The sequence below is a fragment of the Pinus tabuliformis genome, chromosome J (assembly GCF_031772625.1).
Source record: "Pinus tabuliformis cultivar Carrire ecotype Pingquan chromosome J, CPIR1, whole genome shotgun sequence".
NCBI lineage: Eukaryota > Viridiplantae > Streptophyta > Pinopsida > Pinales > Pinaceae > Pinus > Pinus tabuliformis.
The window spans coordinates 1,432,360,601-1,432,937,316 of NC_142295.1; the positions used below are offsets into that span (position 1 = coordinate 1,432,360,601).

The 576,716-nt window shown below is 39.8% G+C and overlaps 2 protein-coding genes across 5 annotated transcripts; one reads left to right on the forward strand and one right to left on the reverse strand.

Moving 5' to 3' along the window:
• The first annotated feature begins 6,122 nt into the window (after positions 1–6,122).
• On the forward strand, positions 6,123–458,088 carry LOC149232745 (tRNA (guanine(37)-N(1))-methyltransferase 1-like). 4 transcript variants are annotated; one of them, XR_016248185.1, is made up of 10 exons: positions 6,123–7,196; positions 33,462–33,560; positions 141,875–141,994; positions 142,106–142,272; positions 222,941–223,011; positions 307,831–307,973; positions 370,379–370,490; positions 452,185–452,546; positions 457,144–457,256; positions 457,456–457,548. XR_016248185.1 is itself a non-coding variant. In XM_089379487.1 (9 exons), the coding sequence occupies exons 1-9, from the start codon at positions 6,366–6,368 to the stop codon at positions 457,588–457,590; spliced, it is 1,791 nt and encodes a 596-aa protein (XP_089235613.1). In that variant the 5' UTR covers positions 6,126–6,365; the 3' UTR covers positions 457,591–458,088. The 4 variants fall into 4 exon arrangements, 2 of the variants coding, with proteins under 2 accessions (XP_089235613.1, XP_089235614.1); XR_016248186.1 differs by having other exon boundaries at positions 457,463–457,548; XM_089379487.1 differs by lacking the exon at positions 452,185–452,546 and having other exon boundaries at positions 6,126–7,196; positions 457,456–458,088.
• On the reverse strand, positions 62,359–65,633 carry LOC149232746 (uncharacterized). Its single transcript, XM_089376559.1, has 2 exons — positions 62,786–65,633; positions 62,359–62,661 (listed from the first exon to the last, which is right to left on the reverse strand). The coding sequence occupies exons 1-2, from the start codon at positions 64,988–64,990 to the stop codon at positions 62,467–62,469; spliced, it is 2,400 nt and encodes a 799-aa protein (XP_089232685.1). The 5' UTR covers positions 64,991–65,633; the 3' UTR covers positions 62,359–62,466.
• Positions 458,089–576,716: the final 118,628 nt, after the last annotated feature.

The window sequence follows — 576,716 nt, forward strand, 5'->3', positions numbered from 1 at the left end:
GAGGGTAATAACTGAGCTCTTGGATCCCGTGATTGATGGCAGTGTTTCGACGGCCTCGGAGAGTTCACAGTCAAAGGAGAAGACGCCTGTCGGGTTTGTATGAGGATGTGTCCAAATAAAGATTCCCTCCAAAGGGTCCGCTGAATAATCAACTATGTCCTCCATAACTATCACTAAAAACCCGCGCCAGCTGCCTTCGGAGTGTTAGGGAGCTTGTCGTTGTATAAACCGGAATAGTAACGATCAGGGAGGGGTAGGGGAGGCTAAGACGGCTGAGAGGAGGTATTAACCACGACAGTTTGTCGACAGCACAAAAAGTAACAGTAGAGGCGTATGGGCTAGTAGGTGCGGTGAGGTACCATAACGATAACTGTAAACGTGCTTCAGGAACCTGGAAAAAAAAACCCTAAACTGTGATGGATCCTGTACTGAAACCCCCGACTCCATCCTCCTTTACCACTTCATAACTATATTTATATTTGTATTTATAGTTAATTATAATCAAGAATCCATAAACTATATTTATATTTATAATTAATTATAATTAATAATTAAACCAACCTAGATCCATCTTAACTCTAGATTTACAAAACATAGAGAGAGATCAAATTTATTGAGATGCAAACTTCTTTTAAAGTGAAAAAAAAGATTTGATTCCTCTTAAGGCTTGGTAAATAGAGAGTTAAGATGAATCTAGGTTGGTTTAGGGAAAATAAGAACTATTCCACTCATACCAGATAACCCCAATTGTCATCAAGTATATATATATATATATATATATATATATATATAGATATTACTATCCAATTTTAAGGTCACGGCCAAGCCACACACCACATTGGTGTATGAGACCCTCTTGTTTATGCGACAAGGAACCCACCTCTCCACATTGACTGCTAAATTTACAAAGGCATACATATTGTACCCCTTTATTTTTAGTCTCATGGACTTTAAAATATCACTAACGCATACATATTGTACCCTCTTAACATCCTCCTTTCGCTCTAAGGCAACCTTCTACACCGAGATATGTGGTGCAGGCCGGTTGAATAGGTGGTGCATGCTGATTGATCCAATCTGTCACGGTCTTAGTCTAAAGTCATACATGCAAGAGAGCTATGCAAGTCGATTGGAAGTATGATGAGGTTGAGGAAGACAGTTATGAACAAGGTAGGCAAATATGAGATCGGAAGAACCATTGATGAAGATACCTTTGCTGAGGTTAAATTTGCTCCGAATACAAATATTGGAGAGAGCGTGGCTATGAAGGTTCTCGACTAGGGGGCGATTCTCAAGCATAAAATGGTAGACCAGGACACAAAAGTTGGAGAGGAGGGTTTTGTGGAAACAAATCAGTTAGGTCAAGTCAAAATTGCTTCAACAGAGAAAACATGGAAGCGGATTTGGGTAAATGCAAAGCAATATCGGGGCATTTTAAGGCGTAGGCTTGCTCGCCTTAAATGGGAACAAATAGGAAGAAAACTATTCCAGAGAAAGAAAATAAATAAGAGCAACAAAAATAAAGAAGAATCAATCATTTACAGTCCCACATCTACACCTCTTACTTGGTCATCGGATCTCTACGTCCAAGAACTGATGAAGGCCAAGACAAGGTTGGAGATTTTGGAAGCCAGAGAACATGAAAGGGACCGCAAAATTTCGGAGATATAGTTGCAAATAGGTGTTTAATGGAAGGTAATAGAATTTTAAAAGAACAAGTAACAATGTTACAAGAGGCTCTAGTGACACGAAAAAAAGAATGAAAAATCATGAAGACAGAGTGGCAAACCATGAAAGAATCAATAGTAGCAAACAAGGATGTGATAATTGCTAAAGAAACTCAGGTAGATACACAAGTATCTCAGCAAACAGACCTTCCAAAAGAGAGGGCAAAAAAGAACAATAGGAAAGACGGTGCAATAGAAATCAAAGTTAGAGATGAAGACGCTAATGGTTACATAAGGACAAAGGAAGAAGAAGATGCAAGTGCTCGTAGAGCACAAGAAAGAGAACACAAAGAAAGAAAGGACAGGGAAACAAATTTTATTATCAGGGGAATAAGAGATTATGGGAAGAATGAAAGTACTCTCAATTTGACAAGAGACTTTTTGAAAGAGAAACTACATTGGAAAGGGAAAATTTGCCAAGAAAGGAGGGTGGGGAAGATATGTGAAGAGAGGCCTCGACCCATAAAATTCACCATGGAAAGCGTGCAAGACAGACACCAACTCTTGGGCAAGAAGAAACTTTTGAAAGGCTCACACTTCTTCTTAGATGAAGATTTAACCCACAAACAACAAGAGGAGAGAAGGGAAGAAGTGGAGAAAACTAGAGCAACAAGAAATGAAGGGAAAAGGGCATGGTTGTATAATGGTAAAGCAGTTATTGCAATGTTTGGGCCTCCGAGCAAAACAGGGCAGTAAGCTGGCAATAAAGAAAAAGCAAAGATTTCGATGATAGGGAGGAAAACAACAAGATCAACATGGATGAAAAGGGGTGAAGACTCAAATATGAGTCTTATGTGCCAAACTGCGTAGCAGTCAAATCCTACCCAGGTCTACCTAATTTTAATTTGTTGGAATTGTCGAGGTTACCTTTGGAGGAGGGGACCTGGGTTAGGGCCTATTGCGGAAGGTAGAGACATAATTTGTCTCATGGAAACTCATGAACATGATGGTTGCAAAACTCATGAACATGATGGTTGCAAAACTCATGTGTTTAACGATTATTTGAAGTTAGTAGTTTGGAAAAAGGTAGCAGAAAATGACAAAGGGTATGGGGGAGTACTAGTTTTAGTGAAAGAAAAAGAAGGTTGTCACCTTCAGTTAATTAAAGAGATGCAAATAAACAATATTTATGGTTCAAAATATTAGAGAATGAGAATCACATAAGTATTGCAACATGCTATTTTGCCCTTCAAGTCTCAAAAACTTACAAAAATATGGGGCTAGACAACAAGGATCCATATGCAGCTTTAAAGCAAGATATTGCCGTGTACTTTCAACAGGGAGAAGTTCTTTTAGTGGGAGATTTCAATGCTAGAACATCAAATCATCAAGCTAGTATTCTTTGTTGTAAAGAGGATCACAATCCTATTTGGCTCACTGAAGAGGAGAATCCCCAAAGGGTGAAGTGTTCAGAAAATGACAAAGTTAGCACTCATTTTGGAGATGAGTTGCTTACACTATGTGGGGCTATCAAATTAATTATTTGCAATGGTCTAGATAGATGGAAAAGGTTTGAGAACTTCACTTGTAACGCATACAATGGGGCAAGTGTCGTTGACTATGTGATGTGTTCACAAAGCTTGATAGAAAAGATAGATGAAGTTAAGATTGGAGAGCATATTTAGGACTTAAAATTAGACCATAACCCAATTTATATAAAGTTATCATGGCTAGAAGAAACACAGAATGGGAGAAAAACCCAATGCTCTCGGCAATCACTATCAAGGGGAAAAATTCTTCTAACATAAGAAAATTGTACTATCTTCAAGACAATGTTAGAGATATTAATTCAGAAGGATAAAACTGGTTTCAAAAGTTCCAACAATCATGAGTTAACAAATATAATCCAAAGTGCACTTAAGAAGTGCAAAAGAGCAAAAAATTAGGAAATTAGAATCAAATTGTTTTCGTGTAAATGCTTGGTTTGATGAGGAATGCAAAATGGCAAGGATAACCTTGAAAATGGTAGACAAGGAGAAGATGGATGTAAAGTTATATAAGTAGATACTAAAATGGAAAAAAGATGAGTTCATGCAAACATTTTTTAGGCGATAAGAGTTAATATATCTAAGAAAGAATAACCCAAAGGTTTTTTGGCTGGAATTTCAACCAGGAAGAAGCAAATCGAAAATAATATTACAGCCCAACAATGGTTTGAATATGCAAAGCAACTCTATGAGAAAGAATCATAGGCGGAGCCTCCCTCCAGGATTAACACAACTACAAAGCTCTTCACGTTACAGGAGGTGGAGATTGGAATTAAGAAGTTGAAAACAGGAAAGGCAAAGGACTTGGTTGAGCTTCAAGCAGAGTATCTAAAATGGGGAATGAACACTCTTGCACCGCACATCATGGAAATATTTAACAACATCATTCAACAAGGATTCCCAAGGGACTGGACAACTAGCCTAGCAATACCCCTTTTTAAAAGTGGAGACATTAATAATCCTTCCAATTATAGAACCATTATGATCAATCTTTTGTTTGCAAAGCTTTTCAGCAGCATGGTAGAAAATATAATTAGTAAGTGGGCAGAAGTAAAAGAAAAGAGGGCATGAGGACAAGCGAGTTTTAGGCCGAAGCATTCTACAGTGGATCATGGTATCACGTTGAGACACATTGTTGAAAAGGTTTGGGAGGACAACGAAGAAGCATTTTGCTGCTTTGTTGACTTCAAAAAGGCATTTGACACAATCCCTAGAGATAAGTTGTGGCGTAGAATGGAAGAACTTGAAATTCCTTTGCATTATAGAGCCGTTGTCCATAGACTTTATGAAGAAGTGAAAGTCAAAATTAAAACCTCGGCAGGTGTTTCAAAAAGCTTTAGAAGCAACATTGGAGTCAAGCAAGGTTTCCCTCTATCTCCTACTCTTTTTGGCTTATATATTGATAAATTGGAAGAGTGGATAAATCTGCAAAGTGGAGATGGTGTTCGGTTGGGGGAGTTTGTGATAACGCTTCTTTGATATGTGGATGATCTTGTATTGATTTCTAAGTTGGCCCATGGATTGCAAATGCACCTATATGCCCTTGAGCATGTTTGTAGAGAAGTGGGGATGCAAGTCAATAATAGCAAGACAAAAATAATGCTTTTCTCTAATAAAAGGAAGCAGAGCCAACATACGTTCTTCTTTGAAGGCAACATTCTTGAAGAAGTAAATGAGTACAAGTACCTTGGAATTGATTTGAACAACAAACTTAATTGGGAGGACTTCAAAAAGAAGAGAATTTTAGGAGGGTGGAAAGCATTATATGCTCTTCAAAACAGATGTAGAGAGGCAAAGTTAGGGGATTGGAAAACGACTAAAACACTTTTTGGACTCCTAGTTTGTTGAGTGATGCTATATGGGTGTGAATTGTGGGCTAGCAACACCCTCATCTCAAAATGGAAACAAATTGAGAAAATCAAAAAATGCTTGATCATGAGCAAGTTCAAAATAAAAAATTCGGTAATTTATGAGATAATGTTGAGTGAAACAGGAGCAACTCCCATCGAAGCAATTGTTATGGTGCGGCTCATAAGATATCTAAAAAGAATTGAGCAAATGGGAGTAGGTAGATGGCCTAATGTTATCTTCAATGAAGGCACGAGTGAGAGAAAGAAAGCATGGATGAAACAAAACTACAAATGGATGCAAAAATGGAATATCTACCTCAATGCCTCTCCCACAAACAGCAAGGAGCTAAAGGATTTTGTTATGGAGAAGTTTCGTAAACGAGTATGGGAAAAGAGTTGGGTAGAAAGAAGAAGTACTACATTGAGGAATTCAACCCTATGTGTGATCTAAAAGAAAAAGAGTTCATTGGAGATAGCACTCCGTGGAGGGCAAAGGTTCTTATTGCTTAATTAAGAACCAACTCGCATCAACTTTGGTGTGAAACAAGACGGTGGAAAAGACCTAAAAAAGCTTGGGAAGAATGGGTGTGTACATTTTGCACGTCTGGGGTAGTAGAATCGGAAAAACATTTCATTTTGGAATGTGATAGTTATGAGAATATGCTAGCATTGGTTTCTTGGCATCGTCTTTTCATTGAGAAGATTGTTAGAAAGTTGAGTGAGCTCATCATCAATTTGAACAAGAAAAAAATTGAATTGCAAAAGACAAAAACCATGGAACTAATAAACCCATAAACTATTTTTAATCGATGTTAAAATATCATTTCATTTCCTTGTATATTATTTTAGTGACCGGAAATTTATAAATATTTCAGATCATTAAAATACAATTTTGAATTAGTTTTAAATAATTAAAAATGGACGAGGCTTCACGAGAAAGTTCTTTGCCTTAAATTTTCTAATACAATTTTTTTTTTTATAATTTTAGTGACCGAAATTTATAAATATTTCGGATCTTAAAATACAAATTTGAATTAATTTTGAATAATTAAAAATGGACGAGGCTCTCACGAGTTCCACATAGCTTTCTTCACAGTAGCGTTTCTCACAACCATATCATCAGAGGTAGCGTTTCTCACACCCATATCATCAGAGGTGGCAGAGGCACATATCCTCAAGCGACAGGTCAAAACCTCGCACTTCGCCCCTGCGACGCGGACTTGGCAGAGATGGGGCAGCCATTACTAAGGCCTCTGCAACATATTTTAATTCAACAGAGACCAGGTTGGAACTATTGATCAATGCTGCACATGCTCCAACATTTTTGTTACCAACAAACCAGGATGGTTTCGGTGCTTTTACTCCCTTCTCAATTACTTCCACCCCTGCACAAATTCTCGGTTAACTTCCAACCATGCCGAGCCATAACCCAAACGAAATTCAATTTCAAGTTCAGCTGCACAGCATCATACAACTCTTTCTCCACTTTTGACTTTAATGCCATTATCGACTACGGGCCTTCCTTGAGCAAAGGCCAAAAACTAATAGAACTAGAGGAAGTTCCGGACAGCAATTACCTAGTCAAGCAGTCATTTACGAGGGTTTTCGACATAGCAGCGCTGAGAGTCCCGGCCGAGGAATGTTACGCACTTCAAGCAAGATTGAAAGGTCATTTACTCAACTGGCCTCGCATCAAGAACATCGCTAGGGTTTCGGGCGACGACATTGACGAACATATAAAAGAACTGTTCGACCAAAAGGAAGACGAAAATGACGTCTTTGCAAGAAATGAAAACGTGGACGATCCGCTTCGGGAGAGAGTAGAGCTCGCAAACAAGTTTAATAGCAGGGGGTTCATTCATTTCAAGAAGCTTGCTCAAATGTCACGCCCTAAGGTGAAGAAGAGAACCGGACATGGTTCACAGGAGAGGGGGAAAGGCGGGAGAAACAAGGATGAGTATGCGACCATTGAAGTAGTAGATGAAAATGGCGAAACCAACGAAGATGAAGATTTAACTGGTCTATTGGGCGACGACTTCAGGGTTAAATCATGGAAAGGCCCGACACGGTTGCTTCTTTTAGATGAACGCCACGCCAGAAAAGCCGCGTCGGAGCTTCCACAAGCTGTGCAGGTTCCTGCATCCTGCTTCTTCATTTCTCTGTGACTTGTGAGTCCTAATGGTGATGCAATGTTCATTAATTTACTTACGATAAGAAATATGTTGCGCTTGACTCCTCCCAGGACCCAGCTTGAACGGAGGGATCACAGGGAACTGTTAAATGTTCAGCTGTTGTTAAACGAACATGAGCATATAAAAAAATAAAACAGGGAATGCTGTCACAGAAAATAAAAGCTGAGAATTACCAGTGAACAACAGCAACAAAACTTACATTCACAGATTTGCTTTGCATATAAATAAAAATGAAAAAGGCACAGAAATGCAAGGTACCCACAGTATATCCAAATTTATCGTGGAGAAAAGACTCTTGGGTTATAAAAACTCCAGCGCCAAATAAATGCTCTGTTTTTTATTAACATGGAATAATTGTTACAGTGTTCTCTTTATTCATCCACAGTGCACCCCACCCTGCTACTGTGACCGCAAATAGATTGCTCAATCGATCCCCCGGTGCCTGATACTTAGTTCCATATCTGTTTGGTCAGTTGCCGGGATTCTTCTAACCGTTCCGGTCCCTCGGATGCTCACCTAGAATATTATGGTTGTTTATGACGTGGCAGGTGCCCCGCTAGCTTCCCAGACTTTTGTTGACGGCATATTCCTGCTTGTATCTTTTCTAATGTGGATCAGTCCTTCCCTCTCAGAAGACAATGGTCCTCGTTGCTCGTTCGATATTACATGAATCTACTTGAAGTGGACAACAAATAATATGGCGCTTGTAGAGGCTGGAATCAAGATCAAAGATATGCTATAGCTGCAAATTGATATCAAAACCTTCCAAGGTTGTGATAAAATAACTAAATGAAAAATTTGACCTAGAAGCTCTTTGAGAGTACCAAAATTTGAAACCCATGTGTGATAGATGCCAATATCCATGCCGATGGCTGGTATCTTAGGTTATAGATATAAATATTTATCACCATTCGAGTTATTATTGGAAGACAATAAAACTTCGATAGAATGAAGAGCAGGCTCGAGTTTGTTGAATGAGGAGAATATAGGGTGTGACAGATACCCTATTGATTTGTCTCTTTGGATGCAATTCTTGTATGATGTCAACAAGATAGGGTGTACGATGAGTTGTTGGAAATATAGAGTGCTATATATTGAAAGGCTTTGGAAAGATGTCAATGTTGACTGGAGGTAGCTGCCAAGGATAAGTGAGGTGACTGAGAAGTAGGCTTGTCATCAGAGTCATCAAGCATTGTGTAAGGGCAATGCACTAGTAGATGATATCTCTTGGGGATTAATTTGGATTGAGGGGGTCTTGTTGTATGGTCCTTGTGTGTGTGGCGGCAAGGGGTGGGGGAGTTGAGGTGAGCAAGAGTTGGGGAGCCCATCTCTCCTAACATTGGAGGCTAATGAAAGGAAATTCCTAATAGAAACTTGCGTACTTTGTTGAACTTGGTGAGTTTTATGTTGGTTAGAAGGGGCTTCACTCTGGGGTCACTTGGCATTGGTGTGCTTGTTAGTATGATGGTGTGTGAACAATTTTTTGTAATGACATGTCCTCATAGGTCAGAAGTCGGTTGGCTTCTTTGAGGGCACTGAGAGGAGATACGAGGTTTATTGGAAATAGAAGGTGATCCACTTGGGGGTCTATTGTTGAGGCATGGCCTATAAATGCCTAAGATATGTATTTGAAATCCTCTTTCATGAAGAGGGCAAGGCAAGACTAGTTGGGATAAGAGAAGAAGGTTGAAAGGGAGCCTGTGAATCTTGAAGTAAATAGTCATACATGTTACCACACAATCTAGCAAGTCCCTAAGGAAGGGAAACCTAAGGGACAACTGGTAGACTAAGTGACAACAATGGGATACTAACCCATTGTCACCTTAGTCAAGGTCCACTACTATTTACAGACTTTCACTGATGGGAGGAGTTTCAGTGGGAAGGAAATCACTTGAAATGGATATGTCAATAACTAGGTATGATTTCACAAAGCCCATTCAAGGAGAGACACAATAAATGCTCAATGCTTCATAGAAAAACCTTGGGTGAGAAGATCAAGACCCAGGGTTTGAGATATGCAATGGTAGTATGTTTTCCTAAGGTCAAGATTCTTAAGAGATGAGGTAGGACCTCTCAAAGGAGCTCTATATGATGATTTAACATTTCCAAAAGGTTCTTCGCTCTCTTTGAAAGACCTAAGAAAGGCTTGTGCTGGACCTAGGGTTTTATGAATAAGTGTGGGAAGAAATGCTTCCAAGGTACTCACTAGGTCAAGGCAAGGGGGGGAGGCGGGGAGAGTCTCTTATGATTTATTCCACTGAATACAATGCTCATACAACCCTAAAGAAAACCATCTATCCAAGGAAATACATGCTAGGATTCCGTTTCTAGGGCACACCTAGGACACAAGAGTTTGTGAGAAATCCACTAAAATTGGAGATCCTCTAGACCAAACCTCAAAGAACAATCCTATCCAAACGGAATCCAAAAATTCATCCTCTAATAGATTTCGCTTGATGCCCTAGCTAGCCGTCCTAGGAAAAGGGGCTGAAATTTTTTGGAGGAGAAAAGGAGGAAAGAAAAGTTGATCACTAAATTTCTTGGACCATTGCCTAGTCCTTTGCGCTATGGAGTCTTAGATGATTCTGAATTGGCCAAAATCATCCCTAAGGAGGTTAAAGATTGATGCCCTAGCTATCAACCTTCAACATTTACGTACTCAAGACTTATGAAGTTTCATGAAAGAAAGACAAAATCTCATCGACTAGGAGCATTCATCATTTCTCATGCAATGAGTAACATATGCAATTGCCAACCAAATAGCTTTTCAAAATGATATTCAATAAATTAGGGCATGAGAACATTAACTAGTTGCAACAATTCCATACATTAGGCATTATTCCAAGAAAAATATTCAACAACAAACACTTATAAGATGACAAAATGAGATATCTATCCACAAATCATAAAGTAGCTCCAAAGAAGATCGGAAATTTCAGCGCCAAATGTCAAAATGCATCAAAGAATCTCCAATAGTCTCCAAAGAAAATTGTGAGTTCTTTTACAAGAAGAATCCAAGTGATGGTGACGAGTTCTCACAAATGAGACTCATTTCTATTATATGACTCTCTCTAAATTGAATTAGGCTAATGAGCCCCCAAAATCATAAAGTAATGTGCTAGAAACAAGTCTTGGTCACAAGCCGACCAAGTAGCTATCACAAAATATGAATTAGCCATCCATAAGCAAGCCGAGTGGATGACGTCATGATGATGAAGGGTTGTTGGAGGGCCATATTGAGTCCTCTAAGTGACTTGATGAGAGAGAGGGCTCCAATAAAGATGAATTAGGGGATGGCCCCTAATTTTCCATGGAAGTCTTCATGTGGGGCCCCAAAGGGGGTTTGGGGAACACACGCTGGTCTCACGGGTTTGCAAATTAAAGAAGAGACTGTACAATGCTCCAAATGAGGGCTCTGAGGATGGTGCCTATCCTCCCATGTATCAAGGGTGAGACAAACCTCCTCTGGGCCTTGGATCAACTGCCTTGATCATGCTAAGTTGGTTGGGTCATGCTGGTCCAAGTGCATCGTCTCACGATAATGTGGGGCAATGAACAAACCATTGAATGTGCTGAGGGTGTCCATGGCATGAAATGATGCTCAAACACATGATGGAGTCCCATGGTTCTCAACGCATCCCCTATAAATGCTAGTATGATCCTTTGGTGGGCTTGGATCCCAGTTAAGTTGCCCAACCCATGATGAAACCACTTGCCAATCATATATAAGATCCAATGCGCTTCCTCATAATTCATTAGTGCATCTAAGTGAACCGAGCTTGTTAATCAAGGGCACAAATGAGACTTCATAATGGGCTTCCCTTCCAAATTTAGGGCTTTAAGCATGTAATAGTGTTACCTCCCTAGGTAGGAGTGGGTAATAAGCAACCCTATTAGGTGTTCCCAGCCCCTAAAGGGAAAGACAAGTCCAAGTTACATCCTTCAGTTGATAGGGGTCATATGAATAATGATGAGATGGATAGGGACACAGGGATCTCAAAGCCAAATGCCACGATACAAGGATAGTAATGATGAGGAATATCCACATATTTAGGTGTATAGATGTAGGAGGGAGCAATCGTGGATACATGAGTTACCTTGGCCTTTGTTTTTTCACACTTCTTCATTTTCCTTTTGCCTTTCTTGATTTTTCTTTATATTACTGCTCGGGGTTCCAGGAGATGAGAGCATGCTGTCTATGATATAAGCAATTATTACCCCCTTAAGGTGGGGCAGTTCATCGCCCACTAGGGGTTGGGACATGTATGGGTTCCTTAATGATGTGGAGGCACTCACGGGGCCCTAGGAACTAGGGTGATGGCCATAATGAAGGTGTAAAGCTCACGTTTGTCTTTTGCCCATGTGCTAATATAATGTCCCCACCATCTTTTGCTTTTTTATAATATTTTTTTCTTTTGTTCGTTGCTTGTGGCCATGATATGATTTTAACCCTTTTTTTTTAGCTGCATCAACCTTTGGGGCAACATTTCCAGGCCCGACTTAAACATGTGGAGAAGGGGAGGGGGTGTACCAGTGCCTTGTGGACCTAGTGGTTATGTGGATCCAAAGAGGGAAGATGATGAAATAGGGCTTGTAATGTAAGAAGGGGAGTAAAAAATGTGAAATGGGAAAACGGGACCACACTACCAAAATTGAGGTTTCCCAAGTAGTGCCCTTCTTGAAGGTATAAACCCAGGGGAGATCCCATGAGACTAGGATTGAAGATTAACCCTCCATTTAAGGTGAGAGAACAAAACTATAGTCAAAACCCTTCCTTCTTCCAAGTCACCTAATAATCCATGCCCAAAGTGCCCAAGGAAAAACAAGCATAAGCATCCGATTGCACAATGAAAAACATACCTTTAGGATTGGATGGCTCACCTTCAAACATACCCTCTCGACAGATGGGTGAGGGGACATATGACTGCCTTAGGGAGCAGAGATCAAATGGCGCAATATATCGGCGACACTGGTGGCTGTCAGTGACTATTGGTTGAAGACAAATCTAGGAGAAAAAACCTCCTATGGGGTCACCCACTTTTGGTGGGTAACATTTGGCTCCAACTGGGACATGAGCTCATTGGAGAGTTGTTAAAATTGGCAACTAGGGCCAAAATCCATGTGGGTCATCTTATTAATGGAAGCTAATATTTTTCTTGGATCCCTCTCATCAAGAGGTGTAGGATTGATCTAAATATCATCCGATTCTGATAAGTATTCATGGAGATATGAATTTATTTGTGTTATGGGACAATTTGTCAAGGTCGGCTAGCAACCAAATAAACCCCACTTGTGCTCAACATTTTAGTATAAATAGAGGTGGCCTTCAAGTCATTTCAACACACTTGGGATCTCTTCCTCTCTACTTGTCTTTGGGTTTCAGTAGGAGGAGAGATCCTAAGGGATAACATTGCCCTAATCTAGAGGGCAGAAGCCAGAACTGCTAGGAACAATTGGAATTGCCGGAACTGTTGGGAACAACCGGAATTGCCGGAATTGTCTGGAACAGTCGGAATTGCTGGGACTATTGAGAACTGCCGGAAAAGGCGAGAAAGCTGATGTAGAGGGGAAAAGCCGAAACTGTCGGGAACAACCGGAAGTGCTAGAACTGCCAGAACTGTTGGGAACAGCCGGAATTGCCGGAACTGCCGGAACAAGCGGGAAAGCTGATGCAGAGGGCAAAAGCCGAAATTGCCGGGAACAGCCGAAATTGTCGAAACTGCTGGGAATAGTCGGAACAGCCAAGAAAGCTGACGCAGAGGGCAGAAGCCGGAACTGCTGGGAATAGCTGGAATTGCCGGAACTGTCGAGAACAACCGGAATTGCCGGAATTGCCAAAAGTGTCGGAACTGCCGAGAACTATTGGAACAGGCGGGAAAACTGACGCAGAGGGTAGAAGGCAGAACTGCCAGAACAACCGAGAACAACCGAAACTGCCGGGAATAGCCGGAACTGTCGGAATTGCCGGAATAGCCAGAGCATCCGTCTCTGAAGGAGAGCAGCATACAAGGGACATCTAACTAACATTGGGACAATTGTATGGTACTTAACAACAAATACACCAAGCATGCAATGTTATAGCTAGCATGCAAGGGACAACTAGCATGCAACATCAAGCATGCAAAGGACAGCTAGCATGCAACAACAAGCATGCTAGGGACAATATGTTAAGCAAGGTGCAGCAAGCACATGGTGGCAAGCATGGTGCAGCAAGCACATTGGGACAACAAAGGTACATGATGTAGTACAGTGATGGGTACAGTCATGATTGGTAAAGCATGATGAGATGCAGCACAATAATGATGGGTGCAACATGGTGAAGTGCAACACATGGACGAGATGCAACACAATGATAGGTGAAGGAGTCAAGTTGGAGAATCAGTTGAAGCAACGTGTCTTCAAATGATCTCATGTAGAGATGATCAATTTTCTTATCTAGAAAGTCAAACTGTTGACTTCTGATGTAAATGTACTATCTCTCTCTCTCTGTGTTGAACTATTGAAGAACATAGAAGAAGAATTGATCAAGGCTTTCCTCACATTGGGGTTTGTCCCTGGTTAGCGCCACATCTTGTGTCCTCTTGTCTTGGCTTGTCTTCTGCGATTTATGTTTATGTTCTATCTGCAGTTTACTTTAATGTTGATGTGATTGCTAATCTGGAAAAGATATTGAGCTAACTGTGAAAATTGAAATAAATTGCTCTAAGCATAGAACATACCTAAAATTAACATGGTATCAGAGTTGAGGTGAAGACAATGCCCAAGCAAGAGTGAAAGAGCAATCACCGAAGATAGTTGGGAAAGGACAAAAGGATCAGTGGATTCCTCATCCCTCTTCAAATTCATTGAGGGTGAAGTCGAAACAGAGAATATTATCAGAATGACGCAACGGAAGTTTTTGATGGCCTACCTATGTTGGCATTATGGCACGGGTTTGGAGCTATGGCACAGGTGTTGTCCTTGATGGCAACTCTCTTTGGTAACAGATCTCAGTTCAGGCTTTCAGAATGAAGGAAAAGACATATATGCAGGTTCATCTAGGCGAAGTCGCGTATACACGCGGGTTAGACGTTTCAAAGGCGCGTGTGCGTATACACGCACTTTCATGCAAGGAAAAACGCATATATGTTGGAGAACTTACCTTTGGTCTGTGGTAGTTAGTCCTTGGTACTTGAACCTATGATTTTGGACCATGATACCTCGTCAGACGTGTTGATCCCAGGTATTGGGTCCTTGGTATTGGCTTATTATGGTTTTGGACCGTGGTATTGTGGAAGGCCTAAAACTATAAAAGGGGAAGGAGATCATGTGGCAAAGGATCATCTGATTTATTGAATATCTGATATTGTGCTAGATCTGGAATATTGGTGATTGGGTTATGGTGCAGATCTAGATCTGAATGAAGGAGGAACCTGAGCGCAAGAAGGATAAGGTCTATTGATGGATCAAAATCTCAAGGCTTGAACATTGATATTTCTGTATGATTTTGATCTGTTATATGTGGCGCACTCTTGATCTATAAATCTGATAATCTGGGTTAACTAATGACTGAATGTTTAAAAGAATGAATTATCCTTTATAGATCTGTACGCAGGTTCAGTGAAGTGCAGGTGCGTATACACGCTTTTTCTGTGAATGAAAGAAGCGTATACGCAGGTTGGTTGTGGTACAAAAGCGTATACACGCAGGTTGGTTGTGGTACAAAAGCGTATACACGCAGGTTGCTGAATAATGAAGTAGCGTACATATCTAGACTTATGTTCTAGCTGCTTCTGTTTTATTGCTGTAGTGTTTTGGGTTCAGAATTGGTGTTTGATTACAAGTACTGTGTTCTGGGTACAGCGGTCAGAGAAGTGTTTATTTGATTCAGTTTTTGATTGGTGAAAAGGAGTTTGGTTGATGCAAAAATTCTTGATGTTTGATTGATGCTATATGTGGATCCAGTCTGAAAATTAATGAAACGAGGTCCCTGAAAGCAAAGAGAAGGTTGCAGCCTTCTGCAGGTAGAAGCCTGCATACTAGTATCTCAAGCTAGTACAAGAACTAAGGGGGTTGGAGCTCCCTTCCAGGAAAGCTGGAGAACGAGAGAGAGTTGTAGCTCTCTGCAGGTTGCAGCCTGCGTACTGGTAAAGACTGCACCAGTACAAAACATTGTAAAGAGAAGTTTCTAATTAAAAAGAAGATAGAGACGAATTGCAGTAGGGGGTTTTCACCCACATTGGGTTTCCTCCTTATATCTTGTGTTCTTATGTGTGACTGTCTTCTGCTCTGTTTCACTGTTTCTAGTACTGTTTATTTACTTCTGATTCACAGATTAATAACTGACATCTGAAAGATAAATCTAATTATAAGTCTTCTCTATATACGCGGGTTTCTTTATCTGTAGTTGCGTATATACGCGATTTTTATTAACTGAAGTAGCGTATATTATCTGGAGTTGAAAAAGGAAATATTTGACTTGATAATACTGATTCACCCCCCCTCTCAGTATTATTTCCAACAATTGGTATCAGAGCAGGTCCTTTAGAAGAAGCTTGATCGCTTGAAGGAAGATCGTTCATCATGAGCAACTACGAGAGGGAAGCATCAATCAGGCCACCAATATTTGATGGGACAAACTTCATTTATTGGAAGGTAAGAGTTACTGCCTATCTTCAATCTCTTTGTACAAAAGTCTGGGATATCATAGATACAGGGTATACTTTTCCATCAGCAACTCCTACAAATCTGGCTGAGAAGAAGAAATATGAAACAAATGCAAAGGCGGTCAATACTCTATTAGGATGCCTATCTCAATTACAATTTGTCAAGGTAATGCAGTTTAAATCCGCAAAAGAGATATGGGACAAGATTGTTCTGAGCTATGAAGGAGATGATCAGGTAAAACGAGCAAAACTTCAAACCCTCAGGATTCAGTATGAAAATCTCAGGATGTATAATGATGAAAGTGTGGCTAACTATTTTCTTCGTGTAGATGAGATTGTTAATTGTATGAAAAATTTGGGTGAAGAAATAAAAGAGGCTGTTGTGGTTGAAAAAGTTCTAAGATCTTTGTCCCCTAGGTTTGAATCTAAAGTTTCTGCAATAGAAGAAAAAGAGAATCTACAAAGCCTTAAAATGTCACAGCTGCACGAAATTCTAACTGCTTATGAAATGAGGAAAGGAGGTCCATCAGACAGGAGAGAAGCTGCCTTCAAGGCTTCAGGCAAAGGCGAGTACTACGAGTCAGGACACGTGTCAGAAGAAGAAGAAGAATCAAATTTTGTCAGAAATCTTCAACGGGGTACTGGGCTGTTCCGAGGTAAGTTACCTTTCAAATGCTTTGCTTGTGGAAGAGTCGGTCACTATGCTGCCAAATGTCCTCACAAGGATAAGATTGACAAAGGGAAAGAACTTGTTAGATGGGACAAGAAATAGAATGCAAATAAGAAAAGCTATTACACTCATGAAGATAGTGATGGACTTTCAAATAGTGACGAAGATGAACGAGGTAATGAGTATAAACTTTTAATGGCTTTTGAAGATGATGACTACATGGATGCTATAGATGTAGAAGGTTTTTATGAAGAGATGTCTAATCTCAAAATTTGCTTAGAAGAGAAAAATGCGATTATTGATTCTCTGCAATGTTAACTGGCTGAAAGGGAAAAACATCTTGAAAAATTGGAATGTGAAATTGTTGGTCTTAGAAAGGAGATTGAGAAAACAAAAGCTATTAATCTTAAATTTGTTAAAGGATCTGAAACTCTAGATGAGATTATCAATGTGCAGCGTTCTCCACTAATCAAGACAGGTCTGGGATATAATGGAGAAACATCTCAAGCATCCACCTCCAAAAGTTATCTTGATGCAGCAAGGAGGAGCGAGCAAAGGCCTAATAGAAATCATCAGGTAAATCAGGGACAGTTTACCTCAAGAACGAACAAAGACTATCAAGAAAATCGGGGGCAAGCTACCTTAAGGACAAATAGAAGCTACAATCAGCCACAGGTAAAATCTTCCCAATTTGCCTCAAGAATGGATGTCAGTAGAAACTACAATCGGTTGGATGATAGATTTGATAATCGCAGGAGTTTTTTCAATGGCCAATGCTTCTCTTGCCATAACTTTGGTCACAAAGTAGCCCAATGTGTTGCCTATAAGACAATCATGACTAGAGAAGCTCAAAAACAAAGGAATATGACTGGGATCACGAAAAGGACTTATAACAACTTTTCAGCCCTTGAAAATGAAGTTGAATGTTCTATTTGTAATAACTTTGGTCATGAAGATTCTAAATGCAGGAGCAGGTTTTGGAAGACAACTCAGAAGGAACAAACCTCAAGTGCCAGAACATGGAGAATGAAGGAACCACAACCAAAAAGATGTGGGATAGCCTTTTATGCAGAAGGACAGGAAAATCTATGGTATATCGACAGCGGATGTTCGAAGCATATGACAGGTGATAAAGAAAAACTTGAATCATATACTGCATTAGAAAAGGGAAAGAAGGTTTCTTTTGGAAACGATACCCCTACAGCCATAAAAGGAAAAGGCACTGCTCAGTTGAAAGAAAAGGTCAAGGCTGGAAATGTTTTGTATGTTGATGGCTTGAAGCATAATCTACTGAGTGTTAGTCAGATGTGCGATCAAGGAACCGAGGTAATATTTCGATCAAATGGATGTAGTGTTCGTGATCTTGATACATGAAAAACAGTGATCAAAGGCAGAAGAACTCCAAATAATCTATACATATTTGAAGAAGGACAACAACAATGCTATTTGAGCAAGGATGATGAACACTGGTTATGGCACCGGAGGTTGGGGCATCTAAGCTTTTCACAAATAAGGAAAGCATGCAAATACCAGGCAGTTTGTGGTCTTCCAAATATCAAAATTCTAGACAACATATGCAAATCATGTCAGTTTGGTAAGCAAACCAGAACTAACTTTCCTGAGAAGGAAGGATCAGCTAGCAGGCCTCTTGAGCTAGTCCATACAGATGTATGTGGTCCATTTAGGACAAGGTCACCTCGAGGAGAAGAATACGTTATATTATTCATTGACGACTTCTCCAGGTTTGTTTGGTTAGGACTTATGAAGCACAATGACGAAGCATTCGAAAAATTCAAATCCTTCAAAGCCTTGGCTGAAAATGAATCAGATTACAAAATTAAGTGCCTCAGGTCCGATGGAGGTGGGGAGTTTACCTCAAATGAATTTTTCGATTTCTGTGAAGAACATGGAATAAGAAGGGAATTCTCTACAACTAGGACTCCTCAGCAAAATGGAGTGGTGGAAAGGATGAACAGAACAGTCCAACAAATGGCTCGTGCTATGCTTGATGAGTCTGGAACTCCCGCAACCTTCTGGGGTGAAGTTGCATTTGCTGCGGTTGTTATTCTCAACAAAACAAATGTCCGAGTGAACAACACTCAAACTCCTCATGAGCTCTGGTATGGTGAGACTCCTTCGGTAAAGCATTTCAAAATTTTTGGGAGCAAATGCTATATTAAGAATACTGATGAGCAGCTTGGCAAACTTGAACCCAGAGAAGATGAAGGCATTCTCCTTGGTTATTCTCCCCATAGCAAAGCATATAAGTGTTACGATAAAAGACTTGGAAGAATTGTTGACAACATTGATGTAGTGGTTGATGAAAAAGGATACATCCCTAGGCAAGTAAATCATGAAAATATTGAAGCGAATGAAGACTACTCTCCAAATCAGACAGATGATGAAGAAGAACCTCAAGAGGCACCAGAGGAACAAATAAGGATAGAAGAGAAGACTCCATCCAGGTACGTTCAAAAGAATCATCCAGAATCTCAGATTTTGGGGCAGAAAGAAACAGGCATACAAACAAGAAGAACAATTGCAGAAGCTTCAAGCTATTTGGCATTACTCTCCTCCACTGAACCACAAAATGTAAGAGAGGCATGCAAAGATGAATGTTGGGTCAAGGCTATGGATGAAGAACTTGAGCAGATCGAAAAGAACAACACTTGGGAGTTGGTTCCTAGACCAAAAGATAAGAATGTCATAGGGACAAAATGGATCTTCAAAAATAAGTTGAATGAAAATGGGGAAGTAATTAGAAACAAGGCCAGACTGGTTTGTAAGGGTTATGCTCAACAAGAAGGAATAGACTTTGAAGAAACTTTTGCTCCCGTTGCTAGACTTGAGGCTATCCGAATGTTCCTTGCTCTCTCAAGCTTTCAGAAGTTCAAAGTATTTCAAATGGACGTGAAGTCAGCCTTTCTGAATGGAGACTTAGAAGAAGTATACATCGAGCAACCAGATGGTTTCATCCTTGGGAATGATCCAAATCTTGTATGCAGACTTAAACAGGCTCTCTATGGGCTTAAACAAGCTCCAAGGGCTTGGTACTATCGTTTGGATAAATACCTTCATCAACAAGGTTTTTCAAAAGGATCAGCAGATAGCAATCTCTATATAAAAATTGAAAATAACAAATTGCTAATACTTGTTGTGTATGTAGATGATATTATCTTTGGAAGCAATGAAGAAGCTATGAGTCAAAGCTTTGCCTTGGTGATGCAGAAAGAATTCGAAATGTCCTTGCTTGGAGAACTGACATACTTTCTTGGATTGCAAATCCAACAAAATGAAGGCGGAATCTTCTTGTCTCAAACCAAGTACCTCAAGCAGATTCTGAAGAAGTATGGCATGGAAGATTCGAAACCAGTATGTACCCCCATGGTTACAGGATGCAGCCTCAGTGCAAATGATGAATCAGCAGCAGTGCATCAACCAACCTATAGATCTATGATTGGAAGTCTACTTTATTTGATAGGTACCCGACCAGACATCATGCATGCAGTGGGAATAGTTGGAAGATTTCAGGCAAATCCAAAGGAAACTCATCTTCAGGCAGTCAAGAGAATCTTCAAGTACCTTCAAGGAACTCAAAACTATGGCTTATGGTATCCTAGAGATACAGATCTCACACTTCATGCTTACACAGATGCAGATTGGGCCGGAAGTGTGGATGACAGGAAGAGCACAAGTGGTGGTGCATTCTTTATGGGTTCCAGATTAGTATCTTGGTTCAGCAAGAAACAGAGTTTGATTGCTTTATCTACAGCTGAAGCGGAATATGTGGCTGCTGCATCTTGTTGCACTCAACTTCTTTGGATGATGCAAACCTTGCAGGATTTTCAAATCACTTGTACTCCACCTGTCTCTATCTTATGTGATAATACGAGTGCAATAAGCATTTCAAAGAATCTTGTCATGCATTCAAAGACCAAGCACATACCTATCAAATATCACTTTCTTCGGGAACAAGTGCTTGAGCAAAAAGTCAAGTTGGAGTATGTTCCTTCTAAGGAACAAGTTGCTGATATACTCACCAAACCACTGCCCAGGGAAACTTTTGAATATCTCAGACAGAAGCTGGGAGTAGTTGATGCTTCATCCTGCTGTTGAAGCTTGTCTGTTTCAGAGAAAAGATGGTGTACGCGAGTTGGATGAGGGGCATCCGCGTACATACGCCGATTTATGCAGGTGCAGTCGCGTATATGGAGTTCTGAAGAAAATCAGCAAGGACAGACTCTGGTTGAAGAGAGTCTGATATGGGTCTGACAGAGACCATCTGGCACAGGTTCAGGGGGAGCAGATAATCTTCTAATAATGCATTGTTGGCATTACCTTAGAAGATCTTGGTTCAAGTACTCAAGCTGTTGTTGGTTTTAGGTGGAACAGAGGCAGCGGGTGAACAAAAGGAAATCTTGGTTGCTGATCTGAATAATGATGGACAGATGCTGCTGCCTGTGACTTTCATAAGTCTTGTTCTAGATAATTCGTCTCTATGTCATGTATCTCTTTTTGTGGTATCTCCTTTATGGTGTCAAGGTCATGTAACGACCTATTTTGGTTTCCCCACTATGCCTGGGATGAACATGTAATGAACTTGGTTGTCATATGTAAATTTCTGATGTATCCCCACTTGGTTGGGTGATGGATGTATGTATTGAGTCTTTTGGTGATAAGAAGGTCTTTCATAATGTATATGTCTTGGTTCTTCTTGAAGAACATCTTTTGCAGATCTTGCCTACAGTCAGGGGGAGCATGGTCAGCACAGCAGGGCAGAACTTTCAGCATGTACTCAGGGGGAGCACAACCCTTTGCCCTTGATGACAAAGGGGGAGATTGACTTTGAGGATGTTGGGTTGCCATCAAGTCCAAAGGGGGAGATTGTTGGCATTATGGCACAGGTGTTGTCCTTGATGGCAACTCTCTTTGGTAACAGATCTCAGTTCAGGCTTTCAGAATGAAGGAAAAGACATATACGCAGGTTCATCTAGGCGAAGTCGCGTATACACGCAGGTTAGACGTTTCAAAGGCGCGTGTGCGTATACACGCACTTTCATGCAAGGAAAAGCGCGTATATGTTGGAGAACTTACCTTTGGTCTGTGGTAGTTAGTCCTTGGTACTTGAACCTATGATTTTGGACCATGATACCTCGTCAGACGTGTTGATCCCAGGTATTGGGTCCTTGGTATTGGCTTATTATGGTTTTGGACCATGGTATTGTGGAAGGCCTAAAACTATAAAAGGGGAAGGAGATCATGTGGCAAAGGATCATCTGATTTATTGAATATCTGATATTGTGCTAGATCTGGAATACAGGTGATTGGGTTATGGTGCAGATCTAGATCTGAATGAAGGAGGAACCTGAGCGCAAGGAGGATAAGGTCTATTGATGGATCAAAATCTCAAGGCTTGAACATTGATATTTTTGTATGATTTTGGTCTGTTATATGTGGTGCACTCTTGATCTATAAATCTGATAATCTGGGTTAACTAATGACTGAATGTTTAAAAGAATGAATTATCCTTTATAGATCTGTACGCAGGTTCAGTGAAGTGCAGGTGCGTATACACGCTTTTTCTGTGAATGAAAGAAGCATATACGTAGGTTGGTTGTGGTACAGAAGCGTATACACGCAGGTTGTTGAATAGTGAAGTAGCGTACATATCTTGATTTATGTTCTAGCTGCTTCTGTTTTATTGCTGCAATGTTCTGGGTTCAGAATTGGTGTTTGATTACAGGGATTGTGTTCTGGGTACAACGGTCAGAGAAGTGTTTATTTGATTCAGTTTTTGATTGGTGAAAAGGAGTTTGGTTGATGCAGAAATTCTTGATGTTTGATTGATGCTATCTGTGGATCCAATCTGAAAATTAATGAAACGAGGTCCTTGAAAGCAAAGAGAAGGTTGCAGCCTTCTGCAGGTAGAAACCTGCGTACTAGTATCTCAAGCTAGTACAAGAACTAAGGGGGTTGGAGCTCCCTTCCAGGAAAGCTGGAGAACGAGAGAGAGTTGTAGCTCTCTGTAGGTTGCAGCCTGCGTACTGGTAAAGACTGCACCAGTACAAAACATTGTAAAGAGAAGTTTCTAATTAAAAAGAAGATAGAGACGAATTGCAGTAGGGGGTTTTCACCCACATTGGGTTTCCTCCTTATATCTTGTGTTCTTATGTGTGACTGTCTTCTGCTTTGTTTCACTGTTTCTGGTATTGTTTATTTACTTATGATTCACAGATTAATAACTGACATCTGAAAGATAAATCTAATTATAAGTCTGCTCTATATACGCGGATTTCTTTATCTGTAGTTGCGTATATACGCGGTTTTTATTAACTGAAGTAGCGTATATTATCTGGAGTTGAAAAAGGAAATATTTGACTTGATAATACTGATTCACCCCCCCCTCTCAGTATTATTTCCAACAACCTAAAGATCACTTCTTTGGGAAGTCCGGATCTAAGGGTGGAAGGAAAGGCAAATGCCTTGGTTGCAATAAGTTCGGCCATTATGCGAAGGATTGTCCGAATGGCAGAGACACATCTCTTGATGAAGATAACAATCATTCCAGGGACATCTTCAATGATCAAAGGAATGACAGGTAATGCAGGTCATCTAGGAAATGACCGACTCTTTAGAGAAAGCAAGGAACCCCAGGTATGAAGAATCAAATGTTGTTTCTGATAAGATAAAGAAGCGTTATCTTGTATTGGCCCTCTCCTTCATATTCTTTGGGAATTTGGCTTATTGATCTTAGTGCTTCAAGGTACCTCATTGGATAGAATGGTGCTCTCTCGAATTTGGTAGAGACAGAAGCAACTGTGGGATTATACTTGGAGTCGATGCCACCTATCCTGGAAAAGGTGTAGGGAATGCTACCCCTCAATTGAATGAGGGTAACTCGATTCATTTACAGAATTTGTTTTATGTACCTGATTGCAAGAACCTGGTGTCCATTTCAGCAATGGAAGTCAAAGGTTACGAGGTGGCACTCATCGATGGAAAGGTACGTGTTAAAAAAATAGAATTCTCAAAGATGCTTTTTCTCATGGGTTTAGGGTTGGCAATTTGTATCAAGTTGCAAGATGGTCCATTAGGGATCATGTCAATTGACATATCGCATCTATAACACTAGAGGTCTACCTTTGGGGCCATACCCGATGTGAGTCAGATGGTGATAGGGATGCCTGAATTCAAGAAGAGCATGAAGGTACATGTCTGAGATGTACCGAAGGAAAATTTTATAAGGGGACCATTCCCCTCATACAGCAGGTCCACAGGTTTGGAACAACTCGAGGGGTTTGAGATTCATGATCGGGAATCTCATGTATATAGGTGGAAGAAAGCCCTCTATGGCTTGAAGCAAAACACCTCGGGCGTAGTATGAGAGGATTGATAACTGTTAGATGAAGCTGAGATTCACTAAGAGTGAAGCCGATCCAAACCATTGTTTGAAGGTTGTGGATGATAGACCTCTCATACCAGCACCTTATGAGGACGACCTATTTCAAACAGGTGCAAACCCTCTCACTTGCAGAAGTAAGAGGGAGTTGGATTCCGGATGTGGAATGATAAACTGCAAGCCTGTGACTACCTCGAGGATCTTAACTTTCAGAAGTTATATGGTAGTGATGTCGGACCAGATTTGGGAAATGCCTCTGAGTTTCATAAACTCATTCGCGTTGATGTTCTTGGTGAACTTCTGTCCGGACATATGTTTTGCAGTTAGTATGGTGAGCTCATATTTGGTTGAGCCTCACTGGATTGGTGCCAAGAATGTTCTAAGATATCTTCGGGGCACAATCTCTCATGGATTGAGATACACTGCTGGAAATATGAAACTGCATGATTATTCGAATGCTGACTGGGCAGGCAGTGTGGAGGATCACTAGAGCACTTCTCAGTGTTGGTTCTCTTTGGATTCTGCTTCGATATCATGGATGAGCAGGAAGTAGAAGTCGGTTGCTATAAGCACCGCCGAGACTGAATACATAGCTATGAGTATGATCTCGTGTGAAGCTGCATGGTTGCAAAAGCTCTTAAGAGAGCTGTTTGTAACATGATGAATACCACTGTTATTCTCTGTGACAACCAGAGGGGGGATTCAATTATTGAGGAGTCTTGTATTCAATGATTGCTCCAGCAGATAGACATTAGATCTTGCCTTATCTATGATATGGCAAGTCGATGAGTGAGGAGGCTCCATTGCATTGAGACTGATGTACAGGTCGTAGACATTTTGTCAAAGCCCCGGGGAAAGGTCAAATCTGTGACTTTCCCGAACAACTTGGAGTCGTTGAGAGAGCTTCTTATAAGGGTCCTGCATGTTGCATTCATTTAGCTTTGGGAGCTCTGGGGGGCTTGGGGTACTTACTGGAGCAACATACGACCACAGGGCGACTCACCCTCCCCTGGTGGTGCGCTATGTACAGGATGACAGGTTGAACCTTCTCCTGTGATACCCCATGGCGATTGTGGAACAGGATGATTAGTTCTCCTGTGGGCCGGCATGATTAGTTCTCTCGTGGCAACTGTGGAACATGATGATTAGTTCTCCTGTGGGCGAGGATGATTAGTTCTCTCGTGGCAACTGTGGAATAAGATGATTAGTTCTCTCGTGGGTCGGGATGATTAGTTCTCCCGTGGCAACTGTGAAACTGGATGATTAGTTCTCCTGTGGGCCGGGATGATTAGCTCTCCCGTGGCAACTGTGGAACAGGATGATTGGTTCTCCTGTGGGCCGGGATGGTTAATTCTCCCGTGGCAACTGTGAAACAGGATGATTAGTTCTCTTGTAGGTCGAGATGATTAGTTCTCCCATGGCGACTGTGGGGCAGGATGATTCATTCTCTTGTGGACAGGATGATTAGTTCTCCTGTCGAGGCATCCAACCCATGTAGTCTGGGACTCATGGGAAGTACCTCTCATCTGATCAATGCACATGGAAATGGGGTTAGGGATCATAGTAATACTATTGATGGACGCATCGATGTATCTACCGTACTCCCTATGCTAGGATGACCTTTATTGATCTGGGATCAATGAAACTGATCTAGGATCAGTATGAGTGGTTTGAGACACTCTCTTGTGATATTGATCTGGGATCAATGAAACTGACTTTGGGTCAGTAGAGAATAGTATGAGACATTCTCGATCAATTCTTCTTCTTCATGGTTCAGCAAAGCATAGCATAGCATAGCAGAGTAAAGCAGAGCTCAGCAGAGAAGAGCAGTGCAAGGCACTGATGGCAGAGATAGTACAGTCGGACATATGGATCAACAGATGGAGTTCTCCCTAGTTGAGAGGGAGTATTAAAATTGGCAACTAGGGCCAAACTCCATTTGGGTCATCCTATTAATGGAAGCTGATACTTTTCTTGGATCCCTCTCACCGAGAGGTGTAGGATTGATTTAAAGATCATCCGATTTTGATAAGTATTCACGGAGATATGAATTTATTTGTGTTATGGGACAATTTGTCAAGGTCAGCCAACAACCAAATAAACCCCACTTGTGCTCAACATTTTAGTATAATTAGAGGTGGCCTTCAAGTCATTTCAACACACTTTGGATCTCTTCCTCTCTACTTGTCTTTGGGTTTTAGTAGGAGGAGAGATCCTAAGAGATAACACTGCCCTAATCTAGAGGGCAGAAGCCGGAACTATCGGGAACAACTAGAATTGCCGAAACTGCCTGGAACAGCCGGAATCGCCGGAATTGTTGGGAACATCCGGAACTGTCGGAATTGCCGAGAACTGTCGGAATTGCCGAGAACTGTCGGAACAGGTGGAAAAGCTGACGCAGAGGGCAGAAGCCGGAATTGCCGAGAACAACCGGAATTGTCGGAACTGTAGGGAACAACTGGAATTGCTGGAACTGCCGAAATAGGTGGGAAAGCTGACACAGAGGGCAGAAGCCGGAACTGCTAGGAATAGCCGGAACTGTTGGAATAGCCGAGAAAGCTGACGCAGAGGGCAGAAGCCGGAATTGCCGGAACTGTCAAGAAAAGTTGGAACTGCCGGGAATAGCCGGAATTGTCGGAATTGTTGCAACTGTCCAGAACTGTCGGGAACAGTCGGAATTGCCGGAACTGCCCGAGAACTGCCGGGAACAACCAGAACAGCCAGAGCATCTGTCTCTGAAGGAGAGCAACATGCAAGAGACAACTAACTAACATTGGGACAGTTGTATGGTACTTAGCAACAAATACACCAAGCATGCAATGTTGCAGCTAGCATGCAAGGGACAACTAGCATGCAACAACAAGCATGCTAGGGACAGTATGTTAAGCAAGGTGCAACAAGCACATGGTGGCAAGCATGGTGCAACAAGCACATTGGGACAACAACGGTACATGATGCAGTATAGTGATGGGTACAGTCATGATTGGTAAAGCATGATGAGATGCAGCATAGTAATGATGGGTGCAGCATGGTGAGGTGCAACACATGGACGAGATGCAACACAATGATAGGTTAAGGAGTCACCTTGAAGAATCAGTTGAAGCAGCATGTCTTCAATTGATCTCATGTAGAGATGATCTATTCTCTTATCTAGAAAGTCAAACTGTTGACTTCTGAGGTAAATGTACTATCTCTCTCTCTCTCTGTGCTGAACTATTGAAGAACATAGAAGAAGAATTGGTCAAGGGTTTCCCCACATTGGGGTTTGTCCTTGGCTAGCGCCACATCTTGTCTCCTCTTGTCTTGGCTTGTCTTCTGCGATTTATGTTTATGTTCTATCTGCAGTTTACTTTAATGCTGATGTGATTGCTAATTAGGAAAATATATTGAGATAACTGTGAAAATTGAAATAAATTGCTCTAAGCATTGAACATAACTAAAATTAACAAGAGTGCATGAAGCATGTACTCGAATGCGAGGTCATGAGAACACCAAAAATTGTCTAGGATCATAGACTTGTATCTTGTAGATGACAGACAATGTTGGAAGCATCTGTCATGGGCATACTTTTATCACCCATGTTTTCATCAAATAATAAAAACCATACAGATTTTTTTGTTTTGGTCTACGATGCAAATCTAATCTAAATGCACCTAGTTTACCATGAGAATGTGATATGATGATATAGTGGCGGTAGACTTCGTAAATAATATTTTCACGAACAAGGATTATGATGCCAATATCGTCATGGTCAAATAACAATTAGAATGGGGAATTTCATAAGTGGCGACAAATATTCAAGATTTAGATGAAATCATCACATGGTAAGAGAAATACAATTTTATCCCAAACAATGTACAATCCTTTCTACAAAGTGAAATATATTGGTTTTCCACCAACATTTATTAAACCAAATTTATGAAATGCATTTGAAGACACTAAAATCTCTTTCTTCTTCTGCTGATCAGAGGTTGGATGAACTTAGATATTTGAGACCCTCAATCACATTCAACTCCATGCTTATTGATATTCTAAATTCCTCCTTTGACAAAGGTATTTTATAGAGTTTCAATCGGTAGCCATAAATTAAAAGTGGAATTCCTTCTTCATCAATTGTTCTATTCTATCCCCTCTATTTTTCCTTAGATTTCTTATATTATAGAGGATTTTAGTGCTTGAGCTCAAAGGGTACTTAGAAGTCTGGATAAATATGGAGGAGGAATAAAAAGAAGGGAAAGAATAAGATATGATGGAATGTGGGCCTTCCCCCCGCTTTTAAATTTAAAGGGTCAAATGGTGGCCACTTATTAGGTAGATCCCCATCCATCCTGGAACGACCTCACCCCAGAGAAGCTCTGACTAGGTAACAGGTGTGACAATTAAGCCAATGCTTTCCCCCAGAAAGTTAAGGTCAATAAAGTGCACTTTATAGATCAATGACTATGATGGATTCAGGAGGGGTTGAGCCTCACCTAAAGACCCACCCAAGAACCCCACTATAGGAGGATAGATGGGTGCGCTACTTGTTAGGTTAGTGTGGTGACCATGTGAGCATTCTGAAACACTGCTAAACGAGCGTGAAAATTTGTAATGCAACAACCTCCTTCCTTACTTCCCAACAACCACAAAATCCTCAATATCATCATATCACGAACAATGGGGGGTGAGATAGAGAGATAAAGAAGGAGAGACAATGGGAGATAGAGATATAGATGGAGGGGGCAGAGATGTGCTTACACTGAAATCAATGCACACTATTAATCTAATTACTTTGAAATTAATGTACATCATACATCTAGTTGCATCAAATCAGAAATCAACATCTACACTGAAATCAATGCATCTAGTGCAAACAATCAAATAGGATTAGAAATCAACATCTACACTGAAATCAATGCATCTAGTGCAAGTAATCAAATAGGATTAGAAATCAATATCTACACTAAAACCAATGCATCCAATGCAAGCAATCAAATAGGAGTAGAAATCAACATCTACACTGAAATCAATGCATCTAGTGTAAGGTATTAAATAGGATTAGAAATTGACATCTACACTGAAATCAATGCATCTAGTGCAAGGATCAAATATGACTAGAATTCAATATCTACATTGAAACCAATGCATCTAGTGCAAACAATCAAATAGGAGTAGAAATCAACATCTACACTGAAATCAATGTATCTAGTGTAAGGTATTAATTAGGATTATAAATCAACATCTACATTGAAATGAATGCATCTAATGCAAACAATCAAATAGGATTAGAAATCAACAACTACACTGAAATCAATACATCTATTTTAGTGAAAAACCAAAATATTCACGACTTTCTTGATTTAACTTCTATGTCTTGGAACTATATGGTCTTTGACTCCAAGGATTATCCTTCTAGCTTTGGCATCTTCCTTTTTGTACGTTGAGAGCTGTGCTAGATCCATTGGTACGACTATCACACTAGTCACGTATTCCTTGAGACCATTCTCTTCCAACAACAAGATAATTTTGGCTTTCTAGACACCAAAATTTAAGGCTCCATCCAACCTATCCTTATCTCTCAAACCTGTTGAGGCCATTTCTTGAAACCTTCAGAAACTAGACAAAAACCAACTGAATCTGGAGAAGTTCGATATGGATTTTACAAATCTCTCTTCTTGTTCCATGTGCTGATCTACTCTGTAAATCCCTTGCACTTTAGATTTGCTCTGATACCATGTGAAATTTCCTTAATTGCAATTAGTGGAAATTATTCTTCTATCTTATGCAGATTATTTGTCTGAAAAAATTAATTACGACAAATAATGAATAAAATCACCATTTCAATTTTCACCAATTATAACAAGAAGTGAGAAAAATAATGCACGCACAAAATTTAGACATTGATATTTTTGGACAATAGTCCCTGATAAAACCCTAGTGTGGGGAAAATTAGTTCTGTAGATGAGGGTTTTATTATTAATAAAAATCTTTAGCAATTGAGAATTACATAGACTGCTTACCTCTCACTAGTAAATCTCTGGCAATATCTTTCCTTTACCTCTACTAGCTAAATCGATTTGGAAAATCCTTTGCAAATAAACTTGACCCTTCTCTGTGCAACTCCACCTCCCTTGAGAACACGTATTGACAAGACTAAAAATGTGCATAGCCTCTTCAGGAACTCGCACTGCCTTCGGGAATTTGTTCCGGCAATAATCTCTGCCTCCAACAACTTACTAGAGCAACTCGTACCTACTCCTACAACTGGAAATTGAACTGCTGCCCAACAACTTGCATTAACTAATGCGACATCTTTGCAGATTAATTCAGCCGCCATTCTCTTAGAATAATTGGAATCTTTGTGAGTAATTTCTCCGGAAATTCTCTCAATTTTCCTGCCGAAACCCCGCTATTGTGCCCTCCACGCTATCACTGTGCCCTTTCTTTCACTACAATTCGTTGTTGTCTCCGAAAGTCCCGTCGATTTGCTCTTATAATCTCTCATTGATGAATGAATGTCCACCATCTAACTCCAATCAATGTATAAGATCATATTGACTTTGTTTCATGACTTTTCTAGAAGTCACTAGAGAAAAATCGATTTTGTCTCAAGTAGTCTGATTTAATTAACCACTTTTCCTAAGTTACACTGAGGAAAATAATTAAAAATTGACTAATTGAGCTAATTAAAACATTTCCCTTAGAAAATTTTTCTAGGTCTTGGAGATAATTATCCTCTTGTGTTCCTTAGTTTTGTAGACACCAATAGAGACTAGAACACTTGTCCGAGCTACAAAAACTAACATGGAGATCTAAGAGTTGCTTTCATAAATAACACAAGCCCACCTGGCTTTACAAGGCTATAAGGCACATCCTTTGGGCTTATATGGCGTGGCCAAAAAGTTCTAGAGTACCCATGTTGAAAGAGGTGTAAGATTTCCTTACATGGTTTTTACATCGCTTTTGACATGTGACCTTGAGTTTACAATAATGATGATAAATGTTGCTAAATTATTTTATCTAGCCTTGCTGATATGCGGGCTAATAGTACCAACAATATTACTGGATTTATAGTGGAGAAAACCCTCTTGGAGTATAAAAGTCCATTGCCAAACAAATGGTCTGTTTTTTATTAATGAAGGATAACTCTTACAACATTCTTTGTGCATGTGCATGATACATTTTCCCCCACTACTGCACATAAATTGTTCAGTTGATCTGTTGGTGTTTGATGGGTAGTTACAGAGCAGTTCCATGTTTGTTTTGTCATTCCCTAATAGTGTTTAACTATTCCCCACCCCTTTAAAATAATACTATTGACCTTTATGGGGTAAGTTGAGATCTTAACTAACTAATTAGTTCTTAATAACTAATTATCTCTTTGAGGCCTTTTTTAGTACAAGTGGCCTTTTAGAAAATTAATAAAACATCATTACAAAAGCTACTAACTTACATATAAAATAGCTCATAACCACATATTTACTTGCATACATAAAAATGTTGTATTTGTGAAAATTCCTAACCCAGAATCCCTATTGTAGCAACTGATGATGTTTCTCCTACTTGTTAGATTTACATGAACAAGTTATTTGCAGTTTCCTACGACAAATAATGAAATACATACACGACAACTTTCACTTAATTAATTTATATGCAGAAACAAGACACTGAGCAAGAAAGAAAATACAACACAATAACACCGTTATTTTTGGACAAATGTCCTCGGAAAAAACCTAATGTAGGAAAACCGGTGCAACAGAACTAAGAGTTTATTATTATTAAGTAGTAGGAAATTCTGAATACATCTCTGAATACCTCAAGTGTTATTCAGTTACAAAGAGAGAAATACTGGCAAAAAGATTTGTGAGATTACCTCACACAATCACTGAGAAAAATCGCGGCTGATCCGATCACTGCATGAGGTGCCTCTGGCAGGCCTTGCGTTGCCTCTGCGCAGTCCTCATGCAGTCCCTACTTCTACCCCTCTAGACACTGCGTCACCTAGCCAACTGATCGATTTGCTGCCCGCAGTGATTGCTCGTCAGGCTCCCGGTCTCACACCCCGGCTCTCGGCTTCTGAAACTGACTCTGCTGCAAAATTTCAGACTCTCTCTCACCCTCTGCGTTGCCTCTGCGTGGTCATGCGTGATAGCTGCTGGATCACTCTCTGCTGACGATTCTTCGGCTGAGAAAATCTCTCTTTCTCTAGATGCTGTCTCTGTCCCTCAACTGCAAGAAATCTATTCAATTAGAATTTCCTCCTGAGAAATTATCACATCAGAAATTCGATCTCTTGATCTCTCGGCGTGTTTTCCAAATGACCCTCAAGCTTCCTGAAATAATCTTTTCGTTGACATTCAATGGCCTAGATCAAAAGCTAATCAATGGCTAAGATCATTTTAGCTTGATCCTCGTTTTTTTCTAGAAGTTACACCTGCAATTAGATTAATACCTATTAATATTTTTAATTTCCTAAGTTTATACTTAAGGGCCCATTAAAAAATATTAATTATTTTAATAAAATTGTTTTGGGGTGGAATTTCCCAAAACGCTTTCTGGGTTCTTTAGAATACATGTGCCCAAGACTCCCTACAAAATTTGAGGCCTATAGCACATCCGATGCTACCCCAAATCAACAGTGTTTAAGTACCCAACAAACCTCATATATTTCAATTGTGCTCTAATTAGTGTGACCAATGTGCATTTCTTGTTTTGACACAGAATATCAGCTGTTTATGTATTAATTTTGAATATATATAATCACCTTGAGCTTTTGAAGAAAATCCCTGAAGGGATATGCTCAACACAAAGCCAACAAAATAATAGTCTTTTGTCAATAAATAAGTGCTAAAATTATGTCAAAAAAACTTTCCAATTATTTATTTATGAAGCTAGGAGAAAATAAATTCCGTTCTTTTGCTTTGTCGCACATGTTTCTTTGGAGAATGGGCTCAAGTGTGGCAACATATTTCTTCATCTATATGGTAGATATTGGAGCTATTATTACAACAGATTGCATGATCATGTCATTGTCAAAGATAAGGCCATCATATCATCCTTTTGTATTTTGTACTGTTTAGTATAAAACGTGTGTGGCCAAAATCAATTCGAGGTTTATGATTTTGATCTCCTGGTAAAAGGTTAATCAAATGAAATACTGTCTTCCCACGACTTGTGATAAATTCATAGTCTGGTCACCAGAAGTTTATCCTGAAGTATTTCTTTTTCAGTTGGTGTAAAGATTTTTAATAATTAGATAGGAATGAAGGATGGAATTGTGGTTTAGAATAAAAGATGGAGTCCAGGTATATTAACTTTGAGTTTCTTTTTATTTTTATTTTTTAATAATAATTTGTAGTGAAAATTTTGTGGGATTACAAATTACTTGTTTTTATTCGGGGAAGACTAATTTGTAGTTGGTTTTATTTTTTAATATTGATTCTTTTGAAAACATTTCAGACTTGTCGTGTTTATTTACCAATGCAAAATTAATGGTGCAATATCACTTTCAGGTTTTACTGAGAGAGGATACTAATCAAAGCAGAAAAATAAAGTATGAGCTTGTCCAGTGCAAGTTAACTTTGTTTTATGACTATTGGCGAATGGATGAGGTAGTTATATGTTACCTTGTTTAAATTATTTATTCTTACATACCTGAAACAGATTCTTGTCTTTTTTCAGTGCATTGTTTTGTTAGAAGCAAATGGTTTTATCCTGGAAAATGGAGAGAATATGTGCTCAGTTTTTGGCAGAAATTTAGATCTATTGATAGAATTTCATCTTCTTCACCATAATTCGATGCAATTTAGGCAAGATCTATGAATACTTTTTATAATGCCTTTCATCCCTTCACATGCTGAGTTTGTTGTGAGAAAATAAATTTGGGATGGTATTAGGGGATTCAACACAGTTCTTCATTAAATTAATCAAAACCTACTTAGGCTCCCTTCCTAGGAAAATTGCCCAATGAGAAATTTACAGATTTGATCTAGCTGATCAAGCCTTAGATCTATCCTTGATCTGCTTGGTTGATCTAGATCTCCTATGCTGCACCCTTGCTCCTTTCTTGGACTTAGTCACACTTGAATGGAAGTCCTTCTCCACTCAATTATTGAGATCTTCTCTCAAGTCTTGATCTCACTGTGTGGTGTGTCTTTCTTCATTCCTTAGCCTTGCTTTTATAATTTCTTATTGAGTTAAATCCCTAACCTTAGTCTCTAAAGTTATTGACAGTTGAGATTAGATCTCACCTAACTTGAGATCAATGGTTGACATTAAAACATAATCACTAAAGTAAGTGCTTTAATTTTCTTGCAGGTTTTTTTAGCTCAATAACCAACATAATCAATTATGTTCTTTTCCTATGTTAGATTTAGGCTAAGTTGCAAAAACAACTTACTCAATATTTGAGCAAGTATTTTGAAGAGATTTTGGACAACTTCTGCATGCCTAGGCACTGTTAACCACGAAAAGTGGGCGACCCCACAAGAGGATTTTTCTCCTAGATTTGTCTTCAACTGACAGTCAGCAGTCCCTGACAGCCACCAGTGTAGCCTATATGTTGCACCATTTGATCTCTGCTCCTTGAGCTAGTCATATGTTCCCTTGCCCATTTGTTGAGAGTGTATGTTTGAAGGTGGGCGATCTAATCCTAAAGGTACGTTTTTCATTGTGCACTTGGGTGCTTATGCTTGTTTTTCCATTGGGCATAGATTATTGGGTGACTTGGAAGGAGGAGGGGTTTTGATTGTAGTTTTGTTCCCTCACCTTAAATGGGGGTTAATCCTCTGTCCTAGTCCTGTGGGATCTCCCCTATTGGCTTATAGCTTTATGAAGGGCACTACTTGGGAAGCTACGATTTTGGTAGCGTGGTGCCGTTTTCCCATTTCACATTTTTCACTCCCCTCCACACATTATGAGCCCTATCTCATCATCTTCCCTATCTGAGTCCACAAGGCACTGGTACTCCTTTTCCCCTTGTCCACATGTTTGGGTCGGGCCCGGAAATGTTGCCCTAGAGGTTGATGTAGCTAAAAAAGGGTTAAAAGCATATTATGGCCACAAGCAAGAAACAAAAGAAAAGAATATTATAAAATGAAAAAGATGGTCGGGACATTATATTAGCATGTGGGTAAAAGCTAAACATGAGCTCTACCCCTTCCTTATGACCATCATTGTGGTTCTGAGGGTCTCATTAGTGCCCCCACATCATTAAGGAACCCATGCATGTCCCAACCCCTGGTGAGCGATGAATTGTCCCACCTCAAGGGGGTAATAATTGCTTATATCATGCACAACATGCTCTCATCTCTTGGAGCTCCAAACAGTAATATAGAGAAAATTCAAGAAAAGACAAAAGGCAAATGAAGAAGGGTTGAAAAAGTTAAAACAAAAGTTGGGGTAACTCATGTATCCACGATTGCTCCCTTCTACATTTATACACCTAAATCTGTGGACATCCCTCATCATTACCATCATTGAGCCCATGGCATTTGGGCTAGAGATCCTTGTGTCCCTATCCATTCCATCATTATTCACATGACCCCCATCAATTGAAGGATGTATCCTGGACTTGTCTTTCTCCTTATGGGCCGGGGACACCTAATAGGGTTGTTTATTAGCCACTCCTACTTCTACTTAGTGAGGTAACACTATTACAATCTTAAGCCCCAAATTTGGAAGGGAAGCCCATTATGAAGTTTCATTTGTGCTCTTGATTAACAAGCTTGATTCACTTAGATGCACTAATGAATTATTGTACCTGATTGCGAGGAAGCGCATTGGATCTTATATGTAATTGGCAGGTGGTTTCATCATGGGTTGGGCAACTTAACTAGGGCTCAAGCCCACCAAAGGATCATATTGACACCTCTAGGGGATGTGTTTAGAGCCACAGACTCCATCATGTGTTAGAGCATCATTTCAGGTCATGGCCACCTTCAACACTTTCAGCAGTTTGTTCATTGCCCCACATTATTTGCGAGATGATGCACTTGGACCAGCATGCCCCTGCCTACTTAGCATGATCATGGTAGTTGATTCGAGGTCCAGAGGAGGTTTGTCTCACCCTTGAGACATGGGAGGGCAACCACCATCATCAATGACCTCATTTAGAGCATTGTACATCCTTTTCTTTCATTTGGAGACCCATGAGACCAGCATATGTGGCCCAAACCCACTTTGGGGCCCCACATGATGACTTGCATGGAAAATTAGGGGTTATACCCTAATTCATTTTTATTGGAGCCCTCTCTCTCATCTTGGCACTTAGAAGACTCAATGTCGTCCTCCAGCGACCCTACATCATCGTGATGTTATCAACTTGACTTGCTTATGGATGGCTAATTCATAATTTGTGATAGCTACTTGGTCGATTTGTGACCAAGACTTTTTTCTAGCACATTATTTTATAATTTTAGGGCTCTCATTAGGCTAATTCGATTTAAAGAGACTCATATAAATAGAAGAGGGTCTCATTTGTGAGAACTTATCATCATCACTTGGGATTTGCGGCCATCTTAGGCAATTTCACATTTTTGTCTTGTGATCTTTGGAGTATTTTGGATGCACTATGATATTTGGAGCTGATTTTTGATCTTCTGTTGGAGCTACTTCTTGAATATGGATGGATATATTGCATGGCTATTTTTTAAGTGCTCTTGTTGATGAAACCTTTATTTGCAAATTGTCTAATGTATTTTATTGCTGCAACTAGAGTAAATGCTATTGTGCCCTAATTTTGTCAAAGATGATTTTGGAAGTGATCTGGTTGACTCTTGCATATGTTATTCATGGTATAGCATGCAATGAATGTTCCTAATGACGAAATGTTATTTTTCTTCATGAAACTCCATATTCCAATAGTAGGTACATGTTGAAAGGTGGTAGCTAGGGGATCATCTTATGACCTCTTTGAGGACAAATCTGGCTTATCTAATGTATCTAGGACTTCATAAACCCAAGGAAGAAGGCATTGGCCTAAGTCGTTTGGTGAGCAACTTCTCTTTCCTCCTTTTCTCCTCCCAAATTTTTTGGCCCCTTTTCCTAGGACAGCTAGCTAGGCATCAAGCGAAATCTATTAGAGGGTTAATTTACAGATTTTGTTTGGATATGACTCTTCTTTGAGGTATTTTCTAGAGGATCTCCAATTTTTGTGGAATCCTCACGATTATTCATTCATAAATTCTTGTCCTAGGTGTGCCCTAGAAGGGGAACCTATCTTGTATTTCCTTGGATAGGTGGCTTTCTTAAGGGTTGTATGAGCTTAGTTCATTGGAATAAATCACATGAGACCCTTTCTCCTTCCTTGCCTTGACCTAGTGAGTACCTTGGAAGCATTTCTTCCCACGATCATTCACAAAACTCTAGGTCTAGCGCAAGTCTCTCTTAGGTCTCTCAAAAAGAACAAAAGCCCTTTTGGAAGTGTTAAATCCTCACATAAAGCTCCTTTGAGAGGTCCTACCTCATCTCCTAAGAATCTTGACCTTAGGAATACATATTACCATTGCGTATCACAAACCCTAGGTCTTGATCTTCTAACCGAGTGTCTTTTTTGGAGAGCGTGTTAGCTTCTTTGAAGAATTGAGCCTTTATTGTGTCTCTCCTTGAATGGGCTTTGTGAAATCACTTAATACCTAGTTATTGACATATCCATTTCAAGTGATTTCCTTCCTACTGAGACTCTTCCCATTGTTGAAAGTTCGTAAACAGTAGGGAACCTTAACTGAGGTGACAATGGGTCATTGTCCTATTGTTGTCATGTAGTCGAGTAGTTGTTCCTTAGGTTTACCTTCTTTAGGGCCCTGCTAGATTGTGTGGTAACAAACACTTAGGCTTTTGTATAAGTATCTGCTTGAGCTATAATTGTTAAAACTCCCTTAGCGAGGGAGGTACTTCTACCACCTGGAATTGGTTCCAATCCTGGAACTATATCCACTACAATTGCTACTCCCTTTGAATTGGAAGCCTTCCTTGCCACCTAGCTTGCAATCACCCTTGAAGACCTGCTCCCCTTGAACTTGTTCCTTGAAATCTCTTGCTCTTGAACATACTGTAAAGTCATCTCATACCATGAGACCTTCTTGATAGGCTTAGAAGGATCTGCTGACTAGCCCTCTCACCCGAACTTGAAAGCTAACACCCTCTAGTATGCTCAACCTTCAGAACTTCCCATTCCTTGTTCCATGTCACCATCCTACTTCTTCCTATTGCTCGAATAGGCTGGCCCTTTAGCCTATACAAGTTTCCCTCGCTAACTCCAATGGCATGGTCATCATTAGAGGTAGATCCCATGGATTTAATCAATGTCTGTCCATCTTGGAACGCTACAACAAATCCCTTCTTCTCTAACATAGAGACTAAGATCAAACTTTTCTTGTTTTTTGGCACCCATAGCATGTCCTTCTTATTCAACACGCCTCTTGACTCAAGTTGGAATGACATTGTCCCAACTTCATTGCATGTTCGGTATCAACACCAAATTCCACATGCATCTCTAACTCCCAATCTGTCAGGTTGTCAAACAACTCCCGGCTGGAATTAACTAGGAGGGGGGCTGAATTAGTTAATCCTTCAACAATACTTTTAACTTCAATTAATTAATCTTCAATCAATCATTAAATACCAGAGCACATTAATCTATATCAACATCAAAAGCATAATGAGACTTCATATCAATACACAAAGATTTTATGCGGAAACCCAAATGGGAGAAAACCACATAATGTTTTTTTCTTATGATATGATTTATTACATCACTTTTGTGCTACAACACAAGGAAGCTCCAAATTCCCCAAGATATAAGGAGGCTCGATTTACCGACGACAACTGGAAGAAGGCTTTGTCCCCCTAGTAGGCTACAACCCACAAAGATTTATCAACTGCAACTGAATGGAGATTCGATTTACCAACTGCAACTAGATGGAGGCTCCGATACCCCTAGGCAGGCTACAACCTGTGCCCAAGCACCACCCTACCACCGTGGCTTTATGATGACTGGTCAATCTTGCTCAAGCATTTAGGAGAGCATTCAAATCCAATTATCAGTGTAATGTTATGATGATCCACAAGTCCTCAATACTTTGGATGTAGTAATACAACACTGGATTTGATATTGCTGCCACCAACAACTGATCAATACTACAATCTCGCTTTCTTGCCTCTGCTTCTGTCAATGAAACAATCCTTCCATTCAAACTGCTGCCATTATACTGTTAAACCCTAGCTTACTCTGCAATGCATACTTCTTTGGTATACCACTTATTAAGCAATTGATTCTGACATTAACCATATACTCAGTCACCAAGACGATAGTTAGTTCAAACCCTGGCTTGCAACTCTCAATACAAACCTTGTCTCAACAACTCTGTTCAATACATATCAAATCTGGTTAGTACATTTAGCAACACATCAAATCACGAGATCTGCTCATTAAATGGATCAAACCATAATAGCAGCACATACTCTCCCTGTCATCCTCTCTCATCCATACAAGATACTACACTTGAATACGTTGTCCATCAACATATGAATCAATACACTGTCATATAAAAACATCAACAAGAAATTACTGGAACTCATCAAAACCTCAGTCAACATTGTTCTCTATACCAAGAACAATGCCTTCATACATACTCTGAGCCTGCGACACAAACCTCTGGCATAGCTCTAGAGTCTAAATCGCATTGTGTCACTGGTTACTTGTCGCACTGGATCATGGGCATATTGAACTCACACCAGCATTAATTGATTTACTCAGATTGCACACCAATGCACAGGTAGGTCAAGTCCATGCACACATTGCATCTAGAATTTGATTATCAACGTATAGGTATAATCTCAGCCTCCTCGTTCTGCCACTCACACGTGCTCAAATTTGACCAACGCACTGTTTATACTCTGCCATATACATTCTGTCATACACATGCACCACATGCAGATCACTATTGATCCAAACTCATTACAACCAGTCCGGTCCACAGTCCTCTATTTCACTACATATTGCTCTTGTTTTGTTATAGGAGTTTATACTCAGGCTTATTACAATTATTCTTTCAAATGGGCAGACCAAATCGCATTGTGTCTAATTATGAAATCGTTCCATGGCAATTAACACATTAAACTGATTGCCCAACATACTACATCCAATCTCATATGCACAACAACCAAATCGACTTATGATCCATCTCAGTGCGGGCAACCCAAACACACGATATACGGAATACAATTGATCTTCATCTAATGCATTGGTATATAATTGTTCAAATATTCCATGCCTATTTAACTATCATATGCTCTTAATTGCACACTACGTTTGGTTTCTCACTCTATGCACAGTTTTTGATCACATGCATAGGCTGTCATCACTCTGAAACATTAACGCACAAGATACAACGTTTGATTTGCTAGATCACTAGTGTATTTATTGGATTTTGATCGCTCTCCCTCTTACCTCTAATACAACAATGACTTTTCATATTTAACTTTAATTTCCCATCGCATCTCCCTTTTTCTGCAGACCACCAATGCACATTTGATTGCACCAGTGCAATTGGAACCTGTACCAAAACAAAAACGCCATTAATCGCACTAGATTGCTTCACATATAGCATCAGATGAAACCCAACTGCTACCTCAAGAAAAAAATTTGGATGGCCTCAAAAATGCAAAGCAACTCTCACAAACAAATTATAAGAAATTGATTATGTATGAGGGCTCACATATAACCTATTTATACTTGTGAAGGGGGGGTGGAATGTTAGTTTTTGTAGCATCAGATGTGTTCTAGTCACGAAACTTGGTGGATGGGCTAGAATACATGAGATCTCCATAACCCAGAAATCGTTTCTGGAAATTCCACCTAGAGATGACTTAATTAGATTATTAACCTATTTTTTAATGTTTCCTAAGTCCAAACTTATGAAAACTGGTTAATTAATCAGAATTAATTAAGTCAAGGTTAGAATTCTTTAGAAACTCACACGGATAGACAAGGAATTAATATGGGCCCTTGATTAAGTTCTAATCTTGGTCGTTGGTGATCCAAAAGAGGATTATAAGAAGTCGATAGGCACTTGGAGAATACACTTGTGCAATTTAATTTCCTTGGTAGATCATTTTCCAGAGACTAGCAGCAGTTGTTGGAGAGCCAGAGATTGAAGCAGAGATAGTGAGAGGTAGGGATAGTGATCTGGAGGAAGTGATCAACGCAGAAGCAGCGCAAGGCAATCGCTGAAGTAGAGCAATTTGATTTCGCCGGGGAGGAAGTTGATTCACTTTCTAGAGGTCGGGAAAGCCTTCCAGAGGACTGGAGAATCACTTCCAGCAGCAGAGACAAGCAAGACGACTTACTCAGAGGCTGAAACTGAGCCACACGTGTGAGAGGCAGCACTGGGACTGCACAGAGGGCCTACGTAGGGGTTTGGACGACCAATTTTTTTTGGAGAAGCCAGTGCCGGGATTGCTTGTGGGGTGAGAGAATTTTCTTTCTAATTATTTCTACTAGATTCTTGTTGTTTGGATTACCAGTTGAGCATTGATAGATTGTACTCAGAATTTCATTGTTGCATAATAATAAAACCCTCAACTGCTACACTGGTTTAACCAATTTGGGTTTTTCGGGGACAATTGTCCAAAAATAACTATGTAAATTTTATATATGTGTGCTAGATTTTCTTAGTTTCCAATGCTATTTTTTCCCGCAAAATTTTTATTTGTGAAGTTTGGAGTAGTAAATTATTCATTGTTTGTATGGGCAAACAATTTGTTAATTAATTTACAATTACAAGACTAATGTCTGGTCGCTGCAATAAAATTTCGTAGTGAAATTTTCTGAGCTAAGTAATAATTTCATAGCGCAGAAATTTTCACATGGTATTAGAGTGTAAGTGATCAACTGGGAAGCTTAGAAGTGAAAGAAGAGAATTTTGTTGTTCAGAGGGAGCAACAACCCAAAGTTCTCAGATTCTGTGCAGAGCCTAGGGCAAGCAGACAAATTGCTTGGGGAAGTTCTATTTTAAGTTGCAGGGTTGCAAAAAATTTGAGCTGCCCAGGATAGTGATTCCAATAGTTAGAGGGAGCAACAACTCAGATTTTCGCTGAGCAGATTTCTTGTTGAATGCAAAAGGGTTTTGTAGCAATTTGCAGTGGCTGAATCAACGTTGGGTGGAAGAGAAATTGCGCACACAGAGGGAGATTTCTATAAGAGGGTTTCTAGCCAAGAAATCCGATTTTCCCAGTTGCAGGTGGTAGTAGCAGCTAGTAGAACTGTGCATTCCAGGAGTGAGTGCGAGTAGCAGAGCAACAACCGAGCAGAGGAAGAGGGAGTTTCAAGGTCAGATTAGAGATGGCCACAACTAGGCTTAGAGATCAGGGTAGGTTGGAGGGTTCCTCCAACTATGTCATCTGGAAGGCCAGGATGTCCTTCCTGTTAGATGAATATGGGTTGAAGCTCTACAATGTTGTGGCAATTCCCTAGGATGCAGATCAACTGAATGAATACATGAAGGAAATGGTGAAGGTGAAGAGGTTGATCCTGGATGGAGTTCGAGATCATATAGTCTCACATATATCTAGGAAGAATACTGCCAAAGAGATGTGGGATGCTCTCTCCCACCTATATCAGGGGACTTCCGAGCAACGAAAGATGTTTCTGGAAGAAAAACTGAGATGCATTAGGTTGTAGAAAAGGGAAGGCATAGATCCCTTCCTAACCAAGATTCAGGAGGTCCAAGATCAACTTGCAGTTGTTGGGGCAACACCTCAACCATCAAAGCTAGTATGGTTGGCACTGAACAGTGTCTTAGAGGATTGGCAAGTCTTCGTCCAAAGTATATTGGGTAGAGACAAGCTATCGGAATGGGACAGGATGTGGTCCAACTTGCAGGAGGAGGAATTGAGGCAAGCTCTGTTAAAGAACTCCATTAGTGGCAACAGTAGTAGCGGATCAAAGGGTGTGAAGGAGGAGGAGAATGTGGCCCTAACATCTAAGGGTCCCAGTGAGAGGCAAGGGGAGCAAAATAAGAAGAAGAAGGACCTATCAAAGGTGAAGTGCTTCAGATGTGGTGAGTTCGGTCACTACAACACGTAGTGTCCTCTCACAAAGGACACTGAACCATCAGAGCTAGTACGATTGGCACTGAACAATGTCTCAGAGGATGTCATGTCCCCATTTTTATTCTTCTTCATAGTACAACCAGGGTGGATTTCTACGGCAGGAGATGGCCAGGTTAGTGGAGCTGGTTTATGTCATTAGGGGTCCCCATGGATTTTTGAGGAGTTTTATGGAATTTGATGGCATTCACTTGGCATATTCCATCATCTGCACTGTTTACCTTTCGTTCCGTCATTTTCAGAAATTAGCGTTATTATTTGGCATAACTTAATTAATTATGCTCGAGGTGGCATTCCAAGGAGATTAATTGATGGAACACCTCAGTGTAATAGCTCGTTGGAACGAGAACGAGAATATCTACAGGATGTGATGCTGAGAAGAGACTTCCAGTGGCCGGAGGAAGTATGGTGGGCGATTTGCCATTTTCCTTAGTTAAAAATGACTTTAATTAGTCATTTAATTAAGGAAAAATAATTAATTGGAGAAAAATGGCCAAAAGTGACTTAAATAAAATAAAATAAAATTAAAGGTCACTTAAGATAAAGTCAATGGAGGAGCTTCAAGAATAATAATAAAATAATAAAATAAGATGCTTCTAGAGGCTTGGAGATTTATCCATCAGATCTATAAAAGGGGAGGAGGAGATCATTTGGGGACATCTTGGATTTGTGTATTGTCTTTATGGAGAGGTTTCAGAATGTTGTTCTCTACTTTGGCAGTAGCCCCGGGACGGAAACCCTTGGGTGATTCAGTGAGAGTGGGCGAGTACCCATCTCTTCCCTTGGTGAATCCATTGGAGTGTATTGTTTTTCAGTTTGTTTTGGACGCAGATTTGCGGCATTGTTGTAGATCTGTTTGAGGCCAGATTATCTCAGCTGTATGGGTTGTATGTACATGTAAAACCCCAGTTATCTAATATAATAAAGCTCAAAGTTTTCTTATTCATTGTGTTGTGAGATTACAACGCTCTATCTGTTTATTTTTACATGGAAATCTTCTGTTTGTGAATGGAATTTTTTATGTGAAGTGCTTGTTCCAAGTTTTGTGTCACAGGCACAATAAAAAAATTCAACGGATTGGGCAAAGGTCATTTTTATTTTGTTGCCGTAAAAACCATTCACTCCACAGTCAAGGGGAGCCGTCTGTCATCGTCGAAGCAACATTTGTCTAGCCAAGCGAATCGCTGTTGCCAGGGGGCCAAACTTTCCATCTGCCAAGGATGAATTTACAAGGAGATTCTTGAAGACGCAAATAAATTGTAGAAGTGGGCCAATCGATTTATAAAGCCAGGGACGCAAATACTATTAAAGTTCCATTTAAAATTTTGACTGCCATCCAAAATTTTTCAGTGGACTCAAATATTATTGCAGCCATTCTTATCCGAGTGTATTGAAGAACCAATTTTGTGCTGTCTGTTTATTTTTGCGGAGGCCGCATTCTTGTATTGTGATCCAAAATGAACCAGTTAGAAGGGAAGAAACTAATTTGTGCTCTAAAACCTACCATACTTTCTCTCATACAACACAAGTTCTTGGAGGAACCTTGTGAAGGGGTTAGACCTCCAGTTGCATCTTGTCTTAGTAACATCATGAGACTGACCGCCCCCATAACTCCTTACAATGATGATGTTATGAGGAAAGTTTTCAAATTGCTGAAAGAAACTTTTCGAGACTTGGACAACAGTGCATGCTCTACCTTTGGGAAGAAGCGTGAGATTTTAGGAGGCATGGCCATGACTAAGACTTATGAGATCATGTTTGATCTGGAGTGTGACGGTTTGGTCCTATAAATGTTCCAATGCTTCTTCAGCATTAAGAAAAATCATTCAGACATAGTCGTAGCACACATGTAGTCCATCCTGTCATCATGTATGAGAGGTTGTGATGCCATTCGCTGGGATTTGCAGTCTCGATTGCTGTTCATTTGGAGGAGAGAACAGTTGGTCGCACCTGCTGCTTATGAACTGGCCAAGAGGTTGGTTGCGTAGAACAGTGGGTTGTTCAGGAGACAATTGACCAAGGAGGAGCAGCTCAGGTTTGGGGGATCATGCAGCAAGAATGAGATGAGGAGGAAGGGACTTTTCTTTGTCTGCAAGGGACCTTGGGGACTTGACCATTCATGCTTGAGTGGTGCCGAGGAGATGACAAAGGTAAAGCAGGAGGAGATTCCTTCTAACTTTCAGGGTGAAGATTCTTCTTCGGATGAGTCCATGGATTCATATGATGATACCTCTAAGGGGCACAAGTAGTCATGTGGAGTTGATGACAATAGCCCTGTTAATTTATGGTATGTTCTATGCTTAAGAGCAATTTACTTCAAATCTTGTTATTAGCCTAATGTCAATTTCCAGTATTGCAATCACATCAAGATGATAGTAAAATGCAGATAGAACATAAATGTAAACAACAAAAGACAAGCCAAGACAAGAGACACAAGATGTGGCACCAACCAAGGACAAACCCTAATGCGGGGAAACCCTTTGATCAATTCTTCTATATATTCTTCAATAATTCAGCACAGAGAGAGAGATAGTACAATATCACAAATCTATGATTTACAACAGCAGCAATGTAATTCTGATGAGCAATGTCAAAGCTGGTCAAACAGATCCCAAAAGTCCTCAAGAGAACCTGGGAGAACTTAGCCTCCAACAACAATAGATAGCAGCCCAAAATAGTCCTCAAAACATGGTAAAAACAATAGTCAACATATCATCTCCTGTAGTGAGCCCTAACCAGTCAACACTGTCCCAAAACTGTGGTCAAAGAGAGGTCAACAAAGGCTGATTTGAACTGCGGCTAGCAAGATGGAGGCTCCCCACACGAATCCGCAGTCAAGGGTGTCTTCACACTGGTCAACGCTGCCCTCTAGCACCTTGGTCAACCCAAATCAATGTTGCTGTGCCTTCCTAAGTCCTCCTGCACGTAGGTCAATGCTACTGCTGTACCTTCCTGCGTCTCCATCTTTCCACGTGAGAGAGAGAAGCTCCTCCTTCGCATACCCAAACAAGCTAGGAGAGAGAAGAGATGTGGAGATGAGATGAGTGTCATAATGCCTCAAGGTCTCCTCTATTTATATGCCACGTTGAGGTTTAGCTGGGGGTGTGAAACACTATTTTACTTGTTGGTCGACCTTGAAAAATTGTCAAGAAATACAAATAAATTCATATCTCCATGAATACATGTCGGAATCGGATGATTGTTAGATCAATCCTACACCTCTCGATGAGAGGAATCCAAGAAAAATATCAACTGCCATGAGTAAGATGATCCACATGGAGTTTGGCCCTAGTTGCCAATTTTAACACTCCCTCTCAACTAGGGAGAACTCCATCTACTAATCCATCTGTCTGTCGGTACTATCTCTACCATCAAATGCACTACCCTGCATTGCTCGGCTCTGCTCTGCTCTGCTGAACTATGAAGAAGAAGAAATGATCGAGAATGTATCATACCATCCTCTACTGACCCGAAGTCAGTCCCAGATAAAAGAGAGTGTCCAATAGCACTCTTACTGACCTGAAGTCAGTCCCAATGAAGAGAGTGTGTCATACCACTCTTACTGACCCGAAGTCAGTTCCAAAAGAGAGTGAGTTATATCACTCTTACTGACCCGAAGTCAATTCCAATTGATCCCAAATCAATGTCATCCTAGCATAGGGAGTATGATAGATACACGATGCGTCCATCGGTACTACTATGGTCCTTATCCTCATTTCCCTACTCATTGGCTAGATGAGAGGTACTTCCCATGAGTCCCAGATTGCATGGGTAGGATGTCTCGGTAGGAGAAGGATGAACCACTCATCTTGCCTACATGTTGCCACAGGGTATCACACGTGAAGGTTGAATCATTCACCCTGTACACAGCGCACCACTAGGGGAGGGTGAGTCACCCCATGGTCGCTCGTCGCTCCAAGAAGTACCCCAAGCCCCCCGTAGCTCCCAGAGCTCAATGTATGCATCATACAGGACCCTCATAAGAGGGTCTCTCCACGAATCCTAGTCGTTCTTGGAAACTCAAGAATTTGACCTTTCCCAAGGGCTTCGTCAGAATCTCGGCGACCTGCTCATCAGGCCCAATATGGTGGAGCCTTATTGCTCCTTGTTGTACCATATCCCGGATAAAGTGGTACCTGATATGATGTGCTTGGAGCGATCATGAAATACGAGATTCTTTGATAAACGAACCCCACTCTGGTTGTCACAGAGGATCATAGTAGTATCCAACGTATGTCCAAACAGCTCACTGAAGAGCTTCCTCAACCAGACAGCCTCACAGGAGGTCATACTCGCAGCGATGTACTCTGCCTCAGCGGTGCTCAAAGCCATCGACTTCTGATTCCTGCTCATCCAGGATATCGAGGCAAAACCCAAAGAGAAACAACACCCGAAAGTGCTCTTGCGGTCCACCACACTGCCTGCCCAATCAACATCGGAATATCCATGTTCGACAGTCTATCTCAACCCATGAGTGATTGTGCCCTGAAGATATCTTAGAAGATCCTTGGCACCAATACAATGTGAGTGATGAGGCTCAACCATATATTGGCTCAACGCGTTGACTACAAAACATATATCCGGACGGGAGTTCACCAAGAACATTAATGCTTCTACGAGTTGACGGTACTCAGAGGCATTACCCAATACAGGTCCGGCAACACTACCGCATAACTTCTTGAAGTTAAGCTCCATCGGGTTAGTCACAGCTTGCAGCCCACCATACCAAATCTCTCCAATATCTTCACCACATATTTTCCTTGAGATAGGAAAATTTCTCTTGGCCTTTGCCAGACTTTAGCCCTAGGAAATAGTGCATCAGTCCTAGGTCCTTCATCTCAAATTCGGAAGCCAACTCCCTCTTACATTTGTGAATGAGAGGGTCTGCACCTTCAGAAAGAGGTTGTCAACATACAACACTAGTATGAGAGGCTTATCATCTTCAACCTTAAAGTAAAGGTTTGGATCGGCTTCACTCCTAGTGAATCCCAGCTTCATCAAGTAGCTATTGATCCTTTCATACCAAGCTCGGGGTGCTTGCTTTAACCCATAGAGAGCTTTCTTCAACCTGCATACGTGAGATTCCCGACTATGAATCTCAAACCCTTCGGGTTGTTCCACATAGACTTCCTCTTTAATCGAACCATGCAAAAACACGGTCCTGACATCCATCTGATGTAGGTTCCAACCTTGCGAAGCGGCAAGGGCTATGATCGAGTGGATGGTGGTGTATCAGGCAACAGGTGCAAATATCTCATGTTAATCTACACCTTCCTTTTGAGAGAAGCCTCGAGCGACAAAGCGAGCCTTATACTTTTCAACACTCCCATCAGCTCCATGCTTGATTTTGTAAAGCCACTTCGAGGTGACAACTGTTTTGTCCTAGGGTCTGGGACCACATCCCAGACATCATTCTTCATGATGGACTCGTCCTCATTCATAGCATCCTTCCATACTTGATGCTTCACGGCTTCTTCGAACGATGAAGGCTCATTTTGAATGATGGTGCTCATAATAGTCAAGTATCCTTGATACCTGGTCGGCGTCTTACTTTCATGGAAAGTCCCTCTTGGTGCAATATGTCCCTCGGCATCATCAAGAGTCCCTCTAAGCCATGAGGGCCTCTTCCTAGAAGAGGAAGGCTCTTGCAGAGGGGGATCAATGGGATCCATAGGTTCTTCCACATCGGGCATCGTCTCATCTTCCTTCTCATCCGACTTCCTGGTGTCAACTTCTTTATCTTTCCTAAGGATAGGAAGATTGTCAACCTTGCTAAGAGCCATATCTTTGTCAAAGGTGACATCATGACTTATTTCGACTTCCCTTTGACCAGCCACATAGATTCTATAGCTCTTAGAAGTTTCGCTGTAGCTTACAAAGATACCTTTCTTACCAGACGCACCCAATTTGCTTCTTTTGTCTTTCAGCACATGAAAATATACAGTACTTCCAAAATTTCTAAAATGAAACACATCAGATCTCTTACCAGTGAACGTTTCTTCGGGAGTGTTGGAATCTAATGCTTGATGAGGGCATTGGTTTTGAACATATACGGTGGTGTTCACAGCTTCGGCCCATAGAAACTTTGGAAGCCTTTGATCATGGAGCATAGAACGAACAACTTCCAAAATCATAGGGTTCTTCATTTCAGCCACATCATTCTGCTCAGGAGTGTATGGTGTTGTGGTCTCCCTCTTAATGCTGGCTTCTTTGCAAAAATCATGGAACTCATTGGATTCATACTCGGTCCCATTATCAGTCCTTAAGATCTTGATCCTCTTCTCGGTTTGATTCTCAATCAAGGCTTTGAAGTGACGGAACCAGGAGAACTTTTCATCCTTATTTTTCAAGAAGTATATCCAAGTCTTGTGAGAATAATCATCTGTAAAAATGAGATAATATAGATATTCTCCCAAAGAGTTCACGGGCATCATACCAGATATGGCGGAGTGACCCAACTGCAAAATGTCGGAGGTCTTGCTATGGCTTGAGGGGAATGGTCCCCTTTTGAGCTTTCCTTCGGCACATCTCGGACATACACCTTCATGCTCTACTTTAAACTCGGGCATCCCTATCACCATCTGTCTCACATCGGGTAGAGCCTTATAATGAAGGTGGGCAAACCTCCGGTGCCATAGTTCATATTGTAGAGTTGTGTTGCAAGACATAAATCCCAACGAACTTCCTCCAACTTGATATAAAGAGTCAACCTGAAACCCAAGAGTGAAAGCATCTTTAAAATTCTTTTTCCACACACGTACCTTGCCATCGATGAAGGCCACCTTGTAGCCTTTGTCTTCCATTGCCGGAATGGACACTAGGTTTTTCTTGAGATTAGGTACATATAGGAATTTTTGCAAATGGATTGTGTTACCTTGATTTAATTGAAGAGTAACATTCCTTACACCCTTTACGGGATAGGTGGAATTGTCTCCTAGAATAATCTCCAAGTTTGTCTCCTTCTCCATCAGATTAGAGAGAGATTCCTTGTAACCAGTGAAGTGCCTTGAGGCACCACTATCAATAAGCCAATTGCCCAACGAAGAGGGCTGATATCAGATAATATTCATCTTGTTTATTGTTAACAACATTTGACTCATACTTGGAGTTCCTTGCTTTCTTGGAGGGTTGACCACTTCCTTGATTTCCCGCATTCCTCTTTACTTTTCCATTGACCCTGCCATTCCTTTGATTGTGGTTGGAGTTGCCCCTGGAGTGATTTTGATCATCGTCATGTGATGTGTCTTTTCTATTTGGATACTCCCTCGCATAGTGGCCAAATTTATTGCAAACGAAGCATCTTCCCTTCCTTCCACCCTTCGATCTGGTCTTTCCTTTGAAGTGACCTTTAGACCCTAAATTATTTCTCCTTTTGGCATGAGAGGAAAAAGAAGTGGGGTTGCCTTTGCTTGAAGGCATTTCTTGCTCCACCATCCTTGTCTCTTCTTGAATTCATCTCGCCATCAATTCTTCAAATCCTGGAATTTGATCATTGTTGAGAAGAGTGGTTCTAAACACATACCATTCAGATGGGAGCCCTCCAAGGGTAGTGATGGTTAGTTCTCGGTCAGAAATGACTTTTCCAATTGATAGGAGATCATTGTTGATCTCAATGATCCTTAAGAAGTAGGATTGAATATCTTCATCCTTACCCTTCTTAATATCCTTCAACTTATTTTTTAGGAACAAAACTTGATTTGCATCACTAACTTTAAACAAGCTTACCAATCTATCGTAGATCTCCTTGGAGGTGTTCAACTTGGAAATGTAACCCACCAAATGCTTGTCAATGGAGTCTCGGATGATTTTCTTTGCTTTGACTTCACCCTTAGTGTATTTGTTCCTTGTAGTAGTCGGTGCATTTGATGGAGGCTCGGTAATTCCACCCCACATAGTCCAACACTTCCTGTCCTTCCAATGTTAGATCAAGAGACATCTTCATCTGTGATAGTTAGACTTCCCACGGAGCTTGTCTTCGGCTGGGAAGTGTGTTGAGGAACACATGAAGCCTTTTGACTTTTTCCAACTGTCTTCGGTGATTGCTCTTGCTCTTATTTGGGCTTTGTCTTCACCTTAGCTCTGATACCATGTTAATTTATGGTATGTTCTATGCTTAAGAGCAATTTACTTCAAATATTCTTATTAGCCCAATGTCAATTTCCAGTATTGCAATCACATCAAGATGATAGTAAAATGCAGATAGAACATAAATGTAAACAACAGAAGACAAGCCAAGACAAGAGACACAAGATGTGGCACCAGCCAGAGACAAACCCCAATGCGGGGAAACCCTTTGATCAATTCCTCTATATATTCTTCAATAATTCAGCAGAAAGAGAGAGATAATACAATATCACAAATCTGTGATTTACAACAGCGACAATGTAATTCTGATCAACAATGTCAAAGCTGGTCAAACAACTCCCAAAAGTCCTCAAGACAACCTAGGAGAACTCGGCCTCCAACAACAATAGATAGCAGCCCAAAACAGTCCTCAAAACATGGTCAAAACAACAGTCAACATATCAGCTCCTGCAGTCAGCCCTAACCAGTCAATGCTGTCCCAAAACTGTGGTCAAACAGAGGTCAACAAAGACTGATCTGAACTGCAGCTAGCAAGATAGAGGTTCCCCACACAAATCTGCAGTCAAGGGTGTCTTCACTTTGGTCAACGCTACCCTCTAGCACCTTGGTCAACCCAAATCAATGTTGCTGTACCTTCCTGTGTCCTCCTGCACCTAGGTCAATGCTGTTGCTCCTAACTACATCCTCTTCCTTCCCACGTGAGAGAGAGAAGTTCCTCCTTCGCATACCCAAACAAGCTAGGAGAGAGAAGAGATGTGGAGATGAGATGAGTGTCATAATGCCTCTCCTCTCTTTTTATTCCACGTTGTTGGACACCTAATCCTAAAGGGTTAGCGTGGAAGTTGAATGGACAAAGCAGTCCAAGAGACCTTGGGATCTGAATCCCAAGAGTCACCTATTGTACTATAAATGTACATCTTTTGTTAATAAAAATAGTACTCACTGATTTATCTTTCCTATTGTTTTCCTATCCATGTGAGTTTAACATGGTATCAGAGCCGCTTGTTTTTCTGTGGCCTGTTATGTGCATGTCAGTCCTGGCCCTATGCCATATTCTTTTCCAGCGCTCCTTGTAACTGCTCTCTGCCATAAAAATATTTCTGTGCCCTCTGGCCTGAATACGCTGCCTCTGTCATGCGTTTTTTACCTGAGCGATTCTCTGAGCATATAGCGTTGCCACTGCTGTAGACTGCGCCCTATGTCCTGAGCCCTGCTCTGCTCTGACATCCTGAGCGATTCCCTGCAATACGTTTCAGATTATGAATTGATATTGAATGCCCTGCGCTCTCTGACTACCAGAGACTGCGCCCTCTCATAGCATGAGTCATTGATAATGAACGCGCATAACCGTTGATGCGTTTCACCTGGCCTGGACGTGAATTCAAAGACTTTGAGCGGGTGCGTTTTAGATTCTGCTACCGCATATAATGTTAAAAAAAATAAATTTGCAAGTGATCCTGAGTACTGCCAGCCTGCAGTCGTGAGGTGAGGTTTTGGCTTCCATCGCCGAGGTGAAATTTAAAGTGGCGCGTCCTTCGGATCGTGAAAGAGAACTTCATTGAGAAATAGACCAGCATTGAAGCATCTAAGCAGAGCATGTTTCGTTGACACAATGTTGGAGTACGACTCTTCGTTGAAATTTAAAACAGAAATCGATGAATAAATTGTGCTGGAAAAGAGCCTAGTTGCGGTCTTGAAATGTTACATGGTCTTGCAGTGCTAGAGTGTGTATGTGTGCGAAGTAGCCTGCTTTGAATGAGATGCAGTGGACTACATATTTATCAACTAGAGATATCTGAACAGGTTGTTAAATAGATCAGAGTCACATAATAGAGAGAAGCCTGTGGAAAATACTTCTGCATAACAGAATCATGTATCGGTGACGCGTGTGTTCTGTCCATCTAAATCACTGCATGTGTTGATCCTATTGTGTGGAGCGATGATACGCTTACAGCAAGTTGTGAGAGCTTGGAACACAACACAGAGCTCGTTATCTAAGTTTGAAGTTTCATCTCTCAGTGTTATCAATATTCAAGGCAAGTTCAAAATTGTATGCAGCCATTGAAGATTCGTTAATGATATGCTGCTGTTGTCATAAAAAGGGCGTTCGATACATATATACGTGTCCATGTGATTGTTGTCACTGTGCACTTCGATTTCCACTTGGGTATACCTTTACATATTCGGTTCCTCTTCTCGGCGGTTCCTCTTCTCGGCCCACTGGTAATCCATATGCTCCTCAGCCCCGGTCCAGTCATCATTCCACTGCAACCACCGGTTTGACTCAACATACCACCACAATGTTTGCAATTTCCTGCGGTTATGTCAAAATTTCCTTCAAAAGATTGGTTTGTTTAAGTTATGGCATGGAGAATGTGTATTATTTATGAGGAAACCTTTCTATCGGGCATCAATAGAAAAAAAATCACTCATATAATTTATCACACAACACCTCAACGGAGCAGAGTGGCAATGATAACAGAATTGTCAGCGTGGTAAGCTTTTGCATTCAGGTGTTTGGAGAACTTTTCAATTAAGTTCATAAATTTTGTGTTTGCAATAATGGGCATTCAAACTGGTGCATGCAATTGTCAGAGCGTTGATTTATGTGCGCGTTGATTAATCTCAACTCATGCTTTATATATGTGATGGAGTTGTTTCATGTCGGTTTGTATATAATGTTGGTCTAACTGTTCACAACCCAATAGCCACCATTAAATTGTGGAAATTGAAATCGATTAGAGGAAGGATTTTCTCTATAAGATCTCTTGTCGTCATCTTTTGTCTCTCTTGGAGAATAGTGGCCGAATACGCACAAGATTGGTCCCTCCGGTTGTAACCATTATGCCCTATGAATGTCTCTTCCCACCGTGGGTTCATACATACCACTCCATATCACAGTGAATATTAAACTGTGATACCAAACCACCTCATACATCTCTCCATACCGCTCTCTCATACCTCTCTGTCCAACTTGCTCCGCATGACCTAAAACCTTGGTTAATGGATGTGTTTTTATATATAACTTGAATGTGAGGCAACACGACTTGCAGCATGTGCATTGGGGCACTAACGTAAGTGACTGTCTTACAAAGAAGCAAAGTTTCCGCTCACATTGACTGCGTCAGAAGGGAGAATCTGGAAGCTATAGAATCGAGTGGCAGCAAGACAATGTGAAGAACGATTTGCAAGAGTAGTTTTCTCTCTTCTCCAATCATCCAAGAAATTATATAGCTGCGACCGAAGTATCATGTCGCTCAAATGATTCAGAGATAACAGAGGAGGCCGATAAGAGCATTGATAGTGTCAAGACCGTGAAGCTCGAAGCTGCACAGCTTGCAACAGGTTACGGGTTCGATCTCATGCCCATGCTGTTCGACGAAAGATCAACTACAATTTACTTGTGTGATTTGCCTGTAACTGAGACCCCGAATTTGGAAAATTCGAGTCTGGATTTCGTCAGCAATGCAGTGTTCAGAGGCGCCTCAGATGATCAGAGCCTTCTAGAATTCGCAGAAGATATGGCCCCTGGGATTATATCAGAGCCTTTAAAATCCCAAGAGGGTTTGAACGACGAACTCCACTGAATTCCCGGGATCTTTCTTTGTGTTTGCTAACTGGAAATTCAAGACAAATTTATGACTGATATAATCCTTGCGCATTTTTTCAATTGCATTGATAGTGTGCATTTTTTTGTGGAAGAAATTGTTGAGAATTTGTAGTGTTCTTCTGAGGCTAAAAGCACAGATCTGGAAGCTCAAAACTATGGCTGTGCTTCAATACCATTGTTTGACATTTTAAAGTAGATTCGAAGTATATGTCTGCGGCCCTCCTTTGGTAAATATTTCTGCTAAAAACTCTAGACAAACTTGCAGGTCTGAGGCATTGGTCTTTCATTTCAGAAATATATTGTGGGTGATTAAGGTCAGAGACATCATTTGCCTCCCATTTCAGAGACACATTGACACAGGCTGAAGCAATTTTGTGGCCCAAATCTAAGGAGAAATCTTCGACCCTGTGGTTGGCATTTAATATTGGACAGTCTGTTGCATTTTTGAACTGAGAGCGGATGGGTTAAACTTTGGCTGCCATGAGAAGAGTTTTGCTGTTGACAGAGAAAACCTATTGATTTTGTAAATTTGAAGGGAAGGAAGAAGCTTTTGTTCTGCTTGGGCTAATTTTTAGAGAGAGATTCTAGATATATTTTTTCTGTTTAGTAAAGATATCAAGAAATGACTCAAATTACTGAAATATTAGAATTCTTAAAAACTCTCATACATTCCTCAGATCATGATACAGTGAGAATAAGCAAAGTTTCTCTAGTTGATATTAGAACCTGTTTGTATAATGTACAAGAAGATATTGAGTTTTTGCAGCTTGAGACAAAGCTACAGCAGGAAGAATTACAGCAGTGGAGTCATCATTCTGAACCTGTTTCTGTTCAGAACAATGAAACAGACTCCCATGAACAGCAAGTCAATAATGGTACAGTTCATTCAAATAAAGCAGCAGTTGTACATGCAGATGCAGAAATTCAGTCTGCACTTCCCAAGCCCATCATCAGACCTTGGGAACAGCTTGTTCACAACAAGCACAGAACTGGTCTTGGATATGACAAGGACTTGTCCTTTCATATTCCAGACTATGCCAAGCCCATTCAGTTTCAGAGTGCTGGATTCATTTATGACAGTTCAACTGCTCCTCATGACAGTTCAGCTTCAGCTGTTCCAGACTCTGCCTCTCTTCCACAGCAGCAACAACAGCAACAACAACAGATCGTGAAATGCCAACACTGTGATCGAGTTGGCCATTTGAAAGATCACTGTTTTGATCTTCATCCATGTAAGCACTGTCATAAAACCAGTCATTCTTCACACAGATGCTTCAAAAACAAACGTCCTGCAAGAACAAAGATTCATCTTGGATGGATCGCTTCTTGGCAATGGGCATCAACAGCCAAGAAGATATTCCAAACACATGTCAGAACTTGTTCCAGAATATTGAACAGTCTTGCAGTTGAGTTTTCTCCATCTTCTCACCTTGTACCTGACAGGGGGGGAAATGATGGTCATCTACAAGCTTCAAAGTCACATCAAGCGAGCCTGAGCCACAACCTGCCACACCAGTTTCAGAGTTGCAGCCAGAGACAAAGATGCCTGAACATGCCTTCAGTTGGCAATCTGGGACACTTCCTCTAGCAGAAGACTCCAGCTTCTTGCCAGTTTTGGAAGAGTTCCAGGAATTACAGAGTTGTTGGTCATCCTTAAACCATCACAGATTGAGAACACTTCCTCTAGCAGAAGACACCAGCTTCTTGCCAGTATTGGAAGAGTTCCAGGAATTGCATTAAGCATTCCAGAGTTGTTGGTCATCCTTAAACCATCACAGATTGAGATCACTTCCTCTAGCAGAAAACTTCAGTTTCTTGCCAGTATTGGAAGAGTTCCGGGAACTGCACTAAGCGTTCCAGTGTTGGTGGTCATCCTTAAACCACCGCCCTTTTTTACCAACATTTCATAGAGCACATTCAGCCTAGTGCTGCCATGCATTTTTTGCACATTTTGTATTACAGCTCTCTTCTTGGACTCATACATAACCCTTCGGATTAAGGGGGGGAATGTTGGACACCTAATCCTAAAGGGTTAGCGTGGAAGTTGAATGGACAAAGCAGTCCAAGAGACCTTGGGATCTGAATCCCAAGAGTCACCTATTGTACTATAAATGTACATCTTTTGTTAATAAAAATAGTACTCACTGATTTATCTTTCCTATTGTTTTCCTATCCATGTGAGTTTAACACACGTTGAGGTTTAGCTGGGGGTGTGAAACACTATTTTACTTGCTGTCTGACCTTGACAAATTGTCAAGAAATACAAATAAATTCATATCTCCATGAATACATGTCGGAATTGGATGATCGATAGATCAATCCTACACCTCTCGATGAGAGGAATCGAAGAAAAATATCAGCTGCCATAAATAAGATGACCCACATGGAGTTTGGCCCTAGTTGCCAATTTTAACAAGCCTAGATGTGCGTCCATGTGTGGTAGAGGACTATGGCGAGCAACTGATTGTTCCCATGAGGGAAGGAGATCTAGGAGCAGATGAACCACTAATAATTTAGCATAGAGAGCACATAGAGGAGCATGAGTTAGATGATACACACAGTGTGCAATATGGGCCATTTTTGGGGAGACAACTAGTGGCTCATATGAGCTTATAATGGAGGATGAGCAGACACCCTTAGGGCTAGCCATTGGAGTGGAGCAGGCATAAGTGCAGGCAGCCTCCACGGAGGCCGTCTTTGTAGACACATGTCTTCAGGAGATGTTGGAGTATGATAAGACAATTTTGCAGGAGATTGGTGGACTGGAGGACCGTGGAGCTTCCTATTAGTCGAGGGAGGTGGTAATGCATCCATCTTTGGCTTTACCCATTGATGAGGTGCAAACAGATGTAGTGGAAACCAGACAAGCTGCAACATTTTCAGGCAGCAGCCCTGTCCAGGAGTACATAGACAGGGCTTGCAGCACAGTTTGTCCACTTTTTCCCATTAGAGGGAGAGAGGCAGGATTTCTTGGACATGTTTTGATTGTCCAGGTAGAGCATCAGGAGTTGAGCATGGACCAGTTTCAACATAGCAAACGTATCCCTTGCACAGGTGTCCATGCATTGGATTGGCGAGAGATCACGCGCTGGTATCCTTTTGATGGAGTATCATTTTTAGTTAGGAGCATTGTATTGTAGGTGCCCTCAGAGATGAGGGACATGCTTCAGTTGGTAGCGGGATGTGGGCTAGCCACTCATCAACATTTCAGCACGACACTAGCATGATGGGATTGACCTTTGTCTATGCCAAGGGTTGGATTGGAAAGAGGTGATGAGTTGGTACAAGGTGGATGGAGTAGCATTCACAACCGAAGTTATGGCACAACAGGAGCCGTGGAGCATTGATGCTCCTTCTTGGTGGCATTGAGATCTAGGAGGATTTGTTGATGACAAGTTCCGTTGGAGATTAGTTTGGGATCCGGGCATCGAGGAGTTCGTTCATGGTGGGTTGACACAAGAGTAGAGCATCACCCAGTGGTTCGTATGGGATCCTAGCATTGGCTCTCAGTTGCGTCGAGCCACCAGATTGGTCCACAGATTTGGATTGCTCGAGGGCAAGCAATCTTGGGGCGGGAGGACTATCATGTCCCCATTTTTATTCTTCTTCATAGTACAACCTGGGTGGATTTCTAGTGTAGGAGATGGCCAGGTCAATGGAGCAGGCTTATGTCATCAGGGGTCTTGATGGAGTTTTGAGGAGTTTTTATGATATTTGATGGCATTTGTTTGGCATATTCCATCATCCGTACAATCTGCCTTTTGTTTCATCGCATTCCAACAACTTTCAGAAATCAACGTTATTATTGGGTATAACTTAATTAATTATGCTCGAGGTGGCATTTTGGGGAGATTAATTGATGGAACACTTCAGTGTAATAATTCGTTGGAACCGGAACGAGAATATCTACAGGATGGGATGTTGAGCAAAGACTTCCAGAATTATGCTCGAGGTGGCATTCTGGGGAGATTAATTGATGGAACACCTCAGTGTAATAACTCGTTGGAACTGAAACGAGAATATCTACAGGATGGGATGTTGAGAAGAGACTTCCAGTGGTCGAAGAAAGTATGGTGGGTGATTTTCCATTTTCCTTAGTTAAAAATGACTTTAATTAGTCATTTAATTAAGGAAAAATAATTAATTGGAGAAAAAAGGCCAAAAGTGACTTAAGTCAAATAAAATAAAATTAAAGGTCACTTAAGATAAAGTCAATGGAGGAGCTTCTAGAATAATAATAAAATAACAAAATAAGACGCTTCTAGAGGCTTGAAGATCTATCCATCAGATCTATAAAAGGGGAGGACGAGATCATTCGGGGATGTCTTGGATTTGTGTATTGTCTTTGTGGAGAGGTTTGAGAACGTTGTTCTCTACTTCAGCAATAGCCCCAGGATGGAAACCCTCGGGTGATCCAGTGAGAGTGGGCGAGCACCCATCTCTTCCCTTGGTGAATCCATTCAGGGTTCACAACTTAGAGTGTATTGTTTTTCAGTTCGTTTTGGAGGCTGATTTGCGCATTGTTGTAGATCTGTTTGATGCCAGATTATCTCAACTGTATGGGTTGTGTGTGCATGTAAAATCCCAGTTATCTAATATAATAAAGCTGAGAGTTTTCTTATTCATTGCGTTGTGAGATTACAATGCTCTATTTGTTTATTTTTACATGGTAATCTTCTGTTTGTGAATGAATTTTTTTATGTGAAGTGCTTGTTCCAAATGTTCTTCATTTGGGACATTACAAAGGATTGACAAGTCTTCATCCAAAGTATATTGGGTAGAGCAGGGTTACGGGGGAGCGGCTCCCCCCTCTCGAATCCGCTCCTGAATCGCGCTCCGCCCCCACGAATCCGCTCTCGAATCGCGCGTTACCCCCACGAATCCGCTCCTGAATCGCCCTGGCAGGGAGCAAATTTCGAGAGCGAACCCGAGAGCAAAATTTTCGCTCCCTAGCCTTATTTGTAGTAACATTCCGAATGCAATTTGTTTTCAAAGAAACAAATAATTTTTGAGTGGTCCAACCTAATGATCAAGCCTATGGCCCTAGTATTGAAATTTGATATGTGATTCATCGTAATGTTAAATTCTTAAAGTAAAAGTGACATTCTCCTTAATCTTCATTGTCATCCTTTTACTTAAATTTTTAACTTTACCATGAAATGATTTAAGATGTTTGAGAGTGGTTCTGACCTCATTGGATTTCATATGGAGAAAGTAGAATTTTAGATCTCATTCAAAATCCAACAAACTTATCCGTTTTTCATGATTTCAGGATTGGGGGGATCGCAATGTTTCCATTGGATTTTGTCATGTATTAGGGTATGGAACTCATATTTAATCAAGAGCACCAATCCTTCTATGTACCTTGATGTTAGTGACATTGGTTGTCGAACTCCTCTATCATGACCCTACTAAAAGTGTACCCATCACTCAAACAAAATCTTGACTCGAAATGCTATGCTTTTTCTATCTTATGTTAATGCTTAGAGGGTGATATTAATGACAAAGATCTTGATTTATCAACAAGACTAAAAAAATAGACATTTCTCGTGGCGGCAAAAGGCCCAAGCATTAGCAATAGATAATAGATTTACTTGTCTTTTCTAGTTTCTAGTAGTTTTTATAACTGTTGACTCTTTCATATTTATTATGATATTTTTTGTAAACAATATATGACAATTTAGGTTTGAAGTTTGAAGTTGGCAATTATAACTATTTGGTAATGAATTATGAATGTGATGCTTCGTGAGAGTTGAAAGTTGTTTCATTTCATTTCATTTTATAACATTTCATTTCATGTTAGATATTCTTTGTTGTAATGGTTACATTTAGCTTACAAGTACAACTTTGTTGAGTAATGATGATAAATGTTATATATTGAATTTTGAATGCTTGAAACTTTAAGATTGATGAATCATGAGATTCAATATGTTGTCTATTACTAACTTGTGGACATGGTTGATGAAGATTATAACTTCTAGATGCTTGATGTTGGTTCAATCTATTTTTTTTATGCTTTTTATATCTAATTCATCATTCTACATGCTTTTGTTGATATATATGCATCAAAATATAAACAACTATATATTATATAAAAATTCGCTCCCTGATTTGCTCACGGACCAGGAGCTTTTGAAAATGTTGCTCCTGCTCCTTGTTTTCGCTCCCGCTCCCAAGTAACCTTGCGGTTGAGACAAGGTACTAGAATGGGACAGGATGTGGTCCGACTTGCAGCAGGGGGAATTGAGGCGAGCTCTGTTAAAGAGCTCCATCAGTGGCAGCAGTAGTAGCAGATCGAAGGGTGTGAAGGAGGAGGAGAATGTGGCCCTAACATCTAAGGGTCCTAGTCAGGGTCAAGGGGAGCAGAAGAGGAAGAAGAAGAAGAAGAAGAAGAAGAAGAAGGATCTATCAAAGGTCAAGTACTTCAGATGTGGTGAATTCGTTAACTACAACACGCAGTGTCCTCTCAGGATGAAGGACAAGCAAGAGAAGCAGGACTAATAGGTAGCGTCAACCGAGATAGACAAGTTGTCCTCCACATTGGAGGAAGACTCTGCGATGATGGCCGCCATATCTCTAGGAGTGGGGTGGGGCGACTTGGAGTTATAGTCTTGAACTACAGATGTTTGGGCAGGATCCTTGAGGAGTCCACCTCATGGATCATCACCTTGCTACAGGGGGCCCACATTATTCAGTAGGGGGATGGATCAGTGTAATTGATGTAGTCAGATCCAAGAGTGACAGTTGTAGACAAGTAGCAATTAGATGCTGAGGAGCACAGTGCAGAGTGGCACAAAGTAGATGTAGACAAGTAGCAATTAGATGCTGAGGAGCACAGTGCAGAGTGGCACAGAGTAGATGTAGACAAGTAGCAATTATATGCTGAGGAGCACAGTGCAAAGCGGCACAACGTAGAGTCAACAACAACACAGATACTTCAGTGAATAGTGCAGTAGCTAGTAGCAGTCAGGACTCAAGAGACATATGCATCATTATGAACACAATTGATTCAGTATTTAGATGCTTCTCAGTTGCAGTAGTTACAGTTGCAGCGACAACAGATGAGAGGGAGTTGCAATGCAGATGCAGAGTTGGTAGTAGTATGGTATTGTCAGCAACAACACTGATGCAACATCAGAGTTGCGCAATAGTTAGTTGGAAGCAATGTTGCACGAAGCGGGAGCGAAGCGGAAGCGCGAAGCGCGGAAGCGTCATTTTCCAAAAATCTAGGGAGCGAAGCGTCCGCGGAAGCGTCTGCTATATATATATATATTTTTATATATTTTTTTGCATTTATACTCAAAACAAACATCCCAAATACCAAATTAATTGTAGAAGACATGAAAACATGCATATTTTTGCATAAATCAAGATAGATATGGCATCCATGATTCCATTGTAGTTACTAGTATGTACAACAATCATCTATATTCTAGCTATTACAAACATACATCAAATTTTTAAGCATATTATAAAACATAAAACATTTAAGCATATTATAAAACATAAAACATAGAGCATATTATGATTTATCTAGCAAGTGAGCAACTGTCAACATTTGTCATGTCCAAAATTCAAATAATAATGTTTACAAAATATGTCACTTGGTCACCGCCAAGCCAAAAAGGTTCAAAATTCAAATTCACAAGTCTACAAGTCTAATGAGTAATCTATAGACTATGACAAAAAGAAGTAGATTGTGAATATATCTACTAATCTCTCCTCCTTCCACCACGAATAGAACGTGATGGCGTGCCTCCACGTGGTGGCAATGAAGAAGATGGTCCCTGTGTAAGTCGTGGCACTGGAACTGATGAAGAAGAACCCCCTGCTGTTGGTGTTGAACCATGGAACCTAGGACCAGATGGGGGTGGGGGTGGTGGCATATCAACACGGTCATCATCATCCTAGAATCGCTCAAAAAATTCATGCAAAAAAAAAAAAACACTAGTTAACAAAAAAATTAAAAACATGAATTAGAGAAATGCTTTATAAGGGAAAATTGGAAAATTCATACCACAATGGACATACCTGGATAAGAGCATCCTCTAATTGCTCTAGTTGCAACACTCCATCCTCCAAATTGGGCTCCTCTGGATGCTTGTCCCAAGTCAACAAGTCTTTATTAGACTTTGCATCTTCACAGTAATGGGACAACAATCGCAAGTTGTAATGAACATAAACCAAGCTCTCTGCCCGATCTAAACTCAACCTGTTCCTTTTAACACTGTGGATGAAAGAATAAGAGCTCCAACACCTCTCTGCAGAAGAAGTGTTTACCACCTGTGATAGCACCCGCAATGCCAAACTCTGTAGAAGTGGAGTAGGCCCTCCATGCATGTTCCACCACTCAAGAGCAGAAAAATGCTCTCGATCTTCAATTGAATGCATGCTCCCAAATGGACCAGTGTTGAGCGTATAGTTGCTCACCTGTCTCCGTACCAATGCAGCCTCCTCATTATCAGGGATTAATCTACTCAATGCAGCCATATATTTTTCGTGAACCTCTTTATCTTGGTGTGGTTTTTTCCTGCTTCCCCCCCCAGGTGCTGGTTTTGAAAGCCATGATGGATGATAGTACCTAGGTGTCAAAACATATGCTAATGCATGCAATGGAACATTTAGCATATCCCATCGCTTTTCCACCTCTTCACGAATATAATTGTACAAGGTGGTATCTCTAGGCTCAACAATGTCTTTAATCTGCCCCAACATGCTATCCATTTGCTCATACACCTCCCCAATTACTGGTCGATCTGAATCTGCAAACTTGATCATGTAATAAATTGGTTTGGTGAATTGCAAAACATATTTAACCTGTGACCAAAAGTAAGTGTCAAGAACAGTGTCCTTGACTACATTAGCAGTAGCACCATCTGTACACTGGTTAATTTCATCCCATGTTTCAGCACACACCAGATTAGTTAAAGCTTGTCTCACCTTCACTAGCCGCCTAAAGGTGAGGTAATAACTAGCAAATCTTGTCTTTGCAATTTTAAGCAATTGCAACTTGGAGTAAGTGCCATAGAAGTAGTTTACCCTTGTATGCCCTGTGATGAATTTAATGAGCTGCTTCCCTTTCCTGTAAACCTCAGCAATCCACCCACATTCTTTGTGTTTCACAATATCATGCATCAAAAGGTTCAATGTGTGAACCAGGCACCCAGACCAAAAGATGTGTGGATGAGTACGCTCAATAATTTTTCCTGCTGCCTTACAATTTGCTGCATTATCTGTGATCACTTGAACCACATTATTCGGACCAACATCTTTGATTGATTTCAATAGGAGATCTGCAATGTTTTGTGCAGTTGCATTGATGGAGGAGGAGTCATGACATGCAATAAATACTGCACCCTTAGAAGAAACACCAAGAACATTTATCAAATGTTGGTTTCTAATATTTGTCCACCCATCTGATACAATGGATACCCCATAATCCACCCACTCATGTGTAAAACGTGTCACAGCTCTTTGAACCTTAGCTTTTTCTCTTTCTAATAACACTGTTCTAGCTTTCTCATAGTTGGGGGCCTTGTATCCTTTTGGGGCTTCATTGATGGCCTTTACCATGTCATGCCAATAGGGAGAGCGAAGCACATTGAATGGTACACCGCAAGCACAAAGAAAACGGACTACCTTTCCATCCACATCATCCCTCCCAGTAACATTAAGGAAATCCCCTATTGTTTTTCTACCTCCAGAGGTTGCAGAAGTACCATAAGGAGATGGGCAACTACCAAATTTAGAGGTTGCACTTGATTCTGAATGAGTTTTTTGTTTCTTGTTTTTTTGTTGTGCAGCCATCTCTATTTTGATGTATTTTTGTCTTTGTTCACTTGAAATTTTTGGGCAAATGGCTACCCCCACAGAACCCTTTTTTTCATCACTCTCTAGCACCCCACAAAAATGCCTCCTCAGACGGGTATATGAACCCGTATATGGTTTTCCTCCATGACAATCATGAGGGCACATCCATTTGTAAGATCCACCACCCTTTCCCCCTTCAAGTTTGGTCACATAGTTCCACAAGGGATTTGATGTACCTTTCCCATCTTGTGCTTCAGTGTCCTCTTCAAGTTCATCCCCTTCCTCTTCAAACCCTTCCTCCTCATCATACATTGGGTCACTACTATTAGGACCAAGTTCATCCCCTTCCTCTTCCCCTCTATTCCTCACCCTTGCCATCATTAAAACCAAGAGTGGAATGATACATAGAAGCCAAAAGAACACCATCTTGGAATATGGATATAGGTGGTGGACAACCTGTAAATAAAGGAGCAAGTAGAAACAATGGGAAAGAGTAGGAGAGGGAGGAGAAAAATACAATTTTTTTTTCAAAAAAACAAGGGAGTTTGGGGTTTGAACTTACCTCTTTAGCTCTTGTAGATGAAGTCCTCCAAGCTCTTGCTCCAAGCTCCTCCTCCTTCTCCTAGCTCCTCCTTCTTCACTCCTCCAAGCTCTCCTCTCTTCTCCTCTCCTTTCCTCTCTTCTCTTCTCCTCTCCTCTCTTCTCTTCTCCAACTCTCATAAACTCAAAGTGAGAAAATGAGAAGAGAATGGGGGCTTTATTCTTTTCTAAAGTCACCCTAGACTCACCCTAAACTAACCTAACCCACCCCCTCATGCTAGTTAAGTCACATATTAAAACAAATTTAAAAAAAATAAATTAAAAAAAAGGAGGCCGCGGGGTTGCTTCCGGAATCGCCTGGGTGGCGTGCGGGTGGCGTGCGGTTCCGGGCCGGAAGCGTGGCGCCACCCCGTGCCCGAACCGCCCTCCGATCCGCGGTTCCGGGGTGGCCGCAACCCAAAAGGCAGGAATCGCATTTAAATTCCGGAACCGCGCCACCTCCTCCTCCGAATCGCGCTTCCAAATTGGATTCCGGGACGGTTCGCTCCGATCCGCGGTTCCGGGTTTGGATCCTCCGGGGGGGGGCGATTCCTGCAACCCTGGTTGGAAGTATGGCTAGACATCAACAACGTGACAGGAGATGGTACAGAGATAGGGTGTGCAACACTAAAACACAATCCTCGCTAAGAGGGGGTGTTAGTTTTTGTAGCATCGAATGTGTTTCAGTCACCAAACTTGGTGGAGGGGCTAGAATACATGAGATCTCCATAACCCAGAAATCATTTATGAAAATTCGACCTAGTGATGAGTTAATTAGATTATTAACTTATTTTTTAATGTTTCCTAAGTCTAAACTTAGGAAAACTAGTTAATTAGTCAGATTTAATTAAGTCAAGGTGAGAATTCTCTAGAAACGCACACGAATCGATAGGGAATTAATCTAGGCCCTTGATTAAGTTCTAATCTTGGTTGTTGGTGATCCAACAGAGGATTATAAGAAGAAGTTGATGGGCACTTGGAGAATACACTTGAGCAGTTCAATTTCCTTGGGAGATCGTTTTCCAGAGAGCAACAACAGTTGCCAGAGAGATAGAGATCGAAGCAAAGACATTGAGGGGCAGGGACAGTGACTTGGAGGAAGTTTTCCAGATCCAGAGAGGGATCAACAAGTGACAAAAGTGATCCACACAGAGGCAGCAAAAGGACTGTGCAGTAGTTGAAGTAGAGCAATTTGATTTAGCTTCCATAGGGCCAGAGAGTCACTTCCAACAGCAAAGACAAGCTAGACGACTTGCTTAAAGGTCGAAATTGAGCCATACGTGTGAGAGGCAGCGTTGGGATTGCGCAGAGTGCCTACACAGGGGTTTGGACGACCAATTTTCTTTGGAGAAGCTAGTGCCGAGATTGCTTGTGGGGTGAGAGAATTCTCTTTGATTATTTTTGTCAGATTCTTGCTGTTTGGATTGTCGGTTGAGCATCCATTTATCGTACTTAGAATTTCACTGCTGCATAATAATAAAACCCTCAAATGCTGTACCAATTTTCCCAAGTTAGGTTTTTTTGGGGACAATTGTCCAAAAATAACTGTGTAAATTTTATGTGTGTGCTAGATTTTCTCAGTTTCTAATGCTATTTTCTTCCGCAGAATTTTTATTTTTGAAGTTTGCAGTAGTGAATTATTCGTTGTTTGTATGGGCAAACAAATTGTTAATTAATTTACAATTGGAAGAACACTTTCCAGTCGCTGCAATAAAATTTTGTAGCAAAATTTTCTGAACTGTAGAATAATTTCGTAGCGCCAAAATTTTCACAGGAAATAGGCGGGCAAAGCTTCCCTAAAAATTTAAATTTAATTTGAAAAATAACTCCTAATTGAGGTCGATTTGAGCATCCATGTTAAGAACATTTCAAAATTATAAATCCACCTTCTAATGGTGGACTTGGTCAACATTTGTAACTGCCAGGACCCACATCATTTATCCAAGGTTCAACATTTTTTTATTAAATTTTAATGCCAAAATATTGGACCAAAAACAACATCGATCTTGGGGCACCATGACCATACTTCGGGGCATTAATTTTAGGATGTCATATCTCCTCAACTGTGAGGAACTACTTGACATACCACAAATGGATGGAAAGGACTTGACAAGAGCTATCTAACCACTGTATCATGATGCACCATAACTTGATCCACTGCATCCATAATCCATGATCAATGTCGAATATTGATGACAATCTTCGCATTCTTGACCTCAATGATAACTCACCTTTGACATCAATGACAACTTGACCAACACTCCCATGCTCCTATCATATGACGTGCGACTCCACTATCCAATAACCACCCACCAGATGGTATGGTGCACAAGGAAAGGTAGGAAATGAGTGTGAATTCTATCTTAAACTCCTGGAAAACACTTCTATCTTAGCTTTTGCTGATGTAGCTATAACTGACTGCATACCTTTTCCTCACTTCTTTGTCTCTAGACACTCTGATGCATAGTGTTATATCTTATGACATGCAAAACCCTTGACCTTTGTCAAGTCCTCCTTTAGTTGTGAGGCTGACTCCTCGCTCTCATTCAAACCTTTTCCTTTGCTCTTCTTTGTCTTTCTAACAAGAGCTAGGTCCTTGCCACTTTCATGCTTGCTAGCCTTGGTCGTTGATTGCTCCCTCATATCCTCCATTCAGTCATTCCATATCCTATCAAATGAGGGTTGGTTCCCTTGAGCACAAATTCCTTTAATGAACAAATTCCGCATCTCTAGAAAGTTGTTCACCGCCATGTTCACTAACTTTGTGTCATTCACTCTTTCCCCCCTTAGTGCAAGCTGATCATGATTCTGAGTGATCTTCATCAGGTAACTTGTCAGAGTCAGATCTAGTCATTTGTGTAGATCGAAGCTTGTGGCTCAACTCCATTTTCATGCTAACAATCTTGTTTTGGTATAGACCCACCAAAGCATCGAAGATCTCCTTCACTGACTTCTTCTCGGACAAGTGAGGGATCAAATTGTCCTTCACCACATCCAAGAGTACCCTTTATGCCTTTTTCTCCCTCTTTGATAGAGCATACTTCTCCTTGGCATCTGTTGGCTCCAGGGTCACCTTCTCAACAACTTCCCAAAGATATTTTTCCTTGAGAATGAAGATGACCCTAGCTTTCCAAGGAAAGAAATTTGAGGCTCCATCTAGCTTGTCTTCAAATTGAAGACCTATTATTGCTCAAATTGTACACATAATTTCGACAACACTTAGGGCAAGGGTGGTCACTCCGATCCCTGCCCTCTCCATTTAAGCTGTCTCCTAAATGCAGGCTAAGGGGGGTAGTCCCTACGCATGAGATGACGAGAAACTTGTTAGGAGCTAACAAGTCCAGGAGACACAACTGAATGACTTAGCAACTTGAGTTAGGATTTAGAGGCAAGTGAGATTATTGAGCATAATTTGGTTATATTTGTTGAGATTTTGAACGCGAGACCAGTGCCTTTAAATTAATTACTTACACAATATAGATTAATACTCCAAGTTACCAGATGAACAGTTGCTGCAGGATGCAAATTCTATCCTAAATGAAGTGCAGGACCTAGATCTAAGGTGTGATGCAAGATCTTATTTAGTTTTAATTAGATGCCCTATCTAGGTGAATCTTGTTAAAAAATCTGAAAGGCAATTTTTTTCTTCTTCGTATATAGATAGTTTTCTTGTGATTCTTTTATCTTTTAGTTCATCAAGCAATTACCAAAATAATAACACAAGGGCAACAGATGTAGGTGGACAACCAGGGAAAACACCCTATCTAGGGGAAAACCCAGTCAATAATTCTTCCTTCAATAGTTTCTCGAGATAATCCAAGACTCTAGACCCAGATAGAGATTCCCTCTAGACCAAGTCAACCCTCAATCCTTCTTGCAGATGACAACCATTCACAAGCAACTTCGACCTGTTAGCATCAACAATAGCTTCGACCCAACTTCAGTAGCAACAACAACTTCAACCAAACTTGGAGAATTTCGATCTCCCTTGATACACCTCGGAATCGAATAAGATTTGTCCCAAAATTTCGATCTTGAGGCCTTATATCTTCCTCCAGAAACTCACACTTCTTTCCAGCTCCTTTTCCAGCTCTTAAACAATTTCACACTTTTTCAGCTTCCATCTTCAGAGATCGAACCATGTGTGAGAGAATGAGATGCTCCAAATGAATTCGAACTCCTTGTATATATAGCCCTTCTCTGAGGTCGAATACTTGTCTTGAGGTCGACTTGATCTTCTTGAGGCCAACTTGGTGTGGAGGAGACTAAATTCATTTTGGCTCAAAAATAATTCTCTTTACATGTACCAAAAGCCCAAGAAGGGTCTCTTTAAATGTACAGTAACTCTAATGACTCAGAATAACCCAAGCATGAAACCCATGCTTTAATAAGTCATAGAAATACTAATATTTTTTTTTTCATTCTTTTGATAAATACTTTTCAAATACATTAATGAAAACCAAACCTAGTTACAAATTTCAATGCTCCCTCTTAACTAGGGAGGTATTCATAAGTACAAGTACAAGGAAGATCTCAGAACACATGAACCATGGAGAATTTAGGCACCGCAATGGCATGGACTAGATTCCTGACCAGGGCCATCTATCCAAGGTCCTCTAACAATTTAGGCACCGCAATGGCATGGACTAGATTACTGACCAGGGTAATCTATCTAGGTGGGACTAAGATGGACTAAAGCTTTCAGCCTCTCTAGGTACCATTGGACTTACTTACTAACCATCAACCCAGGGATCTAGGTGTGTATCTGAGGTCAAAGCTCCATGACCAACATCACCGTTCCTACTTCGGGACCTAGACATCAACAAAAAGTGCCGACCAGATGTCCTCCCAGGCAATGTCTCACACAAAGGCTCAATTTTTTCAATTATTTCAATCGGTAACAAATCCTCCTCGATCAAGTAGATCGGCAACAAATCTCTCAAACAAACTTATTGAAAATACTAAACATGTAAAAACATGCTATCAAACTTCCGAGAGATTTACCTGTGCAAACACAACCCTAATTAGTAACAAACTTTCGAATGTACATAAATAGAGACAAACCTTCGGGTCTTTCAAACAACTGATGTTGCTTCTCAACTTTTCATAGTAGGACTTAAAGCTTTTCCAATGAATCTTGACAGAAGATTCCTCAACAATGCTGTTGATTTGGGGTAGCATCGGATGTGCTCTAGCCACGAAAATTGGTGGAGAGGCTAAGGCATATGAGATCTCCAATACCCATAAAGGGTTTGAGTAGATTCTAAATAGTTTGGGAGATATTAAAATAATTAATATTTTTAATGGAGTCCCTAAGTCTAAACTTGGGGAAAATAAAATATTAATGTGTATTAATATAAAAATGTGTTAGAATGGTCCAAAAGTCATGGATCAACCCAGATCTAATCTTAGCCGTTGATTAGGGACTTAATCTCGGCCGTTGATTTGTCAACAAGAAAAGTATAAGAGGAGGCTTGAGGGTCACTTGGAGAACACACTGAGGGAGACCAGTCAGTTCAATTTCTGGAGCGAGGTTAGTTGAGAAATTGAATCAGTGGTCTGGTGAGCAGTCAGGAGGCAACAAGTATGGAGCAGAGAGGCAGGATCAGCCACTGGAGATCAGCGCTAAGGCAGGAGAGGCAGCAGAACACTGCACCGTCAACTGCTGGGTTTGCGTGAGTGACACAGAGAGGCCCAGGGCTGACGCAGTCAAGCAGGGGCTGACACAAAGGGTTTGAGAGCCACGCAGAGGTCAGCTGGGCTGACGCTGGGATTGGGAGAAGTGTTGGAGAATTATTTCTCTCTGTGGGTAAGCCAGTTTGGCACCCTGTTGTACAGAAACATTGCTGAATAATAAAATCCTCCCTTGTTGCACCAGTTTTCCCACATTGGGTTTTTTCGGGGATTGTTGTCCAAAATTTCTGTGTCAATGCTTATGTTTGTTTTTGTATTACGGTGTGATATCTGCAACAATGTTTATTTTAATGTTTTTTGAAGTAATTTCATAAATAACTTATTGTGGAATAGTAGGAAAAATAAATTAGTTGTTGCAGTGATAGAATTTTCACACATGCAACTTCCTTTCCTACTTCTTAAGCGACAACATATTCCACAAATCGATTCGACTTTTCTTATGTCAACAACCTTTTAAAATACATTCTCCAATTTCTTCTATCAAGGTGTCCATCATGACTATGATATGACCTCTCTTTCAACTAGGGAGATTCCTTTCATCAGTGCTCCCTCTCAATCTAGGCAGATTTCTTTCATCAAGCTCCCTCTTAGCCCAGGGAGATTTCTTTCATTCAAGCTCTCTCTTAATTTAGGGAGTTTTATTTCTTTTCTACAACATCAGAGAATCTTTCATGGCTTCCATCCTTCTCATCAAAGTTATCATGATCATCATTGTTCACATCATGTTAGGATATTTTGACACATAGGAAATAGTTAAGTATAACTTGGTCTAGTGTAGAGTTAGGTAAAGTGTGTTTCTACATTATGTACTTTTGTAACTTACAATCCGACAGTCACGATATGTTCTAGACATGAAGTGATCCGACGGATCATTCTCCCCTGGTATTACCGACACTTGATCCATGGCTTAACACTCGATTGGTCCATGATCTCTATTTAAAGAGCATGAAGGGTCATTTGTAAGGTGACCGTTCATGAGAGAAGCTTATGCAAATTTTCCCTCTTTTATTAATAAATTGCTTGAAATGGCCGTGTTGGCTCAAGCTGTGCAATGTTTCCCTCTTTGAGGGTTTTAACCACATCAAGAATACTGGTGTATTGATCTATGATTTGTTTGTGAGCAGTGTCCTTTGGTGTTCTATCTGAGGAACGTACCCTGTAAATTCCTACATGTTATCAGAGCTATTTGAGGGCAACATCTGTTGGTGATCCAAATCCAAAGCCGGTACAACTGCATCCGAATGTCATTTCGTAGATCTATTGTTTCTGCCTGCTTTCGGGCCGAGAGGACTGCTCTATTGTGTTAGGAGCATTTGTTCCAGTGAGGAACCCCTTTCGTTTAACGCGAAAAGGTTTCTGGTAGCCCTAGGTACGTCATTTTTAAGATATGGAGGTATACAGTTATTATTTGTAGTTTTAGCTATTCATCTCTTTGATTATTTCAGTTTATTTAGCTCTCTGTTTTTTATTACTGGATCTATACCTTTCATTTCTGCGTATTCTCTTTGCCCCGCGTATCTGTGTGATTTGGGCAAATTAGAAACGGAAAGGAAGGATTTTTCTCATGCGTATGCTCTTTTCCACCGCGCCCTAGTGTGATCTCGGAAAATCAGAAACATTGAGTAAAATGTATAGTTTTCGGTGAAAGCTAACCTCAAGCCATAAGGCTTGGTTTTTTTTGCATGTCCGTGTTGGGTTGTGTGGTTTTTTTTTGTACGCAAAAAGGGCTTTTTAAGTAAGTACGCACCCCAAAGCTTCAGTGACTAAGAAAAAAAAACCCCCCTTCCTCTTTTCCAAAAATTACTAACCTTTCAAACTAGCTCGCTTGGTCTAAAGTTACTTTATGAGAATAGAGGTCTTGGGTTCAAGTCTTTCTTTTTGTTGAGTTACTTTTTCAAAAAGCACATGTAACTTATGTTTTAAAGTTACTTTATGTAAAAGTGTTCTCACCCATTATAAAAAGTGAACCACTTATAATTCTAAAGTCTCTTTATCTTTTATTTAAGTAACAATTTAGTGGGTAGCTCATAAAGTACCATTGTAAAAGTGAGTCACATAATTTTTTTTTTTTTTTTATATATATTATAAGTGAGATAATTAGATAAAGTTCGGAAAGGGGGGGATTTTTTTTTAAAATATAACATTATCATTCATTTCCCCACATGCACGCACTTCGTCGGCTTCTTCAACAACTTTTCTTCGAAAAGCCATAACTTCTTCATACAGAAGCCATTTTTTTTGAATCGGCCTAATTTTTTGAGATCTTTCCATTGGAACGTTAGTTTCAGCATCTACTGTTTCAGTTTCTGTTAAAATGGAAATTCCATGCCAAGTTATTCTTGACAACACCAACTACTTCCAATGGGTGTCCTACATGGAGGATTTACTTAGAAGTAAAGGTCTTTATAGAATAGCCTCAGGCCAAGAGTCTAAACCTAAAGATGAAGATAAGCAAGCCAAATGGGAAAATAGGCAAGATCAAGCACGTGGGTTGATAGGGATGTCTATTTCTCCAGACCTTAGATTCCATATCGCAGAACTTGATACCCCTGATGAAGCAATGAAACAACTCAATAAAGTTTTTGGAATTAAAATGGAAATTAGAGCCCATCAACTCAAAAAAATGAGTTGCTTACGTTGGACCCCAATAATTTTTCTTCCATTGAAGATTTTTTGTCCAAGTTCAAGACCCTTAGACTTCTCTTGGAAGGTGTTAAGGTTAAGAAAGAAGATGGTAGCCTTATCTATTCCATTCTTACTAAGTTGGGACTAGCCTACTCTATGTTTGTTTCCATCTTCCATTCTACTAGAGAAGCCTTTATTTCTCAAGGACAAGACTACAAGTCTCCCTCCTTTGATGCCTTTTGTGATACTTTAGTAAGAGAACAAGAAAAACTCTTACATCTTGGTCTTCTTAATCTTGGAAACTATCTAAGAAAGCCTTAGCCGCCCAACAACAACCAAGTGAAACAACATCCTAAAAGAAATGGTCCTAAACCAACCAAGGGTCCTAAGCACTTTCAGTCCCAAAATTAAAAATCAATTCAACAAAATGATAAGGCAAATAGAAACAAAGGGAAGAAGACTGATAGACATTGCAACTTTTGTAATTGAGGTGGCCACTTAGAATCCAAATGCTTTAAGAAGATGGAAGCCTTGGAAGCAGCAATGAAGAAGCATAACATCCGTTTGGAGCACTCTTCAACTTCAACTTCATCTTCAGGAATAACAATTTCTGCATGTGGTTGTTAAGCATCTCGGTCTGGTTATGCACTAAATGTATCTTCTTCTTCTCATTCTCATGAGTGGCTCATTGATTCTGGAGCTTCTTATCACATGGCCAAAAACAAAGCCATGTGTTCTTCTTTAAATGATTGTAACACCAAAAATATATGTTGGTGATAATAGATCTCTTAGTGTTGTAGGGACTGGAACTATTCATCTAGAAAATGGTCAATTTAATGATGTATTATGTGTTCCAATCTTATCCTGCAACCTTCTATCTGTGTATTCGATAACTCATTCAGGTGAAGGTAAAATTGTTGAATTTTCACCTCATGATGTTGTAATTAAGGACCTAAGAGATCCTAGACAGATTTTAGCTACTGGCATTGCTGATGATTCAACAAGGTTGTATAAGTTTAACAACTTTGGGTCATCAACTCTTACCTCGGTATTTGTTGCTCATAATGATGAAGTGAGCAAACTTTGGCATGAGCGATTTGGTCACTCAAACTATCGCTCCCTTCAAAATCTATGTAAAGAAAATATGGTGACAGGTCTTCCTATGGTATCTTGCAGAGATGGTGTTTGTTCCGGATGTGTACTCGAAAAACATCATCGGGATAGTTTTGAAAAACATGCCTCTTGGCACGCGTCAGCCCCTTTATAGCTTGTGCATAGTGATTTATGTGGTCCACTTCCAGTTGTTTCATTCTCTGGCTACAAGTATTTCTTAAATTTCATTCATGATTTTTCTAGACGCACTTGGGTATACTTCTTAAAACTCAAGAGTGAAGTATTTAACATGTTCTTGGCCTTAAAGGCCTTTGTTGAGAAACAATTTGGACATCAAATTCTTAAGCTAAGATCTGATAATGGCAGAGAATATGTTAACAACAAATTCATCAACTTTTGCACTGAGCATGGAATTCAAATGCAACATACTATTCCATATGCTCCACAATAAAATGGTATAGCTGAAAGGAAGAATCGCACCTTAAAGGAAATGGCTAATTGTATGCTTCAATCTAAAGGACTTAGTCTTAATTTTTGGGCAGAAGCAATTAACTGTGCAAATTACATTAAATCGCACTCCTACTAAGGTTTTAAAAAATATCACTCCAGAAAAAGCATGGAGCTCAATTAAACCAGATGTAAGTCACTTTCGTGTTTTTGGAAGTGAAGCATGTGCCCATATTCCAGATGAGAAACATGAAGCCTTAGAACCTAAGAGTGAAAAATGTATTTTTGTTGGATATTCTGAAGATGTGAAAGGATATAAGCCTTTTTCACCTAAATCCAAAAATGTAATAACCAAAACACAGTAACTAGAATCTGAAATACAGAAAGCCTGAAGAATTTAAATTTGTACTTACCTTAACTGCTGCTGATTTTGCTACTGAACTGGTGATTCTGCTGGTGATGTCGTGGCTATTTGATCCAATCTTTGGGAGACCAATACCACCCAACCAGACTGAGCAAACCTAGCTGCTCAATCTAGAAAGCTTCTCAACAGAAGCTCTCTGTCCCTCCGTGCCTAGAACCTCAGACGACCGAAAGCTCTTCCAATGGGTAATTATCTTCTCCTGGTTTCCTCCTGGTGAATTTCTGCTTCTAGTTCTTTCTGCTCCTCTCCTGTTTTCCCCCCCCTTCTCTCGGTTTAGGCCTCCGGTTTTATCTACGGGCCTGGCGGTGGCCGCCCTCCTACCTGCAGCCACCGCCTTTCCTCCTCCCGACACGCCTCCATGCACTTACGGCTCTCAGATATTTCCTGCCGACATAGCGCTCTGCTATAAATGTTCCGTTGATTTTAAGCGCCCCCTTTTAAAAGGGTCCTTTATGGTTTTTGGTTTTTAGCATATAGTTTAGTTTTAAAGTTTTAATTTATATAAGTTTATAAAGTTTAATTTATAAAATTTAATTTATAAATGTTTATAAAGTTTAAATTTTATATTTTATAAAATATAATTTATATATGTTTATAAAATTTAATTATATTTATAAAACTTAACATATTTATTATTTAAAATTCATCATATTTGTTTTATCATAAAGTTTAAAATTTTACATAGCGGATCAGTTTAGCTGGGTCGTTACATACACCCCCCCTTCTGAAAACTTCGTCCCGAAGTTAGAGTTTTAGGTTCAAGGTTTTAATGGACATGACCTTTTCTATCTAGGTCCCCCAAGCTATTCAAAATCATCCTATCCTCCCTAATCTCTTCTACTCCCATCCTATCCGTCCTCTACCGGAGTATGCCATGGCATCAGTTTTACTGACCTGACCATTCATAAACTCTAAGGTGACAGCGTCGGCTATACCAACCTGATTCCCAGTAGGCATCCGGCAGTCATCATCACACGTCTAGGGGAGCGTGATCCGCACAGTCCTCCCATGACTCCAGGGTTCGAAGGATAAACGGTGGGCAACACCTCCACCCCTCCTAGTAGAATTTAGGGTTAATACCCTATCATAGAATCACGTGGAGCTTTAATTGTTCTGAGGTTCTGTCATCACGTGGTCATCCCGGTAACTGCTTATTACCTGCAATCATACACTTATCCATGCATCCGTAAAATGTGCATCAGCATATTCAAAATAACTCACATATTATTTCTTTATGAATTCATCTATGATACTACAGTACAACATATTTTGCCATATCCCATGCATGTCTTCTGACGTTCATCTAGAATGCATTCACTTCCTGATTGCTATCCCTTTGATCATATTGACATAAATAAATAAATCAGATTTATAATATCTTAATTTCTATCAGAAGAAAAATTATTCAACTTTCTTAACTTTACTTCGGCAACTATAAAAATGAACCACATATATTGTTTTGGTATCCATGTACCAGCAGGAATTAAACATATATTATGTCACAAATTTCCATGTTTATCCATAATCATTCAAAATGTTTCTGAGTCTCTGATTGTAGTGAAGTAAATATATACTAAACATAGTGTAAAGTTCTTCAAAATGGACATAAATTAGGGTATCTCTGACATATGTCCTCTGTATTCTCCCAAGTTGCTGATCCAGGACTATACTTGTCCCATTGGACCTTAACTTGGTCCACCAGGCGGTTCCTCAGCTGTCGAACTCTACGCTCCAGTATACGTAACGGTTCGACCATTATGACTCCCTCGTCCGATACCTGCAATTCTTTCCACTGGAGGTTATGAGATAGATCAGCTATATAATGTCTTAATACAGAAACATGAAATACATTATGAATTCTATGCAGGTGAGGTGGCAGGGCAAGACGATAGGCAACAGGTCCAACTCTTTCCACGACTTTAAACGGTCCTATAAATTGGGGTGACAACTTTGTCCCTTTTCCGAATCCAATAGTACTTTTATTTGGTTTGATACGGATGAAGACCTGATCCCCTACTTCATACCTCCTATCAGTTCGGTGAGTATCAGCATAACTCTTTTGTCTATCCTGTGCTTCCTTTAATCGCTGTCTAATTTGTCTGACCTGAGCTTCCATTTCATGGATTAATTCTGGTCCTATTATCACTCGATCTTCTAACCTGTCCCAACTTAACGGTGTTCTGCAAGGTCTGCCATATAAAGCTTCAAATGGAGGCATCCCAATCGAACTGTGGTAACTGTTGTTGTATGCGAATTCGACTAAGGGTAAATACTTTTCCCAGTGTGATTGCTGATCCATCACATACATTCGCAACATGTCTTCAAGTACTTGATTTACTCTTTCAGTTTGCCCATCAGTCTCAGGATGGTAAGCAGTGCTTAAATTTAGCTGAGTACCTAAGGCTGTTTGCATGCAAGTCCAGAACCTGGAAGTGAATCGCGAATCTCTAACGGATATAATCTTCTTAGGTACTCCATGAAATCTGATAATTTCATTTATGAATACTCGAGCTACGTCAGCAACATCGTAAGTATCTCTTACCGGAATGAAATGGGCGCTTTTTGTTAATTTATCCACCACTACCAAAATGGCATTGTGTCTTTGAGAAGTAAGAGGTAGTCCAGTGATAAAATCCATAGAAATGGTCTCCCATTTAGACATAGGAATGTCGTGGGGTTGTAAGAGGCCCGCTGGGTGACAATGATCTGCGTTTACTTGCTGACATTCCAAACATTTTGCAACAAATTGAGTGATATCACGTTTCATGCCTGCCCAAAAGAAGAGTTTCTTGGTATCCGCATACATTTTCCCTACTCCAGGATGAGCACAATATACTGCTTTGTGGGCTTCCCCAAGGATGGTATCTCGAAGATCTTTATCATCAGGAATGTACATCCTTCCATGGAATTGTAAGATCCCATCGTTTTCTAATTCATAACCCTCAAATTTAGATTCTATTGCCTTAATACCCTCAAGACTTGCTCTCACCTTTAAATACCATATGTCTTTTATAAGATGATCCAGTACTCGTTGTCTTAAGTCCACTTTAATGGGTATGAGAGAAAATATCTGAGGTCTCCTACTTAAGGCATCGCCTACTACATTTTCTTTTCCCTTAATGTATGATATTCCGAAGTCATATTCACTTAGGAATTCACTCCATCGCCTTTGCCTGGCATTTAAGTCTCTTTGGGTGAACAAATATTGTAGACTTTGATGGTCGCTTTTAAGTGTAAAATTTCGTCCCACTAGATAGTGTCTCCAAATCTTTAAAGCTAGCATTACAGCGGCCAATTCTAAATCGTGAGTAGCATAGAGTTCTTCATGAGGTTTTAGCTTTCTGGAAGCATAAGCTATCACTCCCTTATCCTGCATCAATACTGCACCCAACCCTTGCTTGGATGCATCAGTACATACCGTAAAGTCTTTGCCCATATCAGGGACTCTTAGGATTGGTGCACTAGTGAGTAGTCTTTTGAGTTCAGAGAATGCTTTATTACATTCCTCGGTCCACTCATACTTAACACCTTTACGCTGAAGGGTTGTGATTGGCTTTGCGATTTTGGAGAATCCCTCCACAAATCTCTGGTAATAACCGGCTAAACCCATAAAGCTTTGTATCTCATGTGCATTTTTCGGTATTGGCCATTCCATGATTGCTTTTACCTTCTCAGGATCTATTGAAATCCCTTCACCGGATATGATGTGACCCAAATAATGAATCTTTTCCTGAAAAAAAGAACACTTGGATAGTTTTCCATATAACTGACGTTCTCTAAGGCAGGACAATACTATCCGCAAATGATCTTCATGCTCTTCTTCATTCTTGGAATAGATGAGAATATCATCTAAAAAGACTTGCACAAATTTATCAAGATATTGACGGAAAACATTGTTCATAAGATTCATGAACACGGCTGGCGCATTTGTTAACCCAAATGGTACCACAGTAAATTCATAATGTCCAAAACGTGTCCGGAATGCAGTCTTAGAGATATCATTTTCAGAAATCCTTAGCTGATGATACCCTGATCGAAGATCAATTTTTGAAAAGACAACAGCTCCTTTCATTTGATCGAAAAGATCATCAATTCGCGGCATAGGGTATTGATTCTTTACCGTAGCTCGATTCAAGTCTTGATAATCTATGCATAATCTTAAGGATCCATCTTTCTTCTTCACAAAAATTACAGGAGCGCCCCAAGGTGAGGTACTGGGCCGAATATGCCCTATATCGAGTATTTCCTTCAATTGGATTTGCAATTCCTGAAGTTCTGGAGCTGTCATTCTATAAGGCGTTTTAGAGATCGGTTGGGTACCTGGCTTTAATTCAATAGTGAGATCCAATTCTCTTACCGGGGGTAATCCAGGTAGTTCCTTTGGAAATACATCCGGGAACTCGGCTAACACCGGATATTGTTCTAAGGATGGCCCTTTCTCTTGGCTTACTTCGTGAATTGCATAAGCCTGACAACCCTTTCTTAAACAACGCTTCACCTGCATTGCCGAAATGTAGTGTAAAGAAACTTCCCTCTTGATTCCTTGAATTTGGATTACTTCTCCCTCATCATTTATGCCTAGAATCCTTTTTCCATAACAGTCCACCCAAGCTTGGTGAGCTTCCAGCCAATCCATACCTATGATAAGGTCATACGTTCCTAAGGCTGTGACATAGACTTTCAGTTTAGTCGAACAGACCCCTAGGTCAATTTTGCATTGATCCACACTCAAGCCCACGGTTTGGAGTTCTCTTGAGGCCATTTCCACTTGGTGGAAATCATTTTGTCTACGAGCTGCCAACCCACATTTGTTTAATGCATATGACGAAATGAAACTATCTGTGGCACCAGTATCAAATAAGATTTTGAGTTTTATGCCATTGATAATACCTGAAGATTCCACTACAGTGGATTGATGGGCTGCTTGGTCGTGGTTGACTACTGCATGAATTCTATGATTACCTCGATTGGCTGATATCGGCTCCTTCCCAGTCCTATGCAATATATTCGATGAAGCTTCTGGGCAGTCACGCTGGAAATGCGGTCCCCCACATCCCCAACAATTGAGCTGCGTTGATCCTCTTGAATCAAGGTGTGAATTCCTAGAGAACGAGCCGCGTCCTCCCATGTTGATTCCTCTTGCACTCCTTCCTCTACCGGCAGTCCCTCGCGATGCCCATGGTCTGGTGTTGGACGATTCCGCGGCTATAGTGTTTACTGCCATGGGAACTCTTGTCCCCACATTTGGGGTAAACCTGTTACCGTAAGGTGGCCTCGAGCTACCTCCTCTGAAGAAGTTCCGGGGAGCCTTCCCTGGAAATCCTGATTGTAAAGGCCCTGCTGGCCCCATATCTTTTTTGATTCCAAGGTGCTCTTCTGCATAACGACCACATTCGACTGCCTCGGCTACTGATGAGGGTTTCCACATGCTTACCAAGGCTCTGATGCGAGGATTTAACCCAAATATGAAGCGTTCAGCTTGACGTTCATCAGAATCTAAGTAGTGAATGTATTTTACAAGTTCCATAAACCTTATCTCGTATTCTTCCACCGTTTTATTTCCCTGAATTAATGTATGGAAGGCTCTGGCTTGCTGTTGTTGAAAGTATGGAGGCAAATACTTTGCGCGGAACCTTTCCTCAAATAGTTCCCAAGGGACATTATCCGATGTAAGGTGCAGCTGCTTTTCCAGATTTCCCCACCAAATCAAGGCACTTTCCTTTAGTTGAAACACGACAATTTTTGTTTTTGCTGAAGGCGAATATTCTCTTAACCTAAAGCATCGGTTCATCCCTTCCAACCATGCTTCAGCGCGTTCACCTGCTCGACCTCCTGAGAATTCTGGGAGTCTAATTTTCTGAAGCTCCCTAGAAATGTCTTCTCTCGATCTCCTGGGCTCAAAATTATTTGGTTCCACTGAACTGGTGGCTACATGCTGAAATTCCCCTTTGGTTTTGGCCTTAGTTGATTCTTTTAATGTTTCCAATAAGGCCTCCAAAGAATTCATTATCACAGTCAACTCTGGCGCTGGGGCGATTGATGTTGATGATGGTCTTGGCGGTGACGCTGGTGATGGGGATGATGATGGCGACGGTGGCGGCATTAATGGTGGTGATGCTGCCTGATCACGTCGTCGTCGCTCATACGTCCTCACCATTGTGATGGTTCCTGAACACATAATAAAATTCTGTAAAAATTTTGAGGTGGATAACCGAATTTTTAACACACAATTTCCTTTTGCAACATCACATTCATAAACGGGTATAGTTTTGCTATTTTTACCCGCTAGGCGGATCTTACTGGTACTGAGGTCAAGGAGGATGGTCGCGCGACCTCCTTGTCCTAATGCAAGGTATTCTATCCTAATATGAAATAATGCAGAAGTGTATGGTTATTAATGCCTAAGGTAGACCATCCAAAATTAATTACTAAGTAACATTCACAAAATTAAATATTTAAATATTAAATACCTCGTTATAATGAACATCATCAACACACCCATGACACCTCAAACTATTACCTTTAAAGAAGGACACACATAGTTATAATGTTGAATATGTTACTTAGATGTATACTACAGGAATATCAATTATAACATATTTATTATAATTTCATAGAAGAAATTTAAAATATTTACGTAAAATATATGTATATATATAGATATAAGGGTCAAACTTTAATAGAACCAAATAACTTAGATGATACCGATTAAACAATTAAATATCATATTTATTTATCTAACATAGTATTTACATTATCTTATTCTTCTTATCAATTTTTTTTTTTTTTTTTTTTTTATTATAATTAATTAAACAATTCGTAAAAATTTTATTTTTAATTTATCTATACTATAATAATAGACTAGTAAGTGTTTCTCAGCCTAAATAATTAGTAAATACTCCGCTTTATTATTGTTAGTAACTCAGTTAAATATATCACGGGCAATTTTTATTATTATTATTATTATTATTTGGATGCCTGATTTAATGAAAGAAATATTAAAAATCAATTCAAGGTTTCCCGCGGATTGGTAAGGCTTATGGCTAATATTCATGAGGTCGTATTTTCAATAATTGATGTATTATAATTAAAATTTCTATGATTTAATTTATAATTGATTTATATACCATTTTTTTTTTTGGTGCGGATTGAACACGGCACCCACAGCTTCCAGCCAACGCTACGGCTTACATGCATACCCGCAGGTTCACACTGCTGACGCGTGCCGAAGCATAGTGCCACGCGTCCAATGAATTAACGTGTGTAACCTGAGCAGGGTTTGATGGCAACCCACAGGTCGCGTGTTCAATCCGCGGTGTATCCATACGTCGGGTGGCCCGGAGATATGAACGCACAGTCTTAACTGTTCGCCAAGTAGGGACGCGTGAGGCCGGTTTAACAAAGCAATGATAACCTCCCGCTTTGTGCAGTGGAAGGATAACACGGCCTTTAAGAATAGGCTTTCTATTTGCAGAATTTTGTTTTAATCTAATGTAGAATTTAAAATTGCTACGTAATTACTCATCTTCCGTAACTGTAAATATTTGATCTCCGCTACATAATTACTCATTTTCCGTAACTGCAATATTTGATCTTTTTAATTTATGATGCTATGCATATTATAAGTAACTGATTGTCATTACCGTTTTTTATGCAAGCACACCTGTAGTTTGGACGGGGTAATTTTTTTATCTTTTCCCTTAGTACATAAATCACTAGAGTTTTGATGTATGAAAACATTTGGTGATCTGATCTGAGTATTATGAATTAAGTTTGAAGTTACAGGAAGTACCTTTTATTAAAAATGTATCTCCTTTTAACAATACGTTGACTTATTCTACTTCTGTAGCGAGGCTCTATGAATATTTATTTGTCCATACATTTAATGTTTCTTTACTTATTTGGGCGTTGATACTACGGGGATAGAGATTGTCAATAGGGTGAAACTTGAGCAGCATCTCCTCGTCCGATCAAACAGCCCTGTATTTCTGCCTACTTCAAGGTACCATTTCGAGGGCACTCTTCAAGAGCCATAAAGCCATATTCTGCTAGAATTGCCTCTTCGATTGCCAATTTAAAGTCACTAGGTTTACTCTTATTTAGCTCCGCTTGACCCTGAAATATCGATGGTTGATGGGGAAACGTTTTCTCTTGAAGATTTTAATATTACCTATACAAATCAACGCCACAACCTGTTGGGAGATGGTTTAGATCTCTTACTGCAGCGATTGTATATATATTGTGGGTTTATTATATGTAAATACCAATTTCCACGAACCAGTAAGGAATAACTTATTTTCTATAATTCGAATACAGGCAGGGCAGGGCAGTGAAAAATTTATAGACAGTAATACCATTATTCAAGTCAAAATTCAGGAGAACGCAGGTGGCTGTAAGCCCTGTAAGGTCAAAGGGTTTGAACAACAGCCTCTGATACCATCTGTAATAACCAAAACACAGTAACTAGAATCTGAAATACAGAAAGCCTGAAGAATTTAAATTTGTACTTACTTTAACTGCTGCTGATTTTGCTACTGAACTGGTGATTTTGCTGGTGATGTCGTGGCTATTTGATCCAATCTTCGGGAGACCAATACCACCCAACCAGACTGAGCAAACCTAGCTGCTTAATCCAGAAAGCTTCTCAACAGAAGCTCTCTGTCCCTCCGTGCCCAGAACCTCAGACGACCGAAAGCTCTTCCAATGGGTAATTATCTTCTCCTGGTTTCCTCCTGGTGAATTTCTGCTTCTGGTTCTTTCTGCTCCTCTCCTGTTTTCCCCCCCTTCTCTCGGTTCAGGCCTCCAGCTTTATCTACGGGCCTGGCCGTGGCCGCCCTCCTACCTGCAGCCACCGCCTTTCCTCCTCCCGACACGCCTCCATGCACTTACGGCTCTCAGATATTTCCTGCCGACATAGCGCTCTGCTATAAATGTTCCGTTGATTTTAAGCGCCCCCTTTTAAAAGGGTCCTTTATGATTTTTGGTTTTTAGCATATAGTTTAGTTTTAAAGTTTTAATTTATATAAGTTTAATTTATAAAATTTAATTTATAAATGTTTATAAAGTTTAAATTTTATATTTTATAAAATATAATTTATATATGTTTATAAAATTTAATTATATTTATAAAACTTAACATATTTATTATTTAAAATTCATCATATTTGTTTTATCATAAAGTTTAAAATTTTACATAGCGGATCAGTTTAGCTGGGTCGTTACAAAAAATGTTATCATTAGAAGAGATGTAAAGTTTGCTGAAAATATATCGGCCTACAAGCCTAGTTCGGTGGACGTGCGACCTCTCTCTATCCCTTCTACTTCTGAAAATATTTCTTATTCAGATGATGACAGCGAGGATGATAATCCTCCCCCACCTTCTCAGGATCGTCCTTCAGCTCCTCAACTTCCAAAATGGGTCCGTGCTACTCGGGATGCAGCAGGTGCTCTTGCAGGTGATCCTACAGATCAACGGTGTACACATTCTCAATTCGGTAGAGCCTCTTCTTTACTAGCTCAAGCTTCAACAAATTATGATCTTGACACCTTTGCAGAAGCTTCAGGCCATCTAGATTGGGACACAACTATGAATGAAGAATATCGTTCATTATTGGCAAATGATACATGGGATCTTGTTCCTCTTCCAAAGGGATGAACCCTTGTTAGATGCAAATGGGTTTACAGAACCAAGTTTGGGCTAGATGGAAAAGTTGATAAACATAAAGCTCGTCTCGTTGCTAAGGGTTTTTCACAAGTTGAAGGCATTGACTACACTGAAACCTTCGCCCCTGTTGCCAAAATGAACTCTATCTGCGTTGTTCTTTCCCTTGCTGCCTCTTTCAAATGGGAAGTCCATCAGATGGATGTTAAATCTGCCTTCTTGCATGGGGACTTGCATGAAGAAATCTATTTGGAACAACCTCCTGGTTTATACAAATAGACTCTAGCCTTGTATGTCGGCTTAAGAAATCCCTTTATGGTCTCAAGTAAGCTCCTCGGGCTTGGTATGCCAAAATGGATAGCTTTCTTTTAGATACTGTCTTTTCTATGTGTCATTCTGACAATACTGTCTACACCAAGAAAGTGGGTAAGTCTCTTGTCATTCTTGTTCTTTATGTTGATGATCTTATCCTTACTGGTAGTGATCCCAACCTTATAAACCATGTGAAGTCCAACCTTAAAAAGAAGTTTGAAATGACAGACTTAGGACACTTGCATTATTTTCTTGGTCTTCAAGTCTTGCAATCCAAGGAAGGTATTTCCCTTTCCCAGTCCAAGTATGCTTGTGATCTTCTATGCCACTTTCACATGGAAGACTGTAAGCCAACCCCTTCTCCCTTTCAGTTTGTTACCAAACTTTCAGTGACTTGTACTTCCCTTGAAGTTGATGATACCTTATACCGTCAGCTTGTAGGAAAACGATTGTATTTGACCCATACCCGTCCTAACCTTTCCTTTGTTGTTGGCCTTATTGCTCTGTTTATGCAAAACCCACATGAAAGTCATTGGAAAGCAGCTAAAAGAATACTTCATTATGTTTGAGGTGCAGTTCAGTTTGGGATTCATTACAGTGCAAAAGCATCTCCTCTATTTTCACTGATTCCGATTGGACTGGTGACCCTGATGATCGGAATTATACTGCAGGTTATGTCTTCACTCTTGGTTCTGGACCTATTACATGGGCTTGCAAGAAACAAAGTGCCATTTCTCTTTCTTCAGTAGAAGCAAAGTATCGTGGCGCTATAGAAGCTAGTAAGGAAGTCCTGTGGCTTCGTCAGATCCTGTTAGAGTTTGGCTTTTAGCAGCAACATTTGACTACACGTTGGTGTGATAATCAAAGTGCCATTCAACTATGTAAAGATTCAGTCCAACAACAGCGTAGCAAACACATTGAACTACACATGCACTTCATCAGAAAGCTCATTCATGACCATGTTCTTGAAGTGCAATATTGTTCAACCAATGATCAAGTTGCAGACATCTTTACAAAGGCTCTCACAGAGGCGAAGTTTACTAAACTTTGATTTATGGTTGGAGTTTAGGACGCTGTCACCAAGGGGGGATAGGCTCTAATGCCTCCTTCATTCTCCTATTGTGTCATATTTGTACATCCTTCAATCCTATACCAAGTTGTTCTTAAGGGGGGACGTTAGGATATTCCGACACATAGAAAATAGTTAAGTATAACTTGGTCTAGCATAGAGTTAGGTGAAGTGTGTTTCTTTACTATGTACTTTTGTAAGTTACAATGCGATGGTCGATATGTTCTAGACATGAAGTGATCCGATGGATCATTCTCTCCTTAGTATTACTGACACTTGATCTGTGGCTTAACACCCGATTGGTCCATGATCTCTATTTAAAGAGCATGGAGGGTCATTTGTAAGGTGATCGTTCATGAGAGAAGCTTATGTAAACTTTATTTTTTTTACCTGAGGTGGCCGCATTAGCTCAGGACTGTTTCCCTCTTTGAGGGTTTTAACCACGTCAAGAATACTCGTGTATTGATCCATGATCTGTTTGTGAGTGGTGTCCTTTGGTGTTCTATCTGAGGCACTTACCCTGTAAATTCCTACACATCATGCTTATCACATCAACTTTATTGTACAAACGTTTTCATCATCTTTGAAGATTAGGTACCTTCACAACTTAGATAGCAAGTACAACCAAATCTATAGAAGCATGAAGTTAGCCATATCAAAATCACGGAAGCATTTTATATATCAAATACCCAAACTTAATTACAAACAAGAGACACATTCTCTTCAACATATTACTAGGGTTTTGTCATAAACACTAGAGTACTTCATCAAGACTTCAAGCATTTCATAACAACTTTTCATTACATGTAGGGCTGCAATGTTTCTTCCAAAGGTATGACATACTCTACTACATCATAAACAATTCAGACAAATCTAGATTTGCAATGTATCTAACGACTTTCAAAATTAATATGTTAGACTTCCTACTAGGATTTCATACAAATCTTAGATTTCATTCAAGGGTTTTTAACAATTGAAACTGATCATAGCTTAATCCAACAACATGACTAGCTTCCACTAGGGTTTGACGCAAGCCCAAGATTTTCTCAAACAATCAAACATCAATCATAACTAAAACTTCAGATTTCAACAATTTTACACAAATCTCAAATTATCACATGGTCATCACATATTAGAGATTTGAACTTCCCTAAGGTTTAATTGCAAAACCCTAGAATTCACAAAATTATCATCCTAGAGAATCAAACTTTGACTAGGGCTTAGTTCCAAACCCTAAGACTCATGACCATCAACAATTAGGTCAACTCATACATCTAGGATTCCATTATCATGCACACGCATATCATAACATGTGTTAGTCAAACCTAACTACACAAATATCAATAAGAGTCTGGCATTAACAAACATGATTAAACTAGGGTTTGATCAAACAAACACATACCCCAAGGATTTCATTTCTAGGACATCATAAGGGTCTTGCTTATACGCTCTACTAAACCCTAATGTTCTAGGGTTTCAATACAAAACACAACAAACCCTAAATTACCAATACTTCAAAGGTTTGGGATTTCAGACATTACCATTCAACCCTAACAAGTTAGGGTTTCCATAACCATACCAAAACCCCAAACATGACTACATCAAAACATCAACCATTTTCTTTCAATAACCCTCAATAGGTTAGGGTTTCACATAATCACTAACATACCCTTAAGTTAGTGTTTTTCACAATGAACCTTTCTAGGGTTCTACAAGAGTAATCAAAGATAAGAGGAGGGTAGGTTTATCTAATGATGAATCACCCAATCAAGAATCTTTAATGTTCAAGACAACTAGATAAAAAGATGTGAATAATAGTTTTTCAAGAATGAATATGGAGAGAGCGAGAACTTGTAATTCAAAACATACCTCTTGTTCCTTACCAAACCTTGTAATTCCAATGCTTTGTTTTGTGAGGCCTTCTTCTTTGGGTCTTCAACAAGTTTTCTTATCTTTGGAGGTTGATGAGGGCTCCCTCCAAGCTTGAGGGATACCTATAACCTTAAGAAGAACTAAAATGTTTTCCAAAATATGTTAAACCTAAAAACCAGAAATAAAAAAGTAAAATATCTCAAGTTTAAATCAAGGGACTTTAATAGTGTAATTCCCTTATATCCAATTCTTTGGGCTTAATCTTCTTTGGAGATCCTTCTTCAACTACATTTGCTTGATCCCTGCTTTTTTGTTCTTCGGATTGTCTGGGTAGTCACTTCTATAGTGACCCATTTTGTGGCATTGGTAGCATTCTATCTTGGACATATCAATCTTCTTTCTTGGCCCTCTTGACTTCTTGTAGTGTCCTTTCTTGTAGGAAGCGTTGTATGCATTCGACACATTTTCTTCTCCGTTGTTGGGTACTAAGGAAATTCTCATTTCTTCTTGGGTGCAAGCATTCCACAATTGTTCAAAGGTGGGAGATTCTTTCCAACTATTGAGACCTGAAGCAAAAGAACTCCAACTAGGTTGTCATCCCAATAATGCAACGATTACAGGCTTCTTCTTTGGTAGTATTTCATCTATGGCTTGAAGTTCATCTCTAATCCTTTATACCTTTACAAAGAAGGAATCCACAGTATCTTCCTTTGTCATCCTAGTAGTCCTTAACTCATTCTTCAAGCTTGCTACTTGATCAATATTTTTGATAGTGAATAATTTTGTCTATGGTTCATACATTTCTTGAGCATGGTCTATATTGGATATGTATGGGATAGGATTGGCCTTAATGCTTTCTACCATTAGAGTCATAACCAATATTTCCAATTCCATATACTTGTCCTTGTTTGCATCATTGGATTCTTCGGTAGGTTTCTTCACCTTCCCTCTGACCACATCTAAGGCCTTGTTCCTTTCAAGAATGAGGTCAATTCTCTTCTTCCAAGATCTGCAGTTTGATGCTCCTTCCAACTTGTTCTCACTCTTTAATGTGTTAGACATTGCCCCTGAAGATAGTGAGTTTCTTCTCTTCTAAGAGCTTTCTATATGATCCCTCGATCAATCCTTTAGATCCCTTCTAGTAGATACTCAAGACTGCCTTTTTTCCTCCTTCACCTTACCTCTGATACCATATTAGAAAATTAGAAAGGTAGAAAGATTTTCTTATATAGACAATTACTTGTGATTCTTTTATCTTTGAGTTCATCAAGCAATTACCAAAACAATAACACAAGGACAACAAATGTAGGCGGACAACCAGGGCAAAACCCCTATCTAGGGGAAAACCCAGTCAACAATTCTTCCTTTAATTGTTCCTGCAGATAATCCAAGACTGTAGATCCGGACATATATTCCCTCCACACCAAGTCAACCCTCATTCCTTCTTGCAGATGACAACCCTTCACAAGCAACTTCAACCTGGCAGCATCAACAGTAGCTTCGACCCAACAACAACAACAACTTCAACCAAACTTGGAGAACTTCGATCTCCCTTGACATACCTTGGAATTGAGTGAGATTTGTTCCAAAATTTTGATCTTGAGGCCTTCTATCTTCCTCTAGAAACTTGTACTTCTTTCTAGCTCCTTTTCCAGCCCTTAGACAATTCTACACTTTTTCAGCATCCAACTTCAGAGATCGAACTATGTGTGAGAGAATGAGATGCTCCAAATGAATTCAAACTCCTTGTATTTATAGCCCTTCTGTGAGGTCGAATTACTTGTCTTGAGGCCCACTTGATCTTTTTGAGGCCGACTTGGTGTGGAGGAGACTAGATTCATTTTGGCTCAAAAATAATTCTTTTTACATGATCCAAAAGCCCAAGAAGGGTGTCTTTAAATGTACAATGACTCTAATGACTCAGAATAAATCCTGGAAGTCCTCAATGGGGACTTTGACCTAAAACATGATGACCAAAGCTTGAAACCCATGCTTTAATAAGCCATAGAAATAATCATAAAATATTTTCTTCATTCTTTTGATAAATACTTTTCAAATATATTAATGAAGACCGAACCTAGTTACAAATTTCACCAAATCCTTCTTCTCAATTATTTTGGAAGTAGTCTCGAACACAAGTTGTGGAGAGAAACCCAAAGGAAGGAGGCTAAGGCCTCATTAACGATACCTCCCGTGGAGTTCTAACCACTTATGTGTCCCGTTCCTTCAAAGGATTGCCCGCAAGAGAGTTGCAAGGTCACCTATGTTAAATGCGAATGAGGGTCTAGAGTCCTCAAATTGTATGAAGAAGGTGTTCCTATCTTTCTTTCAACCAAGCTTATTATGCTTGGAGGTAAATTTTTAGGAATGCAACTAATCCTAGAATGAAAGTGCAGATATGAGTGATTGCTTCAATGAGATTACAAATAAATTAAATGCTTCAATTTAACAAAATTAAGCCACTTTCTCACAATGTTATAAGATTACAAGATGACAATAACAAATGAATGAAGCACTTTAAAGAATACTTTAACAATTATCCCAATGAAACAAGATTAGCAATCATCAATCATTCAAGATGCTTATTAGAATCAATTAGATCTCATTTAATTTCTCTTATGAAATTAGGAACAAGAGCAAATTTAGAGCACAATGATGAGGCAATATCTACTTATCCCTTAGATTATGAACCAATTGCAATAAGAAATGATTTGCAATTTCTCTCTTAAGCACAAATGTAACCAAAACCAATGAGCACAAGGAGGGATGAGATTGCTAACAATGATATGCAATACAAGAGAAGACCAACAAATGCATTCAACTACTAATGAGATGCCCATGCAAGAGAAACTCAATGCAATGATGTAAAATGCAAAGAGGCAATGGTACTATCTTGACAATGAAAATACAAGAATGCAAGAGACAAGTTAATGAACTAACTAGCTATCCTCAAGATGCAAGACTTATATAATTAATTCACCAATGATTCCTCACAATGCTATGATTCAGACTTAAACAAATTAGATCATATTGCTTTCACCATGAAATCAGTCCCAAAACTTGAATGATAAGCTTGCAAAAAACAAGCTACTTGAGACTTTAGTCAATGTGTGTTACGTCTTAGAGTTATTAGGCTTATATGGAGGTGTTTTTAGGCTTCTTTGGGGTGATTAGCACTTGATTATGCCACTGTTTAGACTAGTCTTCAGATATGGTTATTTATGACAGTCAACAAGAGAGAGAAAAGGAGAGAGGATCAGACCATTTAGGCCTAAAGGTTAGCTTCAACGTCAAATTTGTCTTGTTGGGGCACAAAAGAGGCTAATTTTGACTTTGAGTAAGCAACGTAAGATCTTCAACACTTGCAACCACAAATGGTTAGAATGAAAACAAACAAAGGAATGCTCTCAAAACCCCATGACTAGGGCAAATCTAGGCCTTCTAGGCCTGCGACTATGATAGTTGAGCAAATATGGCAAGTGCAAGCTCCAAACTTGATGTGTAGCCTTCACAAGTTGGAGATTGACCTTAGAAAATTCATGCAACTCAAATATATTAGCGTGAAAGCAAGATCAATGATGGATCAACCCACTTAGAGCCTGCGGCTAAGGCTTTTGAGCCCTCTATTGTTTGCGGCTAGGCCTAGAAGAGGCCTTGAGGCTAACGGCTAGGCTTCAAAGGCCTTGGATGGTGAAACAAATGAACTTTAAGCCCTTGAAACCCTTCTTCAATAGATAATGAGCCTGCAAAACCAAGATTATAGTCTACTAGATGAGAAATTTCATGGATTAATGGCAAAAATACAATGAGAAACGACTCCAAACCCTTGCCAAAAATCACTTTAGGCCTGCAAAACAAATTATAAGTCCTCAAAATCGATTGCAAGTATGAAATTTGACCCCTCTAGAGTTGCGATTATGTCTCTAAGGCCTAATTAGGCTTGCGGCTAGGGCTTATAGGCCAAAATAAGGTTGTGGCTAGCCTTGAGAAAGCCTCTAAGAGTTGCGGCTAGGCCTCAAAGGTCTCTAGAGTCTAAACCCTTACAACCACCTCCTGCAAGCAAAAATCTTTGAGATCAAGCTCTAAAATGACCTTACCCTTAAGGAGACCACCTGCAAAATCACTTTAGATATAAATACTTATGAAAACCCCCATTTTTTGCAGTGAATTAGCCCTCTACAACTAGTGGCTTCCTCAAGGAGGATAGATGTTGGAAAATTGGCACTTGGGTCTTGTAGATCAGGCATTAAAAGGCCTAGATTAGCCTCTTCTCGCTGAACGCTCTCCTTGCTTGGGAAAAATGACCCCTCAGGTGAAATTGGGCCCAAACCCTAGCCGTCTAGGCTAGGTGAGGTTTTCAAACTTCTCACTTCAAATTTGTATTTGAATCCTCGAGCTAATGGCACCTGCAAGTCAAATAAATAGAACCAAGCTACAAGATCTAGAAACTTCTAAAATAAAAACCCGAAAATATTATTTACAAAATGAGAAAAAAATCTACAAGGGTTAGAAATAATTTACAAAATATTTTTCAAATTATTTACACTATTCACTGTGAAACTCAAGCTCTAGTTAGCAGATAAACCTTTTAGTCCCAAGTAGCTTTTGAAATAAGTGATAGAAATAATTTGTATTTTGATGTACTAACCCAAACCCTGCACAATAAATCATTAGATAAGCTCGGAGTCCAAATAAGATGTGATCACCTCAAAGTCCATGAACTTGGGCCTGAAGATCTCTGCACACTTGAAAGATAGATTTATAAGTTTCAAAGGGGTTCGATTCACACAAATACACTAGAGATCTAGAGATACTTGCTAGATCAACCAGCTTCAATGTGTTTACTCTAGCCCAATACCTAAAGCAAAGTGCCAATAACTAATCCAACCACTGGCAATGAAACAATAATCTTCAATGATAAGCACACTTAGAGCATTAAAAATTATTTGGCGCATACCATGAATCATTACACGAGAGATACCTTGAATTGAAACCCTAAAGACTTTTTATTAAAAAATATTCCAGTAGAGCTTAGCTCAGTACAAAATATTTTCAATCTAGTTCCAGATGAAGTTACAATGAGGAGCTTGAAAGCTTCTTTATATAGAAAAATGAGAGGATTAACCCCTCCAAGTGGAAATAACGACTAGTTGCATTGATCCATGGCTTGATCCTTGTTGAAAAAATTCAATCCCTTGGTTAGCTAGCACAAATCTCCAAAAAATTTCAGTCTTCCTTGTTCGCTTTTTTGGAGGGTCAAAATTTGACTTCTAGACCACTAGAGGACCTTAAAAAAATAGAATTATCGTTACTTGTGCAAAATAATTCACTTCTTGGCCCAAAAAATCCGATTTGCTAGAAAATAACCTTCTCTGGCCTTAACGAATTTTTCGAACTTGGTCCTTCTGCCTTCGAAATGAGGCTCTTTATTTTGACTTGGATTTTTTCCTTTGAAAATAGCATTGAATAATTTTTGAATGATTTTTCCACTTGGAGGGTAATTAATTTTCCCTTCATTTTTTTTTTTGACAATTTCTGGCTAATTTTAATTTTATTTTTTGCCAGAAATTTAATTATTAGACTCAAGAGGGGACTAAATATTTTTTCCACCTTCTAAGTCTATATCCAAAAAATATTATGGTAATGGTGTTCTAATTATGAGGAACCATTCACCAAAAATATTCCTAGATAACACTTTCACATTAAGATATTAAAAATTCAACCCTTAGAAGGGGAAATACGCATAGACATAGACTTTTAAGACTCAACCAAATTTTGTGACAAGACACATGATCTAGTATGATAAAATACATAGACTATATAACACTAGGACTCACTTAAAACTTTGTCAATGAGATCTACCCTAGATTTGGGGTTATATCTGGGAGAAAAACTCTGCCAATTATCCATGTTTACAAACACAGATAATTTGGTGAGGTTAATGAAACCCTTTAAGAGGAATCATAGGCTTAACTGGGTGTTCCTGCATGGCTTAATAGTTATACAAGAATCATTTTTACAATACAAAAGCAAAATTTGGTATTACAATGGTGATAATGATTAAATTTTTTTTGACCACGCTTCTGTACTCTTCTCCTTGGAACTGTTGACATGTACATGGTCAACAAGACCCATTGTAGACTTCTCACCAGATCTTGTTGAAGATATGTGCTAAGTCCTATCATGCACACTTGATTGAAGAAAATATGCTTGGTCCTTTAGACACCCAGCTGGAATTGATCTACTTCTATAACTGCTAGCCAATTTGCCACCTTAATACATGGGTATTGTAGCCTAGCTCTACCGCACTCACTTGTGTGGTTATTACACCAACAATTATTACTGTAATTCTGCCTAGTTGTTGTCTCTTGCACTTAGTTCGTTGTTGCGGTTTACAACTAACTGGAACTGCCAAGGCCTCCCCCCATTGTACATAGTTGCGATTACCAACGACCCTTGGTGGTTGGCCACTTCTCGTGAACTTCCCCTACTATGTGACCACCCGCTCCGTGTTAATGCGCTTGCTCCTCTTCCTGGTGTGGCTGTTGTCTTACTGCTGGCAACTTGACTTACTCAGAGTCTGCATGCTACAATTGCCTCTCCTCGACCCATGTATAATACACTCGCTGTGTTTGGCCACGATTGATCGATAAATTTTCTTTTGTTTCTGAGCTCAACCTTATGCTCTATGCCTTGATGGATTTGTATGTCGTAGTTTGTGTTTGTGGCAGTGTTGTCCTTGGTCAGTTGGTAGCTTGATCGAGCCTTCAATAGTTACTTCTCTCTTGACAACAAACTTGTTGCCCCATGATACTCTTGTTGGCTATCTATAACTATCTATACTAGAAGTTGCAGTCTATTCTTTTCTTCCCTTCAACATTTCCCTCATGGATTGTCTATGGTGGTTAGGGCGACTATTACTGTCCTCAATGCGGCTGGGTCTGACAACCCTCCATGGTTGTTGGCCACCAAAAACCCCTTTTTTATTTTTTATTTTTGATAAACTTTTAACTTTATTCAACCCTACTCGCTACATATAGACTTAGATATTTTCTTTTGGCTATCATATGAGGTACGAAATTTGTTTGATCTTCGTATTCAACCCGTGCGTGGCCTGTAATTTTTATTTCAAACTCGTACGATTGCTTGTTGTACTTGGCCCTTGTTACCCACCAAAAGTGGGTGAACGCATAAGAGAATTTTTTCTTCTAGATTTGTCTTTAGTTGACAGCTAACAGCCCCTGACAGCTTCCAGTGTAGCTGATATTGTCCCAGTTGATCTCTGCTCCTTGAGCCAGCCATATGTCCCCTCGTCCATACGTCAAGATTATATGTTTGAAATGTTGGAAAATGTGAAATGCGGCAACTTTTTATTTTCCTTAACCTTAATATTTGCTTGTGAACTTTAGTTAATCTTCTTCTGTTCTTTAGTTAGATATTTTCATAAAACAAATATCAAGAATGAAACAATAAAAACAAAGGACACAAAAATTAGGCTCTCAGCTAGGGAAAAATCCCTCCAAGGGGAAAACCCAAAAAACTCTTCTCTTCTTATAGAATCTGCTTCAAAATGAGACATAAAGACCCAAACCCTAGACCAAGTCCTTGTACAAGTACTAAGTCGTCCCTCCTGTTGTCGCCCAAAGTGTACACCTAAGGCACAACGCTTAGAGTAGGGGCTGTCACCCTGATCCCTACTCACTCTGTTTAGACTCTCTCCTAGCCAAGTCAGCGGGGTAGTCCCTAAAGGTGATAATGAGGGGAAAACTTGTTGGAACAACAAGTTCTAAGAGATCTAAAACGAGACAATACGTTTCTAGGTAACTTGGTTAAGGATGATGAGCAAGTGAAGTTATTTTTGCTGAGCAATGATGTTATAGATATATTCAATTAGATTAATGAGATACTTAAGGATTAAGAATGATACACTAGTGCCTTTTTAACAAATGCTCAAATTAGAAATGCTTGCAAGTGAAATGTCAAGTCACAAGATAAGTAGTTGCTGCAAGAAAAATGTTAGTACGATGAGATTAAAAGATTACAACAACTGGATATATGAGCGATAAGAAATAAAATATGTACTTCAAATAAAATGATATTCAATGAGCCTTTTAAAACAAATGCAAGATTCAAGTTAAGCTCATGATTCCAATTATATAATCACTTGAAGATGACAGTTAGATTGGAAGTTAGCACAAATTTCCAAATGTCTTTAACAATGAGCACTTCTTAAGATATCTTTACTTATATTGGACAGTGAAAACAAGTAAAGTTTATTAATGAAAGTGTATAGAAATGATGACAAATAAGATTGCTAACAAGAGATGAAAAGAAATAACTACTTAGATTTAGTAATGCAATTAAAAATGAAACAAAATATATCCAGTAACACCTAGATCAAAGTAACAATGCAAGTTAGAAATTCATATAAAGATTTAGAACACAATGTAATGGAGCTAAATACAAAAAAGGGGAAGTTATCAAGCATAAGTGAGTTAGTAAATCAGTTAGTAAGTTCCCCTTTTTTAGATAAGAAGAAAAACGATACTAGGGATCAAAGTCCCACGCTCCCTCAAGCAAGAGATTAATTTTATTAAGGATGCTTTACAATGGAAGATGCCCTCTACACAGAGGAGAAAGGCTCTTCCTTACAGGAAGAATGAGCTTTAATGGCTTTACAACAAATATCCCTTCAAGCACAAGTACCCCTCTTGAGATGCTTAATTTTTTTTTCCAAAGGTGAAAAACTTCAAAAGTGTTTTGGTTCCTTAATAAGACGATGTCAATGAAAAAATTGTCGGCTTAAAAAGATTCAAGCTCCTTTAATGAAACCGTTCACACATGTGCCAAATATCTGCTTCAAAAGGGAGTTGAGGTAATAATCATGAGAGAGGGACCACCATAATTAATTTAAAAAAAAGTTGTTTGCCAAAATTTAATGAATAATCCCATTTCACACCAGATATGGGATCTCAAAATCTTTCTTGGCCTTCAAAGAGAAAAGAGATCAAATAGTTCAATTAGATGTCCCAAAATCTGCCCATAATGTTTTACTTTGGAAAAAGTTAATTTTTTTTTGTTCCAGATTCCTCCTTTTCTTACTGCGGAAAAAAAATCGTGCACAAGATATGGCCTTGAAAACCCCTGAGATGTCTTTTAAGCAAAAGATTAATCTTTGTAAAGCAACTCGGTGTTCAACAACAAAAATTAAATCCTTTGAAAATCAATTTTTATAGCACAGATCCATGAAGAAAACCTGGTAAAATTTTAATGGGACAACTTTGAAACAAATGAGTTTTGCTGAGATAATTAAATATCACAGAAAAAATAAGGTCCTGTGGGGAGGCTTGCGGCCTTCAAGGTAGAGTATTGATGCTAGGAATAACCTTTGAATAACGTGCAAAAAGGAGTCAGATCACCCATAAAAATAAAAAAAACCCTAGCGGTCCTATGAAATTTGGTCAAAAGAATTATGTGGAATTTCTTATGAAAAGCCACCTTGGATTTGATAAAGGAGGGTCTTCCAAAATTTAATTCGATCTGGCTTTAGAAGGGGAAACGACAACCAGTTTTTTTTGTTTTTGTTTTATTTCGATTTTACCTCAATAGGGAGAACATGCTCAACAATTTTGATTTTTTTTGCAACAACCTTCAAAAAATGATGTTTACTCTGCGAAATTGCAAGGGTTCAAGAATGAAACCAATGGGAAGCAATAAGCCCTAAAATGCAGTGTTCCAAGGGGACACACCCTGGCGCTCCCCCACACTCCGAGGATGGGGAAACTCCTAGGGAAATGTTTGCCCCACATCCCCTTTTTGGGGAAACTCTGGGGGGGATGTTTTTCTGGTGACGAAACACGACTCCATTTCAGGGCCGCAAGGGGGATGTAGGGGGGATGCATATGCATCCCCCAATTTTTTTGTCTAATAATTTTAATAAAACATTAGTACAAAATTTAAATATATGAAAAAATGACACTATATTAAAACTTAAAACTTGTTAAAACTTATTTTTTTTTTTAAATAAATAAATAAATTAAATTATATTAAAATTTAAAACTTAAAAAATAAAATAATAACAATAACAAAAGTAAAAAACTTAAAGTATATTAAAATTTAAGACTTAGTATTTATTAATATTATTTCTTACTTTCTGAGAAATTTACTAGTATTTCACTGCTCAGTGCTTTCTATGTTTACTTTTGGTTTAGTATTCTATGGCTATTTTAGACTTCAACATAATGTCAATGTCATTGTCATATGATGAATTTACTTCTTATCATTTTTGAAAATTTGATGCGCATTGCATAATTTCAATTGTCAAATGATGAATTTAATAATTAAATTTAGATGTACTCTTGCATCATGCCAAATGATGAATTTAGAAGGAACATTGCATAATGTCAAATGATGGATTCAATTTAGTAATATACTTTTATATTTATAATGCATAAATGTCAAATGATAATTCATAAATGATAATAGTCTAATAAGTAATGATGCTCATATTTAGTTTTTAGATGTACATTTCATAATTATTAAGATTTTCTATTTAGTTATTGACATATTTTTGGGATTTTTTTTGTTTTTTGTTTTTGTTTTTGTTTTTGTTTTTTGTTTTTTGTTTTGTTTTTTGTTTTGTTTTGTTTTGTTTTTTTTTTTAATTTTTAATAATTTATAACTTGTAATTTTATATTTAATTTATAATTTTATAATTTTTATGACTATGACGTCCCCTCGTTTCCCCTTAAATTCCCTAAATTTTGGGGTTGCTTATATACGTCCCCCTTGTGCATATCCCCACTCCCGCGTTTCCCTGTCTCAGAAACTCGGTGGAACATTGCTAAAATGGCCTACGACTTCAATAAGAGACTCCGATAGGTAAGCAACCCTCAATTTTTTTAGAGAAGTTATGGACCCAAGCCGTTAAGGAGAAAGAGGGTTTGGCCTCCAAAAAATAAAATTTTGTTTCTATTCACTTTTGAAACCAAATCCACCTGCAAATACAAACTTTTTCCTTAGCCTTTAGATCTGCAAGTAAATGTTAAAACAAAAACCCATAAGAATATATACAAGAGAAAAACACACATATACAAGGCTAATATAGATGGGAAAGGTTAAGAGAAAAATTATTCACAAAGATTTACCAAGTTAAAGAGGAATAAATGAAATATTTACAAATATTAAAATAAAATATTCATAAAAAATAATAAATAAATAAATAAATGATAAATATTATTTACAAGGTTTAGATAAAATAAGAACCCAAATATATAGATACAAATTAGAGAATCTCTTTTCAAATTTTGAATGTTGGATAAAAAAACTTGAAAATTAAAAGTTAAATCTAATTAAAAAAAATCTAAACTACAAAATTAAAACTAAATCAAATAAATATTTACAATTTTGAAATCTAAAATTTATTTACAAAATAAATCTAAAACAATATTTACAAGTATGCTAAAAACCCCAAAACATAAAATTTAAAACAAAATCCAAAACCCCAAAGGCTAGAAAATCAAAATTATTCTACAAAGACTGTACAATTAAATTACACATCTACCAGATCCGAGGAGTATGAGTTTGACTCCGCTCCCAGATCTGTAGATTTCAGGCTCTTGCTAGCCAGATCTAACTGTTTAGCACAAATTATTAAAGATAAATAAATTTTTAAATTTTTAGGTTCTAGCCCAGGACACCCCTGCAAGATATAATTCGTTAGATAATCTAAGAATTTTAATCCAAAAGGCTCTCCAGATCTTAAGTTTTGGGAATCGGCTGGTTCAACCGAAAACTTCCCCAAACGCCCAAATTTTTTGAATCAGATGGTTTCTACACACTCATAAAATAAGCCGTTAAACCAATAAAGGTATAAAATAACTATTAAATCTTTAAAGATTAGAGATACCTGCTAATTAATGAAAAATCTTAATGCTATCTTAAAACCCAACAACCTCAGCAAGATACTTGTGCAATAGATTGATCTACAAGAGCTATTAACCACAACTTATAAATAAGATCAACAAAACTTTAAATACAAGTTACCATAAAATACCAGAGAGGAACATTGCCATCAAGTAAAACCCCAAAGACATTTGTTGTATTATTCCAGAAAAGTTTACAAGAGCTTCAAGAGTTAGTACACGATTCAATGATTGGATAGAATAGACTAACACCGACCTCTAATTTATAGATAAATTCTCCAACAGCTAGTTCGCTTGATCTCCGTCAAAGTAATTTCGATCGTTGAAAAAAAAATAATTATCTTTCAATCTCCTTTAGTCGAAATTATTTTATTTTTTGAGGAATTTCGAATTTTTAATTTAATTCATTTTTAATTAACTCAAAAAATAATTATTTGAGTTAATTTCCCAAAACAGTTGACTTTGACTTAACTGCTAAGGCCCTCAAGGGTCCAAAATCTCTTGAAATTTTCAATATTTCCTTGGCCGGGGACCTCCAAAAATTAGTTTCTTTAAAACCCACGAATTTTACCTTTGGAAAAATTAATTTTACCTAGGACACAAAATTAATTAAATTTTTGGGCTAGGGTTTTAATTTAATTTTGCTAGAAAATTTAATTAATTGACTTATGAGGGAATTAATAAATTTTCCAACCCTCTAATATTTAGCCATGGTGTCTAATTATGAGGGACCATGCACTAAATATTTTTTACATGAAGATTTTACATTTTAATACATGGAGGAAAACCCGTTCGTTATAGACCCTCAACATTTACCTATTTTTGCGACACAAAAATACAATCTAGTAGACCAAATGACTTGTAATAAAATAATTTAGCTAATTAGCTAAAATTATTTCCACGTCACTTTTACAAAGACTCAATCTAAAACACTAGGACTCGATTAAGATCTTGACGACAAATCCATCATAGATTTGGGGTGAAGGTGGAGGGAAAAACTCTGTCGATCATGTGTCTAGAGACAGATGAATCAGTGAGACAAAAAACCTCCTCGAATCACCAAAACAATAGGTTTACCTGAGCTATTACAAACAGATGTGGTCATACTAGGATTATTTACATCATACATATGAAGAATGCGTTGACATCTTTTACAAAACTTGCTGACTGATGATGAAATCTGAAAGACGTGAACACTCGAACACGATAGATCCCTTTTGCAAAAAAAGGGGTGTATTGCTATGGGGTCGTTGACAAAAAGTGGTCAACACCTCCAACAAGTCCACCTCCAACAAGTCCTTCCTTGGTTGTTTACCAACCAACTTCAAACTGCGACTTCAACCTGCTAGCTTCAATACTGCAACTTGTTTTGCAACGTTGATCCTACAATTTCGGCCTTGCAGCTTTTACAAAAACCCTGATTCACCTTCCTCCTAAGACCTTCCTAAAGCAAGACAACTCCTCCCAAGGTCAACGAGGTCAAGGTAGGGTATCCTTTCTTCCAGCTACAAGATACTACACTTCGTCCTCCTGCAACTCTGTCCTGCAATTTCGTCCTCCTTCTGTAGCACCAAAAGCCCTTGAACTTCACACGTGTGAGAGAGATGGAGCCCAAAATAGAGATTTTTCGTCCTTCTTCCTTCTCTTAGACCTTCACTCTCCTTTTCAGCTTCTCCCAGCGACAGATCAAATTCTTTGTTGATAGATTGAACTTCTTGAGTGAGTGCTAAATTGTTAAGTTATGGTATGTTCTATGCTTATAACAGTTTACTTCTTTTCCTTATTATATTCCACATATTAGCAATTACATGTACATAAAGTAAAGTGTAGATAGAACATTAAACGATCGACAGAGAACAAGCCAAGACAAGAGACACAAGATGTGGCGGCTAGCCAGGGACAAACCCCACAATGTGTGGGGAAACCCTTTGATCAAATCTTCTTTTATCATCAATAATTTAGCAGAGAGAAATAGTACAATAAATCTGATTCATATCAATAGTAGCAAACCCTAGATCAGCAGCATCAGCATTAGCAGTTTCATCATCAAACTATGGCAGATGATATCTCACAAACCGACCGTCGGATCGGCTTGATTCCACCACCAAAAGTTGCGGCTTTCAGAGGAGGTTTAGATGAACCTACAACGCAGTTCAGATGAGGAGATCTTCTAGTCCACATAGGTCAAACTTTACTTCTGCAGTGGCAGTTTCAGTTTCGGCAACTTTCGGCTTCAAACTAGGACAATCGATGTCTTGCAAACCATCCATCGGATTGACTTGATTCCACCACCAAAAGTTGTGGCTTTCAGAGGAGGTTCAAATGACCTACAATGCAGTTCAGATGAGGTGATCTTCTAGTCCACGCAGGTCAAACTTTACTTCTGCAGTTGCGGCTTCAGTTTCAGCAGCTTCCGGCTTCACATGTGTGAGGGAGAGCCCATTTTCTGCGCAGTAGAGAAGACACTCTTTTCTGCGTAGTAGAGAGAGAGAGATGTGATGAGATGAGTGAGTCCAAATGAGGAAAAGTCCTCCTGTATTTATACACAACGTTGGTGTTTGAATAGATGTGATTGTTGGGCTTTTGAACCTACATGAGTTGTAGGTCGGCTTGATAATAATTCCATAATCAAAATAAATTCATATCGAATACTTATCAGAATCGGATGATCTTTATATCAATCCTACACCTCTCGACGAGAGAAATGTAATAAAAATATTATCAGCCATGAGTAAGATGACCCACATGAGGTTTTGCTCTAGTTGTCAATTTTAACACTCCCTCTCAACTAGGGAGAACTTCATCTGCAATCTGTCTATCGGTTGTTACTATTCATCCATCAAATGCACTGCCCTGTACAACCTGACCCTTGCCCTGCTTTGCTCTATTCTGCCTGTTCTGCTTTGTCTTGTTCTACCTTGTACTGATCTGTACAGCTATGCTCTGTTATGTGCTGCTCTGCTTTGTTCTGTTCTGCTCTGCTTTTGTCCAAATTATGAAGATGAAGAAATGATCGAGGATGTATCATACTGACTCAAAGTCAGTCTCAGAGTATGTACCACTGGTCCCAGACCAGTCTCAACCAACCCGAAGTCAGCGTCATAGTGAGTACAACTCCACTGGTCCAAACCAGTATCATCCTCCACTGACTCAAAGTTAGTCTCAGAGTGCGTACCATTGGTTCCAGACCAGTCTCAACCAACCCGAAGTCAGCTTCATAGTAAGTACCACTCCTACCATTGGTCCCAGACCAGTATCACAGTCTCAGAGAGTGTACCACTGGTCCCAGACCAGTCTCAATCGACCTGAAGTCAGCATCATAATATGTACCACTCTCACTGGTCCCAGACCAGTACTGCACTGACACGAAGTCAGTCTCAGAGTATGTACCACTAGTCCCAGATCAGTCTCAATCGACCCGAAGTCAGTGTCATAGTATGGTACAACTCCTACCACTGGTCCTAGACCAGTATCATTGTTCTCAGACCAATGGAGGTCATCCTAGCGGAGGGAGTACGGTAGATACAACGATGCGTCCATCGGTAGTACTATGGTCCCTAACTTCATTTCCCTGCTCATTGATCAGATGAGAGGTACTTCCCATGAGTCCCAGATTGCATGGGTAGGATGCCTCGACTGGATAACTAATCAATTTTGTCCTCACAAGAGAACACATCAATCCTGCTACAATCGCCATGGAGAACACATCAATCCAGGCCTCACAGCAGAACACATCAATCCTGCTACAATCGCCATGGAGAACACATCAATCCAGGCCTCACAGGAGAACACATCAATCCTGCTACAATCGCCATGGAGAACACATCAATCCAGGCCTCACAGGAGAACTAATCATCCTGCTACATAGGAGAGCGAATCATCCTGTTCCACAAGAGAGTGAATCATCTTGTCCCACAAGAGAGCGAATCATCTTGTTCCAGTGCGCATCACCAGGGGAGGGTGAGTCACCCTGTGGTCGTATGTTGCTCTAGTAAGAACCGCAAGCCCTCAGAGCTCCCAAAGCTCAATGTATGCAACATGCAAGACCCTTGTACAAGGGTTTCTTGACGACTCCAAGTCGTTTGGGAAAATCACAGATTAGATCTTTCCTCGGGGTTTTGATAAGGTGTATCGACCTATACATCATCTTAATGCAATGGAGCCTCCTTTTTCATCGACTTACCATATCCCAGATGATGTCTATTTGCTAGAGCAATCGACGAATATGGGATTCCTCAATAATTGAATCCCACCTCTGGTTGTTACAGAGAATCACAGTGGTATGTGTTCAAACAGCTCATTGAAGAACTTCCCCAACCAGGCAGTTTCATACGAGATCATACTCGTAGATATGTAATGGCAACCGACTTCTGCTTCCTGCTCATCCATTATATCGAAGCAGAATCCAAAGAGAAACAACACTAAAAAGTGCTCCAGTGATCCTTCACACTACCTGCACAATCAACATCAGTATATCCAAGTAGTCTCACATCTCCGGCAGTGTATCTTAACCCATTAATAATTGTGCCACGAAGATATCTCAGAAGATTCTTGGCATCAATCCAGTGAGGCTCAACCAAATATGAGCTCACAATGCTAACTGCAAAACATAGGTTCGGACGGAGGTTCACCAAGAACATCAATGCGAATGAGTTTATGAAACTCAGAGGCATTTCCCAAATCTGGTCCAACATCACTACCATATAACTTCTAAAAGTTAAGATCCTTGAGGTAGTCACAGGCTTGCAGTCCATCATACCGAATCTTTCCAATATATTTACCACATATTTTCCTTGAGATAGGAAAATTTCCCTTGGCTTCTGCCACACTTCAAGTCTTTGGTCCTTCATTTCAAATTCAGGAGCCAACTCCCTCTTGCATTTGTGAATGAGAGGGTATGCACTTGTTAGAAAGAGGTCATCCACATACAACACCAGTATGAGAGGCTTGTCATCTTCAACCTTAAAGTAAAGGTTAGGATTGGCTTCACTCCTAGTGAATCCCTGCTTCATCAAATAGCTATTGATCCTCTCATACCATGCTCGAGGTGCTTGCTTCAGCCCATAGAGAGCCTTCTTCAACCTGCATACATGAGATTTTCGATCATAAATCTCAAATCCTTTGGGTTGCTCCACGTAGACCTCTTCTTTGATCGAATCGTGAAAGAACGCGGTCTTGACATCCATCTGATGTAGGTTCCATCCTTGTGAAGCCGCAAGGGCTATGATTGAGCGGATGGTCGTATATCTGGCAACAGGTGCAAATATCTCATCATAGTCTATACCTTCCTTCTGGGAGAAACCACGAGCAACAAAACGAGCCTTATACTTTTCCGTACTTCCATCTGCTGCATGCTTTATCTTGTAAAGCCATTTGGAAGTAACAACTGTCTTGTCCTGGGGTCTGGGAACTACTTCCCAGACATCATTCTTCATAATAGACTCATATTCTTCGGTCATAGCATCCTTCCATACTTGATGCTTGACGGCATCTGAGAATGATGAAGGCTCATTTTGTATGATCGTGCTCATGATAGTCAGGTATCCCTGATCCCTGTTAGGTTTCTTACTTTCACGGAGGGTTCCTCGGGGTGTAGCATGTCCTTCAACATCATCAAGTATCCCCCTAAGCCATGAAGGCCTCTTCCTAGAAGAGGGAGGCTCAGGTGGATAAATAAGATCCATGGGTTCCTCCACATCAAGCATTGTTACATCATCTACCCATAGAGACAGTTTCCACAATCGTATGGTTCTTCCTTTCCGCCACACCATTCTGCTCAAGAGTATGTGGTGTAGTAGTCTCCCTCCTAATGCCAGCCTCAGATATGCCTGAGTGAACCAACTGTAATATATCGGAGGTCTTGCTTTGGCTTGAGGGGAATGGTCCCCTTTTGAGCTTTCCTTCGGCACATTCTGGAGATACACTTTCTTTCTCTACTCGGAATTTGGGCATCTCTGTCACCATTTGTCTTACACCGAGTAGAGCTTTATAATGAAGGGGGGCGAACCTCTGATGCCAAAGTTCGGACTGAAGAGATGTGTCATAAGATATGACACCTAGTGGACTTCCATCGACCTGATATAATGAATCAACACGAAACCCAAGAGTAAAAGCATCTTTAACATTATTTTTCCATATACGTACCTTGCCATCGTTGAAAGTTACCTTGTAGCCTTTGTCTTCCATTGCCAAGATGGACACCAGGTTCTTTTTGAGGTCAGGCGCATTTAATACATGCTGGAATTTCTAGCCTTCTTGAATGGTTGTCCTCTTCCTTGATTCCTAGCTCTTCTCTTACCTTTGTTATTGAATTTGTCACTCCTTTGATTGCCATCAGAGGGATTTTGATCATCGTCCCAGTGTGAGTCTTTTCTATCAGGGCACTCCCTTGCATAGTGACTTGCTTTATCGTAGATGTAACATCGTCCTTTTCTTCCATCCTTAGGTCCAACCTTTCCTTTTGATTTAGTCCCAGAATTATTTATTTTCTTAGCATGAGAAGAAAAAGCAGCAGGAGGACCTTTAGGCATGGGCATTTCTTGCTTTTCTACCCTTGTTTCTTCTTGAATGCATCTAGCCATTAATTCCTCGAAACCAGGAATTACATTATTGTTCAGAAGAGTAGTCTTGAACACGTACGATTTGGATGGTAATCCTCCAAGAGTAGTGAGTGCCATTTCCCTATCAGTAATAGTCTCCCCAATAGATAGGAGATCGTTCTTGATCTCGGTGATTCTTAAGAAGTATGCTTGCATACTCTCATCTTTACCCTTCTTAATTTCCTTCAGCGTATTTCTAAGAGACAAAACTTGATTTGCATCATTAAGTTTAAATAAACTCACCAGTCTATCGTAGATTTCCTTGGAGGTGTCCAGTTCAGAGATGTAGGCCACCAAGTGCTTGTCGATAGAGTCCCGGATGATCTTCTTTGTTTTGACTTCTTCGTTTTCCCATTTGTTCTAGGTAGCAGCGGATGCATTTGATGGAGGCTCAACAATATTGCCTCTCACATGATCCAACACTCCTTGATCCTCAAGGGTTAGATCGATAGACATCTTCCATTCGTGATAGTCAGCTTTCTCATGGAGCTTGTCTTCGGCAGGAAAGAGTGTTGAGGACCCCATCGTTCTTTTAGGATAGCCTTGCCAATCTTCTCTTCGGTGATTGCTCTTGCTCGGGTTTTGTCTTCACGTTAGCTCTGATCCCATGTTAAGTTATGGTATGTTCTATGCTTATAACAGTTGACTTCTTTTTCTTATTATATTCCACATATTAGCAATCACATGTACATAAAGTAAAGTGCAGATAGAACATTAAACGATCGACAGAAAACAAGCAAGACAAGAGACACAAGATGTGGTGGCTAGCCAGGGACAAACTCCACAATGTGTGGGGAAACCCTTTGATCAAATCTTCTTTTATCTTCAATAATTCAGCAGAGAGAAATAGTACAATAAATCTGATTCATATCAGCAGTAGCAAACCCTAGATCAACAGCATCAGCATTAGCGACTTCATCATCAAACTAGGGCAGACGGTATCTCACAAACCGATCGTTGGATCGGCTTGATTCCACCACCAAAAGTTGCGGCTTTCAGAGGAGGTTCAAATGAACCTACAACGCAGTTTAAATGAGGAGATCTTCTAGTCCACGCATGTCAAACTTTACTTTTGTAGTTGCAGTTTCAGTTTCGGCAGCGTCCGGCTTCAAACTAGGGTCGTCGATATCTTGCAAACCGTCCGTCGGATTGACTTGATTCCACCACCAAAAATTGCGGCTTTTAGAGGAGGTTCAGATGAACATACAACGCAGTTCAGATGAGGAGATCTTCTAGTCCATGCAGGTCAAACTTTACTTCTGCAGTTGCAGCTTCAGTTTCAACAGCTTCTGGCTTCACATGTGTGAGGGAGAGCCCCTTTTCTGCGCAGTAGAGAAGAGACTCTTTTCTGCGTAGTAGAGAGAGAGATGTGATGATATGGGTGAGTCCAAATGAGGAAAATTCCTCCTGTATTTATACACAACGTTTGTGTTTGAATAGATGCGATTGTTGGGCTTCTGAGCCTACATGAGTTGTAGGTCGGCTTGATAATAATTCCATAATCAAAATAAATTCATATCTCCATGAATACTTATTGGAATCGGATGATCTTTATATCAATCCTACACCTCTCGACGAGAGGAATCTAATAAAAATATTATCAGCCATGAATAAGATGACCCACATGAAGTTTTGCCCTAGTTGCCAATTTTAACATAAATGAGGTCAAACTACTTCTTTATATAGCCATTCCAGGGGGTCGAATTCCCTCCTTTAGGCCATCTTGTAAGTAGTAAGGCCGACTTGTACTTATGGAGTTTCTAGGACTTTCTAAACTCAAAAATAATTATTTTTACAATTACATTTTGCCCGGAAGTGCCTTACAAACATGATGTTGATTCCTTTGACTCATGATAATAAATCCTAAGACCTAACAAACCCTAGACGCATGAAGAACATGCTTTTACCTTGGAGACCATCAACAAAGAGCATGAAACCCATGCTTTATTAATAATAACTTTTTCTTTTCTTCTCTTGTTTGTTACATAGGATACATATTGAAATGAGTACAACAACAATTATGAAGACCAAAACTAGTTACATTTTCAACATGAAGGTGGGCCATCCAATTCTAAAGGTATGATTTTTCATTATGGAATTGGGTGCCTATGCCTGTTTTTCTTGGGCACACTTGGGTATGGATTATTGGGTGGCTTGGAAGGATGAAGGGTTTTGACTGTAGTTTTGTTCCCTTACCTTAATTGGGGGGTTAATCCTCAAACCTAGTTCCGTGGGATCTCCCCTACTGGATTACAACTTTAAGGTGAGCACTACTTGGGAAACCTCGATTTTGGTAGCGCAGTCCTGTTTTTCCATTCCACATTTTTCACTTCACTGTGCACATTACAAGCCCTATTTCATCATCTTCCCTCTCTAGGTCCACAAGGCTTTGGTACTCCCCTCCCCTTGTCCACATGTTTGGATCGGGCTTGGGACAATACTCTGGAGGTTGATGCATCTAAAAAGAAATAAAAACATAATATGGCCACATACAAAAAGAAACGTACCAGGAAATGGAAAAGATGGCAGGAACAATAAAATTTAGCACGTGGGCAAAAGCCAAACATGAGCTCTACCCCTTATCATTATGGCCATCACCCTGGTTCCTAGGCCCTCCTATGAGTTCCCCTTGCATCATTAAGGAACACATGTATGTCCCAACCCCTGGTGGGCGATGAACTGCCCCACCTTAACAGGGTAATCATTGCTATATCGTACACATCATGCTCTCATCCCCTGGCGCTGCGAACAATAATATAAAAGAAAAGTCAATTAAAGGCAAAAGGAAAATGAAGAAGGGTAGAAAAACGAAGGCTAGGGTAACTCATGTACTACGATTGCTCCCTCCTACATTGATACACCCAAATATGTGGACATTTCTCATCATTACCACCATTTAGCCCATGGCATTTGGCCTCGAGACCCTTGTGTCCCTTTCCACTTCATCTTTCTCCACATGACATCTACCATTTGAAGGATGTACCTTGGACATGTCCTTCCCTTTAGGGGTTGGGAACACCTAATAGGGTTGTTCATTAACTACTCCTACCTAGGGAGGTTGTTTTAAAATGTAACTAGGTTCGGTCTTTATAATGACATGTAATTATGATCTTTGTAAATTATGAAAAGAAGAGAATAGAATTATTTTTGTAATGCCTTGCTTCATGGGTTTCATGAGCAAGAGTTTTTATCTAGTTGGCTCCCATTGAGAGCCTTAGGATTTTGTTGACCTAGATTGTCATTGATGTCAATATGGCAATATTCTAGGAGAAGCAGAGCAAGAAGCCATGAGGAGAAACCAGAGGAAAGCCAAGACAGTCAAGCCATCGGAAGTCATAGGAGCTATCAGAGCAGAGCTATCAGAGCAGGGAAGAAGTTCATTAGAAGGAACAGGGAGGAACACACATCAAGAGCAGAAGCTAGTGGAAGAGCAGTTAACAGAGGAGCATCGCATGTAATATATGCCAAAGAAGAACTATCAGAATCCAAAGGGAACACCGATCAGAGGAGCAAGAGAAGCATAGAGGAAGAGTCATTTGAAACCACGAGAAGCAAAGAGCGGAGAGTCGTTACTCTGTGTAACCGCGTTCAATAGTTAACCGACGGGTTTGTAATAGTGGCAGTGGTTATCGGGCGGATGGTAGGCTGTAAGTGGTATTTAGAGGAGAGCGCCCGATTCCATTAACCGAGTGACACGTAGCACACGGGTGGAGAGAGAAAACCACTTTTTCGGGTGGTTATTTCTCTTGCAAGTGGCTCACCCTAAATGCATGTATGCCGTTGGATCTAGCATGGGTTGATCGACGGCGAAGGATCAATGAACGATTTTGGGTTGATCGGGTTAAATCGGTACTGTTAGATCTGGAGATAAGATCTATAGTGGAGGATTGATTCGAAAAAGGTAAACATCGGAAAATGTGCAAAGGCCGTAAAAAGGCGGAAAAGGTAAGTTACGCATGATTATTGCGTATTTATATTATATAAACATTATAATAGAAATAGCGCGGATATCGAAGGAATATCAAAGAAGAGCGGAACAGTATATATATATCGGAGAAATCACATTGGCAGGTTCTATTAAGTACCACAGTGAAACCCTCGACTGTGATATACAGTTGCGGACCTGATGGTCCTATTATATCGCGTTCACCATATCGGGAGTTATGTATCGCAACATTTAAAAGCCTTGCCACAGTAAAATGCCGATTGCAATATAATTGCGGACCCAACTACACCATTATAGCATGGCTTAATCAAATGTCGCATCCGCGGTAATTGCAATGTACAAAGGAATGTCAAACCGCCGATTGCGATGGAGCTATGGACTCGACAGAGTTATTAACAATAGTTTATTATCATATCGCATCCAGTAGGGGCAATTGGTAATTGACCATCGACGATGTTATAGACATGACTTATAAAAGACCTCTTGAAAGCTGCGATTGTGATTGAGATTGTAACGTGGCATGTGAGACCACCCATTATATATTTCTAACTATGTTAATCTATGATATTGTTACAGGAGGACAAAGGATGTTAAGGGGCATCGGCAATGTTATATTGTGAAGACAAAGAGTTGCGACTGCGGAAGCTGCGATTGCGATTAAAGGAGTGATGCGATTGCCGTAAAGAATGTTGGGTCCATTGTATGAATATTGAAAAAAAGGGGGGCCTCTCTGATATAGTTATTTCTTTAATATGCAATATTATTATAATACAGCCTCTCTTCCGCATTAACATGTCCTGTAAGAATTTGGTGAATCTGAAGAGGCAGAGGAAGCTGAAGAGTGAGCGTAGAGGAAGCTGAAAGATCAAGCGAGTGAAGAGGAAACGAGCGGAAGCCAAAGGTCAGGAGTATCAGGCATATAAAACAGAGAACAAGGGAAATTTTGAGGTGCTGGCGAACTGTAAGATAAAAAGGTAGCCGAAGTTCTGGCAGAAGTGGAAGGAACAAGAGGACATAAGTAAGTCATTGGTCCAGCAGGGTTGGGAGTAGAGAACTACAACCAAACAGATTCAGGCAGTTACAACAGAGGGTTGGAGCCCTTGAGGTCGGTGCCTTAGAACTGAAAGGATTGGTGTCCTGGGAGTTGGTGCTCCTAAATTAAAGGTTGGTGCCTTGACAAGACAGAGTTGGTGCATGGAGGTTGGAGCCTCACAAAGAGTCCAAGTTGGTGCTTGCCAACATATTGAAGCCATATATATATATATTGTACTTGATTTATTGCAAAGATTACATTAATAAAAGCATTTATTCTTGTTATCTACTTTTGTGTTCCAATTATAAATGTTTTGACTGGTAAGAATAATAATTAAAAAGAAATACTGATTCACCCCCCCTTAGTATTTCCAACAATTAGTATCAGAGCGGGCTTCTTCACATCAGCCTAACAGCTTGAAGAAGGATTCTTAGTCACGATGAGAAATCAAGAAGTGTCAAGAAGACCTCCTTTGTTTGATGGCACAAATTTTGGTTTCTGGAAAAAGAGAATGTCCTATTACTTAATGTCCCTTGGACCTGAAGTTTGGCATTTAGTTTTAAATGAGTACATAGCTCTTTCCACTCTTCCAACATATCAAGATGAGAGGAAAGTCTACGTTGAAAATGCAAAAGCCATAAACTCCATCACTAGTGGAATCACTGATTCTGAATTTACAAAAGTCATGAATTGTAACTCTACCAAAGAAGTATGGGATAAGCTAATTAGCTTATACGACGGGGACTCCAAAGTCAATAAGGCAAAGCTTCAAACTCATAGAAGGAAATTTGAAAGTTTGAAAATGGATGATGAAGAAGATATTGCATCATACTTTCTCCGAGTAGCTGAAGTGGTCAACTCTCTTAAAGGATTGGAAGAAAACATTGAAGAAAGCACCATTGTTTAAAAGGTCTTAAGATCTCTCCCAGACATATTTGACTCCAAAGTAAGTGCCATAGAAGAAATGAAGGATCTAGATACTCTCAAGATGGATGAACTCCATGGAATCCTCATTGCCTATGAGATGAGAAAAGGTTGCCCAAGTTCCAAAGATGCAACATTCAAGGCCTCAAAATCAAAAAAGGGGAGAGAAAGGAATGTCAGTAGTGATGATTCCAATGTTGAATCCGAATTGGCGCAATTTGTACGAAGGCTGAAGAAAGGATCTAAGCTAAAAGGTAAATACCCTCTTATTTGTTTCAAGTGTGGAAAAATAGGTCATTATGCTGCAAAATGTCCTCATAACCATGATAGTGATGATGATGAAAATTCTAAAAGGATGGTATACAAAAAGAAAGGGTTCAATAAGAAGAATTTCCTCTCTAAGCAAGATGAGTCTGATGAAGATGAATTTGTAGTCATCAAAAAGAATCAACTAACCAATTCCCTCACCGCAAAGGAGGTAATGAAGAATTAGATGAAGAAAATGACCATGCTGGAAGCCAAGAAGTATTATTCATGGCATTCACAAATGATGATGACTCAGGGCTAGATGGAAATGTAGATGAATCTTTAATAAGTGCCATTGAAGAAAATGAGAAATTAAGGAATAAAATCATTTCTCTCAAGGTAGAAAATGAGGAAACAAAAAGAAGGGAAGATCTCTTGAAAAATAAGCTAAAAGAAAAAGAAGAAGCTTGCGAAGAACGTGATGCCGAAATAGTATCTCTGAGGAAGGAATTGGAGCAAGTTAAAAAGGGTTGGAAAAGCTCTCAAATACTTGACACTATCCTAAATAATAAAAAAATTCAATATGACAAATCTGGAATAGGTTTTAAAGGAGAATCATCAAGTACTAAGAATAATGCGAAAAGCTATGCCGACGTACTTTCCAGCAACCCAAAAGAAGAAAGATTATTTCATCAAAGGCTCATCCCAGATCCAAAGAATGAAGAGAGAGTAACTCCAAGGAAGAATGCTGATTCAAGTCATGGATGTTACAACAGATACAAAACAGTATTTCATCAAAGGCCCATCTCAAATCGAAAGAATGAGGTGGGAGTAACTCCAAGGAAGAATTTTGATTCAAATCATGGCTATTACAACAGGTACAAAACTATCTTTTTTGGGCATTGTTTCCATTGTAAAATTTTTGGTCATCAAGCTAGACATTGTATGGCTCGTAAGAATGACACACCAAAACTAAAGGATCAAATAAAGAAACCATATGGCCCCAAAGGGCAAGGACAAATCAAGACCTACAATTCTTTTGATCCCTTGGCCAAAGCTGATCTGATTTGCTCATTATGAAATAATAATGGACATAATGAACAAAATTGTCCACTTAAAAGAGGAAAAGGAAGAAGTGAGAATCCCAACATGGATAAATGTGGCCTAGCTCTATGTGCTCAAAATAATGAAAATCATTGGTTTGTGGATAGTGGGTGCCACAGACACATGACAAGGGACAAAGGGAAGTTTGTCTCATTGAACAAAATGGAAGGAAATGTATCCTTTGGAAGTGGATCTGCCAAAATTGCTGGAAAAGGAACTGTTACTCTTATTAATGGAAAAGGAAAAGCTCAAAATGCTTTACAACCTCCTAAGTGTTAGCCAGATTTGTGATCAAGGACATAATGTTGTCTTTAGCACCAAAGACTATGAAATAAGGAACTCTTCCTCGGGGGAACTTGTGGCGAAAGGGGTTAGAACACCAGACAACATCTATATTCTGAACAAGATTCAGGAAGATAAATGCTACTTAAGTCATACAGATGAAAGTTGATTGTGGCACAAGCGACTTGGACATACAAGCTTCGATAACTTGATCAGTATCAGCAAGATTAAAGCAATACGAGACATTCCAAAGTTATTCAAACCAAATCAAGGAGTATGTGGCCCATGTCAACATGGAAAGCAAACTAGAACAAGTCATAAGACCAAGGAGTTCTCTACATCAAAGCCTTTGGAGATCATTCATGCTGATTTATGTGGACCAACTAGAACTCCAACACTCCAAGGAGAAAGGTACTTTGCTTTATTTGTTGATGACTATACTAGAATGATGTGGGTGTATTTTATAAATATAAATCCGAAGCATTTGAGTGTTTTAAGAATCTTAAAGCTCTTGTGGAAAATGAAAAGGACTCTAAGATTAAGTGTCTCAGAACAGATAGAGGGGGAGAATTCACATCAAAAGAATTTGATGAATTCTGTAAAATACATGGAATTAAAAGAGAATTCTCTGCTGCCAGAACACCAAAGCAAAATGTGGTAGTTGAAAGAAGAAACCGAACAGTTCAAGAAATGGCAAGAACAATGTTAATAGCAGCTAACTTGCAGACAAAATTCTGGAAAGAAGTAGTCGGGACAACTGTCTATACATTGAATCAAACTCAATTAAGACCAAATAATGAAAAGACTCCTTATGAATTATGGAAAGGAAGACCTGCGTCAGTAAAATACTTCAACATTTTTGGAAGTAAGTGCTTCATAAAAACCAATGATGACTCACCGGGAAAATTTGATTCACGGGTTGACGAAGGGATCTTTCTTGGATATTCTATAAGAAGCAAAGCCTATAAATGCTACAATAACTGACTACGGAAAATAGTGGAAAGCATTAATGTAAAAATTGATGAAGGCCTTCCAGAAAAGGAAATTGAAGAACATGAAGTTGATCCTCTCATTGAAGAAGAAGAACCGGAAAAAGAAGAAAAAGACCAAGGAAAAACCAAGGAAAAAGAACAATCTCAAACCCCTTCAAAGGTGAAATTTCTCCAAAAATATCACCCAAAAGAGTAGATTATTGGCAATATGGATGAAGGGATGCAAACCCGAAGAAGGATGACTAGTACACCAAAGAAGAATGATGTTGCTCTTTTATCCATGATAGAACCAGAAACATTTACTCAAGCAAGGATCCTCATTGGGTAAAAGCCATGGAAGAAGAAATGTCTCAAATTGAGAAGAATGAGACATGGGAGTTGGTACCTCATCCAAAAGACAAAAACATAATAGGGACCAAGTGGGTGTTTAAAAACAAAATGAATGAAGATGGATAAATCATCAGAAACAAGGCAAGGCTTGTTTGTAAAGGCTATTCACAAATTGAAGGAATTGACTTTGAAGAAACATTTGTACCAGTAGCTCTTGTGGAAGCTATCAGGATGTTCTTGGCTTTTGCTTGCTCAAAAGGATTCAAAATCTATCAAATGGATGTAAAATCAGCATTTCTGAATGGGAAACTCAAGGAAGAAGTCTACATGGAGCAACCAGAAGGGTTTAATCTAACAGAAGGAAAAGTCTTTGTTTGTAAGTTGAAAAAGGCATTATATGGGTTGAAACAAGCTCCTAGAGCTTGGTACGCAAGATTGGATCACCATCTACAACAACAAGGCTTCAAGAAGGGGGTGGCAGGAAGTAATCTCTACATAAAGACGGATGAGGATAAGTTACTAATCCCACTTGTTTATGTTGATGATCTAATTTTGCTAGTAATAATGATGAGATGAGCCATGAGTTTTCTCAAAATATGTCAAAAGAGTTCGAGATGTCAATGATAGGAGAGTTATCTCACTTCCTTGGACTACAAGTATCTCAAACCACGACAGGCATGTTTATATTTCAAGCCAAATATCTTAAAGACATGCTTAAAAGATATGGAGTGGAAGACTGTGCACCCATGAGCACACCTATGACCACAAGTTGCAAATTAAGCAAAAATGATGTCTCCCCTCCGGTAGATGCAACTCATTACAGGTCAATAATTGGAGCCCTTCTGTACTTAACTGCTACGAGACCTGACATTATGCAAGCAGTAAGAATGGTGGGAAGATTTCAATCAGCGCCCAAACAATCCCATTTTTTGGCTGTAAAAAGAATTCTCAGATACCTGAAAGGAACTCCTGATTTCGGTCTTTGGTACCCTAAGAGCTCAACTCTTACTTTGACTGCATATACTGATGTTGATTGGGCCGGAAGTGTCGATGATCGGAAAAGTACTAGTGGAAATGCATTCTTCTTGGGAGATTGTTTAGTATCTTGGCTCAGCGAAAAACAGACATCCATATCACTATCTACAACTGAAGCCGAGTATATAGCTGCCGCAGATTGTTGTACTCAAATACTATGGATGAAGGAAGCTGTAAAAGATGTCAACATAGGTACAGATCAACCAATTACCATCTATTGTGATAACACAAGTGCAATCAGCCTCAGCGAAAATCCAGTGATGCACTCAAAGACCAAACATATACCAATTGAGTATCATTTCCTTCGTTAACAAGTAGCTGAACAAAACATCATCTTAGAATATATCAATACTAAGAAGCAGATAGCTGAAATTTTCACAAAACCTCTTCCTCGAGAAGCATTTGAACATCTTCGTCAAAAGATGGGGGTTATCGCTTTAGCATCACTTAAGTTGATTCATAAAGATGTTGCAGGACAGGGGGAGCAGTTCGACAGGGGGAGTCCTTGTGCACTCCTTTTGCCATTGATGTCAAAGGGGGAGAGAAGAAGAATATTGCCATCAATAACAAAGGGGGAGAGAAGAAGAATATTGCCATCAATAACAAAGGGGGAGATTGTTGACCTAGATTGTCATTGATGTCAATATGGCAATATTCTAGGAGAAGCAAAGCAAGAGGCCATGAGGAGAAACTAGAGGAAAGCCAAGACAGTCAAGCCATCGGAAGTAATAGGAGCTATCAGAGCAGAGCTATCAAAGCAAGGAAGAAGTTCATTTGAAGGAACAAAGAGGAACACGCATCAGGAGTTGAAGCCAGCGGAAGAGCAGTTAACGAAGGAGCATCGCATTTAATATATGCTAAAGAAGAACTATCGGAATCCAAAGGGAAGACCGATCAGAGGAGCAAGAGAAGCATAGAGGAAGAGTCATTTGAAACCACGAGAAGCAAAGAGTAGAGAGTAGTTACTCTGTGTAACCGCATTCAACAGTTAACTGGCGGGTTTGTAATAGTGGCAATGGTTATTGGGCGGACGCTAGGCGGTAAGTGGTATTTAGAGGAGAGCGTCTGATTCCATTAACCAAGCGACACGTAGCACTCGAGTGAAGAGAGAAAACCACTTTTTCGGGTGGTTATTTCTCTTGCAAGTGGCTTACCCGAAATGCATGTAGGTCGTTGGATCTAGTGCGGGTTGATCGACGACGAAGGATCAACGAACAATTTTGGGTTGATCGGGTTAAGTCGGGACCGTTAGATCTGGAGATAAGATCTACGGTGGAGGATTGATCCGAAAAAGGAAAACATCGGAAAATGTGCAAAGGCTGTAAAAAGGCAGAAAAGGTAAGTTACGCATAATTATTGTGTATTTCTATTATATAAACATTATAATAGAAATAGCGCGGATATTGGAGGAATATCAGAGAAGAGCAGAGAAGTATATATATATCGGAGAAATCACATCGACAGGTTCTATTAAGTACCACAGTGAAATCCCCGACTGCGATATATAGTTGTGGACCCGATGGTCCTATTATCTCGCGCCCTAATGGTATATTGTGTCCGCCATATCGGGAGTTATGTATCGTAGCGTTTAAAAGCCTTGCCACATTAAAATGCCGATTGCGATATAATTGTGGACCCGACTACACCATTATAGCATGGCTTAATCAAATGTCGCATCCGCGGTAATCACAATGTACAAAGGAATGTCAAACCGTCGATTGCGATGGAGCTATGGACCCGACGGAGTTATTAACAACAGTTTATAATCATATCGCATCTAGTAGGGGCAATCGGTAATCGGCCATCGACGATGTTATAGACATGACTTATAAAAGACCTCCTGAAAGCTGCGATTGCGATTGAGATTGTGACGTGGCATGTGGGACCACCCATTATATATTTCTAACTATGTTAATCTATGATATTGTTACAGGAGGACAGAGGATGTTAAGGGGCATTGACAATGTTATATCGTGAAGACAAAGAGTTGCGACTGCGGAAGCTGTGATTGCGATTAAAGGAGTGATGCGATTGCCGTAAAGAATGTTGGGTCCATTGTATGAATATTGAAAAAAAGGGGGGCCTCTCTGATATAGTTATTTCTTTAATATGCAATATTATTATAATACGGCCTCTCTTTCGCATTAACGTGTCCTGTAAGAATTTGATGAATCTGAAGAGACAGAGGAAGCCAAAGAGTGAGCGCAGAGGAAGCCAAAAGATCAAGCGAGCGAAGAGGAAACGAGTGGAAGCCAAAGGTCAGGAGTATCAGGCATATAAAACAGAGAACAAGGGAAAGTTTGAGGTGTTGGCAAACTGTAAGAAAAAAAGGGAGCCGAAGTTCTGGCAGAAGTGGAAGGAACAGGAGGACAGAAGTAAGTCATAGGTCCAGCAGGGTTGGGAGTAGAGAATTACAACCAAACAGATCCAGACAGTTACAACAAAGGGTTGGAGCCCTTGAGGTTGGTGCCTTAGAACTGAAAGGATTGGTGTCCTGGGAGTTGGTGCTCTGGAGGTTGGAGCCTCACAAAGAGTCCAAGTTGGTGCTTGGCAACAGATTGAAGCCATATATATATATATATATATTGTACTTGATTTATTGCAAAGATTACATTAATAAAAGCATTTATTACAGTTATCTACTTCTGTGTTCCAATTATAAACGTTTTGACTGGTAAGAATAACAATTAAAAAGAAATACTGATTCACCCCCCCCTTCAGTGTTTCCAACAGATTTATCATTAGAATCCAAGAGTCAATGTCATGTATGAAGAAGCCCTTCTTGGGCATGTGTCAATTGTATATAAGTCTATATAGCCCTCCAACGACAAGCACATAGTCCCCTCTTCCTATGTCGACCTGAAGATGAATGAACTCATGTCAGCTCATCCTATGAAGACACACCTATTCGAAGTGATATGCCGACTTATTTATATGCACCAACAACTATAAATAGGTGTGAAGGGTCCTCGCGTTAGACAGTTCATAAGTTCGATATACCTTTGAGATTTTCGGTGGATAAGACAGAAACGCAGTTCGGATCTCCACAGAGAAGACAGTTCGGATATCCCTTTGTATTTCGGATGGGCAATAATGTATGAGAAGACAGTATGGGGTGACAACGTGTTGAAGGGAAATCAAATCCCTCTAGAGCTCAGATCACGGTGGCAGATCACAGTGGCAGTAAGACTAAAGCTCAGATCATAGTGGTAGCAAAACTAAAGCTCAGATCACAGTGGCAGCAAAACTAAAGCTCAGATCACAGTGGTAGTGGATATAATCTCAGTTAAGAAGTTCGGATCTATGAAGTGTTGAAGTTTCTAAGTTTACTTAGTTTAGAAACCCTTTATCCACCTTTTCTGATTTATTCGTACCTGCTTGTTATTTTTCTTTAACAAGTTATTTACAAAGTAAGTACTGAAAATAAACACCAGTGCATGCTCAACATATTACAGATCAGCGACTAAAAGAAACAAGAACAAACGCACCACATGACACCGTTATTTTTGGCCCAATCTCCCTTGAAAAACCCAATGTGGGAAAACCAGTGCAACTATCTGAGGGTTTTCTTATTAAGCAATATCAGAGTACAATCTGGGTGCCGAAACTGGCCTACCCAACAAAGAATTTCCTTAGCAGCTACACCTCACAGTTTGAGAGAAATCTCCTGGCTGAAACCTCGGAAAATCCTTCCGGCAACTCTTCAGCACAAAATTGCTCTACAACCCCAGCGTCTGCCCAATCTGGATTGCGTAAGCCCCTCTCTGTCTCACGCTGGCTCTGCGTTAGCCTTTCTTGGCTTGCGTCAGCCCCAGAAGGCCCTACGTTAGCTTTCTGGTCCTCTGTGTCAGACACGTTGGCCTCTCTGGTGCTCTGCACAGCACTTGGCTGCCTTTGCGTGGCCCTGCGTGAGCCCTTGCTGGCTCTGCGTCACTCTCCTTGGATGCTATGCTGCTCTCCCGGCACAATCTCTGCCTTGTCTGTTTCTCTGTACTCAATGCCTCTCAGCTGCTCTCCTGATCACTAATTCTATCTCTCTTAGCAAACCCCGCTCTTGAGAATAGAATGACTAATCATCTGGTGTGCTCTCCAAGTGACTCTCAAGCCTCCTCTTATACTTTTCCTGTTGACATCTCAATGGCTGAGATTAAGTCCCTAATCAACGACTAAGATTAGATCTGGCTTGATCCATGTCTTTTGGACCATTCTAACACATATGCATATTAATACACATTAATATTTTATTTTCCCTAAGTTTAGACTTAGGGACTCCATTAAAAATATTAATTATTTTAATATCTCCTGATCTGTTTAGAATCTACCCAAATCCTGTCTGGGTAGTGGAGATCTCATGTGCCCCAACCTATGCACCAAATTTCGTGGCTAGAGCACATCCAATGCTATCCCAAATCAACATGAAGTGGATATAATCACAGTATAGATGCCACCTTTCAGTACCTTTGTCTCTGTGTTTCATCAAGTGTAGTAAGGCACCATTGATGACATAATAGTTTGTTGTTGGTAATATTATCGTGATAAGGTATTATCTCTGTGATAAGGGCTCGTGAAGGAAACAATGTTGTCAAGACAGTAATGAAGATCTCGGTATCAAGGCAATGATGAAGATCTTGGTGGAAGATGAGTCAAGAAGATGATTGACAAATGAACGTGTGCCTTGGTCTTGGAGTCGCTGCTAGGTCAAGGGTCTTGGTCATGGTATTCGTCACTTGGAATCTCTATAAGAAGAATTTTGTGCGGGTTTTCCTCTCAAAGAGTGAGAGGTTTTGGCCCTGGCTCATAGCCTAAATTCTATGTCTCTTGTCTATTTATGTTCATGCATTGGTTACTGTTTGATGAAGAAGAACACTAATAATCTAAGAAAAGAAGATTCTAATCTAAAGAAGTAAATGAAATTCACAAGCAGTTACTAATGGAAGAGAAATCACCTAATGCTAATGCCCTAGATTTCTCAACAGAGGTAACACCATTACATGTTCAAAGCCCCAAATTTGGAAGGGAAACCCACTATGAAGTTTCATTTATGCCCTTGATTAACAAACTTATTCACTCAATTGCACTAATGAATTATTGTATCTGAAGGTGAGGAGACACTTTGGATCTTATACAGAATTAGCATGTGGTTTCATCATGGGTTGGGCAACTTAATTGGGGCCCAAGCCCACTAGAGGATCATATCGACACTTGTAGGGGATGTTTTGAGGGCCATGGGTTTCCATCATGTGATAGAGCATTATCTCATGCCATGGGAAGCCTCAACACTTTCAACTACTTGTTCATTGCCCCACATTATATGCGAGATGATGCACTTGGACTCGCAGTACCCCCAGTCGGCTTAACATTGTATACAGGGTTTGGCGACTAATCTGAGGGAGGTTTGTCTCATCTTAGAGACATGGGAGGGAAAGCACCGTCTTTCATGCCCTCATTTGGAGCAGTGTACAGGGTTATTTTACACCAGGAGACCCATGAGACCACTATTGTGCCCCAAAGCCACTTTAGAACATTACATGATGTTTTGCTTAGAGATCAAGGGGCCACCCCCTTGACCATCATTCATGGAGCTCTCTTCCTCGTCATGGCACCTTGAGGACTCGATTAGGCTTTCCAACTTCCCTCCTACACCATTGTTTCATCATTTCAACCTCACTTATGTATGGCTTCTTCATCACTTTATTAGCTACTTAGTGGGCTTATCACCAAGATTTGTTATTTGCACATTATTTTTTAATTGAGGGGGCTCATTAGGCTATATTGAATTAGGAGAGACTCATATAAATAGAGATGAGTCTCATTTGTGAGAACTCATCATCATCACTTGGATTCTTCTCTTGTAAAAGAACTCACAATTTTTCTTTGGAAGCTATTGGAGTATCTTGGATGCACTATGATATTTGGAGCTGAGTTTTTATCGTCTTTGAGCTACTTCTTGAATATGGATGGATATATTGCATGATTATCTTGTAAGTTCGTTTGTTGATGAAATCTTTCTCTTGAAAATGTCTAATGTATGTAATTGTTGCAATTAATGTAAATGCTATTGTGCCCTAATTTTGTTGAAGGAATTTTTTTGGAAGCTATTTGGTTGGATCTTGCGTATGTTACTCATGATATAACATGCAGTGAATGTTCCTCTTGATGAAATGTTATTTTTCTTCATGAAACTTCATATTCTAATAGTAGGTAATTTTTGAAGGTTGGTAGCTAGGGCATCAACTTTTGCCCTCCTCGAGGACAAATTTGGCAAATCTAACCCATCTAGTATTCCATAGCCCAAAGGACTAGGCAGTTGTCCAAGAGGTTTGGTGATCAACTTCTCTTTCCTCCTTTTCTCCTAAATTTCAGTCCACTAAAGGTAGGGCGGAAATCTAGGGCTTGTAGCGAAATTTTAGGGAGGTGATTTTTTGGGAATCCAAGGATCCAAACATCAAGCTCAGTGTCTAGGCTACCTATGCTTCAAGTTTGGTGGGCATCTGCCTGAGTTTCATCCATAAAATCTCTTGCTCTAGGTGCTACTCAAGAGGGAATACCTAAGACTTTCTCTCTCACGTTGGGGACTTTTTGGAGGGTTGTATGAGCTTAATCTTCATTGTAATAAATCATAAGAAGCCCTTTCTTCTCCCTTGCCTTGACCTAGTGAATACCTTGGAAGCATTTCTTCCCTCGATTATTCATCAAAACCCTAGGTCTGGTGCAAGTCTTTCTTAGGTATTTCAAACAGAGTGAAGAGCCTTTGGAAAGTGTTAAATCATCACATAAAGCTTCTTTGAGAGGTCCTACCTCATTTCTTAGAGTCTTGACCTTAGGAATACCTAGTACTATTGTCATACGTAAAACCCTACGTCTTGATCTCCTCCTAGGTCTTTCTTGGAGAGCGTTTAGCTTACTCGAAGCATTGAGACATTGATGTGTCTCTCCTTGAATGGGCCTTGGAAATCACATAAAACCTAGTCATTGATTTTATCATAGGTGATTTCCCTACTACCAGGATTCCTCCCATTAATGAAAGAGGGTAAAGAGTAGGGGACACTGACTGAGGTGATAGTGGGTCTTTGTCCCATTGTTGTCATTTGGTCTAGTAGTTGTCCCTTAGGTGCCCCTCCTAGGACCTCTGCTAGATTGTGTGGCAACAACCCTGACGACACCTGTATGAACTTAGCTTTTATGATTATGGGATTGTCTTTGTCAAAGTTTATTACTTTGATACCATGTTAAGTTCTGAACCTAACACATGGCAAGTATTTCCTATTAGATTTTATGGTTATTGAATAAAAACATAGTTGAATTCCTATGTTGCATGAGTTTCTGGAAAGTGGGAACGTTGGGAAATTAGGTACGGGTGTCCGAAACGGTTAGAGGTTTCCCCAAAATTTATAGGAACAACTAATCGAGAGTGGTAATATTAAAAAAAAAATAAAAAAATTAATTATATAATAATAAAAAATATTCAAATATTAAAATCAATTCAAATATATAAATAATAAATATATAATCTCTCTTATATATAAACATATTCTTTGGGTGTCTCTCTCCCTGAGTCTTTCCCTCTTATATATATAAAATGTCAAGTTCATTATCAATTCTTTGACATGTTTCTCTAGTTATTCTTATGAGAAAAAACAACTCTAATGTTTAAGCATTGACTGCCACATACAATATGCACACACAATCTTCTGCTATATATATACATAAACAACAAAAGAAATACTCATGAGCATGACATCCCGAATATCGACCTTATGTCGAGGTGCCACACACTTCCTTAACCCATCAAGAGGTTGCTCGAGTTTCTCAATTAAGCATATCGATGTTAAGGATGTCTTTTGCCTTTCTTCCTGCGAAGGTTTCAACATAGGCTCATGTTTTGTGGGCAGTTCAACATATTTCTCTACAGGCTTTGTATTCCCAACCCCAGGGAATGCCGAAACTCCAAAAAAAAATAGTGTTCAAAGCTCTTGGAACTTTCCCAGCTCCCATTGCAGCTCCCACTGAAAAGGTAATGTTCCCATATAGTTCCAAAGCTCTTGGGAGCGCGAGAACCATTGGAACGGGTTTCCCACCTCTCGAGTGTGAAAATATGAGAATCCCATCCGAATCAACTACTACAACAACTGATTAAACTTCTCTTATCTGTTAATTACTGAAACAAATTATTTACTACTTCCTACAACAAATATCGAAGCTAATACAACTGCAACTTTCACTTAATTAATTAATTTGCCCAAAACAAGAACAAAACAATAGAGAAAGATACACATAAGTGACAGTTTTTTTTGGACAAGTGTCCCCGGAAAAACCTAATGTGGGAAAACTGGTGCAGTAGCTTTGAGGGTTTTATATTATTAAGCAGTAGTTTCTGAATACTACTGTACATGCCCTTCCGGCAATCCAGTTACGGAGAAAATTAACTGGCAGAAAAACTTAGTGAGATTACCTCACTCTACCCAGCGAGTCCCGGCTATTCCGGCAACTAAACCAACTATCCTCGGCTATCTCTACACTGGCCCTGCGTCGCCTCAAAAGGCTCTGCGTCAGCGCAATTGGAAAACGTCTTGCCTTCTAGAGTAGTTTCCAGCGTTCCTGGCTCAGAAATATCAACTCCTCAGCAAAACTCAGACTTCTGCTTTGGATGACTGCGCTGTCTCTGTGTGAGCCCTTCTTGCTCAACGTCAAGGTCTGCGTGGGCCCTTCTGACCCAACGTCAACCCTTCTGGTGTCTCTCTGCTGCTTATCCTGGGTCCTGGAGAAGATACTCCAACCCAACTATCCCCGCTCCTCACTGCAATAGCCCACTATCGAAAATCTCTCGGTAGCTCCTCTACCCTGCTTCAGAAAATCGAACTTTTGAACTCTCTGTGTGTCTCTCCAAGTGACCCTCAAGCCTTCTTAAATAATCTCCTTGTTGATGTTCAACGACCCAGATTAGAAGCTAATCAATGGCTAAGATCATTTATGCTTGATCCTCGTCTTCTTCTAGAAGTTACACGGATAGTTAGATTAATACCCTTTAATTATTTTATTTTCCTAAGTTTAGACTTAGGGTCCCATTAAAAATAATTAATTATTTTAATAAAACAGTCTTCGGGTAGAATTTCCCAAAACGCTTTCTGTGTTCTTTGGAATACATGTGCCCAAGCCTCCCTGCAAAATTTGAGACTTAGAGCACATCTGATGCTACCAGAAATCAACACTCCCTCTTAGCGAGGAATGTGCTCTAGTAATGGCTTCAATCTGAAGGATCACACTGACTTCATAACGTCGTCCTCTGTGTTGCTAATGTCTGACATGCTGTCCACCAACTACTGTGTTGTTGCTGCCACTGTACTGCTGCTAACACTGCCACTGTCAACATTGCATCTGTACTACAACTCCCTCTGAAATTCTACATCCGTGTTGTTGTTGGCACCAATGTTTTTAAAATTGGAACCGGTGACCGGACCAGTCCACCTAATGAACCGGTTTACCAACCGGAACCGGTCTAACCGGGACTAGTTTGGTCTAAACGAACCGGTTTTAGAAAAATACATTAAATAATTAATTTTTAATGAAACAAAACTATTTTTAAGATTTAAAACCATGATTCCAAGCTAATAGAGACAAAATATGCAAAGTTTGCTCATTTATATACCATGTAAAGGTGAATATATCAGAATGACACTGAGTGCAATACATATCATCGACAAAATAGCAAAATACATAAGCAATGAGGCTCTAAATGGCCTATAAAGTCCAAAAACAATGCTGCAAGCTATGAGGCCATTGGCCTACTACAAGTCTACAATGTACACATGATCAATCATCAAGTTCATCACCACTACTAGCCACAAGATCATCATTAGGAGCTACATAGACATCATCTGGTTCAGAGTCTGAGGATGCCAAAGCATGATCTGCAACCTCAGTAGCAATGCCACCAATAACAATAGAAGTGGACCTAATGGAAGCACGAGTTTGTCGACCTGCACGACTAGTGCCTTCCATTGGTTCTTTGCCTTTCCTTGATGCTACTACTGATCCTGGTTCTGATGTCGCCACAAAATCTGCTTCGTCCCTCGCTAAAGCCATGTCGATATCGAAATCAACCTCAAACACAGGATCTTCAGTCTCCTCCACCCATTCTGATGTTGGATCAATATCGTCCAACACAATGGGATCTAGATCAGGTGTTTTGTTCATCATTTGGTTCCTCCTCAGTCGAAGGTTGTATTGCACGAAAACAAGATCATTTAACTGTTTTTGTTCCAAATGGTTTCTCTTCTTCGTGTGTATGCGCTCCAAAAACAGACCAATTGCGCTCACAACCTGAAGCTCTGGAAGTTTGACTGAGGACTCTAATTGCAAACCTTTGCAATTGAGGACACTGACCACCAAATGACTCCCACCAATGTGCTGCAAAGAAAAAGACATTAATCAGTAACTTAGTTTATAATTTGAATTGTAAAGAACGTAAACAATTTTAACTTGAAAAGTAAAACAAATTGGAAATTGGAATTGCGTCCTTGGTTGATCCACATATCTTGCCATCTTTGCCAAGTTTTTACCAAAGGTACCACCTGCCATAGTGAAAACAGTAAGTTGTCTATGTATTTCCAACTGGTCTGCATGGGTAGGGACCATGCGCTCCAAGCAATCAATCAATCTAGCTTTGACCTCCCCATCATGCAGATCTCCTAGCCGATCTTTATAATGATACTTTGGGTTCAAAAAATACCCAGCTGCATGTATAGGACGATGGAGTTGATTGTTCCATCTGTTATCAATGATCTCCCATATACGACCATATTTAGCTAACCTGTCCTTGTAAGCTGCCCGTATCTGCTCCTTTGCCTGATCCATAGCCTCATAAATGTAGCCCATGGCCAATTTTTCCCCATCGACCATCCTTAGCATCTTAACAAGGGGCTCGGTAATTTTTAGAAGCTCTACAGACCTTTTCCAAAAATAATTGTCAAACACTTTCTTTTTGGTGTCTTTTCCATCTTGTCTACGAGCCCACCGAGATTCAGACCATTCTTCAGAAGAAAACATTTTCTGCAAGTTTTTATGTTGACCATTGAGACATTGCAACGTGAGGAAGTGAGTTGCAAATCTCGTAATTGCAGGCCTAACAAGCTCTTTGCCCCTAGTGTTTTTCCTCATTAGGTTCAATACCCATGAGTGGTTGTAAATGTATTTTGTAATGCACTTGGCATGCTCTACAATGTTTTTTACCCACTCCACTTTGCCTATGTCCTCAAGCATGAGGTCTATGCAATGTGCAACACATGGAGTCCAAAATATGGTCTTATATTTGGACTCAAGCATCTTTCCAGCAAGAACATAGTTTGAGGCATTATCGGTGATGACCTGCACAACATTCTGCTCCCCAACTTCCTGAATAATGTCATCCAAAAGCTCAAATAGAAGGGCTGCATCCTTCACCTTATCAGATGCATCAACTGATCTCAAAAACATGGTTCCTTGAGGGCAAGAAACAAGGAAATTAATGATAGTGCGGTTCTTTCCATCGGTCCATCCATTTGACATGATGGAACAACCTGTTTTGAGCCATGAATCTTTAAACTCAACCAAATACTCATCAATGGAAGATATCTCTTTTTGCAAAAGAGCTCCCCTCAAGTCATGCATACTAGGGCCTTTGAAGCCTTTTCCTGCAGCTATAACAGAGTCCCACATAGCTTGGTAATAAGGTGAGCGAGGAGCATTAAATGGGATATCTGAATCATACCACCATCTAGCAATGTATTGATGAGAAGTTTCTTTGCATTGTTTTTTTCAATGTTGATCCAAAGTGGGTTGACGACTTGGCTGGGAAGAAGTGGGATTAGAAGAGGCAATGTTGGCAGAAAATGAGAAAAAACTTTGGATGTTTGTTTTCTTTGTTCCTTTTGATGGTTGTCCACTAGAAGGATGAACATAGTGAAAGGGGTCATTGGTGGAAGGGATAGAAGTTGAGTCTTGAATCTCATAATCGTCATACCCACTCTCTTTCATGGCTTCTAATAATTCCCTCTTCCTTGCAATGTCATCTTGGATGGCCTTTTCTCTAGCCTTATCCTCATAAAACTTTTCAAGCTTGGAAATGTATTCTGCCTTAACAGGACCTAACACTGCATTTGGTGCACCACATGGCGTTACTTGGCCTCTTATCCCAGCCAAGTGTTGTTTCAATCTAAGAATACCCCCACCTCCAATAGATTTATGGCATAATTTGCATATCATTTTTCCATCAATTACATCACAATGAGGCCATGCACTGTCCTTTCCTTTTGGAGGCATGTTTGCTTGAAATAATTACAATTTGCAAGAAATCTACCATTTAAAAAAAAATTGCAGCTAAGCAACATGGAAAACCAAAGCTAAATTTAGGAAAACAAATGCACATGTAGGCTACAAAATTTGATAGCATAGAACTAGAGATTTGATAGCATAAATGATAGAAGTTAGAAGTTTATAAATTTATAACACATAAAAAAATTTAATTCATGGACAGCAGTCAAATGAGGAATTTTCAAGTGAAAATCCTTACCTAGAAATGCAAACTAGCTTCCTTAGCCTCCTCTTAAAGATGCCAACTTCACTGACAGCTACAAACTATCTCCAAAATAGCGCCAACTCCAACTCCAAGATGACTACTCTAGCAAAAACTCAACACTCTCCAAGCTCCCAAACAAACTCACAAACACTCACAAACACTCCAAATCAGATGTGTGAAACAAATGAGAGGGATAGGGGCCTCTTAAAGGCTTGGAGAGGGTATTTTTGGAGGGAAAGCACCCTTAGTTTCCCTCCAAAACCCCTAAACGTCATTGGAAAAGCTGCTCTGTGGGTCCTCGGTGGGCATGGTAGGTAATCGACTAGTTTAGGATGGAACCACCCGGTTTGCTACAAACCGTCTGGTTCCATCCTAAACCGGCCGTTTAGGATCGGTTAGTGCCAATTTCTCGCCGAGCAGCCTCCTTAATCGTGTTTTTGCTCCGGTTTCAACCGGTGGCCCTGCTGACCGGCCAGTTAGACCGGTAATCGATTAGCTAGGCTGGTTTTAAAAACTATGGCTGGCACTACCACTGCCACCTGCCACTGCACTCCATACTGTTGCTGCTACATCAACAACAGAGAAACATCCCAAATTACTGAACTAACTTTGTTAAGTATGATGCCATGTGAATGTTGGAACCTGACTGCTGCTAGTCTCTGCGCTGACCCTTTGAATACTCTGCATTGCTGCTGACTTCTGCTGTGTGCCACCTGCACCGCTGCCAACTCTGCTTTGTGCTGTTCAGTCTCTGGTGCTCCTAGCCACTACAACTGTCTCTTCGACACTCCTCGACACTATCCGACACTAGTCCATTCTGTGACTTATGATCTGGGCTCTTGTAGCAAGGAATTGATCCAAGAGGTGGGCTCCTCAAGGTTCCTGCCCATTTGTAGCTCTTTCGAACTACAACTCTAAATCAACCCACCTTCTTCTTGGAGGTATCTCGGCTGTCATGGCGAACTCATCCTCCTCGGTCTTCGTGGGTGCAGCCTTTGGATTGTGCTTCTCATCTTTGCCCTTCTTCCTGAGAGAATACTGTGTAACATAGTGACCCGTCTCACGACACGTGAAGTACTTTATCTTCGTGACATCCTTCTTACGTCTCCGCTGCTCCTGCTGCCCCTTTGATGTGAGGACTTCATTATCCTGCTCCCCCTCCTTGGGCTTTGACCCACTACTGCTGCTTCCGTCAAGCTTGCACTTGACCAAGTCTCTTCTCAGCTCCTCTTGTTTGAGTGATGCCCACATCTCACCCCAATTTGGCAAAGTCGTCCTGCCTAGGATACTCTGGACAAAGACTTGCCACTCATCTGAGACAGAATTGAGGGCCAGTCTAACCAACTATGGGTCTTGAAATATAGACCCCAGAACATATAACTCATCACGGGTCTCCTGAAGCTTTGTGAGCAATGGATCCACATGCTCTCCCTTCTGCATCTGAGTAGATTTCAGCTTCTGCTCCAAGTACATCTTCCGCTGCTCGGAAGATCCCTGATACAACGTAGACAATGCCTCCCACATCTCCTTAAAAGTCCCTCTGCTAGCGATGTGACAGACCACATGATCCTTCACTCCGTTGAGGATCATTCTTTTCGCCTTCACCATCTCAGCCTGGTAATTCTTCAACGGATTTGCATCTGCAGGCACAACCACCACGCTGTCGACATATGTCTTGAGGGCATGCTCATCTAGAAGGAATGACATTCTAGCCTTCCAGATGACATAGTTGGATGCTCTGTCCAACCTATCCTGATCCCTTAATCCACTGGTTTCCATCTCTGCCACAAATGTCGAAAATATCCTCTCTGGTTCTTACTGTTGTTGCTCAGCCAATAAGAAAACAAACTTCTTGGTGGGAAGTCTTACTGAGGAAGAAATTCCCTCAACTGTGCTTCTTCCTTCTCTTTTGACGTCTTTCTGCCCAGCAAAATGACCTGCAGAAAAGACTGCGTCCCACCAGCTTCTCCTCACGCTGAGGCTTCAACGCTGCTCCTTCTGCCCCAACATACTTTCTAACTGGGCATCCTTCCTCTTGTTGACTCACTTAGAGAGAGACTGCCTCGAAATTCAGCCCTCCGGCTAGGACTGCGCAAACCCTCTGGGGTTTCGAACTCTTGCGTCCTGTGGCTTTTTTGATCTCCCTCTTCTGCTTAGCGTTGGGTTCTCTGGCACTGTTCTTCTTGCTTTACTTGCACTCCTTTGATACCATGTGAAAATTCGGGAATCCCACCCTAATCAACAACCACAAAAACTGATTAAACTTCTCCTATCTGTTAATCACTGAAACACATTATTTACTGCTTCCTACAACAAATATCGAAGCTAATACAACTGCAACCTTCAACTAATTAATTAATTTGCCCAAAACAAGAACATAACAATAGAGAAAGATACACACAAGTGACAATATTTTTTGGACAAATGTCCCTGGAAAAACCTAATGCGGGAAAACTGATGCAACAACTCTGAGGGTTTTATATTATTAAGCAGTAGTTTCTGAATACAACTTTGGATGCCCTTCCGACAATCTAGTTACGGAGTAAATAAATTGGCAGAACAACTTAGTGAGATTACCTCACTCTATCCAACAAGTCCCTGCTGTTCCAGTAGCTGAATCAACTGTCCCCGACTATCTCTGCGTTGGCCTTGCGTCAGCCTCAAAAGGTTCTGCATCAGCTCAATTGGGAAACATCTTGCCTTCTGGAGAAGTTTCCAGCCTTCTCGGCTCAGAAATGTTAGCTGCTCTGCAAAACTCGGACTTCTGCTCTGGATGATTGCACTGTCTCTGTGTGAGCCCTTCTAGCTCAGTGTCAAGCTCTGCGTGGGCCCTTCTGACCCAGCGTCAACCCTTCTGGTGTCTCTCTGCCTCTCTCTGCTGCTTATCCTGGGTACTAGAGAAGATACTCCAATCGAACTATCCCTGCTCCTCACTGCAATAGCCCACTATCGAAAATCTTCCGGTAGCTCCTCAGCTCTGCTTCAGAAAATCGAATTTCTGAACTCTCTTTGTGTCTCTCCAAGTGACCCTCAAGCCTCCTCAAATAATCTCCTTGTTGACGTTCAACGACCCAGATTAGAAGCTAATCAATGGATAAGATTATTTATGCTTGATCATTGTCTTCTTCTAGAAGTTACACCCACAGTTAGATTAATACCCTTTAATTATTTTATTTTCCTAAGTTTAAACTTAGGGTCCCATTAAAAATAATTAATTATTTTAATAAAACTGTTTTCGGGTGGAATTTCCCAAAACGCTTTCTGGGTTCTTTGGAATACGTGTGCCCAAGCCTCCCTGCAAAATTTGAGACTTAGAGCACATCCAATGCTACCAGAAATCAACATCGAGAGTGGTTCCGGTGTAATAGATTTGAATCCTTAACATAAAAGAAATTATTAAGCAGGGGCAAATACACAACCAATCTCAATCACACTTTTGACATACAAATTCTGCCCAATCATCAATTATTCATTGAATTAATCAAAACCTACTTGGGCTTCCCTTCATGGGAAAGTGACTCACTTAGAAATTTACGAATACAACATCCCCTGGTCATGATCTAGTTGATCAAGTCCTAGATTGGTTCTTGATCTGCGTGGCTGATCTGGAGCTCTTATGTTGCATCCTTGCTCCTTCCTCAGACTCGACACACTTGAATGGAAGTCCTCCACTCAATTACTGAGATCTTCTCTAAAGTCATGTGCTCACTGTGAGACGTGCTTTTCTGCTCTCCTAAGCCTTTCTTTTATAGCTTCTCATTGAGCTAAATCGCTAACCCTAATCTCCAAAGTGAGTGACAACCGAGATTAGATCCCACCTCTCTTGAGAATGATTAAGATTAAAACATAATCACTAAAGTAAATACTTTATTTTTCCAAAGTTTCTTTAACTCAATAGGCGACATAATTAATTATGTGCTTTTCTTAAGCTAGACATAGGTGAAGTTACAAAAACACCTTACTCAATACTTGAGCAAGTATCTAAGTTGCACAATACGGGGAAATGGGTATGAAACGCAACCCCCCTAAATTTTGGAAATGAGGAAACACGATATATATATATATATATATATATATATTAGGACATTTAAGAAATGTATGCACAATCATAAAGCATACATGATACATTATTATTTATTACATTATGATTAAATTGTCCAATGTCAATGAATAAACTGTAAGTCTCTAAATTTACATCACATTTACTCATGAAAATAGCAATATCCAAAATCAACCTTTACTATATATCCAGATTTCAAAATCAACCTTTATTATATATATGAGGCTGCAAGTACAATAAGGACTATGAGGTTGCAAATAATATAAAGACTAAAGACTAATCCTCCTCATCATAATCCTCATCAAAAATAGAAGCAGAAGCATGCTCAATAGTGGATGGTGGAGCTAAAGAAGATGATTGGCCAATTCCACTTTTAGGCTCCTAGTCCTCAATATTCAAGGCAGCAAGAGAGAGCTCCAAATTAGGACTTCCTGGATCCACATCCTATTGATTTGGGGTAGCATCGGATGTGCTCTAGCCACGAAATTTGGTGGAGAGGTTGGGGCACATGAGATCTCCAATACCCAGAAAGGGTTTAGGTAGATTCTAAACAGAGGAGATATTAAAATAATTAATATTTTAATGTGTATTGATATGAATCTATGTTAGAATGGTCCAAAAGATATGGATCAAGCCAGATCTAATCTTAGCCGTTGATTAGGGACTTAATCTCGGCCGTTGATATGTCAACGAGAAAAGTATAAGAGGAGGCTTGAGGGTCACTTGGAGTGTACACCAAAGTGATCATTCATTCTATTCTCTAGAGCAGGGTTTGCTAAGAGAGATAGAATCAGTGATCGAAGTTCCAGCAAAGGGGCATTGAGTATAGAGAGGCAAAGATAGTGCTGGGAGAGCAGCGCAGTAGTCGAGGAGAGTGCCGCAGTAGCAGCCAGAGCTCACGCAAGGCCACGCAGAGGTAGCCGAGAGTTGCATAGAGCCTTAGAGAGGCTAGCGTTGCTGATGCAGAGGACCAGAAGGCTGATGCAGGGCCTCCTAAGGCTGACGCAGACCCATCCGGGGTGACGCAGGGCCAACGCTGGGCATAGAGGGGCTGATGCAGTCTAGAAAAGGCTGACGCAGTCTAGAAAAGGCTGACGCTGGGGTTTTTGAGGCAGATTGGTGTTGAGGAGCTGCCGAAAGGATTATCCGGGGTTTCAGCCGGGAGATTTGTGTCAAACTGAGAGGTATTATTGCCAAGGAATTTCTCTGTTGGGTAGGCCAGTTTCGGCACCCAGATTGTACTTTGATATTTCTTAATAAGAAAACCCTTAGATAGTTGCACCGGTTTTCCCACATTGGGTTTTTCCGGGGACATTGGTCCAAAAATAATGGTGTCATATGGTGTGATTGTTTCTGTTTCCTTCAGTTGTTGATCTGTAAAATGCTGAGCATGCACTAATGTTTATTTTCAGTATTTAAATTGTAAATAACTTGTTAAGTAACGAAACAAGTAGGTAGGAATAAATCAGATAAAGTGCATGGAGGGTTTCTAACTAAGTAGACTTAGAAACTTCAACACATCCCACTCTTTAGAAAAACCACTGCTATATTATGGACCCCTACGAGATGCAAGGCGAAGGTTGGATTGCACATAAACAAGATCCTTTGCCTTATGTGGGCCCAACTTGTTGCGCTTCACGGAATGAATAAAATCATAGGTGCTCCAATTCCTTTCTGCTGATGAAGAGCTTGCTACTTGTGAAAGAACACAAATGGCAAGGTTTTGCAAATGTACAACATTTTCTCCATGACAAATCCACCACCTAATTGGATTCATGGTGCTTCTCTTCTCCAAAGCTGATATATCTAAATAATCATTTAATCCTACAGCAAAATTGACAAATTCTTCCTTCACCTCCCTGTGTAGATGAGTTGGACACATTCTCAGAAGGGCTATTTTCACCCATTTATCCACCTCTCTATCGTTATGGGGTGCCTGCCTCTTCCCATTGCTTTGAGCGATAAGCTCCTTATCATAAAATTTGGGGTTCAAGGCATGTGCTAAAGTGTGCAATAGAGTGTTGAAATTGTTCCACCTATCAACAATGATTTTCTTGACTAAATCAACAAAATGATCATCGACAAATAAACACTGTGGAGACTCTTGTGAAATGGTTTCCATAGTTTTCTCAACCATGGTATCCATGCCATCATATACCTCTCCTAAGAAAGGTTGGTCAGTGTCGGCATTCTGAAGAAGCTCAAATGCAGGGGTTGGGAACTTTAACAACAAATCTATCTTGCTCCACCACTCCTCATCAAGGCACAATCTACGCACCATATATCCCTGCATTGAATCTGCATGTATCCACTTAGCCCAGAGTTGATACACCACCATAGAAACTAATGGTTGCTTAACCTCAACAAGGTGGTGCAACATTAGGAAGTTTGAGGCATATCTTGTCTCAACAACTTTTGACAACTCCAATTTGGAGTACTCTTGAATTATTGCTTGAGATTGGTGGTGGTTGGTGATGAATTAATAATCTCTCTTACTTCCCTTGTGATGTCCTTTATCCACGGAACTTTATTGTCGATCTCCTCTAAGATCAAATTCAGATTATGGACAATGCAGGGTGTCCAAAAGATGTGGTCATACCTCCCCTCAATAATTAAACCCGTAACTCTGCAAACTGGTGCATTATCCGTGATAACTTGCACCACCCTGTTAGGTCCTATTTGTTCAATAGATTTTATAATAACATCAGTAATGAACTGTGCATATTTTACTTCTCCTGAGCAGTCTTCCGCCTTTAAAAACATTGCTCCTTTTGGTGAAGTGGCGATGATATTTATCAATTGCCCATACCTTGTATCTGTCCATCCATCTGAGACTATGCTAACCCTAGAGCTACTCCATGAAGAACGAATTGGTGATAAGATATCCTCCACAAGCTCCTTCTCATTTTTGAGAAGCTGAGTTCTAACTTTCTCATAGTTGGGCCCCTTGTACCCTGTGGGAGCTTTGTTAACTGCCCTTATCATATCTTGCCAATAAGGAGAGAGAACAACATTGAATGGGATACCACATGCATAGATGCACCTAGCCACTTTGGAATCAACTTTTCTCTCGCTTGCACATTTACCAATTTAACAATTCTGCTATCTTGAATTGAAGCAGATGCCCTTACGGTATTTTTGGATGGTGGTTGTTCTTCTTGTTGAGTGGCTCTCCTCTTCCTTTCTTCAACCACAATCCTTGGCTCAATGTTTGGTGGAGCTTGAGGAGTAGCTTGAGTAAGCTCTTCATGCCTTCTTTTAATTCCATCTACCTCATCTTGCTCTCTTTGATATGCCCTTCTCACCAATGGGTCTTGTTACCCACCATATTGTGGGTAATATCCCTAGGAGAATATTTTTCTCCAAGATGGTCCTCAGCCAGCAACCAACAACCCCTTGCAGCCATTATGCTAGCTCATTGTGCCATTTCTCCGCCACCTGAGCCAACCATATGGACCCTCGCCCATCTGCCATGATTGTATATTTGAAGGTGGGCCTCCTGAATTTAAAGTTATGCCTTGCCATTTTGAAATTGAGTGTTATAGTTTGCTTATCATGGACACTTTTGGGTATGGATTAATGGGGGGATTTGATAGAAAGAATGGGCTAGGTTTGTGCTTCTGTCCCCTAGACCCCTTTTACGAATTAACCTTGCATTCTAGTCTTGTGGGATCTCTTTTATTGTCCATTTGGTTTTAGGGATGGTATTTCACGGGAAACCCTGATTTTGGTTGCGTGGTCCCGCTCCCTTATCCGCTCATCTTAGTCTCTTTCCATTCATTATCACCCCATCCAACATTTCTCCCACCTAGGTCCACATTCCTCCATCGGGTCCACATAGGGTCAACTTGCCCCTTCTAAGTTCTTCTTGCTCACACCTTGGGTCATGGCCTGGGATGAAGCTCGGAGGTTGATGCAGTTGAAAAGAAAGTTAAAAGCATATATGGCCACATTCAACAGGAAAAGGACCACAAAATGCAAAAGATGGCCGAGACAAAAACATTTAGCACGTGGGCAAAAGCCAATACATGAGCTCTACCCCATCATCATGGCCATCACCCTGGTTCCTACAGGTTCTATGAGCCCTCTTCATCATATAGGAACCATGATTTTGTCCCAACCCCTGGTGGGCGATGAACCGACCCACCTTAAAAGGGGGATCACATTGCTATATCTTACACATCATGCTCTAACCCCTTCAGCCTTGAGCAGTCAACCAAAGAAAACAATAAGAAAAGGAAAAAGGCATAAAGAAGGGTGGACAAATCAAGGCCGGAGCACCTCATCTACCAAGATTGCTCCCTCCTATACATTATAAACCCAAGTGTGGGCTTCCCTCTTAATAGCTACCCTTGCACCCCAACATGTGACCTAGGGCTGCCCCTTCTCATCCCCTACTTCATTCACCTATCTGTCACATGCCACCTTTTGATAGATGTACTTTGACTATATTATCTCCTTTAGAAGTAGAAACCACCTAATAGGGTACTTGGTTAACCCCTTTTGGAGTTTAGGAGACATTGGCACATCCCGAAGCCCATTATGGAAGGGCAGGCCATTATGATGTCCCCACCTGTGGTCCATGATTAGGTAAGCTCATTTACTCAATTCCTTTAATGACTTGTTGTACTGGAAGGCTAGGGGATGCATTGAATCTTATGTAGGATTGCAGATGGTTTCCATTTGGGGTTTGGTCTCCCTATACGGGATCCTAATCCTCAGAGGGCTGCATTCACACATGTAGGGTGAGCCTTGAGAGCCATGGCCCCCCACAGTGGCAAATTGCACTTCATGGATCCCCACAACCATTCAAAGATTACTCGTGGTTCACTTATTGGATGAGGAGGATGCACCTGATCCATCATACCCAGCTGGCCCCAACTCTACACCATACACTTGGTAGATGATCCAAAACCTATACGATGATGTGACACCACCTACATTATCTTCCTGACCCTTGAGGGCAACCTACAGGCATCTTCGATTTGTTTGGAGACCCATGAGGACACTTGTGTGTCCCCACATGTCATTTGGAGTACCATGGGTTATTGCAAGGGGCCAACCCCTTGTCCATTGCTTTTGAGGGTCTTATTCTTCATTGTGGCACCCATGGACCTCATTAGGCTTTCTAGAGGGCCCTACGACATGAATAGATTATTATTTGACCTCTTGAGAGGCTTTCTTTTTCATTTTGAGCTAGTTTGGTGGGATTGTCACCTATTAGCACATTATTTTATTTTTGGGGCTTATGTAGGCGAAGTAGGCTAATTCAAACTGCTTAGATGTGTATAAATACAAGTGAGGTGAGATCATTTCTCATCATCACTTTGGATTGGATTTCTCTCTTCTTTAGATAATTTTGCACTTTTTTCTTTCGATCGTTATTGCTCTATCTTCTCTTGGAGCTTCTCTATTGTCATTTGTGAATGGTTGGATATACTCTACTACGTGTAAGTATGGATTTTTGATGTTATTCTTGTTACTTTTGTCACATATGATGGATGGGATTTTCGTTGTTTTAAGGCTAATTGTTGCATGCAAATTATTGCTTAATATTGTGGGATTGTCTTTATAACATTCTCTCCATGTATTGGCCCATGTAGTATGAGCGAAATCTCGTAGGGGTGAATCTGAACTTGATAAGCCATTCCTCTTGTACATTTGAAGTATAAAAGCTGCAAGATTGCTTTCACTTGACCTAGAGGGGTTTCTGAAGTATTTTTGAGGCCTCCTTGACTGGGAACCAAGAAATCTTACACATAATCACCATAGATTCCATTTTCCCAAGGATTAAGGCACTGATCTACCAAGGGTGGTAAAAAAAACACATATTCCTCCACCTTCTCCCAAGTCTAGCTCCATTGGGGTGCCTAGGGCATCAATTTCCTGACAAGTTAGCCACTGAAAAAGTTCGATCTCCTAGGGTCTCCTGCGCTGGCCTTTATTCTAGCCCTCCTCCAAATTTGAAGACATCCCGACGGTGGGGTTGGGAGAAAAGCCAAGCCCTAGCTCTGGGACCAAAATTTGCCCTGCCATCCCCAAGGCTAGCACTTCACAGGGTCAAAGCAACGTCTTTGAGTAATTATATTTTCTTTGATCCTCTCTCCACCTTGTCTATGGTAAGAATATCATTGGTGGCTACATTCCTTCCTCGTACCTTAGACCTGGTCCACTTGGCCCGATGTGGTCCCACTCCTTTGAAAGACCATTCTTCAAGAATCATCCGGGATACCAATTTTAAACAAGGATTTTAGGGATTGGGAAACTCGTTCACAAGTCTTATCCGATAAACCTAACCCTCAAATCCTCTCTTCCTTTCCCTAGATCACCTAGTACCTTGCTTACAAAGCAACCAATCTTCATCCTTCAAATTCTGGGAAAGGATTATTTGGGTCACTCATATCCATTGACTTATCTTTCATTAGTGATTCCACACATATTGGGTCTCCTCCCATCGGTGAAAGTCCATAAAAAGTAGGGAGCTTTAGCTGAGGTGACAGTGGGCTATTGCTCCATTGTTGCCCTTGACCTAGTAGTTGCCCCTCTAGGATCCCCCTTTTAGGACTCCTGCTAGTTTGCGCCGTAACAAATCTGTTGTTTTTGTGCAACTTGTAATCCCCTGTCCTTCTCCATGCAAAAGACGTGCCATCACTCTTGGGTAGGAGCCCTTGTATGGATTACTGCAAAGATTATATCGTCATTCCCATGAGCCACCACCTGCACATCTTTGAAGCTTCTGAACATGCCTCCAAAGAGGATAATATTCAGCACTTGGGTTGGACTTGGGGGTTGAGCTTGCACTTTCAGTGGAAGCCATTGCTGCAAAAAAAATAAAAAAAACAAATTTGCAAAGAAAAAATGGTTTTCCAATTTTTTGAAGCATAAACCCTCGAAAAATAGAAGAAATAGTGGGAAAAAAACTAAGAAAATGAATGCTTGTTACCCTTTTTTTTCTGTCGCTGAAGCTACCCCAAAATGCCACAAAAGATGAGAAAGATGGTTGTAGCTGAGCCAAAAACCAAGAATGCCGTAGCCGGAAACTCCCCACTCCAAATCTGCTTGTGAAATCTCTTTCTCTTGCCGCTGAAATCCCTTTTGCTCACTATTGAAAACATCCTAGCTGAAACCACTGCTCTCTTCCTCTTTTCTCCTTGCTAAAATCACCCGTTTCCAAGTGAAACAAATTGCTCAATTCGTGTGATGAGGGAATGAGGTGAGAGTCTTTTTATAACTTGCGAGAGCCATCTAGAAGCATCCAAAGAATATTTTATCCTCAAAATAAAATAATAAAAACGAGAAAACAAAAAAAAACTGAAAAAAAAACCACTTAAATGCTTAAATGTGGCCGTATGACCTTGAAATGCGTTTCAGGTTGTACTGGGCCACATTTCAGCCACGTGAAATGTGGTAGTATGGCCTGAAACGTGTTTCAAGGCTGTACCAAACGCGTTTCAGCATTTCCATTTTTGTTTTTCCCAGAAACGGGGTCTGGCCTAGTGTTTCCTGCAACATAGGCAAGTATCCTATAAGAGATTTTGGGCAACTTTTGCATGCCCAGTAACTTAGGCCTATGCATAAGTACATGCCCGAGCCACAATCATCAACAAAATCTTTGACTATGAAGCCACTAGTGGGGGGTATCAGTTCTGCCAAAGTTACCCAGTGTTTCCATCTAGCCCCAACTGCATGGAAGGACCTTGCATGCATGGGTGATTTTGCCAATGAAGAATGGAGCATACAATGGCCTGCTTGCATAGGTTAAGTGACCAATGAGAGGCAAGACATGTCACTTTGGGGATTTAAACCTGGGTGGGGCCAATCACACTACCCCTCCTAACCATTGAATTGACACCCTGTTGACACCTGTTACTGTTTTGATCTGACTAAGTCTGGTAAAACTGCTCCAACTTTCCTACAGATAACTGTCTAGTATTTGGCCCTGACTACCTTTGTGAAGGCTTATTCTCTTTCTCAAGTTCAGTCAATACCTTTCTTGATTACGTAGTTTCTGAAAATACTTTTCATAAAACTTTTAATCACTGGATGGGCTAGATTCAGTATATACTTTGAGGCCTCATACATGCTCTTGACTTCTTGAATGCTGCTTAATGATAGCAATTCATGAAATCCATTTTGGTGTGGAGGAAAAGGAACCGATGATATTTTATTGCTTGATATGAATACATGATCTAAATTAATGCCACTTAAACAAAAAAATGGATTCTTACACTTATGATGAAGGTGCCATAATTCAGACTCCAGACTCCACATTCAGGAGAAGGCTGAATTTATAATTTTGTACATATCAATTTTTACTATTACCAAACCTAATTCTGCCCAACAAACAAAATGAAGTGGCATTGTAAACCTAAACTTGCTTTTCTGATTTTTTATATTAGAAAATGCATAATGCATGTAACATTAATCATAATGGCATTAGGGGATGGTAGAATAACAATCTGACCACTAATGATATCATGCTGTAGGTCTTAGAGGAGTTGTTACCAAAAGGATTGGTTGTCCCGTCTTCTTATGAACTTGTAGGTCATATTGCGCACTTGAACTTGAGAACTGAGCATCTTCCATATCGTCGTCTGATTGCACAGGTTTGTGATTGAGAACTGCTTATATCATCTTATTATGTTGTTCCATAGTTATTTGGAGTGTTAATATTGACCATCAATAACACATGGCCCTGGTTATATTTCCTTTTGCAGGTAGTTTTTGACAAAAATAGGCCAAAGGTACAAACTGTTGTCAACAAGATTGATGCAATTCAGAATGATTATAGAACAATGCAACTCGAAGTTTTAGCAGGGAACCACTCTCTTGTGACAACTGTAGTTGAAAATGGAATTCGTTTTCAAGTTGATCTTGCTACTGTGTATGTATTCTGCTTTCATCCAAAAGCTTCCATCCATGCCATGTTTTTGTGTGAAAGTAAAAGACCTTGGTCAGTGTATTTTACTTTTTTATAATGCAAAGAATTTCATGCTATGTTTGTCTGTGAAAGTAAAAGGTCTTGGTCAGTGAAATTTACTTTTTGTAGAACACAAAGAAATCTTTAGATGATAAGCTGGATACAGGTTGACATTCTAACAGGGCCTTGGTTCATTGGCGACTGTTGCTGCACAAACTAGCAGGTCTTGTAGAGAGGCAAAAGCTAGAGGGCACAACAACACCCTGAGACAGAGGCCCTCTGTCACCACAGCGCATGTCCCCTTCTCTTCTCAGATCCCAGTATCCATCACTTGTGATAGATGTAGGATAGATTTAAAGTAAGGCAAGGTGGCTCATTCAATGGAAAGATTCAATGCTTTGGGAGAAGCTAGGATGACTTTCCATGAAAAACCCCTTGAAAGGAAAACTACATGAGACCTAGGGTTGAAATATTTGATGATACATGAGTTCATCCAAGGCCATGGTAGACGAGAGAAAAGGCTACGAATGATATACTTCAATAAGTACTAAAACACAAGCCTTCAAGAAATCCCCAAGTTGAAGGATTAGATTTTAGGGTTCCCACTTGATGTGATAGCTAGGCCCTAGGGCATCAGTTTTATGGAGACTCCACAGTTGGAATTCGTTTAAAACTTGTGGATGCCTAGAGGAGACACCAAGGAACACCAGTCTGAACAAAATTCAAAACACACCTCTCTATTGGAATTCGCACCATGTTGAAGATAATGTAACTAGGTTCAGTGGTCTTCATAAATGTAATTTTGATCTTTGTACTTGTAAAAGAAAAGAAATATTATTTTTTCTAAATTATAAAATGAGTTTCTTGCTCATTGCATAGGTCTAGTACGTGTTGAAGTGCTATTGGAAAGTCAAAAAGTCAAAGAAAATGTTGAAGAGCTCTTCTTGAGCCTATGTGTAATATATACAGTCTATAGAAAAGTCTAAAAGCCCTCCAAAGACAAGCACAATCACTCTTGATGAAGTTGGCCTCCAAACAAGATAAAACTCAGTCATGTCAGCTCATATAAGAGACACATCGGTTCACTTGGTAAAGTCGACTTAATATGGAGAACGAACAACTATAAATACCCAACTAGGGTCATCACCGAAAACACAGAAACTCGGATTTCTCTCTGAACTTCAGATGGGTACAGGAATTGCAGGAGGACAGTTTCGGATGACATTTTTGGAGGTCTGTTCACAAGCTCAGCAACTTCGGATGGGTACAATAGACACCTCTGCAATTTTCGTGGACAATTACAGTGAGAAAAATTGCAGTCTCATCCTCCTCGGTGGTGGCAATCTCAGCATACCTATAATCATGATCTCGGTACAAGGAAAGCAGTCACTGTCTCGGTGTAGCTGTAATAATAAAGGTCTCAGTAATGATCACTCTCTCGGCCTACCAATACAGTGAAGCAACCTCACTATCTCGGCATATTTGTGAAGAGAAGGATCCCGAAGTGACACTCTTTGTCTCGACATGTATTCTGGAAGCAGTCATGATCTCGCTCTCTAAATATCTCAGTATATAGATCTTAGTGTCATGGTGAAGGTCTCAATGAAGGAGTAGCATTGATCTCAGTAAAAGTGCAGCGATATTCTCAGTGAAGGTGCAACAAGGTGTAAAGATCTCAGTGGTGCAATAATGATGACTTTGATGTAGTAGCAGTGGTGATGACTTTAGTAGCAGTGATGATGATCTCAGCTATGACGAAGAAGAGGATTGGTGTCTTGGTCTTGGAGTGGCATCATAGGTCAAGGGTCATGGTCTTGGTATTCTTCAATTGGAATCTCCATAAGAAGAATTTTGTGCGGGTTTTCCTCTCAAAGAGTGAGGTTTTGGCCCTGGCAGAAAGCCAACATTTTGTGTTCTTGTCTCTTGTATTTTGATAGCTATTTGACGAACTAAAGAAGACACACTCTAATAATAAGGAAAGATTGTACTAATAAGAAAAACCTCACAAATAGTTATCATGCTAAGAAGAATCTCATTAACTGCACTTGCCCTAGATTCTTCAACACACTAAGCCCTAGGGAGGCCTCCTTATACTTGAAGGGATGAGGAAAAGACGCGAGAGAGAGGTGAAAAAAGGTAAGATTTTCTAATGAAATATGATCACCAAGAACTTAAGACCCAGTGCCTGCCTATTGGGAGAATTAGAGTCAAGGATAAACGAAGAATTGGCAACTCACTCTTCAAGGAGGCCTAAAGGAGTCGCTTTGTTATCTATGGATGTAGCTACATGACAACTTTAGACTTCTATACTTCGATGACACTTGTTATGGAGTTTCAAGGATTCAAATGCAAAAATCCTCTAGGAACATTCATGCATTCATCATCTTATGAGTAACGCATGGAAAATTTTCCAATAGTTTCAAGGCCTTAAAACAATCTTCCCTGAATTAGGGCACATTAATAACCATACAACAAAAATTCCATGCATTAGAAATTCCTTAGATCAGAAATATAACATTAAAAGGCACTTACAAGACAATGAAGAATATATCCATCCACAAAACTGCCAAAGAGAAGCTCCAAGAGTGATAGCGAAAATAATCAAACATCAAAATTCATCCTCAAATTGCAGGTCCGAAATTCTCTAATAAGAGATCGAAAATCCAAAGTGTAATGGATAGAATGAGGCTAGACCTCATCTATTTATACATGATCTAAGAGTTCAAAAATGAAAAGAAGCCCCTCCAATGCCTAAAATGTCTAGTAACCTACCCATGGTTACAAGCCAACCATGATAGCTCATAAAATAAATCGAATTAGCCTTCTTAAGGCCACGCTAGGCTGACGTGGAGGCCTAGAAGGGCAGCGTTGAGCCTCATGTGCTAAGGATGAGTGTGAGGGCCTAAAAAATAATGAATAAGAGTGTGATACCCTCTAAATATTGAAAAAGATCTCCAAACCCTAGTTTGGACTTTGTGGGCTCCAATGGGTCTTGTTGCTGCACAAACTAGCAGGCCTAGTTTGTAGGCTAAAACTAGAAAGCACAATAGTTTGGGACCAAGGCCCACTGTCACCTCAGCCTAAGTCCCCTTCTCTTCTCGGATATTCACCGACGAGAGGAGTCCCATTATGGAGGAAATCACTTAGGATGACGGATCAATGATGAGGTATGTAGTGATTTCCAAGGCCCATTCAAAGGATAGGCTCAATATAAGGATTTATTGCTTTAATTAAGCTTCATAGCTCTCCAAGAAAGACCTAAACATAGGAATCGAGATCTAGGGATTTATGATGTTACAGTAAGGTTAGGTATACCTAGAGTCAAGATCTCCAAAATGATATAGGATCTCTCAAATAAGCTCTTTGAAATAAACAATTGCCTTGGGAAATGTGTTGCTAAAATTGAGAGACTTAGGTTGGGTCCACATAAGACCTAGGGTTTATGGACAATCACAAGTGGAGGCCCTCCAAGGAGCTCACTAGGTTAAGGTAGATATAGAAAGGGGTTAGAATGATTTATTCCACCAAATACTATGTGCAAAACCCTCTAGGAGATCACTAACCAAGACGTTCAAGATGATTTTCAGAGATATGACTAGGGCTTGACTTTTCTCCCATTTCGACTATGAGAACGGACTCAAATTTGGAGGATCATTAGGGGAAACAATAGCACAATAGCCTATCCAAATGGTTTTCCAAAGTCACCCCTCTAGTGCAAATCACATCAAGCCCTACTTATCTATGTAGGGTTAGGGCTGAAATTTAGAAAGAGGAGAAAAAGAGAAAGAAAAGGAGGGTGATCACCAAGATTTCTCGGATCAGTGCCTTGCCCTTGGGCTATGGAGTCTATGTGACTCAAAATTTGGCCAAAATCGTCTTCAAGGAGGCTCGAAAATGATGGCCCTAGTAAGCACTCTCTAGCATTTAACCACCCAAGATTTATGGAATTTTATGGAAAGAAAACAAGTTCTACTCAACTAGGAACATTCATCTACTTGTTATCAGCGAGTAACATGCACAAATTTGCAATCTAACAATCCTTTACAATGATATTCAATAATTAGGGCACAAAAAGAAAGAGCTAGTTACAAAATTTCCACACATTAGACATGTTTCAGACAAAATTCTTCCATAAGATTACTTACAAGATAACAAGAGATATATCCAAATCCAAGATCAAGAAGAAGGCTCCAAGAGAATGAAAATTTCAGGTCCAAAGATATCGAAATGGATCAAGAGATCTCTAATAGACAACTAAGAAAAAGTGCGAAATTCTCTTCAAGAGAGTTGATCCAAGAATGTGATGATGATCTAATACAAATGAGGCTCTACTGTATTTATATGAGCCTATACATGGTTGAATTAGCCTAATTTAGCCTAATTAAGCCCCTAATAATATTTAATGTGAAAATTACATCTCCTTTGGTGACAAGCCCAGCAAATAGCTACTAAAGTGAATGATAAGCCATCCCAAGCGGGCCAAAATAGTGCATAATGGAGTAAGAAGGGTTGTTGGAAGGCCAAAATGAGTCCTTTATGTGCCATGATGAAGAGGAGGGCTCCATAAATAATGATCATGGGGGTGGCCCCGTAATTTCCAAGCAAAACATCATGTGGTGCTCCCAAGTGGTTGTGAGGCACAATCAATGGTTTCATGGGTCTCTAGTGGCTCAATAACAAGTCGATGCTCCATCAGTTAGGGATAGAAGATGATACATGCCCTCCCGTGTCTCTCTGGATGAGAGAAAACCTCATCTGGGCCATGGATCAATTGCCAAGTGTCAGGTACAAATGTGTGGTCAGCAGGGTAACATGGTTCAAGTGCATCATCATCTTTGTATGGTTGGGGCACGGACAAGCAATGTGTGGTTTTAAAGAAGACCTTGGCGTGGAAATCAGTGTTCTGCAATGGTGGAGGGCCATGGCTCTCAACGCTCACACTACAAGTGCCATTATGACCCTTTGGAGGGCTTGGGTCCTGTATAGGAAGGTCAAGTCCAAGATGGAGACTGTTGTCGCGCGGATTGGCACGACAACGCTCAGACCGGGGGCTGTCACTCTGATCCCCGATCCCTCCGTTTAAGCCTGTCTCCCACGGCTAAGGGGGGTAGACCCTGTGAGATGGTGAAGGCCAACTGCCAAACAGTTGGGCTGGGAGACACAATGCACTAGAATGATTTTATAAATTTGGTGGACCAGTGCCTTATGAGATTGTTATTTTTAAGACCACCACAAGAATCAGTAACCAGATATCGTATTTGTATCTCGACTTGAAAATCTAGATCTCAGCATGAAAGATATGACAATTCCCGAAGATGACTGGATCTAAAATTTTCCAAATTTTTTTTTTTTTTTTATTATCTAAAAAAGATCTAAAACTAAACTATAAATTAAACTAAACCCAAAATCCTTTTTTTTTTTAAATTTATACTAAAAAAAGCAAAATTCTAAATCTAAACCTAAAACCCTAAAAAGAACTCGTTAAAAATATTTTTTTAGTTTTTAAAAAAAAAATAAAAAAATCTAAACTATAAAAATTTAAAACAAAATCTAAAATCTAAAGAAATTTTTATTTTTTATTTTTTTTATATAAAAATTTTAAATCTAAATAAAAATTTAAACGACCAAAATCTTTTTTTTATATTTTTTTTTATTTTTTATATTTAAAAAAAAAAATCAAAAAAGGAAAATCTAAAACTAAAATCTAACAATTACAAAAATTTAAAATAAAATTAAACCAAAGCCTAAATCTAATGGCTAAGTTATGCAAATCTATAAACCTAAAACTATAATCAAAATCTAAAACTTAAAACCTACGACTAAACTAAAAGAAATAATTTAAAATGAAAACTTATGAACTAAACTAAGGATTACAAGTAAACAAAATCTAAAACTATACGCTACCCTGCTTAAGCGCTGTAACCACCCGAATATATTTCATGCCATTGATACCTGTGGCGAGTTCTGCAAGCAACGGCGGAGAGTCGATGGTGATACGTGACCGCAGCAAAGATGACAACAGACCTCTGAAAACGCTGGGGAGAATACACGCAAAGGGTTCCGAAAAACAATACCTTGCAATCAGCTTGTAAATCGAATGCGTTTCAGGTCAAATAGTCGGGCTTTGTGCACAGTCGACGGCGGAAGAAGGCAGCTGAGGATCCCGATTGCAGATTGGAGATTTCGGGCTAGTGATTGTCACGCCTATGGTACTGGAAGACGTGAGGGTTTTGCAAGAAATTCTCTGTGGATAGATTTCGACCTGAGATCTTCTGGAGCGGATTATTTTCACCGGATGATTACACGCCTCCTCTTTTTTGCTATCTGCCTTACGGATTTAATACCTTACACGCCTTGCTGCTAAATCTGCGGTTTTCGGATGCCAGACAGCGGCGATCTGCTGCTTGATGCCAAATGCTTCGCGTCGAATGGTTCTCAAGTAACGGTTTTCTTCCTTACGCATACACCAACCAGCCACACGTATATATCGTTTATTTATTTGTTTGATTTGCCAGTTCTAATGAAAGTGCAGCCACGCGTGGGTATTTTTCAGGTGTTCAGATGACAACTGGGTCAACATGCAGCTTTTCAACAAAATATATCACCTGGATAGCGTATATCCCTCAAACGCTTTATTCTCTACAGCTTGAGTTCAGTGAAAGGATGATGGGCAGCTCAGCAATTTTTTAAATGAATTTGTTGTGCATAATCTAAACGACTGCAGGGATGCTTGGAGGCTGTAAAACCCTTGAATCGAAAATATATTCCCTTCAATACGTGATTTCTGGGCTTTGATGCTTCCACGGCCAGCCAAACATATGGTCAATAAATTGACGCAGCACCCAGGGGACCAAGAAAACTCCAGATCTTGTCTCAAGCCTGTAACCTGCAAGGAGGAAACAAAACCTGGCAGATATACACAAATTTTTTTAAAGTAAAAAAAAAAAAAACCCTTAAAAATTGACCTAAAATCACAAAAAATGCAGTAAACTAAATCAAAACCCTAGGTCTAACAAAAGAATTACAGATATGGCCCCTTGACAGCCTGATCCAGCAGATGATAACAGAAATATTTAGAATATCATGTAATGCTTCAGAAATCTCTCATATGAACCAGAAAAGACACTCTTAATGATTAACCCAGGGCCAAAATCAGCTAGGCTCTGCAAAGAAAAGCCTGTGGGAGTCGGCTGGTTCAGCCGAGAACTTCCCCGAACGCCCACGAAATTTCCTTCAATGATGTTTTCTGCACAGCTCAAAACAACTGTCAATAAAGAGGGCAAAAATGCTGCTAGATCTCAGGAAGTAATGGAGATACCTGCCATTACTTCAGAAACCCTAACAGCACCCAAACCCCAGCAAGTGAACAAGATACCTGTGCTCACAATGCTCTACAAAAAGCTATTATTAACGGCTGAAAATAACATATGCAGAAAATGAAACAATCTCACAGCATTTCAAGAGAGTAACACCAGCAAGATTTGGACCCCAAAGTCTTCTTTTATTAACCAGAAATCAGATTACACGAGAGCTTTTTCAGTACTGACTCACAGATCGAATGAATCTGAAATGACCACCTAAGACTCTATATAAAGGAAATGATCCCAACGGCTAGTTCGAATGATCCATGTAGAAATGATCTCGACCGTTGATGAAGATCAAGACATCTCTTGATCTCCTCCGTCGATTTATTCAATTAATTTTTTATTATTATTTTTTAAATTTTTAAAATTTCTTATTATTATTTATTATTATTTTTTAAATTTTTAAATTTTTTAAATTTATTATTATTATTATTATTTTTTTATTTATTTCATTTTTTAAATTTTTAAATTTTTATTATTTTTTATTAAATTTTTATATTTTTTATTATTATTATTATTATTTTTTTAATTTTTTTTTTTTTTTTTTTTTTTTTTTTTTAATTTCTTAATTTTTATTTATTTTATTATTTTATTTCATTTTTTAAATGGATCATCGAACTAAACCTTTGGAAACATCACCCAGGACCTAGGACTTAGGACTCACGAGGGGATTTAAAACATTTTCAACCCTCAAGACACATTTCATGATGACTTTTTACAATTTACATCTCAAGGGGACAAACCCACTTAATACAGACCTTCATAAATCACCCAGTTCTGCGACACAACTATAATCTAGCAGATTAACACACTAGGATTCTCCTAAAGTTCTAATGACAAAATCCATCCCGGCTTTGGGGTCAGGTTTGAAGGAAAACTCTGCCGATCCATGGATCGGTGAGACGAAAAACCTTCCGGGACATAGATTATCATAGAAAGTTAGGTCCACCTAGGCAATTTTACATACATGACTCTGATCTGCTTAGATTATTTACAATTCATACATGCAGACTGGGTTTACAATTGAAATGATCAAGCTGCTGATGACTGTAGGCTGGCACGGACACGTCGTTCAGGTGCTATCTCTTTCTGCCAAGAAAAGAGGGTGTACTGCATGGGAAGTTGACCAGTAGTGGTCAACAGAGACCAACCTACAATCCTGTATAAGATCGAATGCGTCTCCTCACCTTCCAGTACAACAATCCATTAGTCTATTGAGTAAATAAGCTTGCTAATCAGGGGAAAAAGTGGACACTTCATAGTGGCATGCCCTTCCAAATGGGCTTTAGAATGTATGGGTGTTACCTTGCTCGACAAGAGAGGTTAATAAAGGGCCCTATTAGGTGGTTTCAACCTCTAAGGGAGTGATAGGTCCATGGTACATCCATCAGATGGCAGGTGTCATGTGCAATAATAATGGGACAAAGAGCAGGGAGAAATTGTGGTACATGAGTTACCCCGACCTTTGTTTTTCCACCCTTCTTCATATGCCTTTTTCTTGTTATTGATTTTTCTTTCTTTTACTGCTCAAAGATCCAAGGGATGAGAGCATGATGTGTATGATGTAGCAGTGATTACCCCCTTAAGGTTGGGCAGTTCATTGCCCACTAGGGGTTGGTACAATCATGGGTTTGTTAATGATGTAGAGAGCACTCATAAGGGCCCTAGGAACTAGGGTGATGGCCATAATGATAGGGGTAGAGCTCATGTTTGGCTTTTTGCCAAGCTCTAAATTTTTATGTCTCACCCATCTTTTGCATTTTGTGGTACATTTCCTGTTGTAAGTGGCCAAATTATGCTTTTAACTTTCTTTTTAGCTGCATAAACCTCTAGGGCATCGTTCCAGCCCTGACCCAAAGTGTGGAAAAGGGGAGGAGGAGGCTAACACCTTGCGGACCCAATGGACAAATGTGGACCCAGATGAGGAAAATGTGAAAAAGGGTTATAATAAGTGGAGGGGAGTGAGATATATGGTGTCGGGAAGTGGGACCACACAACCAAAATCAGGGTTTCCCATGTAGTGCCACTCCTAAAGCTAATAGCTCATAGAGGAGGTCCCATGAGACTAGGATACAAGACTAACCACCAAATTGAGGCGAGGGAACAAGAGTACAGTCCAAGCCCATTCTTTCTGCTGAATCCCCCCACTAACCCATGTTCAAATGTGCCCAAGAAAAGCAAGCATAAACAACTAATTACATAATGAAAAGTCATACCTTTGGTGTTAGAAGGCCCACCTTCAAACATGCGATAATGACATATGAGTGAGGGCACACAATATTTGGCTCAGGTGGTAGAGAATGGTGGCGCATCGAACTATCAGGTAGCCGGTGATGGCTGCTGGCTAAAGACAGATCTAGGAGAAAATTTCTCCTATAGGGGTCACCCATTGGTGGTGGGTAACAGGTCTCACGAATCTCCAAATGGCTCAAGATCAAGTCGATGTGCTATCAATGAGGGCTAGAAGTTGACACATGCCCTCCCATGTCTCCTTAGGAAAGACAAAACCTCCTCTGGGCCCTAGATCAAATGCGAAGTGTCGAGTGCAATGTGTAGCCGACTAGGAAACATGGTCAAAGTGCATCATCATTTCTATATAACCGGGGCATGAACAAGCAATAGAGTGGTGCTGAAGCAGCCCATGGTGTGGCAATCAATGGTCCACATGGCTAGAGGCCCATGGCTCTCAATACTCACCCTACAAGTGCCATTATGTCCCTCTTGGAGGGCTTGAATCTCGTATGGGGAGGCCAATTCCTCGATGAAACCCACTTGCAATCTTGTATAAGATCCAATGCGTCTCCTCACCTTTCAATACATAATTCATTAGTGCAATTGAGTAAATAAGCTTGCTAATCAGGGGAAAAAGTGGACACTTCATGGTGGCATGCCCTCCCAAATAGGTTTTGAACATGTATAGGTGTTACCTTGCTTGACAAGAGAGGCTAATAATGGACCCTATTAGGTGGTTTCAACCTTTAAGGGAATGCCAAGTCCATGGTACATCCATTAAATGGTCGGAGTTATGTGAAATAATGATGAAACAGAGTGGGGTCAAGAGGGGAGGCTCCAAGCCACATGCCATGATACAAGGGTAGCTATGATGAGGGAGGCCAACACCTTGGGTGTATGAACGTAGGAGGGAGCAATCGTGGTACATGGCTTACCCCGACCTTTGTTTTCCACCTCCCTTCACATGCCTTTTGCCTTTTATTGATTTTTCTTGCTTTTACTGCTTGGGGCTCAAGGCGATGAGAGCATGATGTGTAAGATGTGAAAATTTGGAGACCTAAGTCCCTACTGCAACGAACTGATATTACTTCTCCTACATGTTAATTCATGCAAGTTATTTATTGTGTTACACTGTAAATATCGAAGTAAATACGATTGCAACCTTCACTAATTAAATTATATGCGGAAACAAGAACTGAGCAAGAAGAAATAACCACACACACAATTGACACCGTTGTTTTTGGACAAATGTCCCCAGAAAAACCCAATGCGGGAAAATCGGTGTAGCAACTAAGGGTTTGTATTATTATGCAGTAGTTTCTGAATACAATCTTTGGATGCCTTACTGGCTATTTGATACAGAGAATCTGACTGGCAGAGAAATTAGTGAGAAATACCTCACACTATCACTGGAGATTCAATATTGATCTAGGCTTTGGATGGCAAGCCCCACACTGCCTCTGCGCTGCCTACGCTGTTCAGTGTTACAACTATTAGGCTTTGCGTCACCCATTTTACTGGTCGATTTGCCTTTGGAACTTCGACTCTCTGCCCTCCCGGTCTCACATGTCGACTTCTGGCTCTAGAACTCGACTCTGCAACAAATTTCGAATCTCCTATCAGGCTCTGCGCTGCCTCTTATGGATCTCTCTCTATCTCCTCTGCAATGTATCCCCGGAACATGAAACTCTCTAATCGGAAAACTATCCCTGCCCCTCATTGTAAGAAATCTCCTCGATGACCTCTCCAACAACTGTTGTGCTGCTCTCTTGAGAAAATCGATCTCTGATCTCTCACTCGATGTGTGTCCCAATTGCCCATCAAAGTCCTTCTTATAATCTTCTCGTTGAGTAATCAACGACCTTGATTAAGTTCTAATCAATGGCTCAGATCATATTGACTCGATCTTCGTCTTCTTCTAGAAGATTCACACCTAGTTTTATTAATTATTTTAATTTCCTAAGTTTAGACTTAGGCATCCATTAAAAAAATTAATTATTTTAATAAAACTGTCTCTGGGTGAAATTTCCCAAAACAATTTCTGGGTATTCTGGAATACATGTGTCCTAGCGTCCTTGCAAATTTTGAGGCTTAGAGCACATCCATTGTTACCAGAAATCAACATTCCCCCTTAGCGAGGAATGTGCTCTAGTAATGCAACTTGTTGAAGCATCACCCTGACTTTGTAACATCTCCCTCTGCGCTGTTGATGTCTGACAACACTGCCCAACAACTACTGTGCAAATGCTGCATCTGTGTTGTGGTTAACTCTGCATGTTGCTGCCAATTGCATCTGTACCGCAACTCTATTGTCGTTGCTACCAAAAAACACCAAAATACTGAACCAAAGGTGTTCAACGTGATGCATCTGTCGCTGGAGTTCTAGCTGCTGTTAGTCTCTGCGCTGACCCTCTAAAGTCTCTGCGTTGCTGCTGACTCTGCACTATGCTAGTTATATTGCTATCAACTTTGCTCTGCGTTGCTCAGTCTCTGGTGCTCCTAGCCATTGCAACTGTCACTTTGACATTCCTTTGCACCAATAGACTCTGGTCCATCCTGCTACTTCTAATATGGGCTCTTGTAGCAAGGTATTGATCCATGAGGTGGACTCCTTAATGGACCTTGCCCATTTGCAATTCTTTCAAACTATAATACTAGATCACCCCACCTCTCCCTTGGAAGTATCTGGGCAATCATGGCAAACTCATACTCCTCGATTCTTGCGGTTGCACCCTGTGGATCTTGTTTCTCGTCCTTTTCCTTCTTCTTGAGAGGACACTGCGTAGCGTAGAGACCAAATTCACCACACCAGAAAAATTTGATCTTAGAAATGTGTTTCTTCTTCCTCTGTTGCCCCTATTGCCCCTTTCATGCAAGAGTTGCATTCCCGTCCTCTTCCTTGGGCTTCGTACCACTTCTGCTGCTGCCATCAAGTTTGCACTTGACTATGTGTCGCCTCATCTCTTCCTATTGAAGAGCGGCCCACATCCCTATCTAATCCAACAATTTCTCTCTGCCCAGGATACTCTGGACAAATACTTTCCATTCTTCTAAGACTAAATTCAGGGTCAACCTCACCATTTCTGTAGGCTGAGGTGATGATCCTATAATTTCCAACTGATCTCGGACTTCCTGAAGCTTCGATAGGAATGGATCATTGCGTTCCCCCTTTGGCATCCTCGCGGATGTCATTTTATCCTCCAAGTACATCTTTCGCTGCTCGAAAGATCCTTGATACAACGTAGCCAAGGCATCCCACATCTCTTTGGCTATCCCTTTGCCAGCAATGTGTCATACAGTGTGATCCCTCACTCCGTCAAGGATCAACCGCTTGACATTCACCATCTCGGCCTTGTAGTCCTTGAGCGGATCTGCATCGGCAGGTTCAACTACCAGACTATCGACATAGGTTTTGAGATCATGTTCATCTAGAAGGCAAGAAATCCTAGCCTTCCAGATCACATAGGTGGATGCTCCGTCAAATCGATCTTGATCTCTCAGCCCATTAGTTGCCATCTCTACCAACAAAAAGTCGAATTGCTCCCTCTCTCCTCTGCGTAGCTGCTAGGTTGGCCTACACACTCCTTGTTGGAGTTAGTAGATCTGCTCCTCGCTATTGCTGGTCAGCAACTGAGAAATAGAATTCCTTGGCCTGGAATTCTCCGAGGAAGAAATTCCTTAAAAAGTGTCTTCTTCCTTCTTCTGTCGTTTTTCTGACCCAGCAAACATTGCAGAAAACTGTGTCCCACCTGAAGACTGCTCAACGATGAATCTGCTGTTGTGCTGCGCCCTCTGGCACTGGCAAATCACGAACTGGAAATCTTACCTCTCTGTCAACTCACTAAGAGAGAGATTTTCCTTGAGAATCTTGCCCTCCTGGGTTGGACTGCGCAATCCCTCCCGAGATTCGATTTGTTGCCTATGCAACAATTCGATCTCCCTCCTCTTCAACGTTGGGCTCTTCCGATCTGCTCTCTGTTGATTTTAGGCAGCATCGGATGTGCTCTAGCTCCGAAATTTTGTGGAGGAGCTAGAGCACATGAGATCTCCAAGCCCCAGAAATCATTTGGTGAAATTCCACTCAGATTGTGTTTTATTAAAATGATTAATATTTTTAATGGGGTTCCTAAGTCTAAACTTAGGAAAATAAAAATATTAATAGGTATTAACGAAAATATGAGTGAGAAGCTTCTAAGTGACGAAGATCAAGTCTAATTTAATCTTAGCAGTTGATTAGGGACTTAATCTCGGCCGTTGATTCATCAATAGGAAAAGTATAAGAGGAGGCTTCAGTATCAGTTGGAGATACACCAAGTTGATTAGTCAGTTCGATTTTCCTGGGGCGTAGTTTGCTGAGAAAATCGAACTAGTGATCTTAGTTGCAGTGAGAGGGGAAGAAGCAGAGATTTGGATCGGAGAGGAAGTTTCGAGCCAAAGAGTACGTAGTAGAGAGGCAGCGTGAGCATCAGAGAGGCAGCGCAGAGGCCTATGCAACCCAGGAGGGGCTAACACAGAGATGACGCAGGCAAGGAGGGTCTCTTGTAGTGGCAGTGCAAAGTATCTGTCAGTGGTTCAAGATTTCGTTGAGGATGCAAGGTTTTGAGCTGGGAGGGCTGAACGACAGACTTCACTCAGCAAATCGATCCAGCAGAAGGGTGACGCAGTCTTCTAAAGGCAAGACGCTGGCCAATACAATGATTGCGTATGGTCTTCGTAGTGTTTGCCGGGAGGAGCTAGATCACACATTGGATCCGCTGTGACTTGAGGAACGAGGTAAACCCTCGTATTTATTTCTTGCTGCTGTGATTTCTCTGAAAGGTTAGCCAATGTGAGAGGCAACCTGTTGTACTCAGATTCTGCTTGCTTAATAATACAAACCCTCTATTTGCTACACCGGTTTTCCCACATTGGGTTTTTCCTGGGACGTGTTGTCCAAAAATAACGGTGTCCCTTATGTGTTTGTCTCATTTATCATTTCAGTTTATGATCTGTATGTCAGTGTAGTCTGCAGTAGTGTTTTTCGTCACTGTTTATAAATTAAATAGCTTGTTGAATGAAATAACAAGTAGGAGATGCTAAACTAGTGATTGCAGTAGGATTTCTGTTTGTAAAGATTCAGAAATTTTCACATGCTCTTGCTTCACTTCTGCTCTGATACCATGTGAAAATTTGGAGACCCAAATCCCTATTGCAGTAATATTACTTCCTCTACTTGTTAATTCATGCAAGTTTTTCACTGTGTTACACTGTAATATATAAGTAAATACCACTGCAACCTTCACTAATTAAACTATATGCAGAAACAAGAACTGAGCAAGAAGAAATAAACACACACACAATTGACATTGTTGTTTTTGGACAAATGTCCCCAGAAAAACCAAATGCGGGAAAACCGGTGCAACAACTGAAGGTTTGTATTATTATGCATTAGTTTCTGAATACAGGCTTTGGATGCCTTACTAGCTATCCAATACAGAGAATTTGACTGAGAGAGAAATTAGTGAGAAATACCTCACACTATCACTGGAGATTCAATACTGATCCAGGCTCTGGATGGCAAGCCCACACTGCCTTTGCGTTAGCCTATGCAGTTCAGCATCACAGCTACTAGGCTCTGCGTCACCCTTTTTGCTGGTCGATTTGCCTGTGGAACTTCGACTCTTTGCCCTTTCGGTCTCATACCCCAACTTGTGGCTCTAGAACTCGACTCTCCAACAAATTTCGAATCTCCTCTCAGGCTATGCGTTGTGTCAGCATGGCTCTACGCTGCTCATCGTGGCTCTGTGCTGCCTCTTCTGGATCTCTCTCTGCCTCCTCTGCAATGTATCCCCGGATCAAGAAACTCTCCAATTGGAAAACTATCCCCACCCCTCATTGTAAGAAATCTCCTCGATGACCTCTCTGGCAACTGCTGTGCTGCTCTCTTGAGAAAATCGATCTCTGATCTCTCACTCGATGTGTCTTCCAAATGCCCATCGAAGTCCTTATAATCTATTCATTGAGTAATCAACGGCCTGGATTAAATTATAACCAATGGCTCAGATCATATTGACTTGATCTCCGTCTTCTTCTAGAAGATTCACACCTAGTTTTATAAATACCCTTTAATTATTTTAATTTCCTAAGTTTAGACTTAGGCATCCATTAAATATATATATATATATTTTTTAATAAAACGGTCTCTCAGTGAAATTTCCCAAAACGATTTCTAGGTATTCTGGAATACTTGTGTCCTAGCCTCCCTGCAAATTTTGATGGTTAGAGCACATCCGATGTTACTAGAAATCAACATAATAAATAGCAGTAATTACCCCCTTAAGGTGGGGCAGTTCATCGCCCACTAGAGGTTGGGACAATCATGGGTTCCTTAATGATGAGAAGGGCACTCATAAGGGCCCTAGGAACCAGGGTGATGGCCATAATGATGGGGGGTAGAGCTCATGTTTGGCTTTTTTTCACGCGCTAAATTTTATTGTCCCAACCATCTTTTGCATTTTGTGGTACATTTCCTATTATACGTGGCCAAACTATGCTTTTATCTTTCTTTTAGCTGCATCAACCTCCATGCATGCTGATTTATGGTAGCATTGGATATGCTCTAAGTCTCAAATTTTCTAGGGAGGCTTAGACACATATATTCTCTAATACGCAGAAATTGTTTTGGGAAATTCCACCCGGAGACAATTTTATTAAAATAATTAATTATTTTTAATGGGACACTAAGTCTAAACTTAGGAAATTAAGATAATTAAAGGGTATTAATCTAAATGTGGGTGAAACTTCTAGAAGAAGGTGGACATCAAGTCAATATGATCCTAACCATTGATTAGAATCTAATCTGGGCTGTTGATTGATCAACGAGAGGATTACAAGAGAAGGCTTGATGGGCACTTGGAGGACACACAGAGGGGAGTTTAGAAGTTTGATTTTCTGAAGCAGAGTAGCTCCTGGAGAGTTTTTTGGTAGTGATCTTGTGCAGTGAGGGGCAGGGATAGTATCCGAAGGGAAATCTTTCCCGGCTGGAGAATACTCTGCAGAGAAGGCAGAGAGATCCAACAGAGGCAATGCAAAGCCAGAGAGGCTGACGCAGGGCCACGCAAAGGCAGTGTAGAAGCCTTGAGGGAGTTCGAAATTTGCTGGAGGTTTCGATTTCTGTAGCTAGAAGCCGGGGTGCGAGACAGAGAGAGTAGAAGTCAGAATCTCAGAGGTAGATCGATCGACCGGGAAGAGTGATGTAGGTCCTAGACAGTGTGACGCTGGGCTGACGCAGACACTGCCCAGAGGCAACCAGGGGTTGTTTGTTCAAGGGCTGGATCGCTAGGTTTTCCAGGGATAGTGTGAGGAAATCTCACAAATCTCTCTGTCAGCGATATTCTCTGTAACTGGATTGCCGAGAAGACATCCAAGATTGTATTCAGAAATTACTACTGCATAATAATAAAACCCTAAGAGTTGCTGCACCGGTTTTCCCGCATTGGGTTTTTCCAGTGACATTTGCCCAAAAATAACTGTGTACATTCGTGTTGTATCTCTTTCTTGTTCAGTTTCTTGTTTCACCATATTATTTTAAAATAGTGAATGCTGTAGTTGTATTTACTTTGATATTTACCGTAGAACATAGTAAATAACTTGTATGGGTTAAGAAGTAGGAGAAGTAACATCATTGTGTTGCAGTAGGGGTTTTGGGTTAAGGAATTTTCACATGGTATCAGAGCTGTAGGTGAAGCAGGAAGAGCAGAGCCGTAAGATCCAACGCTGAATGAAGAAGGGAATTCGAAATTCCTGCAAAGGTAGCAATTCGAATCCCCATAGGATTTGCGTAGTTCAAGCTAGGAAGGCTAGATTTTCTGGTAAATTTCTCTTTGAGTGAGTCGACAAAGAGGTAAGATTTCCAGATCGAAATTAGTCAGCGGCAAAGGGAGCAACGCAGTAGAAGCTTCAGCGAAGAGGAGTTTTTTGGTGAGATGCCATTTTCTACAGGCAGTTGCTAGGTAGAAAGATGTCAGAGGGAAGAGAGGGACATGGTTGAGGGAATTCTTCCTCAGAGAACTTCCAGCCAAGGAGTCCGAATTCTCACTAGCTGAGCATCAATGGAGAGGTACAGATCTACAAGCTCCAGAAGGGAGTGTGTAAGCCAATCTAGTGCTATGCAGAGGAGACAGGAGGCTATTCAACTTTTCGATTGGTAGAGATGGCAGCTAGTGGACTGAGAGATCAGGATAGGTTGGATGGGGCATCCAACTATATGTGTTTTGGAAGGCAAGGATGTCATGCCTTCTGGATGAGCATTTTCTCAAAGTCTACGTCGACAGTGTGATAGCTGAGCCCATAGATCCATATCAGCTCAAGAAGTACAAGGGAGAAATGGCGAAGACAACAAGAATGATCCTTGACGGAGTGAAGGATCATATAGTTTGTCACATAGTTGGCAGAAATATTGCCAAAGAGATGTGGGATGCATTGTCGACGCTATATCAAGGATCTTTCGACCAACGGAAGATGTACTTGGAGCAGAAGATGAGATCTACGCAGATGCAGAAGGGGGAACACATTGAACCATTCCTCATGAAGTTTCAGGAGACCCGAGATGAATTGGTAGCTGTGGGGTCAACACCTCAAGGTTCCGAGATGGTAATACTGGCCCTAAATTTAGTATCTAAGGAGTGGGAAGTCTTTGTCCAGAGCATCTTGGGTAGGGCAACTTTGCCAAATTGGTATGAGATGTGTGCAACTCTTAAGCAAGAGGAGATGAGGAGGGACTTGGTCAAGTGTAAACTTGACGGAATCAACAATAGTGGGTTGAAGCCCAAGGATGAGGAAGATAATGTAGCCCTCGCATCCAAGGGGCAGTAGGAGCAACGGAAGAAGAAGAAAGATGTTTCGAAGATCAGATGTTTCAGGTATGGTGAACTCGGTCACTACACAACACAATGTCCTCTTAGAAAGAAGGACAAAGATGAGAAGAATGATGTGAAAGTTGCAATCACAAAGATCGAGGATGAGTTTGCCATGACAACTGAAATACCTCCAAGAGGGAGGTGGGCTGATTTAGAGCTGTAGTTCGAAAGAACTACAGATGGGAAGGATCCTTGAGGAGCCCACTTCTCGGATCAATTCCTTGCTACGGGAACCCAGATCAATGTCAGTTGGTGCAGAGGAGTGTTAGAGTGACAGTTGCAGTGGCTAGGAGCACCAAAGATTGAAGAATGCAGAGCATAGTTGGCAGTAGTGTAGTTGTCCCAAAGTAGAGGTCAGCAGCAGAGTAGAGGCTTCAGAGGGTCAACGTAGAGACTAGCAGTAGTTAGACTCCAACAACAAGATGCATCGTACTAAACACTTGTTCAGTAATTTGGGATGCTCTTCCGTTGCCGATGCAGTAGCAACAACAGTTGGAGAAGGTTGCAGTGCGGATGAAGTTGGTAGTGGCAGTGCCAACAACAACACGGATGCATAATTGAGAAGGAGTTGTAGTACAGATGCAGTGTTGACAGTGGTAGGGTCAGCAGTAGTACAGATGGAACATTTGCACAGTAGTTGGTGGACAGGATGTCAGACATCAACAATGCAGAAGGAGGTGTTACAGAACAGAGTGATGCTTCAATAGGTTGCATTGCTAGAGCACATTCCTCGCTAAGAGGGAGTGTTGATTTGTATGATCGGATGTGCTATAAGTCTCAAATCTTTTAGGGAGGCTTAGACACATGTATTCTCCAATACCTAGAAATCATTTTGGGAAATTCCACCCGGAGACAATTTTAATAAAATAATTAAAATAGGGCAGACAGAGGAGAAAAGGGGCAACAGAGAGTAGGAAGAGGCAGGTTGAGGGGAGAAAAGCGAAGGGAAAACCTGTGGCTAGGGATAAACAACCCTTTAGGCTTGATGACAAGGGAAGAGAGGCCCACGACAAGGACTTAGAGGCCTATCCAGGCCTGCGGCTAGCCAAGGAAGGAGAAAGATGCTGCGACTAGGGTTATAGGAGCAATGCTAGGCTTAGGAGGCCTAAAATAAATTCGGACCCTTGCAAAATTCACAAATTATGCTTTAGCGCTTGAAAATCGCCAAAAATTCACCACGAAATAGCCACAAAAGGCTAGCATCTTCTTCCTTTGCTTGAGCATTGAGCTTGGAGAGTAGTTGGAGGCCAGATCTTGTAGAGCTCTAAAATGCCCTAAATTTTATGAATTTAACAGAGTTTAACAAATTCATATTGAGAATTACTGTGAAGCCCTAAATCTAAAATTTTACTGTAAGGGTTCTAAATTCAGAAACTTAGAATTTACTTTGAACATTGCATACAATGAAATTTAAGAATAGAACTTATCAATTCACTGTAAATACCTGTTTTCTTCTGAGTTTGATGTCGATCCCAGATTCCGGGTTGTCCTCGCTCCAATTTCGCTCTGGTTACCAAATGACTGAAACCTCCCAGCCAAACTGGGTACAATCCTTGGTACCCAACTTCAAAATACTTCGTAATCAAAGTACTCTGACTGCTGTGCCTAAAAAGTTTCAAGAACAATTGCTCAAATCTCTAATTCTCAATTCCAATCTCTCAACTCAACAACTTAGTCTTCAGTTCCCAATTTCCTTCACTGTTCCCCCTCCATTTCTCCCAAAAAAAACTCTCCCTTCTGCACTCCCTTGCTTCTCCTTATATCTCCAAAACCTCATCGTCTTCCCTTCCTTCCACCGTCTCCACCTTTGCCGTCCATCTGTTTTCCTTGTACTTATCCTGTTACGTGGAACCTCCATGATCTTTAGAGGCGGTCACTTTTCATTATAAATAACATTGTTTGGTTAAATTGAATGGATTTGATTTTTTTCTTTTACTTTTAAGAAATAGGTTTTGTTGACTATTTTAGTCTTTATATTTTATTTAAGAACTTTATTCAATGTTTATGTCATATGCCTTTTTAATTATATTATTTAGTTCCTTTTCTTGATATAGTTTTATGTTATATTTTTTTGTAAAATAACATGTATAATTCTTTTAGTTAATATATAAAAAATGTTATTTATTTTAATTTCACTTTTACCTTGTAAAGTTCTTTGTATTTATTAATATATATATTTTTTAATAGTACCTTAATTGGTTTCATATTATAGGGATGGTATATTTAGTGCCCCACTCTACATATTCATTATGTTCTAGTGAGTTAGGTATTTACTTAGTACTTCAATAATTAATTCATTACTCTATACTTAGACATTTTCCAATATCAGCTAATATGTATACTAGTGCGATATATGCGATGCATGCATATGTAGCTATCATATGCATGCCTCATATAGATGCTAATATTGCTCTGCTACTCATGAATCGAGATGGGTCATTACAGATCTTGCCTTCCATGCCCTAGATCTGCCTCTAAAACCCCAACGAAATTTTTACAAGGCTAGAAATCCCTTGAAACCCTTTCAAAAATTTCAGATTTGGTTTGAGAAATCCCCTGCACAAATGAAAATAAAATTTTCCCAAAACCCCAATATATGCAAAAAATAAAATAAACCCCAAACATAGCTGCAAAACAAGGGTTAGAAATAATTTACAAAAATAATTATTTTCCAGAATTACATACAAATTATTCAGAAATATAAAATGCCTGTAAAATAGTTTTTTTTTTGAGAAAATGAATTTTGAATAATGGATCTATGTATTTTTCGAAAGATAGAATATTGGCCACAACCTTTAATGAAGTAAGAATACCATAAAAATTTTTCGGAGCCCAAACAAGGTCGGCCCTTGTCCACAGTCTGTGAACTTGGAGACTAAGAGCTAGTGTACTTGCAGATCTTTATAATCTTTCTCAAGAAAAATCGTTAGATCATATAATGAATCAAATCACCTAAGATAAACTCAAAATTTACCAATAGAATGCTCCTATCATTGACAAATGAAATAACTATTTATATAGCATTGAAGCACAATATCGGATTAACACATAATTAGCATGTACCATAGATCAATGAGACATGAACACCATGAATTGAACCGCAAAGTCTTTTATTATGATATCAAACGTTCTCAGCAAAGCAATGGCTTAGTACCAACCTTACAAATGTACATAGCCTCGAACCAAAATCACTGTATGCAAAGATGACTCATAGAAGCAAAATGACTTCTATTTATAGAGAAATCCCTCCAAGTGGAAAATAATGGCTAGCTGGCTTGATCATCGTCAAAATAATCTCGACCGTCAATAAATATTTGATCATCTTTTAATCTTTGCCGTCGAAAATATTTATTTTGAGGAAAATTTCGAATTTCTTGTAAAACCCATTTTTTATTAATGCAATTTTTTTTTTTTGTTATCGATTAATTTCCTCAAAATTTTGAGGATGACTTAACCACAAAGGTTCAAGGGCTTAATTTTTCTTAAAAAAGCCATTTTTGCCTTGGTGGGGGACCTCTGAAAATTGACTTCTTTTTGACCGACGAATTTTTTGGTCATTTTCTAATTGGAGAAAATTAATTTCTCTAAAATTATTTTTTGACTTTAAATTAATTAATTTTCTGGTTTAGGATTTTATTTTATTTTAGTTAGAAAAATTAATTAATTGATGCAAGAGGGGTTTAATTATTTTTTTCACCCTCAAATATTTTAGCCATGGTGTCTAAGTATGAGGGACCATGCACTAAAAATATTTTTTTACATCAGATATTAGAAAATCAACCCTCAAAGGGGGGATACACCTTTATATTTATACCCGTAAAATAATTACCCAATTTTGCGACACAATATGATCTAGTAGACCAAGTGATCTGCAAAAAAATAATTTAGTCAAATAGCTTAAATTATTCCCAAACCAATTTTACGAAGACTCGATACAACACTAGGACTCACCTAAGAATTTGTCAATAAATCCCACCCTAGCTTTCGGGTTTAACTTGGAGATAAAACTCCACCAATTATTCATGTTTAGAAACACACATAATGCAGTGAGGTTAAAAAACCTCCTAGGATGAAATTCGTCGCCAAAATCAAAGGCTTACCTAGGTGTTGTTACATAATTAAACGACCATACTAGCATTGTTTACATTATAACTTGCAGAAATTGGGTTTACAATTACATAACATGCAATTGGCTGATGATTCTGATTGTTGAAAAATTTTGTACATTGCTTCTTCAGACTTGTGACAAAATGTCTCTCATACGAATAATTGCAACATGTCTCTCATACGAATAATATATAAACTCCTAGGTCAAAGTATAATTTGTCAAAATTATCAATGAACACAAAATGAAGTCAATCATTGAAGAAAAGAGAATGGATTATTATCTAGAAACAAAGGAAGGAAGATTTTTCTATAACGGTTTTTCAATTGCAGATTGCAAATTGTTTACATTAAAAGGGAGTATCCAATAGAAATAAATTAATATCATTATCAGTGTAAGCGATATGGAAAATTACATCAATATTAATTTGGCAAATCAACTATCAATTCCAGAGCCAAATACAGGAGAAGAGAATATTTTTGGCAAGAAAGAGTATGAAATTAATGATTTACAAGTGACAATTGATCATTATGAATGTATATCTCATTTAATGTCGTAACTATGTTTAACAAAAATATTGACATAATTCTCGGTCTACGTTGGTTTAAAGAACTAAATATGTTCATGTTAAAAATGGAGAATAATTTTTTGATGTTTCCCTATAAGAAGAAGATGATAACGTTCTAGGATATGTTAATGAAGTCAAAATCAATAATACCTTCATCAAAATACTTGAAAGATATTTTGAAATAGATGTTTCAAGAGACTTAAAGAACTATATCAAAAAGCAGAAAGAACTTGAAGAAGTTATCTCCAATAAAAACGAAGAAATTTCTCGTTTAAAGGATCATAGTTAGAAACTACTTGCTCAAGGCAAGAAGTGTAAAGCCACAAAGCACAAATTATAAAAAGAAAATGAAGCTCTAGAGAAGAAACTCGTTGGAAGTTTATCAGAAACTGAAGAAAGAGGAACAAACACTGATTCATAAATATCCCAATCAAATTGAAGTGAAGACATACTCAGATGTTGCAGTTCAAATGACGAAAATTTCAAGTGAAGATCCAATGATTAACTGAGCACCATTCGTTTTGTGAATGAAAGAAATCAAATACCTCAAGTAAATCAAGAAATGGCCACGAATAGGATAAGGGGAAATTAGATCACGAGAACTCCTTATCGACATCCAAATCATAAAATTAGACATCTCAACCAGTCTACATATCCTTATTACTCGAACCAGAAACGAGTGACTTAAGTTCCCAAGAATATTGGTGTCACCATAATCCAGTCTTATTATAACTATTCATCCCAAGTTTCCAATATTCGCAATATTCCCTAGAAGATTAATTTGGGTTGATTAGATCATATCATCTTGAATCGTTGAAAATGTTAGTTCCAAGAATTGAGAAAGACAATAAGACATTACGAGATAGAAAAATATATCAAGAATTGCCATCAATAAGCTTTGAGGATGCTTGAACGAGCTGGTCACTTAGGGTATGGGAGCCATTGCAAAGTGGCTATCAAATATCCCAAGTCATACTCCAAATATGCAAGTGTTTTGGTTGCTCGAAAACAGTTCGAAGAATTGTTTGAATGAGATAGGTGGGGCAATGTTCTTGGTGTTTGGGATATCTTTGTCAAAATGTATCGACAAGATGAGGAGGGTAGTCCTGCATCTGTCCCTTACTTCCTATGCCCAAAGGTGCTCCGGTGGCACCCTGTCCCATAGAAAGAACTTGTAAAACAAGGAACTTTTGCATTAGATCTGCCCCATTTCATAATACTTGTAAAATCTCTTTCTTAAGGGACTATTTGTATCACGATGTTAGCAGCAGACTCGGTAGCAATGGTCGTTGCCAAACTTCAGGAATGTACAAGAATTACGACTGCTCTTTCGAGGCTTCTTTACAAAGGCAGGATACTCAAGGAGGAATTCCTTCTAAGTGACTATGGCATCAACAATGAGGCTTCAATCTTCTTCGTTGTAGGGCTAATAGCACAGGGGGCAGGGGAGGACGGGCTCCTTCTGCTAACAAGACCATGTCGTTTAAGGATGCCCTCAAGCCTGGTTCAAGGATAGAAGTTGATACCAATATAAAGACTACTGAATATCTATGTAAGGAAATCATATGCCGTTTCAACGAATTTTTTCCCTCGTCATCTGCCCTCAGGAACGGGTCTATCAAAACTGGACTTGGAATTTGGAGATGGTATTTTGTTCAAAAGGATTTTTTGTGGTTGTCTTCAAATGTCTCGAGGATAAGCAAAAAATCCTTTACCAATGTCTATGTTTTTGTGGATAATTTGGTCTTTCAGTGAAGCCATGGTTCCCAGGCTTCAATCCTCTTACTATGTCGGCAATGACTACTCCAGTATGGGTAAGGTTGCCCAACTTTCCCGTTCACTTTACCCATCCAAACCTCTTTGAAAAAGCAGGTAATTTAATTGGACAATTCGTCAAAGTAGATGGGGAAAGGCTATGAAAAGGAGTCTCATCTATGTCTGCCATTGTGTTGAAGTTGATCTCCATAAAGGTTTGTCAGATAAAATAGAGCTCAAGTGGATGGGAATTTTTTTTTATCAATCCCTGGACTATGAAATTACAACTTTCTGATGTAGGAATTACCAACAGGCTAGTCACCTTCAAAATGTATGTCCTTTTCCGAAAGGGGATGCCTCGTAGGCATCTAATAATTCCAGCTGTAGTTGGAGGGATCCTAAGGAAGGAAAAGGATCCAAAGATTCAAATGGACAAAGAAGAGACAATCTGCAACATCTAGGGGCAGTTTCAGGGAAGTCAAACCCCCCAGTTTTCATTGGGGCCCCAAGGGCATCACCTCAGTTCCCAGCAGTGGTGAACCATCCGAGGAATGAGCAAGAAAGAGTTTCAACCATAATTGTGGCTGCAACGAGTGGGCATAAAAGAACCCATGAATGAGATCTTTCTCATAGAGACAAGGAGATGACAAACAAGGTTGATTCCATAGAACTGGAAGTAGTTCACATAAATGAGGTCATTGATTCATATGCAACTAGGCTTGATTATACAACGGGTGGGACCAATGTTCAAAGGAGAAAAGGGAAAAAAGAAAAACCAGGGTCCTGTCTTGAGAGTTAATTCCAAGAATGCAGGACCTGTATTTGGGTATACAAGGTTTTCCACTATTGATAAATGATTTTCTTTGTTTTATGCTGGTGTGAGCACTTTGCTCTGGGGTTTCTTAAGGTATTGGGGTTGGGTAATGGGGTTTCTATGGGGATTTCTAAGTATAATTTGAGCTCTTAGGTGTGTGGAAAAGAAAAATGCATCCCAAGGTGATTTGTATGCAAAGCCATGTAATCATGTTTTATTGAAGGAATATAATTTCCATAGTTTACAAAAAAAATAAGCTTTGAGGAGAAAGCTTTTCTAAAGGGGAAGGCAATGTTATGCATATAAATAATTAACAATTAATAGTTAATAATGATTAGTATATTACAATTTTCCAAGTATTCTGAATATTCCGCTTTGTATACGAACCTTGTTCGTTATAGTCTAAAGTCAAAATATAATCCGTCAATTTTTATCTAGACATGAAAGTGAAGAAATCCACTGGTTTACTTTTTCTTTTTGATGGTTGGATTTTTCTATTATGTTATTTTTGATATTTATTTTTAGGGTTTTTATGAATAATAGAAATAAATAAAGACAATTGCAAGAATTTGTAAAAACGTTTTGGTGGGTTGTTGGATTAGGGCTCGAGTGCAAGCAACCCATAGCTTTTCAAAAGAAGGAGTAGTTTCTCTTCCACTAATGCTTGCTGCAAAAGGATCCCAAGATTCAGGCAAACCACTCATTGCCACAACTACCAATTCTTTGTCGGATACTTCTTCATCAATGGCTTTGTGTTGATCTATTATTTGTGATATTCTTACAAAGTATGATGCTACAATGTCATTCTTTGTCATCTTGATCTCACGAAGTTGACCCCTTAGACTTATAGATTGATTGATGTTGTTGATGGTGTACAATCCAATGAGGGCATCATACATCTCCTTGGAAGTTTTGTGATCAACAATATAGGGAATTAGATGATCGCCTAAGTCACCTGACACGGGGATTCGGGACACGCTGACCCCCCGGAACAGGGCACGTTATATATTATTTTATTAAAAATATATATATATATATATATATATATATATATATATATATATATTTAAAAATATATATATATATATATATTAAAAATTAAATATTATCATATTTCTTACACAAATTTTAATTTAGTAGACATATATATACATATATTTATATCAAATATAAATATATTATATGTTATATTTATATGATATAAAATATATAACATAAATCGACAATAAATTAAAAATGTGTAGTCCCCACTCTCAAATTTACCATATATATTGGACATTAACATATATTGAGCATATATAAGTAACCCAACGGTCCCCACACATCCATGTCAACGCTCATCCATGTCCCTACCTATCCACGTCAATACATCCACGATGATCCCACTCCTCAGTGGTCACCATGTCATTTGTGGTCCCAAATACCCACACGATCATTCGTCCATCAGACGTGCAACAACGAGTGCGGGTTTCACAGAAACGTCGAACATCTTGATCACGTTCAAGTGCTCACTGATCATGATTTGTTTTCAAGTCTGCCCTCAAGTCGGTTTTATCTAACTCGATGTGTCCCTTCATATTCAATCAAAATGACTATAAATATCAGTGTTCCACGGGGACGCGTCCCCCAGGGTTGGGTGCGCGCACCCCTCGCACCCCACGCACCCGGGACGGGGAGTCTCTTGGGGGTGCGTTTCCCCACGCACCCTTTTTGGGGAGTCTTGGGGAGACGCAAGGGGGTGCGTTTCCCCAGTGTGGGAGTCTCGACTCCCCACGACTCCCCAAAAAGGGTGCTTCTGGGCGTCCCCCTTTAGTGTGGGAGTCTAGACTCCCCAAAAAGGGTGCTTCTGGGCGTCCCCCTTCAGTGTGGGAGTCTAGACTCCCCAAAAAGGGTGCCCCTGGGCGTCCCCCTTTAAATTTGTCTAATAAGACTTAAAAATAAAAAAATTCAAAATTCAAAATTCAAAAATCAAAACCATTAATTTTTTTTTAACTAAAATTAAAACTAAATAACTAAAACTTAAAAGTCTAAAAAAAAAATTAAAATTAAAACTAAATAACTAAAACTTAAAAGCCTAAACCTAAAAGACATGAAAGGCAAAACTTAAAGTTAAAAGCTCACTTCATTTCAACCCAAAGTCATTTCCATTTCCATGCAATGCTGATTTGAATGAGTTATCGATCAATGTATTTGAATATTTTATTATTGATTTTTATTTTTGTTTTTCGAATCTCATGGTATGTATGAATAATAATTAATTCAATAATGAGACTTGTCACTTGAGTATGTCATATGAATGATGTATGTATTAAAATGAATGATGAGGATGGATCAATGACTCAAATTTCAATTGTCTATTTAATATTTTTATGCTTTCATTATTGAACAATGAACAATGAATATCAACTTGATATATATATATATATATATATATATATATATATATATATATATATACCTCGACGACTCCCCGCACCCCCGAAATTTCCCTAAAATTTGAGGGTACTCCCACACGTCCCCCCTGTGCGTCTCCCCGCACCGGAGTCTTGGTGGAACATTGATAAATATAAGCTCCGGATGATTCATTCCTCATCGAATTTTAACGCAAAAGATACATATGGTTCACAACTCATGAATTGAGGAAATAAGATCAAATGGTTTCATAAGTTGATGGCAATTAAGACTTCTGGAAGTAACAGTAACACGCCCCTTTTAAGTTTTAAGTTTTAACTTTTAACCTAGCAGCAGATCCGAAAACGAATCCGCAAACCAGGACTCGACAGGAAAATCGTGACACGCTTTCGAATTTAGAACACGCCCCTGGACACGACGTGCCACAAGAGGACACGACGAGTCCTGCCATCATGACACGTGTTAGGACAGAATCGTGTCCGATTCGCGATTCGTCCAGGGTTTTGGACGAATCGGGTTTCATAGATGATCGCTAACAGATTCCACAATGATGCTCCTAGTCAAGATGTCATCTTCCTAAAACTTTTCTTTTGCTGCTTGGTTAGCTAGTTCAATAACTTTTCCCAATACAATACCCAAGACCTTATGCCTTGCAAGCACTAGGTCAATTATAACCTTCCATGCCCTGAAATTTGTAGCTCCTTCATGTTGCTTTCTGGTATCATCGGATGTGCTCTAAGTCTCAAAATTTGCAGGGAGGCTTAGACACATGCATCCTCCAATACCCATAAATCGTTTTGGGAAATTTCACTCAGAGATATTTTTTTAAAAATAATATATTATGTTAATGGGACCTAAGTCAAAACTTAGGAAATTAAAATAATTAAAGGGTATTAATCTAAACCGTGGGTGAAACTTCTAGATGAAGGCAGAGATCAAGTCAATATGATCGTAGCCATTGATTATAATCTAATCTGGGCCGTTGATTGATCAACAAGAGGATTATAAGAGAAGGCTTAATGGGCACTTGGAAAACACAGAGAGAGAGTTTAGAAGATCGAATTTTTGAAGTAGAGTAGCTGTCGGTGAGAAATTCGAAGTGAGCTTTTGCAGTGAAGGATAGGGATAGTATCCGAAGGGAAATCCTTCCTGGTTGGAGAATACTCAACACAAAAGGCAGAGGGAGATCTATCAGTGGTAGCGCAGATCTAGAGGGGCTGACGTAGGGCCATGCAGAGGCATCACAAAACACGAGAGGAAGTCTGAAAATTTGTTGAAGGAATCTATTGTAGAAGCTGGGAACTAGGGTGTGAGACTGGGAGGCAGAAATCAAAGTTTATGGGCAACAAATCAATCAACTAGAGGAGTGACGCTATCCTGAGAGGGTTTGACACTGGGCTGATGTAGATACTGCGCAAAAGCAGCCAGGGGCAGTCATTCAAGGGCTGGATCAACCAAGATTTCCAGTGATAGTGTGAGGTAATCTCATAGATCTCTCTGTCAATGATATTCTTTGTAACTGGATTGCCGGGAAGGCATCCAAAAGGTGTATTCAGAAATTACTACTGCACAAGAATAAAATCCTCAGAGTTGCTGCACCGGTTTTCCTGCATTGGGTTTTTCTGGGGACATTTGTCCAAAAATAACTGCGTAGATGCGTGTTGTATCTCTTTGTTGTTCAATTTCTTGTTTCAGCATATTATTTTAAATAATGAATGCTGCAGTTGTATTTACTTCGATATTTACCATAGAACACAGTAAATAACTTGTATGGATTAACAAGTAGGAGAAATAACATCAGTTTGCTGCAGAAGGGATTCCGGGTTTAGGAATTTTCACACTTCAAGCTCGTTCTCTGTCTTCATGAAGGAATTCATGATAACATGACTAATCAAAACAAAAGATGTAGAATCCCAAAGCTCTCCAAAGTTATCTCAATGTTCTTTAAGGTGATCTCATTGCTCTTTTACTTTCACCAAAGCTCTAAAACCATGTTGATTTTCTAGTCCAATCAAGACTAGTACAATTTTTCAATCTGATAGCTACTTCCAATGATACAATTAGACTTCTTTAGAGCATTCAATCATTAAGTAGTTATACATGAAAAATTTCCACCATTCACTTTCTTCAATAGAGCAATAGAGATCACAATAAACAATGAAACAAGAGACACCAAAGTTTAGTCTAGCAGGCATGGCAAAATTCACAAGGGGAAAACCCAACAAATCTTTTCTTATGAGAGAGAACTTAGTTCATCAAATGTACGTCAGAATATTCCAAAAAAGATTCCAATTTCGGTTGAAACAACCTCGGATAGTGATGGTCAAACAGTCTGAAATTCTGCAATTTCGGTCATGTGATTTAGCCCGGAAATTCATCCTCCTAGCTGCACGTGTGGGAGAGAGAGAGGCTTCCCAAAGCGTTATGAACCAATCTGATGACGAGAGAGAAGAATGTGTGAGTGAATGATGTCCAAATGAGGTGTGATGTCTCTTCTATTTATACACTTTGTTGAGGGTGAAGAGAGACATCCATTGGGCTTCTTGAGCCTAGATAATGATGAATCTGACCTGAACAATTTGAACATGTGAGGGAATAAATTCAAAATCACACTTCTTCTTGTCCGAATGAGATGATTTTTATTTCAATCTTGGACCTCTCGAAAAGAGAAATCCAATGCCATCATCATCTCCATCAGATGAGTTGTTCCAAGGTGGAATTTGGCCCTAGTTGCCAACTTTAACACTCCCTCTCAACTAGGGAGAATTCCACTTGCCAATCCATTTGTCATCATGTTAAAATTGACAACCAGGGCAAAACTTCATGTGGGTCATCTTATTCATGGCTGATAATATTTATTTTGATTAGGGAATTATTATCAAGCCGACCTACAACTCATGTAGGCTCAGAAGCCCAACAGTTGCATATATTCACCCACCAACGTTGTGTATAAATATAAGAGGACTTTTCCTCATTTGGACTCACTCATCTCATCACATCTCTCTCTCTCTCTACTACGCAGAAATGAGTCTCTTATCTACTGCGCTGAAATGGGTCTCTCTCTCACACATGTGAAGCCAGAAGCTGTTGAATTTGAAGCTGCAATTGCAGAAGTAAAGATTGACTTGCGTGGCCTAGAAGATCTCCTCTTTGGAACTGCGCTGTAGGTTCATCTGAACCTCCTCTGAAAACCCCAACTTTTGGTGGTGGAATGAAGTCAATCCGATGAACGATTTGCAAGATATCGTCTGCCCTAGTTTGAAGCCGGAAACTGCTGAAATTGAAGCTGCAACTGCAGAAGTAAAGATTGACCTGCGTGGCATAGAAGATCTCCTCTTTGGAACTGCGCTGTAGGTTCATCTGAACCTCCTCTGAAAACCGCAACTTTTGGTGGTGGAATGAAGTCAATCCGACGAACGGATTGCAAGATATCGTCTGCCCTAGTTTGATAATGAAGCTGGTAATGCTGATGCTATTGATCTAGGGTTTGCTACTGCTGATATGAATTAGATTTATTGTACTATTTCTCTCTGCTGAATTATTGAAGATAAAAGAAGATTTGATCAAAGGGTTTCCCCACACATTGTGGGGTTTGTCCCTGGCTAGCCGCCACATCTTGTGTCTCTTGTCTTGGCTTGTTTTCTGTCGATCGTTTAATGTTCTATCTGCACTTTACTTTATGTACATGTGATTGCTAATCTTTGGAATATAATAAGGAAAAGAAGTAAACTGTTATAAGCATAGAACATACCATAACTTAACATGGTATCAGAGCTGAGGTGAAGACAAAGCCCGAGAAAGAGCAAGAGCAATCATCGAAGAGAATATTGGCAAGGCTATCCTAAAAGAACTTTGGGGTCCTCAACACTCTTTCCTGCCGAAGACAAGCTCCGTGAGAAAGCTGACTATCACGGATGGAAGATGTCTATCGATCTAACCCTTGAGAATCAAGGAGTGTTGGATCATGTGAGAGGCAATATTGTTGAGCCTCCATCAAATGCATCCGCTGCTGCCTGGAACAAATGAAAAAATGGAGAAGTTAAAACAATAGAAGATCATTCGGGACTCTATCGACAAGCACTTGGTGGCCTACATCTCTGAACTGGACACCTCCAAGGAAATCTACGATAGACTGGTGAGTTTATTTAAAGTTAATGATGCAAATCAAGTTTTGTTTCTTAGAAATAAGCTGAGGGAAATCAAGAATGGTAAAGATGAAAGTATGCAAGCATACTTCTTAAGAATCACCGAGATCAAGAACGATCTCCTATCTATTGGGGAAACTATTACTGACAGAGAAATGGCACTCACAACTCTTGGAGGATTGCCATTTGAAAGGTATGTGTTCAAGACTACTCTTTTGAACTATAATTTAATTCTTGGTTTCGAGGAATTAATGGCTAGATGCATTCAAGAAGAAACAAGGGAAGAAGTGCAAGAAATGCCCATGCCTAAAGGTCCTCCTGCTGCCTTTTCTTCTCATGCAAAGAAAATAAATAATTCCGGGACTAAATCAAAAGGAAACACTGGACCTAAGGCTAGAAGAAAATGACGATGTTCCATTTGCGATAAAGCAAGTCACTATGTATGAGATCATGAGCATCATGATGAATGAGATCATGGACATAAAGGGCAACATGAGATCATGGACATATAGGATAGCATGATGATGATGCACACTAGTTTGAGCAGCATTATGATGGATAAAATCATGGACATGGGTAGCATGATGATAATCGTGATTAGAGAAGCATGGTACAGTATGCAGTGATGCAACTCGAAATCCCTCTGATGGCAATCAAAGGAATGACAAATTCAACAACAAAGGTAAGAGGAGAGCTGGGAATCAAGGAAGAGGACAATCATTCAAGAAGGCTAGAAATTCTAGGATGTATTAAATGCACCTGACCTCAAAAAGAACCTAGTGTCCATCTTGGCAATGGAAGACAGAGGCTACAAGGTAACCTTCAACAATGGCAAGGTATGTATATGGAAAAATAATGTTAAAGATGCCTTTACTCTTGGGTTTAGTGTTGATTCATTATATCAGGTCGATGGAAGTCCGCTAGGTGTCATGTCTTGTGACACAACTCTTTAGTCCGAACTTTGGCATCGGAGGTTTTCCCACCTTCATTACAAAGCTCTACCCGATGTAAGACAGATGGTAACAGGGATGCCCGAATTCCAAGTAGAGAAAGAAGGTGTATGTCCGAGATGTGCCAAAGGAAAGCTCAAAAGGGGACCATTCCCCTCAAGCCAAAGCAAGACCTCCGATATATTACAATTGGTTTACTCAGGCATACCTGAGGTTGGCATTAAGAGGGAGACTACTACACCACATACTCTTGAGCAGAATGGTGTGGTGGAAAGGAAGAACCACACGATGATGGAAGCTGTTCGGGCCATGCTACATGATCAAAGACTTCCAAAGTTTCTATGGGCTGAAACTACAATCACCGCCGTATATCTACAAAATCGATGCCCTCATCAAGCATTGGGTTCCTAAACTCCTGAAGAAATGTTCACCACCGGTCAAAGGGAAGTCGTGATTAGTCATGATGTCACCTTTGACAAAGATATGGCTCTCAGCAAGGTGGACAATCCGCTGACTTTGAGTAGCTCTCTAGAAGCCGACACCAGGGAACCGAAAGAAAAGGATGATGAATCAATGCCTGATGTAGAAGAACCCATGGATCCGATTGATCCTCATCCACATGAACCTTCCTCTTCTAGGAAGAGGCCTTCATGGCTTAGGGGGATACTTGATGATGCTGAGGGACATGCTACACCCTGAGGAACCTTCCATCAAAGTAAGAAACTTAACAGGTATCAGGGATACTTGACCATCATGGGCACGATCATACAAAATGAATCTTCATCATTCTCAGATGTCATCAAGCATTAACTATGGAAGGATGCTATGACCATAGAATATGAGTCGATTATGGAGAATGAGACCCTGGACAAGATAATTGTTACTTCAAAATGGCTTTAGAAGATAAAGCATGCAGCAAATGGAAGTATGGAAAAGTATAAGGTTCATTTTGTTGCTCGTGGTTTATCCCAGAAGGGAGGTATAGACTATGATATTTGCACCTGTTGCCAGATATACGACCATCCGCTTGATCATAGCCCTTGTGGCTTCACAAGGATGGAACCTACATCAGATGGATGTTAGGACCGCGTTCTTGCATGGTTCTATCAAAGAAGAGGTCTATGTGGAGCAACCTGAAGGATTTGAGATTTATGATTGAAAATCTCATGTATGCAAGTTGAAGAAGGCTCTCTATGGGCTGAAGCAAGCACCCCGAGCATGGTATGAGAGGATCGATAACTACTTGATGAAGCTAGGATTCACTAGGAGTGAAGCTGATCCTAACCTTTACTTTAAGGTTGAAGATGACAAGCCTCTCATACTGGTGTTGTATGTGGATGACCTCTTTCTAACAGGTGCAAACCCTCTCATTCACAAATGTAAGAGGGAGATGGCTTCTGAATTTGGAATGAAGGACCAAGGACTTGAAGTGTGGCAGAAGCCAAGGGAAATTTTCCTATCTCAAGGAAAATATGTGGTAAATATATTGGAAAGATTCGGTATGATGGACTGCAAGCCTGTGACTACCTCGAGGATCTTATCTTTTAGAAGTTATATGGTAGTGATGTCGGACCAGACTTGGGAAATGCCTCCGAGTTTCAAAAACTCATTCGCATTGATGTTCTTGGTGAACCTCCGTCTGGACATATGTTTTGCAGTTAGCATTGTGAGCTCATATTTGGTTGAGCCTCATTGGATTGATGCCAGGAATCTTCTGAGATGTCTTTAGGACACAATCTCTCATGGATTAAGATACACTGCCGGAGATGTGAGACTACTTGGATATACTGATGTTGATTGGACAGGCAGTGTGGTGGACCGTAAGAGCACTCCCGGGTACTGTTTCACCTTGGGATCTGCTTCGATATCCTGGATGAGCAGGAAGCAGAAGTCGGTGGCTTTGAGCACCGCCGAAGCAGGATATATTGTTGCTAGCATAACCTCGTGTGAGGCAGTCTGGTTGCGAAAGCTCTTCAGTGAGTTGTTTGGATTTACATTGGATACCACTGTGATTCTCTGTAACAACCAGAGGTGGGATTCGATTATTGAGGAATCCCGTATTCGTCAATTGCTCCAGCAGATAGACATCATCTGGGATATGGTAAGTCGATGAGCAAGGAAGCTCCATCACATTAAGATGATGTATAGGTTGATACACCTTGTCAAAGCCCCGAGGAAAGATCTAATCTGTGATTTTCCCAAACGACTTGGAGTCGGCAAGAAACCCTTGTACAAGGGTCCTGCATGTTGCATACATTGAGCTCTGGGAGCTCTGAGGGCTTGCGGTTCCTACTGGAGCAACATATGACCACAGGGTGACTCACCCTCCCCTGGTGGTGCATACTGGAACAAGATGATTCGCTCTCTTGTGGGACAAGATGATTCGCTCTCTTGTGGAACAGGATGATTCGCTCTCTTGTGTAGCAGGATGATTAGTTCTCCTGTGAGGCCTGGATTGATGTGTTCTCCACGGCGATTGTAGCAGGATTGATGTGTTCTCCTGTGAGGACAGGATTGATTAGTTCTCCTGTCGAGGCATCCTACCCATGCAGTCTGGGACTCATGGGAAGTACCTCTCATTTGATCAATGAGCAGGGAAATGAAGTTAGGGACCATAGTAGTACCGATGGACGCATCGTTGTATCTACCGTACTCCCTACGCTAGGATGACCTCCATTGATCTGGGATCAATGATACTGGTCTGGGACCAGTGGTAGGAGTTGTACCATACTATGACGCTGACTTCGGGTCGGTTGAGACTGGTCTGGGACCAGTGGTACAATCTCTGAGACATAGCGCACCACTAGGGGAAGGTGAATCACTCACCCTATTGTCGCTCATAGCTTCAAGAAGTACCCTAAGCCCCTAGGAGCTCCCAGAGCTCAGTGTCCAACTCATGCGGGACCCTCATAGGAGGGTCTTCCCATGACTCCAAGTCTCTCACGGAAGGCTAAGAATTTGACCTTACGTAAGGGATTCATAAAAATATCTGCGACCTGCTCATCCGTCCTGATGTGATGGAGCCTTATTGCTCTTCGCTGTACCATATCTAGAATAAAGTGGTACCTGGTATCAATGCACTTGGAGCGGTCATGGATCACAGGACTCTTTGAAAGGTGAATCCCACTCTGGTTGTCACAGAAGATCATGCTGGTATCCAACACATGCTCAAATAGCTCACTAAAGAGCTTCCTCAACCAAACAGCTTCACAACAAGTCATACGAGCTGTAATGTATTCGACCTCGACGATGCTAAGTGCAACCGATTTCTACTTCCTGCTCATCCAAGATATTGAAGCAAACCCCAATGATAAGCAACATCCAGACGTGCTCTTATGATCCACCACACTGCTAGCCCAATCAACATTAGTATATCCATGTAGCCTCAAATTCCCGGCAGTGTATCTCAAACCATAGTTGATTGTGCCACAGAGCTATCTCAAGAGATTCTTGGCAACAATCCAATGTATGTGATGAGGCTCGACCATAATTGACTCGATGTATTCACAACGAAGCATATGTCCAGACGATAGTTTACCAATAACATCAAGCCCCCCACAAGTTGTCGATACTCAGAAGGATTTTCCAATGCGGGCCCAACAACACTTGCACATAGCTTCTTAAAGTTGAGTTCCATCAAAGTAGACACATGCTTGCATTCCACCATCCCACATCTCTCAAGTAGCTTCACAATGTATTTTCCTTGAGAAAGGAAAATCTCACCTGGCTTTTGCAAGACCTCCAAGCCTAGGAAGTAGTGCATCAAACCTAGGTTCTTCATCTCGAATTCAGAAGCCAATTCCCTTTTGCATTGATAAATGAGAGGGTCTGCACATGTCAGAAAAAGATCATCCACATAAAAGACCAACTTTACGCCTTGTTAAACCCAACTTTATAAGATAGTTATCAATTCTCTCATACCAAGCTCTCATACCAAGCCCTAGGGGCTTGCTTCAACCCATAGAGGGCTTTCTTCAATCTACATACATGTGTCTTTAGGTCTTGAATTTCGAATCCCTCAGGCTTCTCTACATAGACTTCCTCCTTAAATGAGTGATGCAAGAAAGCAGTTTTGACATCCATTTGATTTAGGTTCCATCCTTGAGAGGCAACAAGAGCAATGATGGATTGGATAGTGATGTATCGGGCAATCGGTGCAAATATCTCATCATAGTCCACTCCTTCCTTTTGAGAGAAGCCTGGAGCAATGAGCCTGGCCTTGAAATTTTCAACACTCCCATCAACTCCTTGTTTGTCTTTGTAAAGCCATTTTGAGGTGACCATTGACTTGTCCTTGGGTCTAGAAACCACATCCCAGACATCCTTCTTCATGATCGATTCATATTCCTCATTCATCGCATCTTTCCATACTTGGTGCTTAATGGCTTCTTCGAACGTACATGGCTCAGATTGAACTATGGTACTTATAGCAACTAAGTACCCTTGGTACCTGTTCGGCTTCTTGCTTTCACAAAATGTCCCCCTTGGTGCAACATGTCTTTCAACATCCTCGAGAGTATCTTTGAGCTACAAAGGTCTTTTCCTAAAGGTAGAGGGCTCACCAGGTGGTGGATCAATGGGATCCATCAAGCCTTCAAGATCGGGCATCAGATCATCTGTCAGAATTCATCCTTCTTTCTTGCATCATCATCATTGTCCTTCCTAGGGATAGGAAGATCTCTGACTTTTCCAAGGGCAAAATCTTCATCGAAGGTGACATCATGACTTATTTCCACTTCTCTTTGACCAGGCACATAGATTATATATGCCTTCAAAGTTTCACTATAGCCCACAAAAGTTCGTTTCTTCCGAGATGCATCTAGCTTGTTTCTTTTCTCTTTTGGCACATGAAAATATACAGGACAACCAAAGATTCTAAAATGAGAAACATCAGGTTTCTTACTGGTGAAAACTTCTTCGTGTGTCTTGAAGTCCAATGCTTGATGCAACATGTATTTTGAGCATATACAACGGTGTTGGCAGCTTCTCCCTATAAGAACTTCGGTGGGCCTTGGTCATGATGCATATCACGAGTAGCTTCTACGATTGTTCAATTCTTCCTTTTGGCAACTCTATTTTGGTCAGGAGTATATGCAGTTGTGGTCTCCCTCTTAATGCCAACTTCTCCACAATAGTCATTGAATTCATATGTCTCATATTCGGTTCCATTATTGGTCCTCAATACTTTGATCTTCTTCCTTGTTTGATTCTCGACCAAGGCTTTGAAAGAGCAAAAACATTTGAACACTTCGTCTTTCTTCTTCAAGAAATAGATCCATGTTTTGCGAGAGAAGTCATCCACAAAAATTGCATAGTACAAGTATCCTCCTAAAGATGTTACAGACAACATACCTGATAGATCAGAATGAACCAATTGAAGAATATCAGTAGTTTGACTTTCGCTTGAAGGGAATGGTCCCCTTGTATGTTTTCCAGTTGTACAACCCTGACAAACTCCCTCATGATCTATTTTGAATTCGAGCATACCTGTGACCATCTTCTTTACATTAGGTAAGGCTTTGTAATGAAGGTGAGCAAATCTTTGGTGCCATAATTCAGATTGAAGAGAAGTATCGCAAGTCATAGCTCCCAAAGGACTTCCTCCAACCTGATAGAGACCTTCAACCCTAAATCCAAGTGTAAATGCATCTTTTGGGTTCCTTTGCCAAACATGTACCTTCCCATCAACAAATGTCACCTTGAAACCTTTATCTTCCATCGCAGAAATAGACACCAGTTTCTTTTTCAAATCAGGTACATAAATACTTCTTGTAGATGCAGGCCTTGACCTTGATTCAAGGAAAGAGTGACAGTCCTAATCCCTAGGTGGCTTTGCCCCCAAGTAAGATCTCCAAATTTGCCTTCTTTTCAACCAAGTTTGAGAGGACCTCCTTGTACCCAGTGAAGTGCCTTGAGGCACCACTTTCAATCAACCCATTATCCAATGTATCTGGAGGAGAGGCAGTGGTGAGGGCAGAAATAAGATAATTTTTTTTTTTGCTTATCTACAACATTAGTTGCTTCATACCTAGAGTTTCTCGACCTTTTGGGAGGACGACCATTTCCATATCGAGCAATGGGAGCATTCCTCTTACCTTTGTTGTTGAACTTGTTGTTCCTTTGATTGCCATTGGCTTTGTAATTGTTGTGGTTTTTGTTGTCATCATCCTTTGGAGTATCCTTCTTGTGAGGACACTCTCTAGCAAAGTTGCCAAACTTGCTGCAATTAAAGCATCTTCCTTTTCTTCCTTCTTTGAATCCTGACTTAAATCCTTGACCTTTTCCTCTTGGACCAACATTATTCTTCCTTTTAGCATGAGCAGAGAATGTAGGAATTTACAGGGTAAGTTCCTTAAATAAAACACCCAAGGATACCGCTCATAAACAGATCACAGATTAGTACACCGGTATTTTTGACGTGGTTAAAACCCTCAAAGACGGAAACAGTCCACGGCCTGAGCCAACGCGGCTACTTCAAGGAATTTATTAATGTAAAAGAAAGAAAGTTTACATAATCTTCTCTCATGAACGGTCACCTAACAAATGACCCTCCATGTTTTTTAAATAGAGATCACAAACCAATCGTGTGTTAAGCCATGGATCAAGTGTTAGTAATACCGAGGAGAGAATGAACTGTCAGATCACTTCATGTCTAGAACATATCATGACCGTCAGATTGTAAGTTACAAAAAGTACATACTAAAGAAACACACATTACCTAACTATACACTAGACCAAGTTGTACTTAATTATTTCCTATGTGTCGAAATATCCTAACATCCCCCCTTAAAAACAACTTGGGATAGGATTGAAAGATGTACAAAGATGACACAATAGGAGAAGGAAGGAGGCATTAGAGCCTATCCCCCCTTAGTGACAACTTCCTGAACTCCAACCATAAATCGAAGTTTAGTAAACTTCGCCTCTGTGAGAGCCTTTGTAAAGATGTCTGCAATTGATCATCAATTGAACAATATTGCACTTCAAGAACATGGTCATGAATGAGCTTTCTGATGAAGTGCATGTGTAGTTCAATGTGTTTGCTGCGCTAATGTTGGACTGGATCTTTGCATAATTGAATGACACTTTGATTATCACACCAAAGTGTAGTTGGATGTTGCTGCTGAAAACCAAACTCTGACAGGATCTGTCGAAGCCACAGGGCTTCCTTACTAGCTTCAACAGTGCCATGATACTCTGCTTCTACTAAAGAAAGAGAAATGGCACTTTGTTTCTTGCAAGCCCACGTAATAGGTCCAAAACCAAGAGTGAAGACATAACCTGCATTAGACTTCCGATCATCAGGTTCACCGACCCAATCAGAATCAGTGAAACCAACCAATATAGGAGATGCTTCTGCACTGTAATGAATCCCAAACTGAACTGTAACTCGAACATAACAGAGCTTTCTTTTAGCTTCTTTTCAATGACTTTCATGTGGGTTTTGCATAAACCGAGCAACAAGGTCAAGAACAAAGGAAAGGTCAGGACGAGTATGGGTCAGATACAAAAGTTTTCCAACAAGTTGACGGTATAAGGTAGCATCAACTTCAGGGGAAGTACAAGTGACTGAAAGTTTGGTTCCACACTGAAAGGGAGAAGGAGCTGGTTTACAATGTTCCATGTGAAAGTGGTGTAGAAGATCACAGGCATACTTGGACTGGGAAAGGGAAATACCTTCGTTAGATTGCAAGACTTGAAGACTAAGAAAATAATGCAAGTGTCCTAAGTCTGTCATTTCAAACTGCTTTTTAAGGCTAGACTTCGCATGGTTTATAAGGTTGGGATCACTACCGGTAAGGATAATATCATCAACATAAAGAACAACAATGATGAGAGACTTACCCACTTTCTTGGTGTAGACAGTGTTGTCATAATGACACCTAGAAAAGCTCCATGCTTCTTCTGGGGTGGTATTGCTTAAAACCTTAGTAGGAGTGTGATTTACTATGTAATTTTCACAGTTAATTGCTTCTTTCCAAAAATTAAGATCAAGTCCTTTAGATTGAAGCATACAATTAGCCATTTCCTTTAAGGTGCGATTCTTCCTTTCAGCTACACCATTTTGCTGTGGAGTATATGGAATAGTATGTTGCAATTGAATTCCATGCTTAGTGCAAAAGTTGATGAATTTGTTGTTAACTTATTCTCCACCATTATTAGATCTTAGCTTAAGAATTTGATGTCCAGATTGTTTCTCAACAAAGGCATTAAAGGCCAAGAACATGTTAAAGACTTCACTCTTGAGTTTTAAGAAGTATACTCAAGTGCGTCTGGAGAAATCATCAATGAAAGTTAAGAAATACTTGTAGCCAGATAAGGAAACAACTGGAAGTGGACCACATAAATCAATATGCATAAACTGTAAAGGGGATGAGGCGTGCCAAGAGGCACATTTTTCAAAACTATCCCGTTGATGTTTGTTATGCTCTTGACCTGCGAGAAGATGCCAGAATACCAAATATACGAAGAAATACAACCCAGAACACAGAACAAAATGAGAAATAACAACAAGTATTTTATTATTCAGAGATGAAAGCAATGTTCACTTGCCTCTTCGAGGGGGCAACCTTCAATCGAGCTGAGCTCGATTACAAAATAAGACACGACGCTTCTTAATGGGGAGTTTCTATCTTTTATGTAGGATTCATACATGCAATACCATGGGTCAATACCATGGTTCTCTCAATACCATCTATCTAATACCATGGCCCGTTTGCAACTAACTGTGGTCCCTTTCTTTAAATGCTGGTCAACCACTTACAATTATTAATATGGGCTTTATTGACTCTTTAACTAACTATAACTATGACTCAACCCTATTACATAAATAAGGGGGTTAGGGTTGGACCCTAACATGCCCTCCCCCATAAAAACAACCTTGTCCTCAAGGCTGAAGCTACAGAAACTTTTAAAGAATAGTGGATGGTTCTCATGTCGCATCTTCTGGAGAGTTATCTTTCCACTTGATGATGTTATGAAACCAGCTCACAAAAAGATAAAAAAGATAGATCAACACCTTAGAATTCAGCCTCTTCGAGGGGGCAACCTCTAGCTTCCTGCAGCTTCTCGAGTGCACCCAGTTTTCCATGTTTCATGTTTAAAGAAGGTTATAGGCGACAAGCTCCCAGTTCAAACAATATTGCTAGAACTTGACGAGGAGGGAAAACTTATATTGGAACCGGAAGTAGTTACAGAAACAAGAACTCGACAACTATGAAATCGATCAATTTCAGAGTATCTCATCAAGTGGAAGAACTTATCCACTGAAGATTCCACTTGGGAGGATGAGAATTTTATACAGAAGCATCCAGAACTACTCAAGTGTTGAGGACAACACTTTTTTGAAGGAGAGGGGCATGTTAGGTCCCTATAATACTAGTGATTACCTCATTACTATTGTAGTTGTATCCCTTATTAATATTGTTGTGCCCCTATTGTCCTCATATTGTTATTACTGTGCCCCATAGAATGCCTCTATTGTTATTTTTGTGGCTTTATATTACTATTGTTAGGTCGGCTGGGTTATATTGTGACTCCTTAGACTCCTATATATAGAAAGGAGGTTTTGTCATTTGAATCATCGAAGAATTTTTCATTTATGTAATGTAAAGGAGGTTGCCCCCTCAAAGAGGCTAAATTCTAAGGTGTTGATCTATCTTTTTGTGAGCTGGTTTCATAACAGATAAGGACTTCCTTGATCGTGCGACCGCGCAAATGTCGTTCTCGCGTGTTGAGGACTTGTTCAGGTTGGAGCCAGAGTGAACCCTCTTCATCCAATTCAGGTAGATTGGTTTGAATTCTACAATTGTTCCCCACCACTTTCTTGAGGCATGATAGATGGAAGATGGGATGGATTTTTGCAGTTGGTGGCAAGGCTAGCTTGTAGGCTACTTCTCCAATGTGCTGAAGTATTTGATAAGGTCCGTAGAATTTTGGAGCTAATTTCTGACGACCCTTGTCTTTGAGTGATGTTTGCTTATATGGTTGTAGCCTCGAGAATACCTGATCTGCTTCTTGAAATGTGCGCTTTGAACAATGTTGGTTTGCCTGTTGCTTCATGCGATTCTGAGCTTGATGGAGATTATCTTTGAGACGAGCTAGCATGGTTGCACAGTTCTGTAGGAGTTGATCCACTGCTTGCACCTTAGAGCATCCAGGGATGTAAGAAGTAGGTGAAGGTGGGAGTTGACCATACACTGCTTCATATGGAGTCATCTTGGTGGTGGCATGATAGTTAGTATTATACCACCATTCAGCTAGAGGTAACCACTGTACCCATTGATGTTGCTTTTCGGAAGTGAAGCACCTTAGGTAGGTCTCCAAACATTTGTTGACTGCTTCAGTTTGACCATCAGTTTGGGGATGATAGGAAGTACTTAGTTGGAGTTGGGTGCCTTGTAGCTTGAAAAGTTCTTGCCAAAAGTTACTGGTGAAGGTCGGGTCACGATCAGACACAATGGAAGTGGGCATGCCATGCAGTTTGAAGATCTGGTCCATGAAAGCTTGAGCCACCAAAGTGGGGGTAAATGGGTGGGGTAGGGCGCAAAAATGAGCATATTTAGAAAGTCTGTCCACAACCACCATGATGACTGACTTGTTGCTTGACTTCGGAAGACCAGTAATGAAATCCATAGAAACATCTGTCCATATTGAGGCAGGGATGGGCAATGGTTGTAAGGTGCCTGGGAACTTGACTGTTTCTCCTTTGTGGCATTGAGACACATCACATTCAGCTACAAATGTAAGAATGTCAGTTTTCATGCCTGTCCAAAAGGAGGAGTGACGAGTGCGAGCATAAGTCTTCTGAAAGCCTGCATGGCCTGCAGTGGGAGATGAGTGCAACTCTGCCAAAATGCACATTTTTAGGGTGGATGTCGGTGATATCACTACTCTATCCTTGTAGCGAAGAATCTCATCCTTCCAAGAGTAGCCCATTGTGGAATTAGGATCTTCTCTCAAGTTATTAATGATTTGGGAGAGAGAGGGATGTGAAAACCATTCCTTGTGGGCTTCTTCAATCCAATCTGGAATGGGAAGAGAGATTGATAGCAGGGTGCTGTCATCCTCAAATTGGCGTGATAAAGCATCCGCTACTACATTTTCGCGTTCTTTCTTGTAAATTATCTCATAATCATATCCCAACATTTTAGCCAGCCATTTATTTTGCTGGGGCGATGATAGACGTTGCTCCAAAAAATATTTGAGGCTTTGATGGTCAGTGCGGATTTGGAAACACCACCCCAATAAGTATGGTCGCCAGGTATCCACTACATGTAAGATGGCCATCATCTCCTTCTCATAGGTAGATTGTCCCAGATGTTTCCCACTTAGTTGTTGGCTGGTGAAACCCAAGGGTTGACCTTCCTGCATTAAGACAGCGCCAATACCCGTGCCTGAAGCATCATATTCAATCACAAAAGATTTGGTGAAGTCGGGTAGTGCCAATACGGGAGTGGAACACATGGCTTGTTTGAGAGCCATAAACGTTTGTTGTGCTTCATGAGTCCATAAGAATGAATTTTTCTTGAGAAGGTTAGTGAGGGGTCTAGCAAAGCGACCATAATTGCGGACAAATTTACGATAGTAGCCTATGAGACCCAAGAATCCCCTCAAACTCTTCAAAGTCTTTGGTTAGGGCCAATCCTGCAATCCCTGGATCATTTTGGGATCCACCCTGACACCTTCACGATCCATAAAGTGGCCCAAATACTCGACTTCTTCCATGCCAAAAGAGCACTTGGACAATTTGACAAATAATTTATGCTTTCGAAGCAGTTGCAAGAGCTGGTCTACATGCTGAAGATGTTTTTCCCAGGTGAGGCTGTAGATGAGAATGTTATCAAGGAAAAAGAGGACAAATTTTCTGAGATATGGTTTGAGCAGGTGATTCATGAGGCTCTAAAAAGTGGATGGAGCATTACAGAGACCAAATGGCATGACCAAGAATTCATAATGGCCTTCATGATTTCGGAATGCAGTCTAGGGAATGTCTATTTCTTTCATGCGTATTTGGTGATAGCTCGAATGAAGATCTAGCTTAGTAAAGAATTGAGCACCATTTAGTTCATCCAGCAAATCATCAACAACTAGGATAGGGAATTTATCTTTGACTGTGAGCTTGTTGAGGGCCCTGAAGTCTGGACACATGCGCCATTCCCCATCTTTCTTGAGCACCATGACCACTGGTGATGAATAAGGACTGATGCTTGGACGAATGACACCGGATTTTAGGAGTTCCTTGATGATTTTTTCAATTTCATTCTTTTGGGCGAAAGGATATCTATATGGGCGCACATTCGGCGGTTGTGCCCCTAGGACCAAAGTGATGTTATGATCATGTTCCCCTCTAGAGGGTGGAAGCTCTTTAGGTTTGTCAAAGACCAGCTAGTTGCGGTTTAAGACCTGTTGCATCTTAGGATGAATATCAAGAGTAGTGGACTCGATGGCCTGGATGGCATTAAATTGGGCGATAACTCCATGATGGCCCTTTTTCAGCAACTTTTCCATTCGATGCAAGCTGATGATAGAAGGAGCACCTGCCTGGGGTCCACAGAGGGTATGCATGTGGTCATTCTGCTTAAAACTCATATATAGCTCCTGGAAATCCACTGTGATTGGGCCTAGTGTGCGAAGCCATTCAACACCAAGACAATGTCACAACCACCCATGTTGATGGCAAACATGTGGGTTTTTAGGTGGTAATCTCCCATCTAAAGTTTGATATTTTCGCAGTGGGCTTCACATTTCATTGTCCCCCCATCAATAATCTGGACCTGGAAATTAGAGACTACCTTGACAAAACAATGAATAGCTTCGATGACTCTTTGATGGATAAAGTTATGAGTGTTGCCACTATCAATCAATACTACTACAGGGCGATGTTTAATAAAACCCCTAATTTTGAGAGTTTGGGGTGCAGAAATGCCTGCCAAAGCATGTAGTGAGATAACTCGTTCTTCTGGCATAGCTAGGAGCTCATTGTTTTGCTGGGTGTCCTCATCTTTCTCCTTTGGTCCCTCAAGGGGTGGGGCTTCGTCAGATGAGTTGTGGTCAGTAACATTAGTTTGAAAGAATTTGGGTTCCTTGCATTTATGCCCCGGGGAGTATTTGTCATCACAGTAGTAACACAAGCCTTGTTTTCTTCGTTTAGCCATTTCTGCGGGGGACACCTTTTGAACCTTAAGTGTTTGGGTAGTGCCCTGAGCCTGGGTGGGGCATCCCTTGGCTATGAAATTTGGACGAGGCGACTGGGTAGCTAAAGCACGTTCCACTTTGATAGCCTTGGTGCAAGCGTCCATCCAGGTGGGTGGGTGGTGCATCCGGACATGGGCTTGGATGGCTTCTTTGAGACCACTTATAAAACATTCCAAGTAGAATGCATCTCCCAGACCTTTTGTGTGGATGGCTAATGTCTCAAAGGCTGCAATGTAGTCTTTTACTGTGCCTGTTTGTCGGAGCTTAGTAAGACGACCCAAAAAATGAGATTCGCGGTCAAAGCGGTCACAAATGGATTTTGCGAACACCTGCCAAGTAATGTTCCCGGGATAGCATTTCCAATGTCACTGCCACCATCGCCATCTCTCTTGGTCCAAGTAAAGGCTTCCCACACGTAGTTTAGTTTCATTGTTTACGATATGATTCAGAGTGAAATATTGGTCCATTTGTGCTATCGATACTGCCGAATTACAACCATCAAATTTGTACATGTCCAGCTTGGGTGGTCGAAGGTGGGAATGTTGGTGATTTCCATGGAAGTGAAGATGATGGCTAGATTCTCCTTCAAGGTCTTCATTAAAACCATGTGCCTCCAATTGCAACGCCGACTTGCCCCTTGTGAATGTGGCCATGAATTGCTGCATCTGGTCCGTTAAAGAAGCCAACTGTTTTTCAAGGCTCTCGATCTTCTCGTTGGCCATGGCTTGAGCTTTGGTTTCTACCATACACAGATCCTGGTCACTTGTCGTCACTTTGAAAAAATTTGGGACCACCTGAAAATTGATGCTGACAAGTGAATGGTACCACTTCGATCAGCTTGTTGTCCTAATTGTTATGGGCTAAGTCTCTTATAAGAGTCCCGGGAAGGCCTTAGGCTCGTTTTTTTGTTTGTTTGTTTTTTTTTTTTACTTCGAAACGAGTTGTGCTCCCCGCTTATCAATACTGCAGTGGCCAATTTCCAAAAAACTTAATCTCGTCCAATATCCTGCAAGAATCGCCCTCGGGTATAGGAGCCACAAGCCTCCCTGCACAAATGGTCAGATCTGCCTACGAAACCCTTACTGCTAAATGTGAGTTGGACTGCGGCGGTGACAGAACCCCAGCTCCTAGATCTGAATGGTACTGTGGCGATAGACCCTAAACTGTTGGATTTGATTGTTGCGGCAGCGACAGAACCCCAACTGCTAGATCTGATCCGGCAAAGAAGGTAATGGGCGATCTTCAGAGAGATGAGGGAACTATGGTCTCAAGGAGTGTCAGGTGCTACAGATCGCAATATACATAAGGGTCCAACAATAGTACTCGGCCCAATCTTTCAGGGCACTAACTAAGGAGGATCAACCGTACCTTTAGCCGTGCTACCCGAAAGAAGGTTGTAGATATACTCACAAAAGCTATAGGGAGAGCTAAGTTTGTATATTTTAGAGAACAAATGGGTATGGTGGAGAACCCATTTTAGTAGCAGGGACATGCTATTTTGGATGCTTTTCAATTGTAGATGTTGTAGTTGTAGTAGCAACAGATGAAGAGGGAGTTGCAACACACATGTAGTGTTGGCAGTAGTTTAGCAGGGTTAGCAACAACACAAATGCAACGTATATCAGAGTTGTGCAGTGGTTGGTGGGCAGTTTGGCCAGACATCAACAGTGTGTCAAGAGATGATGCAAAGATAGGGTGTGCAGTAGTACTAGAACACATTCCTCGCTAAGAGGAAGTGTTAGATTTTGTAGCATCGGATGTGTTGTAGCCACGAAATTTGGTGGAGAGGCTAGAATACATGAGATCTCCAAAACCCATAAATTGTTTCTGGAAATTCCGCATAGAAGTGTCTCAAGTAGATTATTAACCGAATTTTTAAATATTTCCTAAGTCTACAGTTAGGGAATATGGTTAATTAATCAATATTAATTGAGATAAGGCGTGAATCATCTAGAAACTCACACGGATGGATCTAGAAATGATCGTAACGATTGATTAAGTTTTAATCTTGGCCGTTGGTGCTCCAACAATGGATTATAAGAGGAAGTCGATGTGTTGATGGAGAGATCATCTAGTGTAGATACTCAGTCGCCCAGGCAGTTCGATTTTCTCAGTAGCAGCAGCTCAGTAGAGAGGATAGAGCCAAAGGGTGAATAGCAGGTGGAAGAGGAGGGCAACAACATTCCGAGAGGAAGATTTCCAGTTCCCAAGAGAGGCAAAGGAAGGAAGGCCGAAATTTCTAGAGGGCAGGCGTAAGCTCAACGCAGAGGGTGATGCAGGGAGCTCAGCGCAGAGGCTAGGGAGGTAGTTTCGGAGGTAGAGAATAGCTGTGGGGTGAGAAAAAAATTCTCATGATATTTTTGCCAGTGTTTTCCTCAGATTAGATTGTTAGCTAGGCATCTAAATTATTGTACTCAAAATTATTGTTGAAGATTAATAACAAATCCCTCATCTGCTGCACTGATTTTCCCAAGTTGGGTTTTTCCAGGGACAATTGTCCAAAAATAATTGTGTTAAAATTATTGTGTGCGCGCTAGAATTTCTTAGCTTCCAGTGTTTTATTTTTCGCAGTATATTTATGGTGAAAATTGCAGTTGTGATTTTATTCTTTGTTTGTGGTAGCAAATAAACTGCATAATTAATTTTTAGTTAGAAGAATAATTTCTAGTAGCTGCAATAGATAAAATTTCACAGGAGAGGTTTTGGCCCTAGTTGATTGCCTACATCTTGTGTCCTATTGCCTCATTGATTTTGTTGTTTGGTAGCTTTTTTATGATAAATAAAACTAATAATAATCAAGTTAAGTAAAAATACATCACAAGCAGTTATCAAAGTAAGAGAAATCACCTAATCTAGCTGTCCCTATATTTCTCAACATGGTATTAGAGCTAAGGTGACAATATAAGGAGACGTAGCTTAAAGGACACTCAAGGGTCGAAGCACTAGAAAAGCATCTATGAAGCATCAAGAAATTCGATCAAGGAAGAAGTTGAAGCGAAGCATCTTAGATCTGTTTTTGGGCTATATTCCTCCACACGTGTGAAGATTAGGGTATCATCTTGCAACAATTTTTTTTGAAGTATAAGATACTCCAAGAGAGCCAAAGTTTTGGGGCAAAAGAAGTCTCCTTTGCAAGCCGAATTAATAAGAAGAAGATTCCATCTCAAGCGAAGGATAAAGGAGAAAAATCCATCCATCTTCTATTGACACGTATGAACTAGGGTTTTTGCAGAAGAAGCCGAAATTGTAGTCCCGCAACAACAAGCCGAAAATCTAAAGGGCCAAAATATAAAGTTGTAAATTTGACAAACATGACTAGAAGGAACTAAGAAGACCTCAAAAACCCTAGCTCATCCATAGAAGAACTACACATTGAAGCATCTAAAAATCTCTACATTCTAGAGAAGCAGGAAGAAGTGTAATCATCATCATCAAGGAATCAAGGTGATCTCCCTCTTGTTGAAGGATCACTTATGAAGGAAGACATCTTCATCAAGAAGACATCTTCTATCATCATCAAAATCAAGAAGGCACCCAGTTGAAGATATTAACATCAAGCGACATCTTCACTTTAGAAGTAACTTTATATCTATATTTGAATCTATCAAAATGACTTCATTTTTCTAGGAGAGCAACAAATTGGTTGGGTCATCAAGCTTTCTTGCATGGAAGAAGATGATAGATTTAATCCTCATAGAAAATGAAGTTGTTGAGCATGTTAAGGTTTTTGTCACTAAACCTCCAAAGGAAGAAGCTCAAGCTCTAGCTGAATACATGAAAAGGGAAATAAGGGCTCAAAGAATCCTTATGTAGCAAAATTGGAAAAGTCAAAAGACATCTATGACAAACTGGTGGAATTCTCCGTAAGTATTGCAGGAGAAGTGATATCATTGAGAATCGAGCTCTACAAGATGATGATATCAAAGGAAGAAGGAATAACCTCATATTTCATGAAGGTGTCAGAAATACAAGACCAACTGCAAGAGTTGGGGAAATCATGAGAAATGACCACCGTGGTACTAAATACACTACCTAATGGATGGGACAACTTTTTATCAATCTTTTTTGGAAAGAAGGAAGCCGCCTCATTCAAAGAACTGTGGTCATTGTGTAAAATTGAAGTAAACCAGGTTAAAAGGAAAAAGCGATGTGGGATCAGATGAATAAGTTCAAACATTTGTTGCCATGTCTAAAAGAAAAGGGAAGGTTTGAAAAAATTTGGTCCTCAAAAAAAGGAGGAGGATATGTCGAAGATCCAATGCTATGCTTGTTAGGAATATGGGCATCACAAGAGAGATTGTCCGAAATTCAAGAAGGACAACAAGAGGAAACTAACCCATATTCCAATTTGTTGATGCGGCGAATGTTCGCTATGCCAACAAGGGGAACTAACCTGGTCGCAAACCCCAATTAGATCCGCTTTTGTTTGGAATGGCTAGTTCCAACGGGTTTTAAAGGATCTCGTAAACTATTATAGGTGTTGAAAGATTGCTTCTTGGAGGAAGACTTCAATTAAATCAACAAAAGAAACAACTAACCTATATGTATCAAATCTTATCTACACTAATTCTAACTACTTATGCTAATCCTAACTATTCTAATCTATCCTGCAGGAGCATAACAAAAGGAGATTAAACATCATATATAGATTCCAAGTCCAAATGAATCAATTACTGGTTCACAGATGAACAAGGCTGTATTAAATCTTAATTGCAATCCTAAGTTGCAGGAAACGTGCCCTAGGGGTCCGTTTCCGGCCGGAAACGAAACGGAAACGCGTTTCCGCGTACCGTACGGCCTGGAAACGCGTTTCCGGCCGTACAGGCACGTTTCCCGAAATGGAAACTTGCCCGTACGGCCGGAAACGCGTTTCCAGGCCATACGGGCCCCGTTTCCCCAAAAAAATGACTTGTTTTTTAATTTTTTTTTTTTTCTAATTAGTTTTTAAATTTTTTTAGGGTTTCTAAGCTGTTCTAGAAGCTGTTTCTAGGGTTTCTAAGCTGTTCTAGAAATTTTTTTAGGGTTTCTAAGCTGTTCTAGAAGCTGTTTTAGGGTTTCTAAGCTGTGACTTGTCTCTATATATATATATATATTATTATATATATTCGCGTTTCCCCGTTTCCAAAATTTGGGGAGGTCGCGTTTCGTTTCGCTTCCCCGTTTCGTTTCGCTTCCGCGTTTCCCCGTTTCGTGCAACTTAGTTGCAATCTAATCACTCATATAGGAATACACATTCCTTTACATACAAATAAAACTTGCAACTGATGTTTAACAAGGTTTCAAATGAGCGACCGTTCATGAATTAACCATGGTAACAAATTATATTTGAATAACCAAGACTAGTCACGCACTGTCTGTTATCAATATGCACAAAAACAAAACATATTTATATTTATGCCAATGACAACACCCTGATTCTAAACACATGAAAGAAAAGGAAAATAAGTCTCTGTTGACACCTAATCATCAGGATTGGGTGAATAAGTGTAACTGATGTAAATAAATAATGGAAAATATGAAGAGTTACCGGGAGATGAAATGAACAGTCTCTCCCTCATGTATATAATAAAGATCAACCAGAATGAATATAACGAAGTGATTTGAGGAGTTACTGCCTGGTCTGGCATGGTATCAGAGCCAGTGCCATTTTGGCTTCCCTCTACTTTGTAACTCCCTATTTTGCCTATGTTCTGCGTTTCATAAAAGTGCTACTCCTCCTGGTTCTGACAGTCTAGTAGCGTTGCTCTCTGGCGCTTCCGACGAGAATATTGCATTGGTGTGGGCTAATAGCGCTTCTCTCTCATTCATGTGATTTAGTGTAACGGTCTTCACTGCTATGGTCCGTGGTTCCATCCTGCATGTTGTAGCCAACACATAGGCCATTTTCTGAATCCGCATACCTCCCCTTCATAACACCCACCGCCATCACTGCATATTTTGGAGATCTCAGCTCTCTCCACTCCTGCTATCGCACCCAAAGCGATTTGCTGCGCGACAGGGAGATCGAGTACGTAGAGGTATTGAGGAATTCCGACAAAGAAGTGTTTGAGGAGGAAGAGCATGGCTTCTTCACGCTTACGCCCTACTCTCCGGCCTCTGGACGGCTAATGGAATGTATCATTCTGTTTGTGAAATCGCAGCCAAAGCGAGAATCATACCACTAGACATACGTTGGTACACTGAGCGCTGGTTAATACCGCGCTGCCTCTGTCTCGTCTCGTCCCATAGATTCCGTAAAGCTGCTGGCCAGAACCGAGACCTCATTCTGGTGATGGTGCCGCTCAGAATGGTACTTTTGAATGCGGAATGGTATTCAATTCAAAGAGGCCGCAACAGAGACATTAGCAGGTGCGCTTGGAATTGAATCATCGTGCGTATTTGCTAAACCACCCTCCAGATGTGGGCAGGAACGCACATGGATATTTGAGGCACCTGTTAGCTATGCTACGCCATGGGAGAATCGATGAATGCGTGACCAGGCTCTCGGCTCGAAGTGTGGCTGCTGTTTTCATATATACGCTGGTATATATATATAATGTTTGTGGTGTGGCTGCTGTTTTCATACAAATGCTGGTTAATACTGCGCTACCTGGTTAATACCGTTCACAGTCATACAAATGCGCACTATGGTCTTCTGACATGGTATTTTTTCAGTGTTGTATTTTCTCTTGTCATTACATCTTCTGTACATGGTGTAATACCGCGCTAAAAAAAATTGTGCTGCCTTTGTTGTGTAATACAGTGCTGCCCATTTGAATACTCTACGTTTTTCATTATAGTACTATGTTTCAATATAGTACTATCATACCAATGCCCTTTGAATTGTAATTTTTTTGCAAAGTTACCACCAGAAGTGCATTTCTTGCCAGCAGAAGTATTTTTTACAGTACACAGATTTTACAATGCATTCAATCATATCCATTGTGGGAATAGTTCTCACTGGAAAGGAGAACTATCCTGAGTGGTCTCAGATGATAAAATACACCCTCATTTTCAATGAGTTGTGGAAAGGAGTACGTGTTGGAGACGGAGACAGAGCCAGAATAGCCTACCTCAGACAAAGAGTTCGCCATTTGGGAAAATAAGAATAACAAAGCCTATGCATTAATTGCAGCATCTGTAAGTGAAGAGATGAGTTGCCATATTTTGCTATTTTCAACTGCTTTCGAAGCCTTACAAAAGCTGAAAGAACTCTATGACTCACATTCTGCGCTTGAAGTTCAACTCATGATTAAAATCTTCACTCTTGAATTACAAAATAATGATCCTCTTGCTCTTGCATTCGAAGTAAAACCTATAATGCATAATATCAAAGCCACTAAGGTTGAATTGGATATTCCTCTTATCGCTTTTCTCAAGGCACTTTATCCTACTTATTCCAATTATCTTGAGTCATTGCAAGCAAATGGAAATCTCAAAGATATTACCTTTGACTCTCTTGTGAAAAAATTTGCTGAAAGAGAGAAAGCTTTTGGAAAGAAGACAACCCCTGAATCTTTTGAAGAGGCTGTGTGCCTTGCTCATAAAGAAAAAAATCTTGCCCAAGATTCTTCCAGAGGAAAAGGTGGTCGAAGAGGAAGAGGAAGATATTTCAGAGGCAGGGGGGCAGACAATCTCAAGGAGAAAAGTCAGATTTTCACTGCATACGCTGCAAAAGAAATGGATCACATGATGCTTCTACATGCAAGTTACCTTGGGACAAAATTGAGTAGCAAAGAAAACAACCCAATGGTAAAACTAATGACACAGACAAAGGTAAAGCACCTGAATCCGCTCATTATGTTGTGGCACAATGTAATATTGGAGTAAATGAAGACTTATTTAATGCTTCACTTGCTTCTTGGAAAAATGATTGGTTGCTTGATTCATGAGCAACTTGCCACATGACTCATAGATTTTTTTTTTTTGAAGAATTTACTGACAATGTTGATGGAGCAGTATATTTGCAGACCAATCAAAACTCAAGCCATCAGGGCTTAGCACAATCAGGCTCAAATTGCCTAGTTTTCCAGACTTTCTTCTGCATCATGTTCTATATCTCCCACAACTGAAGAGAAACTTGCTGTCCTTGGTCCACATCTGCCAACAAGGTCACTCCATTCATATGTTTGATGGCAAGCTTGAGGTGAGAAAAGCATTTGACCACTCACTTGTCATGAGGGGTATAGAAGAAGAGAGGATTCTCAAGCTGCAGGATACCTTTGCTTGTGCACAACATTTCTCATACAACTCTCATTATGAAGAAGGTACACTTCCATCAAGTTTATTATGGCATGCTAGATTTGGACATTTGAACTATGACAACCTCCGCTTGTTGAAGAAAAATGGTATTGCTGGTTTGCTTACAATTCCTAGGAAACTTAAGCAATGTTATGCTTGTATTCTAGGAAAGCATAGCAAACAGTCTTTTCATGATTCACATTCGAGAGCACATCGAAAACTTGAACTCATTCATTCAGATTTATGTGGTCCAATGCCTGTTCCTTCTGCAAATGGAAATAAATATATGATAACATTTATTGATGACTACACCAGAATGTGTTGGGTTTATTTATTGAAGAACAAATTTGATGTTTTTTCAAACATTCAAGAACTTTCATACATGGATTGAAAATGATGCACAATCTCATATTGGGCCTATTTGCACTAATAATGGAAAAGAATATACTTCAAATGAATTTGAAAACTATCTTTGCGAACATGGGATCAAACATCAAACAATTGTGCCTTATAATCCCCAATAGAACGGTGTAGTTGAAAGAATGAATAGGACAATCTTAAATATGGTGCGCTCCATGATGTTTTTCAAAAATTTAAAATTGATGTTTTGGGCTGATGCAGTTCTATGTGCTGTATATATAAAGAATAGATGTCCATCTAATGCTATCACAAACAAGACTCCCTACGAAATGTGGTATGGGAATATTCCTTCTGTAAAGCATCTCAGGGTCTTTGGTTCCACCTGTTATGCCTTGATACCAAAGGTACATAGAAACAAACTTGGTGCAAGAAGTCGTAAGTGTATCTTCCTGGGGTATTCAAACACCTCCAAAGCATACCATCTCTATGATGAAGTCAATAAAAAGTTTGTTGTATCTGGAGATGTAATCTTTCTTAAAACAGCCAAAACTGATAATGTTGTTGAGTGGCAACTTGATTGCTTGGATAGATTCACAAATGCAAAATCTTTTCAAGAATTTGATAATCAGATTCCACATCTTGAAGGGGGGATTCCTTTACTAGATCAACCTGTGGAATCTTCTTCTGAAGCACTTTCTCCCCTGCATGAAACTCCAACAATGGATGATACTTTAAGTGATGTGATTTCTAGAATTGGGAGACTCAATCTTGTCAGGCTAGGCAGTAACTCCATAAGGCAAAAAGGATGACTATTCAGTTCATCTCTCGATGACTGTCCATATTTCAAATTTATTTATTTACATAAATTCACCCAATCACAAGGATTAGGTGTCAACATTCCCCTCCTTAATCTGAAGGAATGTTGGTGAGTTCAAGCATCATTCTGAATCGTTCAAGCTTTTCTCTTCGAAGCGCTTTGGTGAAGCTGTCTGCAATTTGCTCATTTGTGGAACAATGACGGAGATGGATTGTTTTGGCCTGAACATGATGTCGAATTAGATGATATTTAGTATTGATGTGCTTCGTTCGATCATGGAATTTTGGGTTCTTGGCCAAGTTTATTGCAGAGGTATTGTCAATCATGAGTGGAGTTGATTGTACTTGTTTTACCTGCAAATCTTCAAGAATTTTCCTGAGCCACACAATTTCTTTTGTTGCTTCAGCTGCTGCCATGTATTCTGCTTCTATTGTGGAATTTGCTGGAACTGATTGTTTGCGTGATCTCCAGGAGACAACTCCTGATCCAAGACTCATAGCATATCTTGAAGTTGATACCCCATTGTCTTTGTCTCCATTGAAGTCTGAATCAGAGTATTCAATTGGGCTGAAGTCGTCCACCTGTGTATACTTGATTCCAAAGTCTTGAGTTCCTTTCAAGTACCTTAGAACTCTTTTTGCAGCAGACCAATGTCCCTCACAAGACTTTTGCATAAACCTGGAGAGGATTCCAACAGCAAACGAAATGTCTGGTCTGGTAGTAGTTAGGTAGTTGAGACTTCCCACACGCTGTTTATACTTTGTTGCATCATCAAATTCTTTTTCTTCAATAGATGTGAGCTTTAAGTTTTGTTCCATTGGAGTAGTAAGAGGATTGCACTCTGTCATGCCAAACCTGTTCAACAGATCTCCAATGTATTTCTTTTGAGAAAGAAATATGGACTTTGGATGTTTGGTTACTTCAATGCCAAGATAGTAATGAACATAGCCCAAATCAGTCATTTCAAAAATTTTCCCCAATTACTTCTTTATGGATGCAATGTAGCTTTCATTGTTCCCTGTCATCAAAAGATCATCTACATATACCACAAGATATACAACTGTTTTGCCAACTTGCTTGACAATTAAAGTTGCATCATCAAGATCAAAATGTTTGAAATTGAGTTTCAGAAGATGCTCAGTTAGTTTTTCATACCAGGGTTGCGATGCTTGTTTGAGGCCATACAAGGATTTCACAAGTTTGCATACTTTATGTTCATGTCCTTTCACAGCAAATCCTTCAGGCTGGGACATAAAAACATTCTCTTTTAGATCTCCATTCAAGAAAGCAGTTTTTACATCCATTTGATGGACTTTCCAACCGTTTTGAGTTGCTAGTGCAAAGATTGTCCGGATGGTAGCCCATTTTGCTGTGGGGGCAAAAGTCTCCTCATAATCGATCCCTTCCTTCTGTGCAAAACCTTTTGCCACAAGTCTAGCTTTGTGCTTGTCAAGTGAGCCATCAGCTTTATACTTGTTCTTGTAGACCCACTTACAGCCAATTGTTTTGGTTCCTAATGGAGGATCAACCATTTTCCAAGTGCCGTTCTTTATGAAGGCATCATACTCCTTTTGCATCGCTTCTTTCCATTCATCATGAGAAGTAGCTTCTTTGAAGGAAGTTGGTTCAAAATATGTAGACAAGTTCAATTCACAATCATAAGAAACATCCATATCAACAGGTGAATTAGAGTCATCTACATCACCTCCATTTTGCCGGTTTGAATATCTGGTTCCTGTCTTTCCAACATCATCAGGATGAACACTTTCAAGTGTCTTTGTCACCTACTTTGGGGGACCTTTTTTAGATGGTCCAGGCTGATCCGCTGATTGAGTTGGGACTGAATCAAGATTGAGTCTCCCAATTCTATCAATTACATCACTTAAAGCATCAACCGTTGTTGGAGTTTGGTGCGGGGGAGAGTGTTCTTCAGAAGAAGATTCCACATGTTGATCTAGTACAGGAATCCTCCCTTCAAGATGTGGAATCTGATTATCAAATTCTTGAAATGATTTTGCTTTTGCGAATCTATCCAAGCGATCAAGTTGCTGCTCAACAACATTGTCAGTTTTGGATGATTCAAGAATTACATCTCTAGATACAACAAACTTCTTATTTACTTCATCATAGAGTCGGTATGCTTTGGAGGTGTTTGAATACCTCAGGAAGATACACTTACGACTTCTAGCACCAAGTTTGTTTCTATGTACCTTTGGTATCAAGGCATAATAGGTGGAACCAAAGACCCTGAGATGCTTTACCGAAGGAACATGTCCATACAACATTTCATATGGAGTCTTGTTTCTTATAGCATTAGATGGACATCTATTCTTTATATATGCAACACATAGAACAACATCAGCCCAAAACATTATCTTTACATTTTCGAAGAAGAGCATGGATTGTACCATATTTAAGATTGTCCTATTCATTCTTTCAGCTACACCGTTCTGTTGGGGATTATAAGGCACAGTTGTTTGATGTTTGATCCCATGTTGGCGAAGATAGTTTTCAAATTCATTTGATGTGTATTCTTTTCCATTATCAGTGCGAATAGACCCAATATGAGATTGTGCATCATTTTCAATCCATTTATGAAAATTCTTGAATGTTTGAAAATCATCAGATTTGTTCTTCAATAAATAAACCCAACACATTCTGGTGTAGTCATCAATAAATGTCATGATATATTTATTTCCATTTGCAGAAGGAACAGGCATTGGACCACATAAATCTGAATGAATGAGTTCAAGTTTTCTATGTGCTATTGAATGTGAATCATGAAAAGACTATTTGCTATGCTTTCTTAGAATGCAAGCATCACATTGCTTAAGTTTCCTAGGAATTGTATGCAAACCAGCAACACCATTTTTCTTCAACAAGCGGAGACTGTCATAGTTCAAATGTCCAAATACAGCATGCCATAATAAACTTGATGGAAGTGTACCTTCTTCATGATAAGAATTGTATGAGAAATGTTGTGCATGAGCAGAGGTTCCTCGCAGCTTGAGAAGCCTTTCTTCTTGTATTCCCCTCATGACAAGTGAGTGGTCAGATGCTTTTCTTACCTCAAGCTTGCCATCAAACAAATGAATGGAGTGACCTTGCTGGTGGATGTGGACCAAGGACAACAAGTTTCTCTTGAGCTGTGGGAGATATAGAACATGATGCAGAAAAAAGTCTGGAAGACCAGGCAGTTTAAGCATGATTGTGCTAAGCCCTGATGGCTTGATTTTTGATTGGTCTGCAAAGTATGGAAGACCAGGCAGTTTAAGCATGATTGTCAGTGAAATCTTCAAAAAAATATTTTCTATGAGTCATGTGGCAGGTTGCTCCTGAATTAAGCAACCAGTCATTTTTCCAAGAAGCAAGTGAAGCATTAAATAAATCTTCATTTACTCCAATGTTACATTGTGCCACAACATAGTGAGCGGATTCAGGTGCTTTACCTTTGTCTGTATCATCAATTTTACCTTTCTGTTGGTTTCTTTTCTGCTCAATTTTGTCCCATGGTAGCTTGCATGTAGAGGCATCATGTGATCCATTTCTTTTGCAGTGAATACGGTGCAAATCTGCCTTTTTTCCTTGAGAATGTTTGCCCCCCTGCCTCTGAAATATCTTCCTCTTCCTCTTCGACCACCTCTTCCTCTTGTAGAATCTTGAGCAGGATGCTTTTCTTTATGAGCAAGGCACACAACCTCTTCAGAAGATTCAGGGGCTGTCTTCTTTCCAAAAGCTTTCTTTCTTTCAGCAAACTTTTTCATAAGAGAGTCAAGGGTTATATCTTTGAGATTTCCATTTGCTTGCAATGAATCAAGATAATTGGAGTAAGTAGGATAAAGTGCCTTGAGAAAAGCGATAAGAGGAATATCCAATTCAACCTTAGTGGATTTGATATCATGCATTATAGACTTTACTTCAGATGCAAGAGCAAGAGGATTATTATTTTGTAGTTCAAGAGTGAAGAGTTTAATCATGAGTTGAGCAACTTCAAGTGCAGAATGTGAGTCATAGAGTTCTTTCAGCTTTTGTAAGGCTTCAAAGGTAGTTGAATATGACGAAATATGGCGACTCACCTCTTCATTTACAGATGCTGCGATTAATGCATAAGCTTTGCTGTTCTTGTTTTCCCAAATGACGAGCTCTTTGTCTGAGGTAGGCTGTACTGATTCATTGTCTCTGTCTCCGACACACACTCCTTTCCACAACTCATTGAAAATGAGGGTGTGTTTTATCATTCGGGACCATTCAGGATAGTTCTCCTTGCCAGTGAGAACTATTCCCACCATGGATATGATTGAATGCATTCTGTAAAAAAATACTTCTACCAATATACTGTAAAATTGTACTTCTAGTGGTAATTTTTTTTTTTTTTTGACAACAAAATAGTTGTAATATTTATCAGAACTTCAAGAAGTACAATACTACAGAAGGAGGTGCACCGAGATCTTTACAAAATGATTCAACTAGAACAAACCATACGCCTTAATTTTCAAAGCCAGTGGGCCAGTGCAACATAATATTAGAAGTTTATGATCCCCAAACAAAAAATCTACCACCAATAGTTTCTAAACAAATACTCGGCTATAATAAAACGAGACACCAGTGAGTAATTTTTAGTGTGTGCTTTGTGTACATAGAACAGTACCAGGGGTGTGAGGCTTGCACCATCAGGTACATTCGTTTCTCAGACTGCTTTCTTATTAATCGAGTTTTACTATAACAAAGCTAAGACTACGGCTCAAAAACTTTCCTTGCTCTGGTTGCCTGTGTCCACTCGTTTTCATTCACAGTGTTGCCAACAAACTTCTCGAATCACCACATCCAGTCCGCCTGGATGGCATGCCGCTGGAACCAATATGGTCACGCTTAAACTGCGTATCGCCGCACTGTTGATCTCAACTCATCAGTCCTGCGAGCTTGGCAAGCATCTGAAAATTTTGATAAGGTTCTGAAGGTCGAGGTTATTCCAACAGACAATAAAGTCCTTATCGGTGAAAGCCGCAGAAAGTAAACCACTGTATTTCCGCACCGACATTTGAAGCCGGTTAGACCGACTCGTTTCCTGCAGGAGAAGCACCAGTTAGGAGTTCCATTCGCTACCGTTTACTGGAAGTGGAGGGTGATATTGATATTTGAGACATTGAGGATGGAGGAGCAGCGCAATATGCAGCGCTTTGACACTAGAGAGCAATCAATGCATTCAAAAATGTATTGAATGCGGATGGTCTGTCCAAATGTTGCGCTAGACACTACAGAGGATATGGCTGGGTTGTGGCAGAGGAATGTTTCAGCAGAGAATACGTGGAGCAGGCTACCAACGTTTAGCAGAGAATACGTGGAGCAGGCTAGTAGCGTTTAGGTGAATGTCAGGTGACTGCATGGAGCAGGCTACCAACGTTTATGAACAGGCAGCGTTTTGTATGGAAAACTATTTTGAATGGAGAGCAGAGGAGCAGAGGAGCAGAATAGGGAGTTACAAAGGGCATAAAAGCTAAAAAAGTGGAGTTGGCTCTGATACCATGTCAGGTTAGGTAGTAACTCCATAAGGCAAAAATGATTTGTGTGTGCTATTCCATCAGGTAGGTGTTCGTTATATACATGAGGGAGAGACTGTTCAGTTCATCTCCCGATGACTGTTCATATTTCAAATTTATTTATTTACATAAATTCACCCAATCACAAGGATTAGGTGTCAACAAATCTTGATTCAGTCGCAACTCAATCAACAGAGTAGCCTGGACCATCTGAGAAAGGTCCCCCAAAGTGGCTGACAAAGACACTTGAAAGTGTTCATCTTGATGAGGTTGGAAAGACAGGAAGTAGAAATTCAAACCGGCAAAATGGAGGTGATGTAGATGACTCTGATTCACCTGTTGATATGGATGTTTCTTATGATTGTGAATTGAATTTGTCAACAAATTTCGAACCAACTTCCTTTAAAGAAGCTACTTCTCATGATGAATGGAAAGAAGCGATGCAAAAGGAGTATGATGCCCTGATAAAGAATGGCACTTGGAAGTTGGTTGATCCTCCATTAGGAATCAAACCAATTGGCCGCAAGTAGGTCTACAAGAACAAGTATAAAGCTGATGGCTCACTTGACAAGCACAAAGCCAGGCTTGTGGAAAAAGGTTTTGCACAGAAGGAAGGGGTCGATTATGAGGAGACTTTCGCCCCCACAGCAAAATGGGCTACCATCTGGACACTCTTTGCCCTAGTAGCTCATAATGGTTGGAAAGTCCATCAAATGGATGTAAAAACTGCTTTCTTGAATGGCGATCTAAAAGAGAATGTTTTTATGTCCCATCTTGAAGGATTTGTTGTGAAAGGACATGAACATAAAGTATGCAAACTTGTGAAATCCTTGTATGGCCTCAAACAAGCACCACAACCCTGGTATGAAAAACTAACTGAGCATTTTCTGAAACTCAATTTCAAACATTATGATCTTGATGATGCAACTTTATTTGTCAAGAAAGTTGGCAAAACAGTTGTATATCTTGTGGTATATGTAGATGATCTTTTGATGACAGGGAACAATGAAAGCCACATTGCATCCATAAAGAAGGAATTGAGGAAAGGTTTTGAAATCACTGATTTGGGCTATGTTCATTACTATCTTGGTATTGAAGTAACTCAACATCCAAAGTTCATATTTCTTTCTCAAAAGAAGTACATTGGAGATATGTTGAATAGGTTTGGCATGATAGAATGCAATCCTCTCACTACTCCAATGGAACAAAACTTAAAGCTCACATCCATTGAAGGAAAAGAATTTGAGGATGCAACAAAGTATAGACAACTTGTAGGAAGTCTCAACTACCTAACTACTACCAGACTAGACATTTCGTTTGCTGTTGGAATCCTCTTCAGGTTTATGCAAAAGCCTTGTGAGGGACATTGGTCTGCTACAAAAAGAGTTCTAAGGTACTTGAAGGGAACTCAAGACTTTGGAATCAAGTATACGCAGGTGGACAACTTTAGCTTGATTGGATACTCCGATTCAGACTTCGATGGAGACAAAGAAACTGGGGTATCTACTTCAGGTTATGCTATGAGTCTTGGATCAGGAGCTATCTCCTGGAGATCACACAAACAATTAGTTCCAGCAAATTCCACAACAGAAACAAAATATGTGGCAGCAGCTGAGGCAACAAAAGAAATTGTGTGGCTCAGGAAAATTCTTGAAGATTTGTAGGTAAAACAAGTAGAATCGACTCTACTCATGATTGACAATACATCGGCAATAAGTTGGCCAAGAACCCAAAGTTCCATGATCGAACGAAGCACATCAATACTAAATATCATCTGATTCGACATCATGTTGAGGCCAAAACAATCCATCTTCGCCATTGTTCCACTAATGAGAAAATTGCAGACATCTTCACCAAAGCGCTTGGAAGAGAAAAGCTTGAACGATTCAGAACAATGCTTGGACTCACCAACATCCCTTCAGATTAAGGGGGGAATGTTGACACCTAATCATCAGGATTGGGTGAATAAGTGTGACTGATGTAAATAAATAATGGAAAATGAAGAGTCACCGGGAGATGAAATGAACAATCTCTCCCTCATGTATATAATGAAGACCAACCAGAATGAATATAACGAATTGATTCGAGGAGTTACTGCCTGGTCTGACAATCTCAAAAGCTCTTCCTCGACCAAACAGTCTTCTTTATTAGCATAATAAATCAAAAGCTGTTCTACCCCAAAAAGAAGTCCTCCCTCCATCTTCGGAGGTAATACTTATGCAGGAAGAAACTGACTCTCTGTATCCCCTTGACCCTCCATCTTCCCGGTTTGTTCAATATACAAATTAAATATACGGATGTAGAATGGTCCATCAAACTGCTGACACCTTGAGGCTACATTTGCTGGGGCGTTTTTATTTTCTGGGGAAAATGGAAGGATGTTGATTAAGAGAGCGTGACTGTGTGTCATCTCTCTGCACTTGTATCGAGTGGACGTTTTTCCCTATCATTTCCTGAAGGAAACTGAAGACACTACACTCATCATCCCACATCTGGCATGCTTTAAGGTGTATCTGGAGGTAATGACATCTTGATGGATCAGCGCTGTCATGAGTGCTTCCACTGAACATAGAGCGTGCCTCCATTATGCACTATGGTGGTTCGTATCCCTTTCTTGCAGAGTATGTCTTTGCAATATCGACATCGGCGGTGCAGAGGTGTCGTCTTGATATAAATCGCATTCATTCGTTACCGGTCCACTCGAACACGCCTCTCTTCTCTTGGTCCTTGCCTGCAGAAATAGTTCATATTAGCTATGATTATGAGATATATGACAAACATGCCTAAAAAACACATCTTGCCCTCAATAAAGCTTTTATAAAATCAAAAGGAACAAGTGTGAAAGAATCGGCCCCTGGTTCAGCCAAGGTTGCAATGCGATCAAGTCGCAATCGCACATTGTAGCGGGCAGTCACATGCAACATCACCCCTGGTCCCGCCAATTGCGATTTGCAATTGGCCGGACCCAAAAATATATGTGTTGCGTTTAATAATCCTGGTGGGTCCGCCATATCGCATCGCGCTGTGTATTAGAGGAATATCAGTTTGCCTTTGAAATCTTTGAGTTTTAATAGATCAAGCATGTTTCCTTTTATTTCTTAAGTTGTGTTAACAGTGGGTCAGCCCTGGGTTTTTAATTCATGCATTGATTAAGCTCCGCAAGCATAAATCCGATTTACATTGAAAATTAGCGCATAACACAGAACCGGATCCGAAATCTGGACTTGAAATATTATAGACGGGAACCCATACCCTATCGGGTCTGCGAAACACTATCGCATCGCATCATTTCAGTGGAGAGGAATCGGGCTTATTGAATTGCCAAACTCCGATACTGCGATGGCGGAAGCGGACCCTAAATCATATTATGCTGCGCTTAATAATCTTGGTGGGTCCGCCAGATCGCAGAGCACCTTATGTATGGGGCTTGGGTTCCGCCGATTACGATATGCAATAGGCTGGACCTGAAAATATATATGCTGCGCTTAATGATCCCGGCAGGTCCACCATGTCGCGAAATGTTTGAAGCTTGGGCCTATATACTGGTTGAGAGTGCTGATTGCGAGATGTGATGCAATCAGAGACTTGATCGCATCGCAGTTATTCATGGGAGATGGACCTTTAGCCTTTGCCAATGAGAAAAGCGATATGCAATGGAGGCATGGATTGAGAGATGCATAAAGACCGAAAAAGCGCGGAAAGGGAAAGTTGCATATGCTTGCAAAGTATTTCTATTACAAAAGTGTTATAATAGAAATAAAGGCACGATAAAAGGTTTTGTGGGTTGAGTCCACATACACTAATAGTAAAGAGTGGGGGTTGGTTATATGTGTGGGCATAGAGCACCATGAAGGTTTATGAGGACTGAAAAAGTCTCGATGAAGGATATGAATGAAGGGCTAGATTGGGTTATAAATGAATCATGCCGCAAAGACCTATTCAAGGGGGTCTTAACTATTAAGAATTGAAGATTTGACTCTGTAGAGGGCTAAAGTCCCTGGGATAAAAACTAAATCATTCGGAGAGTTATCATTCGGGGAAATGAAAGATCAGACTTCTAGGGGACCCATTCAAATTTGCTACCAGAGCAGGTTTTAATAGGGTGGTGGTTTTGACCACAACACTCTATTATCTCTACTTTGCTATGCTCTGCATGGCTGAACCATGAAGTAATAATGAAGAAGAATTGATCGAGTGAGTCACAAGACGTTACCACTCTCCACTGACAAAAGTCAATCCAAAGGTAGAATCTCAAATGATCCCATATCAAGTTGTTGAACACCATGCATCCTAGACATAGGTAGTACGAAAGTACATGATGCGTTTATCGGTAGTGCTATGGTCCCTATCCACATTTTCCAACTCATTGGTCAGATGAGAGGTACTTCCCATGAGTCCCAGACTCCATAGGTAGGATGTATGCTGGGGCATTGACAAGAGAAGGTGAACCACTCATCTTGCTCATATGCCATAGGAGAAGGTGAACCACTCATCCTATGCATATGTCAATTGTAGGGGAAGGTGAATCACTCACCCTACTTTCATGTGTCCGAAATCGTAGGGGAAGATGAACGACTCACCCTACACACATGTCAACCATCATGGGGTATCACAGGGGAAGGTGAACCACTCACTCTGTACATAACGCATCACTAGGGAAGGTGAACCACTCACGCTATGGTCGCTCAAAGCTCCAAGGAGTACCCAAGCCCCTAGGAGCTCCGAGAGCTCAATGTCCAACTCATGCGGGATCCTCATAGGAGGGTCTTTCCACGGCTCCAAGTCTCTCTTAGAAGGCTAAGAATTTTGACCTTCCCTAAGGGCTTTGTGAGAATGTCTGTGACCTGCTCATCCATCCTGATGTGTTGTAGCCTTATTGCTCCTTGTTGTACCATATCCCGGATAAAGTGGTACTTGATATCAATGTGCTTGGAGTGGTTGTGGAACACGCAATTCTCTGAAAGGTGAATGCCACTTTGATTGTTGTAGAAGATCACGGTGGTATCCAACATGTGCTCAAATAGCTCACTAAAGAGTTTCCTCAACCAAACAGCTTCACAACAGGCCATACTAGTAGCAATGTATTCGGCTTCGGTGGTGGTTAAAGCAACAATTTTTTTCTTCGTGCTCATCCAAGATATTGAAGCAAACCCCAATGAGAAGAAACGTCCAAATGTGCTGTTACGATCCACCACATTGCCAACCCAGTCAACATCAATATATTCATGTTGCCTCAAATTTTTGGCATTGTATCTCAAACGATAGTTGATTGTGCCACGAAGATATCTCAAGAGATTCTTGGCAGCAATCCAATGTATGTGATGAGGCTCGACCATAAATCGACACAATGTATTCACGACGAAGCATGTGTTTGGATGGGAGTTTACCAAGAACATTAGGGCCCCCATAAGTTGTTGATACTCGGAAGGATTTTCCAATTTGGGCCCAACAACACTTACACATAGCTTCTTGAAGTTGAGTTCCATCAGAGTAGACACAAACTTGCATTCCACCATCCCATATCTCTCGAGTAACTTCGCAATGTATTTTCCTTGAGAAAGGAAAATCTCACCTGGATATTGCTAGACCTCCAAGCCTAGGAAGTAGTGCATCAAACCTAGTCCTTCATCTTGAATTCAGAAGCTAACTCCCTCTTGCATTGATAAATGAGAGGGTCTGCCCCTGTCAGAAAAAGATCATCCACATAAACAACCAGAATGAGAGGCCTGTCCTTTTCAACCTTGAAGTATAGGTTTGGGTAAGCTTCTCTCCTTGTAAAACCCAACTTGATAAGATAGCTATCAATCCTCTCATACCAAGCCCTAGGGGCTTGCTTCAACCCATAGAAGGCTTTTTTCAACCTACATACATGTGTCTTTCGATCTTGAACTTCGAACCCCTCAGGTTGCTCTACATAGACTTCCTCCTTAAGCGAGGGATGCAAGAAAGCAATTTTGACATCCATTTGGTGTAGGCTCTATCCTTGAGAGGCAAAAAGAGATATAATCAAACAAATAGTGGTATATTGGGCAACCGATGCAAATATCTCATCATAGTCCACTCCTTCCTTTTGGGAGAAGCCTCGGGCAACGGACCCGACCTTGAACTTCTTAACACTCCCATCAACTCCATGTTTGACTTTATAAAGCCATTTTGAAGTGACCACTGACTTATCCTTGGGTCTAGGAACTGCATCCCATACATCATTCGTCGTGATCAATTCATATTCCTCATTCATCGCATCCTTCGATACTTGGTGCTTCACGACTTCGTCGAACGTACATGGCTCAGATTCAACAATGGTACTCATAGCAGCTTAGTACCCTTGGTACGTGTTTGGCTTCTTTCTTTGACGAAATGCCCCCCTTGGTGCAACATGTCTTTCAACATCTTCGAGAGTATCTTTGAGCCACAAAGGACTTTTCTTTGAGGTAGAGGGCTCACCAGGAGGTAGATCTATGGGATCCATCGGGCCTTCAACATCAAGGATCAGATCATTTGTCGGAGATTCATCTTTTTCTCTTGCATCATCATCATTGTCCATCCTAGGGATAGGAAGATCTCTAACTTTGCTAAGGGCAAAATCTTCATCGAAGGTGACATCATGATTCATGACTTATTTCCACTTCTCTTTGACCAAACACATAGATTCTATATGCCTTTGAAGTTTCATTGTAGCCCACAAAAGTTCGTTTCTTCTCAGATGCATCTAGCTTGTTTCTTTTCTCTTTTGGCACATGAAAATATACAGGACAACCAAAAATTCTAAAATGAGAAACTTCAGGTTTCTTACCAGTAAAAACTTCTTCGGGTGTCTTAAAGTCCAATGCTTGATGCAGGCACCTATTTTGAACATATATAACAATGTTGGCAACTTCTCCCCATAAGAACTTCAGTAGGCCTTGGTCATGAAGCATAGCACGGGTAGCTTCTATGATTGTTCGATTCTTCCTTTCGGCAACTCCATTTTGCTCAGGAGTATTTGCAGTAGCGGTCTTCTTCTTAATGACAACTTCTCTACAATAGTCTTGTAATTCATTTCACTCATATTCAGTTCCATTATCGGTCCTCAATATTTTGATCTTTTTTGACCAAGGCTTTGAAAGAGCGGAACCATTTGAACACTTGTTAGGTCCCTATACTACTAGTGTAACCCCTTATTGTTATTAGTGCAACGCCCTTATTGTATTATTGTGCCCATATAGTCCCCATGTTGTTATTATTATGCCTCATAGAAGCCTACTGTTGTTATTGTTGTGCCCTACAATGTTATTGTTATGTAAGCTCTGATTGTATTGGGACCCCTTAGACTCCTATATATAGAAATGAGGTCCTATCATTTGTATCATCCAAGAAATGTTCATTTGTGTAATCTAAAGGAGGTTGCCCCCTCGAAGAGGCTGATTTTGAAGTCGTTGATCTATCTTTTCTATCTTTTTGTGAGTTGATTTCATAAGATTTGGTATCAGAGCTTTGGATTATAGGGTTTCGCTGCTCCAAACAGGTCATTGTGGAATTTTCTCTATAACCTTTTTCTCTACAAAGTTTCAGAAGCTAAAAAAAACCCATTTGAGCCGAAAGATTTCTGAACCTTGGGTCTGAATTTCAGATCTTGTCTTGCTATATTTTCAGAGATATGATCTGAGGAAGTTAGGGTTTTTGCAGGCTCCAAAATTCCATCTCGAACTGGTCATCGTGTCATTTTCGCTATAATTTTATTTCTACAAAGGTTCAGGCTCTGAAATTAAAAGCCCTTTGAGCCAAAATCTTGGGGAAGCTTGGGCTTGAATTTCAGATCTTGTTTCGATATATTTTCGGAGATATGGTCCAAGACATTTAGGGTTTTTGTAGGCTCCCGAATTACATACCAAACATGTGACCTTGGGAAAATCGTCATAAATTTCTCTCTGAGCATCAGATTGAAATTTCGTAAGAAGTTACAGAAAGATGATGGATTTTACTTTTCTGTGTATTGTTTTCAAGTCCGAAGGTCGGAAAAGTGATATGTGGCACTTCGTACAAGTGCGCTCTACTGAAAAAGTATATTATCAGGTCATCTTGGGAGGTTGGGCATAACTCTTTCTTGGAGAATCCAATTTCAATCAGACTAGTGGCATTCGAAAGAGGACGCAGAGGGCTAATGTAGGTTACAAGCTCAGACCTTGAAGATCTGAAATTTCAGAGATACGACAGATTCAAGATCGATTCGCTAAAAGCAAGAAAAAGAATGACTCGAATCAAGAAAATAGAAACACCTAGTAAGCAAAATTGGATGGATGATTTGAAGAATGCGATCGAAGCTAAGATAAATAGTTTTATATTTGCCATGGAAGCTAATATCGATGGTAGGGAAGAAGATTTGAAGAAAGGCGTGGAAGATTTGAAGAAAGACATCGAAGGTTTGCAGGAAGGTGGGACAATGCTACTACAAGAAAGGCCTCCTAATGACAAAAAGGTAGTAGAGGAAACTCATGATGAGAAAAAAATAAATATTAATCATGATTTCATGGAATCTAACATTGGATTGAAGACCCACCATATTCCAAAGATCGATATGAGTAAGTTTGATGGCAAGGATCCCATAACCTGGATACTACAAATGGATAAATATTTTGATCTACATGATGTGCAACTTTTACAAAATGTACGTATTGCATCTTTATATTTAGAACCGAATCAATTTTTATGGTATAAAGGGCTTTGTTCTCGTAAACCACTTGTGACCTGGTCAATTTTCACAGAGGAAATGATAGCACATTATGAGGATACAAAGAGCAACACCTTCTTTAGCCAATTGATAAATCTCAAACAAAAGAGTTCAATGGCAGAGCACATTGAGCACTTCCAAAAATTGAATATAAGGTTAAATGATATTTCAGTGAAGCAGAGGATTGATGTCTTCATAGAGAATTTAAAGGATAACATTCAACATGAGGTTCGCCTTTGGGAACTTGATTCATTGGAGAAGGCATACAGGTTGGCAAGAAAAATTGAAAGAAAAATTATGGCAACAAGAAAGCCTACCACTCATAACTATAAATATGGAAGTGTTGTTGCTCCTAGACTTTCACCACCTACATGGTTGAGACCACAACAATTGGAAGAAAAAAGAGCAAAAGGGCTTTGTTACAATTGTGATAGAAAATGCAATAAAGGTGGTAAGTGTGTTGAGAAGAAATTAATTTATATAGGTGGGGAAAAGGAGCAAGAAAATGAACAAGAAACGTCAAAAGAAGAGGATATACTCCAGGAACCAATCTCAGAGAAAGAAGAAATGAATCTGACCATAGCCTGTAATGCATTAATAAGAATTACCACTCCTCAAACTCTCAAGATAGAAGGGCATATCAAGAAGAAAAATGTAACAATGTTGATTGATTCGGGTAGTACCCATAATTTTATTCATTGTAAGATAGCCAAGGAATTGAATTGCTTCCTATATCCAGCACCAAAGTGTCAAGTAATGGTTGCAAATGGAGGAACCATAAATTGCTCTGGAAAGTGCCATAATATCAAGCTATCCATGGGAGAATATGTCTTGAATAGTCCAATGCTTTCCATTCCAATGGGTGGTGCGGATGTTGTACTAGGAGTTCAATGGCTACAATCTTTGGGTACGATAGCTTTTAATTTTCAAAAACTTTTCTTGAAATTTTTTTGGGAAGGAAAGGAGGTTGAATTAAGGGGTATTGTAGGGAAACCGGGAAAGATAATCAGCTCTAACAGCATGACAAAGCTTCTAAAGAAAGAACAACGGGGCGAAATTGCACAATTATGTTCACTAGAGGTACCCACATCAAATCATCTATTTCTCCATATTGCCAAAAAGTTTTGGACAATCATTCCAAGGTATTTGAGATTCCTAAAGGCCTCCCACCTATTCTTGATCATGATCATGCTATTCATTTGATTCCAGGAAGTGTTCCCCCAAACATCAGGGCTTACAAATATTCATATGCCCAAAATAGTGAAAATGAATGTATGGTTGCAGAAATGTAGAGGTTTGTATAATTCAACTTAGTCAAAGTTCCTTCTCTGCTCCAATAGTATTAGTACACAAGAAGGATGGATCAAGGCACATTTATTCGGATTATAGCGAGCTCAACAAGCTTACTATTAAAGATAAATTTCCCATTCCTGTCATTGCTGAATTATTGTATGAATTACATGGAGCAATTTATTTCACCAAGTTGGATCTTCGTTCAGGATATCATCAAATCAAAATGAAGATTGAAGACATTCCAAAAACAACATTTAGAACTCACGAGGGTCATTATGAATTTTTGGTCATGCATTTTGGCCTTAGCAATGCACCTTCTACATTTCGAGGTTTGATGAATTCCATTTTCAAACCCTTACTTAGAAAATTTGTGTTAGTATTTTTTGATGATATACTAATCTACATCAAGTCTTGGAAGGATCATTTTCAACATGTTGACAGGGTGCTCAAGCTATTGGAGGAGAAACAATTATATGCAAAAAGCTCCAATTGTTTCTTTGGAGTACAAGAGGTGGAATATTTGGGTAGTTAGTGAGCTCATCTTATCATCCTGAATCTGATGTGCAAACTGCAATAGTGAACAAATGTTTGGAAGGATATATTTGTTGCTTTGTATCTGATAAACAAACACAATGGGTCAAGTGGTTTCCTCTAGCTGAATGGTGGTATAACACTTCCTTCCATACTATAGCAAAATGACTCCATTTATGGCACTTTATGGATATCATCCATTGTCCATCACATCATCTTTAAAAGAAAATTCTAAGGTTCAAGTAGTGGAGGATCACATCGAACATCAACAACAAGCTCTCAAACTCTTAAAGGATAACCTCACTTTGGCGCATAATAGAATGAAACAATAGGCATATCAACATCGCAATGAAAGAAGTTTTGATGTAGGTGACTGGGTATTTCTACGACTACAGCCATACAAACAAATGTCCCTCAAGCAAGCTAAGAAGGATAATAAATTATCACCAAAGTATTATGGTCCGTACAAGGTGTTACAAAAGATTGGTACTATGGCATACAAATTGGAGCTTCTCCATCTTCCCGAGTGTACCCAGTTTTCCATGTTTCATGCTTAAAGAAGGTTATAGGTGAGAAGATCCCAGTTTAAACAATATAGCTAGAACTTGACGAGGAAGCAAAATCATATTGGAACCTGAAGCAATCACAAAAGCAAGAAATCGACAGCTACGAAATCGATCAATTTCAAAGTATCTCATCAAGTGGATGAGAATTTTATACAGAAGCATCCAGAACCACTCAAACATTGAGGACAACACTTTTTGAAGGAGAGGGTCATGTTAGGTCTCTATACTACTAGTGTAACTCCTTATTGTTATTAGTGCAACCCCCTTATTGTATTATTGTGCCCATATAGTCCCCATGTTGTTATTATTATGACCCCCATAGAAGCCCACTATTTTTATTGTTGTGCCCCTACAATATTATTGTTATGTAGGCTCTGATTGTATTGGGACCCCTTAGACTCCTATATATAGAAAGGAGGTCCTGTCATTTGTATCATCCAAGAGTTGTTCATTTCTGTAATGTAAAATAGGTTTCCCCCTCGAAGAGACTGATTCTGAAGTTGTTGATCTATCTTTTCTATCTTTTTGTGCGCTGGTTTCATAACAATACTTTGTCCTTCTTCTTCAAGAAATAGATCCATGTTTTGCGAGAGAAGTCATCCACAAAAATTGCATAGTACAAGTATCCTCCCAAAGATGTTATGGGCAACATACATGATAGATCAAAATGGACCAATTGAAGAATATCGGTAGTTTGACTTTGACTTGAAGGGAATGGTCCCCTTGTATGTTTTCCAACTGCACAACCCTGACAAACTCCTTCATGATCTATGTTGAATTTGGGCATACCTATGACCATCTTCCTTACATTAGGTAAGGCTTTGTAATGAAGATGAGCAATTTTTCGGTGCCATAATTCGAATTGAAGAGAAGTATCGCAAGTCATAGCTCCCAAAGGACTTCCTCCAACCTGATAGAAGTGTAAATGCATCTTTCGGGTTCCTTTGCCAAACACAAACCTTCCCATCAACGAATGTTACCTTGAAGCCTTTATCTTCCATCGTAGAAATAGATTCTAGGTTCTTTTCAAATCAGGTACATACAATACTTCTTGTAGATGAAGGATTTGATGTTGATTTAAGTGAAGAGTGACAGTCCCAATCCCTTTCATGAGGTAGGTGGCATTGTCCCCAAGTATGATCTCCAACTTTGTCTTCTTTTTAGCTAAATATGAGAGGGCCTCCTTGTACCCAGTGAAGTGCCTTGGCCCTTGAGGCACCACTATTAATCAACTAATTATCCATAGTGTCTGGAGGAGAGGCACTGGTGAGGTCATAAATAAGATAAAATTCTTTTTGCTTATCCACAACATTAGTTTCCTCATACCTGGAGTTTCTCGACCTTTTGGGAGGACGACCATTTCCATATCGAACAACGGAAACATTCCTCTTTCCTTTGTTGTTGAACTTGTTTTTCCTTTGATTGCCATTGTTTTTGAAATTGTTGCAGTTGTTGTTGTCATCATCCCTTGGAGTATCCTTCTTGTGAGGACACTCTCTTGCATAGTGGCCAAACCTCTTGCAATTGAAGCATTTCCCTTCTTTGAATCCCGACTTAAATCCTTGACCTTGTCGTTTTGGACCAACATTGTTCTTCATTTTAGCATGAGTGGAGAAAGCATTGGGATTATTTCCATTTGAGAGCTTATCTCTTACCATCATCCTTATTTCTTTTGAGTGCTTCTAGCTAATAATTCATCAAAACCCGGAATCCTGTCATTGTTGAGGATGGTGGCGTTAAAGACATCCCATTCTCTTGTAAGATTTCCAAGTGCAATAAGAGTGAACTCCCTGTCACCAACAACTTCTCGAATAGATAGAAGATCATTCTTGATTCGGTAATCCTCATGAAGTAGGATTGAATGGACTCTGCTCTATCCATCTTGATGTCTTTCAACTTGTTCTTGAGAAAGAGGACTTGATTTGCATTGTCTACTTTGAAGTTTTGAACATCCCAACCAGCTTGTCATACATTTTCTTAGATGTTTCCAAATCAGAAATATAGGCAACGAAAGGCTTGCGAATGGAATCTACAATATTTTTCTTAGCTTTGACCTCACCTTTCTTGTACTTTGTTTTTGCAGTAGCCGGTGCATTTGAAGGAGGCTCCACCACTCTTCCTTTACAAAGTCCATAGCATCATTCTCTTCCAAAGTCAAATCCAAAGACATCTTCCATTCATGATAGTCAGATTTGTCCTTGAGCTTGTCCTCGAATTTGAAGTATGATGTAGTTGTCATTGAAGCTAGCTCAAAATTCTTGTTTCCAACAACTTTCCTTAGTGATTGCTTTTCTCACTCTTGCTTGGGATTTGTCTTCACCTAGGCTCTTATACCATGTTAATTTTAGATAACTGTTGTATCTGTTCTTGTAGGCAGTTCTTGGCTGCGAAACTACGTCGAGAAACCAACTCGACCAGTCTTTAGGTTCAAGCTGGCCCTTGAACTAGAGGGGATCCCTCAAATGTTACGAGGCCTTTTTTAATGCTGTTCACTGTCACTGGACAACAACCTATGGAGCACAATGGCCAGATCTATGATTTATTTTGGGTGGTTGCTGATGATTACACAATTTATGTTCATGAATAAATCTCTCTTGCAGAGCCCTTGGTCAAAGTGCCAACATCTAGTTTGAAAGAATGACATGATTTTTAAAGAATTTGACAGAAGAATATAAGAGAATACATGATAATTAAGTAATCATACTGAATATTTAATCAACCAGATATAGTGGATGCGTGTAGATGATTTATACTGCCAAACAATATACATTCCGGAGATGACAGAAGGCGACAATTAAAGATGCAAAGGAGCTTATTTCAAACGAAATGTTCAATAAGCTAATCCCTCTAATGATTATAAACTCACGGTGGGTAGTCAGGGAGGTTAATATTCTAACCTAGCCTTGCCCTAGATCCTATGTTACCTTGAACATATAGGAAAAACAAATTCTGTCATGAACTAGAGCTAGAATACTTCAATTAGGAATTCTGTAATAAAAGTTTTACAAAGTGACAGGGTTTTGGCATCAAAAACCGATCCCTGTTTATGACAAATGATGAAATATATAGAATAAACTTCTCCTAAATTGTTACAATATTTCTGGAATAAAATCTCAGACATTATACTTAAAATAAAACAATCTCTGGATAGTCTGCAGGAAATTTGGAACTGCTGGAAAATCTTAACCCTCCAATTTGGGAAATGGATTCTTTGACTGCTCTTTTTTTGCTTGAGATTTGGAATTATGCTGATGCTTTTCTCTCAAATCTGAAACAAGAAACTATTTCTCGAAAATTCTGCCAGATATTGATTCTCCTCCCTGGAAATCTGGGGTTGTTTCATAGTTGTCTCTCAAAAACTGCCAACTGTCCTTTAGAGTAGGCAAACCTTTGTCACCTTTCTTTCTTTGCAGTGCCTTGAACGATTGCAGTTCCTACTCCAAAATCTGAATTTGTCAAATTTGGATGTCTCTGCTAAAACTTTTATTTTTAAGAATTTAATTTTATATATGCATTTGACAGGACCACTAATTTACGTTGATTTCACTACTGAAAATATACAATTATCTGATTTCTTGGACTAAACAAGCAAAGGCATTGAAAACTGACCCAAACATTGTTGAACTTTAAATCTGATAAGTGTTGGCACGTTTTTTCTCCAGAATATTTGACCCTAGTGTTCTTGTAGAATTTCATAACCAGAAAGCACTCTTTGGTTTCGTCATCTTTATTGGCAGCATTGGAAATTATTACCATTGAGTTCTGGCACTGTCAAACTGTTATACTGAAGTATTCTCAACCTTCATACCCAAATCACCAACTATAAAATTAGTTGATGTAATAGTAGCAACATTATGAAGGCTAGCAAATAAAAAATTAGATGTTTTGCTAAACCGGCCATTCATGAAATCTGAATTTATACCCTTCAGAGAAAGAGCAGGATCTCTCCAAAACGCTCAGAATCTGCCAGAAATTGCCACACCTAATTGACGCCATTCTGCGCAAAACCCACATTCCAGATTTTTGAGGTTTGACTTCAATTACCCAGAAATGGCGTTCGAAATTCACTGTCTAGAAAGCACTGCGAAACTTTTGAATGAAGCACACAGTAAAAATTTCTTTCTTTGTTTACAATAAAAACTTTCTTTAACCATCGAATCTCTTTTCTTTGCTTTGCGCTGATGGCTTATTGATCCATTTTCCACTGAAGACTTCCAATTGATGTTGCAGATCTTGATATTTCAAATGCTGAGTAGGAACAACTTCCTTTGAATTTTACAATGATGACTTGAAATCTTTGATCTCAAATAATAATCTCGGTAATTCGCTTGAATCTGGGCACTTGAGAATTTGTGATATTGCATAAATGTACCATCATGTTGCTATTTGTACAGAAAACTGGAAAGATCCCAAGCCATGTTCTGATTTATCATATCTAACTCTATCTTTTCTTTTGCTAATTGAATTCAATTGCTCTTTCAAACATTTGTTTGAATAAATGAGAGTTAAATAAGATGTTGAAAGTGCTTGCTGAAGAAGAATTGCGCTGTTTGTTGTGAGAAAGATTGAGAGAAAGTAATTGGTATGACTAACATGGATTTTCTTGCCATTCTAGCACTTCTAGATCCTTCACATTTAGTGCTCTTAATTCCATTTGAGGATAAGTTTTTTAAAATCCCAAATTTCCCTCCTTAGTTAAAGCCAGTAATCTCTCAGATCCAGTACTTGCAGCAATGGAGATGGTATAAATGGACATAGACCAGCTTTTGTCACAACAACATCTTTGATATTCTTGAAGCTGAATCTGATGCTACATAGTGCAAGAATGAGACCCTCACACCAAATAGGAAATCCTTTGTAGAATCATGACAACGCAGAAGGGATTTTTTGAACAATAGGGCCCCTTTGATTAATTTTGAAACAATCCATCGTAAGTTTGAGAAGTCAAAACCACAAGTGGATTTCGGGGGGGCCCTTGGTGGTATGTGGTTTCAAGTCAGGGGGGCAGGGGGGTGTGGGTGCGAAATTCACCACAAATTGCCACGTGATCAGAAGTTCTTTTTGAAAAAATGACTTATGTCGGACCCCCCTCCATTAAATTTCGAAAACCCTGAGGGGTCCGAAATTGGATATATGCTGTTGATCTCCATTGATTTTGTGGGAACCTCTTATCACCGTTGAAACCTGCAAGACTTTTAATTCTATGGATAATCTTACATATTGGCACATGGATATGAAGTGCAGGTGATAGGAAGACTGTAAACTGAAACGAGTTTTTAAAATGGCAAGAATTTGCTATCAACTCCAGTGGATTACTTCTGCGCATCTTGCAAATGGGTAAGAATGTTGATACAGGCCTGAATACTCATCAGGTCTCAACAATGAAGCAAAATCCAAAACAATGCCTCGCTTTCCTAACAACTCCTTCTTGAACAAAATTAACTGAAACCCTTAGTATTCTTTAGCAACTGGTTCATTTGCTTGATTACTCAGCTCATATCTAGGTGTTCATTTGACATTTGGATTTTTTCCTACAACAGCTGGGCGTAGGATCAAATTTCCTTTATACCTGAACTCTTAGCGCGTTTGGAAACTTTGACAACTGGACATTTTGATGACTTAACACTTATATGAATGCTGCTATCGTTTTGTAAGAATGGGAATAATCCCATATGTGCAAGCTGACATGATAATACATTGTTTATAATTCCCCTGGCCTCTAATACAATTCAAACCATTGAGCATATATTACCCCTTGTGGGCTCCTCCGTCGGCTTTTGATTTTTATACAGAGTTGTCTTGTAATATGCTAACTTCAATTTGACTTGGAGATTGTGCTTTCAAAGTTCAACAATTTTATTTATAATTCTAAATAAAAATAATTTTATATATATATAAATTAAGTATTTAAAATATAAAAATTATTTAAAATAACGCAGAAGTATTTATAATAACCAACATTAGCACACTTGAAGATTTTGCCAGTCTGAGGGGTATACTAGCACAATTTACAATTTTTGTAACTTTTATTTTTTACTTTTTCCTTTGTGTCAAAAAATGTTACAACAATAACAATGGTATGTTCTATGTTTAACACAATTTATTTCAATGTTCCTTTAGCAGCCCAATAATAATTTCCAATTATTTCCAGTAGCAATCACATTAACCATAAACTACATTGACAATAAATGCAGATAGACAATAAAACAAATGCAGAAGACAAGCCAAGACAAAAGAACACTGGGTTTGGCAGATGCCAGGGAAAAAACCGCAATGTGGGGAAACCCTTTGTTCAAATCTTCTAATTATTATTCAATGGTTCAGCAGAGAGAGAGTGAGAGAGTACACAAATAAAATTGATTAGCCCAATACAAAGTCAAATCAGCCCTGTTGAATTCTGCATTCAAACGTCAGCCCTGTCAAATTCTGCAGTCAAATGTCAGCCCTAACCAGAAAGTCAACGCTGGTCAAAACAACAGTCAAATACCTCCTTTGAAGCTAGGTCAAATGCAGTCTAACTCAGCCTGCAGCAATGGTCAAATTCAACCCAAAGTGGTCACAAAAACTCTGGTCAAACTCCGTCAACTTGCGGTCAAACAGGCCTGCAGTCAACGCAGGTCAAACTTCCCAGAAAACATTGATTTTTGTGCCAGTCAATACGGCCTAAGGAAATCGAAATTCTGCCCTCATAACTGCAGTCAAAACTGGTCAAAACAGCCGCGGTCAATGCTGGTCAAACTGTTTGAAATTCTGCAATTTCTGTTCTGTGATTTAGCCCAAAAATTCTGTCCTCCTAGCCGCACGTGTGAGAGAGAGAGAGGCTGCCCAAGCTGTCCGAACCAATCTGATGAAGAGAGAGAAGAATGTGCGAGTGGTGGATGTCCAAATGAGGTGTGAGGTCTCTTCTATTTATACACTTTGTTGAGGGTGAAGAGAGACATCCATTGGGCTTCTTGAGCCTACATAATGATGAAGCCAACCTGAACAATTTGCACATGTGAGGGAATAAATTCAAAATCACACTTCTGCTTATCCGAATGAGATGATCTTTATATCAGTCTTGGACCTCTCGAAAAGTGGAATCCAATGCAATCATCATCTCCATCAAATGCGCTGTCCCAAAGTGGAATTTGGCCTTAGTTGCCAATTTTAACACAAACTCTTTTATCCAATAGTGTTTAGGGAATTGACCAATGCTTACTTTCACTTTTTAGCAATGTTTATTTTTTTCTTCACACTAGTTCTGAAGAGACCTCTTCTTATACATAAGATACTTAGTCATAGCCATGCTTTCAGTGGGGGAAAGCCTGAAAGGCTAAGGTATTTGTGAAGGCAAGAGTAGAATGGCTTGAGATGGCTTGAGATTTTGCTTATGACAAACCAAGCCTGTTTATGTCAGCTCAGTTTTGATGTGCCAAAAGGGTTCATGCATTTACAGATTGTTTTGTTGGAGGTGGAGACAAAAGAGTGATTATAATCTTGAGTCTTGACAGCACAAAGTGGAGGACAAAACTAAATAAGTATAACTGCAATATCCTTATATCCATAAAGAATGTGCAATTGCAACATTTATCATGCTCATGCAAAATTTCCTCTCGAATACCTTTCATTTGTGAAAATTTTACATCAAGCAATGGAAGGGAGATTGCAAGTGACAGATGTCCGATTATCTTTTTTGCTCTGCATCCAGATCATAAAAAGTTGATTGACCATCTTATTATATGCTCTAACATCAGAATCAAAAGCCACACATGATACGCTTTGCTTTTATATTAATCAGGTCCCAATTTTTATGCATTTAGAATTCAATATGATTATGGTGTATGTACCCAATACAAATTAGATGGCTGTACCAATTTATATGCATTTAGAAATATTCTATATTAGTATGGTGTATGTACCCCATACTAATTAGATGATTATACTTTCTCTAAAAAGAGATTTTGTGACATGAGATTATTTAGCTGTTTAGTTGAACATAAATGTTGATGCTGATGATCCAATGAAGATAGATTGATGTTCATTGAGTGCAATACTTAGGAAGTCCTTGTGATAATGCTGGTTAAAATTTAGAGCATTTGGTCTTTTAACTTATAAGTTCTAACTATTTAGCAGTGTTACATGCCTCTGTAAATAATACTGAAACATCTGTGCCTATACAGGTATTGGAATTCAAGGCTTGGAACAGAAAGGCAACGACTTATTAATAATTTTAAACGTGGTGATAATGTTTGTAAGTAAACAATACCGAATCTTAGCAAATTGGTACTAATTCTTTATGTGGAAACCCCATTTTATTGTAAGGATATTCCAATTGAGTATGAAACCTTGGGAACATTTTCTTTCCTTCCAAACAAAATGAACACCTGCTTTCATTTTCTCTCAAAAATTTGCTTTTTCTTATTTTGAGGATTAGAGAAGGGTCTTGTTCTCTTTTTCGGCAAGAGTTTGTATATGATACATGACTGGCTACATTTTTGTACCATCTACTTTACATTTTATTGTTTACTGCTATGGTTCAAATTTTTCTTACCTCTTTATTTTTGTTTTAATTCTAGGTATAGTTGTAAACTGTTTTGGGTATCTGTGGACATTAGTATAATTTCCTTTCTTTCTGTTCTTCCATATTATTCCCACAATCCACCTCTGTCTGCCTTACAGTTGAAAGATCTGCCAAGTTTTCTGAGAATACCAGAGTCAACCACTGCTTGGCCCTGCTGCTGACTGGAGTTAACACAGTTCCAAGTCAAATTGCCAGCAGCAAGTGAGACTGATGAGTACTTGTGAGTCAGACCCTGACGCTACAAGTAACTCACAGGTTATTTGATACCCAGGAGTCCAACTTTTGAACTGGTGGAAAAACTCATGGGTGTCAACTATACATGCCAAAAGAAAGAGACTTCCTTATTTTGAATTTTTTTTCTTTTTTCCTGCCAAAATTTAACTGAACTTTTAGGGAGTTGAACTCTTACATGCTGGCCGTGCTGACTTCTTTGCCAATCTGAGGGAATAAACAGGTTGAAGCTTAAATAGAAGATAGTGTTTGTTAATGATGGAAGACATCTTCTAGTGGCAAAATAAATGTGCTACTCTCAATTGTGTTCACTGTGCAGCTTCCATGGGTCCAAGCCCCTTTTTACTTGAGTATAGAATGAACTCTTGGATCCCCCGTTCTTGAAGTTCTCCCATGCATTACTGCTTATATCCTGTGCTCATTTTCTGCAATATAGAAACACCATTGCAGCCCTCTAATCAGATGCTATTCATTTATGAATTCTAGATGTTTCAAGGAGATATTCCAAATTAGATCAAACAAAACTTTAGTAGTCAATGTTTTCCAATTGGATTCCATTGCTGTGTTTATTGAGTTCAGAATTCACCTTTTTTTCACTTCTTGAAACACGACACTCATGCATTGCCTCCAATGTTCTCACTTGGGCTTGCAATTCATTTATTGGAAAATTTGTTTGCATAGGTTAAGCAACCAATGTTGAAATCCTAAGATGTTAGCTCAATTGGTTGTCACCAATTTGTCTAGTTCTGTGTTAGTAGGTGCCCAGTTCTAATTTCCCTAGGCTAGGCACAGTGGCACACTAATCTATGCTAGTGGGTTTACTGGGAATACTATCCATGAATCATGGGAACTGTTGATGCCGCCTATTCTTGCCGCCTAACACACACACCTAAGTTACTGAGAAAAGCAGCTAACCCCACAAGGTGTGGTTGGTGGAAAAACTAAGAGATGGGTCTGTCACCTATTCCCAACTTTCTCCGTTAAAGCTCTCTCCTAGGTAAGCTAAAGGGGGTGGTCCCTAATGAAAAGTTAATAAAGGAAATGTGAATTTCTAGGAGACTAAAGTTAGAGGGAGATGCTTATCAAAAATAACTTGACTCCAAGATGTTAACAAACATATAATATATAAGCATTATTCAATGATGTATTCAAATTATAGACCAATGCTTCAAAGAAAATGTCAGTTTTTTTCTCAAAATGAAAATCAAGATATAATGATAGACAATCCTACAAAATCAAATGTTAGACCAAGATGAGCATATAAACATCAATTGCAACTATAAAGGATATAGTACTTGAAGTTGAAAGTAAATGCTCAAATGACAAGATAATGACATCAATTACTCATGAGAAAAATGACCGTCAAAGCAACAAATATATGAAATAACTTGAAATAGAGTTGCACCAATGAATGATATTCCAAGTCCAAAAAAGCTAATTGTTGCAAAAGTAAAAGATCCAAAAACTTGCACTATAAAACAAATGCTTCTTCAGAAAATGATGATATTTGCAAATATGACTCAAATAAATTCAAGATACATATATAGGAGAGTTGTATTGCAAGTAAAGTGAAATTGTGATGTAGAGATGCTCTTGGTTTATTTTTATTAGTTATATTCTAAAGCAAAGTTTCAATTTAACACCAGTGCCCAGACCTCATCCTCGCCCGAAAATTTGGATCTCACAATGAGGAGTCAATAGGGGTGGAGGGTCTCTAAAGTCTATACAACCAATTTAAGTTGGAGGTTAATTTTAGAAATACCAATTAGGAATAAAATGTGTTTAAGTGAGATGCATGTAAGCTACTTGCTCTCCAAATTTGAAATCTTGATGGCAATGCTTCCATAAATCAGAAATATCCAAAGTAAAATTGCACCAATGACTTCAAAGTAAAAAAATGGCAGCTTAACGCGAGCAAGTGAATTAAAATGATGCAAGTAGCTTGAAAAATAAATTGTTTCAAGTAGACAATGACAATATAATGCTCCAAGGAAATATCAACAATGCTTAAAATAACAATGTAGCAAAAGTTGACAAAAATGAAGCATGTACTCTAGTAGTCATGAAACAATTTATCAAGCTTAATGGAAATGAATTAAGAAACTAAATGAAAGCTTGCCAAGAATGTAAAGTGCTTGCATGTAAAGAAAGATTTGCTCAAAGTAAAGCGTTAACTTGTAGCTCAAAGCAACAATGAAATGAAGGATGCAAAGCTCAAGTAAAAATGTAGCAAACTTAATTTAGTAAATGAAATGGAGTTTTGAGGTTGTGTTAATTCCCAAATTTACCATGTGTGAATGAGTATTAGCAAATGGAAAGTGCATGCAAGAGAAACTAAATTGTGAAAGTTAAGAATGCAAATAAATCCACCCACAAGAGTCCTCCTTCTAAATGAGGAGGTGGGATACCATGGGATGAATCCCAAGCTCCCTCAAGCCCAAGAAGATTATTTTATTAGAGGTATTACAATGAGGAGAAGGCCTTAAAAGGCTGCCCAAAAGATGAAGGAGAAACTTTTACACAATTGGAACTATAGGAGCTAGATTTTCCTTTTTGTACAATGTGAAAATTTGGCAACCAAAGTAGCTAATGAGACCTCCTCGAAATGTGAAAATTACAAGGGGAAAATCAGTCTTAAGAGGCCCATGACCTAGCTTTATGTGTAACCCTCAAATGAAGTTGACCTTGCAGAAAATGAGGGACTCCAAATGCTCATGACCTCCTTAGGAAATGGTTCAATCATGCACCAATGGGTCCTGCAAACACTTGTTATGAGTTTGTAGAAAATGTCCCTCAAAAATCTGCTCCAAATGAGTTATCAAATCCTCCAAATATGGGCTGCAAAACAGGAAAAATATTAGTGGACAAAATTAAGCTAGATGAAGTGTGTATGTACATTTATAATTTACAAAGGACTAAGCTAAAGAGTGTGAGTAAACTCTCCTATTTGATTAGCCATTTTAAGCTCGTAGATAGCAAATGAAAGAAATTGGAGCACAACATTTAATAAAAGTGATTTGAATTTAAAATTATTTGGCTTGTGTACAAGCTATGCCCTAAAAACCCTTGCAAAACCACTTTGTAAGATAAGACTATGAAGGCTCAATGAACAAATGAAAGTTCCTTTGATAATATATCAAGAGTGGGTTGGTCTCTCCAAAGACTTTCCCTCATACTTGATTCTTTGATTCCAACAAGATGTTCCCTCTACAAAACTTCAATCAAGAATTAGTTCTATATAGATTTAGAAATAAACAATGATAAGAAACTATAGAGATTTATTTGAAACCAACTAGAGCATTCTATACTTAGAGCATACTTCTAAATCAAATGTCGATGCAAGATAACTCTACATTAACAAATCTACAAGAGCATATGGAAACAAATTAAATCAAGGCATGAGTAAAAGAAAACATACCAATGATCAACAATTCATCACACTCCAAAAGCAAGAACACCTCACGAATGAAACCCCAAAGTCTTTATTGATATTTCTGAAAGTGTACAAGGCAACAACGTCCGCAAGCACAATAACTAGTAACAATCATTACATAGTGAGAGCCCATAGCTCTATTATATAGAAGCTTGAGAGCAAATCCCAAGGCAAATGGTGACAATCCCAAGACAATTAAGTGACAATCCCAATGCTCCATCATGCAAATTCGAATTTGCCAAGTGGCAACTTGATTTCTTCCTTAGAGGCCCACGTAATCCTTGATGAAGGAGCTCAAATTAGATGAGAGGACATGTGGGAGAGAGAAGTAGGAGACTAATCTCCACCTCACTCAAGTAAAATCTAATCCAATTTCAAGTCAACTCATGATATCTCCTTGAAGCTCGAGTTAACTTCCTCAAATCGTGGATCTTGTCACTAGAACTCGTCTTCTTCACAAAAAATTCGATTTGCTTGATTTGTGGCTTATGTGGAGTCCACATTACTTGGTAACTCAACTTTGACTTTTAGATGAATTTCCACCTCATTTCCATATCATTTGAGCATGTGTGGATATTTATTTTTCTCCATTTATTTAATTGCTAGGCTAATTTATTGCCACATTTCCACAAAACTTAGGAAAAATGGTTTTTGAGGGTCTAGAACTTATTTTTTACCCCTCAAAGTATGTCATAGTAGAAATTTGAGGGTGAGAGGTGTAATTTTGAGCACACATTGATCCCGATCTTGGGGGGAGGCCCCTAAGATCTAAAAGATTGAAATGGATCTTGGGGGGAAGGCCCCCAAGATCTGAAAAATTGAATTACCAGAAGAAAAAGAGGAGAATGCCCCAATAAACAAAACCACAAAGAAATGTTTTATTAAAACAGAGAATAACTGTAAAGCTACATTGTGGTGGACAATCTGTCTTTTTACAAAATCCGATTTGTTATTTATAGTATTTTTCAGTTACAATACCACAGGTCAATTCCATGGGTGGATGTCACAATACCACGGGTCCATTCCATGGGTGAATGAATACTATGGGTGGCTGTCACAATACATGGGTCAATTCCATAGCTGAATGAATACCATGAGTGAATATCACAATACCATGGACAAATACCATGGGTGGATGTTACAATACCATGGGCAAATACCATGGGTGGATGCCATTTAGAATACCATGGGTAAATTCCATGGGTGGATGAATAACATGGGTGGATGAATACCATGGGTTGATGCCATTTTTCATTCAGATCACACATACCCCATACAACTTCTCTAGGCATCACTTATTACATTTTACATTCAGATTTTATTCAAATTTCCGCCCTGCGGGAAATTAAAAAATTGACCCCTAGATCTAATCAAATTCCACAAAATTTTACGAGTGATCTAGTATGGTAATATACAATGACTCTAGGCACTAGAACTCACCCAAGGCCTTGTCATCAAGCCACACTCTGACTTTGGGGTTATGCTTGGAGGAAAAAACTCAATTAATTATTAAGTCCCCGTAAGCACCTAATAATTAAGCAAGTGAAGAAAAAACCTCCTTAAGTAAACTCACTTGATGACAAGGTCTCAGGTTTACCTAGGCCTGTTACATGACTCAACTCATCATACTAGCATCACTTTACATCATCTCCATAGGGCTTTGTTGAATCTGAGTACAACAAAAGAATACGAGAAGAAAAAATAGAGTTGAAAAACTCTGATAATATAGTGAACTTTGATAATACATGAAGCCTCTGATACATATTCGAGCATGGAGTCCTCAATTTTTTTTTTGGGTACACTTTGGTGGTCAACACTGCCTAGCACACACACCTAAATTAGTGTGAGAAAAATCCCTTAACCCTACAAGGTGTTCCTTGGTGGCAAAACTAAGAGATGGGGCTGTCACCTATACCCAACTCTCTCTACTAAAGCTCTCTCCTAGGAAAGCTAAGGGGGGTGGTCCCTAATGAAAAGTTAGATGAAAATGGTATGAGTTTCTAGGAGATCCTAAAGTCGATTGGACTACTTCAAGATTATGAGCAAGTTCAACAAGTATGATGAGCAATACAAGATATGGAATGAATGTTGGTCAAGGTTGTCATTGATGTCAATATGGCATTGTTTATGATGACAAATCCTTGTGATCCGTGATGTTGCCCTAAGATGCCCATTGATCATAATGCCCTAGTGATGAAAGTTCTTATGAAGATGCCATATCAAGAAGATGACATACATGAATGACTACACTTGATGATGACATATGATGACATGGTTGGAGACCATATGATGAGATGGAGGATCATATGATGACATATATTATCGTGTGACTTTAATCGAGCCTTTGAATAATAACCCATTGTTGTAGTAATAAACTTTGGAAACCTTTTAACAAAAGTTCCAATGCATATAACCAAAGTTTCAATGCATATAATATAACACAACGCTATAATAAAACTCTATCAGAGAAATATCATATCAGCGTTTTTTATTGCGTTTCACCACTCAAAACCTATGATCTCCGATTTGCGATAACCTCCGATTTGCTCCGACTTTCAATATGCAAACTCGACCTCCAATCTCCAATCTCTGATCTGCGAAAACCTCTGATCTTCGATATGTGGACCCGACCCGACCTTCGATCTCTGATTGCCGATATGGTTGCGGAACTGATTGGCTTTATCATAATGTTTTAATATAATATCGCGTCCGCTGTGTTGGAACTTTCCTATGTCGCAAGTTTTGCACGTTGTGTCATTTTAAAACTTCCGATACCCAAACCTCTGATACCCATCCACGTCAAGTCGGCTTCCCTCCATTAGTCACGTCCCCTCATTTCTAAATCAAATCCATATAAATAAGAGTTCGAACTTCATTTCTCCCTCATCAATTTCGGTCAAGGAGATACAAAGATATATCACAGTTCACACCTCGTGAACTAGGGACACCGAGGAAGCTTTTTTTGAAGATTTGTTTGGGTGAAAAATCTAGAGTTGATACACTCAGACTTGCAGCTGTGACAAGAGCTATACCACAGAACCTGCGACAAGGACTATACCTCAGAACAGAAAAAAGTTTCGAACCAGTGTGAAGGGTTGTAGCTTGGATTCGTTGCTGGACAGGTTCCCAAGCAGTGGAACAGGGCTCAAACCTGTGAAAAGATTAATTCTCAGACCTGTATGACCTCGGATCTATATGACCTCGGACCAATGAAGTAAGGTTTCAGAACAGGGAATTAAAGTTTTAGAACGAGGCTCCATATTTCAGAACCGTGTGATTTAGATACTCCTGCAACAACAAGTGTACATCTGTGATAACAATACATCATTGGAGACCGAGTAAAGTTACATTTGTCATCATTTGAAGGGAGCTGAAGACGACACCAACATTGAAGTGTTTTGAGTTTTTTTCTTGAAAGTAAGCATATTGCAAAACTATTAAGCAGTCACTCCTGAAGCAATCATCTCGACATTGTGAACAAACCTCGACATTGTGAATAGACCTGTGAACAGACTCCTGAATCAGTCACCTCGGCATTGTGAACAAACCTCTGAAGCAGTCACCTGTGGAGGGATCAAATCTGTCCTATAGCTACATATATGTATATATATGTGCTAGAATAGTGAAGGAAGAGATAATTACAACACCGAGGACAACAACTCAGTTACATTCCAACAACTTGAGGTGTCAGTGATTGACTATTGGAATAACTCTGGTGGCATCATCAAGGCATATGTAGTCAGTGGTGGAGGCCTAAAAAATTGAAGAACCGTGTACGTTCTTCCTATGGTAGCTCAATTGATTAAAGAAGTCTTGGACCTGTTTGGAGGACAAAATTATTATAGTGGTTTTGGGCATCATATTTGAGCAGTGATTGAAAATATTGTACACCCTTTTGAAGGCTTTGTTAAGTCTTGTTGAAGGAGCATTGATGACTTAAGAAGTTTGGAAGCATCTCTAGTGTTGACTGAAGATCCTTTGGAGTTTAGTGTGTAGATTAGTTCTTTGGAGTCGACTAGACAGCGAGGGTATTAGAGAACATTGTGAAGCATCATATTAAAGATGTGTGGAGATCATTGGAGACCTTGATTGAAGCCCTCATAGAGTGACCTTGGGGAGATTGTTTGGGTACCATGAAGAGCAGTGGTGACACCTTCATGAGAAGACAAGGTTGTCATTTGTGAAGTGATTTAAAGAAGACATTGCTGAAGAGATTGACAGGGCTCATTGAAGAAGATATTGGGAGCCATTAAGAATCATTAAACTTATCTTGACGAATTGAAGCTGAGGATTGGAGCCCTAGAGGTTGGAGCCTCATAGAGACAAGGTTTGTGCCTTGCAAGATAGGGTTGGAGCCCTAGAGGATAGGAGTTCTCAAGAGACTAGGCTGGAGCTTGTACCAGAGATAGGGTTGGAGCCCAGAGGTTGGTGTGTCAAAGTGACAAGGTTGGAGCTCTAGAGGTTGGTGCCTCAAAGTGACAAGGTTGGAGACTTGGGAAGCCCAAGTCGGTGCTTGGAAAACTATAGGTTGGAGCCTGGGAGATTGAAGATTGGTGTCTTAATCTAGGGTTGGAGTCCTACATATTATTGTATTTTATTTATTGTAAAGAAGAGGATTGAAGTCTTTGTTATTTCTGATTAATAAAATGATTTATTATATCATTTTTCTTTTTGTGTTCTAATTATAAGTGATCTAATTGGTAAAACATAACAATTGAAAAGAAACGCTGATTCGCCCCCCTCTCTGTATTTCCAACAATGAAAATATTCTCAATGATCATCAACACAAGCAAAAGATAAGCGTGTAAAACCAGTGCCTTAATAATTGCTTCAAAATAATAAACACTTGTTCAAATGAAATAAAACAAATAATCCTGCAAAACAAATCAATGTTAGATTACGAAATATTAACTTGCAAGATATAAATTGCAAAAAGATGCCTTAAGCCAAGATACTATCATTCATGATTGGAAAACATGTAAAATAACAATTTAAATAACTTACAACATGGAATATGATGAACCAAAGCTTCACTTGCAAAAAAGAATGTTATTGCACTTGCTCAATGAAATACTTCAACAATAATTCATGTAAATAAGATCAAATTGCAAGTAAAATGATTTAAAAGTAAAATGAGTTAAAATGATATGCACTTAACTAAGGTTAGATGCAATTATCTTGGTAAGTTTTAGACTAAATGCCTATTCTAGGTGAGAGATTCTCTTTTCAACCTCTTACCAAAGGGTAAAGATTAGAGTGACTACAAGGAAGAGGGGGTGAGGAATCTCTTGTTTTCATTAACAATACCTCCTCCCCAATCCTTACAAGCCATTTGTGCCTTCGTTTCTACAAGGGGACAATGCCACCTTCATAACTGCAGGGTCACACACTTTATCTTACTCCGTACCGGTTGGAAGAAATTTGCAAGGAAATCTTGGCCCTATTATTTCTTTTCAGCCAAGCTTATGCTTGGAGGTCAAATTAATTAGAAATGCAAGTTATGTTAATATGCCTAAATGAGATACATGTAAGTTCTTTCCCAAAAGAAATGTTGATTGCAATGCTTCAAAATAAAAACAATGAGAAGGTGCTCAACATAAAATTGCAATAGTGATTTCAATCAGAAAAATGAAAATCAGCGCACAAGTGTTGCACGTGCTTCACCAATTGATAAAAAAGTAGACAAGCTAAATGAAATGAGACAGATAAATTGCTTAAGATAAAATTGCTTCTAGTCAAATGTAATGCTCCAATAATCATTAAAACATGTAGCATAAGTTAACACAATAATGAAGCATATATCCAAATGATTATGAAACAATTTAAACAAGTTGAGTGCAAATGGAATAAATCAAAGCTTGTCAACAAAAGTAAAGTGCTTGCACATAAATGAAATTGCTCAAGAAACAAGATGTCAATGTTGAAACTTAGGCATGCAAGAAACTTAGATAGCACAATTAGTAAATGAAATGTGATGTGAGGTTGTGTTAATTCCCAATTAAACATGCAAATGGACTAAGTAATAAAACTATGAAAATGAGATGCAAGTCAATCCACCAACAAAGTCCTCCCTCTAAATGAGGAGGAGGGATGTCATGGGTAAAATCCCAAGCTTCCACAAGCAAATTTTGATATTTTATTAATGGTTACAATGAGTAGAAAGCCTCTTAGAGGGATACTGAAAAGATGAAGGAGAACTTTACAAAATAGGAGCTAGAGAAGCTAGAGTCTCCTTCCAAACTATGGCAATCACAATGGCCAATGATATTTTATTGAAATCTGAAAATTACGAGGACTAAATCAGCCCAAAGGTCCACAAGCTAACCAATTTGTAGCAGTCCTATAATTCTCATGGCCTCCTTGAAATTGGTCTTCAAATGTGTGGGAGGTCTTGCAAAAAATAGTTAGAGTTTTCCAAGATTTCTCTTCAAGACTCTTGTTGCCAAAAGCTCCAACTATGGGCTGCAAAAGAAAAGAGAGTATTAGTGTAGAGAGAGAGCAAAGTAAACAAAATATAATACAAATTAATATACAAGACACTAAATCAAGTAATGGGAGTAAACCCCCATACTTGTTTAGCTTAGGAAATTGCTCTTAAATAGCTTATGTAAACTTGAAAGCTCTAAATCAAGGAACATGTAATTTAAATGAATAAATGATTCAAGTAGATAATGAGTGAGAGAAACTCCCCTCTTGCTCTTCTTTAGATGAAAGACTTGGAGTGAAAATTGATGAGTCTTGAGCCACTTTGAATTCGGGAGTGAGTTGATCTATGTGAGACTTCTCCCACGCCCAAATGGATTCCTACACACAAATTCAAATAGATTTCTTCCTACACACTTGAAACAAATATTAGCTTGCAAAGGATTAGAGCATCACAATGGGTGAGATAGACCAAATATTCCTCGAAAAATAAATTGGTAAGCTCATTTCTAGAATGCTACTCTAAATCAAGGATATGTGCAAGATAGCTTGCACATATCAATCCAAAATATATGGCAAATATAAGCTAACAACATTCAAATATGCAAGAGAATTGAAGCATAATAACAAAATTATGGAAGGATATCACCTCAAAATGCCAAGAGAACACCACCAAAATTGCCCCAAAGTCTTTGATTATATTAACAAATTGCAAGTACAAAATGGCAGAGTTTCCTCAAGCCCAATAGCTCATAACATGAATACAAAATGAGATCCAAAGGCTCATTTAAATAGAACTATGGGAGCAAATCCCAATGTGAGTGTAAGTGACAAGTGTGGAATGAAGATAATCCCAATGACAAACTGAGCTTCCAAGTGGCACCATGACTGAGATCCTAAAGAAGATGTGTTAAATTGGCAACTAGGGCCAAACTCCATGTGGGTCAGCTTATTTATGGTAGCTGATATTTTTAATGGACCCCTCTCATCGAGAGGTGTAGGATTGATCCAAAGATCATCCGATTCCGATATGTATTTATGGAGATGAATTTATTTAGTTTATGGTTTTATTATCTAGCCAACCAGCTCTTGAGTAGGCTCAGAAGCCCAATAGTCACGCCTATTCATCACTTACGTTTTAATATAAATTGGCAAGGACTTGAAGTCATTTCACACACAAATTCTTGAGTGATCTCCTCCTCTCCTTGTCTTGGGTTTTTGGAGAAGGAGGGAGACACGAAGAATAATATGCCGGCTTTATGATGATGCCCTACCAATGCAGTCATGAAGATCTATCACGCTGATCATGGAGATGCATAAGCGCAGCTAATGGAAGAAGTTTCAACGCTGTAGAGTCTAACCCTCAACGCAGTGAAATGGAGCTTCTATACGAAGCCCTAAAGGGACTAATATACACAACACAAATACGCAGCACAAGGAGAAATATATGCAGCACAAATACGCAGCACATGGAGACACAACTAATAAATACGTTCATGTAATACGCTGTTCTTGGAAGACCTAGTCGCAGTCATAATGCAATATATATATTGAAACACAGTCATATAATAAGACACGCAGGTCTGGCAGTGTAACGTGGACACATATATACCCATCATCAAAGACCTAACACGCAGGTTTGGCAGTGCAACGTGGACATATATATACGCATCAACAAAAGATCTAACACGCATTTCTGGCAGCGTAGTGGAGACATATATCTGGCAGCGTAATGAAGACATATATCTGGCAGCGTAGTGGAAACATATACATACACATCAACAGAAGATATTACATATGGATTTCACGTTGATATTACAGTCCAGATATATATATACGCTGGGCATAGAAACGCTGGTCATAGGAATATATACGCTGGGCATAAATAATGGAAAGACAATATATATTGGAACGTAGGTAATATAATGCCACACAATATATATTAGAAAGCAGTCACATATATGCATGTAAACCCAGTCATTGGAACGCAGTCTTCTACATGGAACGCAGTCATGGATAAGCTGTGCAGTCATATATATGCTGCAGTCATGGATACGCTGGGCAGTCAAGGCTCACAGGTAAGAAGGAATATGCTGTTCATCATGGAGTCATATAGATGTCATATATATATATATATATATATATATATATATATATATATATATATATATGGAGTACAATCAGGACAACAAGTGTAAGGAATACGCTGTCCAGTTCAACATATGGGATGCAGTCATATCCCTGAGCAAACCCTATATGGAAATAATATAGCCTAGCTGCTTTGCTAGGCTGCAAGCCATAGCAAGCAGCTAAGGCTGATATGTATATGACCTCCATTATGAAGCAACAGAAGGGTATTATGAGCAGCATGATGAGCTGCATAATGGGCAGTAGTATGAGCAGCATGATGCATGATGTATGAGCATCATGGTAAATGTAATCATGTGCATGGGCAACACAATGATGCATGGAGCATAAATAGCTCATGGGCAGCATGATGCATGGGCAGCATGATGCATGGGCAGCATGGTGTATGGGCAGTATGATGTAACGCATGGGCAACATGAGCAACATGATAATGCATGACGCAACATGATGGTGCTACACAGTCAGGTGCAGCAAATGAACGAGATGCAGAACGATGATAGGTGAAGGAGTCACCTTGCAAAATCAATTGAAGCAGAATGTCTTCAACTAATCTCATCGTTATAAGAAATGATTTATGCTAGATCTAGATAAGTCAAAGTGTTGACTTCTGTTGTAAATGTACAATCTCTCTCTCTCTCTCTCTTTCTCTGCTAAACTTTAAAGAACATAAACGAAGAATTGATCAAGGGTTTCCCCACATTGTGGGGTTTGTCCCTGGCTAGCGCCACATTTTGTGTCCTCTTGTCTTGGCTTGTCTTCTGCGATTTATATTTATGTTTTATCTGCAGTTTACTTTAATGCTGATGTGATTGTTAACAGTGAAAATTTAAATAAACTGCTCTAGCATAGAACATTCCTAAACTTAACAAGATGAACCCTCCAAATGGAAATCAAATTACTGGAGCATACCTGCAAATGGTCTATGTAGTCTTCCTTGGATGGCAGCATATGTGTTTAAGTGGTACAAAGTGTGTAGGTATGTGGGAATAAAGGGAAACATATCCCGCAGTTTTTTGTTGAAGACTGCCACCAAACAATTATATTAACTGTTGTGAACTACCATTAGATGAATGTAGAGTTTTGGTGTTTGGAATCGATTTGCAAGAGTCCCACCTGTGTTCAAATCTTTGCAGGCGTCACCTATATGCCCGTAGTGTATGAAGATACAGGCAATATGAAAGCAGGTCTTATTACCACTCAAACTAGCAGGGGACCTAAAAGGGGTTCCCAACAGGGGAACTTGCTAGTTTAAGGGCAACGGTGGTGGCTTAGCCCACTGTCACCATAGCTAAGTCTCCCTGCTCTTTACGAACTTTCATCAATGGGAGGAGTATTGGTAGTGTAGGGATCACTTGTAAAGTATATGTCAATGGATAGGTGGAAGTGACCCTGGAAACCCTTTCCCAAGGATGGAGTGAATAGTGGAACTTGCTTGCTCTTTAAGCAAGGGACTTGGTCCTCCAGGGGTAAGGGGTGAGGATTGGAGGGTTGAGGGAGAAGGAATAGGCTTATAGACAAGGTTCTCAATCCCTATAATCCTTGGGAAACTTGGGTTCCCAAATGGTCTTTGACAAATAATCTTTATTGAGAAGTGGGAGCACACGGGGCCACGTGGACCTTGCCCAGGTTCAGGGATGGAATGCAACAACCAATGATGTTTCTATTCTGGACAAGGTGAAGGGAAAGGACTAAACACGAATATTTACTTCAAAAGGTTGAATTGATCTTATTGAGGTCTAGCCTTGGGGATGCTTAGGCAAAATTCGATCCTAGAGCTAGGACTTGGGATTCCCAAAGATTCCACTACTAGAATTGCCTCAAATTTGGAGAGGGAGGGGACCCACCAACGCAGTAGCTTGTAGGAGATTTAAGTTTTTCCTTGGGTCAGTTCTCGGGAAATTGATGCCCTAGGTGATCTTTGAGGGCTAGACTTGGGAAAAAGTGGTAAAAGGTGAAAAAGGTGAAGGATATGACCACCCTTTTTAGGGATCAGTGCCTAATTCACTTGGGGATAAGGGGTCAAGGATGATGATGAGTAAAAACTTGGTTTCTTGATCAAGGAGGCCCGGGAAGTCAGCTTCATCTAATGTTCAGAGAAAGAAAAGAAAACTGACCTTCAAGCACTTATACTTCAAATAAAATGATGCAAGCTTGTCGAAACATATAATCTCTAGGACATTTCATTCATATAACATTGACCAATACATTAAATTAGCTAAAACAAGCTTAATTCCACGTTTCAATTATGCAGCAACTAGCCCTAATTTTAGCAGTATGTAGCAACAAGAATAACAACATTTAAAATTTACCTACAACGTTATAGACAAAGCTCTAAGAAAAGAAAAATAGCCCAAATCCATATATCAAAATTCATCCATTTGCAAGAATATCCTCTAAGGAAAAAAATGCGAAGTTCTCTATGATAGAGAGCTCCCAAGTCAGGTGACGATTGATAAATGATCTCACCTCACTTGTATTTATACAAATCTAAGGAGTTTGAATTAGCCTCCTTGGCCTACATAAGCCCCAAAAATAAAATAATGTGCTAATAATACAACCTTTTGGTGACAAGCCCACCAAACTAGCTCACAAATGAAAAAGTAAGTCTCTCAAGAGGATAGATAATAATCTATGCATGTCTTAGGGCCGTCTAAGAGGCCTAATGGGGTACATGGGTGCCACAATGGAGAATAGGACCCTCAAAAGCAGTGGACAAGGGGTTGGCCCCTTGTAATAACCTGTGGTGTTCCAAGTGACTGTAGGGGCACACAAGTGTCCTAATGGGTCTCCAAACAAATCGAAGATGCATGTAGGTTGCCCACGAGGGCTAGGATGATAATGTAGGAGATGCCACATCATTGTAGAAGTCCTGGATCATTTGCCAAGTGTATGGTGTAGATCTGGGGCCAACTGGGCATGATGGATCAGGTGCATCCTCCTTGTCCAATAAGTGAACCACGAGCAATCTCTGAATGGCTGTGGGGATCCATGAAGTGAAATCTGCTGCTGTGGAGGCCCATGGCTCTCAACGCAAACCCTATATGTGCCAATGTAGCTCGCTGGAGGATTAGGACCCCATATAGGGAGACCAAACCCCAAATGGAAACCATCTGCAGTCCTACATAAGATCCAATGCGTCCTCTAGGCTTCTAGTACAACAAGTCATTAGAGAAATAGAGTAAATGAGCTTACCTAATCATGGACCACAGGTGGGGACTTCATAATGACATGCCCTTCCATAATGGGCTTCGGGATGTGCCAATGTCTCCTAAACTCCCAATGGGGTTAACCGAGTACCCTATTAGGTGGTTTCTGCTTCTAAAGGGGATAATATAGTCAAGATACATTCGTCAAAGGTGGTGGCATGTGGTAGGTAAGTGAATGAAGTGGGGAAAGAGAAGGGGAAACCCTGGGTCATAGGTTGGGGCACAGGGGTAGCTAATAAAAGGGAAGCCCCACTTGGGTTTATAAGGTGTAGGAGGGAGCAATCATGGTACATGAGATGCCCTGACGTTGATTTTTCCACCCTTTTTTATATGCCTTTTGCCTTTTTATGATTTTCTTTGATTAACTGCTTGGGGCTCAAGGGGTTAGAGCATGATGTATAAGATATAGCAGTGAATTCCCCCCTTTAAGGTGGGGTGGTTCATCGCCCATCAGGGGTTGGGACAATCATGGGTACCTATATGATGAAGAATGCTCATAAAACCTGTTGGAACTACGGTGATGGCCATAATGATGGGGTAGAGCTCATGTATTGGTTTTTGCCCACGTGCTAAATGTTTTTACCCTGACCATCTTTTGCATTTTGTGGTTCTTTTCCTGTTGAATGTGGCCGTATATGTTTTTAACTTTCTTTTTAGCTGCATCAACCTCTGGGCTTCATTTCAAGCCATGACCAAAGGTGTGGGAAAGGGGAAGGGGTGAGCTAACCCTATGTAGACCCGATGGGGAAATGTGGACACAAGCGGGAGAAATGATAGATGGGGTAATAATGAGTGGAAAGAGGGTATTACAAGTGGATAAGGGAGCAGGACCACACGACCAAAATCTCAGTTTCCCATGAAATACCATCCCTGAAACCAAATGGTCAGTGAAAGAGGTCCCACGAGACTAGAATGCAAGGTTATTTCCTAAAAGGGGTCTAGGGTACAGAAGCACAGATCTAACCCATTCCTTTTGCCGAATCCCCCCATTAATCCATGCCCAAAAGTGTCCGTGATAAGCAAACTACAAAACTCAATTTCTGTTAAGTTATGGTATGTTCTATGCTTATAACAGTTTACTTCTTTTCCTTATTATATTCCACAGATTAACAATCACATGTACATAAAGTAAAGTGCAGATAGAACATTAAACGATCGATAGAAAACAAGCCAAGACAAGAGACACAAGATGTGGCGGCTAGCCAGGGACAAACCCCACAATGTGTGGGGAAACCCTTTGAGCAAATCTTCTTTTATCTTCAATAATTCAGCAGAGAGAAACAGTACAATAAATCTGATTTATATCAGCAGTAGCAAACCCTAGATCAGCACCATCAGCATTAGTGGCTTCATCATCAAACTAGGGCCGACGATATCTCACAAACCGACCGTCGGATTGACTTCATTCCACCACCAAAAGTTACGGCTTCCAGAGGAGGTTCAGATGAACCTACAACGCAGTTCAGATGAGGATCTTCTAGGCCACGCAGGTCAATCTTTACTTCTGCAGTTGCAGCTTCAGTTTCAGCAGTTTCCGGCTTCAAACTAGGGTAGTCGATATCTTGCAAACCGTTCGTCGGATTGACTTCATTCCACCACCAAAAGTTGCGGCTTTCAAAGGAGATCCAGATGGACCTACAACGCAGTTCCAAAGAGGAGATCTTCAAGGCCACACAGGTCAATCTTTGGATCTGCAGTTGTAGCTTCAAGTTCAACAGCTTCCGGCTTCACATGTGTGAGAGAGAGACCCATTTCTGCGCAGTAGAGAAGAGACTCATTTCTGCGCCGTAGAGAGAAAGAGATGTGATGAGAAGAGTGAGTGAAAATGAGGAAAAGTCCTCTTATATTTATACACAACGTTGGTGTTTGAATAGGTGTGACTATTGGGCTTCTGAGCCTACATGAGTTGTAGGTCGGCTTGATAATAATTCCATAATCAAAATAAATTCATATCTCCATGAATACTTATTGGAATCAGATGATCTTTATATCAATCCTACACCTCTCGACGAGAGGAATCTAATAAAAATATTATCAGCCATGAATAAGATGACCCACATGAAGTTTTGCCCTGGTTGCCAATTTTAACACTCCCTCTCAACCAGGGAGAATTTCATCTGCAATCTATCTATCGGTTGTCACTATTCATCCATCAAATGCACTGCCCTGTACAGCCTGACCCTTGCCCTGCTCTGCTTTATTCTGCTTGTTCTGCTTTGTCTTGTTCTGCCCTGTACTGATCGGTACTGTTTTGCTCTGTTCTACTCTGCTCTTGCATTGTTCTGTTCTGCTCTGCTTTTGTCTGAATTATGAAGAAGAAGAAATGATCGAGGATGTATCATACTAACTCAAAGTTGGTCTCAGAGTATGTACCACTGGTCCCAGACCAGTCTCAACCAACCCGAAGTCAGCGTCATAGTGAGTACAACTTCACTGGTCCTAGACCAATATCATCCTCCATTGACTCAAAATCAGTCTCAGAGTGCGTACCACTGGTCCCAGACCAGTCTCAGTTGACTCGAAGTCAGCTTCATAGTAAGTACCACTCCTACCACTGGTCCCAAACCAGTATCGTAGTCTTAGACAATGTACCATTGATCCCAGACCAGTCTCAACCGACCCGAAGTTAGCGTCATAGTATGTACCACTCTCACTGGTCCTAGACCAGTACTGCACTGACACAAAGTCAGTCTTGGAGTATGTACCATTGGTCCCAGACCAGTCTCAATCGACCCGAAGTCAGCGTCATAGTATGGTACAACTCCTACCACTGGTCCCAGACCAGTATCGCAGTCTCAGAGGGTGTACCATTGGTCACAGACCATAGCCCACGAAAATTCCCTTCTTTCCAGATGCACCCAATTTATTTCTTTTCTCTTTCAGCACATGAAAATATATAGGGCTTCCAAAAATTCTAAAATGAGAAACATCAAGTTTCTTACCGGTGAACTTTTCTTCAGGAGTCTTGGAACCCAATGCTTGATGAGGGCATCGATTTTGTACATATACGACAGCGTTTGTAGTTTCAGCCCATAGAAACTTCGGAAGCCTTTGATCATGTAGCATGGCCCGGACAACTTCCACAATCGTGCGGTTCTTCCTTCCCACCACACCATTCTGCTTAGGAGTACGTGGCGTAGTAGTCTCCCTCTTAATGCCAGCCTCAGATATGCCTGAGTGAACCAACTGTAATATATCGGAGGTCTTGCTTTGGCTTGAGGGGAATGGTCCCCTTTTGAGCTTTCCTTCGGCACATATTGGACATACACCTTCTTTCTCTACTCAGTATTCAGGTATCCCTGCCACAATTTGTCTTACACCGAGTAGAGCTTTATAATGAAGGTGGGCAAACGTCCGATGCCAAAGTTTGCACTGAAGAGTTGTGTCACAAGACATGACACCTAGTGGACTTCCATCGACCTTATATAATGAATCAACACTAAACCCAAGAGTAAAGGCATCTTTAACATTATTTTCCATATACATACCTTGCCATTGCTGAAGGTTACCTTGTAGCCTTTGTCTTCCATCGCCGAGATGGACACTAGGTTCTTTTTGAGGTCAGGTACATCCTGGACTTTCTAGCCTTCTTGAATGGTTGTCCTCTTCCTCGATCCCCAGCTCTCCTCTTACCTTTGCTGTTGAACTTGTCATTACTTTGATTTGCCATCAGAGGGATTTTGATCATCGTCCCGGTGTGAGTCCTTTCTATCAGGGCATTCCCTAGCATAGTGACCTGCTTTATCGCAGATGTAACATCATCCTTTTCTTCCACCCTTAGGTCCAGCCTTTCCTTTTGATTTAGTCCCGGAATTATTTCTTTTCTTAGCATGAGAAGAAAAGGTAGCAAGAGTACCTTTAGGCATGGGCATTTCTTGCTCTTCTTCCCTTGTTTCTTCTTGAATGCATCTAGCCATTGATTCCTCGAAACCAGGAATTACATTATAGTTCAGAAGAGTAGTCCTGAACACGTACCATTCAAATGGTAATCCTCCAAGAGTCGTGAGTGCCATTTCCCAGTCTATCATAGATTTCCTTGGAGGTGTCCAGTTCAGAGATGTAGGCCACCAAGTGCTTGTCGATAGAGTCCCGGATGATCTTCTATTTTGACTTCTTCGATTTTCCATTTGTTCCATGCAGCAACAGATGCATTTGATGGAGGCTCAACAATATTGCCTCTTACATGGTCCAGCACTCATGGATCTTCTAGGGTTAAATTGATAGACATCTTCCATGCATGATATTCATCTTTCTCACGGAGCTTGTCTTCAGTAGGAAAGAGTGTTGAGGACCCCATAGTTCTTTTAGGATAGCCTTGCCAATCTTCTCTTCGGTGATTGCTCTTGCTCTTGCTCGGGCGTTGTCTTCACCTCAGCTCTGATACCATGTTAAGTTATGGTATGTTCTATGATTATAACAGTTTACTTCTTTTCCTTATTATATTCCACAGATTAGCAATCACATGTACATAAAGTAAAGTGCAGATAGAACATTAAACGATTGACAGAAAACAAGCCAAGACAAGAGACACAAGATGTGGCGGCGAGCGAGGGACAAACCCCACAGTGTCTGGGGAAACCCTTTGATCAAATCTTCTTTTATCTTCAATAATTCAGTAGAGGGAAACAATACAATAAATCTGATTTATATTAGCAGTAGCAAACCCTAGATCAGCAGCATCAGCATTAGCGGCTTCATCATTAAACTAGGGCAGGCGATATCTCACAAACCAACTGTCGGATTGACTTCATTCCACCACCAAAAGTTGCGGCTTCCAGAGGAGGTTCAAATGAACCTACAACGCAGTTCAGATGAGGAGATCTTCTAGGCCACGCAAGTCAATCTTTGCTTCTGCAGTTGTAGCTTCAGTTTCAGCAATTTCCGGCTTCAAACTAGGGCAGTCGATATCTTGCAAACCGTTCGTCGGATTGACTTCATTCCACCACCAAAAGTTGCGGCTTTCAGAGGAGATCCAGATGGACCTACAATGCAGTTCCAAAGAGGAGATCTTCTAGGCCACGCGGGTCAATCTTTGGATCTGCAGTTGTAGCTTCAGGTTCAACAACTTCTGGCTTCACATGTGTGAGAGAGAGACTCATTTCTGCGCAGTAGAGAAGAGACTCATTTCTGCGCAGTAGAGAGAGAGAGATGTGATGAGAAGAGTGAGTGAAAATGAGGAAAAGTCCTCTTATATCTATACAAAACGTTTGTGTTTGAATAGATGTGACTGTTGGGCTTCTGAGCCTACATGAGTTGTAAGTCGGCTTGATAATAATTCCATAATCAAAATAAATTCATATCTTCATGAATACTTATTGGAATCGGATGATCTTTATATCAATCCTACACCTCTCGACGAGAGGAATCTAATAAAAATATTATCAGCCATGAATAAGATGACCCACATGAAGTTTTTCCCTGGTTTCCAATTTTAACAATTTCAAAATGACAAGGTATACCTTTAGATTCAGGAGGCGCACTTTCAAACATACGATTATGGCAGATGGGCGGGGGCCACATGGCTGGCTCAAGTGGCGGAGAAATGGCATAATGAGCTCGCTGATGAGTGCAAGGGGTTGTTGGTTGCAGGCCGAGGACCATCTTGTAGATTTTTTTTTCTCCTAGGGATATTACCCACAAAATGGTGGGTAACAAGTCCCATCACCAAATCCGACCTCTGGAGTCTTGGTGTTTGGAATTGATTTGCAAGTGTCCCACCCGTGTTCAAATCTCTGGAGGCGTCACCCATACGCTTGTAGTGTAGGAAGATACAAGCAATATGAAAACAAGTCCCATCACTAACTCTAGCCTCTAGAGTTTTGGTGTTTGGAACCGATTTGCAAGAGTCCCAGCCGTGTTGTTGTCCCATGTACCCATAGTCTTCCAAACATGTGTAAATTTTCCCCTGTGTTGACTGTGTGTTGGAATATGAACACGTGTTCAGAGGAGATGAGATAAGAGGAGTTAAGTTCCACGTAAAACTGCCTCCAAACTCCCACGTAACATTGCTTTTGATGCGTTGATTGGAAGCTTCCAGGTAGAGTTGTGTGTTTCCTTTATGCTGGATGCTGTAGATTGTTGTGCGTACAAGTGTATGGAAGAAGTGGAGTACGTGGAGACCAATCTCCATGAATTTCTCACCAAAGCAATCTCATATCTGCGTTTCTTTTTTGATTTGGCATGTTTGTTGAAACTTGCACTTGCCTGCGTGGAGTTTTGACTCGGCCAATATGTCTCTTTAAATTTGGCATGTACAAATTTCCCAACTTAAATGTCACTGTCTAAGTATCAATAAGTGCTACTGTCATATATAAAGGAGAAACGTGCACAAAACAATATTGTCAGCAAGATCATAGTGGCTCGAAATGTAGTTCCTTGCTTTGCTTGATTCTTGACAGTCACAAATCCAAACTATACTGTAAAATTAAGACCACAGGAGAGTTATGCTATCTTTGGAATTTGATGCACAGAGGTCTTGATGCCTTTTAGAGGCTTGTTTCCTGCAACAAAATTCTATGTTTAGAGAAATGTTAGATTCAAGCACAAACATCAACACGGTGCCACAAGTTTTATAGGCTTTAGAAATCAAGCCTATCTGCATGGAGCCAAGATCTACAGATATGAAGGTTTATCATATGGTTTCATTTGCAATGGAGGCTACACAAGCCCAATTACTTAGACGTTAAACTTTCTAGACGTTTGATGAATGAATTAGGACTTCAAGACATAACGTAGCTCAGTTAGGATATATGACCAAGCCCTTAGTTTGCTTTAACAAACAAATGATATCCTCTGGGCATCTTCAGGATGTGATGCCCTAGAGGGAACGCTGAGGTATTTGAGGTTTTGTTTTTTGTGCAAAATATTTCTAATCGTACATGAACTAGATGGAAGTCTAGTCTTGTAACAACAAACAAGAATAACCCTTTTTCAAACCACCTTGATCAATGGTAAATCAATAAGAAAACATAATGAAGAAACTAACCTTCTCAAAAATCTTCATTGTCCTTCGCTAGTATTGCCTCAGGTAGGTCGAATTGTTTGCCTCAAATGTCTTATTATTAGGCTGAAAATTTTAGAAGAGGGTATTGAGAAGTTAATGTGATTTGATGAGGTATTAGGTCTTCATTTTTATAATGTATGGAGAGGCCTTTTAGGTGGTCTTTGGCGGAGTCTTAAGTCTTAAGAAAAACCTTTTTAAATATGTTAGTTTATCTGATGAGTGTTATTAGTTTGCTTTCTTAAGTCCATGGTAATAGGAGGGTTGCTTATTAGGTGTTAGATTTGACTTCTTAGTTAAGGAAGAATGCCATTTGTGGGTGTCGAGTAGGTTGATGTCCTTCCTTAAGATAGTATTATGACAACGAATCCCTTATGCTTAAATTTCCCTTAATTTAATTAATTACTAACCCTTATTAATAGCTTTCTAGTGAAATTTTCAAGGCCACTAAAATTTTGAAATCAATGATTGGCTTAGTGCATATGATCCTATTGTGAAGTCAATGATTGGTTTACTACCTTTGGATCTTGAAGTTATTCAACTTATACGTGGTGAAATTGCAGTGATAAACAATGTCATATGTTGAGAACTGTAGGAGGAGGTGTCATGTCACTACCCCTTGGGGTTTTAGCCCAGAAACTAGGGTCACTAACTTCAATTGTGAATATCTCTGAAACCAGGAGGTCTCTCGGGGTGTGCCGCGTACCACATATCAACATAAACATCTTTTCGAGGAGAATCTAATGATAGATCTACGACCTAAACTCAATGATTTGACCTACTAAAAACCTTTGAAAAAGTCGGGGCATATCCTCAGTCCACGAAATCCAAAACCCTAGGACTTGGGTTTTTAACCTGTTGACCCTACCGCCTACACCTACCCACAAGTTAGTGAGTAAAGTCTTCAACCCCACAAGGTGTGATTGGTGGCAGGGAACTAAGAGAATGCGCTGTCACACTAAATCCCCTCTCTCCCCATTTAAGCTATCTCCTAGGTTAACTATGGGGGGATATTCTAGCTATTTCTAGCTCTCATCTTGTAGAAATCTCCTTGATCTTTTGGGCAACCCTTTAAGAGGCTTTTACACCATTCTAATATCTTAATAAAAGAGCTCTTTTTTTGTGGGAGCTTGGGTTTACCCAAGGCATCCTTTCTCCTTATATAAAAGGAGGATTTTGTGTGGGTGGATTAATTTTGGCATCTCATCTTTTCAAACTTTCCTTTTTAATTCATTTTGCATGCTCCAAAATTAACAACCTCTCCATCACATTTCAATTTCTAAGTTAAATTTTGCTACAAGTTTCATTTGATGCTTTGCCTTTCATTCCTTTTGCTTCGAAGTATAAGTTGATAGTTTGCTTTAGAGTAACTCATTTCTTACATGCAAGTATCTCAATTTGTGTAGCAAGTTTAATTTAGTTGTCTAACATTTGCTCTCTTTAAAATTTGCCTCAGTATAGGCTCATTTGTGGTTTTGCTTATTTAATTTCATAGCATACTTTCCATGCAAGCATTCACTTTTTAGCTTCATCTCATTTTCAATTGCTATAAGTTTATGGTTTGTGACATTTACTTATAACAATTTACTATTCCATTTATTTATGAAACTTATGTTTACATGTCTTGTACAACTTTGAGAGAAATTTTTCAAGTTACATCATTGTGAGCATTTCGATCTACTTGAGGCAATTTCCCTTTTTTGCAAAGCAAACTTACTTGCATCACTTTAATTCACTTACAAGCCAATTTCCTTTTTCCAATTGAAGTTACGTTTGCAATTTACTTTGAGCATTATCACATTTCCATTATTTTGAAGCATTGCAAATCTCCTTGGGAAAACTTACTTGCATATCATTTACAAATTCTAACATAGTTTGCATTTTAACTCAATTAACCTCCAAGCATAAGCTTGGTTGATAGAAAGTATATGGAAAAAGTCTTTCTTGGAAAGTTCTTCTATCTAGTATGTGTTGATTTGGGGTGGCATCGGATGTGCTCTAGCCATGAAAATTGGTGGAGATGCTAAAGCAGATGAGATCTCCAAGACCCAGAAATGGTTTGGGGAAATTCCACCCGGTTAGAGAGATATTAAAATAATTAATATTTCTAATGGGGTCCTAGGTCTAAACTTAGGAAAATTAAAATATTAATGGGTATTAATATAAAACTAGGTGAGAATATTCTAAATGACATGTATCAAGCCAAATCTAATCTTAGCCGTTGATTAGAAACTTAATCTCAACCATTGAAGACTCAACAGGAAAAGTATAAGAGGAGGCTTGAGGGTCAATTGGAGATACACCAAGATTGATTAGTCAGTTTGATTTTCTGGAGCGTGGCTTGCTGAAAAGATTCAAACAAGTGATCTGTTGCAGCGAGGGGCAGTGAGTACATAACAGAGAGGCAGAGATAGTGTGTGAGGGTTAGCGCAGTGACTGAAGAGGCTGACGCAGAGGCAACTAGAGCTATGCAGAGGCAACAAGAGCCACGCAGAGGCAGCTAGAGACTGCGCAGAGGCTAAGGGGCTTGCGTGGGTGATGCAGAAGGCCAGAGAGTTGACGTAGAGAGGCAGAAGGTTGACGCAAAGGGTTCCAGAGCTATGCAGAGGCTAGCAGGGTTGATGTAGAGCCTTGGAGAAGCGCCAAAAGGATTTTCGTGGAGAAGACTAGTGTTGAGAAGTTGAATATCTATCTCCGAGAAGAGGTATTATTGCCGTGTAAAAATCTGTGTAGGGTTAGCTAGTTTGGCACCCTAGTTGTACTCAAGAAATCTGCATAATAATAAAGCCCTTAGAATTGTTGTACCGATTTTCTTGCATTGGGTTTTTCCGGGGACGATTGCATAAAAATAACGGTGTCCCTTATGTGTTTTTCTAGTATTTCAGTTGCTGATCTGTATATGAGTTAAGGCTACATTTGTGTTTATTTTCAGTATTTATATGAATAAATAACTTGTTAAGGAATAAACAAGTAGGTGAAATAAACCAGATAATGTAGTAGGGATTTCTAATGAGTAACATTTAGAAATTTCAATAGTATGCAGTAAGGTAAAAGCATTGTGACCCTGTAGTTATGAAGGGGGCTTGTCCCCTTGTAGGAACGAAGACACATGCTAGGTCGTAAGACTCGGGGGATGGGTATCGTTAATGACACCTCCATTCCCTCACCCCCTCTTTCTTATATTCACCCCAATTTTTATCCTTTGGTAAGAGCTCAAGAGGAGGACTTTTCATTTAGATTAGGCATTTTAGATTAAAAATAACCAAGACTAATTGCATTCAAATCTAGTATAGGTGCATTTCATACTAATACATCTTATGATGTCACTTGCAATTGGCCATTTTACTTGTCATTATTGAATATTTTATGTTGGCAAGCATTGTTTCATTTTTTTTGCAAGTAGAATACTAATTGCTTTTCCTTTTGCAAGATATCTCTATATGCTTTGATTTAGGCATTGATTATATTTTAAGAACATTTTATATCTTGTATCGATTATCGTGCTAACATCTTTGTCTCCATTTTAGGATTGCTTTGCTTTCATTGTTGGAAGCATTCTACTGTTGTTTTGAGCAAATGTATCTTTTGTTCTTGTTGAGCATTTTATCTTAAGGCACTGGTTTCATTATGTTAGTAATTTTTATTGCTCATATCATAGTTTGTTCATAATTCTTAAAAGTAATCCACTTTCACTTTAACATCTCTCCTAGAACCTCACATTTCTTTTATCTTAGTTTTCCATATTAGGGACCACCCCCCATAGCTAACCTAGGAGATAGCTTAAACGGAGAGAGAGGGGATTTAGTGTGTCAACCCCTTTTCTTAGTTCCCTACCACCAACCACACCTTGTGGGGTTGAAGGCTTTTCCCATTGACTTGTAGGTAGGTGTAGGTGGCAGGGTCAACATCTTTGGCGCCATTGTCGGGGACAAGCTTTCTTGTACTTGGGAAATCGACTAACCTTTTGGTTTTAGCATTTTTGAACTTTAAATGTAGATTCTTGCTCAAGTGGCAACTCCACTCAATCCAAATTTTGCAAGAGTCTCTACTAGGAGAAATTCAAGTGGTCTAGTTAGCCCCTCTCCTAATCCTAAAAGGGTTTTTAGAGAGAGGTTGAATAGACTTTGTCATAGTAGAGCTCTTGCTAGTCTTGGGCAAGAGGCTATTTCTGATATTCATTTGTTTTTTCAAGAACAAGTAGAGCCTAGCATCATGAATGATCTTTTTTCTCCTTGTGACTTCACTAACATAAATCGCTATCCTCACAATATCCCTAACAAGGCTATTGAAAAGTTGCCTTCCTTTCTTGGAAACAATGCCATTAGTGCTACATCACACGTGAAAAACTTTAATGTTTGTATGTTTAAGTGGTGTAACACTGCTATTTATGAGGATGTGAAGATGAGATTTTTTGTTTTATCTTAAGAAGATGATGCTCTTAATTGGCTCCCTCAGCAACCTACTAACTCATATAACTCTTTACAAGCCATTCTAACTACATTTTTAGATAAGTTTGGAGAGAAGAAGGAAAATAGACATTTTATCAACGCTATTAGCAACATGAAGAAAAATGAGAATGAAACCATGGAGGAGTTTAACAAGAGATTCAATGAATTAGTAAAAAGCATGCCTGCTACTGTTAAACTTCTCGATGAATTTCTTTTATGCTCATATCTAGATGCTTTTGGTGTTGACACTGCCTATGAGTTGAGGAGGAAGGACCCTATGAAATTAAGTGTAGTTCAATCTGAAGCCTTGAAGATAGAAAGGGCTAGAAAACAATTAGGAAAATATGAAATTCCTGGTTTCAATAGAAGGCTATCAAAATCTAATGATTCCAAAGGCAAGGCCAAGGAAGAGACTGCATGATCCTATCAAAGAATTAACTCAACTCATCAAGAGCATGGAAGAAAAGCACATTAAATAAATGCAACCCATGCAAAATAGGTTGGTGGCCATGGAAAGATCACAAGTGCAAAGATTCTAACCTAGGCCAAATGATAGATGGCAAAAGAATAAAGGCCCTCCATAAGATTATAGGCCTCCTAATCCATTGGAATCCACCAACATGGTAGATCAAATTCTCCCTTTTTGTAGGCCATGTAATGAGTTACATGAAGAGGCGACATGCCCATATGTGAAGAGAATCATGGAAAGTGGCATGTTAGGAGATGAACATGTAGGGACAAGTGGTCAGATCAATATGTTCTCCATGGAAGATCAGATATACACCATTGAGAGAAATCAAGAGATTGATTTCTTGGGATTGACAATATGATTGCAAATTTTGACAAAGTCATTTAGATTTTTGGGGAAAAACCTACATATGGACATATTCTTGCTATGGCAAAATACAAAGGGATGACCTATCAGAGGAGAGATATCCAAGACCAGAATAATCACAGAATCTTTTCTTCTCCTACTTCAGAATTAAATTTTGACTTAGGAAATTGGGTGAATAATGTAAAGATTTGTATTCCAGTGACAAAACTTTTAAAGATACCATCTCAAAGGCCCAAGTTACTAAGTGCCATGGAAGTTACTCAAAGGGAAGAAAGACCTAGTGACAAACCAGAGGATGAGGAAATTTTATTGAAAAGTATGAACTGTTATGTGGGGAACGAAGATCATCCACCATTTTATGTTTCTTTGATAGTGAATGATCGTCTTTTACACAATTGCATGCTTGATTCAGGGGCTTCATCAAATGTCATGACCAAGAAAGTCACAGAGCAACTGAATTTAAGGGTATCTGGGCCCTATCACAACATATGTTCAATGGACTCTAAAAGAATTGGAGTGTGTGGGATAATTAAAGATTTACAAGTTTTCCTAGCTGGATACCCAGATAGAATAATGACTATGGATATTGTTGTGATAGATGTTCTTGATTCATGGGGAATGCTCCTATCAAGAAAATGGGCATCAGATTTAGGTGGTAGCCTTCAAATCGATTTATCATATGCCACCATTCCCATGCTTGATAATACCTTTGTCAGACTTGATCGGGAGTTAGAGAAAATATATCATGTTGAGGATCCAAGGAAACCCAACAATGAGATTATCTATAGATCATGCCAGATAGGAAGTGATGCAGTGTTGAGAAATTTTCTTCCCCCCCTAACAAAACAGATTCAAAAAGAAAAAATTAGGCATAGCTCAAAAAACTTGGTTACTTCAAATCTTCCATCAGAGCATTTTCAAGACAAAGCAATAGGAGTGACAATAAATGCATCATCATCACCATCACAACTAACCAAGAAGAAAAGAAAAAAATGAAAAAAGAAAAAAAGATATAAAAAATGAACCACCAGTTTTGAGTAGGATCAAGCCTCAATGCATCAATAGTCGGAAAAGGAAAAGGAAGAGGTTTGGTATATTTGATGGCCACAAACAAGTTAACATTGGGGCAAGTCATAGTGCCAAGATAGTTAGAATTGGACAAGGCACATCAAAGAAAGAACCTATGGACTTTTGCCTGTGAGTAGGCAGGTTCTCAAGATGGATTTCACCGAAGACATCTGATGCCATGGGGCATATTTTTGTATCATATTTCTAACGTTATCCCTCGTCATTTTTGTTTAATTAGTTTTATTTCATGAATAAATTGTCATTTATGCTCTTAGAATAAATTTCCATTTCCTCATTTTTGTACTTGATTTCACTTGATGATAATTTGAATGGATACCGCTGATATACGTCTTCTGTCGATGGATGAAGATTCCATGTTCTTGCACACTATCACTTCATATCTAGCATACATCCCCATATGGAGCCAAATGTTGACCACTGGAGTGGCACTTGATGATTATATTAAGACTCCATGCCCAAGGATGATCTAGAAGACACTTGTACCATCAGAGATCATTCAATGAAGTTCTTTAATTCTACTTTTATTTTCTCATCATCTTTCTTGTACCCAAATTCCACACTCGGGGGGAATTGTAATAAGTGATACTAGTAATGATGAGTTTTGAGTCTGTAACAGGCCTAGGATGTTGGGACTCGATCAACAAACGAGTACACTTTGGAGTGTTTTTTTTATCTGGTTAGTTATCCCTTTTTTTCAGAGGCAGATAATTTTCTGGGTTTTTTCACTCACTTTTGACCCCAAATCCGGGGTGACTGTTTGAAGGTTGAGCCCCTAATACATCTTAGTGTCTAGAGCCGATGTATATTACCATACTAGATCACACAAAAATTTCGTGGAATTTGGTTAGGTCTAAGTGGTCATTTTTTAATTTTTTAGATTTTCCGTATTGTGGAAATTGCTAGGTCCACCTTCTTCTTGATACACTGGTGAAGGGATCTATGGACCTTTTAACATATCATGAGCAATGAAAGTCTCCCATGGAATGTTAAGAAGGCTAAGCTGGTGTAGAACAATGATTTTAATCAAAGAGTAATGGTATATGCTGTTCAACTACTGGGGGTATGATTTCCTTTGTACAATATGTTCCATTTTCTCAATGTTTCTAAACATGAAGTAAGGGAGATTCAACATCTTTACCCTAGTGAAATGCATGAGGAGTTTAATATGATAGGCATACAATCAAGAGAATCTACCTTCACAAGTGAAGTACTTGATAATAATCGTCATCAAAGGAAGATACCTGTTTTCCAAAAACTTAAAGGGGAATAACCTCTTCACTTGATTTCTGTATTTAGCCTTGATATAAGGCTCATAGTAACTCTCATCAAGGTCTTGACCCTTGTACCATTTTTCACCAACATTAGGGATTCTAATGGCCTTTGAAATGACAACTAATGATATTGTGAAGGTTACTCCAAATGTAATAAGTGATGTCTAGATAAGTTGTATGAGGTATGAGTAATAAAATTTGCACCTCTCACCCTCAAATTTCTAGTATGACAAACTTTGAGGGGTTAAAAAAGTGTTTTGAACCTTCAAAACCAATTTTTTCGAAGTTTAGTGGGAAATTTGACAATTAATTAAGCCAAAACTTAAATAAATGGAGAAAAATAAATATCCACACATGCTAAATGTTGTAGAAATGAGGTGGAAAATTATGGAGGAGTTAAAGTTAAATCCCAAGGTGATGTGGACTCTTAAAATCATGGAAAGGACATGTGCTAAGATAAAATCGAATCTCTGACATCAAATGAGAGAGCTGCTTAATTGGAAATTCGAATTTGTGAAGTTAATGCACATTTTGGAGGATTTTGGAGAATATTTGGTGGAGATTTTGGTGGGAAATTGTCTCCACATGGGTTACCATCCATCTTCACTTGCCATTCCATCATAAAATTCGAATTTGGCACATAAAGGAAGAAGAAAATGATGTCCATTTGCCAAAATTCGATTTTAACACTTGGAATTGGAGCTCCATTCAAAAAATTTGAATTTCTCTTTGGGATTGTCACCTCATGCCACTTGTTTAATCTCTGTACCTTGGGATTGGCTCTAGTGCCATTTGTCATTGTCATTCTACATTGGGATTTGCTCCCAACTCTTTATATAATGGAGGCATGGGCTCTCATATTGAATCATGTCTACGAGCTATTGTTCTTGGTAAAACTCTGCTCTTATGTACACTTGTTCTTAATTGCAATAAAAGACTTTGGGGTTCATTCATGAGTTCTTCTTTTGGTGTATGATGATTGGTTCACTATTGGTATAATTTCCTTTGCTCATGCTTTGATTTATTTTATTTCCATATGCTCTTGTAGATTTGTTAATGTAAAACTATCTTGCATTAGTAATTGATTTAGGAGTATGCTTTAGGTGTGGAAATCTCTAGTTATTTTCCGATAATTTTTTAGAGTTTTCTTATCATTGCTTATTTGCTAAATCTATACGGGACTAATGTTTGATTGAAGTTTTGTAGAGGAAAATCTTGTTGGGATTCAAATATAAAGTGTGAGGGGAAGTCTTTGGAGAGACCAACCCACTCTTGACACATTCTCGAAAGAGATCTCATTGGTTCTTTGAATTTCCATAGTTTTATCTTATAAAGTGGTTTTTTGTAGAGATTTTCTTGGACATAGCTTGTATAGAAACAAATACTCTTAAATTTAAATCTCTTTTAAAAAATTGTGCTTTCATTGATTTATGTAGCTATTTAAGAGCATTTTCAAAGCAAGTGATGGGCTTCAAACTTCATTCCCATCACTTGATTTGGTTTTGTACATTATTTTGTATTATACTTGTTCATTTATATGTGTTCTACACTAATTTTGTCGTGGTTTTGTAGCCCATAGTTGGAGTTTTGACAACAAGTGCCTTTGTGGAAATTCCGTAAACCGTAATCAACTAATCCTTACTGCAGCAACTGATTAAAATTCTCCTATTTGTTAATTATTGAAAAAAATTATTCTACTGCTTCCTACAACAAATATCAAAGCTAATACACTACAGGCTGCACCAACTAAATAATATGCCCAAAACAAGAACAAAACAATAGAGAAAGATACAACACAAGTGACATAGTTGTTTTTGGACAAACATCCTCAGAAAAACCCAATGTGGGAATACTGGTGCAACAGATTTGAGGGTTTTTATTATTATGTAGTAGTTTTCTAAATACAACTCTGGATGCCCTCCCGATAATTGAGTTACAGAGAAATACAACTGGCAAAAGACCTCACTCTACTCGACAAGTCCTGATTGATCCGACAACTAAACCAACGTGTCGTTGACTATTTCTGCGCTGCCCCTGCGTGGGCCCAGCGTCAGCCTCTAAGGCTCTGCGTCAGCTCAACTGGGAAACAATTTGCCTTTTGGAGCAGTTTCCAACCCTCCCAACTCAGAAATGTCAGCTCCCTCAGCAAATTCGGACTTTTGCTTGGAGAACTACGCTGCCTCTGTGTGAGTCTTTCTGGCTCAGTTTCAAACCTTCCTGGGTACTACGCTGCCTCCTTCTGGTGTCTCTGCCTCTCTGTTGCGTACCCTGGGTTCTGGAGAAGATACTCCAACCCAACTATCTTTGCCCCTTATTGCACAAGCTCACTATTGATATTCTCCCGGTAGCTGCTCTGCTTCAGAAAATCAAACTTCTGAACTCACTCTGTGTGTCTTCCAAACAACCCTCAAACTTCCTTAAATAATCTGCTTGTTGACATTCAACGACCCAGATTAGAAGCTAATCAATGGCTAAGATCATTTATGCTTGATCCTTGTCTTCTTATAGAAGTTACACCCACAATTTATATTAATACTCTTTAATTATTTTAATTTCCTAAGTTTAGACTTGGGGTCCCATTAAAAATAATTAATTATTTTAATAAAGCTGTTTTCCAGTGGAATTTCCCAAAACGATTTTTGGGTTCTTTGGAATACATGTGCCCAAGCCTCCCAACAAAATTTGAGACTTAGAACACATCCGATGCTACCAGAAATCAACATTTTTTCTTAGCGAGGAATGTGCTCTAGCAATGCATCCTACTGAAGCATCACTCTGTTCTGTAACATCTCCCTTTGCGTTGCTGATGTCTGACATGCTATCCACCAACCACTGTGCAAATGTTGCATCTGTATTGCTGCTGACCCTGCCACTGTCAACACTGCATCTGTACTGCAACTCCCTCTGAATTTTTGGATCCATGTTGTTGTTGGTACTACCACTGCCAACTGCCTTTGCACTGCAAACTACTACTGCTACTGCTACTACATCAACAACGGAAAAAACATCCCAAATTACTGAACTAACTACGTTCAGTACGATACCATGTGAATGCTGGAGCTTGACTGCTGCTAGTCTCTGCGCTGATCCTATGAATCTTCTGCGCTGCTGCTGACTTCTACTTTGTGCCATTTGCACTACTGCCAACTCTGCACTGCGCTGTTCAGTCTCTGACGCTCCTAGCCACTGCAACTCTGTCCGACACTCCTTGGCAGCATCCGACACCAGTCCATCTTGGTACTTCTAATCTGGGCTCCTATAGCAAGGAATTGATCTGAGAGATGGATTCCTCAAGGACCTTGCCCATCTGTAACTCTTTCGAACTACAACTCCAAATCATCCCACCTCCCTCTTGGAGGAATCTTGGCTGTCATGGCGAACTCTTCCTCGATCTTTGCGGGTGAAGCCTTCATATCGTGCTTCTCATCTTTGTCCTTTTTCCTGAGAGGACACTGAGTTGCGTAGTGACCCATCTCACCACGCCTGAAGCATTTTATCTTCAAGACGTCCTTCTTCCGCCTCCGCTATTCCAGCTACCCCTTCGATGCAAGGGTTGCATTATCCTACTCCTCCTTGGGCTTTGACCCACTGCTGTTGCCTTCGTTAAGCTTACACTTGACCAAGTCTCTCCTTAGCTCCTCTTGTTTAAGAGGTGCCCACATCTCATCCCAATTTGGCAAAGTTGCCCTCCCCAGGATACTCTGGAGTCTGGAAAAAGACTTTCCACTCATCTGAGACAGAAGTGAGGGCTAGTCTAACCAACTCAGAATCTTAAGGTGTAGACCCCACAACCAATAACTCATCTCGGGTCTCCTAAAGCTTCGTAAGGAATGGATCCACATGATCCTCCTTCTGCATCTGAGCAGATCTCAACTTCTGTTCAAGGTACATCTTCCATTACTCGGAAGATCCCTGATACAACATAGAAAATGCATCCCACATCTCCTTAGTAGTCCCTCTGCTAGCAATGTGACATACTACATGGTCCTTCACTCCGTTCAGGATCATTCTCTTTGCCCACCATTTCTGCCTTGTATTTCTTCAACGGATCTATATATGTAGGCACAACCACCACGCTGTCGACATATGTCTTGAGGGCATGCTCTTCCAGAAGGAATAACATCCTTGCCTTCCAGATGACATAGTTGGATGCTATGTCCCATCTATCTTGATCCCTCAATCCACTGGTTGCCATCTCTGGCACTGAAAATGGTCGAAAATCTCCTCTGGTTCTTACTACTGCTACTCAGCCAATAAGAAAACAAACTTCTTGGTGGGAAGTCTTGCTGAGGAATGTTCCCTCAGTGCTTCTCTTCTCTTCTGATGTCTTTCTGCCCAGTAAAACGACCTGCAAAAAAACTGTGTCCCACTAGCTCCTCACGTTGAAGCTTCACCGTTGCTCCCTCTGCCATGGCAAGATTTCGATCTAGAAGCCCTTCTCTCTGTCGACTCACTTAGAGAGAAATTGCCAGTAAATCAGCCCTTTAGCTAAGACTACGTAAACCCCTTTGGGGATTCAAACTGCTAACTCTTGCAACTTTTTCCACCTCCCTCTTCTGCTCAGCGCCAGGTTCTTTGGCACTGTTCTTCTTGTTTTTCCTGCACTAGCTTTGATACCATGTGAAAATTTCGTAAACCAGAATCCTTACTGCAGCAACTGATTAAAATTCTCCTATTTGTTAATTACTGAAACAAAATATTTTACTACTTCCTACAACAAATATCAAAGCTAATACACTACAACCTATACTAATTAAATAATATGCCCAAAACAAGAACAAAACAATAGAGAAAGATACAACACAAGTGATAGTTGTTTTTGGACAAACGTCTTCAGAAAAACCCAATGTGGGAAAATTAGTGCAACAGATCTGAGGGTTTTTATTATTATGCAATAGTTTTTTGAATTCAACTTTGGATGCCCTCCCAACAATCGAGTTACAAAGAAATACAACTGGCAGAAGGAATTTGTGAGATTACCTCACTCTACTCGGCAAGTCCGAGTTGATCTGGCAGCTAAACCAACGTGTCCCTGACTATTTCTGTGCCGCCCCTGCGTGGGCCCAACTTCAGCCTCTAAGGCTATGCGTCAACTCAACTGGGAATCAATTTGACTTTTGGAGCAATTTCCAGTCCTCCCGGCTCAAAAATGTTAGCTCCCTCAGCAAATTCAGACTTCTACTTGGGGAATTGTGCTGCCTCTGCGCGAGCCCTTTTGGCTCAGCGTCAACCCTTCCTGGGTACTGCCCTGCCTCCTTTTGGTGTCTCTCTTCCTCTCTGCTGCGTATCCTGGGTTCTGGAGAAGATACTCCAACCCAACTATCCTTGCCCATCACTGCACAAGCTCACTATCGATATTCTCCCGGTCGCTGCTCTGCTTTAGAAAATCAAACTTTTGAACTCACTCTGTGTGTCTTCCAAATGACCCTTAAGCTTCCTTAAATAATCTCCTCGTTGACATTCAACGACCCAGATTAGAAGCTAATCAAGGGCTAAGATCATTTATGCTTGATCCTCGTCTTCTTATAGAAGTTACACCCACAGTTTATATTAATACCCTTTAATTATTTTAATTTCCTAAGTTTAGACTTAGTGTCCCATGAAAAAAAATTAATTATTTTAATAAAATTGTCTCTGGGTGGAATTTCGCAAAATGCTTTCTAGGTTCTTTGGAATATCCTTGCAAAATTTGAGACTTAGAGCACATCCGATGCTACCAGAAATCAACAGCCTTGAGGAAAGACCATTGAAAACACTATCTTTCTTGTAGGACCTCTCAAGCACCTGAGATCTATTCTAAGGAGGCTGTGGACACTAGAAGGAGCTGCAAAGAAGGCTAAACTGTGGGCCTTTGGGAGCTTCTAATTTTCTGATTTTAGAAGGACCTCATTACCCTTTGAGGTTGCTATAGTTTGGAGGGATATTCTAGCTATTTCTAGCTCTCATCTTGTACAAATCTCTTTCATCTTTTGGGCAGCCCTTTAAGAGGCTTTTACACCATTGTAATATCTTAATAAAAGATGTCTTTTTTTTTGTGGGAGCTTGGCTTTACCCAAGGAATTCTTTCTCCATGTTTAGAAGGAGGATTTTGTGTGGGTGGATTAATTTTGGCGGGAAGCCCCACTGTCTATGTTCCACACATCGGATGATGTACTCCTACTAGATTTAGAAGTAATTAATGCAAAGTCCTGGTCAAATTGTGAAGCAAATTGCTCCACCTCTGCTGAACCTGTAATACCCTTCTTCCCCTTGTTCTTCCTCTCAGGACATGTAGCAGCGTAATGTCTCATCTTCTGACATGCCTAACATTTGACTTTGGACATATCCGTATCTTTCTTCTTCTTCTTCTCTTTTCCCTTAGCCCCATTTAATGAGGCCCCTTTCTTGGCCTTCCCTTTGTTCCTCCCCCTGTCTGTCAAGGCTACATCCTCCTCATCTGCTATCTTCACCCCACCATTGCTAGTCTTCCATATCTCATGCTGCACATAATCATCCCATAATTTGTCCCAATTGGGAAGATTCTTCCTAGAGGTAACAACATCTCCAAAGACCTCCCAAGACTTAGGAAGTCCTGCTACAACTATCCTGACTAACTCTGTGGGTGCCACTGCCTCACCAATAGCAGTCAAATCATCACTTACTGTTAAAATTGGCAACTAGGGCCAAACTCCATGTGGGTCATCTTATTTATGGCAACTGATATTTTTCTTGGATCTCTCTCATTGAGAGGTGTAGGGTTGATCTAAAGATCATCCGATTCCGATAAGTATTTATGAAGATATGATATTATTTTGATTATGGACAAATTGTCAAGTCGGCTACAAACTTATGTAGGCTCAGAAGCCCAATAGTCATGTCTATTCAACCTCTACGTTTTAGTATAAATTGAAGAGGACTTGAAGTCATTTGTCACACACACACTCACTCTTGTGATCTCATTTCATCTTGTTTTGGGTTTGATAAAGATGAGAGCTAGAGGGAGTGCCCTAGGGTATACGCTGCCCTAGATAACATGCCCTAGATCTAAATGCAGTCATGGGAGAATAAGCTCCGGAACTGCCGGAATTGCCAGAAAAGCTGGAAAAGCCAGAACTGCCGGAAAAGCCAGAAAAGCTAGAAAAGTTGGAAAAGCCAGAACTGCCAGAAAAGCTGGAAAAGCTGGAAATGCCAGAAAAGTCGAAACTGCCAGAAAAGCCGGAAAAGTCGAAACTGCCAGAAAAGCTGGAAAAGCTGGAACTGCCGGAAAAGCCCAAAAATCAGGAACTGTCAGAAAAGCTAGAACTGCCGGGATTGTCGGAACTGCCAGGAACAGCCGGAACTGCCAGAACTGTTGGGAACTGTCGGGAACAGTGGGAACTGCCGAAACAACCGGAGCATCTGTCTCCGAAGGAGAGCAGCATGCAAGGGACAACTAACTAACATTGGAACAGTTGTATGGTACGTAACAGCAAATACACCAAGCATGCAATGTTACAGCTAGCATGCAAGGGACAACTAGCATGCAACAACAAGCATGCTAAGGACAACAAGCATGCTAGGGGCAACAAGCAAGCAAGGGACAACAAGCAAGCAAGGTGCAGCCAACACATAGGTTAGGATGGCAACATGGTGCAACAATGGCACATAATGCAGTATAGTGATGGGTACAGTCATGATTAATGAAGTGTGATGAGATTGAGCATAGTGATGATGGGTGCAGCATGGTGCAGCGCGGTGAGGTGCAACATGATGACGAAATGCAACACAGTAATAAGTGAAGGAGTCACTTTGGAGAATTAGCTGAAGCAGCGTGTCTTCAACTGATCTCATGTATCATCTTCTTAGAGATGATCTATGCTCTTATCTAGATAAGTCAAAGTGTTGACTTCTGTTGTAAATGTAATATCTCTCTCTCTCTCTGTGCTGAACTATTGAAGAACATATAAGAAGAATTGATCAAGGGTTTCCCCACATTGGGGTTTGTCCCTGGCTAGCGCTACATCGTGTGTCCTCTTGTCTTGGCTTGTCTTCTGCGATTTATATTTATGTTCTATCTGCAGTTTACTTTAATGCTGATGTGATTGCTAATCTGGAAAGATATTGAGCTAACTGTGAAAATTGAAATAAATTTCTCTAGCATAGAACATACCTAAAATTAACATGGTATCAAAGCTGAGGTGAAGACAATGCCCAAGCAAGAGTGAAAGAGCAATCACCGAAGACTGTTGGGAAAGGACAAAAGTGGATTCCTCATCCCTCTTCAAATTCACCGAGGGTGAAGTCGAAGCAGAGAATATTATCAGAATGGCGCAACAGAAGTTTCTGATGGCCTACCTAAAGATCACTTCATTGGGAAGTTCGGATCTAAGGGTGGAAGGAAAGGCAGATGCCTTGGTTGCAATAAGTTTGGCCATTATGCGAAGGAGTGTCCGAATGGCAGAGACACATCTCTTGATGAAGATAACAATCATTCCAGGGACATCTTCAATGATCAAAGGAATGACAGGTAATGTAGGTCATCAAGGAAATGGTCGACTCTTCAAAGAAAGTAAGGAACCCAAGGTATGAAGAATCAAATGTTGTTTCTGATAAGATAAAGAAGCGTTATCTTGTATTGGCCCTCTCCTTCAGATTCTTTGGGAATCTAGCTTATTGATTGTAGTGCTTCAAGGCACTTCATTGGATAGATGGGTGCACTCTCTAATTTGGTAGAGATGGAAACAATCGTGAGATTATACTTGGAGCCGATGCCACCTATCCCAGAAAGGGTGTAGGGAATGTTATCCCTCAATTGAATGAGGGTAACTCAATTCATTTACAGAATCTCATGTACCTGATCGTAAGAAGAACCTGGTGCCCATTTCAGCAATGGAAGTCAAAGGTTTCAGGGTGGCACTCATCGATGGAAAGATACGCGTTTGAAAATAGAATTTTCAAAGATGTTTTTGAGTTCAGGGTTGTATCAAGTTGCAGAAAGTCCACTGGGGACCATGTCCATTGACACATAACACTGAAGGTCTGTGAGTCAAATGGTGATAGGGATGCCTGAATTCAAAAGGAGCATGAAAGTACATGTCTGAGATGTACCAAAGGAAAATCTTACAAAGGGACCATTCCCCTCATGTAGCAGGTCCATAGGTTTGGAACAACCTGAGGAGTTTGAGATTCATGATCGGGAATCTCATGTATACAGGTGGAAGAAAGCCCTCTATGGCTTGAAGCAAAACTCCCTGGGCATAGTATGAGAGGATTGATAGCTGTCAGATGAAGCTGAGATTCACTAGGAGTGAAACCGATCCAAACCAGTACTCGAAGGTTATGGATGATATACCTCTCATACTGGCACCTTATGTGGATGACCTCTTTCTGACAAGTGCAAACCCTCTCATTTGCAGAAGTAAGAGGGAGTTGGATTCCGAATGTGGAGTGATAAACTGCAAGCCTGTGACTACCTCGAGGATATTAACTTTCAGAAGTTATATGGTAGTGATGTTGGACTAGATTTGGGAAATGCCTCTGAGTTTCATAAACTCATTCGCGTTGATGTTCTTGGTAAACTTCCGTCCGGACATATGTTTTGCAGTTAGCATGGTGAGCTCATATTTGGTTGAGCCTCACTGGATTGGTGCCAAGAAGCTTCTGAGATATTTTCGGGGCACAATCTCTCATGGATTGAGATACAATGCCAGAAATATGAAACTGCATGATTATTCGAATGCTGAGTGGGCAGGTAGTGTGGAGGATCACTAGAGCACTTCTCAGTGCTGGTTCTCTTTGGATTCTGCTTCGATATCATGGATGAGTAGGAAGTAGAAATTCGTTGCTATAAGCACCGCCGAGATTGAATACACAACTACGAGTATGGTCTCGTGTGAAGCTACATGGTTGCAGAAGCTCTTAAGTGAGCTGTTTGTACACATGATGAATACCACTATGATTCTCTGTGACAACCAGAGGTGGGATTTGATTATTGAGGAATCCAGTATTCGATGATTGCTCTAGCAGATAGACATCAGATATTGCCTTATTTGGGATATGGTAAGTTGATGAGCGAGGAGGCTCTATCACATTGAGACTGATGTACAAGTTGCAGACATTTTTTGTCAAAGCCCTGGGGAAAGGTCAAATCTGTAACTTTCCCGAACGACTTGGAGTCGTTGAGAGACCTTCTTATAAGGGTCTTGCACGTTGCATGCATTGAGCTCTGGGAGCTCTAGGGGGCTTGGGGTACTTACTGGAGCAACATACGATCACAGCGCGACTCATCCTCCCCTGGTGGTGCGCTATGGAACAGGATGATTCGTTCTCCTATGGGCCAGGATGATTCGTTCTCCGTGGCGACTGTGGAACATGATGATTTGTTCTCTTGTGGGCCAGGATGATTCGTTCTTCGTGGTGACTGTGGAACAGGATGATTCGTTCTCCTGTGTGCTAGGCTGATTCGTTCTTTGTGGCGACTGTGGAACATGATGATTCGTTCTCTTGTGGGCCAGGATGATTCGTTCTCCATGGCGACTATGGGCCAGGATGATTCGTTCTTCGTGGCATCCACTAACAGGATGATTTGTTCTCCTGTGGACATGATGATTCGTTCTCCTGTCGAGGCATCCTACCCATGCAGTTTGGGACTCATGGGAAGTACCTCTCATTTGATCAATGAGCAGGGAAATGAGGATAGGGACCATAGTAGTTCTATCGATAAACACATCATTGTTTCTACCGTACTCCCTATGCTAGGATGACCTCCATTGATCTGGGATCAATGAAACTAATATGGGATCAGTATGAGTGGTTTGAGACACTCTCTTGTGATATTGATCTGGGATCAATTAAACCGACTTCGGGTCAGTAAGAGTGATATGACACACTCTCTTCAGATGAAACTGCCTTCGAGTCAGTAGAGAATGGTATGAGAGCAGAGCAGAGCAAAGTAGAGCATAGCAGAGAAAAGCAGAGCTCAGCAGAGCAGTGGAGGGCACTGATGGCAGAGATAGTACAGTCGGACATATGGATCAGTGGATGGAGTTCTCCCTAGTTGAGAGGGAGTGTTAAAATTGACAACTAGGGCCAAACTCCATGTGGGTCATCTTATTTATGGCAGTTGATATTTTTCTTGGATCCCTCTCATCGAGAGGTGTAGGATTGATCTAAAGATCATCCGATTTCGATAATTGTTTATGAAGATATGAATTTATTTTGATTATGGACAAATTGTCAAGTTGGCCAACAACTTATGTAGGCTCAGAAACCCAACAGTCATGTCTATTCAACCTCTACGTTTTAGTATAAATAGAAGAGGACTTGAAGTCATTTGTCACACACATACTCACTCTTGTGATCTCACTTCATCCTGTTTTGGGTTTGATGAAGATGAGAGCTAGAGGGAGTGCCCTAGGGTATACACTGCCCTAGATAACATGCCCTAGATCTAAATGCAATCATGGGAGAATAAGCTCTACATTGCTCAAAAGGTCGGAAAACTTGGAAAAATTAGAACTGCGAGAATGGAACTGACGGAAAAGCCGGAACTGCCAGAAAAGCCGGAAAATCCGGAACTGCCGGAAAAGCCAGAGAAGCTAGAATTGCCGGAACTACCGGAAAAGCCGGGACTACCGGGAACAACTGAAACGGCTAGGAACAACCGGAACTGCTAGAACTGCCGAAACAACCAGAGCATTTGTCTCCGAAGGAGAGCAACATGCAAAGGACAACTAACTAACATTGGGATAGTTGTATGGTACTTAGCAGCAAATACACCAAGAATGCAATGTTACAGTTAGCATGCAAGGGACAACTAGCATGCAACAACAAGCATGCTAAGAACAACAAGCATGCTAGGGACAACAAGCAAGCAAGGGACAACAAGCAAGCAAGGTGCAACCAACACATAGGTTAGGATGGCAACATGGTGCAGCAATGGGACATAGTGCAATACAGTGATGGGTACAATCATGATTAATGAAGCGTGATGAAATTGAGCATAGTGATGATGGGTGCAGCGCAGTGAGGTGCAACATGATGACGAAATGCAGCACAACGATAGGTGAAGGAGTCACCTTGGAGAATTAGTTGAAGCAGCATGTCTTCAACTGATCTCATGTACCATCTTCTTAGAGATGATCTATGCTCTTATCTAGATAAGTCAAAGTGTTGACTTCTGTTGTAAATGTACTGTCTCTCTCTCTCTCTCTGTGCTGAACTATATAAGAAGAATTGATCAAGGGTTCCCCACATTTGGATTTGTCCCTGGCTAGCACCACATCTTGTGTCCTCTTGTCTTGGCTTGTCTTCTGCGATTTATATTTATGTTCTATCTGCAGTTTACTTTAATGCTGATGTGATTGCTAATCTGGAAAAAATATTGAGCTAACTGTGAAAATTGAAATAAATTTCTCTAGCATAGAACATACCTAAGATTAACACTTACTTGTTTGAACCTGCCAAGATAATGAACTACACTTTCAGCCTTTGTCATCCTGATGTTCTTCAATTGTTCTTTGAGTACCATCTTCCTGCTCTCGTTGGTACTCTGATAGAGAGTGGTTAGAGCTTTCCACATCTGATATGCATATGTGTTTCCTCTCACCTGAGGAACCACATAATTCTTCAGACTGTCCATCAAAATCCTTTTTGCCTTTGCATGATTTTTTGTGAATTCAGCAAGTTCATTTGTAGCAATAGGAGGTACAACCACTTGCCGCACTATGTCCCAAATTGCTGTCTCCTCAAACACTCCCTGAATTATGTCCTTCCAAATGACATAGTTGGATATCCCATCCAGTTTGTCCTCTATCCTTAAGAACATGGCTGTGACTGCTGTCCAAAATTTACAAAACCAAGAAAATGGAGAAATGATCTTTCTATCACACCTTACTGTCCCTGTTCAGTTTGTGTGAAATTTCACCTTGCTGTACCAAAATATCAGTTTTCTGTCCAAAAATTCAGTTTGTTGTCCAAACCACTGTTTGCTGTCCCAAACTACTGTCTATTGTTCAAACTGCAATTTTCAGCCTGTACCTCTAATACCATGTTGAAATTTGATAACAAAAAAAAAGTTTTTGCAATCCCAACCTGGTTTTAATTTCACCTTATCACTCCCATTCAGTTAAATGCCCTTTCCCATAAACATAATAGAATTCTTGTTAAGTCTAGGTATGTTCTATGCTTAGAGCAATTTATTTCAATTTTCACAGTAAGCTCAATATCTTTTCCAGATTAGCAATCACGTCAACATTAAAGTAAACTGCAGATAGAACATAAACATAAATCACAGAAGACAAGCCAAGACAAGAGGACACAAGATGTGGCGCAAGCCAGGGACAAACCCCAATGTGGGGAAACCCTTGATCAATTCTTCTTATATGTTCTTCAATAGTTTAGCAGAGAGGGAGAGAGTACATATACATAAATTCGAGATTTTATGACAACAACAGTAAGTCCGTCATTTTGTTAATGATGACTAATCTAAGATGCAATCTTGAATTGTCATGACAGTCTTCAATCAATGATAGAACTGTAGCAGGTCCCTTGACAATGAAGAGCTGCTGATCTGATGAGGGCACCTATGGCTGTATTAATCTTCCTTCATAATCTCTGACCAATAGAGCAACACTAAGAGACCGATGCTATGATGCTATGGCCTATGGCCTAGCACATAGCAACACAAAAGTAACTGTCTTTATAATCATCAGTGCTTCAGAATGTTAGCATTCAATCATTTGAAGCCAACCCTACATGGTCTGAGATAAGCCTGAGTGCAGACTCCTTCATCACACATGTTTACCTTATGACTGTGACTTACTTGCAAGCATTCTCATACTTGGAACAACCTTTATCATAGTACTAACATCTACAACAGTGAGTTGTCACCTACAACTATGCTGAAGCTTCCTTTGGCTGTGACTTAGCAACCCTTCTAGTTGTGGATGAGAGACAGTCCATGGGTTTTCCATAAGCCTGTGGCAAAACCTCCTCATTGCTGCTAAGGTTTCTGTTTTCTACAATGGTTTCACCTTGGCCAGCATTAAGGGAACTTTCAGGACAGTGGATAGGAGCCTCTTCTTAGGTATCCTTGATAGTGGCTAGGTGCTTCCTTTTACTGTGGATTAAGGCCTCCCCTTTATTGCATATACATGCCTCCTGTTGCAGCATATATGACTGCGTCCTAGGGCACCATAGAGACCTCTTGAGACTGCTGTTTAGAGCCTCATACATCAGTGGATCTGTGCTCTCCATAAGTGCATATTAGATCATACATTGACTGCATTTAGGAGCCAATTCTTGACAGCTTTTAAGGGCTGTATTCCATTGAGTTAGGTCTCCTCTATACAGTGATTCAGCTACGTTTAGAGGGCTGCATTAGTCCTCCTATTTTCTGTGGCTAGGGCATAACAAGACCCTCCTTCCTCTGCGTCGAGATGACTTCTCCTAGGACAACGCTTAGGGTATTTAAGGACAACGTCTGAGGGTCTCTTATAAACCTGCGTTTGGCCTCTTCTAGCCGTGTTTCTGTGACTGCATTTGACTGTAAATTAGGGCAGCGTAGACACTCTTAGAAGATCCTTTCTCCTCCACATCTAGGGCTGCTCCCTGACTGTAATTAGGGCTCTCCATTGCAGCGTATAAGGAGGTGTGTATAGGACTCCTACACGAGAGCGTTAGGGTCTAGGGCATCTCTTCTAGGGCAGCATATAGCCTTTACTTCCATGGTTGTGATTTCATCTTCATTAGGACAACATATTAGACTAGGGCACTCCCTCTAGATCTCTCTTTCATAAAACCCAAAACAGAATGAAGAGAGAGATCACAAGAGTGTGAGTGAGTCCAAATGACTTGAGGACCTCTTCTATTTATACTAAAACGTTGAGCACATGAGGGGTTTATTTGGTTGCTGGCCGACCTTGATGAATTGTCCCATAACACAAATAAATTCATATCTCCATGAATACTTATCGAAGTCGGATGATCTTTAGATCAATCCTACAACTCTCGATGAGAGGGATCCAAGAAAAATATCGATTGCCATTAATAAGATGACCCACATGGAGTTTGGCCCTAGTTGCCAATTTTAGCAATTCTAGAAATGAAATGGTTTTGTCAACACATGCTGAAAATAAATATGGACATAAATAGATTAGCAACACACATAAAAATACACACAGATTTTTGGTCAACTTAGACCCAGGCAAAACCCCTTCAATCTTCTCCGGGGAAAACCTGTTAGAGAACTCTTCAAATTTATTTATCTTTCAAGTTCAAGAAAAATGCATTTGCAAACAAAACAAAATAGCAAAATTCAACTTATCTCTTCAGCCCAAAACTTGTTGAAAACCGTGCCCACTTTGCCTTGATTTTTGTGCCCACTTGAAGCTGAAAATATGTATTGTACGTATATGACTATAAATGTACTGTATAGATTTCATACTAACTGTACAAATTTTTGTACTGCTGTATAGACTGTCCAATTTTTTTCTCAAAAACTTTTCTCGAACGTGCAACTCACAACATTCAATGCTGTTCGTACTGTACCTTATGCTGTCTTTTATGCCTCGATTTTTGTGCCCAACTTTGCCCAGAAATCACTCTTTCAGCGTGTTGCAACGAATTTGCCGTTCGTAACTTTTCTCCAGTGGTCAGCCTCCTTTCTCCAATCTTCTCATGAAGAATGAATGCAGTCTACTGTTTAACTCACCCATTAAATAAAGTATCCACATTGTACTTTATGTCTAAAGTCACTTTTCACTTTATAATTTAACATTGACTTTACCACTTATAAAGTCACTTTCACTTTATAAAGTGACACTTAGGAAAATAATTATTTTGGACACTTTTCCCTAGGTAGAGACTAACCCATGGGAAACCACTTGTCTAATGTACTTTAAAAATCAACAGCTAGAGCACTTTCATCACTAAGAGGGAGTGTTAGTTTTTGGTAACATCGGATGTGCTCTAGCCATGAAAATTGGTGGAGAGCCTAAGGCACATGAGTTCTAAAGAACCCAGAAACGGTTTGGTAAAATTCTACCCGGATCGTATATTATTAAAATAAATAATATTTTTAATGGGGTTCCTAAGTCTAAACTTAGGAAAATTAAAGTATTAATGGGTATTAATCAAAATATGGGTGAGAATGATCTAGAAGGTGGATCAAGTCAAAGTTTTAGTCTTAGCCATTGATTAGAGACTTAATCTTTGCCATTGAAGTCTCAACAAGAAAAGTATAAGGAGGCTTGGGGTTCATTTAGATATACACACGGAGAGAATGAATTGATATGCAGTTCGATTTCTGGAGTTAGGAAGCTGAGAATTCGAACTGAGTGATTAGTTGCTACAGAGGGGTAGGGATAGTGCGAGAACACTGACAGAGAGGCGGAGAGAAGCTAGTGGAGGCAGCACAATAGTTAGAAGGACTGATGCTCCCACACAAGCCTGACACAGAGCCAGAAGGGCCAACGCAGAAGCGGACGCTGCTCTCCACACAGAAATTCAGAATTGCCAGAACAGCCGGGAAGGTTGACACAGTGGGTAGAAGAGACAACGAAGAGCTGACTCAGGGCCAACGCAAAAGTAGTCGGGGTTAGCCAATTTTGTTTTTGGATCAGCAGAAATCTGTAGGTGAAGTGAGGTAAAACTCACTTAGTTTTTTCGCCATTGTATTTTCTCTGTCACTGGATTGTCGGGAGGGCATCCAACATTTGTATTCAAACTTATTGGTTAATAATAGAGAACCCTTAGAGGTGCTACACTGGTTTTCCCGAATTGGGTTTTTCCGGGGACTATTTTGTCCGAAAATAACTGTGTCCTATGTATCTTGTTCTTTGCTTAGTTTTCTATTTCATGTAATCACATTTAAGTAGTGTAGGTTGCAGAAGTAATTTGCTTAAGTATTCAGAGAATAACTTGATAATGTATATTAAAGTCAAGTAGGTGAAGTAGATTTAGATTTGTTGCAGTAGGTGTTCCTTGAGGATTAGGAATTTTCAAATAGCTGCCAACTGATCTCAGACTTCTTGAAGCTTCAATATGAATGGATCAATGTGTTCCCCCTTCTACATTCTTGCAGATCTCATTTTCTCCTCCAAGTACATCTTCCGCTGCTCGGAAGATCCCTGATACAACGTAGCCAAGGCATCCCACTTCTTCTTAGCAGTCCCTTTGACAACAATGTGACATACAACATGATCCCTCACTCCATCGAGGATCAATCGTTTGGCCTTCGCCATTTCAACCTTGTACTTCTTGAGTGGATCTGCATCTGCAAGTTCAGCTACCATGCTATCAACATAGGCTTTGAGATTATGCTCATCCAGAAGGTAGGAGATCCTAGCCTTCTAGATCACATAGTTGGCGTGAAAATTCCTATGCTCAAGGAACCCTTACTGCAACAAAACTGAATTTACTTCTCCTACTTGATTTTAATATACATTATCAAGTTATTTTCTGAATAATACTTAAGTAAATTACTTCTGCAGCCTACAACCATTTAATTTGATTACATGAAACAAGAAATTGAGCAAAGAACAAGATACATAGGACACCGTTTTTTTTGGACAAAATAGTCGCCAAAAAAACCCCATGTGGGAAAACCGGTGCAATAGCTCTGGGGGTTTTATATTATTGAGTAGTAGTTCTAAATACAATGTTGGTTGCCCTCCCGGAAAACTAGTGATAGAGAAAAATAATGGCGGAAAACTGAATGAGATTACCTCACTTCACCTGGCAGTGTCCGGCTGATCCGGCAGCTAACCCTGGCTATCTCTGCGCTGGCCCTGCGTCAGCCTTATAAGCTCTGTGTCAGCCCTGCGCTATCTCTTCTGCCTCCTGGAGCTTCTGCGTCAACCTCTCTCGGCTATTCTGGTAGCTCCCGACAATTTTGGATTTCTGCGTGGAGGGCAGTGTTTGCTTTGCGCTGGCTCTTCTGCCTCTGTGCCATGCTTGCGTGGGCCCAGATTGGCCCAATGTCAGTCCTTCTAGCTGCTGCGCTACCTCGACTAGTGGTTCTACGCCTCTCTGCCCACTATTCCCAAACTATCCCTGCCCCTCTGCTGCGGAATGATCACTTAGTTCGAATTCTCAGTTTCCTAGCCCTAGAAATCAAATTCTAGATCAATTCATTCTTTTTGCGTGTGTTTCTAAATGAAGCCCAAGCCTCCTTCTTATACTTTTCTCGCTGAGACTTCAATGGCTGAAATTAAGTCTCTAATCAACGGCTAAGATTAGAACTTGAGTTGATTCCCTTTATAGAACATTCTCACCCACATTTTGATTAATACCCATTAATACTTTAATTTTCCTAAGTTTAAACTTAGGAACCACATTAAAAATATTTATTATTTTAATAAAATACAATTCGGGTGGAATTTCACGAAACAATTTCAGGGTTCTTTAGAACTCATGCCTTAGCCTCTTCACCAATTTCATGGCTATAGCACATTCGATGCTACCGAAAACTAACACTCCCTCTTAGCGAGGAATGTGCTCTAGCAATAATGTTCAACTGCACATTGCTTTGTCTCTAAAGCATCTCCTTTCCGCACTGTTGCTGCCACTAATAGTGTGTTGCTGCTGCTACTGTACTGCTGCCCATGACACTACCACTGCCACTGCCACTGCCACCGCTGCATCTGTACTACATCTCCCCTGCATCTGCTGCTAACACTGCTACTACTAGACCTATATTGTGTCATTTTCCAATTGTTGTTGCTCAGTGATGAAAAAGCATCCAAAATTTGTGAAGTAACTGTGTTCAACATAATACCATGTGAATGTTGGAATCTGATTGCTACTTGTCTTTGACCCTCTGATTCTTCTGCGCTACTGTTGACTTCTGCACTGTGCCATTTGCACTGCTGCCAACCTTGCTCTGCGCTGATCAGTCTCTGGTCTCAGGCTACCGCATCCGTCTCTCCAATCAACCCACTGCATCATCTGACACTAAGTCCATCTTGCTACTGTTGAGTCTCGTGTTGACCTAGGTTGTCATTGATGTCAATATGGCAATATTCTGGATACTAGAGGATGACATGAAGCCAAGGGGATGAAGAGCAGATTCATGAAGAGACAGGAGCAAGGCCATCAGGATAGCCAAGCCATAAGCAAAAGGAGTTACTAGAGGAGCCATATCGGAAGAGCGCTGCATGTAATACATGCCCACGAAGAACCTACAGGAGTAGCCACATATATATATATAATATATATGCCAAAACAGAGTTAGTGGAGCTACAGGAGCAAACAGAGCAAGCAGAACAGAGCATACATATATGCCATATATATGCCAAAGAAGAGGAGCAAACAGGAGCAGACAGAGCCACCAGAGGAGCAGATGGAGACGAGAGGAGCTAACAGAGCACCACCAGAGGAGCGATATATATGTATATGTCAGATATATATGCCAATGAAGAGGAGCAGACAGAGCCAAAGAAGAGGAGCACACAGAGCCATCGGAGCCATAAAGGAAGCAGACAGAGGCCATCGGAGGAGCAGTGGACACGTTTAACAACAAACAAACATGAGCCATTAGATTTCTAGCGAAAAGATCCGACGGCTAGCAGGCGATAAAGATGCATGGGAGATAGCGAGCGGGGACGGCGGTAAACGGTATTGTTCGCATCGCCTTTGAAGGGTGCGTGGTAATCGTACGTGGGCGAGCGATCACAATCACCGGGCGACGCGTGGCAGATGGGACAGGGAAAAAACCGTTTTATCGCGAGTTAACGCGCGGGCGGTTCGCGGGATCAGGAGGAGCGAATGTCGTCGGATCGCCTGATGAATGATCAGACGGCAGGTTTAACTTCACGTGTTTTTTAACTGATGTGACAGGAGAACGACGTTACAATGTGTCAAGTGGACCCTTTGCGATTGCCGATAGCGATACATATATATGCGGACCCGTCGCAACATTGCAATATACGTTAATCTATTATCGCATCCACCCATCGCAATGCTACACAGAGGGTTGTCTGACCAGAAGCGCCGATTGCGATAAAGCATGTGGACCCGATTAAACATTATAACATGGCTTAATATAATATCGCGTCCAGTGGTGGATCGGCCGTCGGCCATTGGCGATGTCATGAGCCCGATGTATAAAGGACCCCCAGAAGTCTTGAACACCAATTGCGATTGCAAGAGCGGACCCGATGCTATATTGCGATTTGGCTTAATGTCTTATCGCGTCCATCAGCCATCGACCATCGACCATATGCTGCGACTACCGATTGCGATTTCACTGCGGACCCGACATAGGTATAGATACGGGTGCAATGATCCTTGAAGTCCGCCCTTTAGCACTTTCACCTGTTTTTGCTCATATTTCCTGTGTAATTGATATTTGGCCTGCGCGGGTTTGGAGGTAGAAATGCAATACAATAACGCTCTCGATAGTTCAGGAGGCTGAAATAATGTCAATGGCGATTGCGATCAGGACGTGGCTGTCCGTTAAATGAAGCGGTCCCTGTGTATGCCTGCTATCATGAGAAAACAGGAGCGCTGTTACAGTTTTCTGAATATGTGTCCTCTGCGTATGACTCGGTCCTCGCCATTGATTCAATGTGTCCTGTGAGCATGAATAGAAAAAGGAAACCGAAAGATGGGAAGCTGAAGAAGCAAGCGAGCACAGAGGAAACGACAACGAGCGTTGAGGAAGTCTAAGAGGTAGTGTAAGAAGAAACGAATGGATAGAGGCACGGGAATGCATAAAATAGTAAAAACAGAGGACTGTGGAGGCTGTTGGTGTTGCGAAGAACCAGAATATGAGGTAGCAGAAGCAGCAGAGGTGGTTAAGCATTGTATGAAGTTGCTAGTGAACGCTGGTGAAGGCTGCTGCAGCTGTTGAACACTGTTGAAGCAGTTGGAGAAAACAACAGAACAGAAAGAGGGTCCAGAATAATAGAAAGAGGGCCGCAGGGCTAACAGGACAGCAGACAGTCGAAGGGGAGAAGTAGCTAGCAGAGAACATAAGCTTGAACAAGAAGTTGTTCTTTATGCAGAGCTTAGTGCAACTAATAGTAGACTGACTAGAGCTGTGTGAAGACATTATCAGAGAGCATGAAGGCTATTGGAGACTATGCGTGGGTAGTGTGCAGAGTTGTAAAGACTCATTCATAAGAAGACTGGTTGTCATTGATACTGTAGTTTGGAGACTACAGTGAAGCTGTAAATAGACAGAACTCAGCAGAGAAGAGTTCTGAGAGCAGAACAATACTATCAAATGAATCTTGACAAGTAAGAAGGATTGGAGTCCTTGGGGCTGGTGCCTCAGAAGCAAGAAGGATAGGAGTCCTTGGGGCTGGTGCCTCAAAAGCAAGAAGGATAGGAGTCCTTGGGGCTGGTGCCTCAGAAGTAAGTAGGATTGGAGTCCTTGGGGTTGATGCCTCAGAAGTAGGAAGGATTGAAGTCCTTGGGAGTTGGTGCTCCTAAGTCCAAGATTGGTGTCTTGGCAAAATAGAGTTGGTGCTCTGGAGGTTGGAGCCTCACCAAAGTCCAAGTTGGAGCTTGGCAACTAATTGTAACCATCTATATATTGTATCTATTTTACTGCACAGTTTATATTAATAAAAGCATTTATTCTTGCTGTTCATCTTGTGTTCTGAATATATATGTTTTAACTGGTGAAACAATAGTGGGAAAAAGAAATACTGATTCACCCCCTCTCTCAGTATTTCCAACATCTTGGGCTTCCGGAGCAAGGAATTGATCCAAGAGGTGGACTCCTCAAGGATCCTATCCACATGTAGTCCTCCCGACTACAGCTAAATATCGCCCCATTTCCCTCCTGGAGATGCATGGGCACTCATGGCAAACTCATATTCTTCAATTTTTTTTGGAGCATCCTTACGATCATGTTTCTCATCCTTTTCCTTTTGCTTCAAAGGACACTGGGATGCAAAGTGGCCCAACTCGCCACATCTGAAATTTCACCTTCAAAATGTCCTTCCGCTTCTGCTTCTGCTATCCCTTTGATGTTAGAGTTGCATTCTCCTCCTCCTCCTTGGTCTTCATGCCACTCCCACTGCTGCCATTGAGGTTGACCTTAACCAAATCCCTCCTTAATTCTTCTCGTTGAAGGGCTGCCCACATCTCCTCCCATGAAGGTGGTCTTTCCCTGCCTAATATACTTTGGACGAAGATTTGCCATTCATCCGAGACTCCATTCAGGGCTGTCCTTACCATCACGGTATTCTGAGGAGTAGACCCCATTGCAACAAGCTAGTCTCTAGTGTCCTGTAGACGTTGAAGATACGAGTTAACCCCCTCTCCCTTTTGCATCAGTGTTCGTTGCAACTTTTGTTCTAAGTACATCTTTTGTTGTTCGGAAGAACCTTCATACAGTGAAGACAAAGCTTCCCACATTTCTTGGGCTGTATCTTTTCCCTGCAAGTGTGAGACCACATGATCTCAAACTCCATCGAGTATGAATCTCTTCCCCTTCCCCTGCTCGGCCTTGTACTTCTTCTTCTGATCATTGTTTGCGGGAAAAGCCACAACACTCTTGACGTAAGCTTCGAGATTGTACTCCTCTAGAACAACTAAGATTCTGGTCTTCCATATGACATAGTTGGAACCTCCTTCCAACCTATCTTGATCTCTAAGCCTAGTGATGCCATCTCACACAAATTGTTGAATTGCCTCCTCTAGTCACTTCTCAACACTAATCTGTTGTCCCTCAAGTGAAGAATTTAGACTTTTGACGAGAAAAGTCCTTTGAGGAGAAAATTCTCCTTCTATGTGTCTTTGCTCTTTTCCGATGGATTTTTGCCCTGCCAAAAACTACGTCTTTCAAGCACTGCGCCGAGGCTCTGTGTCATTGCCTCTGCCTCTACAAACTCATGAATTGGAAATCGTACCTCTCTGTCGACTCTCTCAAAGAGAGATTTCCTCAGAATCTCTGCTTCCTGGCAAGGATTGCGCAATCCCTTAAAGGGGATTCAAATTGCTGTCAAGTGCAACCTTTGGCCGCTCTGCTCAGTGTTGGATATGCTCTTCCTATTTCAAAATCAATGCTCTGATTCCATGTGAAAATTCCTATGCTCAAGGAACCCCTATTGCAACAAAACTAAATTTACTTCTCCTACTTGATTTTGATATACATTATCAAGTTATTTTCTGAATAACACTGAAGTAAATTACTTCTATAGTTGACACCAATTTAATTTGATTACATGAAACAAGAAACTGAGCAAAGAACAAGATACATAGGACACCATTATTTTTGGACAAAATAGTCCCCAGAAAAACCCAATGCAGGAAAATTGGTGCAACAAATCTGAGGGTTATATATTATTAAGCAGTAGTTTTTAATACAATGTTGGTTGCTCTCTCGACAAACCAGTGATAGAGAAAAATAATGGAGGAAAACTGAGTGAGATTAGCTCACTTCACCTGGCAGTTTCTGGCTGATCCGACAACAACACTGACTAACCCTGACTATCTCTGCATTGGCCTTGCGTAGGCCTTGTGTCAACTTTACAGGCTCTGTGTCAGCCTTGCGTTTTCTCTTCTGCCTCCTGGAGCTTCTGCGTCAACCTCTCTTGGCTCTTCCGGCAGTTCCATGACAGTTTCGAATTTCTGCTTGGAGTGTATCTTTTGCTCTGTGCTGTCCCTTCTGGCTCTGCGTCAGGCTTGCATGGGCCCAACGTCAGTCCTTCTAGCTGCTGCGTTGCCTCCATTGGTGGCTCTCCATTTCTCTGTCAGTATTCCCGAACTATCCTTGCCCCTCTGTTGCAGAATGATCACTCAGTTCGAATGCTCAGCTCCCTAGCCCTAGAAATCGAACTCCAAATCAGTTCGTTCTCTTCGTGTGTGTTTCTAAATGAACTCCAAGCCTCCTTGTTATACTTTTCTCGTTGAGACTTCAATGACCGAGATTTAGTCTCTTATCAATGACTAAGATTAGAACTTGACTTGATTCGCTTTCTAGAACATTCTCACCCGCATTTTGATTAATACCCATTAATACTTTGATTTTCCTAAGTTTAGACTTGGGAACCCCATTAAAAATATTAATTATCTTAACAAAATACAATCTGGGTGGAATTTCACCAAACAATTTTTGAGTCTTTAGAACTCATGTGCCTCAGCCTCTCCACCAATTTTCATGGCTAGAGCACATCCGATGCTACCAGAAACTAACAGTTGGATGCTTCATCCAACTAATCTTGATCTCTCAACCCATTAGCTGCCATCTCTGCCAGCAAAATGTCAAACTGCCTCCTCTCTCCTCTGTGCTGCAGCTAAGATGACCTACGCACTCCCTGCTAGAGTTAGTAGATATGCTCCTCTCTACTACTTCTCAGCAATTTAGAAATTGAATTCCCTGGCTAGGAATTCTCCGAAGAAGAAATTACTTCAAAAAGTGTCTCCTTCCTTCTTTTGACATTTTTCTGCCCTAGCAACCATCGCAAAAAACTGTGTCTCACCTAAAGACTACTCTGCGCTGAAGCTTCTGCTGCACTGCTCCCTTTTCCGTTGACAAATCTCGATTTGGAAATCTTACCTTTGTCAACTCACTTAGAGAGAGATCTACCTTGAGAATCTTTCCCTCCTGGCATGGATTGCACAATGCCTTTGGGGATTCAATCTTCTGCCTACGCAACACTTCGATCTCCCTCCTTCTCTTCAATGCTGGGCTCTTTTGGTCTGCTCTCTTGCTTCACTTGCACTCTGATACCCTGTGAAAATAAGGAATCCTTGAATCACTAGTGCAACAACTAATTATATTTCTCCTGCTGAATAAAGTTATTTACAATATTATACGGTAAACATCGAAATAAATACAACTGCAACCTTCACAAATTAAAAAATATGCGTAAACAAGAACTGAGCAAGAAAGAAATAGCACACACAATTGGCACTGTTGTTTTTGGACAAATGTCCCCGGAAAAACCCAATGCGGGAAAACCAGTGCAGCAGCTGAGGGTTCATATTATTATGCAATAATTTTTTAGTACAATTCTTCAGATACCCAAACTGGCAATCCTATACAGAGATCTAACTGGACAAAAGGATAGTGAGATGATCTCACCCTGTCACTAGGAAATCCGACACTGATCTGTGCTGGAGATGAGCCTCTATGTTGTCTCTATGCAGTATTGCGTCACACCCACGCAGTGACTGCATCACTACTGCTGGGACTGCGCTGCACCTCCTCTCGATCGTCTGCTCATTAGAAAGTTCGACCCTCTGGTCTCTCGCTCTCACACCCCAGCTTCAAAACTAGATCCTGACTATTCCCCAATAGAAATACATACTCCCTATAAAGCTCTGTGTTGCCATAGTGTAGCTCTAAGCTGCCTCTGTGTGGCCCAACGTTGCATCTCCGGACTACTCTTTTCCCTCTCTGCCTTGCACTCTCCAGATCAGGAAAACTTCCTATGGAAAATTATCCGTGCGCGTCACTAGAAGAAATCTCCTTGATCACCTTCTCCGGCAACCGCTGCGCTGCTGTCTTGAGAAAATCAATCTTTGATCTCTCACTCTATGTGTCTTCCAAATGCCCATCAAATATCTTCTTGTAATCCTCTCGTTGATCAATCAACGACCCAAATTAGATTCTAATCAATGGCTTAGATCATTTTGACTTGATCCTCATCGTCTTCTAGAAGTTTCACCCCCAGTGTAATTAATACCCTTTAATTATGGATTATTTGAAAGCAATTTAGGAAGAAATCACATTGGTAGATCTTGTCCTGATGATGAACCAAACTGGTTGGTTCGAAACACGTTGACCTAAATCTACTAATGTGATTTCTTCCGAAATTCTTTTCAAATAATCCAAATATGGATCACAAAAGCTTGAATTTGAATACCCTTTAATTATTTTAATTTCCTAAGTTTAGATTTAGTCATCCATTAAAAATAATTAATTATTTTAACAAAACTGTCTCTGGGTGGAATTTTCCAAAATGATTTACGGGGATTCTGGAATACATGTCTTAGCCTCTCTATAAATTTTGAAGCTTAGAGCACATCCGATGAGACCAAAAATCAACAAGAGAGACACCAAAAGTTTGATTTTCTTCTTCTCCTTAGACTTCACCCAACTCGCACTTCCTTTGCTTCCTTAGATCCACTTCGTCCTACTTCGCACTTATTCTACTTCTTTAGAGATGTCAAACTAGCTTGAGATGAGATGCTCCAAATGAATTCGACTTGCTTCTTTTTATAGGCTCCAAGTGAGTTCGAGTTGATGTTCTTAGGCCAACTTTATATCTTCTAGGCCAACTTGGTGTGGAGGCTACATAAATTATATTTGACTCAATAGTAAACCTTTTTACATGATTCAAAAGACCAAGACGGGTCTCTTTGAATGTACAATGACTCTATAAACTGAATATTAACCCTAGGAGCCCACAATGGCGACTTTGACTAATATAATGTTGACCCAAGCATGAAACCCATGCTTTAATAAGTCATTGACACAATAATAAAATTTATTGTCTTTATTCTTTTGACAAGTACATTTCATCATAACCCAAAATACATTAATGAAGAATGAACCTAGTTACATTTTCCAACACAGATGAGGATGTGTTTCACTGCAGGAGACAGAGGGAGGGTTATGTCATCATCCTAGCCCTTACAGATGGTTTATAGGCATTTTCAATCCACTTGGAGATCGAGGATGTCCTTGTGCCCTGATGCAGGAGCATTCAGCTCAACAATTTCATTATATTCTAGTTAACTTAGGGGTCTTGTGTTTTCAAGGAAGTTGGATTCCTATGTATCAAATTAATGTAATTATTAATATTTTGAGTGATTGGAATAAGAATTAATTAGATATTGTGAGGATATTTGTAAATGCTCTTGAATGGAGGAGAACATGAGTGATGATGAGTGATTAGTGGGGATCGAGAGATTAGTAAATCAATTGTAAGTCTTAGATTAGGAATTGGTTTCGTGATTTTGGGGATTAGAGAGGATCCTTAGGGATTAGTGGAGTTAAAAGTGGACTCAGAATATATTCAAGATTTAGTTCAGTAGAATACGGATCTGAACCAGAATTGGTTAACAGAACCTTTTCTATAAATGTAAGCCTAAAAGGCATAGAGTGAGTCAATCAGTGAGTCAGTGAGTCAGTTAGGCCTACGGGTAGGAAAGGAAAGCCACTAATATAGAAGATTAGGCCGAGAAGAAATTCCTATGTAATTGTTTGTTTATTAATACAAATAACTCAATTTCTGAGTTTGTCTGGTGTGTATTGAGTAATTGAATGATAAACTGTGTGTGGATTAGAGTAATTCTGCATAACGCAAGTGTGCAGGGAATTCAAAAAGAGAATCCGAGAGAGAGGACAGTGCTCAGAGGAGTATTGCGATGATCAGACAGTGTTGGAGTCTGATTGAATGACCAAATCAAAGCTCAGGAATGGTAGCGTTTAAATAATACGCAGAACAAAGTTCAGGAAGGAGTCAAGCGGAAGAGCAATCGAAGATCGAAATCAGTGAAAGGAAGAAGAATGTAGTAGCAAAGCACAGGAACTGTTGGATCAGTCAGATCAACGAACGATATTGTGTGCGATAGACAACTAAGATTAAGTCATGCAAAATAAAGTCAAGAAGATGAATGGCGGAGATTAAACCCCACGTGTTACCAGAATGATGGAGTGGTCTTTGTAAGTGGTAAGCAGTTTCTCGCACGGCCTAAAGGCTGGAATTGGTATTCTAAATTCTACGTGATTAATCTAAGGGGTTAACACATAGCACATGATGGAAAAGAAAACCCACTTTTCTTGTGCACTCTCGATCTGATATCGGTCGAGCATGAATTCACGCGATATTGCTGGATAGCTATTGGATCGAGTGGGATCGATCAACGGTGGAAATCGACCAAGCTAGTTGGCGAGCGGGTGACGCGATAGCTGTTGCATCAGGTGGGATTGATCAACAGTGGAGATCGGCCAAGCTAGTTGGCGAGTGGACGACGCGATAGCCGTTGGATCGGATGAGACAGATCAATGGTGGATATTTGAAGCGCAGGTTGAGCGTTGGTATATGTGCAAAGGTTTGTGGAGTGGCGGAAAGGTAAGGTTTTAAGTATGGGTTATGAAATATTTATATTATATGGGAATTATAATAGAAATAAGCGGGATTAATGTTTTATGGTAAAGTTTGATAGCTTCCGCTTAGATATTCAATTAAAAGACTTAAACTTTGGTTTAAGAGGGTTTCACCATTGATATTGGTGTTCATCTTGGGACATGACAGACACATAGTGTGACATGCAATTTTATTTGCATACTGTGGGTATTTGCGGCTTAGGCTGCATCATTGGGGTATATGCAATTTAGGCTGGCATCATGTCCCCACACCCACTTGGGAGCACCATAGTGACTTGCTTGGAAAACAATGGGCCAACCTCTTGTCCACTATGTTTGGAGTCTGTTTTCTCGCCATGGCACATTTTGGACTTCATTAGGCCTCTTCAAAGGCCCAACGACTCATTTTATTGATCATTCTGCCCTTTTGAGAGGCTTATTTTTATGTTATTGAGCTATCTTGGTGGGCTTGTCACCAAGTGATATTATTATTGCACATTATTTTATTATTTGGGGCCTAATTAGGTCAATTAGGCAAATCAAACTCATTAGAGATAGTATAAATAGATGAGAGGTGATTCATTTCTCTCATCATCACTTGGATTTGGAATTAGTAGCTATTTGAGAATTTCACATTCCCTTTTGGAGGACGAGTTTGGTTTCATGGATGAATTTTGATGTTTGGATTCTATCTTATTGGCATAATTTGATGATTGGATATACACATTGTACATGTAAGTGATCTTTTTCATGTTTATTCTTGTTTTTTACTTTGTCACATGAATGTTGCTGGGATTTTTGCTATATAGGTGTGAAATTTATTGTCGCTCTATGCGAAATGGTGGAAATTTTAGTCTTTGAAGCATTGCATACATTGCATGTGTCATGTATGAATAGGTGAATGTTCCTAGAGGCTATCTTTGTTGAAAACACCTTGACAAGTCATCAATTTTTGGATATCAAAGTATAAAATCTTCTGGCAACTACTCTCATGCCCTAATTGCCATGCGAAGTTATTTAGAGGTCTCCTTGATTGGGGGTAGTCTCTTCAAGTCACAAATTCACCTTGACTCCATCTCTCCCAAAGGAAAGGCATTGATCCAACCATTTGTGGTCACTTCAAACAATATTTTTCTCACCTTCTCCTTCTCTTTCTAGGTCTAGCCCTAATAGGTCACCTAGGGCATCCAACAAATTTTATTGTAGACATCCAAACACCTCAATTTTTGGTTCGCTATTGCGCTAGGTTTATCTTTAGAGACCCTCCAAATTTGAAGCAATTTCAATCGTGGGATCTCTAGACATAGCAAGATCTAGCTCAGAGACCGTTTGTTGCCCTAGGTTTCTCTTGGCTAGTGTCCTCATTTGGATTATCGTATTCAATCCTTATAAGAAAATTTGTCCTTTGATCCTCTTCTCTTCCCTAATTAGGTCAAGCCCCTCCTTGGTTGATGAACTCCATACCCTTGACCTAATTTTGGGTCCACTTGGTTGTGTGTGGTCCCACAACTTTACAACCCTAATTTCACAAAGATCATATAAAGGCATTTCTCGATAAGGATTTTTGGGTATAGGAATCCTCTTGACAAGATATATTCCTAATCCCTAGCCTCAAAAATCCTCTTAGCCCTTCCTAGAGAGCCTATCACCTTGCTTTTCAAACAAGAAAGCCATATAATTGAGTCTCTCTTGTGAATAGGCCTTGGGAATCACCTTTCATCCTTTCATTAACATATTCGTTCTTGTGATTCCCTTATATCAGGTCTGCTCGCATTGGTGAAAGTTCGTAAAGAGCAAGGAGCCTTAGATGAGGTGACAGTGGGCTATCGTGTAATATTCCTAATTAGCCATGGCTAATTGGAATATTCGATTTTGCCTTCTATAGTTATTTGTAAATAGAAAAGTAAGGAAGGGGGACATAACTCACTTTTAGAATAAAAAGTCACTTCCTAGTAGCACAACGTTGTGACTTAAAGGGGAGCCAAGGGGGCCAAAGGGGGATGCAGAAATGGAGCCCATGCAGACACATGGAGGAACTGCGCAGGAGGAAAAAAAACACGTGGCAAGAGGGGAATCACGCAGGAGGAGGTGAGCCTTGGGATTGAGAGAGGCAAGGGCTATAAAAGAGAGAGGAACCCCCTCATTTGAATCATTCTAATATGAGCATTTGTGATAGTCATTTCGACTTAGAGCAAGCTGGCTGTTTAGCTAGTTTGCAGCACTATTTAGTGCATTGAGTGTGTCCGTTCGAAGATCTCACCCTTAGCTCTGGGGGACTTCGAGTGCCTGCTCGGGCAAGGTATTTCCATTGGCATTCCAGCAGTAGTTTCGCCAACATTTTAGCAGCAGTTTCATCAGCGTTTTGGAGGACCGCACAACACTGAGAGGAGGACGGAGTTCTTTCTGGCAGGAGTCTGGGTTGAGGGTTTGCAGGAGGATTTGTGCTAAGAGGTAGAGCAGGGGATCAACCCTTGCATATTGGAGAGTTTTGGCAAGGGTTTCAGGCAGGTCATTGGAGTGTTTCATTCAGTGGCAGCGCAGAGCATTGAGGGACTGTGCAGAACCCCAAGGGGGTGATTTTCGGGGGTCGCCCATTTCAGAAAATCTTTCTGGGCTTTTCTAGGTTTCTTGAGTAGAGTCCGATTCCAGAGTTTCAGCCTTTTCTGAACAGGGGAGTAGCCCCAAATCCTCATTTGATTTCTAGCAGCAGTAGCAGCACAACAGTTTTCCAGCAGCTGGGACACAATTCAGAGAGAGCCATTCCTTTGCTATTCTGAGTGTATTTCTTCACTTGCCTTGTGTAAGACGAGGTGCCATCTTCCTGATCACCTCTTGTACTCATTCTATTACTTAGTATAATAAAATGGCTTAGCATTTCTCTCTGCATTTCTTGAGTATCTGCTTATGGTTATATTGTTATATGTTGCACCATTGTTATTTGTATCTCTTTGAGCATTCCCGGCTATTACACCAGTTGTGTGTTTTCTCTTATACTCTTAGACAGAGTCTGGAAAGGGCCAGGTAGCCTCTGGATCTCGGCCTCTTTTCAGAGGCGACATATTTGGTAAATGCCCTTCCAGTCCATCTCTGGTTGGAGTTTGTTTGTGTTTGAGGAATATCCCTGATAAGGGATATTACAGGGGGAAAACCATATATCTGTTACAACGGTCGGAGATACAGAGACTCTGGGCATAGGTTGGAGAACACTTACGGAGAGGGAGATTGTGTTCCGGTGGTAGACGCAGAACAGGAGGAGCCTGTAGTGGACACAGAGTAGAGGGAGCCTGTGGTGGACGTAGAGCAAGAGGCTCTGATGGCAGATGATGACGGGAAGTGATTTGCGGATATGCTCCTCAAATTAGTGTAGTATTTGTCGAGGCAGATTGAGGTGATGGGGCAGAGATTCACGACAATAGAGGCCAGACAATGTGAGAGCCCACAGGTTTTCCAGGTTGGTGAGGGATCGGGCGCATCCCACCATTTGCCAGAGCAGCGTGATACTGCGCAGCAGGTGGCCTCACATGTCCCTACATGCTCTACCATGCCCACTTTCTTAGGAGCAGAGACGGGGGCCGTAGCCCAACAGGAGGCAGAGCCCAGACATATGGGCGATTATTTTGCAGAGTACCAAGCCTATGGGCAGGTGTTCAGGGAAGCCCTCTCATTCAGAGATTTTGTTCAGCTCCAATGGCATAGCAAACCCCGCGACCATCACAGAGGGTACCGACATTACCATGATGGTGACACCCACCGTGCAGCGAGTAGATTCCACTTGCCTACGTTTGATGGTTCATCAAACAGTTCGGCAAAGTCTTGGGTGGAGAAGTTGGACATTTATTTCCGGCTTAACCAGATGTTGGAGACAGAGGCCATCAAGGTGGCAACATTGCATTTGGATGGTGAGGCCGAGGATTGGTGGTTTCATGGGATGGTTACACTAAGGCACTCTATAGTGACGACATATGCTGAGTTTACCAGGAGATTGCTGGAGCGATTTGATTGGAGGGATCCAAAGTAGCATTTTGTTGAGCTGACGAGGCTCAAACAGACAGGGAGCCCAGAGACCTACATTGCAGATTTCTTGAGGGTCTCCGTGATGGTGCCAGACCTATCCACGACGCAGAGGGTCTATATGTATGTTGAGGGGTTAGCAGAGCCACTTCGGGGTCTAGTCCGATCCACTAGACCAGCCACACTCCAGGACGCTATCAACAGGACCCGGGACTTACAAGATGTCTTACCCAGGACCCGGACACCTTACCCCCAGAGACAGACTTTCCAGTCTAAGGGGAAGGATGTGAGGATTCCACCTCCAAAGGGGAATCCAGGACGAGTACAGCTTGATGATGATGCCAGGAGGGAGCTGAAGAAGAAGCGGTTGTGCTTCATGTGTCAGGAGCCGTGGGCACCGAGACATAGATGTGTTGCTGGCAAAGCACATTTTATTGAGGTCTTCTCTGAGAGTAGTGGAGAAGAGGATGACGAGGATGATGGGGAGGCAGGAGATAGCCATGCCGCACAAGGACCTTTACCACTCCACCACCACCAGCAGGAGGTGCATCTTTTGCACCCACCGGAGGGGCCCTTGCAGCATTGCGAGGAGTTCCCAAGTATCTGATGCTACGCGTACGAGGGATAGTACGTGCCCAGCGGGTATTAGTTTTGGTTGACAGTGGGGCGACTCACAACTTCATCGATGCACAAATGGTTGAGCGGAGAGGTATACAGACAGAGAGCTTCAATGGGTTTTCAGTCTTGGTCCTAGGGGATCAAACCATGACGTGTGCTCGTTATGTTCCAGAGCTTTCAGTGACGATGGGCACCTACACTTTGACTGACCACTTTTTCGTGGTCGATATTTCGGACACCAACATGATATTGGGTGTTCAGTGGCTTATCACTTTAGGGAAGGTCACGACAGATTGGAAGACCTTAGAGATGGAGTGGGATGATGAGAAGACAGGGAGGCATGAGAAGATATGGGGACAACACACATATCTACCTTAGACTATTTCGGCTCATCAGATGGAGGTAGTCTTCCGAAAGGGAGACATAGAGTGGGCAGTGGAGCTGCGTGCATCAGAGGCAAGGTCTACATGGCAGACGATACATCTAGAGATACAGTCTATCCTTGATCAGTATGCCATAGTGTTTGGGGAGATTCCACTAGGGCAGCCACTGGATTGGGGGTTTGAGCACACCATCGAGCTTGAGCAAGGCATACAGGTAGTGATCACCACCCCCTATAGGCACCCCAAGGCCTGTCGGGATGAGACTGAGAGGGCTATGAAGGAGTTGTTGGCTCTTGGGCACATTCGATCGAGCACAAGTCCTTTTGCTTTTTCTGTGGTGTTGGTGAAGAAGAAGGACGGTACGTTGAGGATGTGCATTGACTACAGGGCCCTGAACAAGAAGACCCTGAAGAACAGGTACCCCATACCCAGGATCGATGAGTTGATGGACGAGTTGAGAGGGGCACGTTTCTTCTCAAAGATTGATTTGAGATTGGGGTACCATCAGATTTGCGTGAGGGAGCAGGACATTCCCAAGACTGCCATCAGGTGTCACTATGGGCACTTTGAGTTCTTGGTGATGCCTTTTGGGCTAACCAACGCCCTAGCTACATTTCAGTCCTGCATGAATCACATCTTCCGTAATCACTTGAGGAAGTTTGTGTTGGTATTCTTCGATGATATTCTCATTTATAGCAAGACTTGGGAGGAGCATCTCCAACACATTGAGACAGTATTGCGTATCTTATAGGAGCAGCAGTTCTATGCCAAACTCTCCAAGTGTGAGTTGACATAGATGTTATATTTGGGACACATCATAGGGGTGGACAGAGTGAGGGTCCACGAGGAGAAGATCAGGGCCATCAGAGAATGGCCGGAGCCGAGAAACGTGACGAAACTTCGAGGATTCATTGGCATTTGTACTTACTACCGGAAGTTCGTCAAAGGTTTTGTTAGCTCTGCTATATAATCAGGATTTTCTGAAGCTGGAGGCCAACTTGGCCCTTGGTCGTGCTCAAAAAAGGCCTGAAATGGTTATCTTCACCTCTCTCCATTACCTCGCTCATTCCCCTTTCATCTCCTTTACCCATGCTTTTGTTAAAAATTCACATAAAACTTTTTTCCTTAAGCCCCAGGCGTTAAAACCCCAAAACCCCATAAAACCGACGCCCATATGACTATGTAGTATGCGCCTTCACAAACTCTTCACCTGTCATCGCAACCGTTGATTGCCGCACCCTGATCCAACGGTCCCTTGTCATATTCGACGAAAAACCTGCTTGATTGATTCCCCACCGTCCGATCATCTTTGCCACGATCGAACGACGTTCGCTCAACCCGCGCCCGCGAAGTGATAGCACGTTAACACGCGATGGAAAGCGGTTTCATTTCTCCCTCGCCGCCACACATCACATGCTAATTGAGATCGCCCCCCATTGTCCTTTTACCGCCCATTGTCTGAAAGCGGTGTGATCAATACTGCCTACTGCCGAAATTGCTATTCCCGCTTATTAACTCCTGTGCGTCTCCTCTGCTCGATGACCGTTGGATCTGTCCACCCGAGATCCAACGACTCACAATCATCTTGCTTCCGCTTGCTCCCGATACCCTCCGCCAAGCGATCCCCACCGTCCATCCGCTCGATTCGACGACTGATTTTCCTTCTCCGTCCTACTCGTACACTCTCCATGTAGTCCACTTACCCTGACCATTCTGTGCACCCGATGGATGAAGACAACCGTTTATTAGTACTTGGTGCATTTGTTCCTCAACGACTGCATTCAATAATCAGTATGGCCAAGGAGGAATAGGATAGCGCCCGAGTAGGGGGATGCATTTAAAAGTTATGGAATTTCGTTCTACACGACACTCCACCTGCCCGAGAAGGACAGTAGAGCACTTGAAAGGACCGGATTCACCCACTACAACAAGCAATCACACCAGAAACTCCATCAGTCAGTTAAAGTGGTTGGTGGTCAATTATGACCCCTCCATACTTAGAATGGCCGAGTGATTTTGTACTCAAACTCTATATATACCCAGAAGCAAGATGTAATCAGGGTTGATGGTTGTTGTTTTGATGCAAGGTTCAACTTCTAGACACTGTAACTACTTTGATACTTGCAGCGCCTCGTCTTCATTTTCAGCTAATACAAGCTTCTTTTGCTGTTAATTGCTCACTTTCCATTTCTATTCTGTTCTAGGCTGTGCCTGATATGAAATTTTCCTGAACTCTTGATGTTTAGCATTAGAGGAGCTGTCATCCTACCTCTGTGTTAAAATCTTGCATGTATCAGTGAATGTGTTATTCAGGTTTCTTTTCACCTAGTGACAGAGAGCTGTCATCCTATTTGTACATTAGGGAATTAGATTTGCAGATCTCTTTACTGGTTGCAGCCGGCCATCACAAGGTCTTGTGCATCTGTTGGTGTGGTCAGTGTTCTCCATATTCACCCAATCTCTAAACTATGAGTAATTGGTGGTCTAAAGCCTTGTAGTTTGCGGGTGTTCACGCATGTCTGGAGTTAAGCATAGTAGAAGTGGTTATCTGGCTTGAACAAGCATCATTCCTTCCATTCACCCATTTGCAACAAGAATTTGAATTTGTAATCTTCCGGAGAATCTCTGAATTACAACCTAGGAGAGTTTCTTGGGTGATAACATTAATTGGCGCCGTTGCCAGGAGAGGAGATTGAAGCTTAGCTTCCCTAGGAGAACGACACAGTTCCACGCTTTGATGATAGACAAAGTCTGGACACATTTCTGGTTGTAATCATCTATCTGGCGACTCTACTGGAGGATCAACCTAATGGCAACTCCACTTTGCAGTTTTGGCTTAGTGTACGAGGCATACTCGAAGAAATCCTCAGAAATCACCAGCTGACCCAGTGCCTGACCCTAAGAAGATTGTTAAGCAAAGGAAAACATCGCAGAAAGGAGCATCAGGATCAGGTAAGCCTAAAAATCTTATGTATCTCTGCAAGAAGTTCCTATAGCTGAGAATATACTGTTTGAAGATATAGAGCCTAGCATTGTTAGTGAAGAAATACCTTCAGAGATTCATAAAGCTCCTCGTTCATTTAGTTCCCCTTTGGATCTCAATCCAAAGAAAGTCTCCCATATAGTCCATCATATTCCTTTGTCCCTATCATCTATTTCATTGCTTCCTACCATTCAATCTGCCAGTATCCTTCCATCTATCCCAGCCATGGCAGGCCAGCAAGCACCCATGAAGATGGAAAGAATCATAGCTGCTAGGTATGGACCCTTGGTGTTGCCTATTCCTTTGAATGCCATGCCTACAGGAGAATATCAGAAATATATGCCCAAGTTCATTGGTACAGAGGGAGTAACAGCTGAAGAACACGTCGAGTCTTTTTATAGTTACGCTGATAACCTAGATATCAGAGAGGACGATGTGTGGATGAGAGTGTTTGTCCAGAGCCTTGATGGAGAGGCTAGCAAGTGGTTCAGAGAATTGACCCCTCAGCCAATAACAGAGATTGAAGCCTTAGATGATGTATTTCTGAAACATTGGGGAGATAAAAAAGACTTGCTCTATTACCATACAGAGTTTGGAAACCTAAAGAGGGAGAATGGGGAGTCATTGCCTGATTTTAATAAAAGATTTAACCATATGTATAGTAAGATACCAGCTGAAGTAAAGCCTACCCCCATCTCTGCCAAACTCACCCATGCCAATGCTTTTGACTCTGATTTTTGCCTACTTTTGAGAGAAAGAAGATCTGCCACTCTAGCTAAAATGCAAGATGCAACTTTAGAGGTGGAATGTAATATCATGGCTGCAGAAAAGCTCAAAAGTCATGCTGATAGAAGGAGGCAGAGAGGTGAGGCTTCTTCTTCCTCTGCTTCATCTTCAGAACCTAAATTTGGCAAAATGACTAAAATGATAGAGTCATTGGCTACTGAGATATCGAAGCTGAAATTTGAGCAGAGCCCTGGAAAAGCAAGGCTTCCAAACAAATTTGCTCCAAGAAACCCAAATCCATTCAGAAGAGAAAACGAGCAATTGCAGATCATTCAGAAGGGTAAAGAAGCAAATGAACAATAAAGAGTGAAGGCTCCCTTCTAGAACGTAGTCATTGAAGAGGAGAAGTCTGAAGAAGAGGATGAAATTCATTGCATGGAAGATAAAGGCAGTGCTGCCTTTTTGACATTGGCTGCCTATGAAGAATCATTGATACAGGAGCAAACCAGTAAAAAATCGGACAGAGAGGTTGTTGTGCAGACTGGCGAACAACAGAGATACAATCTGAGGTCAAAAGGAAACAATGTCAAGGAGAATCTTGCCCAAAGAGTTACTGTCCCAACAGAGCAACAAAATATCAGACAGAAAAGACCAGCAACTGACCCTGTCATCCCCAAAGCACCAGCTCAAGAGGTAAGAGGTCCTGACAAGTCCCCTTCCCCTTTCAGTTTTGAATCAGAAGTCTAGAAGTTAAAAATATCTGTGCCTCTGATAGAGATTGTAAAGAGTGAAGTTTTTAGAAAGCCTATCCTTGATGCTCTTGAGCTAAAAGCCTCACCAGCCTCCACTGACTACGTCAATTTGCAAGATGATAAACCCTGCAGTTGTGCTTAGCCAAATGATCGAACCTGCTGATAATAGCTCCCCATCGTTCTATGTCTCCTTGACCATTCATGAGAAGACCCTCCATAACTGCCTGCTAGACACAGGGGCCAGCCACAATTTGATGCCTAAAGCTGTCATGGAAGAGTTAGGCCTTGATATCACTAGACCATATTATGATTTATTCTCAGTTGATTCAAGAAAGGTAAAATGCCTAGGATTAATCAAAGACCTAGCAATTACCCTAACTCAACTACCCATGAAGAGCATGATTATGGATATTGTGGTAGCAAATGTCCCCCCCAAGTTTGGCATGTTGCTTTCCAGAGGGTGGATTAAGAGACTAGGTGGGACATTACAAAATGATTTATCTTATGCCACTGTCCCAGTCTTTGGAGGGGAAAGCAGGAGATTGTACAGAGAAGCACAGCTGGCCTACATCATTAGTGATGAGAAGAATCCTTCTAATCATCCCATTTATGCTGTGGACACCGATTTTGGAGCATGTATCCTCCAAATTGAAGAATCCCAGAAGGCCTCATTGCAGCTCAAGAAACCAATAGTTCAGGCCGAGGGAGAGCGAGGAAGTCAGGTTTGGGAAATGTTCTTTGATGGAGCATGTTCAAGGGAAACTGCAGGAGCAGGGGTGGTGCTGATATCTCCAGAACAAGAAAGCACACATCTGTCTTTTAAGCTGGCTTTCCAAGTCACCAACAATATAGCAGAGTATGAGGCTCTGATATTGGGCCTTAACGCAGCTAAAGACAGAGGAATCAGAAACATAAAGGTGTTTGGAGATGCTGATCTTGTCATTCAACAAGTAAACAAAACATTCCAAGCAAAGCACCCAAGACTGAAAGAATATAGAGATGAGGTATGGAGGCTCAAAGATTCTTTTGATAGTTTTTGTATTTCATATATCTCTAAAGTCAGAAATCAACTTGTTGATTCCCTTGCTGTGTCTGCTAGCATGTTTATCCCTCCCATGCCTCCCAGACTAGTCTATGAAGTTCAGATGAAATACAGGCCATCCTTGCCTGATAATGTCCATCATTGGAAAGTTTCTAAAGATGATGATGAAGTGAATAGGTTTCTGCAAGTCATTGATGAATTTTCCAAAATGCAAATTGACCAAGAGAATGAAGCCTTGGAAGAAAATCCCCAATCCTAGCTTAGAAGCAGAATTGGTAAAGATAGCATTGTCCAACTGCCCAACAATCATATACCTAAGGGTCTGGTCCCATTAGAAAAGTTGTTTGACCAAAATGATGTGCCTTATAAAGCTGCCCAAAAAGAAGACCAATCCGCAGTCTATAAGCATAACATAAGGAGTCCAGATCATCCAAGATACATAAATCTGTCCACCCATCTATCTACGGCCCAAAGCGCTGAATACTGCAATTTAATGAAGCAATTTGCTGATGTCTTTGCCTGGGAATATAGTGACCTAAAAACATATGACAAAAAGATCATCCAGCATAAAATTCCTTTAGAGAAAGACACCATCCCTTTCAAGCAGAAGCTGAGACCAATAAATCCTTTACTCCTTCCTCTAATTGAAAAAGAAATCAAGAAGTTACTGGCTGCCAAAATCATAGTCCCTCTCAGATATTCCAAATGGGTAACCAATTTGGTAGTGGTGAGGAAGAAAAGTGAAAAAATCAGGCTCTGCGTTGATTTCAGAAACTTAAACAAATGTTCTAAGAAAGACAATTATCCTCTACCTAAGATGGAGCATTTGCTGCAGAAGGTCTCAGGGGCCAAAGTAATGTCTTTCCTGGATGGATTTTTAGGGTATAATCAGGTTGCTGTACATCCAGATGACCAAGAAAAGACTGCATTCACCACTCCTTGGGGCACTTTTATGTATTCCAAGATGCCTTTTGGGTTGATGAATGCTGGAGTCACCTTTCAGAGAGCTATGGATATAGCATTTGTGGGAGAAAAGGGTAAGTTTGTCCTTATCTACCTAGATGATATAACAATGTACTCCAACAGCCATCATGACCATTTGTAGCATTTGAAAAGGGTGTTCTTGAAGTGTAGAAGGTTTGGGATTTCAGTCAATCCTAAAAGATGTCCTAACGCAGTCTGATGTTGATGGAAGAAGGTATAAATGGATTGCAAAACTGATTGAATTTAACATAGAATTGAAGCCCACCAAGCTTGTCAAAGGTCAGGGCCTCGCCAGATTGATGGCCGAAGAAAACTGTAGAATGCTGGACATAAATCTCACAAGCATGGTCTCAGAAGATGGACAAACAGTAGGAGAAACAACTGAACCAGGGAAAAATCAATCATTGGCAGAAAATATAGCTTCTTGTGAATGGTATTCTGCCATGGCTCAATTCTTGTTGAAGCTAGAATTCCTTCAGGCCTTAGTTCGAGCCAGGCTAGAACTATCAAGCTTAGGGCATCCAAATATTGCATTCACGAATCTGCTCTACTGGAAGAACGCCTCTGGAGTTCTCTTGAGGTGTCTGGACAAAGAACAATCCATGGAAGTGATGCAGTAGTTTTATTCCAGTGTATGTGGAGCAGTGTGGAAAAAGTCGGGAAAAAATCGGGATTAAATCCCGATTTTTTGATTTTTTTGGCTGGCCGATTAAATCGGCCGATTTTTTGCCGATTTTTTCCCAGTCGAAAAAATCGGGATTAAATCGAAAAAGTCGGGATTAAATCGGGACTTTTTCCAAAAAATCGTGGTATTTTTTTAATGATTTTTTTGTTTGTTTGAAAAAATCGGGATTTTATTGAAAAAATCGGGATTTTATTGAAAAAATCGGGATTTTATTGAAAAAGTCCGGATTTTTTAAAAAATGAATATTTTTGTATTTTTTTTAATTTTGCCGACTTTTTGCCGACTTTTTCGAAAAACTCCCGACTTTAACGACTTTTTCAACTTTTGGACCCTTGCCGATTTAATCCCGACTTCGACTTTTTCCACATTGATGTGGAGGACATCATTTTCGGAAAACTACAACCCACAAAATCCTCAGAGCTGGGTACTATTGGCCCACCTTGTTTGCTGATGTCTTTTCCTTTGTTAAATCATGTGACAGGTGCCAAAGATTTGAAAGGAAGCAGCAATTGAAGTTCTTGCCCTTAAAACCTTACATGCTAGTGGTCCTTTCCAGCAGTGGGGCCTGGATTTCATTGGAGAAATCAATCCACATTCCAATGGCCAGCACAGATGGATCTTAGTAGCCACTGATTACTTCACTAAGTGGATTGAAGCAATCCCTACCAGAAAGGCTGATCACCATGTGGTCAGAAGTTCTTGAATGAAAATATTTTCACTAGGTTTGGCTGTCCACAATAACTGGTTACAAACAATGCGGCAGCGTTCAGGGCAAAAGAATTGGTGGACATGTGTGACTCAATGGGCGTTAAGTTGGTTCATTCCACCTCATATTACCCTCAAGGCAATGGTCTAGTAGAATCTTCCAACAAGAGTCTGATAAGGATAATTAAGAAGCTGTTGGAAGACAAAAAGAAGAATTGGGATTCTAAGCTCAAATATGCACTGTGGGCTGACAGAGTGACCACCAAGAAATCCACAGGGAATTCTCCATTTAAGCTGGTATATGGCACTGAGGATGTATTCCCAATTCAGTTAACCCTCCCTGTGGCAACGTTCTTTCAGGGGGAGCATAATGAGGCTGAGGACATGGCAAAAAGGATCACTGACTTAGCAGAAGTACATCAAATCAGAGAACCACTGGTTGAAAGGTCTACAACACATCAAAAGAAGATCAAGGAAGCTTTGACAGAAGGGCGAAGACAGATAATTTTCAGGTTGGAGATTTGGTTCTGAAGTGGGATGCACTGAAAGAGAAAAAAGGTAACCATGGGAAGTTTGATGCTTTCTAGACAGGGCCTTTTATCATTTCTCAGATCCAAAGGAACAATACTTCCATACTGCAAAGTATGGGAGGGGCGACAGTTTTTGATGGCCCAGTTAATGGGCGTTTTTTGAAAATTTATGTTGTTTAAGGTCTTCTGGCCTTAAGGTTGTAAATATGTTATCTTATCAGTTTTAGTGTAGGCTCAGTTAAACTCCATGCCCAATGGAACTCTAGGAAATTTTGCTAATTTGGTTTTCACAGGAAAGGCAATATCTGCAGTTTTTGAGACCTCACAAGAAGGATCTCATCCCAAGAAGGAACCAGTGTTAGCTCTGCTATATAATCAGGATTTTCTAAAGCTGGAGGCCAACTTGGCCCTTGGTCGTGCTCAAAAAAGGCCTGAAATGGTTATCCTCACCTTTCTCCATTACCTCGCTCATTCCCCTTTCATCTCCTTTACCCATGCTTTTGTTAAAAAATCACATAAAACTTTTTTCCTTAAGCCCCGGGCGTTAAAATCTCCAAACCCCATAAAACCCACACCCATATGACTATGCGCCTTCACAAACTCTTCACCCGTCATTGTAGCCGTTGATTGCTGCACCCCAATCCAACGGTCCCTCGTCACATTCGATGAAAAACCTGCTTGATTGATTCCCCACCGTCCGATCATCTCCGCTACGATTAGACGATGTTCGCTCTCCCTGCGCCCGCGAAGTGACAACACGTTAACATGCGATGGAAAGCGGTTTCATTCCTCCCACGCCGCCATGCGTCACACGCTGATTGAGATCGCCCCCCGTCATCCTTTTACCACCCATCGTCCGAAAACGGTGCGTTCAATACCGCCTATCGCCGAAACTACTATTCCCACCCGTTAACTCCCATGCGTCTCCTCCGCTCAATGACCGTTGGATCTGTCCACTCGAGATCCAATGGCTCACGATCATCATGCTCCTTCTTCCTCCCGATACCCTCCGCCGAGCGATCCCCACCATCCATCCGCTTGATCCGACGGCTGATTTTCCTTCTCTGTCCTACTCGTACACTCTCCATGTAGTCCACTTACCCTGACCATTCTGTGCACCCGATAGACGAAGACAACCGTTTATTAGTATCCGGTGCATTTGTTCCTCAACGACCGCACTTAACAAACAGTATGGCCAAGGAAGAAAAGGACAGCGCCCGAGTAGGGGGATGCATTTAAAAGTTATGGAATTTTGTTCTACACGACACTCCACCTGCCCGAGAAGGACAACAGAGCACTTGAAAGGACCGGATTCACCCACTAAGCAATTGCACCAGAGACTCCATCAGTCAGTTAAAGCGGTTGGTGGTCAATTATGACCCCTCCATACTTAGAATGGCCGAGTGCCTTTGTACTCAAACTCTATATATACCCAGAAGCAAGATGTAATCAGGGTTGACAGTTGTTGTTTTGATGCAAGGTTCAACTTCTGGACACTGTAACTACTTTGATACTTGCAACGTCTCGTCTTCATTTTCAGCTAATACAAGCTTCTTTTGCTATTAATTGCTCACTTTCCATTTCTATTCTATTCTAGGCTGTGCTTGATATGCAGTTTTCCTGAACTCTTGATGTTTAGCATTAGAGGAGCTGTCATCCTACCTCTGTGTTAAAATCTTTCATGTATTAGTGAATGTGTTATTCAGGTTTCTTTTCACCTAGTGATAAAGAGCTGTCATCCTGTCTGTACATTAGGGAATTATATTTGCAGACCTCTTTACTGGTTGCAGCTGGCCATCACAAGGTCTTGTGCATCTGCTGTTGTGGTCAGTATTCTCCATATTCACCCAATCTCTGAACTGTGAGTAATTGGTGGTCTAAAGCCTTGTAGTCTGGTGGTGTTCACGCATGTCTAGAGTTAAGCATAGTAGAAGTGGTTATCTGGCTTGAACAAGCATTATTCCTTCCTTTCACCCATTTGCAACAATAAGTTGAGTTTGTAATGTTCCCGAGCATCTCCGAATTACAACCTAGGAGAGTTTCTTGGGGTGATAACAGGTTTCTCACAGCTCGCTGCACCCCTGACAGATTTGATGAGGAAGGGGGCATTTAGTTGGTCGAACATCGCGCAGCGAGCCTTTGACAGGCTCAAGGAGGTTATGAGCAACTGCCGAGTGCTTGCATTGCCAGATTTTACACAGCCATTTGTTTTGGAGTGTGATGCGTCAGGAGAGGGGATCGGCGCAGTATTGATGCAGGGAGGTCACCCTATAGCCTTTGAGAGCCGGAAGCTACTTTCGCACGAGAGGTTGTATTCTATATACGACAAGGAGACGTTGGCCATCATGCATGCATTGGCTAAGTACCGGTAGTATTTTGTGGGTAACAGGTTTAGGGTGAGGATTGATCATAACAGCCTCAAGTTCTTTTTGGAGCAGAAGCAGCTACAGGAGAGGCAGCAGAAGTGGATCAGTAAGATCCAAGCATATGACTTTGACATTGAGTATGTCAAGGGTAAGAACAACGTGGTAGCAGATGCCCTTTCACGTAGACCAGCGAGGTTGTCTCTTATGAGCTTGGATACAAACTGGAGGGCTCGACTCTTAGTAGAGTACTCCAAGGACAGGTTTGCATGTGAGGTTCTGGATGGGCAGGTGGCAGATGACAGGTACAGGGTGGTCGATGAGATCATCTATTACAGGGACCGGATCTTCTTGACTGAGGGGTCTCAGCTCAAGAAGAAGATACTCTAGGCATCACATGATTCACCTTTGCCAGGACATTAGTGGTTTACCAAAATCTATAAGGCCATTAGAGAGAGGTTTTCATGGAAGGGCCTCAAGGAGGACCTACTCCAGCACATCCGGGAGTGCGATGTTTGCTAGAGGAACAAGGGAGAGATGAGCCATCCCGCGGGTTTATTACAACCTCTTCCCATTCCGGAGGGGAAATGGGAGAGTATTTCGATGGACTTCATCATAGGATTGCCCATGGTACAGGGCAAGGATTGTATCTTTGTCATCGTTGATCGACTGACGAAGTATGCACATTTTTTTGCCATATCCGACACTATACAGCAGCATAGGTGGCCGAGCTATTCTTTAGGGAGATCTTCAGGCTGCATGGTCTTCCTAAGACCATTGTCAGTGATAGGGACAACCGTTTCATGGGCGGGTTTTGGCAGGAGCTTTTCCGGTTGGTGGGGACGAAGTTGACACCGAGTACCAGTTATCACCCACAGACGGATGGGCAGACAGAGATAGTTAACAAGTGGTTAGAGGGCTACTTGCGTAACTATGTCAGCGGGCAATAGCGAGCATGGCTGAAGTGGCTGCATCTGGGGGAGTACTGCTACAATACTTCACATCACATGTCCATTGGTATGTCACCATTCTATGCCTTGTATGGGTATCATCATTTATCTTTTGTTGACGTAATGTTTGGTGATAGCAGGGCTCCTAGAGCCAAGATTTGGATCCGAGAAAGTCAGGATATCTTCCGAGCTCTCAAGGATAACATGGCTACAACGTAGAACCAATAGAAGCTGTATGCCTATAGGGGTCGGGTGGAGAGACAGTTCGAGGTAGGGGACATGGTCTACCTACGATTACAGTTGTTGTCGCGTGGATTGACACGACAACGCTCAGACCGGGGGCTGTCACTCTGATCCCCGATCCCTCCGTTTAAGCCTGTCTCCCGCGGCTAAGGGGGGATCGGGGATCAGAGTGACAGCCCCCGGTCTAAGCGTTGTCGTGTCAATCCGCGCGACAACATTTTTTGGCGCCGTTGCCGGCTCAAACGAATGATAGACAGATGAACGATGAATGATGAAAAGATGTTGAAAAACCAAGGACAGAAAAACTCTATCCCCGGCAACGGCGCCAAAAAATGTTGTCGCGCGGATTGACACGACAACGCTCAGACCGGGGGCTGTCACTCTGATCCCCGATCCCTCCGTTTAAGCCTGTCTCCCGCGGCTAAGGGGGGTAGTCCCTGTGAGATGATGAGACCAACTGTCGACCAGTTGGTTGGGAGACACGAGATACGATATAAAAAGCACTAAAATGATTTGATTAATTGAGCAGACCAGTGCCTTAAGAGATTATTGTTAAAATGATTACTTGTTAGATATAGAAAAATAAACCGTGAACAACAATCATTTGTCATCAAAAGGTATCAGCGAAATCACATAACCAAACGATATCCAGCGACTGAGAATTTTGAAAAAAGATAAATGCTTTAAACCACCACGAGAATCCTAGACCATTAACTAGATATCATATTCGCATCTCGACTTGAAAAATTCAGATCTTAAGATATAACATGAAAAACAACTGAAACTGGCAAAAATGATTTTCCAAATTTTTTATGTGATAAAATGAAACCTAAAAACCCTAAACCCTGATAAAAACTGCATAAAGCAAAAAATTTGAAACCCTAGATCAGAGAAAATTGAAACCCTAAGACAACTGATCAATGTACAAATTTGGCCCCTTAACAGCCAGATCTGGCAATAAGCGCGGAAAATATTTAAAGAACAGAAGTTTCAGATTGTCACTGTGAAAAACTTCAGAAAATCTCTCATGCAAATTTAAAAAAAATAAACCGAATGATAGACCCAGGATCAAATCCAACTGGGCTCAACACAAAATGCTTGCGGGAGTTGGCTGGTTCAGCCGAGAACTTCCTCGAACGCCCACAAAATTTTCTTCAATGATGTTTTCTGCACAGCTCAAAACAACTGTCAATAAAGAGGGCAAAAATGCTGCTAGATCTCAAGAAGTAATGGAGATACCTGCCATTACTTCAGAAACCCTAACAGCACCCAAACCCCAGCAAGTGAACAAGATACCTGTGCTCACAATACTTTACAAAAAGCTATTATTAACGGCTGAAAATAACATATGCAGAAAATGAAACAATCTCACAGCATTTTAAGAGAGTAACACCAGCAAGATATGGACCCCAAAGTCTTCTTTTATTAACCAGAAATAGATTTACAAGAGAGCTTCTTCAGTACTGACTCACAGATCGAATGAATCTGAAATGACCACCTAAGACTCTATATAAAGGAAATGATCCCAACGGCTAGTTCGAATGATCCATGTAGAAATGATCTCGACCGTTGATGAGGATCAAGACATCTCTTGATCTCATCCGTCGATTTATTCACTTAAAATATTATTATTTTTTAAATTTTTAAATTTTTAAATTTTTTTATTATTTTTTATTTATTTCATTTTTAAAATTTTTAAATTTTTTTATTATTTTTTATTAAATTTTTAAATTTATTATTATTTATTTTATTTTTTAAATTTTTAAATTTTTTTAAATTTTTTTATTTTTTAAATTTTTTTTAAATTTTTTAATTTTTATTTATTTTATTATTTTATTTCATTTTTTAAATGGATCATCGAACTAAGCCTTTGGAAACATCACCTAGGACCTAGGACTTAGGACTCACGAGGGGATTTAAAACATTTTCAACCCTCAAGACACATTTCATGATGACTTTTTACAATTTACATCTCAAGGGGACAAACCCACCTAATACAAACCCTCATAAATCACCCAGTTCTGCGACACAACTATAATCTAGCAGATTAACACACTAGGATTCTCCTAAAGTTCTAATGACAAAATCCATCCCGGCTTTGGGGTCAGGTTTGAAGGAAAACTCTGCCGATCCATGGATCGGTGAGACGAAAAACCTTCCGGGACATAGATTATCATAGAAAGTTAGGTCCACCTAGGCAATTTTACATACATGACTCTGATCTGCTTAGATTATTTACAATTCATACATGCAGACTGGGTTTACAATTGAAATGATCAAGCTGCTGATGACTGTAGGCTGGCACGGACACGTCGTTCAGGTGCTATCTCTTTCTGCCAAGAAAAGAGGGTGTACCGCATGGGAAGTTGACCAGTAGTGGTCAACATCTGGCTCTACTTGGGGACACGTTGCTGCTCTGTAGGAATGTGAGAATCCAGAATCTGCATCCATACAACACAAAACAAAATATAAGTAGCGTCCGTCCGTCAATCACTGCATATCACATTTACGCACAGTCTTAAACATCATTGCCGCAGTCAGATTCATTGAGTCTGCGTTACCAGTCATCGAGGTTGGCAGTATTTTCCAACTGCGGCTCAGGCTGTTATCGCAGAAACCTTCGACATCGGATTCATCAGCGCATTTGGCCCAGTCACGCAGGTAAAAAAAAAATCGATTCATTCACGCAACCCTTCGTCGCCCGACCTGCACAGATAAACAAAGGAATTCCTCTGCGGCTAGGGTTGTATACTATACGATTTCATTTTCAGGTTAGTATGCGTAAATAGTTTTTGAAAGCTGGCTTACGTTTCATCTTAGTTAGGATGTTAAATTTTTTAGATTTTTTTTTTTTTTTTATATATATAAATGCGATACGTTCTGATTTTTTTTTCATAGGTTAACGTTGATATATAGTTAGATTTTCAATTAAACAAAAAAAAAAAAAATGCGATTTGGCTTTAGATTAAGTGTATTAAATTTCATTTTATTTTTTTAGGTTATATGTATATACATATTTCAACTTTTAGAGTTAGATTTGTTTTATGAAATTTTGATTAGTTTTGTTTTATAAATTTTTGATTTAGTTTATTTAAATAATAATAATAATAATAATAAAAAAAAAAAAAAGATTTATTAATTTAATTTTGGTTTAGTTTAATTTTTTATATATAGTTTAGTTTTAGATTAACTTTTAGATTTCATTTTTTTTAGATTTTATTAAAAAAAAAAAAAAAAAAATTTTGGAAAATTTTCTTTTTTCGGATCCAGTTTCAGTTGCTTTCACGTTATATCTTTATTGCTGAGATCTAAAGTTTTCAAGCCGAGATGCGAAATTGATATCTGGTTGATGGTTTATGATTCTCGTGGTGATTTAAAGCATTCATCTTTTCAAATTTTCAGCTACTGGATATCGTTTTTTGTCATTTTAAGAGCATTGTGTTTTAGCTGATGATTGATGATTGCTGTTCATGGTCCATCTTTTTATATCATTTAACAAGTAATCATTTTAATAACAATCTCTTAAGGCACTGGTCTGCTAAATTAACCAAATCCATCGAGCCCTTTTTATATCGTATCTCATGTTTCCCAACGAACTGGTCGACAGTTGGCCTCATTATCTCACAGGGACTACCCCCCTTGGCCGCGGGAAACAGGCTTAAACGGAGGGATCGGGGATCAGAGTGACAACCCCCGGTCTGAGCGTTGTCGTGCCAATCCGCGCGACAACAACAACCATACTGATAGTCGTCAGTGAAGCAGAAGGGGGCTGAGAAGCTCAAGCCCCGCTTTTATGGGCCATACAGGATGATACGCAGGATTGGACAGGTTGCATATGAGTTGGAGCTGCCCCAAGGCAGCAAGATTCATAACATTTTTCATGTATCATGCCTGAAAAAGGCATTGGGGCAACAGGTGACAATGACAGATGAGCTACCACCCATGGATGATGAGGGGCATTTGGTATTGCAGCCGGAGGCTATCATTGATACCAGGGAGAGGCAGTTGCAGAGCAGGACGGTCCGAGAATCCTTGGTGAGGTGGAAGAATTTGCCGGATGAGAATGCCACTTGGGAGAGTGAGAAGATTTTACAGCATCCATCACTTCAGTTGCTTGAGGACAAGCAACATTTTGCCGGCGGAGACTGTAATATTCCTAATTCGCCATGGCTAAATGGAATATTCGATTTTGTTCAATTTTTGCCTTCTATAGTTATTTGTAAATAAAAATGTGAGGAAGGGGGACATAACTCACTTTTAGAATAAAAAGTCACTTACTAGTAGCACAACGTTGTGACTTAAAGGGGAGCCAAGGGGGCCAAAGGGGGACGCAGAAATGGAGCCCACATAGACACATGGAGGAATTGTGCAGGAGGAAAAAAAACACGTGGCAAGAGGGGAATCATGCAGGAGGAGGTGAGCCTTGGGATTGAGAGAGGCAGGGGTTATAAAAGAGAGAGGAACCCCTCATTTGGATCATTCTGATATGAGCATTTGTAATAGTCATTTCGACTTAGAGCATGCTGGCTGTTTAGCTAGTCTGCAGCACTGTTTAGCGCATTGAGTGTCTCTGTTCGGAGATCTCACCCTTAGCCCCGGGGGACTTCGAGTGCTTGCTCGGGCAAGGTATTTCCATTGGCATTCCAGCAGTAGTTTCGTCAGCATTTTAGCAGCAGTTTCATCAGCGTTTTGGAGGACTGCGTAGCATTGAGAGGAGGATGCAATTCTTTCCGGTAGGAGTCTGGGTTGAGGGTTTGCAGGAGGATTTGTGCTGAGAGGTAGAGCAGGGGATCAACCCTTGCATATTGGAGAGTTTTGGCAGGGGTTTCAGGCAGGTTACTGGAGTGTTTCATTCAGTGGCAGCGCAGAGCATTGAGGGACTGTGCAGAACCCCAAGGGGGGTGATTTTTGGGGGTCACCCATTTCAAAAAAGCTTTCTGGGCTTTTCTGATTTTCTTGAGTAGAGTCCGATTCCAGAGTTTCAGCGTTTTTTGAGGAGGGGAGCAGCCCCAAATCCTCATTTGATTTCTAGCAGCAGTAGCACAACAGTTCTCTAGCAGCTGGGACACAGTTCAGAGAGGGCCATTCCTTTGTTATTCTGAGTGTATTTCTTCACTTGCCTTGTGCAAGACGAGGTGCCATCTTCCTGATCACCTCCTGTATTCATTCTATTACTTAGTATAATAAAATGGCTTAGCATTTGTCTCTGCATTTCTTGAGTATCTACTTATGGTTATATTGTTATATGTTGCACCATTGTTATTTGTATCTCTTTGAGCATTCTCGGCTATTACACCACTTGTGTGTTTTCTCCTATACTCTTAGACAGAGTCTGGAAAGGGCCAGGTAGCCTCCGGATCTCATCCTCTTTTCAGAGGCAACATATCTGGTAAATGCCCTCCTAGTCCATCTCCGGTTGGAGTTTGCTTGTGTTTGAGGAATATTCCTAATAAGGGATATTACATATCGCTCCGCTGGTGCCCCTCGACCTAGTAGCTGCTATATAGGATCCCCTCCTGGGACCCTTGCTAGTTTGAGCGGGAACAGGTTCCCCCACCTCTCCCCCCTCCCCATCAAGTTTTGTCACAAATTTCCACAAGGGTCTCAATGCAACTTTCCCCCCTTGCATTTCAATGCCCTCTTCATCCCCTTCCCTTTCAAACCCTTCCTCCTCATCATACATTGGGTCACTATGAGTGTGACCACTATCCTCTTCTTCCATTTCTTCCCTTTTATGCCTACCCCCCACCAACACCATGAAAACCAAAAATGGAATGATAAGCCAAAAGAACACCATTTTAGATGGAAAACCTCCAATAAAATATGAAATAAGAAAGAATGGGAAAGAGTAGGAGAGGAGGAGAAAAATACAAATAAGAATGACAAGAAAATGAGGGAGTTAACTGGGGTTTGCACTTATGCCTTTAGCTCTTGAGAAGTTGAGAACTTGAGGTAGATGGCAGCCCTTCTTCACTCCTCCACTCCTCCAAACTCGCCTTTGCTCTCTCCTCCAACTTCTTAAAAATCTGATCTCAGAATTTTGCTATCTCCTTTCTTCTCCAAGGTCTCTTCTCGTCTCTTCTCCAAGCTCAAGCCAAAGATGCAAGAATACAAAAAAGAGAGGGGGAAGAGGCCTTTTAACATCATCCTTCCTTTCCCTTAACTTACCCTAGGCCCCACTTAAACCACAATTGCGTAAAATAAAATAATAAAAAAACTTCCCTGTGGAATTGGGCATGTTCCATCTGGAACCGCAGTTTGGCCTGCGGGACCATGCACGAAACCATAATGGTTCCCACAGGTCCAGGAACTGTTTTTTGTCATGTGAATCCCAGTTTCAATTTTTGGATTTGCGGTTATATCTGCAGTTTGGGCATGAATCTGCACGGTTTGCGGTTCGGACCTATAATTGTGATGGGGGATAGTCACTGCAACACCTATTCAAACATTTGAACCATCTCATGAGAGAGCTTCATTTCTTTTTTTCAGGATTTCATGTTTTATCGTACACAAAGATCGAAGGTTGGAGATGACACTTTGAGGAGAGGCCACTCCTAAGTGAGCCCGAAAGTCCTCAAGAGGGTTAAGCAATAGTGGGGGCGATTTCCATTCTAGAACAAGTTCACTCATTTGAAATAAATTAGCTATATCAACTGAAGGGAACTTTGACTTCGCATTCCATCAAAGGTGAGGTATATGGCATAGGTATTACACAACCACCCCTATTTCAAAAAGAAAAACTCTTTTTTATTTTTTTGCATTTAGTTTAGGGTCTTGGCTTGTTGATCTTTATTGATTTATTTCATTTGCAAGCTTAAATCTTGTGGAATATTGAATTTATTGATGATCTAACCAAGAAGAGATACAAGGATCATTTCTAGACATTCTTACATTTGTATGTAGCCATTTTCCACTACAGATCTGATGTTTATGTTGTTGTATCAAGCTAGATCTGCATTTTTCAAAATGGTTTTCAACTTGTCAAGTAATTATATTCATCCCAAACCCTTTTCATTTACGCTATAGTACATAATAGTTAAATTGCAGTGACTATACTAATATAGAGTAAAATTTCATCATTTCCAGCCATACTTGATTAATTTAAAATTAGAAATTTTTGGGTGAATAAACCAGGAAGGTTCCACCAAAATTTCTGAAAAGTAATTTCCAGCATGTTGGAAATTCACTTTTCAGCCATATTTTAGTTGAGGGAAGGTCTCAAAAGCCTCTATATTCACCCTCATATCTCCTCCACCCCTAGACAAGTCATCTAGGAGTGCTAAGGCACCTATCTAGTATCGGGTGATTGTTACAGTCAAATCAGATTGTTGTCCTTGTGTTTTATGCAGATTTTATAGTCTACTACACAAGACAACAAACTTTTTTAAGTCATAGCTTCTCAACCAGTGACCCAAAGCAAAAGATAATCATAGTTTTGGTTAAAATTTTTATTGTAGACCAAAATCCATAGCCTACATGGTGTACTTTCACTGAATTTTGGCTACTAATATTTCATGTTTAGTTTCCAAGTGCTACAGTGACACTTTTTACAGCTAAATAGCTCATACAAGCAAAAACATCTACTCTAGGTGACTGCATTAAGGGCATTGATCTCATTGAGGAGTTACTTGGCGTTAATTTAGGGACTCTTGCCTTGGCCATTTAGGGGGTGTTGGGCTTAAATAGTGGGGGCTTGGGGCGAGGTGATAGTGGGTTCCTGCACTGTGTATGCCCATCTAGCAGGTTTCCAGGACTTGAGCAACGTTGCTGATTTGATCGGTGATAGTACCATTTTACCGGTGGGTCCCAGTTTGGCAAATGGGGGTTTGAAACCTTTTGGAAGCAGTTTGAGGCGTTAAACGACATCTTTTGGGGAGTAAAACTATGTTTCTTAAGCGCAACACCCCTTAGCCCTATTCTAGACATAGATATGTTTCCAATGACACAAGAATTTGCTTCAATCAGAGTCTGTATGCAAAAGTCATGCCACCCGGAAGTTGAACTTCTTGTTTTGACCACCATGATTCGAGAGGATGCCACATCAAACTCCATTATTTATGGAAAAGGGGCTAACCATGTGATCATGATGAAAAAGACTCTAGAAGAGTCCATATTGTAACTCTAGTTAAGAGTTGAAGGAGTCAAACTTAACCACTAGTAGGCTATTAGGTCGTGTTATAACCGAGGTGCTAGGAGAGAAAGGGTTTCCATTGTATTCAAGTGCTTTTTGATCCATAGATGAGTAGAGTAGCTGAGAGTGGATAGGGAGAGAGCATATAAAGAGGGTTGTGTGCTGTAGCAGCCCACGGGCCATCAGTCTCACTTCTTTGTACTTGCATCCATTTCCATTTAGAGAAAGATAGAGCATAGCAACCTCACCTTGCATTTGGGTTTTCTTCCGTAAGGGTTCCCCAAGTCATATTTTGTGTTATTATGGTTGTGAGTGACTGTATGTGTCTATTCTCTATTTTCTGTATTTCATATATTGCATGCATAAGCATATCATAGTGATTAACTAATCTAGAAATCTAAGGAGAAATTAGTCTTCATAGTGTAGATTTCGAATTTTCAAATATATTTTAGTTGATCTGTTATGACAAACTGTTCAGTGGAATCTCCATGACAGTTTACGGATCAAATGGAAACAGTTTTGTGGAAAATGCAAAATAGGGGTTGATTATGGCATGTGTTACATATTTACAAATTTTTTGGTTGAGTTATTGTAATTTGGGTACAGTGGCATAGGTGGCCCAAGTGCCTTTGCTTTGATAATTTTCACTTTGAGCACATGTCCATCTCTTCTTTCATCTTTCATAGTGGTGCTGTTTTGTGAAGTGGAATCTTTCATATAAATTAAGTAAAGTCTTTTTGTGTCCTTGGTTGCTTGCATGCATATCAAGGAAAACTGCTTTGTGTGCTAATCACTCATACAAACTATGCAAATTTTTTAAGTATTGGCAGTGCATGAACACTAAGGACACTCCCCTGTGATTGGAGAAGCACAAGTCTGAACTGAGGAGTAATTAGCAGTGACCTTAGGGTAATTATCACTCACAGCAGTTTCGTAGGTTTACCTGTAGCATATCTGTGAGATAATAGATCCTGTATGTTTCAATATGTGCTACTTTTGTATCCATGTTTTTGTTAACTTGCAGAGGTTTAACGAGTTTTTTTTCAAATTTTTTTGGTATAAGTTCATTATATTGGAAGATAAACTGATTAAGATAGATAATTATTAACCCTGGAGTACATAATTAAATCATATATACAATATCAGTTTATATCTACAAGGATTTTGTTTAAGTAATTCACATCTTTTCACAAAGCAATCTAATCTTCGTTTCCTGCTGTTGAGTAATTATAGAAATGCATGATTAAATTTTATTTCAAATTTATATTACCTTTTTGTTTTTGACAGGTGATGTCTTCTCTGGTGTTGGTCCCTTGGCCATTGCTGCTGCAAAGAAAGTAAACAGAGTGTATGCAAATGATCTGAATCCATTTGCTGTGAAATATCAATTGAAGAATATTGCATGTAATAAGCTTCAGGGGAAAGTTGAGGTAATAGCAATAGATACTCCAATTTACCTACATTTTGTAGTTTGAATAAAATGGTAGAAAGAAAAAGTAAGGGCAAAAGGGATCCATATCATAAGTGTGAAGAAATATCAAATATTTTGAAATGATTTGATGAAAATGTCCCAATATTAGCAAGAATTATTCGTTATTGTTGTTAAGAGACATTACATACAAAACAAAAAGATAGCATACTAGTTGCCATAAGTGGAATTATTCATTAGTCTAAAGTAGATATTGGGAGAGTACCAAACAATTTTTTGTCGAGTTTGTCCTCTTGCATCTCTTTAGGCCATATTTACTTTGAGATTTGCTGGTTGGTAATTCAATGCTACTTGTTGCTGCAAAATCTAACAGGTCTTCTAGAGGGGTACCCTATAAGGCATCACTAGACCAAGTGACAACAATAAGGTAGTAGCCCACTATCACTATAGCTACCACCCCCTGCGTTTTATGGATTTTGATCAATGGGAGGAGTCTCGGGTGTAGGTCATCTAATAGATATTCTAAGTTTAGAGGTTCAAGGTGACTGAGTAGCGCACTTAGCAATGGCTTGGCTCAAGAACAGGGTTCAAACTATGAGAAAGACAATTAGTATCCCAAATAGAGGCCACTTTGAGACAATGGAAGACCTAGGATTTGATTGATGTGTTGTGAGTTGGGGTGACCTAAGGTCAAGATGCCAAAAAATGTTTCCAATAATGAGTATCAGCAAGGTAAAGGTGTTAGTCACTGTAGCATCAGATGTGTTCTAGCCACAAAATTTGGTGGAGAGGCTAGAATACATGAGATCTCCAAAATCCAGTGATCGTTTATGGAAATTCAACCTAGAGATGGCTTAGTTAGATTATTAACCAGCTTTTAAATATTTCCTAAGTCTAAACTTAGGGAATATGGTTAATTAATCAGAATTAATTAAATCAACGTGTGAATCATTTAGAAATTCACACGGATCGACTCTAAGATGATCCTAGCCATTGATTAAGTTTTAATCTTGGTTGTTGGTGCTCCAAACGGTGGATTATAAGAGGAAGTCGATGGGCACTCGGAGAAGACACACCAGAACACCAGAAGTTCGATTTGCTTTGCATATCGATTTCCTGAGTAGCGACAGTCAATTGCTAGAAAGCCAGACATTGAAGCAGTGAGTGAGGGGCAGGGACAGTGAGTTTGGAGAATTTTTTTCCAGATCCAGAGAGTAGCTATAGGAGGGCCGAGTTTCCTTAGTGAGGCTGCTACGAGGCAGCGCAAAAGCTTCAGAGGAAGAGTTCGATTTGGCCAGACAAAGGGTCGATTCAACTACTGGAGGCTGGGGAATTTTCCGGAAGATGCCATCGAATAATTCTTAGAGGCTGGTGTGAAAAGTGCAATATGGAATCCTATTGCAGCGACTGGAAAGTATTCTCCTAATTGTTAATTTTATTTAACAATTTATTTGTTGTTTACTACGACAAATACTGAATAAATCACACTGCAACCTTCACAAATAAAACCGCGGAAAATAAATAGTGTTGGCACTGAGAAAATACTAGCACACACATAAAAATAACATCCTTGTTTTTGGACAAAAGTCCCTGTAAAAACCGAATGCAGGAAAATCGGTATAATAGATGAGGGTTTTATTTTATTATGTAGCAGTGAAATCTGAGTACATCTATGGATGCCGAATTGACAATTCAAACAACAAGAATATCTGACCAAAATTATCTAAGGGAATTACCCTTCTTCTGCAAGAAATCCTAACACAACTTCCCGTTCGAAAACTGTTAGTTTTTGTAGCATCAAATGTTTTCTAGCCACAAGATTTTGTGGAGAGGCTAGAATACATGAGGTCTCCAAAATCCTGAAATTGGTAGCTACCATTTTGTTTTTAAATATTTCTCAAGTCTAAACTTAGGGAATATGGTTAATTAATCCGTATTAATTAAGTCAAGCTGTGAATCATCTTGAAACTCACACAGATCGACTCCAAGATGATCCTAGCCATCAATTATGTTTTAATCTTGGCCATTGGTGTTCCAACAGAGGATTATAAGAGGTTGATGTGGTGATGGAGAAGATACTTGAGAGGTTCGATTTCATGAGCACTTTGATTTCCAAAGTAGCAACAGTTAGTTGTTGGAGAGAGAGCTAGAGATCGAAGCAGTGAGAGAGGGGCAGGGATAGTGAAGCTGGAGGAATATTTCTAGATCTAGTGAGTGCATTTGCAGAGACGTGGAAGCGCCATAGGGAGGTTGACGCTGGGGCAACGCAGTAACCTTTAGAGCCAATTTCGATTCTGCTAGGGAAAGACGAGTTTTAGTGCCAAAAGCTGGACAAGGGTTCTAGAGGCTAGGGGAGACATTTTCCTAGACAACAACAGACTAGATGACTTGAGGAGAGGTTGATTCAGATTGTGTGCAAAAGGCACTGTGCTAGGGTGACGTAGTAGCTGCACAAAGATAGTTTGGATGACTCACTTGGAGCTGAGGTTAGAACTCAGACTTACCTGTGGGGTGAGGAAATTTTCTCACTAGATTTTTGCCAGTATTTTCTCTGTAGGATTGCCAGTATTTGGCATCTAGATTGTACTCAGATTATTTCACTGTTGCTTAATAATAAAACCCTCAACTACTGCACCAATTTTCCCAACTTGGGTTTTTTCGGGGATTTTTGTCCAAAAATAATTGTGTTATTTTATGTGTGCGCTAGTATTTCTTCCAGCATTTATTCTTCTGTAGTTTTATTTGTGTAGATTGTAGTGTGATTTATTCAGTGTTCGCTGTAGCAAACAGTAAATAAATTGTTAAATTAAATTAAAAATTAGGAGAATAATTTCCAGTTGTTGCAATAAGATTCAAGTGTTGGAAGTTTCACATGGTATCGAAGCGCAGTTGATCAGCCAGAGAGCTCAGAGACAAAGAGAGAAGGAATTTCACTGCTCATTGTGGGCAGTAGGCCAAAATTCTCGAGGGCAGTGAAGTCATTATGCCAGAAGGTCGAATTAGTTGTGGAGGTTTGATTTCTCTGAGTGAGGGGCAAAAAAAATCGATCTTTCCAGATTGAGTGATTCTAGAGGCAAAGGAAGCAACCCAGATTTTTTCGTGGAGCAGATCTCTAGTTGGAAATAGTGGTTTTTGCAACAATTTGCTAGAGCAGAGCCAACGTTGGGTGGAAGGAAGAAGAGCACACACAGAGGGAAATTTTTCCTCAGGGAACTTCTAGTCTCAAGAAGTTCGATTTTTCCTTGTAGACCAAGAATTGTTGTGAGTAGATCTTCTCACCCCAGAAGGGAGTGTGAATAGTTAAGCAACAACTGAGCAGAAGGAAAGAGGAGATTTTCGACATTTTGTTGAGATGGCCACTGCTGGGCTTCGTGATTAGGACAGGTTGGATGGGGCTTCCAACTATGTCATCAGGAAGGCAAGGACGTCTTTCCTTTTGGATGAGTTTGGCCTGAAAATGTATATCGATGCAGTGGTAGCAGTTCCCCAGGACGCAGATCTACAAAAAGGAGATGGCACGGGCGAAACGTTTCATCCTAGATGGAGTTCGGGATCATGTGGTTTCACACATAGCTAGCAAAGATATTGCCAATGAGATGTGGGATGCCCTCTCTACGCTTTAGCAGGGTACTTTCGAGCAGTGGAAGATGTACCTAGAGGAGAAGCTGAGGTGTGTTAGGATGTAGAAGGGGGAAGTCATAGATCCCTTCCTCACCAAGATTCAAGAGATCTGGGACAAGCTTGCAGCTGTTGGGGCAGCGCCTCAACCCACAGGCTTCTAGGAAGGGGAATTAGCCCCTAGTTGCACTCTTTAACACTCCCTCTCAACTAGGGAGGAAGTCCACCGGTCAACATCTATCCACTGCTATGCCATTGTGTCCGTCATATACCCTCTATGTGAAGCGAACAAAGTTCGTACTTCCCATTAAATACTCCAGAAAACTTGGAATATAAATATCTCCATGAGATACAAGATTGTATATTAAAATATGTGAGTAAGAATGATGATACAATGAGAGCGAGGGTCCTGTATATATAACCAGGTAACTACCCTTTCACGAATAGGCATGTCTCTACAGACATGCCTCTTTGTTTAACTAATTATTATTTAATTACATATTATTATGATTATTATTTGTTATCTATTATTATTATTATTTTTACATAAATTATATTCATAACATTGCTTTCCCCTTCAAAAAGCTTTGTCCTTAAAGCTTGTTGATGAAAGGGCTTGATCTCTTTTCCTGCGATGAATGTCTTCTCGTTTCAAGACAATCATCTTTGTCGATACAAGTTGATATGATCCATGGAGTGACATAAAATTGTCGCACAGAGGAAAAACCTAACAATCTTAAATTAACCTTCTGTGGAATCTTTTGGTCACTGGAATTTTGTGATGAATAGTTATCATAGGACTGGATTTTACAAACTTTAGTATTCTTTGGAACATACATTTGTTGCTTGTGTTCTGAGTGATATTGGTACGTAGATTGATTGGAAAGTCTGCTCTTGTGATTCAGATGTCGATAAATAGTTCTTCTAGTTGGACTTTCCTTTATCATTTTGGCAGCTTCTTGATTTCCTTCAGGTCTTGCCATTGTTGAGTTGGCATCATCGTTTGGAATTTCCATTGTTTGAACTGCAACATTTGCATAAGTTTTAACTTTCTTTGGTTTCTCATCTTCTTGAGTTATGATATTGATGGAATCATTATTTGTTCCTTCATTTTCAACTTGAACTATTACATTTGATGACTTCGATACTTCCTTTGTGAGAAATTCTTCTAATCTATTGTTTAATGATTTCTTATCATTTTTAAGTTTCTTAATTTGAGTGAGTAGACTCTGATTATGATTTTTGAGATGTAAGAGTTCCTGATTTTCCGAGTCAACTTTATTTTGGAATTCAAGCTTCTCGTCTTTTAAACACTTGATTTGTTCTAATAATTTTTTATTAAGGTTCTTTAAGTGTAAATTTTCCTCTCCTTTTTCTGACAAACCTTCGTTGGGCTTCTCGTTAGAACTTTTTTCATCTTGTTATAACTTTTGCTTCTTAGTTTTACACTTTTTGACTTGTGCAAGTAGTTTCTGGATATGATCTTTTAAACGAGATTTTTTGGCGTTTTTATTGGATATGGCCTCCTCAAGCTCTTTTTGCTTTTCCGATATTGAGTTTTGATTCTTTTGAGGTATTAATTTCATAATATCTTTAAAGTCTTATGATGAGGAGATTATCGATTTTGACTTCATTTTCATCTCGTGAAATGTGATTATCTTTCCCTTATAAGAAAACATCAAAATTTTCTTCTCTATGTTTAACATGAACACCCCCAATTCTCTAAACCAAAGTTGACTAAAAATTATGTCAACCTCCATGTTGTACATTTTTACAAAACAAAATTGGGTTATGCACTCATAATGATTTACTATTATTTGTAAATCATTAATTTCATATTTTTTTCCAAAAAGACATACTGTTTCGCCTACATTGACATCCAAAATTAACAGTTGATTTGCCAGATTACTATTTATGTAATTTTCATCGTTGCTTGTACTAATATCGATATTAACTTTTTTTCCTTGGATAATGTCTTTTATTGTAATTAACTTGTGATGTGTGATTAAAACATCTTTATAGGAAAAGCGTCCTTCCTTCATCATTTTAGACTCCATTTTTTTTCCTTCAGTCACTTAGCTAGTACTTTGTAAACCTAAAGACCTTGTCTTTTGTGAATTTTAATATCCTTTGGCACAATTTTCAGTTTTGAAGGTCCTTTAAAATATTTATATATTTATTTTTCAAAATACTTTTTTTTTTAATATAATAACTCCTTGAATTTTATAACTAGGCACTTAGATATATATTAAATGTTCTTAGTATATATTACCACCTTTTTCTTCCTCTTGTAAAACACTTTTAATTACCAATTAGTCAACTATGTTATGAACACATGCTATCTAAGGGCACGACCTTTTGAATTTCCTTTCCTTTTTAAGAGATAATATGGCAATAGGGAGCAAACTCTTGATTTTGGGTAGCATCGTATGTGCTCTAGCCACGCAATTTGGTGGAGAGGCTAAGGCACATGAGATCTCCAAGACTTAGAAATCGTTTGGAGAAATTCCACCCGGATGAAGAGGTATTAAAATAATTAATATTTTGAATGAGTTCCTAATTCTAAACTTAGGAAAATTAAAATATTAATGTTTATTAATATAATATGGGTGAGAAATGAGCAATTCATTTTTCGCTGGAGCTGTTGCGCGCGTGGCCATGACCTAGCCCTAGTCTTTCGCGCTGCCTCCTGCAGCAACCTTGCCTGGCAGCCTACTACTGCTGGGCTCCCTCCCTTCTACTGGCTCATTCCTGCTGGCCCGTCCTTATTGGGTTGCCCTCTGCTCTCTTCCATTGCGCTTGGCAGCCTCCTGCTGCTGAGCTTCCCCCTGCTCCATGCCTCTTTTGACTGGAGATGGCTCCCCTTCTTTGAATGAAGACATCAATTAAGAAGCAGCTTTTGCCTCTCTAATAGCATATCATGGAGCTCCAAAAGCCAGGCATCTTCAAACAAATTCGTCAAAAAGCTAGTTGACATACCTGAGATATCCTTACCTCCAACTCTCCCTTGAAAAGAAGCCATTTCTTTGGCTAAACGGGGATTGGTTGGGCAGTTTACAGCGCTGTGGCCCTCCTCCAGAGCAGTCCAAAAATAGGTGGAGAGAAATTGGAGCGCCAACATACAAGGCAAAATCGCTATCAGGTTCTGTGGAAGGGGATACTATACATTTTTATTCGAATCCAAAGAAGATAGGAACTTGATATTCAGGAATGGACCATACTTCATGGACTCAAGAAGCCTGTATTTGAACAGATGGTCTCCAGACTGTGACCCGAGATGGACATTCGAAACGCTATGCTGGTCTGGTTTAGGCTGCCGCATCTCCCTCTACATTGTTGGGGCGATGAGTCGGTCAAAGCTATAGGGAACACTGTGGGCAAGTATATCGATAGATGTGAACCAAAAGACAACATGCACGCTTGCGCCAGAATCTGTGTGGAAGTAGATTTGGGAAAAGGGCTACCAAAGGCAATAAAACTCAAGGTGGATCAATGGACGCACATCCAGCAGCTGGATTACGAGCAAATTCCTTTCAAATGCAAGGTATGTCATGAATATGGTCATTTTGCAAATAGGTGTAGCAAACTAAAGGATGTGGAGACGGTTCAGAATGTAGAAGCCCATGAAAACACTTGGGAACAAGTGAAAAAGAAGAAACCTAGTAATAAACAAGCTACCCAGAACTCCACTCAATCTCATGGAAATACTGCTGCAACCTCTAACCCCCTATAAACCCGACCCCTACGGTCAATCCGTCCTCCAATCCCTTCGAACTCCTGGATGAAGATCCTCCATCCCCCGCTCCCCCTCCCAACTCAATGCTATAGCCGACAACTCATCTCCTCCCCTCAGTTTCTCTCCTCCCCCCTTCCGTTGACCAAATCCTCACTAGAAACAAAATCAAAGAAACAAACAATGCTTTGGAACAACCGAAAAAAGCTGGGAGGAAATCCAACAAGGAACTCAGAGATGAGGTAGCAACAAAAGATATGGCCATTGGCACCCTATTCTCGCGCAGATTGACACAACAACCCTCAGACCGGGGGCTGTCACTCTGATCCCCGATCTCTCCGTTTAAACCTGTCTCCCGCGGCTAAGGGGGGTAGACCCTATGAGGTGATGAAGACCCACTGTCGACCAGCTGGGTTTGGGAGACGCGAAGCACTAAAAAGATTTTATTAATTTAGCGGACCAGTGCCTTATGAGATTGATGTTTAAACATTTACTTGCTAGATGATGTAAAAATACAAACCATGAAGAACAATCATTTGTCATCAAGTAACTTAGAACAGTGCAAGATATCCTTTTAAAACCACAAAGTTCTTGTAATGACCGATATCCAGTAATTAAGAAAATTTCAATCAATGCCTTAAAATTATAAATCATTAACCAGATATCATATGAAACAAATCTTTAAGATGTTCATTCATGCGCAGACTTGTCTATTCAAAAATATTGCGTGATGATTTCTCGAGAAAAATTGAAACTGGCAAAATTTCCCACGATACTTTTTATGCTTTTCAATCAAAAATAAAACTTTAAAATCTAAACTAAAACAAAACTTTGAAATTTAAATCTAAATCTAAAGCTTAAAAAAGGGAAACTTTTTATTGCTTTTTTTTTTTCTTTTTTTCTTTTTTTTTTAAATGAAATCTAACTATTAAAAAAAAAAATCAAAATAAACTTGATAAATTTCTAAACCCTAACAATACTCATATTTATTATTTTATATATATATTTTTTTAATCCTAAAAGCTTAAATTATTTTAAAACCCAAAACTAATTAAAAAGAAAATTCAGACCTTAAACCTAATATAAAGATAATAGTAAAATTTGAAAATTTAATACACAAAAAAAAACCTAAAATGCATCGAATTTCTTTTTATTTTTTTTGAAATTTTTATAAAGGGAAACGAAATACTGAAATGGATCTACGATATTCAAATAAAAGCGTAAATAAAATAAAAAAAGGGGCAACCGAAACTTAGTTAAAAATCACCTGAGCATGCTGAACGGAACGATTTCGATTGAGATGGGATTTCTTACCTGGCGTTCACTGGAGAGAAATGGTACACGTTGAAAGGTTTTCAAGCGATGCTTTTCTTACCTGATGCCCACACAGCATGTCCACGCCATATCAGAACAAATAAATGAGAATCAAAACCTGAGATCACAGCACGTCCACTGCGTGAAGCACCGTCTGCATGATGAGATGAGCTCGTATCTGTCTGTGGATGACCTCGAAGGAAAGACCCTAAACGTTTGCAGGGCTACACAATTTTCCCAGCGGCATCCATACGCAGTTTTACAGGTGAGGAGGGCAGGACGTGGTTGATGTCTGGAGGTACGATAAGACCGAAAGGTGTACGCTGAAGATTAAACGCCAGGAAGTGCCCACGAAAACGACCAGCTATCAAAACGAGCCAACAAAAATTTTATTTGCTTGCAGCATCCACGTAAAGCTTCAACGACTTCTGCGTTCCTCAGATGCCAACCCACGGAGTTTGACGGCGGCGATGGGAAAAAATGCGTGGGTGTTTTCAAGTTTGTCAGCCGACGTGCTAACCCAGTGCGGGTTCATCTGAACTGTAATAACTGCGCAGACTTTCGAATTTTTTTTTTTTTTTTTTTTTTTTTTTTTTTTTTGTCTTTGGCTGCTCAGGCTTGGTGACGGCAGCGTGTTTGTGAAACAGCGATGCAATGGTCCAGATACCAACGCGTGTAAAAGCATACAACGCATATTTGCGTCCTTGCTATCCTGTGCAGGCTTTAATGGTGGAATGCTGCACAATCCATTGCTAGAATTTAAATGGCGGATGAACAAAAAAAACTGCCCCTTTCGAAACGTTTCAACAGATCTCTCAAATTAGACGCAGGTCTGGAGAAAACTCCACGGCAGATTGGACATATCAAGGATCATCGATCTAATTTATGCAGATGTGCTCCTCCTTTGAACAACGTTTCATTTCACTGCATTTCCCTTTGTTTTGAGCGTAGATGGAGCAGAACATTCGATGCTTGCTTACGAATGACTGCGTGTGGGAGTAACCACTGTGTGGAAATGGATTTGCAGATTGGGCAGCTGAAGATCACAAGATTTTCAATTTTTCCGGCTCCGGAAACCCCTGAATAACTTTTCAAAACCCTATACCTGCAATTACAAGAAAACAAAACCCTAATGAAAACTGTGATAAAGCAAAATTTGAAACCCCGGATCAGCTGAGTAGTTTACAGATTTTGGCCCCTTAACAGCCAGATTTAGCAATAAGAGCAGAAATATTTTTAGAATTTAATTTTAATATAAAACGCTTCAGAAAACCCTGCATGCATTCATAAAAAATATATTTCGAATGATAAGCTCGAGATCAAGAACTGGCTGGGCTCTTTCAGAAAACACAACCCGGGAGTTGGCTGGTTCAGCCGAGAACTTCCCCTAATGCCCGGTAATCTGAAAAAAGGCTTTCCTGCACAGCTTAAAATCAACCATCAACATAGAAGGAGAAAACAATAGTGAAACCCCGATCAAATGGAGATACCTGCCATTATATTTCAGAATCTGAACTATCATTCAAACCTCAAAGATCAGACAAGATACCTGTGCCTAGATCAATCTTCATTAAGCTATCATTAATGGCTGAAAATAAAATTATGCAGAACAAATAGAACAATCTTACAGCATTTTCAGAAGAGTAACACCAGCAAGATTTTTAACCCCAAAGTCTTCTTTATTGCACAAAAAATGAACTACAAGAGAGCTTCTTCAGCACAAGACTCACAGATCTTCTCCCTTTGAAATGACCCCCTAAGACCCTATTTAAAGGAAATAATCCCAACGGCTAGTTCGATTGATCCATGTCGAAATGTTCTCGACCGTCAATGAGGATCAAGACATCTCTTAATCTTATCCGTCGAATTTGTTTTAATTCATTAAAAAATGAAATTCTGCATTTATTTACTCAAAATATTATTATTTTATTATTTTTAGGGTTTTTGCTTTATTTTATAATTTTTTATTATTTTTATTTATTTTTTTAATTTTTAATTCATTTTTTAAATGGATCCTCGAACTTAGCCTTTGGAAAAATCACCTAGGACCTAGGACCTAGGACTCATGAGGGGATTTAAAACATTTTCCAACCCTCAAGACACTTTACATCATGACTTTTACAATTTTACATCTTAAGGGGAAAAACCCATTTAACATAGACCCTCATGAACCACCCAGTTCTGCGACACCACTATAATCTAGCAGATTAACACACTAGGATTCTCCTAAAATTCTAGTGACAAAGTTCATCCCGACTTTGGGGTTACGCTGAAGGAAAACTCTGCCGATCATGGATCGGTGAGACGAAAAACCTTCCGAGACGTAGATTATCACTTAGAAATTTAGGTTCACCTAGGCAATTTACATACATGACTCATATCTGCTAAGATTATTTACAATTTATACATGTAGACTGGGTTTACAACATAGATTGATCAAGCTGTCGATGACTGCAGCATGGCACGGACATGTCGATCAAGCACCACCCCTTTTTGCGAAGAAAAGGGGGTGTACTGCTATGGGCAGTTGACCGGTAGTGGTCAACACACCCAACAGCCAATGGACTCCTTCCTCGGCAAACAGAAAGGAAGTGGGGAGAAAAGTCAGCAGAAAGCAAAGGTTGGGAACCACCACAAACCAAGTAAATAATGATTATGGTCTCTTGGAATAACAGGGGGTTGGGTTCTGCTTTAAAACTCAATGCAACAAGAGACCTAATAAGCAGGAACAACCTGATATTTTAATGATCCAAGAGACCAAAATTGGCAACCAAGAGATTCAAAACTTGATAGCATCACAAAAAAATTATGAGGGAATAGCTATAGACTCCAACAGGGCCTCAAGAGGCATTGGCACATTGTGGAACAAATGGAAATGGAAACTTGTCAGCCAAAAACTTAACAATAGTTGGGTCAGGACAGATCTAACAAATAAGAACACAAATGTCAAATATACTGTTATAAACATCTACTCTCCAAATCATTACAGAGACAAAGCTCTATGCTGGGAGTCATTAAAAGAAGAGGTACAAGATGTTCAGATAAATAATCTAGTCATGGGAGGCGACCTAAATCTGATACGAAATTTAGAGGAGACGCTGGGAGGCAACTACTTCGGCGACCTTTCAAGAGAAGCCTTGGAGGAAATTATTGTAGAACATAAGTTGCTTGATATTCCTCCAAGCAATGGGAAATTCACATGGAGTAACAAAAGAACGGGTGTTCATAACATAAAGGAAAGGGTTGACAGAATTTTGATCCAAGAGGATATAGCAGCAAGTTTTTCGTCCATCAAAAGCAAATAGTGCACGCTTCTGCTTCTGACCATAAGCCGGTTGTGCTTATTTTGGACAAGTGGGAGAATTAGGGCCTGATCCCATTCAAATATAGCAAAATTTGGGACAGCAAGGAATGCTTTGGGAATATAATAAAAGAAAGGTGGGACGCAGAGGTGCTGGGCTCCCCATAGTATGTGTGGGAAACCAAGCTAGAAAATGTGAGAGCAAAAATAAAAATATGGGCCAGAGAAGAAGCTATCAGGGATAAGCAAAAAAAACAGAGCTGCAACAGAAACTAGAAAAGTGGAATAAAGAAAAAGAAAGTCAACAAGTTACTGAACAAGACAACGCCCATGAAAAAGAAATGTTTTTGGCTCTCTACAAGAAAAACGGACACGAAGAGGAGGAACTCAAGCAAAAGTCTAGATGTCTTTGGATTCAAGCAGGGGACAAGAACACTACCTTTTTCCACATTAACCTCAAGCTTAGAAGAGTGGGAAATCAAATTGACAAAATCCAAGTGGAAAGACAAGAAATAAAGGGAAGAGAAGAAATAAGCGAGACAACACATAATCACTATAAAAACCTCCTCACAGCTGGGGAGCAGCAAGTGGATAGCGTTGCTTTTCTCCAGCAAATTAGAAACAAAGTTAGTGATCAGCAAAACGACGAGCTTGAGAAGGAGGTTTCAGCGGAGGAAATAAGGGAGGAAATTTGGAGCATGCACCTGGAAAAAGCTGCAGGCATAGATGGGTTCACCATTGCTTTCTACAAGAACCATTGGGAGACAATTAAAAAAGACCTGGTCCGTATGATTAAGGATGTCTTCAAAATATACAAAGTGGGAGAAAACACCAAAACCTCTCATTTGGCCCTCATCCCCAAAGAGCCAAACCCTATCTCCTTTGATAGATTCAGACCAATCTCCCTCTGCAACTCCTCATACAAAATCATCACAAAGATATTGGCAAACCGATTAAAAAAAATCCTACCTTGTATCATCTCGGAAAACCAAGGGGGCTTCGTCCCAAAAAGGCAAATAACAGATAATGTGATCCTCATTCAAGAAGCCATTCGTAGCAACATCCAAAACAAAGAAAGAGGTATGGTCATAAAGCTGGATACGGTTAACGCTTTTGATAGAGTTTGTCATCGCTTTCTTGTTGCAGCTCTACAAAAGTTTGGCATTTCCGCCAAGTTTATTGGGATCATCGAATCGTGCATCTCCAAACCATGGATTGCAATGCTGATTAATGGAAGGCCCAACAGATACTTTCGTAGCACTAGAGGTTTGAGACAGGGATGCCCTGCTCTCCCCCTTTCTTTACATCATTATGGCAGAAACGCTTAGTATACAACTGGAAAATCAGAGAATAAGAAGGGAAATCATGGGTATCAGAATAGCTCGAGGGGTTAAAGAAATAAACCATTCGCTTTTCGCTGATGACACTCTTCTGATTGGGGGTGCCTCTAGTATTATTGCTAGAAGGTTCAAAAAGGTGTTAGATGACTTCCTAGCTGCCTCTAGACGTCTTTTGAACAATAAAAAATGCAGAATATACACTTGGAATGTGCCAAACAATATTATGCAAAGGATCTCCCAAATCATGGAAGTCCTAGTTCAACAAAAATGGGGTCATTTCATATACTTGGGGTTACCGTTGGCCAAAGATGGAATCAAGACAAAGATTTGGAACAAACAAATTGAGAAAGTGAGGGGGAAAATTCAAAGTTGGGAGATGATGTGGTTAAATTTGGTTGACAGAACCATCTTAATCAAAGCACTTCTCTCGGCTTTGCCAATTTACCAGTATGCAATAACTTTGGCTCTAGCTAGCATACATAAGCAAATGGAGCTTATTATCAGAGGCTTCCCTTGGCAGGGTGGGAAGCAAGACTTCGAAAAGTTCAGTCTGCTTTGTTGGGATCAAGTGACACTTCCCTTTGAAAGTGGAGGCATTTCCATTCGCCTCCCAAGCTTAACAAACAAGGCTCTTGGTATCAAGCTTGTCTGGCGCATGTTGAATGGGCGGGATCAATGGTGGGGTGAAGCCTTGGCTAGGAAATATCTCAACGGTCAGAGGTCCATGTTGCTTAACAAACTGATCCCTGATCGTCCATGCACCCAAGTCTGGAAGCTTATAAAAAAAACTATTCCTCACATCAAAGACCAAATCTCAAAAAGTCCTGGGAATGGAGAAAACACTTCCATTTGGAATGATAGAATTATGGGGGCAACACCCTTAAAAAGAAATCACAACTTGAGAGACCTCTAAGATTGGATGGAGGAGAAGGGCATATCCTCCTTATTCTCTATCTCGGAGTGGGATTAGAACAGATGGACTGCTTGGAGAAAGCTTCTTCTCCCATACCGCCTTTTTGCTCAATGGGAAGAGTTGAAGGCTCTGCTTTATGGTTTAGCTCTGATAAATAAAGAGTATGGACAGTTATATTTGGGACCCAAGCGGAGGAACTTACACCGTCAATTCAGGATACAATTTCCTGCGAAACCACAACAACTATGAAAATTGGAGTCTTTGGCCAGCTGTTCGGAAGAATTGTTAAAATTGGCAACCAAGGCAAAACTTCATGTGGGTCATCTTATTCATGGCTGATAATATTTTTATTAGATTCCTCTCATCGAGAGATGTAAGATTGATATAAATATCATCCGATTCCGATAAGTATTCATGGAGATATGAATTTATTTTGATTATGGAATTATTATCAAGCCGACCTACAACTCATGTAGGCTCAGAAGCCCAACAGTCGCATCTATTCACCCACCAACGTTGTGTATAAATATAAGAGGACTTTTCCTCATTTGGACTCACTCATCTCATCACATCTCTCTCTCTCTACTGCGCAGATATGAGTCTCTTCTCTACTGCACTGAAATGGATCTCTCTCTCTCACACATGTGAAGCCGGAAACTGCTGAAACTGAAGCTGCAACTGCAGAAGTAAAGATTGACTTGCGTGGCCTAGAAGATCTCCTCTTTGGAACTGCGTTGTAGGTTCATCTGAACCTCCTTTGAAAGCCGCAACTTTTGGTGGTGGAATGAAGTCAATCCGACGAACGGTTTGCAAGATATCGACTGCCCTAGTTTGAAGCCGGAAACTGCTGAAATTGAAGCTGCAACTGCGGAAGTAAAGATTGACTTGCGTGGCCTAGAAGATCTCCTCTTTGGAACTGCGCTATAGGTTCATCTGAACCTCCTTTGAAAGCCGCAACTTTTGGTGGTGGAATGAAGTCAATCCGACGAACGGTTTGCAAGATATCGACTGCCCTAGTTTGAAGCCAGAAACTGCTGAAACTGAAGCTGCAACTGCAGAAGATTGACTTGCGTGGCCTAGAAGATCTCCTCTTTGGAATTGCGCTGTAGGTTCATCTGAACCTCCTTTGAAAGCCGCAATTTTTGGTGGTGGAATGAAGTCAATCCGACGAATAGTTTGCAAGATATCGACTGCCCTCGTTTGAAGCCGGAAACTGCTGAAACTGAAGCTGCAACTGTAGAAGTAAAGATTGACTTGCGTGGCCTAGAAGATCTCCCTATCTGAACTGCGCTGTAGGTTCATCTGAACCTCCTCTGGAAGCCGAAACTTTTGGTGGTGGAATGAAGTCAATCCGACAGTCGGTTTGTGAGATATGGTCTGCCCTAGTTTGATAATGAAGCCGCTAATGCTGATGCTACTGATCTAGGGTTTGCTACTGCTGATATGAATCAGATTTATTGTACTATTTCTCTCTGCTGAATTATTGAAGATAAAAGAAGATTTGATCAAAGGGTTTCCCCACACATTGTGGGGTTTGTCCCTGGCTAGCCGCCACATCTTGTGTCTCTTGTCTTGGCTTGTTTTCTGTCGATCGTTTAATGTTCTATCTGCACTTTACTTTATGTATATGTGATTGCTAATATGTGGAATATAATAAGAAAAAGAAGTAAACTGTTATAAGCATAGAACATACCATAACTTAACATGGTATCAGAGCTGAGGTGAAGACAAAGCCCGAGCAAGAGCAAGAGCAATCATCGAAGAGAATATTGGCAAGGCTATCCTAAAAGAATTATGGGGTCCTCAACACTCTTTCCTGCTGAAGACAAGCTCCGTGAGAAAGCTGACTATCACGGATGGAAGATGTCTATCGATCTAACCCTTGAGAATCAAGGAGTGTTGGATCATGCGAGAGGCAATATTGTTGAGCCTCCATCAAATGCATCCGCTGCTGCCTGGAACAAATGAAAAAATGGAGAAGTCGAAACAATAGAAGATCATCCGGGACTCTATCGACAAGCACTTGATGGCCTACATCTCTGAACTGGACACCTCCAAGGAAATCTACGATAGGCTGGTGAGTTTATTTAAAGTTAATGATGCAAATCAAGTTTTGTTTCTTAGAAATAAGCTGAGGTAAATCAAGAAGAGTAAGGATGAAAGTATGCAAGCATACTTCTTAAGAATCACCGAGATCAAGAACGATCTCCTATCTATTTGGGATACTATTACTGACAGAGAAATGGCACTCACAACTCTTGGAGGATTACCATCCGAATGGTACGTGTTCAAGACTACTCTTTTGAACTATAATGTAATTCCTGGTTTCGAGGAATTAATGGCTAGATGAATTCAAGAAGAAACAACGGAAGAAGTGCAAGAAATGCCCATGCCTAAAGGTCCTCCTGCTGCCTTTTCTTCTCATGCAAAGAGAAGAAAGGACTCACACCGGGACGATGATCAAAATCCCTCTGATGGCAAATCAAAGGAATGACAAATTCAACAACAAAGGTAAGAGGAGAGCTGGAGATCGAGGAAGAGGACAACCATTCAAGAAGGCTAGAAAGTCCAGGATGTATTAAATGCACCTGACCTCAAAAGGAACCTAGTGTCCATCTTGGCAATGGAAGACAGAGGCTACAAGGTAACCTTCAGCAATGGCAAGGTATGTATATGGAAAAATAATGTTAAATATGACTTTACTCTTGGGTTTAGTGTTGATTCATTATATCAAGTCGATGGAAGTCCGCTAGGTGTCATGTCTTGTGACACAACTCTTTAGTCCGAACTTTGGCATCGGAGGTTTTCCCACCTTCATTACAAAGCTCTACCCGATGTAAGACAGATGGTAACAAGGATGCCCGAATTCCAAGTAGAGAAAGAAGGTGTATATCCGATATGTGCCAAAGGAAAGCTCAAAAGGGGACCATTCCCCTCAAGCCAAAGCAAGACCTCCGATATATTACAATTGGTTTACTCAGGCATACCTGAGGTTGGCATTAAGAGGGAGACTACTACACCACATACTCCTGAGCAGAATGGTGTGGTGGGAAGGAAGAACCACACGATGATGGAAGCTGTCCTGACCATGCTACATGATCAAAGACTTCCAAAGTTTCTATGGGCTGAAACTACAATCACCGCTGTATATGTACAAAATCGATGCCCTCATCAAGCATTGGGTTCCTAAACTCCTGAAGAAATGTTCACCACCAATCAAAGGGAAGTCATGATTAGTCATGATGTCACCTTTGACAAAGATATGGCTCTCAGCAAGGTGGACAATCTGCTGACTTTGAGTATCTCTCAAGAAGCCGACACCAGGGAACCAAAAGAAGAGGATGATGAATCAATGCCTGATGTAGAAGAACCCATGGATCCGATTGATCCTCATTCACATGAGCCTTCCTCTTCTAGGAAGCGGCCTTCATGGATTAGGGGGATACTTGATGATGCTGAAGGACATGCTGCACCCTGAGGAACCTTCCATCAAAGTAAGAAACTTAACAGGTATCAGGGATACCTGACCATCATGAGCACAATCATACAAAATGAACCTTCATCATTCTCAGATTTCATCAAGCATTAACTATGGAAGGATGTTATGACCATAGAATATGAGTCTATTATGGAGAATGATCTCTGGGAAGTAGTTCCCAGACCCTGGACAAGACAATTGTTACTTCAAAATGGCTTTACAAGATAAAGTATGCAGCAAATGGAAGTATGGAAAAGTATAAGGTTCATTTTGTTGCTCGTGGTTTATCCCAGAAGGGAGGTATAGACTATGATATTTGCACCTGTTGCCAGATATACGACCATCCGCTTGATCATAGCCCTTGTGGCTTCACAAGGATGGAACCTACATCAGATGGATGTTAAGACCGCGTTCTTGCATGGTTCTATCAAAGAAGAGGTCTATGTGGAGCAACCTGAAGGATTTGAGATTTATGATTGAAAATCTCATGTATGCAGGTTGAAGAAGGCTCTCTATGGGCTGAAGCAAGCACCCCGAGCATGGTATGAGAGGATCGATAGCTACTTGATGAAGCTGGGATTCACTAGGAGTGAAGCTGATCCTAACCTTTACTTTAAGGTTGAAGATGACAAGCCTCTCATACTGGTGTTGTATGTGGATGACCTCTTTCTAACAGGTGCAAACCCTCTCATTCACAAATGTAAGAGGGAGATGGCTTCTGAATTTGAAATGAAGGACCAAGGACTTGAAGTGTGGCAGAAGCCAAGGGAAATTTTCCTATCCCAAGGAAAACATGTGGTAAATATATTGGAAAGATTCGGTATGATGGACTGCAAGCCTGTGACTACCTCAAGGATCTTAACTTTTAGAAGTTATATGGTAGTGACGTCGGACCAGACTTGGGAAATGCCTCTGAGTTTCAAAAACTCATTCGCATTGATGTTCTTGGTGAACCTCCGTCCGAACATATGTTTTGCAGTTAGCATTGTGAGCTCATATTTGGTTGAGCCTCACTGGATTGATGCCAGGAATCTTCTGAGATGTCTTCTGGACACAATCTCTCATGGATTAAGATACACTGCCGGAGATGTGAGACTACTTGGATATACTGATGTTGATTGGGCAGGCAGTGTGGTGGACCGTAAGAGCACTTTCGGGTACTGTTTCACCTTGGGATCTGCTTCGATATCCTGGATGAGTAGGAAGCAGAAGTCGGTGGCTTTGAGCACCGCCAAAGCAGGATATATTGTTGCTAGCATAACCTCGTGTGAGGAAGTCTGGTTGCGAAAGCTCTTCAGTGAGCTGTTTGGATTTACATTGGATACCACTGTGATTCTCTGTAACAACCAGAGGTGGGATTCGATTATTGAGGAATCCCGTATTCGTCAATTGCTCCAGCAGATAGACATCATCTGGGATATGGTAAGTCGATGAGCAAGGAAGCTCCATCACATTAAGATGATGTATAGGTTGATACACCTTGTCAAAGCCCCGAGGAAAGATCTAATCTGTGATTTTCCCAAACGACTTGGAGTCGGCAAGAAACCCTTGTACAAGGGTCCTGCATGTGGCATACATTGAGCTCTGGGAGCTCTGAGAGCTTGCGGTTCCTACTGGAGCAACATATGACCACAGGGTGACTCACCCTCCCCTGGTGGTGCACACTGGAACAAGATGATTCGCTCTCTTGTGGGACAAGATGATTCGCTCTCTTGTGGAACAGGATGATTCGCTCTCCTGTGTAGCAGGATGATTAGTTCTCCTGTGAGGCCTGGATTGATGTGTTCTCCATGGCAGCCTGGATTGATGTGTTCTCCACGGCGATTGTAGCAGGATTGATGTGTTCTCCTTTGAGGCCTGGATTGATGTGTTCTCCATGGCAATTGTAGCAGGATTGATGTGTTCTCCTGTGAGGACAAGATTGATTAGTTCTCCTGTCGAGGCATCCTACCCATGTAGTCTGGGACTCATGGGAAGTACCTCTCATCTGATCAATGAGCAGGGAAATGAAGTTAGGGACCATAGTAGTACCAATGGACGCATCGTTGTAACTACCGTACTCCCTACGCTAGGATGACCTCCATTGATATGGGATCAATGATACTGGTCTGGGACCAGTGGTAGGAGTTGTACCATACTATGACGTTGACTTCGGGTCGGTTGAGACTGGTCTGGGATCAGTGGTACATACTCTGAGACTGACTTTGAGTTAGTGGAGGATGATATTGGTCTGGGACCATTGGAGTTGTACTCACTATGACGCTGACTTTGGGTTGGTTGAGACTGGTTTGGGACCAGTGGTACATACTCTGAGACTGACTTTGAGTCAGTATGATACATCCTCGATCATTTCTTCTTCTTCATAATTCAGACAAAAGCAGAGCAGAATAGAACAATGCAAGAGCAGAGCAGAACAGAGCAAAACAGTACAGATTAGTGCAGGGCAGAACAAGACAAAGCAGAACAGGCAGAATAGAGCAAAGTAGGGCAAGGGTCAGGCTGTACAGGGCAGTGCATTTGATGGATGAATAGTAATGACCGATAGACAGATTGCAGATGAAGTTCTCCATGGTTGAGAGGGAGTGGTAAAATTGGCAACCAGGGAAAAACTTCATGTGGGTCATCTTATTCATGGCTGATAATATTTTTATTAGATTCCTCTCGCCGAGAGGTGTAAGATTGATATAAAGATCATCCAATTCCGATAAGTATTCATGGAGATATGAATTTATTTTGATTATGAAATTATTATCAAGCCGACCTACAACTCATGTAGGCTCAGAAGCCCAACAGTCGCATCTATTCACCCACCAACGTTGTGTATAAATATAAGAGGACTTTTCCTCATTTGGACTCACTCATCTCATCACATCTCTCTCTCTCTACTGCGCAGATATGAGTCTCTTCTCTACTGCGCTGAAATGGGTCTCTCTCTCTCACACATGTGAAGCCGGAAACTGCTGAAACTGAAGCTGCAAATACAGAAGTAAAGATTGACTTGCGTGGCCTTGAAGATCTCCTCTTTGGAACTGCGCTGTAGGTTCATCTGAACCTCCTTTGAAAGCCGCAACTTTTGGTGGTGGAATGAAGTCAATCCGACGAACGGTTTGCAAGATATCGACTGCCCTAGTTTGAAGCCGGAAACTGCTAAAATTGAAGCTGCAACTGCAGAAGTAAAGATTGACTTGCGTGGCCTAGAAGATCTCCTTGGAACTGCGCTGTAGGTTCATCTGAACCTCCTTTGAAAGCCGTAACTTTTGTTGGAGGAATGAAGTCAATCCGACGAACGGTTTGCAAGATATCGACTGCCCTAGTTTGAAGCCGGAAACTGTTGAAACTGAAGCTGCAACTGCAGAAGTAAAGATTGACTTGCGTGGCCTAGAAGATCTCCTCTTTGGAACTGCGCTGTAGGTTCATTTGAACCTCCTTTGAACGCCGCAACTTTTGGTGGTGGAATGAAGTCAATTCGACGAACAGTTTGCAAGATATCGGCTGCCCTAGTTTGAAGCCGGAAACTGCTGAAACTGAAGCTGCAACTGCAGAAGTAAAGATTGACTTGCGTGGCCTAGAAGATCTCCTCATCTGAACTGCGCTGTAGGTTCATCTGAACCTCCTCTGGAAGCCGAAACTTTTGGTGGTGGAATGAAGTCAATCTGACGGTCGGTTTGTGAGATATGGTTTGCCCTAGTTTGATAATGAAGCCGCTAATGCTGATGCTGTTGATCTAGGGTTTGCTACTGCTAATATGAATCAGATTTATTGTACTATTTCTCTCTGCTGAATTATTGAAGATAAAAGAAGATTTGATCAAAGGGTTTCCCCACACATTGTGGGGTTTGTCCCTGGCTAGCCGCCACATCTTGTGTCTCTTGTCTTGGCTTGTTTTCTGTCGATCGTTTAATGTTCTATCTGCACTTTACTTTATGTATATGTGATTGCTAATCTGTGGAATATAATAAGAAAAGGAAGTAAACTGTTATAAGCATAGAACATACCATAACTTAACAAGAATGAATGCCTTCCCAAAATCAAGTTTTTTGCTTGGACCTTGCTGAAAGGCAGGATACTTACAACTGAGAATTTGAAGAAAAAAGGCATTTATGGGCCCTCAATGTGCGTTCTCTGCCAAGAAGAAGAAGAGAGCACCCAACATCTCTTCTTGAATTGTGTTATAGCTAGACACTGTTGGAAGCAAATTATCGGTCCCATCGATTTGAATATTGAATCAATTGAGTAGCTGTCGCCTTTAATAAGAACTGGGCACATAGCTACCCTTATGCTAAGAAAGATAAGGTTGTGATTATGCGAGTTTGGAAGTGTGTCCCCTCCACCCCATGCTGGGACATTTGGTTGGCAAGACATAAATGCATCTTCAAGGGTAAAAATCCTAGCTCAGGTTCTATACTAGCCAAGACTTGGGCCCAAATTGTGGAAATGATCAGCGCTAAAGGAGTGTCACATGGATCAAACCAGTTGGCAGCAAGCAGAAAATGACTGGTACAACAAAGTCCTCATGGATGGCTCAGCCAGGAATCAAATTCCAAAGACAACCGGAAGAAACCATAAAAATTGGAAGCTACGGGGCAATGAAAGGGAAATAGAGGGGTGGATCAAAAAACAAAGAAGCTGCATTCTCTTCTTTGATGGAGCCTCAAAGAACAACCTCAGAAGAGCTGGGGTAGGTGGGTTAAAATTTGGATTAGCAAGGCGAAACAATATCCACTTATGAATGGGGGTTGGGGACTCTATCAAATAATAGGGCGGAGGCTTATGGTCTGCTTATGGGCACGAGCATCCTCACAAAGCTTCAGGCGAAAGACCCAATCATCATTGGTGACTCTGCAATTATAATAGCTGCAATGGAAGCAGGAAGAGATTTCAAAAATCAAGCCTTAAATAAAATTAAGCAAAGAATCAAGGATAATGTTAATCTACTAGGAAATGTTGTCTACAAGCATGTGTTAGGAACTCATAATCAAGCAGCAGATGCTCTTGCCAACAACGTGGTGGACAGAGGGGTAGGGACAGCTAGGGAAATCAGGATGTCTATGACAAACCAATCCCATAATCAGTCCTCGACGGTGGACTGGCCTAACAATCAAGGAATGGTAAACTATAACAATCAAATTAAAAAAGGGGCTATTGGTACCATGCAGATTCAGAAGGAGACTCTCCTTCACATGCCTGACACAAAAAACATAGTAAATTTGCCTTGTGTAGCGCAGAATATCTCCTCTGAGCAGAATCATAGGCATCGTATTGTGCTGATGGATAATTCCCACCTTCAAGATAAGACCGCGGTCGGTATATGTCTCGTCATGTACAGGGGTATTGATGTTGATTTGAATTGTCATGATCCCACTGTTGGGATGGTTCATGAGTTACACACCATCGATTATAAGAACTAGTTCGGGACCAGGTCTCCACATCAGAAGATTTATCTCAGCAGCGATAATGGAAGGCTTCTCTGTCTCTGTGTGTGTCGTGTTCACAAGTTCAGTAGTCATAGACGGTTTCTGTGGAGGAACACCAACACCCTCTCTTCCCGGAGCATGGATAGAGGTAAATTTGTTTTGTTTTACTTAAGGGTTTGCATTTACTCGGCTAACCTCCTTTTTGCTCCTGTATTTTCGCTTAACATTGTTTTCAGGGTGTCTCAGGCATATATAGATGTGTTTCGTTTCTTCCTTTGGCCCAGTTCTTTTACTCGCCCTCCACAGTATTCTTCCTAGCCTCCCCATCATTCCATCTTCTCTCTTCTCGGCTCGACTATGGATTTTAGAAGACACAGTGACCACTTCCTCCGGCTGCCCCTCTGTTGCAGCCTCATTTTTTCCCCCATCGGCTCCTCCATTTGCTGGTAGCAGTCATAGCGCATCTTCTGTGATTGCCTGAACCTTAAGAATCTCTCGGGTATCCTCAGACTCTTGAAGCAGGGTGATAATACTGTAACAAATCTGAGAACAACTACCTCTTAGTCAAACACGATCAGAAGGCTACAACACCAGAACAGTAATCAGGAAAGCATCCCTATTGTCACCAAAATGTCTGGCAACCCATTAGAGAAGGTTGAGAACAATGACAGCTGTGTGCTCTGTCAAGCAAATTGTTTTATGATCGAGTGTTTCATCAAAACTCTCAATGAACTCTGGGCTGAGATGGAGAACGAGAATAAATCCAAGAAAAAAAAGTTTGAGAAGCAGAAAGCTGAGATTGAAGGGCTCAAGGACAAATGCCAGCATCTAGAAGAAGCTATGAGCTACATTAAGAATCTGAACCAAAGCGATGAGGGCAAAACTTTGACCAAACTCAACAACAAGAAGGACAAGCTTCCCGAGGACTCGGTCAACCAGTTCTGATGATCTCATTACCTTTTTTTCTATGCTCTTTAAATTTTTCCTGTTGTTGGGACAGTTCGTTCGCCAATATGGTTATCTTCTCTTTCAATTTCTAAGAAAGAAGACTGGTGACACGGAGGATGGGACTGCGCTCCCCTTTTGCACCTCCCTCATAGATCTTCCGTTCTCTATATGTACTGGGACCCTGTCCCTACACTGATGTTTTATAATATAACAATGTCCGACCATGTTAAAAAGAAAAAAAATATAATATGGGTGAGAAAGTTCTAAGTGACAAGGATCAAGCTAGTTCTAATCTTAGTCGTTGATTAGGGACTTAATCATGGTCGTTGAATCGTCAACAGGAAAAGTATAAGAGGAGGTTTGAAGATCAGTTGGAGATATACCAAGAGAGATCAGTTATTTCGATTTTCTGGGGCGAGGTTTGTTGAGGAAATCGAACAAGTGATCAGTTGCAGTGAGGGGCAGTTCGGCAGGACGCTGAAGAATACATAGCAAAGAGGCAATGAAGTGCTGTGAGAGACAACGCAGGCCTAGGAGGGCTGACGCAAAGACCCTAAGAGCCAACACAGAGGAAGCAAAGGGCCGTAGAGGCTGACACAAAAGCTATAGAGGCTGACGCAAAAGTTGTAGAGGGCTTCAGAGGCAACGGTGGGAGATTCTGTGGGGCAGACTGAGCAGATCAACAGATTCTGAGCCGAGAGAGGGTGATGCAACTCCAAAAGGAGTGACGCAGTTCCAGAGCAGTGCTTGGAGCAACTTTTGTTGTCTAGCACAAGGAACAACCAGAGTGATTATGGGGTTTGATCATCTGGTTGCTGATTTGCTGGAATATCTGTCTCTGGATAGAGGTACTACTGCTAAGGACATTCTCTGTTGGGTGAGCCATTTCTAGCACCCTAGTTGTATTCATGAAATCTGCTTAATAATAAAACCCTCATATATGCATCGATTTTCTTGAATTGGGTTTTTCCGGGGACAATTATCCAAAAATAACGGTGTCCCTTGTATTATTGTCTCTGTTTATCTCAGTTCATGATTTGTATATTTGTGAAGGCTGCAATAGTTTTTACTTTGATATTTATGCAGTTAAATAACTTGTTAATGTAAAGAACAAGTATGAGATAGTAAACCAATAATTGTAGTAGGGGTTCCCGATGTGTTAGATTCATGAATTTTCACACGAACTGTAGTGACTATTTATTTTTAAACTCTTCTTTTTCATCTGCTACTGAGCGACAACTTGTTTGCAGGCAGGGACTGATATAACAAATTTTTTGTAGTGGTGGCAGGGCAAGAGGCGACGATGGTGATGGATGGCGGAGGCAGTGGATAGCACGCACGACGATTGTGGTTGTTGCTGTCGAAGCGATGGCTGGCAAGTGCTGCAGTGGCGATGGCTGCAGTGTGTTGTGAGGCGACGGAGTACCGACAAGTGATGATAAACAACGAGGTCACCGGAGGGAAAAGCAATAGTGCTGAAGGGAGTATGGGGCGACAATCTGTGTGATGCGTGGGGTATGTGTGGTTGGGTGTTGTGGTAGGCCCAAAGCACAACGGGCCAACTTGAGAGAATAACGATAAGGGATGACTGTTCGTCTTGAATGGACGCGACCTCTGCGGCGGTAGATAATTGCAGGGGACAAGTTCAACGAAGTCAGGCGTGGTTTCGTGATTCAACCAAGACGTAGAGCCGGTTAGTTATTCGGTGTTCATAGTGGCTGGTTGGCAGATTCGGTTGACTGGTTGCTGTCAAGACTATCGCCCGTCGGGCCATGTTCTTCGTGCGAGATAGGTAACCTGTGTGTGTGTGTGTGTATGTTTTGTTGATTTTTGGTAGCATCAGATGTGCTCTAGCCATGAAAATTGGTGGAGAGGCTAAAGCACATAAGATCTCAAAAACCTAGAATTAGTTTGGGGAAATTCCACCCAGATGAAGAGATATATTAAAATAATTAATATTTTTAATGAGACCCTAAGTCTAAACTTAGGAAAATTAAAATTTTAATGTATATTAATATAATATGGGTGAGAAAGTTCTAAATAACGAGGATCAAGCCAGATCTAATCTTAGCTGTTGATTAGGGACTTAATCTCAGCCGTTGAATTGTCAACAGGAAAAGTATAAGAGGAGGCTTGAGGCTCAGTTGGAGAACACACCAAGAGAGATCAAGAAGTCAATTTTTTGGGGGAGGGTTTGTTGAGGAAATCGAGTGAGTGATTAGTTGCAGTGAGGGGCAGTTCAACAAGGGATTTCGGTCCAAGGTTGAAGAATACATATCAGAGAGGTAGTAGAGTGACGGAAGAGGCAGCGCAGAGCCTTGGAGGGCTGATGCAGAGGCATTAGGGGTTGATGCAGAGGCTAAGGAGACCAGCACAGAGGACGCAGAGGGCCAAAGAAGCTGATGCAAAGGCTGTAGAGGCTGATGCAAAGGACGCAGTGAGCTTTAGAGGCTGCGTTGAGGTGATTCAATGGGACAGACGCAGAGCTAGAGAGGGTGACGCAGTTCCGAAGAGGGTGACACAGATCCAGAGGAGTGCGTGGAGCAGCTTTCGCTGTCCAACACAAGGAACAACCGGAGTCACTGTTGGATTGTTCATCCAGTCGCTGATTAGCCGTAATATCTGTCTCTGGATAGAAGTATTGCTGCCAAGGATATTCTCTGAAGGGTGAGCCATTTATGGCCCCCTAGTTGTATTCAGAAATCTGCTTAATAATAAAACCCTCATATATGCTGCATTGGTTTTCCCGCATTGGGTTTTTTCGGGGATGATTGTCCAAAAATAACATGTTCCTTGTGTTGTCTCAGTTTATTTCAGTTGTTGATCTGTATATTTGTGAAGGCTGCAATTGCGTTTGCTTCGATTTTTATGTTATTAAATAACTTGTTAATGTAAAGAACAAGTAGGAGATAGTATACCGAATATTGCAGCAGGGGTTTCTGATGTGTTAGATTAGAAATTTTCACATGGTATCAAAGCAATTGCAGATCATGGGAGACTGAAGGCACCAGCCGGGAAATCTGAAGAGTCTGTCATAGAGAAGCAACTGTCCCGAGAGACCACTATTCTAGAGCCAGAGACGTAGGAGGAAGAGTGACACAGTGCAAAGAGGGTGACGCAGAGGCTCATAGAGAGCCTGCGTTAGCATTCTAAGCTAGGAGGAGAGCCAGTGTAGAGGCAGAGGAGGGGTAGATCAGGCCTACGCAGTGCTTGGCCATCTTTCTCAGCGAGGAATGATTGATGCTGATCCAACTCTCACTCTGATTGTGCAAAGCCAAAAGTGCTTAGATTCTTCAGTTATCGGGGCTAAGGGAGCTGTGTAGATTGTGATTTGAGGAGATGGTGGGACGTTATTTTTGTCTGTGCAGAGCAATGTCTAAGGAGACGAAACCAAGGTAGAGGGAAGCACTACCTCGATGAATTTCTAGCCAAGAAATCCAGATCCGAGTTGCAACAACAAAGGGGGATTGGAGAGGAGTGATTCGACAGTTGGCAGATTTCTAGGAGAGAAGTCAAGACTCAAAGGGAGTCTAGAAGAGGAGCATAGATGGCAGTGAACAAATTGAGGGATCAGGATAGATTAGACGGGGCTTCCAATTTTGTCATTTGGAAGGCTCGGATCTTGGCAAATCCTTGATAAACATCACATCAAGGACTATGCCTTGAAAATCGTAGCTCTCCCAGTTGACTCGAATGCTAATGAGAAGTATGAGGAGGCCATGGCAAAGGCGAAATGCATGATCCTAGATGGGGTCAAGGATCATGTCATACCACATGGCACATATTGCTGACAACAAATGAGATGTGGTAGATGCTGACCAACATATACCAAGGCTCTTCTATGCAGCGAAAGATGTTATTGGAGAATCAGTTGAGGTCATATTAGATGCAGAAAGCAGAGGAGATAAATCACTTCCTCCTCAGGTTGCAAGGAATTCGCGACCACCTTACTTCCGTGGGGTCTACACAGGATCCTGTGAAAATTTCTAATATGAAATTCTACTGCAGTAACTAATTTATTTCACCCATTTATTTCTCACAATAAGTTATTTACGAAAACCCTTCAGTAAACATTAAAATAAATTCTACTGCAGTTATCACATAATTACATAGAAAAAATAACAACGATATAAAAGCACAAGAAGCAATCACATCAATGCAATTGTTTTTGGACAGTTGTCCTCGGAAAAACCCAATGTGGGAAAACCGGCTCATCAGATGAGGGTTTTATTAATCTTCAACAACAATCACTTTACAAGGAATTATTTCACAGAGAAACTGAGACACTTCTGAGAGAAAACACCTGAGACAGTTTCTCCTCATGGAGAAGTTTTGACACCCTGGAGACCCTTCACCCACCTCTGCATCACTTCTGCATCACTCTGCGTCACTCTGCGTCATTCTGCGTCAGCTTGCGTGAGGTCTGCATCTCCAATGGTACTGCCTGCTTGCTCTTCCCTCTGCACTGTCTCTTGAATCCCCTACATCACCTCCTCCTCAGTCACTCACTGCTGCTGATACCCTCCTCTTCCTCCACCCAAAAACTCTCCCTCTGAAATCGAACTCCTCCTTGAAAATCAATTTCCCTCGGGATACTGAGTATTTGCCCAGTGTATCTCCAATTGACTCTCAAGTCTTCTCTTATACTTTTCTTGTTGATGAATCAACGACCGAGATTAAGTCTCTAATCAACGACTAAGATTAAACAGACTTGATCCTTGTCTCTTAGAAGCTTCTCACCCATATCTTTATTAATATCTATTAATATTTTTATTTTCCTAAGTTTAGACTTAGGAACCCATTAAAAATATTAATTGTTTTAATAACTCCTCATCCGGGGGGAATTTCTCCAAACGATTTCTGGGTCTTGGAGATCTCATGTGTTCTAGCCTCTCTACAAAATTTCGGAGCTAGAGCACGTCCGATGCTACCCATAATCAACACTTCCTCTTAGCGAGGAATGTGCTTTAGCAATACTTTTCAACAGAGGCATCACACTGATCCATGGCATCGGTCCTCTGCGCTGTTGATGCTCAACCTACAACCCCTCATCCACTGCGCTGCTGCAATTTGTACTGCTGCTTATGACACTGAGAATGTCTCTGCTACATCTGTACTGCAGCTCCCTTAGAATATGCTACATCATGTTGCCCATAGCACTGCCACTACTAATTGCTGCACTACATCTCCTTATACTATCCGCTTATGCTATTGAAACGAATTATTCACCATCCCAATCTTCTCCCTGAAGTAAACAACTTTGTTCTTCCTAGGGCCTGTTACACAACATTTTGTCACTGTCCCTGTACTCACTGTTTCTCGATCCCGGAGGACCTCTATAGTGAATCCTGCATGCTTTCCCATCATGAAGAGACTCCCATTATGTCCCTCTTCATGAGCAAAACATTTCCCTTTTGCATCATTTCCCAAGAATCTTCCTTTAACCCCAGTTTACAAGATCGACGCTAATGATCCATTTCCTCCTCGCGCCGATTTGTAGAGATTGAAACCAGGCTAGCGTTGTATGGCGCAAATGAGCCTTTTCTCAGTCACGCTGATCCTCTATTGGAAAGTTTTTTAAATATGGAGTTGAAGCTTCCAGGTCTAGAAGCTTCATAACAGAAGTCTGGTAAATGGTTGGGTTGGATGGAGTCGAGGAAGTCTGGTAAATGGTTGGGTTGGATGGAGTCGAGGAAGTCAGTTTGGGCTCCTTTCCCCTATTAGGATGGAACAAACCCAAGAGATAAGGCCTCTCCCATGATAAGAGGAACCATTTCCCCTCCAATCCAAGCTATGTAAACTCCTCCTTTTCCAAACTAAACTTCTCTTATTATTTTTGGAGCTTGAATAACCAATAAGATATCATAGCTTGTAGCCTTCTAGTTCATATTTGTGGAGGGAGAATAGTGTGTTTGGTTTGGTTAGGAACTAAAGGGAAGAAGCCTTAAAACTTCCATTGTTGGGGCTATCCATGAGATGCTAGCGGAGGTGTGGGAACCCGGATACATCGGAGGAGACCGACAACGTCAAGGTATTGGTTGTAATTTCTTTCTGAACTTATACGAATACAACTATTGATTGATTTCCTACATTAAGTGTTATCTCACATTTGATGGCTTAAGATTTCTTAACCTTTTAAGTAGGTTGAATGCAATTTGTATGCTATCACGTTTGTTGTTGTTGTTTGTTTGCTTGTTTCAAGTATTCGAAGGAAGGAAACAGAAGGTAGCTAGAGTAAGGAAGCAGGATCATCATCAAGCAGAATAACGTTCTAAGAGGTAGGCCCTCTTATTTGATTCTAGCCTAAGGAGTTTTGCATAGATTGTTTGTTTGTGGTTAGACCTGCTCTCTCGGGCTAGAGGAATTGTCTTTGTCTGCATCGAGAATTTACCTACACCACAGACCTTGGTGAGAATGTATGCCAGTAGTTCTCCTGTTGGGGTGTACCTCAACTTTACTGCCCCTTGTTGGACACAGTCTCTGATAAAGTGACACCTGATATCATTGTGCTTCGACTGATCATGAAAGATTGGATTCTCAGAGAGCTTGATGCAACTCTGATTATCACACAAAAGACTGGTCGCTTCCATCTTTCTCCTGAATAGATTCACAAGCAATTTCCTAAGCCATATGGCTTCGCATGAAGCTGCGCTAGCTGCCATATATTCAGCTTCAGTTGAGCTCAGAGCCACACATTTTTGTTTCCTACTACACCAGGAGGTCATTCCTGGTCCAATGCTGAAACAATACCCAATGTTACATTTCCGATATACTAAACTTCCAGCGCAATCTAAGTCAGTGAACCCACTCAATCTGATGTCATTGCCTTGGGTGTACAATAGTCCATGCTCAATTGTTCCTCATATATATATGAGAACATGCCTGGCTACTGCCCAGTGCGCCCTCTTGGGTTCTACCATGAACTGACTGAGGGTGTTGACAATGTAACAAATGTCCGGGCTGGTATTGACTAGATACATCAGGTACCCTATGACCTGCCTGTACAAGGTGGGATCTATTGATTTGGGGTAGCATCGGATGTGTTCTAGCCATGAAAATTGGTGGAGAGGTTAAAGCACATGAGATCTGCAAGACCCATAAATGGTTTTGGCAGATCCTAAACAATTTACAATATATTAAAATAATTAATTTTTTTAATGGAGTTCCTAAGTCTAAACTTAGGAAAAATAAAATATTAATGGGTATTAATATAAAATTGTGTTAGAAGGGTCCAAAAGTCATTGATCAAGCCAAATCTAATCTTAGCCATTGATTAGAGATTTAATATCGGCGGTTGGTGGACCAACGAGAAAAGTATGAAAGGAGGCTTGAGGGTCAGTTGGAGAAGACACTGAGAGAGATCAAGAACTCGATTTTCTGGGGCAGGGTTTGCTGAAATTGAGTGAAGTGATCTGAGTTGCAGATGAGGTGTAGTGACTACATAGCAGAGAGGTAGAGTTAGTACTGGGAGCATCAACTTAGAAGCCGAGAAAGGTTGATGCAGAGCCAGCTAGAGGTGACGCAGAGGCCATGCAGAGGCAACCAAGAGCTACGTAGAGCCAGAGAGGGCCAACGTGTGAGACACAGAGGCTCCAGAGGCTAACGCAGAGCCTAGAGAGGCTGATACTGGGCTAGATAGGTTGACGCTGGGCCAGAGAGGATGACGCAGGCCCTAGAGGTAGCGTTGGGAGATTTTCGTGGGACAGATTGGAGCTGGAGAGCTAGATAGGGTGACGCAGTCCTTTGTGACGCAGAGCAGCATAAGCTGCATTGTTGTTGTGGGATTGTTCTTTGGTGAGTTAGCGAAAATATTTGTCTCTAATTGAGAGGTACTACTGCCGAGGGCATTCTCTGTTGGGTGAGCCATTTCTGGCACCTAGGTTGTATTGTGAAAACTGCATAATAATAAAACCCTTTGAATAGCTCCACCGATTTTCCCGCATTGAGTTTTTCCGGGGACATTAGTCCAAAAAAATGGTGTCACTTGTGTGCTTGTTTCTTTCAGTCAATGATCTGTATGTGTTGATACTGTACTTGTATTTATTTTTAGTGTTTACTGTTAATCTAGGTTGTCATTGATGTCAATATGGCACTAGCCGAGATGGAAAATATTGTTGAGATGCCTGGTTCCAAATGATGATGTCATAACTCTTGTTTCATAAGAATGTCATGAATTAATATGTCAAGTCACTAATGAAGAAGTCTTAAGAAGTGCCAAGTGCCAAGTATTTAGAAGCCCTGGATGACATATGGAGGACTATGTTTGATGATGTCAAATTCTTGATGAATGACCACAATTGATGATGGTTCTTGATGAGGTCTTGATAACATGGTTGGAGATCATTCGATGATTGGAAGATCATTTTGGAGTTATCCTAATGATGTTGCACTATGACTACACTAGTATATGATGACATTGTTCATGCGTCATGCTACATGGATGTTGCACTCCTACATAATGACTCTATGATCCTATGATTACATTGATAACAATGAAGAAGCCACACTGTCCCAAACATTCCTCATGCTGTCCCAAACTTTTTATGTATAAAATTAAAGTACAGTCACAAAGAAAAAATATTTTGGACAACTTGGAGGCATCCTTTCAAAATTGATCCTAGACCATCTTAAAGAGGATTTTTTCCTCTTTCTAATGAGCCTTCATTTGCCCCGAAACTCCCAATAGTTTGTGAGATATTGAATTTTTAAGTTAAGGAAATTATTCCTAGCAGTGAGCCGACTTACACTCAGTCATACAAGTCAGCCTCACTTCAAATAGACGTGTCCTTTAAGTTATAAACAGAATCTCTATAAATGGACGTCTAAACACTTCAGTTTTATCACCAATTTGGGCAAGAATTCAGAGATACGAAGTACAGAAGAAGACAGAAGGCCAAGGAGAACAAGGAGACTATTGTTTAGGACGAAAAAAAGGATAGTTTTTGTTTGGGCATAAAATTGTAGTCGAAGTTGCCGTGGTCGAAACTGCTGTAGTTGCCATGGTTGAAGCTACCGTAGTTGCCATGGTCGAAGCTGCCGTAGTTGTCATGGTCAACGAGCTCCCGTAGTTGCCGTGGTAGAAGCTGCTGTAGTTGTCGTAGTCGAAGTTGTCGTAGTTGCCATGGTAGAAACTGTCGTAGTTACCGTGGTCGAAGCTGCCATAGTTGTCATGGTCGAAGCTGTCGTAGTTGCCATGGTCAAAGTTGCCTTAGTTGTCATGGTCGAAGTGCTGCCGTAGTTTCCGTGGTCGAAGTTGCCGTAGTTTCCGTGGACGAAGCTGTCGTAGTTGTCGTGGTCGAAGCTGTCGTAGTTGCCGTGGTTGAAGCTACCGTAGTTGTCGTGGTCGAAGCTGTCGTAGTTGCCATGGTTGAAGCTGCCGTAGTTGCTGTGGTTGAAGTTGTCGTGGCCGAAGTTGTCATAGTTGTCGTGGTTGAAGTGTTGATCTATTGGGATTGGACAAATAGAGCCTGTTGAAGTCTTCTCTTGAGAACATGATAAGGCAGAGTTGGAGAACTTTGTGAAGCAGCATATTGAAGATTTGTGGAGATCATTGAAGACCATGATGCATTGAAGTCAGTATGAGGTGACCTTGAAGAAGTTTTGTTTGGGTAATATGAAGAGCAGCGGTGACACCTTCATGTGAAGAACAAGGTTGTCATTGATGATGTGACGTGGAGACTAAGTGAAGGCGTAGCTGAAGATTGATAGGGCTTGTTGAAGAAAACATTGGGAGCCGTGAAGTATAACCAAACATGCCTTAACAAAGTGAAGTTACAGGGTTGGAGCCCTTGGGGTTGGTACCTCAAAATTGACAAGGTTGGTGCCTTGGAAAGTCCAAGTTGGTGCTTGGAAAATATAGGATTGGTGTCCTTGGAGTTGGTGCTCCTAAACTCAAGGTTGGTGCCTTGGATAAGATAGGGTTGGAGCCCTAGAGGATCAGAGTCCTCAAGAAACCAGGTTGGAGCCTGAACCAGATATAGGGTTGGAGCCCTTGAGGTTGGTGCCTGGGAGATTGAAGATCGGTGTATTCACGTAGGGTTGGAGCCCTACATATATTGTACTTGATTTATTGAAGAAATTAATAAAAGCATTTATTCTTATTGTTCATTTTGTGTTCTAAATATAAGTTATCTAAATGGTAAAAGTAACATTTGAAAAGAAACACTGATTCATCTCCACCTATCAGTATTTCCAACGTTTACATGGTAAATAACTTGTTAAGTAACTGAACAAGTAAGAAGAAATAAATCAGATAGTACATGAAGAATTTCTAACAGGTAAAACTTGAAAATTCCAACAGGATTGACTTCTTTATCTTCGGATGCATCAATCTTCTTCCAGTTGGTGATCATTGGAGTAGCCATAGGTCTACAGTCCTGCATTCTGAACCTTTTCAAAGTCTTTGTAGCGTATCTCCCTTGTCTAAGGAAAATTTTACCCTTCTGCTGCCAAACTTCCAACCCCAGGAAATAATGCATCGTCCCAAATCCTTCATGTCGAATTCTATGGCTAGGTTCTCCTTGCAATCTTTGATGAGCCTGGATTATCCTGGAAGAAAGAGATCATCCACATATAAAACCAGGATTAGAGGCTCATTCTTTACAACCAGATAGTAGAGGTTAGGATCTGCGTCACTCTTGACGAATGTCATCTTTTGCAAGTAGCCATCAATTCGACCATACCATGCTCTAGGTGCCTGTTTAAGCCCATATAGAGGTTTCTTCACTCTGCATACATGAGATTTCATCTCATGTGTCTCAAAACGCTCTGGTTGTTCATTGTATACTTCTTCTATCACCCTGTTTAAGAACACTGTCTTGACATCCATCTGGTGAATCTCCCACCCGATCTAAGTTGCAAGGGATATCACAGATCTAATAGAAGTCTACTTGGTTACTAGGGCGAATGTTTCTTCGTAGTCTATCCCTTCCTTCTGAGCAAACCCACAAACCTGACTTTGTATTTTTCTACACTGCCATCTGTAGCGTATTTGACTTTGTAGAGCCATCTCGACCCTACAGCTGACTTGTCCTGAGGCCTAGGTACCACTCTCCAAACATCATTGATCATTATGGAACTGTATTCCTCCACCATAGCATCTACCCATACTTGATACTGAACGGCCTCTTGAAAACTGGACAGTTCTCCATCCTGAGCTATCATGGCTTGGTATCTGTCTGGCTGGCTACGCTCTCTTTTCTCGTTTCTAGGTGCCCCGACAAAATCCTCTGCATCTCGTAGTACCTGTCGAAGTTCCTGGCTCGTTCTACCACTGGTAGTGGATATATTTATCTGCCCTTCTTCTTCCTAAGGCTCCACCTATGGAGTTTTGCCTTTAGGAGAAATACTAGTGCTAGTTTTTGCTGGTCGAAGTGGCTGGACTAACAGATCATCCTTTGACTGCTCTTCGGAAGACATTTCTCAGGATTTTCTGAAAGCTCTGTCCTCCATGAACTTTACATCTTGTCGAATTATGATCTTCCTATTCCCCGGAAGATAGACTCTATATGCCCTAGCATTCTCGCTATATCCCACAAGATATCCTTTCTCCGCACCTCTTTTCTTTGGATACATGGCAGTAAGCCAAACTCCCAAATATCCTGAAATGACTCACCTTAGGCTTCTTACTGGTCAAGACACTCTTCGGAGTAATCTTACCTAATGCCTTGTGAGGAGTCGTGTTTTGGACATACACTGCCGTGTTGCATGCTTCTGCCCATAGAAACTTGGGCATATCTTGATCATACAACATTGCCCTGGCTGCTTCAACAATAGTCTGGTTCTTCCTTTCTGCGACCCCATTCTACTCCGGATTATAGGGGGTTGTCCACTCTCTTCTGATGCCTTCCCTTGCGCAAAAATCAGTGAAGTCCTTGTCGATGTATTCTCCACCTTCGTTTGAGCACAATATCTTTATCTTCTTTACTGTCAGATTCTCAATTAGAGCCTTGAACTCTTTGACTCGACCAAAAACCTCATCCTTGGTTTTCAGAAAGTAGATCCAAGTCTTTCTGGAATGGTCATCAATGAAGGTGACGAAATATTCGGCACCACTAAGAGCTTTTGTGGAAATGGGTATGCAGATATCTGAGTATATCAATCCTAGAACACTCTTAGCCCTATTGTTGCTTTTGGAAAATGCTGCCTTGGCATATTTTCCTAGAGTGCATTCTCTACATACATCATCTCGTTCAGTACTTAATTCTGGAACTCTTGATATTGTTTTCCCGAGAATTCTTAGAGCCCCATGGTGTAAGTATCTGATCCTCTTGTACCATAGTTCATTCAAATCTTTATCTCGACTACTACCTATCAGTGCCATTGGTGATTCTAGCTGTAATCTATGCAACCTGTTACTTTTGATTCCAATTTGGGCCTTATTTTTCCAACTCAGGTGTTTGAAATATACTTTCACCGTAATGAAGAAAACGTCATAGCCCTTGTTTTGAAGCTGAGATACATAGAGTAAGTTCATCCCCAATCCTGGCACATGCAGTACATTGGTTGCTCGAAGCCGATCCCTTGCTTCTATTTGAAAGACTACAATACCTCTTCCAATGGGGGTAGACTTTGCCTTATTTCCCATGGTGATCTGAAAATTCATCCTCTCTTCCTGATAATTCGAAAAACATTCTCGTATTCCTGTCACATGCCAGGAAGCTCCATTATCCATATACCAAACCTTAGAGGAGGCAGAACTTGCTAGGAAAGTGACTTCTTCTTCCAGTGTGGAAGCTAACGTAGAATAATCCTGATCCATGTTCTTCGTGCTCTCTTCTTTCTCTGGAGATCTGCATGGGTCCCTCTGGTTTGATGCCTCGGTATTATGCTCCTGACTCATAGTAGATTCTTCTATCCTGTTGCCTGATCTCTTCTTTGATACCATGTGAAAATTTCTAATACAAAATTCTACTGTAGTAACTGATTTATTTCACCCACTTATTTCTCACAATAAGTTATTTACAAAAACCCTTCAGTAAACATTAAAATAAATTTTACTGCAATTATCACATAATTACTTAGAGAAAATAACAACGATATACAAGCACAAGAAGCAATCACATCAACACAGTTGTTATTGGACAATTGTCCTCGAAAAAACCCAATGTGGGAAAACCGGTGCAACAGATGAGGGTTTTATTAAACTTCAGCAACAATCGCTTTACAAGGAATTATTTCATGGAGAAACTGAGACACGTTTGAGAGAAACACCAAAGACAAATTTTCTCCTCCTCCAGGAGAAGTTTTGACACCCTGGAGACCCTTCACCCACCTCTGCGTCACTTCTACGTCACTCTGTGTCATTCTACTTGAGGTTTGCGTCTCCAATGGTGCTGCCTGCCTGCTCTTCCCTCTGCACTGTCTCTCGAATCCCATGCATTTCCTCCTCCTCAGTCACTGAATGATACTGATGGCTTCTTCTTCTTCCACCCTGCAACTCTCTCTCTGAAATCAAACTCCTCCTTGAGAATCGATTTCCCTGGGGTACTGAGTATTTTCCCAGTGTCTCCAACTGACGCCCAAGTCTTCTCTTATACTTTTCCTATGATGAATCAACGACTGAGATTAAGTCTCTAATCAATGGCTAAGATTAAAACAAAATTGATCATGTCTCTTAGAAGCTTCTCACCCATATCTTTAATAATACCCATTAATATTTTTATTTTCCTAATTTTAGACTTAGGAACCCATTAAAAATATTAATTATTTTGATAACTCCTCATATGGGTGGAATTTCTCCAAACGATTTCTGGGTCTTGGAGATCTCATGTGTTCTAGCCCCTCCACAAAATTTCAGAGCTAGAGCACATCTGATGCTACACAAAATCAACAGATCTAGAGTTTATGGTCAGGACTGCTCTGAATGTAGTTGTTGAGGACTAGGAGACGTTTGTCCAAAGCATTTTGGGCAGAGAGACTCTCCCCAGTTGGAGAGAGATGTGGGTAGCTCTTTGACAGGAAGAGGTCAGGAGGTTGTGTTGGCATTATGATTCAGGTGTTGTCCTTGATGGCAAACCCATTCAGGTGATAAATCAAGAAGGACGCAGGAAATATGTTCAGCAAGTGCGTCCCCGCAGGTATACCATACAGAACCCGCGTCCAGGGACGCCGGCCAGCCGTTCAGGAGGTGCGTCCGCCCAGTGCACACATTTCAAGGCAGAGAAAAGCACGTGGGGGTTTCTTGCGTGGTATCTAGCCGACGGTTTTGTGTTTCTATGGTGTCGGCTCGTGGTATTGTTCCATGTTTTGGGGAGAAGCTTGCCTATATAAAGCAAAGGAGTTCATTTGGATTACGTATCATCTTGGTTGAATATCTCTTGGTGAGATCTAGTCCAGATCTATAAGGGCGAATCTTCTAATGGACTATGATCTTTATGGCGCATGATCAGATCTGTGGATCTGAGAGTTTGGGTTGGTTCTAAAGTCCTCATATTTCTTATATCTGAAGGGACGCAAGTTCAGTGAAGGGCAAGTGCGCCGGGCGCAGTACAGTAAAGGCTCAGGTGCGTCTCTGAGGCAAAGGACGCGGCGCGACTGTGTTATTGGGTGCGTCTCTGAAGCGAAAGACGCGGCGCGATAGTTATGCTGAGTGCGTCGGTCGCAGCAAAGCATAGAGGAACAGTGCGTCTGCACGCAGAACAGCAGAAGGTAGACTGCGTCCAGTCGCAGGCCACAGAAAGAAAATATGCGTCCCTGTCTTAAGATGATCTGTTGACTATATATTTCTGTTCATAAGGTGTTCTGGGTTATTTCTGTAATTACTGATCTGATATCTGTAGTGGACTGTATCTGTTATATACTTGTTGATCATTTGATTCTTCATGAAAAGAAGTAGGGGGTTGTAGCTCCCTTCCAGGAGAAACTGGAAAACGAGAGAGAGTTGTAGCTCTCTGCAGGTTGCAGCCTGCGTGCTGGTAAAGGACTGCACCAGTACAAAATCATTGTAAAAGAATTTCTTGAAAGAAGATAGAGACATATTGCAGCAGGTGGTTTTCTCCCGCATTGGGTTTCCACCTTACATCTTGTGTTCTTTGGTGTGACTGTCTATTTTCTTTATTCAAGCTCATTATTTTATGGTACTGATATGCAAGAATAATTCAAAAGATCAAATAAGGAAGATTTGGTAAATTGCTTAATAATACTGATTCACCCCCCCTCTCAGTATTATTTCCAACAATTGGTATCAGAGCAGGTCCTTCAGAAAAGCTTGATCGCTTGAAGGTAGATCGTTCATCATGAGCAACTACGAGAGAGAAGCATCAATCAGGCCACCAGTTTTTGATGGGACAAACTTCAATTATTGGAAGGTAAGAGTTACTGCATATCTTCAATCTCTTGGTACTGAAGTTTGGGACATTGTAGAAACAGGCTATGCTTTTCCTTCAGCTACTCCTACAGATCCAGCTGAGAAAAAGAAGTATGAAACAAATGCAAAAGCAGTCAGTACTCTATTAGGAAGTATATCCCAAACAGAATTCATGAAGGTAATGCACTTCAAATCAGCAAAAGAAATATGGGACAAAATGATCACAAGCTATGAAGGAGATGAACAGGTAAAACAAGCTAAACTTCAAACTCTCAGGATTCAATATGAGACTCTCAAGATGTATAATGATGAAAGTGTGGCTAATTATTTTCTTCGGGTAGATGAGATTGTAAATTGTATGAAAAATTTGGGTGAAGAAGTAAAGGAGTCTATAGTAGTTCAAAAGATTCTAAGATCATTATCCCCCAAGTTTGAATCCAAAGTATCTGCAATAGAAGAAAAAGAAAATCTCCGTGTTCTTACTATGTCTCAGCTACATGGAATTCTAACTGCTTATGAAATGAGAAAGGGAGGACCATCAGACAGAAGGGAGGCTGCTTTTAAAGCATCAGGCAAAGAAGATTACTATGAAGCAAGCCATGATCCAGAAGAAGAAGAAGAAGAATCAAATTTTGTCAGAAATCTTCAAAGAGGTTCTGGAAGGTTCAAAGGTAAGCTACCTTTCAAATGCTTTGCTTGTGGAAGAGTAGGTCATTATGCTGCAAAATGCTCTTATAAGGATAAAGGAAAGGAACCAGTTAGATGGAACAAGAAACAAAGTGCAAATAAGAAAAGCTACTACACCCATGAAGATAGTGATGGCTTATCAAACAGTGATGAAGATGAACAAGGTAATAAATATAGACTGTTAATGGCATTTGAAGATGATGATTATGAGGATGCTGTAGATGTGGATAACCTTTATGATGAAATTACTAGACTCAAGAGATGTATAGAAGAAAAGAACATGATTATTGATACTCTACAATTCCAAATTGATGAAAAGGAAAAACATCTTGAAAAATTAGAAGGTGAAATTGTTGGTCTTAGAAAAGAAATTGAGAAAACAAAAACTATTAATCTCAAGTTTGTCAAAGGATCTGAAACTTTGGATGAGATTATCAGTGTGCAGCGGTCTCCACTAAATAAGACAGGTTTGGGCTATAATGGAGAAACTTCTCAAGCATCCACTTCAAAAAGTTATCTTGATGCAGCAAGAAGAAATGAGCAAGAGCACAAGGAAGATCATCAGGTAAAGCAGGGACAAATGTCAAACAGAAACTATCAGGGGCAATCCAGCTTAAGGGTGAACAAAAGCCACAACCAGCCACAGGTAAAATCTTCTCAATTTGGTTCAAGAATAGATGAAAATAGAAATTACAATCAGTTGGCTGGTAGATCCAATAATCGCAGAAGCTTCTTCAATGGACAATGCTTTTCTTGCCATAACTTTGGTCACAAAGCAGCTCAATGTGTTGCGTATAAAACAATCATGACTAGGGAAGCTCAAAAACAAAGAAGTATGACAGGGATTGCAAAAAGGACCTATAACAACTTTTCAGCTCTTGAAAATGAAGTTGAATGTTCTATTTGCAATAATTTTGGACATGAAGACTTTGAATGCAGAAGCAGGTTTCCGGAAAGAAAGGTACAAGAACAGAAAAAGGAACAAGCCTCAGGCACCAAAACATGGAGAATAAAGGAACCTCAAACAGAAAGATGTGGGATAGCATTTTATGCAGAAGGACAAGAAAATCTATGGTACATTGACAGTGGATGTTCGAAACATATGACAGGTGATAAAGAAAAACTTGAGTCTTATTCTAATTTAGAAAAGGGAAAGAAAGTCTCTTTTGGAAATGATACTCCTGCAACTATAAAAGGAAAAGGTATTGCTCCTTTAAAAGAAGATGTTAAGGCTGGAAATGTTTTGTTTGTTGATGGACTGAAGCATAATCTACTAAGTGTCAGCCAGATGTGTGATCAAAGAACCGAGGTTATATTCAGATCAAATGGATGTCTTGTTCGTGATCTTGATACAGGTAAAACAGTTCTCAAAGGAAAAAGAACTCCAAATAATCTATACATATTTGATGAAGGACAACAACAATGTTATCTAAGCAAGGATGAAGAGCACTGGTTATGGCATCGAAGGTTGGGACATCTAAGCTTCTCACAAATAAGGAAAGCTTGCAAATATCAGGCAGTTCGCGATCTTCCAGATATCAAAATTCCTGACAACACCATATGCAGATCATGTCAGTTTGGAAAACAAACCAGAACTAACTTTCCAGAGAAAGAAGGATCAGCCAGCATGCCTCTTGAGCTAGTACATACAGATGTATGTGGACCATTCAGAAAAAGAACACCTAGAGGAGAGGAATACTTGATATTATTTATTGACGATTTCTCCAGGTTTGTTTGGTTAGGACTTATGAAGCACAAAGATGAAGCATTCGAAAAATTCAAATCCTTCAAAGCTTTGGTTGAAAATGAATCAGGTCACAAAATTAAGTGCCTCAGATCTGACAGAGGTGGGGAATTTACTTCAAATGAATTTTTCGATTTCTGTGATGAACATGGGATAAGGAGAGAATTCTCTACAGCTAGAACTCCTCAGCAAAATGGAGTAGTTGAAAGAATGAACAGAACAATCCAACAAATGGCTCGTGCTATGCTCGATGAATCAGGAACTCCCGCAACCTTCTGGGGTGAAGCTGCACATGCTGCGGTTATTATTCTCAACAAAACAAATGTCCGAGTGAACAACACTCAAACTCCTCATGAGCTCTGGAGTGGTAAAACTCCTTCGGTAAAGCACTTCAAAATCTTTGGGAGCAAATGCTATATCAAGAATACTGAGGAGCAGCTTGGCAAACTTGATCCTAGAACAGATGAAGGTATTCTTCTTGGCTACTCTCCACATAGCAAAGCATACAAATGCTACAATAAAAGACTTGGCAGAATTGTTGACAGCATTGATGTAGTGGTTGATGAGAAGGGATACATTCCTAGGCAAATACATCGTGAAGACATCGAAGAAGATGAAAGCTACCCTCAAAGACAGAATGATGAAGAAGAAGAACCGCAAGAACAATCTCAAGAAGAACCTCACGAAGAAGCAGAAGAACGAACAAGAGAAAAGACTCCATCCAGATATGTTCAAAAGAACCATCCAGAATCTCAGATCATGGGACAGAAAGAAGCAGGTATACAAACTAGAAGAACAGTTGCAGAAGCTTCAAGTTATTTGGCATTACTCTCCTCTACTGAACCACAAAATGTGAAAGAGGCATGCAAAGATGAATGTTGGGTGAAAGCAATGGATGAAGAACTTGAGCAAATCGAAAAGAACAACACTTGGGAGCTGGTTCCTAGACCAAAGGATAAGAATGTTATCGGAACAAAATGGGTCTTCAAAAATAAATTGAATGAAAATGGAGAAGTAATTAGAAACAAAGCCAGACTTGTTTGTAAAGGGTATGCACAGCAAGAAGGAATAGACTTTGAAGAAACTTTTGCTCCTGTTGCAAGACTTGAGGCCATCCGAATGTTTCTTGCTCTCTCAAGTTCTCAGAATTTCAAAGTTTTCAAATGGACGTAAAATCAGCCTTTCTGAATGGAGACTTGGAAGAAGAAGTGTACATTGAACAGCCAGATGGGTTCATTCTTGGAAATGATCCAAATCTTGTATGCCGATTGAAAAAGGCTCTCTATGGTCTCAAACAAGCCCCAAGGGCTTGGTACTACCGGTTGGACAAATATCTTCATCAACAAGGTTTTTCAAAAGGTTCAGCAGATAGCAATCTATATATAAAAATTGAAAATGACAAATTGCTAATACTTGTTGTGTATGTAGATGACATTATTTTTGGCAGCAATGAAGAAGCTATGAGTCAAAGCTTTGCCTCAGTCATGCAGAAAGAATTTGAAATGTCCTTGCTAGGAGAACTGACATACTTTCTTGGTTTGCAAATCCAACAAAAGGAAGGAGGAATCCTTTTATCTCAAACCAAGTATCTCAAGCAGATTTTGAAGAAATATGGCATGGAAGATGCAAAACCAGTATGTACGCCCATGGTCACAGGATGTAGTCTCAGTGCAAATGATGAGTCTGCAGCAGTACATCAACCAACCTACAGATCTATGATTGGAAGTTTACTATATTTAACAGGTACCCGACCAGACATCATGCATGCAGTTGGAATAGTTGGAAGATTTCAGGCAAATCCAAAGGAGACTCATCTTCAAGCAGTGAAGAGAATTTTCAAATATCTTCAAGGGACTCAAAATTATGGCTTATGGTATCCTAGAGATACAGATCTCACTCTTCATGCTTATACAGATGCAGATTGGGCCGGAAGCGTGGATGACAGGAAAAGCACAAGTGGTGGTGCGTTCTTTATGGGTCCCAGACTGGTATCTTGGTTCAGCAAGAAACAGAGTTCAATTGCCTTGTCTACAGCTGAAGCAGAATATGTTGCTGCTGCATCTTGTTGCACCCAACTCCTTTGGATGATGCAGACTTTGCAGGATTATCATATCACTTGTACACCTCCAATCTCTATCTTATGTGACAACACAAGTGCAATCAGCATCTCAAAGAATCCGGTTATGCATTCAAAAACCAAGCACATACCAATCAAGTACCATTTTCTCCGGGAACAGGTACTTGAACAGAAGGTCAAGTTGGAGTATGTTCCTTCTAAGGAACAAGTTGCTGATATTTTCACCAAACCATTGCCCAGGGACACTTTTGAATACCTCAGGCAAAAGCTGGGGGTTGTTGATGCATCATCTTACTGTTGATCATCTTCCTATTGGTGGTATAGGCTCAGGGGGAGCACATAATGCATTGTTGGCATTATGGAGAAGGAGATCTTGGAAATAGCTGCAATATGTCTCTATCTCCTTCATGATGGATTTCTGGTTACAGATCTGGAGATGCATGAGCATAGGGGGAGCATACCCTTTGCTCTTGATGTCAAAGGGGGAGAATGAAGCTGAAGATTATGTGGTTGCCATCAAGTCCAAAGGGGGAGATTGTTGGCATTATGATTCAGGTGTTGTCCTTGATGGCAAACCCATTCAGGTGATAAATCAAGAAGGACGCAGGAAATATGTTCAGCAAGTGCGTCCCCGCAGGTATACCATACAGAACCCGCGTCCAGGGACGCTGGCCAGCCGTTCAGGAGGTGCGTCCGCCCAGTGCACACATTTCAAGGTAGAGAAAAGCACGTGGGGGTTTCTTGCGTGGTATCTAGCCGACGGTTTTGTGTTTCTATGGTGTCGGCTCGTGGTATTGTTCCATGTTTTGGGGAGAAGCTTGCCTATATAAAGCAAAGGAGTTCATTTGGATTACGTATCATCTTGGTTGAATATCTCTTGGTGAGATCTAGTCCAGATCTATAAGGGCGAATCTTCTAATGGACTATGATCTTTATGGCGCATGATCAGATCTGTGGATCTGAGAGTTTGGGTTGGTTCTGAAGTCCTCATATTTCTTATATCTGAAGGGACGCAAGTTCAGTGAAGGGCAAGTGCGCCGGGACGCAGTACAGTAAAGGCTCAGGTGCGTCTCTGAGGCAAAGGACGCGGCGCGACTGTGTTATTGGGTGCGTCTCTGAAGCGAAAGACGCGGCGCGATAGTTATGCTGAGTGCGTCGGTCGCAGCAAAGCATAGAGGAACAGTGCGTCTGCACGCAGAACAGCAGAAGGTAGACTGCGTCCAGTCGCAGGCCACAGAAAGAAAATATGCGTCCCTGTCTTAAGATGATCTGTTGACTATATATTTCTGTTCATAAGGTGTTCTGGGTTATTTCTGTAATTACTGATCTGATATCTGTAGTGGACTGTATCTGTTATATACTTGTTGATCATTTGATTCTTCATGAAAAGAAGTAGGGGGTTGTAGCTCCCTTCCAGGAGAAACTGGAAAACGAGAGAGAGTTGTAGCTCTCTGCAGGTTGCAGCCTGCGTGCTGGTAAAGGACTGCACCAGTACAAAATCATTGTAAAAGAATTTCTTGAAAGAAGATAGAGACATATTGCAGCAGGTGGTTTTCTCCCGCATTGGGTTTCCACCTTACATCTTGTGTTCTTTGGTGTGACTGTCTATTTTCTTTATTCAAGCTCATTATTTTATGGTACTGATATGCAAGAATAATTCAAAAGATCAAATAAGGAAGATTTGGTAAATTGCTTAATAATACTGATTCACCCCCCCTCTCAGTATTATTTCCAACAGGTTGACCAAGGTGGGAAGTAGTGGTAAGGGAGTTCGAGTCAAGAAAGAGGAGGAGGAGGAGGAGGATGCGGCTCTAACATCTGCGGGAGAGCAAGGGAAGAGGAAGAAGAAGGACATTTCCAAGGTCAAGTGCTTCAACTGTGAGGAGCCGAGACATTATGCATCTCAGTGCCCCAGGAAGAAAGGCAAGGGAGAAGCTTCCGAGTCAAAGGCAGCTCCAGCAAAGGCAGAGAAGGATGTCGAGACTGATGACGATTGTGCCATGAGTGCTCATGCACCTCTACAGAAGAGGTGGACAGACATAGAGTTGTAGTAAGGAGGACTACATGCAGGGGCAGTTTCCTTGAGGTGCCCAAAGTCTTGGATCACATCCGGCTACGGGAGCCCTTAACGACAGTAGCATGATGACAGGTGTCGGGTGGAGCAAGGTGTGATGGAGCGGCAAGGTAGTTCTAGAGTGTAGAAGTTTGTAGCAGTGAAGGTTGCAACAATGTGAGAGGCACAGAGTTGTATGAAACAATGTAGTAGCAGCAGAGGGAGCACATGATAGTAACAGACATAGATTCAGCATCATGAGGCTTCTAGACTGACCAGGATGTTAGTGTTTGGGTGAAGTCAGTTACTTACTTCTCAGTAACTGAGTTGTAGTGCAACAGTTAGTAGTGGCTGTGCTATGGGCAACAAGATGTAACATGTTGAGAGGGAGCTGCAGTACAGATGTAGCAGTGGCAGTGGCAGTGTCATGGGCATCAGTACAGGAAGTGGCAGTGCAGGGGATGTGAGTCAGCAGGCCAAGCATCAAACACAGGTACTGATGCGGAAGATCAGTGTGATGTTTCTATGGTGAAGCATTACTAGAGCACATTCTTCGCTAAGAGGGAGTGTTGCTTTTTGGTAGCATCGCATGTGCTCTAGCCATGAAATTGGTGGAGAGGCTAAGGCACATAAGATCTCCAAAACCCATAAATCGTTTGGGGAAATTCCACGCAAATGAAGAGATATTAAAATAATTAATATTTTTAATGAGACCTTAAGTCTAAACTTAGGAAAATTAAAATATTAATGTGTATTGATATAATATGGGTGAGAAAGTTCTAAATAACGAGGATCAAGCCAAATCTAATCTTAGCCATTGATTAGGGACTTAATCTCGGTCGTTGAATCGTCAACAGCAAAAGTATAAGAGGAGGCTTGAGGCTTAGTGGGAGACACACCAAGAGAGATCAAGAATTCGATTTTCTGGGGCGTGGTTTGCTGAGGAAATCGAGTGAGAGATCAGTTGCAGCGAGGGGCAGTTCAACAAGGGATTTCGATCCAAGGCTGAAGAATACATATCAGAGAGGTAGTAGAGTGCCGAAAGAGGTAGCGCAGAGCCTAGGAGGACTGACGTAGAGGCAGCAAGGGTTGACACAGAGGCTAAGGAGGCCAGTGTAGAGGACATAAAGGCAACAAGGGTTGACGCAGAGGCTAAGGGGGCCAATGTAGAGGACGCAGAGGATCAAAGAAGTTGACGCGGAGGCCGTAGAGGTTGATGTAGAGGACACAGTGAGCTTCAGTCACTGTGCTGAGGTGATTCAGTAGGACAAGCTAATAGCTGATTGGTTGACGCAGAGCCACAGAGGGTGACACAGTTCCAAAGAGGGCAACACAGTTCTAGAGGAGTGCGTGGAGCAGCTTTCACTGACCATCGCAAGGAACAACTGGAGTCACTGTGGGATTGTTCATCCGGTTGTTGATCAGCCGGAATATCTGTCTCTGGAAAAAGGTATTGCTGCCGAGGATATTCTCTTAAGGGTGAGCCATTTCTGGCACCCTAGTTTTATTAAAAAATCTGCTTAATAATAAAACCCTCATATATGCTGCACCAATTTTCCCGCATTGGGTTTTTCCAGGGACAATTGTCCAAAAGTAACGATGTCCCTTGTGTTGTCTCAGTTTATTTCAGTTGTTGATCTGTATATTTGTGAAGGCTACAATTATGTTTACTTTGACGTTTATGTTATTAAATAACTTGTTAATGTAAAGGACACGTAGGAGATAGTAAACCAGATATTGTAGTAGGGGTTTCTGATGTGTTAGATTAAGAAATTTTCACATTTTTTTTCTTATTTTTTTCTTTTCTTTTTTTTAAATGATTTTATTTAATAATTGGCTATAGTTTATTTTTATAATATTTTATTTATTATTTTTTAAATAATTTTTATTTTTATTTTTTTATAATTTGTTTTTATATTGTTTCTTTGACCCTTTTTTCTATATATATATATATATTGACTTTATTATTTTGGAGGTCCTTTTTTTTTCTCTAAAAATGACCAAGGGCCTCTGACGAATTCAACAATGGAGAAACTCCAGAAGTTGTGTAATGAAACACTTCAATTGCACGACAACAAGGTTGATGAATTTGACGGTCAAAGACTTGGGGGCTGTGTGCAGGGGTGGAGTGGCAAGATGATTGAATTGCTCTAATACCAAATGAAACGAACAAAGTTTGTACTTCTCGTCAAATACTCCAAAAAACTTGGAATATAAAGATCTCCATTGAGAGACGAGAATATATATTAAAATGTATGAGTAAGAATGATGATACAATGAGAGCGAAGGTCCTGTATATATAGCCAAGTAAGTACCTTTTCATGAATAGGTGTGTCTGTAGAGACATGTCTTTTTGTTAAACTAATTATTATTTAATTACATATTATTATGATTATTATTTATTATCTTCTATTATTATTATTATTTTTACATAAATTATATTCATAACACTTTGCAACTTGTCTCGTCTCCGCTGAAGATTGATATCATAGTCACAAGACCCTGCCATCCTCGCCAAAATGACAGAGACAAGTCCTCATGTGCAGGGATAGAACTCCTACTAGGCTTAATCCTTAGTGATCAAGTTGTTGAACGTCATGCATCCTAGTCATAGGGAATACAATAGTTCATGATGCACCCTTTGGTAGTACTAATTAACCTTAATCACTTTTCCCAACTCATTGGCCAGATGAGAGGTACTTACCAAGAGTCCCAAACTGCAAGGGTAGGATGTATGCTGGGGTATGTGTAGGGGAAGGTGAACCACTCACCTTGCTCTCATATAGCGTATTCCATAGGGGAAGGTGAGTTGCTCACCCTATGTTCACATACTGGGGTATGTACTCCATAGGGGAAGGTGAACCACTCACCCTGTGTTCACACGCTGGTTCCACAAAGGAAGGTGAACCACTTACCCTGTGCTCATATATCGGGGTATGTACTCCAAAGGGGAAGGTGAACTACTCACCCTGTGTTCACACACTAGGTCCATAGGGGAAGGTGAACCACTCACCTTGTGCTTAGATAGTTCCAAGAAGTACTCTAGGCCCCTAGGAGCTTCCAAAGCTCAATGTTCATCCCAATCAAAATCACTCCATATAGGGAATGCTGCTCTCTAAAGGCTAAGAGCTTTGCCTTCCCTAATGCTTTGTGAGGATATTAGGAACCTGACCATCTGTCCATGGGCACCTCAGTGCTCCTCCCAACAGCATATAGATTTATGATAGAACACAATTCACTAAAGAGCTTCTTCAAAATACACTGTCTTACAACTAGTCATTCTAGTAGCAGTGATTTTAGCAATCTTCTATTTCTTGTACATCTAGGACACCAAATCAAAATCATGTTAAAGAAAATATTTATTTAACTTTACTCCCTGTCACTGAGGGAGACTACAAGCCTAAGCTTGTCATAATTCATGAAGGTGGCCCAGTGCCTGTTTCGCACAATTTTCTTTCATACGATCATACTCTCTTTGGTTTAAGGTGAATGTTGTAATACAAAGGATACTTCAAACAAGATTGTAGTGATGGTGCATAACTCTCATTAAATGATTTGAGAAGTCATCGTTCTTTAAACTTAGTTCTCACATTATAGTATGTTATGAATGGAAACCTTTATCAAGCTAGGAACCAAGTAATATCAAGCTAGGAACCAAGTAATATGTCAAGTTGAAAGCTCTTCACCTCTTTATTGCCAGTGCCACTTAAGGCTTATGAAAGAGAGTCTTAACCAATCTTATTTGAGGAAATTGACTTCAAAAGACATATGCATGAATCATAAACTTTCAATTACGCCTTATTCCATATTGATAGATATAGTCTTTAAGAGCGTTCAAACAAAAAATACTATTAGCAGATACATACTTTATATTTCGGTAATTAGACATTTACTAGTAGTTACTACCCACCATAATTTATGGAATTCTTTGCATTCTTTATATTTTGGCAATTAGACATATTTACCAAGAATTAATGCCCACCATAATTTATGGAATTCTTTGCATTCTTCAGGTAGGAGTAAAACTTAAATATGGTGTACGTAAAGCTTGTAACAAGCCCAAAATTTTAACACATTGTTGATGCCTTTCTCCACCAAAGCTATGATACCATGTTAATTTTTATGGTATGTTCTATGCTTGCAACAATTACATCAATGTCTTATCATCATTGACAGTAATTGTAGATAGAACATGAATAATATGTACAAGAAGATATGAGGTCATGTGATTAAAATGAGGGTCCCAATTAGATACCTAGGTAGGTACTTATTCACGAATGGTCATGTCCTTGGAGACATGACTCTTCAACGCTAATTATTAGTTAACTATTCATTATTAATGATTGTTATTATTTGTAGTTGCTTATATTATTTCTATATATATATTTTATTCATAACTAGCTTTTAGGAAGGGGAATTAGCCCCTAGTTGCACTCTTTAACAACGAACCATTATCAAAATGAGAAAATATTTTTTTCCTTTTGATTTTCTAACATGGTATCAGAGCTAAGGTGAGGGAGGTGTTGTCACTTAGATTGTACAAGCACCACGATAATGGGTAAGGGTGGGGGCTGTCACTCTGATCCTTGCCCACGCTGTTCTAGCTGTCTCCAGACAACATGCTATGGGGGGTAGTCCCTATGGAAATGTGAAGGTGGAAGATAAGTTGGCAAACAACAAGCTCGAGAGACACGATTGAGTGGCCTAGCTACGTGCTTAAATTTTGGAAGATTCACAGATTAAATTAGATTTCAGATATGAGACTAGTGCCTTATGGAGTAAAAATTCTGGCTTATTATAAATTTAAGACCAAGTAACTGGATGGACAACCACTACTTAGATGCTTCACTAACCTATATGAGATGCAAGTCTTAAGATCAAAATGAAATGTAATGATCTTGGTCACTTTTAAGTTATATGCCTAATCTAAATGGAACCTCTCTCTTAATTGTTTTGAGACCAGTGTTTAGAGTAGGTTGTGGGATGGAAACCAATGGGAAGCAAGCAAAGGCTTGATTAACGATGCCTCCCCCTGTGTTCCAACCATTTAGTGCCTTCAGTGCCAGAGACTGTGGCTATGATGATTGGAATGTCACTACGTTAACCACTAAATGTTGGAATTTCTAAGTTTAACCTGTTAGAAATTCTTCCTGTACTATCTGGTTTATTTCTTCTTACTTGTTCAATTACTTAACTAGTTATTTACCATGTAAATATTGAAAATAAACACAAGTATAGTATCAACATCTACAGATCATCAACTGAAGGAAAACAAGCACCCACGTGACACTGTTATTTTTGGACCAATGTCCTCGGAAAAACCCAATGTGGGAAAACTGGTGCAGCTATTCAGAGGGTTTTATTATTATGCAGGTTTCAGAATAAAACCAAGGTGCCAGAAATGGCTCACCCAACAGAGAATTTCCTCAGCAGTAGTACCTCTCCTCAGAGATAGATATTCTGGCTAATAAATCACTGGATGAATGTTCCCACAACAACAATTTGTAGCTCCTGCTGCTCTGTGTCACTCTGATAGGGACTGCGTCACCTTATCCAGCTCACCAGCTCCTAGTCTTTCCCACGAAATCCTCACAGCGCTGCCTCTAGGCCCTGCGTTAGCTTTGCTAGCCTCTGCGTCAACTTCTAGAGATTCTCCGTCAGCCCCTAGACCCTCTGCGTCTCACAAGCTGGACTCTCCTGGCTTTGCGTAGTGCCTGGCTGCCTCTGCGTAGTCTCCATTTGCCTTTGCGCCAACCTCTTTGGGCTTTGCGCTGCCTCTCTGGTACCAACTCTGCCTCTCTGCTATGTATTCACTGCCCCTCGCTACTGATCACTGATTCTATCTCTATTAGCAAACCCTTCCTAGAGAATAGAATGATTGATCACTCTGGTGTGTTCTCCAACTGACCCTCAAGCCTCTTCTTATATTTTTCTCGTTGGTCCATCAACGACCGAGATTAAATCTCTAATCAACGGCTAAGATTAGATTTGGCTTGATCCATGACTTTTGGACCCTTCTAACCCAATTTTATATTAATATCCATTACTATTTTATTTTTCCTAAGTTTAGACTTAGGAACTCCATTAAAAATATTCATTATTTTAATATCTCCCAAACCAGTTAGAATCTGCCCAAACCATTTTTGGGTCTTGGAGATCTCATGTGCTTTAGCCTCTCCACCAATTTTCATGGCTAGAGCACATCTGATGCTACCCCAAATCAACACTCCCTCTTAGCAAGGATTGTGCTCTAGTAATACTCCTCACTGAGTATCACCCTGATCATCCAGCATCGGTCCCTGTGTTGATGCTAGGCCTCCCCGCCCAACATCCTCTACACTGCTGTACCTTGTACTGCTGCCCATGGCCCTGCCACTGCCACTGCTGAATCTGTACGGAAGCTCCCTCTGCATCCGTGCTATTGCTGGTCCATCCTCCTACCATTGGATCTGCACTGCATCCCCTCTCATCATGTTGCATCGTGCTACCCATAGCACTACCACTGCTAACGGTTGCACTGCAACTCAGTTATTGAGAAGTAAGTAACTGATCCACCCAACATCTGACATCCCTATTAGGCTAGAGACACTCCTGATGCTGAAGCTCCCTCTATCGCTAACAAGTGCTCCCTCTACTGACTTTTGCGGTGCTGCAACAACTCCATGCATCCACACCGTTGCACACCTCTCTGTGCCATCCTGCACTGGTGCAACACTCTCGTGCTTCTCGCACTGTTGCATCCTGCTAGCCTCGCATTGTCTCGGGACTCCTGCACTGTAGCACTCTCTGTCGCTCCATCCACATCCATCTCTACCGACATCCGCCAGTCCTGCTACTCCTCTTCGGGGCTCCCGTAGAAAGGTATAATCCAAGAGGTTGGGTAACTCAAGGATCCTGCCCCTCATCGCCTATAGTCCTCCTGACTATAGCTCGATGTCTTGCCACTTCTTCTCAAGTGGCACATGAGCACTCATGGCACATTCGTCATTCGTCTTGACTTCTTTCTCCACCCTCGCTGGCACTGCCTTGGTCTCAAAAGCCTCTCCTTTGCTGTTCTTCCTAGGACACTGGTTCGCATAATGACCCAGTTTCTCACAATGGAAGCACTTGACCTTGGAGAGGTCCTTCTTCTTCCGCTTCTCTTACTTTCCCGTAGATGCTAGAGCCACATCCTCTTTTCCCTCCTTCTTGATTTTGACCCCTTTGCCGCTACTTCCCACCTTGGTCAGTTGTCTGATCTCTTCTTGACGAAGAGCTACCCACAGTTCCTCCCAATCCGGAAAGCTCATCCTGCCCAGTATGCTCTGGACAAATACCTCCGAATCCTCTGAGAATGCGTTCAGCGCAGTCCTCACAACATCTCCTCATCCGGCATGGCCCCTGTGGAAGTCAGCTGGTCTCGGATCTCCGTCAATCGCCCGAGGAAGATATCTATCCGCTCTCCCTTCTGCCTCTGGTATGACCGCAACTAATTTTCAAGTAACATCTTCCTCTGCACGAAAGTATGCTGGCACAATTTCTTCAGGGCCTCCCGCATCTCATTTGCCGTATTCTTCTCGGCAATATACAGTACCATATGATCCTTGACCCCATCAAGGATGATGCACTTCGCCCTGGCCATTGCCTCCTCGTACTTCTCATTTTCAGCTGGGTCAACTGGGATCACTATCATTTTCAAGACGAAGTCCTTGATGCGATATCTGTCTGGAATGTACAAGATCCTGGCCTTCTAGACCACAAAGTTGGACGCTCCGTCTAGCCTATCCTGATCTCTCAGCCCATTCACAGGCATCTTGCTGCTCTTCTTTTGACTCCTCCGAGTTTCTCAACTTCCCGTCTGGAAGTTTTCGGTTCGACTCCCTCTGAGTCTCAACTTCCCTTCTGGAAATCCTTCTGCCAACGTCGAGTTGCCCCACTTCGATCATCTGTGCAACTGCACCACTGATTCGAATTCCTTGGCTAGAAATCTGCCTCAACAACAACTCCCTCCTCCTTGGTCTTGCCCTATTAGGTTCTGTTTTGACAACAGTACCCCACCAGCTTCGCTCCGCAAATTACCCACAGCCTCTTATGCCCTAGCAACTGATGGACCGAGCCTTTAGGCTCTGCGCAATCCTGGCATCAACAAAATCTGCACCTCCTGGCCACAACGTCGATCCTTCCTGACTGAGAAAGATGACCAGGCACTGCGTAGGTCAGGTTTGCTCCTCTTTGCCTCTGCGCCATTCCTCCTCCTGGCTCGAATTGATGATGCAGACCCTCTGCATCATCCCTTCCTTGTTGCTTTCTGCTAGAAACAACTTCTGTCACTCAAGACAACTGTTTCTGCTGCTACTGCTCTGCTAGCTAATGCCTTCAGTTATCCTGTGATCTGCAACCACCCTCTGATACCATGTTGGAATTTCTAAGTTTAACCCGTTAGAAATTCTTTTTGTACTATCTGGTTTATTTCTTCCTACTTGTTCAATTACTTAACAAGTTATTTACCATGTAAATACTAAAAATAAACACAGGTACAGTATCAACATCTACAGATCATCAACTAAAGGAAAACAAGCACACAAGTGACACCGTTATTTTTGGACCAATGTCCTCAGAAAAAACCCAATGCGAGAAAACTGGTGCAGCTATTCAGAGGGTTTTATTATTACGCAGTTTTCAAAATACAACCAGGGTGCCAGAAACGGCTCACCCAATAGAGAATGCCCTATGCAGTAGTACCTCTCCTCGGAGACAGATATTCCGGCTGATAAATCACTAGATGAACGTTCCCACAACAACAATTTGCAGCTTCTACTGCTTTGCGTCACTCTGATAGGGACTGTGTCACCCTATCCAGCTAACAATCTCCCAATCTATCCCACAAAATCCTCACAACGTTGCCTCTAGGCCCTGCGTCAACTCTGCTAGCCTCGGCATCAACTTCTGGAGCTTCTGCGTCAACCCTTAGACCCTTTGCGTCTCACATGCTGGCCTCCCTTGGCTCTGTGCAGCTCTTGACTGCCTTTGCGTAGTCTCCAGTTGCCTCTACGCTGCTTCTCTGGTACCAACTTTGCCTCCCTGCTATGTATTCATTGCCCCTTGCTGCTATCACTGATTCTATCTCTCTTAGCAAACCCCGCTCTAGAGAATAGAATGATTGATCACTTTGGTGTATTCTCCAATTGACACTCAAGCCTCTTCTTATACTTTTTTCGTTGGTCTATCAACGACCAAGATTAAATCTCTAATCAATGGCTAAGATTAGATTTGGCTTGATCCATGACTTTTGGACCCTTCTAACCCAGTTTTATATTAATACCCATTAATATTTTATTTTTCCTAAGTTTAGACTTAGGAACTCCATTAAAAATATTAATTATTTTAATATCTCCCAAACTGGTTAGAATCTGCCCAAGCCATTTCTGGGTCTTGGAGATCTCATGTGCTTTAACTTCTCCACCAATTTTCATGGCTAGATCACATCCGATGCTACCCCAAATCAAAACTAAAAAGGTGTTGAATCCCTTAAGCTAGGTGAGAAAGGGTGGCCCTAGAAGTCTATCAACTAGGCTTATGCTTGGAGGTAAATTATTAATGCAACTAGGCCTAAGATGCTTATGCAAAAATTATGAGTGAATTCTTGGTTTAAGATTGGCTTAATGTTTAAGTACTTAGGGTTACAATTAGCCTTCAATGACTAGAGTACTTAGCGATAAATCATGAAACAATCTTATGACCAAGAAAATGCCAATTTGTTTATTTCCAATGCCAAATCCACAAGATGCCAATTACTCAAGATATTCTAATGATGATTATCAACAGTCTTATGCCAACAATAATGCTAGGATTATGCTCTTTAGACAATGCCAATATTGAAAGATGCTCAATTAGAATTGTTGGAATTTCTATGTCTATCCATTAGAAATTCTTCCTATACTATCTGATTTATTTATTTCTTCTTACTTGTTCAGTTACTTAACAAGTTATTTACCATGTAAATACTAAAAGTAAATACAAGTATAGTATCAACACATACAGATTATCAACTGAAAGAAACAAGCACACAAGTGACACTGTTGTTTTTGGAGTAATGTCCCCAGAAAAACCCTATGCGGGAGAACTGATGTAGCTATTCAGAGGGTTTTATTATTATGCTGTTTCAAAATACAACCTGGGTGCCAGAAATGGCTCACCCAACAGAGAATGCCCTCGGCAGTAGTACCTCTCAGTCGGAGACAAATATTTTGGCTAAATCACCGGATGAATGATCCCACAGCAACAATGCAACTTCTGTTGCTCTGCGTCACTCTAATAGGGATTGCGTCACCCTATCTGGCTCTCCAGCTCCACTCTGTCCCACGAAAATCTCCCAGTGCTGCCTCTAGGGCCTACGTCATCTTCTCTGGCCCAGCGTCAGCTTATCTGGCCCAACGTCAGCCTCTCGGGGCTCTGCGTCAGCCTCTGGAGCATATGCGTCTCACACACTGGCCCTTCTCTAGCTCTGCGCAGCTCCTGGCTGCCTCTGCGTGGCCTCTGGTTGCCTCTACTTGGGCGTCAACCTTTCCCAGCTTTTGCGCTGATCCTCTCGGTACTAACTTTGCCTCTTTGCTATGTATTCAATGCCCCTCAGTTGCAACTCAGATCACTTCACTCAATTTCCTCAGCAAACCCTGCCCCGGAAAATCAAGTTCTTGATCTCTCTCGGTGTATTCTCCAACAGATCCTCAAGCCTCCTCTTGTACTTTTCTCGTTGGTCCATCAATGACCGAGATTAAATCTCTAATCAACCGCTAAGATTAGATTTGGTTTGATCCATGACTTTTGGACCATTTTAACTCAGTTTTATATTAATTCACATTAATATTTTATTTTTCCTAGGTTTAGACTTAGAAATTCCATTAAAAATATTAATTATTTTAATATTTCCCAAACTGGTTAGATTCCGCCCAAACTATTTCTGTGTCTTGGGATCTCATGTGCTATAGCCTCTCCACCAATTTTCTTGGCTAGAGCACATCCGATGCTACCCCAAATCAACAAGAATAAAACTTAAGATGCCAATTGCTTAAGATAGACAACACAATGTGTTTAGAAATTATCACTGATTCCTTAGCAACGTTCAATTAGATGCTTGAGCCAATTAGATCAATGAAACTTCAATGCTCAAAGTAACTTAAACAAGTCAACAAGATTAGAGTTATGATGTGTGAGTGGTTATTCATTGCAAATTTAGTGATTCCTTAGTGTTATGAAACCAGCTCAAGAAAAGATAGAAAAGATAGATCAACGCCTTAGAATTCAGCCTCTTCGAGGGGGCAACCTCCTTTACATTACATAAATGAACAATTCTTGGATGATACAAATGAAAAGACCTCCTTTCTATATATAAGAGTCTAAGGGGTTATAACATAATTAGAGCCGACATAACAATAATAATGTAAGGGCACAATAATAACAATAGGGGGCTTCTATGGGGCACAATAGTAACAATATGGGCACTACATGGGTACATCAATAGTGGGTTATACTAATAACAATAAGGGGTTAGACTAGTAGTATAGGGGCCTAACATGCCCCTCTCCTTCAAAAAACGTTGTCCTCAACGCTTGAGTAGTTCTTGATGCTTCTGTATAAAATTCTTGTCCTCCCATGTGGAATATTTAGCGGGTAAGTTCTTCCACTTGATGAGATACTCTGAAATTGATCGATTTCGTAGCTGTCGGGTTCTTGTTTCTATGACTGCTCCAGGTTCTAATATGATTTTTCCTTCCTCTTCAATTTCTGGCAATATTGCTTGAATTGGGATCTTTTGCAACTTTTGAATAAGTGGCCATACTTCTTCGTCCTTCTTCCATTCATCCCTTGCTTCGTTTATCCAATCTGGTTGGATAATATAAATAGCACAAAACAATGCTTCAACATCCTCATCCTTGAAGAGTCTTCCCATTCGGTAAGGTCGCCATTTTTTAAGTGCATGTAGTATTGCCAACATTTCCTTCTCATAAATAGCTTTCTTGAGATGTAGCAGTAAAAATACCAATCACCTACATCAAAACATTTTTCACTACGATGTTGATCTACCTGTTGTTTCGTTTGATTTTGCACCAAAGTGGCATTATCCTTCAAAAGTTGGAGAACTTGCTGTTGATGCTCGATGTGATCTTTCTCTTCTTGAACTTTTTTCTTCTTGATATGTCCTTCTATCTTTTGAGGAGTGGTAATTTCTTCCAGTCCTTTACAAGATATGGTCGGATTCATTCCTTGATGCTCGATGTGATCTTTCACTTCTTGAACATTTTTCTTCTTGATGTGTCCTTCTATCTTGATAGTTTGAGGAGTGGTAATTTCGTCCATTGAATTACAAGATATGGTTGGATTCATTTCTTCTTTCTCGATGTGATCTTTCACTTCTTGCACCTTTTTATTCTTGATATGTTCTTCTATATTGAGAGTTTGAGGAGTGGTAATTCTTGCCAATGCTTTACAAGATATGGTCTGATTCATTTCTTCTTTCTCTGGGGTGGTGTCCTGGAGTATATCCTCTTCTTTTGATGTTTCTTGATCCTTTTCTTCCTCTTCTTCATATTCTATGTAAAATAATTTCTTCTCAGCACACCTATGACCTTTAGTGCATTTTCTATCACAATTGTAACAAAGCCCTTTTTCTCTTTTTTCTTCCAATTGTTGTGGTGTAATCCTTGTAGGTTGTGGAAGGCTAGGAGAAACAACACTTCCATCTTTATTTTTGTGAGGGGTACGCTTCCCGGTTTCCATAATTTTGCTTTCCACTATGTCACAAAGCCCTTTTACTCTTTCCAATTGTTTTGGTGTTGCTCTAAAGAAGGTGTTGCTCTTTGTATCCTCATAATGTGCTATCATTTCCTCCGTGAAAACTGACCATGTAACAAGTTGTTTACGAGAACAAAGCCCTTTGTACCATAAAAATTGATCTGGTTCTAAATATGAAGATGCAATACATACCTTTTGTAACAGTTGTACACCATGTAGATCAAAATATTGCTCCATCTGAAGTATCCAATTTACCGGATCCTTGCCATCAAACTTCCTCATCTTGCTTTTTCCTGATTTTAGGAGCTCGACCTTGAAACGACTGTAACTATGTACTTTTGGATCTTTAAGTTTTGAAATTGCAACTTGTAGTAGCCTTCTATGTCCTCTTTCCAATGACACTAGTCTGATCCAAATTGGATTCTCCAAGAAAGAGTTATGCACAATCTCCCGCGGTGACCTGATTGTAGACTAGTTCAGTAGAGCGAACTTGTATGAAGTGCCACGTGTCACTGTTTCAAGATTTGACTCTGAAAAATATATAAAATAAAACTACAGTCCGTCCTCTTTCTGTAACTTCTTGCGAAATTTCAATCCGATGCTCAGAAAGAAAGTTATGACGATTTTCCCCAGGTCACCTGTTTGGAATGTAATTCAGGAGTCTGCAAAAAGACCAACTTCCTCAGATCATATCTCCGCAAATATAGCGTTAAAAGATCTGAAATTCGGTCCCAAGGTTCAGCGCAATTTCTTCTCAAATGGGTTTTTTTTGCGACTTCTGAAACGTCACAGAAAAAAAGTTATAGCGAAAATGCCACGATGACCTATTTGGTGCAGCGAAACCCTAGAATCCAAAGCTCTGATACCAAATGTTATGAAACCAGCTCAAGAAAAGATAGAAAAGATAGATCAACGCCTTAGAATTCAGCCTCTTCGAGGGGGCAACCTCCTTTACATTACATAAATGAACAATTCTTGGATGATACAAATGAAAAGACCTCCTTTCTATATATAGGAGTCTAAGAGGTTATAACATAATTTGAGCCGACATAACAATAATAATGTAAGGGCACAATAATAACAATAGGGGGCTTCTATGGGGCACAATAGTAACAATATGGGCACTACATGGGTACATCAATATAATAAGTGGATTATACTAATAACAATAAGGGGTTAGACTAGTAGTATAGGGGCCTAACACTTAGAGACTATGGATGGAATTACAAGTAAACAAACAAATGTTAGCCTTCAAATAACCAATGTTAAGACAATATCCTTCACAATGGTACTTAGCATCATTAATGAGATGAACACTAATTAGCTTTTAGAACAGCAGTGAGTAAATTACTTTAAATCTAGGAAATGACAAGCGGATATGAACCCAAAATGAGCAATCAGGTGCCTAACGACTTGCCAAGTAAAAATATGAACTATAAGACACTTTTAATGATGTAACTTCAAAACATATCAGATCTGATTTCACTTATGACAGTCAACAAATAAACATATAAAGAGCTTGATGACAAATGTCCAAATCATGTAATTAATTCCTCAATATGTTATTGAAATTTAGAGTTAATTTTAGGGCACTTTAATGAGTGTTATGTCACTGTTATGAAAAATTTATGACAGATGTAATAATACAGTGAAACAATGAGTGTTTAGAGGTCAAACCCTAGGCCCAAGGCCTTGTAGATCGCTTGCCCAAATTGTCTAAGAATTCTCCAAGGGACTTGGCACCTGAAAACACCAACTTAGAGCCAATTTCTTTGCAAAACACACCAAGTTTTTAGTCCCAAAATGAAACTTACCCACAGAGTTGGAAAAGAGGGCAAATTAGGGCCAAAGAGAGGCCAGAACTGGGGTGTGAGACTGGGAGGCCAAAGGGCCAAAGTTTCCAGCCAGCAGAGGATCGAGAGGAGGTGCAATGCAGTCCTAGTAGCAATCACATAGTGATTGTGTGGGTGTGACGCAGTACTGCACAGAGGCAGCGCAGAGGCTCATCTCTAGCATAGATCAGCGCCGGATCTTCCAGTCACAGGGTGAGATTATATCACTACCTTTTTGCCCAGTTAGATTTCTGTATAGGATTGTTAGTTTGGGCATCCGAAGAATTGTATTCAGAAAACTACCCTCAATTGCTGCCCCGGTTTTCCCGCATTGGGTTTTTCCCCAGATATTTGTCCAAAAACAACGGTGTCACTTGTTTTGTGTATTTCTTCTTGCTCAGATCTTGTTTATGCATATAATTTAATTAGTGAAGGCTGCAGTGTATTGGTTTCGATATTTACCATAGAACACAAAAAATAATTTGTTCAGTTATTTAAAAAATAGAAGAAACTTAATCAGTCGCTGCAGTAGAAATTTGTGTCTATAGATTTTCACAATTGTTGCATGAAGGCCTTGAAATCCTGAAAATCTACTTAATTGCCAACTTGGAAGCTCCTATAAAAGAGAATGGAAACAGTACGTATAAATAGGCCAGTCACAACTAGTAGAGTATACGAAACCTTTGACATCCCATTCAAATTTCAGAAAATATTGTCAAAGTTACTATGTTGATTTGATAGATGGATATAAACAAATACAAGAGATGGAAATATGCCATGGAGTGTTATGCAATAGATGGCATCTCATCGGATGGTTTCTGAACTAATGGATCCCATATTTTAGACATATGCTATGTTGCTAATCATTTATAGGTGTTATTTTAAATTTTGTTGTCCATTTGCTGGATTGGGTTGTCTGTTACATTGCATGCTGTGCAATGTTTTGCTTAAGGAGGCTGAAAATGTGAGAAAATATCAAATGTCGATAATCTGCCATTCAAGAATATAACTATTTCCAAATTTTAGGAAATGTGATTTGCATCATCCTGGGTCTCTATTCAGTCGGTTAACTAAAGTATGTGAATGGAGATGTGATTTGAAGCATCATCCTTGATCTCTATTCATTCTGTTAGGTAAATTATGTGAATTGAGAGATTTCAGATGTCTTTTTTCTAAATTTAAATCCTGCTTTGATTTGTATTAAATCATACTGAGAGTTGAGTCAGTTATGAACTCAGGGTGCGAGAATAGATATACCCGAGATAATGTTTGTTATTTGTATATAATAAATGTTTCTTCTCTGAAGCTTTTTGTAGAGTTGTAGAGTTTCCTGACCTGATGGCGTGCTTTGTTATATCTCAGGAGGACCATCCTGATCAATTCATAAAAGAATACAATCTTATATTAAGAGTTTTATATATTCATGTAGCATTATACACACAATACACATAATGGCAACCATTCAGTTCTGTACTCACTGACAATTTCCAACTTGTGTGACGCTCTTCATATCAAACTGTTATGTTGTTTGAGGATCATGTTTTTGATATCATAATAACTACGTGTAAATTTTAATGTAAGTTGAGTCCATTCTGGTCTACTCTCTTCAAAGGCAGTGGTAAAGATATTTGGTCATTAACTCTTATTTCTGTCCAAATTATCGGCTTGAAATATAAACGAACTGGTGAAATTTAATCATATATGAAGGCTCTGCACTTGTAACTTCCTACGCATTAGTAGTAATGAGGAGTAAAATGGCTTAGTTTGATTAGTAGAAGGAAAATAAACTGGAAATTTAGATTATATCAGTTTTGAGAAAATGCTGATGATGCAGATTCCCCTGTATTAATGCCATTGTATTTATCAATTTTCACAGGTCTTTAACAAGGATGGAAGGGAATTCATTAAAGAAATACTTGGACGTGAGAATCCTGCCTTTGTTACACAAGTGGTCATGAATTTGCCTAATGATGCTGCTGAGTATCTTGGTTAGACTTTTCAACTGTCTCTTGCTTTTCATGAATGGGTCAATCCATCATTTCTAAAGTAACACGTTTATTTCTAGAATAAATCATATTCTTCAAATAAGACCTGGAAGTGAAGTGCACAGATTTTGTAAAGCAAAACATATGGCCATCATAATGTTAAAGAACAATGCCTGTCATGGTTTCCAATGCACATAAAAAATCTGTTAAGAACCAGAAAAAGGAACAAGAATAATATCTAAAATCAATTGAGCTGGCTTAAATCAGATTTATGAAATACCACCCTTGCCACATGGAATGCTGATTTTTCTTATAATAGAAACTGATTTCCTAATCTGATAATTACTTCCAATGATTTGTATTCTCAAGTTGTCTTTATGTCACTTATATCATCAAGTAATTATACATAGAAAATCTCAACTATAATGCATTAGGATCATAACGAGACAGCCAAACACAATAAGAGACACAAGATCTTAGATTACCTTGGGAAAAACCTAGCCAACTTTTTTTCTAAGCAGAATTCAGTCTTCAGCAAAGTTTACAATATAAATTGTCTAGAAATTTGTAGCAATTTCCAAGCACACAATACCAGTCAAACATGGTCAAAGGAGAGAATATTTGACGTTTGTTAGCTTTAGTCAAATCTGGTCAACAGGCATATTTTCAGTCTGTTCTGCTTCTGGTCAACAGTAGTCAAAGTAGGCCGAGTTTTGGCCCTGCAACTTCCTCAGTGAATTTAGTCAAACTGTCATAGTTGACCTACGACAATCCCTAGTCAAACAGATTTGGTCAACGTCCATATTTCAGCCCAGAAATTCAGTCAATGTTCAGTCAAAGATGCCTAGGATATTCACTGCAATAATCAGTCAAAGCAGCCCAGAAAATGTTAAAGTCAGCATTGGTTAATAAGTCAAACTTCACTTTCAGATGTCGGTGATCAGCTTCAGATTTCTTCTGCTCCTTCGCACGTGTGAACATATGACTTCTTGTTTTTCTGTGAGATCTGAATTGTGCCAAGTGAGGATGTTGAATTTTCTTATTTATAGTGGTCAAATAGGTGCCCTTTTGACCAAGGGTCACCTCTAATGATGGAGCAACTTAAGCTTTTTGGAGCTTGTTGTAGCCATTTTGTCACAAGTCCGAGGAAGCAGTGTACAATTTTTTTCAAAGATCAGAATCATCAGCAAGCGAATTGTTATATCATTGTAAACCCAATTTCTGCAAGTTATGTTGTAAATGAGGCAAGTATGACCATTTAATTTTGTAACAGCACCTAGGTAAACCTTTGATTTTGGTGATGAATTTCATCTTAAGAGGTTTTTTAACCTCACCAAATTATGTATGTTTCTGAACACGGATAATCGACAAAGGTTTTCCTCCAGCTTAAATCCCAAAGCTAGGGTGGAATTCATTGACAAGATCTTAGGTGAGTCCTAATGTTATATCGAATCTTTGTAAAAATGGTTGGGGAATAATTGAAGCTATTTGGCTAAATTATTTTATCACAAAACAATTGATATATACTAGATCATATTGTGTTGCAGAATTGGGTAATGTCATGAGGATCTATAATGAATGTGTATTCCCTCTTTGAGGGTTGAATTTTTTGTAATATCTGATGTTGAAAATATTTTAATGCATGGTCCCTCATATTTAGACACTATGGCTAAAGTATTAGAGGGTGGAAAAAATATTGACTCCTTCTTGTGTCAATTAATTAATTTTTCTAGCAAAATTAAAATTAAACCCTAAGCCAAGAAATTCATTAATTTAGGGTCAAAAATAATTATAGAGAAATTAAATTTTTGCCAAGTGGAAAATAATAAAAAAATTTGTGAGTCAAAGAAAGTCAAATTTTGGAGGTCCTCCACCAAAGAAAAAATTGATATTTTAAGAAAAATTAAGCCCTTGATTTTTGGTGGTTAAGTCAAAGTCAAATTTTTTAGGAAATTAATCTAAAATATTAATTTTTGGATTAATAAAAAATGGGTTTTAAGTGAAGTTCGAAATTTTTCTCTGTTATGTACAAAATTAGTTAATTTTAGGTTATTATTTAATTTTAATTTTAATTAGACGAAAGGGCACGATCATAAGATCATGCCCTTTCCCAAAGGGTGTCCATGGCGGTATTTAAGCCAGGAGCCCCATTGTAATCAGACATCATCTGTAATTTCATCTTATTAATAAAATATTTATATATTAATTTCTGCGCATCTTAAGTTCTCTGCTCCATCTGGTATCAAAGCTTAGCGATCCTCGGTCTCTGTTCGTTACATCCACTCTGCTGTTGCTGCATCCGTTCGCTGTTCCCACCTTGCTGCATCCACTTCGCTGCTCCCAATCGTGTCCCTGTCCGACACCGCATCAGTCTCCCCGTAAAACACCGTAACTCTCCACATCCACCATCGACCAGCCGTTAGAGATTGCTGTTCGCGTCCACCGTCCCCGCTGCGTCCGTTCCATACACCCCAGCCTGCGGTAATATTCGATATTTTTTGAATAGTCAAGGGGTTACGTTAATCAACGTGACGGTTCAAAAGTTAAATGATATATATAAAAAAAAATTATAACGTGATTTAGTTATATATATCATATTTTAATTATATATATTATATATATAATTTAATTATAAGTTATATAATTTATAACTTTAATTTTTATATATATAATAATTAATAATTATAAATTATAATTATTATAATTTATAATTAAAAAAAAAATTAATTAAATTAAATTATTAAATTAATTTAATTTAATTTAAAAAAAAATCAATTAAATTAAATTAATTTAATTATTTAAAAAAAAAAAAAAGAAGGGGAGGAAAAATATTTTAGCTGGCAAATAAATACACGCCTCCGCAAACCCGCTCAATGTCGACAATGACAATGGCGGATTTCCAAAAAAGGTTGTTGGATGCAGAGCAAAAGATAAATAACAACCACGACGAGGTCAGTAAAAGATTAAATGAAGTCGAGAGCAAGCTTGGGGAGCAAGCGGACAAAATCAAAAATCTTGAAGATACGACAAATCGAATAGAGATAAAGATGGAAAGTCGTGTCCAAACAGGAGTAAACTTCAGAGAAGTCTTAATAATGCTGAAAAGTCTGTGTAAAAAGTCGAATTGTACACCCGAAGAGCTGTTAAAGGATGGTGAAGAGAATCAAGAACACCTCTCATTAGATTCAACAAAGTCAACAGATTCTCATGAAAAGGTTGAATCCCCAAGAAAATCAGCGACACCCCACCAAGAAGCAAGTAACACAGCCTTTACAAACAAGCAACTTTGGGATACCCTTACTAATCAACACCCTCTTTTTGCTCAACCATTAGCCACATACCAGAAGAGGGCAAAGGTTGAGATGCCTAAATTCGATGGAAATGAAAAAAACAATGTTGCATGGATAAATAAAGCAGAAGAATACTTTGAGATATATGACATCACTGACGATGACGAAAAGCTCAGACATGCATCCATGAAAATGGAGGGAGAAGCATATAACTGGTATATGTGGTGGAAAAAGACAACACACGTCATTAGTTGGAGGAGATTTAAAGATGCTTTTTTTAAAAGATTTCAAGGTGTAAAAGAAGAAGAGTTCTTTTCAAAACTCATCAAATTACGACAAAAAGGAAGTGTGGATGAATACACTCAAGAATGGGAGACCTTAGTAACTCGAGTACCTGGGTTATCAGAATCTCGTTTAATTCAGTCATACATCTCGGGACTTAAAACCCATTTACAAGTAGAACTTGAGATGCATGACATTTCATCAATAGAAGTAGCAAGATGAAAAGCAAAAACAGCTGAAAAGAAATTCGAACAAATATTTTGGTCAAAAGCCGAAAAAACATATTCAAGACGAAGAACACCTCAGTATGCAGACGCAAAAAATACAAGATATGTTCCACCACATCGTCGTGAAGATGAAAAATCTAATGTGGAAGTGCAAAGGATTAAGGAGGGTAAATGCAAGCGCTGTGGTGAAAAGTGGGATCCCAAACATAGGTGTGCTAAAGGAAAAGAACCAAAGAACCTATATAATTGTGAAGCAACCAATGATTCAAACAGTGAAGATTCTGACATTGAAGAAACAGAAGATGCCCCAGAATTCTCACCAGAATTAGATGACGAAAGTATTCCGCAAGTATCATTATCAGCTATGACAGGTATATCACAACCTCAAACCTTAAAATTAAAAGGACACATAAAGAAGAACAATGTGGTGGTTCTCATTGACTCTGGTAGCACACATAATTTTTTGGATGCAACCATGGCAAAGAGACTCAATATTTTTTCATTTCCCTTACCAAACATGAAGGTGATGGTAGCTGACGGTAAGAAGATAGAAAAGGTGGGGAAATGTCACAAGGTTAAATTGAAAATTCAAGACTTCAGTTTAGAGTCTTCGTTTTTCACAGTACCATTAGGAGGAGTAGATGTAGTCTTAGGTGTTCAGTGGTTACGAACCTTAGGTACTTATGCCGCTAACCACCAAGTACAATTTATAAAATTCAAATGGGGAGGTCAAAAGTACAAATTACATGGGTTCCAAGCACCAGAAAATCAAATTGTATCATCATCTCAGATGATGAAGATGATTCGAAAAGGAGCACCTGCTTATGTAGTACAATGTCATCAGTTAGAAATGTTATCCACAGAGATGACCAGTGAAGAGTCACCAGAGATACAAGAACTAATTAGGAAGCACGAAGAAGTATTTCAAGACTTACCTCTAAAGATGCCGCCTAATAGGGAAATTGAGCATACAATAGAAATCAAGGTAGGATCAGACCCGGTTAACATCAAGCCATACCGATATCCACATCACCAAAAAACAAAAATCGAGAGACTAATCCAAGACCTCTTAAGGTGTGGAATCATCTCGAAAAGTAAAAGTCCTTATGCTGCTCCAGTGGTGTTGGTAAGGAAGAAAGACGGGTCATTCAGGCTATGTATTGACTATAGGGGATTAAACAAAATAACAATTAAAAATAAGTTTCCAATCCCCTTTATCGACGAAATGTTGGATGACCTACATGGCGCAAGGTATTTCTCAAAATTGGACCTAAGATCAGGTTACTATCAAATTAGAATAAGATTAGAAGACATACCAAAAACCGCATTCCGAACACACGAAGGTCATTATGAATTTAAAGTAATGCCATTTGGATTAACCAATGCACCAACAACGTTTCAAGCAACTATGAATGAATTATTTCGCCCACATCTCAGAAAGTTTGTATTAGTATTCTTTGATGATATTCTAATTTATAGTAAAACTTGGAAGGAGCACTTGCAACATTTGGATAAGGTTCTTACACTACTTAAAGAACACCAATTTTACGCAAAAAAATCCAAATGTACCTTCGGAAAGGAAGAAGTAGAATATCTTGGACATATTATATCCCATGAAGGTGTAAAGGTGGACCCTAACAAAATCAAAGCCATAAAAGAATGGACAAAACCTGTTAATATATCCAAGCTAAGAGGGTTCTTAGGTTTGACGGGATATTACCGAAGGTTTATTAAAAACTATGCACATATAACTGCACCTCTAACAAATCTTTTAAAGAAGAATTCGTTTCTGTGGGATGAGGAAGCAGGAAGGTGTTTTGAAAAATTAAAAGAAATTATGTCTAATGCTCCCGTATTAGCAACACCAGATTTTTCTAAACCATTTATCATTGAGTGTGATGCTTCTGGATTCGGTATAGGTGCAGTACTAATGCAACAAGGGCATCCAATAGCTTTTGAAAGTAGGAAGCTCAATAGAAGAGAACGCCTCAAATCCACATACAACAAAGAAATGCTCGCTATCATGCACGCACTAGCTAAGTGGAGGCAATATCTTTTGGGAAGTAAGTTTTCTATTCGAACAGACCATAATAGTCTCCAACATCTCCTTCAACAAAAAACACTTTCCGAAGAACAACAAAAATGGATTGAAAAAATTGCCGCTTTTGACTTGGAAATATTACATAAAAAGGGTAAAGACAATGTAGTAGCAGATGCCTTATCCAGGAAAGATGAAGAATCAACACTACTTGCAATGTCGGTTGTTGTTCCTGAGTGGCTTAACGAAATTCGAAGTGAGTATGCCAAGGATCCAGAAGTAACAACAATAATCAATAACCTTCCCAATAACTCAAAATTTGAGTGGAAGAATGATATCTTATGGTATAAGGGAAGAATATATCTAAATACAAATTCCAAGTTTAAGTTTAAGATACTCAAGGAATCACATGACTCACCGTCAGCTGGACACGTAGGATTCTTTAAGACATACTACAATGCACGTCAATCCTTCTTTTGGAAGGGGATGAATCGTGATATTCAGAAGTATGTAGCAGAATGCGATACATGTCAAAGGAATAAAAGCGAAAATATTACGACACCAGGATTACTTCACCCCTTAAACATCCCAAACCAGAAATGGGAGGAAATCTCGATGGACTTTATTGAAGGATTACCAGTATCTGAAGGCAAGGACAAGATTTTCGTAGTAGTCGACAGACTCACCAAATATGCTCACTTTATGGCAATAAAGAAGTCATACTCAGCAAAAGAAATTGCTGAAATATTTTGCAAAAATATATATAAGTTACACTGTTTTCCAAAAGTCATTGTAAGTGATAGAGATGCCAAGTTCAAAGGTAATTTCTGGAAGGAATTGTTCAACCATATAGGAACTTACCTAAATATGAGTTCCGCTTATCACCCGCAAACAGATGGCCAAACAGAAGTTGTCAATAAATGTTTGGAGGCCTACCTACGTTGCTACGCTATAGAAAAACAAAATAAATGGGCTCAATGGTTACACCTTGCTGAATGGTGGTATAACTCCACTTATCATACATCAGCGAAAATGACGCCATTTCAAGCCCTATATGGGTATGAACCCCCGAAATGGAAAGATCTAGCTATTGTCCAAACAAATCTGCCTGCTGTTAAAGATCAACTAGAAGAAACCCAAAAAATCGTCCAAATATTAAAAGAAAACCTAAATAATGCAAGGAATCGTATGAAGCAACAAGCAGACCGTAACAGAACCGAAAGAGAGTTTGAAGTTGGAGAATGGGTATTTGTTAAGCTCCAACCATACAAACAATTATCCTTAAAACAAAAGGGAAAAAACAAATTGGCACCAAAGTTTTATGGACCTTATCAGATCAACAAAAAGATTAGCCAAGTTGCGTATGGTTTAAGCCTTCCAGAGACAAGTCGTGTTCACAACGTCTTCCACGTATCTTGCCTTAAAAGGGCACTAGGTAACAATCAAACAGCACAAACAACACTTCCATCCCTAGATGATGAAGGAAGAGTCATTCTAGAACCAGAAGGTATTTTGTCTACTAGAGAAAAGAAGCTTCGTTATCGTACTATCAAGGAATATCTGATCAAGTGGAAGGACTTGCCCGAAGAAGAAGCTTCTTGGGAGAATGAAGCATTTTTTCAACAACATCCGTCGTTACGTATGCTTTGAGGACAAAGCATTCTTTCGAGAGGAAGGCAATGTTATGTACAAAATTAGTTAATTTTAGGTTATTATTTAATTTTAATTTTAATTAGACGAAAGGGCACGATCATAAGATCATGCCCTTTCCTAAAGGGTGTCCATGGCGGTATTTAAGCCAGGAGCCCCATTGTAATCAAACATCATCTGTAATTTCATCTTATTAATAAAATATTTATATATTAATTTCTGCGCATCTTAAGTTCTCTGCTCCATTCTCTAAATAAATATTTTCAATGGCAAAGATTAAAATATGATCAAATTATTATCAACAGTTGAGATTATTTTGACGGGGATCAACCAACTAGTCGTTATTTTTCACTTGGAGGATTTCTCTATAAATAGAAGCCATTTTGCTTCTCAAGTTGTATAATGATCTTGGGCTATTTTCTAGATGATGTAAATTTGTAATGTTGGTATTGAGCCATTGCTCTGCTGGGAACGTTTTAATATCATGATAGAAATACTTTGGGGTTCAGTTCATGGTGTTCTTGTTCCATTGATCTGTGGTGCGTGCTAGTTATGTGCTAATCCTATATTGTGCTGAATTGTTACATAATTTGTTATTTCATTTGTTGGTGATAAGACATTCTATTGGTAAGAAATATTTGTTTCTTATCTTAGGTGATCTGATTCACCATATGATCTAACAATTTGATTTGAGAAAATTTTATAGAGATCTACAGGTACATTTGCCCTTGGGCTCCAAGTTCACAGACTTTGGGAAAGCGCCGGCTATGTTTGGGCTCTAGGAATTTTTGTTTGGTATTATAACTTTGCATAAGGGTTTGTGGCATGTTGTCTCTCAAATTGTACAAGTACGGTGCAACAACGACTCAAGGCTGGGGCTGTCAGTCTGATCCCTGCCCTCTCCATTCTAGTTGTCTCCCAACAGTAGGCTATGGGGGGTAGTCCCTATGGAATGTGAGAATGCGAGATTTGTTGGCAACCAACAAATCCAGGAGACACGATTGAATGGCCTAGCCACTTGGTTGATTTTAGCAAGTTAATAGATTAGATTATATTTTAGTGAGATTAGTGCCTTATGGAGTCAACTACTTGCTTTATATTGATTAAGTACCAAATGACTGGATGAACAATCGATTCTGAAGAGATGCTTAGGTATCCTATATGGAATGCAAGTCCTACAATTTAGGTGGGATGCAAGATATTGGTTTATTTTTAGATAAATGCCTAACTAGGTGTATCCCTTAATCCTTAGCTCTTTTAAGGCTAGTCTCTAAAGTAGGTTGTAGGGAGAAGTCAAGGCGAAGCAAACAAAGACTTGGTTAACAATACCTCCCCTTTAAATCTAATCACCCAGTGCCTCTGATGCTGCAGAGACTGTGACTCTAACAACTGCAAGGTCATTGTGTTAACCACTAGAGAGGATCTATCCTTCGCAAGCTAAAAGATGAAATGTGGCCCTATCTTTCTATCAAACCAAGCTTGTGCTTGGAGGTCTATTAATTAATGCAAGACGATTCCTAAGATGCAAATGCAAGATGATTGACTGCTCTTGAGTTAAGATTGCTTATGATCTTAAGTACTTAGTTACAATTGATCTTTAATAATGACAAAATTTACTTAATTGGCGAAGGAAGGACAATCTTATCCACAAGATAAAGTGCTCAATTTCAATAGCGCCTGAAAGATATATCTAATGTAACCAAAGATAATTGTTCAAGTACTAAATAAAAGATAAGATTAACGCTCTTTACAACAAACCACTAATATGTCAAAGATAAATTAGTATCCACAATAGATATTCAATTTAACCATGAACAATAAATGACAATAATGGTTATAAGAAGGGTTAGAGCACTTATCCATGATATTACTTAGAGTTAGAACAATTAGCCAAGGATCTTTAGAGACAATACAAGAATGAAAACAATTGTTCAAGAGATTGCCATAATGATGATTAGAACAATAAGATCTCTAAAAGGAACAAGTGATTAAACGTTACGATGCCCAAGTCCAATATCCTTTGAATTAATAACTTGAGCAATATCAACCATTCAAAGACATTCAATTCCTGAGATTGATTAGTCAAATGCTTTTATGAATGAGCTATTTAGTACAAAATCATAAACTCTTAGATTATGAGACTCTCAAGAAAGCAATGTGTTAGTATTCTTATTAAAGAGCAATACAACAACTTAACAATTTGTCAAATCACTTAACAATTCAATGCTATCAATGTAAACAGTCCTTTTCACAATGTACTATGATTATCAATAGAGCATTAACCAATATTAGGAATCGTTATTGTCAGGCCAGGTTAACACAGAAATTACTGAGCGCAAGAAAACAACTGATGATATTTCTCATTAGACAACTATTATTTATATATATACACAAAAACGGATCAGTTCATCTTCTAGATGACTGTCCAGCTTCACCTCATCCGTTTCGGATTAGGTGTCAACATTCCCCCCCTTAATCTGAAGGGATGTTGGTGAGTCCAAGCATCGTTCTGAATCTTTCAAGCTTTTCTCTTCCGAGCGCTTTGGTGAAGATGTCTGCAATTTGCTCGTTTGTGGAACAATGACGGAGATGGATTGTTTTGGCCTCAACATGATGTCGGATCAGATGATATTTAGTATTGATGTGCTTAGTACGATCATGGAACTTTGGGTTCTTGGCCAACTTTATTGCAGAGGTGTTATCAATCATGAGTGGAGTTGATTGTATTTGTTTTACCTACAAATCTTCAAGAATTTTCCTGAGCCACACAATTTCTTTCGTTGCTTCAGCTGCTGCCACATATTCTGCTTCTGTTGTGGAATCTGCTGGTACTGATTGTTTGCGTGATCTCCAGGAGACAGCTCCCGATCCAAGACTCATAACATATCCTGAAGTAGATACCCCAGTTTCTTTGTCTCCATCAAAGTCTGAATCAGAGTATCCAATCAAGTTGAAGTCGTCCACCTGTGTATACTTGATTCCAAGGTCTTGAGTTCCCTTCAAGTACCTTAGAACTCTTTTTGCAGCAGACCAATGTACCTCACAAGGCTTTTGCATAAACCTGGAGAGGATTCCAACAGCAAATGAAATGTCTGGTCTGGTAGTAGTGAGGTAGATGAGACTTCCTACAAGCTGTCTATACTTTGTTGCATCCTCAAATTCCTTTCCTTCAATAGATGTGAGCTTCAAGTTTTGTTCCATTGGAGTAGAAAGGGGATTGCACTCTGTCATGCCAAATCTGTTTAACAAATCTCCAATGTATTTCTTTTGAGAAAGAAATATGGACTTTGGATGTTGGGTTACTTCAATGCCAAGATAGTAATGAACATAGCCCAAATCAGTCATTTCAAAAAAATTTCCTAATTCTTTCTTTATGGATGCAATATAGTTTTCATTGTTCCCTGTCATTAAAAGATCATCTACATATACCACAAGATATACAACTGTTTTGCCAACTTTCTTGACAAATAAAGTTGCATCATCAAGATCAAAATGATTGAAGTTGAGTTTCAGAAGATGCTCAGTTAGTTTTTCATACCAGGCTCGTGGTGCTTGTTTGATGCCATACAAGGACTTCACAAGTTTGCATACTTTGTGTTCATGTCCTTTCACAACAAATCCTTCAGGCTGAGACATAAAAACATTCTCTTTTAGATCTCCATTCAAGAATGCAGTTTTTACATCCATTTGATGGACTTTCCAACCGTTCTGAGCAGCTAGTGCAAAGAGTGTCCGGATGGTGGCCCATTTTGCTGTGGGAGCAAAAGTTTCCTCATAATCGACCCCTTCCTTCTGTGCAAAACCTTTTGCCACAAGCCTAGCTTTGTGCTTGTCAAGTGAGCCATCAGCTTTGTACTTGTTCTTGTAGACCCACTTGCAGCCAATTGGTTTGGTTCCAAATGGAGGATCAACCAGCTTCCAAGTGCCATTCTTTATGAGGGCATCATACTCCTTCTGCATCGCTTCTTTCCATTCATCATGAGAAGCAGCTTCTTTGAAGGAAGTTGGTTCAAAATCTGTAGACAAATTCAATTCACAATCATAAGTAACATCCATATCAACAGGTGAATTAGAGTTATCTACATCACCTCCATCTTGTCGGTTTGTATTTCTAGTTCCTGTTTTTCCAATTTCATCAGGATGAACACTTTCAAGTGTCTTTGTCAGCCACTTTGGGGGACCTTTCTGAGATGGTCCAGGCTACTCTGTTGATTGAGTTGGGTCTGAATCAAGATTGAGTCTCCCAATTCTATCAATTACATCACTTAAAGCATCATCCGTTGTTGGAGTGTCATGCAGGGGAGATTGTTCTTCAGAAGAAGATTCCACATGTTGATCTAGTATAGGAATCCCTCCTTCAAGATGTGGAATCTGATTATCAAACTCTTGAAATGATTTCGGTTTTGTGAATCTATCCAAGCGATCAAGTTGCCGCTCAACAACACTGTCAGATTTGGATGATTCAAGAAAAATGACATCTCTAGATAAAACAAACTTTTTATTTACTTCATCATAGAGGCGGTATGCTTTAGATGTGTTTGAATACCCCAGGAAGATACACTTACGACTTCTAGCACCAAGTTTGTTTCTATGTACCTTTGGTATTAAAGCATAACAGGTGGAACCAAAAATCCTGAGATGTTTTACCGAAGGAACATGTCCATACCACAATTCATAAGGAGTCTTGTTTCTTATAGCACTAGATGGACATCTATTCTTTATATATGCAGCACATAGAACAGCATCAGCCCAAAACATTGTCTTTACATTTTTGAAGAAAAGCATGGATCGTACCATATTCAAAATTGTTCTGTTCATTCTTTCAGCTACACCATTCTGTTGAGGATTATAAGGCACAGTTGTTTGATGTTTAATCCCATGTTGGCGAAGATAGTGTTCAAATTCATTTGATGTATATTCTTTTCCATTATCAGTGCGAATAGACCCAATATGAGATTGTGCATCATTTTCAATCCACTTATGAAAATTCTTGAATGTTTGAAAAGCATCAGATTTGTTCTTCAATAAATAAACCCAACACATTCTGGTGTAATGATCAATAAATGTCATGATATACTTATTTCCATTTGCAGAAGGAACAGGCATTGTACCACTTAAATCTGAATGAATAAGTTCAAGCTTCCTATGTGCTCTTGAATGTGAATCATGAAAAGACTGTTTGCTATGCTTTCCTAGAATGCAAGCATCACATTGTTTATGTTTTCTAGGAATTGTAGGCAAACCAGCAACACCATTTTTCTTCAACAAGTGGAGACTATCATAGTTTAAATGTCCAAATCTAGCATGCCATAATAAACTTGATGGAAGTGTACCTTCATCATGATGAGAAATATATGAAAAATGCTGTGCATGAGCAGAGGTTCCTTGCAGTTTAAGAAGTCTTTCTTCTTCTATACCCCTCATGACAAGTGAATGGTCAGATGCCTTTCTTACCTCAAGCTTTCCATCAAACATATGAATGGAGTGACCTTGCTGGCGGATGTGGACCAGGGACAGCAAGTTTCTCTTGAGCTGTGGGAGATATAGAACATGATCCAGAAGAAAGTCTGGAAGACCAGGCAGTTTAAGCCTGACTGTGCCAAGCCCTGATGGCTTGATTTTTGACTGATCTGCAAAGTATACTGCTCCATCAACATTATCAGTGAAATCTTTAAAAAAATCTTTCCTATGAGTCATATGACAGGTTGCTCCTGAATCAAGCAACCAGTCATTTTTCGAAGAAGTAAGTGAAGCATTAAACAGATCTTCATTTACTCCAATGTTACATTGTGCCTCAATATAGTGAGCGGATTCAGGTGCTTTACCTTTGTCTGAGTCATCAGTTTTACCTTTCTGCTGATTTCTTCTCTGCTCAATCTTTTCCCATGGTAGCTTGCATGTAGAAGCATCATGAGATCCTTTTTGTTTGCAGCGAATGCAATGTAAGTCTGCCTTTTCTTCTTGAGGGTGTCTGCCCCCCCTGCCTCTAAAATATCTTCTTCTTTCTCTTGAATGCATACTGTAACAAAATATCTCTGCTGATAAAAAAAATTTCTACAAATCCCTCCACAAATGCTATAAAATGCTCTGACTGATATGACTTTGAATGCTTTTGAACACTGCTTATATAAACGCCTTGAATGATGTATATAAGCTGCTCAATACAATTTAAACTACTAAACACGGTTTTGCTACCATACGCATCAATGTTCTTCTCCGAATTTAGAATACATCAGAATAACCTGCCCTGCCCTTATTATTAATACTAAATTTTGCAGACTGTCTATTTCCAAGAATAATTAGAACTGCTTGGGCATTCTCACACATATACCAGCAATTACCATACTCCAAATACCGTGCACGAATAAACAGACAGAGATTGTGATTTTCGCACCAGTGAACAAGGAAAGTAATGAGTCGATTCTGTATAACGATAACGTGCATCATACGGAACACGTCGTTTCAGACACCGATGGGATACAAATAATATTAATTCACAGGTTCTCTAACTCCTAGAGAAGGTTGCCTTCACGCAACAATAGGTAAGTTAAGAGTCGATTCTGTAAAATGTAATTGATACAAGCAAAACAGTTTCTCATGCCAGACAGCTCAAGGTAGAAACAATGGGAACGACGCTGTTATGAGTAAATTAAATAATGCACAGGTATAAATTTAACCTCCTCGAAGATGCAAATAGATAACAATCAAAATATCTATCAAAACCATGTTTTCTGGTGCGACAGAGTGTCTTAATGCGCGTGTCTGCAGAGGCGCTCAAAGTGCGGAAGGAAAGTCGATGAATGGAGATTGTCACCCATAACCACGGCGGCCCGGTCTCCTCTCTGGCAAGGGCCAGCTTCCTTTTGCATCAACAGTTCGCCGAGGAGCTCGATGGGTCGGCCTCTTATGGGTATCGGCGGTTGCACGCTCTCAGTATCGGTATTCAAGAACAACTCACTTCGAATTCAGCCTTAAATCCACTTCGCATTCAAAGAACTGGACTTTGCAAAACGATTTGACATAAAAGGCCAGAGCTTACCTTTAATTGCAAGAATTTTTGATAGATACGAATGTTGTCATTGCTCAGAGAGGACAATGGTGGAGTGGAGTTCGTTTTTAGATTTCCGGTTCTTCGCTTGGAACGTGCTGAACTCGAGACGGCATCTCTCTTGCAGCTCTGTGCAGATTAACGTAAACCCATGTAATGTGCTGCCGTTTGGAGGTGGAGGCGGAGAGGACAACAAAGCCCTCAGTTGCCGGCGCTTCTTCGCCCTTCCAGAGAGCAGGTTTGTCAGATGCGCAGAGAAAACGGATAGAGAGCAGAGAGCAGGTTTGTCAGATGCGCAGAGAAAACGGATAGAGAGCAAGAGCAGGTTTGTCAGATGCGCAGAGAAAACGGATAGAGAGCAGAGAGCATATGCAGAAGATAGTGGCACAGATGCGCAGAGAAACGGATGCGCAGTCTCTCAGGACAGAGGTTTCATGAGGCAGCAGAAACCTGGCAGAGGCAGGAGTTATTTCTGGGACCTGTGCTCTGATACCATGTCAGACCAGGTTAACACAGAAATTACTGAGCGCAAGAAAACAACTGATGATATTTCTCATTAGACAACTATTATTTATATATATACACAAAAACGGATCAGTTCATCTTCTAGATGACTGTCCAGCTTCACCTCATCCGTTTCAGATTAGGTGTCAACAGTTATGCACTTATGCTCAATTTTTATGACAGCAGTGAGCTAAATTCGATGAGAGCACTTAGAATGCAAAAAAATAAGATGCTTATGAGTGCAAAAATGCAAATGAGGCAGTCCAATTAAACCACTCTGGCAACACAAGATTCTAAACAATGATGCAAGGGAAATAAGAGATGAAAGCTTAATGAGCTTAGGATCTTTTTAGATGCCAATGTCACTGTTATGATCAGACCTTGTTATGCTTCTCTAAACAATATGACAGTCATCAAAATTCATGAAATAAGCCAAACAATGATTACCCAATTGATGCAGTGACTTGTTAATATGTCTAGATAACTTATTAATGATTTGATGCCAATTATATGAGTTATATACCACAATAAACAAAGTGATCAGAGGCTGCTAGTAAAACAAAGATGAAATGAGGGTTTGAGGAGGAAAACCAATAGGCCTTTTAGACCTTGAAAATAACTAGCTTGCTTGCCCAAAATTCCTCCAATGAAGTGATCTACTGCAACCACAATTGTTAGATCAAAATTTAATCAAATTCCTTGCAACCACAAAATATTATAGTGTTAAAATTGGAAACTAGGGCCAAACTCCATATGGGTCACCTTATTTATGGCAGCTAATATTTTTATTGGATTCCTCTCTCCGAGAGGTGTAGGATTGATCTAAAGATCATCCAATTCCGACATGTATATATGGAGATATGAATTTATTTATATTATTGACAATTTGTCAAGGTCGTCCAGCAAGCAAAACAATCGTTTTCACCCCCAACTTAACCTCAACTTTGCATATCAAAGGAGGAGACGTCATGGCATTATTTCACCATCTCATCCTCACACGTCTATCTCTCCTCTGTTGATTTGGGTATGCAGATTTGGGCATCTCTCTCACACGTGCAAAGGAGGAAGACTTTTTGTTTAGGGCAGCGTTGACCAAGCTTGACCGAGGTGCAGAAGTGCTGTTTTGACAGTGTTGACTAGCATTGACCTCTTCTTGTTTGCGGATTGGGTTAGGTTGCCTCTCCTTGGTAGGTCGCAGTACTGGACAAACACTTTGACCCTGTGTTGACCAACGTTGACTGTCCAAGGATTGGTTGCAGGCTTGACTGCAGTTGACCAATGTTTCACTGAGATTTTAGGACTGTTTTTGGGCTGATACATCTTGCTGTTGGAGGCTAAGTTGACTGAGCTTTGACCGAGCTTGATTGGAGGTCAAATCTGACCTGTTTGACCAACGTTGACTTTGCTGGGTAGGGTTTGTTGTTGCTTTTATAAAATAATAGATTTGTATATTTGTACTATCTCTCTCTCTTTGCTGAACTATTGAAGAATATAAGAAGAATTGATCAAGGGTTTCCCCACATTGGGGTTTGTCCCTGGTTGGTGCCGCATCTTGTGTCCTCTTGTCTTGGCTTGTCTTCTACTGTTTATGTTTATGTTCTATCTGCATTTTACTGTCATGTTTATGTGATTTCTAAATTGGATATTGATATTGGGCTAATAAGAAAATTGAAGTAAATTTCTCTTAAGCATAGAACATACCAAAAATTAACATGCTATCAGAGGTGAGGTGAAGACAAAGCCCAACCAAGAGTGAAAGAGCAATCACCGAAGACAGTTGGACAAGGACAAAAGGCTCAATGGGTTCCTCATCCCACTTCCTGGCCAAAGACAAGCTCCGTGAAAAGTCTGACTATCACGGATGGAAGATGTCTCTTGATTTGACATTGGCAGAACAAGAAGTGTTGGACTATGTGAAGGGTAAAATCCCTGAGCCTCCATCAAATGCACCAGCTGCTACAAAGAACAAGTACACCAAGGCTGAAATCAAAGCTAAGAAGATTATCAGAGATTCCATTTACAAGCGTCTGGTGGCCTACATTTCTGATTTGAACACCTCCTAGGAGATTTACGACAGATTGGTAAGCATGTTCAAGGTTAGTGATGCAAATCAAATTTTGTTCCTCAAAAATAAGTTGAAGGATATTAAGAAGGGCAAGGATAAGGATATTCAATCCTACTTCTTAAGGATCACTGAGATCAAGAATGATCTTCTATCGATTGGAAAAGTCATTCTTGACAGGGAACTTACTATCACTACCCTTGGATGGCTCCCACCTAAGAGGTATATATTTAAAACCACTATTCTCAATAATGATCGAATTCCGAGATTGGAAGAATTGATGTCAAGATGCATTCAAGAAGAAACAAGAATCGTGGAGCAAGAAATGCCTTCTAATATAGACAACCCCACTTCTTTCTCTGCTCATTCCAAAAGGAGAAATAATGCAGGGTCTAAAGGTCATTTCAATGGAAAGCCCGGATTTAAGGGTGGAAGGAAGGGCAGGTGCGTTGTTTGCAATAAGTTTGGCCACTATGCGAGGGAGTGTCCAAATAGAAGGGACACATCACATGATGATGATCACAATCACTCCAGGGGCAACTTCAATAACAACAATCAAAGGAATGACAGGTTCAATTGCAAAGGAAAAAGGAATACAGGACATCATGGAAATGATCAACCCTCCAAGAAGGCAAGGAACTCTAGGTATGAAGAATCAAATGTTGTTAACAATAAGCAAAAGGAGTATTATCTTATATCGACCCTCTCCACTACCTCTCCTCCGGACACTTTGGGGAATTGGCTTATTGATAGTGGTGCTTCAAGGCACTTCACCAGATACAAGGAAGCTCTCTCTAATTTGATAGAGAAGGAGACAAACTTGGAGATTATTCTTGGAGACAATGCCACCTATCCCGTAAAGGGTGTAGGGAATGTTACCCTTCAATTGAATTAGGGTAACACGATTCATTTACAAGAAGTTCTATATGTACCTGATCTCAAGAAGAACCTGGTGTCCATTTTGGCAATGGAAGACAAAGGTTACAACGTGGCATTCATCGATGGAAAGGTATGTGTTTGGAAAAGGAATTTTAAAGATACTTTTACTCTTGGATTCCAGGTTAACGCTTTGTATCTTGTTGGAGGAAGTCCATTGGGAGCCATGTCTTGCGACACATCTCTACAATTTGAACTATGGCACCAAAAGTTTGCTCATCTACATTATAAGGTTCTTCCCAATGTGAGACAGATGGTGACAGGTATGCCCGAGTTCAAAGTAGAGCATGAAGGTATATGTCTGGGGTGTGTCGAGGGAAAAACTTACAAGGGGACCATTCCCCTCAAGTAATAGCAAGACCACAGATATATTGTAGTTGGTCCACTCCAACATATTTGGTATGATGCCTGTAAACTCTTTGAGAGGATATTCATATTATCTCACTTTTACGGATGATTATTCTCACAAGACTTGGATCTAATTCTTGAAAAAGAAGGATGAAGTGTTCATGTTAAGTTATGGTATGTTCTATGCTTATAACAGTTTACTTCTTTTTCTTATTATATTCCACAGATTAGCAATCACATGTACATAAAGTAAAGTGCAGATAGAACATTAAACGATCGACAGAAAACAAGCCAAGACTAGAGACACAAGATGTGGCGGCTAGCCAGGGACAAACCCGACAATGTGTGGGGAAACCCTTTGATCAAATCTTCTTTTATCTTCAATAATTCAACGGAGAGAAATAGTACAATAAATCTGATTTATATCAGCAATAGCAAACCGTAGATCAGCAGCATCAACATTAGCGGCTTCATCATCAAAACTAGGGCAGTCGATATCTCACAAACCGACCGTCGGATTGGCTTGATTCCACCAACAAAAGTTGCAGCCTTCAGAGGAGGTTCAGATGAACCTACAACACAGTTCAAATGAGGAGATCTTCTGGTCCACGCAGGTCAAACTTCACTTCTGTAGTTGCAGCTTCAGTTTCAGCAACTTCCTTCAAACTAGGGCAATCTATATCTCGCAAATCGTCCGTCGGATCGACTTGATTCCACCACCAAACATTACAGCCTTCAGAGGAGGTTCATATGAACCTACAACACAAATCAGAAGAGGAGGTTTGATGGTCCACACTGGTCAAAGTTTGGATCTGCAGTTGCAACTTCAGTTTCAGCAGCTTCCGACTTCACATGTGTGAGAGAGAGACCCTTTTTTGTGCAGTAGAGAGAGAGATGTGATGCGATGAGTGAGTGCAAATGAGGAAAAGTCCTCCTGTATTTATACACAACGTTGATGTTTGAATAGATGCCACTGTTAGGCTTCTGAGCCTACATGAGTTGTAGGTCGACTTGATAATAATTCCATAATCAAAATAAATTCATATCTCCATAAATACTTATCGGAATCAGATGATATTTAGATCAATCCTACACTTCTCGACAAGAGGAATCTAATAAAAATATTATTAGCCATGAATAAGATGACCCACATGAAGTTTGGCCCTAGTTGCCAATTTAACACTCCCTCTCAACTAGGGAGAACTTCATCTGCAATCTGTCTATCGGTCGCTACTATTCATCCATCAAATGCACTGCCCTATACAGCCTGACCCTTGCCCTGCTCTGCTCTATTATGCCTGTTTTGCTTTGTCTTGTTTTGCCCTGTACTGATCTGTACTGCTCTACTCTATTCTGCTCTGCTCTGCTTTGTTTTGTTTTGTTCTGCTCTGCTTTTCTCTGAATTATGAAAAAGCACTTTTTATCCAACCATAAAGGAGGGAAAAAATGGGACCCAATAGGGGGATGAATCATTGGGAGGAGCAGAAACAGAAGAAGAATGAATCAAGATATCTGAAACTATAGTAATTATTCGCCATAAAGCAATAATGCGCATCTATTACGAAATGCACGAGCAATTCCATAATGAAATAATATCATCCCCATGCGTGATTCCATAGGTAAATGATTGAGGATGTATCATACTGACTTAAAGTTAGCCTCAGAGTATGTACCATTGGTCCCAGACCAATCTCAACCGACCCAAAGTCAGTGTCATAGTATGTACAACTCCTACCACTGGTCCCAGACCAGTAACATCCTCCACTGACTCAAAGTCAGTCTCAGAGTGCGTACCACTGGTCGCAGACCAGTCTCAATTGACCCGAAGTTAGTGTCATAGAATGTACCACTCCTACCACTGGTCCCAGACTAGTATCATTGATCCCAGATCAATGGAGGTCATCCTAGTGTAGGGAGTACGGTAGATACAATGATGCGTCCATCGGTACTACTATGGTCCCTAACTCCATTTCCTTGCTCATTGATCAGATGAGAGGTACTTCCCATGAGTCCCAGACTGCATGGGTAGGATGCCTCGACCAGAGAACTACTCAATCCTGTCCTCACAGGAGAACACATCAATCCTGCTACAATTGCCATGGAGAACACATCAATCTAGGCCTCACAGGAGAACACATCAATCCTGCTACAATCGCCATGGAGAACACATCAATCCAGGCATCACAGGAGAACACATCAATCCTGCTACAATTTCCATGGAGAACACATCAATCCAGACCTCATAGGAGAACACATCAATCCTGCTACAATCGCCATGGAGAACACATCAATCTAGGCCGCACAGGAGAACACATCAATCCTGCTACAATCGCCATGGGGAACACATCAATCCAGGCCTCACAGGAAAGCTAATCATCCTGCTACACAGGAGAGCGAATCATTCTGTTCCATAAGAGAGCGAATCATCTTGTTCCAGTGCACACCACCAGGGGAGGGTGAGTCACCCTGTGGTCGTATGTTGCTCTAGTAAGAACCGCAAGACCTTAGAGCTCCTAGAGCTCAATGTATGCAACATGCAGGACCCTTGTATAAGGGTTTCTTGACGACTCCAAGTCATTTGGGAAAATCACATATTAGATCTTTCCTTGGGGCTTTGACAAGGTGTATCGACCTGTACATCATCTTAATGCGATGGAGCCTCCTTGCTCATCGACTTACCATATCCCAGATGATGTCTATCTGCTGGAGCAATCGACGAATACAAGATTTCTCAATAATTGAATCCCACCTTTGGTTGTTATAGAGAATGATAATGGTATGTGTTCAAACAACTCACTGAAGAGCTTACCCAACCAGGCAGCTTCATACGAGATCATACTCGTAGATATGTATCTGGTCTTGGCGGTGCTTATGGCAACCGACTTCTGCATCCTGCTTATCCATTATATCGAAGCAAAATCCAGAGAGAAACAACACTAAAAGTGCTTCAGTGATCCTCCGCACGACTTGCCTAATCAGCATTCGAATAATCATGCAATTTCATATTTCCGGCAGTGTATCTCAATCCACGAGAGATTGTGTCCTGAAGACATCTCAGAAGATTCTTGGCACCAATCTAGTGAGGCTCAACCAAATATGAGCTCACAATGCTAACTGCAAAACATATGTTCGGACGGAGGTTCACCAAGAACATCAACGCGAATGAGTTTTTGAAACTCAAAGGCATTTCCCAAATCTAGTCCGGCATCACTACCATATAACTTCTGAAAGTTAAGATCCTTGAGGTAGTCACAGGCTTGCAGTCCATCATACCAAATCTTTTCAGAATCTTCACCACATATTTTCCTTGAGATAGGAAAATTTTCCTTGGCTTTTGCCACACTTCAAGTCCTAGGAAATAGTGCATCAATCCTAGGTCCTTCATTTCAAATTCAGAAGCCAACTCCCTCTTACATTTGAGAATGAGAGGGTCTGCACCTATTAGAAAGAGGTCATCCACATACAGCACCAGTATGAGAGGTTTGTCATCTTCAACCTTAAAGTAAAGGTTAGGATTGGGTTCACTCCTAGTGAATCCCAGCTTCATCAAGTAGCTATTGATCCTTTCATACCATGCTCGGGGTGCTTGCTTCAGCCCATAGAGAGCCTTCTTCAACCTGCATACATGAGATTTTCGATCATAAATCTCAAATCCTTCGGGTTGCTCCACGTAGACCTCTTCTTTGATCGAACCATGTAAGAACGCGGTCTTGACATCCATTTGATGTAGGTTCCATCCTTGTGAAGCGGTAAGGGCTATGATCGAGCGGATGGTCGTATATTTGGCAACAGGTGCAAATATCTCATCATAGTTTATACCTTCCTTCTGGGAGAAACCATGAGCAACAAAATGAGCCTTATACTTTTCCGTACTTCCTTTTGCTGCATGATTTATCTTGTAAAGCCATTTGGAAGTAACAACTGTCTTGACCTGGGGTTTGGGAACTACTTCCCAAACATCATTCTCCATAATAGACTCATATTCTTTGGTCATAGCATCCTTCCATACTTTATGCTTGACGACATCTGAGAATGATGAAGGCTCATTTTGTTTCGTGCTCATGATGGTCAGGTATCCCTGATACCTGTTAGGTTTCTTACTTTCACAAAAGGTTCCTTGGGGTGCAGCATGTCCTTCAGCATCATCAAGTAGCCCCCTAAGCCATGAAGGCCTCTTCCTAGAAGAGGAAGGCTTAGGTGGATAAATAGGATCCATGGGTTCCTCCACATTAGGCATTGTTACATCATCTACCCATAGAGACAACTTCCACAATCGTAAGGTTCTTCCTTTCCGCCACACCATTCTGCTCAGGAGTATGTGGTGTAGTAGTCTCCCTCTTAATGCCAGCGTTAGATATGCCTGGGTGAACCAACTGTAATATATCGGAGGTCTTGCTTTGGCTTGAGGGGAATGGTCCCTTTTTGAGCTTTCCTTCGGCACATCCTGGACATACACCTTCTTTCTCTACTCGGAATTCGGGCATCCCTGTCACCATTTGTCTTACACTGAGTAGAGCTTTATAATGAAGGGGGGCAAACCTCCGATGCCAAAGTTCAGATTGAAGAGATGTGTCATAAGACATGACACCTAGTGGGCTTCCATCGACCTGATATAATGAATCAACAAGAAACCCAAGACTAAAGGCATCTTTAACATTATTTTTCCATATACGTACCTTGCCATCGCTGGAGGTTACCTTGTAGCCTTTGTCTTCCATTGCCGAGATGGACACCAGGTTCTTTTTGAGGTCAGGTGCATTTAATACATCCTGGAATTTCTAGCCTTCTTGAATGGTTGTCCTCTTCCTTGATTCCCAGCTCTCCTCTTACCTTTGCTATTGAATTTTTCATTCCTTTGATTGCCATTAGAGGGATTTTGATCATCGTCCCGGTGTGAGTCCTTTCTATCAGGGCACTCCCTTGCATAGTGACCTGCTTTATCGCAGATGTAACACTGTCCTTTTCTTCCACCCTTAGGTCCAGCCTTTCCTTTTGATTTAGTCCCGGAATTATTATTTTCTTAGCATGAGAAGAAAAGGCAGCATGAGGACCTTTAGGCATGGGCATTTCTTGCTCTTCTACCCTTTTTTCTTCTTGAATGCATCTAGCCATTAATTCCTTAAAACCAGGAATTATATTATTGTTCAGAAGAGTTGTCCTGAACACATACCATTCGGATGGTAATCCTCCAAGAGTCGTGAGTGCCATTTCTCTGTCAGTAATAGTCTCCCCAATAGATAGAAGATCGTTCTTGATCTCGATGATTCTTAAGAAGTATGCTTGCATACTCTCATCTTTACCCTTCTTGATTTGCCTCAGTTTATTTCTAAGAAACAAAACTTGATTTGCATCATTAACTTTAAATATACTCACCAGTCTATCATAGATTTCCTTGGAGGTGTCCAGTTCAGAGATGTAGGCCACCAAGTGCTTGTCAATAGAGTCCCGGATGATCTTTGTTTTGACTTCTCCGTTTTTCCATTTGTTCCAGGCAGCAACTGATGCATTTGATGGAGACTCAACAATATTGCCTCTTACATGGTCCAGCACTCCTTGATCTTCTAGGGTTAGATCGATAGACATCTTCCATCTGTGATAGGCAGCTTTCTTATGGAGCTTGTCTTCGGTAGGAAAAAGTGTTGAGGACCCCATAGTTCTTTTAGGATAGCCTTGCCAATCTTCTCTTTGGTGATTGCTCTTGCTCTTGCTCGGGCTTTGTCTTCACCTCAGCTCTGATACCATGTTAAGTTATGGTATGCTCTATGCTTATAACAATTTACTTCTTTTTCTTATTATATTCCACAGATTAGCAATCACATGTACATAAAGTAAAGTGCATATAGAACATTAAACGATCGACAGAAACAAGCCAAGACAAGAGACACAAGATGTGGCGGCTATCCAGGGACAAACCCCACAATGTGTGGGGAAACCCTTTGATCAAATCTTATTTTATCTTCAATAATTCAGCAGAGATAAATAGTACAATAAATCTGATTTATATCAGCAGTAGCAAACCCTAGATCAGCAACATTAGTATTAGCAGCTTCATCATCAAAACTAGGGCAGTCGATATCTCACAAACTGACCGTCGGATCAGCTTGATTCCACCACCAAAAGTTGCAGCTTTTAGAGGAGGCTCAGATGAATCTACAACGCAGTTCAGAGGAGGAGATCTTCTAGTCCATGCAGGTCAAACTTCACTTCTGCAGTTGCAGCTTTAGTTTCAGCAGCTTCCTTCAAACTAGGGCAGTTTATATCTCGCAAACCGTCCGTCGGATCGACTTGATTCTACCACCAAAAGTTTCAGCCTTCAGAGAAGGTTCAGATGAACCTACAACACAGATCAGAAGAGGAGGTTTGATGGTCCATGCTGGTCAAAGTTTGGATCTGCAGTTGCAGCTTTAGTTTCAGCAGCTTCCGACTTCGCATGTGTGAGAGAGAGACCCTTTTCTGCGCAGTAGAGAAGAGACTCTTTTCTGCGCAGTAGAGAGAGAGAGATGTGATGAGATGAGTGAGTGCAAATGAGGAAAAGTCCTCCTGTATTTATACAAAACATTAATGTTTAAATAGATGCAACTATTGGGCTTCTGAGCCTACATGAGTTGTAGGTCGGCTTGATAATAATTCCATAATCAAAATAAATTCATATCTCCATAAATACTTATTGGAATCGAATGATCTTTAGATCATTCCTACACCTCTCGACGAGAGGAATCTAATAAAAATATTATTAGCCATGAATAAGATGACCCACATGAAGTTTGGCCCTAGTTGCCAATTTAATAGTTCACCTAGTTCCATCATTCTAAAGCCATGATCAAAAATCAATCCGAGAAGAGAATCAAGATATTGAGGACTGATAATGGGACCGAGTATGAATCCAATGAATTCCATGACTATTGTAAATAAGTTAGCATTAAGAGGGAGACCATAATACCATACACTCTTGAGCAGAATGGTGTGGCTGAAAGGAAGAACCGTACTATTATGGAAGCTGTTTGTGCCATGCTTCATGATCAAAGGCTTTCGAAGTTTCTATAGGCCAAAGCTGCGAATACTGCCGTGAATGTTCAAAACTCATGCCCTCATCAAGCATTGGACTCCAAGACTCCCGAAGAAATGTTCACTGGTAAGAAAGCTGTTGTCTCATTTTAGAATTTTTGGAAGTCCTGTATACTTTCATGTGCTGAAAGAGAAAAGAAGCAAATTGGGTGCATCTGGAAAGAAAGGAATCTTTGTGGCCTATAGTGAAAATTCTAAGGGCTATAGAATTTATGTGGCTAGTCAGAGGGAAGTTGAGATAAGTCATGATGTCACCTTTGACGAAGATATGGCTCTTATCAAGGTTGACAACCTTCCTATACCTAGGCAGTATAAAGAAGCTGACACTGGAAAGCAGGGTGAAAAAGAAGATGAAACGATACCTGATGTTGATGAACTTATGGATCCTATTGATCCTCCTCCTCAAGAGCCCTCCTGGAAGAAGAGGCCCTCATGGCTAAGGGAGACTCTTGAAGATGCCGAAACATATTGCACCAAGGGGGACTTTTCGTCAAAGTAAGAAGACGACTAGGTATCAGGGATACTTGACCATTATGAGCACTATCATTCAAAATGAGCCTACATCATTCAAAGAAGCCGTGAACCATCAAGTATGGAAGGATGCTATGAATGAAGAATACGAGTCCATTATGAAAAATCATGTTTGGGATGTGGTCCCTAAACCCTAGGACAAATCGGTTGTCACCTCTAAATTGCTTTACAAAATCAAGCATGGAGCTGATGGGAGTGTGGAAAAGTACAAGGCTCGCTTTGTTGCTCGAGGCTTCTCTCAAAATGAAGGTGTAGATTACGATGAGATATTTGTACCTGTTGCCCGATACACCACCATTTGCTCTATCATAGCCCTTGCTGCTTCGCAAGGATGGAACCTACATCAGATGGATGTCAAGGCCGCTTTCTTGCATGGTTCGATTAAAGAGGAAGTCTATGTGGAGCAACCCGAGGGGTTTCAGATTTATGATCAGGAATCTCATGTATGCAAGTTGAAGAAAGCACTCTATGTGTTTGAAGCAAACACCTCGGGCTTGGTATGAGAGGATTGATAGCTATCTGATGAAGTTGGGATTCACTAGGAGTGAAGCTGATTTGAACCTTTACTTTAAGGTTGAAGATGATAGACCTCTCATACTGATGCTTTATGTGGATGACCTCTTTCTGACTAGTGCAAACCCTCTCATTCACAAATGTAAGAGGGAGTTGGCTTTCGAATTTGAGATGAAGGACCTAGGATTGATGCATTACTTCCTAGGGTTGGAGGTCTGGAAAAATGCAGGAGAAATTTTCCTATCTCAAGGAAAATATGTTGTGAATATATTGGAAAGATTTGGGATGATGGATTGCAAGCTCGTGACTACCCTGATGGAACTTAAGCTCAAGAAGTTATGTGGTAGTGTTGTCGGACCTGAATTGGGAAATGTTTCTGAGTATCGTCAACTCATAGGAGCATCGATGTTCTTGGTGAACTCCCGTCCGAATATATGTTTTGTAGTTAACACGTTGAGCCAATATATGGTTGAGCCTCATCACACACATTGGATTGGTGCCAAGAATCTCCTGAGATATCTTAGGGGCACAATCACTCATGGAATGAGATACACTGTTGGAGATGTGAGGCTGCATGGTTATTTTGATGCTGATTGGGCAGGCGGTGTGGTGGATCGCAAGAGCACATATGGGCGCTGTTTCTCTTTGGGTTCTGCTTCGATATCCTAGATGAGCAGGAAACAGAAGTTGGTTGCTTTGAGCACTGCTGAGGCCAAATACATAGCTGCGTGTATGGCCTCTTGTGAAGCTATTTGGTTGAGGAAGCTCTTCAGTGAACTGTTTGGACATGTGTTGGATACCACCGTGATCCTCTGCGACAACCAAAGCGGGATCCAATTATCAAAGAATCCTGTATTTCATGATCACTCCAAGCACATTGATATCAGGTACCACTTTATTTGGGATATGGTACAACGAGGAGCAATAAGGCTCCATCACATTGGGATTGACGAGAAGATCGCCGACATTCTGACAAAGCCCCTGGGAAAGGTCGAATTCTTGACTTTCTGAGAATGACTAGGAGCTGTGGAGAGGCCCTCTTATGAGGGTCCTATATGATATGGACATTGAGCTTTGGGAGCTCCATGGAGCTTAGGGTACTTCTTGGAGCGATGAGTAACCATAGGGTGAGTGGTTCAAGCTTCCCCTAGTGGTTTGCTGTGTACAGGGTGAGTGGTTCAACCTTCCCCTGTGATACCCCATGGTGACATGTAGCCAGGATGAGTGGTTCATCCTTCTCTTGCTGAGACATCCTACCCATGCAGTCTGGGACTCATGGGAAGTACCTCTCATCTAGCCAATGAGTAGGGAAATGAGGATAGGGACCATAGTATTACCAATGGTTGCATCGTGTACTACCATAATCCCTATGCAAGGATGATATTGATCTAGGATCAATTGCAACTGACTTTGGGTCAGTAGAGAATGGTATGATACATTCTCGGTCACTTCTTCTTCATAGTTCAACAGAGCAGAGTAGAGTAGTGTAGAGTAGTGCATTGATGGCAGAGATAGTACCGACTGACAGATGGATTAGCAAATGGAGTTCTCCTTAGTTGAGAGGGAGTGTTAAAATTGGCAACTAGGGCCAAACTCCATATGGGTCTCCTTATTTATGCCAACTGATATTTTTCTTGGATTCCTCTCTCAGAGAGGTGTAGGATTGATCTAAAGATCATTTGATTCCGACATGTATATATGGAGATATGAATTTATTTATATTATTGACAATTTGTCAAGGTCGGCCAGCAAGCAAAACAATTATTTTCACGCCGAACTTAACCTCAACGTTGCATATAAAAGGAGGAGACCTCATGGCATTATTTCACCATCTCATCCTCACACATCTATCTCTCCTCTCTTGATTTGGGTACGCAAATCTGGGCATCTCTCTCACATGTGCGAAGGAGGAAGACTTTTTGTTTAGGGCAGCGTTGACCAAGCTTGAACGAGGTGCAGAAGTGTTGTTTTGACAACGTTGACCTCTTCTTGTTTGCGGATTGGGTTAGGCTGCCTCTCCTTGGCAGGCGGCAATTCTGGACAGCCACTTTGACCCTGCATTGACCAATGTTAACTGTCTTAGGGCTGGCCGCAGGCTTGACTGCAGTTGACCAATGTTTGACTGAGATTTTCAGACTGTTTTGGGTTGATACATCTTGTTGTTGGAGGCCGAGTTGACTGAGCTTTGATCGAGCTTGATTGGAGGTCAAATTTGACATGCTTGACCAGCGTTGACTTTGTTGGTTAGGGTTTGTTGTTGCTGTCATAAAATAATAGATTTGTATATTTTTACTATCTCTCTCTCTCTCTCTGCTAAACTATTGAAGAATATAAGAAGAATTGATCAAGGGTTTCCCCACATTGGGGTTTGTCCCTGGCTGGTGCCACATCTTGTGTCCTCTTGTCTTGGCTTGTCTTCTACTGTTTATGTTTATGTTCTATCTGCATTTTACTATCATGTTGATGTGATTGCTAAATTGGATATTGATATTGGGCTAATAAGAAAATTGAAGTAAATTGCTCTTAAGCATAGAACATACCAAAAATTAACATTTAGGGAAAAATCCAAATAAGCAATGACTGAAATGAGGTGAAGAGGGCTAGGATGAGGCAAGGATGAGGGTTAGAGGTCAATGCTAGGCCAAGGAAGGGGCAACAACCAAGGGAAAGCGACTTGTAGGCCCACAACAAGGAGGAAGGAGGCCAATAGGCTTGCTGTCAAAGGCTAGAAGGGGTTGTGACCTCTAGGATAGGCCTCCAAGAGGCTGTTGCTAGAGGAAAAGTGGGGTCGAGGTAGTGATAGAGGCCTGAAGGTCTACGACAGGGGGAAGAAGAGGCCCTTAGGTCTGAGGACCAAGGAGAAAGCCCGTAAAAAGGGCAACTGCGAGGGAGGAGATGAGGAAGGAGGCTCACGGGGGGGTTAGAGGCCTACAAAGGCTAACGACCAAGGTTAGCAACCCTTAAGGGCTGACAGCTAAGGTCAAAGGGCCATGAAAAGGGTTTCAATGCCAAAATAGGCCAGTAGCTCACCAAGGGAGGAAGAGGAGGCTATGACTAGGGCAGTGTTACTTGGGAGCGGGAGCGAAAGCGGGGAGCAGGAGTGAAAACGGGTGCAGGAGCGACATTTTCAGAAGCTCTCGGTTTGGGAGTGAATCCCATAGAGTTTTTCATATAATATATATATTTTATATATTTTGATACATATATGTCAACAAAAACATGTAGAATGATGAATTAGATATAAAAAGCATAAAAAAACATAGATTGAACCATATAACAACAATCATCTAGAAGTTATAATCTTCATCAACCACGTCCGCAAGTTAGTAAGATAGTAACATACAATATATTGAGTCTCATGATTTATCAATCTTAAAGTTTCAAGCTTTCAAAATTCAATATATAACATTTATCATCATTGATTGCCAAAGTTGTACTTGTAAGCTAAGTGTAACCATTACAACAAATATTATCTAACATGAAATGAAATGTTATAAAATGAAATGAAATGAAACAACTTTCAACTTTCATGAAGCATCATATTCATAATTCATTACTAATGAGTTATAATTGCAACTTCAAACTTAAATTGTCATATATTGTTTAAAAAAATATCATAATAAATATGAGAGTCAATAGTTATAAAAAGTACTAGAAACTAGAAAAGACAAGTAAATCTATTGTCTATTGCTTATGCATGGGCCTCTTGCCACCACGAGAAATGTCTAATTTTTAGTCTTGTTGGAAATTCAAGATCTTTGTCATTAATATCACCCTCTAAGCATTAATATCCAGAGGTATCTTTGTCATTACCTTTGTATCTGTATAGGGATCTTTGTCATTAATATCACCCTCTAAGCATTAATATAAGATAGAAAAAGCATAGCATGTCAAGTCAAGGTTTTGTTTGAGTGATGCATACATTTTTAGGAGGGTCATGATAGAGGAGTTCGACAACCAATGTCACTAACATCAAGGTACATAGAGGGATTGGTTCTCTTGATTAAATACGAGTTCCATACCCTAATACATGACAAAATCCAATGGAAACATTGCAATCCCCTAATCCTGAAATCCTGAAAAACTGAAAAGTCTGATGGATTTTGAATGAAATCTAAAATTCTACTTTCCATATGAAATCCAATGAGGTCGGAACCACTCTCAAACATCTTGAGTCATTTCATGGTAATGTTAAAAATTTAAGTAAAAGGATGAAAATGAAGATCAAGGAGAATGACACTTTTACTTAAAGAATTTAACATTACCATGAATCACATATCAATATTAGGGCCATAGGCTTATTAAGCTGCCCCACTCAAAACTTATTTGTTTCTTTGAAAAAAAAATTCCATTTGGAACATTATTGCAAAAAAAATTTTGCAAAAAAGGCTAAATGCTCCCGAAGAGGCAGGGAGCGTGCTCCTGAGGCGCTCCCACTCGGAGCGCGAATTGGGAGCGAGAGTGAGAGGGAGGGGGGAGGGGGCTCTCCCGCAACCCTGGACTAGGGTAAATGAGGGCCACACTAGGCCTAGAAGGCCTAAAAAATAACGGAACCCATTAAAAAAATTTAATTTTGATTCAGATCTTCAAAAATCGCCACAAAATGTGACAAAGTCTCGTCTAAGGGCTAGTGATTTCCTTTGTTGTTTGAGCGTTGAGCCTGGAGGGTAGCAAGAGGCTAGATCTTTCGTTCCTAAGCCTAGATCTGCCTCAAAACCCCAACGATTCTCCTTGATAGCTTGAAAATTCACTTGCAGAAATGAATGCAAATTTCCCAAAACCCCAATATATATACAAAATTTAAAAATAAACTGAAAACCCCAACTGCTGCAAATAAGGGTTAGAAATAATTCACAAAATCATTTGACAAAAATTATGTACAAAATATATACAAATATACAATGCTTGTATATATATATATATATATATATATATATATATATATAGCAAGTAGTTGACTCCATAAGGCATTGGTCCCACTAAAATAATCCAATCTAATCTATTAACTTTCTAAAATCAACCAAGTGGATAGGCCATTCAAACATGTCTCACAGACTTGTTTGTTGCCAACAAATCTCAAATTTTCACATTCCATAGGGACTACTCCCCATAGCCTGTTGTTGGGAGACAGCTAGAACGGAGAGGGCGAGGATCAGAGTAACAACTCCCGCCCTAAGTTGTTGTCGCTCCGTGTCTATACAATTTGAGCGACAACAGAGCCTACATAAATTAATATGAAAATTAAATTTCTCCTTTTAATATTTATAATTTGTATTGTTGATTTTAAATGATGCTTCGCATGCAGGAATACCTCCCGATGCTATAAAAATTAACACATGCCACATGGAACAATGGAGTTATTCTTGAGTCAAATTTAGTTGTAATAAGTCTAAAAACTTTGAAACAATTTATGTAAGCATGATTCTCCAACAACACAATCCCTTTTCATTGTGTTCTACAAAGTCTCCCATGGTTAGGAGAAGATACCACAACTTAAAATTTATCCTGCATGAGCAAATGCATAGACCTAGGAAAATGCATTATGTTACCTCCCCAACTTGTATTTATTGATAAAAGCCCTAATCCACAAGGTGCAACCCAAGGGGCGATTACTAGGGCAGTCATCATTGTCATCTAAGCGACCTATCCTTTCACCTTTAATTGGCTCTTCTCTAATTCAAGGAGTGTACATGGTATTGGGATTACTAAAGCTATAATAATGATGTTGAAAAATGATGTAAAGCGATAGCTCTAGAAAGACAATGCCTTTTTGTAGTTTATGGTAAAAGAATGATGGTGGGATCAAGAGATTAGTTTCAATCCAACAAGGGAAAATGGAGTCAAGAGTTCAATCCAAGATCAATAAAGGTTTAAGACTACATGGGCTGCAATATGAAGGCCAGAAGAAGAAATTATGTTGCTGAAAATGAGAGTAAAGGAATATTAAGAGGGCTTTAAAGTGCCACATCAAAAATTTTCCAATGAGGTGTGCCTTACCATAGAGTATTAACCTAGCAACCACTCATGTAGATGTAGGATGCAAGAGAATAATCAGTAGACAAGACAACAAAGGATCAAGGGAGAGGAATTCCTCATGTAATGTAGGAATTTACAGGGTAAGTTCCTCAGACAGAACACCAAAGGACACCGCTCACAAACAGATCACAGATCAATACACCAGTATTTTGACGTGGTTAAAACCCTCAAAGAGGGAAACAGTCCACGGCCTAAGCCAACGCGGCCACTTCAGGCAATTTATTAATAAAAGAATGAAAATTTACATATGCTTCTCTCATAGACGGATTACCCTACAAATGACCCTCCATGCTCTTTAAATAGAGATCATGGACCAATTGGGTGTTAAGCCACGGATCAAGTGTCGGTAATACCGAGGAGAGAATGAACCGTCGGATCACTACATATCGTGACCGTCGGATTGTAAGTTACAAAATGTACATAGTAAAGAAACACACTTTACCTAACTCTATACTAGACCAAGTTGTACTTAACTATTTCTTATGTGTCGGAATATCCTAACATCCCCCCTTAAGAACAACTTGGGATAGGATTGAAGGATTTACAAATATGACACAATAGGAGAAGGAAGGAGGCACTAGAGGCTATCCCCCCTTAGTGACAACTTCCTGAACTCCAACCATATATTGAAGTTTAGTGAACTTCGCCTCTGTGAGAGCCTTTGTAAAGATGTCTGCAACTTGATCATCTGTTAAACCATATTGCACTTCAAGAACATGGTCGTGAATGAGCTTTCTGATGAAGTGCATGTGCAGTTCAATGTGTTTGCTGCGCTGATGTTGGACTGGATCTTTGCATAGCTGAATGGCACGTTGATTATCACACCAAAGTGTAGTCGGATGCTGCTGCTGAAAGCCAAACTCTGACAGGATCTGACGAAGCCACAAGGCTTCTTTACTAGCTTCTACGGCACCACGATACTCTGCTTCTGCTGAAGAAAGAGAAATGGCACCTTGTTTCTTGCAAGCCCATGTAATAGGTCCTGAACCAAGAGTGAACACATAACCTGCAGTAGACTTCCGATCATCAGGGTCACCAGCCCAATCGGAATCAGTGAAACCAACCAATAGAGGAGATGCTTCGGCACTGTAATGAATCCCAAACTGAACTGTACCTCAAACATAACGAAGTATTCTTTTAGCTGCTTTCCAATGACTTTCACGTGGGTTTTGCATAAATCGAGCATCAAGGCCAATAGCAAAGGAAAGGTCAGGACGAGTATGGGTTAGATACAAAAGTTTTCCTACAAGTTGACGGTATAAGGTAGCATCAACTTCAGGAGAAGTACAAGTGACTGAAAGTTTGACTCCAGACTGAAAGGGAGAAGGGGCTGGCTTACAGTCTTCCATGTGAAAATGGTGTAGAATATCACAGGCATACTTGGATTGAGAAAGGGAAATACCTTCCTTGGATTGCAAGACTTGAAGACCGAGAAAATAATGTAAGTGTCCTAAGTCTGTCATTTCAAACTTCCTTTTAAGGCTAGACTTCACATGGTTTATAAGGTTGGGATCACTACCAGTCAGGATAAGATCATCAACATAAAGAACAAGAATGATAAGAGACTTGCCCACTTTCTTGGTGTAGACAGTATTGTCAGAATGACACCTAGAAAAGCCATTTTCTAAAAGAAAGTTATCCATTTTGGCATACCAAGCTCGAGGAGCTTGCTTGAGACCATAAAGGGATTTCTTAAGCCGACATACAAGGCTAGAGTCTGTTTGTATAAAGCCAATAGGTTGTTCCATATAGATTTCTTCATGCAAGTTCCCATGCAAGAAGGAGGATTTAACATCCATTTGATGGACTTCCCATTTGAAAGAGGCAGCAAGGGAAAGAACAAGGCAGATAGAGTTCATTTTGGCAATAGGGGAGAAGGTTTCAGTATAGTCAATGCCTTCAACTTGTGAAAAACCCTTGGCAACAAGACGAGCTTTATGTTTATCAACTTTCCCATCTGGTCCATACTTGGTTCTGTAAACCCATTTGCATCTAACAAGTTTTCGTCCCTTTGGTAGAGGAACAAGATCCCATGTATCATTTGCCAATAATGAATGATATTCTTCATTCATAGCTGCTTCCCAATCTGGATGGCCTGAAGTTTCTACAAAGGTGTCAGGATCATAATTCACTGAAGCTTGAGCCAGTAAAGAAGAGGCTCTATCGAACTGAGAACATGTACGTCGCTGATCTGTAGGATCACCGGCAAGATCACCTGCTGCATCCCGAGTAGCACGGACCCATTTTGGAAGCTGAGGAGCTGAAGGAGGATCCTGAGAAGGTGGGGGAGGAGTTTCATCCTCGCTTTCATCATCTGAAGAAGAAATATTTTCAAAAGTAGAAGAGATATGGAGAGGTGGCACATCCGCTGAACTAGGCTCGCAGGCTGATATATTTTCATCAAACTTTACATCTCTTCTAATGATAACATTTTTGGACTTAAGTGGAATAAGTCTATATCCTTTGACATCTTCAGAATATCCAACAAAAATACATTTTTCACTCTTAGGTTCTAAAGCTTTATGTTTCTCATCTGGAATATGGGCCCATGCTTCACTTCCAAAACACGAAAGTGACTTACATCTGGTTTGATTGAGCTCCATGCTTCTTCTGGAGTGATATTCTTTAAAACCTTAGTAGGAGTGCGATTTATTATGTAATTTGCACAGTTAATTGCTTCTGCCCAATAATTAAGACGAAGTCCTTTAGATTGAAGCATACAATTGGCCATTTCCTTTAAGGTGCGATTCTTCCTTTCAGCTACACCATTTTGTTGTGGAGTATATGGAACAGTATGTTGCATTTGAATTCCATTCTCAGTGCAAAAGTTGATGAATGTGTTTTTAACATATTCTCCGCCATTATCAGATCTTAGCTTAAGAATTTGATGTCCAGATTGTTTTTCAACAAAGGCCTTAAAGACCAAGAACATGTTAAATACTTCACTCTTGAGTTTTAAGAAGTATACCCAAGTGCGTTTGGAGAAATCATCAATGAAAGTTAAGAAATACTTGTAGCCAGAGAATGAAGCAACTGGAAGTGGACCACATAAATCACTATGCACGAGCTGTAAAGGGGCTGAGGCGTGCCAAGAGGCACGTTTTTCAAAACTGTCCCGATGATGTTTTCCGAGTACACATCCGGAACAAACACCATCTCTGCAAGATACCATTGGAAGACGTGTCACCATATTTTCTTTACATAGATTCTGAAGAGAGCGATAGTTTAAGTGACCAAATCGCTCATGCCAAAGTTTGCTCACTTCATCATTATGAGCAACAAATACTGAGGGAAGATTTGATGACCCAAAGTTGTGAAACTTATACAACCTTGTAGAATCATCAGCAATGCCAGTAGCTAAAATCTGTCTAGGATCTCTTAGGTCCTTAATTACAACATTGTGAGGTGAAAATTCAACGATTTTACCTTCACCTGAATGGGTTATCCGATATACAGATAGAAGGTTGCAGGATAAGGTTGGAACACATAATACATCATTAAATTGACCATTGTCTAGATGAATAGTTCCAGTCCCTTCAACACTAAGAGATCTATCATCACCAACATATATATTTTTGGTGTTACAATCATTTAAAGAAGAAAACATGGCTTTGTTTTTGGCCATGTGATAATAAGCTCTAGAATCAATGAGCCACTCATGAGAATGAGAAGAAGAAGATACATTTAGTGCATAGCCAGACCGAGATGCTTGACAACCACATGCAGAAAGTGCCATTCCTGAAGATGAAGTTGAAGTTGAAGATTGCTCCAAATGGATGTTATGCTTCTTCATTACTGCTTCCAAGGCTTCCATCTTCTTAAAGCATTTGGATTCTAAGTGGCCATCTCGATTACAAAAGTTGCAATGTCTATTAGTCTTCTTCCCTTTGTATTTATTTGTCTTATCATTTTGTTGAAATGATTTTTCATTTTGAGGCTGAAATCGCTTAGGACCCTTGTTTGGTTTAGGACCATTCTTTTTAGGATACAACTTCTTAGGATTCTTTGGATTTGGTTGCTGCTGGGCGGGTAACGCTTTCTTAGAAGAGTTTCCAAGATGAAGAAGACCAAGGTGTAAGAGTTTTTCTTGTTCTCTTATTAAAGAATCTCAAAAGGAATCAAAGGAAGGGGACTTGTAGGTTTGTCCTTGAGAAATGAAGGCTTCTCTTGTAGAATGGAAGGTGGAAACAAACAGAGAATAGGCTGGTCCCAACTTAGTAAGAATGGAGTAGATAAGGCTACTATCTTCTTTCTTAACCTTAACACCTTCCAAGAGAAGTCTAAGGGTCTTGAACTTGGACCAAAAATCTTCAATGCAAGAAAAATTATTGGGGTCCAATGTAAGCAATTCATTTTCAAGTTGATGGGCTTTAAGTTCATTTTTAATTCCAAAGACTTTAGTAATTTGTTGCAGTGCTTCATCAGGAGTATCAAGTTCTGCAATATGGAATCTAAGATCTGGAGAAATAGACATCCCTATCAACCCACGTGCTTGGTCTTGCCTATTTTCCCATTTAGCTGCCCTATCTTCATCTTTCGGTTTGGTCTCTTGGCTGTGGCTAGTCTGTAAAGACCTTTACTTCTAAGTAAATCCACAATGTAGGACCACCATTGGAAGTAGTTAGTGCTATCAAGAATGACTTGGCATGGACTTTCCATTTTTAACAGAAACTGAAGCTGTAGATGCTGAAACCCCTGTTTTAAGAAACGACCGTTTCAAAACTGAAACGGCCAGCTTGATCCGTTTCGCCAGCAAGGATAGTGACCCGGCCATGGAAACGGTCCGGTTGGCAGAGTCACCCATGACTCGGCCAACCCGGCCGTTTCCGATATGACTCGGCCGAGTCACAAAGGAACGGCCCAGGCAGCGTAAACAACAAAAAATATATTTTTTTAATGGATTTTTTAAATGTTTTTTGTTTGGATTGGACCCCAAACAGTTATATGAATATGCTAAATGATTTTTGGGGTCCATTTCCCCCTCCCAAACCCTATTTAACACACATAAGTGCTCTCATTCACTCTCAGCAGTCTTATGCATTTGAGTGAGAGTCTTCTTTGAGAGTTAATGAGCAGTTCTTGAGCTTGTTTTGGAGCAGCAGTGAGGAGTCTTGGAGGAGCATTGTTGCTGGAGTGAGGAGCTTCTTGGGCAGCCATTTGGAGCAGCATTGAGGAGCTGATTCTTGGAGCAAGCTTGAGGAGGCAGTTTGTGCCTGGAGGTATTTTTTTTCACCTCTATAAATCTGTTTTTGCTTAGTAAATTTTAGGTGCATATCTAGAAAGCTTAGGGAGTGTTTTTTGTCAAATAAATGAACATTGAATCAATGTTTTTTTTTTTTTGTCATTTTCAGATTGTTTGCTTTCATTTCCTAGTCAAAAAATGGCACCTAGAGCAAGAGATCCTGCTTGGGCATATGTCGAAATGGTTGATAGTCAAATGCAATGCAAATTTTGCCATAGGAAAATTAAGGAAGGTCCTGGGGGCATTAATAGGCTAAAACAACACTTGGCAGGGATTAGAGGCCAAATTACCCCATGTACCTCACCAGAAATTGGGGAGATTAGAAAGAATTTGTTGGCCAGCTTTGAGAAATTTAAAGAAGATAAGGCTAGGCAAAAAGACATACAGGCTGAAATTGGGAGGAAGAGGGAGATACAAAAAATGATGGCTACCAACCCCCACTATGATTTTGAGGGTTCTTCCTCTATCCCTCAAACTGAGGCATCCAACCCTTTCCGATATGTTCCTCCCTCTTTTGGTTCTGTTCAAGATAAGGGAAAGGGTAGAATGAATTTGAAAAAGGGTGATGTGACTATCAAAAGTTATTTCACTCCCTCCTCTCCATCAGATGCACATGGTCCTGAAGTTAGTAAAACTCAAATGCAGCCCACTTTAGATGACCATTGGAAGAAAGAATTGAGGGAGACTGCTTGTGATTACATAGCTAGATGGTGGTATGATGCTGATATCCCCTTTAATGCTGCTCGTTCACCATATTATGAGCCTATGTTTGATGCCATACATGCTGCTAGAAAAGGCTTCAAAGGCCCTACTATGCATGAGCTAAGGGGGTTTCGTTTGCAGAAAGAAATTCAATCCATTAATGAGTATTTGCAAGAGTTCAGGGACTCATGGGTAAGAACAGGGTGTACCATCATGTCAGATGGATGGATTGATCAAAGAAACCGTACCATCATAAACTTTCTTGTCTTCTGCCCACAGGGAACCATGTTTTTAAAATCAGTTGATGCATCTAATAAGATAAAAGATGGCCACTTGTTGTTTCAGCTATTGGATCAGGTTGTTGAGGAGGTGGGGGTGGCTAATGTTGTTCAAATCATCACAGATAATGCCTCTAACTATGTTCTTGCTGGTAAACTGTTAGAGGAAAAACACAAGACCATATTTTGGACCCCATGCGCTGCACATTGCATAGACCTCATGCTTGAGGATATTGGAAAATTAGATTGGGTCAAAAACACTATAGATCATGCCAAAAGCATAACAAAATTTATCTACAATCATACATTGGTTTTGAGCCTCATGAGGAAACACACTGGGGGCAAGGATATTATTAGGCCTGCCATCACTAGATTTGCTACACATTTTTTGACATTGCAATCTATGCTTTCCCAACATAGAAACTTGCAAAAGATGTTTTCCAGTGATGAATGGAATCAAAGCAATTGGTCTAACAAACCAGAAGGCAAAGAATTGAAAAGGAAAGTCCATGAAGAAACTTTTTGGAGAAAGGCAGCAGAGATTGTGAAGCTTGCTGAGCCACTAGTTAAGGTGTTGCGGTTGGTGGATGGGGAAAGGTTGGCTATGGGCTTCATTTATGAGGCTATGGATCAAGCAAAGGAGCAAATAAAGACGGTTATACAAGGATAGAGTGGCAAAGTATGGGCCCATTTGGGCAATCATTGATGAAAGATGGAACAATCAACTCCAATGCCCTATACATGCAGCTGGGTATTTTTTGAACCCACGGTATCATTATAAAGCTAAGGAGTCAGGAGCTTTGAGGGGGGAGGTCAGAGATGGACTGGTTGATTGCATTGAATGCATGATCCCATTGGAGTCTGATCAGCTGGAGAGACACCGACAGACCAATATCTTTAGCAATGCAGCAGGTACCTTTGGGAAGAACCTAGCAAAGATTGCAAGAGAAGCAGATGAGCCAGGTAAACAAAAATTTCAATTTTCAAATTCTTAATAGTTTTACTTTTTTTTTAAAGTTTGTTAAATCGTTTATAATTTGAAAGTTAGATATAATTTGTAATTTTGTTGAGCTAACTCATTACACTCCTATGTTTTTTGCAGCACAATGGTGGGAGGCCTTTGGTGGCCATTGTCCTGAATTGCAAAGGTTTGCAATTCGTATTTTGAGTCAAACTTGCAGTGCATCTAGGTGTGAGCGCAATTGGGCCGTCTTTGAGAGGATTCACACAAAGAAGAGAAACCGTTTGGATAAAAAACGGTTAAATGATCTAGTTTTTGTCCAATACAACCTTCGGCTCAGACGAAACCATTTGCTGAACAAAAGACCTGATTCAGATCGCATTGTGTTGGAAGACATTGATCCAACATCAGATTGGGTAGTGTAGAGTTGTCCAACAGAGTTTGATCCTGATGAGGATCTTGATTTAGATCTGGAGACATCAGTTGAACTTGAACATGCTGTTCAACTTCAACCTATTCAGTTGAATGCAGATCCCAATCCACCAGCCTCAGTCTCACAGCCAGCAAGGACTCCAGTTGTAGGTGCTTCCTCTGCTCAGCCACGACAGAAGCGCAACCGCATATCTACTCTATCTCAACTTGCATCTGCTGCAGTTGCACAACCTGCTAGTGGTACCACTTCTATAGTTGCAGTTGGGGATGATGATGATGAGGAGGAGCCATGGGGCCCCCTGTCTGACTCTGATGATGATGATCTAGAGATTGATCGACGTGATCTTGGCTCCTCTGACAGTAGTTACTAGCCAGTGGCCCAGTAGTACTGTAGTACTAGTACTGGAGTCTGGTCACCGTCACAGTTTACTTTTGTTGTAGAGGCCATTTCTAGCCTCCTTGGTTATGTGTTTTTTGTTTTGAGTCTTCGATCATGTATGACAGTTGACTATGTATTGCCATTGGGTACCATTTTGATATAATGGATTGGTTCATGAGCCTACTTTGATCATATGTTGTCTTCCATCTATATTATAATGCTGTGTGTTTGGAAACATGAATGAAAATCTTTAAAATTATGTTTAAAATCTTTAAAATTATGTTTTTTTATAAAAAAAAAAAACATTTAATGTATTTTTTACAACGACCAAGTCATTGAAATCAAGCCGGCCGAGTCATTACCGTTTCGGAGTCGATCCTCGGCCGAGTCGGAGTTGGAGTCGGAGTCTTAAAACATTGGCTGAAACTAAGTGTACCAATGGAAAGATCTCGAAAAATTAGGCCGTTAAAAAAAAAACGGTTCTGAAAACGGCTTTCGGATGAAGAAGTTATGGCTTTTTGAAAAAAAGATTGACGAAGTCGCCGACGAAGTGTGGGAATGTGCGGAAATGAAAAAATCCGCCCCCACAAAATGGAGACTTGAACCCAAGACCTCTACTCTCATAAATTAGCTTTGCACCAAGTGAGCTATACAAAAAGTTTGAGAGAGAGAGAGAGAGAGAGAGAGAGGGGTTGATGCTTTGGGTTGCGCGCTTGCTTTGAGAAAGCTCTTTTTCTCTACAAAACAAAAAACACAAAACCCAACACGGAAATACAAAAAAAAATGAACCTTGCGGCTCGAAGTTAGCTTTACCCAGAAACTAAATATTTTTCTCAATGTTTCTGATTTTCCGAGATCACACTAAGGCGCAGTGGAAAAGAGCATACGCATGAGAAAAATCCTTCCTTTCTATTTTTGATTGCCCAGATCGCACAGAGTTGCGGGGCAAAGAGCATACGCAAAAATGAAAGTTATAGATCCGGTAATAAAAAAAGATAAATAAACCGAAACAGAGAGAAAATAACTGTAAACTGCAAATAAACAGAGAGAAAATAACTATAAACTGCAAATAAACACTGTATACCTCCAGATCTTAAAAATGACGCAACTAGGGCTACCGGAAACCTTTTCGCGTGAAACGAAAGGGGTTCCTCACTGGAACAGATGCTCCCAACACAGCAGAGCAGTCCTCTCGGCCCGAAAGCAGTCAGAAACAGTAGATCTAGGAAACGGTAGTCGGATGCAGTTCTACTGGCTTCAGATTTGGATCACCAACGGACGCGACCCTCAAATAGCTCTGATACCATGTAGGAATTTACAGGGTAAGTTCCTCAGACAGAACACCAAAGGACACCGCTCACAAACAGATCACAGATCAATACACCAGTATTTTGACGTGGTTAAAACCCTCAAAGAGGGAAACAGTCCACAGCCTGAGCCAACGCGGCCACTTCAGGCAATTTATTAATAAAAGAATGAAAATTTACATATGCTTCTCTCATAGACGGATTACCCTACAAATGACCCTCCATGCTCTTTAAATAGAGATCATGGACCAATCAGGTGTTAAGCCACAGATCAAGTGTCGGTAATACCGAGGAGAGAATGAACCGTCGGATCACTACATATCGTGACCGTCGGATTGTAAGTTACAAATGTACATAGTAAAGAAACACACTTTACCTAACTCTATACTAGACCAAGTTGTACTTAACTATTTCCTATGTGTCGGAATATCCTAACATGTAAAACCCTTTCAATATGCTATATGTATCTTTTAGAAATGGCTAATCAATAGCAAGTACTAGCCACTCTACAATCATATGCAACAATAGAACAATTGGCACACCTTGATAGGAATAAAACCCTTACATATCACATGTAATGTTCCCATTTTCAGTTTCCCTTATGATGCAATTAAGATGGGTTTCCACTTGCGAGCCTCTTATATGTCTAGGGCCGCTTGGACTGGAATTTGGTTTTCCCATTTTTAGTTTCCCAAAGATGGATGCTTAACTCCCTTTACCACGACTCCAACTTGAGTCTCCAACTGGCTCTCCAGAGATGACTCATCATGCATACTATGCATGTCATAATCCTTACCTGGCTCGTGCTCCTCTAAGTGATTTTCATGTTGGATAATCCTTAGAGGCTCATCCCTTAAGCCTTCTTGAGTGTCTTCTTCTTGGCCTTCTTCACTAATGGGATCAATTTGTTGCTCAACATTCTCTGCCATCAAACATGGATGCATAGTTGGACTGTTGTCAACATCTCCACATGATTGTTCATGCTCCGTAGTACATGAGTCCATTTCACTCTCATCAAAATGATCAAAAGGAACCTCCTTTGTTCTATCCGTATCATCTCCACCATTTTACCCGAGCATGAGTGATTAGGCTCCCAAGGTCCCTTGCATCTGAAGCATAGATTTGTCCTCCTAAGTTCATTCTTGTTGCTTGTTTGAACGTTTAGACCACTCAAGTGATCAAATGAATAGATTTGCTCCTTCATCCTCATTAGTTCCTCCTTGGTCAACTTCCTTTTGAATAGTTTAATGTTCTTCTCAACCAACCTTATGGCTAGTTCATAAGCAGTCGGTGAGACAACATGTTCCTTCCTCCAAATGGCCAATAATCTAGACTGCAGTGTCTTGCAAATGGCATCATGGTTACCCATAACTCCAACCATGATCTCTAAAATCTTGAGCCTCTTCCCAAAGGTAGGACCCATGGTGTCATGCAACCCCTGAAAATTTTTTCTATGAGCTGGGAAACTTCCCTCATAATGTCATCATTGTAAGGGGGCATATGTGAAGTTTTCCTAATGATTTCAATAAGACATGAAGTAACCATAAGTCTCACCGCTTCACAAGGGTGCTCCAAGAATTTTTGTTGTATTAAGGCAAGCATTATTGGTTTTAGGGCCCAATTTAGACTCCCCAAATCTGTTCGGTTTACCTTGGAGAGTTGTGAGTTTAATTTCTTAGATTAAGGATGGCTTTCTCGATCACCTTCATGATCTTCAAATTTGACCCAAGTGCAAAGGGCAAATTTCCTTTCTCCCATTTTTCTGCAGATTCCTTTGTTGCTCCAGCTATAAAATAGCATAGACTCCTCTTGAGAAGGGTTTGTTGTTTTGTTTTTTTCTTTGGTCTATAGAAGTATTGCAGCCCAAAGAACCAATTGATGCACTACTGTGTTGATTCCACCTTCTCTCAGTTATTCAAGTTATTTCTGAGGTCTTCTAGAGTCTTTTAAATATCCACCCTTGTTCTTCCTACAAATTCTCCTCGTCTGCTCGAACATGAAGAACCATACCTTTTCGATGACACTATTGGGGGAAGGATCCTCTTCAATCCTATCTAGACTAGGGCTATCAAACTCTTCTTCAACAATGGCAACCTCTCTTTCGGTAGAATTGGTATCGTTTTGAAACATAAAGAGGAAACCCTTCCATTCATCAAGATGGACTTCATGACTCAGGGCCTCTGAAGGTGCCTCATATTGGTCTACATTACCACCCAAAAGAAGGGTGCCATCCTCCTTTCCTTGATCATCATACTTCATTCCCCAACTTGCAGACCAAAATTCATGTATATAATCTTCGTTGACTTATGCTCCATTACATTTCTAGCCTCAGGATCATCCCATTTTATTTCCTTTTGATTAGGCATAAAATATTAAAGAGTGCAACTAGGGGCTAATTCCCCTATTTGGAAGCCCCTCCCAGATGGCTCATTCACACATTTAGATCACCCTTAATGGCATCTTCCTTAGTCTCGAAAATCTGAATTTTTTTCACTCCTACAAATGTCATTTCTTCAAGTCAGCCCACTTGGTCAAGAGACATGATCCTTGACCCCACGTTGTCCACTATAAATACAAGTCAAGTTGACCTCATTTTGGCATCATCTCATTCACACATCTCTCTCATGTTTTGATTTTCTCGTACAACCTAAGGCAACATCTTCTTTTCACATGTGCGAAGGGTTCTTGGTAGCACTGTTTTCCCTGCGTTCACTTTCTGCAACTAACTTTGACCAACATTGACTAAGGACTTTGAGAGACTGTTTCACTACGATGTGACTTGGAGAAATTCTGTTTGGGCAAGATGCATCCATTGGCACACAAAAACGAGGAATTTTGGGTAGGTAGACCAATTTTGAGTGCAAGCATAATTACAGGCTTTGACTGCAGAGCATTGACTTTGTTTGACTGGTTTTTCATCTCTGTTTTAGGTTGACTTTGACTTTGTCAAGAGGCCAAGATCCCTGCTATTTTGACCAAATCGATTGGAGGTTGTTTGACTACAGTTTAACCACTGTTGACTGGACTAGTTAGGGAAAGTTGACTGTTGTTGACAGACTTCAAAATTGCAGATTTGACAAAGACAAATTTGGATCAGATTGGGCTTCTTGTTTTGACATTGATTCTGATTGGTCATCTTTCTTTGGATAGTTAAAGTTTTGACTTCAACTTTTTCGTCATTGTACAAAATTGGATTTTCTCTCTCTACTGGACATTTGATATTTATCAATAAGAAGGGTTGGTTGGGTTTTCCCCCTCTTGGGGTTTTTCCTTCGCATTAGCCTAAATCTATGTTTTCATTATCTTGGCTTGTCTTCTTGTGCATATTATTGGTGATGTTCTATCTACAATTACTATCAGTGATGACATAAAATATATGCCAAGTGATTGTTAAAGTTTATTGTGATTGCTGTTGGAATCTAAAGTGAAATTGCTATACCTGTGGGTAGTATATATAGGAGAAAATTGTTCTCCTAGATGGTACTCAACAAGCAACTAACAGCCCCTTGCAACCACCAGATAGCTCGATGTCTCCGCCACCTGAGCCAGTCATGTGGTCCCTCACCCACTTGTTATGATTGTATGTTTGAAGGTGGGCCTCTTGACCCGAAAGGTATGACTTTTCATTGGTATAGTTGAGTAAATTTCCTTACTTGTCATGGGCACTTTTGGGCATGGATTGGTGGGGAGATTTGGCGGAAAGAGTGAGCTAGGTCTATACTCTTGTCTCCACGGCTCGATTTCGTGGTTAGCCTTGTATCCTAGTCCCGTGGAATCTCCTTTACTAGCCATTAGATTTAGGGTTGGCACTACATGGGAAATCCCGACTTTGGTTGCATGGTCCCACTTCCCGACACCATGTACAACACTCACTTCCGCTCATTTTAGCCCCATTCATCTCTTTTCCCATCTGGGTCCACATAGGGTTAGCCTCCCTCTCCCCTTGTCCACACCTTGGTTCAGGCCTGGAACAATGCCCTAGAGGTTGATGCAGCTAAAAAGAAAAGAAAAAGCATAATTTGGCCACTCTCAACAGGAAATGTACCACAAAATGCAAACGAGGGTTGAGACATACAAATTTAGCACGTGGGCAAAAGCTAAACATGAGCTCTACCCCTTAGTTATGGCCATCACCATAGTTCCTATGGGCTCTAGATGAGCCCCCCTCCACATTAAGGAACCCATTATTGTCTCAACCCCTGGTGAGCAATGAAATGCTCCACATTAAAAGGGGTTACCTACTGCTGTATCCTACACATCATGTTCTCATCTCCTGGAGCCTCGAGCAGTTATGAAGAAAAATCAATCAAAGGTAAAAGGCATATGAAGAAGGGTGGAAAAACAAAGGTCGGGGTAACTCATGAACAACAATTTTCTCCCTCCTACACTCATATACTCAAGTGTGGGCTTCCTTTATTATAACTACCCTTGTACTATGGCTTGTATTCTGGAGCATTTCTCTGATCCCCACTCTGTTCCATCACTATATCATTTGCAACTTACCACTTGATAGATGTACCTTGGACATGTCACCCCCTTTAAAGGTTGAAACCACCCAATTGGGTCCTTGATTAACCCTCCTTATTGAGCTTGAAGACACTTGTACATGCCAAAGTCGACTATGGAAGGGCATGTCACCATGAAGTACCCCATTGGTTCCATGATTTGTAAGCTCGTTTACTTGATTATTCTCATGATTTTTTGTATTTGAGGGCAAGGGAACACATTGGATTCTATGCAGGATTTCAAGTGGGTCTCCATTTGGGGCTTGGTTTTCCTATATGGGGTCCAAGCCCTCCAGAGGGCCACATTAGCACTTGTAGGGTGAGCGTTCAGAGCCATGGGCCTCCACTGTAGCAAAGATTACTTCATGGATTCCCAACACCGCTCATTGATTTCTCGTGTTCCACCTTTCGGATGAGGATGATGCACTTGGTTCACCATGCCTAGTTGGCTCCACCTTGCACCATACACTTGGCAGATGTTCCACAGTGCAGATTGTTGCAGATTGTTAGAGTTAATGAGTTTCTTCTTAGCATGATAACCATTTGTGAGGTATTTTATCTTTAGCTTATTAGCGAAATCTTTTCTTGATATCATTAGTGTGTGTATTTCTTACTTCATCAAATAGCTAGCAAAACAAAGAGACAAGAACACATGATGTTGGCTTTTTGCCAGGGCCAAAACCTCTCCCTCTTGGAGAGGAAAACCCGCACAAAATTCTTCTTATAGAGATTCCAATTGACGAATACCAAGACCATGACCCTTGACCTACTAGGTCACTCCAAGACCAAGACACCAATTCTCTTCTTACTATTGAGATCATCTTCATCATTATTGCTTCACCGAGATCATCATCATAGTACCACAGAGGTCCTTAGTTGCACCATTGCCATCTTCATCATCATGTCAACGAGGTCTTTCTACTTGGATGTGAGCTGCACTGAGGACTTGATCGTGACACTGTCTTCATTAAGAACAAAACCATGATTGCTACTTCACTGAGATCTTGAATGTGTCTAGAATGCCGAGAATGTATAACTGTGAAGTCACATCATGTCTAGATTGTGACTATTTAGAATGCTGAAAATGTATGTGCTACAGTGGGATCTGAGTTGACCTTCATTACTGAAACTATCACTGTGATTTCATCCTTATTGAGATGAGTACCGAGGAGGAGACTGTGATTTATGGAGGCTGTAATTACCTTGCACTGAAATTTATTGCCAAGGAGGAGAACTTGTAGTTACTTGATGTCATTATCATCGAGATCACAGAGATGTCCGAGATCTTGTACCCATATGAAATTTTGTACCTCTGTCCTCATCCGAAGTTGTAGAGAAGTTTGAGTTTCTGTGTTTTCTGTGGTGACCCTAGTGGGGTATTTATAGTTGTTTGTGCCCCATATTTGAGTCGACGTGTTCGCTGAAAGGTTGTATCTCCATATGTGAGCCGACTTGACATTTACATTCATTTGCAAGCTGACATGACTGTGTTTTACATCGTTTTGCTTGCTGCATTCTTCAAGAGGATTGTGCTTGTCTTGGAGGGTTAATCTAGATTCTAGATACTAGGTGGACTCATATATATTACATATATGCTCAAGAAGAACTCTTTGATACTTTGACTTTCCTATAGCACTTCAACATGTGTTGGACCTATGTAATGAGCAAGAAACTCATTTTGTAATTCTACAAAAATAATATTTCTTTGCTTTTACAAGTACAAAGATCAAAATTACATTTATGAAGACCGAATCTAGTTACACTTTCTTCAACACAGATGAGGATGTGTCTCGCTGCAGGAGACAAAGGGAGGGCTTATGCCATAATCCTAGCCCTTACAAATGGTATACAAGAATTTTCAATCCACTTGGAGGCCCATGAAGATGGACTTGTGCCCCCACACCCATTTGGGAGCACCACAGTGACTAGCTTGGAGAACAAGGGGCGAACCCCTTGTCCACTATGTTTGGAGTCCATTTTCTCACCAAGACACACTTTGGACTTCATTAGGCCTCCTCAAAGGCCGTACGACTCATTTTATTAATCATTTTGCCCTCTTGAGAGGCTTATTGTTATGTTATTGAGCTATCTTGGTGGGCTTGTCACCAAGGGATGTTATTATTGCACATTATTTTATTATTAGGGGTTTAATTAGGCTAATTAGGGAAATCAAACTCATTAGCTAAGAAACCGGATTCGTTCCCCTGCCCTTTCATGTCCCGAATCGGGCAAATCAGACACATTTCTGTCGGATTCGTGTCCTTCTGATCATGTCCTGATCGGACACGACCGTGTCCCTATTTTGCGACATGAATCCCGAAAAAGGGACTCTTGTGCGACGTTAAAAGGCTGATTTGGCCATTCTATTTGCGCATTTACCTTTTCTCTTGGTTGTGGGTTTGATGTGGGTGTGTGAGAGCAAAGAGAAAAGGGTGTGGGAGCATTTTCAAGGAGATTCAAGCAACAGGTAAGTGCATTTTCTCTCTATTTTTTTGCATAGTGCATTTTCTCTCTATTTTTTTGCATTTTTATTGCCGCAGTTTGCATGTGCATTTCTTTTACAAATTTGTGAATCTTTTGTTTATTTTTTTACATCATTCATGGCTAAATCAAGGGCAACAAGGAAGGGGCAAAGGAAGGAGAAGAATGCCCCCATTGGAGATGCCCCTCCTGTTCCAATTTCATCAGGGTCTGCAAGTGTTCCCTCCATTGGAAGTGGGGCTGCAACAACAACTTCAAATGTTGAGGGAAGACAACAACCTCAAGATAACAAATATCCATTGTGGAAATATGTCACAAGAGAGCAAGGGCCATGCAACAAGATGAAGGGAGGAGGCAATGTTGTTTGGAAATGCAACTATTGCAACAATCATTTCATGAGCACATATTACCGTGTGAAAGCTCATTTGTTGGCTTTACCAAGTTGTGGAATTGCGGCTTGTACACAGGGGTCTTTAGGAAAGAAGAAATAAATGGAAAGAGAGGCCAATGTTGCTATGGCAAATGTGAATGCAAAATCTAAAAAAAACAATGATGACCCCCTTCCATTCTTGAGGAAAGCAACAACAAATTCCCATTTGAGAGTTCTGGTGGGGGACAAGCAGCAAAAAGAAATGCAATTGCATTTGGTCCAATGGACAAGATTTTTCAGAAAGAGAAACGGGAAGAGCTTGATTTGACCAATGCCTTTTTTTTCTATCAGAACTTTATATGTTTTAATGTTGCATGTCACCTCTGTTTATTGAGATGTGTCGAGCTCTAACTCAAGGGGCTCCATCAGGGTATGTGCCTCATTTGTCAAAGAAGCTTAGAACCACATTGTTGACGAAGGCAAAAAAAGAGGTGGACAAAATGCTTGAGCCTATTAAATCAACATGACTAGCATTTGGGGTTTGCATTGTTTCTGATGGATGGACAAATCCAATATGACATCCACTCATCAACTTCATGGTGTCTTCCTTGAATGGTCCAGTTTTCTTGAAATCAGTGGATGCACTTGGACAATACAAGGATGCACAATATATAGGTGTTGATTCTTGTGTGCAAATCATTATAAATAATGCACCTGTTTGCAAGGTTGCCAGCATGATTGTGGAAGCTAAATATCCACAAGTGTTTGGGACACCTTGAATTGTCCATTCATTGAACTTAGCACTTAAATCTATTGCTTTTGATGTGCTTTGGTTTGGAAGCATTATTGAGGATGCATGCATATCTGCAACTTTGTAGAAAATCATACAAATATCCTCACTATCTACAAGGAGTACACCAATCTATCATTGTTGAAGATTGTGGATACACGGTTTGCCTCTTCATTAATCATGTTAAAGAGGTTGAGGGAGGTCAAGACCGCTCTTGGGGCCATGGTTATTTCAGATTTTTGGCCTTTTTGGAGAAAGACAGATCAAGCAACCTCAAAAAGAGTGAAGGACACAGTGTTAGATGATGCTTGGTGGGAGAGGGTAGATCTACTTATTAAGATCATGGATCCTATCATTTCTTTGCTTCGATTTGCAGATTCAGACCAACCCATCCTAGGAGAGGTTTATAAGGGATGGGATTCAATGATTGAATTGGTGAGGAGCATTATTTTGCAAAGTGAGTGCCCCGAGTATGAGACATCATCAAAGGCCTTCTTCACCACCATACAGGATATTCTTGTTAAAAGATGGGAGAAGAATTGCATACCTTTACATTGTTTGACTGACTCATGAATCCAAAATACTACAACCATGAGTGGTTGAATGGTGGACCTTCCCTCAGATTCCCTCCTCACATGGATGGTGAAATCTCACAGGGGAGGAAAGATGCATTCAGACAGATTTTTAAGGATAGAGAATCCCTTGATGAGGTGGAGGATGCCTTTGCAGAGTTTTCCACTGGCACTGGTTGATTTGCAGGATATGATGTGATTAGAGACAGGGGGGCTAAGAAGCCCTATTCTTGGTAGGCAACTCATGGGGCAACAAGCCCTCCTCTACAACAGTTAGCCATGAGGCTCCTCTCTCAGGTGACTTCATCCTCTTGTTGCGAGAGGAATTTGATCACATATGGGAATTTGTATAGTGTCAAGAAGAGCAGGCTTGAGCAGTCCAGGGCAGAGACAATGGTGTATGTGCACACCAACCTTCGTCTTATTTACAGGTAGAGGGATGAGTGGTTGAAGGGAAAGACAAAGATGTGGGATGTCTTTCCTAATGATATGGGTCTGGACAACAGTGTTGAGTTGGCATTGGCCAACTTGGATCTCAATGAGCCAGTGCTAGAGCCTATCACATTTGATGATGGTGATATTGTAGAGGGGTCATCCTCGACACCAATAGATGTAGAGATGGTTTTGGATACAGAGGAGGAGGTTGCAACAAAGGAGAGCAGTGGTGACCATGATTATGAGTACATTGATGTTGATTTTGATGATGAGGATTGATGACTTATGAGCTACCTACTGCCTTGAGGCTTGTAGACTTGTAGTTGTTTTGTATTTGCTATTTCTATTCGCCATTGGCATTGTACTATCTATGCAACACATTTTGATTTTGATGACATAATGAGAAAACTATAGTATCTTGTCTTTCTCCTATTGGATCATTGATGAATATGTCACAATTGTATTTGAATGCATAATGTTACTTTGTATCTTTGTAAAACTTACATCTAGATGAAGATCTATGTTTGAATCAATGAATTTATATGAATGTGTAAGAAATATTTAATTTTTTATATATATATATATATATATATATATATATATATATAACGTGTCCTAACATGTACTATTCCGGGGGGTCAACGTGTCTGTGTCTGACACTCGAATCCTCATGTCCTTCGTGTCCCATGTCCCCATGTCAGGTGACTTAGCTTATTAGAGATAGTATAAATAGATGAGAGGTGATGCATTTCTCTCATCATCACTTGGATTGGGTTATTAGCTCTTGTGAGAATTTCATATTCCCTTTTGGAGGACGAGTTTGGTTTCATGGAATGAATTTTGATATTTGGATTTTATCTTCTTGGTCTTGGAGCTTCATTATTGGCATAATTTGATGGTTGGGTATACTCATTTGTACATGTAAGTGATATTTTTCATCAGTGTTGCGGGGGAGCGTCCCCCCCCCGATCCCACTCCCAATCCGCGCTTCTGGCAGGAGCGACTCAGGAGCGGGTCAAGAGCGTGCTCCCTAAAAAATTTTTCTCTTCCTACCTTTTCGGGAGTGTTTTGCCTTTTTTGCAATTTTTTTTTGTAGTAATGTTCAAAATGCAATTTTTTTTGAAAGAAACAAATAATTTTTGAGTGGGGCAACTTAATGATCAAGTCTAGGCCCTAGTATTGATATGCTATTCATGGTAATGTTAAATTCTTAAAGTAAAAGTGGCATTCTCCTTAATTTTCATTTTCATCCTTTTACTTAAAATTTAACATTACCTTGAAATGACTCAGGATGTTTGAAAGTGGTTTCGGCCTCGTTGGATTTCATATGGAAAAAGTAGAATTTTAAATTTCATTCAAAATCCAGCAGACTTATCAGTTTTTTAGGATTTCAGGATTGGGGGATTGCAATGTTTCCATTGAATTTTGTCATGTATTAGGGTATGGAACTCGTATTTAATCAAGAGCACCAATCCCTCTATATACCTTGATGTTAGTGACAATGGTTGTCGAACTCCTCCATCATGACCCTCCTAAAAATGTACACATCACTCAAACAAAATCTTGACTTGACATGCTATGCTTTTTCTATCTTATGTTAATGCTTAGAGGGTGATATCAATGACAAAGATCCCTATACAGATACAGAGGTAATGACAAAGATACCTCTAGATATTAATGATTAGAGGGTGATATTAATGACAAAGATCCTGATTGTCCAACAAGACTAAAAAATTAGACATTTCTCGTGGTGGCAAGAGGCCCAAGCATAAGAAATAGATAATAGATTTACTTCTCTTTTCTAGTTTCTAGTAGCTTTTATAACTATTGACTCTTTCATATTTATTATGATATTTTTTAAACAATATATGAAAATTAAGTTTGAAGTTGGCAATTATAACTCATTAGTAATGAATTATGAATATGATGCTTCATGAAAGTTGAAAGTTGTTTCATTTCATTTCATGTTAGATATTATTTGTTGTAATGGTTACACTTAGCTTACAAGTACAACTTTGGTGATCAATGATGATAAATGTTATATATTGAATTTTGAAAGCTTGAAACTTTAAGATTGATGAATCATGAGACTCAATATGTTGTATGTTACTATGTTACTAACTTGTGGATGTGGTTGATGAAGATTATAACTTCTAAATGGTTGTTGTTATATGGTTCAATCTATGTTTTTTATATCTAATTCATTATTCTACATGTTTTTGTTGACATATATGTATCATAATATATATATATATATATATATAAAACGCTCCGGGATTCACTCCCAACCAGGAGCTTCTGAAAATGTCCCATTTTCGCTCCCGCTCCCCGCTTTCGCTCCTGCTCCCAAGTAACATTGTTTTTCATACTTATTCTTGTTATTTACTACATCACATAAATTTTGTTGGGATTTCTGCTATATAGGTTTGAAATGTACTGCTACTCTATGTGGACATGGGGAAGTTTTGATCTTTTGTAGCATTGCATCATTGCATGCGACAATGGTCATGTATGAATGGGTGAATGTTCCTAGAGGTTATTGTTTTTGAAAATACCTTGATAAGTCATCGATTAAATCATATCGAAGTATAAAATCTTTTGGTAGCTACTCTCATGCCTTAATTGCCATGTGAAGTTGTCTAGAGGTCTTCTTGATTGGGAATAGTTCCTCCAAATCATAAGTTCATCTTGACTGCATCTCTCCCAAAGGTGAGGCACTAATCCATGCAATGGTGGTCACCTGAACGCTTATCTTTCTTGCCTTCTCTCTCTTTTTGTAGGCCTAGCCACCATAGGTCACCTAGGGCATCAAATAAATCTCATTGTGGCCATAAAACACCTTGAATTTTGGTCGATAACTGCACTAGGGTTTCCTCTATAGGCCCTCCAAATTCGAAGCAATTCAGACAGTGGAATCCTAAGATATAGCAAGCCCTAGCTTAAGGATCATTTCTTGCCCTCGGTTTCCCTTGGTTAGTGTCCTCATTTGGATCATTGCATTCAACCCTTAAAAGAAAATTTGTCCTTTGATCCTCTTCTCCTCCCTAGCTAGGTCAAGTCCTTCCTTGGTTGATCAACTCTATATCCTTGACCTAATCCTAGGTTCACTTGGTCCTTTGTGGTCCCGCAACATTATAACTCCAATTTCACGAAGATCACATGAAGGCCAATTCTCCATAAGGATCCTTAGGCCTAGGAAGCCCCTTGTTAAGGCATATCCTCCAAACCTAGGCTCAGGAATCCTCTTAACCCTTCCTAGAGAGCCCATCACCTTGCTTTGAAGCAAGTAATCTTTCCTAGAGAGCCCATCACCTTGCTTTGAAGTAAGTAAGCAATCTAACTTAGCATCTCTTGTGAATAGGCCTTAGTAATCACTCTCTATCCATTCATAGATTCATCCTTCTTATTGATTCCCCTTATACCATCTCCTCTCATCGGCGAAAATCCGTAAAGGACTGGGAGCCTTAGCTGAGGTGACAGTGGGCTATCGCTCCATTGTTTCCCCTTGACCTAGTAGTTGCACTATAGGATTCCCTCCTAGGACCCCTACTAGTTTGAGCGGCAACATTTTTTACGTTGTTGCTGAGGACACGAGACGTGTGTCTTGTTCTCCATACGACAATGTCGATATATCATTCTTGGTGACTCCATTGGAAGAACGAAGACCTAGTTCTATATTGATCTTTAAGGTCAATCCTTGTAGGGTGAAGCAAGCATTTGTCGAGGCAATTTCATTCACCTTGGCGACTCCCATGTCATTAAGGATCCAACAACAAGTTGACCACATATATTCCCGCCATAGATATGACAGGGACCTCGAGATATCCCTAATTGGAATCTGTGAAGAGTATGCCATTGTTCGACAAGGATCCACTTTCCACAGCCAATCACGTTGTAAGGCTCATAAGGTATCTTTCAAGGCAAAATATAACCCAACCTTGTGACCAAATGGAATTGTTTGTCCTATCCATTGCCCCCCATATTGATTGGCTTGAGTCATGTGAACCTAAAAGCATTCCTTCTCTCTCAATGTTGGTTGTGCACTTCCTTTTGCATAAAGGGTCGGGTTTGCAATCTCATGAAGACATATGCCAAATGTTGGACGTGGCCCTATTGCACCCATTTTTTCAACATTCCAAGGAAGCAAGATCCGAAAGCTTGAAGGAATTTTTTCAAAGTCAGAATCATCAGCCAACAGTCGATTCTATGTCATTGTAAACCCATTCTGCAAAATTATAATGTAAATGATGGTAGTACAACCGCTTTATTATGTAACAACCTAGGTAAGCGTATGATTTTGCTGACAAATTTCATCTAAGGAGGTTTTTTGTTTCATTGATTCATCTGTGTTTCTAAACACGGATGATCGACAAAGTTTTTCCCTCCAGACTCACCCCAAAGCTAGGTTGGAATTTATCATCAAAGCCTTAGGTGAGTCCTAGTGTTTTAGTCGAGGCTATTTTAAAAGTGATTTGGGAATAATTTAAGCTAATTGGCTAAATTATTTATTACAAATGATTTGGTTTACTAGATCATATTGTGTGGTAGAATTAGATATGTATTTTTAGGGTCTATGACTGTATTCCCTCTTTGAGGGTTGAATTTGTAAAATATTATGTCATACTTAGACACCATGGCTAAAATATTTGAGGGTTGAATTTGTAAAATATTATGTCATACTTAGACACCATGGCTAAAATATTTGAGGGTGGAAAAAATAATTTATCCCCTCATGAGTCAATTAATTAATTTTTTCTAGCAAAAATAAAATTAAATTCAAGCCAAAAAATTAATTAATTTAGAGTAAAAAATTAAAATGTTCGAGCAATTAATTTCTCCAAGTGGAAAAATTCGTAGGTGAAAAATAAATTAATTTTTGGAGGTCCTCCATGAAGGGAATATTGGAAATTTCAAGAGAAAATGGACCCTTGGACATTGGTGGTTAAGTCAACGTCAAAATTTTGAGGAAATTAGCTCAAAATAATTAGTTTTGAGCTCATAAAAAATGGTTTTAATGAAAAATCCTCAAAAATAAATATTTTTGACAGCAGAGATTAAAAGAACATCAAATATTTATGGACGGTCGAGATTATTTTGACGGGGATCAATCCAACTAGCTGTCATTTTCCATTTGGAGGAATTTCTCTATAAATAGAAGTCATTTTCCTTCTATTGATCATGTTGATTTTGATTTCTACTCTGTTGTCATTTTCAAATGCTAGTGTGAAGCCATTGTTCTGCTAGGAACGTTTGAAATCTATAATGAAAGACTTTGGGGTTCAGTTCATGGCGTCTTTATCTCATTGATCTGTGGTATGTGCTAGGTATGTGCTTTCCTATATTGTGCTTCAATACTATATAATTGTTATTTCATTTGTAGATGATAGAAACATTCTATTGGTAAGTTTTGGGCTTATCTTAGGTGATTCGAATCGTTGTATGATCTAACGATTGTCTTGAGAAATATATAGAGTTTGCAAGTTCCCCGGCCCCTGGGCTCCAAGTTCATAGACTGTGGGCACAGACTGACCTTGTTTGGGCACCAAGAATGTTATGTGGTTTTCTTACTTTACTTAGCCTGTGGTTAACATCTATTTTTCAAAATACATCAAGCTATTATCATTATCATAAAAAAAAAAAACTTCAAAATTTTTCTCATGCATTATATATTTGTATATAATTTGTAAACTAAGTTGCACGAAACGGGAAAACGGAAACGAGTTTCCGAAACGGGAAGCGATACGAAACGCGACCTCCCCAAATTTTGGAAACGGGGAAACGCGAATATATATATATATATATAGATATATATAGATATAGATATATATATATATATATATATATATTAAAAATTATTAATATATATATGTGCAATAATAAAGCATTAATGATACATTTACATTATATGATTATAATTTATTACATTTAAACATTAAGATTAAATTTACATCACATTTACTCATGAGTCATGAATAATCACATAATGAAAATAAAAATATAGGAACTGGAAAATCCAAAATCAGCCTTTATTTATATTAGTATATGAGGCTGCAAGTACAATAAAGACTATAAGGCTGCAAGAACTATAGAGACAAGTCACAAAAGACTAATCCTCATCATAACAATCCTCATAAAAAATAGAAGCAGCAGAATGCTCAACAGTGGATGGTGGTGCTGAAGAAGATGATGCACCAATTCCACTTCCAGAATCGTCCTCAATATTCAGGGCAGCAAGAGAGAGATCCAAATCAGGATTTTCTGCATCCACATCCCATTCTTTAGAAGGACCACTGTTGTATTCTGGACCCCTACGAGATGCAAGGCGAAGGTTGGAGTGCACATAAACAAGATCCTCTGCTTTCTGTGAGCCCAACCTATTGCGCTTCACAGAATGAATAAAACCATAAGTACTCCAATTCCTTTCTGCTGATGAAGAGCTTGCCACTTGTGAAAGAATACGAATGGCAAGGCTTTGCAAATGTACACCATTTGCTCCATGACAAATCCACCACCTAACTGGATTCATGGTGCTTCTCTCCTCCAACGCTGATATATTTGCATAATCATCTATTCCTGCAGCAAAACTGGCAAATTCCTCCTTTACCTCCCTATGTAGATGAGAAGGAAACATTCTCATAAGTGCTTTTTTCACCCCAGTAGCCACCTCTCTATCCTTATGGGGTGCCTTCCTCTTCCCATTGCTTTTGGCAATAAGCTCCTCATCATAAAATTTGGGGTTCAAAGCATGTGTTAAAGTGTGCAATGGTGTATTGAAATTGTTCCACCTGTCAACAATGATTGTCTTGATCAAACCAGCAAAATGATCATCAACAAACAAAAGTTGTGGAGACTCCTGCGAAATGATTTCCATAGTTTTCTCAACCATGGAATCCATGCCATCATATACCTCTCCCAAGAAAGGTTGGTCAGTGTCAGCACTCCGGAGAAGCTCAAATGCAGGGGTTGTGAACTTTAGCAAGAAATCTACCTTGCTCCACCAATCCTCATCAAGGCACAATCTACGCACCATAGATCCCCGCTCTGAATCTGCTTGTCTCCACTCAATCCAAAGTTGACTCACCACCATAGAAACTAATGCATGCTTAACCTCAACAAGGCGGCGCAACATCACGAAGTTTGAGGCATATCTTGTCTCAGCAACTTTTAACAACTCCAATTTGGAGTACTCTCGAAATATGGCCTGAGACTGGTGGTGGTTGGTGATGAATTTGATAATCTCCCTTGCTTCCCCTGTGACTTCCTTTATCCAGGAAACTTTGTTGTCGATCTCCTCTAAGATCAAATTCAGATTATGGACAATGCATGGTGTCCAAAAGATGTGGTCATACCTCCCCTCAATAATTAAACCTGCAGCTTTGCAAACTGGTGCATTATCCGTGATAACTTGCACCACCCTATTAGGCCCTATTTGTTCAATAGCTTTTATAATAACATCAGCAATGAACTGTGCATCTTTCACCTCTCCTGAGCAGTCTTCTGCCTTGATAAACATTGCTCCTTTGGGGGAAGTGGCAATGATATTTATCAATGGTCTGCGCCTCATATCTGTCCAACCATCTGAGACTATGGTAACCCCAGAGCTACTCCAGGAAGAACGAATTGGAGCTAAAATGTCCTCCACAAGTTCCTTCTCATTTTTGAGAAGCTGGGTTCTGACTTTCTCATAGTTGGGCCCCTTGTACCCTTGAGGAGCTTTGTTAACTGCCCTTATCATATCTTGCCAGTAAGGAGAGCGAACAACATTGAATGGGATACCACATGCATAAATGCACCTAGCCACTCTGGAATCAGTTTCTTCTCTTGCTTGCACATTCACCAATCTAGCAATTCTGCTATCCTGAACTGAATGGGATGCCTCTGGGCCTCTGGTATTTTTGGGTGCTGGTTGTTCATGTTCTTGAGTGTGACCAGCTCTCATCTTTCTTGCTTCAGCTACAATCCTTGGCTCAATGTTAGATGGAGCTTGAGTAAGGTCATCATGCCTTCTCTTAGTACCATCTGCCTCATCTTGCTCTCTTTGCTATGCCCTCCTTACCAACGGATCTGATGTTTTGTGCAACCTGAAATCCCCTGTCCTCCTCCATGCAATAGATGCGCCTTCACTCTTGGGTAGGAGCCCTTGTACGTATTATTGCAAAGATTGCATCGCCATTCCCATAAACCACCACCTCCACATCTTTGAAGCTTCGTCACATGCCTCCAAAGAGGATAATATTCAGTGCTTGGGTTGGCCCTAGGGCTTGAAGTTGCAGCTGCACTTTGGCTGGAAGCCATTGCTGCAAAAATAAATTAAAAAAACAAATCTGTAAATAATAAAAACGTTTTTCATATTTTTGGCTGTATAAACCCTAGAAAAATTAAAGAAATAGTAAGAAAAAAACTAAGAAATGAATGTGGCTTACCCAAATTAATTTTCTGTGGCTGAATCTACCCTAAAATGCTAGAAAAGAGGAGAAACATGGCTGTAGCTGAGCCAAATCTGCTGCAAAAATAAATTTAAAAAACAAATCTATCAATAAAAAACGTTTTTAATATTTTTGGCTGCCTAAACCCTAGAAAAATTGAAGAAATAGTAAGAAAAAACTAGAAAAATGAATGTGGCTTACCCAAATTAATTATCTGTGGCTGAGACTACCCCGAAATGCCAGAAAAGAGAAGAGAAATATGGTTGTAGCTGAGCCAAATCTGCTACCACTGAAATCTCTTTCTCTTGCTGCTGAAATTTCTTTCTCCTGCTGCTGAAATCTACTTTGCTCACTGCTCAAAACACCCTAGCTGAAACAAATGCCAGTCTCCAAGAGAAACGACTTGCTGAATAGTGTGATGAGAGAATGAGACAAACTGCTCTTTTATAACTTTAGAATAGGTTTCTAGAACATCCTGGAAACCCTAAAAAAAAAAAAAAAAATAAATAAATAAATAAAAAAATTAAACAACTGTTTTTTTGGGGAAACGTGGCCTGTACGGCCTGGAAACGCGTTTCCGGCCGTACGGCCACGTTTCCGTTTCGGGAAACGTGGCCGTACGGCCGGAAACGCGTTTCCAGGCCGTACGGTACGGGGAAACGCGTTTCGTTTCGTTTCCCCTGGGGAAACGACCCCTAGGGCCACGTTTCGTGCAACTTAGTTTGTAAATTAATTTTGTAGAATAATTTTTGTAAACAATTTTTTCGAGCAACTGGGGTTTTTATTTTTATTTTTGTATATATTGGGTTTTTTTTTGGGAAAATTTATTTTTATTTGTACAAGTGAGATCTCTTAAGGGATCAAAGAAAGGAATAAACTTTTGAAGTTTCCAACCATTAAAAACCCTAGACGTCTAGGGTTTTTTAGCCCATTTTTGCAGGTTGTTTATTTTCAAATTGGAGAAGAAACCCATTTTTTGAAGGCCCTAGCCCTTACCCAACCTAAAAGGCTAGTGTTCGGGATCTATTTTGCAAGCATTAAGAAGGCGTTAAGCCCTACAAGGGCTACATCTCATTGCAAACAAGGGTTTCTTCAAGGGATTGACATTTTACCTTTAATAATTTGTGATTGCAACATTCATAAAGGTTTGATTTTTGGGTTTTGAGCTAACATTTTGTGAGTGCAGGTGTTGAGGAGTGATTTCTCTCACATCTCGAAGCTTGGCATAGGCCATTAGGCCTTGGGGTTTGCTTCTATTGCCTTCATCTCTCATTTTAATTGACTGCATAATTTATATTAGATCTGATTTATTGATATAACAGTGACAAAATCATCTTAATACAAGCCTAAAGAACCCACACATTAAATTAATAACTCATACAAGACATCAAAATAAATTACAAGGGTTTGATCTATCAATTTTATTATTTTATGTTGGCTGTCATATAATTTTCAAGGTCTGATTTGAAATTGTAGAGGTTTGATCTGAAAGTTTTAGGTCTGACAAAATTGTTATAGCAGTGTATTTAGGGCATAAACAATGTTGCATGAAGTGGGGACGAAACGGGGACGTTTTTTGGAAGCAGGGACGCGGAAGCGTCATTTTTCAAAATTCTAGGAAGCGAAGCATTTGCTCTATTTATATATTTTTATTTTATTTTTTTGCATATATATTCAAAACTTGTGTCTGCTATATTTATATTTTTTAAATATTTTTTTTGCATTTTTTTTTATAATTTTTTTCAGAAGCTTGATGCTTCGTACGACCAAAGCGTCGTCCGAAACGCGTTTCAGAAAAACCGAAATGTGTTCTGGGCACACGCTTCTTGAAATTTCCAGGAAGTGTATTTATCAGCCCGAAACGTTTCAGACGACGCTTCCCCCACGCATCCATACAGATTGCGGATCGGGGTTTTGATCGGGGGGGGGGGGGGATGTTTCCTGCAACATTGGCATAAACACAATAAAATAACCGTGATTTCATTAGCAAGTCACTTAAGGCATTGAACATTAATCTTGTTGTTAAATTGCTTGCATATAAGTTATTTTTTGAGGACTTTTGGGCAATTTCCAGATCTTGTATGTTTGCTACTGTTGGAAATACTAAGAGGGTGGGTGAATCAATATTTTACCAATTAGCACTTTTAAATACTTTTAGAGCATTAGTTAATCTTCAATTATTATTAATGTTTATGTGATAATAACAGTAAATAAAAGAACATAGGAGACACAAGAATTTTAGGTGGAAAACCCCCTACGAGGCAAAAACCACCGAACGCTTTTCTAATAAATTCTTTAATCTTCAACCCCAACTGAAATGAAAGCAACAACTTCCCAGAATTCTAGAAAATCATTTTTCTCCAGCTCCCATTGGAAGGATGCCCCAACGCCCTTGTTTCTTCAGTAGTCAACTAAATGGATGTCCCAACATCCTAGACCAACCTACCACCCTGAAGTGTTCACAGGTTCCAACCTGTAGGCGACTTCATGCACCACCCTAGCACCTCCCTACCACCCTATAATGACTGAAATGAGACAAGAGTGTGGATTCCCGTACCAAGGACAACGATTCACGATACAATATGATTTTGACTGAACACCCAATCACACTATGACTGGCAACCCAACCATGACATCATCCCACCAGAGACTCATATACCTCCCAATAATGCCTTTTTGACTCTAGGCAGATTGACTCTTTTACAATAATGACTCTTCCAATAATGACACTTTTACAACTTTACAATGATGACTCTTGGCCTTGACACTTCTTCACAATATATGGATGGCTGTCATGTCTTCAAAGGATGTCCCACTGCAATGCGTCATTTGATTTGTTACCTTGAATTCTTGCTTGAAGTTGTACTTGAATCTTCTTCTACATACATGCAAAATTTTCCCGATGAAACCAATCCCAAAACAAAACAAAATACCCTTCAACTTACCTCTGCTTGCAAAACACATGTAAGTGCATAATAATGAATAAATACAAATTAAAATTACAATGCGTACCTGAAGTGTGCTTGTAACTTTTGTTGTTGACTTGTTGCAGCAGTAGACAAAGACCCCCACTCTTGATATAGGCCTGGACTCTATGCAAGACTATATCCAAAACTCACCTAAAGATATATACAATAAAAACTGATGAAAAACCATAGAATTGTGATGGACCAAATTCTAAGTACAACAATAGAGACCATTCTATCAACTATGACAAGACAAGTAACATGAACTTACAATGTCATATAGATTTAGCAGTCTTGGGGTAACATCAAATGTATAGTATCAAGAATAGGACATCCAAAATGTGGTATCAAAACTAACTGTGACATATAGAGACATAAAGATATAATCGAGACCCTGTATGTAATTACGTTGTCCTAAAAAAACATATGTTGGAGATGATACTCATATTTCAAATGTAAACACTAATCATACATACCTTGCTATAGGAGACTTACCCTTGATTGTTGATGTGTGGTCCTTACTGCAGTGATCCTTGAATGCATGTTTTTTCTTACCTTTTAGGAGATCGATATTGAATCTGTTGTATCTATGTAATTTCATATTTCCAGGGTCTGAAATTTCGTCATGTGGTAGCCCTCTGAGTCATCTTTCCAACCCCACAGGTCTGATCAAGATTGGATTCTTCAAGAAAGAGTTATTCCCAATCTCCCATGATGACTTGATTATAGACTGGTTCAGTAGAGCGAATTTGTACGAAGTATTAGAATAATGCTATTTAGTGTTTAATGCTTATTCTTATTATCTGTTTCTATTTTAATCATTTTAACAGTTTCTTAGAAGAAACTGGTTGAAATAGAAACTTCATGTTTCTATTTCTGTAAATATCTCTGTATTACTTATTGAGCTTCATTTGCTCATGTAAATTAATTCAATTCATTCATTGATTATGGTATCAGAGCTAAGTTAGCATTTCGAAATAATTTTTTAGTGTGTGAAAAATTCTGTGTTTCATTTCGAAACTGCTTTCTAGGGGTTTTCATTTGAGTGCTTTTTTCACGCTGGTTGAAGCTGTTCAAACTTGAGAGCGATTCTCCATTTTACCTGACGTTGTCGCTTGTTGAGATATTCGATAGCCATCCAAGACTTGCCTATCCTATCTCGAATGCGCTTCAAAGCTCTCGGCTGCTACTGCAGCTGCCACAGAACGACTGCTAGTTTACGAGCATAAAGCATTTTTTTTCTCCACGCTTCCTCCGCCTTGTGCCCACGCTAGAGAACACATCGCATGATCGATTCTCGTGAACCGTCCAACTCGACACAGGCGTAGCACTGGGCCCGTTGTTTGGGACATCCGGGCCTAACCGAGGGTCGTGAAAACGATCTCTTCGAACCTCGTTTCTCTCCGCTTGAAGCCAGGAAACCTGCGGGTTGGTGTCTTTTGAAGCTGAGTCCACAGTTGGAAGGGCCATGCTCATTGATCGCTGTTAGGGTCTTTCGCTGAGACAGAGTTGTTATTTTATGCAGCAGATTGAAATACTGGAGGAGCCACATACATCTCGAGCGATTGATCTCTTCCAAGATTGGGGGGGTTGTTTACCTCTCAGTAACGTGGAAAGAAGTTGTGGGCTTGTCGAATGCCGAGCGGACGCCCTGCCTTCTTGACGGCTTCCTGTGCGCTACTCAGAGTCAACGATTGTAAAATCTGCGTGGAAGAATTAGTTTTTTGACATTCCTTCATATTTACACCAGCATCTGTCAGTTTTTGTTCGGATCAGCGAGCATCTGCATTGAAATCCGTGTAGGAATTTTTTTGTCTTGGAAAACATGCAAATGGCCTCGTTAACCAATCTAATGTTAGAAGGCAGTCAGCGCTTTAATGGTACCAATTATAACATTTGGGAATAGAGAATGTTGACCATTTTTGAATATAGGCGTCTTGACCAGCTCGTTTTGGGCCAAGAACTCCGTCCTGGTACCGCTGGCGCTGATCAGGATAAGTTTGATGATCGAAATCAAGAAGCTGTTATGCTTCTCAAACTCTCCATAACTGATGATCAGTTACCACAAATTCCTTCTGGCAAGACCACTGCGGACATCTGGCAACATTTGAAGGAATTGCATGAGACATCCGACAAAAGCAGATCTTTTTTTCTCAAGAATCGGTTGTTCTCCATTATGATGGAAGAACATATGTCTTTACAGGAACACCTTAACAAGATTAAAGACATTCGAGATCAGCTCGAAGCCATTGGTCGGACAATTGAGGAAGAAGATATGGTAGTCATCACTCTGAAAAGTCTACCAAAAGCTTATGAGCACTTCATAGAAACACTCAACATTACCTCCACTAATGTTGATTTGAAGTTTCCAGAGTTATGCACCAAACTCATGCAGCAGGATCGTTGGAAACAACAGTTCGGTAGTGGTGCTTCATCAACCCCCTCAGAAAATGCTTTTGCTGCCAAATATCAGTCTTCTCAGTGTTTTCAGCAAAAAGGTTCTTCTCAGCCTTTTGACCCTGCTAGGAAGAAAAATGTGCAGTGTAATTACTGTCACAAGTTCGGCCACATGAAGAAAGATTGCCGACAGAGGATTGCTTCTGAACAGAAGAAACAGGGAGGGCCCCATCAGACAGCGAATGTTGCAGAACATTCCGAGCAGACAAAATCTGCCTTTTATGCCTTTATGGCTAAAAGGTCTTCAGATCATGTTTCGTCTTCAGCCTGGTACATCGACTCTGGTGCATCACGCCATTTCTCTCACAGGCGTGACTGGTTTATTGACTTCTCACCCTTCAGTGATTTCGTGGTATTCGGCGGAGGCGAAGAGTACACAGTGGTTGGCAGAGGTACAGTTCAAATCCAGTCTGGTGGGCACACACTCATCTTCGTGAATGTGTACTATGTTCCTGGTATGGAAATTAATCTGTTGTCTGTCAGCCAGATTATGAGGAACTCTCCTCAGCTTGATGTATTGTTTAGTGCACACAAGTGCTCCATTATCAACAAGGAGACTAGTCTTACGGTTGTTGTTGGCCTAGAGGATCATGGTCTATACAGGCTTCTTGACACTGGTGATTCTTCAGAAGTGGCTCTAGCAGCTCGCGTTTCTCCCATCAACACTCCGTGGCATCAGCAATATGGGCATCTAAACATGCAGTATCTCTCTCAGCTCTCTCGGGAGGGACTTGTGTCAGGGTTACCTGATATTCAGACTCAACAGTTGGGAGTATGCGGCACCTGTCAAGCTGGCAAGCAACATCGGTCTTCATTCAAGGATGGAGAATCTTGGCGCGCATCTAAGGTACTCCAGTTAATTCATGATGATATTTGTGGTCCTATGAATACATCTTCTATTATTGGTTGCAAATATTTTTTGCTTATTGTAGATGATTTCAGTAGAAAGATATGGGTGTATTTTCTAAAATATAAATCTGATGTCTTTAGTATCTTTCAGAAGTTTAAATCCTTAGTTGAAAGCGAGTCTAATTGTAATATCATGATTCTTAGGACAGATAACGGGGGGGGGGGGAATTTTTTTCTTTTGCTTTCTCCAACTTTTGTGATACTCATGGCATCAAACGCTAGTTAACTACACCCTACACTCAGTAGAATAGTGTTGTCGAACGCCGCAACCTTACGGTTGTTGAAATGGCTCGTTCCATGTTACAACACAAGAGTGTTCCGAACAAATTCTGGGCTGAAGCAGTATTTACTGTTGTATGTCTTCTTAACCGATCACCTATTCAGGCTATTAAAGGGAAACTCCTGAAGAGGTTTGGTCTAGCCGTAAGCCTAAGATCAGTCACCTCAAAGTATTTGGCTCAGTTGCATATGTTTGGATTCTAGCTGCTAAGCGATTTAAGTTGGATTCCAAAAGCCCTAAGATCAGTCACCTCAAAGTATTTGGCTCAGTTGCATATGTTTGGATTCTAGCTGCTAAGCGCTTTAAGTTGGATTCCAAAAGCCAGAAACTCATGATGATAGGGTACAATGATCATCACAAGGTCTATACGCTGATAGATATAGCCACTGGTCGTCTTAGCTTTAGTCGGGATGTAGTATTTAATGAAGACAGAGGATTATTTCAGTCTCCTCCTTCTGAGCAGTGTTCTGAGGATCAGCCTCACAATGTTCTTGTTCTGGTAGGTCAACCTGATGGGAGGGATGATGCAACATCAGTATTTGATGATACACTACCTAAGCTTCCTCCAGAAAATAACCCTCCTCTTGCTGCTCCTATTGTTCCTGAGCCTTCTTCACCTCCTCCTGATATTGGTTCCTCTACTCTCCGGCCTAAATGGTGGGCTAAAACCATTGGTGATCTCCGGGATAATGAGCTCCTTGAAGGTAGAACTTCTAGACATAAGAGCAAACAACAGTCTATAGTAAATTTTGCTCTTATGGCTAACCTGCACAGTATTTTTGAGCCTCAAACCTATTCAGAGGCTAAGGGTACATCTGAGTGGGAACAGGCTATGGAAGCTGAATTCTAGAGTCTTCAGAAGAATCACACGTGGACCCTTTCTGAACTTCCTGCAGGGAAAAAACCCATCAGGCGCAAATGGGTGTATAAAGTGAAATACAACACTGACGGAACCCTAGACAAGTATAAAGCTCGTCTTGTTGCTCGAGGGTTCTCACAGAAGGAAGGTATCGACTATGAGGAGATCTTTTCTCCTACAGCCAAGATGAGTACCAGATGGCTTGTCCTTGCCCTAGCAGCTCAGTTCAATTGGAAATTTCATCAGATGGATGTAAAGAGTGCTTTCCTAAATGGTGACTTACAGGAAGAAGTCTACATGACGTAGCCTCCAGGATTCAAGATTGCCGGTCAAGAATAGAAAGTGTGTAGATTAGTTAAAACACTCTATGGATTGAAACAAGCTCCTCGGACTTGGTACATGAAAATTGATCAGTACCTAACAAATCATGGCTTTCAGCGGAGCCCATCTGATGCAAACCTGTATATCAACCATACTAATGATGATATTTTGTTTGTGGTTGTCTATGTGGATGACCTTATCATTACTGACAGTTCAGCACATTTGATCCATGGGATCAAACAAGATTTTGTGCAACACCTTTGATATAACAGATTTTGGACTCCATTACTATCTGGGGATTGAAGTCTGGCAGTCTGAGAACAACATCTTTCTCTCTCAGTGCAAGTATGCCAAAAATCTTGTGGACAGGTTCAAAATGCAAGATTGCAAACCTGCCATGACTCCTATGGAACCAGGGCTCAAACTTTCAGCTTAGTCAGCCTCACCCCTTGTGGATGAAACTTTATTCAGGCAATTAGTGGGTAGCCTCATCTATCTTACTACCACTAGACTTGACATCAGTTTTGCAGTGAGTTATATTTCCTGCTTCATTTCAGCTCCTAAGGCTAATCATTAGATAGCAGCGAAGCATGTGTTGCGTTATGTGCGTGGCACTCCTGATTATGGACTTCTGTACACTCAAATTTCTGATCCTATACTCAGTGGTTACACAGATTCTGACTGGGCTGGTTCGGTTGATGAATGTAAATCTACAGCTGGGTATGTGTTTAATCTAGGATCCAGTGCTGTCACCTGGACTAGTAAGAAGCAGCAAGCAGTGGTTCTCTCCTCAACAGAAGCAGAGTATTGGGGAGCAGTTAAGGCATCTTGTGAGGCAATTTGGCTTTGAAGTATGCTTGCGGATATGCATGTTTTCCAGATAGGTCTACTCCCTTGTTCTGTGATAATTAGGGAGTGCTCAAACTTGCCAAGAATCCAGTCTTTCATGAACGAACAAAGCATGTAGAAACCCATTGTCACTACATTTGCCAGCTTGTTGAAGACAGATCCATTCAGTTGCGATATGTTCCCACAACGGAGTAGCCCGCTGACATCTTCACTAAGCCCCTTGGTCCTGATAAGTTTGTAAAATTCAGAGGGTCTATCGGTGTTGTAAATAGATTGAGCATTAAGGGAGGTTATTAGAATAATGCTATTTAGTCTTTAATGCTCATTCTTATTAGCTGTTTCTATTTTTATCATTTTGACAGTTTCTTAGAAGAAACTGGTTGTTTCTATTTCCTAATAGAAACTTGATGTTTCTATTTCTGTAAATATCTCTGTATTACTTATTGAGCTTCATTTGCTCATGTAAATTAATTCAATTCATTCATTGATTACGAAGTGCCATGTGTCCTGTTGCGACTTTCAGCCTTGAAAATGCTACTTAACAAACTATAGTCCATCCTCTTTATGTGAATATTTACGAAATTTGAATCTAATGCTCAAGGAGAAAGTTAGGATGATTTTCCCAACGTCACCTATTTGACATGGAATTCGGGAGCTTGCAAAAACCCTAACTTCCTCAGATCATATCTCTGAAAATATAGCGAACCAATATCTGAAATTTGATAATGCGGTTCATAAAGATTTCGGCTCAAATGGGTTTTAATTTCTGCTTTTGAAGCCTCGCAGGAAAAAAATAATAGCGAAAATTCCACGATGACCTATTTGAAGCCACAAAATCCCTATTAGAGGAGGATATGAGGGTCAATATTTATATGAATGTCTTGAGTTGAGAGGGTCTTCAACAAGTGAACATTGGAGGGATTTTAGGAGATTTTTTTTATTATTAATTATTGACTATTCAATGACCACAACCAATTATGAGTGCCATGCCACAACCCCATAGGGTTTTAGCCCACTCACTGGGGTTACTAATTTCAAACACGAATATCTCTCAAACCGTGAAGAATTACTTGGCGTGCCATATATCAACGGAAACATCTCGATGAGTAGAATCCATCTAGAAGATCCTTAACTCAGAATAGAGTAATTTTTCAAGTCAAAATTCCCATGCAAGATCGAGGTAGCCTCTAGTGCTACTTGGGTTGACATAAATGACAACCACTGATCAACAGCTACAACCATTTATGCAAGTCATATAAACTAAATAAGAATCGTCAAAATTGACTAAAGATCATCTAAAAATCACTCGAATTGATTAACTAATCATTGAAGCTTATTTGGCATTAATATTTAGGCATCTTGTTGGTTTCTTAAGGACCAAATCACTAATTTTCTGAGTTATTATAGATCTGATATACATCATTTTGAGGTCTGGTTTGAGCATAATAAATATGATCAAGTGAATATCATTGGAAGTTAAATACATTGATTTTTTAGCTTATCTTTGGCATCTTGCATCACTTCTTGAATGCTGATATAAAATTGTTAACCTCTGAATATAAGGTTGCAACGATAATAAATCACATATATGTCTCTAAAATTGGGTAAGGAAATTTTACAATTCATAATCATTCATGGTTGAAGTGATTTCGGCTTAATTTTAGTCATTGGCATCTTTTACACTCTTGCATTCACGCAAGTGCTCCAATCAAGTTGATAAGTGTTTAACTGGCTAATTGCTCTAAGTGACATTGTGGATTAATGCTCTTAATTTCTCATTGCCATTATTGTCACTGAGTAGATTCATTGCTCATTGTTAAATTAGATATTTCTTGTGGATGCTATTCTGATCATAATTGTGATAAGAGATTTAATTTTCTCTTGTATCTAAGGGGCATATTGGTGATTTATTGATTATAATCTTGGAGATTGTTAATTGTCTTATGTAGCGTTAATCTTGTCTTTGAGCAATTGTCTATTTATATTATTGTCGCATTTCTCTAGCATTGTTAAGCTTGAACACTCTCTCTCGTGGTTGAGATTTTATTAATTTATTGTTCAAGTACCTTATTGTTCTCAATTGAAAATCGTTGTCATTAACTACTTAACAAATTAAGTAATCTCACCTTAAGACCATTCGCCCTTCTTGCATGTCATTCTAAGACTAGTCTTGCATTTAATAATTTACCTCCAATCCCAGTTCCCCACTCGCCCAGGGGCCAGGCCCGACGACCACCTGGGCGGGGAGGTCGTGGGGCGGGCCGATTTCCTTTTTTTTTTAATTAATTAATTAATTTATGTATTTATTTATTTGATTTTTAATTTTTTAAATTTTAATATTTTATTTTATTTTTAAATCATTTTTAAATTTAGATTTTAACTTTTTTTATTTTTTTATTTTATTTTTAATATTCATTATTTTAAATTTTTTATTTTAATAATCTTATTTTATTAATTATGTTGTTTTTTTTTTTTTTAAAAAAATGATTTTTGATGTTTTTTTTGGTCAATTTTTATTTTTTTCTTTAAATTATGTGTTATTTTGAAATTATTTCCCCATTTTTTATTTTTTATTTTATCTTTTATTTTTATGGGTTGGATTTGTTTTTTTACATTTTTATGGTTTTTTTTGTCTTTTTTATATATTTTTTTATATTTGATTTTTTTTCATGTTTTTAAATTTATTTTTATGTTTTATTACCAACATGAAAATTATTAACATTTAAAAAAATATCTACACTTAATACATTAGAAATTTAAATTGTAAAAAATAAACCCTCTAAACAAAAAGGGTTAATATTACATCAACACTTTTCAAAATCAAGATAAAAATCACTAACATTTAAAAAAAAATGTTCATATTTGATATATAAAAAAAAAATTAAAGTGTCAAAAGTAAGCCCTAAAAAAAAATGTGTTGATGCTACATCAATGCTTTTCAAAATCAGCATGAAAATTGCTAACATTTAACAAAAAAAATCATACTTGATACATAGGAAAATTTAAAGTGCCAAAACTATGCTAAAAAAAGTGTATTCTGAATCACCACTTTGCAAAATCAGGTGATTTTTTTCTACCTCAAAAAAATAGGTACTAGGTAATTTTTTCGTTTGATCAGTAACTATGTTTATAAGGTAGATAAACATTTAAGTAGCGGTTGTTCCAAGGTTACTTGGGAGCGGTAGTGAAAACAGGGAGCGGGAGCAGAAGCAGCAGAGGGAGCGACATTTTTAGAAGCTCCCGATTTGGGAGCGATTCCGATGTCAACAAAAACATGTAGAATGATGAAATAGATATAAAAAGCATAAAAAGGATAGATTGAACCATATAACAACAATCATTTAGAAGTTATAATCTTCATCAACCACATCCACAAGTTGGTAACATACAACATATTGAGTCTTGTGATTCATCAATCTTAAAGATTCAAGCTTTCAAAATTCAATATATAATATTTATCATAATTGATCACCAAAGTTGTCCTTGTAAGCTAAGTGTAACCATTACAAAAAAGAATATCTAACATGAAATGGAACAACTTTCAACTTTCACGAAGCATCATGTTCATAATTCAATACCAATGAGTTATAATTGCCAACTTCAAACTTAAATTGTCATATATTGTTTACAAAAAATATCATAATAAATATGAAAGAATCAACAATGATTAAAACTACTAGAAACTAGAAAAGACAAGCAAAATCTATCATCTACAACTTCCTCTTGCCGCCACAAGAAATGTCTAATTTCTGAGCAGGGCGTGGTGGTCTTCTAGGAGTCTCCTCCCACACAGTCGCACGACCAGAACCGGAAGGCACATGCCCTCCACGTGAGGATGTACATGGAGCCAGTGGCAGCAAAAGAACAAGACTTGGAACTCGAGCACTGGCACTGCTACTGGATGGTGGGGGTGGCATGGTTGTTGTTGCTTTATCTTTATCTCTCATAAGTTCTGCTTCTAGTTCTTCAAGATGTATAAGGCCATCCTCCAAATTATCGTCCTCTGGGTGTTTGTCCCAAATTTTATATGTTGGATCCTCATAAGCCTGATCACAATAATGACTCAACAACCTCAAGTTGTAAGTGCACATAAACCAAGCTTTCTGCCCGGTTTTCATCGAGTCTGTTTCTTCTCACATTATGTATGAAGTTGTAGGTGCTCCAATAACTCTCTGTAGAAGATGTATTTACAACCTATGAGATAACTTTTTTTTACCAATTTTGGCAAAAGTCTCATGCCACCATATGCTTCCCACCATGTGAGAGCATCAAATCTGTCTCTATCTTCCATTGCATGCAAGGAACCAAACAAACCAGTGCAACTGAAGTATCTTCCTAATTCAAAACATAGATTAGCACACTCCTCCCTGTCAGGTACCAACTTGTCTAATGCTTGCATATATCCGGTAGATACCTCTGGATCTGTATGTGGTTTGACCCTAACCCCAGCCCCAGGTGCAGGTTGGCCCAACCAAGATGGAGAGTAGTATTTTGGCATAAGGATATACACCAAGGCATGTAGTGGAACATTAAGTTTATTCCACCGTGTACACACACAATTGTCACTCAGTGTATACAAGTTGGGATCATCTTTCTAAACAATATCTTTTATTTGCCCCAACATGGTATCCATCTGCTCATACACCTCCCCAATCACTGGTTTATCTGTATTTGCAAAACGAATCATGCTATAAATGGGCTTGGTGAATATCAATACTTGCCTCACACGTGCCCAAAACAGACCATAAAGAGCGGTCTCCTTTGCTTGTTCAAAACCTTGCTTGTCAGCTGCATTTGTAGCCCTTTCCTTTAATACCTTCCAGTGTGGACTTGATACCATGCTAGCCAATGACTCTCTTACCTTCAAAAGGCGGCTGAAGGTGAGGTAATAGCTAGCAAATCTAGTCTTCGCAATCTTCAACAACTCCAATCTTGAGTGACTGAGGAAAAGCCCATGGGTATTGCTATGATTTGTAATAAATTTTATCTTTTGTTTGCCTCTCTTGTACAAATCACCAATCCATTTGTATTGTTGGTTTTTGTTCTTAATAACATCATGCGTCAGAAGGTTCATTGTGTGAACCAAACACCCAAACCAAATATGTTGGGGTATTTATCCTCAATAATTGTGCCCACTGCCTTACATTTAACAGTGTTATTAGTGATGACTTGAATGGCATTGTATGACCCAATACGTTCAATTGTTTCAAGTAATGGTTCTGCAATGTTGATGTCAGTCTTGAACTTCTTTGAGTAATCATATGTTGAAAGAAAGATGGCACCACTAATAGACATAGCAAGAACATTTATCAATGGCTTGCCTTTTACATTTGTCCATCCCTCAGATACAATGGACACCCCATGCTCAGTCAAAGAATTTGTCATTCTACTCAAAGAATGTGATATTTTTGCTTTTCCATGATCAAATCCAATGGTTCTAGCCTTGTCATACCCAGGGCTCTTGTATCCTTTAGGGGCATCATTTATGGAAGAAACCATTTCATGCCAATAAGGTGAGCGAAGAACATTGAATGGTATCCCACATGCATAGAGAAACCGATAAATTTTTTAATCCATATCATTCTTACACCCTTCATCAAGGAAATCTGATATAGTTCTATGCCTTGAGGAGATGTTTGGTCCTGTGCCTCCATATCCACTGCCATGGGAGGCTATTGAAGGAGTTCTTTGTGCATGTTGATGTGATTGTGAGCTATGTTCAAAGAAACCCTTTGATTTTTTAGATTTGTATTGTGCTTCCTCCTCTTCCCTTACGTATTTGGTTCTATCTGTTGCTGACACACTTGCACAAATTTTGATTCCTAATAGTTTATCTTCATCCCATGGCCTTTACCCACAGAGGCTCCTTCTGGCACAGGTGTATGAACCTGTGTAAGTTTTGTTTCAATGGGGGCATTCAAATTTAGTGGTTCTACCCCCTTTCCCTCCTTCAAGCCTAGAAACATATTTCTACAATGAGGTTTGGTCTTGTTTAGTTTTTGGGCTGAATCATGTTCACTCTCTTCCTCCTCACCAAGGTACTCCTTTCCGAGGTTTTCATCAAATCCACTATAACTCACTTCTTCATCCTCTTCTTCATGATCAACCCTCCTTTTTACTCTCCAACACCATAATAACCAAAAGAGGAACCTAAAAGAAGAAAATGCCAAGCCATATAACCATGATGTTTGAACTTTGAAGTTTTGAGTCTGCAAAAAAATGAGGAATGGGAATGGGAAATAGAGAAAAAAAATGTATTTATTTAGCAATGAACATAAAAAAAAAATGCTAGATTAAGGTGTTGATCTTGTTGATTTGGGGTAGCATCAGATGTGCTCTAGCCACGAAAATTGGTGGAGAGGCTAAGGCACATGAGATCTCCAATACCCAGAAATGGTTTGGGCAGATTCTAAACAGTTTGGGAGATATTAAAATAATCAATATTTTTAATGGAGTCCCTAAGTCTAAACTTAGGGAAAATAAAATATTAATGTGAATTAATATAAAACTGTGTTAGAAGGGTCCAAAAGTCGTGGATCAAGCCAGAGTTAATCTTAGCCGTTGATTAAGGACTTAATTTCAGCCATTGATTTGTCAACGAGAAAAGTATAAGAAGCTGCTTGAGGGTCACTTGGAGAACACACCAAGTTGATCAAGATTTCGACTTTCTGGGGCTGGGTTTGCTGAGGAGGTCAAGAGGGTGATCAAAGTTGCAGCTGAGAGGTAGTGAATACAGAAGCAGAGAGGCAGAGATAGCACCAGGAGGATCAGCGCAGTAGCCAGAGAGAGGGACGCAGAACCAGCCAGGGGTTCACGCAAAGCCAGCCAGGGCTCATGCAGAGGCATCAGGAGCTATGCAGTGCCTCAGAGGGCGAGCGTGGGTGATGCAGAGGGCCAGAGGGTTGATGCAATGCCTCTAGAGGCTGACGCTGGCCAGGCCAGAGTGACATTGGGCAAATGTTGGGCCAGAAAGGGCTGACGTTGTCCCTAAGAGGCTAATGTTGGGGTTTCGTGGGGCAGATTGGAGTTGTGGAGCTGCCGAAGTGTTCATCCTGGGTTTTAGCTGGAATATTCGTCTCCGACTGAGAGGTACTACTGCCGAGATTTTTCTTTGTTGGGTGAGTCAGATTTGGCACCCAGATTGTATTCTGAAACTGCTTAATAAATCAAACCCTCATATAGCTGCACCGGTTTTCCCGCATTGGGTTTTTCCTGGGACATTAGTCTGAAAACAATGGTGTTACTTGTGTGCTTGTTTCTGTTTCCTTCAGTCGATGATCTATAATGTGTTAAGCATGTACTTGTATTTATTTTCAATATTTACATGGTAAACAACGTGTTAATTAATCAGAACAAGTAGGAAGGAATAAATCAGAAAGTACATGAAGGATTTCTAATGGGTTAGACTTAGAAACTTCAACAGATCCTAACTACTTGGCCTTCAATACCAAGCTCCAATCTCCCCTTGCAAGCTCCTCAAGCTCCTCTCTTCAAGCTCCAAACTCTCTCTTGCTCCAAACTCTCTTGCTCCTCTTGCTTTCAATGGATGAAGTGAATAATGGGAGGGGAGAGGGTATATTTATATTTCCCCCTTCCCCTTTCCCTCCCTTTCCTCTCTCCTCTCTGCCGCCCTCCCTCTCGGTCGTGCGGCCTTTTTTCTTGACGTCAGTAGATGAGAGCGTTTTTTCAGAGGGGGGAGCGAACGAGAGTGATCACTTCCTCCTCTGAAAAAATGCTCCCGGACCGTACAGAAGCGATCAAGGAGCGAACGCTCCCAACCGCTCCCCTAAATGCTCCCGAAAAATCAGGGAGCATTTGTTTTTTGTCAGGAGCGCACTACCAAAATTGCTCCATCTTCAGGAGTGATTTCGGGAGCGTGCTCCCAAATAGGCCCAGAGCGCGAATTAGGAGTGGGGACGTGAGGGGGGAGCACTCCCCCGCAACCCTGGGTTGTTCATCTTGTCATTTGGTCCTTAATTGATGTAAAAGCATGTAAGTTGGCTCCATAAGGCACTTGTCTCACATCTAAATCTAATCTAATATATAAACCTGCTAAATCAACCAAGTGGCTAGGCCATTCAATCGTGTCTCCCAAACTCTTTGCTTGTCAACTTATCTCCCATTTCCTTCTTTCATAGGGACTACCCCCCATAGCCTGTTGTTGGGAGACAGCTAGAATAGAGAGGTCAGGGATCAGGGTGACGGCCCCCGACTTGAGTCGTTGTTACACCGTACCTGTACAGTGTGAGCGACAACATGCCCTTCGAGAGGAGGAAGTTATTGAATATGGTTTTATGCTTGAGGAAGGATATCCTGATCGTCAAGATCAAGTTATTGATGCATACCTCAAGGATTGTACCGAAAAAGAGACTCATGAATTGGAAAACATCTCCTCTGAGGATGACAAAGAGTTTGATCTTGAAAGCCTCCAGATTCTACAAGAAAGAATGGATAAATATATTAGGTCACGCATGTTGAATTTCCATATTCTTGGGTCTAGGATAGAATCTTAGAATCTCTGATGCTACCAAACCAAGAATCTCATCAAAGCTACTTTGCACAACGGAACGATATAAAACAATAAATCACACATGCACAGGTATAGGCAACTTGGTACAAATTTCAACCCAACTTCGTTATATTAATTAACATATAATACAACTATCTAGGGCTCCCATACAAGGGATAATGGCCCTCAATTATCCACAAGTACAAGATACTCTGACAATCTCGCTGCAGTCTCTATGTCATATCTCGCCCTGTTGGTCCTTTGCTTTTGTTCTGCTCTCTCGTTGTCCCTTAGTCCATCAAACGACAACATAGAGTCTTCGGGAGGGATGCCACCTATCAGTGTTGTAAGTCACTTCTACTTCAATGAACATGGGCTCATCCAATCTGCTCTTCTAGGTTGGCCAACACATGAGCTCCAAATCTTCCAATCTAGCAGTCCACTAGTCCATCAATGTACTGCACATTAGGCTCATCAACTTCACCCAACCTTCAGTTGTCAAGCTCTCTTCGTTACTACTTGTCAAGGGCTACTTTGGGTTGCCAACACGCTGTCCTCCACTAGTCCAATGTCACCCAATCCTTTCACTGTAAGATCTGCTCCTTGTTGAGGTTTCCAACCACCCAAGTCAACCTCAACACATGGCTCCCACAGGCTGCAACTGTCCACACAATAGGATTGATCCACTAGCACCCAATTCAACACGAATACACCAAGAATTTATCAGCCTTCTTGCATTCCCAAGGACTGGTGTTAGCTCTGCAAGTCTAGTACTTTGGTTAGGGTTTGTAGGCAAGCTACTACAACCCTCTTAACACCTTCCAGCTCTCTGTTTTGACTACGACTTCCTTTCAGGTGAGTTTTCCCACCCTTAACCACTGTTCTAGGCTATTTCCACCTCTCCACCATGCCTCACGGTCTTCCCTTCTCCAAGAACAAGTTTTGTGGCCAACCTGTGATGCACACAACCTTTGTTTAGAGTAATCTAGCCTTGTGACTTGCCTTTAAATCACAATTAGGGTTGTGGCCTATTATATGAAGGAAACCATACCCAAAATCTTACCAAAACGCCACTTCAATCTGTCCTCAACTAATGTGGTCACCTGTTGTTCAAACTTTGGCCCTACAAGAGACAAATTAACCCAAACACAGTCCCAAACAAGCTTCTTATGCCTCAGCTAACCCGGCTACCTCAGAAGTGTATCTCCTATGAATGGATGCACATTGGATGCTAAAATAACATCACATCACCTCGTATTTATAGATTTTACAAGGGATCCACGAATTTTCCAATAGACGTGTCAAGCCTACATGACTTGATTGTCCAAAAAATCCGTTGTCAATTTCAAAAATTCATAACTCATCAAGGACACCTCGGATTTCGATGATTCTCGAAGCGTTAGATACTCCTCGCCATCCATCACATGACCAAAATTCTCCATGGTTTTGGCCCAAACATCAATGGGTGCAAAACCCCAACCTTGGGTTACAAGCCCACAAATGACTTTTGTGGTGCTCCAACCTCCAAACCCTAAACCCTAGGGCTTGGAGTACCTCCCAAGCTACTCAAAAATCAACAATGCAGGGGGTTAGTAAGGTAATATAATTCTAATGAATTATTCTTCCATTTATGCAAGCAAGAGGAGAAGCTCTATAAAATGAAATGTAAATATGACAAGAACCCCGTTGAGGATCTCGTCCTAGAAGCAGTATACTGAACTCATGTAACAAATACCTTAACTATTGTTCTCCAAGAAAAGAGGGAAGAAGAGAAATCCCACTTGCCTAAGAACGAGGATGATTTTGAGTAAAATCAGGGTAACCAAGCAAGTGAAGATTTTTTTAGAAGTCTCGATTTGGGAATTGGGTATGAGGGCCCCATGATGTCTCAAATCCATGAAGATGAACCCAAGGAAGAAGAAAATGCTCCATGACTTTCAGTTGGCAATAATGGCCCCTGTGAAGCCCTTCCTAATGATTGGAAGGGTCTCTTCTTTATGTTCCAAGATGACGATAATCTGACTAGAGAAGATCCTCACATCAATAGGGATAATTCCAATAGCCCTTGCACGAAAGGGATTGAGGAAGATACTTTCTTTAGCCATGCCACTGATAAAGGGTTTTTCTTCATGTTTGAGCATTCCTCCCCTTTTTGCGTCGCTAGCCCGGATGTAGATGTTTGTGATGAGGTTCATTCCCCTCGTTTTGATGAAGAGCTGGTTTTATCCATGAAAAATGAAGAATCATGGTTTTTCCCCAAATACAATGATGATTCCACCTCTTGTTTTCCCAATAGCCAAGATCATATTGTCCTAAACATGTCATTCGCTCTTCACCCTGAGGATGATAGGCTTGAGATAGTTCTTCATGAAAGGTTCATGTATTTGATCATTGACATTTCCATTTTCTGGTTAGAGGATCAAATTCAATCCTCTCGGGTGTCTTTTCCTTCTTCCAAGGTCCCTTTTTATGGCATATGGGTTTCTTATTTTCCCACCTCCCGCCCTTGCAATCCCTCATACTACTTTTCCCATTTGTGTTTTTAGATCCATTACATAAATAATCATAGGAGCACATGTTTTTATACCGATCAATTGATGTGTTGGTTGCTTGGATCTATGATTATACTTAACACTTGACATTTTATCATATGCATGTTAGAGTAAGATGCATCGTATGCTAATTTTCTCATTAGAACTAACATCATATGATATTATCATGATATAATAGCTGCATTTAGATTAAATTTGCATTTCACTTTCTCGTTGATTTTTATGGCCTAGTACTAAGCATGGGTGATCATAAGACACCACAAAAACATGTTGCCCCGTGTGCTTAGTCTTTGATATGTGCAGGCAACAGGTTTGCAATACCAAGAGATGGCTAGTGTTCTCATGATGTCCTATTCGAGTAATTTCGCACACCTCTTTGAGAGCTCATGTCCTAGTTGGAGCTAGATGTTACCCACAACCTATAGGTCGTATATATAGGAGAAAATTTTTCTCCTAGATGGTCCTCAACCGACAGCCAACAACCCCTTGTAGCCACCAAATAGCTCGATGTGCCATTTTCTCCGCCACCTAAGCCAGCCATGTGGTCCCTCACACATTTGTTATGATTATATGTTTGAAGGTGGGCCTCCTGACCCCGAAGGTATGGCTTTTCATTGGTATAGTTGAGTGAATTTTCTTACTTGTCATGGGCACTTTCGAGCATGAATTGGTGGGGGGATTCTGTGGAAAGAGTGAGCTAGGTTTGTACTCTTGTTTCCACTACCCGATTTCGTGGCTAGCCATGTATCATAATCCTGTGGAATCTCCTTTATTGACCATTAGCTTTAGGTTTGGCACTACTTAGGAAATCCCGATTTTGGTTGCATGGTCCCGCTTCCCAATACCATGTACATCACTCCCTTCCGCTCATTTTAGCCCCATTCATCTCTTTTCCCATTTGGGTCTGTTGACCACTCCATGTCAACTACCCCATAGCTGTACATTATTTTTGTGCATGGATTTTCCATCATGTCCAAGCACTCAGATAATCCACAAATTCATCATTATCAGCTATATGTAAACTGGAGTTTTGTAAACCCATTCTGCATTTTGTAATGTAAATGATTCTAGTAAGACAAATGAATGTAACAACCTAGGTAAATTTATTTTTCTGATGATGATTTCTTTCCTAGGAGGTTTTTAGTCTCACTGATTCATGTGTGTTTCTAAACATGGATGATCGACATAGTTTTTCCCTCCAGCCTCACTCCAAAGCTAGAGTGGATTTTGTCATCGGGATTTTAAATGAGTTTTAGTGTTATTTATTGAGTCTCTATAAAAGTGATTTGGGAATAATTCTAACTATTTGGTTAGATTATTTTATTTCAAGTCACTTAGTTTACTAGATCATATTTTGTGTCGCAAAAATGGGTAAATGTTGAGGGTCTATAATGAATGGGTGTTCCCCCTTCATGGGTTAGAAATGTAATATTTCATGTAAAATATATTTAGTGCATGGTCTCTCATAGTTAGACACCATGGCTAAATATTAGAAGGTTGGAAAAATTTATAATCCCCTCATGAGTCAATTAATTAAAATTTCTGGCTAAAATAAATTAAAATGCTAAAGCCAAAAATTTAATTAAATTGGGTCTTAGGAAAAATTAAACTATCCAACATTTAAAATTTGTGGGTTCTAAAGTTTTTAACCTTTGGAGGTCCCTGGCCAAGGGAATATTGAAAATTTCAAGATATTTTGAACCCTTGGGCCATAGTAGTTAAGTCAAAGTCAATTTTTTGCGGCAATTAACTCAAAATAATCATTTTTGAGTTAATTAAAAGGAAATTAAAAGTGAAATTCAAATTTCCTCAAAAATTAACTTTATTTGAACGACGATGATTAAAAGATCATTTGATCTTCATCAACGATTGAGATTACTTTGACGGGGATCAAGCCAACTAGCCGTTGGAGAATTTTTCTATAAATTTGAGGACTCTCTCCAGTATTGGAATCCGATTTTCTGAATCATGTACTTGCTCTAAGAAAGCTCTTGTAACTTTTTCCGGTTAATAAAACACAAAGACTTTGGGGTTTCAAACCGTGGTGTTCCTCTTTCAGATTTATGTGGTAATATTGTTGTTAGTACTCTATTGCATTTATTGGTTAATAGCCTTTGAGGATTGATCTGTGCACAAGTATCTTGCACATATTTCTGGGTTTTTAAAATATCATTTTGCTTTGATAGAAATAACAGGTATCTCTATTGCTTGATAATCTTATGATTATTTTGAATCTCTATTAATCTAACAATCAGATCTAAGTGTGCAGAAGCCATCATTCAGGATTTGGGTGTTTGGGGTAATCCTCAGCTGGATCAACTGATTCTCAGATTACAGAATCTAAAGATCCCATTGTTTTTAATTTTTGAAGTCATCTTACAAAGCATTTTACTTGCAATGTTTTTCTTGGGATTGTGCAAAATGGTTTAAATCTGGCTAATAGAAGGCTTTGATCTGTAGATCTGCTAGATCTGTAGAATATTATTGTAGATTTGTAAATATTAAATTTTTAATTCATTGGGGTTTTGGGTATTTCATATTTTTGTATATACATGATTTGGGGTTTCTATCTTTCGTTTGTGCAGGGACAAATCTGAAGATTGCGGGCAATTTTTGTGGATTATGGAGACGGCCCTGGAGGGCATCTCCATTTTATTTGCAGGTCGAAGAGAAATTTCAGAGAGATCGTGGGAAATTTTTTAGGGCTTTGAGGCCCTGTGCTGGCCATCTCCAGCCCCCCTCTTGGCCTCCCTTCTCAACCTCCCTCTTCTCATCCTTGCAGCCTCTTTCATCATAAATTTTTCACAAATTTTCTTTGTAAAATTCCAAAAAAAAATTAACAAAATTTTCTCAAAAAAAATTATGAGTTTGGCATTTGGAATTGGAGGATTTTCAGTGACTTGGGCAGCTCATCTTCAAGTGTCTTCAAGCCCCTAGGGGCTCATTGGTGCATATCTTCTAAACCCTTATCTTTTTCATTGATCTAATTGAAAGAAAGATTAATACTAGCATAAAATTTTAGTTAACTGAAATTTAGCAGCAAGTTAGTTTGCAACTTTCACTGTAATACATTCCATAAATATAATTACTTTCAAAAACTTTTGCATGCTATTTTCTGAATATTATTTCACTACTTTTTCCAGTAATTTTCTGAGTTTTAAGATCAAATGCATCACTAGATTAGGAATAGTTAAAATCAGAAATTTTCTAAATTTGTAGTTATTAGTTTGTCATTTTGACCAATATTTTGGACTTGACTGCAACTCAACCTTACTGTAGAAGCCTTAGGCCACACATATGAGTGGCCCTAATGAGGCTGACTTGTCCTTCTTGTAGGCCGACTTCTCTTAATGTAGGCCAACTTGTCTTGGAGGGTGACTTTGAGTCTATTTTGACTCAAATAAATTTTCTTGACTTGATACATGATGCTTAAATGGGTCTTATACATATTACAATGACTCAATGACAAAACCTAGAAGCACTCAATGGGTGCTTGACCTAGGTCCTACAATAAAATAATCTTGAGCATGAAACCTGTTACCGACCATTTTGTGGGTGATATCCCTAGGAGAAAATTTTCTCCAAGATGGTCCTCAACTGGTAGCCAACAACCCCTTGCAACCACCAACTAGCTCATTGTGCCATTTCTCAGCCACCTGAGCCAGCCATGTGGTCCCTCACCCATTTGCATGATTGTATGTTTGAATATGGGCCTCCCGAACCCAAAGGTATGCCTTGTCATTTGGTAATTGAGTATTGTAGTTTGCTTATGTAATTGAGTACATAAGCTTGCTAATTAGGGGCACAAGTGGACACTTCATAGTGGCATGCCCTTCCAAATGGGATTTAAAATGTACAAGTGTTACCCTGCTCAACAAGAGAGGTTAATGAAGGACCCTATTAGGTGGATTCAACCTCTAAGGGAGTGACAGGTCAATGGTTCATCCATCAGAGGGTAGGTGTCACGTGAAATAGTGATGGAACGGAGTGGGGGCAAAGGGGAGGCTCCATGCGTAAAAGGGTAGCTATGAAGAAGGAAGCCCACACATTGGGTGTATGAATGTAGAAGGGAGCAATCGTGGTACATGACTTACCCCAACCTTTGTTTTTCCACCTTCTTCATATGCCTTTTGCCTTTTATTGATTTTCGTTCATTTTACTGCTCGGAGCTCAAAGGGATGAGAGCATGATGTGTAAGATGTAGCAGTGAATACGCCTTTAAGGTGGGGCAATTCATTGCCCACCAAGGGTTGGGACAATCATGGGTTCCTCAATGATGCAGGGGGCACTTGTAGGGGCCTTAGGAACCAAAGTGATGGTCATAGTGCTAGGGGGTAGAGCTCATATTTGGCTTTTTCCCACGTGCTAAATTTTTATGTCCCAACCATCTTTTTCATTTTGTGGTACATTTCCTGTTGTAGGTGGCCAAATTATGCTTTTATTTTTCTTTTTAGCTGCATCAACCTCCAGGGCATTGTACCAAGCCCGACCAAAAGTGTGGACAAGGGGAGGGGGAGGCTAACACCTTGTGAACCCAATGGACAAATGTGGACCCGGATGGGGAAAATGTGAAAAGAAGTTATAATGAGCAAAGGGGAGTGAGACATATGGTGTCAAGAAGCAGGACCACGCAACCAAAATTAGGGTTTCCCATGTAGTGCTGCTCCTAAAGCTAGTAACCCATAAAGGAGATCCCACAGGACTATGATACAAGACTAACCGCCGAGATGAGGTGAGAGAACAAGAGTACAATCCAAGCCCATTCTTTCCACTGAATCCCCCCACTAGTCCATATCCACATGTGCCCAAGAAAAGCAAGCATAAACACCCAATTACATAATGGAAAATCATACCTTCGGGGTTGGAAGGCCCACCTTCAAACATACAATCATGACAAATGAGCAAAGGCACACAATGGCTGGCTGAGGTGGCGGAGAAAGGTGAAACATCGAGCTATCAGGTGGCTGCAAGGGATTGTTGGCTGCCTGCTGAAGACAAATGTAGGAGAAAAAATCTCCTATAGGGGTCACCCACTAGTGGTGGGTAGCAGGCCATAATCCTAGAAAGAGGGGTCGAGAAGCCTCAGTGGTTAGAAATACCAACCAAGGTGCCTTAGAGCTGAGTAAGGCCAACGAAAGGTGAGATAAGGTTGTTGGTCGTTAAAGGAAAGATTGCTGAGCATATTTCCTAAAGTCTGTTCACAACTGGAATTGTGAACAACATGTTTTCGAGGGCTATTATGCAGTGAGTTTGAAGGACAAAGATGCTGTGAGTAACTGGTGATTTGAAGGCTGATATGAAGTGTATTTGAAGGACAAAGCGATTGTGAGCAGCTGTGTATGATAGAGGTTTTAAGGAGCAAATCTCTGTATGTTTTTTATGTCAATAGACAACCAGAACAGTGGATAAAGAGGACTGAAAGGGCTGAAGGAGAAGGGCTTCTACAGCAAGTCAAATTATTTATCTGTGTTTTGTGGGCAGATTGAGGATTTGTAGGATCAGACCTCAAGCATTAACCTAATTTGTATACATGTATAGTAGCTGTACTAGTGATCTGAAGAGCCATGATCCCTGGTACGGGAACCCCTTGATTCTTTTGTGTACTTTATTGATTTCACTGTTTTAGATTTCTGTTGTGCAAAGTGTTTGTAAGTTGAGGGTTCCTAGTGTGTTTGTGTGTGTGATTAGCCTCAGACCAGATCTAGGGCCCAAGGAAATTTCAACATAAACAAGGCTCCCATAAAACCACGAGTCCTCATATATTCCCATCAAGGCCCTCCAATTCTATACAGGATGAAAGGAACTTCAAATGAACTCAAAGGGACCGGCTTTTATGGTGTGACCAAAACAAGACTGGCCCAATATGGCACAAGGTCTAGGATGCCTACAGGGTCTCACATGATTGTTACATGGCTTTGGATTTGTGGCCTTGGGCTTACAATGGTGTTTAAGAATGCTGCATGAAGATAGAAGTACCCTTGCTGAAAGAGGAGTAACAAGACCATGAGGGTTGTCAACACCATTTCAATTTACATCAGTTCCCTATGCTTATTTCTGTCCTGGCTCAACTTATTTTCCTGCATTCTGTTCTTCTTCTAAGTTTAATACACCCAAGCCTAAGGGCAAGGGTCCTGCTAAATAATCAGCATAAAACTTAGGGGCTCTCAAATGAACATTGAGTAGAAGTCTGGAGAAGAAGAAACTATTTAGATGCATGATGAAGCTTAGTCTTGCGAAGAATTAAGTGGGAAACTTAGAAGCCTAAATAAAAAGAAGCAGTTTAGACACATGGTGAAGTGAATCATATGTGTGATGATGCTTCACTTTATGAAGAAGCCTGGGGAAAATTAATAATGTTGTTTTCCTCCACAGAAAGCAGGGAGATTATTCAAGAGTCTCTTTGTTACCCTTTTTTCCCAAGGAAAACCTTTGCAGGATCCTCCTTTTCCCTGGAATATCTGGATGGATGCTGTCTTAACTGCCAGCCACAGTAATGCCTCTCTTTGTTTCTTAGGATCAGTTGATCCATGACTTCTTTTGTTCTCTTCCTTTGACAAGTCTCTTAGAAAATCTCAGTGTCTCAATCTGTGGTAGATAAATTGAAAATTCCAAATGTAGCACATCCAAACACCTGCCCTCGTGGTTGCAAATATAGCTTTGACAGGGTTCTTCTAGTTCACATCATCTTTCAGAGAAAGGGGAATTTTCTCATGAAACTGTCTATTCATTTTGTCATCTGGAGGAAGCATTAGATGCAAATGCTTTACAATAGGGAAGATTTAATAAGGACTGTGGTCGTAAAATTGGTTTAGGGTCCCTAGTTATAATTTTTAGTCTTAGATATGGTATCTTAGCTTCAAATGTATTATTTTTGCCCAGTTATGAGAAGAGAAAAGAAAAAATTGTAGATAGTCTGTTAAGAGAATGTAAGCATTTGGTTAGCTGGTCAGGAGAAAATATTTTGTAGTGGAACTGGGTGTCTCACTAGTGAGAATGTGCATTCCTTCATGTATTCTTCACTTGACTGCAAACCTCAATGGCCAAATCATTATGCAGTGATGATAGACATTCCTAAAACTCTCTAATAGAACGAGCTTGTCTATTACATATATCGTAGATGCATATTGGTTAAGAAGTGCCTTTTCCTGAAAAGTGCATGTCTTGCATATAGTTTGTTGACTTCAAACAGTGCTTATATGGGGATCATAATGCTTGTATCAGAAGCCTGTAGACAGCTTATATGAGGCAAAAGAGCCACTTCTTAATGGAAAGAGTTGTTGGAACTTGGAACATAATTGACATCACTGAAATCATAACAGCTACAACCATAAAACCAAGAGCACTCATAGTATATTAAGCCAAAATACTGTTGAGAGATGGAATGCTAGTAGCAGGAGCATCAAAATTGCTGCTTGACTGCTATATGCTGCAATTTTCTCTCTGAAGTGTAAAACCAGCTCATGAATTTGATTTTATGTTCAAGGCCTAGAAATATATTGAAGTATTCTTATCCAAAAGAAACTGTGATGTTCTTGGCATGGCAGATGCATTCAGAGGCGTGTTTAGAGAGAAACATCAGGATATGCACCTACCATTGCCAACAATTCATGTATATGGATTCTCCAAGGCTTCTGAACCAGAATCAGAATTTCTTGAGGTTGGTGATAAAAAATTATCTTCCTTAATACAGGAGTTGTTCATTTTATAATTTTTCTGACAACTATTAGCTGCATAAGAAATTTGTTACACCCCTTTCATGTTTGGTCAGTACTCATGTTTAGTCAGGAGTATTGACCGTGAAAATTTTATTATGTGACAAGAAATTAGGATGCTGACTAGTGTTTTTCATGCTTAAGCGTATAGGGAGAGCTCTTGGTGAAGCTCCAACAGCTGTAGATATGCATCGTGTCCGACTGGTTGCACCTGGGAAATGGATGCTTTGTGCGACATTCTCCCTTCCCAAAAAGGGTTGCATTTGCTTCCTAGCTTAAACATGTCTGTTGGTATATCAAGATGTATGGGAGCTTCAAATTCTAGTTCTTTGCTCCAGGTGCAACTGTCAGGGTAGTAAACATTCTGTACAAAATTTTCTTTTCTGAAGTGTCTATTGGAGATCAAGTGGGATGAGATTTTATTTTGCTGCCTTACCTTGATACGGAGATGTTGAGACTTTTCCTCGAGTGCTTTCCTCGAACATATGGCCTAGAAGAGGCATGTATCTGTCTATTATGTAATTGTATTTTCATTGTACGGGAGTCAACGGGACATCTTTGTATATCCTGTAAATCAGAGTTGTTTGTAGTTCAGATACATTGCGTTATGGGGCTTTCAAAAGATTCTCCACTTCAGCTTTATGTTGATTAGAAAACAGAAGTCCTTCAATAACTTGAATATACATTGGACCTATTTTTGGAGCTAAACTAGTAGTTTCAGCTTTGACAAAGATGCTGCATTGCATGATATTTATGCATATATCTGATTTGTTTCAAGTTTTGCAAGCATAGTTATGTTGTCAATTTTCTTTCAATCTTTATTCCTAATGGGCCAGTGGCTGATTGTTCCTGTGGAAACGTTACATACCATATCGATTTAAATAAAGTCCATAGTTTCATTCATGCCAACACAAAAGATTTATCTGAGTCCATGGACTTATCAATTCTGCTTTCCTCTGAAGATTTTCTCTCCGTTTTGTGTTGACTAATACATGTCACTGATGATTAAGCTCCTTTTTACATTACTAAAATGTAAAAGGTGAAGTATGCCATATGATCTTTGTACAAGTTACTTTTATGATGACCCAAATTTTACGCTGTATTCACCCGGAATACTATTATTATACTTGCCACTGGATATAACGTATTTAGTTTTTCATTGACTTGTTATTAGTTTTCTTTTGACTAAAAAAAATAAAATCTATCCAAAATTTAACATTATTAAATTAAATTTATTATTTTTAAATAAAATAATAATTAATTAAAACTAACTAATTAATTATTGAGTTATTATAGGTCTCTTTCCATATCTCTTGGTATTGTGATGTTACCCTGTCTAATGTAGCTGTTCTTGGTCAAATATAGCCATTAGATACCCTACTCTCTTTATTTATACTGCAACCATGATTTGGTTCTTCAACTTATCTTGACGATGAACCACATTGGTTGGTTCGAAACGCTTTGACAAATAAATCATGATGTGATTTCCGCTGAAAACTATTCTTAAAATTTATTTCTATTTATCTCAAATATGATTGGTTGAAATGTCTCTCCTCTTATTGTGTAATGATGGCAAGAATTGACTTTTGTGTACTCTATCATTAATTACTATATAGGATATCACTAATTACTATGTACAATACATATACATAATTGAAAATTAACATTATATATTAATTAAAGTGTACCATAAACAAAAATGTTTTGTAATTAAATTCAAAATTTTCATTTTCTCATTGGTGTAAGGTATTGAATAGACAAATTTTATGGGTTTTATATTTTAATTGTAACAAAAAAATAATTTAAAAAATATAAATTTGAAAAAAATATGTAAAAATGACGTGTACAATTTGTACAACTCTCATTATATCAATTTGTACTCTAATGACATGACATGTGTACTATAATTATTATAGTGTACCCTCCATTATTTAAAAAATATTCTTTTATGTACTTGTTTTTTTATTTAATATTATTTTATTTTAATATTAATAAAAAATAAAAAAATAAAAATTGAGCCATAGCTCACATTATCAAACACAATTGTATTACTTAATATTATTAATAGTTGTTAAAAAAAACTTGGATAGATCTTTTTAATAAAACCATAAAATTAAATAAAAATAATGCATAGTTGTATATATACATGGGCTATGGTTATTCCAAAAAAGAAAGGGAATCTTGGTAGATTTTCTTTTGAATTGTTTTTTATCTTTTACTTGATATAATATTTTCATTATTCTTAATATAACCAATTTCTAATAAATTTTTAAATTTTTCATAATTTTTTCAAATTAATTTCTTTGGTGTACGTGATGATAAGATGAATATTGATAATTTAGTAATACAAATTTAAATAATGCAATTTCATATAAAATAAATTTGATTTTAATGATAAGTATAAGTTAAATAATAATAGAAATATACAATTTTATATGTGAATTAGGGATGGATTTATATTTTAGTTTTAATATATACAATTTTATATGTGAATTAGGGATGGCTTTATCATAGTTAGACAAAGTAAGCCTAGTATAAAAAAATTTAAATATTTATTATTTTAACATAATTTTGATATAAAAGTTTATTATAGTTATAAATAAATAATTTTGAATTAAATAGGTATAAAAGTATTTTTCAATTTAGAAACTTCACAACTTTGGTAATAAAAATGACATCTTTTGTTAAAGGTAGGAGTTATTTAGAAATATTAAAAAAATGTTGTTGACACAATGTTTATTTCAATTTAAAAATAAATTTAAATTGGCTTTCTAAATATACCATGTTGCATATAATCTTTCTATATTTCCTCAATTCTCTAAATTGATAAGTGATGCACACCAAGGCTCTCCTTGAGATGGGGTTGACTAAAAAACACAACAAATAAACACTCAACAACAAATTTACAATTTTAATCATTTTTTAACCAAATTTTAAATAAAATTAATTAAAAATGTATGTGGAAAAATCCAAAATTTAAATTTAAATTATATTTTCAAACTTTTTTTAAATGAAATTTTTTCAAATTCAATACAATAAAAAAAATTAACTACAATTAAAATTTACTATATATATCTGTATAATCCAATAAAAATAACAATTTATTTTTTAGTTGTCAAGATTTATTTAAAAACATTATTTATTTATGAGTGGAGATTTGCATAGTTATTCATATTGTCAAAATCTTTCTACACAATTCACATCCGAAAGATTCTGACAATTATTTATTTTTAATTTTTGTAGTGGTTTCATGCAAAAAGTGAATCAAATGAATTTGGTTTTCTTCGCTATTTTTTCATTTATTTACTTTGATTTAGCTATATCTAAACTAAGCCGCAAGGAACACTAGCTATGTGGCCTTGTTGACTAAATAGTTTTGAAGATTTTATTATGACAACAATATAGTATAATGCCATGATTCATCTATAAATCTTTTATGCTATTTATCATATGCTAAGCAATTAATAATTATCATATGGTTCACATGTATGTATCTTCATAAAAGCTTTGTTTTGTGCATGCACTGTAATAGCAATCTAGGAAGTACATTACTCTTTGTCACCTCTAAATGTTAGCATGTTAGATCCAATGTTATCAGGACTAGAGTGGTGATTAAAATGATCGATGCCAAAAACTAGAATTTGTGAAAAAATTGGACACAAAATCGATTGATCGAAAATTACATAAAGTAATCAAGTTTTGCTCAAAAATAGATTTCATGTACATCCATGTAAATCAAACCATTAAACATAAATTATGCATTTTTTATGATGTATATAGCATCGTAAAGGTGAATATAGAAAAATGGCACCAAATGCAATACATGTGAACCAAAATACATTAACATTGAGGCTGTTTTTGAAAAATGTGTAACTAGGTTTGGTCTTCATTAGTATGAAATGTATTCTTGTATATATAAAATGAAAAAAAAAATATTATTATTATTATTATTGGAGCATAGGTTTCATGCTTAAGTTTTTTTTTTTTTTTTTGATAGGTCAGGCACCCATTGAGTGCTTCTAGGGTTTGTCTTAGGTATAAGAGTCATTGCCATATATGGAAGACCCTATGGGCACATTGTAAATTGTAAAAGAAAAATTATTGTCTTGAAAATTGTCAAAATACCTCCAAGATCAAGTCGACCTACATGAGTTATTAAGGCGGCTTAAGTGAAGAGACATGTCCACCCTTGAAGGAAGTGTTGATCAGTGGTTGTCATTGATGTCAACCCAAGCAGCACTAGGGGCTACCCCGATCTTGCAAGGGCATTTTGACTTGACAACTCATATTATTTTGCATCAAAGTTTTTTACTCGTCGTGATGTTTTCGTTGATATATGGAACACCTCCCAATACTTCATGTTTGAGAGTTATTTTCATTTGAAGTCGGAAACCCCCATTAGTGGGCTAAAACCCCAAGGGTTGAGACATCACCTTACTCCCCAACGATTGTCAATATATGATAGGGATTTTCACCGTAATCTCACCTCGTATAAGTTGAATAATTTGAAAATCCAAAGATAGTAAACCAATCATTAACTTCACACTCGCGTAGGAATCCAGATGATATGCTCACACTCGCGTAGGAATCCAGATGATATGCCCTAGGCCAATCATTGGTTTGCTTACAATTAACGTCAAATTTAAGAAGAATTATTAAGAGTGTCACTAAAAAAATTAATTTAATTTAAATCAGTAAATATTAATGCAAATATTAGGAGGAATATTAAAGTGATTCACTAACCTTAGAATAAAACGATACATATTTTAAGATATTTAACATTATTAAACCCCTCCTTTAACACCTAACGGTCAAATGATAAATATCAATACATAAGTATGTAGTGTCTCCTTGACGGTCAAATGATAAATATCAATACATAAGTATGTAGTGTCTCCTAAAATCAAGAATCCCCATCCAACGTTTATATGAAATCCTTAAGCTATATATTAAGGGTGTTACGAACCTTCTACAACAGAGACGTGATTAGATCTTAACGAAGTATCCAAAGATTCTTAATTTTGTGATCACCCTACGGAGGAAATCAACGCAATCTTTACGTAAAGTGTTTGGTTCTTGTTTCGCTTTAACTGCGGGTCATTACAAGTCTAGCGAAGGTTATTACAGGTCTAACGAAGGCAGGAAGTCAAGCTGCTTTAGGGACTTTGATTCGTTGGCATTTTTGGTGGAATCTGGTCGCAGTTCCGAGTCATCCTTTCAAGTCTGCACATCAGATTTATTACTGTGGAAAATATGTAGTAGTATTACTGTGGAAAGGTCTTATATCCTTTTGCCTTCAGTGATATAAAATTGCAGTGAATTCTAACGTTGCATCTCGGATCTGCAATTCTTCAATACAACAGATTGTTGTCTCCATGCCACAATGACATTTCACATAACAATGATATGTCACAATCAGTCTTTTTATGCCACAGTGAGATGGTGATGTTGTACAATCCATCCTTAATGCCACGATAATGTCTTTCAAACAAATTCTTGATGCCACAGTGATATGATATATCACAGTCAGTATCTTAGATGCCATTATATTTTTACGTGACAAAAGGGTTCCACAGTCAGTCTCAGATGCTACATGATAGGTACGTTTTTTATGCTATGTTGTGTGGATGGTTGTACGATTGTTCTATTATGTTATAGTATTAGAACCTCATCAATGCCTAAATCTATCACTAGTTTAAGGTCTGTGTAGTTTTCCTTGTTTTGTTGTCTCTAAGTCTGTGAGTCTAGTCTTAGGTTGATTATAAGTAGAAGTAATGAACTATCACAAGGGTTAGTTGAGGATATCTCTAGTGCATATAGTCAACTTTGTATATATTCTTGCATATAGTCTACGTCTATATCAAGAGTGTGGAGCCTAGGTTTCTGTTGCTGCAACAAGTCAACTACAATCACAAACAAGAAGTACATTTCAGGTACTCATTGTATTCATTTGATTTTTATTTATTTATTATTATTTGCTTACATGTGTGTTTGCAAGCAAAGGTAAGTTAAAAGGTTGTGTTTATTTGTTTTGCTTTGGGATTGTGTTTCGTTGGGCAACTTGCATGCAGGTAGAAGAAGACTCAAGGATAGCATCAAGCGAGCATTCAAGCGCTGAAGTATCAAATCAAAGGAAGCATTGCGGTGGGACATCCTTTGAAGACATGACATCCATCTGTATATTGTGAAGAAGTGTCAAGGCCAAGAGCCATCATTGTAAAGTTGTAAAAGAGTCATCTGTAAAAGTGTCATCATTGGAAGAGTCATTATTGTAAAAGAGTCAATCTGCCTAGAGTCGAAAAGGCATTGTTGGGAGGTATAGGAGTCTCTGTTGGGATGATGTCATGGTTGGGTTGCAAGTCATAGTGTTCGGTCAAAATCATCGTAAACCATATTGTATCGTGGATCATTGTCCCTGGTACGAGAATCCACACTCTTGTCTCATTTTAGTCATTATAGGGTGGCAGGGAGGTGCTAGGCAGGTGCATGAAGTCACCTACAGGTTGGAGCTTGTGAACACTTCAGGGTGGTAGGTCGGTCTAGGATGTTGGGGCATCCATTAAGTTGAATACCGAAGAAACCAAGGCATTGGGGCATCCTTCCAGTGGGCGCTGGCGAAGAATGCTCTTCTAGAATTCTAGGAAGTTGTAACTTTCATTTCAGTTGGGGCTGGAGATTTAAGAATTTATTAGAAAAGAATTAGGTGGTTTTTGACCCGGAGGGGGTTTTCCACCTAAATTCTTGTGCCTATTGTGTTCTACTGTTTACTGTTTTTTTACTGCATAAACATTAATAATAATTGAAGATTAACTAATGCTCTGAAAGATTTAAAAAGTGCTAATTGCTAAGAAATATTGATTCACCTCACCCCCCCCCTTTAGTATTTCTAACAGGAGGCCTATATATAAGAGGAACTCATCCTCCATTCGGATTATTCACTTACTCATCTCTCATACGAAGGAGGAAGTAGTAGAAGGAAGAAGAAAGAAGTGCGAAGAAGTCGAACTGTTTTGGGTCTCTCTACTTTCTTGGGGGAATGCGAAGTTAGGGTTTCTGCATTGGGGAAGTCTAGAAGTTCGATTATGGAAGAAGCAAGAGCTAAAAGGAAAGCGAAGGTCTCTTAGGGTTTCCTTCTAGCCCTAAGACTCAAATCAAGGCAAGTGAGTTCAAGGGAAGAGTAGCAAAAAGGAGATCGAAGTCTCCTAGTGAAGCAACATCAGTTGTAGCAGTTGTTGGGGAAAAATTTCGGATTTATTGAGGAAGTCGAAGATATTGTAGCAGGAAGTAGAGGAAGACTTGATCTTGGAGGGTACTTGTCTGAGTCTAGGTCATGGTATTCGTCAATTGAAAGATCTAAAGTATAAGAAGATATTTTGCGGGTTTTCCCCTCAAGAGGAGGGGTTTTGACCCTGGCTTGGAGCCTACATACTGTGTCATTGTTGTTACTATTTTGGTAGTTGTTTGATGTTATGCATATTGAACTAACAAAGATCAAAGCTAATAAGTAAAAAGCTAACACAAGAAATTATCAAGCAAAGAGAATTAACATATATATTGCCCTACTGAATTCTCAACATGGTATCAGAGCTTTGGTTATCTAAAGGCATCATGAAGATCTCTTTTACAATGAAGAAGGTCATAAAAAGGATTGCAAGCCATCTCAAGAAAGGCATCAAAGAGGTATGGAGTCTCATATTCTCTTCAAAGAATGAATCAATAAAAAAGATGGACACTTCTTTGCTCTCTCTGGAACATTTCAAGACGAATACATCTGGGTAATTGATAGTGGTGCATCAAGGCACATGACTGGTCACTCTCACCAATTGAAGACCTTATCAAAAGGAAAATTTGCATACTCTGTGGAACTTGGAGACAACAAGATCTATCCTGTGAAAGGCATTGGATCATCATCCATAAAGCTAGAAGATGGAAGCAACATCCACCTCAACAACATTCTATTTGTTCCAGGTTTGCACAAAAATATACTTTCTATTTCAAGCTTAGAAGATAAAGGAGATAGAGTAGCATTCATTGATGGAAAAGTAGTTGTTTGGGCAAAAGGCAAGCTAAAGTAATTGGTATCTGAGAAGGAAGGCTCTACAAATCAATATCTCCTGTAAATCATGCCCTAGTTCACACTAAGATTAGTCCATGTGAACTTTGGCATAGAAGGTTTGGTCATCTACATTTCAAATTTCTTCCAACCCTGAATTCTATAGTAGATGGAATACCAAGTCTAAAGGAGGATCATGAAGGTGTTTGCAAAGGATGTGCATTAGACAAAAATACCAAGAAACCATTTGGATGCAATGCTTCATGGTCAAAACAAATCTTGGATCTTATTGACGCAGGAAAAACCACCTAAAGGCAATTTTCCTAACTTTCATAATCACCTTACATAACCCTGTGGGTTATGGCCCACCTATATAAATCATAAGCGTTTACATTGGTGGGTTTTAGCCCGACTAATCACCAAACATCGCTTTAACATATAATCTGCCAATGAACACCGATCCCAACTGAATGCACAAAACTAGACTCCAAATAAAATAAACTCGAGTCCATACACTTCTCGAGTCCGCTTAGGCCCAAGCCCTATCGGCTTCAATCTTCGCCATTGATCTTACCATTCAATCTAACAGTTGTTGATCCACCCAATCAACAAACCCAATCCCCATCCTCCACCGTTTGATCAAGGCACGCTTGATCTAACGATCAATAGCGATATTGCACGAGAAACTTGCGTGACACTTAACCACCCTTACGGAGCCGATAAGGATTTTAAATCCTTAATCTATAAAAGTTTGAGTTCGCCTTTGAAGTTAAAGTCCGATCTCTTTATGGCCCGATATCTGTTGGATAATGGAGGCCATCAAATCCTACGGTTTGTGGCCCTTCAACTAGAACGCGGATTACCAAACAGCTCAACCCCCGTAGTTCACTGTGACATAAGCATTTGAAATTTAGATCGACGGTTGTGATTGAGTGCGGGCCTTCGACGATGATCAAGACATGCGTACATTCCTATCCCCTGCGATCTATTCCTCTGCCATTTATATTCGTCTATCTAAATGATCTGACGACTTCCTCTGCACTTGTTCACTTATGATGGAAATTACGTCAAACATCCATTTACTCTGCCATACTTTGTTCACAGTCATACAATAGTTAACTTGTTAACATTGGATCGCCATCGATCCTTACAGTGATCAATGGTCGATCAATGAACCGATAACACGAGAATTAACTCAATAGCACATAAACACACAGACATACGAATTCCACATAACACAATTTATATTATACACAGTATAATTACAGTCTAAGGCATTTCAACCTTAGTCGCAAATTCTCCTCTCAACTACATTGAATCCACCCTCTGTTTACACAAATGTTTCCTTCCCCCTTCTCTCTCTTCTCACACACACGGACTCCTTATAGAGAAATTAAAAAGTCATGGATCATCTCAGATCCACGATTTCTTTTCACAAATCGCCTAAATCTCTCAACACACGTACATGGCATATAATTACATTAAATTAAGTCTTCTCGAGACTATCAATTCCATCAAATTAGCTTGTTTTTAACAGAAATTTGCTCCTGGTTTACATGATTGTCCACGTCTCCTCCTCCATATCTTTTGACTTTGACTTTTGATTAAGACTGGTCAGATACTCCTGCATCATACTCCTGAGGCACAAAAAAATTATGACCTCCTGGTCATATGCTTCTCCTTCATCCCATAGCAATTCTACCCACTTCCTCAGTGGAATTGCTTTCATGATCTTTCTATGTGCTACAACAAAACCTCTGCAGTAACAGTCTTCTCTGCTACACGATACCTCACCAAGCTTCCCCCTTGGCTTAGTCTTTCAGCATCTCTCTAGTTCTCTCTTCTGTGGAACCATATGAGCACTCCATGCTCTAGGTTGCTACAATTTTCTGATCTTCTTACGCTGTTACCTGCGTAACAACATAAAGATCACAAACTCACCAATCTTCACATAACTATACCTCCTCCTTTCGCACACAAAATCTCCTTTCTACTTGCAGGAAACCTTTCCCTGCTCTGATACCACTTTGATGCAAGAAAAACCACCTAAAGGCAATTTCCCTGACTTTCATAATCACCTTACGTAAACTTGTGGGTTATGGCCCACCTATACAAATCAGAAACGTTTACATTGGTGGGTTTTAGCCCAACCAATCACCAAACAATGCTTTAACATATAATCCGCCAACGAGCGGCGGTCCCACCTAAATGCACAAAACTGAACTCCAAATAAACTCGCGTCCATACACTTCTCGTGTCCGCTCAAGCCCAAGCCCTATCGGCTTCAATCTCCGCCATTGATCTTACCATTCAATCCGACGGCTATTGATCCACCCGATCAACAAACCTAATTGCCATCCTCCACCATTTGATCAAGGCACACTTGATCTAATGGTCAATAGCGATATCGCACGAGAAACTTACACGACACTTAACCACCATTACAGAGCCGATAAGGATTTTAAATCCTTAATCTATAAAAGTTCAGGTCCACCTTTGAAGTTAAATTCTGATCTCTTTATGGCCCGATATCTGTTGGATAACGGAGGCCATCAAATCCTACGGTCTGCGGCCCTTCAACTAGCATGCGAATTACCAAACAACTCAACCCCCGTAGTTGACTGTGACATAAGCACTTGAAATTTAGATCAATGGTTGTGATTGAGTGCAGGCCTTCGACCATGATCAAGACATTCGTACACTCCTATCCCCCGTGGTCGATTCCTCCGCCATTTATATTCGTCGATCTAAATGATCCGATGGCTCCCTCTACACTTGTTCGCTGATGATGGAAATTACGTCAAACATCCATTAATTCTACCATACTCTATTCACATTCATACAACAGTTAACTTGTTAACATTGGATCGCCATCAATCCTTACAGTGATCGATGGTCGATCAATGAACCAATAACACGGGAATTAACTCAATAGCACATAAACGCATAGACATATGAATTCCACATATAACACAGTTTATATTATACATAGTATAATTACAGTCTAAGGCATTTCAGCCTTAGTCACAAATTCTCCTCTCGACTACATTGAATCCACCCTCTGTTTACACAACTGTTTCCTACCCCTCTCTCTCTTCTCTCACACACAGACTCTTTATAGAGAAATTACAAAGTCATGGATCATCTCAGATCCACGATTTCCTCTCACAAATTGCCTAAATCTCTCAACACACATACATGGCAGATAATTACAGTAAATTAAGTCTTCTCGAGACTTATCAATTCCATCAAATTAGCTCATTTTTAACGAAAATTTTCTCCTGGTTTACATGATTGTCCACGTCTCCTCCTCCATAGCTTTTGACTTTGACTTTTGATTAAGGGTGCTCAGATGCTCCTGCATCACTTATTCACTCTGATGTATGTGGCCCTATGACTCCAAAATCACTTGGAGGACATCTTTATTATGTCACATTCATAGATGATCACTCAAGGAAGACATGGGTTTACTTAATGAAAGCTAAGGATGAAGTATTCAATCAATTTCAAGAATTCAAAGCTGAAGTGGAGAACCTTACAAAAACAAGGATCAAAATACTAAGATCTGATAATGGAGGAGAATATACATCCAAGGAGATCATAGCATTCTGTAAGGAATATGGGATTAAGAGGGAGTTGATGGTTTCATACAATCTCGAACAAAATGGAGTTGCAGAAAGAAAGAACAAGTCCATGATACATGATCAAGATCTATCGAAGTTTCTATGGGGTGAGGAAACTAAGACAACAGTCTACATACAAAATTGATGTCCTCACAGATATGTAGACAACAAAACTCTTGAAGAAGTGTTCACTAGGAAGAAGCCATATGTCGATCATCTTTGAATCTTTGGATGTCTTGTGTACATTCATATACCAAAACACAAAATAAAGAAGTTGGATCATTCCGGTGTGAAAGGTATATTTGTTGGGTATAGTCACTCATCGAAAGCCTATAGAATCTATATGAAAGATGGACATCACATTGAAGTTAGTCGTGATGTCATATTTGATGAAAGAATAACATTCAAGAAATCAAAAGAACTTTCTATAGATTCTGATGACAAAGAACTTCCTATGTTGTAAGAAGTTGACAAGGAAGAAGGATCTCACCATGATGGAGAAGGACCTAGTGAACCTATTCAACCTGTGGTCACTTAAGAAACAAGGAAAAGACCTAATTGGTTGAAGTCTACACTACTTGATGGAGAAGGTCATGGAGCAGCTCAAGAATCATTTAGAGAAAGTAAAAGACCCAAGAGATACTCTGGGTATGTTGCATATATGACAAAATCAATAGAAGCAGAACCATCCACTTTCAAAGAGGTTATAAAACATCAAGAATGGAAAGATGCCAGCAATGAAGAATATCAATCTATAATGAAGAATGGAGTATGGGAGATCATACCGAGCACTGAAGACAAATTTGTAGTTACTTCCAAGTGGATTATAAGATCAAGCATGCAGCTGATGGAAGCATAGGCAAGTATAAAGCAAGATTTGTGGCAAGAGGGTTCTCTCAACTTGAAGGCATCGACTATGAAGAAACTTTTGCTCCAAAAACAAGATACACAATAATTTGATCATTAGTCTCTCTGGAAGCATCGATGGGGTGGCACATCCACCAAATGGATGTCAAGATTTTGTTTCTGAATGGCATAATAGATGAAGAAGTCTACATAAAATAACCCTTGGGATTTGAAATCAAAGATATGAAGGCATATGTTTGCAGATTAAAGAAAACATTATATGGCCTCAAGTAAGCACCAAGGGCATGGTATGCTAGAATGAATGCATTTCTACAAAGCCTAGGCTTAACAAAAAGTTTTGCTGACTTAAACCTCTATAATAAGGTTGTAAACAATGAACCTGTAATCATTCTTCTATATGTAGATGATCTTCTCTTAACAAGTGTAGAAGGTCGAATTGAAGAATGTAAGAAGCAATTGGCAGTAGAATTTGACATGGAGGGTGTGGGGTTGATGCATTACTATCTGGGACTAGAAGTCTAGCATGAACCTAATGAAGTCTATTTAGGTCAAGGAAAGTACGTGATCGAGATTCTAAAGAATTTCAACATGATGGATTGTAAAGAGATGACTACTCCAATGATCACAAACTTGAAAAGACTAAGTAGTTATGAATCAAGCCCTGTGGTGTTGATTTCTGTAGCATCAGTTGTTCTCTAGCCTCGAGATTTTGCAAAGAGGCTAAGACACATGCATTATCCAAGACCCAGAAATCGTTTGGGAAAATTCCACCTAGAGATGGTTTAATTAAAATAATTAATCATTTAATGTATTCCTAAGTCTAAACTTAGGAAATGTGATTAATTAAAGGGTATTAATTAAACCTGGTGCAAATCTTCTAGAAGAAGACGAGAATCAACTCCCAGTTAATCTTAGCCTTTTATTATGTTTTAATCTTGGTCGTTGGTGCTCCAACGAGAGATTATAAGAAGAAGCTTGATGGGCACTTGGAGAACACACTTGGAGCCACCAGAAATTCGATTTTGTTGGGAAATCGATTTCCAGAGTAGCAGCTGTGAGTTGCCAGAGGTGATTCAGTAAATTTGAAGCAGTGAGAGAGGGGCAGGGATAGTAAGGCCGGAAGGAATTTTTTCCAGTCTGGTGAGTGCATAGAAGAGAGGAAACGCAGAGCTTCAGAGGGAGATCTGTATTTTTCTGAGGAGAAGTTGAAGTTCAGTCCTAGAAGCCAGAGTGGGAGCCCGAAGGCCAGGAAGATTGATTTTCCACGGAGTAATTGATTAGTCAGCAAGAGAGACGCTGGTCCCAGCTAGGTGATGCAAATCTACGTAGGCTGACGCAAAGGCAGCAAGGGGCAGCTCATTTTGAGCCAAGGTCAGTGTCAGATCACTTGTGGGAGTGAGATTTTTCTCACTAGATCTTCTATCAGTTATTTCTCTGTATGGAAAGCTAGATTTGAGCTTCCATAGATTTGTAGATAGATTTACTACTGCATAATAATAAAACCCTTAGGTGTTGCACTAAATTTCCCAAGTTGGTTTTTTTCGGGGACATTGGTCCAAAAATAACAGTGTATTATTATGTGTGTGCCTCTATTCTTCGAGTGTTTTTATTTCTTTTGTAGTATTTATTTTGTGAATTCTATAGTGTATCTGTTTCGATATTTTCCGTAGAAAACTGCAAATATTTTGTTAAGTTAATTTAACAAATAGAAGAAATATTATCAGTTGCTAGGATTTGGGGTTACTGAATTTTCACATGGTATCGAAGCCAAGTTGTAAGCATAAGAGCTTAGAAGTAGAAGAAGGATTTTTGAATCACTGCAAAGGCAACAATTCGTAACCCTCAGGGGCAGTGTAGTCCTTCGATCAAGGAGGTTGAATTTTTTAGGAAACTCTGATTTCTCTTAGTGAGTCGATAGAGCAATTCGATTTCTGAATCAAAGCTTTCCAGAGGCAGAAGGGAGTAGTGTATTTTTCCTTGCAGAGTATATCTTCAACTAGGACGTGGTTATTTGCAGCAATTGTTGGCAGAATAGCGTCAGAAGGAGAGGAGAGCACATGCTGAGGGAATTCTTTCCTTAGGGGACTTCTAGCACAGAAATTCGAATTTCCTAGCATAGCAATAGTAGTTGTGTGCAGAGTTTCTCACTCCAGAAGGGAGTGTGAATAGCTACGCAAAGGAGAAGAGGAAGAATTCGACATTTACAGAGATGGCCACGGATGGGCAGGATCCATGTAAGAGCAGCAAACTAGATCCAGTGGTCGCAGATTTCTCACATAGACCAGTATCCTTGATACAAGAGACCAACAGAATCAGTAGTAGGAGGATCATAGTGTCAGTAGACATAGCTAGTCATTCAAATGACAGTTGCATAGCTAGTTGCAGTCAGTTTCCGGAAGACAGTTGCAGAACTAGTTGTAGTGACAAAGGCAATGAGAATTGCCTAGTTGTAGTATGTAGGTGTAGTTCTAGCTAGAAGATTCCCAGTGCAGAGCTTTGCATTCTAGTTTCCAGTGTAGGAGGACTGTGTGAGTTTCCAGGAGGGAGTAGAGAGATTTTCGATAAGGATATCGAGACTCAGAGGGAGTTTAGTTTCAAAGGGAGCAACGCTATGGAGGCTAGTTCTTCTGGATCTAGGGAGATCAGACTCATTGCAGTAGTTACAACAGCAATGCAGAAGCATCAGCAAGCCAGTAGCAGCCGCAATATGAGTATATCATATTTCGCCATGTTGGAAACCATATCTCCAGGAGAGAGGTGGGGTGATTTGGTTTGTAGCCCTAGAGAACTACAAGATGGGCAGGATTATTGAGGAGGTCCACCTCATGAATCAATACCTTGCTAGGGGAACCCAAGACATGTAGTAGTAGGATGGATCAGTGGGAGTTGGTACAGTCATGTGCCATAGTGATAAATGCAGTAGCTAGTATCAGGTCAGAGATTGAGCAACACAGAGCAAAGTTGGCAGAAATGCAGTTGGCATAGTGCAGAGTCAGCAACAGTCAAAACTCGAGTGACAGATGCATCATACTGACAACAGTTGGTTCAGTATTTTCGATTATTTTTCGTTGTAGTTGCAACAACAGTAGTTGGAGAAGGTTGCAGTGTTGGTAGCAGTTTAGCAGAGTCAGCAACAACACAGATGCAACAATCAAATTTGCGCAGTAGTTGATGCGCAGCAGAGCTAGACATCAGCAGCGCATCAGGAGATGGTGTAGAGACAAAGTGATGCTTCAGTGGGTTGCAACACTAGAGCACATTCCTCACTAAGAGGGAGTATTGATTTCTGTAGCATCGGATTTGCTCTAGCCTCAAGATTTTGCAAAGATGCTAAGGCACATGCATTCTCCAAGACCTAGAATTCGTTGTAGAAATTCCCGCTATAGATCAATAGATTATGCAATATATTAAAACAAAATACAAGATCTACTTCTACAACAAACTTTGCAGAAGCTTAATCGAATATGAGCAAGATCAAGAGAACACATATAATTGAGAATGAGAAATCAATCACACATAACACAGAAGAAATAACTCGGGGAAGCCTCCGCCTAAAACCCCATGTAGGAATTTACAGGGTAAGTTCCTCAGACAGAACACCAAAGGACACCGCTCACAAACAGATCACAGATCAATACACCAGTATTTTTGACGTGGTTAAAACCCTCAAAGAGGGAAACAATCCACGGCCTGAGCCAACGCAGCCACTTCAAGCAATTTATTAATAAAAGAATGAAAATTTACATAAGCTTCTCTCATGGACGGTTACCCTACAAATGACCCTCCATGCTCTTTAAATAGAGATCATGGACCAATCGGGTGTTAAGCCATGGATCAAGTGTTGGTAATACTGAGGAGAGAATGAACTGTCGGATCACTACATATCGTGACCGTCGGATTGTAAGTTACAAAATGCACATAGTAAAGAAACACACTTTACCTAACTCTATACTAGACCAAGTTATACTTAACTATTTCCTATGTGTCGGAATATCCTAACATCCCCCCTTAAGAACAACTTGGGATAGGATTGAAGGATGTACATATATGACACAATAGGAGAAGGAATGAAAAACTAGAGCCTATCCCCCCTTAGTGACAACTTCCTGAACTCCAACCATAAATCAAAGTTTAGTAAACTTTGCCTTTGTGAGAGCCTTTGTAAAGATGTCTGCAACATGATCATCGGTTGAACAATATTGCACTTCAAGAACATGGTCATGAATGAGCTTTCTGATGAAGTGCTTGTGCAGTTCAATGTGTTTGTTGTGCTGATGTTGCACTGGATCTTTGCATAGTTGAATGGCATTTTGATTATCACACCAAAGTGCAGTCGGATGTTGCTGCTGAAATCCAAACTCTAACAGGATCTGATGAAGCCACAAGGCTTCCTTACTAGCTTCTACGGCACCACGATACTCTGCTTTTGCTGAAGAAAGAGAAATGGCACCTTGTTTCTTGCAAGCCCATGTAATAGGTCTTGAACCAAGAGTGAACACATAACCTGCAGTAGACTTCCGATCATTAGGGTCACCAGCCCAATCGGAATCAGTGAAACCAACCAATAGAGGAGCTGCTTCGGCATTGTGATGAATCCCAAACTGAACTGTACCTCGAACATAACGAAGTATTCTTTTAGCTGCTTTCCAATGACTTTCATGTGGGTTTTGCATAAATCGAGCAACAAGGCCAACATCAAAGGAAAGGTCAGGACGAGTATGGGTTAGATACACAAGTTTTCCTACAAGTTGATGGTATAAGGTAGCATCAACTTCAGGAGAAGTACAAGTGACTGAAAGTTTGACTCCAGACTGAAAGGGAGAAGGGGTTGGCTTACAGTTTTCCATGTGAAAATGGCGTAGAATATCACAGGCATACTTGGACTAGGAAAGGGAAACACCTTCCTTGGATTACAAGACTTGAAGACCAAGAAAATAATGTAAGTGTCCTAAGTCTGTCATTTCAAACTTCCTTTTAAGGCTAGACTTCACATGGTTTATAAGGTTGGGATCACTACCAGTCAGGATAAGATCATCAACATAAAGAACAAGAATGATAAGAGACTTGCCCGCTTTCTTGGTGTAGACAGTATTGTCAGAATGACACCTAGAAAAGCCTATTTCTAAAAGAAAGTTATCCATCTTGGCATACCAAGCTCGAGGAGCTTGCTTGAGACCATAACGGGATTTCTTAAGCCGACATACAAGGTTGGAGTCTGTTTGTATAAAGCCAATAGGTTGTTCCATATAGATTTCTTCATGCAAGTCCTCATGCAAGAATGCAGATTTAACATCCATCTGATGGACTTCCCATTTGAAAGAGGCAGCAAGGGAAAGAATAAGGCGGATAGAGTTCATTTTGGCAACAGGGGAGAAGGTTTCAGTGTAGTCAATGCCTTCAACTTGTGAAAAACCCTTAGCAACAAGACGAGCTTTATGTTTATCAACTTTCCCATCTGGTCCATACTTGGTTCTGTAAACCCATTTGCATCTAACAAGTTTTTGTCCCTTTGGTAGAGGAACAAGATCCCATGTATCATTTGCCAATAATGAATGATATTATTCATTCATAGCTGCTTCCCAATCTGGATGGCCTGAAGCTTCTGCAAAGGTGTCAGGATCATAATTCACTGAAGCTTGAGCCAGTAAAGAAGAGGCTCTATCAAATTGAGAACGTGTATGTCGTTGATCTGTAGGATCACCAAGAAGATCACCTGTTGCATCCCAAGTAGCACGAATCCATTTTGGAAGCTGAGGAGCTGAAGGAGGATCCTGAGAAGGTGGGGGAGGATTTTCATCCTCGCTTTCATCATCTGAAGAAGAAATATTTTCAAAAGTAGAAGAAATAGGGAGGGGTGGCACATCTGCCGAGCTAGGCTCATAGGCCGATATATTTTCAGCAAACTTTACATCTCTTCTAATGATAACATTCTTGGACTTAAGTGGAATAATTCTATATCCTTTGACATCTTCAAAATATCCAACAAAAATACATTTTTCACTCTTAGGTTCTAAAGCTTTATGTTTCTCATTTGGAATATGGACCCATGCTTCACTTCCAAAAACACGAAAGTGACTTACATCTGGTTTAATTGAGCTCCATGCTTCTTCGGAGTGATATTCTTTAAAACCTTAGTAGGAGTGCGATTTATTATGTAATTTGCACAGTTAATTTCTTCTACCCAAAAATTAAGACCAAGTCCTTTAGATTGAAGCATACAATTAGCCATTTCCTTTAAGGTGCGATTCTTTCTTTTAGCTACACCATTTTGTTGTGGAGTATATGGAACAGTATGTTGCATTTGAATTCCATTCTCAGTGCAAAAGTTGATGAATTTGTTGTTAACATATTCTCCACCATTATCAGATCTTAGCTTAAGAATTTGATGTCTAGATTGTTTCTCAACAAAGGCCTTAAAGGCCAAGAACATGTTAAATACTTCACTCTTGAGTTTTAAGAAGTATACCCAAGTGCATCTGGAGAAATCATCAATGAAAGTTAAGAAATACTTGTAGCCAGAGAATGAAACAACTGGAAGTGGACCACATAAGTCACTATGTGCAAGCTATAAAGGGGCTAAGGCGTGCCAAGAGGCACGTTTTTCAAAACTATCTCGATGATGTTTTCCGAGTACACATCCGGAACAAACACCATCTCTGCAAGATACCATTGGAAGACCTGTCACCATATTTTATTTACATAGATTCTGAAGGGAGTGATAGTTTAAGTGACCAAATCGCTCATGCCAAAGTTTGCTCACTTCATCGTTATGAGCAACAAATATCGAGGGAAGATTTGATGACCCAAAGTTGTGAAACTTATACAACCTTGTAGAATCATCAGCAATGCCAGTAGCTAAAATCTGTCTAGGATCTCTTAGGTCCTTAATTACAACATCGTGAGGTGAAAATTCAACGATTTTACCTTCACCTGAATGAGTTATCTGATATACAGATAGAAGGTTGCAAGATAAGGTTGGAACACATAATACATCATTAAATTGACCATTGTCTATATGAACAGTTCCAGTCCCTTCAACACTAAGAGATCTATCATCACCAACATATATATTTTTGGTGTTACAATCATTTAAAGAACAAAACATGGCTTTGTTTTTGGCCATGTGATAAGAAGCTCCAGAATCAATGAGCCACTCATGAGAATGAGAAGAAGAAGATACATTTAGTGCATAGCCAGACCGAGATGTTTGACAACCACATGCAGAAAGTGTTATTCCTAAAGATGAAGTTGAAGTTGAAGAGTGCTCCAAATTGATGTTATGCTTCTTCATTGCTACTTCTAAGGCTTCCATCTTCTTAAAGCATTTGGATTCTAAGTGGCCATCTCGATTACAAAAGTTACAATGTCTATCAATCTTCTTCCCTTTGTTTTTATTTGTCTTATCATTTTGTTGAAATGATTTTTCATTTTGAGGCTGAAATTGCTTAGGACCCTTGTTTGGTTTAGGACCATTCCTTTTAGGATACAACTTCTTAGGATTCTTTGAATTTTGTTGCTGCTGGGTGGCTAAAGCTTTCTTAGAAGAGTTTCCAAGATTAAGAAGACCAAGCTGTAAGAGTTTTTCTTGTTCTCTTATTAAAGAATCACAAAAGGAATCAAAGGAAGGGGACTTGTAGGCTTGTCCTTGAGAAATGAAGACTTCCGTTGTAGAATGGAAGGTGGAAACAAACACAGAATAGGCTGGTCCCAACTTAGTAAGAATGGAATAGATAAGATTACTATCTTCTTTCTTAACCTTAACACCTTCCAAGAGAAGTCTAAGGGTCTTGAACTTGGACAAAAAATCTTTAATGCAAGAAAATTATTGGGGTCCAATGTAAGCAATTCATTTTCGAGTTGATGGGCTTTAAGTTCATTTTTAATTCCAAAAACTTTAGTGATCTGTTTCATTGCTTCCTCAAGAGTATCAAGTTCTGCAATATGGAATCTAAGATATGGAGAAATAGACATCCCTATCAACCCTCGTGCTTGATCTTGCCTATTTTCTCATTTAGCTGCCTTATCTTCATCTTTCGGTTTGGTTTCTTGGCCTGAGGCTATTCTGTAGAGACCTTTACTTCTAAGTAAATCCACAATGTAGGACCACCATTGGAAGTAGTTGATGCTGTCAAGAATAACTTGGCATGGACTTTCCATTTTAACAGAAACTGAAGCTATAGATGTTGAAACTAAGTGTTCCAATGGAAAGATCTCGAAAAATTAGGCTGGTTAAGAAAAAAACGGATCTGAAAACAGCTTCCGGATGAAGAAGTTATGGCTTTTTGAAGAAAATTTGATGAAGATGCCGACGAAGTGTGGGAATGTGCGGAAATGACTGATAATGTTATAAAAAAAAATCAGCCCCCTTTCCAAACTTAATCTAATTAGCTCAACAAAAAGAAGACTTGAACTCAAGACCTCTACTCTCATAAATTAGCTTTGGACCAAGTGAGCTCAACTAAAAGTTTAGTAGTTTTTGGAAAAGAGGAAAGGTTTTTTTTTTTTTTTTTTTTTTTTTTTTCGCGTCACTGCAGCTTTGGGCTGCGTGCTTACTTTGAGAAAGCTCTTTTTCCATACAAAACAAAAAACACAAAACCCAACACGGACATACAAAAAAAATGAACCTTGCGGCTCGAAGTTAGCTTTAGCTGGAAACTAAATATTTTCCTTAATGTTTCTGATTTTCTGAGATCATACTAAGGCGCAGCGGAAAAGAGCATACGCATGAGAAAAATCATTCCTTTCTGTTTCTGATTTGCCCAGATCGCACAGAGTCGCGGGGCAAAGAGCATATACAGAAATGAAAGGTATAGATCCGGTAATTAAAAAAGCTAAATAAACTGAAATAAACAAAGAGAAAACAATTGTAAACTGCAAATAAACACTGTATACTTCCAGATATTAAAAATGATGTAGCTAGAGCTACCGGAAACCTTTTCGCGTGAAACGAAAGTGGTTTCTCACTGGAACAGATGCTCCTAACACAATAGAGCAGTCCTCTCGGCCTGAAAGTAGTCAGAAACAGTAGATCTAAGAAACGACAGTCGGATGCAGTTCTACCAGCTTCATATTTGGATCACCAAAGGACGCGGCCCTCAAATAGATCCGATACCATGTAGGAATTTACAGGGTAAGTTCCTCAGACAGAACACCAAAGGACACCGCTCACAAATAGATCACAGATCAATACACCAATATTTTTGACGTGGTTAAAACCCTCAAAGAGGGAAACAGTCCACGGCTTGAGCCAACGCGACCACTTTTGGCAATTTATTAATAAAGGAATGAAAATTTACATAAGCTTTTCTCATGGATGGTTACCCTACAAATGACCCTCCATGCTCTTTAAATAGAGATCATTGACCAATCGGGTGCTAAGCCACGGATCAAGTGTCAGTAATATCGAGGAGAGAATGAACTGTCGGATCACTACATATCGTGACCGTTGGATTGTAAGTTACAAAATGTACATAGTAAAGAAACACACTTTACCTAACTCTATACTAGACCAAGTTATACTTAACTATTTACTATGTGTCGGAATATCCTAACACCCCAACTTTGTATTATCATACAAGTGGAAATCTTGTTCAAGTTACAAAAAGAATAAGCTCTCAAGCTATCCTGCTCTCTCTGCAATCAAAAAATACAGCTCACAGACTGAATAGACACTGTATATGTCCTCCACAAGCCCTCCAAGCCTCCCATTTCCTTGCGCAGTTTTTCTTGGGGTCCAGTGAAGCCACATGTGTGAATTGGCCTCATCACACTCACTAAACCTGAAGAAGTAATTGCGCAATCCTCAAGGAAAGAATTCCTTCTGCATGCAAGGAATATTCACAATGGAATATTCTAGCAACTAATAGTACACTGCCTCTCCATCTGATCTCAACTGGGTCTCTATCTGAACTGACATGCATGAGTTATTTATGAGATAATACTCAGTTATATGAAGTGCAATAGTTACATGCATGCAAGCATTAACTAACTGAACTGACAATTAATTCAAAAAACTATTTGAATTAATCTAACCGAACTTGACTCAGTTAACTAAGTCAACTAATTACAACTCATCCTTATCTCTTAAACTGATGGATAAATTCCTCAATTAATGGAAAAACTGCAGCATGTCCCCACATAGACTTCATGTTTGATTTTCCTTAACTAATTAACTCAAGATGAATTAATTAATTAATTTTACAAACAGCTGTTAAGATCAAATTCGAATTTTACTTCACTATTCTAGGTTAGGGACTGACTAAAATAGGAAGGTATCCTGAAATGCTATTTATAGAATGTTATTTTTAGCGCATCCATTTTTCCATCCATTGTTGCTAAGATCAACACTGGTTGAACTGCTATTTATAGCAGTGCTATTTGTAGCACTTCTATTTTTAGCATTTCTTGTTGCCATTTTCAACACTCCCTTTCAACAAGAAAGGGATTATTAGTAACCCCAATCCTGTCTCTGTGGAACTCAAACTTGCATTTTGACAATGCCTTAGTCAAAATATTTGCATCCTGTTCCTCGGTCGAAACATACAACGACAACATGATCCTCTTGACCACACAGTGTCGAAGATGGTGATATCGGATATCTATGTGCTTGGACCTGCCATGAAAAACTGGATTCTTAGAGAGTTTGATACAACTCTGGTTATCGCAATAGATCATTGTAGGATCCATCCTCTAACCAAACAATCCCACTAGAATCTTCCACATCCAAATGGCCTCACATGTAGCCTGACTAGCAGCCATGTATTCAGCCTCTGCTGAGCTAAGTGCAATTGATCTTTGTTGCTTGTTGTACCAGGAAACTGCAGCTAAACGAAGGTTGAATATTCCTCCAAAAGTGCTCTTCCGGTCAAATGGACTCCCTGCCCAATCCACATCTGTGAAGCCCTGAAGCTTCACTCCCTTTGTCCGTCTGTACCACAATCTGAAATGAGATGTGCCTCTAAGGTATCTCAGCACATGCTTTGCTGCCTTCCAAAACAGCTTGGTAGGCTAAACCATAGCTTGACTCAACTAGTTCACCACAAAGCATAAGTCGGGTCATGTGTTCACCAGATACATAAGTGAACCCACCAGCTATCGATAAACAGTAGCAACTACTACTTCACCTGAAGTAGCATCCTCCTTCCTCCAGTTCCCAGCTAGAGGAGTCTTCATTGGCTTTCATTTCTCCATGTGAAAGTGCTTGAGTATTTCATTGGCATACTTGCCTTGAGACACAAATACTTCCCCACTTTTCTGTCACACCTCCATGCCTAGAAAGTAGTGCATAAAGCCCATGTCCTTCATCTCGAACTCTTTTGCAAGGTCCTCCTTGCAAGACTGTATCAACTGATCATCACTTGTCAAAATCAGATCATCAACATAAAGAACAATGATCAATGGTTTACCTTCTACCATGATGTGGTAAAGGTTCACATCTGCTTCACTCTTGGTGAAGCCCAAACCGGTGAAATAGTTGTTGATCCTGGTGTACCAAGCACGGGGTGCTTGCTTCAGCCCATACAAAGCCCTCTTGAGTCTGCACACATGCGACTCATGATCGAAAGTCTAGAAACCCTCTGGCTGCTCAATGTACACCTCCTCCTCAATCTTCTTATTAAGGAATGTTGTCTTCACATCCATCTGGTGGATCTTCCACCCCATCTGAGCTGATAGTGCCAACATCAATCTAATCGATGAGTACCTTGCTACAGGAACAAAATTCTCATCGTAGTCGATCCCCTCGACTTGTGAGAAACCTCGGGAAACAAACCTTGCCTTATGTTTCTCAACACTGCCATCAGCTACCTACTTTACCTTGTAAAGTCATCTGGAACTCACCACTGACTTGCCTTGAGGCCTTGGGACAACATCCCACACACTGTTCCAAATGATAGAGTCGTACTCCTCTACCATTGCATCAACCTAGACTGGTTGTTGCACTGCCTCCTCGAATGAAAAAGGTTTGGTATCTACACACTCCCTAACCAGGGCCATGTACCTAGCGTACCGCTCGGGTGACCTCTGTCTGCGCTAAGAAGATGGCTGTCCCACATTCTCCCGTGCATCCAACATCAACTTGTCCGCTTACCTTAAGCATTTCCACCCATCTCTGGAAGTATCAGCATGAATGGATGTCTCAGTGTGAATGGATGTCTCCACTCCCGGATCCTCTGCATGCAGTTGCTCCACATCAATCTGAGGCTCCTCATCCTTAGGAACTGAAATTTCCTCGTCTACATGCAACTCAAGCTCCCTCTCAAGTGATAAGCACATGACTTTCTTCTCGTCGAACTTCAGATTCCTGCATACCACTGTCCTCTGAGTGGAAGGCAGGTACACCCGATAGTTGTGGGGTGTATCTGTGTACCCCACAAGTATTCCCAACTCAACTGTTGGGTCTAGCTTCTTCCTGGCATCTTTGGTCACATGATAGTAAACTGATGATCCAAAGATTCGGAAGTGACTTACATCAGGTCGCTTCCCGGAATAGGCCTCCATAGGTGTCTTCATTCCCAATATACAGTGCGGGCTTCTGTTATGCAATTATACTGTTGTATTGCATGCCTCAGCCCACAACTGCAGTGGTAGGCTTTGGTCATGCAACATCGCTCGAGATGCTCCCAAAATCAATCTGTTCTTCCTTTCGGCCACCTTATTCTATTGTGGGCTATGGGGTGTCGTCAATTCCTGTTTAATACCTTCTGCAGCGCAGAAGTCTTTAAACTCTTGGGAGACATACTCTCTGTTATCACCCCAAGAAACTCTCTTAGGTTGTATCTCAGAGATGCTCGGGAACATTACAAACTCAACCAAAATGTTGGAAAATGGTGGATGAATGGAAGGAATGATGCATATTCAAGCCAGATAACCACTTCTACTATGCTTAACCCTGGACATGGTGAACACCCCCAAACTACAAGGCTTTAGACCACCAATTACTCACAGTTTAAGGAATAGGTGAACATGGAGAATACTGACCACACCAGCAGATGCACAAGACCATGTGATGGCCGGCTGCAACCAGTAGAAAGGTCTGTAAATCTATTTCCTAATGCACAGACAGGATGACAGCTCTTTGGCATTAAGAAAACAGAAACCTGCATACACCTTCAATAATACATATTAGATTCTAACACAGAGGTGGGATGACAGCCCCTCTAATGCTAAACATCAAGAGCACGTGAAAAATGCATAACAGGAACAACCTGGAACAAAAAAGAAGTGGAAAGTGAGCAATTAACAACAAAATAAGCTTGCATTAGCTAAAAATGAAGACCAAACGCTGCAAGTATCACAGTAGTTACAATCTCCAGAAGTTGAACTTTACATCAAAACAATATTCATCAACCTCCATTACATCTTGTTTCTGGGTATATATGGAATTTCATTACAAAATGCTCTGCTATCTTATGCGTGGAGGGGTCATAATGGACCAACAACCACATTAACTATATAAAATGGGCTTCTGATACAATCTGCTGCTTCAATGAGTGAATTTGACATTCTCTGGTACTTTTTTGTACTCCTCAAGCAGGTGGAGTGTTGTATGAATAAATTTCCATAACTGCTGAAGGCGTTTGACTGCTCGAGGATTGTCCTTTCTCTCTTGGCCGTGCTGTTCTTTGAATGTAGTTGTTGAGGAGTAACTGCTCGGGTACTGGAAGTTGGTCGTCGTTGTCCTCCGAGAGCTCAAAACAGTGAAAAGAATGTGGACTTCATAGTGGGCAGGTGGACAGAGTGAACAGAGGAACGATGCGGACCGTCGAATTACACAGATCAACGTCGGAGACAGCTTGACAGGGGCTATCAGGAAAGTGAGGCGGAAGACAATCACTAGCCATCGGATGAAGCAGATGGACGATGGCGATCGGTTTACAGAAGATATCGGGAGATAGGAGAGCGAGGAGATCGCGGGCCGTTGGATCTCGAGCAGGGAGATCCAACAGTTGAGAAGCGTGGAAGATGCGGGGGATATAACGCGCGGGGATAGGCAAGACGGGCGGTAAATGGTTTCCCCGCACCGCTTATGGAGCTGAAGCGGTATTCGTACATGGCCGCGCGATCCCAATCTCCGATTGACACGTGGCTGATGGGCCTTGCGACAAACCGCTTTCCCTGCGGGTTATTGCGTGTGCAGGTTTTGCAGTGGGGGAAGCGAACGATGACGGATTTCGAGAGAAATGATCAGACGGCGAGGGCTAAAAGCACGTGTTTTTGATTAATGTGACGGGGAAAAAGACCCTGCGGGTAGTGCTTTTTGCAAGGCGCGCGGCTATATGGGTTTAACACCATTAGCACCCGGGGCTAAAATGAAATGGGGCTCTGATGGATTTCGGGGGTTTTGAATGGGGAAAGGCGAGGTTTAGGAAGGAAAGAGACAGCGGGGCTAGGGGAGTATAAGGGGAAAGAAGAAGGAGAAAGCTGAGGCAGTGGGGTGAAAGGGAATAGGCAACTGACGTGAGCTTTCTTTAAGCACAAACAACACGGGCAAGTTGTCTTTGACCCAACAAATGCCGAAATATGTAGCAGAGCTAACACTGGCTCCTTCTGGGGATGAGATCCTCCCTGTGAGGTCTCAAGAACCTGCAGATCAATGCCTTCCTGATGAAAACAAATTAGCAAAATTCCTAGTGTTCCATTGGGAATGGAGTCTGACTAAAACTGATAAAACCAAATATTTACAACCTTTAAGGCCAAAAGACCTTAAAACAAATAAATTTTCAAAAAACGCCCATTAACTGGGCCATCAAAAACTGCTTCTCCTCCCATACTTTTCAGTATGAAAGTGTTATTCCCTTGAACCTGAGAAATGATAAAAGGCCCTGTCCAGAAAGCATCAAATTTCCCATGATTTCCTTTCTTCTCTTTCAATGCATCCCATTTCAGAACTAGATCTCCCACCTGAAAATTGTCTATCTTTGTCTTCCTGTCAAAAGCATCCTTGATCTTTTTCTGATGTGTTGCAGCCTTTTCATCCAGTTGTTCTCTAATCTGATGTAACTCTGCCAAATAAGTGATCCTCTTTGCCATGTCTTCTTCTTCATTCTGTTCTGTTTAAAGGAATTTTGCCACAAGGAGAGTTAATTGAATTGGGAACATGGCCTCAGTGCCATATACCAGCTTAAAAGGAGAATTCCCTGTGGATATTTTAATGGTCACTCTATCAGCCCACAGTGCATACTTGAGCTTAGAATCCCAATTCTTTTTGTTGTCCTCTAACAGCTTCTTAATTATCCTTATCAGGCTTTTATTAGAGGATTCTACTAGACCATTGCCTTGAGGATAGTAGGAGGTAGAATGAACCAGCTTAATGCCCATTGAATCACACATTTCCACCAATTATTTTGCTCTAAAGGCTGCTGCATTATTTCTGACTAATTTATGTGGACAACCAAATCTGATAAAGATATTTTCATTTAAAAACTTCATGACCACATTATGATCAGTCTGCCTGGTAGGGATTGCCTCAATCCACTTGGTGAAATAATTAGTGGCTACTAATATCCATCTGTGCTGGCCACTGGAATGTGGATTGATTTCTCCAATGAAATCCAAGCCCCACTGCTGAAAAGGTCCTTTCGCATGTACTGGTTTTAAGGGCAGGGACTTCAATTGTTGTTTTCCTTCAAATATTTGGCACCTGTCACAAGATTTAACAAATGAAAATACATCAGAAAATAAGGAGGCCAGTAATATCCAGCTCTGAGAATTTTATGGGCTGTAGTCTTCCAATAATGGTGTACTCCACACATGCTGGAGTGGAACTGCTGCATGACTTCTATTGACTGTTCTTTGTCCAAACACCTCAAAAGCACTCCATATGGATCCCTCCAGTAAAGCAGATTTTCATTAATGCAATATTTAGCTGCCCTAAGCTTAATAGTTTTGGCTTGACTTTGAGTATGTCCTGAAGGGATTTCTAGCTTCAGCAAGAAATTAATTATTGCAGAATACCAATCACAAGAAGCTAGATTTTCAGCCACTGACTGCTTTCTGTCTGGTTCAGCTGCTTCCTCTTCTTCATCTATCTGACCACTTTCTGCAATTGTGCACAGGAAATCAATATTCAATGATCTGTAATTTTCTTCAGCCAATAACTTGGCAAGACCCTGACCTCTGACCAGCTTGGTGGGCTTTAGGCTTTAGCTCTATATTAAATTCAATCAACTTTTCAATCCATTTAGCCCTTCTTCCATCAGCATCAGGTTGTGTTAAGACATCTTTTATTGCAGTAGAAGATACATATGCAACTATCTTGGAATGCAAAATGTAAACTATAAAAGCTTTCAAGCATTTGATAAGAGCATATGCTTGTTTTTCAATAAAGTCATACCTCAGTTCAACATCCCTCAAGTTCTTGCTGAAAAATGCTACTGGATGTTCTGAACCTTCTTCATCTACCTGCAATAAAACTGCTGCAATGGTGTCTTCAGAGGCAAATGAAAATATATGGAACTCCTTGCTGTAATCTGGGTTGCTTAGAGTGGGAGCTTCCATAATGGATTTTTTAATGGACTCAAAAGATCCTCTTACTGCATCAGTCCATCTGACCTCTGACCCTTTCTTTAACATGGAGGTAACATGCTTCACCAGTTTTGCAAAATTTGTTATAAACCTCCTTACAAAATTAATTTTTCCCAGAAAGGATTGGATATCCTTATTCGATCTTGGGACAGACAAATTTTGTATTACTTTTACTCTTTCTGGGTCAATTTGAACACCTGCAGCAGAAACAACATGTCCTAACAACTTGCCTTCCTCTAAAGCAAATTGTGACTTTTTAGGATTGACTAAAATCCCAAACCTTCTGCACTTTAGAAACACTTTTTTCAAATGCTGCAAATGATTTTGATGGCTGCTGGAGTATACTATTATGTCATCAAGGTAGATAAGGACAAATTTATCCTTCTCTCCTACAAATGCTATATCCATAGCCCTTTGAAAACTAGCTCCAACATTCATCAATCCAAAAGGCATCTTGGCATACATAAAAGTGCCTGAAGGAGTGGTAAATGCAGTCTTCTCTTGGTCATCTGGATGCACAACAATCTGATTAAACCCTGAAAATCCATCCAAGAAAGACATTACTTTGGCTCTTGAGACTTTTTGCAGCAAATGCTCCATTTTGGGTAGAGGATAGTTGTCTTTCTTAGAGCAGTTGTTTAAGTTTCTGAAATCAACACACTGTCTGATTTCTCCACTTTTCTTCCTCACTACCACCAAATTGGCTGCCCATTTTGAATATATGAGAGGGACTATGATCTTGGTAGCACGCAACTTTTTAATTTCTTTTTCAATCAAAGGAAGAAGCATAGGATTTATTGGTTTCAGCTTCTGTTTGAACGGTATGGTGTCTTTCTCCAGAGAAATTTTATGTTGAATAATCTTTTTATCATAGGTTTTCAGGTCACTATACTCCCAGGCAAACACATCAGCAAATTGCTTCATTAATTTGTAGTATTCAACACTTTGGTCAGCACACAGATAAGTAGACAGGTTTATGTATCTAGGCTAACCTGGACTCCCTATGTCATGCTTACAGACTGCAGATTGGTCTTCTTTCTGGGCAGCCTTGTAAGGCACATCATTATGGTCAAACAGCCTTTCTAAAGGAATTAAACCCCTAGGAATATGATTACTAGGAAGCTGGACAATGCTATCTTTACCAATCTTGTTTCTAAGCTAGGGCTGGGGGATTTCTTGCAAGGCTTCATTCTCTTGGTCAATTTGCATTTCAGAGAATTCATCAATGACTTGAAGAAACCTGCTTAATTCAACATCATCTTCAAAAACTTTCCAATGCTGGACATTATCAGGCTAGGATGGCCTATATTTCATTTGCACTTGATAAACTAGTCTGGGAGGCATGGGAGGGATAAACAGACTAGCAGACACAACAAGGGAATCACCAAGCTAATTTTTGGCTCTAGGGATATATGAAATACAAAAATTATCAAAGGAATATTTGAGTCTCCATACCTCATCTCTGTATGCTTTCAGCCTTGGGTGCTTTGCTTGAAAAGTTTTATTTACTTGCTGAATGATCAAATCAACATTTCCAAACACCTTTATGTTCTTGATTCCTCTGTCCTTTGTTGCATTAAGGCCCAATAGCAGAGCCTCATACTCTGCTATATTGTTTGTGACTTGAAAAGCTAGCTTGAAAGATAGATGTGTGATTTTCTGTTCTAGAGATATCAACACCACCCCTGCTCCTGCAGTCTCCCTGGAACATGCTCCATCAAAGAACATCTCCCAAACCTGACTTCCTTGCTCTTCCTCAGCCTGAACTGTTGGTTTCCTAATCTGCATTGCGGCCTTCTGAGATTCTTCTATTTGGAGGATACATGCTCCAAAATCAGTGTCCACAACATATATGTGATGATTAGTAGGATTCTTCTCATCATTGATTATGTATGCCATATGTGCTTCTCTGTACAATCTCCTGCTTTCTCCAAAAACTAGGACAGTGGCATAAGATAGATCATTCTGTAATGTCCCACCTAGTCTCTTAATCCATCATCTGGACAACACCATGCCAAACTTAGGAGGGACATCTGCTACCACAATATCTATCATCATACTCTTCATGGGCAGCTGAGATAAGGTAATGGCCAGGTCTTTGATTAATCCTAGACATTTCACCTTCCTTGAATCAAAAGAGAATAAATCATGATATGGTCTAGTGATATCAAGGCCCAACTCTTCCATGACAGCTTTAGGCATCAAATTGTGGCTGCCCCTGTATCTAGCAGGCAATTGTGGAGGATTTTGTCATGAATGGTCAAAGAGACATAAAAAGATAGAGAATTATTATCAGCAGGTTCAATCATAGGGCTAAGCACAACAACAGGCTTATCATCTTGCAAATTGGCAGAGTTAGTGGAGGTTTGTGGGGTTTCCAGCTCAAGAGCTTCAAGGATAGACTTTCTAAATACTTCACTCTTCACCAACTCTATCAGAGGCACAAATATTTTCAATTTCTGAACTTCTGACTCTAAGCTGAAAGAGGATGGTAACTTATCAGAGCCTCTTACCTCTTGAACTGGAGCCTTAAGGATGACTAGGTCAGCTGCTGGTCTTCTCTGCCTGATATTCTATGACTCTGTTTGGACAACAACTCTTTGGGAAGGATTCTCCTTGACATTTTTTGCATTCGACCTCAGGTTATATCTTCGCTGCTCCTCAGTTTATAGGAAAGCTTCTCTATCCCATTCTTGATTGTCTTGTTCCTGTAGCAATGATTCTTCATAAGTAGCCAAAGTAAAAAATGCAGCGCTGCATTTATCTTCCATGTAGTGAATTTCATCCTCATCTTCAAAGTATTCCTCCTCCATGACTATATTTTGGAAAGGAGCTTTAACTTTCTGTTCTTCCTTTGATTCTTCACCCCTCTGAATAATTTGTAACTGTTAATTTGCTCTTCTGAATGGATTAGGATTTCTTGGAGCAAATGTGTTCTGCTGTCTTGTCTTTCCTAAATTCTGCTCAACCTTCAGCTTAGATATTTCAGCAGCCAATGACTCTATCATCTTAGTCATTTTATCTAATTTAGGCTCTGAAGATGATGTAGAGGAGGTAGAAGCCTGACCTCTCTGCCTCCTTCTGTCAGCTTGACCTTTGAGCTTTTCTGCAGCCATGATATTAGACTCTACTTCTAGGGCTGCATCTTGCATGTCTGCCAGAGTAGCACATCTCCTTTCTCTCAACAATAGGCAGAAATCAGAGTCAAAAGCATTGGCATAAGTGAGTTTGGCAGAGGTAGGGGTAGGCTTTACCTCAGCTGGTATCTTACTATACATACGATTGAATCTTTTATTGAACTTGGGTAATGATTCCCCATTTTCCCTCTTCAAGTTACCAAACTCAGTATGGTAATATAGCAAGTCTTTTTTATCTCCCTAGTGCTTCAAAAATGCATCATCTAAGGCTTCAATATCAGCAATAGATCTAGGAGCTAGTTCTATGAACCACTTTCTGGCCTCTCCATCAAGGCTTTGGACAAAAATTCTCATCCATACATCATTTTCACTTATGTCTAAGTTATCAGCATAACTATAAAAATCTTCAAGGTGTTCCTTTGCTGTCACTCCCTCTGTATCAGTAAACATGGGCATATATTTTTGATACGCTCCAGCAGGCATAGGATTCAATGGAACAGGCAAGATCAAAGGTCCATACCTGGCAGCTACAATTCTCTCTATCTTCGTAGGTGCTTGCTGGCTTGCCATGACTGGGGTATGTGGTAGGACACTGGCAGCTTGAGCAGTTTGAAACAATGAAATGGATGACAGGGACAAAAGGATGTTATGCGTTGTATGGGAAGTTCTCTTTGGACTGAGATTCAAAGGGGAACTAGATGGACAAGGGGTTGTATTAATATCTGAAGGAATTTCGTTATTAACAGTGCTGGGCTCTAAATCTTCAAACTGTATATCTTCAGCTATAACTTTATCTGTCAGAGATGCATGAGATTTATTAGGCTTACCTGATCCTGATGCCCCTTTTTGTGATGCTTTCTTCGATTTGACAATCCTCTGAGGGTCAGGCACTGGTTCAACTGGTGATTTCTAAGGATTTCTTCGAGTATGTCTCACAAACTGAGTTAGAACTTCAATGTGGAGTTGTCAAATGTTGGTTTTTCTCCAGTGGAGTCGCCAGATAGATGATTACAACCAGAAATGTGCCCAGACCTTGTCTATCATTAAAATTTGGAACTGTGTCATTCTCCCAAGGAAGCTGAGCTTCAATCTCCTCTCCCCGGCAACGGCACCAATTAATGTTATCACCTCAAGAAACTCTCCTGGGTTGTATCTCAGAGATGCTCGAGAACATTACAAACTCAACAAAAATGTTGGAAAATGGTTGATGAATGGAAGGATTGATGCATATTCAAGCCAGATAACCACTTCTACTATGCTTAACCCCAGACATGGGTGAACACCCCCAGACTACAAGGCTTTAGACCACCAAATTACTCATAGTTTAAAGAATAGGTGAACATGGAGAATACTGACCACACCAGCAGATGCACAAGACCATGTGATGGCCGGCTGCAACCAGTAGAAAGGTCTGTAAATCTATTTCCTAATGCACGTACGAGATGACAACTCTCTGGCACTAAGAAAATAGAAACCTGCATACACCTTCAATAATACATACTAGATTCTAACATAGAGGTGGGATGACAGCCCCTCTAATGCTAAACATCAAGAGCACGTGAAAAATGCATAACAGGCATAGCCTGGAACAAAGAAGAAGTGGAAAGTGAGCAATTAACAGCAAAAGAAGCTTGCATTAGCTAAAAATGAAGACCAGACGCTGCAGGTATCACAGTAGTTACAATCTCCAGAAGTTGAACTTTACATCAAAACAATATTCATCAACCTCCATTACATCTTGTTTCTGGGTATATATGGAGTTTCATTACGAAATGCTCTACTATCTTATGTGTGGAGGGGTCATAATGGACCACCAGCCACATTAACTATATAAAATGGGCTTCTGATACAATTTGCTGCTTCAATGAGTGAATTTGACATTCTCTGGTACTTTGTTGTACTCCTTGAGTAGGTGGAGTGTTGTATGAATAAATTTCCATAACTGCTGAAAGCGTTTGACTGCTCGAGGATTGTCCTTTCTCTCTTGGTCGTGTTGTTCTTTGAATGCAGTTGTTGAGGAGTAACTACTCGGGTATTGGAAGTTTGTCGTTGTTGTCCTCAGGGAGCTCAAAACAATCAAAAGAATGTGGAATTCATGGTGGGTGGGTGGACAGAGTGAATGGAGGAACGATGCGGACTATCGGATTACACAGATCAACGGCGGAGACAGCGCGACATGGGCTATCAGGAAGGTGAGGCGGAAGATGATCACTGGCCATTGGATGAAGCAGATGGACGGTGGTGATCGGTTTACAAAAGATATCGGGAGATAGGAGAGCGGGGAGATCGCGGGCCGTTGGATCTTGAGCAGGGAGATCCAATGGTCAACGGGCGTGGAAGATGCGGGGGATATAATGCGCGGGGACAGGCAAGACGGGCAGTAAATGGTTTCCCCGCACCGCTTATGGAGCTGAGGCGATATTCGTACATGGCCGCGAGATCCCAATCTCCGATTGACACGTGGCCGATGGGCCCTGCAGCAAACCGCTTTCCCTGCGGGTTATTTCGTGTGCAGGTTTTTGCAGCGAGGAAAGCAAACGACGACGGATTTCGCGGGAAATGATCGGACGGCGAGGGCTAAAAGCACGTGTTTTTGATTGATGTGACGGGGAAAAGACCCTGCGGGCAGTGCTTTTTGCAAGGCGCGTGGCTATATGGGCTTAACACCATTAGCACCCAGGGCTAAAATGAAATGGGGCTCTGATGGATTTCGGGGTTTTGAAAGGGGAAAGGCGGGGTTTAGGAACGAAAGAGACAGCCGGACTAGGGAAGTATAAGGGGAAAGAAGAAGGAGAAAGTTGAGGCAGTGGGGTGAAAGGGAATAGGCAATTGACATGAGCTTTCTTTAAGCACAAACAACACGGGCAAGTTGTCTTTGACCCAACAAATACCGAAATATGTAGCAGAGCTAACACTCTCCGCCATTGTCACTACGCAAGGCTTTTATTTTCTTTCCAGATTCTTTCTCTGCCAAGGCTTTAAACTCACAAAACATCAAGAAGGTCTGATCCTTCTTTTGTATAAAGTAGATCCAGCATCTACGAGAAAAATCATCAATAAAAATAACATAATACCTTTGTTTAGCAGTGGAGGCTGTAGAGAAGGGTCCATAAACATCTGAGTGAACTCGCTCCAGGATTGCTCTAGCTCTACTGTCTCGATCCGGAAAGGAAAATTTCGCAGTGGAGGCTATAGAGAAGGGTCCATAAACATCTGAGTGAACTCGCTCCAGGATTGCTCTAGCTCTACTGTCTCGATCCGGAAAAGAAAATTTTGCATACTTACCCAAGGTACAACCTTTGCATGTAGTCGTCTGCTCAAGTTTTCCCTTGGGTAATCCAGTGGAAATCTGTTGCATGATCTTCAGGGCTCCATGGTGCAAGTGGCCCAGTCTTCTATGCCATAGCTCGCCAACATCTTGGCTCTGCACCATCTCAACTTTGGAACTCAAAGCAGCACAGTCGTCTACCTCTAGCTTGTAGAGATTCTTGAATTGAATCCCTATTCGCTTTGTCTGTCCAGTACCGATATGCCTCACGAATACCTTTCCTTTACTAAAGACTACATCATAGCCTTTATCTTCTAGCATAGCGACAGACACATGATTCTTCTTCAGACCTACTACATACTTTACATTAGCTAGGGTGATGGGAGCTCCATGCTCCCTCTGAAACACAATCGTACCTTAACCTGAAACACAGTACTTTCCATCATCCCCCATCTTGATCTGCATCTAGGGACCCTTCTCCTCCAAGGTACTGAAAAGATTCTTGTCACCTGACATGTGGAATGAAGCTCCACTGTCTAGGCACCACACACATCCCACCATGGATAAAACCATGCATGCGATAAGCGAGAAATCCAGCTTAAATTGTGAGGCCAGTGCCTCACCATCAGATCCCTTCGAGAAACCCTTCTTGGATTTCTTCTGTGGACAATTCGTAGCATAATGGCCTAATTCATGACAATGAAAGCATCACACTTTCGATTTGTTAATCTTCTTCCCACCATGGGAAGAACCGGATTTGGGATGGGACGCCTTCCCTTTCCTTTCCTTGCCTTACTTGCAAAGGCTAGATTTTCCTCATCATCTTGCTTCGATGAGGATCCATCTCTGGTGTTTCTTCTTATTTCCTCCTGCATCAAATCCGACCAAAGTCATTCCCAATCTGGCAGTTTTTCTCTTCCATTAACCGAGTCTTGGTAGCTATGCCAACTCTTAGGAAGACCGAGGAGTGCAAGACTCACCATGTCATCATCAGCGGTTGTGATCCCTACACTTCCAAGCTCATCCCTGTAGGTAGTGAGCTTGTTCAGATATGTATGGATCGTGTCGCCCTTTTCACACTTGATCTTACAAAGCTTGTCTTTCAGAGCCAGCTTCCTCTGATCACTGTTGTTCTAATATAGATCTTTCAATGTTTTTCACATCGAAAATGGTGTCTCCTTCCCGGAGGCTTGAGACAATGTGGTCTCGAACCTTGCTCTAGCCACACATTTCTTCCATTCTACCAGTTGAGTAGCATCAGTTGGCTTGGGGACTTCTTGATCAATGAAGTCCTTTAGACTGTTATCCTATAACACTGCCTCCATGCGATCCTTCCAGGCTATATAATTCGAGTTGCCATTAAGGGCATACTCGAGTCTTAAATCGTTGAACACCATTGGTGAAATTTATATGTGATAAGAACCTGATTTCTATCTTCAGGAACCACAACCTTCAAACTCCTCCTTCTTATATACTATTCTTCACCTTGATCACCTTTGCTCTGATACCATGTAGAAATTCCCATTGTAGATCAACAAATTATGCAATATACTAAAGCAAAATACAAGATTTACTTCTACAACAAACTTTGCGGAAGCTTAATCGAATATGAGCAAGATTAAGAGAACACATATAACTGAGAATGAGAAATCAATCACACATAACATAGAAGAAATAACCCGAGGAAAGCCTCAGCCTAAAACCCCAACCCTGTATTATCATACAGGTGGAAATCTTGTTCAAGTTACAAAAGGAATCAGCTCTCAAGCTATCCTGCTCTCTTTGCAATCAAACAATACAGCTCACAGACTGAATAGACACTGTATATGTCCTCCTCAAGCCCTCCAAGCCTCCTATTTCCTTGCGCAGTTTTTCTTGGGGTCCAGTGAAGCCACATGTGTGAATTGGCCTCATCACACTCACTAAACCTGAAGAAGTAACTGCGCAATCCTCAAGGAAAGAATTCCTTCTGCATGCAAGGAATATTCACAATGGAATATTCTAGCAACTGATAGTACACTGCCCCTCCATCTGATCTCAACTAGGTCTCTGTCTGAACTGACATGCATGAGTTATTTATGAGAGAATACTTAGTTATCTGAAGTGCAGTAGTTACATGCATCCAAGCATTAACTAACTGAACTCACAATTAATTCAACAAACTGTTTGAATTAATCTAACTAGAATTGACTCAGTTAACTAAGTCAACTAATTACAACTCATCCTTATCTCTTTAATTGATGGATAAATTCCTCAATTAATGGAGAAATTGTTGCATGTCCCCACATAGACTTCATGTTTGATTTTCCTTAACTAATTAACTCAAGATGCATTAATTTTACAAATAGCTGTTAAAATCAAATTCGAATTTTACTTCACTATTTTAGTTTAGGGACTGACTAAAATAAGAAGGTATCCCAAAATGCTATTTATAGAATTCTATTTTTAGCACTTCCATTTTTCCATCCATTGTTGCTAAGATCAACACTGGCTGAATTGCTATTTATAGTAGTGCTATTTTTAGCACTTCTATTTTTAGCATTTCTTGTTGCCATTTTCAACAATTGTTTGGGAAAATTCCACCTAGAGATGGTTTAATTAAAATAATTAATCATTTTTAATGTATTCTTAATTCTAAACTTAGGAAATGTGATTAATTAAAGGGTATTAATCAAATCTATTGGAAATACTGAGAGGGGGGTGAACCAGTGTTTCTTTTCAATTGTTACTTTTACCACTTAAATCAATTATATTTAGAATACAAAATAAGAAATAGGAATAAATTATTTTATTAATATAATCTTTATAATGAATAAAGTATAATATATAGGGCTCCAACCCTTTCAACCTCTTGCTAAGCACCAACTTGGTCTTTTGTGGGGCTCCGACCCTATCTTGTCAAGGCACCAACCTTAGATTTAGGGGCACCAACTCCAAGGACACCAATCCTTCCAATTCTGAGGCACCAACCCCAAGGGCTTTGACCCTAGCTTGTTAAGGCACCAACCCTATAGTTTTTCTTTGTCAAGAAATGTTTTGATTGTATCACACTGATCGAAAAATCTTCTTCACTGTGTTTTGTCAATCTACAGCTTCACTGCTACATCAATGACAACCTGTCTTCATATGAAGGAGTCTTCGCAATTCTTCATATTGCCCAAATAGAGTCTACAGAGTTACCTCATGATGATTTCAAATAGCCATCATGATCTCCAATAATGTCTCTAAGATCTGTTGATGTTTTTCAACAAGATATCTTTGATAAGTTGCGCTAAGCCTCAATGTCTGCACAAAAACACTCCTCTGTTTTTCAACCCTCTATTCTTATTATTACGATAACTGCTTCAGGCGTGACAGTTGCGGTATCTTACTTCCAAGGAACAAACTCGCAAATACTTCAACGTTGGTGTTGTCTACTACTCCCTTCAAATGATTACTGATGAAGTCTTACTCCGTTGGTTCGAGGTCATACAGATCTTCACAAAATTGTTCTTCAGGTTGTGGTTTGTGCTTCTTTCATAGATTAATTCATCATATGTCCAAATTGTATGAATGACCCTATGCGTAGTCAGTCTTGGCTTTCTTTGTTCTTCAACTCTTAATGCTCTTGTGTATTTCTCTTTTGATTGACCTTCGGCTTCCTTTCCTTTGTTTCTTCTTTTTTTCTCGTCCTTCGGCTTCTTTGAGTTCACGAGTTGTGAACTGTTACTTTATTTATGTATTCAATACCCGAGATCGATGCCTTTAATGAAATGTTTTAACTTGTATTTATACGAGTTTCACCAATGACTGAGAGACACATTTATTGGAGGGAGGCTGACTTGTTTATTTACGAAGAAACTAGAGAGGCTATAACCATATTATAATAGAAGTTTGGCTGTCCCTGCATGCCACATCACCGCTAATCGCAATCGCAAGTTTCGGAGGTCTCTCATTACACAATGTATCAGAGCATCCCTTTTTAATATTCATCCAAGGCCCACATGGAGGTCCCACATGCCACGCATTAATTGTAATCACAAGTTTTCCGAACTCCCGCAATCGCAATTTTTTGAGGTTTGCACATAACATAACGATTCCCCTACTGCCGACGGAGCAGATGTGATATGATATTAAGCAGTTGTTAATAGATTCGTCGAGTCAACAACCTTATCGCAATTGGGGGTTTTACGCATCATCCCTTTGAAAACTTGTGATATTGCGGATGCGATATTATATTAAGTCATGTTGTAATGGTGTAGTCGGGTCCGCAATAATATCGCAATCGGAGATTTTACCGTGAAAACCCTTTAAGACTTGCGATATGAAACTTCTCATGCGACGGATGCGATATTTCTTTAGGGCGTATCATAATGGCGCGATCGGGTCAGTGATACATATCGCAATCGGGGGTTTTATCGTGACATCCCTTTAAGACTTGCAATATGTGATGGATGCGATATTTCTTTAGGGTGTGTTATCATACCCTGTTTCAGGTCCGTAGTGATATCGCAATCGCAGATTTTGGTGTGACATACCTTTAAGACTTTGTGATACCTTCGGATGTTGCAGACAAGATGTTTCATTTAAGGAGTATTGTAATGGTCCGGTGGATCCGCAATGATACTTCGATATCACTGTTATATTAAGGCGTATTATATTAAGGTGGATGTGATATTACATTAAACCTATGTTGATATTCCTATTGGGTCCATAATGCTCATATCACAATCGGGCATATCAATGTGACACATAATAAAGCTGTTGATAAAGCGCCAATATAATTTCTCCGATGCATTGTGGAATTTTATTAAATGGTTTCCATGGTTTGTTTCTTAGTTCCTCCGATATCTTAACTCCTCTGATAGTTTAATTCCTCGATAACAATGCTTTACTCCTATAAACTACTTCTCTTCTCTTGCTAAATTTCAATGACTTCTTCCTATTACCTTTTGGCTTCACGATGGCTCTCGATAGTTTTTCTTTGACTGCTCCTATTCTTGACTTCCAATGGCTTCCAATGTCTTTCCAATAGCTTTCCTTATGGCTTTCCTCCTTGGCTTCTTTCTTCTGTTACTTCACGGATTTGCTCTACTTCTCCTTGGCTTCATATCGTCATTTAGTATCCTAGAATATTTCCATATTGACATCAATGACAATCTAGATCAACAATGCAGTTGGCAGAGCAGAGTTGACATCAATGACAATGTAGATCAACAATATAGAGCAACACAGAGTACAGTTGACAGCAATGCAGTTGGCATAGTGCAAAGTCAGTAGCAGTCTGGACTTGGGTGATAGATGCATCATACTGACCACAATTGGTTCAGTATTTTGGATGCTCTTCCATTGCAGTTGTTGTAGTTGCAGCAACAACATTTGGAGAAGGTTGTAGTGTTGGCAGCAGTTTAGCAGAGTCAACAGTAGCACAGATGTAACAATCAGAGTTGTGCAGTAGTTGATGGGCAGCAGAGCCAAGCATCAACAGTGCAACAGGATTTGGTGCAGAGACAGAGTGATGCTTCAGTGGGTTGCAGCACTAGAGCACATTCCTCACTAAGAGGGAGTGTTGATTTCTGTATCATCGAATGTGCTCTAGCCTCGAGATTTTGCAAAGATACTAAGACACGTGCATTCTCGAAGACCTAGAAATCATTTGGGAAAATTCCACCTAGAGATGGTTTAATTAAAATAATTAATCATTTTTAATGTATTCCTAAGTCTAAACTTAGGAAATGTGATTAATTAAAGGGTATTAATTAAATCTGGTGCAAATCTTCTAGAAGAAGACGAGGATAAACTCTCAGTTAATATTAGCCTTTGATTATGTTTTAATCTTAGTCATTGTTGCTCCAACGAGAGATTATAAGCAGGAGAGTGATGGGCACTTGGAAAACACACTTGGAGCCACTAGAAATTCAATTTTGTTGGGAAATTGTTTCCAGAGTAACAGTTGTGAGTTGCTAGAGGTGATTCAGTAAAGTCGAAGTGGTGAGAGAGGGGCAAGGATAGTAAGTAAAGTTGCAGCAGTGAGAGAGGGGCAAGGATAGTAAGGCTCGAAGGAATTTTTTCTAGTCCGGTGAGTGCACAGTAGAAAGGCAGTGCAGAGCTTCAGAGGGAGATCTGTATTTTGTTGAGGAGAAGTTGAATTTCAATGCCTGAAGCCGGAGTGGGAGCCCGGAGGCCAAGAAGATTGATATTCCAGGGAGTAGTTGATCAGTCAACAAGAGAGACGTTGGTCCTAGCTAGGTGACGCAGAGGCAACAAGGGGCAGCTCATCTTGAGCCAAGGTCAGTGTCGGATCACCGGTGGGAGTGATATTTTTCTCACTAGATCTCCTGTCAGTTATTTCTTTGTATGGAAAGCTAGATTTGAGCTTACATATATTATACTTAAATTTACTACTGCATAATAATAAAAGCCTCAGTTGTTGCACTGTTTTCCCAAGTTGGGTTTTTCCGGGGACATTGGTCCAAAAATAAAGGTGTATTATTGTGTGTGTGCATCTATTCTTCCAATGTTTTTGTTTCTTCCGCAATATTTATTTTGTGAAGGTTGTAGTGTATATGTTTCGATATTTGCCGTAGAAAACTGCAAATAATTTGTTAAGTTAATTTAACAAATAGAATAAATATTATCAGTTGCTATAGTAGGATTCGAGGTTACCAAATTTTCACATGTGGATCCTTCCAAATATAGACAATTGATTGGCTCATTAATGTACTTGGTGAATATTCATCCAGACTATTGGAAATACTAAGAGGGGGGTGAAACAATATTTCTTTTCAATTGTTATTTTTACCAGTTAAATCAATTAAATTTGGAACACAAAATGAACAATAGGAATAAATTCTTTTATTAATATAATCTTTACAATAAATCAGATACAATATATATAAGGCTCTAACCTGTTGCCAAGCACCAACCTTAGATTTAGGAGCACCAACTCCAAGGACACCAATCCTTTCAATTTTGAGACACCAACCCCAAGGGCTCCGACCCTATCTTGTCAAGGCACCAACCCTTTGGGCTCCAACCCACTACTATATTTTGTCTTGATATGGTTGATAGTAATTCTCTGCTCCAAAAATCTTCTTCACTGAATTCTGTCAACGTATAACATCACTTCTATATTCATGACAACCTATCTTCATATGAAGGAGTCTTCACAACTCTTCATATTGCCCAAACAAAGTCTGCAGAAGTTACCTCATGGTGATTTTAAATAATCATCATGATTTACAACAATGTCTCCAAGATCTGCTGATAATTTTCAACAGGACATCTTCGATATGTTGCGCTACGTCGTCAATGTCTGCACAAATATAATTCTATGTTTTCAACCCTCTGTTCTTTACTGTTGTGGTAATTGTTTTAGGAGTGATTGCTTCTCACTATTCTTACTGTCGCGATATCTTACTTCCAAGAAACAACCTCGCAAACACTTCAATGCCGGTGCTATCTATTGCTCCCTTCAAACGATGACAGACGAAACTTTATTTTCCCTTCACAGAACTGTTATGTACTTGATTAATTTATCACGGGTCTGAGCCTTTTAAAGATTAACCCAATCAACAGAATTTCTCATCCTTCGACTTCTTTCCTGTTGGACCTTCGACTTTCTTCCTTCTTGCTCAATCTTTGGCTTCCTTTGTTCCTTCAAGTTCATGAGTTGTGAACTGTTACTTCTGCTCTCTATAATCAATCGCTGAACACATACATCAAGTGAAGTGTTCAACTTGTATATATATATATATATATATATATATGACTTTTGCCAATAAACGAAATGACCTGTGCATTGGTGGAGGGACTAACTTGTGCATGAGGAGGTATATTAAAATATATAAGAGGGCCTTTTTTTAATATTCAATCAATTATAACTTGGCCTTTTTACAGAAATCGCATTATAGGAGAGGCTATACCCATATTATTATAGAAGTTTGGCGGACCCCATATGCCACGTCATCGCTAATCGCAATCGCAATCGTAACTTTTCGGAGGTCTCTTACTACACAATATATCAGAGAGGCCCTTTTTAATATTCACAAGGCCCATATGGAGGTCCCACATGCCACGTTATTAATCGCAATTGCAATTATCTAAAATCCCGCAATCGCAACTCTTAACATCATCGATGTAACATGGTCGATATTCATACTGTCGATGAAATGGGCACGATATAATATTAAACAACAGTTAATAAATATGTCGTGTCCACAGCTTCATCGCAATCGATGATCCGTCAGGTCTATCGTAATCGGCGGTTCGAGGTCCAACCCCTTATCACAATCGGTGGTCCGCAATATTATCGTAATCAACGGTTTGGCAGTGTCAACTCTTAAGATTTGTGATATAACTCCTGACAAGGCGGACGCGATATAACATAATGGTGTATTGTAATGGTCTGGTAGGTCTACAATACACATATTGTAATCGACGGATTTGGGGTGGTGATACATAATAAAATTTTATGGTTTGCGATTTGCAACGGATGCGATATTGTATTAAGGCGTATCGCAATGGAACCATCGGGTCCGCAATACATAACTCAATCAAAGGATTTGAATGTAACAAGGCTTCAAGACTTGTGACTATATAGGGTTGTTACCATAACCTCTTTTGGGTCCACAGTAATATTGCAATCGGGGTTTTACACAGTGAAAACCCTTTCTAGACTTGTGATATGAAACTTCCGATGCGATATTCCTGTAAAGCTTGTTCTATTGGAACGGTCAGGTCCGCAGCTCAAATCGCAATCGTAGGTTTTGTGCGATGGCATATAATAAGGTTTCCAATAAAGCGTTGATATAGGCCGCTGATGTTTTTTGTGGTCTTTACTGCTAACTCCTCAGTTATGGCTTCTCTTTTGATAACTCTTCTTTGATGGCTTCCGATAAACTGCTCTGATGGCTCTATTGCTTTTATTCTGTCTGTATATATGTATTTAATCCACTTGGATCTTCCATCTCATCGTATCACCGTATATCAAACATTCATCACTATGAGCATTATGATCAATGGGCATCAATAGCCAACATCATGTATCAAAGAATTTGCCATCACAAACACTGTTATATTACCGTCAATGACAACCTAGATTAACAATCTCCCCCTTTGTCATTGATGGCAATATTTTTTTTCTCTCCCCCTTTGACATCAATGACAAAGGTGTGCACAAGGACTCCCCCTGTCGAATTGCTCCTCTTGTCAAACTACTCCCCCTATCATGGTGTTCTTATTGCTCAAGATAGAAGGATTGTTGTCTGTATTCTGTTGTCTCCATAGTCAAATTTAAGAGGTCTTCATAGTCCGAAACAGGAGAGAAAACCACTAAATTGTCTTTCTCGCTATCTTTCTTCAAATCTAAGTTCCTCTGTATTTTTGTGCTTCTCCTTAAGTCACTTCCATTCAATATTTTAAGATTATTGCATTCAAATGAGATGGTGAGAGATTGTGCCTCATTGTTGCTATTTTCCAAAGTGACTAGCATTAAACTGAGCTTATATTCTATTGTGCAACATTCTGATTTCTGTAGTACTTTTGATGAGCCATTTTTCCTTGTGTTCTAGTAAAAGTTTTTGCAAGTTATTTCTACTAAAATATTTGACATCCAATCTGTGACTATCTTTTGAATTCCTTTTATTGATTGGCAACTTTTTGCAATGCTTCAGTTTTGTTAGACGCTGCCAACTTCTCTTGCTTCAAGCTTCATTCCGAGATGTATCTATTTGTTTGAAGGTTGCCTCTATTTGTGTCCATAATTTACTTGTTCTCACATCAAATCCCTGAGTCGAAATATTAAACTTCTGTGATAAAAACAACATAGTTATTCGCTTATTAGCATTAGATGGAATTTTGCTGCTCCAATTTCTGTTTAGAGATCAAGTGGAAAATATCTTTAACAATAGACAATTGGATAGATAGGAGATCATGTTCTTTCAAAGGATTGTTCCTGAGAAATGAGCTATCAAATAATGATTGTTAATTTAGCTCATCAAAGATTTCATAAAGACCCTTTCACGGATAGCTTCTGCAATAATGATCAAGAATCACAAGCTCCCCCTAACTGTATGCATGGTCTCTTTTTTTGGTAGAATCCCATTATCAAAAACTCAGAATATCAAGGATATCTTCATCAAGTCAACAACATGTGTTGTTCGTTGAAGAGTTCAGGAGATTTTTGGATTGTATTTTCTTTCGTCTCCATACTTGTGTAATTATCTGTTAGCCTCACTCTCTTAAAAATCAATAATAAATCCAAATATTAAATTAAATAAATAAAATCATGAGAATTCCTCAAACTAAGGAATCTAGTTTGGATGAGAGATTCTCTCCAACTAGCCCTCCTAAATTAGTGTGTAAGTTGAGAAATTCTCTCAACCAAGTGAATATAAGATAGACGCACTATCTTAAGACCACTTACTCATGTATTTAAATGTATTATTAAATTATTTGAATAATGAGAAGAGAGAATTACATGAGCATGAGAGACCACATAATGGCTCTCTGCGTTTTCCGCTAGTTTAATGTTTGTGTGTTATTTTGTTGTGCATATGGTTATATGACTATATGATTCTCCTTCATATGGTATCAGAGCTATCAAGAAGTGGAGCCTATTTTGGATTAATTCCCATAAGGGAAAGCTACGAAGTTATGAAGGACCTATGCGCTTGTGTGGCTGATGTTTGTTAGCAAGGCCACCTGGAGAAAGAGAGTGCTAGCTTTGAAATTTGTTTGATTTCAGGGAGGCAGAATCTACATTGGAGCATTTATGTGCTCAGCTTAGAGAGTTCGAGGCAGAATTTGTCAAACAAGCGTGGTTTGGAGAGTGTAAGGCTGTCCTGCCACAATTCCTAGAAATTCGAAGTCAAGTTCCTTGTGGGAAGCCTCGTCCGATGACATATAAAAGGTAGTGACTGTTCCAGCCGAATTCCATTGGATATGTGAGTGTTACTTTATTAGTCTGAAGGTATTGATATCATGTGTAAGATCGAAAGCTTGAATGGCAGTGTTTTGATATGCTGCCAGTGTATGAGATATGCCAGTTCTGAGACCCATGAATAAATCTTCCTAAGTCGAAGAGCATCTTGTAGTGGATAAATTTGGAACAAGTGTGCAGAACTATCAGCATATTGAAATTGTCACACCAATCATTACCAGTAGCTCTGCGCGAAGAGAAGTTTCTATTCAACATTAGCTCGCAGCAGGGAAAACATGTATTCGGTGTTGATGTAGCTGTTGGCTTTGTTAGCTCGACGCATAGAATATATTTTAGGGTGAAGTCCTAATATGAGGAAGATCGAATTATGGTGATCTATCCACTGACTCTTTGCCCGTTTCCTTGGCATGCCTTTCTTTGATCACCCGTTGTGCTGTTCCATTTTTGATGTCATCCTTTCCAATTATATCTGATTGTGCCATTACTTCCGGACGCTGATCTGAAGGACAAGATCATTCTGTTACGAGTGGATCACAATGTGGTTTAAAAAGGTGAAATACTCGACCAGTACAGAATCGATGTCACGTTACCAACCCTCTATAATATAACTGAGCGAGGAGGAAGGCCCATTTTGATTACTCACATTGGATTCCCATATGACAAAAAGACCAAGACAATCACTATACGTAAAGATGAATCAGTGGATGCAGTAGTAGCTTACCTGCAACGCAAGCTCCGCATCAAATTTGTGGTACCCAAATTCAATTACGATGAGAAGGATGGAATTCTGAACATCGATACTTCTATCAACTGGCTCATCAGTGATCTCAGGAAGAGAAATATTGGGGGCATCTATCTTCCCAACCCCTGCTGGTTTGCTGGAGAAGAAGATAAAAGAGAAAAGTTGGAACGCTTCGTCATCCAGCTTGCTGGTTTAGCAGATGTGTTTGTGAATGATGCATTTGGGTCACGACAGCCAGCGTGGAGGACAGACTAATATGCGTGGAAGACCTGCAATGCAATGTGGGAGTGGCCTACGTCCAAGTCAAAGGAAAAATAATTAAAGGAATAAGGTCGTTGAAAAGTATTCAATGAATTATCTATGGTGGGTATTTTGCTTTATGCTTTTACATGCATAAATTATAAAATTGTTTGAAAGACAACGTTAGATCACTTTTAAGTGATTTCATAAAGTTTTAAAAATATTTTAGTGGGATTTATGTAAAAGCATTTTAAAAAGCAAAGATTTGTAATTGTAAGGGAGTGATAAGGTGCATATTTTGTATGGGAGTAATAAGAAGATATTTTGGGAGAGATAAGGAGTGGATAAATTATTTTTTATTTTGGGAGTAATAAGGGTGAAAATTAGCCCCGAGGGATAGCTCAAATGGTCGAGTTCCCGTTGCTAAGCACTTTCCCGGTTGGGAGGTCACGGGGTCAAATCTCCTCGACGCCCTCGGGGTTAGGCCTGATATGGCCGACCAGCAGATCCCTTCGGGTGGAACTGCCCCGCTTCTCTACGTGGACGTAGCGGCCACTCAGTGCCCGTGAACCACATTGAAAAAAAAAAATAAGGGTGAAAATTGGGATTTATTTTCTAATAAGGTTGATGGTTGGGATTATTTCCTTGTAATGGAGTGATAAGGTGTATTTGTTAAGGAGGTCATTTTCATATTTTGTTGAAGAAAGAGGGTGAGTTAGTTTTCGAAGACAATTTGATGCCAAGGAGTTATCAGTCTGTGCTTGAGATGCCTCACTGAAGACATTGTCATGATGATGTATCTTGAAGGTTAATAAAAACATATCTTTTTGTGGTGATCGTGTCCTAGATCCGCTCGAAATTGAATAAGGGGATCATACGTACATTCTGTGTCGTGAATGTGTTTACATGGTTTGTGTTGCGTTCATTAAATGCTTTCTTTGTCATCTGTTTACACAAACTAAATGGGCATAAGAAACGCTTAAGTATAAGCATGCTCGATCAAGCTCCTGAAATCAACACTCTTGTAATCACTTGAGTTCATAAACACAAAGTGTCACATCATCGACTTGATAAAAGCAATCTTCTGCAACAACATTTCACAACATCTAATTCATGCCATCAAGTTAAGGATGCTACAAAATCAAGCATTTCAAGCCAAATCAACAACATCAACACTTTTTGTATCACTTGCAGATAAACATTTTTTAACTGAATTGTACAGGTGCATTTTCGGTTGTAACCGACACTCTCATTCAATTTGTTAAAGTGCATCATTAAGTCAAGTCAGTTGTTACTTGAACATTGAATTTATCATTTTTCATTTGGGTGCATTTTCGACACTCATCATTTTTCAACACATTCAGTGCATCACTAAGTGCAGTTATCACCCAAGAGTTCAAGACAACAGGTGTTTAAAGCAAGTATAACAATCATCAACAAGCGAGCATGTCATTAAAAACAATCAAACAAACAAGTATTTCAAGTAAAAACAATCAAGAAAGCGACCGTGTTCATAAAATAATCAAGCAAGCAATCATCATCAAACGAGCGTGACTTCTAATCTTCAAGTAAGCATCAAAACAAGCATGTGTCTACAGCAAGTGCACTAAGATCAAGTGAGCGTGTCAAGTAACCAAATCAAGTGCGACAGTTCAACGCACAATAAGCGAGCCTGTGTAAATTCATAAAGTTCCTTTCAAGCAAAGTGATCATCATCAAGCGAGCGTCAAGTCAACAATTCAAGCAAGTATTTAAAGCATCAACAATCAACAAACAGTACAAGCGAGCCTGTCATTTCAGTGATCAACTCAAGTGCGCAATTTTCAAGCACAACTTCTACACTAAGCGAGCCTAACTTCAAAGTAAGCAAGACAACATGGCGACACATATTCAGCTATCCCAAATTCTTCACAATTTAATGTTATCATCAACCAACGACATGGTGCACATCAACAAAACCACTCTTGCTGACATTCAAGTGCATCTTCAACATGCACATGAAATGATTGAGTTCCTTCAACTCGAATCGCAACTGCAGAGAATTGAGTTGCAAGAGAAGCGTGTTGCTTCCAAGTCTTTGACCAATCTAGAGACCGTTGATCATTCGACTTCATTCATCCAACCAGCTTCAAGTGTTGAAGTTGTTCCAGTTCAACTTTCTTCCAAGCCCATCATCAAGCCATGGGAAGAAATTCAAAGTAATCGAAATCGACGCGGCTTAGGATATGTCAAAGATGATGCCAACTTGCATATCCCTGATTATTCAAAGCCCATTCATTTCGTCAATGCCGAATTACTTGAATAAATCACCTCAACATGTTCTCAGCAACTTGCAGACCGACGTCAATGCACACAAACTCAAGTTGCAGACAAACCAACATGTTCTCATTGTCAAAGAACCGGTCATCTAGAAGATCAATGTTTTGATCTCCATCCTTGTCACCATTGTGGCAAGTCCAATCACACATCAGAGAAATGTTGCAACCAACGACAGTTAGCCATATTGAAGATAAATTATTCATGGATTGATCCCTGGGAATGGTCATCCACAGCCAGAAGATTGTACAATTTTTACAATCGGATTCACTCACACATATTGCAGCCAACAATCAAATGAAGATGGTACTGTTGTGAAGTTAAACAGGGGAGTACACCAGTGAAACTCTCCTACACCTGAAGGGGGGGAGTTCAAAATTCAGATATAATTTGAAGAATATTGTCTCTCCTTTCAGTTGACAAAGGGGGGGAAATGTCAAGGAAATTGACAAGTGGTTGTCAGACTGAAAGTCTCAAAAACATCAGCGAAGCAGCTAGTGGGAATCTTCATCAGCCAATGAGAATTTTTCATCAGCAGTGAGCATCAACAAATTTGCCAGTGGGCGATCGACAACAAAAGTAGTTGAGCAACTTTCATCATAGCAAAAGCAACATTGAGTTTTTTTCGACATCTTCAGCCAGTGGGCGATCATCATCAGCAGATACGCTAGTGGGTGTTCATTAAATTATGTCAGTGGACACCGGATGTTGTTTTCAAGAAAAGGACAGTTGGATCCTTTTGTGGCTTGGCACATGATGGAGTTGTCAAGCGACATTCAGAGATGAATCATACATGCAACTGATTCATGTTCTCTTCAGATTTGAGTTTTTTTTCTAGCATCCAACTTTGGTGGTTTTTCAGCGAAATGTTATTTTGAGGATCAACTTGAGAACTTGGAAGATGGTTCCTTGTTCGTTTTGGATTTATCATTGAGGGGGGAATGTTAGCCTCACTCTCTTAAAAATCAATAATAAATCCAAATATTAAATTAAATAAATAAAATCATGCGAATTCCTCAAACTAAGGAATCTAGTTTGGATGAGAGATTCTCTCCAACTAGCTCTCCGAAATTAGTGTAAGTTGAGAAATTGTCTCAACCAAGTGAGTCTAAGATAGACGCACTATCTTAAGACCACTTACTCATGTATTTAAATGTATTATTAAATTATTTGAATAATGAGAAGACAGAATTACATGAGCATGAGAGACCACATGATGGCTCTCTACCTTTTCCGACAGTTTAATGTTTGTGTGTTATTTTGCTGTGCATATGGTTATATGACTAAATGATTCTCCTTCATTATCTTCTTTGGCATGGTTCTAGCTTGTGTAGGATCCCAAGTTGAGTTACAATCACGTGCCATATGACCAATGTTATGACACTTGAAGCATTTTATGTTGTTCATGAATAAGAATTCATGATTTCTTCCTGCAAAATTGCTTCTTGGAGATTGTCGGGGACCATAATGTCTATCTTTGTGGTATGCCCTTCAATATTTTTCCATGTGTCCAAAGTTTGTACAATAATAACAATAACCAATAAATATACTTTGGTACCTGGGAGAAGAAGTTTTCCTTGATGTACTTCTAAAGTCTTTCTGCCTTGAGATCCTTGGATTATAACCATTGCTTCTTGCATCCTTGACATCATCTGCATTTCTTCTTGGAATAGGATTTCCTTCATTGTTGCCTTGACTCTTATCCTTGCCTTTGTTGGAACTAGGAGCATCAACATTTCTTTCTAGCTTCCTCACATCCTTGTTGTTTGAAGCATTATCATTCTTGCTTGAGGATTCTCCTTCATAGCCAAGACCTGATTTATCAAATGGGGATCTTTGATGGTTGAGCATGTCATCCAAGGCTTGAGAGCTCTTCAAAAAAATTTCCATCCCTTCAACCTTTTTCCTGAGGGAGACAATCTCTTTTTCCAATCTTTCGCAATCATTATGCTTCTTAGCAAGTTGTTTCTCAAACTCTTCCTTAATACATATTTCTTCATTTGCTTTTGTTTTAAGGGAGATTATATTTTATTTCATTATGAAGATTTCTTCATTTTACTTATTTAGATTTCTCTCCATTTCCATAATCTTTATAGCTTTACATGTTTCATCCTTAAGGGGGTTGAGGTCGTATTTTAGTTTGAATATTTCTTCATCCTTTGATTTTAGTTGGCATATCATGGTGTTTTTCTCCTTTTCTGCTTCATCAACCTATCCTTCTATTATTACCAATGCTTCCATTGTCTTCTCAGTTCCTTGTGCTTGTTTCCTTCCTTCTTATAGTTGTGATCTAAGGGAGGAGACCTCTTCCTTGTATTGATGAATCTCTGCTTCAGGTTTGTTCAAGCTCTTGTACCTTTGTTCAAGGTGGCTTGATAAGTTATTTTCCAATTTCTTTGCTTTATCCAATTGATTTGTCATGGATATGACCTCTTCATGATGCTTTCCTTTTCTTTGATGAAATTCATTCTTAAGCTTGGCAAGCTCTTCATCCCTTTCTTGTACTTGAAGCTTGATAAGGTCAAATTTCTTCCTTGTTTGGTCTAGGTCACCAACTAGTTCTTTCTTCTTAAGTTCCTCGTTTTCCTTTTTCAAACTGATAATCTCTTCCATGGAAGCCGTAATTTTAGTGAGGATATCTTCAAAATCTTTTTCATTCTCTTCATCTTCTAGGTCTTATTTAGCCTTATTGTCATCATTCTCATTTTCAGCTTCTATGATGGGTTATGGATTTAGTTCTTGGTTTCCATCATCTTCTTGACTAGTGGTCATGGTCAATGCTCTTTTTGAGTGAAGGTCATGAAGTTTGTCCCATATACCCTTTGCTGACAAACATTTTCCTAAATTGTTCTTTATAGAATCCGGTAACCCATTCAAGATTGCCTTCATTTATTTTTCATTATACTCGGATTCTCCATCCATCATGCTATCAACAATCACTGATTTCCATATTCCAATGCCTTGAGTCTTTAAGAAATTCCTCATTCTTTCTTCCCATATATCAAAATTTCCATTAAACCATGGAGCCTTTACAAATTGATTGATTTCAGCTTTGATGGTTGAGGGAGAAACATCTTTAGGAGGATTGGAGAATTTCTTCCCTGGCTTTGCCCTTTGTGTTCTAATTGATTAACCTTCAAGTTGTTAGGCTTTGAGTGAAGGTACTAGCTCTGATACCAATTGTTGGAAATACTAAGGGGGGGTGAATCAATATTTCTTTTCAATTGTTATTTTTACCAGTTAAATCAATTATATTTGAAACACAAAATGAACAATAGGAATAAATTCTTTTATTAATATAATATTTACAATAAATCATGTAAAATATATATAGAGCTCTAACCCGTTGCCAAGAACCAACTTGGTATTTTGTGAGGCTCCAACCTCTAGGGCACCAACCTTGTCTTGTCAAGGCACCAACCTTGGATTTAGGAGCACCAACTATAAGGACACCAATCCTTTCAATTCTGAGGCACCAACCCCAAGGGCTTCGACCTTATCTTGTTAGGGCACAAACCCTCTGGGATCCAACCCACTGCTATATTTTGTCTAGATATGTTTGATAGTAATTCTCTGCTCCCAAAATATTCTTACTTTCGCGATATCTTACTTCCAAGAAACAACCTCACAAATGCTTCAATGATGGTGCTGTCTACTGCTCCCTTCAAACGATGACAGATGAAATTTTATTTTCCCTTCACAAAACTGTTTTGTGCTTGATTAATTTATCACGGATCTGAGCCTTTCAAAGATTAACCCATTCAACATAATTGCTTGTCCTTCGGATTCTTTCTTGCTAGACCTTCGACTTTCTTCCTTCTTGCTCAATCTTCGGCTTCCTTTGTTCCTCCAAGTTCATGAGTTGTGAATTATTACTTCTCTATGTAATTGATGCCCGAATACATACATCAAGTGAAGTGTTCAACTTGTATATATATATATATATATATATATATATATATATATATATATATGAGTTTTGCCAATAAACGAAATGACCCGTTCATTGGTGGAGGGGTCGACTTGTGCATGAGGTGGTATATTAAAATATATTGGAGGGCCTTTTGTTAATATTCAATCAATTATAACTTAGCCTTTTTACAGAAATCACATTATAGGAGAGGCTATACCCATATTATAATAGAAGTCTGGCGGTCCCCATATGCCACGTCACCACTAATCACAATCGCAACTTTTCAGAGGTCTCTTACTATGCAATATATTAGAGAGGCCCTTTTTAATATTCACAAGGCCCATATGGAAGTCCCACATGCCACGTTGTTAATCACAATCGCAATTATCCGAAATTCCGCAATTGAAACTCTTAACATCACTGATGTAACATGGCCAATTCATACTGCCGATAAAACAAACGCAATATAATATTAAACAGTAGTTAACAAATCTGTCGGGTCCACAACTTCATCGCAATCAGTGATTCATCGGGTCTATCACAATTGGTGGTTCAGGGTCCACCCCCTTATCACAATCGGTGATCTGCAATACTATCGCAATTGGTGGTTTAGCTCTGTCAACTCTTAAGATTTGTGATATGACTTCCGACGAGGCAGACACGATATAACATAGCAGTGCATTGTAATGATCCGGTGGGTCCGCAATACACATATCGAAATCGGTGGATTTGGGGTGGTGATACATAATAAACTTTTATGGTTTGCGATTTGCGACGGATGTGATATTGTATTAAGGTGTATTGCAATGGAACCATCGGGTCCGCAATACATATCGCAATCAGAGGATTTGAATGTAACAAGGCTTCAAGACTTGCGACATGGTGGATGCAATATTATATAGGGTTGTTACCATAACCTGTTTCGGGTCCGTATTAATATCGCAATTGGGGTTTTATGCGGTGACAACCCTTTAAGACTCATGATATGAAACTTCCGTTGCGATGAATGTGATATTCATTTAAATCTTGTTCTATTGGAACCGTCAGGTCCGCAACTCAAATTGCAATCGCAAAGTTTTGTTTGGTGGCATATAATAAAGTTGCCAATATAAGCCACCGATGTGTTTTGTGGTCTTTACTATTAACTCCAATTCCAAGTGGAGCTGAAGCATGATCATTGGATAGCAACAAAACATATCCTAAGATATCTACAAGGAACCATCAACTATTGTCTAAAATATGATAGAAGGAATAATGTTCAATTTATTGGGTATACATATTCCAACTTGGGAGGCAATCAACAAGATGGAAGAAGCACTACAGGAGGATGTTTTAGTCTAGGATCATCTATAGTCTTATGGGTGAGTAGAAAACAAAATATCATTGGCTTGAGTAGTGTTGAAGCAAAATATGTTGCAGCATGTGAAGTTAGTTGGAAAGAAGTTTGGTTAAGGAAGTTGATGTCTAACTTATTTGAAGGACCGATGAACCCTACAGTGATACTTCATAATAACACAAGTTGTATTCATTTATCCAAGTCATGGGAAGATAAGGCATATCAACAAGAAGTATCACTATATACAGGAGCTAGTGAAAAATGGTGTGGTGCAACTATAGTATATCTCCACTAATGAGCAAGCAGCTGACATATTGACAAAATCACTTCCAAAAAGGAAGCTTGTATACTTGAGGGAAAAGTTGGATTTGGTGGATTTGTCTTCTCGGATTGACAGGGAGGGATAGACACAAGAATTCTTGTCTTCACTTGGGAAGAAACAATGGAGGGTTTGGTAACCATCTGGCATTCGATACTCTTTGAGAATGTGGTAGGGAATTCAAGATAAGAGTAGTTGTGGACCAATATTCTTTGAGGATTAGCTACCCAAGATAAGAATAGTGGAACGAGAGGTCATACTCTGGGAACACCTAGGTGGGGTATGTACCTTGGAGAGAAAATGATGTTGGTGTCTACGCATCATTGGTCTCCCCAGCATTGTGTTATGATTTTGTGGAGAGATAGAGTTGTTAGTCAAGGCCTTGCTATATAACAATGTTGGTAATTATGATGCTAGATAGATGGGTGACCAATCTAACTCTTCTTATGAGATCTCTTCAGATTGAGAATGACCATGTACCTTTTATGAATACTTCCCTAGTCAAGAGGGAGTGTTGAAAAATGTGTAACTAGGTTTGGTCTTCATTAGTATGAAATGTATTCTTGTATATATAAAATGAAAAAGAAATTATTATTATTATTGGAGCATGGGTTTCATGCTCAAGTTTTTTTATTTTGATAGGTCAAGAACCCATTAAGTGCTTCTAGGGTTTTTCCTAGGTATAAGAGTCATTGTCATATATGGAAGACCTTATGGGCACATTGTAAACTGTAAAAGAAAATTTATTTTGTCTTGAAAATGTCAAAATACCTCCAAGATCAAGTCGGCCTAAGTGAAGAGACATGTCCGCCCTTGAAGGAAGCCTATATCTAAGAGGAACGCGTCCTCCATTTGCAACATTCACTGATGCATCTCTCATACGAAGGAGGAAGCAACAAAAGGATGAAGAAATAAGTGTGAAGAAGAAGTCGAAGCGTTTTGGGTCTCTCTACCTTCTTTCAGGAATGCGAAGTTATGGTTTCTGCACTGGGGAAGTCTAGAAGTTCAATTTTGGAAGAAGCAAGAGCTCGAAGGAAATCGAAGGTCTCTTAGGGTTTCCTTCTAGCCCTAAGACTCAAATCAATGCAAACGAGATCAAGGGAAGAGCAACAAGAAGGAGATCGAAGTCTCATAGTGAAGCAACATTAGTTGTAGCAGTTGTTGGGGCAGAATTTCGGATTTACTGAGGAAGTCGAAGATATTGCAATAGGAGTTTAAGGAAGACTTGATCTTGGAGGGTACTTTTCTAAGTCTAGGTCATGGTATTCATCAATTGAAAGATCTAAAAGATAAGAAGAGATATTATGGGTTTTCCCCTTAAGAGGAGGGGTTTTGGCCCTAGCTTGGAGCTTACATATTGTGTCATTGTTCTTACTGTTTTCGTAGTTGTTTGATGTTCTACATGTTAAACTAACAAAGATCAAAGATAATAAGTAAAAAAATAACAGAAGCATTTATCAGGCAAAGAGAATTAACATATATATTACCCTACTAAATTCTCAACAGCTCTAGATATAGAAAATTTTCAGAATTTGGAATTCAGAAATTTCACCTCTAAGCTTAGAGGTTTCTGACAGACCTTGAATAACTCCACACAGGAATTGATTTTATTAATGTGAGCCACATATAAATACATTGATATATGACCTTTGGTTTTATCTTCCTAGTCTAGTGGAACTCTTCCTATTCACCTATGACTTTTCATATTTCTCCTAAACAAATAATAATATTTATAATTGATTATCATCCCTAGAATTTGGTATATAATATTCCTCCCCTTAATCTAAAAAAGTGTTTATGAGTCCAAACATCTTTATGAACTTTTCCAACTTTTATCTTCCAAGTGCCTACTTCTATCTTTATCTTGCAATTTACTTGTGGAACAATATATCAAATGAATTCCCTTGCTACATGATGTTAAATCAAATGAAATTTTGTGTTGATGTGTTTTGTTCAATGATGGAATCCCATATTCTTGTCTAACTTGATATTAAAAGTCATGTCAATTAAAAGTGGAGTGCCTTTCACCTATTTCTTCAGCAAATCCTCTAGTATCTTCCCAAGCCCCACAATCTCTATTCTTGCCTTTCCAACATCCACATACGTTGCCTCTATAGTGGAATCATAGGCGATTTGCGTGATCTCCAAGAGATAGTTTCTGATGCAAGATTCATGAGGTCTCATGAAGCAGATACTACATTCTTCTTATCGCCATCAAAGTTTGAATGTGTATATCCAATGAGTTTGAAGTGTTAGAAAATGCAACTAGTTCTAGTCTTCATAATTGTCATTGTATTCATGTCAATATGTATATCTTATGTTACAAGAAAAAGAAGAAAGAAAAATATATTTTAAGCATGGCTTTCATGCTTCATTTTAATGGTAATCTAGGTTAAGTACTCATTTCATGCTCCTAGGGTTTGTCATATCAAAAGAATATTTTTCTTGACTCAAGAGAGTCCTTGTCAATTGTATAAGATCCTATTGGGCAAGATGTAACATGTAAAAGATATTATTTTGAGTCTTGAAAGTTCTTATGAGCCTCCAAGCACAAGTTGGCCCTACCAATAAGAAGTTGACCTAAAGCGGGGTATTTGACCTCATGTAAAGCCTATATATAAGAGAAAATTCAACCTCCTTATGCCATCAATTTGATCTACAACAAGAAGAGTTCTATATCAAGAAAGAAGAGGAGAGAAGAAGGCTAGAAGTCAAGGAAGAATACCAAGTGAAAGAAGGAGACCTAATTTATATCTAGTTATGTCCACACATATGAGGGTTAGGGTTTCTACAGGTCGAGAATTGCAGGTCTGAGTTGTAGGAGGCCAAAAATTTTAGATTCACGTTGCAAGAGGGTCGAAAAACTTCTTTGACCTAGCTTTGACTCTCGTTGACTTTGGAGGCATTGACTTGCTTGAGGAAGGAATTCTTGAAAGGTTGACATGTTCTAGAAAGAAGGGTTTTTTATGTTCTAAGCGACTGTTGTTGCAAATCTGAAGTAGAGAGCCAAAATTCTGAAGTGAAGCAGATTTGAAGTGGTTTAACCTTTGTTGACTTGGTCAAATTTTGTCTTGTTTGGAAGAGATTCTTGAAGGGCATACTTGGTGCTTGTAGGACTTGGTCTAGGGTTTTACGTCTTGGTTTTCTCATTTGAAGCAGATTCTATAAGAAAATTGATTCTTTCTGGGTTTTTTCCTTCTAGGTGTTTTACCCTAGCTTGGAGCCTACTTCTTATGTCCATTATCTTTATTGTTTTTCTCTTGATAATTGTTTGATGAAAATATCTAATAAAGAAATATAAGAAGATAGGTAAAGTTCACAAGTAATTAATAAGATTAAGGATAATTTCTTTTTAATAGTTTCCCTACTACATTCTCCAACATGGTTTCAAAGCTAAGCTGAACAAAGAGAAGGTAGTTGGAAGATCATCTTGTTGACATAAAAAGGATTTGCTTGTCAAGGGGATTCATTTGAAAAAGGACACAAGGAAAGAAGAAGAAAACTTATAGACCTAAAAGGAATGTTACTACATCAAACTTTCATCAAAGTTCTCATCATCTCAATAAGGAAAAGCTCTTGTTGAAGATTCTCTAGTGCATCATCTTGAAGAAAAGGAAGCATTAAAGAGTCTTGGGATCATCATCCTCTCATTGAAGTTGTTTGAAGACACTATTGTTGAAGGCATCCTAGAAGTCATCATTCTATAGTGTCTTTGAAGTCTCTTTGAAGTTCTTGAAAGTATCAAGATAGGTGGATACATCATCCATAGGGAGAGCTCTTGGTTGAAAACTAAGTATCATATTGTCTTCTATGTCTCAATCTATAGATCATATGGCTACATGTTGCAAGGAAAGCAACAAGCTTGTTGGATCAACAAACTTCTTAGCATGGAAGAAGAGGATTGACTTGGGACTCGCAGAAAACGAAGTCATGGAATATGTCCTTTGTGAAGTAGTTGTAGCAGAAAAAGAGAAGACTCGAGAGTTAACAAAATACAAGGGAGAAGTAAGAACACAAAGGATCATTGTTGAATCTTTTATGGATCATCTAGTTCCCTTTGTTTTCGATTTGAAGACATCTTAGTCTATGTATGATAAGTTGGTGAAATTGTACCCTGTAAGTACATCAGGTCAAAATATATCCTTGAAGAATCAACTATATAGAATAAGGAAGTCAAAGGATGAATACATGGCCACTTATCTCTTTGAATATCTCACAAATAAGAGACCAGTTGCAAGGGCTTGGGGAAATTGTTTTGATCCTAAAATGATTATTTGTGTTATTAAATGCTCTACCATCTTATTGGAGCAATTTTGCAACTTATATCTACTCAAAGAATGATACTACTCCTTTTGATTAGTTATGGGCTCAGTGTATCTTGGAAGAATCTAGGATAAAGGAAAAGGATGACACCGAATCAAATGAAAAGTCTCAAGCCTTTATTGCAAGATCTAAGAGGACAGAGAAAGGGAAGTTTTGAAAGTCCAAAGGAAAGCCAAATGTGTCAAAGATTCAAAGCTTTGGATGCAATGAGTATGGACACTTTAAGAGGGATAGTCCAAACAAGAAGAACAACAAAAGAAAGGAAAGAAGTGAAGCTCATGTAGTTGAAGAAAAGGAAGAACCTAGGAAGAGGCTAAAAGGAGAAGATCCCAAGGATCTTTACTATTGAAAAAAGTTCCACCTCTATCAGGTTCTTTATGCAATTTGTATTTCTCTTAAGTAGAAAGTAGAGTAGCATGCATTATTTCATTCTCTAAAAGAGCCTTGGTTTTTGTAAAAGCATGGCATCATTGATATAAGCATATTATAGTAGAGGAATTGAGTCTACATAATCAAGTTTCTTTGAAAATTCATCTACCTAAGAGAAGATTGGACCATATTGAATATTATTGTTTAGCCAAGCATTTTCTAACATCATGTTAGAGGTAGTCATTTTGCAAATAGGGATCATCAAGATTCTATAAGAACCATCATTTTGGAAGGTTCTTGGAAGGAGCATTATGAAATGAATGGTATATATTCCATCTAGAATGGAAACAATACTCTTGAAGGATGAAGGAATGCAAATGGTCAAGTTGTTGCATGAAAGGCATAATCAAAGTCTTTCTTGGGAAAAAATACCTATCTTCGACAAGTATAAGAAGCATGCTTATTCAAGAAAGGATGGCTAGATGGATTGTATGGAAGAAAAGATGTGCATATTTTAAGGAACTCTTCTCTAGGGTAGGATTCAAATCTACAAGAATCTTGTAGAAAGAGTTGGTTACAAAAGTATGCTTGGTAATGTTGAGAAATTTAAGGCATAACAATTAGGATATTTCTCTTCTAATGATAACTGTTTGTGAATTATTTTTACTTCTTTAGATTAGGATCTTCTCTTTACTCTGATTATTATTGTGTTCTTCTTCATAAAACAGCTATCAATGCATAAACAACAAAGAGACGAGACACAGAATGTAGGCGATCAGCCAAGGACAAAACCTCTCCAACTTGAGAGGAAAACCCAAATGAATTCTTCTCATTATAGAGACTTCAATTGACAAATACCAAGACCAAAACCCATTACACACCCTTTCCAAGACCAAGTCACAAACCCTTCTTTCCAACTTCTTCTTCTTGACCAAAACAACACTAGTCAAATTGCTTGCTTTCCTTTGGACCTCGGCTATACTTCAAATTTTTGGCCTCTGTTAGGTCCCTATAATACTAGTGTATTCCCTTATTATTTTCATTGTAGCCCCTTATTGTTATTGTTGGCCTATGTTGTCCCCATATTTTTATTATTGTGCCCCATAGAAGCCCACTATTGTTATTATTGTGCCCTTACATTATTATTGTTATGTCAGCTTTGACTATATTATGACCCCTTAGACTCCTATATATAGAAAGGAGGTATTTTCATTTGTATCATCCAAGAATTTTTCATTTGTGTAATGTAAAGGAGGTTGCCCCTTCAAAGAGGTTGATTTTGAAGTCGTTGCTCTATATTTTCTTCTATTTTGTGAGTTGGTTGCATAACAATTGGTATCAGAGCTTTAGATTCTATGACGTTTCAGAAGTTAAACCTAAAACCCACTTGAGCTGAAATCTTGATGAACCTCGGGTTCGAATTTCAGATATTGTCTCATTATATTTTCGGAGATGTGATCCAAGGAAGTTAGGTTTTTTGTGGGCTCCCGAATTATATCTCAAAATGGTGACCTGTGGAAAATCATCATAACTTTCTCTCTGAGCATCAGATTGAAATTTCGTAAAAAGGTATAGAAATAGGATGGACTGTAGTTTTCTTTGTATAGGTTTTAGGTCCAAAGATCGAAACAGTGACACATGGAACGTCCAACTGTCTGTTTGGCTGGTTGGTTGGCTAGCTAAATGGGTAATGTCTGGCTGGCTTTCAATGGCTCGCTTTCTTTGTTTCATTACTGAACGAGTCTATAATAAGGTCATTGTGGAAGATTTGGAATAAATCTTTCCTGGAGAATCCAATCATGATCAGACTTGTGGGGTTGGAATGAGTACTCAAAGGGCTACCACAAGATGAAATTTCAGACCTTGGAGATCCAAAATCACAGAGATACAATAGATTCAATATCGAGCTCCTACAAAGCCAAAAAGGTGTGTAGTCTTTTTAAAATGTTGCTTAAGTTTGGTTAGAAAAATTAGTCTGAAGGAATTCAAAGGACATAGTGAAGCATAATAATCATTAATTGATGCCCCAAAGAAAGAAAATGGAAACACCTAGTAAGCAACCTGAAAGTTCTAGCATGACTCATGAAGAAGAGGAAGAAATGCAACATGATATATCAAAATTACAAGACCAAGTGCAACAAATTTCACTCTCACAAAAAGTAACAGAAGCTAATATTGATGGTTTAAAGAAAGGCGTGGAAGCTAAGATGGATGGTTTAAAAGTAAACATTGAAGATTTGAAGAAATACATGGAAGGTTTGAAATGAGTTTTGGCAAAGTTGCTACAAGAAATGTTTCCTAATGGCAAAAATGTTGATTTGGGGTAGCATCGAATGTGCTCTAGCCATAAAAATTGGTGGAGAGGCTAAAGTACATGAGATCTCCAAGACCCAAAAATGGTTTGGCGAAATTCTAACCAGTGAGAGAGATATTAAAATTATTAATATCTTTAATGGGTTCCTAAGTCTAAACTTAGGAAAATAAAAATATTAATGGGTATTAATATAAAACTAGGTTAGAAGGTTCTAAATGGATGGATCAAGCCAAATATAATCTTAGCCATTGATTAGAGATTTAATCTCGGCCATTGAAAACTCAACAGAAAAGAGTATAAAAGGAGGCTTGAGAGTCAGTTGAATATACACCAAATTAATCAGTCAGTTTGATTTTCTAGAGTAGCGTTTGCTAAGAGAAATCGAACCAGTGATCAGAGTTGCAACGAGAGGCAGTGAGTGTATAGCAGAGAGATAGAGATAGTGGTGGAAGACAAGCGCAGAGGCAGAGATGCAGACGCAAAGCCAGCAGAAGCTACACAGAGGGTAAAAGTGATTGCGCAGAGGGCCAAAGGGCCTGCGTGAGTGATGCAGAGGCCGCAGAAGTGACACAGAGGGCTAGAGAGCCTGCGCAGAGCATCAAAGGGCTGATGCAGAGGGTTTCAGGTTGACACACAGGCCAGGAGGGATGATGCAATGCCTCATAGAGGCGTTGGAGATTTTTCATGGAGCAGACTTTTTGAATATCTGCTTCCGAAGAGAGGTATTACTTCCAGATTGATTTCTCTATTGGGTGAGCCATTTTGGCACCTAGTTGTACTCAAGAAATCTCCATAATAATAAAACCCTCAGAACTGTTGCACCGGTTTTCCCAAGTTGGGTTTTTCCAAGGACAGTTGTCCAAAAATAACGGTGTCCCTTGTGTGTTTTCCTATTTCTTTTAGTTGATTATCTATAGATGGTTGAGACTGCATTATGTTTATTTCAGTATTTATATGGTTAAATAACTTGTTCAGTAATTAAACAAGTAGGTGAAATAAACCAGATAGTGCAGGAAAATTTCTAATGGGTTAGACTTAGAAATTTCAACATGGTATCAGAGCATTGCAGATCACAGGAAAGCTGAAGGCACCAACTGAATCAGAGAATTTGCAGTAGAAATAACTGTCCCGAGAGATAGAAGTTGTTCCTAAGTAGAAAGCAGCAAAGAAGGAGTGACACAGAAGGGCCTACATCATCATTTCAAGCCAGAGAGAGGCCAACGCAGAGGCAGAGGAAGGTAGAAGAGGTTCACGAAGAGCCACGTCATCCTACTTAGCCAGGTAGGAGTGACACAGTTGGCCAAAAGAGCGATTCAACCTTGTCGAGATTGAGCAGAGCCAAGAGGCTCAGTTTCTTCAGTTGTTGGGGCATAGGGAGATGTACGCATATTGTGGACTGTGAAGCTGGTGGCATGTTGTTGTTATCAAGACAGAACAGTACCTAACGAAACAGAACCAAGGTAGAGGGAATCGCTACCTAGGCGGATTTCTAGCCAGGAAATCTAGATCAGTGTTGCAGGAGCAAAGGAGATCGGAGAGGTGTGATTCGACTACGGGTAGAAGGATTTCCAAGAGGGAAATCGAGACTCAGAGGGAGTCTGGGAGAGGATTTCCAGGAGGGAAATCGAGACTCAAAAGGAGTCAAGAAGAGAACTTCTAGGAGCGAAGTAGAGACTCAGAGGGAGTCAAAAAGAAGAGCAGAGATGGCCATGAACAAACTGAGGGATCAGGACAGGTTGGATGGGGCATCCAACTTTTTCATCTGGAAGGCCAGGATCCTGTCTATTCTAGATAGAAAGTGCATCAAGGCCTTTGCCTTGAGAACTGTGGCTATCCCATTCAACCCAGTTGATAACAAAAAGTATGAGGATGCGATGGCCAAGGCAAAGTGGATAATTCTTGATGGGGTCAAGGATCATGTATTTCATCACATTGCCAAGAAGAATACGGCAAAGGAGATGTAGGAAACCTTGACGACATTGTATTAGGGCACTTCTATGCAGAGGAAGATGCTATTGGAGAATTAGTTCCATTCATATCACTTCCTTAGCAGGTTGCAAGAGATTCGGGACCAACTAACTTCCATAGGGGCCACACCAGATCAAGAGTTAATGGTGAGGACCACCTTGAATGCAGTCTCCAAGGAGTGGGACACGTTCATCCAAAGCATTTTGGGCAGAGCGAATCTTCTAGATTTGGAAGAATTATGGGCAGTTCTTTGCCAAGAAGAGATCAGACGGCTGACTAAGGCAGGAAGTAGCAGCAAAGGAGCCCGGATCAAGAAAGAGGAGGAAGAGGATGAGGATTTGGCATCTACAGGGCAGCAAGGGAAGAGGAAGAAGAAGGACATCTCCAATATTAAGTGCATCAACTGTGGGGAGTTGGGCCATTATGCAACCCAATTTCCTAGGAAGAAGAATGAGAGAGAGGCTTCTAACTCCAAGGCAACGCCAGCTAAGGTGAAAAAGGAGGTAGAGGGTGATGAAGATTGTGCCATGAGCACTCATGTACCACTAGAGAAGAGGTGGGGAGACATAGAGCTGTAGTTAAGAGGACTATAGAAGATGTAGGGGCAAGGATCCTTGAGGTTTCCAAACTCTTGGATCATATCCGACTATGGGAGCCCCGAGTGATAGTAGCAGGATGACAAATGTCAGTAGAAGCAACATGCGGATGGAGCGTCAGAAAAGTGTTAAAGTGTAGTAGTCCTCGGCAACGCAGAGAGGGTTGTAGTAGTGTGAGAGGCACAGAGGAGGTTGCAAAAGTCTAGGAAGGTACAGAGGTGTTTGCAGGAGTGTGAGAGGCACAGAGTTGTTGCAGCAGTGCAGAGGTAGTAGAGGGAGCACAAGATAGCATCAGAGAGAGCTTCAGCATGAGGAGGGCTTCTAGCTTGACAAGGATGTCAGTAGTTGGGTAGATCAATTACCATCATCTCAGTAACTGAGTTGCAGTGCAGCAGTAGCAGTGGTAGTGCTATGGGTAGCGCAATGCAACATGATGAGAGAGGGTTGCGTTGCAGATGCAGTGTCGGGGGAAAGGACCAGCAGTAGCACAGATGCAGAGGGAGCTGTCGTACTGATGTAGCAATGGTAATGGTAGAGCCATGGATAGCAGTACAAGATGCAGTAGTGTAGAGGATGTTGGACAGAAAAGTCAAACATCAGCACAGGTACTGGTGTCAGATGATCATGGTGATACTTAGTGGTGGAGTATTATTATAGCACATTCCTCGCTAAGAGGGAGTGTTGATTTGGGGTAGCATAGGATGTGATCTAGACATAAAAATTGGTGGAGAGGCTAAAGAACATGAGATCTCCAAGACCCATAAATGGTTTGGGGAAATTCTACCCGGTGAGAGATATATTAAAATAATTAATATTTTTAATGGGTTCCTAAGTCTAAACTTAGGAAAATAAAACTATTAATGGGTATTAATATAAGACTAGGTTAGAAGGTTCTAAATGACATGGATCAAGCCAAATCTAATCTTATCCATTGATTAGATATTTAATCTCAGTTGTTGAAGACTCAATAGAAAAAGTATAAGAGGAGGCTTGAGCATCAGTTGGAGATACACTAGATTGATCAGTCAGTTCGATTTTCCAGAGCGGAGTTTTCTAAGAGAAATCAAATCAGTGACCAGAGTTGCAATGATGGGTAGTGAGTGTATAGTAGATAGGCAGAGAGGCAGACGCAGAGCTAGCAGAAGCTACGTAGAGGGCCAGAGTGACTACGCTAAGGGCCAACTTGAGTAACACAGAGGTTGCAGAAGTGACATAGAGGGCTAGAGAGCCTATGCAGAGCATCATAGGGCTAACACAGAGGGTTTTAGGTTGACACAGAGGCCAGGAGGTCTGACGCAGTGCCTCAAAGAGGCGTTGAAGAGTTTTCATTGAGCATAATTTTCGAATATCTGCTTCCGAAGAGAGGTATTTCTGCCAGATTGATTTCTTTGTCGGGTGAGCCATTTGGCACCCAGTTGTATGCAAGAAAGTTGCTTAATAATAAAACCCTCATAATTGTTGCACCAGTTTTCCCAAGTTGAGTTTTCTGGGGACAATCGTCCAAAAGTAATGGTGTCCCTTGTGTGTTTTTCTATTTCTTTCCATTGATGATTTGTAGATGGTTGATACTGCATTATTTTTACTTCAGTATTTATATGGTTAAATAACTTGTTCAGTAATTAAACAAGTAGGTGAAATAAATCAAATAGTGAAGGAAAATTTCTAACGGGTTAGACATAGAAATTTCAATAGAAAAGGTAGTAGAGGAAACTCATGATGAGAACAAAAGAAATGTTAGTCATGATTTCATATACTCTAACATTAGATTGAAGACCCACTATGTTCCAAAGATCAATATGAGAATGTTTGATGGCAAGGATCCTGTAACATGGATACTACAGATGGAGCAATATTTCAATCTCCATAATGTGCAAAACACACAAAAGGTATGCATTGCGACTTTATATTTGGAACCTAATCAGTTTGTATGGTATCGATGGCTTTTCTCTCATAAACAAATTGTCACTTGGGCAAATTTACGGAAGAAATTATAGCACATTATGAGGATACAAAAAGAAACACCTTTTTTAGCCAATTGATAAATCTCACACAAAAGGTTCAATGGTGGAGCACATTGAGGACATCCAAAAATTGAATATAAGGGTAAAAGATATTCCAGAGGAGCATAGGATTGATGTGTTCATAGGGACATTAAAGGATAACATCCAACATGAGGTTCATCTTTGGGAACTTGATTCATTGGAGAAGGAATTCATGTTGGCAAGAAATATTGAAAACGAAATTATGGAAACAAGGAAGCCTACCAATCGCTACTATAAAGATGGAAGTGTTGTTGCTCCTAGCCTTCCACAACCTACAAGGTTGACACCACAACAATTGGAAGAAAAAAGAGAAAAAGGGCTTTGTTACAATTGTGATATAAAATACACTAGAGGTCATAAGTGTGTTGAGAAGAAATTATTTTACATAGATTGTGAAGAGGAAGAAGAAAAAGAAAAAGAAACATCAAAAGAGTAGGATACACACCAAGAACAAAGCCTGGAAAAATAAGAAATGAATCTAACCATATCTTGTAATGCATTGACTGGAATAACCACTCCTCAAACTATCAAGATAGAAGGACATATCAAGAAGAAAAAGGTAATAATGCTAATTGATTCGGGCAGTACCCATAATTTTATTCATTGTAAGATAGAGAAGGAATTGAATTTCTTCATATGTCCAGCACCAGAGTGTCAAGTGATGGTTGCAAATGGAAGAACCATAAATTTCTTTGAAAAGTGCCATAATATCAAGCTATCCATGGGAGAATATGTGTTGAATAGTCTAATTCTTTCCATTCCGATGGGTGGTGTTGATGTTGTACTAGGAATCTAATGGCTACAATCATTGGGTACGATAGCTTTTAATTTTCAATAACTTTTCTTAAAAAAAAATCAGAAGGAAAGGAATTTGAATTAACGGGTATCGCAGGGAAACCAGGAAAGATAATCAGCTCTAATGGCATGACAAAGCTTCTAAATAAATAACAACATGGTGTAATTGCACAATTATGTTCACTAGAGGTTCCCACATCAAAATCTGTTGGTGAGTCCAAGCATCATTCTGAATCTTTCAAGCTTTTCTCTTCCAAGTGATTTAGTGAAGATGTCTGCAATTTTATCATTAGTGGAACAATGGCGGAGATGGATTTTTTTGGCCTCAACATGATGTCAAATCAGATGATATTTAGTATTGATGTGCTTTGTTCAATCATGGAACTTTGGGTTCTTGGCCAACTTTATTGCAAAGGTATTATCAATCATGAGTGGAGTTGATTGTACTTGTTTTACCTGCAAATCTTCAAGAATTTTCCTGAGCCACACAATTTCTTTTGTTGCCTCAGCTGCTACCACACATTCTGCCTCTGTTGTGGAATTTGATGGAACTGATTGTTTGCATGATCTCCAGGAGACAGCTCCTAATCCAAGACTCATAGCATAACCTGAAGTAGATACCCCAGTTTCTTTGTCTCCATCAAAGTCTAAATTAGAGTATCCAATCAAGATGAAGTCACCCACCTGTGTATACTTGATTCCAAAGTCTTGAGTTCCCTTCAAGTACTTTAGAACTCTTTTTCCAGCAAACCAATGTCTCTTACAAGGCTTTTGCATAAATCTGGAGAGGATTCCAACAACAAACAAAAAGTCGGGTCTGGTAGTAGTTAGGTAGTTGAGACTTCCTATAAGTTGTCTATACTTTGTTGCATCCTCAAATTCTTTTCCTTCAATGGATGTGAGCTTTAAGTTTTGTTCCATTAGAGTAGTCAGAGGATTGCATTCAGTCATGCCAAACATGTTCAACAGATCTCCAATGTACTTCTTTTGAGAAATGAATATGGACTTCAGATGTTGAGTTACTTCAATACCAAGATAGTAATGAACATAGCCCAAATCAGTCATTTCAAAACCTTTCTTCAATTCCTTCTTTATGGATGTAATGTAGCTTTCATTGTTCCCTATCATCAAAAGATCATCTACATATACCAAAAGATATACAATTGTTTTGCCAAATTTCTTGACAAACAAAGTTGCATCATCAAGATCATAATGGTTGAAATTGAGTTTCAGAAGATGCTCAGTCAGTTTTTCATACCAAGCTCGTGGTGCTTGTTTGAGGCCATACAAGGATTTCACAAGTTTTCATACTTTATGTTCATGTCCTTTCATATCAAATCCTTTAGGCTAGGACATAAAAACATTTTCTTTTAGATCTCCATTGAAGAAAGCAGTTTTTACATCCATTTGATGGACTTTCCAACCGTTCTAAGCTACTAGGGCAAAGAGTGTTTGGATGGTAGCCCATTTTGTTGTGGGGGAAAATTTTTCCTCATAATCAACCCCTTCCTTCTGTGCAAAACCTTTTGCCACAAGCTTGGCTTTGTGCTTGTCAAGTGAGCCATTAGCTTTATACTTGTTCTTGTAGACCCACTTGCAGCCAATTGGTTTAGTTCCCAATGGAGGATCAACTAGCTTCCAAGTGCCATTCTTTATCAGGGCATCATACTCCTTTTGCATTGCTTCTCTCCATTCATCATGAGAAGCAGCTTCTTTGAAGGAATTTGGTTCAAAATCTGTAGACAAATTGAATTCACAATCATAAGAAGCATCCATATCAACAGGTGAATCAGATTCATCTACATTACCTACATTTTTCCGGTTTGAATTTCTAGTTCCTGTCTTTCCAACCTCATCAGGATGAACACTTTCAAGTGTCTTTGTTAGCCACTTTGTGGGACCTTTCTCAGATGGTCCAGGCTACTCCGTTGATTGAGTTGGGACTGAATCAAGATTGAGTCTCCCAATTCTGTCAATCACATCACTCAAAGTATCATCCATTGTTAGAGTTTCATGTAGGGGAAAGAGTGCTTCAGAAGAAGATTCCACAGATTGATCTAGTATAAGAATCCCCCCTTCAAGATGTTGAATCTAATTATCAAATTCTTGAAATGATTTTTCATTTGTGAATTTATCCAAGCAATCAAGTTGCCTTTCAACAACATTGTCAGTTTTGGATGATTCAAGAAAGATTACATCTCTAGATACAATAAACTTTTTGCTGACTTCATCATAGAGACAGTATGCTTTGGAGGTGTTTGAATACCCAAGGAAGATACACTTACGACTTCTTGCACCAAGTTTGTTTTTATGTACCTTTGGTATCAAGGCTAAACAGGTGTAACCAAAGACCCTGAGATGCTTTACCGAAGGAATGTGCCCATACCACATTTCATAAGGAGTCTTGTTTCTCATAGCATTAGATGGACATCTATTCTTTATATATACAAACAGAGAACTGCATTAGCCCAAAACATCATTTTTACATTTTTGAAGAACAAAATGGAGCATACTATATTTAAGATTATCCTATTCATTCTTTTAGCTACTCTGTTCTATTGGGGATTATAAGGCACAATTATTTGATGTTTGATCCCATGTTGGCGAAGATAGTTTTCAAATTCATTTGAAGTGTATTCTTTTCCATTATTAGTGCGAATGGAGCCAATATGAGATTGTGCATCATTTTCAATCCATGCATGAAAGTTCTTGAATGTTTGAAAAGCATCAGATTTGTTCTTCAATAAATAAACCCAACACATTCTGGTGTAGTCATCAATAAATGTCATCATATATTTATTTCCATTTGCAGAAGAGACAGGCATTGGACCACATAAATTTGAATGAATGAGTTCAATTTTTCTATGTGCTCTGGAGTGTGAATCATGAAAGGACTGTTTGCTACGCTTTCCTAGAATGCAAGCATCACATTGCTTAAGCTTCCTAGGAATTGTAGGCAAACCAGTAAAACCATTTTTCTTCAACAAGTGGAGGTTGTCATAGTTCAAATGTCCTAATCTAGCATGCCATAATAAACTTGATGGAAGTGTACCTTCTTCCTATTGAGAATTATATGAGAAATTTTGTGCATGAGTAGAGGTACCCTGCAGCTTGAGAAGCCTTTCTTCTTCTATTCCTATCATGACAAGTGAGTGGTCAGATGCTTTTCTCACATCAAGCTTTCCATCAAACATATGAATGGAGTGACCTTGCTAGCAGATGTGGACCAAGGACAACAAGTTTCTCCTCAGCTGTGGGAGATATAGAACATGATGCAGAAGAAAGTCTGGAAGACCAGGCAATTTAAGCCTGATTATGCCAAGCCCCGATGGCTTGAGTTTTGATTGGTCTGCAAAGTATACTACTCCATCAACATTGTTAGTAAATTATTCAAAAAAATATTTTCTATGAGTCATGTGGCAAGTTTCTTCTGAATGAAAAAACCAAACATTTTTCGAAGAAGCAAGTGAAGCATTAAATAAATCTTCATTTACTCCAATATTACATTGTGCCACAACATAATGAGCAGATTTAGGTGCTTTACCTTTGTCTGTGTCATTAGTTTTACCTTTGGGTTGGTTTCTTTGCTACTCAATTTTGTCCCAAGGTAGCTTGCATGTGGAGGCATCATGTGATCCATTTCTTTTGCAACGTATGCAGTGAAAATTTGACTTTTCTCCTTGAGGGTGTCTGCCCCCCCTGCCTCTGAAATATCTTCCTCTTCCTATTCGACCACCTCTTCCTCTGGAAGAATATTGGGCAAGATTATTTTCTTTATGAGCAAGGCACATAGCCTCTTCAGAAGATTCAGGGGGTTGTATTCTTTCCAAAAGCTTTCTCTCTTTCAGCAAATTTTTTCACAAGAGAGTCAAAGGTAATATCTTTGAGATTTCCACTTTCTTGCAATGACTCAAGATAATTGGAGTAAGTAGGATAAAGTGCCTTGAGAAAAGCGATTAGAGGAATATCCAATTCAACATTAGTGACTTTGATACATGCATTATAGATTTTACTTTGGATGCAAGAGCAAGAGGATCATTATTTTGTAATCCAAGGGTGAAGAGTTTAATCATGAGTTGAACAACTTCAAGTGCAAAGTGTGAGTCATAGAGTTCCTTCAGCTTTTGTAAGGCTTCAAATGCATTTGAAAATGGCGAAATGTGTCAACTCACCTCTTCACTTACTGATGCTGCAATCAATGCATAGGCTTTGCTGTTCTTATTTTCCCAAATGGCGAGCTCCTTGTTTGAGGTAGGCTAGGCTGCCTCTTTGTCTCCTTCTCCAACACACATTCCTTTCCATAGCTCATTAAAAATGAGAGTGTGTTGGATTTTCCACGACCATTCAATATAATTCTCCTTTCCATTGAGAACTACTCCCACAATAGATATAATTGAATGCATTGTAAAACTTGTGTACAGTGGAGAAAAATATTGCTACTGCAAAATTTTACTCGTACAATGATTGTTATACCAACAACGTTCAACTTAACAACATTCAACGTTCACCGGAATATCAGAGTTTGACTGTAGCTGTAGTTCTTTTGTTGCTATGTATGGTAGAGATGAACGACGGAGATGAGCGGCATAGATGAACGGAGGAGGTCATCGATGGTAAGCGATCAATGATTATCACAAGCGAAACAAGTCGGGGCGATAACCATGGCTAAAGGCGGATTTCAGGTTACAAGTGGGATTTTGGGCAGATAAAAAATGATAAGTGGTATAGAGAGGGGAGCGCTTGATTCCACTAAGCGATGGACACGTAGCGACTATGGGAGAGAGAAAAACCGCTCATATCGGGTGGGTAACTCTCATGCAACTAATGCACTGAAATCGCTATAAACCATAGGATCTTGAGGTGATGATCAACGGTGGAGATTAAAAGACACTTTTCGGGCGGGTAACTGCCGTGCAAGTGGTCCCTCCCAAAACCAATGTCAGCCGTCGAATCTAGAGGTTGATATCAACGGTGGAGAACAAGCCAGATAAAGTGAAACCTCGGGAACTATGTCCGAGCGGGTTTAATGAAGGGTATGATCGCATCGCAAACATGCAGCGGTATTGATTGGGGCAAGAGATTTGCGATATGCGATTAAAAAGCGGACCCGACGATATATATATATATATATATAATACTTGAGATTCGGCTCAAGGGATTATGAAAAAGGATATATGGTTCTTCAATGTGAAAGGGTATATATACCATACTCAGAGCAGGAGGAAATCCAAGTCATTACAACACCTTCGGCTTCAACAACTAGCTCCAATGCAACGCACTTCAACGAATGTATTAAATGATAAATGAGATTTTGCAGGGATTTGACAGAGATGTCAGCCTGCAAAAGATGCAAAACAAAGGCAAAACAAAATAGGAGTTACAAATTAAAAAAGAAGCCAAAAAATGGTGCCTGCTCTGATACCATGTCAGACCAGGAGGTAACTCCTCAAATCAAAACTCATATTATTCATTCAGGTTGTTCATTATTATATACAAGAGGGAGTGACTATTTGGTTCATCTCCCGATGACTCTCTATCTTCTCTATTATTTATTTACATTAATTATAGTTGTACACCTAATCCCTCTGATTAGGTGTCAACAAAATCATATATTTCTCAAGATCTCGAAAAAGTCTTGGACAATCATTCCAAGGTATTTGAGATTCCCAAAGGCCTCCAACCTATTCATGATCATGATCATGTTATTCATTTTATTCCAGGAAGTGTTCCTTCAAACATGAGGCCTTATAGATATCCCTATGCCCAAAAAAGTGAAATTGAACGTATGGTTGCAGAAATGCTAGAGGCTGGTATACTTCAACTTAGTCAAAGTTCTTTCCTTGCTTCAGTAGTACTGGTACACAAGATGGATGGATCATGGCGCATGTGTTCGGATTATAGGGAGCTCGATAGGCTCACTATTAAAGATAAATTTCCCATTCTTGTCATTGCTGAATTATTGGATGAACTACATGGAGTAATTTACTTCACCAAGTTGGACTTTCATTTAGGATATCATCAAATCAGAATGAAGATTGAAGACATTCTAAAAACAACATTTAGAACTCATGAGGGTCATTATGAATTTTTTGTCATGCCTTTTGGCCTTACCAATGCACCTTCTACATTTCAAGGTTTGATGAATTCCATTTTCAAACCCTTCCTTAGAAAATTTGTTTTAGTATTTTTTGATGATATATTAATCTACAACAAGTTTTGGAAGGATCATGTTCAACATGTTGATAGAGTGCTCAAATTATTGGAGGAGAAACAATTATATGCAAAAACATCCAAATGTTTCTTTGGAGTACAAGAGGTGGAATATTTGGGTCGTATTGTATCTCATGAAGGTGTTAAGGTAGACCCCAAAAAAATTAAAGCTATTAAGGAATGGAACCTCCCCACATCCATAAATCATCTGTGAGGATTTCTCAGGTTGACAAGGTATTATTGCAAGTTTGTTAAGAATTATGGGAGAATAGCAACACCTCTAACAACATTACTAAAGAAAGATGCATTTTATTGGACTCTAGAAGCAACGAAAGCCTTTGAACATCTTAAAGAGACAGTGTGCCAAGCACTGGTCTTAGATACACCAGACATCACAAAAACCTTTATTGTGGAATGTCATGCCTCAGGAAATGGAATTGGTGATGTTTTAATGCAAGAATAAAGACCCATTTCTTTCGAAAGTCGTCCAGTCAAAGGAAAGTATTTACACAAAGTTAATTATGAGAAGGAAAAGTTGGCAATCCTACATGCACTTAAGAAATGGTGACCTTACCTAATAGAAAGACACTTCAAGATAAAAATAAATCATGATAGTCTTAAATACATTTTAGAACAAAGATTATCTTTAGAAGAGCAACAAAAATGGGTCACAAAGATGTTGGGTTATGACTTTGAAATCATCTACAAAAAAGGGAAGCAAAATGTTGTTGCAAATGCACTCTCAAGCAAGGATGAGGATGTGGAAGCATTGCTTAGCTCCATTATTATCCAACCAGTTTGGATAAACGAAGCAAGGGATGAATGGAAGAATGATGAAGAAGTGTGGGCACTCATTCAAAAGATACAACAAGACCCCATTACATCTAATACATTTAGCTGGAAAAATGATTTGTTATGGTACAAAGATCGCTTACACCTTTGTAAGAATTCCCAACTCAAACAAAATATTCTTATGGAATTTGCAAACTTCTCCCTTAGGAGGGCACTCAGGATTTTTAAAAACTTACCACACGGTTAAGAAGGAATTTTTTTGGGATGTCCTTAAATATTCAAAAGTTTTTGGTGGAATGTTTGGTTTGCCAACAAAATAAAGTTGAAATAATTAAGACCACAAGTTTATTACAACCTTTATCCATTCCAAGTCAAATTTGGGAGGAGGTTTCAATGGATTTTACCATAGGTTTACCCAAGTCCAAAGGAAAGAGTGTCATCATGGTGGTAGTTGATAGACTTATCAAGTATGCACACTTTTGTGCATTATCTCATCACTTTAAAGCTAGTACAATTTCTATTGCATTTATGGGAACAATTCAAAAGCTACATGGAAACCCAAAGATTATTGTAAGCGACAGATATCACATTTTCACTGTAAATTTTTGGACAAAATTATTTTCTTGTCTGGGTACTCAGTTAGCTCATAGCTCATCTTATCTTCCTCAATCTTATGGGAAAACTAAGATAGTGAACAAATGTTTGGAAGGATATATTCGTTGCTTTGTATCTGATAAACAGACACAATGGGTCAAATGGTTACCTCTGGTTGAATGGTGGTATAACACTTACTTCCACACTGTAGCAAAAATGACCCCATTTATGGCACTTTATGGATATCATCCACCGTCCATCACATCATATTTAACAGAAAATTCTAAGGTTCAAGCAGTGGAAGATCACATCGAGCATCAACAACAAGTTTTCCAACTCTTAAAGGATAACCTCACTTTGGCACAAAATAGAATGAAGCAATAGGAACATCAACATTGCAGTGAAAGAAGTTTTGATGTAGGTGACTGGGTATTTCTATGGCTACAACTATTAGCACTCCAGGAAACTCTTCTAGGTTGGGGTTCGAAGATGCCTGGTAACATATAAATATCCCTCAATGGTTCTCTCAATTATGGGAATGTGTTTGGATCAAGTCGGATGACTGAATCAAATCTTATTCACTCAAGACATACATAAACACTCTTATATTGACAAGGCTTTCATCTACTACTATTCAGAGGGTTTATAAATAAGTGGATGTATGAAGAATCCTTACTGTACCAACAGAATCATACATTAACACATATGAATGGCTAATTACAAAAGGTAAATGAAACTTGAAATTATAATTCATCAATGCAAAGATAAGGTGACAGTTATCTGGCATTAGACAAATAGGAATAACATGAATAACATATTCAGGTGCAAGCAGAGAATAGATAAGAAGATGTAAATCTGAACAGATAATAGCAAAAGAAGCTTGTCTTATTAATATGAAAATTAGAAGCTTGAGATTACGAAGTATGAAAAATCTCCAAAGTCGAACCACTTCTCATCTCTAGAGTTATAGGCTTTATAGCCATTACATCAAAGTCAAGATCCTATAAAAATGAATATGAAACACCTAAAATAGAAAAGTTAAAACAGATAGGAATATATCCTATTTAACTGGTCAATTCTTGTACAAATGGTCTTCATAATCTTCAACAGCTACAGATTTCTTAGGATCTGATGGATGAGGGTGAAATCTTCCCAAATGTTGAAGATAACAATCAGTTACAATCAATTTCTGAAACTGTGTGCCACAAAAATTGGGCCAGACTGTTGAAATCCTGGGGCTCAGAGATGGATTCGGTTCTCCACATCTATGACACCTGCATATAAACTCAAAGAGGTTATTGTTCTTTGAAAATTTAGGCACAAATTGCTCCGACCATTTCTCAAAATGATCCTCTAGTCACTGAGAATCATCATTTGAAAATGATGACTCGGCACAGTAGAAACGCCACATTTCCGAAAACGCTGCCTCATCTTGCAGTGGAATTTTTACTACCTTCCTGAGCTCTAAATTCAGATATGAAAGTACCATTATATAGCTTAGGATCACTAGTTGTCGATCAACTATTTGAGCATGTAAAACAGACTCTCCACCACTGAGAAAATTGAGTTTTCCCAAAGCAATTTATCGTTTGAAAAACCTGCGATTTCAGTACCTAAGAGGTCTGCTAAGAATGCGGGTTAGCTATCGAAGGTTGATTTTTCAAAAATGAGCTGAATAGAAAGTTTATTAACATGATTACAAGCTTAAGACTCAATGAAATGAGTCTAAAAATTAAATAAAACTCTTTCCTAAAAATACCTTCTATCACCTAATGAAATAAAATTGACAATTTTATTTCATGAATTAACACTGGCTCCTTCTAGGGATGAAAGCCTCTCTGTGAGGTTTCAAGAACCACAGACCAATGCCCCTCCTGTAAAATCAAAATCAAATCTATCTCCTAGTGTTCCATTGGGCATGGAGTTTATTTTGCATAGAAAATAAAAACTGAAAAACATATTTACAATATCAAGGCTTTAAAGCCTTAAAAAAAATAAAGTTTCAAGAACCGGCCATTGACTGGCCCACCAAAAATATCTTCTCCTTCAAGACTGTGCAGAATAAAGGTATTATTCTACTGAATTTCAGTGATGAAAAATGGACCTATCCATAAGGAGTCAAACTTACCATGATTGCCTTTCTTTTCCTTCAATGCATCCCATTTGAGAACCCAGTCACCAACTTGGAAATTATCCACTTTTGCCTTCCTGTCAAAGGTTTCTTTGATTTTCTTCTGATGAAATTTTGACTTCTCAACTAGCTGCTCTCTAATCTACCGTAATTCAACCAGCTTATTCATTCTCCTTACCATGTCATTCATTTGATCTTGTCCTTCTTTAAAGAATTTTGCCACAGGGAGAATTAGTTGGATAGGAAAAACAACATTGGTGCCATAAACTAGCTTAAATGGAGAAGTTCCTATTGATTTTTTGTTGGTAACTCTGTCAGCCCAAAGGGAAAACTTCAACTTGGAATCCCAGCTCCTTTGATTGGCTTCTAACAGTTTTTTGATGATCCTCACAAGACTCTTGTTACATGATTCTGCAAGGCCATTTCCCTGAGGATAGTATGGAGTAGAATGTGCCAACTGAATGCCCATTGATTCACACATATCAACCAATTCATCTGCTTTGAAAGTTGTAGCACTATCAATGACTAGTTTCTTTGGGCAACCAAATCTAGTAAAAATATTTTCATACAAGAACTTCATAATAACTTGATGATTAGCATTTCTAGTGGGTATAGCCTCTATCCACTTGGTAAAGTAATCAGTGGCTACCAAGATCCACTTGTGCTGGCCACTAGAATGTGGATTGATCTCACCTATGAAGTCCAGGCCCCACTGCTGGAAAGGACCATTGGCATGTATTGGTTTCAAGGGCAGAGATTTTAGTTGTTGTCTCCCTGCGAACCTCTGACACTTGTCACAAGATTTGACAAAAGCACATACATCAGAAAAGAGAGTAGGCCAATAATATCCAACCCTTAGAATTTTGTGGGTTGTAGTCTTCCAGTAGTGGTGACCTCCACAAATGCTAGAATGAAGTTGGTGCATGACTTCCAAAGATTGTTCTTTGTCTAGACATCTCAAAAGGATTCCTGATGGATCTTTCCAATAAAGCAGATTTTTGCTTATGCAAAATTTTACTGATTTGAGCTTAAGGGCTCGAGCTTGACTTGAGATAATCCCTAGAGGAACTTCTAATTTCTACAAAAAATGAACTATGTTGGAATACCATTCACATGTGGCTAAATTTTCAGCCAAAGATCGACTGTGGTCCTGCTCTTCTGATGTTTCCTTTATCTGCTCATCATCTGAATTTAAACCAATAAAGTTAATACCTAACAAGTTGGCTAAGCTTGGCCAAGACTTGGCCTTTGAAAAGCTTAGTGGGCTTCACCTCTATGTTGAACTCAATGAATTTTGCAATCCATTTAGCTCTCTTTCCATCAATATCTGGCTGAGTTAAAACATCCTTCACTGAGGCTGAAGGAACATATGCAATAACCTTGGAATGTAGAATATAAACTCTGAATGCTTTTAAAGATTTGATGAGAGCATAGGCCTGTTTTTCAATAATATCATACCTCATTTTAGCATCCCTCAAAGTTTCGCTGAATTATGCCACTGGATGATCTATCCCTTCATCATTTTTCTGCAACAGAACTATTGCAAGTGTATCATAAGAAGCAAAAGAGAAAATATAAAACTCTCTGGTATAATCTGGACTGATCAGATTAAGAGCTTCCATGATAGCCTATTTGATGGCTTCAAAAGAGCTTCTTGCACTATCTGTCCATTTTATTTCTGATCCTTTATTCAACATAGAAGTGATGTGATTTACTAGTTCAGCAAAGTTTGGAATAAATCTTCTGACAAAGTTAATCTTACCAAGAAAATATTGAATGTCCTTCTTTGACCTTGGAATAAATAATTTCTGAATTGCTTCAACTCGAGCTGGATCAATTTTTACACCTTTAGCGGAAACAATATGTCCCAGAAGTTTACCTTCTTCAAGAGCGAACTGAGACTTCTTTGGGTTTAAAGAAATCCTAAATTGTCTACACTTCAAAAACACTCTTTTGAAATGCTGCAAGTGATCTTTGTGACTACTAGAAAAGACAGTAATATCATCAATGTAAACAAGGACAAACATGTCCTTCTCTCCCACAAATGTTATGTCCATGGCCCTCTGAAAAGTGGCCCAGCATTCATCAGTCCAAAAGGCATTTTGGAGTACATGAAAGTACCCCAAGGAGTAGTGAAGGCAGTTTTTTCCTGGTCATTAGGATGTACAGAAATTTGGTTATAACCTGAAAAGCCATCTAAGAAAGACATGACTTTGGCCCCTGAAACCTTTTGTAGCAAGTGTTCCATCTTAGGCAGGGGGTAGTTATATTTTTTAGAACATTTGTTCATATTTCCGGAGTCAACACAAAGCCTGATTTCCCCATTCTTCTTTCTCACTATCACAAGGTTGTCTATCCACTTTGAATACCTTAGTGGAAATATGATCTTGGCATCCAAAATCTTCTTGATTTCATTTTCAATCAAAGGCAATAAAAGAGGGCTAATTGTTAGGATATTCCGACACATAGGAAATAGTTAAGTTCAACTTGGTCTAGTATAGAGTTAGGTAAAGTGTGTTTCTTTACCGTTGTAGATTTTGTAACTTACAATCCGACGGTTCACTCTCACCTCGGTATTACCGACACTTGATCCGTGGCTTGACACCCGATTGGTCCATGAGTTCTATTTAAAGCGCATGGAGGGTCATTGTTCGGGTAATCCGTGCATGAGAGAAGCTTATGTAAATTTTCATTCTTTGATTAATAAATTGCCTGTAGTACCCACGTTGGGATAGGCCGTGGACTGTTTCCCTCTTTGAGGGTTTTAACCACGTCAAAAATACTGGTGTATTGATCTGTGATCTGGTCGTGAGCGGTGTCCTTTTGGTATTCTTTCTGAGGAACTTACCCTGTAAATTTCTACATGGTATCAGAGCTATTTGAGGGCCGCGTCCGTTGGTGATCCAAATCTGAAGCCGGTAGAACTGCATGCGGCTGTCGTTTCCTAGATCTGCTGTTTCTGACTGCTTTCGGGCCGAGAGGACTGCTCTGTTGCATTCGGAGCATCTGTTCCAGTGAGGAACCCCTTTCGTTTCACGCGAAAAGGTTTCCGGTAGCCCCATCTGCGTCATTTTTCAGATCGGGAGGTATACAGTGTTTTTTGCAGTTTACTGTTATTTTCTCTCTGCTTATTTCGGTTTCGGTTTATTTAGCCCTTTTTTTTAACAGGATCTATACCTTTCATTTCTGCGTATGCTCTTTGCCCTGCGACTCTGTGCGATCTGGGCAAATCAGAAACAGAAAGGAAGGATTTTTCTCATGCGTATGCTCTTTTCCCTGCACCTTAGTGTGATCTTGGAAAATCAGAAACATTGAGAAAAATATTTAGTTTTTCGGCTAAAGCTAACTTTGAGATTTTTTTTTTTTTTTTAAATTCTAGTTTTTTGGCTAAAGCTAACTTCGAGCCGCAAGGTTCGTTTTTCTTTGCATATTCGTGTTGGGTTTTGTGTTTTGTGTTTTGTAGGGAAAAAGAGCTTTCTCAAGGCAAGCACGCAAACCAAGGCCCCCCCCCTCTCTCTCTCTCTCTCTCTCAAATTTTTTGAATAGATCAATTGGTTCAAAGCTATTTTAAGAGAGTAGAGGTCTTGGGTTCAAGTCTCCATTTTGTGGGGGCAGATTTTTTCATTCCCGCACATTCGCGCACTTTGCCGGCAACGTCAACAATTTTTTTTCAAAAAGCCATAACTTCTTCATCCGGAAGCCTTTTTCAGAGCCGTTTTTTTTAAAACCGCCTATTTTTTTGAGATCTATCCATTGGAACACTTACTTTCAGCATCTTCAGCTTCAGTTTTTAAAAAAAATGGAAAGTCCATGCCAAGTCATTCTTGACAGCACTAATTACTTCCAATGGGTAGCCTACATGGAAGATTTACTTAGAAGTAAAGGTCTCTTCAGAATAGCCACAGACCAAGAGAAGAAACCAAAAGATGAAGACAAGGCTGCAAAATGGGAAAATAGACAAGATCAAGCACGTGGTTTGATAGGGATGTCTATTTCTCCTGATCTTAGATTCCACATTGCAGAACTTGAGACTCCTCATGAAGCATTAGAGAAACTCGCTAAAGTTTTTGGGATTAAAAATGAAATTAGAGCCCATCAACTTGAAAATGAGTTGCTTACTTTGGATCCTAATAATTTTTCTTGCATTGAAGATTTCTTGTCCAAATTCAAGACCCTTAGATATCTCTTGGAAGGTGTTAAAGTTAAGAAAGAAGATGGTAACCTTATTTATTTCATCCTTACTAAGTTGGGACCAGCCTACTCTGTATTTGTTTCCACTTTCCATTCTACAAGGGAAGCTTTCATTTGTCAAGGAAAAGACTACAAGGCCCCTTCCTTTGACTCCTTTTGTGATTCCTTAATAAGAGAACAAGAAAAACTCTTACACCTTGGTCTTCTTAATCTTGGAAACTCTTCCACGAAAGCGTTAGCCGCCCAGCAGCAACCAAATTCAAAGAATCCTAAGAAGTCATATCCTCAAAAGAATGGTCCTAAACCTACTCAGCCTCAAAATGAAAGATCATTTCAGCAAAATGATAAGACCAATAAAAACAAATGGAAGAAGACTGATAGACATTGTAACTTTTGTAATCGAGATGGCCACTTAGAATCTAAATGCTTTAAGAAGATGGAAGCCTTGGAAGCCGCAATGAAGAAACACAACATCCATGTGGAGCCTACTTCAACTTCAACTTCCGGAATGGCACTTTCTGCATGTCGTTGTCAATCATCTCAGTCTGGTTATGCATTAAATGTATCTTCTTCTTCTTCTCATTCTCATGAGTGGCTCATTGATTCTGGAGCCTCTTATCACATGGCCAAAAACCAAGCCATTTTTTCTTCTTTAAATGATTGTAACACCAAAAATATATATGTTGGTGATGATAGATCTCTTAATGTTGTAGGGACTGGAACTGTTCATCTAGACAATGGTCAGTTTAATGATGTATTATGTGTTCCAACCTTATCCTGCAACCTTCTATCTGTCTATCAGATAACTCATTCAGGTGAAGGTAAAATTGTTGAATTTTCACCTCATGATGTTGTAATCAAGGATCTAAAAGATCCTAAACAGATTCTAGCTACTGGTCTTGCTGATGATTCCACAAGGTTGTATAAGTTTCACAACTTTGGGTCATCAAATCTTCCCTCAGTATTTGTTGCTCATAATGATGAAGTGAGCAAACTTTGGCATGACCGATTTGGTCACTTAAACTATCGCTCCCTTCAGCATCTATGTAAAGAAAATATGGTGACAGGTCTTCCTATGGTATCTTGCAGAGATGGTGTTTGTTCCGGATGTGTACTCGGAAAACATCATCGGGACAGTTTTGACAAACGTGCCTCTTGGCACGCCTCAGCCCCTTTACAGCTTGTGCACAGTGATTTATGTGGTCCTCTTCCTGTTGCTTCATTCTCTGGCTGCAAGTACTTCTTAACTTTCATTGATGATTTCTCCAGACGCACTTGGGTATACTTCTTAAAACTCAAGAGCGAAGTATTTAACACATTTTTGGCCTTCAAAGCCTTTGTTGAAAAACAATCTGGACATCAAATTCTTAAGCTAAGAACTGATAATGGTGGAGAATATGTTAAAAACACATTCATCAACTTTTGCACCGAAAATGGAATTCAAATGCAACATACTATTCCATACACTCCACAACAAAATGGTGTAGCTGAAAGGAAAAATCGCACCTTAAAGGAAATGGCTAATTGTATGCTGCAATCTAAAGGACTCAGTCTTAGTTTTTGGGCCGAAGCAATTATTTGTGCAAATTATATAATCAATCGCACTCCTACTAAGGTTCTAGAGAATATCACTCCAGAAGAAGCTTGGAGTTCCATTAAACCAGATGTAAGTCACTTTCGTGTGTTTGGAAGTGAAGCATGGGCCCATATTCCAGATGAAAAGCATAAAGCTTTAGAACCTAAGAGTGAGAAATGTACTTTTGTCGGATATTCTGAAGATGTAAAAGGTTATAGACTTATTCCATTTAAGTCCAAAAATGTTATCATTAGAAGAGATGTAAAATTTGATGAAAATAAATCGGCCTGCGAGCCTAGTCCGGCGGATGTGCCACCTCTTCCTATCTCTTCTACTTTTGAAAACATTTCTTCTTCAGATGATGAAAGCGAGGGTGATAATCCTCCCCCACCTTCTCAGGATCCTCAACTTCCAAGATGGGTCCGTGCTACTCGGGATGCAGCAGGTGATCTTGCCGGTGATCCTACAGATCAGTGACATACACGTTCTCAGTTTGAAAGAGCCTCTTCTCTACTGGCTCAAGCTCCAGTAAATCATGATCCTGACACTTTTGCAGAAGCTTCAGGCCATCCACATTGGGAAGCAGCTATGAATGAAGAATATCATTCATTGATGACAAATGATACATGGGATCTTGTTCCTCTACCAAAGGGACGCAAACTTGTTAGATGTAAATGGGTTTACAGAACCAAGTATGGACCAGATGGGAAAGTTGATAAACATAAAGCTCGTCTCGTTGCTAAGGGCTTTTCACAGGTTGAAGGCATTGACTACATTGAAACCTTCTCCCCTGTTGCCAAAATGAACTCTATCCGCCTTGTTCTTTCCCTTGCTGCCTCTTTAAAATGGGAAGTCCATCAGATGGATGTTAAATCTGCCTTCTTGCATGGGGACTTGCAGGAAGAAATCTATATGGAACAACCCATTGGCTTCATACAAACAGACTCCAGCCTTGTTTGTCGACTTAAGAAATCCCTTTATGGCCTCAAGCAAGCTCCTCGGGCTTGGTATGCCAAAATGGATAGCTTTCTTTTAGAATCTGGCTTTTCTAGGTGTCATTCTGACAATACTGTCTACACCAAGAAAGTGGGCAACTCTCTTATCATCCTTGTTCTTTATGTTGATGATCTTATTCTTACTGGTAGTGATCCCAACCTTATAAACCATGTGAAGTCCAGCCTTAAAAAGAAATTTGAAATGACAGACTTAGGACACTTACACTATTTTCTCGGTCTTCAAGTCTTGCAATCCAAGGAGGGTATTTTCCTTTCCCAGTCCAAGTATGCTTGTGATATTCTTCGTCATTTTCACATGGAAGACTGTAAGCCAGCCCCTTCTCCCTTTCAGTCTGGAGTCAAACTTTCAGTCTCTTGTACTTCTCCTGAAGTTGATGCTACCTTATACCGTCAACTTGTAGGAAAACTCTTGTATTTAACCCATACTCGTCCTGATCTTTCCTTTGTTGTTGGCCTTGTTGCTCGTTTTATGCAAAACCCTCGTGAAAGTCATTGGAAAGCAGCTAAAAGAATACTTCGTTATGTTTGAGGTACAGTACAGTTTGGGATTCATTACAGTGCCAAAGCAGCTCCTCTGTTAGTTGGTTTCACTGATTCTGATTGGGCTGGTGACCCTGATGATCGGAAGTCTACTGCCGGTTATGTCTTCACTCTTGGTTCAGGACCTATTACATGGGCTTGTAAGAAACAAGCTGCCATTTCTCTTTCGTCAGCAGAAGCAGAGTATCGTGGTGCCGTGGAAGCTAGTAAGGAAGCCTTGTGGCTTCGTCAGATCCTATTAGAGTTTGGCTTTGAGCAGCAGCATCCAACCACACTTTGGTGTGATAATCAAAGTGCCATTCAGCTATGCAAAAATCCAGTCCAACATCAGCGCAGCAAACACATTGAACTACACATGCACTTCATCAGAAAGCTCATTCATGACCATGTTTTTGAAGTGCAATATTGTTCAACAGATGATCAGGTTGCAGACATCTTCACAAAGGCTCTCACAGAGGCGAAGTTCACTAAACTTCGATATATGCTTGGAGTTCAGGAAGTTGTCACTAAGGGGGGATAGGCTCTAGTGCCTCCTTCCTTCTCCTATTGTGTCATATTTGTAAATCCTTCAATCCTATCCCAAGTTGTTCTTAAGGGGGGATGTTAGGATATTCCGACACATAGGAAATAGTTAAGTTCAACTTGGTCTAGTATAGAGTTAGGTATAGAGTTAGGTAAAGTGTGTTTCTTTACCGTTGTATATTTTGTAACTTACAATCCGACGGTCACAATATGTAGTGATCCGACGGTTCACTCTCACCTCGGTATTACCGACACTTGATCCGTGGCTTGACACCCGATTGGTCCATGAGTTCTATTTAAAGCGCATGGAGGGTCATTGTTCGGGTAATCCGTGCATGAGAGAAGCTTATGTAAATTTTCATTCTTTGATTAATAAATTGCCTGTAGTACCCACGTTGGGACAGGCCGTGGACTGTTTCCCTCTTTGAGGGTTTTAACCACGTCAAAAATACTGGTGTATTGATCTGTGATCTGGTCGTGAGCGGTGTCCTTTTGGTATTCTTTCTGAGGAACTTACCCTGTAAATTTCTACACTAATAGGCCTTAATTTCTGCCTAAAAGGAATGGTGTTCCTTTCAATGGGAATCTTATGCTGAATGATGTTGGTGTCATAGGTTTTAAGACCACTATACTCCCAAGCAAAAACATCAGCAATTGCTTCATCTGGGTGCAATACTCTGAACTTTGGGCAGAGGACAACTGAGTATACAGATTTATGAACTTTGGATGAGCTTGACTTCCAATGTTATGTTTATGGACAACAGACTCATTTTCTTTTTTGACAGGTTTATAAGGTACATCATTATGATCAAAAAGTTTCTCTAGAGGCACTAAAACTCTGGGTATATAGTTACTTGGTACCTGAACAATATTATCCTGACCAATTTTATCTTTCAACTTGGGCTTGTTGGACTCCTCAACAGTTTCATTATCTTGGTCAATGTGCATTTCAGAAAACTCATCAATGACTTGAAGAAATCTATTAATCTCATCATCATCTTCAAATATCTTCCAGTATTTGACATTATCAGGCAGAGATGGTCTATATTTCACTTGAACTTCATAAGTCAACATGGGAGGCAAAGGAGGAATAAACATGCTAGCAGACACAGCAAGGGAATCAGCTAGCTGGTTCATTGTTCTAGGGATATAAGAAATATTGAAATCACTGAAAGAATCCCTGAGCTTCCATACCTCATCTCTATATGCCTTCAGCCTCTGATGCTTTGCCTGGAAAGTGTTGTTTACTTGCTGAATGATAAGATCTGCATCCCCAAACACTTTGAGACCTTTGATGCCCATTTCTTTAGAAGCATTTAAGCCCAATATCAAGGCTTTGTATTTTTCTATGTTATTGGTGACCTGAAATTTAGTTTGAAAGATAAATGAATGACTTCTTTTGTGGGTGACACAAGAACTACACTTGCTCCTGCAACTTCCTTAGAGCAAGCTCCATCAAAGAACATATCCCAAATTGGTGTGCCCTCTTTCTCTGTGATTTGACAAACTGGTTTTCTAACCTGCATAGAGGACAAATGGGATTCTTCAATCTGAAGAATACAGGCTCCAAAATCAGTGTCAACAGAATAAATGGGGTGATTTGTGGGATTCCTTTCATCACTGATGATGTAAGCCAACTGAGCCTCTTTGTACAATCTCCTATTTTGACCTCCGAAAACTGGAATAGTAGCATAGGAAAGGTCATTCTGCAATGTTCCCCCTAATCTCTTGATCCAACCTCTAGATAACAACATGCCAAATTTGGGAGGCACATCTGCTACCACAATATCCATCATCATAATTTTCATGGGTAGCTAAGACAAGGTGATGGCTAAATCTCTGGTTAGTCCCAGACATTTTACTTTCCTAGAATCAAAAGAGAACACGTCATGATAAGATTTGGTGATGTCAAGACCTAACTCATCCATGACAGCCTTGGGCATTAGATTATGACTAGCTCCTGTGTCTAGAAGGTAGTTGTGTAGGATTTTATCATGGATACTTAAAGAGACATAAAATGATGGGGAGTTTTCATCACAGTTTTCAACCATAGGATTGAGAACAATAGCTGGTTTGTCATCTTGCAGATTGACATAATCAATAGTGGCTTGGGTAGCTTTAGGTTCGAGGGTTTTGAAAATAGTTCTTTTGAAAACCTCATTCTTGATCAGTTCGATCAGAGGTATAGCATTGTTAATTTCTGAATTTCTGCTTCAAAACTGAAGGGAGAAGAAATCTTGTCAAAGCCGCTTACCTCATGAGCTGGAGCTTTGAGGATGATTGGATCAACTGCTGAGATTTGCTGCTTACTGTCTTTTTGTTTTGCAGGGACAACAATTTTCTGAACAAGAGCTTGCTTGGCAGTATTTGTCTTTGACCTCAGATTATACTTGTGTTGATCATCAACCTGTAGAAGAACTCCATCATCCCACTCTTGACTGATCTGGTCATTAAATAATGACTCTTCATAGGTAGCTAAGGTCAAGAAGGATGCATTTCCTTTTTCTTCCAGACAATGGATTTCGTCATCTTCTTCAGATTTCTCTTCTTCCATTACTGCATTCTGGAAAGGTGCCTTTACCTTTTGATCTTCATTGGTGTTTATGTTTCTTTGCAAAATATGCAACTGCTCATTATTTCTCCTGTATGGATTTGGGTTCCGAGGAGCAAAGGTATTAAGACCTCTTCCTCTTCCAGGCTAATGATTCTCAACCTTCAATTTGGAGATTTCAAAGGTTAATGACTCTATCATCTTAGTCATTTTATGAATCTTAGGATATGAAGATGATGAGGATTCATCCTTCTGTTTTCTCCTATCAACTTTTCCCTTAAGTTTTTCTGCAGCCATAATATTAGATTCTACCTCCAATGCTGCATCCTGCATGTCAGCCAAGGTAGCACATCTTCTCTCTCTCAACAGTAAAAAAAGTCAGCATCAAAGGCATTTGCATAGGTGAGTTTTGTGGATGTAGTGGTAGGCTTCACCTTGGCTGGTATCTTATTGTACATACGGTTAAATCTTTTGTTGAAATCAAACAATGACTCACCGCTTTCTCTCTTTAAATTCACAAATTTTGTATGGTAGTAGAGCAAATCTTTCTTATCTCCCCAATGCTTGAGGAAAGCATCATCTAAAGCCTCAATGTCTGCTATAGACCTTGGTGTCAATTCTCTGAACCATTTCCTAGCCTCTCCATCTAGGCTTTGAACAAAAACTCTCATCCATACATCAACTTCACTAATATCCAAATTGTTAGCATAGCTATAAAATAATTCAAGATGTTCTTCAGTTGTAATCCCCTCTGTCCCTGTAAACTTAGGTATGTAATTTTGATATTCTCCAATAGGCATTTCACTCAAGGGAGTGGGCAATACTAATGGTCCATACCTAGTAGTTATGATTCTTTCTATCTTGGTAGGTGCTTGTGGTACTGCCATGGCTGTGGTAGATATGAAAGTACTAGAAGCTTGAGCAATCGAGGGTTGAGGAGGAGCTGATATGACTAACGAAGTATGATGGATAGGAGGGGAAGATTTCTTTGGACTTACAATGAAAGAAGAATCTAAAGAGTAAGAAGCTTTATAACAGATAATAACTTTGCAAGGCTTTCTTCTCCTTTTGATGACAATTCTTGTATAGCAAGCTCAACAACAGGAAGATTGGTATGAATGTAAGCTAAGTGGCGTTCAGTTTCAAACTGAGATGATTCTGAACTTGAAGCTCCTTTTTGTAATGCTTTTCCTTCTCTGATGATCTTTTCAAGATCAGGTACTGGGTCAGTTGGTGGCTTCTGAGGATTTCGCCGAGTATGCCTCCTACACTGAGCCACAATTACCCAATAGAGTCGCCAACAGATTTGTCCCCCAATGGAGTCGCCAGATAGATGATTAAAACCGAGATAATATCCAGACTTTTTTTATCATTAAAGTTGGGTCTTTGTCGTCTCCCAGGGAAGCTGAGCTTCAATCGCCATTCCCCAACAATGGCGCCAATTATGTTAGCACTCCAGGAAACTCTTCTAGGTTGTGTTTCGAAGATGCCTGGTAACATATAAATATCCCTTAGTGGTTCTCTCAATTATGGGAATGTGTTTGGATCAAGTCGGATGACTGAATCAAACCGTATTCACTCAAGACATACATAAACACTCTTAGATTGACAAGGCTTTCAACTGCTACTGTTTAGAGGTTTTATAAATAAGTGGATGTATGAAGAATCCTTATTGTACCAGCAGAATCATACATTAACACATATGAATGGCCAATTACAAAAGGTAAATGAATCTTGCAATTATAATTCATCAATGCAAAGATAATGTGACAGTTATCTCGCATTAGACAAATAGGAATTACATGAATAACATATCTAGGTGCAAGCAGAGAACAGATAAGAGGATGTAAATCTGAACAGATAATTGCAAAAGAAGCTTGTATTACTAATATGAAAATGAGAAGGTTGAGATTACGAAGTATGAAAAGTCTCCAAAGTCAAACCACTTCTCATCTCTAGAGTTATAGGCTTTATAGCCATTACATCAAAGTCAAGATCCTATAAAATTGGATCTCAAACACCTAAAATAGAAAAGTTAAAACAGATAGGAATAGATCCTATTTAACTGGTCACTTCTTGTACAAATGGTATTCATAATCTTCAACAGCTGAAAATTTATCAGGATCTGATGGATGAGGTCGAAATATTCCCAAATCCCGAAGATAACAAACAGTTACAATCAATTTCTGAAACTGTCTGCCACAAAACTTGGGACAGAGTGTTGAAAAACTGGGGCTCAAAGATGGATTCATTTCTCCACATCTGTGACACTTGTGTATAAACCCAAATAGATTATTGTTATTTGAAAATTTAGGCACAAAAGCCTCCGACCGTTTCTCAAAATGATCCTCCAATCACTCAAAATCATCATTTGAAAATGATGACTCAGCTCAATAAAAATGCCAAATTTCTGAAAACGTTGCCTCATCTTGCGGGGGACTTTTTACTGCCTTCCCGAGCTCTAAATGAAGATCTGAAAGTACCATTATATAGCTTAGGATGTCTAGTTGTCAATTGACTATTTGAGCGTGTAAAACAACCTCTCCACGGCTGAGAAAATTGAGTTTTCCCAAAGCGGTTTATTGTTTGAAAAACCTGCAATTTCGGTAGCTAAGAGGTCTGCTGAGAATGTAGGTTGGCTATCGAAAGTTGATTTTTCAAAAATGAGCTTACTAGAAAGTTTATGAACATGATTACAAGCTTAAGACTCAATGAAACGAGTCTAAAATTAAATAAAACTCTTTCCTAAAAAAGCCTTCTATCACCTAATGAAATAAAATTGACAATTTTATTTCATTAGATAACACTGGCTCCTTCTGGGGATGAAAGCCTCCCTATGAGGTTTCAAAAAACACAGACCAATGCCTTTCCTATAAAACCAATATCAAATCTATCTCCTAGTGTTCCATTGGGCATGGCGTTTATTTTGCATAGAAAATAAAAACTGAAAAACATATTTACAATATCAAGGCTTTAAAGCCTTAAATGAAATAAAGTTTCAAGAACCACCCATTGACTTGGCCACCAAAAACATCTTCTCCTTCCAAAATGTGCAGAATAAAGGTATTGTTATGCTGAATTTGAGCGATGATAAATAGACATGTCCATAAGGAGTCAAACTTACCATGACTACCTTTCTTTTCCTTTAATGCATCCCATTTGAGGACCCAGTCACCAACTTGGAAATTGTCCACTTTTGCCTTCCTGTCAAAGGTTTCTTTGATTTTCTTCTAATGAAATTTTGACTTCTCAACCAGCTTCTCTCTGATCTACTGTAATTCAACCAGGTTATTCATTCCCCTTACCATGTCATTTGTTTCATCCTATTCTTCTTGAAAGAATTTGGCCACAGGGAGAATTAGCTGGATAGAAAAAACAACATCAATGCCATAAACCAACTTAAATGGATAAGTTACTATTGAGTTTTTGTCAGTAACTCTATCAGCCCAAAGGGAAAAATTCAACTTGGAATCCCAACTCCTTTGATTGGATTCTAACAGTTTTTTGATGATCCTCACAAGACTCTTGTTAGATGATTCTGTAAGGCCATTGCCTTGAGGATAATATGGAGTAGAATGTGCAAACTGAATGCCCATTGATTCACCCATATCAACCAATTTATCTGCTTTGAAAGCTGCAACACTATGAGTGACTAGTTTCTTTGGGCAACCAAATCTAGTAAAAATATTTTCATACAAGAACTTCATAATAACTTGATGATTATCATTTCTAGTGGGTATAGCCTCTATCCACTTGGTAAAGTAATCGGTGGCTACCAAGATCCACTTGTGCTGGCCACTAGAATATGGATTGATCTCACCTATGAAGTCCAGGCCCCACTGCTGGAAAGGACCATTGGCATGTATTGGTTTCAAGGGAAAAGATTTTAGCTGTTGTCTCCCTGCAAACCTCTAACACTTGTCATGAGATTTGACAAAAGCACATACATAAGAAAAGAGAGTAGGCCAATAATATCCAACCCTTATAATTTTGTGGGTTGTAGTCTTCCAATAGTAGTGACCTCCACAAATGCTAGAGTGAAGTTGGTGCATGACTTCCAAAGATTGTTCTTTGTCTAGACATCTCAAAAGGATTCCTGATGGATCTTTCCAATAAAGCATATTTTTTCTTATGCAAAATTTTACTGATTTGAGCATAACGGCTCGAGCTTGACTTGAGCTAAGCCCTGGAGGGACTTCTAATTTATGCAAAAAATGAAATATGTCAGAATGTCATTCACATGTGGCTAAATTTTCAGCCAAAGATCGACTGTGGTCCTGCTCTTCTGTTGTTTCCTTTATCTACTCATCATCTAAATTTAAACCAATAAAGTTAATACCTAACAAGTTGCAATTTTCCTCAGCCATAAGCTTAGCCAAGCCTTGGCCTTTGACAAGCTTAGTGGACTTCACCTCTATGTTGAACTCAATGAATTTTGCAATCCATTTAGTTCTCTTTCCATCAATATCTGGCCGAGTTAAAACATCCTTCACTGACGCTGAAGGAACATATGCAATAACCTTGGAATGTAGAATATAAACTATGAATTCTTTTAAAGGTTTGATTAGAGTATAGGCATGTTTTTCAATAATATCATACCTCAGTTTAGCATCCCTCAAAGTTTTGCTAAAAAAGGTCACTACATGATCTATCCCTTCATCATTTTTCTACAACAAAACTGCTGCAAGTGTATCATAAGAAGAAAAAGAGAAAATATAAAACTCTCTAGTATAATCTGGACTGATCAGAGTAGGAGCTTCCATGATAGCCTGTTTGATGGCTTCAAAAGAGCTTCTTGCACTATCTGTCCATTTTATTTCTGATCCTTTCTTCAATATAGGAGTGATGTGCTTTACCAGTTCAGAAAATTTTTGGAATAAATCTTCTGACAAAGTTAATCTTACCAAGAAAAGATTAAATGTCCTTCTTTGACCTTGGAATAGATAATTTCTGAATTGCTTCAACTCGAGCTGGATCAATTTTTACACCTTCAGTGGAAACAATATGTCCCAGAAGTTTACCTTCTTCAAGAGCGAACTGAGACTTCTTTGGGTTTAAAGAAATCCCAAATTGTCTACACTTCAGAAACACTCTTTTCAAATGCTACAAGTGATCTTTGTGACTGCTAGAAAAGACAGTAATATCATCAAGGTAAATAAGGAAAAACATGTCCTCCTCTTGCACAAATGCTATGTCCATGGCCCTTTGAAAAGTGGCCCCAGCATTCATCAGTCCAAAAGGCATTTTGGAGTACATGAAAGTACCCCAAGGAGTATTGAAGGCAGTTTTTTCCTGGTCATCAAGATGTACAGAAATATGGTTATAACCTGAAAAGCCATCTAAGAAAGACATGACTTTGGCCCCTGAAAACTTTTGCAACAAGTGTTCCATCTTAGGTAGGGGGTAGTTATCTTTTTTAGAACATTTGTTCAGATGTCTGAAGTCAACACAAAACTTGATTTCCCCATTCTTCTTTCTCACTATCACAAGGTTGGTTATCCACTTTGAATACCTTATTGGAACTATGATATTGGCATCCAAAAGCTTCTTGATTTCCTTTTCTATCAAAGGCAATAAAAGAGGGCTAATAGGCCTTAATTTCTACCTGAAAGGAATGGTGTTCTTTTCAATGGGAATATTATGCTGAATGATGTTGGTGTCATAGGTTTTATGATCATTATAATCCCAAGCAAAAACATCAACAAATTTCTTCATCGAGGTGCAATACTCTGAACTTTGGGCAGGAGACGACTGAGTAGACAGATTTATGAACTTTGGATGAGCTTGACTTCCAATGTTATGTTTATGGACAACAAACTCATTTTCTTTTTTGACAGGTTTATAAGGTACATCATTATGATCAAACAGTTTCTCTAGAGGCACTAAACCTCTGGGTATATAGTTACTTGGTAACTGAACAATATTATCTTGACCAATTTTATCTTTCAACTTGGGCTTGTTGGACTCCTCAACAGTTTCATTATCTTGGTCAATGTGCATTTCAGGAAACTCATCAATGACTTGAAGAAATATATTAATCTCATCATCATCTTCAAATACCTTCCAGTATTTGACATTATCAAGAAGAGATGGTCTATATTTCGCTTGAACTTCATAAGTCAACATGGGAGGCACAGGAGGAATAAACATGCTAGCAGACACAGCAAGGGAATCAGCCAGCTGGTTCATTGTTCTAGGGATATAAGAAATATTGAAACCACTGAAAGAATCCTTGATGCTTTGCCTGGAAAGTGTTGTTTACTTGCTGAATAATAAGATCTGCATCCCCAAACACTTTGAGACCTTTGATGCCCATTTCTTTAGAAGAATTTAAGCCCAATATCAAGGCTTCATATTCTGCCATGTTATTGGTGACCTGAAAATTTAGTTTGAAAGATAAATGAATGACTTATTTTGTGGGTGACACAAGAACTACACCTACTCTTGCAGCTTCCTTAGAGCAAGCTCCATCAAAGAACATATCCCAAATTGGTGTGCCCTCTTTCTCTATGATTTGACAAACTAGTTTTCTAACCTGCATAGAGGACAAATGGGATTCTTCAATCTGAAGAATACAGGCTCCAAAATCAGTGTCAATAGAACAAATGGGGTGACTTGTGGGATTCCTTTCATCACTGATGATGTAAGTCAACTAAGCCTCTCTGTACAATCTCCTATTTTGACCTCTGAAAACTAGAACAATAGCATAGGAATGGTTATTCTGCAATGTTCCGCCTAATCTCTTCACCCAACCTCTAGATAACAACATGCCAAATTTGGGAGGCACATCTACTACCACAATATCCATCATCATGCTTTTCATGGGTAGCTGAGACAAGGTGATGGCTAAATCTTTGGTTAGTCCCATACATTTTACTTTCCTAGAATCAAAAGAGAACACGTCATGATAAGATTTGGTGATGTCAAGACCTAAATCATCCATGACATCCTTAGGCATTAGATTATGACTAGCTCCTAAGTCTAGAAGGCTGTTGTGTAGGACTTTATCATGGATACTTAAAGAGACATAAAATGATGGGGAATTTTCATCACAATTTTCAACCATAGGACTGAGAACAAAAACTAGTTTTTCATCTTGCAGATTGACATAATCAATAGTGTCTTGGGTAGCTTTAGGTTCGAGGGCTTTGAAAATAGTTCTTTTGAAAGCCTCATTCTTGATCAGTTCAATCAGAGGTATAGGTATTTTTAATTTATGAATTTTTGCTTCAAAACTGAAGGGAGAAGAAATCTTGTCAAAGCCTCTTACCTCATGAGCTAGAGCTTTGAGGATGATTGGATTAGCTGCTGGAATTTGTTGCTTACTAGCTTTCTATTTTGCAGGGACAACAACTTTCTGAACAGGAGCTTGCTTGGCAGTATTTGTCTTTGACCTCAGATTATACTTGTGCTGATCATCAGCCTGTAGAACAGCTCCATCATCCCACTCTTGATTGATCTGGTCATTGAATAATGACTCTTCATAGGTAGCTAAGGTCAAGAAGGATGCACTGCCTTTGTCTTCCAGACAATGGATTTCATCATCTTCTTCAGATTGCTCTTCTTCCATTACTGCATTCTAGAAAGGTGCCTTTACCTTTTGATCTTCATTGGTGTTTCTGTTTCTTTGCAAAATATGCAACTGCTCATTGTTTCTCTTGTATGGATTTGGGTTCCAAGGAGAAAAGGTATCAAGACCTTTTCCTCTTCCAGGTTGCTAATTCTCAATCTTCAATTTGGAGATTTCAGAGGTTAATGACTCTATCATATTAGTCATTTTATCAATCTTAGGATCTGAAGATGATGAGGATTCATCCTTCTATTTTCTCCTATCAACTTTTCCCTTAAGTTTTTCTACAGCCATAATATTTGATTCTACCTCCAATGCTGCATCCTGCATGTCAGCCAAGGTAGCACATCTTCTCTCTCTCAACAGTAAACAAAATTCAGCATCAAAGGCATTTGCGTAGGTGAGTTTTGCGGATGTAGTGGTAGGTTTCACCTCGGCTAGTATCTTATTGTACATACGGTTAAATCTTTTGTTGAAATCAGATAATGACTCACCACTTTCTCTTTTTAAATTCACAAATTTTGTATTGTAGTAGAGTATACCTTTCTTATCTCCCCAATGCTTGAGGAAAGCATTATCTAAAGTCTCAATGTTTGCTATAGACCTTGGTGTCAATTCTATGAACCATTGCCTATTCTCTCCATCTAGTCTTTGAACAAAAACTCTCATCCATACATCAGCATCACTAATATCCAAATTGTCAGCATAGCTATAAAATAATTCAAGATGTTCTTCAGCTGTAATCCCCTCTGTCCCTGTAAACTTAGGCATGTACTTTTGATATTCTCTAGTAGGCATTGCACTCAAGGGAGTGGGCAATACTAATGGTCCATACCTAGCAGCTATGATTCTTTCTATCTTGGTAGGTGCTTATGGTGCTGCCATGGCTATGGTAGTTATGAAAGTACTGGAAGCTTGAACAACCGAGGGTTGAGGAGGAGATGATATGACTAAGGGTGTATGATGGATAGGAGGGGAAGATTTCTTTAGACTTACAATGAAAGAAGAATCTAAAGAGTAAGAAGCTCTATAAAAACCAAATAATAACTTTGCAAGGCTTTCTTCTCCTTTTGATGACAATTCTTGTATAGCAAGCTCAACAACAGGAAGATTGGTATGAATGTAAGCTAAGTGGCGTTCAGTTTCAGACTGAGATGATTCTGAACTTGAAGCTCCTTTCTGTAATGCTTTTCCTTCTCTGATGATATTTTCAAGATCAGGTATTGGGTCATTTGGTGGTTTCTGAGAATTTTGCCGAGTATGCCTCCTACACTGAGCCACAATTACCGAATAGAGTTGCCAACAGATTCGTCCCCCAGTGGAGTCACCAGATAGATGATTACAACCGAGATAGTATGTAGACTTTGTCTATCATCAAAGTTGGGTCTTTGTCATCTCCCAAGGAAGCTGAGCTTCAATCGTCGTTCCCCGGCAGCGGTGCCAATTATATTAGCACTCCAAGAAACTCTTCTGGGTTGTGGTTCGAAGATGCCTGGTAACATATAAATATCCCTCAATGGTTCTCTCAATTATGGGAATGTGTTTGGGTCAAATCGGATGACTGAATCAAATCTTATTCACTCAAGACATACATAAACACTCTTAGATTGACAAGGCTTTCAACTACTATTGTTCAGAGGGTTTATAAATAAGTGGATGTATGAAGAATCCTTACTGTACTAGCAGAATCATACATTATCACATATGAATGGCCAATTACAAAAGGTAAATGAAACTTGCAATTATAATTCATCAATGCAAAGATAAGGCGACAGTTATCTGGCATTAGACATATAGGAATAACATATTCAGGTGCAAGTAGAGAACAGATAAGAAGATGTAAATCTGAATAGATAATAGCAAAAGAAGATTGTATTACTAATATGAAAATGAGCAGCTTGATATTACGAATTATGAAAAGTCTCCAAAATCGAACCACTTCTCATCTCTAGAGTTCTAGGATTTATAACCATTACATCAAAGTCAAGATCCTATAAAAATGGATCTGAAACACCTAAAATAGAAAAGTTAGAACAAATAGGAATCGATCCTATTTAACTGGTCAATTCTTGTACAAATGGTCTTCATAATCTTCAACATCTGCATATTTATCAGGATCTAATGGATGAGGTCAAAATCTTCCCAAATCCCGAAGATAACAATCAGTTATAATCAATTTCTGAAACTGTCTGCCACAAAAATTGGGCCAGACTATTGAAAAACTAGGGCTCAGAGATGGATTCGATTCTCCACATCTGTGACACCTGTGTATAAACCCAAAGAGGTTATTTTGATTTGAAAATTTAGGCACGAAATCCTCCGACTGTTTCTCAAAATGATCCTCCAGTCGCTCAGAATCATCATTTGAAAATGATGACTCAGCATTGTAGAAACGCCACACTTCCGAAAACGCTGCCTCATCTTGCAGGGTACTTTTTACTGCCTTCCCGAGCTCTAAATGCATATCTGAAAGTACCATTATATAGCTTAGGATGTCTATTTGTCAATCGACTATTTGAGCGTGTAAAACGGCCTCTCTACGGCTGAGAAAATTGAGTTTTCCCAAAGTAGTTTATTGTTTGAAAAACTTGTGATTTCGGTAGCTAAGAGGTCTGCTGAGAATGCGGGTTAGCTATCAAAAGTTGATTTTTCAAAAATGAGCTGACTAGAAAGTTTATTAACATGATTACAAGCTTAAGACTCAATGAAATGAGTCTAAAAATTAAATAAAACTCTTTCCTAAAAAGACCTTCTATCACCTAATGAAATAAAATTGACAATTTTATTTCAAGAGATAACAACAACCATACAAACAAATGTCCCTCAAGCAAGATAAGAAGGATAATAAATTGTCACCAAAACATTATGTTCTGTACAATGTAGGGACCAACCCTATACTTTTTTTTAAAAATACTAAAATACAACCATAAGGAAATAGCATTGGGAACTCAAAAATCATTAAGCAATATATAGAACTTTCTATAAATTCTCTTTATTGAACATATAATTAAATTTACATGTTAACTAAGACCATAATGAAGTCATACAAAAGAATACTATAACAACATAGGTACCGTTCACCAGGAGATGAGATTAAACTTGACTTGCCGCTATTTGTCTTCCTTCATTGTCAGTCGCCTCCAAGTGTGAATGTCGACGTGCTTAATCTGAATGCAATGACCCACTGGTTGACCTCCTAACCTACTCCTTGGGTACTCTCCTTCTCGCGGACCCCCAAGCTGCAATGCAGTTGTACAATGGAGGAATGCAATTAGCTGGTAGAGGAGAGCACTCCTTGGCTCAAGAGTCCCCTCTCTAAAGTCCTCTACCTCACCAAACCCACTATAGCTCGTGTTAGAGTCGGTCTAGTAGCCCTCCACCAGAGATCAAAGCTCTTTACATTTCATGATTAGGTGTCCCATCAGTGTGATCATGTTGCATTCCGTTAGGCATGTCATAACTCTGGTGGAGGAGTTTGTGTCTTTTATTCCCCTCTTGTTTGGCACTGCTGGTTCAGGTTTGTTTAAGTAAATAAAATCTTCAAAGGGTCATTCATCTTGTTTTAAATTTCGAGGTCTTAGGTCTAGGGTTGAGTCAATTTTTGTCTTGAGAGGTCATAAAGGACCAACAGGCCAGAGGGATGTCCTTCATAAAACATCATTTCAATAATTCTCATTATTGTACAACTAAATTTTCACCTTGTTTTCAAAACTCTATTTTTGAAAAACAAAGGTCATTATCTCGTTTTTGTAAAAAATTGTCAAAATTTCAAATTCTCCAAATGTTGAAGCGCAGCCTTGGTCTCCTTTGCCAAAGCATCTCAGAAGCCATCCCTGCAAAGATTTTCAGAAGAAATCATCATTTCAACCAATTTTTTTCAAAAAAGGAAACCAGAAGTCAGAGCCAATTAATTCAAAAAGTGTCAACACTCAAACATTATAATGTGGGTTTTGGGCAAATAAAAATAAAAAAGGAGCCTATAAAAGCACATCACTCTTCATTAGCAACTCATTTGCCTCTCACAAGCCAAGTGAATCCTTGCAAAGGCGATTTCAAGAGTCATTGAGAAAATTGGGCAGTTTCAGGGGCGCGCTACGCACCCAGGGCGCTCTACGCATCAGCGCGACTTTTCCAGTGCATTTTTACTCAGGCGCTACGCACCGGAGGGGTGCTACGCGTTGGGCAAGGTGCGCTACACGTTGGGTTTTTCGCCCACTAAACTGCCAACAAGCTACCAAATCCTCTTTTCTCTCAAGCAAATTTCAGGTAGGCCTCTCCTCCATGGCTAGTTTTGGTTTTGCAAGATGAATGAGAAATTAATATGTTAAAAATGCCATGAAAATGAGAAGTGAAAACCCTACATTGCTGTGGAAAATTTAAAGACTTAGTTGTGCTAGGGTTTCAAAGTATTTTGTTGTCCAAGGTTGCCCATTTTTTATCCCTCTTTTCCCTCATCTTCACCAACATTCTCCTTCAAATTTTCCCATAAAATTTTATAATCTTCCTCTCTAAAATCCCTAAAACCTACTAAATTCCCAAACCCTACTTCACCTTAAAATCCCACAATATTATGATTTCCCATGTTGCCTTCCCTAAATTCCTTATTTATGTTTATTGTCCCTAATTCCCTCATGTTCCCCTTTCCCTAACAATCCCCTTGTATTTATGTCCCCTTGGTGACAGCATTTGAAAAAGTCAAACAACAGTTAATTGGGTGCAAAGTCAGCAATACATTTCAGCCATCTTGCCTTCAAAACCATGTCAGAAACTAAATCAGATTATGAGCAGAGTTATGACAGTGATTCGACACTGGAGATAGAAGTGCCAAGGAGGCATAATAAGGGTGGTAAAGGTGGTCGGCATGTCAGGGAGGAGCCCACTTCTTTGGCTCAGTTGCAAGCTTGTCCACTTGCAATGACATGTTTTTAGTATCAATCATGCTTTGGATATTGTGAGCGGATCTCACAAATTCAACATCACAGAGAACTAGTCCGCTTTTTTGTCCTACATTTGCACAATGGTCAGGTGAACCTTGCAGGAGTGGACTTCACCCTATCACCCGAAATTGTTGCTCAAGCCACCGGGATACCAAATGTTGGGGAGGAGTGGAACAAGCTCCAGCAACTAGACAGATTTCATTATGAACCATATATCAAACTCGGGTGTATGAGACACCTAACTGTTGTTTTTCCCTTCAGATTCCTAAGGGATGAGTATGCACCCTTGATGAGGCTCATTATGCGCTATTTCACTTGTGAGGGTAGATTTTCACGTTTATATTCGTACCATATCCGTTTGTTGATGCATTTCACCCGGGTACGAATGATGAACATTCCATTTTTCATGTGCCGAAATATAGAGAGGATGGTGCCCTTAGTGCAAAGAAAGAACCCCGCACAGCAACACAAGAGTATATATCATTATGCACTGATCGAGATCATAGTGATGCATCAGTTGGCACAACAGGGTATTGCTTGGGAGGATTTCATCTCTCGCGACTTCTTCACGGTGCCACAGCCACCCCCTGAGATTGTCCATGATGAGGGAGGGCCTTCACATCAGTTTCACATTCCAGAGCCCGAGCATGTCAGCACTCCAGCATGTGTTACATATCAGAGAGGCCACAGGGCCTTATTTGCATCTGCACGGCGAGTATTATCTCCACACCAGGTGGAAGGGGTCTCGCTTTCTTCATCAGCACAACGAGTGTTATCTCCACATCAGGTGGAAGGGGCCTCGCTTTCGACAGCAGCACAGGTACAGGAGAGAGGCAAGCAGTCCATGATTGATGAGGGACCATCAGGTGATCCGGACATAGACATTATTGACCTTGACATCAGTTCTCCTAGCTCGGAGCTAAAGGAGATCATTCAGCAACAGAAGGCTGAAAATCTCTTGTTGCAACAGAAATTAGAAACGGCCAATTGGACAATCAACTACTTGGAGTAGCGTAACAAGTAGCTAGAAGATGAACACACTTTTGATGAGTTTCGGTGAATCCGAGAAGACCGAAACTTGCCCCGCAAGAGACCCGGTGATTTGACACCTATTGAGCAAGGGTCTATGCTCATCCGGGGGAACACTCATTTAGAGAAGTTGCTAGCCAAGGCAAACAGGGACAAAGATATGCTCCGCCACATGAAGAATCATTATTGGGCCCGCATGCATGTGTGCAAAGCGAAAATGAAGGTACTCAAAGGACGATTGGCCAAGGCACTAAAACGGAGGAAAAGGCCCGATCCACTTCAGATTTTGGCCGAAGCCTCCTTGAAGGAGCATGGTGCTCAATGATACACCCCCAGCTCAAAATTCAGAAAATTTGGAGCAATTTTGGTCAATTTTGATTTTTTTTTTGCTAAAAACAGGTTTTTGCCCTCAACGCGTAGCGCGCCGCGCGCTACCCTGAATATGGGGAGGTCCATTTCACAAAAACTCTGCATTTTTGGATTTTTCATGACAAATTACACTTGCTCATCCACTACCAAGACATTTCATTGAGGTTTGGGCCCCCAAAACGTAAAAAAAAAGCAAAAAATGACCTTCTGCCACTTTTTGGACACACAGGAAGCAGTCTTGGGAGATTGCATTTTTGGAGGGGAAAATGGGCACCAAATTGAGAAATTCCACTTGGGATGGAGAGTAGACATCCATACCTTTCAAACAAGCCCACTTGAGCCTCATTTTGATGCCGGGAAGTGCCCCAAAAGTGGTCTCAAAGGTGCGTTATGCGTAGAGAAATGGTGCGCTACGCATCAGGGAAATTTGCCAGTTTTTCATCTACAGCTCAGGACCACGCAGCTTTTGACTATTTTTGACTTTTCATGGGATTTTTCACCCTCTTTGATGTAAATAATGTTTTTCATGATGAAATGAAACTTTTTTACCTATTCTAGAAGATTCATTCATAAAATAGCAAAAAATTAATGAATGAATTGGTTTCCTAACTTATAGAGGCAAGTTGTTTTGACTGCCTAGATTGTAGTGCTCAGTTTAGAATTGGTTGAAACAGATCCTAGGATGATGAGCTCGACCCCTAGAGGCAAGGAAATGTGTTAGCTTGCCTATATTATGTACTTTCTTAGTCATTTTCATGGTTGGACTCTTGGGGGATAAGCTTAGACTGCATTACACATTGTATCTCAGCAATTTTGGCAAAGGAAAGACCAGGGTTTTGCAGCACTATTTGGGATTCCTGTGGTTATTTGTGTTGATGGTGTGTTTCTCTCATGTACTTGTAAGTTTGTTATGTATATCATTTTCCTACTATTCTCTTTTGCAAATTAAACAAATGAAGTGTTAAGGTAGAATTCATAATCTTGTATGCTCTGCCTTTAAGTTTGTTTAATATCTATGTTTTCATCTGTTTAAGGAGAACTCCTGAAATTTTCTCACTCTCCTTAGCTCCTCACCAGTCATTTCTATCCATTCAATTCCTTTAAAGACATCAAGACGATTGCCTACCTTGCCCCAAAAATACCTCTGCAAAAATTGTGTCACATCCCCGCACCCAAAATTGCCTTTCCCTGTTTTCCAACAAAACCCTAAAAATCTTAAATCAAACTATCTTATCAATTTACTAGCCTAAAATCAGTATTCATATCGGTCATCTCAGCCCCTTTGAAGACCTCTTGCCGAGATAGACCCGGAGAGAGCCCTCCCCTGTCCTCGTAGGGCTAGCTACGAGGCTGAGCTTGGTTTGATGTTGCCTTGAGTTTCGCCTTCCTCAGCCTGAGGCAAATTCGAGTGCTAACAGCTCGTAGTCACTACTCTGGCATACTCTCATCCATCCAAAAATAGGGTAAAAAGTTGTCCTTTCTCCCATGCCTTGCCCCTTTTTTATAGGAGTCCTCATAGGTGACACTTGGCATTTCATGCATAATTAATTATTTTTGATAATTCAATAGTTTGATTATTCACCCACCCATGTGTCACTCTCTCATCAAGGACCTCCAAAATTATTTACTTAAATTTTAATTTAAAAGTAATATTGTTCCTCACCTCAACAAGATTCCTATTTCTTCTCCTAGATGTCTCTTGGTCCCCCTTTTTACTCCTTAATTTTTGTTCATTACTAAATTCAATTGATGAGTGAAGATTTGATCTCCTATATACTCCCTAATTTAACTCAAGTTATCTCTTAGATGGATATTCTTATGTTGGTTGTTTCCACATGGAGGTTATCTACATTTCTCAAAAAATTAATTTATAAATAGTATTTTAATTCACCATCCTCTTCTCTTAATTAGGTTTAACTATTTTAGGATTCATATTTATCCTTACATTGATGTCCCTCTTTCCCCTTTTTACCTAATTAAACTACATAATCTACCTAATATTTTCCAACATGGGAAGGGTATAGTTTTTAAGATAAAATATTTTATTTCTTCCTATGATCCTCTTATCCCAATTTTTATTCTTTATTTAATTACCTCGGTTTCTAACACCATTTACCCTTGATGTAAATTTACTTAGTTTTCATTTCTTGATTATATTTATTAATTTATTTGTTTTTAATTATTCGAAGGGTGCCAGGTTTGGTCGTTCCTTTCAAGAACTTCCCTTGAAGTTCCAAGGGTGCCATGCCTAACATTTTATTTTTGATGCCAAGGGTACCAAGTTGATCGTGCCCTTCAAGAAATTCCCTTGAAGTTACAAGGGTGCCATGCCACTTGCCCTTCAAGCATTCAGTGGCTACGAGGGGAAAGTATAGGTGCAACAACAGACACCACTATCATCTCTTATGTTGTCTGGTATAATGAGATTAATGGTGTCGGGGATCAAGGAATTTGCCTTGTTGCATGGCCCCTGATAAAATCCTCATGAGTGACCCAACTTTGGGACCTGCCCTCATGACATCATGATCTTCAAGGCGAAGGTGTTTCAACCTTTCCAACCCAAGTCGTGGCGGGAGTTCTAGTGGGTGAGATCAGGGACACTGTCCCACTCCTCCCATACAGCTCCATCCAATTGTACAACCCCATCACCCATATGTGAGTTATTCGGCCAAGAAACTAATCTATGCCTGCAACCACTAACATATAATCGAAACATAGATAAACATATATAGCAGGTTTCATAATTGACTTAGAATTTCAAGGATAAAATAATATAAATTTTCATCAAACCAGGTGTCGTCAACTCGCCATGTGCGAGTGCCTCTGGTGGTTTCCTTCCATACTCAATAATCATCACTAACAAGGTTTCTCAATGTTAGTCATTGTCATAATAGCATCATTACCATCACCTGGTCATTCACATCATTGTTCATTGTGAACCAGAACTAATGCAAGTAGGTAACATAGGGGACACATCCATCATGGCTATCATCATCATAACATCAATGGAAGCATACATATCCATCAAAGTTATCAACATCATAACATCAATAGAAAACATACCTATCCATCAAATCTATCATCATCATGATATCAATAGAGAGCATACATATCCTTTACTACTATCATCATCATAAATTCAAATAGATAACAAAAATAACCATTTATGCCACAATCATTATAATATCAATAGAGAACGTGCATAACCATTAATGATATCTTCATCATAATATCAATGGAGATCATACATAAACATCACAACCACTAATATAGAGTCATGTGTCCGGATCCTCAACCTGAGTTCCTCAAAGAATAAAGTGTGGGACTTAGGGCTAAATAAATGTTAATGTTATATCACTGTCAGTCAACTAGAGCAGGGCACTACATAAGGTGTTGCAAAAGATTGGTACTATGCCATACAAATTGTAGCTTCCTACAGCTTCCCGAGTGCACTCAATTTTCCATGTTTCATGCTTAAATAAGGTTATAGGTGACAAGATCCCAGTTCAAACAATATTGCCAGAACTTGACGAGGAAGGGAAAATCATATTGGAACCTGAAGCGGTCACAAAAACAAGAACTCGACAGCTACGACATCGATCAATTTTAGGGTATCTCATCAAGTGGAAGAACTCATCCACTTAAGATTCCACATGGGAGGATGAGAATTTTATACAGAAGCATCCAGAACTACTCAAGCGTTGAGGACAACACTTTTATGAAGGAGAGGGGCATGTTAGGTCCCTATAATACTAGTGTATTCCCTTATTTTTATTGTCATTGTAGCCCCTTATTGTTATTGTTGGCCCATGTTGTCCCCATATTGTTATTATTGTGCCCTATAAAAGCCCACTATTGTTATTGTTGTGCCCTTACATTATTATTGTTATGTCGTTTTTTACTATATTGTGACCCCTTAGACTCCTATATATAGAAAGGAGGTCTTATCATTTGTATCATCCAAGAATTGTTCATTTATGTAATGTAAAGGAGGTTTCCCCCTTGAAGAGGCTGATTTTGAAGTCATTGCTCTATATTTTCTCTTATTTTGTGAGTTGGTTGCATAACAACCTCTTGTTTTAGACCTGCAATTCTCGGTCTCTTCAGAAACCCTAATTGCAACACGTGGGAAGTATTTCCATCAAATTTGTACCCTTTTTCTCTTCGCTTAAGATGGAGACTTCTTCTACATTAATTCAGCTTGCATTATTGACTTATCTTCTTCCTTGATTCGCCATCCTGTGATAATCTCGATTTCTTCTACGACAGATGATACTCCTCTTCAGACGTGTGATAGATATTAGACCTAAAACAGCCCAAAACAACTCGTCTTCTAGTCCTTCCTTCTTTGCTTGGAGAGAGGCTCTTCTAATGTGATTCTCGCACTTCTTTTTGCTTCATATTTTCTTGAATGAATTCTTTTCTCCAAACGAAGGCCGATATGCCTATATATAGTGGTCTAGCCATCAAATAAGTTGACTTCTCCTAGTGACAAGGCCAACATGCCTTTCTAGAGATATTTTTAGGCTGACTTGAAGGAGGTGCTTGAGCTTGGTTTTGGAGGTTCTTTTAATGACACATATACATATGTAACATGCCCAATAAGGGTCTTCCATACATGACATTGACTCAATATACTTTTATGACATGATGACACATCCTAAAGGCTCGCAATGGGAGCCTTAACTAAAATAAAATTCCTTTCTCATGAAAGTCATGAGACAAACATTACGAAAAAAAAAAACTTCTTTAAATCAATTATGTAAAATCATAATTACACATATCATTATGAAAACCACACCTACTTACACTTTTCAATAGGTAAGCCTTCAATATGGTTACATGATGCTTGAAAGAAGAAATTTGGCATGCTTTGGAATGGCTAGGGATCAAGACACTCACACAAAATTTGATGTGGTTACATGATGCTTGAAAGAAGAAATTTGGATTCTTTTGAATGGATAGTGATTAAGACTCTCACACGAATACAAAAATATTGATCAACATCAAGTATAGTCTCTGGAAGAAAGAAAAGGGAGTTAACCATGACAACTCAAAGGAAGATATTATATCTTGGTAATCAAGTTCGATCCATGGGCACCCTAACTAAAAAAAATGTATGGAGAAAAATCCTTGTACATGTGGAGATGAATCTTGCAAAAGGATTTTGATCTCAAAGGATTCAAGTAAGCAAATACTTTGATGAAAAGAGCCATCATGATAAGGTAAGTCTATTATTAATATTTTGATATTGGTTATGTTATGAAACCAGCTCACAAAAAGATAGAAAAGATAGATCAACACCTTAGAATTCAGCCTCTTCGAGGGGGCAACCTCATTTACATTACATAAATGAACAATTATTGGATGATTCAAATGACAAAACCTCCTTTCTATATATATAGGAGTCTAAGGAGTCACAATATAACCAAGCCGACCTAACAATAATAATATAAAGGTACAAAAATAATAATAGAGGGATTCTATGGGGCACAGTAATAACAATATGGGGACAATAGGGGTACAACAATATTAATAAGGGATACAACTACAATAGTAATGGGGGCATCATTAGTATTATAGGGACCTAACATGCCCCTCTCCTTCAAAAAAGTGTTGTCCTCAACGCTTGAGTAGTTTTGGATTCTTCTGTATAAAATTCTCATCCTCCCATGTGGAATCTTCAACGGATAAGTTCTTCCACTTGATGAGATACTCAGAAATGGATTGATTTCATAGCTGTCGAGTTCTTGTTTCTATGACTGCTTCCAGTTCCAATATAATTTTTCCTTCCTCGTCAAGTTCTGGCAATATTGTTTGAACTGGGAACTTTTCGCCTATAACCTTCTTTAAACATGAAACATGGAAAACTGGGTGCACTCGAGAAGCTGCAGAAAGCTCCAATTTGTATGCCATAGTACCAATCTTTTGCAGCACCTTGTACGGACCATAATACTTTGGTGATAATTTATTATCCTTCTTAGCTTGCTTGAGGGACATTTGTTTATATGGTTGTAGCCGTAGGAATACCTAGTCACCTACATCAAAACTTCTTTCCCTATGATGTTGATATGCTTGTTGTTTCATTCTATTCTGTGCCAACACAAGGTTATCCTTTAAGAGTTGGAGAACTTGTTGTTGATGCTCGATGTGATGTTCCACTGCTTGAGCCTTAGAATTTTCTCTTAAATATGATGTGATGGATGGTGGCTGATATCCATAAAGTGCCATAAATGGGGTCATTTTTGTTGCAGCATGGAAGGAAGTGTTATACCACCATTCAACCAGAGGCAACCATTTGACCCATTGTGTCTGTTTATCAAGTACAAAGAAACGAAGATATCCTTCCAAACATTTGTTTACTATCTCAGTTTTCCCATCAGATTGAGGATGATAAGATGAGCTACGAGATAACTTAGTACCAAGACAAGAAAATAATTTTGTCCAAAAATTTCTAGTAAAAATGGGATCTCTATAACTTACAATAATCTTTGGGTTTCCATGTAGCTTTTGAATTGTTTCCATAAATGCATTAGAAACTGTACTGGCTTTAAATGGATGTGATAATGCACAAAAGTGTGCATACTTCGTAAGTCTGTCAACTACCACCATGATGACAATCTTTCCCTCAGACTTGGGTAAACCTGTGATAAAATCCATTGAAACCTCCTCCCAACATTGGCTTGAAATGGATAAAGGTTGTAATAGACTTGGTGTCTTAATTGTTTAAGCTTTATTATTGTTGGCAAACCAAACATTCCACCACAAAATTTTGAATATTTGATTTAAGGCCATCCCAAAAAAATTCCTTCTTAACTCTGTGGTAAGTTTTTAAAAATCTTGAGTGCCCTCCTAAGGGAGAAGCGTGCAATTCCAAAAGAATCTTTTGTTTGAGTTGGGATTCTTACAGAGATATAAGTGATCTTTGTGCCATAACGAATCATTTTTCCAGCTAAATGTATCAAATGTACTGGAATCTTGTTGTAACTTTTGAATAAGTGCCCACACTTCTTCGTCATTCTTCCATTCCCCCTTTGCTTCATTTATCCAATCTGGTTGGATAATAGAAATGGCGCACAACAATGCTTCCACATCATCATCCTTTCTTGAGAGTGCATCTGCCACAACATTTTTCTTCCCTTTTTTGTAGATGATTTCAAAGTCATAACCCAACATCTTTGTGACCCAATTTTGTTGTTATTCAGAGGATAATATTTGTTCTAAAAAGTATTTAAGGCTATCATGATCCGTTTTTACCTTGAAGTGTCTTCCCATTAGGTAGGGTCACCATTTCTTAAGTGCATGTAGTATTGCCAACATTTCCTTCTCATAAATAGCTTTGTGTAAATACTTTCCCTTGATTGGACAACTTTCGAAAGCAATGGGTCTTTCATCTTGCATTAAAATAGCACCAATTCCATTTCCTGAAGCATCATTTTCCACAATAAAGGTTTTTATGAAGTCTAGTGTAGCTAAGACCGGTGCTTGGCACATTGCCTCTTTAAGATGTTTGTGTAGAGCTGTAACAAGGGCCTTTTTCACCTCTAGTTATCTCACATTACAAGTCAATCCGAGAGCGTTTTGTTATTGTAAAGGGTATCTCAATTTGAGGCTATTTTTCAGAGTAATGCTTAGTAGTATATGTCTAAGAAATACAAGAGTAAACGGATGCTAAGCTATGGCTAAATTACTTTTGCATAAAGAAATCACACACAACAACTTTACCAGTCAAGGGTACGGAAATAATAACCCATCCCTCTAGAAACTGATGAAGGAAAAGGAATTAGAGTATGGATCATGGATCTGGGAGCATAATAGCGTCTGCTGTGTCTCACGAAAGCCTTGATCCTCCTCCCACACCAAACCAATAATTGCAAGTAAAAAGGAACAGCAGGAAAGCAGAATGGAACGGCAATTCAGAAATGGAACAACAGTAAGAGTAACGGCAATAAAGAAACTAAATCTCGCGAGTTCAACACTCTCACTTCTTGGCATCAACTTACATACACAGAAAGAGCAATCTTTTGTACAAGTAGACAGCTTAATCAGATGGAACAACAAACCATCATAAACAGGAAACGTCAATCATATACAAAAGTAGACAGCTAAATCAAATAAACAGGAAACGTCAATCATATGTACACATAATCTGAAATGATCACCAGTAGTCCACACACAACGTTAATTCCATCTTCTTATGATCGTCACTCCAACCATATGTAGCCAGAACATTCCACTTATAAATTCTGTAACAGAAGTGAACAACTCAGAATAATGTTATGTGATTAATTATGAAAATATGATGTGAACTTGTTACAAAGGTTTGCAAAAGGAAAAACTACTGATGAATGAGTATGGAACAGCATGTAAGTATATCAGATTATTAAGAACAATAAACAAACCACACAAAGCCAAACTGTAATGATACAATCAGCCAGTGTCCGTTGGAGCCGGGCCCTTAGCTTACAATGGCACACCGCCGTAGCTTACTTCAGATGCAGAGAAAAGGTAACACCAAATATATTATATTAACGCATCAATGATAATACAGCAAAACGAGGTCTCAAAGAGACTCGATAGTCTGAGTTTAACCAACTGTGAAGTCTGTAAACAGAAAGTAAAGATACAAGATAATCAAAAGTCCCTGAAGTCTTCGATGCTACCCCTTTTTATACAAGTAATGGCGGAGTTAACTAGACAACAAAATAATTGGAAGTAACGATCCCTCAGGATCAAAGATCCTGAGGGATCTGTTAAACTGTTAACTCCTCTCTTTTCTTTGCCTAGCCTTCCGAACTGACAGTCCTTCATCTCATCCCGGATTGATCTGCCGTGATTTACTCGCCCTGGTCTGGATTTTATTTGGTTTTGGAGGGACAGCCGTTATCTTCTCATGGAACTCTCGTTTTGCACCGCGCCTTCCTCCTTTTGTCTTTTCCTGCATAGAGAAGATAACTATTAGTAATTGGGTCATTCGTGCTCATTTTCATTACATTCTCTTTATTTTATAACGAAGAAAAGGTTACAACTATTGCTTGAAACACCAATAAGTTACTCGTTAAAACATACCTTTCCAATGCTCTACACACCCCCCGGCTTACTCTGTTTCATGGCCTCATGAAAACGTTATAATTAACATGGAGAGCGGTAAGAGAATAGGCGGGAGAGGGCACCTCGTGAGGAGGTCTGCAACCATGGTGAGCGACCAGATTATCAAAGAATTGATTCAATTGATCTGCAGTCATATTATACAAGGCCTGGTACCCAGGTGCAGGGTGCCAAATAATTGGGCTACGGAACCAGTATCCTAACCAAGACGGCCCAGCTTGCAGAATGCGCTGGCCTTAAAGGCTCAACCGTTTAGCAGCCAGCTCAAAATTCTCGTATTTGAATGGCTCCCTGAGTTGGATGCTTGGGGTAGAGATCCGATAACGGAATTTGGCAGCATCCAGGGCAGCATCCTTAATAGCCAGAAAATATTCCAAGCTATTTCGGATCAAATCCTCATGCATGGGTCCTAGCAGTTCTATGACACCCGAGGTTCTCATAAGGCTTTTGTGTGATTGCCATAGGTGAACTGGGTCTCTAGGCTCGGCCCTGACCCATAGATCTAGGCTGTTCTCCTGCCTCTAAAAGGCATTGTAAGCCCTGAGCCACTTTAACTGATTAACCCCAAATGAAACAAAGGCTTGTAGCTGTATATCTCCCACGAAAGGGCCAGGGTTTAAATCAGTTTCCTGCTCAAGCACCATGTTGTGCAAATAGAATTCACATAGTAACCGTTGGACCTTAACCCCATAATGTTTGCAACAATCAATAAAATCATTAACAGTATTAATCTGAATAGGGGCACCTGCCCTGACAACTTTTATTTTCAATCTTAAGTATCTTTCAAGGAGAAATAAAGCATAATTCTTTGCAGGGGCCCTGCAAGTCAAAACATCATTATACAGCGAACATACAGTGTCCAATTGTTTAATAACAACATCTAGTCGACGAGTTACCTTGGCAACCTTTTCCTGTTCCTTCTGCCATCCTTCAAAGGCCTGACTCTCTGATTGACTCATGTTCCGCAGTTGCTGCTGCAGTTCTTCATATTTTTCCCGAGGGATCATTAGTTCTTTTAACTGCTCAGCTTCCTGTTGCAACTCCTCGTATTTTTCCCGAGGGATCATTTGTTCCCTTAGCTGGTCAGCCTCCTGTCGGGCTTGCTTCATCTTGTGGTGCAAGGCCTTGGTTTTTGGATCCTTTTTCCATGATTTCTCAGAGGCAGGGAGTTTTACCTGGACCTTCACGTTTCGCTGCCTGGAATTCGTATCCCGAATTATCCCTAAAGGTGGTGCCTCAGTTTGGACTGCTTTGTTTTCCCTTTCTTTCTTAACATGAATAAAGGGGTATGATGGCCCCTCTGTAAATGGAATGTCGTCGTGCGGCTCGGTTTTGATTGGAACGGCAGTTGGTCCCAATGGGCTATTTGGAACAGCAGTCTGTTCCTCAGCATCAATAGGAACGACATTCTGATGTTCCATATCAGATGGAACGACATTTTGTTCCTTAGTGCTGGTTGGAACAGCCGTAGGTCTATCAGCGGAGTATTGACCTACGAGACACCTATAAGCCCCTTGCCTTCTCTTATGACAGGACCCTGCTACATTTGTCCTTCTTTTTCTCCTTATGGTGGTTCTTATTCTCAGACTGGCTTTCAAACTTCGAATTTTCTGCCGAAGCTGGGCTATAATATTCAGCAGTCTCTGCTGTTTCTTTCTCAATTTCTTAATTTCTCTTGCCTCGGCAGTGGGCGCATGAGTGGCCCTCAGTTTTGCTCCTCTTTCATCGAGGGTTTCTTCTGGAATTCTGGGAACGGACTGTTCCCGATAAGCGTTTTCATTCCCCACGTCATCAGCAGGTGGGTTTTCTTCTTGTGTCTTGGGAACGGATTGTTCCCGGTTGATATTTACATTTTCTTTGTCAATAACAGGGAGGTTTTCTCCTCCTGCCATTTCTTCATGCGTCTCTTCCCCAGAGGGTCCTTCCGGAGGGTTTGCTGGACTGGAAGGTGAAGCATAATCTCCCAGGCTGGCCAAGATAGTGGCCAGCTCTTCTTCCTCCACGGCGACCTGTGGAGGGCTGTCCCCCAATTGTTCCATCTCCTCCTCCTGAATTGGCTGCTTAGTGGCTGCCTTCATATAGCCGGCTTCGGCCTCAGTGTCAGAATGCTCATTTCCTTCCTCGGCTTCTGCTTCGCTCTCAATTCGTTCCACATTTTCCCTCAAGGGTTCCTGTTCTGGCACTGGTGGCTCATCTGTTATTTCGATCGGCTGGTCAATGATTAGCTGGATTTTCTCCAGCCTGCCTCTTATTCTTGCCAACCGAGCTGACTTCCTAGGCCTCTCGGGCTGTTCAGGTGTGCTGGCCACCTGTTCTTCTACCACCACCTTTCTGCGTTTCTCAGATTTTTCTGGCGTGCCAGAGGAATGCCTACGTTTCGAGGCAGCACGCTCTTCTGTGGCCCGTTCCTTATGTTTTTCTGCATGTCCAGATGCTCTAGAGGAACGTTTTCGTTTTACTGACTCCGTGCGTTTCTTGGGTTGCTCGGGTGTATCCGAGGGATGCTTGGGTTTTGGTGATTCTCTGGGCTCCTTGGGTGCTTCAGAGGTACTAGCGGGATGCTTAGCCTTTGGGGATGGTGATGCCACTCCCCCTCCAATTGCTGTAATAAGCTCCCCCCAGCTACTCTGCTGCTGAGTGAGACTGTAGCTCACTATCAGGCGAATCAACCCATGGTGGCTAACCACTGCGTCTTCATGGTGTGCCTTTTTCAGGCTCCGAGAGGCATCATGCAGTAATGAATTTAACAATGCAGGGAGGTTCACAAAACATTTTCCTTTTAACACAGCCAGGAGCTTAAGGTGACGCGGTCTTACCACATCTTTTCGCCCTTCGCAGGTGATGTAGCTCTGCACCACCTTTGCCAATTCTCTCCAGGGTTCTCCTAGCGTTGCCGACAGCACTCCTTTTCCCTTCACTGTTAGGTTCTGTCCTTTGTCTTGGAAAATTTCTATGATCTTTTGCAACCTCTCCTTCTTTATCGTCCATATTGGTCCTGAGGCTGGTAATCCTGTTACTTCCACGATTATTTCCTCTGTGACCATTATCTGCTTCCCACCCACTACGGAGTGTTCTTCCTGCAAATTCTGCAGGAATTCCATGGCCACAGTTTCATTTGATTCATGCAGGCGGCTAAAATAAGTTAGCCACCCCGCCCTTTCTAGGATTTCCCGAGCAGCTTCGGAGATTACTAGCTCACTAGGCTCGCTTCTGATAGCCTTGCCTCCCATGGTTCTGTTTCGAGATCCTAGATGGAACAGCAATTACCTGTCGCAAAGAACGTAATCGCAGCAGGAAAAAACACAGAGCATGCATGAAAATTGATTGTAAATAACAACTTATTGCAAAAATAGCATTGTCATGCCGTTAACCCATATCGTACCTTCGTACCATATCATCTCTGAATGATGTGCTAACACGTGGCCGGTAGAGTAATGAGGTCACCTCCCCCCTCGCAATATGATAGGCTGTCCCAGCCGTCAAATGGAGGAGGAGCCGCCGTCCCGTCACCAAGTCATAAAGGAACAGCATATAGAATTTTGCCATGATTCAGATTAGACAAAGAAATACCAAGATCGAGGCGAAAGGTAGATCGCGTTTTGCATAAGCCTGCGTGATGTGATGCAACACAGGAGGATAGGACATCTGGCACTCATATAAGGTCTGAGGTAGTCATAGTCAATACCTTTGCCATGATTGGTGGTGATAGATATTCATGCGACGTATCCATCAAAGTGTAAGATATAATTATTACAAGGATAGAAAGAAGTATTTGATATGATCCAAATTGGTGTATATATTACGACTCCGATACCATTAACAGAGCTCTGCTGCCGACAGGTGTTCATAACCTTGGCAGAGTTTTTTATTTCACCCTGGAACCATGGTCCTTTGTGTATTTTTGAAGAGCAATTCTTTGTCAAAATGCAGGCCATCATGCTGGCTTGGTAACCAGATAACCATGATGCCATTCACCAGAGAGGCGCGAAACGTGGGCAGGCCGGCTCGTAATGAGACCCCCTGTTCCAAGGTTTGTAGTGAACCCGTTGGACCATATCCCCGGTGTGGTGGCCATGATGGGAATGCCACTTCGCTTCCAATCCTATGATCATAGTAGGCTGGTTCTTTAATGAAACCCCCTATCCTGCATTTGACAAGTAATTTGTTTTTATTTTGCTTTTGCCTTTTTTTTTTTTTTCTTTTTTTTTTTAACAGACTTTGCTCTTGTATAATTACACATAAGGGTGGTTCAGCCCTCCTTAAGAGTGGGAATGGCGGAAGAAGTCTTGTCATCCCAATAGGAAGATATAAATCTTCTGTTCTTATTTCCAAGTAATAATAGAGAAAGTTGTAGGAACTCAACATGATGAAATTTTCCAACAAGGCAGAGGAGGTGAGACCATGACAGCAAAAATGATGAGTGTGTGGATCCTTCCTTTGTTGTTGCATCAATACTAGGGCTATTAAAGATAGCGATTTATGATATGCTGATCTCGATATATCCTGACTTTTATATTGATTGCATAAATGTATAGCTGCTACTTATGGCCTTGGAAAGAGGATGGACAACACATCCTTTATATGAAAGGGACAAGAGCCTACTACTCCTTTTTGAAAGGGAGGGTGAGGAGGAGTTCATTTGATGTATTGCCTTTAAAAAAAAAGCAGCAAAAGCACACAAATGCTGTTTCCTTTGAAAAAGGAACAGCCAAAAGATACTCAAGTGTTGTTCCTTTTGAAAAGGAACAGCAAGAACACACAAGTGTTGTTCCTTTTGAAAAGGAACAGCAAAAACACACAAGTGTTGTTCCTTTTGAAAAGGAACAGCAAAAACCCACAAGTGCTGTTTCTTTTGAAAAGGAACAGCAAAAACCCAAAAGTGTTGTTCCTTTTGAAAAGGAACAGCAAAAACACACAAGTGCTATTCCTTTTGAAAAGGAACAGCAAAAACACACAAATGATGTTCCTTTCGAAAAGGAACAGCAAAAACACACAAATGTTGTTCCTTTCGAAAAGGAACAGCAAAAACACACAAATGTTGTTCCTTTGAAAAGGAACAGCAAAAACACACAAATGCTGTTCCTTTCGAAAAGGAACAGCAAAAACACACAAATGCTGTTCCTTTCGAAAAGGAACAGCAAAAACACTCAAGCGTTGTTCCTTTTGAAAAGGAACAGCAAAAACACACAAGTGCCGTTCCTTTTGAAAAGGAACAGCAAAAACACACAAGTGCTGTTCCTTTTGAAAAGGAACAGCAAAAACACTCAAGTGTTGTTCCTTTTGAAAAGGACAGCAAAAACACACAAGTGCTGTTCCTTTTGAAAAGGAACAGCAAAAAACCAAAAGTGCTGTTCCTTTTCAACACGCAAGTGCTGTTCCTTTTGAAAAGGAACAACACGCACAAATACTAAAAACATATATACAAAATTTACAATCTTATATACAAGATGTGGTAGTAAAAGATGAATTTCTTACTGATCTATAGGTGAGGAAGTTTTTGCTTCCTCGCCCATAATCTCAATGTTAGTGTCTTGGCGTAGCTGCTGACAAAAAGATTTCCGAGTGAGCGGTTTGTGATACAGGCGAACTCGGTGGCCGTTTACCTTAAATGTATATCCAGACCCATCGATTGTGATCAGAGTAAGGGTCCCATTGTCATGGACTTTTTGAATCTCGTATGGCCCCAACCAACGAGTCTGAAGCTTGCCCGGGAAATCCTGAAATCTAGAATCATATAACAGAGCCCAGTCTCCTTCATGAAATATCTTGTTTTTGATAAGCGCATCATGCCATTTGGCTCGCTGCTGTTGAATGAGTGCTGTATTCTGTAATGCAAAGAGCCTTATTTCATCTAATTCATTAATTTGCTGTAATCGATTTTTCTGTGCTTCACTTAAATCCAATCCGACTTCTTGGGCCGTTCGCAGCGTTTGGATCTCGAATTCTATAGGAAAAATGGGCTGCTTTCCAAACACTAAGTGATATGGTGAATAGCCGGTGGTGCTTCTCCATGTGGTTCGATAAGCCCACAGTGCCTCGGGTAGTCGGGCGGACCAATCACGCCAATGTGAGGCAACAGTTTTTGTCAAAATAGACTCTATTACCTTGTTGCTGCTCTCCACTTGCCCATTTGCCTGAGGATGATATGGGGTAGTAATTTTGTGTTGGACATGATAGTTATTGAGTGTTGCAGCTAATTGATGCCCCACAAATTGTGGTCCTCCATCTGTAATTACTTCCCTCGGAAGACCATAACGTACAAACAAATGGAACAAGAACTGTATTACTGAATCTTCTGTGGCTCTAGGCAATGCCTCCGCTTCAACCCATTTGGTAACATATTCAGTTGCCACCAAAATGTAGGTTCTTTGGTTTGATGGCGGGCTGATGGGTCCGACGAAGTCCAGAGCCCAGCGTTCGAAAGGTTCGATCACTAATTGAGGCCGCAAAGGCATTTCATCGGCTGGACCAGGTCGTCCTGCACGCTGACAGCTATCACAGGCCTGGACAAATTTTTTCGCATCTTTGAAAATTGTAGGCCAATAATATCCCGTTTGTAACACTTTATGTGTTTTTCTTCGATCAGCAAAATGTCCTCCACATGGCCCGTCATGGCAGGCTTTCAAGATATCAAAGATTTCGTCCTCTCGAATACATCTTCTGATTTCCATATCTGCTCCTGTGTGAAACAAATAGCCCCCAACCCACGAAAATCGATTGCTTCTCTGAACAATCTACTTCCGTTCATTGGGGGTTAAATGTTTTGGAAGCTTACCTACTGCAAGATAGTTAGCAACATCAGCGTACCAGGGAGTCTGAATAGCGACAACAAATAAGTGTTCGTCCGGAAATTGGTGCTCGACTGCTGCCGCTTCAGCTGATTTTGGTATTCGTGAGAGGAAATCCGCTACAGGGTTCTCCTTCCCCGGTCGATCTCTGATTGTAATATCAAACTCCTGTAACAGGATCAACCACCTGGTTATTCTTCCATTTGTAACAGGCTTATTTGCTAAATACTTAATAGTAGAATGGTCTGTATACAAAATAACGGGATAGCTTGTAATATAGTGTCTAAATTTATTAACAGCGTGTATCACAACTAAAAATTCTTTTTCGGTGACAGTGTAATTTAATTCAGCCGGAGCCAAATTTTTGCTGATGTAATAGATGGCGTATGGTCTTTTATCCTCTTCTTGGCCCAGAACTGCACCGATTGCTGTGTCTGAGGCGTCAGTTGAAATTTGGAATGGTAAATTCCAATTAGGTCCTCGGAGAACTGGAGCTGTAGATACCAGCTTCTTTAATTCTTTGAAGGCTCGATCACATTTCTCTGTCCATAAGAAGTCAACATTTCCAGTTAATGCATGTAAAGGTGCGGCAATATGTGAATAATGTTGTATGAATCGTCTATAATACCTAGAAAAACCAAGAAAACTGCGTACCTCTGTTTGATTAGTGGGGGTTGGAATAAGCAAAAGTATTTGAATTTTAGCCGGGTCTACCTGAATACCAGCTGCTGAAATATAGTGTCCCAGAATGAGTCCTTCGGTCATCATCATGTAACACTTTTCGTGACTTAAGCAAAGTCTGGTAGCGATGCAGCGCTGTAGGACTTTTTCGAGAGTATCTAGCGTTGGATCAAAGTCATCTCCATATGGCGTGAAGTCATCCATGTAGACTTCCAATCCATCATTAATTAAATCTGCAAAGATGCTAAGAACAGCCCTTTGGAATGTGGCTGGAGCATTACATAAACCAAAAGGTAAGACTCGATAAGCGAACGTTCCCCAGGGACAAGTAAAGGTAGTCTTATCCTGGTCTTCAGGGGCAATCTGAATCTGATTGTATCCGCTGAAGCCATCCAAGAAAGAAAAGAATTTCTTGCCTGCTAAGGTGTCCAGTACCTGATCTATGAATGGAAGAGGGAAGTGATCTTTTTGTGTGGCTTTGTTTAATTCTCTATAATCCACACCGATCCTCCATTTCCCGTTCTTTTTAGGTACTACCACAAGTGGAGAGACCCATTTGCTGTCAGAAATAGGATAAATAAAATCAACATCTAAAAGTTTCTGAAGCTCAGCTTTTACAACATCTTTTAAATGGGGGTTGAGTCTTCTTTGCGGTTGTCGAACAGGTCTTGCATCTTTTTCGATATAAATATATGTGTGCATAGCTGAGGATCAATCCCTTTCATATCGGGATAGTCCCATGCAAATGCCTCCTGATACTTTCGTAACAGCTGGATGAGTTTCGTCTCTTGATCTGGTGTCAGATTGGCGTTAATGTTTAAAGTTTTCCCCGGTTCAATTTGCACTACTTTGCTATTAGCGACAGAAGTCACAGGTATAATTTGGTCATGTTCGTTTTTTAGAGGATCCTCCTCTAATTCGTTATCAAATGCCGCTTTTATCATAAAACATTGTGTATACGATGTGGATTCTATTTGATTAATGAATTTATTGATAGCATCATCTTCCGTTTGATCTTTGAAATCTAGCGCTTCCTGGACTGTTAATGGGGGTCTAATATTGTCAGTGCTATATGAGGCAGGGCGCAGGTTGGTTCTCATCATCGTGATGCTTGGCTGCGTTGGAGGGTACAAG

Excerpts from the sequence above, each read along its gene's own strand:
- LOC149232745 (XM_089379487.1), top strand. The coding sequence starts at position 6,366 with ATGCTGCACATGCTCCAACATTTTTGTTACCAACAAACCAGGATGGTT. Across the intron at positions 7,197-33,461 it reads AGCTTCCACAAGCTGTGCAG|GTTTTACTGAGAGAGGATAC; the intron begins GTTCCTGCATCC and ends TATCACTTTCAG. Across the intron at positions 307,974-370,378 it reads AGCTTCAGGGGAAAGTTGAG|GTCTTTAACAAGGATGGAAG; the intron begins GTAATAGCAATA and ends CAATTTTCACAG.
- LOC149232746 (XM_089376559.1), bottom strand. The coding sequence starts at position 64,990 with ATGGTGTTCTTTTGGCTTCTATGTATCATTCCACTCTTGGTTTTAATG. Across the intron at positions 62,662-62,785 it reads TAGAGGATGCTCTTATCCAG|GATGATGATGACCGTGTTGA; the intron begins GTATGTCCATTG and ends GAGCGATTCTAG.